This window comes from Rhinatrema bivittatum, chromosome 3 (genome assembly GCF_901001135.1).
Source record: "Rhinatrema bivittatum chromosome 3, aRhiBiv1.1, whole genome shotgun sequence".
Classification (NCBI taxonomy): domain Eukaryota; kingdom Metazoa; phylum Chordata; class Amphibia; order Gymnophiona; family Rhinatrematidae; genus Rhinatrema; species Rhinatrema bivittatum.
In genome coordinates, this window is record NC_042617.1 from 491,624,063 (window position 1) to 492,087,255 (window position 463,193).

The 463,193-nt window shown below is 44.9% G+C and overlaps 2 protein-coding genes across 2 annotated transcripts; both read right to left on the reverse strand.

The window, feature by feature from the left end:
• Positions 1-767: 767 nt before the first annotated feature.
• Positions 768-18,996, reverse strand: LOC115088116 (myb-related transcription factor, partner of profilin-like). The gene is made up of 4 exons (XM_029596085.1): positions 18,872-18,996; positions 5,355-5,414; positions 3,843-4,807; positions 768-2,661 (listed from the first exon to the last, which is right to left on the reverse strand). Exons 3-4 carry the CDS (start codon positions 4,171-4,173, stop codon positions 1,826-1,828), a joined length of 1,167 nt encoding a protein of 388 aa, XP_029451945.1. The 5' UTR covers positions 4,174-4,807; positions 5,355-5,414; positions 18,872-18,996; the 3' UTR covers positions 768-1,825.
• Positions 18,997-174,841: 155,845 nt separating this feature from the next.
• Positions 174,842-425,575, reverse strand: CDC5L (cell division cycle 5 like). The gene is made up of 16 exons (XM_029596086.1): positions 425,392-425,575; positions 418,930-419,033; positions 407,116-407,277; positions 375,977-376,104; positions 326,514-326,613; positions 309,609-309,827; positions 294,272-294,416; positions 291,959-292,147; positions 288,254-288,402; positions 261,103-261,265; positions 240,356-240,520; positions 236,172-236,252; positions 218,371-218,616; positions 184,667-184,864; positions 176,423-176,635; positions 174,842-175,496 (listed from the first exon to the last, which is right to left on the reverse strand). Exons 1-16 carry the CDS (start codon positions 425,434-425,436, stop codon positions 175,392-175,394), a joined length of 2,412 nt encoding a protein of 803 aa, XP_029451946.1. The 5' UTR covers positions 425,437-425,575; the 3' UTR covers positions 174,842-175,391.
• Positions 425,576-463,193: the final 37,618 nt, after the last annotated feature.

Sequence of the window (463,193 nt, forward strand, 5' to 3'; positions counted from 1 at the left end):
ATGCTTATAATAGCGATATGGGTCCTGCGCTCTATACGGCTCAGAAGAGAAAGAGAGAGGAGGAGGAGGAGAAGAATGCTGAGACAGAGTCGGTACCCTTTACATAGAGTTTACAGGACTCACACACAATTTCTGGATCTGTCTGAGGAAGAAGTAATGCACCGTTTCAGATTTAATAAGGAGACCATACAGTACCTCTGCCAATTGTTAGAGGCTGACCTGCAACCTGTCACCCAAAGGGGCCATGCCTTGCCTGCACACATCAAGGTGACTACCGCTCTGGCTTTTTTGGCTACTGGCAGCTTCCAAACACCGCTTGGCATGACTTCCGGAATCACTCAGTCTGCCACATCAAGGTGTCTGGAGCAGTTCCTGGCTGCCTTGCTCAGAAAAACACAACAGTTTATCTCCTTCCCCTTCAGAAGAGAACATAAGAACATAAGAAAATGCCATACTGGGTCAGACTAAGGGTCCATCAAGCCCAGCATACTGTTTCCAAAAGTGGCCAATCCAGGCCATAAGAACCTGGCAAGTACCCAAAAACTAAGTCTATTCCATGTAACCATTGCTAATGGCATTGGCTATTCTCTAAGTGAACTTAATAGCAGGTAATGGACTTCTCCTCCAAGAACTCATCCAATCCTTTTTTAAACACAGCTATACTAACTGCACTAACCACATCCTCTGGCAACAAATTCCAGAGTTTAATTGTGCATTGAGTAAAAAAGAACTTTCTCCGATTAGTTTTAAATGTGCCCCATGCTAACTTCATGGAGTGCCCCTAGTCTTTCTACTATCCGGAAGAGTAAATAACCGATTCACATCTACCCGTTCTAGACCTCTCAAGATTTTAAACACTCTATCATATCCCCCCTCAGTACCCTCAGCAAGAGATAATGAGAGACTTTTACCAAATTGCACGCTTCCCCTCAGTCTTGGGAGCTATTGATTGCACTCACGTGGCCCTAAGGGCACCAGGAGGAGATGAGGCCACCTACCGCAACTGCAAGGGTTTCCACTCTCTGAACATGTAAGTGGTGTACAATGCCAAGGGCATCATCACCAATGTGGTGCCCCGCTTTCCAGGATCCTGTCACGACGCCTACATTCTATCACAATCCAGAATTCATGACCACTTCCAGCAAGGACACATCACTGGGGGATGGCTATTAGGTAAGCTTACAAACTTCTAACATAATACCTCCCAGCTATATGTCTGGTAAGCTTCTATTTAGGGTGGCACAGCATGCCTCATGCTTGCTTTCCCTCTGAGCTGTGCCACCATGAAGCACAGAAATGTAACCATTATTTGCTGTCTTCTCCTACAGGTGACAGAGGCTATCCCCTTAAAACCTGGCTCATGATCCCCATAGCCTCCCCCGCAACTGCCGCTGAGACTCGCTACAACAGGGCACACCATAAGACGAGGGCTGTCATAGAGAGAACCTTTGGCATCCTGAAATCCCGCTTCCGCTCTCTCGAAAGATCTGGAGGATGCCTTCTGTACAGCCCCCCTAAAGTGTGTGAGATCTTTCTAGCCTGCTGTATGCTACATAACCTTACACTTAACAGACACATCCCTTTTGCAGGAGGAGGCCCCTGAAGAGAATGAGGAGGCAGAATATCTGACTCAGGAGGAATTGGCAGAAATCCATCGCTTGAGACAAAGGCAGGCTATACAACAAAGGAACACTCTCATGGAAAGCTATTTCATAAGGTGATAGTGCATTTATTCACAAGTGTGTATGTAAAGTGGATGTATGCACAAAAAGTGCACAGAAATAAAAATGTAAAAGAAAATAAAATAGATAAATATATTTAAAGTTCACTTCCTTGGCCGTCCTCTCTGTCGGCCCTCAGGAAGCTTCGGCTGACCCAACCTGGAGCTCCTGCGCAATGGACTCCTCCCATTGCTGACGCTACCCTCAGAGGGCACAGGAGGCTGGGGCAGTTCATGGCTGCAGGAAGGTACAGCCAGTGGCAGCTGCGGCTCTGGTGGTGGTGGTGGAAACATGACAGGTGGCGGGGGTGGGGGTGCCATCCACGGATAGCCTAGACCAGGCTGAGGTGCAGGTGGCTGTCCCACGGCAGACTCTTCTGCACGGGCTGGTGCCATCCATGGGAAGGGTGGCCCATAAGGTGGAAGGTAATGCATCCAGGGCCCCATGAAAGCCCATGGTGCTGCTGGTGCCTGCGGCTGCACAGGAGGCAACCGCTGCAGCATCTCCCTCCTCACCTCAGTTTGTTCCCCAGTAGCCCGGTAAAGGTCCCGGATCACCTGCTGAAGCCCCTGTGCTTCTTCCCTGATGGTATCATGGAGGGCTTGTGATTCCTGATGCACCACATCAGGCAAGCTGGAGAGAGCATCCAAGATCCCAGCGCTCTGCTGTAATAGCAGTCTCTCAGCCTGACTGGCAACCAGTTCAGGTTCGGGCTGGTCCGAAGCACTGCTGTCCTGCGGGCGATAATGAAGCAGATCAGCCAGTGTGTCCTCCAGCTCCTCTCCCTGCCGCTGCTGCTCCTCTTCCTCCGCAGGCTGTTCCAGCTGTTCACGACCTCCCCCTTCCTCCTCTTCCAATGAGTCAGGGATCACCTGCAGATGATGGTACAGCCTTTGGGGTCGTCTAGGTGCAGGTCCAGGTTGCTCATCATCTGGCTCCCCTAAAAAAAACATCCACAAATCAGCACACTGCCAATAGGTGTCCTATGTACATTCCACCATATGGGGTGCATGGTGCACTATATGACCTCAGTAATACCCATGTGGTATTGAGTCATAGATGGACCATGCATTATAAGTAGGCCCTAACCCAGCTGTAGAGTCCTGGGGGTATTCCATGTGGCACAGGGGGGCCTAATGGGACATCAGTGAGTGCTTTTCCAATAAGACCTTCAGAGGACACCGGGCATTTCCAGTGTGCTGCATGGAATAGGGACATATTCCACCACATCTACTAACAGGAGGCCCTGTCCTTGGAATACTCCAGAAGGGGAGCCATACCCAACAGAAATTGATGAGGGCATCAATGTTATATGCCTGCATGGACACATGACTTGTGCTACCTGCTAGAAACCTTGTGAAGTTTGAAGTGGGCAAGGATGGTGGGGGAAGGGGGGGATGGGCCAGAATAGGAGAAGGTGATTACTGGGTAAGGACCAGAATACGTGATGGGCCAGAATACGTGATGGGCCAGAATAAGGGGATGGGGGGTGAGCATTCAGGTCTTTGTCAAGGGGGACAACCCCATACAGTGCTGGTTTCTGTACCAACAGCTTTCATGGCCAACCTGGTGTCATTTCTGTACTCATGTCCATTACATCAACAGTGCAGTATGTCCTTGCATACATGGTGGAAAGCCCGGAGTGTGTTGCAGGTATTGCACATTCACCAGCTGGTAGTCAGCCAACCCACATTGTCCCAAACAAATACCCTCCCCCAGTGATTGTTATATACTGCCTTTGCAGGAACACCTAATAACTGAGCTGTATTCCCACATATCATTCAGAGCATTGGTGCATACACACATTAAAGAGCACTACACATTTTCAGTGAGCTTATATGACCAAAGCTGTAGCACATGGGAGCTGTGTGCTGGTTTGTGTAGATCTGCCCTTTCTGCAATCTTAGGATAATTAAAGTTCACAATACAATGGCCCCTGTGTGTCTTATATGGTGTTACACACAGCACTGTACTCTACTTACAGATAGAGATGGCATCTATGTTAGCTGCCATACAGTACATGAAACAGGTATTAGCTGAATATCTTGAGAACAGCAGGGGTATGTAGAAGTGCTACATGCATTTCAGTACAGGGGTCAGAAATAGTAAAAACCTGCTCACCTTCCTGCCCTACACGAGGCATGGTGTCAAGCTGGCCAGCTCCACCCACAGCTGCCTCAGAGATGGTGCTGAGTATCAGCTGCTCAGAGGGAGAGAAGCTGATGTGGCTACCTTCTCCCTCTGCAATCCTCCTGGCCTGCTTCCACTTCACAAGTCTCCTCAGGTCCCTCCACTTGTGCATTAATTCCCCAAAGCTCCGGTTGTGGTGGAATACAGAGTTGACACCTTGCCTGATCCGCTTCCAGATCTGCTCCTTGCTATATGCACCCACCGTATGAGACTGTGGACCATACAGCAGATCCTGGTGCCTCATGACATGCTGGACAAGCATATCAACCTCCTCTGGTAAGAAGTTGGGCTTACAAATCTGAACTGCACGTGCCTAAGACATGGTGAAGCTGGGAATTGAGTGGAGGAGGGATCCTTTTGTAAGCAGGCTAATTTGCGCATTTCACCACTACACCCACAAGAATAATCAGGACCGCCGAAGCTGATCCCCCAGGACTCTCACAGCTGCACCAAGCACAATCTGCCCATTGGTCCTGTTTATCCTCTCTGCGTAGGAAGAGATGGCCCCCAGTGCCCCACGCACCCCCCTCACATACGCCTGGAATTCACCTCGGGTCAGAGGCTCATCATCGGGAGACCGTCCTCCCGATGATGAGCCTCTGTGTTGGTGATGTGAGGGGGGCCGTCGAGGCACAAGAGGGCCCTCCCTGTCTACCTGGGCCAGCAAAGGCTGGCCCCTGGGTGCTCCCGTGTTCCTAACTCCCCAGGCAAAATGGGGAGGAGACCCTATGGGGGGGGCTAGGGAGTGGGCCGGGCTGCGCCTCATGGCAGGGGGGTGGCCTCTGCTGTCTCCTCGCGGCACGGGGGGGGAGAATCCACCTCCACCCCCCCCCCCCCCGGAGTGGCTGATGCTGCTCTTGGCACTGGAGCTTGTCCTGGCCTCTCTTCTTCAGGTTCTGTAAAGCAAACCAACAGATAAGACTAACCTGTACATGAATATGCAAACTCATGAGCAAATATTTCTTTATGGCAGGATCTTCAATGGGTGATGCTTGGCTGGGTGATTGTGAAAAGGGGATGAGATGCACCTATCTCCCTGCCCCATGAAAAAGGAGTAGGGACTGGGTTGTGTAGGGGCCAGATAAGGCTGAAAGGGTCCTTCCAGGGCACCCACTTGCTGCTGTGGCAGGGATCCCATGCTCACTGGGAGCCTGCAGACACAACAGGTATTAACAATTGTTTGTGGGATTACGTTAGGGCTGGGGAGGGGGCCAGGGAGTAATGGGAAGGGGGGGTTGTAAAGGTCCCTTCCAGGCCGCTCAGATTCCCCAGCTGCCTGGGAGGGAACAGGGAAGGCAGTGTGCCTGTGCACACAGTTGGTGCACTATGTCCTACCTCCTTGCTTGTCCCTACCCCACCATTTTATAACATGCACATGCATGTTATGAAATGGTCTGTCCCATATCTAACAAATGTAGCCCTTATCATGGAGGGATTACTTACCACCAGCCCCAGCGTGCTCGCCCCGCAGCCGCTCTAGCCACCTCCCCTTCTTCAGGCGATCTAGGACAACAGATGGAGAGACAAACATGAGTGTACTGTGATGATGCTGGATTCTGCAATGTGGCAATGACTGTTCAACATACATTTGGCAACCATGAAGACTATGACAATCATGTAGCTAATTACCTATTATCTTTTCACATTTCAGCCTCATTCCAAATGCCTATATTATAACCCTCTGTTTCTCACTTTTTTCTCTCCTCCCAGCCCTAACCCCATATTGACAGCCCCACAGTGCAGTAGTACACACTGTACTCTTACCCCATGTGGGTGGGAGGCCCTCTCATTGTACCATGCCTGCAGCTGCCTCCAGGCCCTCCTCAGACGTGGGAAGTTAGTCTTCCTCCCTCTGATGTGGAACAGGCATTGTTCCTTGGCTACCACCAGGGACACCAGCAGTTCGACATCCTTGGTGGTGAAGTTGGGCTGCCTGTGCCCCCTGGCCGCCATGTTGTGCAACAACTCTCTGCACGTGCGGACCCGCCCTCGTGTGCACGCACGCATGCAAGCACAAATGCACTTGCATGCACAAATGCACAGACCCGCGCACATAAGTGCAGTTGCGCGCACAAGGGCATTTGCGCGCGCCAACCAGCGCGCACAATATCCGGATAATCTAGTCCCGTATTTTGCATAGTGCGCGCGTCTGTGCGGCGCTATACAAAATACATGCCACCTCCTATGCGCACTACTGTGCACGCCCTTAGCCAACGGCATGCACAGGTTTGAAAATCTGCCCCACTGCGTCCATGTGCGTGCACTGGCAAACATGCACACATGCGTGCCTGTGCATGGCTCTTAAAATCTATTTCAAAGTTTCTGGGAAACATGATGATTTTAAATTCTAATAAACCCTTGGATGACCTTTCAATTCAAGTGGTTGCAAGGAAGAAAATTTATGATAGAGGGTTTGTAAAAACTCTTGTTTTAATTTACCCAAGTTTCCATGTAGGAACCTGGGGCCTCTGAATAAATCTGTTTTTAATATTCCAACTATAATGGGGAAGGTTAGCTATAAAGCAAATAATGATTTTTCATCCTTTTCTCATAGATATTGGCAACACTGTATAGTGGCCAAGAGATTTCTTACCCCTATTCCTCATGTGCAAAAAATGGGTCAAAGTTTATTAAGTAATCAAAAAACTGAGGGCTCAAAAATATTGTTGTGTAAAATATTTATATCATCCACATTTCAGTTCAATAATGTTTCCAGCAATATCCATAGTATATCATTATAAAATATAAATTTGGGCATTAAACGAGAGACGTCAGGTATATAACAGTCTACTCTGTCAATATCATCATAGCCTCTTTTTTTCTTTTAATGTGCAACATCATTCAAAATTTAAAAATTGTCATTTGAAAGCCAATGTTTCCATAGCCATAGCCATAGCCATGTATCGCTAGAAACATCCACAGGAAATATTTAAGCAAAAATACTCATCTTATCAGATGGAGAAATCTTCATAGCTTTGCATTGCCTTGAACAATAAGATTACGTCTTGACATTGATGTTTTGAGAAGATCCTCTACATCAGGGCACCCATTGGTGGATAGGTGGAACTGAATAGAGAACTGAAGGTGCTTATGTATCCAAAAAATGCCAAAAAACGTTTTAACCAATGAGTGTGCACATGTGACCAACCCCACAGTTTGACAGCACAAATATACAGAGAAAATCACCCTATAAAACAGATCAGTCTATCCTGGTATTTAAGCTTATTTAATTTAAAGATACAATGCTGTTCTAGTTGAGAAATTTAAAGTTTTCCCCTTGCAAGGAGGAAACAATGCAATCCAAAATAGCCCATCACATCATGTTAGCAGTGTGAATGTGTTCAATAAAATGAAAAAGCATCAGAGATTCATGTCACATTGTAGAAATGCAACTGTGATGTTCAATCATTATTTTCACATTCTGCATGTTTTGCCCACATACAGTAATTCACATGGGCAAACCACTGCATAGACAACATGGGTACTGGTGCAGGAACCAAATACTTTAATTTTAATTGGATTGCAGATTGTAAAGGATAGTACTGGCCCGTCTATAAACAACGCACAAACTGTGCATTGATTACAAACTGAAAAACTCTTTATAGTTTGTGCATGCAATCTGGCAAACAGACTGAATACACTAACATGCAAACTGTGGCCACAGTAGAATGAAAAACAAGGAATTGATTGGAACACTGGCTGGACTTGCAACACTGCCATCACTGGAGAATAATGTGTCTAATCAAATGTACCAGCACAGAAAATGGTAAAAAAAACAGGTAAAGGAATTATTCAAAGACTGACATGAAGGCTTGAGTATCAAACCACAATTATTATGCTTGTTTATATGCTTGCTTAACATATCTCAAAGGAGAACCTCATTCAATGTACCATAATAACAGCTTGTTTCTTGAATTCATCAGTTGTTGAGCACAAATGTCTGAGGTGAAAAACTGACCCACTGGTAATTTTTTTTTTTAATATGATAAAAGCAATTCAGTGGTGCAGATGTCTAGTGCTGTGTAATATGTTCCAAGAGGACATGGATTTGAATCCAACCCAGCTCAAAAGAGTAGCTTTAAAAAGAAATATTTTATTGCTCCCCTCTTAGACAGCAGAAGGAAAAAGAGGAATTGGACTCAGATGACAATAGGTGGCCCCAAATTCCATGATCTGGGATACTGATATACAGACATAAGGGAAAAATACTGGACGGCTTCTACAGACAAGTCCTAAAGAAACAAAGAAAGCATGCACGGGAGTAACTTGCTGGTGTGAGGTTGCCACCCTTAACCAATAAGCATTTATACTTTTGATGCAACTCCAACATTGCTCTCTGCTTTAACAGCAGTGGGAAAAGGGGGTTTGGATTCAGACAGCAACTAACAAGGGCCCTGACTTTTATTGACTGGGGAACTGATAAGCATGGTGGTAAACTGCACAGAGCAGCAGTTACTACCCTTAACAGAAGATATGGGATTACTACTCTTAACTAATAAGCCATGTTACTTTTGATGCAACTGCAACATCACTCTCTGCTTCAAAAGAAGGGGTGGGGGGTGGAAGGAAGAAGAATTTGGATTCAGAAACAACCAACATGAGCCAGGACTTTTTTACAGTCTGGGGTACTGATGCGCAGATATTAAGGAAAAAACACAGGACTGCTTCTACAGCCAAGTCCATAATCAAAGCACATCAAGCAGCACTGACTGATACATGGGGATAACCTGCACAGCGTGGCAGATATTACCATGGGAAGCATGTTGGATGGACTATTGGTCCTTTTCTACCATCATTTCTATGTTTCTATGTTTTTATGGTAATGATGATGAATGCTAGTAAAATATAGAAGTGTGTTGCAATCCGTGGGTTTCCTGTGGATTGAAAATTCAAAACGATTACCTGCATTGTAAATCATAATGTCTAAAAAAAAAAAAAAAATAGCCTGTAAAAGCAAAGGGGTAGATTTTCAAAGGGGTACATGCGTAAGATATGTGCGTACCCCCCGAAAACCTACCCCAAACCCCCCTGCGTGCGCTGAGCCTATTTTGCATAGGCTCGGCGGCGCGTGTAAGTCCCGGGGCTTGCATGGAGGGGCGTGTCGGGGTGTGTGTCGGGGGGTGTGCCGGGAGTGAAACAGCGTTTTGACGGCATTTCGGGGGCGTGTCCGGGGGGCGTGGTTCCAGCCCGGGGGCGTTCCGGGGGCATGACAGCAGCCCCTGGACCAGCCCCTGGACCGGAACATGGAGCGCGGCAGCCGGCCCGGCGCGCGCAAAGTTACGCCTGCTTCCAGCAGGCGTAACGTTCATGATAGAAGTAGGGGGGAGGTTTAGATAGGGCCGGGGGGGTGGGTTAGGTAGGGGAAGGGAGGGGAAGGTGGGGGAGGGCGAAGGAAAGTTCCCTCCGAGGCCGCTCCAATTTTAATGGATACTCGTGGCTACGCGCATATCTATTGAAATCCCGCATACTCTTGTTCGCGGCTGGTGCGTGAACAAAAGTACGCGTGTGCGCAGATTTATAAAATCTGCCCCAAATTGAAGATTCAGATCACAAACAAAAAACTGAGTGTATCCACATTCTCTGTCAACAATAGTAAAACATCATCAATGTATCGAAACCATAGCAAAATGTGCATCAAAACCACATTGCATCAAAACATTTTTCTCAAACTCAGCAGCATATAGGGTAGATATATCAAGAGCCAAAGAGGCTCCCATAGCTGAAACAAAATGTTGTTGTTGAAAAAGAAAAAATGTTTTTGTTAGTGCAATATGTGCCAATTCACATAAGAAGCCAGTGGACATGCACTGATCACTTCTTAAATCTACAATCTGCCTAGTAATTTCATTGAGGTAAGTTTGTATATAAAAAGGCTATGACCACCATCACTAAAATCAAACTCAAAGGAAAATCTTGTATCTTCTGTAGATCCTGCATTATATGGGAGGAGTCACTAATACAAGAATTAGACAGTGGGACAAAAGATGATAGGACATCCTGAAGCTGTATCAAATCTTTTATGAATCTGAAGAAGAATATATATCACAGAAGTGACTGGATGATTAGCAAGTAAAGAATTCTCATTCATTTTGAGTAATCAAACATGTTCAAAGGCTTCTTCTACCACATTTTAATCCCTTGAGTAGAAAGCACAGATACTTCTTAATAAAAGGAAATGACAAAATGTCTTGTTCACAGTCACTTTTGATCATGATGACAGTGGCTCCAACTTTATCTGCCGGTTTAATAATAAAATTAGAATTAGCCTGAAGCTCTTGTATAGATAGATTCAACTATCTTTTTAATAGAGGAATTAAAAAAAAAAGTTGACCATTTTCTGAAAGGTACTCAGATATGGAGAGAACACAGATTCCCTAATCCTTTACCAAGTAAATGTTATATATAGGGAATCTAAACACTTTTACCCAATTGTATTCCATATAGAGTAAAAGGATTTCTTCAATGACATGAAATTCCATCATAGAATTTCATACTTTATCATTTTTATTCATAAATACAGTATCAAAAATACACTTTTAATCGATAATACAATATCAATACATACATGTGCAAAATACAAAAACCTGAGTAGGAATTTTTCAATCAAAACATCTCTATAACATAGATATACCAGGGAACATGGACAAATTATATCTATTCAGAAGCAATATACTAAAACACCCATATACACCCATACTCATTCATTCCTCATACACCCCCCCCCCTGCCCAATATAAAATTATAATATACCAATTTTTTAGGTGAGCCCAAATGCCACACTCTGCCTCATTAATATTTAACCCCTATCATTTTAATTCATATCAACATAATTATAACTAATCCCATGCTGATTCCTTCCCAATGCCGTTTTCAATTTTCCAAATGCCCTATTATTAATTTCCCACACTGGGTTCTGCCACTGTATCAGCCAGGGTCTTCTCAACCCTATTATCAATTTCCCACACTGTGTTCTGCCACTATATCAGCCAGGGTCTTCTCAATATGTCTGTGTCCACACAGGATCCCTCCAATGCGTACCTACAAGGATCCTTGTTTCACCTCAGCTTCTTCATGGGACGACTTATACCCAAACCAGACAATAAATCAGCGCATCTTTTCTCCCCAAGAACCTCAGTACAAAGACAAAATTGAAAAACAATTTGCCTAAAAAATTGGTAGATTATAATTTTATATTGGGCAGGGGTGTGTATGAGGAATGAATGAGTATGGGTGTATATGGGTGTTTTAGTATATTGCTTCTGAATAGATATAATTCGTCCATGTTCCCTGGTTATAGAGATGTTTTGATTGAAAAGTTCCTACTCAGGTTTTTGTATTTTGCACATGTATGTATTGATATTGTATTATCGATTAAAAGTGTATTTTTGATACTGTATTTATGAATAAAAAAGATAAAGTATGATATTCTATGATGTAAGTTCATGTCATTGAAGAAATCCTTTTTTTACTCTATATTGAATACAAATGGGTAAAAAGTGTTTAGATTCCCTATATATACATTTTCTGAAAGGCCAGGATTGAAGATTCTATTGGACCTGGTGGTGCCCACAAAGATTTTGTTTTAACCATTTCCAAGTCCATATCCTTATCCACTTGTGATGAAGAAGAAAAAAATTTCAAACTTAGTAATCAAATGAATTTGAAAACAGCAATCTGAAACTGAAAGGGATCAGCAATAGCTGATCACACAGATAATAAACCTTTCTAAAGAATTTCTAATTGAATGGATGATAAAGATACATTAGAAATATTTATGAATGAATGTTGCTTGTTATCCATTGTATCATTTCTGGTTGGTCCTCGGTTTCGTCATACTCAGGGTTGTTGATGTTGTTGGTATAAATTCTCCCTCATCCAGGTTCTCCCCCACAGGGACACGGCTCTAAAAAATCAGATGCTTCTGAGCCACTGATGTTCTTGTCACTTAAGGAATCATCCGAATTGCTCGCAAAGGTAATATTTCTTTACCATTTTCCCATATTTCGGTAACATCCAAGCATAAATAGATCCTTTTGAATAATCCAACTCATCCCATTTGAATTTATCAAATTTGAGATATTTGATCTTTTCCCAAAAAGATTGCACCCAAGTTTGCAACTCCTGGAATTGATTCTCAAATTCATGAACCATTGTTTGACTCTTAAAAACCTTCAAAGATCTATCAAGCTCTTTTTTGTTGTAGGTAACATGAGACTTTATTTGGCAATGGCTGTGGAAAAGTTGGCTTTCAAATAACTATTTTTCAACTTTTAATGTTGTTGCACATTTAAAGAAAAAAAGAGGCACATGATGATGTTGACAGAATAGATTGTGGTTAAAGTTATATGCCTGATGCTCCAACATTTTTTTTATAAAGTTATACCATAGATTTTGTTGGTAACATTATTGAACTGAATTGTAAGTGATATAAGCGTTTTATATGAGAATATTTTTGATCCCACAAATTTTTTAATTATTTATTAGGGTGTGGGTCTCAATTTTTCCCTAGTTCTTTTGTTTATTAAAGTTTACTAAACCATATTCTACATTTCTTCCTCTCCAGGTTACTATACTTAATGTTAAAAAAAAAAAAAAAAAAAAGAGAGGCCAAGAGAATTACAGTATTATAGAACACAAACCACAGTAATATGTAAAAGATGGCAAAAAAAATACTCCAAAGACAGTATAAATAACAAATAATATAGCAAATAGATATTAAAATACATTTAATATAAATTTAATATAAATTTAATAAATCATCAATGCATATATTGTCAGCACCCAAGATAATATAATAATAGAAATATAGTTTATTGCTAAATATAGTAACATAAACCATATAATTATACAAAACAATTATAAAAACGTGGCCATGGCCATGTTTCGGCTGAATGCTTGCATCAGAAGTACCTAAAAAGTGTTGACCTTCTCAGGAGGCTATTAAAACATAAATATAATGAGGTAACTTTCAAACAATTCCATACGGCCCATATATGGGTCCACACAGACTTACCATAGTATTTTAGAATCTGCATGGATACATCTGCTCAACTTTTAAAATACACATGTCAATGACCCCCAAAAATACACACGTATTTTTTAGTTTCATGCACAAAAATGCGCACAATTTGAAATGTTCATGTATGTATGTACGTTTTTATGTGCAATCATACACACATTTTCTGTTTTCCCAGGGTGACCTCATTCCAAAATGGCCTTCCCCCAGCAATGCAGCCTAATATCACCACCAGGAACGTGTCAAGGCTGGCATTCCAAGTAGTAGACAATGAGGGAGAACTTTTTCCAATAAGGGGGATCTTACAGAACAACAGAGTGCTGTACCAGGCCTGGCAAAGACTCCAGGTGACCTTTAATCATGAAGCCTCATAACCCCGCATGGTAGGTACCAAGTGGGAATTATGTAGGTGAAATCACAAAAAGATCAAGGTCTTGGATTTCAAAAATACGGAATCTAGTAAAATGGGAATGTATCTTGAAAAAGAACTGAAAGGCTGGGAGAAAATAGGAGAAGATGGGTGAATTTGAAAAACAGGGGCCAAATGAAAGGAGCTATAATAACAGCAAATCTCTATGTAAGGAAAGTAAATAAAAGTAAAAACGATAACTTTCAAACCAGTGCATATACACACATTTGTGCATGTCAGCGTGTGCCCAGCATAAAATATATACATGCATGTATACAATAGTCTGGCTGCATGCATATGTGCACCATATTTTAAGTGGGCATGCTCATGTGCATATATATCTCGCTTCTACCACATAAATCGGGGGATTTTAAAAGGAGCCCATGCCAACGCCATTCCCAGTTTTATCGGATTGCCCAGTTAAGAGAGAGGTCCTCCAAAACCCCCTAGTAATATCCTTCACTCCCCCAGTTAGCCCTGACCCTTAAAACTCCACAAAGATCTGCCTAGTTTTCTTTACATTTTAACTTGCACGGCATCAATAGCAGAAGTAAAGCTACACAGCAGGGGCTCGCGCTGGCCATCCAGTGCTCCTACCATGTGACAGGGGACAGCCAATGGCACAGATACCCTGTCACATGGTAAGGGCAAAGGGCCATTGGCGCCATTTTGATTAGTGGCAGCTGACGGCCTGAGAGCGGGAGATCACTCCCGGGACTCCCACTGGACCACCAGGTACTTGTAAAACGTTTAGGGGGGGTTTGGGAGGGTGGGGGAAGCTAAGGGATCAGTTTTAAAGGGTCGGGGTGGGTTTAGGGATTGTTTTGATGTGCCGTTTTTCCCGCCCTCCCCCAAAATGATAAGAGAACCCCACGAACAATTTCGTGGGGTTTTCATATCAGTTTCAGGGAGCCCCCGATTTCTGATGATTTTGAAAATATCATACAATATTTTCAATCGTCATAAGCACAATTCACATCCCTATTAATAAAACTGCATAAATATAATTGTAAAAAGATACAAAAGCTACATATACAAAGGTAAAAAAAAGTATGAATATTTCAAGAAGATACATGTAAGAACCACATCCATGTATAAACATATCTTGTTCAAAACCTATACACATATGGAGAGGAGATAAAAAAGACTGCAAAACCAATTCAGTCAAATAAAATTAATAATAAAATGCCTTAAATTTCAGAAAAAAAAGAAAAAACAATAACAGAAAGTAAAAGTAAAGTAAAAATAAATAAAAATAAAAATGATTAAGGGCCTCATTTTCCAAGCAGTTACCGCGCGCGATAAAAGCCGTTAACGCGATTTGCGAATGCAAATTTCTAATTTGGTATTCAGGGGGGTGGAGCATATGTAAAGCAGGACACAGTTATCGTGTGCGGCGTTAGCGCGGCTAATAGCTACAACCCTTTCATTTGCGTTACATACTGCGCTAGAGGGCAGTAAAGGTTTATCGCAGTGCACGACATTTCCGGACAGCCTATTTCAGGCTCCAGCATTGGGGGGGGGGGGGGGGGGGGAAAGAGAGAGAGAGAGAGAGAGAGAGAGAGAGAGAGAGAGAGAGAGAGAGAGAGAGAGAGAGAGAGAGAGAGAGAACCTTACCATAGTGCTTCCTCCCTAGACAGGTATTTGTATCCCAATGGGAGGCCCACCTAGTAACTCGAGGTGAGGGTTAAGTATTAGTGTAGGGGGTTAGGGGCCACTTTCACATTCAACATGAGACGTACGAACAGAACAGTGGTCTCTTGTGAAGATTTGATGGCCTACGGAGTGAGGAAACTCACACCAAGATGAGATTTGGGCAAGGTTCTCTCAACCTAGCTTGATGGACTCTCTACCTGGGTAACAACAAGCTAGGTTGAGAGAACATTGCCCAAATCTCATCTTGGAGTGAGTTTCCTCACTCCGAAGGCCATCAAATCTTCACAAGAGACCACTGTTCTGTTCGTACATCTCATGTTGAATGTCAAAGTGGCCCCCAACCCCCTACACTCATACCTAATCCCCACCTCGAGTTACTAGGTGGGCCTCTCATAGGGATACAAATACCTGTCTAGGGAAGAGCCACTATAGCAAGTTTCTCTCTCTCTCTCTCTTATATTAACCGTCAATTTCCTTTAACCCTCTTACTTATTTTATTTCTTTTATCTTTTTTCAATATTCACTGTTTTATTCTTATTCTTATTGTTAGTTTAAATTTCAACTGTTTATTAACATTGTATTTTTATCCTATGTTTTACAATTTATAAACCATTCTGATGGTTCATCTTAATGACGGTATAGAAAATTTGATAAATAAATAAAATAAAATAAATAATTATCTAGCTAGATAAACACTTATCTTGCTAAGTGGCAGCCATTGAATATAGTTGGATATTCAGCAGCTGCCATTTAGCTGGATAAGTCACTATGGGGTCAATGCAATACAGTGCACTCAGCCGAGCGTACTGTATAGCCCGCAGTCAGACGCGGGTTAAATAGGCGTTAATCTACCCCTAATGAAATAGGGGGATTAGTGCCTATTTAATGTGCAACTGACATGGAGTGAATGAGATAGCGCTCATCACATGCAAATGCATGTGAATGAGGCTATTACTCATTCACTCCAAATACAAAAAAATGTGTATTGAAAAAAAGTACAGAAAAGCAGAAAAAAATGCTTTTTTGTACTTCTTTAAAAGTAAAAAAAAAAAAGAAAAAAAAAACCTCAGCCTGCCACATTGAAGACTGATGCCAATATGCTCGGCGTCGGTTTTCATAACCAGCCAGCTGCATTATGAAAACCGACGCCGATAAACTCAGCATCGGTTTTCATAACCGGCGGACTACAGTTATGAAAACCAATGCCGAGTTTATCAGCGTCGGTGTTCATAACCAGGAGACCACCGGTAACCACGGGGTCACGTTAGCAAGGAGGCGCTAAGGTCACGTAAGCGACCTTAGCGCCTCCTTGCTAGCACGATCCCCTAATTTGTTTATAGCATGGTATCCCCATGAGGAGAGCATAAATTATGGTTAGAAAGATATATCCTCAATAGCACATTGACCCATGGAAAAGAATCCAATTGCAGAAGACTTGAAGATTGGGCATCCAAATGGCAGATTAAATTTAATGTGGACAAGTGCAAGGTGTTGCATATAGGGAAAAATAACCATTGCTGTAGTTACACGATGTTAGGTTCCATATTAGGAGCTACCACCCAGGAAAAAGATCTAGGCATCATAGTGGATAATACTTTAAAATCGTCAGCTCAGTGTGCTGCAGCAGTCAAAAAAGCAAACAGAATGTTAGGAATTATTAGGAAGGGAATGGTTAATAGAACGGAAAATGTCATAATGCCTCTATATCGCTCCATGGTGAGACCACACCTTGAATACTGTGTACAATTCTGGTCACCGCATCTCAAAAAGGATATAGTTGCGATGGAGAAGGTACAGAGAAGGGCAACCAAAATGATAAAGGGGATGGAACAGCTTCCCTATGAGGAAAGGCTGAAGAGATTAGGGCTGTTCAGCTTGGAGAAGAGACGGCTGAGGGGGGATATGATAGAGGTCTTTAAGATCATGAGAGGTCTTGAACGAGTAGATGTGACTCGGTTATTTTCACTTTCGAATAATAGAAGGACTAGGGGGCATTCCATGAAGTTAGCAAGTAGCACATTTAAGACTAATCGGAGAAAATTCTTTTTCACTCAACGCACAATAAAGCTCTGGAATTTGTTGCCAGAGGATGTGGTTAGTGCAGTTAGTGTAGCTGGGTTCAAAAAAGGTTTGGATAAGTTCTTGGAGGAGAAGTCCATTAATGGCTATTAATCAATTTTACTTAGGGAATAGCCACCGCTATTAATTGCATCAGTAGCATGGGATCTTCTTGGTGTTTGGGTAATTGCCAGGTTCTTGTGGCCTGGTTTTGGCCTCTGTTGGAAACAGGATGCTGGGCTTGATGGACCCTTGGTCTGACCCAGCATGGCAATTTCTTATGTTCTTATGTTCTTAAGACTATGAACCATTACTGTGATCTTATATTGAACTCTCCAATGAACTGGGCCCCAATGCAGCTTATTCAGGACCAAGATAATATGCTCCCCTATATGAATGCCAGAAATAAGCCAAGCTGTAGCATTCCAAAGAAGCTGTAGTGCCCTTAAAGCCTAGGCCGGAAGGCCCATATACACAATGTTACAGTAATCAAGCAAAGGCAAAACAAGAGCCTGGACTACTGAACAAAGGTCTGCATGGCTTAGCAGAGATTTAAGCCCCTGAAGGCGTCGCAGTTTGGTGAAAACAAAGAAGTTGGGCATTTTCTGACTATAACAACCACCTTCTCCTCAGTTTGAACCCTTATGTGCTGGTGACTGGTGAGGCATGAGTAGTGGGGTAGCCCTTGATTCAAATAAGGAGCTAGAAGCCTGGAATGGATCAGGGCGCTGGAGTACAATAGAAAACCAGGTCCACAAAAGAGGTGAAGCAGGAACGTTTAAGACAAGAACGAGAGACGATTAAGTCTTTTAGATTCAGGTAACAAAAGAGCATCCAGAATATGAGGACCAGAAAGTAGGACCAAGCTCTGGCAACTGACTGACAAAAGTCTGAGTATAAATACTTGTCTAGGCAGGAAACAAAATGACTGCTGAGAGGAAGTGAGGGGCACAGAACTGGGACGACTGAATGGATAGTTCACATGGCTCACAGTGCTACCTGCAGGCTGGCGTTGAATTTGGCAACAGATTCCCACAGTTACTTCCAGTAGGATATTGTCTTCTACTCATCAATGAAATACTTTTAAATCTTTATTTCAGCCTTCCCAAGTAAACATGAACATTGGGTTCCAGGATATTCACTTGCACAGCAGGACTTGTTCATTCCTGAACTGCTCAGAATTAAGGTATTTGTTGAGCTAAGTCCAAAGGCATAAATGGCAACATCTCAGGTCCTCAGACATGCTGATGCATAAGTAAATAAATTTCCTCTCCTTCAATGTTCTAGGTCAAAAATCCTCTATTCCTTTCTTCAGAATGAACATGACCAAGGCTAGCACTTTTCCTACACACCCTCTACTGGCAGAAACCACCAACTGCGTACCCAGGAGGGCATACAGGAATGTATCACATTTTGTGTTATAGAATGGGTTCACCCTTTAGTAAGGCAAAAGGTTCTTACATCAACAGAGGAATCCTAGTGAAAGATGAGATGGCTGTCTAAAGAATTGCTATGCAGCAATTATATTCAAACTGATTTCTGTGGAGTAGCATAGAGAGAGTCTGCATAAGCCAACAGAAGAGAAGTCTAGCTTCAAGGTTAGGTTCTTTTGGAAAACTTCACAGACATAGGCACACATAATAAGCATTCAGACAGAGACAGAAAATAATCACTTGCAGAACAGCTAGGTCAGCAGAAAACAAAGTATGCCAAAAAACATTATATGTAGAACTTTGCAAAGTGCTGCTTAGTGCCAAAGGATGATTTTTAAACATCTGTTGCAATTCCTCACAAGAAAGAATTATAAGCTTATTCACTTACTGTTTAGTCATCCTGTGTCCAAAGGGAATGTGCTGATCGCTCAGCTGAGCTATCCACAGGATGCAATTATCAAGGCTGGATACTAGGTATTTGGCAAGAACAGAGGTGCTGATATTCTTGGCATCACACTTGTCTTGGTTTAATCATTCAGAGATAGCACTTCCACTTCAGTCCAGCTTTTCATTGTGAAATAAAAAGACAATAGCTGCATGTGCATAGCAGAAGTTCTAGCATTGTGCTTTATACAGTATATTCAAAGGAGCTAGCAAATAAAAACATCTTCCTCTGTTTGCTACTAGATGAAAGACAAGTGGGACAGCCTGGTGGCTCAGTGACAAGTACTGGGCCCGCCGGATGCCACAGAGGCCCCTCTCACAGTTCCTGCAGAGAGGGACTCTCAGCCATAGCTCAACAGTGACACCTAGTGGTCCAGATTCAAAAAACACATTAGCCTGGTTCTTGAAGAGGCAACTGTGGCTTGTGAGTCTTGGCCAGGACCATTGTTACAATGGGTGGGCTGAGCTGAATGGGGTTTCACACAGGAAAAAGCAGTTTGAAGAGATAGGACAGGTAGATTATCCAGAAGACAGAGGGGAGTTCTAAAGGGTTTCAGGGGAAACATTGCCTAAAGGCAGAAAGAAAAAGTGAACAAGAATTCGCTAGGGCATTGTAAAGTCAGAAGGAACAGGAAACACAGGGCTACTTAAAATTGTAGTTTGAAAGTCTTTGGCAGAAACCCAATTAAGATGAGGGTAGCATCCACAGAAAGGTGTAGTAATAACAGGAGGATAAATTCCAAAAAAAGTGGTTGGAGTAGGCAACCACACTCAATATATCATCACAGAAACAAGAGGAGTGTGGATAGAATAAAGGTTCTTATGCATCTAGCTGGAGAGTGTTTAGTATTAATGGTGTCACCCCTCCCGACAGGCTTTGGGTGAAACATGGGGTTCATGATGGGGGACTGTAGTGAAAAACTGTTAACTTGGATTGTTTTTCCACAAGGAGTTGCCTGTATAATAAACTAAACAGAGAAACACTCAAAGCACATAAGAACCTTTATTCTCTCCGCACACCTCTTGTTTCTGTGATAATAATGGGAGGCACAGCTGAGGCTAATTATAGAACTATTGCATAGAATCAGTGTGAGAGAGAAATAAATGCTTTTCAAAGAGAGAGAGACAGAAGGATATGTAGGTGGGGGACCCAAAAGAGAGGGCTCACCCAGCAAAATGGTACAGTTGGGAAATAGGCTCTGCACAGCCCCGGGGAATTGGGCTGGCTTATGGGTGACTACCAACGTAATCTGATGCAGAGATGCAAAAGTACAGTTGGGAAGCAGGTTTTATATGGCCCTGGGGAACTGAGCTGACCTCTGAAGGACTACCAAAGTATCCTATTTGGGGTGATCTTGCTGGAGTCTCAGGACAGGAACTGAAAACTATGAAGTGAACAGTGATGAATGGAATAAAGTTGCTTTGTACTGCAAGCAGTTGGCTCTGAGTGAATTGTTCCCAAGAACAGTCAATGGGTCATGTAGGGCCCTGGCAGTGACTTGTGATGGTGGGAAAATCCCTGAGTTCTTTCAAATTCAGGCCTATGGCACTGTTGTCAATAAAGGCTGGCTCTGACTGAGCTGGAAACTGAAAAAACAGCAAGAGGAAACTGCCATACCAAAAAAAGAGATCAGACAAGTTCTATCATAAAATAAACAGCAGAATAAAAGTCAGAACATGTTTAATTTCATAGCTTCTTTTAAAATGATTATAATATTGAATATGCTTCTTACTGCTGCTGTCCTAAGCCGCTCCTATTTCCTAGTCAATATTAGCTCCAGTCTTAAAGTGCTGCCATTAACTCAATCTGTCTCTTCTTCTTTCTCCAGTCCTGCCACTTCTCTGTATCTACTCTCTCACTAACCTATTTCCCCTCTAAGCCTTCCAAAACATAATATTATAGAGTAGAGCTTGGAGGCTCTAGCTGCCTCTTGGTTTAATATGCATTTAAACAAGTCTTATCTAAACCTTGATGTTAGGCTTATTTCTTTAAGGAAATAGAATTTACTTCATAAAAACACTGAAGTAGTTACAGTAAAGAAAACATAGAAATCTGCATTGTAAATAATAAAACTGAACAAAAACGGCCAGTAGATGAGTTTAGGAAATGTCAGGTTGTAGTATCTCAAGATGCTGGAAGAATACAAATGGACTACCACCTGACACATTTCACAGCCTGCCCAGTGCAGAGAGAATACTTTGAGATGAGCTTAGAAAATCACTTTTTTAAACTGATTCTTTAGGTCACTACCATAATAAAAATGATTTAAAGTTTGCAGTGCATGTCAGTTTTCAGTGATTACAACTTCAGACCCAGAGCCACCTATTAAAAGCCTGCATAAACGTTAAATTGTGCAATCAATTTGACATGATTGTGATTCCTTCAGTATGGGTGGGTGCAAGGATTATTCATTTACCTACACCAGAGAGTAGTGATCATACATTGGATTCAGTTGTTGAACAGTGACTGTCGTATATATTTATTTATTTATTTTTGGTTTTTATATACCGGAAGTTCCTGTATAATATACATATCACTCCGGTTCACAGATAACAGAGATAACTATCGCCGGGATGGCGGTTTACATGGAACATATCGAACAGTTAATCTATTATAAAGTAGAATACAAACTAAGATCTACTAAGAACACATAAATAAAGCAAATAAACATTACAAAATTGCTGTGGGATGGGAGGGTTGTTATTCTTCCTGCTCTTAGCTCTCTGGGAAAGCTTGTAGGAAGAGCCAAGTCTTGAGTTTCACTTTGAACGTGGAATGGCACGGCTCAAGGCGGAGGTCTGGTGGTAGTGAGTTCCAGAGCGAAGGGCCCGCTGTGGATAGTAAGCAAAATGAAAACAGTTACATAAACAGAAGTGACAAAGGCCAGAACTCATTTCCAATGTGAAAAGCAATGTATTGGCATGAGAAGCAAGAACAGTATAAGGAACTTAGTACAATGTTAACTTTCTTAGGGTGATTGGGTTATGTGTGCACCATCACTGGACATATTCAAGAGGAGGCTGGATAATGATTCCTACAGCAAATGTGGAATTTATGGATAGGGTGATGTAGTCAATCTCTGAAGAGTCTCAATTGCATTAGGCAACTAGAAGACTGACCTTGCTAGATACTAGTCTTTTTTTTTTTTTCCAGACTAAAAGCAATGACTTAGTTTCTAATAGCAATGAAGGAGGGCACTTACCAAAGGCTATTTGAACCTACAACGTAAGAGTCACACAAAGTATTAATCTCACTTGTGATTTCTCCCAGTGCAACCAAGTAAAATGAGGTAATCACAATGCTAACTCATCTCCTATCCTCTGTTTTCACTCTGGTGAGGCTGCACAGCAGATTATAAAACAGAGGTGGAAAGCTCCCTCATTAGTCTCTATGCATCCTAGACTGCTGGCTGACCTAAGACCTTGAATTACAGCAGACAGAGGCATTTTTAGGGCGGGTATGTTATACTACCTCACACAAAATATAGAGAGAACTACCATCCCTAGCAAACTAAGGGGGTCATTTATCAAAGGCTTATCACACGCGATACGGCTGTATCATGTGCGATAAGCCTCTATCGCATGCAAAAAGGCCTTTTTCACGTGCGATAGCATGTAAATTAGATTGGGGGCAGAGTCGGGGTGGGGAGGGATGGAGTCGTGGTGGGGAGGGGGCAGAGTTGGCCGTGTCTTCGCTGCCAGCAATAATGTTACTAACATTATTGTCAGCAGTAGTGCGCCGAATAGCACCACCTTTCATGGTGGTCTATTCGGTGCGAAAGCCAGCACACCACGGCCGCCAAAATCATACCACCGTGGTGCGAAGGCTGCGGGCTTTCGCAGGCCCACCCCCCGTTTTCGCAGGATTCATCATTCTGCGATGAATGATGAATCCAGGCCTAAAAGTTTATAGAGTCTCCAAAACACTTTCAAGTCATTTTTCCATCACAGCATATACATTTTCTTTTTTATAAGAATTGGAAAGAAAAGTTGTTTAATATACAGTAGTTACAACAATCTTCCTTTCTGCTTATTATTTACAAAACCTTCATGCATTTGTTCTGCACAGAAAAACATTATTTGGTTTACATTTGCACAGGTACATTCATTTATATACACGTTATGCTGATCATTAAAAGAAACTTGTACTAGAGCCACTCTGGTACATCCAAAATAAGAGTGTCATAAAGAGCTAAAGTATGAACTTAGTAAAAGAGAATAATCTATTATAATTGTTTGAAAATGTAAATAAATATGTAGATAAGGGTGAGTTAGTTGATATATATAGTATAATCAGGATTTACAGAAGGCATTTGACAAAGTCCTCATGAGAAATTCAAGAAATGTAAAAGTTATGGGATAGGAGGCGATGTCCTACTATGGGTTGGTAACTGGTTAAAAGATAGGAAACAAAGTTGGAGTTTATGGTCAGTTTTCCTAGAGGAGAGAGGTGAATATTGGAGTACTTCAGGGAATCTGCACATTGAGCAAAATAAAAGCTTTGTTTAAAATGTGCCTTTAAACATTGCTAGGGATCTTTTTGTTAGGTACCTGTGTATTCTGTGTTGTTTCTAAAGGACTACAACTAATTCTGTTTGAATCTGATGGGCTACATATTGCTAAGACTACAAATCCTGTGGCACACTGTGCTTTACACTAGAATCCTTTAGCTTTCCACTAGGGAGAATGCAGAAGAATCTATACAGACTGCTTCAGCAGGACAGGAGAATCAGTGGCGCCTTTGGGAGGTGTGTGCATCTTCTGAGGAACTGTTTGTGATGCAAGTAATTATCCCTTGAGGCAGTGGTAGGGAACTCAAGACCCTGAGAAGAGAAGTCAGAATAGGCCCAGAGCACTGGTCCCTCTAAGCTGTATGTGTTTGTGTGTGTGTGCATGCGCACAGGTCGTGCAAAATAAAGTGCACACAAGAAATCCTGATATGGTTTGCATTTTACTGGCTCATAGTACACAAATTTGAACTCTACAATTGCACAAAAGAGAATTTTTTGCTCATGTAGTTTTTAAAAAATTAGAGGGAACATTGGCTTAGAATCACTTGTGCTAGCCTAACAGGTTAATATATCCAGTGTGATAGGAAATGTATACCAGACTTGATTTACAGTTTCCCTAATTTCCATATCAAGGTACCCATCTCCAGAGATTTGGGGATCCAAATAATTGGTGTGAGGTCCCTTTGGGAGCCTTACTATGTAATCCTTGGACTCAGAATTGTAGATAGGCGGGATATACATTTTTAAATAAAATAAATAAACTGGAGCTACTATTCTTTTCTTATACATTTCCATTTGCCTCAGCACCTACAGCTTTCTCCATGGTGACGAGCTGGGGAATATAACCTCCTGGACCCTGGGCATTGTCTCATACTCTCTTTAGTAGTTGTTAATAATCACACTGGAAACAGACTGAAGTTACAACAATGATGATCCTTAAAGGTGAAACACAGTACTATGTTCAAGTCTCTTTGTATCAAGTCCATATCAAAAAGTAACTTTGGGGTAAATCAGTGATTCTAGTTTTGTTTTGTTTTGTGTTGTTTCAAAAATTGCTGTCTCAATCAGATTGCTCCTTACTCTGGGATGTATTAATTGGTGGAGATGGTCAACCCAATTTATTTATTTTCTTGCATTTATGGTTGACTTCTGTAAAAACACCTGAAGAAATGTACAGCACATAATAAAAGCAACATAAATAATTTAAACCCCTCAAAACAGCATACATATTAGGGATGTGAATCGTTTTTTGACGATTTAAAATATCGTCCGATATATTTTAAATCGTCAAAAATCGTTAGGGCCACGATACAATACCAATTCCCCCGATTTATCGTCAAAAAATCGTAAATCGGGGGAAGGGGGAGGGCAGGAAAACCGGCACACTAAAACCCCCTAAAACCCACCCCCGACCCTTTAAATTAAATCCCCCACCCTCCCGAACCCCCCCCCCCAAATGCCTTAAATTATCTGGGGGTCCAGCGGCACACTAAAACACCCTAAAACCCACCCCCGGCACACTAAAACCCCCTAAAACCCACCCCGACCCTTTAAATTAAATCCCCCACCCCAAATGCCTTAAATTACCTGGGGGTCCGTAGCGGCGGTCCGTAGCTTAAATTACCCCCGGGTCCGTAGCTAAATCGGGGGAAGGGGGAGAGCAGAAAATCCGGCACACTAAATCGTGGTGTCTTCAGCCGGCGCCATTTTGCAAAATGGCCGCCGCAAAATGGCGGCGGCCATAGACCAATACGATTCGACGCAGGAGGTCGTTCCGGACCCCCGCTACCCCGCTGAACGACCTCCTGCAGTCGATCTCCTGCCGGCGCCATTTTCCATACGGAAACGATTCGCGGCAGGAGATCGCTCCAGGGCCCCCGCTGGACCCCCAGGAACTTTTGGCCAGCTTGGGGGGGGCCTCCTGACCCCCACAAGACTTGCCAAAAGTCCAGCGGGGGTCCGGAACGACCTTCTGCGTCGAATCGTATTGGTCTATGGCCGCCGCCATTTTGCGGCGGCCATTTTGCAAAATGGTGCCGGCTGAAGACACCACAATTTAGTGTGCCAGATTTCCTGCTCTCCCCCTTCCCCCGATTTAGCTACGGACCCAGGGGTAATTTAAGCTACGGACCGCCGCTACGGACCCCCAGGTAATTTAAGGCATTTGGGGTGGGGGATTTAATTTAAAGGGTCGGGGTGGGTTTTAGGGGGTTTTAGTGTGCCGGGGGTGGGTTTTAGGGTGTTTTAGTGTGCCGCTGGACCCCCAGGTAATTTAAGGCATTTTGGGGGGGGGTTCGGGAGGGTGGGGGATTTAATTTAAAGGGTCGGGGGTAGGTTTTAGGGGGTTTTAGTGTGCCGGTTCACGATTTTAACGATTTTAACGATACTCCAAACACCCAAACGGCGACAATACGATTCCCTCCCCCTCCCAGCCGAAATCGATCGTTAAGACAATCGAGGACACGATTCACATCTCTAATACATATTATTAATATACTACCTCCCACCCTCCAACCGCACCTAAGTCCAAGCGGCTCGGGTCCCCAAGGGCTCCTCCCGGGGGGATCTCGGGTCTCCTGTGGTGAAGATCCAGTTAGTCTCCTGGCTCTGGTCTGCCTCCTGTCTACGACTCCACTGTGGGCCTTCCCTCAGCGCTGCATCATCATCTTCTAGCCGGCCCAAGGGTCCATGTCCATAACAGTTTGCAAGGCCATGGACCCGGTGGACCTTGACGGCCTTCAGGCCATTCCTGGCATTGTTCAGCATCTGCAACAGCAACAACACTGCTTGGATGTCTTAGCAGCAATGTTGGAGAAACTGGCCAATCGGTTGGACTTCACTCCCCCGGTAGCGCCTCCCGCTCCAGCCTCGGTTCCAAGTCCTGGCCCGGCAGCTTCTATGCATCACCTAGCTCCGCTATGCTACTCAGGAGATGCGAAGCAATGTTGTGGTTTCCTAAACCAGTGCTACATACAGTTCTCTCTACTGCCTACACAATTCCCATCGGATCAAGTGAAGACCAGCTACATTATATCTTTGCTGGACAGAAGGGCCCTGGCCTGGGCCTCACCATTATGGGATCGCCACGATCTGATTTGGGGAGATCTTCAACGGTTTGTAACCATGTTCAAACAGGTGTTTGATGAGCCTGCGCGTAAATCTACGGCAGCTGCCAAATTGCTGCGCCTGCGCCAGGGGTCCTGTCCCCTGGCCGAATATGCGATCGAGTTCCGCACTTTGGCAACTGAGTTGGACTGGAGGGAAGACAGTCTTCACAGTATCTTCTTGGAGGGATTGTCTTCTCGCATCAAAGATGAGCTAGTGGCAAGGGACCTTCCCGATGACCTTGATGGTATGATTGATCTGGCAGGAAGGGTCGACCGCAGGCTTCAGCAATGGGCTCGAGAAAGTAAAACAGTTCAAAGACGGTGGCCCTGGCGCCTGAATTCTCTTGACCCCTGTCTGCTCCCTCTGCCTCTTCGGGCAGTCAGTGTGTGGAACCCATGCAATTGAGACGGAGTTCTCTTTCCCCGGAGGAAAGGAGACATCTACGCTCGCTAGGCTCCTGTTTATACTGTGGCAATAAAGGGCACTTCTTAGCCCAGTGTGGTGAATGGCCAGAAAACCTCAGAGCCTAGGCATCATCAGGGAGCTATCCCTAAGCTGCATCAATTCTGCTCCTCAATGTACGGTACCAGTAACCCTTGAGTATCCCGGGGGAACTTTGTCCACTCTCACATTTATCGATTCTGGAGCAGGAGGGAACTTCATCCTGACTGATTTGGTACAACAGTTACAACTCCCAGTAATCCCTTGTAACCCTCCACTACGGATTTCGTCTATTCATGGCACGCTGCGTCCTGGATGTATTTCTGCCTCTACTGCACCTCTGACTCTCCGCACCGGAGTTCTCCATATGGAGGAGATTTCCTTTCTAGTTTTAGAGAAGGCCATTCATCCAATTGTTCTGGGACTACCGTGGCTTCAAAGACACTCTCCTACCATCCACTGGGACACCTTACAAATAGCAGCCTGGAGTCCAAGCTGCTTCTCATCCTGCTTCCTGACGCTACCACGGCCTGGGCTAGCCTTGATGGCTACCTCACTCACATTACCCTCCCAGTATGCTGCATACCAGGATGTATTTTCTAAGGAAATGGCAGAACTTTTACCACAGCACCGGCCTTTTGATTGCGCCATAGGCTTACTACCTAGCACAACACTTCCTAGGGGACAGGTATACCCTTTGTCTCTCCCAGAGACGCAAGCTATGTCAAGCTACATTAAAGAAAACCTGGATCGTGGATTCATCCATCCATCTAAATTGCCAGCTGGGTCTGGTTTATTTTTTGTTGCCAAGAAAGATGGGTCCCTCAGACCCTGCATTGACTATCAAGGGCTCAATGCAATCACTCGTCGAGCAGGTGTCCACTCCCACTCATTCCGGAACTGCTGGACTGGCTATAAGGGGCTAAAGTCTTCACCAAACTCGATCTCCGTGGTGCTTATAATCTGGTATGAATCTGCCCCAGAGATGAATGGAAGACAGCTTTCAACACCCGCGATGGACATTATGAGTTCCTCGTCATGCCCTTCGGTCTCTGCATCGCTCCAGCAGTTTTTCAAAACCTAATGAACAAGGTGCTCAGGGACATGCTCCATTCATCCGTTATAGTCTATCTAGACGATGTATTAATCTACTCTAAACATCTCTCCTCTTATCGCCATCATGTGAGACAAGTATAACAACGCCTCAGAGATAATCATCTTTTCGCCAAACTTGAAAAGTGTATGTTTGAGCAAGAGTCTCTACCATTCCTGGGCTATATTGTCTCATCAACTGGTTTCCAAATGGACCCAGACAAGGTTTCTGCTATCAAGGACTGGCCGCAGCCGGTAGGGGTCAAAGCCCTACAATGGTTCCTCGGGTTTGTGAACTTTTACAGACAATTTATCCCTCACTATTCTCAAAAGGTGGCGCCACTTACAGCTCTCACCAAAAAGGGTGCTAATGCCAAGGAATGGCCACCATTGGCTTGTCTAGCCTTTGAAGAATTTAAAAAGGCCTTTTTGCAAGATACTTGCCTTCACCATCCTGACCCTCTACGACCCTTCATAGTGGAGGTAGATGCCTCGAACATAGCAGTTGGAGCAGTTCTCAGCCAAGTCTCTGAAAGCGGGAAGTTACTCCCTTGTTCTTACTTCTCCCGGAAGTTTTCTGCTGCAGAAAGAAACTATGGTATCAGCGATAAGGAGCTCTTTGCTATTAAACTTGCTTTCGAGGAATGGCGGCAGTGGCTGGAGGGGGCTCAGCATCCTATTGTGGTATATACGGATCACAAAAATTTGGAGTTCCTCTGCCACGCTTAGCGGCTGAATCTGAGGCAAGCCCGCTGGTCTCTACTTTTCAGTCGGTTCCATTTTTCCCTACGCTACAGACCTGCTGTGAAGAATATATGTGCTGATGCGTTATCTCGCACCACGGCATCCGAGGACATGCTGGATCCACCCCAGTACATATTGGACCCTGCGAAGGTAGTACTGGCAACAATGGACCTGCCTCCTCCCAGCAAGACAGTGGATCCTATTCGACTGAGGAAAAAGGTTCTTTTATGGGCCCATGATTCGCTTACAGCTGGACATCCTGGTAGAGCGTGAACCTTAGAGCTTCTTGCTCGATACATCTGGTGGCCTCACATGAGATGAGACGCTCATCTCTACGTCGATGCTTGTCCTACCTCTGCCAGGCAAAGGCCGTTGTCTGGTCGCCCCAGGGGGCTTCTTCAACCACTACCAGTTCCCGCTGAACCATGGACGCATATCTCCACAGATTTTATAGTGATCTACCACCGTCTGAGGGGAAGACGGTTATTTGGGTTACCGTGGATCGGTTTTCCAAGATGGCCCATTTTGTTCTTTTGCCCAAACTTCCTTCTGCACCGGAGTTGGTGCAACTCTTCATACAACATATTTTTTGCACCCATGGACTTCCTCTTCACATTACCTCACACAGGGGTCCACAGTTCATGGCTAGATACTGGAAGGCTCTTTGTAAAAAGTTTGGAGAGTGCCTTGACTTCACCTCTGCATTTCATCCCCAAAGCAACGGACAAGTGGAGCGTATCAATTGCTCGTTAAAGACCTTCCTTCGAACTTTCATAAGGGATCAACAAAATAACTGGGTAGCCATTCTACCGTGGGCTGAATTCTCATACAATAATCATGTCCATTCAGCCACAGGCGAGTCTCCCTTTCAGCTTGTCTACGGTCGTCAACCCAGGTTACCAGTACCCCTGCCCTTGCCTGTACCATCTCCCGTGGCCCAGTTGTCCACATAGCAGCTCCACTCTCTTTGGGATTCCATTCAAACCAAGTTACGACAAACTGCGGCTACAGCAAAAAGGAATGCGGACAGACACCGTTGTCCCGCTCCGGTGTTTCATCCTGGCGATAAGGTATGGTTGAGCACAAAGCATGTTCGTCTTCGCCTCCCTTCCATGCGACTGGCGCCCCGGTTTATTGGCCCATTCCAGGTATCCGAGAGGGTTGGCACCATCTCCTACCGCCTTTGCCTTCCCAGTTCAATGAAAATTTATGTTTTTCACGTATCTTTGCCTAAACCTTTGGTGCTGCCAAGATTCCTCCGCAAACCCCCTGATCCTTCTAACATTCCTAATGAGAATGACTCCATCTATCAGGTTCGTGATGTTCTTGATGTCCACTTCCAGCACCGTTAGTGGGAGTATCTGTTATCTTGGAAGGGCTGTGGTCCTGAGGATAATACTTGGGAGCCAGCGGCCAACATCTTGGATAAATCGCTTCTCCATCACTTCCACCAGAAGCATCCGAACGCACCAGGGCCCCTGAGGAGGGGGGTAAGAAGAGGGGTACTGTTATATTTCCCGGCCGTGGGACACCAAGGCCGGACTCCTACCTTCCTCCACTCCAGCTCCGATGTGACTCCCGACGGCCCTCCACTCCTCCTAGGCCGCAACTTGGCCTCTCCACAGCAGTGTCTCCATGAGGGAGACACCGTCGAGCTCCTGCTCTTCCTTCTTCATGGCTAGCCCCGCCCCTTAGGTGTGCACACACGCAGGGGCAAATGATATAAAGGGACCAGTGTGGAAAACTACTCCTCCTCGAAGAAGTGACGTCAGATACTCCCCAGGTATTTAAACCCTGCTCAGACTCTCCTTCCTTGCCTTGCAACGAAGGTTCGCTCCCTGGAGTCTTCTAGTTGCTGTCTTCATTCCTGCTTGTTCCAGATTCCTGTACCAGCGTGTTCCTGTCTCCTGCTCCATTCCAGCCTTGTTCCTGGTTCCAGCCCGTCCTCGCCTGCTTCTGTTCCTGCATCCCCTTGGCTTGTCTTCCTGGCTCCTGACCTCAGCTTGTTCTTCGGTATCCTGCTTCGCTGCCCGTCTTGACTCCTGGCTTGTCTTCGGTCTCTGCTGTCTGCCGCCTGCCCCAACTCTTGGTCCATCTCTATGTTTTGCCTCCCTGCCACCTGACCTGACTCCTGGTCCGTCTTCATGTTTTGCCTCACTGCTACCTGTCCCAACTTGGACTCTCTTCGGACTCTCGTCTCCAGGAGACCACACCTAAGTCCAAGTGGCCTGGGTCCCCAAGGGCTCCTCCCGGGGGGATCTCGGGTCTCCAGTGGTGAAGATCCCACTGGTCTCCTGGCTCTGGCTCCTCTCTGGATTCTCGATTCCCGGGATTCTCTTCGGATTCTCATCTCCAGGAGACCGCACCTAAGTTCAAGCGGCTCGGGTCCCCAAGGGCTCCTCCCGGGGGAATCTCGGGTCTCCTATGGTGAAGATCCAGTTAGTCTCCTGGCTCTGGTCCACCTCCCAGCTACGACTCTGCTGTGGGCCTTCCCTCAGCACTGCATCATCATCTTCTAGCCAGCCCAAGGGTCCACGTTCATAAAACTTTCCTGCACAAAGGAAACGCAACTCTCCCCGGAGCCAGCCTGTCTTGCCCCTATCAAAACCACAGGGACCTGACTACCTCAGCTCTGCAAGCCTGCTTGCCCCTATCAAAACCACAGGGACCAGACAACCTCCGCTCTGCCAGCCTGTCTTGCCCCTATCAACTTTTTGCCACTCTGCCTTGCTGCCATACACCACTCTACTCCTTGTGGTGTTCTTGCCACTATCATGGTTCCTCAATGTGTTGGTGCTAGTCTTTCTGCTGCTTTGTCCCTTTATCGGCGTCGTGTGGTTTTTTCTGACACTCTTTCTGCTTGCTATGTTCCCCCTTCATTGTGCTGTAGGATGTTGATACCACTTGTCTTGCCACTTTGCCTGTCGTGCTGGCTTCGAGGGTTCATGCAACTCTTATCGGTGCTCTCTTTTGAAGCTGTAGTGTGTTTTTGACACTCTCGCTGCTGCTTTGCACCTGTTGCAACTGTCGACGCCCGACGGCTTCACTCCGCCTACCTTTCTTTTTCTGCAACTCCTCCTGCTCCCTGTGGATGTCTGGCTGCCGCGGCGTCCCCGGACTGGCTTGGGCACTGCCTCCCACCATGCTCCTCAGGTACCTTAGGGTGAGCGCATCACGCAGCCCTCATTCTTATTTCATCTATGGCGTGAATCTCAGGGGCATCCCCCTGTGATGATGTCAAGCTGCCCGGATATTTAAGCCTGTTGTTTATTGCTAGCCTTTGAGTTAGCAAGTGTAATTCCTACAGATGGGATTCTCTCTCCGTACCCAGCTACTCTGCCTCCAACTTCTATTTGGACTCTTTGCTGTTAGAGAGGCACCCGCTCCTCAGGGGCCTCTCTGCTTCTTTCAGGTCACTATCAGTAACCGGTACTCGCTCCTCGAGGGCCCATGTTCCATGACTCGCTGCCTGTGTCCATCTCCTCTTCTACTTGGAAGAATTCACTACAGACACCATCTGTGAGTACTACTACCATCTACTCCTCATAGCTGTTTCCCTGGAACCAGGTACTCGCTCCTCGAGGGCCTGCCTCCATTCCAGCACCAGTGCCATCTTCCATGGAGAACTGCTGAGTGAGTACTTGCCAACGAGTCTCTGTGCCCAGGGTACTCGCTCTTCAAGGGCCAGCTCTCCCTATCTCGGGGCTTCTCCTTACTGGGGACTCTGTGAATATCCCAGTGTACTCATTTTCTCAGTTCTTCTTCCTACAGCACTGCTACCAGAGAAGCCGTTGTTCCAGCGCCCTGAGGATCACTAGCCCAGCCGGGCTCCATCTTCTACTCACTACCGCCACCTCTGGTGGCTTCATAAACTGTCTAATAAAAAATATAATCTGTGTTTGTGTGTCCGGAGCTGAGCCTGACCTGTGGCCCCTCACGGGACATACCCCCGTGGGCGTGTTCACCTGCCACAGTGTCCAAGGTTCCACCCAAACCCTACAAAACATAACAGATTGCTAACTCCATGGATCCAGCACAGCTCAATGCCCTGCAGGCCGTACTGGGCCTGGCTCGGTGCATTGCTGAACAACAAGATGCATTGGAGAAATTCACTTCTGCCTACCATCAGCTACACGCACAGAAGAATCAAGGCGCTATTTCCAGTAATGAAGGTCAGTTACCTGAAGTAATTTTAAAGACAACTGTACTTCTGGCTGCTCCAGTTCGTTTCTCTGGAGAGATTCAAAGGACTAGAGGTTTTCTAAATCAGTGCTGGATGCATTTCGCATTATAGCCTTCTCACTTCCCCGTGGCCTATGCCAAGACTACAGACATTCTATCTTATCTTGATGGAAGGGCTTTGTCTTGGGCTTCAATGCTGTGGGAATGTAAGGATCCTATTTTGCAGGATATTGACAGATTTCTGGATTTGTTTAAGTCCGTCTTTGATGATCCTGCTTGAGTGACTGTTGCTGGTTCTACCCTGGTGGACCTGAAGCAAGGCAACCGACCACTGGCTGATTTTGCAATAGAATTCAAGACTCTTGCTGCGGAACTATGCTGGGATTCCAAATGCCTGAAAACCCTCTTCTTCAGAGGTCTGGATACTTGCTTGGAAGACGAGCTGGCCGCTCGTGAGACACCTGACTCACTGGATGAACTAGTGGCTTTGGCTACTAGAATTGACCACCAGCTCCGTGATAAGGTGAAAGAGCTCAAGCCTCCCACTAGACTGGTTCAGAAGGAGGTTTGTGCTAAACCTACACTCCAGACAGTCCCAGCAATACCAGTCGCCAGTGAAGAAGAACCGATGCAACTTGGTCACAGTCACCTGACTTCAAAAGAGAGAAGACTTCGGAAGAGGCATGGCCTGTGTATGTACTGTGGACAGACTGGTCACGATGTCCCAACTTGCCCAATTCGTCCGGGAAATGGATGGGCCTAAGTCCTGTGGGAGGACTGTTCTTAGGCCTTACCACGACCTCTCCTCCGCTCTCTCTCCCAGTCTCCCTGATCTGCGGACCATCCGAAGTTCAAACTCTTGCCCTTGTGGATTCAGGGGCAGGAGGTAACTTTATACTTCGACACCTAGTGGAACACTTGAGGATTCCCCTCGTCACCTTGGAAGTTCCACTGCTCTTATCCTCCATCCATGGAGAGCCTTTGCCGGGTGACGTAACCTGGCATATCGAACCGGTAACCCTTCGCATCGGAGCCCTCCATAGAGAATCCATTTACTTCCTTGTGCTGGAGAAGGCTATGCACCCTATCATTCTGGGGTTACCCTGGTTGCAGTCGCACCAGCCTCAATTCGACTGGGCAACCTTGGAACTCTCCCACTGGGGCCCAGGTTGTCATGGCAAGTGCCTTAAGGAGGTATCTCCTGTTTTCTGCATGACTATGACTCCAGTGATGCCAGGACTGCCGCCTCAATAAGCATCATTCAGTGATGTATTCTCCAAAGAAGCTGCTGACATCCTTCCTCCACACAGATCGTACGACTGTGCCATAAGGCTGAAACCTAACACTGAAGCTCCTAAAGGACATGTCTATCCTCTCTCTGCCATAGAGAACAAGGCTATGTTGAATACATCGAGGAGAACTTACAGAAGGGATTCATTAGACCATCAAAGTCTGCAGCCGGTGCAGGTTTCTTCTTCGTGGGGAAGAAAGATGGTCCCTTGCATCCTTGTATCGACTATCGAGGTCTGAATGAGATCACGATCAAAGACCGATATCCCCTGCCTTTAATCTCAGAGCTGTTCGACCGGCTTCAAGGTGCCAAAATATTTTCGAAACTTGACCTAAGGGGGGCCTACATTTTAATTCGCATTCACAGTGGTGATGAATGGAAAACAGCCTTCAACACTCAAGATGGTCATTTTGAGTACTTAGTAATGCCTTTCAGCCTGTGCAACGCACCCGCCGTGTTCCAGAACATGATGAACGACATCTTGCGGGACCTGTTGTACAAGAATGTTGTGGTATACCTAGATGATATCCTGATATTTTCACAGGACTTGTCTACCCATTTAGAGCACGTCAAACAAGTACTACGAAGACTACGAGAGCATCGGCTCTATGCCAAGTTATCCAAGTGCGAATTCCATAAAGACTCTGTGCCTTTTCTTGGCTACATTGTATCTAAAGATGGCTTCCAGATGGATCTCCAAAAACTCGAGAGTATTAAAAATTGGTCCCAATCTACCAACCTGAAGGCCCTGAGATGATTTTTTGGGTTCACCAATTATTATAGAAGCTTTATAAAGAATTACTCTTCTTTAACTGTGCCCTTAACTGCCATGACCCGGAAGGGGTCCAACGCTTCTAAATGGTCTACGGAGGCCATTTCCGCGTTCGAGAATTTAAAGATTGCCTTTTCCACCGAACCTTGCCTGCATCATCCAGACCCCAACAAGCCATTCATCGTAGAGGTCGACGCCGCTGACGTCGGTGAAGGAGCTGTATTGAGCCAAACCGGAGACTCGAAAGCATTACGTCCCTGCTCTTTCTTCTCGTGACATTTCTCTCTGGCAGAGAAGAACTATGGGATCGGAAATAAAGAGCTCCTGGCTATTAAATTGGCATTCGAGGAATGGCGGCCTTGGCTCGAAGGCGCTCAACATCAAATTACTGTGTTTACGGATCATAAGAATCTAGAGTATCTCCGCCATGTGCAACGTCTTAACCATAGACAAGCCAGATGGTCCTTATTTTTTTAATCGTTTTGACTTTATGCTCAAATATCACCCCGGAGACAAGAACACCAGAGCTGATGCCCTGTCATGCTCCTTTCTCTCGGAGGATGTTCCCGAAGAACCTCAGCACATAATCGACCCGAAGAAAGTCATCTTGGGTGCTACCCATTCTGTACCCACTGGTAAAACCATCGTGCCTAAACATCTCATGAAGAAAGTGCTCTATTGGGCTCACGATTCCAAGCTGGCTGGCCATCCTGGTGAACGCCGTACCCTACTGAAGCTCCAGAAGTATTATTGGTGGCCAACTATCAAGGAAGATACATTATCCTACATAGCATCTTGTGCCAACTGTGCCAAGCACAAACCTACTTCTGGTCAACTGTGGGGATTGCTGCAACCGCTTCCAGCTCTGGAGCAGCCCTGTACGCATATCGCTACTGACTTTGTAGTTGATCTTCCCCCCTCTGGAGGTGTGAATGCCATTTGGGTCACAAGTGACCGTTTCAGCAAAATGGCCCACTTCGTGATGCTGCCTGGCTTACCTTCAGCCTTGGAGCTTGCAAAGCTCTTCATAACCCATTTCTTTCACCTTCACGGCCTACCGAAGCACATAGTATCGGACCGAGGATCACAATTCACGGCAAAATTCTGGAAGGCCTTGTGCAAACTCTTTGACATCTCTCTAGACTATACCTCAGCCTATCATCCTCAATCAAATGGCCAAACAGAACGGATGAATAGGACCCTGAAACAGTTCATTCAGGCATATGTGAGTTGCCATCAGAATAACTGTGCCAAACTGTTACCATGGGCTGAATTCACCATTAACTCTCATCCAGCAACATCCACTGGATCAACACCTTTTGAAGTGGTATATGGACATTTACCACCACCGCCACTTCCACTGAAACTCTCAGTGACGTCCCCAGCAGCTCAATCCACTGCTGATGATATCCATCAATTATGGACTCAGACAAAAGATGCTACTCAAAGCGAGTGATCGAGCTAAAAGATGTTATGACACTCACCATTCCAAAGCACCTATCTTTGAACCTGGAGACAAAGTCTGGCTTTCCACTAAGCACCTTAGCTTGAAGTTACCCTCCACTCGATTTGCTCCTTGCTACGTTGGACCATTTCCAATCCTCCGACGTCTTGGCAACATCACTTACAATCTGAAGCTACCACCTGGATTAAACATCCACAACGCATTTCATGCTTCACTTCTGAAACCACTCATTCTCGGTGAGTTCTCTTCCAAGTCTCAGGAACCATCTCCTATCAATGCAGAAGATGACCTAGAATACAAGGTCGAAGCCATTCTTGATGTCCGAAGATGAGGCAAGACTTGGGAATACCTTCTTTCATGGGAAGGTTTCGGCCCTGAAGAAAATTCTTGGGAGCCTCTGGCAAATATCCTTGACAAAGAGATGCTCCATCAGTTCCATCTCTCGTATCCTTGGAAACCAAAACCTGATACCCACAGAGGAGCCCGCCCTTTGAAGGGGGGTACTATGCAACCGTCGCAGCCCAACGGCTTCACTCCACCTACCTTTCTTTTTCTGCGACTCCTCCTGCTCCTTGTGGACATCTGGCTGCCGCGGGGTCTGCCCGCCGTCCTCTCCGGCGTCCCCGGACCAGCTTGGGCGCTGCCTCCCGCCATGCTCCTCAGGTACCTTAGGGCACGCACACCGCGTGGCCCTCATTCTTATTTCCTCTATGGCGTGAACCTCAGGGGCATCCCCCTGTGATGACATCATGCTGCCCGGATATTTAAGCCTGTTGTTTATTGCTAGCCTTTGAGTTAGCAAGGGTAATTCCTATGGATGGGATTCGCTCTCCATACCCAGCTACTCTGCCTCTAACTTCTATTTGGACTCTTTGCTGTTAATGAGGTACCCGCTCCTCGGGAGCCTCTCTGCTTCTTTCAGGTCGCTATCAGGAACTGTTACTCACTCCTCAAGGGCCCATGTTCCCTGACTCGCTGCCTGTGTCCATCTCCTCTTCTACTTGGAAGAATTCGCTACAGACACCATCTGTGAGTACTACTACCATCTACTCCTCATAGCTGTTTCCCTGGAACCAGGTACTCGCTCCTCGAGGGCCTGCCTCCGTTGCAGCACCAGTGCTATCTTCCACAGAGAACTGCTGCATGAGTACTTACCAACGAGTCTCTGTGCCCAGGGATCTGGTACTCGCTCTTCAAGGGCCAGCTCTCCCTATCTCGGGGCTTCTCCTTACTGGGGACTCTGTGAATATCTCAGTGTACTCATTTTCTCAGTTCTTCTTCCTACAGCACTGCTACCGGAGAAGCCGCTCTTCCAGCGCCCTGAGGAATACTAGCCCAGCCGGGCTCCATCTTCTACTCACTACCGCAACCTCTGATGGCTTCATAAACTGTCTAATAAAATATATAATCTGTGTTTGTGTGTCCGGAGCTGAGCCTGACTTGTGGCCCCTCATGGGACTTACCCCAGTGGGCATGGTCAGCTGCCACAGTGTTCAAGGGTCCACCCAAACCTTGAACCTGCAGAGATATTGCACACAACTAGCCGCTTATAAAAAAATGATTCTCAATACGAAACATGACTACTACAGTCAAAAGATCAAAAATTCCCCCAATAACGCCAAATCACTTTACAACATAGTTAATAATCTCATTTCTGAAAACATCAGCTCCAATACAACCGAATCCAAAAACCTAAGCCAAGACTTAGCTACGTTCTTCAAGAACAAAATGACCAAAATAACAGATGCCTTCAACAACTCCTCGATTGATGAAAACCTAGTATCTACATCAACTGTAACACCATGGTCTAATTTCGAACCTATCTCCACCACGGAAACAGAGAGAATGCTAAGAAAAATTAACCCAGCTTGCCATGACCTAGACACCATCCCCACACGAGAGCTAAAGGTGATCGCTCATTCCATAGCCCCATCAATAGCAGCAATTATTAATAAATCTCTCGATGAAGGTGAACTACCAGCCAAGCTAAAAATCGCTACAATAAAACCAATTCTAAAGAGAAAGAACCTGAACCCAGACGACTTGAACAACTACCATCCAATATCAAACCTACCCCTACTTGCAAAAATGACAGAGAAAGCGGTGCTGAAACAACTAAACGAACACCTCGAGACTCACAAAATACTACACCCCACCCAACATGGATTTAGGAAAAACCTTAGCACGGAAACCCTACTGCTTAACCTATCCAACAATATACTAAGAGGTTTTGATAACAAAATAGGCCACTTACTAATCCTTCTCGACCTCTCCACAGCTTTCGACACAGTTGACCACAAAATACTAATATCAGGACTAGAAAACATAGGGATTTCTGACAAAACTCTCAAATGGTTCACTTCATTCCTAAAAGACACGCAGTTCAAAGTCGCCATCAACAACATCACATCAGAAGCCATCCCCCTTGAAACAGGAGTGCCGCAAGGGTCAGCGCTTTCGGCCACACTATTTAATATCTATCTACTGCCTCTATGCCAACTACTATCAAGCCTAGGAGTAACCTACTACATGTATGCTGACGACATACAACTCCTCACTCCAATTACTTCCACCACTGAAGATGCTCTGAGACTAGCTACCTCACACCTTGATACGATAATAAATATGCTAAGCAACCTAAAATTATGTCTAAACATGAGCAAAACTGAATACATTCGAATCGAAAGAAAAAACCCAGTATCAAAAACCACAGCATCTTTCCAAATAGACAACATCGACATACAACTCAAAGCCAAGTAAAAGACCTAGGTTTTTGGATGGACAGTGAACTAAACTACAAAAAACACATCAAAACAAAAACAAAAGAAGGTTTCCATAAACTCCAAATACTTAAACAGTTAAAACCGATGCTTCACCATCAAGATTTCAGAACCGTCTTACAATCTCTCATCCTCACCAGCCTTGATTACTGCAATTCACTCCTGATAGGCCTACCAAAAGAGACCTTAAAACCACTGCAATTACTACAGAATGCCGCAGCGAGAGTCCTAACTGGTAAAAAGAAATCAGAACACATCACACCAGTGCTTAACAGTTTACACTGGCTACCAATTGAAAAAAGAATTGAATTCAAAATATTAACAATACTACACAACGCAGTTTACAAACCAGATAACACAGCACTTGACAATGTCATACATATACACAGATCGCAACGTATGACTAGAACAGCAAGGAAATTACAGCTAGAAATACCATCACTCCCATTAGCCAAACTATCCACCACAAGGAACAGAGCCATATTCATTGCCGGACCAAAATTATGGAACTCACTACCAGAACATTTGAGCTCACAAAGCAACACTAAATCATTTAAAAAGAGCTCAAAACATGGATATTCAGACAAACATACAAAGATGGTATAGGTTAAGATTTCATTTCATCTACCAATAACAATAACAATTCTAAGAACATTACACAGAACATTTGTAACGTGATCCTGCATGATTTCGATCACGGATATATCCTGTTATAAATGCTGAATTTGCTTGTTATATGTTAGCTTCGATCACAGATCTATCCTGTTATAAACGTTGAAGTTTTTTTTTCTTGTTATATGTAAATATCTTTCTGTTTTACATTTTTTAAAGTTTAATGTAACAGGTTGTTATAATTGTAAACCGGAGTGAAGGCTGATAGCTATACCTTGCCAGTGCCTTAGGCTATTCATGCAACTTTGGTGCCACTTTGCCACAGTCTAAGTACCTTGGAGCTCTTTTCTCGTTCTGATGATTGCTCACCAGAAGTTTCATCAGAATTGATAAGAAAACCCCAATTCTGCAGCCAAAAATAGGCTGCAAATACTTCCCCCATTGACTTTAATGGCAAATGAAAAATGAATAAAACTAATAAATGAATTGGCTTTTCCCCCTATGAAACTAATGAAATGCGTTTGGGTCCCAGCGAAATGAAAAATGAATTGAAACATTTTTTCCTTCTGCACATCCCTAGCAGAAGCATAGGTGGTATGTTCCTTTCATCTGCTCTACTTGCATAGCCTTTCTAAACAACTACACATTAGTAGGGCCCTACAACTAAAACTTTCTTAAATGTATTACTTGCTCAGGAATGGTAGTATAATCTTATGCACCTCTGAGTTGTCTGTGCAATTGGAATGTGTTAACACTAGTAGGGAGGTACCTAGGGGAATAAGGGCTTACTCCAAGATTTGTTGAAGACAGGATCTGCAGCAACTCTTTTCATGAGAGTGCCCGATTAAAGCAATCTAAACTCTATAGGTTCATGGAATGTAAGAGTCTTACCTGTAGGATGGTAGGATAAACTAGGGGTGTGCATTCGTTTTGAACGCATATGTAAAACACAACTTATTTTTTTTTTAAACTTAAAAAAGCGATGATGTGCAACGCATCGCGATTTTCAACTTATTCAACATAGCTATGTTGAATACGTTAAACCTAAATAAACATTTAAACCCCCCACCCTCCTGACCCCCCCCAAGACTTACCAAAACTCCCTGGTGGTCCAGCGGGGAGTCAGGAAGCCATCCCTGTATTCCTTTGCGAGGAGCACGTGACGTCGGCGTCACGTCGGAGTGATGCGTACGTCACGTGCTTCTCCGCGCCTCCGCTCCGGGACCCCCGTTGGACCCAACCGGAACTTTTGGACAGCTTGGGGGGGTCAAAAGTTCCGGTTGGGTCCAACGGGGGTCCCGGAGCGGAGGCGCGGAGAAGCACGTGACGTACGCGTCACTCCGACGTGACGCCGACATCACATGCTCCTCGCAAAGGAATACAGGGATGGCTTCCTGACTCCCCGCTGGACCACCAGGGAGTTTTGGTAATTCTTGGGGGGGGATTAAGGAGGGTGAGGGGTTTAAATTTTTATTTAGGGAACCGGTGAACATATGGACAGACCCTCAACTTATGGAATTCTCCATATGTCCATATTGACCGAAATCGACCCTCACCTTCAACTTATCGACTTATCAACATAAACTTTTTGTCTGCACATCCCTAGGATAAACCCTTTTACAAGCTAAGACCATAGTATGTCTGCACTATTTCTCAGCTGGATAAAACTTTTCATTAAGACAGTTGTGGATCTCATCTGGGAAAGAGGTGTATATCCAAAAGTACTATATGGATGGACAGGTAATCCTTCTGTTGAGTTCACTTCTTTTGTTGGAGGGAAGTAGAACATGTTTAGTTCAAGGAAGAGACTCTCACATAACTACCTGGAGACAGAATTGCCCTTCAGGGCTGAGATTGGGAGTAGCAGTAGTTTTTCATTCATCTTTGAAAATACAGTACTTAAAGAAGGAAAATATTTTTCAGATTTCTAGTAACTGCATTTGGATGGACTATATATTGTTATATATGTTGTAGTTTGATCTTTCTTGCTTTGATTTTGAAATAAATGAGAAAATCTTTTAACAAGAAGCCTTGTATTTTGTCTTGAATTTGACTTGAACTTCAATGTTTCCCATCAGTAGGGTCTTGTAGACTGTGCCTACCTCCTCTCCCCCCCCCCCCCACCACCTATAAAAAAGAACCCCGATGAGTCCATTTCACATACCTAAGAGCTATTGTGCTACACTGGTATCGAGGCCAAAAGCAAATCTACAAGCACCAACATATTAACTCCTATGTAAGCAGTCATCCTTTGAAACTGATGACAGAAAGCAGTAATTTCACAACTAGATTCTATGTTGTGCATAAGCATATTTGTGGAAATTCCAAGTTCTACAGAGTGCATTTTTTATTTTTTACCCATAAATCTCTAAAATTTAGTCTTACTTTCAGACTAGGTCTGTGTGCCATGAAAGGATTAAAGACCAGAAGATGCAGCAGGCCTGTTTCTCTGGCTCAGTGAATAACTTTGCATGTTAGGTACTATATGATAAAGACCAGAGTGATTACATAAAAATTGTTTGCCTTTTTGAAGTTAGTGTCTGTTGATTTAATGCTCAGTGGAAACAAACCTTTAAAAATACTAACATAGTGAATGATAGTTATTAGTTAGTGTCCTTGTTGAGATACAGCTTCCAGAACTGAACACAGTAATCCAGGTGAAGCTTCACCAATGGCCTATAGAGGCATTATCACCTCCTTTTTCTTGCTGGTTAAGCCTCTATCTATGCAGCTCAATATTCCTCTAGCAACAGTCACTGACTTGTCACATTGCTTCAGATCATCAGACACTTTCACCCCAAAGTCTCTCTTGTCCATGCATATCAGTCTCTCACCCTCTACCACATATAGCTCATTTTAGATTTCTTCACCTCAAATGCATGTCTGCACTTTTTGGCATTCAAGCCTAACTGCCAAACTTTTGTCAACTCATCAAGCTTTCTTAGTTCACTTCTCATTCTCTCTAATACTTCAGGCTGTCCACTCTGTTGCAGATCTTAGTGTCATCTGCAAAGAGACAAACTTCCTTCCAACCCCTCCACAATAACACTCAGAAAAAAATTAAACAGAACTGATCCCAGAGGAACTCCACCCTTCTTTCCTCAGATTGAGTTCCATTTACCATTATCTAATGTCTTCCAAAAGTCAACCAATTTCTAATCCATTCCACTACCTTGGGACGCACTTGTTGCAACCATCCCTTTCCGACGGCTTCACTCTGCCTAACTCTCTAAGTTTGCTCCTCCTCATGCTGCGGATGGACGCCTGGCTGCCGCGGCATCTGCCTGCCGTCCTCTCCGGCGTCCCTGGACCGGCTTGGGCGCTGCCTCCCGCCATGTTCTGCTTGTACCATAGGGTGCACGCGCCGCGCAGCCCTTCTTATTTCCTACTTGGCACGAACCTCTGGGGCGTCCCCCCGTGATGATGTCATCCCCCCGTGATGATGTCATTATTAAGGCTCTCACACAAGATGGATTTGCAGCAGACAAAGATGTCAGAATAAAGACTGCAGATATCGCTCATGTGGACTACTTGACCAGCTAATCTATAGAGAGAGGGTGGGGGGGTGGGAGGGTTGGAAGTACAATATAATGGGAAGCTAGTTGGGGCGTTGATAGCTTATCTTCTAGAGTGGTGATGTATATATTACTTGTTATACTGTGTTATTAAACAAAAACGTTAATAAAGAAATTATTTAAAAAAAACAAAACATCTATTTGATTCCTCTCTGCTGGTTGCTCGCTAGCTTTGGGGTACACTACAAGTTATATGCAGATGAAATACAATTTTTTCTTTCCCCTAAAATCATCTTGGTTGCTTACTGAAAACTTAGTTTCACTATGCCTCTCTGCTATTCATGACTGGTTAAAACATAATAAACTTGCCCTTAATGTTAATACTATGGAAATCATCATTCTTTCGCGTTTCCCAACCCCAAACATTCCAGATAAAATAGTTTTCAAGGGTCAACAAATTGCCATTTCTGATACCGTTTGCACCCGCGACATCATAATAGACCCATCAATATCTATGTGTACACACATTAGGCCTCTCTCTCAATCTGTATTGTTTAAATTATGTCTACTCAGACAAGACTTCTCAGACTTCCACACTGTACTTCAATCCCTTCTTTTTTCTGGATTGGATTATTGCAACTCCCTGTTTATTGGTGTCCCTGTATATGTTACCCATCCATTATAACTCATAAAAAATTCTGCAGCACACCTCCTCACTGACACTCCTGTATGTAATTATATTACCCGTGTTCTTCAAACCTTTCATTGGCTGCCAATATCATATCATGTCCAATACAAGCTTGTAGTCACTATTCATAATCTGCTGAACAATGTTTCTTCTCCTTGGACCACTGCCACGTTGATACTGTATACTCCCTTCTGCTCCCTCAGATCCTCTAATCACGGATTATTGGAAGTACCTTCATTAAAGCTAGCCCATCTTGATGAGACCTGTGAGCGTGGACCATTGTTCTGGAATTCCCTCCCATCATAAATTAGTTCAATATCAAATGTCAATTTTTTTCAGAAAGTTTTGAAGACCTACTTTTTCCAGAAGGCATATTGTATAGATAATTAATCCTTCTATAAGATTTTTTTTTGCAGTCCATTGAGTCCTGTTCTTGTCTGGTAATGTTGTTTTATGTTTTAATCATTATGGATGTTTTTACTTTACCCCACCCTGTACTATGGAAGGGCAGGTAAGAAATATTTTAAATAAATAAATCCTTACTTCAGCAGAGTCTGTTGTGCTTGGAGGTGGACCCTTGTCCTGGAGCAGTGGAGAACGGCTCCCTGGTAGGGATTAGGAAGCACCTGCCCCCAGGGGGCGGAGCACAGGAGGAGACAGAAGCTAGGATGAGCTTCACCACTGGAAGCCCCCGGGTGGAGCCCGTAGGGACCCAGGCCGCTTGGACTTAGGTGGGCCTCACAGGGTCTCCCGGAAAGGTAGTAGAGAGGCGTGCCCACGAGCAGCAAGGGAGCACGGTCGGACACTAGACTGTAGGTCTGGAGGAGCAAGGAAGGCCAGTACAGCTTAGGCGATGACAAGGCAAGGGACAAAGCCAGAATCAGGAGACGTGGTCAATGGCAGCCGGGGTCAGAATCCGAGGATCAGTCCGAGGAGTAGTCAACGAAGCAGGAGTCAGGTTCCAGAGGTCAGATGAGGTCACAAGGCAGGCAGAGGTCAGGATCCAGGCAGCGAACAGAATGGTCAAGGTGCAGGCCGAGGTCAGTACCAGAGAGATAGTCCGAGGGTACTACCTGGGGAGACAGGATAGACAGACACTGGAACAGAAGGACGCAGGAACAGTAGGACACTGGAACGGTAGGACACTGGGACAAGGCTGGAACAAGACTGTGAACGCAGACAAACTAGTACACTTACAGTGCCAACCCGATTGCCAAGGCAAGGAAGTGCAGGCAGGGACTTCCTTATATCGTACGTTCAATCAGGGCGCACCGCAGAGCTAGAACCCATCCCTGGCCCTACAAGAGGCCGGGTGGTCTACGCGTGTGTAGGGGCGTGGCCTATGCCACTGAGAATGCCGAACTCCGGCATGAGCCCTGGTGTGCAGTGGAAGGCCCGACGACTGCCGCTGCGGGACACCAAGGCCTGGAGGAGCTCACAGCTGCCGCTGGGGAGGCCGACCCGTGACCTGCAGAGGAGCTAGCGAGGTGAGCTGGCCCGTGTGCGGGCCGGGCGCAGACGGAGCGTGCAAAGAGTCTCTATTAAATTTTCCTACCACCAAGGTCAGATTAACAGGCCTGTAGTTCCCAGCCTCCTTTTGTAAAGCAGGACCTCAACCATCTTTCTCCAATCTTGCGGTACCACTCCCATCTCCAAGGATCTTTTGAACAGGTCCTTTAACAGACCCAATAGCACCTCTCTCAGCTGCCATAGTATTCAGGGACATATCTCACCTGGCTTATGGCCTTGTTCACTTTCAGTTGTGCTAGTTGCATCCAAACTCTCTCTTCTGTAAATGGGTATGGTACACACCGATCCATAAACTGAATTTACTTATAAGCCTTCTCCCATGTTCTTTCTTCAGAACTCCTGGGATAGTGCTGCTGCTTTGGTTTTTTCTAATCTAAACAGGGGGGGGAAGAAATCTCTTCAGGACCATTAACCTAAGACTTTCTCACTCATTTTAAATAATCAGTCTCTTTGGAGCTTGAACAAATATAAAATTTACTAAAATCGAATTTCATAGTTACTATTTGACAAAGTACACACTTTCTGGGAAATGAATCAATAGGTAAGATGAATTTTTAAAGTTATAATGTTGCATGCACCTTCTGCCTTTAGTTTAAGATAGCAGTGATTGATTCTAGGGGTTTTCCTTGCTCACTGGGGCAATCCTTGGTATCTGGACTCCAATGTCTCATCTGCAGACTACTCACTTCTTCTGAAGGTGCTGGTTTTCCAGTCCTCAGCAAACCTTCTCCTCCTGGCATCAGATAGTACCCTCTGCTTGACTCCTGTGACTTAGTGCAGCCTGAGATCAATATTCAAAGGCATTTAGCTGGATGATTTATCAATTATCCAGCTAAATACTAACTTTTAAATATCTCCAGCACTTAACTGGCTAAATTTTATCCGGACAAGACATTATCCAGATAAAATATAACCAGATATGTGGGAAGCGTTTTGGGAATGTTCTGGGGAGAAGTTGAGATGGCTGAATAACTTACGGGCCGATATAGTAAAAATCACGGGAGAGCGGGTGCTTGCCCGCTCTCCCGGCGTGCGCACAGGCCACTCTCCTGTGCGCGCGATTCAGTAACTTAATTTATTTAAATTAGGGCCCGCGGTAAAAAGAGGCGCTAGGGACACTAGCACATCCCTAGCACCTCTTTTTGGACGCTCAATTTTTCCGGCATTGGTTCTCAAACCCGCTGACAGCCAAGGGTTTCGGAAACCGGACGCTGGCAAAATTGAGCGTCCGGTTTTCAACCCGCAAGCCGCGGGCCCATTTAAAATTTTTGGTTTTTTTAACTTTTGGGACCTCCGACTTAATATTGCCATGATATTGAGTCGGAGGGTGCACAGAAAAGCAGTTTTTACTGCTTTTCTGTGCACTTCCCCGGCGCCAGCAGAAATTAACGCCTACCTTTGGGTAGGTGCTAATTCGCTAATTTCTTAAAGTAAAATATGCGGCTTGGCTACACATTTTACTTACTGTATCGCGTGGGAATGACTAATAGGGCCATCAACATGCATTTGCATGTTGCGGGTGCTATTAGTCTCGGGGGGGGGGGGGGTTGGAAGCACGTTTTTGACGCGCTATTACCCCTTACTGAATAAGGGGTAAAGCTAACACGTCGAAAACGTGTATCCAAATGACGGTTAACAGTGCGCTCCACCAGATACAGTGCGCTCCACCGGAGCACACTGTACTGTATTGGCCTGACATTCAGCTAACTTAAATATTTGGAGTTAGCCGATTACATTATTCAGCTATTGTTAGATGAATGCAGGAGCAAAGTTAAAGTCAATTAGCCACAAATTTTACACCAATTTTCTAGTGGATGGTACCTTAGAGAAATGGTTCAGTCTGCTCTCCTCATACAACCACTGTATTTTCTCACTGAGAGAAACATATTAAGTAGAGATGTGAATCGTGTCCTCGATCGTCTTAACGATCGATTTCGGCTGGGAGGGGGAGGGAATCGTATTGTTGCCGTTTGGGGGGGTAAAATATCGTGAAAAATCGTAAAATCGTGAGCCGGCACATTAAAACCCCCTAAAACCCACCCCTGACCCTTTAAATTAAATCTCCCACCCTCCCGAACCCCCCCCCCCAATGACTTAAATAACCTGGGTGTCCAGCGGCGGTCCGGAACGGCAGCGGTCCGGAACGGGCTCCTGCTATTGAATCTTGTTGTCTTCAGCCGGCGCCATTTTCCAAAATGGCGCCGAAAAATGGCAGCGGCCATAGACCAACACGATTCCACGGCAGGAGGTCCTTCCGGACCCCCGCTGGACTTTTGGCAAGTCTTATGGGGGTCAGGAGGCCCCCCCCACCCTCGCTGAACGACCTCCTGCAGTCGATCTCCTGCCGGCGCCATTTTCCGTACGGAAAACGATTCGCGGCGGGAAATCGCTCCCTGACCCCCGCTGGACCTCCAGGAACTTTTGGCCAGCTTGGGGGGGGCCTCCTGACCCCCACAAGACTTGCCAAAAGTCCAGCGGGGGTCCGGAAGGACCTCCTGCCGTGGAATCGTGTTGGTCTATGGCCGCCGCCATTTTAAAATGGCGCCGGCTGAAGACAACAAGATTCAATAGCAGGAGCCCGTTCCGGACCGCTGCCGTTCCGGACCGCCGCTGGACACCCAGGTTATTTAAGTCATTTGGGGGGGGTTCGGGAGGGTGGGGGATTTAATTTAAAGGGTCGGGGGTGGGTTTTAGGGGGTTTTAGTGTGCCGGCTCACGATTCTAACGATTTATAACGATAAATCGTTAGAATCTCTATTGTATTGTGTTCCATAACGGTTTAAGACGATATTAAAATTATCGGACGATAATTTTAATCGTCGAAAAACGATTCACATCCCTAATATTAAGAGCTAAGAATACAAGGGGTCCTGACATACTATTCTACAAATGGTCTCATTCTTTTAATTGGGAAATGTACTGACACAAATCTCCAGAATATGTGCACTCACTAGACCAGCCATCATCACTGTAGCTTCCCACCAGTCTTGTTATTTACACCATCACAAAATGAGCCTTGAAAGAATGGGGAAGAGATCCCAAGTTATAGACTAAGGGATAGATAGACATTATTTAAAGCTACTGATGAATATTTATGCATGAATGAGTTAAAGCAGAAGTCTCTCTTATAAAAGATAGCTATGTGTCCTATAATTGTTTTTTAAACACCACCACTGACGTGCACATGTGAAATCTTATAACCAGACTGTGGTTTGCATTTTGCTCCATTTGTATTCGCAGCAAATTTCTTTAGCTCATCATGAATGAACACCCCTAAAATTAAGGCCATTTCAGAGTTTTATTAACACCAGCTGGACAACAGTCTGAAAAAGTATTGAGATTCTAGAGCACTTTTTCCTGGTGTAAGTCTTCCATATATCAATTCCATTGTGCCTCACATTCATATTGTTAAAACAGTAATTCCCTAGCTCCACCTATATTATTGAATATTTATGTTTACGTGCTGTTACAGTGTGTCTTCTAGTGCCATCTACTGTTTTGTTGCAGTTATCACAGAGTTAGCCTATTAGATTCTATTGCTTTGCCACTTTACTGATTTTATGTATGTGTGTTATGACTCAATTACATAAATCATTATTGCCTATAGGTTTTGGAACAAGGGGTGCTATAGGTGCTGGAGGTGTAGGCTTCCATTATATATAGCTAAAAAAAAAATGTCTGCACCTCCACTATAAAAATTGTTATAACTCCTCTGTTAATTGTCTATATTTTTCTGTAAGTCCTGGTGCTTGGGTTAGGTTATTGTTGTTTCCTGAAAACTGCCAGGATATATAAGCAGGTATATTTAAGTATATCCAACCGGAAACACTATCAACCCACTAAGTAAATAAAAGTTTCCCAGCTAAAATTGTGCTTGGAGTCTTGGCCTAAGTACTAAATGCAGCACATCACAAGAAAACCAAACTGAGCACCAGACCTGTACTAATGCAGGCACCCCCCAGGATCTCCATACCTTCTAGAAATTCAGGCAGACATACAAAAAATATAGAGCTCAACATTTGCCTGCACACAGTTAAGCAGGGTAGAAAGAAATGGGAGAGAGGCCAAGGATATGTAAAGATATAATAATATAGAGCTAATAAAAAAAAAAAAAAAAGAATGTATAGGAATAAGAGAAACTGATTGAGTAAATTAGGGCAAATGATATGCTATTAACAAGTCATACTGCACCTATAAGAATCAAACTTACTGCAAAGGAACTAATTCATATTCTTCAGTGCAAGAATCATACAGTATAAAATCCAGAATTCAAAATATACTGAAACACCCCTCCTTAGAAGTTCTAAAATTCCAGTGTCTGTCTCTTCATTTGAAAGAGGAATGTGATTATAATATGTTTGATTTTTGTTGTACATCGCTTATGGAAGATTTTGTAAGTTAAGCAATTAATAAAATAGTTTAAATAAATAAAATATGGTACATCTCCTGAAAAACTGGACAAAAAAATGCTAGAAATCAAACAGCAGTGGTTGCAAGCACACTCTGTAATAGTGTCACTGTCCATTGTCCAAAGTGAAGCTGAATGTCACGGATGTAAGCCCTTGGGCTGTGGCGTGGTTGATGCAGCCTAGTAGGTGAACCCACTAGGCCCATACTGAAAGTAGGTGGACTTGCTCTTACAAGTTCTGGGACAAGAGCTTCACCTATAACTGCACTACAGGAGGAGCCCTTGGATTCCAGGGCCCAGCAGGGCTTAGGCGGGAGTCCTGTAAAGAGCAGTCTGATAAGGTGGAATATCAAGCCATGTTCAGGGCGGACAGCCAGCAAGCAGTGTCAAGGTTCATTCCAAGATAGAGATCAGGCAGTGTCAAGGTCCAAGCTGTGGTCAAGACAGGCAGCAGTCCAAAAGCATAGTCTGGGTTCAAAGCCAGGGTCAAATCTAGAATTCAGGCAGAGTCGAACAGACAGACAAGAACAGGGAACCCAGACATAACAGGAATAGACCAAGTAAGGCAGAACAAGGCAACAACAGGAAGGCAAGGCACGACAACAACAAGAAACCAAGGCAAGGAGACAAGGCAAGCACAGAGACAGCAAAGCAATACGCACTGCAGGAGCAGGAGGACTTGTTGCTGAAGCACCAGCTGGAAGTGCGGCTGGGGTTTAAATCCCCAGCCCACATAGACGTCATCTGCTGGTGCCACTGCTCTTTCCCACTGCAGAGTCCTTATCATCCAGTGCACATGCCTAAAGGGACCTGAGGAGGAGGCAAGATGGTGGCATCCTTGACACATCTGTCTCCAATTGCTGGCCAAATGTTACACTGAACATGTCAGAAACATGCACAGTCCTTGCAGTTATGCAGGAGTTGAATGGAGAAAACAAGAAGCATTTTATTTATTTGCTTTAATAATGTGTTTGAATTTGAATGTCATATAGAGGAACCTAAGTATAAAGGACTATAGTGAAGTGGCAAAGGTCTTTCTGGTTGCGGCAGCACCAAGGCTTTGCATGCTTGGAAGCAGCAAACACAGAACAGATAGGCTTTCATCAACATACAGAACATTATGGGCCTGATTTTCAAAAAAATGTATGCACATAATACATGTTTTTTTTGTGCATAAATGGGCTTTTAGAAAATGTCTCCATGGGTTGTACACTTTAAAATATCCCGTAAAAGTATCCACAGAAGTGATTTTGCACGTACTTTTACATGACATGGTGAGAGGCATACACGATGGACAGTTAGGGCGGGGATAGCATTTACATGCCTATATTTGATTTTCAAAAGTATGCACAAAAATCTACTTGTACACATTTATACCTGCTAACAGCAGCAGATTGTGAGGAACAGCAGAAAGACCTTGTGAGGCTAGGAGACTGGGCATCTGCATGGCAGATGCAATTTAATGTGGACAAGTACAAAGTAAAGCTTGCAGGGAAATATAATTCCAACTATATGTATATGCTGGTAAGCTCCATATTTGGAGTCACCAGCTAGTAAAAGGACCTTGGAGTCCTTGTGGACAAAACCTTGAAATCTTTGGCTCAGTGTGTGCAGTGGAGATAAAAAAAGACAAATAAAATGTTAGGAATTATTTGAAAAGGAATAGAAAACAAAACTGAGAATATCATAATGCTTTATAAGGATCCATGGTTCGGGGTTCTTTACCCAGTTGCTAACATTACACATTGAATGATTTATAATGATATGAGCTGCTAGCTTAGCATAGTGCTGTAAGTCTACAGACCTCTTTGGGCTTTATAGTCAGAAGGGAAATACTTGCTAGAGTTTTCTACAGTAAAGCTAGCTCAGTTGGACATAACAAGAGATAGAGCTTTCCCAATTGCAAGTCCACGCTTCTGGAACTCTTTACCAGATTGCATTGGGTGCCAAGATTAATAGCTTTAAAAATGCCTTAAAACATATTTTCTTAGAAAAGCTTACAACCTGGAAGAGATGGCATAAATATTGGTAGGTTGTGTTTAGCTGTGGCATTTCATCATGAGGTATGGAATCTGTGCCTATAATAATGTTTATTAGAGGCGATAAGTTTCTTTGTTTCAAAAATGGATGTTTGTCATGAAATTCATTGTAAATGTTTTTATGCTTTATGTGTGTTCTTTTTGAAATCTGCCTTGAAATATTTTTGTGAAAGCGCAGACTATAAGTTTTAATAAATTCAAATTCCTGGTGCGACCGCAGCTCGAGCATTGTGTACTGTGTAGTTCAGGTTACCCCATCTAAAAAAAAGACATGACAGACATAGAAAAGGTTCAGAGACGGGCGACAAAAATGATAAAGGGGATGGAAAAGCTCCCTTCTGGAGAAAGGCTAAAAAGAATAGGGCTCTTTAATTTGGAAAAGCGATGACAGAGGGGATAAAATTGAGATTTATAAAAGCAGGCGTGATATGGAATGGGAGCATTGGGCACCGGTATATATCTTTTCAAATAACACGAGGACTAGGGACACTCCATGAAACTAGCAACCATCAAATTTAAAACAAATCATAGGACGTGTTTTTTCACTCAGTGCATAATAATGCTATGGAATCTGTTGCCAGAGGGTGTGGAGAATGCAATTAACATAGTTGAGTTCAAAAGAAGAAAAGTCCATAAACAGTTATTAGCTAGGTAGACTTGGGAAAGCCGGAACCTATCCCTGAGAGAGAGATACAAAAAAATAGATGAACTATTGGGGATCTGCTGGACCCTTGTGACCTAGAATGGCCACTATCAGAAACAGGATACTGACCCAGAATGGCACGTCTTATGCTCTTAACAAGCTGTTGTCAATATTCGCTCAGATGTTGCACTGACATCTATATGTACACACTCATTTTCATAGTGAACTTATGGGGATAAGTCTGCTTTGAAAATGTGTGCACTTTCTACACACAGACTTTAGCCCTGAGCACACCGGTATAAAATTACCCTCCCTAAAAAAGAAGGTGGCTTTAATGTAGAAGCTCCAGGGCATTGTGGTCTATAATAGAGTTAGGACTTCACCCAGCCAGAAAAGCAGAGGGTGCCACAAAGAGAAAAATCAAAGTGATAGTTCTATATCCAGGAGCTTGTTGGGTGAGGTAGCTCTAAGGTGACATGAGCCATGGAGACAGGTGTGTTTTAAACAGAAAAAGTCCTTTGAAAATGCTGGAAAAGGACACTCAACAAACAGCTCAAGGAGCTACCTGGTGAAGCTTGCAAGAAGCATGCTAGAGAGGCAGAGTAGTAAGAGCCAGTCAGAGGGCAGCCAAGGTAGAGTTACTTCTCCAGGTAGGCATAGTCCATAGTACCTACATAAAGTGGTTAGAGCAGTGGGCTATGAGCCAGGGAAACCAGGGTTCAAATCCCACTGTCGCTCCTTACGACCTTAGGCAAGTCACTCTACCCTCCGTTGCCTCAGGTACAAAATTAGATTGTAAGCCCTGTGGGGATAGGGAAATACCTATAGTACCTGAATGTAATCTGCTTTGATGTACACTTTGAAGTGCCAAAAAGCAGACTATAAAAATCTAAATAAATAAATACTATAAGAAACCTGGGACAGCCTGTGACTCAGGGCCTGGCTTAGTGTAGAAGGGTTACAGCTTTAAATGGAAATATATGTTATTGCCCAGAGCTTTATACATGCCTGCAGTATGTGTAGCAACACTACTCTTTCCAGGAAGGAACTGGGTTATCTGAGAAGTTACTGACCTAGAAAGGCTATTGTTTTCTGCAGGTTTGCTGACCATTTGATTGTTTTGGGCTATCTAGAGGGTCCAGGATGGAGCACTAGCAACATCCTGCCACAGTGGTCAAGAGGTTTTTGTTTAATTTTTGTGCTGACACATAATTAAAGCTACACTAGAAATCTAGTTATGCAGCAAACTGCAAAATGTGTCAAATGCAATATTTGACATTTATTTATTTATTTGTTTTTATATACCGACATTCAACACAAGATATCACATCGGTTTACAGAGAACAAGTGAGGCTGTTTGCATTAAAACAAGGGAGTAATTATAACGGGAAATTCACATTAAGGGGCGGATTTTAAGAGCCCTGCTCGCCTAAATCCGCCCAAAACCGGGTGGATTTAGGCGCGCAGGGCCCTGCGCGCCGGTAAGCCTATTTTACATAGGCCTACCGGCGCGAGCAGAGCCCCGGGACTCGCGTAAGTCCCGGGGTTTTCGGAGGGGGCGTGTCAGGGGGCGTGTTGAGGGGCGGGCCTGAACCGCGCAGCGTTTTCGGGGCGTGTCGAGAGCGTTCCGGGGGCGGGCCCATGGGCGTGGCTACGGCCCGGGGCGGCCCGGGGGCGTGGCCGCGCCCTCCGGACCCGCCCCCAGATTGCGTCCCGGTGCGCTAGCGGCCCGCTGGCGTGCGGGGATTTACTTCTCCCTCCGGGAGGCATAAATCCCCCAACAAAGGTAAGGGGGGGGTTTAGACAGGGCCGGGCGGGTGGGTTAGGTAGGGGAAGGGAGGGGAAGGTGAGGGGAGGGCAAAAGAAAGTTCCCTCCGAGGCCGCTCCGATTTCGGAGCGGCCTCGGAGGGAACGGGGGTAGGCTGCGTGGCTCGGCGCGCGCCAGCTATACGAAATCGATAGCCTTGCGCACGCCGATCCCAGATTTCAGCGGCTACGCGCGTATCTACTGAAATCCAGCGTACTTTTGTTTGCGCCTGGAGCGCCAACAAAAGTAGGCCTATTCACGGTTTTTGAAAATCTACCCCTAAGTCAATTAGCATCTGTGTAGCATTGCACTTGGTAGTGTTAAAGCATTCTTCATTATGTTTATATTCATGGCTTTAAAAAGCGAGGAAAGATATGGTATTTTGAGTGCAATAATGAGAAGGGAATTGTGGAAGCTGGTGCATTCCTTTGCTCTTTGTAAGAACAAGCTTCAAGAACAATAAAACAGCATCATGTTTTATAATGGCAAGATGGCATATATGAGTAACATAGTTAAGTATTTGTTAAATTTTCCTTTATTTAAAGTTCTTTAGTACAACAATCAAAGAATATAAGTACAATTGTTCCAGTACATTTTCAACTTATAAGTTCTTCAAATTTCAACAAGTAGGGGAAACATGCAGAGGCATGGTTTTGAGAATGCTTTCCAACATAATTTATAGAGTGGAAGGGGTGAATGAGTTATGGTGGAGGTGTGTTTGGGAGTGCATGGGGGGAGTATATGTATGAGTTGTGGGAGGTGGAAACGTGTAGACTTGAATGAGGAGTAGGGGACAAGTGGGTGGAGGTATAAAGGAGTGAATGTGAGTGAGAGGTGATTGAGGATTATGTGATGGGGTTTTGGCTGTTTTAATTTGTTATTTATTGTTAAATGTTGTTTGTATGTAATTTTTGCAGATGTTATTTTTGTCAACCACCTAGAAGTGAAGATAGTGTAGGTTAAAAATTTTTATAAATATTTAATTAAATTACAATAATTAAGAGAGGTCACATGATGCAGCAGTGGTGAGAGGATGTGCTTGCTGGAAGCTCTAAGTGTCCAACCTTAAATACTCTTTTCCTTTTCTGGCAAATCCACCACACAAACGGAAGCCGGCTGTTTTCTTATGTCGATCTCTAATTTTATGCAATGCTCCCCAACGCCTATGCCAGTGAAATTAGCTAGAAAAGAGAAGGAGAAAGGGAAGCCATGCACCAACAAAATGGCCACTGACCCGCCTGCAATTAACAATGATGGTGTGGCTGCAGTGTCGATTTCCGACATTATAACAGCAGTTAATACGGTGACAGAAAGTAAATTTGCCACTAATTTGGAACAGTTGGAAAACCTGAAAAAATCCTTCACAGTCTCGGGACCTCATTTGGATCTATTGGAAGGCCACGTAGCCATAGTCGAAGATGATAGCTAGCAGCAACAGGGCACCTTCACAAGCTGACATTACAAATAACCTCCTTGGAAGAAGAAGTAGACGACCTAGAAACTCGGTCGAGGAGGAATAACCTTTGCTTTGTAGGTTTTGCTGAAACCATTGAAGAATGGAAGTTAGCAACGCTGCTGTCGGACTGGCTACCAAAAGTATTGGATCTGCCCTCAGAAAGTATTCCACTCTTAATTGAGCGTGCTCACAGGATAGGCCAGCGCACAACAACTGGAGACAATAGATGGCCGAGAGTGGTGATTGCAAGATTGCTAAATTTTGCTCATAAGCAACAAGTTTGGCAGGTATACCCCAAGAAACAGACAGTACAATATGGCAACATAAGAACATAAGAAATTGCCCTGCTGAGTCAGACCAAGAGTCCATCAAGCCCAACATCCTGCTTCCAACAGAGGCCAAATCAGGCCACAAGAACCTAGCAATTACCCAAACACTAAGAAGATCCCATTCTACTGATGCAATTAATAGCAATAGGTATTCCCTAAGTAGATTAATAGCCATTAATGGACTTCTCCTCCAAGAACTTATCCAAACCTTTTTTGAACCCAGCTACATTAACTGCACTTACCAAATCATCTGGCAACAAATTCCAGAGCTTTATTGTGCATTGAGTGAAAAATAATTTTCTCTGGTTAGTCTTAAATGTGCTACTTGCTAACTTCATGGAATGCCCCCTAGTCCTATTATTATTCGAAAATGTAAATAACCGATTCACATCTACTTGTTCAAGACCTCTCATGATCTTAAAGACCTCTTATCATATCCCCCCTCAGCCGTCTCTTCTCCAAGCTGAACAGCCCTAACCTCTTCAGCCTTTCCTCGTAGGGGAGCTGTTCCATCCCCTTTATCATTTTGGTTGCCCTTCTCTGTACCTTCTCCATCGCAACTATATCTTTTTTGAGATGCGGCAACCAGAGTTGTACACAGTATTCAAGCTGCGGTCTCACCATGGAGCGATATAGAGGTATTATGACATTTTCCATTTCATTAACCATTCCCTTCCTAATAATTCCTAACATTCTGTTTGCTTTTTTGACTGCTGCAGCACACTGAGCCGACAATTTTAAAGTATTATCCACTATGATGCCTAGATCTTTTTCCTGGGTGGTAGCTCCTAATATGGAACCTAACATCGTGTAACTACAGCAAGGGTTATTTTTACCTATATGCAACACCTTGTACTTGTCCACATTAAATTTCATCTGCCATTTGGATGCCCAATCTTCCAGTCTTGCAAGGTCCTCCTGTAATGTAGCACAATCTGCTTCTGATTTAACTACTCTGAATAATTTTGTATCATCCGCAAATTTGATAACCTCACTCGTCATATTCCTTTCCAGATCATTTATATATATATTGAAAAGCACTGGTCCAAGTACAGATCCCTGAGGCACTCCACTGTTTACCCTTTTCCACCGAGAAAATTGACCATTTAATCTTACTCTCTGTTTCCTGTCTTTTAACCAGTTTGTAATCCACGAAAGGACATCGCCTCCTATTCCATGACTTTTTAGTTTTCTTAGAAGCCGCTCATGAGGGACTTTGTCAAATGCCTTCTGAAAATCCAAATACACTACATCTACCAGTTCACTTTTATCCACATGTTCATTAACCCCTTCAAAAAATGAAGTAGATTTGTTAGGCAAGACTTCCCTTAGGTAAATCCATGTTGACTATGTTCCATTAAACCATGTCTTTCTATATGCTCTACAATTTTGATCTTGAGAATAGTTTCCACTATTTTACCCGGCACTGAAGTCAGGCTCACTGGTCTATAGTTACCCAGATCGCCTCTGTAGCCTTTTTTAAATATTGGGGTTACATTGGCCACCCTCCAGTCTTCAGGTACAATGGATGATTTTAATGATAGGTTACAAATTTTAAGTAATAGATCAGAAATTTCGTTTTTTAGTTCCTTCAGTACCCTAGGATGGATACCATCTGGTCCAGGTGATTTGCTACTCTTTAGTTTGTCAATCTGGCCTACTACATCTTCCAGGTTCACAGTGAATTCATTCAGTTTGTCTGACTCATCACCCCTGAAAACCATCTCCTGAACTGGTATCTCCCCAACATCCTCATTAGTAAACACGGAAGCAAAGAATTAATTTAGTCTGTCTGCAAAGGCCTTATCTTCCCTAAGAGCCCCTTTAACCCCTCGGTCATCTAATGGTCCAACCGACTTCCTCACAGGTTTCTTGCTTTGGATATATTTTAAAAAGTTTTTATTATGAGTTTTTGCCTCTAGGGCCAACTTCATTTCAAATTCTCTCTTCGCCTGTCTTATCAATGTTTTACACTTAACTTGACCAAAATTACAAAAGGTATCGCTTAACACATCCAACCATGCTCTTCACCAACCAAACAAAAAAAATTTTAGTGTAAGCTGGGACCGCATCAGCAAGCCTCAGACGATGTGCTTAGTAGTGAACTAAGCCATCCGGTCTTCTCTATCATTTACGCTCCGGCAAGCAATTTATCAAGGCACCATCCTGTTATCATAAGTTTTACAGTCTTTTATCTATGCCCGTATATTCAATACTTGATGTTTATAAATGTCCAAGAATCAATTTAAGATGGCTCAATTTGAGACTGTAAAACTTATGATCACCGGATGGTGCCTTGATAAATCGCTTGCCGGACCGTAAATGATAGAGAAGACCGGACGGCTTAGTTCACTACTAAGCACGTCGTCTGAGGCTTGCTGATGCGGTCCCGGCTTACGCTAACATTTTTTTGTTTGGTTGGTGAAGAGCATGGTTGGATGTGTTAAGCGATACCTTTTGTAATTTTGGTTTTGACACACAGGTTCGCATGAAGCTCTTTGTGTGTTAATATTACACTTAACTTGACAATGCTTATATTTTATCCTATTTTCTTCAGATGGATCCTTCTTCCAATTTTTGAAGAATCTTTTTGGCTAAAATAGCCTCTTTCACCTCACCTTTTAACCATGACGGTAATCGTTTTGCCTTCCTTCCACCTTTCTTAATGTGTGGAATACATATGGACTGAGCCTCTAGGATTGTATTTTTAAACAATGTCCATGCCTGTTGAACACTTTTAACCTTTGCAGCTGTAACTTTCAGTTTTTTTCTAACTATTTTCCTCATTTTATCAAAGTTTCCCTTTTGAAAGTTTAGTGTGGCCCCACCACCGTTACCTCTCTCACCAAATCCTGCATTCCAATAACAATTAAATCTAAAATAGCTCCCTCTCTTGTTGGGAATGGAACAGCTCCCCTATGAGGAAAGACTAAAGAGGTTAGGACTTTTCAGCTTGGAGAAGAGACGGCTGAGGGGGGATATGATAGAGATGTTTAAAATCATGAGAGGTCTAGAACGGGTAGATGTGAATCGGTTATTTACTCTTTCGGATAGTAGAAAGACTAGGGGGCACTCCATGAAGTTAGCATGGGGCACATTTAAAACTAATCGGAGAAAGTTCTTTTTTACTCAACGCACAATTAAACTCTGGAATTTGTTACCAGAGGATGTGGTTAGTGCAGTTAGAATAGCGGTGTTTAAAAAAGGATTGTATAAGTTCTTGGAGGAGAAGTCCATTACCTGCTATTAAGTTCACTTAGGGGCGGATTTTCAGAGCCCTGCTCGCCTAAATCCGCCCAAATCCAGGCGGATTTAGGCGAGCAGGGCCCTGCGCGCCGGTAAGCCTATTTTACATAGGCCTACCGGCGCGCGCAGAGCCCCGGGACTCGCGTAAGTCCCGGGGTTTTCGGAGGGGGGGTGTCGGGGGGCGGGCCCAAAACGCGCGGCATTTTTGGGGCGTGTCGACAGCGTTTTGGGGGCAGGTATGGGGGCGTGGCTACGGCCCGGGGCGGTCCGGGGGCGTGGCCGCGCCCTCCGTACCCGCCCCCAGGTCGCGGCCCGGCGCGCAAGAAGCCCGCTGGCGCGCGGGGATTTACGCCTCCCTCTGGGAGGCGTAAATCCCCCGACAAATGTAAGGGGGGGCTTAGACAGGGCCGGGTGGGTGGGTTAGGTAGGGGAAGGGAGGGGAAGGTGAGGGGAGGGCAAAAGGAAGTTCCCTCCGAGGCCGCTCCGATTTCGGAGTGGCCTCGGAGGGAACGGGGGTAGGCTGCGCGGCTCGGCGCGCGCCGGCTATACAAAATCGATAGCCTTGCGCGCGCCGATCCAGGTTTTTAGCAGATACGCGCGGCTCCGCGCGTATCTACTAAAATCCAGCGTACTTTTGTTTGCGCCTGGAGCGCCAACAAAAGTAGGCCTATTCGCGGAGTATGAAAATCTACCCCTTAGAGAATAGCCACTGCCATTAGCAATGGTAACATGGAATAGACTTAGTTTTTGGGTACTTGCCAGGTTCTTATGGCCTGGATTGGCCACTGTTGGAAACAGGATGCTGGGCTTGATGGACCCTTGGTCTGACCCAATATGGCATTTTCTTATGTTCTTATGAGATAAAAATTTTTCAAGACTACTTGCTGACAGTCTCTACTAAGAAAAGGGAGTTTGTCCCCATTTGCTCATCCTTGGCAGCTCGCAAAGTCTGTTTTGCATTGCAATTTTCTGCAAGACTGAGAATTTGGCACAATGACACACAACATCTCTTTGAGAAAGCTGAGGATGCCAAGCGATTTGTTGATTCTCTCAGCACCTAATCAATATCTGTTTTGTGCTGATACAGGTTCCTCATTGGCCTAAGGGTATATCAACCTATATCTTATAAAGTTTGGGTCTCAACTATTAGGCTTTATTGTGGTATATTTGTTGTTTAATTACATGCTAATGCATATATAAGCTGAGTTGCTATGTATTGATATATATCCTATACATTGATATACCATTTGTTGCTAGTTGATAGCTTTTGGCGTAAGGAGGACACCCGGGGCTAGAAACATAGAAACATAGAAACATAGAAATGACGGCAGAAGAAGACCAAACGGCCCATCCAGTCTGCCCAGCAAGCTTCACACATTTTTTCTCTCATACTTATCTGTTTCTTTTAGCTCTTGGTTCTATTTCCCTTCCTCCCCCACCATTAATGTAGAGAGCAGTGATGGAGCTGCATCCAAGTGAAATATCTAGCTTGATTAGTTAGGGGGTAGTAGGGGTAGTAACCGCCGCAATAAGCAAGCTACACCCATGCTTATTTGTTTTAACCCAGACTATGTTATACAGCCCTTATTGGTTGTTTTTCTTCTCCCCTGCCGTTGAAGCAGAGAGCTATGCTGGATATGCATCTAGATACAGTGCACTTACATAATGTGCCTTCAGTTCTCTGAAACAAGAGAACACTTAGCATTTGGTAAGATGAGAAGGGGGTGGGAAGTTGGGGAGGGGATGGGGGAAAATTGCCTCGACTTAATAAATGCTATGGATTTGATCATCCTAAGGGGCGAGGGGAGTGATTATCAGAACAGACTTGTCCCTCTTGGGGGTTTCTCATTATGGGATATTATTTGGAATGAGTGTTCCCAGTTAGTTTTCCAAGCCTTCCTAAGTGAGAGTAGTACTTTTTGGGAAGGGGTTAAAGCAACTCATATTTCTGAGAGATGGGGAAAATGTAAAACTTCTATTGGTTATAGATGATCTTGTTATTCTCAGGATGTTTGGTGTAGGATGCTTCTCGTTCCTCTAGATTACACTCAAGATGGATGATCCCATAACCTATATTTCTTGGAATGTGGTGGGTTTGGGATTCCCCCATCAAACGAGAAAAAGTAGTGTCCCACCTCAATAGGTTAAGATGTAATATTGCATTGTTACAAGAAACACACATGACTGATACTGAACATATCAAATTGCGCAAAAGGGGATTTACTCAAATTTTCTTCTCTTCTGGATTCTCAAAAAGAAATGGTGTGGCCAGCTTCCCCGGGACACCTGAAGCCACGCTGTTCCCCCTCGACAGCTGACCCACCCTCTAGGGTGTCAAGGGGGCCATAAGCATGGCACTGAGCTGTTGAGAGAACATCTCTGCCTGCAACACGCTTTGCCTCCATTCAGAACTGAGGCCCGTTTCGCTGACTGCTTCTGCTGCCACAATCCAGCCACCCCAGGACACCTGAAGCTGTGTTGTTCCCCCCTCGGCAGCTGACCCGCCCTCTGATGTCACTCTAGGGCACCGAGGGGGCCATACGCGTGGCACTGGGCCCAAGGCGCCGCTTGCCGGGTGTCACGCACCAAAGGAGCTTGACAAAGGGGCTCGCCCCTTTGTGCGCCCCTTAGTGCTGACCCAACTATTCATGATTGACATTTAGTAATTTAATCATAATCTAACTTACTTTCCACTATGCTCACTAACAATTCCTTTCCTATCCCAGTCTGCCTGTATCAAGGATCCTACATTACCCGATCTACTAGCAAGTTGAAGAAAAAACTGTCTGCAAATTAAGTAAGGACCTCAAATCACCGGAACGTTGTTTCAATTCCAACTAAGGACTTTTTCACTGTCTCTTTTTCTCATTTCTGTTGATCAATGTACAATCATTGACAAAAAAAATCCATCCTGATAACCAATTTATTATCCGATTGCAAGCCAGATTTTATTGCACGAACTGAAACCTGGTTAAAATATTCTGATGCTGTTATAACAAATTAAATAGCTAATGATCAGCATGACACCTTTTCTATACCCAGATCACTACGACGGGGGGGGGGGGTGTCTCATGTTAATTGTTAAGAAAAAACTTATGATGAAATTACTCCCTAAAAATCTATGGCATCAGTATGAAATTGCTCTATTTGATTCAGCAGATCTGCAAATATGTTTATTATATTGTCCTCCAGGACTTCTAGAGCACAATATATCACCAGTTATAGAATTCTTTGTGACCAATCTTAATCCAAATAAGCCCTCTATAATTCTCGGTGACTTCAACATACACGTCGATGCAAAACATTTGTCACCCACTAGTCAAACTCTTATTGACGCACTGACAGCACTCAGCTTCACTTTACTAACTACTGAGGCGACACATAAAGCTGGACACACCCTAGAGCTGATCTTTACAAACTACGGGAAAGTATTCGATTCGTCAGTGAAATATACTCCGGTTCCCATGGTCAGACCATTTTTTATTACATTCCAATATCTCATTCAAACCTGAGAAAATCAAAACATGTACTGAGCCAATCACATTTAACTTTTGCCCCACTTTTAATAGAGGACTTACAATGGGAATTAGAAAATAAGCTAGTTAAAACTGATCTGTCAGAGGGTACTAATGCCACGTGCTCCTGGTTTAAGATTACTTCAGAAATAGCGAATACTATCAATCCGATAAAAACCAAATGTATTACTGCAATAAAATAATCAAACCCATGGTACAATAATCACAACAAAGAAGCAAAACAAACACTTAGAAAAAAAAGAAAAAGCATGGAGAAAGAATAAATCAAGTCAGAATCTAGCTAATTATTGTACACATCTTGCTGTCTATACAAACCTGATAAATAGAATCAAAAAAGAATACTATAGTAAAAAGATTCAAAAGCTTTCACACAATCTAGAAACCTTGTTTGATATAGTTAAAAAAATGACCAGTGACCAATTAGCAGCAAGCACAGATGCAGGCGAAAATATCAGCCAAGACGGCACTGTTTTTCAAAAATAAAATTGAAAAGCTTACATCCAATTTAGATAGTACACCCATGCAAGAAATCTCCCTGAACACAAAAAAAGTCCCAAAATGGATCAATTTTGATGACACCACAATAGGTGTAGGTGGTTTGATTAAAAACTTAAACCCCACTAATCACCCTTTAGATTCAATCCTGATAGTAGCATTGAAATAAATAGCAAATTTAATCACACCCACCATTACCTCTATTATCAATAAATCCTTAAACGAAGGTATTTTACCAGATCTACTAAAGAAGGCCATCATCAAACCAATACTCAAAAAAAAAGAACCTTGACCCCCAAGGCATTAAACAACTATCGTCCAATCTCAAATCTATCATTCCTCGCAAAGTTAATTCAAAAGGTGCTACTGAAACAACTCACTGAACATCTTGAATCCAATGACATCATCTATCCGACGCTGTTTGGTTTCAGAAACCACTTCAGTACAGAAACCCTGCTCCTTTCCCTATCTCACACATTGTCTTTTTAGCGATTTCAGCCAGTGTCTTGCACCGCTTTTTGATTGACCACAAACATCGTTGCAAAGTAAGTTTTTTCATTGCTTCCAAATCTTTGCCATTTGCTTGAACTATTAGCCTTTGGCATTTGCAGAACTCTTTTATTGTATTTCCACACAGAATCACACCAGCAAATTACCTCCCTGAAGTTCCCTGAGGAAGGAGTCTGACACTCCGAAACACTGCCGTGTTGGAGCGTGCACTTCAGGTAGTAAAATATTTCTCCCCTGGCTGGTGGAAAACGTTAAGAGCTAACATTTGTAGTTTTCACACAGTGTTTGGTTCTTAAATTCTTACAGCAACCTATGATTATTCAAGCCCAGAGTTGCAAGGGCTTGACACCATAAGCCAATATACTACTGAGGCTATGTATGACGGTTGCCAAGTAAGTTTACATTGAGTTCTTTACATAGCTGGATCCTTTTGTATTTTGACCTTTCCCTATCAGATACAGTCATGAGAGGATTTGATAGTGGACACAAATATTTCCTGATATTGTTTGATCTTTCAAAGCATTTGACACTGTCAAGCACACAAGCTTCACCCGAAGACTTTCAGAGATTGGGCTCTATGGCAAAACATTGCAATGGTTCACCTCTTATCTGAGCAATAGATCATATCAAGTCAACATGATCAACTCCATTTCCGACACAATAACTCTTGAAACAGGAGTACCTCTTCTCTCTCAGCTACTCTCTTCAATATATATATGCTGCTACTTTGTCATTTTCTTTCTGGATTAGGCCTAAACTACTTCATTTTTGCAGACGATATTCAGATTATCATCCCGGTCAATGATACATTGGACAAAACATATAAAATTACAGCTATGTACTTGAACATCATCAAACAATTATTAATGCAAATGAAACTTAGCTTAAACATTGATAAAACTGAAATTATTCTCCTTGAAAGGAAAATTTCCATTTCAGATCAAAAGCTGACAATGCCACATGACAATCTATCGATTAATTTAGGAGACAAAGTGAGATCTTGGAGTCTGGATTGACCCTGAGCTCAATTTTAAAAAACACATTTCTATTAAAATTAAAGAGGGATATGGTAAGCTTTTAATGCTTAGACATCTAAAGCCATTATTAAATCCAAATGACTTCAGAACAGTTTTACAGTCCTTAAAATTTACCAGCACTGTCTATTGCAACTCACTATTTCTTGGCCTTCCACAATCCACCATTCGTCCTCTCCAGATTCTGCAAAATTCAGCCTCAAGGATACTCTCAGGTTGTAGAAAAAAAGACCACATCACACCTATCTTGAAATCTCTGCACCGGCTACCTATTGAGAACCGAATCCAATATAAAGCACTCTGTATCCTGCAAAAAGCAATCTACAGTGAGAAAGTAGATTGGATGAACGCTGTCATTTGACTTCATAGTCCGCAGTGAAACCTAAGAGCCGCCAATAAAGGGTTACTTTCAATTCCTTCAGTTTCTTCAGCTAGACTCACCGCGGTCAGAGAGAGCCATATCACTTGCGGGACCTAAATTATGGAATACTTTACCAGTGGATCTAAGATTGCAAATTGAAAAGCTGTTTAAAAAAGTTCTCAAAACCTGGCTTTTTGAGCAGGCTTACAAAGCAGGCATTGGTTAAAATCTGACTATCTCTTAATGTCATTTCCCACAATTTCTTAGAGACTATTTTACTTAACTTGCACATTTTTACTGATTTACTTGTTGTGTTCCGCACCCGCAGCCGTCCGCGGGCGTGGCCCCCTACCTCGTCTCCCGACCGGACTCACGGCAGCGTCGTGGCCGACTGCCCTGCGCCGGGCTCGGCATTTCCGCACTGCGGCGCGGACCTTCGGGCTGGCCATCCGGATCGGAGCCGCCCCTGCTCCTCCCTCGCGGCTACTGCTGCTCTCCTCTGCGGCCCGGATCCAAGATGGCCGCCGCCATCCTTAGGCGCGAGGCTGCGCCTCTTCGCTAGATTTAAAGGGACCTCGTCCCTTTAATTGGCTCCAGCTGATTCCTATCCACAAGGCCAGAGGAAGTATAAAAGGAGACTTCCTCTGACCATTCCCTGACTTGGCAACGTCTCCTGTGAGCGTTGTTTGAGTCTGCTTGCTTCGGTGAGTTCCAGTGTCTTGATTCCTTGTTCCAGCTTGTCTTGTTTTCCTGGTTCCTGACTTCGGATTGGCTAGCGGTGATTCCTGGTATTGACTTCGGATCAGCTAGCGGTGATTCCTGGTATTGACTTCGGACTGGCAAGTGGTGATCCCTCGGTGTGTGACCTCGGACTGGTAAGTGACGACCCTCTGGCACTCGACCTTGGACTTCCTTTTGACCATCGTCTCCAAGGGCCCACCTAAGTCCCAGCGGCCTGGGTCCCTACGGGCTCCTCCCGGGGGGACCAAGGGCTTCCAGGGGTGAAGCTCCAGTCAGCCCTTGCACCGTACGTTTGCTCCTTGACCTCTCAAAGGTCCACCTAAGTCCCAGCAGTCCGGGTCCCTACGGGCTCGTCCCGGGGGGACCGCGGACCACCAGCGGTGAAGCCACATCTTGCTCCCCGACGTCACGGCTCTTCGTCCGCCTCCACAGTCACGCCTGTCTACAGTGCCGAGGGTCCACTGGTCACATGTTCGGTTCCTGCCTTGCCACCCGACGGGAGAACCTACAGATCTTCCGCCAAGGTATACCATCCTACCGTCGGCCCAAGGGTCCACAAGGCTGAGCATAACATTACTAATTGTTCTTATGACCATGATTTGCATAGCACTTTTTATGCTTTTTTTTTATAGACTATTTTACTTAATTTGTATTCTTTTAATTGATTTATTAATTGTTCTTAGGACCATAGTTTTACATTATGCTTTTATGTTTTCATTACTGTGTTCTTACTATTAATTTTATTTTTGTTTTTTCTTTTTCTGGAATGTGTATATGTTTTGAAATGTTTGTAAACCGTTGTGATGGCTAGTCTAAACAACGGTATATAAAAGCCTAACAAATAAATAAATAAATAAAGATACACAAGAGGGTATCTTTTAATTTGGAAAATATACAGAAAGATACTGAGGGGCGATTTGTTCTTGTGCGAGGGAAGATATTCGGGAAATCACTAGTGCTTGCATCAATTTATGCTCCAAATAGTTATTCTCACTCATTTTTCACTAAAATTGTTACTTCTGGGTCCCAGTATGGTTCTGACCCTAAGATTTTAGGGGGAATTTTAACTGCATTGGGGACCCCCAAATGAACAATGTACATCAGTGAAAATACCCAAATTGGCTCCTAATTAAGGGATCACATTCTTATGTGAGGCCTTGCATTTGTTAGACATATTTACTTATTTATTTATTTTTAACTTTTCTATACCGACGTTCCTGTATAAAATACATATCACACCGGTTTACAATGAAACTGCAAATTCGCTATGGGGCGATACAAGGAACAAGGAATACAAGTAACTGTGGCGAGAGGAACTATAACATCTTCACAGAGACAACAAACTACGAACAATCCTTAACTATAACATGTCGAGAAATACATTTTGAGTGTAATATGAAAAGGCCCAACCTTAATTGTAAACAAACATGATAAAGCCCATCCTTAAAATACAAACTTAAGTAAAATTGCAAGATAATGTTTGGCAGCGGGCTAGTATACAGCTAGATGAGAGCTTAAATGAAATTGCAAATTTATGAATTGAACGACGACTTGTAAACTGCTAGACATAACAGAACTTAAGTACCACATTTTTTTTTTTTTTTTTACGGACTGGGAGAAGTGAACCAACTGGTGGGAAAGTGGTTGTAGGCAGAAAGTAGTGGAGAATGGATATGTCAGTTGCGAAAGAGTGTATGTTAAGTTTCAGGAAAAGCTTGGCTGAATAGCCATGTTTTGAGTTTTTTTTTTTGAATGCTGAATGGCAAGGTTCTTGTCGAAGGTCCGGGGGGAGCATATTCCATAGAGAGGGGCCAGCTGTCGATAAGGCACGCTTCCCTAAGGATGTTTTAGCTTGGGGGGCATACAATGTGCCTTTGTAGGCTCTCCTGATAGGTCTTGATGAAGTATGCGGACGTAGCTGGATGGTTAAATTGAGAGGAGTGAGGTTGTGCACAGATTTGTGTATAATCATGAGGACTTTAAAGAGAATCCTGGATTTAATCAGCAGCTAGTGGAGGTTCTGAAGGATGGGGGTGATGTGTTCTCTTTTTTTGGTGTTGATAAGAATACTGGCAGCAGAATTCTGAACCATCTGTAGTGGTTTGATGGTATTAGCAGGGAGACTGAGAAGAAGGGGGTTGCAATAGTCAATTTTCGACAATATGGCGGCTTGCAGCACCATACGGAAGTCATGGAAGTGAAGGAGTGGTTTCAGGTTTCTAAGGACTTGCAGTTTGTAAAAGCATTCCTTTGTGGCGTTATTAACAAATTTTTTTTAGGTTAAGCTGGTTATCCAGGAGCACGCCTAGGTCTCTCATGAAAGGTGAGTGATTTAAATTTAATTTGGCTGATTGAGAAGATATTGGTGAGTTTAGATGGGTGTTGTTGTCGTCTTGAGAGATGATAAGAATCTCCGTCTTGTTGGTATTGAGAACTAGGTTAAGACTGGCGAGAAGGTGATTAATTGATTGAAGACAGTTGTTCCAGTGGATCAGAGTTTTATGAAGAGATTCTGTGATCGGGATGAGTATTTGTACATCATCCGCGTAGAGATAATGAGTTAACCTTAGATTTGTGAGAAGGTGGCAGAGTGGGAGAAGGTAGATATTGAAAAGGGTGGGAGAGAGAGAAGATCCTTGGGGGACTCCCAGGTTGGAGCGGACGGGGGGAGATTCTTTGTTGTTGATCCTAACCTTGAAGAACCTGTTACACAGGAAAGATTTAAACCAATTGAGTGCAGTTCCATTTATGCCTATGTCTGAGAGCCGATCTAATAGGATTGCATGGTTCACCGTGTCAAAGGCGGTGGAAAGATCTAGTAGTGCCAGCAGATATGGTTGTTTTTTTTCCAGGTTTAAAAGGATGGTGTCCGTGAGAGTTATAAGGAGGGTTTCTGTGTTTAAAGATTTGCGGAAGCCATACTGATGAGGGGAGAGAATATTATGTTCATCTAGGTATTCAGAGGCAGGTTGGCTATTGGGCGGAAGTTGGCTGGGTCCTCTGAGGACAAGTTTGGTTTTTTTTAGTAGAGGTTTTAGAATAGCGAGCTTTAGCTGGTCTGGGGCTAGACCTTGAGCTAAGGAGCAATTTATGATTTCTGTGATTGACTTTGAGATGGTATTTGGGATTTTGATGAGAAGGTTAGACGGTATTGGGTCCGACGGATGTGAGGCAGGTTTCAGTTTTTTGAGAATATTTTCTATCTCCAGTGATGATGTGGGCTCAAAAGCTTCAAAAATTGAATTTTTTGGAGGCGAGGGCGAGAAGAAAAGAAATTGGCTGTTGTAAGGGGGTCGATTAGGTTGGTGATTTTTTCTCGAAGTATATGGCGAGTTCTGAGGCTTTGTTTAGTGCTTGGTTATCCGGAATGATGGATGGGGAAGGTTTGGTGAGCGCTGCGACATATGAAAACAGAGCTTTTGAGTCAAAGATGGATTTTTTTTTGTGAAAAAATCTTTCTTTGTTCTGAGGATGGTGATCCTGTATGAGTTTAGGAGGGATTTGTAAGCAGCTAGTGTCGAGATGGAGGGATTTTTCCGCCATCTGTGTTCTTTACTTCTAAGGTCTTGTTTGAGTGACTTCAGTTCAGGGGTGAACCATGGTTTCCTGTTGTCCGGAGCAGGTTGTAGAACTTTAGTGATGGTTAGGCAGGTTTGGTCTGCAACTTTGTCGGTGATACTGATCCAGGAAGTGGTGGCTGTACTTGCGTCTGAAAGGTCGAGATGGGTTAATTCCTTAGAGAGCTGATTGCTGAGGTAGTCCAAGGAGCAGGGTTTTCTGAATTGGATTGTTTTAGGGAAGGATTGGGGTGGGTGATCTTTGATCTCCACTGCCATGGAAATGATCTGGTGGTCCGACCAGGGGACAGGAGAGCTAATGAGCTTGGAGGAAAGAGAGATACCTACATTGATGAAAATACAGTCCAGTGTGTGGCCCGCTTTATGAGTAGGGCTGTTAACAATTTGTGTGAATCCCATGTAGCTTAACGAGGAGAGAAAAGTTTCGCAGTTGGGAGATAGGGGGGATGCGTCAATGTGCATGTTAAAGTCTCCCATTATTATGGCTGGTTTGTCAGCATTGATATGTTTAGCTATGAGTTCAATAATGGGAGAAGGGTTGGATTCTAGGGTTCCTGGAGGGGCATAGATTAAGCCAATTTGTAGATGAACGGATTTGAAGAAGGAGACTTCAATATTGGTTGTTGTATTGGTCTGTTGTAGGGTTAAACCTAATCCTTTTTTTGCAGCTAAAAGAAGCCCTCCTCCTCTTGTCTTAAGTCTGGGGATTGAGAAGAGATCATATAAGTGGGTGGGAAGTTGATTTGTGAGAACTGTATCAGTGGGTTTCAACCATATTTCTGTGATTGCACAGATGTCTGGATTGATTTCTAAAAGGTAGTCATTAAGAATATGAGATTTTTTGGTAAATGATTGGGCATTAAATAGTGATAGTGTGAAGAGTGAGAGCCCAAGCAGCTGTGTGATAGGAGAGATCATTATTGGAATTAGCCTCTGTTGTCGGATGATGGGAAGAGAGGAAGGTTTGTTGCGATTTCTGGGGTGATTGCTGATTATGGGGATAGTGAAGGTGCACATTTTTTTTTTTTTTTTTTAGTGAAGGGGTGGACTAGATGGAGTAGAGCGGCTGCAGTGCAGATGGGAGTAGTCTCCAGCCAGAGGGGCACCTGCCAAGAGTGCAAATTTGGTACAGATATCAGGCTAAGTCGGACTCTGCACTTCAGTTCACTTCGAAGATGTCCTTCGGGGCTGCACAAAGGGGCGCACAAAGGGGCAGGCCCCTTTGTCGCACTCCTTCGGCACGCGGCACCTAGCTGAAGCAATCAGTTAAAGGTCGGAGAGGGCTGCCTTGATTGGCCGGCTGTCCCTATCCCCCGGGATTGGTTGGCTCTGAGGGGGAGGTGGAGCGAAGACGAAGGTCCAGCCACGGGCGGATGGTATGTCCTGCCTCGTGGTCGGCAGGAGGACCCGCTTGGAGAGTATTCCACCCTGGTGAACAAGACTACACCCACTACGCAAGAGCATGTGATTCTAAATCGAGACTAGATTATAGGCTGATTACACCTAACCTATTCGACCTTGTTCTTTGCACAAAAATAGAAGCCCTGGTAATCTCAGATCATTGCCCCATGAGTTGTAAAATAGGTTCAGCTAACATTCTGGGTTCAACGGGGCAATGGCGTATGCCTGTTTGGTTGCATATTGATATAGAGTTTAAAGAGTATTTACTTAATAAGTGGAAACAAAATGCTCATTTCAATGCCCTCATACCAAAGAACCAGCCTTAATCTGGGAGATGGCTAAGGCTGTACTAAGAGGAGATATTATGAGCTATATTATCGCTAAAAAGAAAAAGAGACTTAAAGCCATATTAGATCTAGAATGGCAATTAGCCCAATACAAATCTCTAACGAACCAGTATTTCTCCAAGGAGTGGAGGAATAAATACAGGCACACACAACAAATCTTGAATGATTTGATACATCAAAAAGCAGCAGATGTATTTAAACATAAACTTTTCCAATAAAGAAACAAATCCAGCAAACTTCTAGATAACTTAGTGAAACCCAAACATAACTGTAGCTTTATTGCAGGCATTAAAAATACCAATGGGAATTGGATTCAGAATTCTAAGGGAATAGGGGAGATCTCACCAATGACAAAATGGAGTCCCCCCTTAACTTACTTGAAAATAGGTGCAATGAAATAGCACAGTTCTTCAGTGACAAAATTGCAAACCTGAGAACCAAAATCCCTAATACAACTAAATAAGAAATTAAAATGCACAAAAGAGACGTCATACTATGGTCTAGGTTTGACGAGATAACAGACACTGAAGTGGAATCCATGCTAAAAAAAATTAAATCCCGCTCCACATATAGGGGGTAATTTTCAAAGGAGTTACGTGCATAAATATAACTACTATTGTAGCAATTTTCAAAAGCCATTTACTCATGTAAAGTGCACTTATGCGAGTAAATCCTATGGACGATTCAATGGCATATATTGTAACAATTTTCAAAAGCCCACTTACTCGAGTAAAGTGCATTTACATGCGTAAAACCCAGTTTTGCACATGTAAATGCTTTTTAAAATCAGACCCATAATTGACACCCTGCCCACTATAGACATTAAAAAATTAGCAAACATAGTTTCCCCCATATTAACAAAGATCATAAACCTGTCCTTAGTGGAAGGGTCAATGCCGGACATACTGAAAGGGGCAATTATTAAACCAATCATAAAGAAAAAAAACAGTGACACCCCCCCCCCCCCCCCCCGATCCTAAGCAACTACAGACCAGTTTCAAATCTACCATTAATTGCAAAATTAATAGAAAAAACTGTACTAAAACAACTGGCTGAGCATCTGGACAACAATAATATACTGTACCCTTCACAACATGGATTCCGTAAACATTATAGCACAGAGACATTGCTGCTCTCTCTGACCGATAACATCCTGAGAGGTTTTGATAGTGGTAAACACTACATCCTGGTGATGCTAGACCTATCATCAGCCTTTGACACAGTAAATCATGACATACTTCTAAAAGGACTAGAAGAAATAGGACTACATCAAAAAACTACTGACTGGTTCAGATCATACCTAAGTAACAGATTTTTTCAAGTCCAAATTAAAAACGTATTGTCTGAGAAAATAAATCTTCAAACAGGAGTACCACAGGGATCAGCACTCTCCGCAACACTCTTTAACATTTACCTACTTCCTGTGTGCCATCTACTAGCAGGCCTGGGAATCATACACTACATATATGCTGATGACATTCAATTATTACTACCCATTGAAAACACAATCGAAAAAACACTAAACCTGGCTAACATGTATCAAGACATTATCAAACAGTTACTAAACCAAATGGAGCTAGTGATTAATATCGAAAAAACAGAATTCCTACATCTAGAACGAAAAAATATGATGGTTATTCAAACTCCAATACAGCTTAAAAATAAACAGAAATTAGAATTAGCCAAAAAAGTTCGGAACCTCGGTGTGATAATTGACACAGAACTCAGCCTCAAATAACACGTATCACTAAAAGTCAAAGAAGGATACGCTAAACGTATGGTTCTCAGGAAACTAAAATCTTTACTAACACGTACAAACTTTCGAACTGTCCTTCAAGCATTAATATTTGTGAGCACTGACTACTGTAACGCCCTCCTCTTAGGATTACCATACACCACATTAAGATCTCTCCAAATACTGCAAAACTCTGCCACAAGAATACTTACCAGTAAAAGAAAAAGGGATAACATCACTGAAACTCTAGCTGAATTACATTGGCTGCCCATTGAACACAGAGTACAACACAAAACACTATGCACTATACATAAATTAATTCATGACGAAAAAGCAGAATGGCTGAACACAGCACTACATGTACATGTCCCACATAAAAACCTGAGATCTGCTACAAAGCCCTCCAAACCATCCCTTCAGTTAAAACAGCAAGACTGACCCAAGTCAGAGAACGGGCGCTATCCTTAGCCAGACCCATATTATGGAACATCATGCCTCTAGAGATTAGACTACAGAGAGATTATAAACTTTTAAAAAAGAATTTAAAAAGAGTTTAAAAATGCTTTTTAAACAAGCATTTTTAGAGAAAACAGAGTTGAGGAGAGTAATGAATACAGGCAGCAGAACACCAGCATACAGCACTTAACAATATAGGCGATTTTGTTATTTTATTGCACCATTAACATTAGTAAAATATACAGTTATGCATAGACATGTATATGCAAGGTGATGCATATAGGGAAAAATAACCCATGCTATAATTACACAATGTTGGGTTCCATATTAGGTGCTACAACCCAAGAAAGAGATCTAGGCATCATAGTGGATAACACATTGAAATCGTCGGTTCAGTGTGCTGCGGCAGTCAAAAAAGCAAACAGAATGTTGGGAATTATTAGAAAGGGAATGGTGAATAAAACAGAAAATGTCATAATGCCTCTGTATCGCTCCATGGTGAGACCGCACCTTGAATACTGTGTACAATTCTGGTCACCGCATCTCAAAAAAGATATAATTGTGATGGAGAAGGTACAGATAAGGGCTACCAAAATGATAAAGGGAATGGAACAGCTCCCCTATGAGGAAAGACTAAAGAGGTTAGGACTTTTCAGCTTGGAGAAGAGACGGCTGAGGGGGGATATGATAGAGATGTTTAAAATTATGAGAGGTCTAGAATGGGTAGATGTGAATCGGTTATTTACTCTTTTGGATAATAGAAAGACTAGGGGGCACTCCATGAAGTTAGCATGGGGCACATTTAAAACTAATCGGAGAAAGTTCTTTTTTACTCAACGCACAATTAAACTCTGGAATTTGTTGCCAGAGGATGTGGTTAGTGCAGTTAGTATAGCTATGTTTAAAAAAGGATTGGATAAGTTCTTGGAGGAGAAGTCCATTACCTGCTACTAAGTTCACTTAGGGGTAGATTTTCAGACCGCGCGAATAGGCGTACTTTTGCTGGCGCATCAGGCGCCAGCAAAAGTACGCGGGATTTTAGTAGCCACGCGTATCCGCTAAAATCCCGGATCGGCGCGCACAAGGCTATCGATTCTGTATAGCCGGCGCACGCCGAGCCGCGCAGCCTACCCCTGTTCCCTCCGAGGCCGCTCCGAAATCGGAGCGGCCTCGGAGGGAATCCTCTAACGCCCTCCCCTCACCTTCCCCTCCCTTCCTCTACCTAACCCACCCACCCGGCCCTGTCTAAACCCCCTCCTTACCTTTGTTGGGGGATTTACGCCTCCCTCTGGGAGGCGTAAATCCCCGCGCGCCAGCGGGCCGCTAGCGTGCCGGGACGCGACCTCTGGGCGGGTCCGGAGGGCGCGGCCATGCCCCCGGACCACCCCGGGCCGTAACCACGCCCCCGGGCCCACCCCCAAAATGCTGCCGACACGCCCCCAAAACGCCGCGCGGCTCGGGCCCGCCCCCGACACGCCCCCCTCGGAAAACCCCGGGACTTACGCGAGTCCCGGGGTCTGCGCGCGCCGGTAGGCCTATTGAACATAGGCGCACCGGCGCGCAGGGCCCTGCTCGCCTAAATCTGCCCGGATTTAGGCGGATTTAGGCGAGCAGGGCTCTGAAAATCCGCCCCTTAGAGAATAGCCACTGCCATTAGCAATGGTAACATGGAATAGATTTAGTTTTTGGGTACTTGCCAGGTTCTTATGGCCTGGATTGGCCACTGTTGGAAACAGGATGCTGGGCTTGATGGACCCTTGGTCTGACCCAGTATGGCATTTTCTTATGTTTCTTATGTAGTCTTTATTATGAAACTATGTTACCAGACTTTAATGGCACTTTTATAGATAGTATTAATATATACAATCCCCATAATTCTATATGTGCCTTTCTGTAAACCGTTGTGATGGTATATAACTTAACGACGGTATAGAAAAGATTTTAAAGAAATAAAGAAATAAAATAAAATATCAGCAGCTTTATGCTTTGGAACTGATGGATCGGGATAAGATGGAAGAGTTCTTTAAAGGCCTAAATCTGCCCAATTTATCTGAGGAAGATTTACAGAGACTAAATCGGCCCATAATGGAACTGGAAATTAATTCCATTATTAAGGACCTTCCCTGTTAGAGGCGCTGGCCGCGGCAGACTGTGACCGGGACCGAGTGTCATGGCCGCCGGCCTCGGTCGGCCGCGACGAAGACAGGATCAGGGGCAACAACTTTAACTTACCCGGTTCGCCGGGGTTTGGCTGCGGGGTCTGCGGGGACGGACTGCCCTTCCTGTCTCTTCTTGTCCGCCGCTACCGCTGAACCAGCAGCGAGGCTCCGCGGCAATCTAACTCCTCCCCCTGTGCCTCTTAGGGCCGCGCGCACGGCTGCAGGAGATTCTTAAAGGGGCCATGACAGGAAGTGTCATGGCTCCTCCTGTAGCTCCTCCTCCTGCTTCCTGTACTTAAGGAAAGGACTGAGCATTCAGTCCTTGCCTTGGTATTAAGGTTCCTGCCTTGAGTGTGTTCCTGGCTCCTGGTTTGTGCTTCTTCGTCCCGTCTTCTCCCCTGCTCCATGGTTGATTCTTGGCTGCTGACTTGAACTGGTGGACGTGTCTTCTCTGGATTGATCCCGGTACGGCTCTGGACTCTTCTCTGGCTTGACCTTGGTACGGATTTGGACCCTTCTCCTGTCTCGACCCCGGTACGGCCTCGGACCCTTCTCTTGCTTCTACCCTGGACTGGATTCGGACCCCGCTGGTATATTGAACTTTGGACTGGCTTTGACTCTTCTTCGATTCCATCCTCAGACTGTCATGACCTGCTGGAGGCGCCAGCCATCTGGAACCCACAACCTGCAGGAGGCGCCTGCATCCAGACCCCTTACAGTCTTCAGAGAAGTCGCCTAAGTCCCAGCGGCCGGACCCCTACGGGCTTCTCCTGGGGGGGTCATGTGCTTCCAGGGTGAAGCCTTCTAGCAAGAGTCTTCAGTTCGAAAGGCCTCGCCCGTCGACGGTAACTATTACCTCGAAACAAGGGTCCACTTTCACAACATTCCCTTATACAAGTCGCCAGGTCCAGAAGGTCTTCCCTCATTGTTTTATAAAATCCTTGAGGATTCATCAACCCTATATGATGATATGATTGAATGGAAATACATCCCAGACTCAATGCGAGCCACTGCAATTGTGGTTTTGCCAAACCAGGAAAGGATCCCATGCAGCCTGGGTCGTATCGCCCTATATCTTTGTTAAATCAGGATATCAAAATATATTCTAAAATTATAGCCACTCATCTGCAGTCAATTAAGCCAAAATTGATCTCTTCAGAACAGATGGGTTTTGTATACGGAAGGAAATCTGCTTTAAATATCCGCTTTCTGACCTTGGAAATATGTAAAAACATGAAGCCTAGGGACCCCATGATAGTTTCAATGCTGAAAAAGCATTTGATAGGGTATCGTGGTGTTTTCTAGATATTGTCCTGGACAAATTTAGATTTATGGGATCTATTAAAACAGCTATAAATGTTTTGTATCAAAAGCCAGAGGCATTTTTACTGGTAAATGGTATGGCTTTGAAACCTTTTAGTTTGGGGAGGGGTACAAGACAGGGATGTCCTCTTTCACCATTGCTGTTCATACTTACTTTAGAACCTCTTATTCATAAAATAAAAACTGATAATAGGGTACAGGGAGTGCATACAGGAACACACGAGTTTGTTGCGACCGTCGGCCTACGATGGCTTCACCCCGCCTACCTCACTCTTCTTGCAGCTCCTCCCACTCACCTCAGACTACTGGTTGCCACGGCTTCTGTCTGCCGACCTCTTCGGCGTCCCCAGACCGGCTTTGGTGCTGCTTCCCGCCATGCTCCTCCAAAGTTCCATAGGGTGCGCACGCACGCCGCCCTCATCTTTATTTCCTCATTAGTGCGAACCTCAGGGGTGTCCCAATGAGATGACGTCACGCTGCCTGGATATTTAAGCCTACAGCTTTTGCACTGATCAGATTCGTAGGGATAGCAAAGGCTGCAGAAATGCTAAAAAGTGTGTTAAATGTCAAAAAGTATGTAATAGGTCAGCACTGAGTTTCATTTCTACCTTCTGAACTCAATTTATCAAAAATCCAGTCTTATTAGCATATATGAGATAAAATTATACTGCCACCAATTAGGAAAATGTTATTCAAACAAACTATTTAATTGGTGTGTAAGTTAGAGGCAGTGACATATTTAACTAGGTGTAACACCTCAGAAGATCTCAGCTGGCATTTACTCTGATAAACACTGTTCCTGTTATAAGATATATTATAATTAAAAACTAAAGATTCTTCTCTAACTGGTTGTTGATATTCAGTGTTTACTAGCACCCAGAACAACTACCTAGAGGACATAGCTGCTTCTCCAAAATGTGAGTGTCTTGCAGTCCAGCCATGCTATCACTGGAAGCATGCATGCACTTCCTTGAACCCTTTAAAGCATGCATTCTAGGGTATACCTATCAGGTTACATTGCCTTAGCTAATCTCATTAATGCGAGTACTTTAAGTATTTCATCATCTGTAAATGGGTTTGTGATTATTTTGCCATCATTTATACCCTCTGCATAGTAAAAAAGATATAAAACCTTTAGAAATATAAGAAACAGGCAAAGATTCAAAGGAAGAATAGTTAAGATAAAAGGAGTTTATGAGGCATGGGACCAATAGAAGGTAAAAATATTAAAAAGTCAGTTTGATTTCTCCTTTCTTCTGTATAAATTGAGCAACATGCATTCTTGATATGGGTAAAACTCTTTTGTCTTTATTATATTGTCTATCTTTTCCCTTCTGTAGATTCTAACTTTCCCATTTCAGTGTATTGTCAAATGTAACTGTTTTCACCATTTTCCTCTTGCTCTGTAAAATGCCTTCTCTTGCATGCAAGGACCATGCAGTTGCCTCTCTAAAGAGCCAGGATCCTTCAGTCCAGATTTTTCAACAGTGAATATATGCACCAAGGTACAGCATGGAACTGAATTCATGGCCCTTTTGGATGTGAACAGGTACACAAAAATTGTGTATGTTTATTATAGTGTAATAATGTTGTATAGGGGTATTTAGATGCACTGAATATGTACTTTATGAATGAGTGGTATGAATGGCATGTGTATAAATGTGATATGGTGTAATATGTTTTATTGAAATTTTATATATATGCATATGGTCCACGCTTAGGGGTAATTAATGTATGTATAAAGGGTTGTAAATTAAATAAAGTATAAAATTATGGTGGCATTATAATATTGCCGAGTGTTCCTCTGATGTTGATATATGATCTACCTTTTGGATGTGAAGCATACTGTCTTCCTTTCAACTCTCTCTGGATTTTGGTTTGCCTAATGCTTGACAAGAAATTTGTAGATCATAATTTCTGTATTACCTTTTCTCCCTTTCTACCATATCATATAGTGGTTCTTTAGTTAGAAAACCAGAGCAGAAAACAAGGGAATTCTCTCTTCACTTTTCACTTACTCCTCTCCACCCCACCAAGAGATGGCTATCAGGGAAGAAAATTCCTGCAAAGGGACATCCAAAATATGTGAAAATAATGTTTTCCTCACTGATTCTAGTGTTCTGGCAACCAGTGTAAAGCAAAAACTAGAAAGAAGAAGCTTCTAACAGAAAATCGCACAAATCTCTGCAACATACTATGCAGAAGCTAGGCCAGCACATATTGCAGGACTCCATAGTTACCCACATAGGAAATACCATCAGCATAAGGGGATTCTAGTCATGCTTCTTTTCTAATGTAGTATATATTATTCAATGCAGAAAATGTCAAATGGTATCTTACACTGGCAAAACAGGCCAGAAGTTAAAGATGAGAATAAATTACAGAGACACCTTGCTCTTCTTAATGATATTTAAATCTTGTAAATTCTCTATGAGGAAACATTTTTTGGAACTAGACTACTGTACCAGCGGCCTTTATGATCAGGATCCTAAAGGGGAAATTCAAAACCATCAAAGAGCATAAGACATTTGAAGTTGAAATGATCAAACACTTCAAAACTGACATAAAAGGACATATTAGAAACTTGAGCTTTATAATTCATACCAGCCGTAATTCTGTCTGTCATCTTCTGCATACACATCAGCCTCCCATGTTTCCCTCTTCCTTTTCATACCACCTTTGTAATTTCTAGAATCCCACCTGTTCCATTAATAGTCTTCTCATAGATTTTTAATTTCATTTACTTAAATTTTCCCCTTCCTCAATGAATCCCACCTGATTTAGTTCTTCCCAATCATGATTTTGCTGTTTTAGCTCAAAGCTTGTCATTTGTTTTTGTCTATATGTCTTGTCAATCTGCCTTGACTAGATTGTAAGCTCAAGGGAGTAAGGACTGTTTATTATATGTGCCCATACAGTGCTGCACACATCTGGTATGTGCTATATCAAGGATGAATAAGGAATTATCCTCTGCCTTTGCTTGATCATTCTGTTTTAAGCTGATGGATTGTAGATCCCGAAGCAAGGCAAGCAATGTATTAAGTTAATCCAATCAATTTATATATTTTTTTATTTATTGATCTTTATTTCCTTGCATTGAAATAGACTAACATGGCAACTACATTCTTATTTCAACATGAAAACTTTTAGTATCTTTTCTATAAATATGTTGTGTGGTCTCATTTCTTATAAGAATAATGGTGCATGATTTGCATACAGCAGAGGAAATTTTTGAAAAAGAAAGTGATATGGATATTTGTGAGTTTGTGGTGTATGTGGATATATAGATATATACAATACACACAGGGGGCACAGACTATATAGTAGTGCTAAAATATGTCCTAACAGAGTCCTGAGTATAAAAGGAACAATGATATGTGGTTTATTATATATTGATGGCAAAAGGTCATCATCAAGAGGAGAACAAGGGGTTAATACATTCCCTGCCTGTGTAACCATATCTTAACTGGGGGAACGTGGGAGGTAGCTTTTGACCTGTACTGTCTTAGTTTTCTGGGCATCTCTTCAATGTCAAGCAAGGTCCTTGGGAATATCAAGACATCTCTTTGAATAGCACATTGTAACTATGTATATAACATTTGTTTTCCATCCCAGTTTCCCCAAAGTATCTTTGTGTGCAACTATAAGCTGTAGCACTCAGGGGACACCTCCCCTCAATCCCAGGCCTCTCTCTAATGGGTATGCAATGATGAGAAAATGATAATGGAAAAAAACCAAGGTTTATAATACAGTCTAGATGACATCAGTGGGGCACAGTCTCAAGATGAACCTGAAGATCTACCAGAACAACAAAGGGCAGAGTGGTTTGCAAGTTCTTGTACATGGGGCAAGTCCAATGAATACCAGAATCTTCATATGGGGGGGCATAGAAAGATGAGTGGCATGAGAAAGGAAGCTTCCTCCCCATTAGGACAGTACATGGTTAGTCATGGGGTTTCCATCAGAAATTGCCACAGTGTCATCACATAAATGGCAGATCATGTGAGGGAAGGAATGACCATTCAGGCATTGCGAACAGAGCATTAGAGTACTGATAGCAGAAGGTCATCCAAAGCAAGATAGCAAGGGGTTAATACATTTCTTGGCTGTGTGACTACTGGAGAGAGGTGGGATGTATATACAGGTAGCTTGTGACCACTATTACATAGTTCTCTAGGCACTTCCCCACTGCCAAGCAAGGTCCCTGATAAGACAGGACATACTCTTTCTGTATACTACAATATAGCTGTATCTATAACGTTTGTTCTTTTCTATCACAGTTTTCCCCTAAGTAAAGTATCCTTATGTGCAAATATTAAAATATTCAGGGACCTATGTAATAAGGCCCTTGTTAAAATCAGAATTCAAATTTAGGGGGTCATTTATCAAAATGCGGTAAGGCGTTTTCGCATGCGTTAAGGGCTTATCGCATGCGAAAAGCCCCGTTTTCGCATGCGATAGGCCTTTAACGCATGCAAAAACCTGTTTACCGCATGCGATCGCACCATATCGTATGGTGCAATGCAAATTCCAAAAATAGGAGGAGTTAGGGGTGGAGAGTGGGCTGGGTTAGCCTGCCTGTGAAGAGCTATTGCACAGCCATAATGCCAATTTTAATAACACCTCTTTCAGATGCATTAGGCTGTGTGATAGTGGCCATGTGGTGAGGTTTCATTGCCATTTGCAATGTGTCCCATAAGGCTTATTTCAGACAATTTGAAGGCTCCAGAGCCCTGGGGGGGGGGGGGGGGGGGGGAAGGGAGAGAGAGAGCGAGCACCTGGCCATAATATCATGGCCCATAGGCAGGTATTTGTATCCCTAGGGTAGGCCCACCTAGTAACTCGAGGTGGGGATTAGGTAAGTGTGTAGGGGGTTAGGGGCCACTTTGACATGCTACGTGACATCAAATCTTCACAAGAGACCACTGCTCTGTTCGTAGGTGTCACGTAGCATGTCAAAGTGGCCCCTAACCCCCTACACACTTACCTAATCCCCTCCTCGAGTTACTAGGTGGGCCTACCCTAGGGATACAAATACCTGCCTATGGGCCATGATATTATGGCCAGGCTCTCTCTCTCTCTCTCCCTCTCTCTCTCCCCCTCCCCCCTGGGATCATTACAAATGGTCCCCCAGTGGTTGAGTGCAGGAAATACAACAGGTCTGGCACTTATCACAGAATCTGAAATGGTATCACAATTTGCACTAACTTAGCTCTTCACACAGCTAATTAGCACAAATTGCAATAAATCCTATATTAGCATAAAACACACCCCTTTTGCTATCACATGCAGTACTTACCGCATTTTGATAAATACAGGCCTTAGTGTGGGTTTCATTTAGTTTGGGTGTTAAAAAAAAGTGGCCCCATTGGATGCAGTAAGCTAATGACATGGAAATAGACAAGGAGTAAAAAAAAACAAAAAAAAACCCCGCATTAAACTGAAAAAACTCATTTGTTTACTCATGGACCATTTTCATGACAATCCACAGTAAAAAAAAAAAATAAGAAAAAACATTCCCTGACCCCAAGAGGAGTTCCCTGCCTCCTGCTTGACCTGATGTGGCCTGGCTGGGACAGCCTGGCAAGTCCTCTCTTCTTCCCCTCCCAAGCAAGACAAACCCCCTCCCTCTCACCTTAAATGAAGTCGGTTTGGGTGGGCTAGGCAGGGTCAGGTCAGGTCCAGTTCAGTAGATCCTTCTTCCTCTCCCAGGCTTCACCTTCTCACCTTAAAACACAAAATCCAGCCCAGAATAACTCCCACCCCTTCAAATCCCACTCCTTTGGAACCCTAGATAAGGAAAACCTCACCTTCTCTAGCAGATCTGTTCCCTCACTGGCAGGCAATTGGTCCCTTCAATTTCACATATTAGTGAAAGGACCGCTCCCCTTTCAGAATTCTTGAAAGATAGCCTTCTAAAAGGGAATTGGTCCTATGAGGGAACAGACCTGCCGGAGGTGATCTTGTCTGGCTGGGGTTCCCAAGTGGGTGGGGGGATTTGAAGGGGATGGGAGTTATGCTGTGCCAGATTTAATTTTTAAGATGTGAGGGAGGAAGCTGGGAGAGAAGGGGGACCTTCTAGTTTGGATCTGAGCTTTACTCAATTTCTTTTTTTAAAGTGAGATGGTTGGGCATACTTGGAAGGAGAGAGAAGACTCACCAGGACGACCCACCTGACCTGCCCCGCCTGAGAGGGTTTGGTGGACTCCTCTTACCAAAGAAATTTTAACTTCTGCCTCTGACCAGGTGTTACATTTTCTGTGGTAAAAGGAGGCATATTGGGCAGCCTCCTCACTAGAGTGCCTCCTTGCATTGCATGGTAATAGCTAATAAGGCTTATTACCCTGCATTTACTATGAGTTATGCTAATCATATCATGGTTTTTTAGCATGGATTTTCTCATTACTAAAAGCCTTATTACATGTCTGAGTAAGTTAGTGCTGGGGAAACATTTGGGGAGGGGGTGAGACTTTTCCGAAAGGATGGGCTCCACCTTAACCAGAGTGGAACCAAGCTGCTGGCACTAACTTTTAAAAAGGAGATAGAGCAGCTTTTAAACTAGAACAAGGGGAAAAGCCGACAGTCACTGAGCAGTGCATGGTTCGGAGAAATATATCCTTGAAGGATACTAATGAAACAGGAGAGTTAGGGCATCCCAACAGAGAGGTTCCATTAAAAGCAAACATAGTCCATGTGCCTATATGTAAAAAAATCGCCTGAGCTAAAGATTTCCAAATTATCTCTAAGAACCGAAAAGCAGGTTGTTAATACAAACAAAAAACATACTTTGAAATGTCTGTATGCCAATGCCAGAAGTCTAAGAAGTAAGATGGGATAGCTAGAATGTATAGCAGTAAATGATGAGATTGGCATAATTGGCATTACAGAGAAGGTGGTGGAAGGAGGATTTATTTATTTTTATTTTATTTTTAATTTTTATATACCGATATTCCTATAAAGAATATAGATCACACCGGTTTACAATGGAACAGAACATTCACTGGGAGGCGATACATTGAACATGAACATTAACCATTGAACATTTGAAACAGTTGGTATCAAGGAACAATAGAGAACCAAGAGCAAAAATTAAATAGAAATGGTGAATAAATAATAAAATAAAGAGTAAAATAAAATGAAAGAATAAAGTGACAATAAATATAGTACATTACTTAAAACTAGAAAGTGTCCTTGCAGGGCAGCGAAGAGAAAAGTTCAGAAAGTCCACGGATGATAGTCAAAAGACTTGCATTCATGTTTTGGGACCTGCATCAAGGAGAACCAGGCTTTTCCTTCAGGTTCTGTCCTCCCAAGGGACAGCCACCCACACCATACAGCTTCTCTTGTTTTATGCTTTCAGGCAATAAAGCAAGTGTCTTTCTTCAAACTATCAGTCGTATGTTTATTCATGTGGGAGATATGGAACAGAAAGACATCCTTAGTCAGCTTCCTCACGGTGGCCAAGGCAGAATGATGCAATGTTGTATGGGGCTTTGAGCAAACTAACTCGAATCTTCTCATCGCGGTCCGCTGTGATGATATATTTATCATCAGGACTCACAGCCACATCTAACAACATGGAGAGGTGACCAAGCTCCAGCTGACCCTTCTTCTGCGGTTCTGCTATAGCGAAGGAGTACACATCTCCAGACTTATCCGCAACAAAAATCCTGTCCTCCGAAAGGGTGATTGTGAGAGAGGAGCATCTTCTAACCACAGCCCTGATACTTATACATTTCCATGATGGCTTAGTGCAGAATAGGATCAAATGTTTATTATCACCCGTCAAAGCGAAATAATTCCCCGAGGCCGAGAAGGCTGCAGCAAGGATTCTGTCACTCCCCTGACCTTCACACACATCATCCTCACTTTTATTGTCCAAGAGCTTCCTCTCAGCAGTGCTGCAGTCATAGAAGAAAGGCCTGCTACTACTTCCCCGCAGCGGTACAACGGTGAGCACAGAGCCGGCACTCAGTGCAATAATAATGGGAGATTTTAATTAACCCAATATTGGCTGAGTAAATGTAACACCAGGACTTGCTAGAGACATAAAGTTCCTGGATGTAATAAATGATTGCTTCATGGAGCAATTGGTTCAGAAACCAACAAGAGAGGGAGCTATTTTAGATTTAATTTTTAGTGGAACGCAGGATTTGGTGACAGAGGTGGGGGCCACTTGGCAATAGTGATCATAACATGATCAAATTTAAACTAATAACTGGAAGGGGGACAATAAGTAAATAAATCTACAGCTCTAACACTAAATTTTCAAAAGGGAAACCGATAAAATGAGGAAAATAGAAAAAACTGAAAGGTGCAGCTCAAAGGTTAAAAGTGTTGAACAGGCATGGACATTGTTTTAAAAATACAATCCTAGATGCGCAGTCCAAGTGTATTCCATGCATTAAGAAAGGTGGAAGGAAGGCAAAACGATTACCGGCATGGTTAAAAGGTGAGGTGAAAGAGCCTATTTTAGCCAAAAACACATCCTTCAAAAATGGAAAAAAGGATCCATCTGAAGAAAATAGGATAAAGCATAAGCATTGTCAAGTTAAGTATAAAACATTGATAAAACAGGTGAAGAGAGAATTTGAACTGAAGTTGGCTATAGAGGCAAAAACTCATAATAAAAACTTTGTAAAATATATCAGAAGCAAGAAACATGTGAGGGAGTCGGTTGGAACGTTAGATGACGGAGGGGTTAAAGGGACTCTTAGGGAAGATAAGGCCATTGCAGAAATACTAAATGAATTCTTTGCTTCTGTGTTTACTAATGAGGATGTTGGGGAGATACCAGTTCCGAAGATGGTTTTCAAGGGTGATGAGTCAGACGAACTGAACCAAATCACTATGAAACTGGAAGATGTAGTAGACCAGATTGACAAACTAAAGACCGGAAGGGATGCATCCTAGGTTACTGAAGAAACTAAAAAAATGAAATTTCTGATCTATTAGTTAAAATTTGTAACCTATCATTAAAATCATCTATTGTACCTAAAAATTGAAGAGTTGCCAATGTAACCCCAATATTTAAAAAGGGCTCCAGGGGTGATCCGGGAAACTATAGACCAGTGAGCCTGACTTCAGTGCCAGGAAAAATAATGGAAACTATTCTAAAGATCAAAATCGTAGAGCATATAGAAAGACATGGTTTAATGGAACACAGTCAACATGGATTTACTCATGGGAAGTCCTTCCTAACAAATCTACTTCAATTTTTTGAAGGGGTTAATAAACATGTGGATAAAGGTGAACCAGTAGACGTAGTGTATTTGGATTTTCAGAAGGCAATTGACAAAGTCCCTCATGAGAGGCTTCTAAGAAAACTAAAGTCATGGGATAGGAGGCAATGTCCTTTTGAGGATTACAAACTGGTTAAAAAACAGGAAACAGAGAGTAGGATTAAATGGTCAATTTTCTCAGTGGAAAAGAGTACAGTGGAGTGCCTCAGGAATCTATACTTGGACCGGTGCTTTTCAATATATTTATAAATGATCTGGAAAGGAATACGACAAGTGAAGTTATCAAATTTGCGGATGATACAAAATTATTCAGAGTAGTTAAATCACAAGCGGATTGTGATACATTACAGGAAGACCTTGCAAGATTGGAAGATTTGGCATCCAAATAGCAGATGAAATTTAATGTGGACAAGTGCAAAGTGTTGCATATAGGTAAAAATAACCCTTGCTGTAGTTACACGATGTTAGGTTCCATATTAGGAGCTACCACCCAGGAAAAAGTTCTAGGCATCATAGTGGATAATACTTTGAAATCGTCTGCTCAGTGTACTGCAGCAGTCAAAAAAGCAAACAGAATGTTAGGAATTATTAGGAAGGGAATGGTAAATAAAATGGAAAATGTCATAATGCCTCTGTATCGCTCCATGTTGAGACCACATCTTGAACACTGTGTACAATTCTGGTCACTAGATCTCAAAAAAGATATAGTTGCGATGGAGAAAGTACAGAGAAGGGCAACCAAAATGATAAAGGGAATGGAACAGCTCCCCTATGAGGAAATGCTGAAGAGGCTGGGGCTGTTCAGCTTGGAGAAGAGATGGCTAAGGGTGGATATGATAGAGGTCTTTAAGATCATGAGAATTCTTGAACGAGTAGATGTGAATTGTTTATTTAAGCTTTCAGATAATGTTATGGTTTTGAGGTATTTGGTGGATTCTTAGGTGCTGCAGTGATGGCCACTCCCACAGGGAGATGCCCCATGGGGAACTGCAGTACCAGGCTAGACTCAGATGCACAAACACAGAGATAAGTTTTATTGTACAGCTTGTAGAGTTCACCAGAGGTGGCAGTAGTGATTCCTGCAGTAGCAGTCTGGGGTCCTCAGCTGAGGAGACCCTTCCCACAATAGTGGTATAGGGAGCTCCGATGCAGATCTTCAATGAGGAGCTGTAGGTGAGACAGACTGGTAGATGTTAGATTACTCACACTCTTGTAACTGTAATAGTGAAGTTCCCAGCAGGTAGAAGTAATAGTAGCAGGCACCAAGATAGACAGCTCAGGCCCTCGAGGAGCGAGTACCTGGATATCGTATAGGCACCTGGAAAGAAGCATAGGGTCCCCTGAGGAGCGGGTACCCAAGTTAGTAGAACCCCGGAGGGTAGAGAGAGCTTCCAGCAGCAGCAAGAAGCAACAGAGCAGCTTAGACCGGACGAATCCAATCCTTGCTAACTCAAAGTCAGCAGGAAATGGGCAACCTAAATACCCAGATGTTGTGACGTCACTTGAGGGAGACTCCCCCGAGGTTCGCGCCAATGTTGGAATAAAGACATAGGTAGCACGAGCACGCACCCTAGGAGGCCCTCAGGTGAATCATGGCGGAAAGCCTTGCCATAGCCTTTCCGGGGACGCCGGAGAGAGCGGCAAGCAGATGCGGCGGTCGCCATTTTCCCAAGGCTGGTGGAGAAAGCAAATATTGAGGTGAGGCATGTAGGACGAAGCCATCTGAGTCCGACGGACACAACAGATAATAGAAGGACCAGGGGGCATTCCATGAAATTAGCAAGTAGCACATTTAAGACTAATCGGAGAAAATTCTTTTTCACTCAACTTACAATTAAGCTCTGGAATTTTTTTCCAGAGGACGTGGTTAGTGCAGTTAGTGTAGCTGGATTCAAAAAAGGTTTGGATAAGTTCTTGCAGGAGAAGTCCATTAACTGCTATTAATCAAGTTTACTTAGCTAATAGTCACTGCTATTAATTGCATCAGTAGCATGGGATCTTCTTGGTGTTTGGGTACTTGCCAGATTCTTGTGGCCTGGTTTGGCCTCTGTTGGAAACAGGATGCTGGGCTTGATGGACCCTTGGTCTGACCCAGCATGGCAATTTCTTATGTTCTTATGAAAACCCCACACTAATACACAAGTAAAAACCCATGATAGGCTCAGTGCAATTTACTACATCTGCCTCTCTGAATTTGTTACTGCTTCATGGAAAGTTCTCTGGATCAGGGACCACAAGAGGGACATGAGCTACACATGCATTGAAATAGGCTGTGCACCCAGCTTGCTACTTTGATTTATACTATGTGTAAGGTTGTGAGTACACATGAATGATAGCTTTGAGTGCAATAGTTTGCATGTGTAGCATGTACACATGAGAGAAAAAATGTGAAGATGAGGTACAATGGAAAGTATGGCATTCTTATTGATACATATTGTTAACCACCTTACTGCTATATACTCTGTATCGCTCCATGGTGAGACTGTACTTTGAAGACTGTGTGCAATTCTGGTCACCACATCTCAAAAAGGACATAGCTGCACTGGAAAAAGTGCAGAGAAGGGAGACCAAAATGATAAGAGGCATGGAACTTCTACTCTATGATGAAAGGCTAAAGAAGTTAGGGCTGTTCAGTTTGGAGAAGAGACAACTGAGGGGGGATGTGATAGAAGTCTACAAAATCATGAAAAGATTTGAGCAAGTTAATGTAAATCGGTTATTTACTCTCTCAGATAATAGAAAGACCAGAGGGCAGGCTATGAAGTTAGCAAGTAACTCATTTAAAACAAATCGAAGAACATTCTTTTTCACTCAGTGCATAGTTAAGCTCTGGAATTCATTGCCAGAGAATGTGGTTATAGCAGTTAGTGTAACTGGGTTTAAAAAAGGTTTAGATAAGTTCTTGGAGGAGAAGTCTATTAACTGCTATTAATCAAGACTACTTAGAGAATAGCCACTGCTTAGTGTTTGGGTACTTGCCAAGTACTTGTACCCAGATTGCCACTATTGGAAACAGGATGCTGGGCTTGATGGACCCTTGATCTGACCCAGTATGACAATTTCTTATGGTCTTATGTTAAGTCTCTCAGCAAACATTTGCTTTGGATAATTAGCAAAAATGACAACAGAACAGAAATATAGTTTTAATAAGAACCAGAGTTACCTTGCATCAACATTCTTTGAAAACTCTTCAGCTATTCATGCCAGAATATATATCAATGCAAAAAGAAGAGTTGACTGAATATGGTGCTGGTTTTTTGTTCTTAAACAAGAAAACTCCTAGTTTTCTGTGAAAAAGGAATATATGTAGTTTAAAGCAGTGGTTTACAACCCAGTCCTCAGGGCACACTTAGCCAATCAGGTTTTTGAGACGTCTGCAATGAATATGCATGAAAGAGATCTGCATACAATGGAGGCAGTGCATGTATATCTATCTAATGCATATTCATTGTGGATAACTTGAAAACCTGACTGGCTAGGTGTGCCCTAAGGCCTGGATTGAGAACCACTGGTTTAAAGAATAGGCACTATAGTCTGCATACAAAGAAAAACATTGTAAACGTCTACATCTGACTCATCTAAGTTTTGACATTCCACTGTCTCTATTAAAGATCATAAATCATACTTAATGGTGTTCTGGGGGAAGAAATCAAGTGAATATTAACATATCCCACTGTTTGGCAGCCATCAAAAGTTCTGCTGCTGGTAAGACTGGAAAGGAAGACAGCATGCCACAAATCCCTGCTTATATGCCTGATCCAAAACCTGTTTATAAGCCACACATTTCCTGTTGGTTGCTCCTATGGGACAATTTTGAGAATGTTTACAGGCCTGCAAGTTAACGTTCTCAGGGAAACTCCTCACAGAGTTTGGGTTTGAAAATTCAGGCCAGCGGGAGAAAGCAGGTGCAAAGCAACCACATGAAAGCTTGGACTGGGATTTCACAATGAAATCCTGGTATGTACAGTACTTTCCCTCCCTTTTACCTGCAGTGAGGGGAGAAAGCAAATGTTGCTTACCTGATGTAACAGGTGTTCTCACAGGACAGCAGGATGTTAGTCCTCACAAATGGGTGACATCGAGGATGGAGCCCACCACGGAAAACTTCTGTCAAAGTTTAACAGAACTTTGACTGGCCCCTACTGGGCATGCCCAGCACGGCACTGACCCTGCAGCCAGCAGGGGTCTCCCTTCAGTCTGATTTTCAAAGCTACAGGCAGTGCCTAAAAAGTAAAAATAAAACGAACCCAACACCGCGGGGTGGCGGGCGGGTTTCGTGAGGACTAACATCCTGCTGTCCTGTGAGAACACCTGTTACATCAGGTAAGCAACATTTGCTTTCTCACAGGACAAGCAGGATGGTTGTCCTCACAAATGGGTGAGTACCAAGCTGAGGATGTCCTACTTGCAGCAAATGCACCCAATGGCGTGCAACAGGCACAACAACTGGGGTGGAATTTGGGAAAGGGCATCCGCACCCTACCGGGCAGGTGGAAGGGTGTTGGTACATCACGTTGGAAAAAGGTTACGCAAGACAGATTGGCCGAAGATGGAGTCCTGTCTTCCAGCTTTGTCCAAACAATAGTGGGCTGCAAATGTATGGAGAGAACTCCAGGTTGCAGCCTTGCAGATGTCAGGAAGCGGCACCGATCGAAGGTGTGCTACTGAAGTCGCCATGGCCCTCACAGAGTGTGCTTTAACACGGTCTTGAAAAGGAATGCCAGCTTGCTGATAGCAAAAAGAAATGCAGTCCGCCAACCAGGAGGAAAGAGCCTGCTTACCCACAGGTTGTCCTAACTTGTTAGGATTGAAAGAGACAAATAATTGAGTGCTCTTCCTGTGAGCAACTGTACGGTCTAGATAAAAAGCTAGAGCTCGTTTACAGTCTAGGGTATGCAGAGTCTGTTCCCCGGAGTTGGAGTGGGGCCTAGGAAAAAAGATAGGTAGTATGATGGATTGATTGATATGAAACTCAGAAACTACCTTAGGTAAAAATTTAGGGTGAGTGCGGAGTACCGCCCGGTCCTGCAGGAGTTTAGTGTAAGGCGGATAGGTAACTAGGGCCTGTAATTCACTAACCCTGCGAGCTGAAGTGATAGCCTAAAGGAATAACACTTTCCAAGTGAGGTATTTCAAGTCACAGGAGTGCAGAGGTTCGAAAGGTGGTTTCATTAGATGACCAAGAACCAGATTAAGGTCCCAAGATGGGGCCGGAGGACGTAAGGGTGGCTTCAGATGGAGCAAGCCTTTAAGGAAGCGTGTTACCAGGGGTTGTACTGAAATAGGGACACCCTCCATACCTTTATGGAAGGCGGCTACCGCACTGACATGCATCCGAATGGAAGAGGTTTTAAGACCTGATTCTGATAGATGCCATAAATAGTCCAAGAATTTAGAGATTGGACAGGAAAGGGGATCAAGGGACTGAGAAGTGCACCATGATGTGTACCTTTTCCATTTATATGAATAGGATTTTCTGGTGGAGGGCTTTCGCGAAGCTATCAGGACACGAGAAACCGAATCCGAAAGGTTAAAAGGCTGCAGGACTAACCTTTCAACATCCATGCCGTCAGGGACAAGGCCTGGAGGTTGGGATGGAGGAGGCATCCGTCGTTTTGAGTGAGTAGATGCGGGTCCTTTCCCAAGGGAATGTGCCTGCAGATGGAGAGATCCTGGAGTATGGGAAACCACACTTGGCGTGGCCAGTGCGGTGCTATCAGGATCATGGTTCCTCCGTCCTGGCATAGCTTCACGAGAGTCCTCGACAGAAGAGGAAGTGGAGGGAATGCATAAAGCAGACCGGTTGCCCAATTGAGGGAGAAGGCATCCCTCGGCCGAGAGTGCTGGCTCCGAAGGAGAGAGCAGTAATTGTCTACTTTGTGGTTCTGAGGAGACGCAAAGAGGTCTATGTCGGGATAACCCCACTTGTGAAACAGAGAGGTCGCTACGAGAGGATTGAGTGACCACTCGTGTGGTTGGAAGACACGGCTCAGCTGGTCTGCCAATACATTTTCCACTCCCGGCAGGTAGGTGGCCCTGAGGTACATGGAGTGGGAGAGGGCTTCCGCCCAAATCTGCGCAGCTTCCTGACACAGAAGGAAGGAGCCTGTGCCTCCCTGCTTGTTTATGTACCACATGGCCACCTGGTTGTCTGTCTGGATCAAGATTATCTGATTCGATAGGTGAGCTTGGAAAGTCCTGAGCGCATAGCGGATTGCTCGCAGTTCCAAGAAATTTATCTGGTGCTCGGCTTCCTCTCGAGACCAGAGTGCCTGAGTTTGTAACGTGTCCACATGGGCTCCCCAACCGGTGTGGGATGCATCGGTGGTTAGGATTACTTGGGGATCTGGTGGAAGAAAAGGTAAGCCCTGTAGGAGGTTGACTTGAGTCGTCCACCAGGTTAAGGAGAGGCGTAGCGCTTGTGTAATCGTGACAATGGTGGACAGAGGTTGAAGAGCCTGAATCCATTGATGTCGCAGAGTCCATTGGGTAACTCTCATGGCTAGTCGCGTCATGGGAGTGACTTGAACCGAGGATGCCATGTGTCCTAGGAGAATGAGGAATTGGCGAGCCGTGACAATGTTTTGAGACTGGAGCTGGCGAGCTAGGAATATTAGAGTCTGGACCCTTTGATGAGGAAGGAAGGCTTTTGCCTGTAAGGTGTCCAAGTCTGCCCCAATGAAAGATAAGGTCTGAGATGGGACTAAGCAAGATTTCTCGTAATTGACAAGAAACCCTAAGGAAAGGAGTGTTTGAATTGTCAATTTTAGGGAGGATTGAGCAATCTGTTGGGTGGAGGCCCTGATTAACCAATCATCCAGGTAGGGGTAGACGTGGACACCTTCCTTCCTGAGAAATGCTGCTACCACGACGAGACATTTGGTAAAGACCCGTGGAGCAGACACCAGGCCGAAAGGTAGTACTTGATATTGGTAATGGTTTCGGCCAACTAGAAAACGCAGGTACTTGCGATGGGATTGGGTTATCGCAATGTGGGTATAAGCGTCTTTGAGGTCGAGAGAGCATAGCCAATCCCCTCTTTGCAGCAGAGGGAGAAGCGAGCCCAGGGTTACCATCTTGAACTTCTCTTTTTGAAGGTACTTGTTGAGGGCTCGAAGGTCTAAGATGGGACGAAGCCCCCCTGATTTCTTTGGTATCAGGAAGTACCTGGAGTAGAATCCCTTTCCTTGCTGAGAGGGAGGGACGGGTTCTATAGCATTTGATTGCAGAAGAAGGGATACTTCTTGTTGTAAGTGAGTCAAGTGGCTGGTCAGACTCCATGCTTGTAGAGGCGGGGAGTCTGCCGGAAGAGTAGTGAAGTTGAGGTGGTAACCCTGTGCTATAATTGCTAATACCCACTGATCTGAGGTGATCTGTATCCAGCGGTGTAAAAAGTGGCACAGTCGACCTCCCACAGGGATGGCTGGAAGAGGGGTCTGGCACGTGCTCTCTACAGGGAAGTCAAAGGCCCGCCGCAGGCCCAAGGGGTGGGGCTACAGTAGGTCTTTGCTTCCGAGGCTGGCGTGGCTGAGGTCTGTTAGAAGACCGTGCAGGTCGTGGCTTAGCCGATGGAGGATAATATCGACGTGGCCTAAAGAACGACTTTTTAGAGTCCTTCTTAGTTGGTTGTTTGGAGGTCACATCAGATGGAGTGGATGAGAGTTGTTTCAACGTCTCGTGGTGATCCTTTAATTCAGCTACAATTTGCTGAATTTGTTCTCCAAACAAATTGTCCCCTAGGCAGGGTAAATCAGATAGACGATCCTGAACCTCTGGGCGAAGGTTGGATGATTTTAACCAAGCCCAACGTCTGGCTGAGATGGCTGTGGCTGAAACCTTTGTGGAAGCATCGAAGATGTCATATGCCATCCTAATTTCATGCTTCCCGGCTTCAAACCCTTTGTTTGAAGCCGGGAAGCTGTGGTTGATATTGGTCAGGCAAGGTGTCAGCATATTCTTGCATCTGTTTGAGGATGGCTCTGTTATATTGAGTCATGTAAAGCTGATACGAAGCTATGCGTGAAATCAACATAGCTCCGTGGTACACCTTTCTTCCCACACTATCCAGGAATTTGTTGTCCTTGGTAGGTGGTGTGGAAGAGTGTGGCTTTAGACGCTTTGCTTTCTTCTGCGCGGACTCAACAACGACGGAGCGATGATCCAGTTGAGGCTTCTGAAATCCCGGTGCTGACTGGACAAGATATGTGGAGTCAGCTTTCTTATTGACTGGTGAAACAGATGAAGGAGATTCCCAGTTTTTCTTTAGAAGATCCAGAAACACCTGGTGAATAGGGATGGAAGCGATGATTTTAGGAGCATCCAGAAATTGGAGCAGTTCCATCATCTGGTGCCTGTCATCATTTTCAGATTGTAGCTGAAAAGGTACTATTTCCGACATCTCCTTCACAAAACTAATAAACGAGAGATCCTCAGGAGGAGAACGCTTTCTACTCTCTGTAGGAGATGGTGGTGAAGGTAAATCTGTGTCAGAAGATGTATCATCACCCCAGGTATCATAGGGATCATGTGGGGCTTGAAGCCCTGAAGGACCTGGTTGAGGATCCGGGATATTAGGAGGAACCACCGAGGGCATCGAGCGAAATCTCGAGGGCATTGGTGCTGAAGGCGGAACTGGGAACGGCATCGAGGGCTTCGGTGCTGTCGATGGAATCGGTGCCGGCCTTGGAATCGATGGAGCCGAAGGATATATTGGTGGCGAGAGACGAGAAGGCACCGATGGGACCACCCCTGAAGGGGGAATTATGAACGGTGTTTCCCCTCCCGAAGATAATCCTGTCGGAGACGGTGGTGTTGTCGGTGCTACTGAAATCACCGATGGAAGGGCCATTATAAGCGCCTCCATGCGGTGCAGTAGCGGTGCTAGAGCTTCTACCAGTGGCTCGGTGGTCGGTTCCCTCCTCGGTGGCGGAGTCGGTGCCGGGGTCGGTGCCGGAGTCGGTGCCGGAATCAGTGCCGGAGACGGTGCCGGTGGAGGTTGGAACTTCTGCATCGCTTTCTCGATGGCCTCCTGGACCAGCCTGTCCAGTTCTACCCGGAGACCAGGGGTAACGATACCCGGCTCGACGGGAGAGGGAGGCTGAGGCTGAGCCGGAGGGACCACCGTAACCGGTGGGATCACGGCTCCCACACCCCGAGAGGGTGAGGGTTTCCTCGGTGCCTGCGAACAAGACGTGGACGGTGCCAGGTCCGATCGAGGCTTTTTAGTCGGTGGCTCGGTCTGTATGGAGGTCGATGGTTCTGGATCCTCAACGGGCCGAGACTTGTGCCGTCGATGGCGATGTTTTTCCTTCAGATCTCCACGCCCATCCGGGGAGGGGACAGGAGTCGACGGCCGAGAAGTCATCGATGGTGGACGATCACCGGAGGGTTGACGATGATGGTGCAACTTCGACGGTGCCGGTTCCGATGACGTCTATGCTATCGATGGCGTTGGGGTGCGAGCTTGGAAGAGGAGCCCCATCTTCTCCATCCTGGCTTTGCGACCTTTGGGTGTCATTAAGGCACATTTGGTGCAAGTCAGGACATTATGCTCGCTGCCTAAACACAAAACACAGACCCTATGGGGGTCTGTGATTGACATAGTCCGGGTGCAATCCGGACATCGACGAAACCCCGTCGCCATGGCCTTGGGCAAAAAATGTAGTCGCGGGATCGATGAATGTCGACAGGCCTCAAGGGCCAAAATCGACGTAAGTCGATCAAAATCGGCAAAAAACTTACCGGATTTCCGCGAAGTTGAAAAAATTTGTCGAAGGGAGACCCCTGAGGGGCAAATTTTCTTCAGAAATAAAGTACCGAATTCCTGTCAGGAACGTGGTAAAGAGCTCCTTTCGCCACGTGGCAACTGCTGCGCGGAAAAAAGAAGACTGAAGGGAGACCCCTGCTGGCTGCAGGGTCAGTGCCGTGCTGGGCATGCCCAGAAGGGGCCAGTCAAAGTTCTGTTAAACTTTGACAGAAGTTTTCCGTGGTGGGCTCCATCCTCGATGTCACCCATTTGTGAGGACAACCATCCTGCTTGTCCTGTGAGAACATTATAAAGGCATTTTTTTGCATAAGTAAATGCCTATTGCCTGCATAAAATGATTTGACATTACTCTCTGTAGTACATTTTAATTCCAGATTGGATAGAAACAATCCAATAAAATCAGGGTATAAATAATGAAGTCCCTAATAATAATATTTTATGTCATAATCTCAGATTTGGATTTTCTGACCTATTTCTATAAAAATATGATATGCTCAAAGCATTTCTTCTGCCAACATCATCAGGATTCAAATCAACTCTATTTGCTGTGTTAGGAATCAGAAATGTAGATCAAACTGGAAAAGAAAGTTGTGAAACATGTCAGATTAATATTCATCACCCATACCAAAACATAAAAAGCACCAGTTTATAAAAATGAAAAGAGTTCTTTAATCATCCTCCTTATAGTAATCTAAGGGAGTCTGTAATCGTCACTGTATTAAATATAATCCAGCTGGTCTAATCGTTGTTTAGGAAACATCTGCAAATTTACAAAGTGATAAAAACAAGACATCTTAAACAATAATCAGGGGACTTTGAACACCCAGCAGGATGGATCACCTATCTATCTCCCAATAAATGTAAGATTTTCCAGCACTTTTTCAGTTTTTAAGAAGGAATTCACACGGAAGTAACACAATGTTCCCTTTTTCTGAAAAAAAATGTGTTCATCTGGGGAGTCAGTTTTCTAACCGGCAACCAGAGTACAAGGAAATAAAATGACCGATGCAAGATGAGCACCATCACAGGACTAAATAGCACCCCAGATGGGTGGATGGGAGATCCCATTCAATGTTGCAGCTGGCCATGGGTGGGGATGTTTTCTCTCCTTCCTTCTCCTTTCCCCCACCCCTGACACAGGTACACTGGAAACTACTGCCAACAGCCCTGTTAGTCCCTGTTCTCTCTTCCCCATGCAACTCTCTCTACTTCATGTCCCAGCTGGCAGTGGCCGCTTCTCTAGCTGCAGCTATGCAGATCACTTATCATCTGTTTGACATGTGCATATGTAGCTATACAGCTCCACGTGGTTCAGACCGCTGATTTGTGGGACCATGGGCCTTAGGAGGGAGAAATACCAAAGATAGCACTTCTGTCTTGGCACCCTCGGTGGTCACCCTGCTTATTTGCTTGTCCTAACCATTGATGCAGATTTTATCACAGCGTTGTTCCAGTGAAAATAATCCTCTAGATTTATCCATGAAAAGATCTCCGTATTTTCAATTGGAATAAATTTGGCGCAAAACTAGAGCAACCCTTTGATAAATGTGGCACATAAGATGAATGACAGACAGGAGTGTTGATTGAATACATGACACTGCACTACCTTTGATAGAGATGTGAATCGTGTCCTCGATCGTCTTAACGATCGATTTCGGCTGGGAGGGGGAGGGAATCGTATCGTCGCCGTTTGGGTGTTTAGAGTATCGTGAAAATCGTTAAAATCGTGAACCGGCACACTAAAACCCCCTAAAACCCACCCCGACCCTTTAAATTAAATCCTCCACCCTCCCGAACCCCCCCCCCCCCCCAAATGCCTTAAATTACCTGGGGGTCCAGCGGCGGTCCGTAGCTAAATCGGGGAAGGGGGAGGGCAGGAAAACCGGCACTCTAAAACACCCTAAAACCCACCCCCGACCCTTTAAATTAAATCCCCCACCCTCCCGAACCCCCCCCCCCCAAATGCCTTAAATTACCTGGGGGTCCAGCGGCGGTCCGTAGCTAAATCGGGGGAAGGGGGAGGGCAGGAAAACCAGCACACTAAAACACCCTAAAACCCACCCCCGACCCTTTAAATTAAATCCCTCACCCTCCCTCACCCCCCCCCCCAAATGCCTTAAATTACCTGGGGGTCCAGCGGCGGTCCGGAACGGTCCAGCGGTGGTCCGGAACATTTTGCAAAATGGCGGCGCAAAATGGCGGCGGCCATAGACCAACACGATTCGACTGCAGGAGGTCATTCCGGACCCCCGCTGGACTTTTGGCAAGTCTTGTGGGGGCTTCGGGAGGGTGGGGGATTTATTTTAAAGGGTTGGGGTGGGTTTTAGGGTGCCGGTTTTCCCGCCCTCCCCCGATTTACGATTTTTTAAGATTTAAAAAAAACAAAAACCATGACAATCAGATTTCCCTCCCCCCCCAGCCAAAATCGATCGTTAAGACAATCGATCACCCGATTCACATCCCTAAAAGAGACCATAAAATAAAAATAGAAACATGCAAATTCAACTTGAAACCACAACAATCCAGGCTCTGTATGCATTGCAACAGTGGAAAAACAGAAACATTATCATTCCACATAAAACAACAAACAAAATCATGAAATATATAGTAAAACATCATAATAGTAAATCCATACTCACAGAAAGAATAAATATTTCAAAACAGCTGATGAAAAGAATATCTAAAAATTCATATAATTTTGTTTTTAATTTCCTAAACACCAATAAAATAATTTAAAACAACAGACACAATAAACACCCAATAATGAAAATAAATAAGGATTTAAAAAAATTCCCCTGCTCTCCATACTTTTGATTCCAGTCATATGTGATCATCATGGATTAGTGGGAAAGGGGACACACACATTTTCTTCTCTCATATATACTCTCCAACACACACACACACTCACTTACTCACACATGTTCAAATTCTCACACACACACACATATGCTTCTTCTCATGCCCTCTCATACACACATGCTCTCTTTGTCCCTGGAACATACAGGCAACAGCAACCTCCTCCTGAGGCTCATGCAGTGTCTCTCTCTCTTTCTCTCTCACATACATACACAAACACATGCTCTCTCCCATACACATGCTGTCTCTCATACACACACACACTTTCTACCTCTCTCTCACACTAACACAAATGCTCTCTCTCTGTCACACATTCATGCTCTCTGTCTCTCACCTACATACTCATATGCCCTCTGTCTCTCTCTCTCTCTCTCTCTTACACACACAGGCTCCGATCTCTCTCACACACATACACTTATGTACACATACATACTCTGTCTCTCTCTCTCACACACATCTTCTTTCTCTCCCCCGAACATGAAGATAGCCTTCTTTCTTCAGCCCATGAACCTGATGATATAGCAGCCTCCTCCTTGGGCTACTCAGGCTGGACAGAAGCATCAACCTTTTCCTTGGGCTGCGTGAGCTGAGCCTATGCAGCATTTTTTTCTTTTCTCTGTGCAGGCCCAGATGATGCAGCTTCAGCCTCCTTGGGCCAAGTGGGCCTGCAGATACAGCTGTAGCCTCCTTCTTTGACCCTATGCCCAGCCAACACAGCTGCAGACTTTTCATGCCACATGAGCCTTGTCCACTCATTAGTTTCCTCTTTAGTGGGAGTCACCACTGAGACTTGGAGCACTAATGTTTGGACTCGGTGCCTGGTGTGTCTGCCTGGTGCTAGCGACACCTCTTTCTGCAGAGCACAGCAGTTAGTGGTGAGGAGAGGAGGAAAGAATGAAGTTGGTTAGTGATGGGTTTCTGTAAGGGAGAGTCAAAAAAGGAGATCTCTCAGCCCCCACTATTTTCTTCTCTTCAGGAATATGAGGAAGGTATCCACTGGCCCTTGCACTATCTCCTTATAATATCTCCTTATCTTTTGGGTCACAGAAAGAGAATCCTGAATCATTGCTGAATCTCTTCAACATCACAGCTATGTGGAAAGTATTTTCCAGCCCTTTCCGAGTTCTCCTTATCCTTGGGACTTCAGAGAGGGAGTCCTCAGTCTCTGCCATGTTTTTATCCTTGGGACAGTGAGGGATCTCTTGCTCTTCCCCCAAGGACTCCTGATCTTGGGGACCATATGGGTGGATCCCCAGGCAGGCTGGCAGGTCCCCTATATTCTGAGGTCATGAAATCTCTTGTTGATTTCCTGAGCTTTGGAGTTGTAGGGAATGGATCCTTCAGCTCCTGCCAGGTATCTTTTGTTTTGTGGCTGAACCCACTTGAGCATGGTAGTATTTCACAGTGTAAAAGTCACCACAAAGATGTTTTTTTATTATTTTATTTAGTAAATCATCTAGTTTTTCCAAAAATTACTATTTCTAGATAAAACTATGGCATTTATTCAGAATTATTCAAACCATATCTGTATGTATCAGAGGAGCTGGAAGATTATATCCATACCTATGGGTATACAGTCCTGCTCCTCAAGAGACACACAGAGATATGATTTTCAGGATAACCAAAATATGCAAATTATCCTGATTCTTGAATTAAATGTATCTATTGTGAATATTTTGCAAAATAAACCTGTTTGCAGTGAGAATCCTCCTACTAGTTTTCTGGCCTATTTCTATTTATTTATTTAGCTCACACCTTTTCATTGGTAGCTCAAGGTGAGGTACATTCAGGTTGAGTAGATACTTCCCTGTCCCCAGAAGGCTTACAGTCTGAGGGCCTATTTAGTAAGTATTATTCCCCATAGACACAAACTGGGAGAAAGCCTTTCGTACTAGAATGGGCAACGCTGGCCCCGGAGTGCCATAAATATGCCTGATTTTCAGGATATCCACAATGAATATGGATGAGGAATATTTGCATGCCTCCATTGTATAAAGTGTACCTCATGCATATTCATTGTGGATATCCTGAAAACAAAATCAGTCTTTGCTGCTCCAGGACCACGGTTGCCTCCCCCTGCTTTAGTAAATAAGCTCCTAAGTTTATCCCTAACACAGTGGAAGATGAAGTGATTTGCCCAAAGTCAGAAGAAGCAGCAGTAGGATTTGAATGCTGGATTTCTTGATATTCAGTCTCTTACTCTAACCACTAAGCTACTCCTCCACTCAACCAGTTTTCTGTTACCTACTGCCTTGAGGTTAATTATACTGTAAACCAAAGTTAAAACTGAGTCAAATGTTTATATCACTCAGCATTTTTACCTCAGTAAAAATGTTCTCTCCAGAAGTCTGAAGAATGTTAGAAAATGGTATGCTAGGAATTCTGGGAGTCTAATCAGCTTGTGCCTCAAATCAATAACACATTTTTGTTAATGTCAATGATTTCCTGCCTTCATCTATTTTAGTCTTTGAATTTCATAAAAGTATACCTCCACTAGAATTCTATTATAGCAAACTTTAGGTCCTGCATGTTTTCATAGCCGACATTTTTGGGAGCGGGGGAGGAGGCCTAATAGAACTTGTGCCTTGAATTGTGCAAAAGTGCTATTGAATAGTACATACTTTTAAACTATAAATCTCCAGTAAAATAATACTTTTTTGCCTATGTTTCACTCATTTTTTCAGATTCCTCTTGTAGCCATTCTTCCCTTCCCAACCAGAGCTATTCAGAAAGTGATGGCAAGTTGGCAGAACACATATGAAAAACATTATATCAAAACTGTGGAAAATAGGGCCACCTTGGAGGCTCAGTAGCAGTGCTGTGCACTGCCATGCAGAGGACTTAGACCTGCTGGCTGGGCCATCCCTGCCTGGGAATGCTGCTGTAAAAGGTCACCTCAGTCATCATCAATGGTGACACCGACTGGTTGGACTGAGGGTCCATAACTGCAGGGTTCCAAAGGAGCAATGATGCATGGCCCCTGTCAGAGGACCGTCTCTGTGTTGACTGGGATAAATTGGGAGAGGGGATATAAAATAAGAGAAAATAAAATCTCGATGTACTTATGAATGAAGGTTTATGGGTCTGGATCACAGTCTCAGTTCCAATTGATGTGGAAACACAAAAAGAGGAAGAAGAGGTAGATATAGTATACTTGGATTTTCAGAAGGCGTTTGACAAAGTTCCTCATGAGAGGCTTCTAGGAAAAGTAAAAAGTCATGGGATAGGTGGCGATGTCCTTTCGTGGATTGCAAACTGGCTAAAAGACGGGAAACAGAGAGTAGGATTAAATGGACAATTTTCTCAGTGGAAGCGAGTGGACAGTGGAGTGCCTCAGGGATCTGTATTGGGACCCTTACTTTTCAATATATTTATAAATGATCTGGAAAGAAATACGACGAGTGAGATAATCAAATTTGCAGATGACACAAAATTGTTCAGAGTAGTTAAATCACAAGCAGATTGTGATAAATTGCAGGAAGACCTTGTGAGACTGGAAAATTGGGCATCCAAATGGCAGATGAAATTTAATGTGGATAAGTGCAAGGTGATGCATATAGGGAAAAATAACCCATGCTATAATTACACAATGTTGGGTTCCATATTAGGTGCTACAACCCAAAAAAGAGATCTAGGTGTCATAGTGGATAACACATTGAAATAGTCAGTTCAGTGTGCTGCGGCAGTCAAAAAAGCAAACAGAATGTTGGGAATTATTAGAAAGGGAATGGTAATAAAACGGAAAATGTCATAATGCCTCTGTATCGCTCCATGGTGAGACCGCACCTTGAATACTGTGTACAATTCTGGTCGCCGCATCTCATAAAAGATATAATTGCTATGGAGAAGGTACAGAGAAGGGCTACCAAAATGATAAGGGGAATGGAACAACTCCCCTATGAGGAAAGACTAAAGAGGTTAGAACATTTCACCTTGGAGAAGAGACGACTGAGGGGGGATATGATAGAGGTGTTTAAAATCATGAGAGGTCTAGAACAGGTAGATGTGAATCGGTTATTTACTCTTTCGGATAGTAGAAAGACTAGGGGGCACTCCATGAAGTTAGCATGGGGCACATTTAAAACTAATTGGAGAAAGCTCTTTTTTACTCAACGCACAATTAAACTCTGGAATTTGTTGCCAGAGGATGTGGTTAGTGCAGTTAGTATAGCTGTGTTTAAAAAAGGATTGGATAAGTTCTTGGAGGAGAAGTCCATTACCTGCTATTAAGTTCACTTAGAGAATAGCCACTGCCATTAGCAGTGGTAACATGGAATAGACTTAGTTTTTGGGTACTTGCCAGGTTCTTATGGCCTGGATTGGCCACTGTTGGAAATAGGATGGTGGGCTTGATGGACCCTTGGTCTGACCCAGTATGGCATTTTCTTATGTTCTTATGTTCTAATGCACAAATGCCATCCTAGATATCTTTCCTGGAAAGTGCTGTTCTTAATTACCCTTACTTCCGCACGAAGAATCAGCGAACTTCAGGCACTGGTTCACTATTCTCCTTACTTGGAATTCTACCATGACAAAATTACACTACTTATGCACCCTTTCTACCTAAGGTAGTTTCCACCTTTCATTTAAACCAAACCATAACCCTACCGATCTTTCATCCTAAACCGCACGCAAACGACAGTGAGCGGTGTCTTCATTCCTTAGACTGTAAACGTGCTCTTGTATAGTATAAACAATGCACTCAATCTCCTACCAGACCTTCACAACTCTTCCTCTCATTTAATCCAAACATGCCAGGTCTTCCAGTTTCAAAGAGCACATTATCTTCCTGGCTTACTAACTGCATACATTTCTGTTACCAAAAGCGTTCAGAATCCTTATCTACCACACCCAAAGCATACCAAATTCGTGCCATGGCTGCTTCCATTGCTCATTTTCATGATGTGTCTCTCTTAGATATCTGCAAAGCAGCCACATGGACTTCACGTCACACCTTTGCATCCCATTACTGCTTGGACAACAGGCACGGAATGATGCAAAAATGGGACAGATAATTCTCCAAAACAACACTTAATTAGTTCAGTCACTTCAGAACTGTCCGCCTCCTATTCTGTATTGAGCGATAACTGACATACAAATGACCACATGCCTACTATGCTCAATACTTCAGCTGGGGACTCCCAGACAGCATGGCTAATTCAGCTGCTTATCTATGGGAAAAAAGCAAGTTTGCTTACTGTAAACGGTGTTTTCCATAGATAGCAGATGAATTAGCCATGCTGACCCTCCCTCTCGCCCTGGACAGTTCCAGCATTGCATATAGTCTTGCTTTGACATGGACTGAGGAGCCTCGAGCAGGCACAGGGACAGACAGGAGGGAACACCTCATCTAAAGACTTTGGGTGATCTTAGAGAGCTCTGCCACCTAGTGGCTTGGACGACATACCCAGACAGCATGGCTAATTCATCTGCTATCTACGGAAAACACCGTTTATGGTAAGCAAACTTGCTTTTTCACTACTAAGAGGTTTTCTAAACCCGTACTGGTGGTGGTCAAGAACCTGTTTCTCTTCGCCAGAATTAGTGAGTTGTGTTAGAACTACAGTCTTAATCAGTTTTGCTAAAAATGCTGCTGAAGAAATTGGTCTGTATTAGGATCAGAAAGATTACTGCTGTACTTTTTTAGGAGAAGTCTTACTGAAGCTCTCTTCAGTGAAGCTGGAAATTTATCTTGAGGTAATAATAAATTTATCATATCATTCAGGACAAGTGCAAGAACATCCTTAATTGCTTTTATCATAAACATGTTACAAGAATTCAAGGAGCAGTATGGTGACATCCCTACAGTCTACAGGACAGTGCTCTTGGCTGCGCATTTCCCACTGGCGTCTATTACCCCTTATACTGTAAGGGGCAATAGCACGTGGAAAACGTGCTGCCAACCCCCCCCCCCCCCCCCCCCGAAACTAATAGCGCTCATCACATGCAAATGCATGTTGATTAGCCTATTAGCCACCCTGAATACTGAAAATAAAATGTGCGGCCAAGTCTCAACTCAAAGCGCTGGCTCTCCCGCACATTTTATTGAATCAGAGTGCTTCTGAACAGAGTTACTACCCAGTAGAGTCTCATGACTCCTTAAAGTATGCTGGATATAGTTTGAAGTGCAGCACACATTGGTGCAAAAATCATTGGTAGCGCTCCATTCTTCCATCAAATCACTCTGGGGCAAGGGACTTAAGGGCTGGACAATTCCTTCTTACTGCAGCCTCTAGTTGCTGGTACTTCTGTTCATAGTGCATATGTATGGCTTCTGCTGACACTTTTGTTGCCTCTAAGTTGGTTATCTCCTTATATTGGGGGTCATTTTCAAAAGGATTTACTTTATTTATAAAATTAGAGAATAGCCACTGCCATTAGCAATGGTAACATGGAACAGACTTAGTTTTTGGGTACTTGCCAGGTTCTTATGGCCTGGATTGGCCACTGTTGGAAACAGGATGCTGGGCTTGATGGACCCTTGGTCTGACCCAGTATGGCATTTTCTTATGTTCTTAAGAGGAAACTGACAGCCACCCTCTCTCTCCCCCCTCCCCCCCCCCTTGAAAAAAAGAAAGGAAGTATTTGTAACAGATTCGGTGTTACTTTCAGACCTTCTGAACTCTCTTTTCCATTCCCGTACCTAGTTCACAAGCAAGAGCACAACAATCAAATCTAAACTATAGCATTCTGAAACCTAAGCTGCTTACAAAAATACCTTAAAGACTGGATGTTCTGAGACTAGATAAACAAAGAAACTTAAATAAAAATACCCATTTTTCTTACACATCTGCATTCTACAACTTAAGTTTCAGTTTAATTCCTTTTAGTACAAGTTCTGCTTCAATGTGTATCTTAGAAATTATCTTTGTCAGAGCCCTAAAACAGCATATCCACAGTACATACTTCAGTGGCAGGGTGCCTCTGTTTTCAGCTACATTTACTAATAACTGCTTAACTGATTACAGACAGCAAGAAGAAATGGAATCATCCTTTCAGAGCACTAAAGGGGCCATATGCAACCATTATAGAATCACTTCACATTCTCCACAGTAAATCTGATACACAGAGAAAAAGAATATGAGCCAGTTTGTCCATGTTCTTCTCCAGCTGCAATATGGCAGACCCTACCTGACCTCTAGCTTTATCCTCACTTCCCCCCAATTCCTCTGTTTATCCCAAAGAGTCTGCCATTAGATTTGATACTTTTCAGCAGAGGTACGGTATTCAATACTGCATAAATAGTCAGATACTCTCAGCTGCCAAGCATGCATGCACTTTATAGAGTGATTATAGTAAGGAAGTCTAGTTTGGCATCTCTCAGTATCTGAACACAGAAGAGGCCGCTGTTGTTGTTGGGTCATTTTGTATTACTTTTTGCCATAAACACTCACAGCCTAGAGTTACTCAAACCATCAGAGGAAAGTCAAAGTGGTGAATGTATGGAGAGCTCTAAGGCAACTTGCAAAAGTGGTAGTTTCTGTCAAACTTGATTTACATAAGAACATAGAAATGTGATGGCAGAAAAAGCCGCTATGGCCCATCTAGTCTGCCCACCCACACAACTAATTTAGCTTTACAATTCTCATCCCTCCCTCAGTCCCCTGTGTTTATCCCATGCTTTCTTGAATTCAGATAATGTTTTTGTCTCCCCCACCTCCAACTGGAGGCTATTCACTATCCGCTCTGTAAAGATATATTTCCTAAGTTTACTCCTGAGTCTACCCCCTTTCATCCTCATCCTATGATCCATTGTTATAGAGCCTCCTTTCCGTTACAAGAGCTCGCCTCCTGTGCAAGGAAAACTCTAAGGCAGTGGTTCTCAACCTTTTTCCCATCGTGATACACCTGACAGACCACGCTCACACGTGTGACACTGCTCATTACAATTCATGGCGGAAATAAAAAATAAAGGCCCAGTATTATTTTTATTGTTAAGAATGACACAAGGGAAAGATACGTATTCTGTCTGAACAGAAGTTATATAAATAGTAAACAGCCCACACCAAAACAGCACCAATTTCCATCACTTAACAGTAACCACCTTACCTAAGAAAAGGCAACACTGAAAATATTACACCAGGCCTTAAGACACCAATACATCTCCTATTAGGAAAACGGACCAAGTCAGACTTCTATAGAGCCCTACACAGAAGCTACACGCCAGCAGAAAACCTCACCTAAATCACATGTGCTGACCCTCACCTAACAAAGAATAAAGAGACCAAAACGCATAACTAGAAGCATGCAGACAAAAACTGAAATGGAAACCGCAACAAGCCAGAGTATCTGTATGCAGTGTAACAAAGGAAAAAAGAAACATCACCAGTCCTCATAAAACAAATCAAGAAATATAAAATCAATAGCAGTAAAAGAAATACTAACAAAAAGAACAGATTATTTTAAAATAGCCGACGAATGGAATATCCAATAATTAAAAACTCATATCAAAAATTTCTAGATACCAATAAAATATTTCAAAATAACAGACACAAAGACCCAATAATGAAAAATAAAAAGGATACAAAAACATTTTTGCTCTGCATACCTGGGAACGTTTGATATCCAAGTGCCCTGAGATTGTTTTGAATTATCAGGAGGGGGGATGGTTTGCATGCAACTTTCTTCTCACTCTCTCTCTCACACTGGCTCTCAACTGCTCACATATACACATTAGAGATGTGAATCGGAACCGGAATCAGTTCGGATTCCGGTTCCGATTCACATGTGGGGTTTTTTCCATCGGGCCCAATCGCGTTTTGTTTATCAGTTGTGCCCCAGCCGATAAAGAAAAAAACCCACCCCGACCCTTTAAAAGTAACCCCTTAGCTTCCCCCACCCTCCCGACCCCCCAAAAAACTTTTTACAGGTACCTGGTGGTCCAGTGGGGGTCCCGGGAGCAATCTCCCGCTCTGGGCCATCCTCCCGCTCCCGGGCCGTTGGCTGCCACTAATCAAAATGGCGCCGATGGCCCTTTGCCGTCACCATGTGACAGGGTATCCGTGCCATTGGCCGGATCCTGTCACATGGTAGGAGCACTGGATGGCCGGCGCCATCTTGTGCTCCTACCATGTGACAGGGGCTGACCAATGGCACCAGTAGCCCCTGTGACAAAGTAAGGGCAAAGGCTATTGGCACCATTTTGAATACTGGCAGCCGACGGTCCGAGTGCAGGAGGTCGCTCCCGGACCCCCCGCTGGACTTTTGGCAAGTCGTGGGGGTCAGGAGGGTCCCCCAAGACTTGCCAAAAGCCCCTGGTGGTCCAGCGGGTGCCCGGGAGCGATCTCCTGCACTCGGGCCATCGGCTGCCAGTAATCAAAATGGCGCCAATAGCCTTTGCTCTTACTTTGTCACAGGGGCTACTCTGGGAGATCGCGGGAGATCGCTCCCGGAACCCCCATTGGACCACCAGGTACATGTAAAAAGGTTTTGGGGGGGGTCGGGAGGGTGGGGGAAGCTAAGGGGTTACTTTTAAAGGGTCGGGGTGGGTTTAGGGGTTATTTTTGTGTGCCGTTTTTCTCGCCCTCCCCCAAAATGATAAGGGAACCCCCACGATCAATATCGTTGGGTTTTCCTATCGTTTTGGGGGAGCCCCCGATTTCTGACGATTTTGAAAATATCGACGGTATTTTCAATCGTCCGAAGCCCGATTCACATCCCTAATACACATGCCTTTTCTCTCTCTCTCTTATATAGGCTCTTAATTACACCTTTGCACACATGCTGTCTATCTTTTCACGCTGACACACACAGGCTTTCATTCACACACATACATGCTATTTTTTTCTCTCACACTCAGACTCTCATTCACATGCTTACAAACATGCTCTCTCTCTTTCTCTCATATACACACAGGCTCTCAATCACATACTCACATACTCCCTAACCTAAACCAGTTCTCAATCACACACAGACACACATGCTCTGTCTCCCCCTCATTTACACACAGGTTCTCAATCACATACTCACATGCTCCCTCACCTAAATCAGCTCCTATCACACACAGACACACGCTGTCTCTTTCTCTCATTTTCACACAGGCTCTCAATCACATACTCACATACTCCCTCACTTAAACCAGCTCTCAATCACACACAGATACACATGCTCTCTTTCTCTCATTTACTCACAGGTTCTCAATCACATACTCACATGCTCGCTCACCTAAATCAGCTCTCAGTCACACATGCTCTCTCTCTTATTTATACACACAGTCTCTTAATCATACATACACATGATCTCTCTCACACACAAAGGATCTCAATCACACACATATACTTTTTCACACAAACAGGTTTTCAATCACAAACTTTCATTCATGCTCTCACACTCACTCAGTCACAAACATACTCTCTTTCATATATACAGGCCTCAATCATTCATATACATGCTATCTCACTCACACACAGGTTCTCAAACACACATGCTTGCTCATTCACTCACTCCCCCCCTCCTCCGAACTAGCGGCAGCAGCCTCCTCCCAACCTTAAGGCAGCAGCAACCTCCTTCATTTTCAGCCCTCGCGGAGAAAGGAGTCCCAGCGACCGCGGGAGTTGACGTTCTTCCTCATTTTACTCCGAGCCGCGCTGCACATTCTTCAGGCCACGCCTCTCTTCTTTCTTCGGGCCAATACTGAGTGCACTAGCAAGGTCTCTTCTTCCCGTGCACACACCTGCTGCTCACCACTTCCTCTTCCAGGCCGTGGGGGGGTGGGAAGAAGAGAGAATGCTGGTGCCATTGATTCCAGCTGTGCTGCTGCATTCCGCCCGGGCTATCAGCATTTTAAGCCCGGGCGACCTATTTCGCTTGGGTAGGGGGAGCAGCTCAGTCAGCAGAGGACCGGGAAGTGTGACGACACACCTGTGTATTCTTGGCGATACACTGGTGTGTCACGACACACTGGTTGAGAACTGCTGCTCCAAGGTATACATGTTTTGATCTTTAAGTCTGTCCCCATATGCTTTAGAACAGGGGTCCCCAACCACCGGTCCACGGACCGGGACCGGGCCGTGGGAGTTTTTTGCCGGTCCGCAGCGCCGCCAAGCACCGGCTGGTGTGTCGCGCGCTCCCGGTCTCTCCCGCTGCTCTTCCTTCCCTGCTGCCGTTGCCGCTGGGCTATCAGCACGTTCAAGCCCAGCGGGAACGGCAGCGGTGCAAAAAAAAAAAAAAGCTGTGGCATCCGCGGCTGGCCTTTTCTTCTTCCCGCCCCTCCCCCCTCTGACCCGGAACAGGAAGTGATATGCGGTGCGCGGGAAGGAGAAAGAGCCGTGCCGCATGAAAAAATAGCAGCGGAGACAGCAGCATCGGCCCCCAAGCAATCGAAGCAGCTGATAATAGGTAAAGGAGACAGCAACGTGAGCCTCCCGCGGCTGATGGGATTCTTCTTTCTTGGCCTGCGGGGGCTGGAGGAGGAGGAGGTGCAGCTACCGTTTGTGCTCGGGGGGGGGGGGGGGGGGGGGGGAGGAAGTGAGTGAGAGAAAGAGAGAGAAGCAGGCAGCCAGCCTGTGTGTGATTGACTGGTCAGAGAGCTGATGTGTGTGTATGTGTGTGTGTGTGTGTGTGTGTATGTGTGTATGTGAGAGACAATGAAAGTGATTGCTCAGGGAGATGACTGATGTGTATGTGAGAGTGTGAGACATTAGTCAGGGAGGTGTCTGATGTGTGTGTGTGAGAGAGAAAAAGCATGGAAGTGAGAAGTCTGGGTATGTGAGAAAGCATGGGCATAAGAAGCCTGGTGTGTGGGGGTGAAAGAAAGCATGGGAGTGAGAAACCTGGGTGAGTGTGCATGCATGAGAGAGAGAGACTGCTTGGTAAGGTGACGGTGTGTGTGAGAGAAAAAGACTGGTGTGTGTGAATGTGAGAGAATGTGATTCAGGGAATGAGAAGCCTGTGTACGTGGAGAGTGAACATGGAAATGAGAGAGACTGGTGTGTGTGGAACAGAGAGAAAGTGATTATGGGAATGAGAAGCCTGTGCATGTGAAGAGAAGTGAGCATGGGAGTGAGAAACCTGTGTGTGTGTGAGACACAGCATAGGAGGGAGAAGCCTGTATATCTGAAAGAGAACATGGGAGTGGGAAGCCTGTGTGTGTGTGTATGCATGAGCGAGATCAGGTGACTGGAGTGTGTGTGTGTGTGAGAGAGAGAAATAAAGTGATTATGGGAATGAGAAACCTGTGCATGTGAAGAGTGAGCATGGGAGTGAGACACATCATGGGAGGGAGAAGCCTGTATATCTGAACGAGAATATGGGAGTGAGAGACTGGTGAGTGTGTGTGTGTGTGAGAGAGAGAGGCAGAGAAAGTGATTATGAGAGTGAGAAGCCCAAATATGTAAGTAGAACACGGGAGTGGGAAGCCTGTGTGTGTGTGTGTGTATGGCATGAGAGAAACTGTTCAGGAAGGTGACTGATGTGTGTGTGCCAAAGACTGTTTGGGAGATGATTGGTGTGTGAGAGACAGAAACTGGTCATGGGGGCATGACTGGTATGGTGTGTGTGTGAGTCATGGGCACTAAGGAAGAGGACCATAAGTATAGAGCTTAGCTTCTACTGCTGCTTCTGGTGTGTGCCACGGCCTGCAGGGAAGGGGAGTAGGACAGTTGCTGGAGGGGGTAAGTAAAAGTGGCTTTTTAAGTTTATTTTTCTTGACAGCCATTTTAATTGTGTGATGTCTGCTTTTTTGAAATATTTTATTGGTGTTTGGAGAATGTTTAATAGTTTGTATGAGTTTTTAATTGTTGGATGTTATTCTGTTCATAGCTGTTTTGAAACATTTATTCTGCTTATTAGTATAGTTTTACAATTATTTCTGTGTGGGGATCTATAGCTGCTTGCTAGTTCTGTTTTCCTAATAAGAGGTGTATTGGTTTTTAGGACCTGATTTAATATTTGTAGTGTTGCCTTTTCATAGATAGGGTTGCTCGTGTTTGAGTGTATTCCATAATACAGGTGTAACTGTGTGCAGATTAGTTTATGTGCATTACTACAGATCCTGGGAGTATGTTAGGTCGGTTCTGTGTCTGTTACCGAGATGAAATATTTTGCTAGCATGTAAGCATTTGTATCGGTCTTATTTGTTGTGTTTTCTCAAGAGGACATGCATTGGTGGTAAACTGCTGTCTTTTCATAAGTAGGGCTATTGAGCCTGGAAGTAGAAGGAGTTTGAGTTACTGTTACTGAGATGTCACCAGAACCAGAATATCTTTTTTGTAGGGTGAGTTGTATGGGGAATGTCATAATTCTGCTTTACATCCATTATTGTGGGTCAGGGGGGTTCCCGTGGATGCAAACTGTACTTTTACATCTAGCCCCGTGACGATCATGGGTCAGTGTGCCATACATATGAGAACCTATGGTGAGTTGAGTCACATTCACATTATAAATGCCATAATTAAATAAGTGTGCACTAAAATCCAACCCCCTCCATAACCCCGCCCTCATATGACCAAAGCCCCACCCCTGCCATGGAAAAATGGTCTTGCTTGAAGCCGGTCCCTGGTGCAAAAAAGGTTGGGGACCACTGCTTTAGAATGAAAACAACTGACCATTTTAGTAGCCACCCTCCGGACAGACTCCATCCTGTTTATATCCTTTTGAAGGTGCAGGCTCCAGAATTGTTCACAGTATTCCAAGTGAGGTCTCACCAGGGACCTATACAGGGGCAATATCACCTCCCTTTTTCTGCTGACCATTCCTCTCCCTATGCAGCCAAGCATCTTTCTGGCTTTTGCTGTCACTTGATCCACTTGTTTGGCCACCTTAAGATCATCAGATACAATCACTCCCAGATCCTGCTCATTCTTCATACATAGAAGAATTTCAAACCAATAGTGTACCTTTCCCTTGGGTTTTTGCAGCCTAAATGAACATCTCTGCATTTTTTAGCATTAAATTGCCAGACCCTAGTCCATTCCTCACTGTCTACCCTATTGCAGATTGCAGTATCATCAGCAGAAAGATAAACCTTTCCTGACAATCCTTCTGCTATGTCGCTCACAAAAATGTTGAAAAGAACTAGTCCAAGGAACAATCCCCGAGACACACCTCTAGTAATGCCCCTTCCTCAAAATGAACTCCATTTACCACTTTCACCTCCCATCTTTACAGGATGCAAAAGTCTACAGTGACAATAAGGGTGGGTGAATAAAATGGACAAGCATCTCTATTTACTATATGACAGTACATGTTAGCCTTTGAAAATGAAAATAATTTTTTATTGCCTAATTAAAGTTGAATTAATTGAAGTACAGGGACATTAAGCCTAGATTAGAAACCAAGGGAATTGATAGATTTTTCTAGCCAGAAAAGCTTTTCTGCACAGAAGCTAACTCTCCACCACATCCTTCTTGGCGGGAGAAAATATACATGCTCATAAAAGTATGGAGTACTGGATAACAAAGTACGTTTTATATTTATTGAGAAATCATGTTTTTAAGAGAAGCATGGTTTAATTCAAACCTGCATAATATGTTTCACCATCTTGAAAAACTGCACCTTTTATCCCTATTGTGTAGGCATAGAAAACTCTTTCTATCACATACACATACTACATATATCCATTCGCACGATGCACCTCCAGACCAGATTGTTTATTGGTATGCTTCATGTCAATCACAGCCTGAGGGAAGAATACTTAATTCAGCTCTGACCCAAATTACACTGACAATTACACACTGTGGTTGGAGGCACAGCAGCCCCTGCATACCTGTGGTTCTTTGTTGGTGGAAAACGTTTGCTGATCAGTCTGGTTGACTCTTGTGCAACCCTTTTCTGGCAGAGGGTTCCTGATACAGAGCTACAGCAAAGTCCCAGGGCTGTCTCTACTCTCCTGGACCTCTTTCACTCTCAAACATCAAACTTAGCCATGGGGGCTGCTTCTCCGGTGGAGAGAAGGCCTAAGCTTCCATGACGCTAGCTGCTGTGGTGGGGTAACCAGGATGCAGTCACTCTCACTCTTTTCTCTGGGACAGTCAGTTGATCCAAAAGAGCAAACTTGAATAAAAGCTCAGAGTTCAAGGGTGATGTTCAAATAATAAAAAGGTTTACTTAAGCTTGAAAATCTAGGCAAAGATTCAAATCTAGGCAAAGATTCAAAAAATAAAAAAACAAAAGATAAGAAAAATACTCAACCCCAGGTGTGGCGTGCACGCCGATGGGGGCCATAAAAGTTTTAAATCTCTTCAGGACTGGAATCATTCGCCAGCTAACTCTCACAGTCCCTCCTTCCCTCAGGTCTGGAGGTGCATTGTGCGAATGGATGTATGTAGTATGTGTATGTGATAGAAAGATGCTGTCGATGCCAGAAATATACACAGGAGACTTCGGGTTGAATGACCAAAATCAAATAATGTTGAGGATGGTCTAAGTCAGGAGATCTCCGAACAGAACAACCTAAAACCTAAAATCCCCTCCTCCCGAAGCGGCTCGACATGTACCAACTTACCTTTTGTTGTTTTTCAGCCCTTTCAGCCTTCTCTGCCGTCCTCCGGAGGGGGCAGCCGGCAGCGAAAGCGGCTTGCAGCGATCCCCCCCCCCCCCCCCCCGTGCAGGTCCCAGTTCTCCTGGGAGCCAGCTGGAAAGCGGCTTGCAGCGATCCCCCCCCCCTCCGCGCAAGTCCCGGTTCTCCTGGGAGCCAGCTCGACTTCTGGCTGACAGCTAACCAACCCCCCCACCCCCCCACCCCAAAAGACTGCTGAGTTACGGCCTTGGAAGCGAAGCGAAGCGTACTTTCATGGACTTGAGCGCCCAAATTGACGGGGGGGGGGGGGGGTGGCAGAGAAGGTTGAAGGGGCTGAAAGCAACAAAAAGTAAGTCGATAACATATCGAGTAGCTTCGGGAGAAGGGGAGAAGGGGATTTTAGGTTTTTAGTTTCCTTTTGGGGGAAAGTTTGCCGTCTACCCTTACCCCTGCCTCTAACGCAGGAGTAGGGGTAGGCGGTAAATGAGCAGGTTAAACGCGCGGCTAAACTCCAGGTTAAAAAGGCGATAGTCGGGGTGCGCGTTACTGAATGGGGGGGAATATGAACCTGACAAGTACCCAAAAGCTAAGTCTATTCCATGCTACTGTTGCTAGTAATAGCAGTGGCTATTTTCTAAGTCAACTTAATTAATAGCAGGTAATGGACTTCTCCTCCAAGAACTTATCCAATCCTTTTTTAAAACACAGCTATACTAACTGCACTAACCACATCCTCTGGCAACAAATTCCAGAGTTTAATTGTGCGTTGAGTGAAAAAGAACTTTCTCCGATTAGTTTTAAATGTGCCACAAGCTAACATCAAGGAGAGCCCCCCTAGTCCTTCTATTATCTGAAAGAGAAAATAATTGATTCACATTAACTCGTTCTAGACCTCTCATGATTTTAAACATCTTTATCATATCCCCCCTCAGCCGTCTCTTCTCCAAGCTGAAAAGTCCTAACCTCTTTAGTCTTTCCTCATAGGGGAGCTGTTCCATTCCCTTTATCATTTTGGTAGCCTTTCTCTGTACCTTCTCCATCGCAACTATATCTTTTTTGAGATGCGGCGACCAGAATTGTACACAGTATTCAAGGTGCGGTCTCACCATGGAGCGATACAGAGGCATTATGACATTTTCCATTTTATTCACCATTCCCTTTCTAATAATTCCCAACATTCTGTTTGCTTTTTTGACTGCCACAGCACACTGAACTGACGATTTCAATGTGTTATCCACTATGATGCCTAGATCTCTTTCTTGGGTGGTAGCTCCTAAAATGGAACCTAACATTGTGTAACTATAACATGGGTTATTGTTCCCTATATGCATCACCTTGCACTTATCCACATTAAATTTCATCAGCCATTTGGATGCTCAATTTTCCAGTCTCAGAAGGTCTTCCTGCAATTTATCACAATCTGCTTGTGATTTAACTTCTCTGAACAATTTTGTATCATCTGCAAATTTGATTATCTCACTTGTCGTATTTATTTCCAGATCATTTATAAATATATTGAAAAGTACGGGTCCCAATACAGATCCCTGAGGCACTCCACTGGCCACTCCCTTCCACTCAGAAAATTGTCCATTTAATACTACTCTTTGTTTCCTGTCTTTTAGCCAGTTTGTGATCCATGAAAGGACATCGCCACCTATCCCATGACTTTTTACTTTTCCTAGAAGTCTCTCATGAGGAACTTTGTCAAACGCCTTCTGAAAATCCAAATACACTACATCTACCGGTTCGCCTTTATCTACATGTTTATTAACTCCTTCAAAAAAGTGATTTGTGAGGCAAGACTTGCCTTGGGTAAAGCCATGCTGACTTTGTTCCATTTTACTTAGGTATACACTGCTTCTAGCTTATTTCTAGCTTCTGGCTACTTTTTTTTTTTTTTTAAATATACAAACACTCTAACTTCTGCTGCACTAACTACTGCTTACTAGCTGCCTTACTGATTGACTATTTCAAAATACAAACAGTCTAACTTCAGTTTATTCCCTGCCTTACTGACTATTAAAAGCAAAAAACACACACAAACACACTAAATCATATTCCCAAAGAAAATTTCCCAAGCAAAAACTTACTGATTCCTTTCAGTCACCAGCAAGGTGATCCTCTCCTCTCAATGCTCCCACTTTTAAAAAAGAAAATTTTCCAAGCAAAAACTTACTGATTTCTTTCAGCCCCCAGCAAGGTCATTATCTCCTCTCAGTGCTCCATTAAACCATGTCTTTCTATATGTTCTGTGATTTTGATATTTAGAACACTTTCCACTATTTTTCCTGGCACCGAAGTCAGGCTAACTGGTCTGTAGTTTCCCGGATCACCACTGGTGCCGTTTTTAAATATTGGGGTTACATTAGCCACCCTCCAGTCTTCAGGTACAATGGATGATTTTAGTGATAGGTTACAAATTTTTATTATCAAATATCATTTTTTAGTTCCGTCAGAATCCTGGGGTGTATACCATCTGGTCTAGGTGATTTACTACTCTTCAGATTGTCAATCAGGCCTACCACATCTTCTAGGTTCACCGTGATTTGGTTCAGTCCATCTGAATCATCACCCATGAAAACCTTCTCCAATATGGGTATCTCCCCAACATCCTCTTCAGTAAACACTGAAGCAAAAAAATCATTTAATCTTTCCTCGATGGCCTTATCTTCTCTAATTGCCCCTTAAATCCCTCGATCATCTAACGGTCCAACTGACTCCCTCACAGGCTTTCTGCTTCGGATATATTTTAAAATGTTTTTACTCTGTTTTTGCCTCTACGGCCACCTTCTTTTCAAATTCTCTCTTAGCCTGTCTTATCAATGTCTTACATTTAACTTGCCAACGTTTATGCATTATCCTATTTTCTTCTGTTGGATCCTTCTTCCAATTTTTGAATGAAGATCTTTTGGCTAAAATAGCTTCTTTCACCTTCACTTTTAACCATGCCGGTGATCGTTTTGTCTTCTTTCCACCTTCCTTAATGTATGGACTACATCTGGACTGTGCTTCTAGGATGGGATTTTTTAACAATGACCACACCTCTTGCACACTTTTTACTTTTGTAGCTGCTCCTTTCAGTTTTTTTCTAACTATTTTTCTCATTTTATCAAAGTTTCCCTTTTGAAAGTTTAGCACGAGAGCCATGGATTTGCTTACTGTCCCCCTTCCAGTCATTAATTCAAAATTTGATCATATTATGATCAGTATTGCCAAGCGGCCCCACCACCGTTACCTCTCTCACCAAATCCTGTGCTCCATTGAGAATTAGATCTAAAATTGCTCCCTCTCTATTCTGTTCCTGAACCAATTGCTCCATAAAGCTAGTATTTATTCCATCCAGGAACTTTATCTCTCTAGCATGTCCTGATGACACATTTACCCAGTCAATATTGGGGTAATTGAAATCTCCCAATATTATCCAAAGTTTCAGCAGAATACAACGATAAGGTAAACACTTTTGTAAAACACGTTGTATGAACTATATTTCAGAATTAACATGTGTTCTTTTTTGACATTAATTCACTTACCTGCAGACCCTGGTACTAAGACACACACTGACAGCTCCTGCTATCAGCAGAGCCATCCGGCAGCACTGGAGAATCCTGCAAGAAATACACCCTCAATTTCAAGAGCCCATCCGAATAGCGTATTCGAGAGGTCAAAACATTAAAGACCGAGTGGTACACTCTGCTATGTATAATCCACCGATGGTGATGGATAACACAACATGTAATGGGAAATGTGCATATTGTCCTCAAAAAGCTCCAATTTCTTCTATCCAGACATTCACAGGCAGAATTGAAAATTTGCCTCCATCTGATTGCAACACATCTTATGTAGTATATGCAATCTTCTGCCCGTGTCCATTAACCTACGTGGGAATGACCAAACGCCCAATACGCTATAGACTCACAGAACACAAATGTTGTTTAAAAACTGGCAGATTAGATGAGCCTTTAGTCTCACATTGCAAAGACATCAATCATGTCTATTCAGACTTACGTTGGACTATTTTGGAATTTGTTGCGGAGCATTGGAGAAGAGGCAACAGAATTAAAAGACTTCAACAAGCTGAACAGAAATGGATATTTCAATTACAGTCATTGGCCCCGCATGGTCTCAACAAGGATATTGAGTGGGTTCACTTCATGTGAATCCACACCAGGTTTGCCAAACACACACAGGTTTGCCGACTCCACACAGGTGAGGCATGATTAAAAACATATAAGCAGGTAGAGCAGAGTGGTTAACTCACACAGACGCCAGAATAAGGACATGGCGTGAAGCTCGGGTGAGTAACAAACTGTAGACCTAAAGCCCCTTGGATGTTCATGTTTAAACTGTTGGTTTTTAAATTTGTGAGATTCAGTATATAAAAAACCTTTATTCTTATAGAAATATCACAGATGTGGAATTTAAAACGCTTTTCAAAAGTATCATTCTAGTCCCTGAAGCAGCAATCACTGCTAAACGTACGTCGGACTTCGGTGATCCAGCGCGGCGGCGCTCAGCCCCGACCTGTACGGCAGCGCCGCAGCACTAGCATACAACAAACGGGAGACACCCGTGCGGTAAAGCAGGACCTCGACAAAACAGCGCGGTAGCGCCGCAATAAAGAGGCAAGTGCATTATTTTTGAAACGCTATCAGAAGTGCCTAAGTAGGACTTTGTTGGCAGCAGTAAAGCGTATTGAAAAGTTGAACCTTTTCCACATACTAATTTGAACAAAAAAGTAAAAAAAAAAGTAAAAAAGCAAAAAAAAGTTTTCAAACGAATACTTGCATCTAAATTTTACAGGACCGATGATTAAAGGTGACCCAATGTGACTGAAAATACAGGCATCAAATGCATGCATGTCACGGGTGGTATGATGGTCCATAATAACGCAGTAAGTGAATTAATGTCAAAAAAGAACACATGTTAATTCTGAAATATAGTTCATACAACGTGTTTTACAAAAAGGTAATTGAAATCTCCCATTATTACCGCACTACCAATTTGGTTAGCTTCCCTAATTTCTCTTAGCATTTCATTGTCCGTCTCACCATCTTGACCAGGTGAATGGTAGTATACTGCAATCACTATAGTCTTCCCCAACACACAAGGGATTTCTACCCATAAAGATTCAATTGTGTATTTAGTCTCATGCAGGATGTTTATTCTGTTGGACTCTATGCCATCTCGGACATAAAGCGCCACACCGCCTCCCGGGTGCTCATCTCTGTCATTGCGATATAATTTGTACCCCGGTATAGCACTGTCCCATTGGTTATCCTCCTTCCACCATGTCTCTGAGATGCCAATTGTCTATGTCATCATTCACTGCTTTACATTCTAATTCTCCCATCTTACTTCTTAGACTTCTGGCATTAGCATACAAACATTTCAAATTTAGATTTTTGTTTGTATTTTCATTCTGCTTTTTAATTGATAGGGATGTTAGAATTGTTTAGTTCAGGTGAGTTTTTAGTTACAGGCACCTGGACTACTTTTCTAATTATTGGAACCTTACTGTCGGGATGCCCTAATTCTAATGCATCATTAGTATCCTTTGAAGATACCTCCCTCCAAACCATGCGCTGCTGAGTGACTGTCGTCTTTCCCCTTTGTTCTAGTTTAAAAGCTGCTCTATCTCCTTTTTAAAGGTTAGCGCCAGCAGTCTGGTTCCACCCTGGTTAAAATGGAGCCCATCCCTTCGGAAGAGACTCCCCCTTCCCCATATGTTTTCCCAGGTCCTTACAAAACTGAATCCCTCTTCCTTGCACCATCGTCTCATCCACACATTGAGACTCCGGAGCTCTGCCTGTTTCTGGGAACCTGCACGTGGAACAGGGAGCATTTCAGAGAATGCTACCCTGGAGGTTCTGGATTTAAGCTTTCTACCTAAGAGCCTAAATTTGGCTTCCAGAACCTTCCTCCCACATTTTCCTAGGTCGTTGGTGCCCACATGTACCACAACAGCCGGCTCCTCCCCAACACTTTCTAAAATCCTATCTAGGTGATGCATGAGGTCCGCCACCTTCGCACCAGGTAGGCATGTTACCAGACGATCCACATACCCACCAGCCACCCAGCTATCTACATCCCTAATAATCTAATCTCCAACTATGACAGCCGACCTCACCCTTCCCTCCTGGGCAGTAGGCCTTGGAGACACATCCTTGGTGCGAAAGGACAGTGTACCACCTGGAGAGCAGGTCCTTGCTGCAGGATCATTTCCTGCTGCACCAGGTTGATGCTCTCCGATCAATAGACCTTCTTCCTCCAAGGCAGCAAAATGGCTGCCAATCTGAATTTGGGACTTGGCTACTATGTTCCTGAAGGTCTCATCTATATACTTCTCTGTCTGCCTCAGCTCCTCCAGGTCTGCCACTCTAGCCTCCACAGATCAGACTCATTCTCTGCGAGGCAGGTGCTCTTTGCATCACATGCACCTGTACAATTTTTCACCGGTGGGTAAAAAATCAAACACATGACACTCGATGCAAAAGACTGGGAAGCCCCTCTCTTGCTGCTGGACTGCTGTCTTCATCTCAAATGTGTTCAGTTCCTAGTTAAGTTTTAGGTTGCTATGTGAGTAGGTATGTGTCTAATTAATGTCCTTTAATTGTTTTAGTGAATTCACTATATGGGGCAGATTTTAAAAGCCCTGCATGTGCAGATCCAGCTGGATTTACGCGTGCAGGGGGGTTACGCACCGAGCCTATTTTGCATAGGCCCGGTGATGCACGCAAGGCCCGGTGATGCATGCAAGCCCCAGGATGCACGTATGTCCCAGGGCTTGAAAAAAGGAGCGGGGGCAGTCTGGGGTGGGGCAGGGGCATGGCCAGCGGCCTCCGTAGGGCCTGTAGGCTGGGGGATCACGCGCAAGCACTCGGCCCGCACACGCAACCTAAGCCTGCCCAGAGGCAGGCGCAACTTTAAAAACAAAGATCTGGGGGGGGGGGGGGGGGGGGGGGGGGGTAGGTAGGGCTGGGGGCGGGGTTAGGTAGGGGAAAGGAGGGGAAGGTGGGGGGGGGGGGCAGAAGGAAAGTTCCTTCCGAGGCCGCTCCGATTTTGGAGCGGCCTCGGATGGAACAGGGAAAGCCATCGGGGCTTCCCTAGGGCTCGGCACGCGCAAGGTGCACAAACAGTCTAACTTCAGTTAGTCAGCCTGAGTGAATCACTGCTCTCTTGATTAACAAATGTTGGTACCTAATCAAACCAAATCACACTACCTTAACACCTTTCTGAGGTGAGTTCCAGGCCTCAGTATAGAGTTTCTGTGCTTGCTAGATGTAAGAAGCTTGTTGGACCCATTCTGACTGCAGAGTTTCTTTGCCAGCTGGATGAAAGAGGCCTGCTGGGCCCATCCTGTCAACAGAGTTCCCATGCCAGCTTGATGATGACGATGGGCTACTCTCTGCCAGTGTTGTCCTGCTTTCTACTTCTAATACCCTCCTCGATGCTCTACCTCTACTCCAGCCTCCTTGATACAGTCTCCAGTCATGGTCCAGCTGCTGTCTCATCTCATCAATTATTCCATTTGCCATCTCATAAGAACATAAGAAAATGCCATACTGTCAGACCAAGGGTCCATCAAGCCCAGCATCCTGTTTCCAACAGTGGCCAATCCAGGCCGTAAGAACCTGGCAAGTACCCAAAAGCTAAGTCATTCCATGTTACCATTGTTAATGGCAGTGGCTTTTCTCTAAGTGAACCTAATAGCAGGTAATGGACTTCTCCTCCAAGAACTTATCCAATCCTTTTTTAAACACAGCTATACTAACTGCACTAACCACATCCTCTGGCAACAAATTCCAGAGTTTAATTGTGCGTTGAGTAAAAAAGAACTTTCTCCGATTAGTTTTAAATGTGCCTCAAGGAGTGCCCCCTAGTCTTTCTATTATCCGAAAGAGTAAATAACCGATTCACATCTACCCGTTCTAGACCTCTCATAATTTTAAACATCTCTATCATATCCCCCCTCAGCCGTCTCTTCTCCAAGCTGAAAAGTCCTAACCTCTTTAGTCTTTCTCATCATGTCCCATCTCCTGGTGTCTCATGTCATCCCTTCCTGCTGCTGCTTCCATTCTGGTGTCTCATCTCATCTCCTCCTGCAGCTGCTGCCATACTGCTGTGTCTTTTTCTGGGGTTCCTGCCTCCATGCTATGGTGTCTTCTCCTGGTTCTCTGCCTCCATGTTGTACTGTCTTCTCCTGGTCCTTAGCCTCCATGCTGTACTCTTTGGTCCAGGTCCTGCTGCCTTCTTGTTGAACTCTGCTGCCTTGGCCCTTAGGCTGTCCCCTTGAGTGCACTCTTTGAACAAGGACTGTGTGGGCCTTTTTGTTAACATCACATAGTTGTACTGCTATTTGCTCTAACATTAGAGCTGTACTGTAGCAATTGGGGTGCTACTTCCGCTTTCTATGTTCTTTGCTTATAATCAAGATTATGCAAAAGGGTAAGATTGTATATGTAATATTGTTATTTGGAATAATGTATGTACAGGTCTACACTCAATGTGCTGTTCATTTCAGTTACAATGCTATGTGCACATCTTTTCCTTGAAGAATGTGTTTATTAAAGATTGACATGGTATCTGGGTCCCCTGTACCTCAAAAATACCTAAGTATGAAAAATCCTGTACAATTTAACTGATGCTAAGGGAGGACTGCTAATTAATTGGATTCTAGAAGCACAAGTATATTTAACATCCCTGATAGATTATTTGAATCAGGCTGCTGTGCTTTTGGAGTGTGATCCTGCCCAAGCATTACATATGATACTATATTTTTCAGGTACAGCTGGATATATATATATACACTTCCTTACTTGCCCCCCCCCCCCACCCACCCCCACTACCTGGTAATCTTTGATGCATCTTAAGGAAATGTTGATTATGTAAATTATTGAATTGTTATTTAAATTATTTGTATAACACAGTTCCTATATTTTCTCTCTTCCTTTACGCTTGACTACCTTTGTTCTTCCCGCTACTTATGCGCTTGCTTTCACCTGCCCCCACTCCTCTCCTTTTTCCAATCCTGCTCCCATTCCCCTCTCCCTGTTATTTGTAATTTTCTCTTTCATTGCTACAAAGTTCATTGTAAACCGGCATGATATGTCCTATGAATGTCAGTATATTTTAAAGCATTTAAATAAATAAATTAATCAATTAATTAATTGATTGATTAATTAATAAAATCATGTTACAGGAACTTTAGTACTGTTTCCATCCTCGTTATTCACTCATAAGAACATAAGAAATTGCCATGCTGGGTCAGACCAAGGGTCCATCAAGCCCAGCATCCTGTTTCCAACAGAGGCCAAAACCAGGCCACAAGAACCTGGCAATTACCCAAACACTAAGAAGATCCCATGCTACTGATGCAATTTATAGCAGTGGCTATTCCCTAAGGGGTAGATTTTCAGACCGCGCGAATAGGCGTACTTTTGCTGGCGCATCAGGCGCAAGCAAAAGTACGCGGGATTTTAGTAGATACGCGTGGAGCCGCGCGTATCCGCTAAAATCCGGGATCGGCGCGCGCAAGACTATGGATTCTGTATAGCCGGCGCGCGCCGAGCCGCGCAGCCTACCTCCGTTCCCTCCGAGGCCGCTCCGAAATCGGAACGGCCTCGGAGGGAACTTTCTTTTGCCCTCCCCTCACCTTCCCCTACCTAACCCACCCGCCCGGTCCTGTCTAAACCCCATCCTTACCTTTGTCGGGGGATTTACGCCTCCCGGAGGGAGGCGTAAATCCCCGCGCGCCAGCGGGCCGCTAGCGCGCCGGGACGCAACCTGGGGGCGGGTCCGGAGGGCGCGGCCACGCCTCCGGACCGCCCCGGGCCGTAACCACGCCCCCGGACCTGCCCCCGAAACGCTCCCGACACGCCCCCAAAACGGCGCTGCGCTCGGTCCCGCCCCCGACACGCCCCCCTCCGAAAACCCCGGGACTTACGCGAGTCCCGGGGCTCTGCGCGCGCCGGTAGGCCTATGTAAAATAGGCTCACCGGCGCGCAGGGCCCTGCTCGCCTAAATCCGCCCGGATTTGGGCGGATTTAGGCGAGCAGGGCTCTTAAAATCCGCCCCTCAGTAAACTTGATTAATAGCCATTAATGAACTTCTCCTCCAAGAACTTATCCAAACCTTTTTTGAACCCAGCTACACTAACTGCACTAACCACATACTCTGGCAACAAATTCCAGAGCTTTATTGTGTGTTGAGTGAAAAATAATTTTCTCCGATTAGTCTTAAATTTGCTACTTGCTAACTTCATGGAATGCCCCCTAGTCCTATTATTCGAAAGTGTAAATAGCAGAGTCACATCTACTCGTTCAAGACCTCTCATGATCTTAAAGACCTCTATCATATCCCCCCTCAGCCGTCTTTTCTCCAAGCTGAACAGCCCTAACCTCTTCAGCCTTTCCTCATAGGGGAGCTGTTCTATCCCTTTTATCATTTTCGTTGCTCTTCTCTGTACCTTCTCCATCGCAACTATATCTTTTTTGAGATGTGGCGACCAGAATTGCATACAGTATTCAAGGTGCGGTCTCACCATGGAGCGATATAGAGGCATTACGACATTTTCCGTTCTATTAACCATTCCCCTCCTAATAATTCCTAACATTCTATTTGCTTTTTTGACTGCTGCAGCACACTGAGCCGACGATTTTAAAGTATTATCCACTATGATGCCTAGATCTTTTTCCTGGGTGATAGCTCCTAATATGGAACCTAACATCATGTAACTACAGCAAGGGTTATTTTTCCCTATATGCATCACCTGGCTGGCAGATCAGATGGCATACATATTCCTCTGCTACCAATGAAAGGCAAAGTTGTCAGGAAGATCTCTCAATACCCAGGACGGGTGGTACTAATAGTGCCAGTCTGGCCAAGGTGTCCCTGGTACGCAGATCTGATAAGACTGAAGAAGGCGGAATCAATCTCATTCATTAGGGTGTGAGCACTTCTCAAGCAGGGACCAATAGTGATGGTAAATTCAGAAAGACTCTCTATTTACAGCCTGGCTATTGAGAGGAGAAGGTTTAACAAATGAAGGTATTCAGCCCAAGTAATTGCTACTCTTTAAAGGCCAGGAAGAGGACCACTTCCTTTACATATAGTCACATTTGGCGAGTTTTTGAAGCCTGGTGCAAAGGTGGAAAGTTGGCTCTGATGAAAGCAGAGATCGCCTCAATCCTGCAGTTTTTACAGGAAGGGCTAGACAAAGGGCTAGCAGTCAACACACTGAGGGTACAAGTAGCAGTGATCACATGCTTCAGAGAGCCATGCAAAGGGATCTCAGTGGCTGCTAACACAGATGCGGTTCGCTTTCTCAGGGGAGCAATACAGGTGAGACATTCCTGAACGGTCATAGTTTCGCACCATGGGATCTGAAATTGGTACTGAAGGTGCTAGCCAAAGCACCATTTGAACCCAACAGGGAAGTTTCCCTGAGAGATCTAATACTGAAGATGGTGATGTTGTTAGCCCTGTGTTTGACCAGAAGGATCTCAGATTTGCAGGCGCTGTCTTATAGGGATCCGTACCTATGCTTCTCAAAAGAAAAAGTGACAATCAGACCAGTAACTCATCTTCCTACCCAAGATGGTATCGGATTTCCACCTCAATCAGCCCATCTCTCTTCCCAGATTTATGAAAGCATAGGAAAACACAGATTTGAGGTTCCTAGATGTTCGCAGGTGCCTGTTGACATACCTGGAAGTGACCAATAACTTCAGGAAGTCAAACAGGCTATTTATCCTGTCCACAGAGCCCAGAAAAGGACTGGCAGTGACCAAGGCCTCAATCATCAGATGGATCAGCAAGCCAATAGCAGCAGCTTACACAATGGAAAACAAACCGGTACCAGAGGGGCTGAGTGTGCATTGCAATGTCTTAGGTAGAATTCAGAGCAGCTACACATGGGGGATATCTGCAGGTGGCCATGTGGGCATCCATCCACACTTTTACAAAGCATTATATATTATACCTCCAAGAAAGAGAGGAGGCAAGTTTTAGTACAGGAGTCGTAGAAGCAGCGGGGTTCCCACCAGAGGTAAGAAACAGCTTAGGTACATCCCATAGGTTACAGGTCTGGCAGGACAATAAGGAAGGTACAATTAGATCTTACCTGCTAATTGTTACATTTGTAAAATTAGCTCTGTAATTAAAACTGAGAAGGAAAGACATGGACATGATTAATCATATTTAACATCTAACATTGATAACAAACTATGTTACCGAACCTTATGGCACCTATGTAAACGGACAAATTGTAGTATCATTACTTTTATGTGCCTTAATGTAAACCGTTGTGACGGTCCCCACCAAACGATGGTATAGAAAAGACTTAAATAAATAAATAAATAAATTGGCTTTCCTCGAGTCCTGACAGACCAGTCTAGATCCCTCCCATAAAATAAATAAATAAATGAGTAAATGAGATTATAAGAAGCAAGGGAGCCCAGCGGAATTCGAAGGCAGACTGTTCTCTGCTTTTTCATTATCATTTTCATTATATTTTGGGTTTTTTTATTCCCTTACTGTAGGAACTAGGGAACCAGCATTCCATAATATAAGAGGAATTATCACCCTGGGGAGGACAAACAGACAAGGGAGCAGGCCGGGTGATGAGGTAAGTCTCCTTAAAATGAAAAAAAGAAAAAAGAGAAAGGTACAAGCATCAAGCCATGCTTTGGCAAAAGACTACTGACTTCCCCTCTGCTGGACAAGCCTTTACGGTAGTGACATCAGAAGAGGAAGTTTTCGCATTATGCCCCCATCTGCTGGTGGTAGGGAGAATCCCACAGGTTACTGGTTGAGGAAAGCCAATTAGCAGGTAAGATCTAATTGTACCTTCAGATAATACTAGAACTAACGGACACTCCATGAAGTTAGCAAGTAGCACATTTTAAACAAATCAGAGAAAATTATTTTTAACTCAATGCACAATTAAGCTCTGGAATTCATTGTCAAAGAATGTGAAATAGGCAGTTTGCAAAACTATGTTTGGACAAGTTCCTGGAGAAGTCCATAAATAATCAAGTTGACTTAGGGAATAGCCACTGCTTATTATGGCATTAGTAGCATGTATTTATTTACTATTTGGGTACTTGCCTGATACTTAATTCTGGATTGGCCAATGTTGAAAACAGGATGCTGGGCTTGATGGACATTCGGTCTGATCCAGTATAGCAACTTATGTTCTTATGAGTGGTTTTATGAATGTTCTTGAATATGCTAATTAGTTATGTGATGTAGTCTTTTTCCCTCCTTAGTGAGAATGGGAAATGAGTAGACATACATTTAAATTTTGTATTTTATTGATATATGAAGATTTTATGATGCATACTTGTGTAAGTATTATTTATTGATTAATGGGTGGAAAGTATGATTTAGGGGTAGGGTTTTGGGGTAAGTGGGTTTTTGTTTATGATATTAATATATTTAATGTTGATTTTGTTTGATATTGTACCATGTAATTAATGATTTGTTATATTGTTATATTGATTTAATTTGTTGCATTATGTATTTAATTATGTTAAAATGAATTTATAATTTGATATGTATTTAAGGCCTTGAAGTCAGTAACAGATTATACTAAAAAAACTCAACTAAAAATCTTATCCCCACTCTGCAACCCCTAAATCAAACTCATTCAAAAATTAGGAGGAAAAAACTTCAGACAACCAGAGTAGAAGCAGAAAGCTGCCACTAAATGGTATAAAACAGTAATCAATAATCTAATAACATCTCTTCTTAAATGTTATGAAACTTTAGAAAGTAAAAATAATTCACATGAACCTTTACCATTAATTTAAATCATAAAATTTGTGCAAAGAGTCCAGTAACAAACCAACATGGCCAGCATTTTGTCTGGTAGCTATGTCAAGAATTCTCAAGGGGTTTCTAAAAAATAAATTTAAAAAAAGCAATATTTGTAAAATATACCTCTCAGACATTTGCAAGCTCCAACTAAGTAATTGACTTACTCATTTCTCTTGGGTATCTTTAAATTCATTGAAAACTCCTACTGGTGACTTGCCTACTTAATTATTTTGTAGAAAAGGTGATAGACAAAACAAGTGCCATGCATTTATTATATACATAACCACTAAACTAACAACCAACATAACCACTAAACTAAACTAACAACCAACTAAAAATAGCCTATTGGTGATTTAAAATGTATGTTGAGAAACTTGGGCTTAATCCAATCAGAAAATTCATTAATAATATAAGATCGCACTCTATAATAAATTTAAACCCTTAGGATTCAAGAATTGTAAGCAGAAAAATTCACTTTTTCTCATGGCTTCTCATTTCTATCTCATCTTCTACCTCATGGATTGATTTCAACATGGTCCATGGCAAAAAATTGGAGGGAATAAAAAATGTGATTGTTCTAATTACAATATAGAACTATTGGTACTTCATGATGTTTATTTTGCAGACAACTACAATGTTCAGATATATGTGTCTAGAGAAATCTTTTCATTTTGCCAACATATAATTTAGTGCATGGATACAACAATCTAAATCACAAATGTGGAGGACAAGTGGAAAGATAGCATAAAGAGTATTTCATCAAAGTAACAGGTGTACTAATTCTTTCAATACTAAGGTTAAAGAACATGTGATAATAACAACATTTAAAATGGCCTTGTGCCAAACCTTTCTCTTTCAAACAGCAAATAGTGAAAAATGTAAAGGCAAAATCTATCCTGAGCAGCAGAAAAGCATGCCCAAACTGGCTTTATATTACATAAAATTGTCTATTGCTATAATCTTTTCTACAACCACATGATAAGCTCAGTAAGTAAAATCAATTTATGGGATGGGACTGAGCCCTCCAGAATTATGCCTGTAGGGGGGGATGAAGATCAAAATCCTAGAATTTTGCATGGTTTTTCTAACTGTGATTTGTTGTTAGAGTAACTACTCAGAATGGACATTGCTAGATAGCATTTATACAGCCATGGGTCAGAACTGTCTATGATGTAGAATCTGAGTCAACTGCATCATCTGAGAATTTAAACCCTTGTAATGATATTGAACTGGATCTTAGTTGCTTATATTTATCATTAACTGCTATTTTTAATCTTCAGGTAGAACTTTTTAATCTTCAAGTAATAAACAGTAATCTATTTATGAGGAAGATAATTTTCAAAAGGATCTAGCCAAGTAACTAAAGAGCTAGTTGGCTAGATCCTCTGGGGATAATTGTAAATCTACACACGTATTTTCAAATATGCTGACAATCCTTAGAAATAACAGGTGCCAAATTCCTGAGTACTTTAATACCTGCATAACTTGTAGCTAACTTTCAAAGAGAAACTACCCATATATGACCTTCATACGTTACTCAAAATGGACCCAAAAAGACTTTAGTAATAAGGAAATGTGTTTTATACTTATGTGGTTGAAACTGAAGGCCTTGTTTCAAAACTTAAGAGTGCTTTCTGCTATAGTGTTTTCAGAAACTGCTTCCTTATCCTCTGAAGTACTCAGTCTGTGGTATATCCCCTTTGGATTGTTATGATATGCTGCCATATTGTAGTTTACTTATGGATCACTTGTGATCTTAGATTTCTCAGTGTGTGCTTTAATTCCTCCAGTCTTTCTTTTCAATCGCATGCTAATTGTGAATCTAGATCTGCTGCTTCCTAGCATGGCCCCTTATGGAATGCTGGGAAATATAAGGTCACATCATGTACCAAGACCTCTTCTCCCCTGGGATGAAAATTTGCCTTGCAGGGTTACCTTCACTTTCTATATATCCAGTAAATGGAAGAACCTATGAGATTTGAGTGTCCTGAAAAGCAGATGATTGTCGTGCTGGTATAGGACTACAAAAGCATTCCTTTCTCTGTGGAAGTGAGATCTTGTGTGTCTACTCTACTCTCCATGGTTGAGGCGATTAAAGAAATTGGGAGACTCCAACTTGTTCATCCAGTATATATTAGTTTCCTTGTGGAAGTTTAATGAAGAAAGAAAACATAAATCTGACTTAATCACAATTTATGAGCCAAAATGTTTCCTGTGCTTTATGTACTTTTACAGCAATTTCCCTTCTGACAAAACAATTCCGTATGTCTGGTAGATAGAAAGACATAATTAGATTATGTCATTTCACGTATGTTAAAACCTGGCTTAAATCCTGGCTAATATGTCATCTCTGTTATATTTTCCTGTCTTCTATCCATTTGCAAGGCACTGCTTTTCTTTAATCCATTTCAGGAATTTTTATTTGTTCATTGAGCATGTCTGAGGTTTCTATTCTTTCTTATGGAGTTGCAAGGTTGACAAAGGTTTCAAAAGTTTTCAAAAAATGTGTGTTTAGGGTTGGAGAATGAGCATCTGTTGCTGACTTCATGTCCTTCCACTGAGCTGATATCAGAGTTTAAGCGTTTGCTGTGGTATCTCTACACTTATTCCAGATGTGCATGACATCACATGGGGGAAGATGCATATCAGAAAAGAGATAATGAAATTCATACAAATTACAATGAAGCTGATAATATATTGTGTGGTTTGTGGAGTACTGATAATATTCATATACTTTTCAAGCAGTATTCTTCATTTTTATCTTTTATATTTAGATGTTTTTATTGAATATTTCACTTGGAAAGAAAACGATTACTTTTAGCGATACATTATTTTAATTTAGTCTGTCTTAAAATGGTTCTTATTATTGTTTTGTTTATCAATTTATTATTTTATCCGTCACAAGATATTTTATGTTTTTATCTTAATATGTATACTTGTCATGATCTTTGGCTTCCAAGACTATTAATATTTAAAAATTTTTATTGTTCTTAGCATCTAAAATATATTTTATGTACTTTTAACAGATTTTAGATGCAACTATATTTGATAAATGTTTATATTTCTTTTGTGTTACTTAATGTGAACCGTTGTGAAGGCCAGGCCAATGTGACGGTATATAAAAACAATAAACCATAAACCATAGATTCATGTAAGGGTAATAAACACCTCAGATGAAGTTAGCAAGTAGCTCATTTAAAACAAATCAAAGAAAATTATTTTTCATTGTCAAAGGATGTGGTTACAGAAGTTAGTGTAGCTAGGTTTAAAAAAGGTTTGGATAAGTTCCTAGTGGAAAAATCCATAAACTGCTATTAATAAGCAATAGTAGCCTGAGATTTATTTAATGTTTGGGTAGTTGCCAGATACTTGTGACTTGAATTGGCCACTGTTGGAAACAGGATACTAGCTTGATGGACCCTTGGTCTGACCCAGTAAGGCAATTCTTATGTTCTTAAATAATGTGTGTACTTTTTCTGGTCAATTACACAGTAGTTTCTTACTCCAAATTCACCAAGGTCTTGAACCCACTAGTTCCCCTGCCTTTATGACAAGCTTGGTCTTACTTAAAATAACTAAGCTACTTTTTATAACATGATATGTGCCATCTCAACCTACATAAACTAATTTATGAAGTACAACAAGAACATTCATCCATATTTAACCAGGAAGCATATCTATGGCAAAAGCTCATAGGTTTTATATGAAAAGCAAGGACTCTTTCCAAATTCAAACCTTCATCAGATAATGGAAAAGTAGAAAGAAAGCAGCATCTAGAGCAGGGGTGGGCAATTAATTTTCCCATGGGGCCGCATGATAAATTGGGATGGTTTTAGAGGGCCGGACTAATATAATTAACTCAGTTCTCAATAGCCCTACTTATGAAAAGACAGCAGTTTACCACCAATGCATGTCCTCTGAGAAAACACAACAAATAAGACCGATACAAACGCTTACATGCTGGCAAAATATCTCATCTCGGTAACAGACACAGAACCGACCTAACATACTCCCAGGATCTGTAGTAATGCACATAAACTAATCCGCACACAGTTACACCTGTATTATGGAATACACTCAAACAGGAGCAACCCTATCTATGAAAAGGCAACACTACAAATATTAAATCAGGTCCTAAAAACCAATACACCTCTTATTAGGAAAACAGAACTAGCAAGCACTATAGATCCCCACACAGAAATAATTGTAAAACTATACTAATAAGCAGAATGTTTCAAAACAGCTATGAACAGAATAACATCCAACAATTAAAAACTCATAAAAACTATTAAACATTCTCCAAACACCAATAAAATATTTCAAAAAAGCAGACATCACACAATTAAAATGGCAGTCAAGAAAAATAAACTTAAAGCCACCTTTACTTACCCCCTCCAGCAGCTCTCCTACTCCCCTTCCCTGCAGGCTGTGGCACACACCAGAAGCAGCAGTAGAAGCTAAGCTCTATACTTATGGTCCTCTTCCTTAGTGCCCATGTCTCTCACACACACACCATACCAGTCATGCCCCCATGACCAGTTTCTGTCTCTCACACACCAATCATCTCCCAAGCAGTCTTTGGCACACACACACCAGTCACCTTCCTGAACAGTTTCTCTCATGCCATACACACACACACACAGGCTTCCCACTCCCGTGTTCTACTTACATATATGGGCTTCTCACTCTCATAATCACTTTCTCTGTCTCTCTCTCTCTCACACACCCACACACTCACTCACCAGTCTCTCACTCCCATGCTTGTTCTCTCCACATGCACAGGCTTCTCATTCCCATAATCACTTTCTTTCTCTCTCTCACACACACACACACTCAGCAGTCTCTCACTCCCATGTTCTCTTTCAGATATACAGGCTTCTCCCTCCCATGATGTGTCTCACACACACCCAGGTTTCTCACTCCCATAATCACTTTCTCTCTGTTACACACACACCAGTCTCTCTCATTTCCATGCTCACTCTCCACGTGCACAGGCTTCTCATTCCCTGAATCACATTCACACACACCAGTCTTTTTCTCTCACACACACCGTCACCTTACCAAGCAGTCTCTCTCTCTCATGCATGCACACTCACCCAGGTTTCTCACTCCCACAACACCAGGCTTCTTACGCTCATGCTTTCCCACATACCTAGACTTCTCACTTCCATGCTTTTTCTCTCACACACACACACATCAGTCACCTCCCTGACTAATGTCTCACACTCTCACATACACATCAGTCATCTCCCTGAGCAATCACTTTCATTGTCTCTCACATACACACACACATCAGCTCTCTGACCAGTCAATCACACACAGGCTGGCTGCTTCTCTCTCTTTCTCTTACTCACTTCCTCCCCCCCCCCCCCCCCCCCCCCGAGCACAAATGGGAGCTGCAGCAGCCCCCGCAGGCCAAGAAAGAAGAATCCCATCGGCCGCGGGAGGCTCATGCTGCTGACTCCTTTCTCGATTACCGGCTGCTTCAATTGCTCGGGGACCAACGCTGCAGCCGACGCGGCACGGCTCTTTCTCCTTCCCGCGCACCACTCCGTGTATCACTTCCTGTTCCGGGTCACGGGAGGGGGGGTGCAGGCGCGGGAAGAAGAAAAGGCCAGCCGCGGGTACCACAGCTTCTTCTAACACCGCTGCCGTTCCCACTGGGCTTGAACGTGCTGACAGCCCAGCGGCAACGGCAGCGGGAGAGACCGGGAGCGCACGCCGCGGACCGGCAAAAAACTCCCACGGCCCGGTCCCGGTCCACGGACCGGTGGTTGGGGACCCCTGAGATAAAAGACCACGAAAGGCGGAACTGTGACATAAGTAGGAAAGAAACTCGAGCGAAGGCACGCTGGCCGATTGGCCGGTGCTGGGCAAGGCTTGCCCAGCACCGGCCAATCGGACAGTGTGCCTTCGCTCGAGTCACTCCCTCCCCCCCACCGGACGCTGTAAAAAAAAACAGTTCATTCTCCGCTCCCTCGCTCCCTGATTGGCCGGCCAATCGGGGAGCGAGGGAGCGGAGAATGAACTGCTGTCTTCCCTCTGCAAGGGAAGGCAGCGTGCCTCATTCTCCGTCTGCTCTCAGCAGTGGGCGGGCCGGTCAGAGACTGTAGGCGAGCCGGATTCAGCCCGCGGGCCGCCCCTTGCCAAGGTCTGATCTAGAGAGTAGGGCTTGATCAACACAGAGTCATATCATCTCCAAATACCCATTAAAAAAATCTTCCTTAATTTTATACTGTTGCTTAATTTTATAATTATGATGATTGATTTTGATTATTTGAAGGTTGATGAATATTTTTCAGATAAATTTTCTAGATGTGATTCTGAGTGAATCAAGTTCATAGCATACATGTGTATATGCATAGCAAAGTTTCTAAGTATATAATCTTGATTCTAAAAACTTGCTTTCATCATCATCAGGTACTAATATTCTAAGCATAATTTATTTTTTTAAACAATGGCACCCAATCTTGGTCCTTGAGATCTTTATCCAGATCTAGTTTTCAGGATTAACCAAAATATGCAAATTAGTGCAAACATATGCACCTAAATCTAAAAAATGCTCATTATAGATATTCCAGACCAAGATGAAATTCTTAAGGACCTACTTTGAGAACCCACTATGCCACAATGTTCTTAGCTCTGAGTTCCCTCTTTCTTTTGTTAGAATAATTTCTAAAATGAATTATTATTTTAATTTTTCTTCTGCCAAATCTCCCTGCCCAAAAAAAAAAAACCTGTCAGTTATTTTCAGTGTAGAAATTCTTGCCTTTATAATCCCTCTGTAGAAATGCAAATCAACAAGTTCAAGGTAGGAGATAACATACTTGTAACCAACTTTGAAGAGTTATACTACCTTCATTTTTTGTGCATAGATATGATAAAGTTTAATTTTCAAAAGCTAGTCACAGATTTAGTACATTAATCCAATAAAAGGTATCTCCTGCAACTTGTTTGTTGACTTTTATATCTATCTACTGTATATTTAAGTGCTCTTTCTTCCACATTCTGAGGTTCAGTTTAGGACACTGGTGACCAGGAGGCCAAGCTTAATACATTGACTTCTTCCTGCAGAACACACAGTCATCAGATATTTTGTTCCTAATTTAACTATCAATCAAGAGTTCTGCAACTGAAGTTAATAATCTGAGCTCACAGGCACATTTGAATCTTTTCATCTAGACAAACAACTTCTAAAGCATAAGTTTATCTTGGAATCATATGAAAGAAAAATTCATTTTGGTAACCTCTCAGATGTAAAGTTAATTATCTCATTTGTTGTTGAATCTTACAGAATTTACATTATACTGTTATCCCAAATAAACATGTCATTCTACAACGAATACATTTTCTCACCATTCATAATAACCAGGGCAACCATGACATGTCTGGGCCCTGCATACATTGTATCAAAACCTCAATAAACATCCCAGAGACAGCTTTTAGGAGTAGAAATAATAATGAAGACTACAGCTTTATTTAAAAAAAAAAAAAAACTCTGGCAAGGAAGTCTTATCTATGTACCTGAGCCCCTTTTGTGTTCATGTACATGGCAAAACAAAGCTAAGTTAAAGAAAGTAGACAAATGCCCACCCCCAGACTGCCCCAAGCAAGCAGGAACCGGAATCCTTCCAGAAAGGATGTAGGATCGGGCCTTCCAGACAGTCCGCCCCCCTGTGCAAGCAGGACTGCTAGCTTTCTGCATCTGCAACACAGCCTACTGCCACAACGGGTCCAGATAATAGACCCCAGCTATTTTATTGGGAAGCTTGTAGCAGATGACAGTGCCCAACCATACACATCCCCCTCTCACCACAAACTTAGGTACCCCTGCCACAGGATCTGGAGAGCCCATCTGAGCTTGGCTAGGCCCAGCTAACCAAGCCACGGCCTTGCTACATCACTGTCTCACTTAGATTCTTTTTTTTTTTTAATGGATCACCAAATTAAACACTTCTTAAAGCTGAGCTTCCTAACCTGTGGGTTGGGATCCTAAATAGAGTCTCAAAACCTTCAGCTGGGGGTCAAAAGTGCTTCAAATGGCAGCACTCTTTAGGTACCAGCAGCATTAATAGTAGAAGTCAGCATGGGGCATGTGAGTCAGCTCATGCTCAGGTCCCTGCAGTGGCACTGTCTTTGCATGAGTTTCTGTGGCAACAGCAGCACTGCATAAGGAGGAATTGGGGCTTCAGCAGAGCCATGAGCTTGCCCATGCTGACTTTCACTAGTAATGCTGCTGCCATTTGCAGATCACATTTGGGCTGGGACCAGCCATGAGGGGAGGGGAGAGCTGAGTGTGTGAGTTGGTGGAGATTGCCACTGCTCCTTTCTCCTTGCCCATCACATAACCTACCCAAGAAAAAATGTCCTTGTAATCAGCCTGCCCTCTCTTCCCAACAACTCCCATCAATTTTTGGCCCAGAGCTCAAACAAAAATGTTGCCACTGACCCTGGGGGGATTTTGGAGAAGGAGCAATTTGAAGGAAGGGATGAGATGCAGAAGGGGTTTGAATGGTGAATAAGGGAGAGGGATTGGCTATGGAGAGTGAGAGGAGATGAAAGAAAATCAACCTGGAAATATAAAAGAAGGTGAAGACTGATAGGGGGATCAGTTTAGGGCAATGTATGAAGAGTTGGACAGGAAAAGACAATACCTGGAGGCGATTGAGAGGATGGGGGATGAGAGAGATGAGGGGATAGGGTGAGAAGGAAGAGATTACAGAGGATCAGTTGGGGATTATATGAAGGAGATGAGAGAGGGTCAGCTGGGGGCATGTGAAAAGGGCTGGAGGAGATGAGAGAAGTAGAGGCTGAGAAATGGACTCAGCTGGAGGGAAAGAGGTTAAGAGAAGAGGTCCTCTGGAGATGGTGAAGGTTGAGAGAATGTATCAACTGGAGTGCAGAGATGGCAAGGAATGACTGTTGGAATGTAGGTAAATTTTAGGAGTGCAGGAACCTGTTTGCTACAGGATACTTCCAGTTCCCCTCCCACCTCACCTCACAATCCTAAATTCAGAAAAAGATGTTTTCTCCACAGAATTAGACTTTTATTTATCAGATTTGGCAGGATTAGCATTTACAAGATAACAACAACACATGTCTCTAACATCCTTGCTACTGAGCACCAGGTTACTCTAAAGAAGGTTATGTATCATAAGTGACTTAAATATGCCATAAACCTTAGCCTGCCTAATATATTAATACTTAGGGCTAACTTACTTACCCCTAGTCCCAACTTCAGGTGATTTCCCTGTTTACCTCTGAAGCAGGCTCTGGCTAGAGGTCTGGAGAATGTGGGCAGGGGAGGAAGCTTGCTTCCAGGTCTTGTACTGGCAGAGCTGCTGGACTTTTCTTGACTTCTCACCGCCTCAGACTCCATGTTACCCTCCAGCCCCAAGCAGGGCATTTCCTCTCTTTGGTTTCCTGGGCAACCTAGTCTTCTCCCTCTTTGATAGCAGGGGGTATTGGGGCTGATTCGGGTCCACTCCCTTTATCCTTATTTGCCCCCATCTTATACTTTCCAGCTGATAAATATGTATAAGCTCATGCATAATCATGTAGTAGGTGGAGGGTCTTTGCCACATTGCAGGTCTTTTCCCCTCCCCTTTTCTTGGGGGGGGGGGGGGGGGGTCCTGCCACATCTGGACCAAGGCTGACTGCCATGTCAGCATTTTCTCCACTTCAGAGTACTCCCCCTTGTCCAAGGGTGGGGGCTCCTCTGACCTCTGGATTTCCTTTGGCCAGTTAGTGACTTTTGTTTTTGAGCCAAAGTTGCTGCATTGTCCCTCTACCATAGTTTTATTTACTCAGGAGCTTACAAACAAGCAGATCTTGATAAGTATCCTTCAATTCTAGTTAAACGTTTTCAGCTGGGCAAAGTTTTTTCTTTTTCTACTGCAACATTCTTTTTTTGGCTTGTCAGCATCCCTCTTTGCTATTATGATTCATATTGGGTGCTTTCAGTGGTTAAACATGGGATATCTCCCTAAAGGAGGGAAACTGCAACCCTGCTAATTTGTTTGGGTTGTCTTCTGTGGTCATGTGAATTTTCAAGTTCTAAAAGGGGGGGGGGGGGGTGTCACATTGGCTAAAAGTTTGGGAAGTCCTATCTTAAAGGGACTAAGGAAAAGGTCTTGACCCATACCAGACAGGTAGATACTGCTGGAATAGAATTGCACAATCAATTGTTGCCAAGTAACATCTGAAATGTGATCCTCCATGCCAAATCACAAATATGCCCATCTGCTGGTAAACCTTGGCCACCCTTTGCACCACAGAGAGAATTGACTCCACCAGAGATAAGGAACTATCTCAGATTATCAATGCAAGTTCCAGGCAGCCAGAACATGAGGAGTATGATGTCATTCCTAATGGTATCCACGAGCTGCCACCTGGACAAATCAAATGGATCAATTTCCCCTAGTCAAATAACTAATATATCTGGAGAAGCCAACCTGATGTAAAACTGGAATGAGGCATACCCCAGTGCCTGGAATAAGGTGTAACTAATACATCCAGATAAGACAGCTTATATATGCCTAGAATGAGGCCATTCCAGTGCATACTGTTTCAGCCAAGCTATCAAACCCACATCTCCTGCACCACCAGTCCCAGATAAGTGCTAAATTTGTCAGGTTTTGTATGCCCCTCTTCCTACAAGAGAAACAAATGTCCATTTGTCCAATAATACAAATTCTTTCTTGCTGCCAACAGGCCCATAGACTGAAAAAAGAAGGGACAAGGTCAATAAAGCATGGACCTTGACATGCTATCTCCCTGCCTGTTGTAGGACAAGTAGGCCATAGAGCACCATCTATGTGCTAAATGTTGCCTACCGATAGCCCCTGAACTACTGCACTATATGCGGCCCCAGTCCTGAAGGAGTGTGTGCCATGCATTTCTATATACAACCCTATTGTCCAAAGGGCTTAAGTACCACCATAAATTTAAACTTGTTCAGAGGGGAACCATCAGCTTTCATCAACTGCCACATGACCTTGGGCTGCACTGACAGGTATGTGTTTACTTTTAAGATTGGATGTGATCAGGCCAGGGAACTCAATAAGTATGATCTGTCCTTTGCCTAGCTGATCAACCTTGGTATGCTCTATGCCTAGCATCAATTTGTTTCCAGTCAAAAATATGCCCACATCTACCAGACTGGACCAAACAACCCTGATACAGGTGGCAACCACTAACTCACTCACCCTTAATTCAGCAAAGAATGATAACAAGGAGGCCACTCAAAAAAGAGCCATCTCAAAAGCAGAGGAAACTGCAGACGGTAGGAATTGCCTCAAGATTATCAATCAATTGAAATGAATCAGTCTGCAGGTGTCCAACCCTCCACTGCCTGTCACAAATGTGAGCCCTTGGGCTGTGGCATGATTGGTGTAGCTTAGCAGGTGAACCTACTAGGCCCATGTCAACAGCAGGTGGACTTACTCTTACTGGGACTGGAGCTAGGGCTTCACTTGTAGCAGCCCCATTCCCCTTGGGTTCTAGGGACAGCAGAGCTTAGGCGAGTGTCCTGTAAGAGACGGTCAGAGGAAGTCATGAGGTAGACAGCGATCAGGGCAGACAGCAAGCAAACAGTGTTGAGTTCCAGGCCGAGGTCAGGGCAGGCAACAAACAGGCAATGTCAAAGCCTAGGCTAAGGTCAGGGCAGGCGGAAATCCAGAAGCGATATCAAAGTCCAAGGCCGAGGTCAGACCAGGAGTCAATCAGAAGTGGACAGGCAAGACAAGGACAATCAAGGAGAGACCAGTAGGGCAAGGCAGGGCAACATAACAACAAAGCAGGACTAGGTAACAGCAAGGCAGGCAACAAGGAAGTAAGACAAGGTACAGAAAGGCACGGAGAGGAATCAACATGTACTGCAAGGCAGGAGGACCTGATGCTGAGGCACTGACTGGATGTATAGCTTGAGTTTAAATACACAGCTGTTGCAAACACCGTCAAGGAGAGACCCTTCAGGTTTCCTCCTGCAGGGCTAAAATTCAGCATGCGTGCCTAAGGGAGAGAGGAGCAGTATGGTGGCATCCCTACTGCCATAGCGTTGGGAGGTGAGTACAGCCAGTCATGGGGCTGTCCTGCAGCAGGCCAAATGTTACTTTACCATTTTAACAATAAAACCAAGTGAAGAACTGGGCCATCATTGCACATTGGAGAAAATGGCAAGGCCTACTAGTTGACAATGAAATATGATCCCAATCACTTAACAAAAAAAAAATGTTCCCCCCTCACCACGTGATATGAAATTTTCTCTGCTGCCAATCCTTGCTCCTAGAGAAACACATCAGCTGTTCATTTCCCCTGACATATGCCCTTCATGTGGCAGAAGTCACAGATCTGCACAGCAAGCTCCATGTCACTCTGATCCAAATGTTCATAGAAAATCTGGAACTGGGGATCCAGCTGCCTCTGTTCTTAGTACTAGCAATTTCATTCTGTAAGTTAAGGACATACTTCACTCATGCAGCGATATTATGCCAAAGCACATCAAAACAAGTTCCCTCATCAGCTCAGAAACTGGTTGATAACTTTTAGGGATGTGAATCGGACTTTGGACGATTGAAAATATCGTACGATATTTTCAAAAGTCAGAAATCAGGGGCTCCCCCAAAACGATAGAAAAACCCCACGATATTGTTCGTGGGGGTTCTCTTATCGTTTTGGGGGAGGGCGGGGAAAACGACACACAAAAATAACCCCTAAACCCACCCCGACCCTTTAAAACTAATCCCTTAGCTTCCCCCACCCTCCCGAACTCCCAAAAACCTTTTACAGGTACCTGGTGGTCCAGTGGGGTCCCCGGAGCGATCTCCTGCTCCCGGGCCGTCGGCTGCCACTAATCAAAATGGCGCCGATGGCCCTTTGCTCTTACCATGTGACAGGGTATCCATGCCATTGGCCGGCCCCTGTCACATGGTAGGAGCACTGGATGGCCCGCACCTGGCCTTGGTTGGCTGTGGAGGGCGCCCTTCGTACTGGCCTTAGAGTCTTTGTACTTCCAAGTCTTCATTGTCTGCATCATCCTGATGTCTTCGTCTGCCTTGAATCATCGTCTGAATCTTCGTCCTGTGTCTTGTCCTCATTTGCCTTGTCCTCTGTCCAACCTGCTGCTTCCCGCCGCTCCATAGCAGCAGTCCAAAAGGGCTTGGAATGGTCGGAGGACCATTCAGAGACCACCATTGCGTTGGTGGTCTCAAGGAAGCTTGCAGGCTCGGTCGAGGCTCAGGGTAAGGATCTTTCACCGCAAGGGCACACATTTCCTCCCGTGCTGGAGAGCGCCCCCTGGTGCTCTCGTTCATCGCAGCACATGTTTCTCCCGTACCACCCTCCCCCAGTCTTCCGGCCACACATTAACACATCATGACCCTTGATAGAAGAGCCTGAAACTTACTCCCTCAAAGGCATTGGAGTACAGTTCCAAATTATTACTTGTGAAGGGAAAGAGGGACAACCTCATTGAACTAAAGGCAAAAATCTCTCTTTTATGGTCAGGTCCTGCTATATCTGATGGACATCTGAATCCTATGATGATTCTGTCACCTCAATTGCTGTAAATGTCAACCTGTGCAAGAATGTATGCCCCATTAGTATAACCCTGTAAGCAAATACAATGGGGTTTCAGTGAGTGATCACAATTGGCATAGGGTGAATTTCCTTGAAACCTGGATCTTGCAGACCAAGGCAGACAATTTCATTAATTTGTTCTGCATCTAGACTCCGTGTTTCTGGACATGGATTGAAGCTCAATGTTAGGGAGCGCTAGGAAAGCGGTCCCATTTCAAGGAGATTGTGTGCCCTTGGACTAAGGCACAACTCCAGAAGGCTCCAAGGCGGTACCGAGGCAGGCAGGACATGTCCAAGCCTGGGCTGAGACCAGGAAGCCAGGCCCCTGCCAACCTGCACAGGCTGAGTGAGACCAACCACGCAAGGTTGGTCTCTGAGTGGTCCTCCGACTACTCCAAGTCCTTTCAGACCTGCCGCTGGGAACGGCAAAGGCGGCTGGCCGGACAGGAGGCAAGGGAGGATGAAGGCTCTGGAACATGAAGACTCAAGACAAGGAACTTAGAGATGTTAAGAAAGATGAGAAGCTTAGGACGTGAAAACTCAGATGAGAAGCTTGAGCACAAAGACTCAAGATCAAGGTTCAGGAACAAAATCTAGTACTGGGTTGAGGCTGCGACGCAGCGCGCCCTACACAGCCCACCACAGGGCAGACCCACGGGACTGGTCGCCGACCATGATTGAATGCGAGGCAGACTCCAGACGAATACGTGGTAGAAGAAGCCGGAACATGGCGAAGATTCAGTAGAAGCCTGCGCCAAGATGTGCCCTACACAGCCGTCCATGGCTGGTCACGGACCACGCTGGAACAGAGCAGGTTCAGTCAGAATCTTAGGCATGGATAGAGCAACCACAAGAACATCCGAGGGCCGAGACGAGATTCAGGGTAAGGGACCAAGACAAGACTTGGCTTCAGGCATGAGACACGGGACAAAGACTCTCTTCCTCGCCGCCCGCTCGCCTTTGGACCTCTCTTCCTCACCGCCCGCTTGCCTTCGGACCTCGCTCCTACTCCTTGCGCGCTCGGCGCTGACCCGCCGGGGTCAAAGAAGCCCTTCTCCCAACCACGTGGCTGAATCCAGCACCCTCTGCAGCATCAAGGCATCGCGGCCCCGCTCCACCCCCCGGATCACGTCACCTAGAGGGGCCGGAGGGAACTTTAAAAGGCACGCCGCCCGCAGGTACCTTTCTCTCTTCCTCGCCGCCCGCTCGCCTTTGGACCTCGCTCCTGCTCCTTGCGCGCTCGGTGCTGACCCGCCGGGGTCAAAGGAGCCCTTCTCCCAACCACGCGACTGAATCCAGCGCCCTCTGTGGCACCAAGGCATCGCGGCCCCGCTCCGCCCCCCGGATCACGTCACCTAGAGGGGCCGGAGGGAACTTTAAAAGGCACGCCGACCTTAGGCGTCGCACGCCGAAGGAGCACGACAAAGGGGCCTGCCTCTTTGTGCGCCCCTAAAAGATCAAAGTCCACCTCCGCCTACAGGCTCGGAAATCCCTGCAAATTCCTCTCCATATGACAACTCCACTGCACTCAACTCTAACTTACTCTACTTACAAGTCTCTCTCCTCCTCTATCGTCCAACCTTATACCCCACCCCATACATCTGCTGAATCTTAAGCCTACTCTCCAACGCCTAACTGTAAGAATTTTAATCAGCACTGTTTTTCATCCCTCAGCTGTATACACTGAAATTGCACACCTCACTGTCTCTGAAACTGCCCTGCTTCACCACATTTAACTGAATCCTATCCAATCAAACTATCCCCTCCTCTTTTCTCCTCTCACCACTATGACTACTCACCCTATCCCCCGCATTCACCTCCCCCATAACAGACGCCCCCCACAAGTCCCTCCTTCCCATTCTCACGACCCCCTTTACCCAAATTCTAGGATTCACAACTCTCTCGATCATCCTGTTCAATGCCCAATCCCTCTCCAAAAAAACCCCTATCCTCAATGACCTCCTCACCGACTGCAAACCAGATATCTGTGCTATCATGGAAACCTGGCTCAGAGAAACAGACACGGTCCTCCTCAACCAACTACCTTCTCACTCATACGAAATTCTATCCATCCCCAGACCAAAAAAAAGAGGAGGGGCATCCTCCTAGCCTTCAAAAAAACACCTCAACCTCAAACTTGCACACACCACACCCCCCAAACTGGAAATTGGCCTTTTCAAATCCCCCACACTACAGATCTGCCTTATTTATTTATTTATTTAGTTAAAGGTATTTATATACCGCTTTTTAAAATAAAAATTTATCAAAACGGTTTACAATAGTTTAAAATAAGATAAAAAAATAAAGTGCAAATTAAATTAAATAAAAATACATAAATTTAGTTAAATAGCTAGATAATTACTAGCTTAAAATAAAATTCTTAATTAAAAAATAAAACAATAATAGAAACATAGAAACATAGAAACATAGAAATGACGGCAGAAGAAGACCAAATGGCCCATCTAGTCTGCCCAGCAAGCTTCACACATATTTTCTCTCATACTTATCTGTTTCTCTTAGCTCTTGGTTCTATTTCCCTTCCACCCCCACCTTTAATGTAGAGAACAGTGATGGAGCTGCATCCAAGTGAAATATCTAGCTTGATTCGTTAGGGGTAGTAGCCGCCGCAATAAGCAAGCTGCACCCATGCTTATTTGTTTTACCCAGACTATGTTATTAGCCCTTATTGGTTGTTTTTCTTCTCCCCTGCCGTTGAAGCAGGGAGCTATGCTGGATATGCGTGACGTATAAGTCTTCTCCCATGCCGCTGAAGCAGAGAGCCATGCTGGATGTGCATCGAAATTGAAGTATCAGGCACATTTGGTTTGGGGTAGTAACCGCCGTAACAAGCCAGCTACTCCCCGCTTTGTGAGTGCGAACCCTCTTTTCTTCTCCCCTGCCGTTGAAGCAGAGAGCTCTGCTGGATGTGTGAAGTATCAGTTTTACTTCTCCCCTGCCGTTGAATCAGAGAACTTTGCTGTATATGCATTGAAAGTGAAGTATCAGGCTTATTTGATTTGGGGTAGTAACCGCCGTAACAAGCCAGCTACTCCCCTCTTTGTGAGTGTGAATCCTTTTTTCCACATTATAATAATAATTATCCTTTTTTCCACATTATAATAATAATAATCCTTTTTTCCACATTATAATAATAATAGTAGTAGTAGCGTGCCATGGTAAACAGAATAGGAAAAGTAAAAAGGCGAGAGGGGGAGGGAAGAGGTGATGAGTTATCAGATAAATATATCCCAAAAAATGAAGGGAATGAAAAAAGATTGAGTGAAAAATTAAGGTAATATGTGTCAAGTGAGCAGAATTGGGGTAATATGTGTCAAATGGACGGGGTTGAAGAGGTGGGAACTTCAGTTTTGTTGGAAGAATACTTAGAGGAGTTATTAAATGCATGTTGAAAAAAGTATGTTTTCAGAGCTTTTTTGAAGTGATGAGGGTTCGATATTAGATGGAGAGGGTTGGGTAAAGAGTTCCAAAGAGATGGTCCTGCTACTGAAAATGCTCTCTTTCTGGTTATGTCTAATCTGGCCTGTCATGGTGATGGAATGTCTAGGAGATTTTGAGTGAGTGATCTTAGATGTCGGGTGGGTTTGTAAATACGAAGTAAGGTGCATAGCCAGGTGGAGGAAGAATTATAGATTAAGCTGTGAATGATTGAGAGTATTTTGTATTTTATCCTGTATTTTATGGGTAGCCAGTGATGAGATTGTAAAATAGGAGTTATATGATTGCGAACAGGGGTACCAGATAATAAGCGAGCTGCACTATTTTGGACTAGTTGTAGTGGGTGAATTGATGAATCGGGTAAACCTAGGTAGAGTGCATTACAATAGTCTAAACCAGGGAAGATAAGAGATTGAAGAACAGTTCTGAAATCACGATAGAAAAGAAGAGGACGAAGTCGTTTCAAAAGTTGTAATTTGTAAAATGATTTCTTTGTTAAGGAGGAGATTTGTTGTTTCATGGATAGGTCTGTATTTATAGTTACACCTAGATTTATGGCATGACAAGTTATTGGGATAGTTGAGCCGTTGAAAGCAAAGTGAGATGGAGGGCCTATGGAAGTATCTGAGATAGATGTTAAGTGTACTAGTTCGGTTTTTGATGGATTGAGTGTCAGACGGTTATGGGATAGCCAAGAGTTAATAGTAGATAGAGACTAACGATAAAGTATCGGACCAGGAAGTTTTGTAGGGGAAAAGAAATTGAATATCGTCTGCATAGATTTATATACGCCCCGCCCCGCCTGGCTCCATCGAACGTGATCCATCCCCCGTAATTGAATTCATCTCTGCTAACATCAACATTGAAATTCCATCCATCGTACTAGGAGACTTCAATCTCCATGTTGACACCACCCCTCTCACCTCCTCTTGCGAAAATTTCCTCACCGCCCTCCAAGCTATAGGTCTCATACAAATTGTCACTTCCCCAACTCATCAAGCTGGACACTCCCTTGACCTCATCTTCATTAACCACTTTTTTCTACCTTCCCACCCCCCTACCTGTTCTCCAGAACCCTGGTCTGACCACTTCTTCATCAAAACCTCCCTACCCTTCTCCGCTCCAATTACCCCTAACCCTGCACGCAACACCACCATCACTTTCAGAAAACCCTGTTCAGGTGATCAACTTTCCCTTGCAATCTCCAATGCCTTACCAGACCTTGACTGCTCCAACCCCGAAGCTGCCCTCACATTCTGGAGTAACATCACTACTGATATTGCCAATAAACTATGCCCTATCTCCAGAAAAGAACTGCAACATTCTACAAAAAAAACACCAACCCTGGTACACAGCGGAGCTGAGAGCCTTAAAAAATAAGCTTAGGCAGCGAGAGAAAACCTGGCGCAAAGCCCCCTCGCCTCAGCTCACCTCCAGCAATAAATCTGCACTTCACCATTACAGAATAACCACACTCAACACCAAACAAGACTTCTATGCTACCAAAATCCATGAATATATGTATAACCCTAAGGCTCTTTTCACATATGTAGCCGACCTCACCAAGTCTTCTCATTCCCCTATCCCAGACAATGAAGCCTCAGCCAGAAGTGAAGAAATCGCCCAATACTTCCACACGAAAATTACCAACATCCTCCTAGGATTCCAACACCCTTCTCCCACCACCCCCCTCCCCCCCAATTTACCCCTACTTCTACAACTCTCGAAACTCTTGAACTAACATCTGCCAAGGAAGTTGAATCAGTCCTCAGAAAACTCAGACCCGCCTGTCACCCCTCAGACACTATACCCACCAAATCCCTACTTTCCATCCCAAACTCTATTGCCAAACCTATTGCAGACATTATTAACTCCTCCCTCTCTTCAGGCTCCGTCCCAGATGTCCTCAAACAAGCAATTGTTAAACCACTCCTCAAAAAAACCCTTGCTAGACCCTAAAGACCCCTCCAACTTCCGCCCAATTTCTAACCTTCCCTTCATCTCTAAGATCATGGAAAAGATAGTGAATATCCAACTCACAGAATACCTTGAACACAATAAAATACTGCACCCTGCCCAATTTGGTTTCCGTAAATACCTCAATACCGAAACACTCCTACTCTCCCTCTTGGATCACATACTAGAGGCATGGATCAGGGTAACTGCTACCTTCTTGCCCTACTCGACATCTCAGCTGCCTTTGACACCATCAATCACAACCACCTCCTCACCCAGCTGGCTGAAATAGGCATTTCAGGCCTAGCCCTGCTATGGTTCAAATCTTACCTATCCAATAGGAAGTTTGCAGTCAAAATAGGAAATGCCGAATCCACACTCTACTCTCTGTCCCAAGGCGTCCCACAAGGTTCCTCCCTCTCCTCCACATTATTCAACATTTACTCACCCCCCCTCTGTCAGCTGCTAACAAACCTTGGCCTCAAATTCTTCCTCTATGCTGATGACGTTCAAATTCTCATCCCCATTCATAACTCCCTAACTGATGCCCTGGCACATTGGAACACATGTCTCGCCTCCATAAATGACTTCTTCACAAACATCCACCTTGCACTGAACACATCCAAAATGGAACTGTTCCTTTTGTCCCAACACCAACCCCCAAACCCCTGATCTCCAATGACCAAGCCTTCAACACCATATCTTCCCAACCCTGTGTAAGAGACCTTGGGGTAGTTCTAGACCAACAATTGAATCTAAAAAAATATATCAATTCTATCCTCAAAGAGGGCTTTTAAAAACTCAATTTCCTAAAGAAACTTAGACCCCTCCTCTGCTATCATGACTTCTGGACTGTTATCCAAGCTACCCTTTCCTCAAAGCTCGACTACTGTAATGCCCCCTTCCTTAGACTACCCTCCTCCACCATTAAACCCTTACAAATGTTCCAAAATGCTGTTGCCAGAGTCATCACAAACACACGGAAATCCCATCACATTACTCCCATACTCAAAGACCTCCACTGGCTCCCCATAGCATCCCGCATTCTCTTTAAAACCCTATCCATAATTCACAAATTCATCTACTCATACAACTCCAACTGGCTTGATGAGCCCTTCTGCCTCACACACTCGGATCGACCCACCAGATCTATCAACAAAGGAACTCTAACAGTACCCCCCCTTAAAAGAGCCCACCTTTCTGCTACAAGGGATCACGCAATCTCCATAGCAGGCCCCAAACAATGGAACTCCCTCCCGACTGTACTTAGACTCGAACCATGCTACTCTAAATTCAGAAAGAAACTAAAGACCTGGCTCTTCTGACAAGCCTACCCAGAATAGTCCACTTTCTTAATCCTCCCCCCCCCCCCCCTTAATACATGCTCACATACACATCTAATAAAGTCTTCATCATTAAGATTGGAAATGACCCTGTAATCCTTATAGGACCCCTGTATTCAATTTCTTTCCTATGCCCTTGTATATAAGTTCACCTTTGCATATCGCTTTATTGCTACTGTTTTTTGCACTTTCTGTACTACTGTATCTCTGTAATTATTTATACTCCCCTCCCCTGTTCATTGTATTTTCAATCTTTCAGTTGTAATGTAAACCGGTATGATGTTTGCACACTAATGCCGGTATATAAAAATCTTAAATAAATAAATAAATAAGACGAGACTTGGCTTCAGGCGAGGATCACCCTCCGGAGGCTTGCACTGCAGACGAGAAGAAAGGCTCATGCCACGAGGTGACGAGACACGACTTGACATGCCAGAAGAGATAGCAATAAGGAACCAAGGGTACAAGAAGCAGAAACGGAGACGAGGCATCAGGAAGGAACATCAGGAACATCATACAACATCAGGAGATGATGAGGGATATCCAGAAGAGACCAGGAACATGAAGAACAACAAGGGATCCCATGAAGAACAGGAAATACCAGCAGGAGTGGAGATGAGAAGTCCATAGGAGAGACTAACTCCTTGCAAAGGCAACGACAGACTGGAAGCTGGGCCCTTAAATAGGGCTGAAGATCAGGAAACACCCAAGGCGGAGTCCAGGTGCGGCCTGGGGCATTTCCAGCTGCGGGCCCTTTAAATCACTGAAGGAAAGAAACAGAAAGCAGGAAGTTGTGCAGGACCATGGCCAGCTGCCCTGCACAGACACTAACGATGGAGAAGCAGGGCTGGGCCGAGGAGCAGGCCCCGACGCCAGAGGCCAGAAATGGCTCCCTGCCTCAGAAGGCAGGCTGGGGAGCGGCTCCACACCACAAGGGAGCCAGAGGACTGTGGCCTCCGGGCCGCGAGGTGGATAAAGGCGTCGACGGCACTCCCTGCCGCGAGAAGCCCCGAAGTCTGCCGCTCCCTGCCGTGGTGAAGAGCAGTGACTGCGGCTCCTGCCGCAAAGAACATCGGTGGCTCCGTGCCGCGAAGGTAAGCGCCTGTTCGCTGCTAGGCCTGCGAGCAGGAGTGCAACACTCAATGTCCAAAAACATGAGGCCCTAACTGAGCCCTCAAGTATGTTGATGGCCAGAGATACATCAAATTTTCCAGCTAGTTCCTGGAATTTTTGGAAAAGGTCTGCGCAGACATGAAATGTGTCAGGCCCCATGAATAGGAAATCATCCAGGTAGTGAATATTAAGAGGTTTCAGACTATCTGGCATCTTCCAGTGCAGGAAGGTGCTGAACATCTTAAAATAAGTACTAGATATGGAGTGTCCTATAGGCATGCACTTGTCAAAATAGAATGCAACATCAAACTGAAATCCTAGTGGTGGGAAGCTGGCAGAGTGAACCAGAAGCAGCCAAAATGCCAATTCTATGGCCACCTCGGCCATCAGGAAATTCATCCCACACTATCTGAGATGTCTACCACACTATCAAATCTTCCTGGGTTAGGAAGTCTTTCACTCACAAACCCATAGGATAGGAGAGACAGTGAACCAACCTATACCTGCTTTTTCTTAGACATGACTACCAAGGGTGACACTATCATGTGGCAGAATAATCCTGCAATATGCTTCATAATGATCTCAGAAGACAATTTGGCCTCATCACATCAGAATGGCAGTAGTTGGAGTATACACTGGGTATTGTATGTGCAAAATTGGAGGCCTGCACACTGTATCCTGAAGCCATTTCTGAAACCAAACAGGACAGCCATCACCTCCTTGTTAAGGTGAATTTATGTTACTTCTAATATTTATTTGATGTTATTTTTATTACCATTTGATTAGATGCTTTTATTTTAATAATTATGTTTGTTTATCTTTTTCTTATTTTACATTTTATGTATGTTAAGTAGTAAACCATTGTGATCTGTTTGGAATGGCGGTACACAAAATATACAAATAAATTAAAAAAGAAAGGTAAGAGGTCAACCTACCCACCACCCATTCCCAGTGAACAGGTATGGGAGCCCAGTTCAAGAGTCAGTTATTACTTCGGCTCCTCTCAACTGGGTCACTTGTTGCTCCTTTTCCATGGCACCTGCTGGTAGCATTGTTGGATGTGGAAGAGATGTAGATATGCTTGTATTTACATTCAGTAACTGTACACTCACTCTAGTTGAACTACCAGCATGCATCTGCGATGATGGAATTTCCCCTTGCTTGATTGCAGGTGCTGGTGGGTCTCCGAAAGTCATGGTTCTGACTTTCTTCTATTGATGCCCCAGAGATCATATATGTAGCCACAAATCCACATCGTGGAATCCCTAACATATATCTAGGGTGTCAGCCATTCTTTCCCCAAAGGCTTTGTCATAATTTAACTTTTGTGTCTTCCATGTGCACTGATAATTGTATCAAGATATGACCACAGTGCATATTTTTATCAGGGATCAGCCTTCGTGATGTTAGTCTCAAACCTGGTTAAGGACCATACCCAGTTAAATATTTTGCACAGTACCTTCCCATTCATGCTGCAAGAGTCATGCATCTTGACCTTTTTCTTTTGATCCCCCTGCTTCTTTCACGCTTCCAACAGGGAGAAGATATCCACATGCTGTCAGTCCTTAATGTGGTGATGCAATGAATGTGGTATACCCTTCCAAAATTGCTTAGTGCCCTGCTGCAACAGCAAACTTGGACATCTGTCACCTGAACCACTGCCACTCCCATGGCCATCGAGGACCTGCTGCTGTCACTAAAGGACTTGGAACTGGATGAGTTCCTCCTGCTCTAAAGCCTGTGCTTCTTTTTAAAACCGTATGTCTCCTGCTCTTTCACCACCTGTACTCACCACCATCCCATCCCTAGCTGCAGCACCTGACTCACCCTCTGCTGCAGTTGGTGGCTGCCATATACCTCATCTCACTTGGGGGATGGGGGGCATACTCCACTACCAGTGCCGCTATCTACTCCTTTAGTTTGAAGCAACTGGTAACCCAGGCATCACATGTTGGATGGGCTACTTTCTCTACTCTGTCCACATTTTCTCTTCTAACACCCCTAATCCTGCACCTCAGGGACAGCAAGGTGCTAGTACCCACTGAAGGCCATGATATCTGATGCTGTACCATCCTTGATGATGATGACCAGGATATGACTGGCAGAAACATCTCTGCTAAGGTGGGAGCTCAACCCATCTCAGGGGGTTACCATCCTATGACATGGAGTGACCACTACCATTCTCCCTGTCCCTCAGGCATCCATGAATGCCCAGTCACACTGAGAGGGGAGTGGTGCAATGACCATTTGATCATCTCTTCCCACCTCCTTGCTTTGAAGACAAGACTGTGATAATGTAGCCCCACCTCCCCAAAGTGGACACTTGCTCCTCGGATCCATCTCTGCTCTGTCCATATTCATATCCTTCTCCTTGGTCAGCCCAGAAGCCCTTGGGCTCTGTGCCCTTGTTGTGAGCGGGCTCGAGGCCTGATCATCGGGAGAGCATGAGCCCTTGGACCAAGGCATAACCCCAGGGCAGAGCTCCAAGGTACGTGCCATAGTTAGACAAGCGCATCCAGGCATGGGTTGGACGATGCTTAGAAGCACTTGGGGACTCTGCTGAACCTGCATGCATAGGAGTGACACCCAGCAATGCAATGCTGGTCTCTGGGGTAGCCCTCCAGCCACTTGAAAGCCCTTTCGGACCTGCTGCATGGGAACGGTGTGTGCGTCAGGACAGACGGAGGTCGAGGATGGTAGATGACTCTTAAGGCAAGGACTAGACGAAAGCATGAAGACTTGACACAGAAGTCTTGAAACTTAGACAAAGGCACTGAAGACTTGGGACTTAGATGAAGACTTAGATTCAGGCTCAGGTTCAAGAATCAGACTCAGGATCAGGTTCAGGATTCAGACTCAGTTTCAGGATTCTAGTGCGGATAGAGCCCCGCACCACAGCACATCCTACACAGCCTGTGGGCTGGTCATGGACCCCGCTGCTGACACACCTGGAGGACTGGTTGAGAGAGAAGACCTGGAAGGCAGGACTTGGAGAAGAAGACTGGAACATCAGGAACTTGCGAGGACTTGACATCAGGAACAGAAGACACAGGAACCATCAAGAGGCCAGGAACATGGAATGAAGAACACATAGAGGTGCTCCTATGAAATACAAATAACAGGAAGGCCTTAAAGAAGCGAAGACTGGAACACCGAAGACTCCTAGAGGGAAAGCTGGAACAGGACTCCAGAAGCAGGACAACTCCTTGTGAAGGCGCAAAACAACAAAGGAAGAGACGTTTTATATGGCAAGCAGGCTAACTTCATCAAGAAGGGCCACAGGGCTTTTCCCTCCGTAGGCCCATCAAATGTCCAAGAGAGGTGGGGGCGCTTAGGGACGTTGGGTGCAGGAAGATATCAGCGGCATCCAGGCCATGGAACACAGGCAACATCAGCATACAGCCACATGAAGCAAGCCGGCAGAGGACTCAGTGCCATGAAGGATGTGGAAGTGTCCGTGTTGGGAGTGTGCTGGAGGTAAGCAAGTCATGCCCTAAACTTCTCCTTAATGACCCTGTCCAACTTGCCAGACAGCATGCCAGCTAACTCAGCTGTGTACTCCCACACCTCCGTAGCATACTCTATTTGGACTACCACCCCGTGGGCGGTTGTTATCATCCTGTATGACTCATGGCACACTAGTGCTGCCTATTTGGACTAATGAAGCATTTGAGTAGCCTTTGGTGCCCCAAGACCCTAAACCTTAAAACACATACTATTTGTTTCAAAGTTGACAGGTCTCACCACCTTCTGACTAGCAGGCCAGCAATTTGAAAGAACTGAGGGAGGAAAAAAACTGCAGGATACACCTGATGCATGCTGTCCCTTTAAGAGGGAGAAGGCCAGATGGACCCCAGGAAAGAAATCTAGCAGGAGGTTCTGCAACACTATCCTTTAAGGGCAAAGGTTGTTTTTTTGGCTTTTTTCTGAGCCAGCTGCACATCTCTTCTGCACAGTCTGTTGGCCACAGGGAGGATGGAGAGAGAGGCCAAGCCAGCTACTGCTCATACTACTTATCCTCACCTTTCAGTTCTCCACCCTCCATGCAGTCTCTCTAGCATGGAGGGGGGCAGTCATAGGAGACTTGTGTGGGCTGGTGGGAGATGTAGGGGCCACCTGACTTGGTTCAAAACCTAAAAGAAGCCTGCACAGTCAGCACATGGCTGAGGCAAGGGCTGTGTGTGCTGACATCAGCATGCCTCCCCCCCCCCCCCCTCCCATCACCGATGGCAGCAGACGTCCATGCACATTGCTTAGCATCACTCATTTATTGTACTACTTGCATGAATTTCTGTAATGCAGGGAATAAGAACATATATACAAAATGGTCAGTTGCTGAGATCATATCTTTAGAAAAGATTCTCTAAAAGCAGAATCCACATAAGCCAAGTTCTGCTATACATAAAAACTAGTTATACATATGCATGCACAATATTTCAGTGACTTAGACTTGTTTTTTCATTTCATTAAAACTGTGTATTTACAAACCAACCGACCAGGAGACTGGAACAAGTCTCCAAATATTTTGCCAATGAAATACTGTTCTTCTTAGGAGACAGACATCTGACGCCTTGAAGACCATCCATGAAAACAAATGTTTTTAATGACCCCCTTTGGAATGTGTACAATTAAAATTGAGTAGGAATTTTAATTGACTAAGTGCCATTTTCTACTGTAACTAGATGCAATCCTATAAAGCTTTTTTTTGCCTTCCTACTCAGCACAGATTTGGCTTTAAATTGAGGCATGAAAATATGTCCAATCAACAGGTTTAATAGTATAAAAACCTTAGGAATTTAGAAACTTTACCAAACCATCATGACTGTTTTCCAGATTTTTTTTTTTTTTTTGTTTAATTTAGTAGAGGATGTAAAGGCAAATGGTTTAATCACTACCATCCATACAGGCAATTTAAAGTAATTCTTTCAGTAGGGAATGAAGTGACACATGCTGAATAGCTAACACAGAATAAAACAGGAAAACATTATTAAAGCATTACTATATGTGTTAGAAAGATGTATATCAGATTCAACTTCTTGGGTCTAAATTTGGAAGTTTATAGTAGAATTAACAGCACAACTCAGTGGTTATTAATAATTCTACATAAACGTATGCAAAACCAGATTTTCATGAGCGATCTATTTGGCACGTGCTGCATTAAAAGCCTATGCAAATGACAAACAAAAGGTGTGCCAGAGTGAGAGGAGATACAATAATATAAATTTAAATACCTCAAAAGTAAATATTAATGCACAGGAGTCCGGCATTATTTCAGCAAAAAGGAATACTAAAACAAGGGATAACGGCATAAGGCTGAATGTTAGTAGCCTCAAAAGCAACATAAGGAATTTCTTCACAGAAAAGGTGGGGGAAGCCTGGAACAGATTCCCGGTGGAAGTGATGGGGAAAAAAACAAAACAAAATTTAAGAAAGCATGGGACAAGCATAGAGGATCTTTAGAAATGAGGAAGTACTCATAAGGCTGGAGACTGAGAGGGTCTTCTTTACTGCAGTTGATAGGGAAAAAAACAGATTAGATAAGCCTTGTATTTCTTTTTAACCTGCTGTCATACTTATTTAAAGGCAGCTTAAAGTATTTAGAAAATTATCAGATATGGTAAAGAATTAAGAACATAAGATTTGTCATACTGGATCAGACCAAAATTCCTTCAAGACCAGTTTCCAGCAGTGGCCAATCCAAGTCACAAGAACCTAGCCAGATCCCAAAAGGTTGATAGATTCAATGCTACTTATCTCAGGGATAAGCAGTGGATTTTCCTAAGTCCACCTTAATAATGGACTTTTCTTCCAGGAACTTATCCAAACCATTTTTAAACTGAGCTACAATAACAGCTTTTACCACATCCTCGAGCAACAAATTCCAGAGATTAATTATGTTTTGAGTAAGAAAATGTTCTTTTTCGGTATGTGAACCCTTGGTCCAGCGAAGAACGTACGTCCAGTCGCTGGAAGGCGAGGCCAAGTCTAGGTTTCTTACAAGATGGGAGATCTGAAGATCTGGATGCAGGCACCTCCTGCAGGTCATGTGGTCCAGATAGCTGGCACCTCCAGCAGGTCGTAGGATCAGAGGAAGACGTCGCCAACGGGTCGTGGAAAGTAGAGCTGAGCTGGCGCCTCCAGCAGGTCGTGAGATTCGAGGTAGACGTCTCCAAAGAGTCGTGGAAGATACAGCAGAGCTGGCACCTCCAGCAGGTCGTGGGATTCGAGATAAGAGTAGTCCAAACAAACAGAGTCTCAGGAACTCCTCAGCCAGTCCAGGGATCGAGAGCCAGAGAACACACCTCAGCCAGTCCAGGGGTCGAGAGCCAGAGAACACACCTCAGCCGGTCCAGGGGTCGAGAGCCAGAGAATACACCTCAGCCAGTCAGGAATCAAATACGGAGGATCAGGCACAGGAACCAAGCGCAGGAACAACCAAGAGCCAAGAAGCCAAGGCAAGGTCTGAGGTGCAGACCTTGCCTTAAATACTCTCACACAGCTGGAGCATGCAGGAAGGAGCCACTCTATTTCCTGTAGTGGCTCCTTTAAGAATATCTTCTGCCGCGCGCATGCCGCTCTAGGAGAAACCAGCTGGGGGAGGAGCCAGACGTGAACAGGAGACAGCTGACGCCGCGGCCATGTTGGTGAGGCAGCTAGGACCGCCGCGGAACAATTCGCCGAAGCCACGCAGTTACCGCAAGCGGAGCGATCTGCCGCCCTGGTGAGTGGCCGGCCCCGGTCGTGGCTTGCCGCCACCTGTGGCCATAACAGAAAACATTTCTCCTAAGAACATAAGACTTGTCCTACTAGGTCAGATCAAAGATCTATCAAGCCCTGTATCCTGTTTCCAACAGTGGCCAATCCAGGTCACAAGTACCTGGCAGAATCCCAAGGGGTAGATAGATAGATTCCAAACTGCTTATCCCAAGAAGAAGAAGTGGATTTCTGCAACTCTACCTTAATAATGGTTAATAGACATTTCCTCCAAGAACTTGTCCAAACCTTTTTTAAATGCTGCTACACTTTAGCTTTCACCATATCCTCTGGCAATGAATTCCAGAGCTTAATTATGTGTGGAGTAAAAAAATATTTTCTATTAATTTTAAATGTATTGCCTACTAATTTCATTGTGTGTCCCTGGTCTTTGTACTTTCAAAAGGGTAAACAACTGATTAACATTGGAGATATGCATCGGGTGCCCGATCGTTTCTGCTTTCGGGTTCGAGTGGCCGCGGGAAAATTTTGTATTCCCACGGATCAGCATTTTTTTTTTTTTTGTGAAAAATCGTTTTTCGGCTTAGTGCACGCTACCTCCTGTTAGCGTGCACTAACAAAAATAACAAGTAACAAAAATAACAAAAACTAATTGTTTTTTGTTAGTGAGCACTAATGGGAGTTAGCGCGCACTGACGGCAGTTAGCGCGCACTAAGCCGAAAAATGATTTTTTTTTTTTTACAAAAAATCGTGGAAAATGCAATCGTTTTATCGGTTTCCCAATCCATGACAATTTATGAAATATCGTACGAATTTCCTAATCGTCAAAAAATGATTGCACATCCCTAATTAACATTTACTCGTTACATTCCACTCATTATTCTGTAGACCTCTATCAAATCTCCCCTAAGCTGTCATAAGAACATGCCATACTGGGTCAGACGAAGGGTCCATCAAGCCCAGCATCCTGTTTCCAACAGTGGCCAATCCAGGCCATAAGAACCTGGCAAGTACCCAAAAACTAAGGGGTAGATTTTAAGAGGCGCGCGAACAGCCTACTTTTGCTTGCGCATCAGACTCAAGCAAAAGTACGCTGGATTTTAGTAGATACGCGCGGAGCCGCGCGTATCCACTAAAATCCTGGATCGGCGCGCGCAAGGCTATCGATTTTGTATAGCCTGCGCGCGCCGAGCCGCGCTGCCTCCCCCCGTTCCCTCCAAGGCCGCTCCGAAATCGGAGCGGCCTCGGAGGGAACTTTCCTTTGCCCTCCCCTCACCTTACCCTCCCTTCCCCTACCTAACCCACCCACCCGGCCCTGTCTACACCCCCCCCTTACCGTTGTCGGGGGATTTACGCCTCCCGGAGGGAGACGTAAATCCCCGCGCGCCAGCGGGCCTGCTGCGCGCCGGGCCGCGACCTGGGGGCGGGTACGGAGGGCGCGGCCACGCCCCCGGGCCGTAGCCACGCCCCGTACCCGCCCCCAAAACGCGGCCGACATGCCCCCGAAATGCCGCGTCGACCGGGCCCGCCCCCCCGACACGCCCCCCTCCGAAAACCCCGGGACGTACGCGAGTCCCGGGGTCTGCGCGCGCCGGTAGGCCTATGTAAAATAGGCTTACCGGCGCGCAGGGCCCTGCTCGCCTAAATCCGCCCGGTTTTGGGCGGATTTAGGCGAGCAGGGCGCTGAAAATCCGCCCCATAGTCTATTCCATGTTATCATTGCTAATGGCAGTGGCTATTCTCTAAGTGAACTTAATAGCAGGTAATGGGCTTCTCCTCCAAGAACTTATCCAATCCTTTTTTAAACACAGCTATACTAACTACACTAACCACATCCTCGGGCAACAAATTCCAGAGTTTAATTGTGCATTGAGTAAAAAAGAACTTTCTCCGATTAGTTTTAAATGTGCCCCATGCTAACTTCATGGAGTGCCCCCTAGTCTTTCTACTATCTGAAAGAGTAAATAACCGATTCACATCTACCCGTTCTAGACCTCTCATGATTTTAAACACCTCTATCATATCCCCCCTCAGTCGTCTCTTCTCCAAGCTGAAAAGTCCTAACCTCTTTAGTCTTTCCTCATAGGGGAGTTGTTCCATTCCCCTTTTCATTTTGGTAGCCCTTCTCTGTACCTTCCATCGCAATTATATCTTTTTTGAGATGCGGCGACCAGAATTGTACACAGTATTCAAGGTGCGGTCTCACATGGAGCGATACAGAGGCATTATGACATTTTCCATTTTATTCACCATTCCCTTTCTAATAATTCCCAACATTCTGTTTGCTTTTTTGACTGCCGCAGCACACTGAACCGACGATTTCAATGTGTTATCCACTATGACACCTAGATCTCTTTCTTGGGTTGTAGCACCTAATATGGAACCCAACATTGTGTAATTATAGCATGGGTTATTTTTCCCTATATGCATCACCTTGCACTTATCCACATTAAATGACATCTGCCATTTGGATGCCCAATTTTCCAGTCTCACAAGGTCTTCCTGCAATTTATCACAATCTGCTTGTGATTTAACTACTCTGAACAAGTTTGTGTCGTCTGCAAATTTGATTATCTCACTCGTCGTATTTCTTTCCAGATCATTTATAAATATATTGAAAAGTAAGGGTCCCAATACAGATCCCTGAGGCACTCCACTGTCCACTCCCTTCCACTGAGAAAATTGTCCATTTAATCCTACTCTCTGTTTCCTGTCTTTTAGCCAGTTTGTAATCCACGAAAGGACATCGCCACCTATCCCATGACTTTTTACTTTTCCTAGAAGCCTCTCATGAGGAACTTTGTCAAACGCCTTCTGAAAATCCAAGTATAATATATCTACCGGTTCACCTTTATCCACATGTTTATTAACTCCTTCAAAATAGTGAAGGAGATTTGTGAGGCAAGACTTGCCCTGGGTAAAGCCATGCTGACTTTGTTCCATTAAACCATGTCTTTCTATATGTTCTGTGATTTGATGTTTAGAACACTTTCCACTATTTTTCCTGGCACTGAAGTCAGGCTAACCGGTCTGTAGTTTCCCGGATCACCCCTGGAGCCCTTTTTAAATATTGGGGTTACATTAGCTATCCTCCAGTCTTCAGGTACAATGGATGATTTTAATGATAAGTTACAAATTTTTACTAATAGGTCTGAAATTTCATTTTTTAGTTCCTTCAGGACTCTGGGGTGTATACCATCTGGTCCAGGTGATTTACTACTCTTCAGTTTGTCAACCAGGCCTACTACATCTTCTAGGTTCACCGTGATTTGATTCAGTCCATCCATGAAAACCTTCTCTATTACGGGTACCTCCCCAACATCCTCTTCAGCAAACACCGAAGCCAAGAAATCATTTAATCTTTCCACGATGGCCTTATCTTCTCTAAGTGCCCCTTTAACCCCTCGATCATCTAACGGTCCAACTGACTCCCTCACAGGCTTTCTGCTTAAGATATATTTTAAAACGTTTTTACTGTGAGTTTTTGACTCTACAGCCAACTTCTTTTCAAATTCTCTCTTAGCCTGTCTTATCAATGTCTTACATTTAACTTGCCAACGTTTATGCTTTATACTATTTTCTTCTGTTGGATCCTTCTTCCAATTTTTGAAAGAAGATCTTTTGGCTAAAATAGCTTCTTTCACCTCTCCTTTTAACCATGCCAGTAATCGTTTTGCCTTCTTTCCACCTTTCTTAATGTGTGGAATACATCTGGACTGTGCTTCTAGAATGGTATTTTTTAACAATGACCACGCCTCTTGGACATTTTTTACTTTTGTAGCTGCTCCTTTCAGGTTTTTTCTAACAATTTTTCTCATTTTATCAAAGTTTCCCTTTTGAAAGTTTAGCACCAGAGCCTTGGAATTGCACACTGTTCCTCTTCCAGTCATTGAAATGACATGAAATTAATTTAAAAGTTGGTATATAAAGCTGATTAAATAAATAAATTATTTAATAAATTTAATAAATTAAATCAAATTTGATCATATTATGATCCCTATTGCCAAGCGGTCCCACCACCGTTACCTCTCTCACCAAGTCCTGTGCTCCACTGAGAATTAGATCTAAAATTGCTCCCTCTCTCGTCGGTTCCTGAACCAATTGCTCCATAAAGCTATCATTTATTCCATCCAGGAACGTTATCTCTCTAGCGTGACCCGATGATACATTTACCCAGTCAATATTGGGGTAATTGAAGTCTCCCATTATTACTGCACTACCAATTTGGTTAGCTTCCCTAATTTCTCTTAGCATTTCACTGTCCGTCTCACCATCCTGATCAGGTGGACGGTAGTATACCCCTATCACTATAGTCTTCCCCGACACAAGGGATATCTACCCATAAAGATTCAATTTTGTATTTAGTCTCATGCAGGATGTTTATCCTGTTGGACTCTATTCCATCCCGGACATAAAGCGCCACACCTCCTCCCGAGTGCTCCTCTCTGTCATTGCGATATAATTTGTATCCCGGTATAGCACTGTCCCATTGGTTATCCTCTTTCCACCATGTCTCTGAGATGCCAATTAAGTCTATGTCATCATTGACTGCTATACATTCTAATTCTCCCATCTTACTTCTTAGACTTCTGGCATTAGCATACAAACATTTCAAAGTTTGTTTTTTGTTTGTATTTTCATTCTGCTTTTTAATTGATAGGGATAAGTTAGACTTTTTTTATAGCTCAGGTGAATTTTTAGTTACAGGCACTTGGACTACTTTTCTCCAAGCTGAAGAGTCCTAACCTCTTTCACCTTTCCTCATAGGGGAATTGTTCCATGCCCTTTATCATTTTGGCCGCCCTTTTTTATACTTTTTCTAATTCTGCTATATCTTTTTGAGATGTAGTAAGCAGAACTATCCACAATGTTCAAGATGAGGTCTCACCATGTTGCGATACAGAGGTCTTATGATATTCTCTGTCTTATTCTCCATTCCTTTCCTAATAATTCCTAGCATTCTATTTGCTTTCTTGGCTGCTGCTGCACACTGAACAGAAGGTTTTGATGTATTTTCAATGAGGACACCTAGATCCTTTCCCTGAGTGGTGACTCCTAATTTGGAACCTTGTATTATGTAGCCTTAATTTGAGTTACACTTCCCTAAGTGCATCACTTTGCACTTGTCCACATTAAATTTCACTTGCCATTTGCATGCCCATTCTCCCAGTTTTGCAGTGTCCTCTTGCAATTTCTCACAATCCTCTTGTGATTTAACAACTTTGAATAATTTTGTGTCATCGGAAAATTTGGTCACCTTACTTGTTGTTCCCATTTCCAGGGCGTTTATAAATATATTAAAAAGCAGTGGTCCCAGAACAGGTTCCTGGGGCACTCCACTTTACCTTTCTCCATTGGGAAAATTTACATTTAGCCCTACTTTCTGTTTTCTATCTTTTAACCAGTTGGCAATCCACAATAGGACACTGCCCCATCCCATGACTTTTTAATTAATTTAAGGTCTATTACCCTTAAACTATTCCTCTCATATCACCCCCCCCCCCCCCCAGCATTATTTATATATATAATCTATACTTTTGTATTTAACTATGTATTGCAATTAATGATTGTACTGTAAAAATCCCTGGTTTCACTGACCCCCTCCCCATCGCCCCCCCCCCCCTCCCAGACCCACCTCCTAGTTCTATTATCAGTTTCATTGTAAAGCCCTGTTGGCTAATTTTTTGTTCCATGGAAACAGATGTGATGTTTTCTTAACGAATGTCGGTATACAAAAAACTTTAAATAAATAAATAAATAAACAAATAAATAAATAATTTCCTAACAAGTCTCTCAAGAGAGACTTTGTCAAATGCTTTCTAGAAATCCAGATACACTATATCAACTGGCTCACTTTTATCCACGTTTATTTACGGCCTCAAAAATATAGCAAATTTGTTGTTGCGATGTGGCCCATAGCTGGAGCCATGAGCCGCCTCTTATCTCTCCGGCGGGACCATTGTTATTGCTGCCGTCCCGCAGCCTGCCTTTCCTACCCATGGCAGGAGCCACCGATGCTGGGACCTTGCGGCACGACAGGAGCCATGCCAGGCCTTCTTTCGCGGCCTGGCAGCTGCCAACACTGCCATCTAGTCCAGTGGCATGGAGGCCGCATCCGCAATGTTTCCTGCGGCAAAAGAGCCGCTCCGGGAACCTGCTTGTGACTTGGATGCCGCTGCTCCTCATTGGGGCCTGCCCTGAGGCCTGCTCCGTCTCCTCTCTGGCTCAGCGTGCAGCGGCGGCATGGCCGCTGTCCAAGGTCCCACCCCTTCCTTCCTAAGAGGCAGGCCCGCGGCTTCATCCTTCATTTAAAGGGCCAGCCAGGTGTGGCCCATCTGAACTCTTTCCAGGGAGTTGCCTGCTTCCTGCCCTATAAAAGGGCTTCTCTGTCAGTCAGTCCTTGCTTCGGCAAGGAGCTAGTCCTCCTGGGCTACTTCTCCCAAGGACTCCTTGTTTCCAGCTCCTTCCTGGCATCCTGATTTCATCCTTGGACTTCTGTGTATCCTGTATCTTTGTACCTCTGTAGTCTTCCTGATGTTCCTTGATGGCCTGATGTCATGTTTCTAGCCCTGATGCTCCAGGTCTGGTAGGACATGTGCCTCCGGAGAATCCCTGCTTTTATTCTGAGTTTCCAAGCTCCAAGGTTTTATCTAGTTCCCAAGTTCCGACTCTGGAGGATCCAATGGGTTTCCACTAATCTGCGCTGTGAGACTGCCTGACCCTGTCCCGATCTCCTTGTGGTCCACAACCAGCCATCGGCTGTGTAGGGCGCAAAGGGGACAGTGTGGTCTGCGACCAGCCCCACATGCTGTGTAGGGCGCCTGAGGGTCTTGCTCATCCCTCTGTTTCCTGTCTTCATCCTAAGCTCCACATCAGAGTCTTCTCTCCAAGTTCCAATCTTCACTCCAGGTTCCAGTCTTCACTCCAAGCTCCAATGCTTACGACCTTCTTCCACCATGATCTCTGTCCGGCCTGCAGCCTCTGCTATACCCTGTGGCAGGTCCAAAAGGGCTTGGAATGGTCGGAGGACCATTCAGAGACCACCATTGCATTGGTGGTCTCATGGGCATGCAGGTCGGCAGAGGATTCAAGACTTGGACTGTCTTCACCGCAAGGGCACACATTCTCCTTGTTCCATCCTGGAGAGCCCTAGGCTGTGCTCCGTTCCATCGTCAGCGCAACAGGAGTGCCAAGCCTTGAGCATCCCGAGCCAGAGGCTGACACAAGCTCCAACATTTGTGTGGCAAGACTTCCCTTAGCTAAATCCATGTTGGTTTTGTCCCATTAAACTATGCCTATCTATATGTTCAGGAATTTTGCTCTTTATGATAGTTTTTACTATTTTGCCTAGCACAGTCATCAGACACACTGGTCTGTAGATTCCTGGAACACCCCTTGATCCCTTTTTAAAAATTAGCATTACATTGGCAAGCTTCCAGTCTTCAGGTACCATAGACAATGCTAGTGATAATTTACAAATTTCCAATAGCAGGTCTGCAATTTCATTTCTCAGTTCTTTCAGCACTCTGGGATGTATGCCATGTAGTCCTGATGATTTGCTACTCTTTAGTTTGTCAGTTTTGTCTAATACATCTTCCAGGTTCGCTAAGATTTGTTTCAGTTCCTCTGAATCATCACCTTTGAATATAATTTCTGACATGGGTATATCTTGTACATCTTCCTCAGTGAATACTGAAGTATTGGATCCATTTAGTCTCTTTGCTATGACTTGGTCATCCCTAAGTGCCTCTTTTACACCTTGATTATCTAATGAATCACCTGAGTCCTTCACAGGCTTTTTAACCTTTATTTTGAGTTTTTGCTATCACGGCAAGCTACTTTTCAAATTCTCTCTTTGCCTTCCTTATCAGTGCTTTGCATCTGACTTGCCAGTGCTTATACAATTTAATGTTTTCTTTATTCAGATCCTTTTTCCGTTTCTTGAAAGATATTTTAGATATTATAGCCTGTCACACCTCGTCTTTTAACCATGTCGGAAGTTGTTTACCCTTCCTTCCACCTTTTCTAATGTGTGGAATACATCTGGTCTGGGCTTCCAAGATGGTATTTTTAAACAACATCCATGCCTGAGCTAAACTGTTAACATTTGCAGTTGCTCCTTTCAGTTTTTTCCTAACAATTTTCCTCATTTTATCATAGTCACCTTTTTGAAAGTTAACTGTTGTTGCAGTGATTTCTTTAGTGTGAACTCTCCAGTTATTAAGTCAAATTTAATAATGTTATGGCGCCGCCTTCCCTCCACCCAACACAAAGCAGTGTATAAACTCTCACTGCACAACTACCGACAAGCCACCATCATCGCCAAAAGGGACTTTCACGCCAAAAAAATTCACGACCTACAATTCAATGCCAATGCCCTCTTTTCCTACGTCAATAACCTCACCAAGACCCCCCACCCTGCCACATCTGAAGAAAACTCCAAGAAAAAATGCGAGGATCTTGCGAATTATTTCCAGCACAAAATCTCGAACATCCTCCAACGTTTCCCCCATAACCCCATGACCACATCCCCCCCCCCTAAAAACGATAGCTCCTGCATCAAAGCCTTCGACCCCACCTCCACGCTAGAAATTGAGACCATCCTCAAAAAAATGAAACCGGCCACACACCTCCTAGACGCAATCCCCTCCAAAACCCTCCTCTCCATACCCACCACCATCGCCAAACCCCTAGCTAACTTCATTAACTGCTCCCTTACCTTCGGCAAAGTCCCAGACCCCCTCAAACTCGCCGTTGTGAAACCCCTCCTAAAAAAACCCTCCCTTGACCCCTCTGACCCAGCAAGCTATCGGCCCATATCCAATCTACCCTTCCTCGCGAAAGTCCTCGAGAAAGTAGTCAACACCCAGCTCACCGACTACCTCGAGGACCACAACCTCCTGCACCCCTCACAATTTGGTTTTCGGAAAGGCCGAAGTACCGAGAATCTCCTCTTAGCCATCACTGACACCATGCTCATCGGACTAGACCAAGGAAAATCTTACCTACTGGCCCTTCTAGATATCTCGGCAGCCTTCGACACTGTCAATCATCAGATCCTTATCACACGCTTGACAGAGATAGGAGTCACCGACACAGCGCTAGACTGGCTCACCTCTTACCTTACTAACAGAGAATACCTCATAAAACTTGATAACTTTGAATCATGCCACATTCCCCTCAGACAAGGCGTTCCCCAAGGATCATCCCTTTCCTCCACCCTCTTCAATATATACCTCCTCCCCCTCTGCAACTTACTCTCAAACCTAGGCCTGGACTTCTTCCTATACGCCGATGACGTACAAATTCTCATACCCATTCAAAAAACCCTCAATGAAACCATCCTTTTCTGGGAATCTTGCCTAGTCTCCATCAACGCCCTACTAACCGACCTACACCTTGCTCTCAATGCAACCAAAACCGAACTACTCTTTATATCCAAGCAACCTGAACAAGATACCTCCACCACACCACCGCCCCCCTACATCTCCCCCACACTACCCCCCTCCGTAAGAGACCTGGGAGTCACCCTTGACCAACACCTGAATTTCAAACCACACATCAAGTCCCTCCTCAAAGCAGGTTTCTACAAACTCCAGATCCTCAAAAAACTCAAGCCCTTACTCCATACTCAAGACTTCAGATTAGTCCTACAGTCCACTATTTTCTCCAAAGTGGACTACTGCAATGCCCTCCTACTAGGCCTCCCTTTCTCCACCATCAAACCCCTACAAACTCTTCAAAACGCCATGGCTCGTATCCTTACTAACACACGTAAAAGAGAGCATATCACACCCATCTTAGTAGACCTACATTGGCTGCCCATCCAGTTCCGCTCCCAATACAAAACCCTTACTATTCTTCACAACACCCTCTACAATAACAACTCCCCCTGGCTTAAAGAAATGCCCCACTTCCACCTCTCCACCCGCCAGACTAGATCCACCTCCACAGGCACCCTCCACACTCCCCCCCTCAAAACTGCCCGCCTATCCACCACCAGAGAAAGAGCCTTTACCATCGCAGGCCCCGCCCTCTGGAATTCCCTCCCCACATACCTCCGTCTTGAACCCTCCCTAACCATCTTCAAAAAAGGCATTAAGACCTGGCTCTTCCGACAGGCTTACCACTGCTCCAGCCCCTCGTAGTCCACCCCCCTAAATCTGCCCCGGCCCCTTATAGTCTACCCCCCTGAAACCCCCCCAATCGCTCCCCCCTGTCTCTCCCCTGCCTCACCACCCTGAATCCACCCGAGCCTCACCCGTCAACCCACCCATACCCCCACCCTCCCTCCCCTTACCCTTTCCCTATACCCCCGCCACCCTCCCACCGTGCTCCACTGTAACCCAGTTAAAACTTACAACCTATATGTCGAAATCAAGACTCCGTTATTACCTGCTGTAACTGCTGTAAATAAGCTAATACTTTATATATATGTGTTTAATTGTTTAATAAGTTATCTATATAATCCACCATAACTGCTGTAATTAAGCTTTAATATATATCATTATATAATCTATTTATTCCTCATTAACCGCTGTAAAAAAATCAACCTTGTTCTAACCTCATTAAGCAACCTATCCTGTAAATACTGATATGTTCCTTGTACCTTTCTCAGCTGCTGTCTTTCCTCCTTTACCTCTCTCCCCCCTCTTCCCCCCCCTCTTTTCGCTCCTGCTCCACTCCCCCACTCCCTGTTTTTTGTAATTTCCTCCTTTCTCAAGTTTATTGTAAACCGGCGTGATGTGCTTGCACGAACACCGGTATATTAAAAGCTGTTAAATAAATAAATAAATAAATATTGCCAAGTGGCTCCAACACTGTTACTTCTCACACCAAATCCTGTGTTCCACTAAGGACTAGATCTAAAAAAGTTTCTCCTGTTGTTGGTTCTTGTACCAGCTGCTCCAGGAAGAAGTCATTTATTTCATCTAGGAAAGTTACCTTTCTAGAATGCCTGATGTAACATTCACCTAGTCAATACTGGGGTAATTGAAATCACCCATTATTACTATGCTGCTGATTTGTTAGCTTCTCTAATTTTTTTTTAGCATTTCATTGTCTATTAGTTCATTCTGTCCAGATGAATATTAATACACCCCCAGTATTTTATTCCCCTTTTCACCTGGAATTTCTATTCATAAAAATTCAACATTGCATTTTGTTTCCTGCAGAATGTTTATTTAGCTCAGTGCTCTCTTTAACATATAGTGCCACTCTTCCACCTATTTGATCCATCCTATCATTTCAATACAATTTGAACCCTAGTATAACAGTGTCCCATTGATTATCCTCCTTCTACTAGGTCTCTGCAAATTATATTTACCTCTTCATCCAGAGTATTACAATCAAAGAGGTAGATTTTCCACTGTGCGTGTGTGTCCATGTGCGCGCACTTCACAGTATGCACACATGTACGTGCCAATTTTCTAACATGCGCACCAGCGCACGCATGGTAGAAAATCCATGGGCTCCGCGCACATGCACACCGATTTTATAATCCACACGCGTATGTGCGGGTGACGCATGTAAGGGGGGATACTTCTGCAATTTACGTGTGGCGACGCATTCCAGCCTTATCTAGTTCCCTCCTAGTCTGCTCCAATTAAGGTGCTACCTACACATCCTTCCCCTCTCCTCCCCACCCCCCTAAACCCTACCTATTCTTTTTTAGTTTGTTTGTTTTCCTACTTACTTCAGGGCCCGACCTGAAGAAAGTTGCACACACTGGCAGCCGAGTTTTCAGGACAGCAATGAATGGCAAAGTCCTGGCCTGCCCCTGCCCCCCCTCAACTGGCCCTTTCAAAGAGGCCCAGCACTTATTCACGTACCGGTGTTTATGTGCGTGGCTGGGCCTCTTCAAACATTTGCCCAGCACGCACAAGGCCCAGCCATGCACATAAATGCCGGAATTTGCTTGCGTAGGGCTTTTAAAATCCGCCCTTTACGCTCCCATTTTATTTTTTAGACTTCTAGCATTTGTATACAGACATTTCAAAGTATGTTTTTTGTTTGTATTAACAACCTGCTTATCAGTTGACAAGGATAATTTGGGATCTCTCTGTCCTAGGGTCTTAAATGTATCACCTAGTCTTTGTACAACCAATTCGTATTTACCTGTTCCACTCCACTCATTATTTTATAGACTTCTGCCATATCTCCCCTCAGCTGTCTCTTCTCCAAGCTGAAGAGCCCTAACCTATTTAAATAAGAAAAATTTCCAGATTTTGTTTTGTGTAATTTAGTAGAGGAAGTAAAGGCAAATGGTTTAATCACTACCATCATTACGGGCAATTAATCTCTTTAGCCTTTCCTCATAGAAGAATAATTCTATCCCCTATATCATTTTGGTTGCCTTCTCTTTTCTTTTTCCACAATATCTTTTTATAAGGTACTCACAATCGTCCACAAAGCGACATACAAACTGGCTCCTATCATGCTAAGCTCTCAACTTCAACCGCATACATCTTCCAGACCAATTAGAAGCGCATACAAAGGAACACTGCATGTCCCACAAGTAAAATCAGCATTGAGCAAACGAGCACTATCTTCAGCTGGCCCCCACCAGTGGAACGCGCTCCCCCCAGATCTAAGACTAGAACCCAGTCATCAAGAGTTCAAAAAAAGACTGAAGACCTGGCTTTTCCAACAAGCCTTCCCAGACTCTCAATGCTACTCAGACGGGAGGACATCCTAAATATAAGGTATCCCCAAATCATGGACACTTCACCAAGTCCTACTATCAGGACTCTGCAACTGTTCAACAATCTTTGAGTCCAATAGTACATCATATTTTTATTGTATTTATATTGTAGCTTTAACATGTCATTATTTCTACGTTAAATAGTTAAACTGTATATATTATATTTATTTATTACTATGTTAAATTGACATCCGGTTATATTGTTCCATCTGTTCTATGGTTCCATGTAAAGCCCCTCTCTCTAACAGGATTTTCCCATATTCTCATTTGTAATTCTTGTAGGATTTGATACATCAGAAGAGTTGCTGGTGTTTCCAAAATTTGAAGAAAACTCATAACATTTGTGTGAGGGTCTTTGTCCTTAAGCACATTTATTACAAGGGCTTTTCCCAATATGTCCAAAAATGTGAATAGGAATGGTCTTTTCAGAGGAGGCTAGTGTTCCAGAAGTTCTAGAGTGGGGTCAGATGGTATTCCTGTTGAACCCTCCTTCTGAGCTCAGAGGAAAGGGAATGCTAAACAAGGATTCCCATGATGAAGATGGTGACTGAAGCTGGGTCCTTGGTTACCTCTGGTGCAACTCCATTGAGTGGCTAGAGTCCACTGTGAGAGATCACAAGCTAGAACTTCCTTTGCGGGGATTCTGATGGCATATAAGTGTAAACTGGAGACAGTGGGATGCCCTCTTGTGGAAGTAAAGTTGAAATCCTGGTACGGAGAGGTCGGATGATATCCTTTTTTCCTTAGCTACCAAAAAGGTAAAGAAATTCTTCATTAACTTCTCTACTTGGTCAAGTGGCTGACATGTCCTCTGACCTGGCATAGGATGTGGAACATCCTCATCTGAAATTAAGACCAGAATATCTTCCAGCATCTATAAAATGTGAGATGAAGGTCAGTTGGAAATCAGAGGCACTAGAGAAAAAATGGGATCTGCTGTCTCTAGATGCAGTCCTTGGCCTAGCAATTTTCTTGGTAAACCCATTCTGGTGAATAGTGGAGGAAGAGGTATCATGCCTCCCTCTGATCCTGTAAATCGACTCGTGTAACCCATGTTCAGTTTAATAAGGAGAGTTGTAGCTCGATGTGTCAATGCTTCGGATTGTAAGGGCACTGACATACGTTACATAGATGACCTATAAATCGACAGTGCCTGAGTCTTATGTGCCAATGTTGCTAAAGCAGCTCAGTGAGTTGACAATGCTGATACACTTGAATGTCTATTCTTTTTTTGATGCAGTGCTTCAACTGCTCTGTGGACACCTATGAACCACACACACACACTATAATTCTAGGAGGGAATCTCCACCATGTATTTTCCCAACTATATCCCCTCCATTCTTATTTGTATTCCCTTGAATGTCTTCAATTTTGTTACAATCCAATACCACACTAATGTGTCAATTCTTCTAATCAAAAATGATTCTAATGGATATTATCCATAATGCAAAATTCAACACTTTTTCGTGAAAACAAATTTTTAAAGATGGAGTAGGGAGCTTTTATACACAGATATTATGCCATTACTCCATTGTAATGTGCTATGTTATTATAATCATTAACCAACCTCCTCTACCTATTATGTGTTATTTCTTGAATCTGCTTTGGAGACGGAAATTACTGAAGTGCTTCACTTCCTGTGGGGGTATATGTACCCGTGCTGACGTCAGATCCGTCTCCAACTGCTAGCACGAGCACACTATACCCACTTGTTCTGAGTCCATCTGGCTACACGCTAGGAAACTATTTTTTTCTTTTTTCAGCGTGCCACACTCTTTAAAAATATATCAGTGTTTAATCAATCATTAAAAATAATATTTAAGTTGTAAATCTACTATACTTGGCAAAAAGACTTTTACTGTTTATCTCTCTACTACATAGCGCCAGCTTATCATGAGTCTGAACTTATTTTTCATTTCAGCAAATTGCTTGAACTCATAGACCAACTTATCTGTCCAGACTTGTACCTTTTTTGGATGCATGTTAGCTGTGACTACTCAACCCCAAGGATTTGGCCTGTTCTGCTAACGTGGAAGATATTTTGGAGGAGCTCCTGCTTAACTCCTTTCTTAGTGAGGCAGATAAAACTGCTTTGGGAAGAGGATTGACTATGGCTTCTTTGAATCTTTCACAGTTAAGAACATAAGAACATGCCATACTGGGTCAAACCAAGGGTCCATCAAGCCCAGCATCCTGTTTCCAACAGTGGCCAATCCAGGTCATAAGAACCTGGCAAATACCCAAAAACTAAGTGTATTCCATGTTACTGTTGCTAGTAATAGCAGTAGCTATTTTCTAAGTCAATTTAATTAATAGCAGGTAATGGACTTCTCCTCCAAGAACTTATCCAATCCTTTTTTAAACACAGCTATACTAACTGCACTAACTACATCCTCTGGCAACAAATTCCAGAGTTTAATTGTGCATTGAGTGAAAAAGAATTTTCTACGATTAGGTTTAAATGTGTCACATGCTAACTTCATGGAGTGCCCCCTAGTCTTTCTATTATCTGAAAGAGTAAATAACCGATTCACATCTACCCATTCTAGACCTCTCATAATTTTAAACACCTCCATGATATCCATCCTCCCCCCCCCCCCCCTCAGCTGTCTCTTCTCCAAGCTCCTCCATTTTATAGGCCCTTGCTTTCTGTGCAAGTGGGGACATCTGTCCACATTTATAACAATTAGCCTGGTTGTGGTTAGGACACAGGCAAATGTAACAAAGCTCATGTCCATCCATAATGGACATTTTTCTGCTGTAAATATAGTCCTTAAAACCACTTACCTAGAAATGAAATGACGGCAGGAAAAGACCAATCGGCCAATCTAGTCTGCCCAGCAAGCTCCCACACTATTTTCCCATACTTATCTGTTTCATCAACCACCAAGTTCAGGGCCCTTGTTTGTAACTGTAGGATTCAAATTTCCTGCCATCTCCTGTCATTGATGTAGAGTAATGTTGGAGTTGCATCAAAGGTGAGCATAAGGCTTAATGGTTAAAGGTAGTAACCGCCGCATCAAGCAAGTTACCCTAATGCTTGTTTACCCAGACTGCACAGATCAATGCCTTGTTGGATGTTGTCTGAATGCAAATCCTCTTTTCCACATTTCTCCCTGCCATTGAAGCAGAGCAACGCTGTATATGCATTCAAAGTGATGTATCAGGCTTAACTGGTTTAGGGTAGTAACTGCTATAATAAGCAAGCTACCCCCAGGCTTATTTGTTTACCCAGATTGTGAAGTTCAGTTGTTGGTTGTTATCTGAATGCAAATCCTCTTTTCCACATTTCCCCTTACCTTTGAAGCAGAGAGCAATGTTGGAGTTGCATTAACCGTGCGAAGGCTTATTGAGTAAGGGTAGTAATCACCAGGTAGTAGCCTCCACCCCAGTAATCCACCCCATGGCTCTTCTCTTCATTCCCATCCTCTAGCCTTTATGGATCCACAGTGTTTATCCCATGCCCCTTTGAAATCCTTCACAGTTTTAGTCTTCATCACTTCCTCCGGAAGGGCATTCCAGGCATCCACCACCCTCTCAGTGAAGAAATACTTCCTGACATTGGTTCTGAGTCTTCCTACCTGGAGTTTCAAATCGTGACCCCTAGTTTTACTGATTTTTTTCTAACGGAAAAGGTTTGTTGTTGACCATGGATCATTAAAACCTTTCAAGTATCTGAAAGTCTGTGTCATATCACCCCTGCTCCTCCTCTCCTCCAGAGTATACATATTTAGGTGCTTCAATCTCTCCTCATAAGTCATTTTATGAAGACCATCCACCTTTTTGGTCGCCCTTCTCTGGACCTTCTCCATCCTGTCTCTGTTCCTTTGGAGATACAGTCTCCAGAACTGAACACAGTACTCAAGGCCCTGTACAAGGGGATCATCACTTCCTTTCTCTTACTAGATATTCCTCTCTCTATGCAGCCCAGCATTCTTCTGGCTTTAGCTATCGCCTTGACACATTGTTTCGCCGACTTCAGATCCTTAGACACTATCAACCCAAGAACTCTCTCCTGCTCCATGCACATCAGCCCTTCACCCCCATCAAATACAGTTCTTTCGGATTTCCACACCTCATATGCATGACTCTGCACTTCTTGGCATTGAATCTCAGCTGCCATATCTTCGACCACTCTTCCAGCTTCCTTAAATCCTGTCTCATTCTCTCCACTCCTTCCAGCATTTCCACTCTGTTGCAGATCTTAGTGTCATCCGCAAAAAGACAAACCTTACCTTCTATCCCGTCCGCAATGTCGCTCACAAAGATATTGAACAGGACCGGTCCCAACACCGATCCTTGCGGCACTCCGCTTAACACCGCTCTCTCTTCAGAGTAAGTTCCATTTACCATCACACATTCTGTCCATCAACCAGTTTGCAATCCAGGCCACCACCTTGGCACTCACTCCTAAGCTTCTCATTTTATTCACAAGCCTTCTGTGCGGGACTGTATCAAAAGCTTTGCTGAAATCCAAGTAGATGACATCGAGCGCTCATCCTCAAATTCCCTAGTTACCCAATCAAAAAAGTCAATCAGATTTGTCTGATAGGACCTTCCCCCTGGTGAATCCATGCTGCCTCTGGTCCAGCAATTCTTCTGACTGTAGATAGTTCACTATTCTTTTTTTCCAGCAGCGACTCCATTACTTTTTCTACCACCGAGGTGAGGCTAACCGGCCTGTAGTTTCCAGCCTCCTCTCTGCTCCCACTCTTATGAAGCGGGACCACCACCACTCTTCTCCAATCACTCGGCACCACTCCCGTTTCTAGGGATCTATTGAACAGGTCACGCAGCGGATCCGCCAGCACATCTCTTAGCTCCCTCAGTATCCTGGGATGAATCTCATCAGGCCCCACATTTAGTGGGACCTTCTTCTTTCCTGACATTGTGAGGGAGAAATCTCTTTTTTTAGGTAGCACTGAAAAGTGTTGTTGGGGGAGGGGAGGCTGCTGAAGCAGCAAGGCAACTTTCAGATAGAAAAAAGAACATAAAAAAAACTTTAAAAAAAAGAAATTAAAACTTGGCTGTTCAGGAAGGCATTTTATGAAATTCACTAACATTATCCTATCAACAATGAGATTACCGGCCCCCCTTATCAATGCATCACTTATTTTTATGAGTGTTAGTAATAGCATCTACTTGTCCTTTTATTTCTTATCACTGATTTTAATGCTTTTACAGTCCATTCATGTGCTATTAATATTTCAACTATGTGTTAGTAATATTTTATATTTATTAGTTCTTTTATTATAATACTTTTTATATGTTTTTAGGAATTGAAAATGTACTAGATATTTTATGCCATTGCTGCAAACCGTTATGATGGAATCTACCAAATGCCAGTATATAAAAACTTGCAAATAGAGGTAAAATCCATGTTGTTGCTCAGACAAAGCCTGAGCGGGGATTCTTGCACATGCCAAGTAGAGAAAAAACTGTATTAGCTTGGAGAAAGAGGTCCTTTCAGTGATGCTGGATGACAACACCCACATTTCATGGCTAATTCAGCCGTGCTTATCAATGAAAAACATATTAACACAGTAAATGACAGCAGATAAATACCACTAAGCCTATCAAGTCTGCATAGCAGAGATTCTTTCTCTGGTTTTCTACAACTTTATTTACATGAGCGTAAAAATGAATATACTAAAAGTATTTCTGTAAATGAAAAATATTTCTTTATATATTTTTACATTCTTATTTTTATTTAAGGTGTAATGCTCACAGACAACAAGCAAGCAAAGGTTTTAAGAATGGCACAACACTATGAGCAGAATAGATATCACTTTTCAAAACAAAAAATAAACAAAAAACAAACCAAAAAAAAAAACCCTGGAATCAGCAAGAACCTTAAAATCTATGACATGGCTAAAATCATTACCCACTATTTGATTACTGTCTAGCAACAGTAAATGACAGTTCAAGGCTTTAATATCAATCTAGACTTTTTCTAATCAGATCCTGGTGTGGTGATAGTCTTTTCAAAAGTGCGGAAAGTACAAACAGCATAATAGTTATAGACAATGCTCCATTTTTAGGCATTTATCACAAAATGAATGATATGGTGTTTTTCTGTGTACACAGATTTATACGATGGTGACCAATTGAAAATAATTTCATGCCTTAAAATTTTGACTGCAAAGTCTCCTTATCCAGCATGAGATCTGCAAATCGTTGCTGAAGCTCCTTTTCTCTCTCTTGCTGTCGCTGGACATCTTCCTTTAGGCACTGAGAAAAACAAAATGTTATTAAAAGAAGCTTTTGAAGAATTAGCCTTCCACTTTCATCTGTTAGCACAACTTGGACATCTTGACAATAGGAATTTTTTCCATAGGCAAACAAAACTAATAAAACCATCTATTTTCCAGCTAGCAGGAGTACACTATACCCATTGGTCCTGAGTCCATCTGCTACACGCTAGGAAATTTCCTTCATTATATCTGTTCATCTAATCATTGTTTATCAAAGTATTTTGTTGTAGTTTGTTAGGGAACAGGGGACAGTGGGATGAATATCTACTGGCCTCAAAACCTTGCAAGAACAACCTTCCCATTTAAAGTCTCAGAGTGTCAATGATCAAGTGGCATGATGGTAATCCACTATTCTACAAATAGTCACAATATTTTAACAATGCTTCATTAACAGGGACTTCAATGATAGCAATGAAGGTGTGACAGCCTGCATGTGCAGTGACAGGACATTCTCATGGCTGACCATGAGACAAACCATATGCCATGTTTCTAACCTTGCCAGTGCTCCTAAGGTAGCCCAATATGCCCTATTTTTGGGACACAGCTGCTACTATCCTTAATAGAAGGCTTGGGGGTAGCTTGCATTGAGCAGTAGTTAATTATACTTTTCAAAAAAAAAAAACAAAAAAACCCCAACTTGCTGGGCAGATTAGATGATCATTTTGGTCTTTATCTGCCACCATTCACTATGTTACTGTGCAATGAAGCAGAAGTGTATTACTGTGACAATTTCATAAGATCTTTGATTCAGGAAAGCAGATCTAACTTCAGATCGTCAGGTTAACCTTTTCTGCAACATTTTAACACCATTCTCAAAGGTCATTTTTAGATCATTTAAAATCTTACCATGCCAACTTTTATTTGATCAGATCTCTAATGGTAACATAGTAAATTTCTGATTACCTCTTGTCTCCTTGGAATAGCAGTGTCTTCATGTTTCTTTAATTCTTCAAATGTACGCAGTTCCAAGTTAGCTTGCTCAATCTGATCCCATAAGTCATTCAGTTGTTTTATGAGTCCCATAGCCCGTGACTGGTAACCACCAAGCAAAATCTTCATCTTCTTCTCCATTTTTGCAGCCCTCTTGGCTTCTGTCGTCATATGGCCTCTGTTTATCTAAGGACAGAATATCAACCATGATTTTAAAAGTTGAATCTTGAACTACTGATCATCCATTGAACTTTGCACAAATATATGGGAATATATGATTTCTAAAATAAAAACCAGTAAAAAAAAAAACCCAACAAAACAAAACAAACATATATTGTGACAACAATTATTGAGCAAATACACAAGTTATAGAACTCTTAAAAAATATTCCTCACCTGTTGTCTAGAAACAGTCATGGGGTATAGAATGAAGAAAAAAAACAAGGAAGTTGAATAAGACAAGACGGTATAAGAGGAAAGATAAATGAGAATAAGAAAACAATAAAGGAGGCAGAGAATGAAATGAAAGGAGAAAAATAAAGGAGAAAGAATAAGGAAAGTAGAAAAAAGCGTGCAAAAGTACAAAATAAGATAGAAGAGGCATATGATCAGAAACAGAAAAGAGGTTGTGAATTAGAAAAAGAAAAAGAGGATATAGAAAGTGATAAATCAAACAAAAAATGAGTTAGAATACAAGCGAGATCACAAAACAGAACAAAGGGTAAAATACAGATAATAGCTCAGAAATCAGAGGAAAAGAAGAACAATGAGATGCTGAGTAGTGATGTGGCACATTAAAATAATAAAACAAGAAAGCAAAAGTTAGATATATTATTTTGAACTGCAAGGTAGTAATATAGAACTGGCAAGTCTTAATTTGGAATTCACGTTTTAAAGTAAACAGAAAAATGTGCCTGTTGAAAATGTTCTTTAATGTTGTTAAATGCCATTTTTTTTTTTTACTGTAACTAATACAGTAATTGGATGGGTCGGTAGGGTCAAGGGTGGGTTTTTTGAGGAGGGGCTTGACAACGGCAAGCTTGAGGGGGGTCAGGGACTTTGCCAAGGGAGAGGGAGCAGTTAATTATATCGGCGAGGGGTTTGGAGATGATCGTGGGGATGGAATCGGAGGTGTGAGTTGCAGGTTTGATTTTTTTTTTTAGTATAGATTCGATTTCCTTGGCAGAGGTTAAATTGAGTGACAGAAAGTTGGCATTAGGATTTTTGGGGAGGGGGTTCGCCGGTGGGGGGTAGTGAGGAAAAGCCCTTTTCTCATATGTGGCAGAACTCACTAAATCAACCCCCCCCCCCCCACAACTATTACAGACGAAGAAGCCAATAGTAAATATTTATTTATTTATTTATTTAAAGTTTTTTCTATACCGACTTTCCAATAACAGAATAACAGTGACAAGCAAATGTCTTACAGAGAACAGGAAATATGAAGAACTCGCCCAGTTTTTCAAAAACAAAATAGCAAATATCCTACTCCGTTTCCCCACTACCCCCCCACCGGCAAACCCCCTCCCCAAAAATCCTAATGCCAACTTAGTGTCACTCGATTTAACCTCTGCCAAGGAAATCGAATCTATACTAAAAAAAAAAATCAAACCTACAACTCACACCTCCGATACATCCCTACTAAAGCATAAAATGTGTAAATCAGCACGCTAATTGAAAAGAAATTGTATGTTGTGACAAACGTAAAGAGTGCAGGTACTGCAACTAGAAAACTTGTGATTAAGGTGTTAGTTTGGGCCAGCGTCAGAGTACAATTGTGGGTAGTTATTTCTCAACTTACTGCTAAAATGATCTAATGAGGGATATTTACATCACATTTAAGACTATGTCGAACTAAATCTTACATCAGAAGCATTTTATCAACACCATGAAAAACACTGGAAATAGTGCAGTCTTTTGATAACACACTATTCTTAGGGCAAGAGCAATGCTGAACAAAAAGCTGGCCAGAGCATTCTCACAGGAACATATAATCTATACTAGGCTTTCATTTCTCCCTTTATTCACATTTAGACCTAGCACTTTTTTAAATTAAGGAAAACTGTACTCATTTGTAATACAGAGCAATACTGCCCTCTCTAGGAAGACCATAAGTATAAGCGCATCCACTTGTTAATGTAAGTATAAATGGTCCTAAACAATATTTTCAATGTTTATAGAATTTCATAAAAGTTCTACACATTGGTACAAATTAAACACTCGGCTGAGCTGATGTATACCCTATAAAACTACCTTAAATTAAAATACCTTCATTTTCTATGTAGTCACATGAAGTCTATTAAGCAATAAAAATGCTACAATTATCAGCAACAACGGTGAAAACAAAAGACTAGAAGTACATCTGGTATGTCTTTATTAAGTTCATTAAATATATCAAAGTAAGGATTCTATGTCCACTATAAAACCCTGATATGGAATTTATGATCAATAACTAGCATGTTCAATCTGACTTTTGATTGTGTATGTACAAATGAGAAAGGCTGACTAATCATTTAACTCTAACCAGACATGTTGCAGTACACCAAACAGTACCGAATATTCTACTTTCAGACATCTTCAGGTTCTTTCTAACTTAAATTTATTTTTTAAAATGATCAGTCCAGGTTTATTCAATATCTTCTTAAATGATACTACACAGGTGCGTAGTTGTATGGATCCCGGTGTGAACCTGAGGAACGGTTCACGGCAGGACAGTGCTTGTAGTTCCGAGATGTGGCGGGCTGAGCAGACTGCCAGCAAAAATACAGTCTTTAAAGTCAAGAGACAGGCCTCGGAGGGGTCTGAAACTGTTTCCTGCTAGAAAGTCCAGGACGAGGTTGAGATTCCATAGAGGTACCGGCCACTTTAGAGGTGGGCGGATGTGTTTGACTCCCTTCAGGAAGCGTGTCACGTCCGGATGAGAAGCTATGCTGTCGCCTTCGCTCCTGGCGCCGTAGCACGATAAAGCTGCCACCTGTACCTTGATGGAATTGAGGGACAGGCCCTTCTGAAGCCCGTTCTGTAGGAATTCCAGGATCACTGGAACTTTGAATGAGCGTGGGTTGATGTTGTGATCATTGCACCAGGCTTCGAATACTCTCCAAATCCTTATGTACATTAGTGAAGTGGAGAACTTGCGTGCTTGGAGGAGGGTGTCGATTACAGCCCCCGAGTATCCGTTCTTCCTCAGGCGAGCCCTCTCAATGGCCAGACCGTAAGAGAGAATTGAGCTGGTTCCTCGTGGAGGATTGGTCCTTGCTGTAGTAGGTCTCTGTGAGGAGGCAGGGGAAGAGGGTTCCCTGACAGTAGTTTTCTCATGTCCGCGTACCACGGTCTTCTTAACCAATCTGGAGCCACCAGAAGAACTAGTCCCTTGTGTAGCTGTATCTTGTGAATGATTGCGCCCAGCAAGGGCCACGGCGGGAAGGCGTATAGTAGGGTCCCCGGTGGCCAGGTTTGCACCAGGGCGTTGTTTCCTTGAGTCTGCAGTTCCCGTCTGCGGCTGAAGTATCTGGGTACTTGCGCCTTGGCTCTGCTTGCCAGAAGATCCATGATCGGAGTCCCCCACCGGTTCACTATTATCTGGAATGCTGTGGCCGACAGCTTCCATTCTCCGGGATCTAGACTTTCTCTGCTGAGGTAGTCCGCCGTTATGTTGTCTTTCCCGGCGATGTGGACGGCAGAGATTTCCTGGAGATTTGCTTCCGCCCATGCCATCAGTGGGTCTATTTCTAGGGACACCTGCTGGCTTCTGGTGCCCCCTTGTCGGTTGATGTAGGCTACCGTTGTGGCGTTGTCTGACATCACCCTTACTGCTTTGTCCCAGATTCTGTGGGCGAACCGTAGGCAGGCTAGTTTGACTGCCCTTGCTTCCAGGTGGTTGATGTTCCATCCTGCCTCTTCGGTGTTCCACCGCCCTTAGGCGGTTAACTCCTCGCAGTGTGCCCCCCATCCTCGTAGACTGGCGTCTGTGGTGAGCAGGGTCCATGTCGGGGAGGATAGTCTTGATCCCCTGTTTATGTGGTTGGTCTGTAGCCACCACCGTAGCTGGGTCCGGAGCCTGCTCGGGAGTGCCAGCCGAACGGTGTAGTTCTGGGTCCGTGGGCTTCATCTTGATAGGAGAGAGTGCTGAAGGGGCCTCATGTGGGCTCTTGCCCATGGCACTACTTCCAGCGTGGATGCCATCAGCCCGAGGACTTGCAGGTAATCCCATGCTGTGGGACGAGGGTCGTTCAGTAGTGTTTGCAGCCGGTTCCACAGTTTTGATCTCCTCGTGAGGGTCAGGCTGACCTTGTCTTCTTTGGTGTCGAATCGGACTCCTAGGTATTCCAGTGATTGGGATGGCTGTAGAGAACTCTTGTTTGTGTTGACCACCCATCCTAGGCTCTCTAGTAGAGTTATGACTCTGCTGGTCGCTTGGTGGCTTTCCGCTGGTGACTTCGCTCTGATCAGCCAATCGTCTAGGTAAGGGTATTTACCAGGATACCTTCCTTCCTCAATGCTGCTGCGGCCACCACTATTACCACCTTGGTAAATGTCCGGGGAGCTGTGGCTAACCCGAAGGGAAGCGCCCGGAACTGGTAGTGTCGGTCCAGGACCTTGAAGCGTAGATATCTCTGGTGTTCCTGGTGAATTGGTATATGCAGGTAGGCTTCCGAGAGATCCAGGGAAGTGAGGAACTCTCCCGGTTGTATTGCCTTTATCACGGAGCGCAGGGTTTCCATGCGGAAGCGGGGGATCCTCAGATGACGGTTGACCGACTTGAGGTCCAGGATGGGCCGGAACGTTCCCTCTTTCTTGGGAAAGATAAAGTAAATGGAATAATGCCCAGTATTTGCTTCCTGTGGAGGTACCGGTATGATGGCCTTGAGAGCCAGAAGTCTGTTTAGCGTGGATTCCACTGCCGCCCTCTTGGCGGGGTCGTGGCAAGGAGACTCCACAAACTTGTCCGGAGGGGTTCGCAGGAAATCCAAATAGTACCCCTCTCGAATGATGGCTAGGACCCACTTGTCCGAAGTTATCTCGACCCATCTGCGGTAGAATAGGGTTAGTCTGCCCCCTATGGCTTCTTCCCCTAGATGGGTCGGCTGAATCTCATTATGGGGTGCGGCTGGGGCCTGAACCCGAGCCGGTTCCTCTCTTGTTGTGCTTGTTCCGAAAGGACTGATTTCTGCCTGTGGAGCGTGGCACTTGATAGCTGTTCCTGCTATAAGGGTTGAAGCGCTGTGATCCTCTGCCCCGGGATGATCTGGGGAAGGGTCGCTGGTTTCTCTTTGTCTTGTCTTCTGGTAAGCGCGGCAAAGGGGAGTCTCCCCATTTGTCTGCCAGTTTCTCCAGTTCGCTTCCGAACAGGAGGGATCCTTTGAATGGCATCCTCGTGAGTCTAGCTTTGGAGGATGCGTCCGCTGACCAGTTTCGGAGCCAGAGTTGTCTCCTAGCCGCCACTGAGGACGCCACCCCTCTGATCGCTGTGAGTACGAGGTCGGAGGCAGCATCCATTAGAAAGGATAATGCTGGTTCCATGACTTCTCCTGGGATGTTATTCCTGGCTTGGGATAAGCAGGCACGTGTTACCACGGTGCAACAGGTCGCGATTTGAAGAGCCATGGCGGTGACATTGAAAGACTGTTTCAGGATGGACTCCAGGCGCCTGTCATGGGCATCCTTGAGCGCTGTCCCTCCCTCCACTGGGATGGTGGTGCACTTAGCTACCGCACAGATCATGGCATCCACTCCTTGGGCAGGTAAAGAGGTCTTTGGTTGCCGGGTCCAGGGGGTACATGACTTCCAGGGCTCGTCCCCCTTTGAGGGTGCTCCATTCCAGGTCAATTAGCTGTTGCGCAGCTTGTAACAGCGGGAAATGGCGAGAGGTCTGGTGGAGGCCTTCCAGTAGGGGGTTCGGCTTAGGTTCCCCTGGAGTGCCTGGGGCCGGGATGGCGAGCTCCGAGAGATATTGTGAGACTAAGTCCGGGAGTTCATCCCTTGCGAAAAAGCGTCTCATGGTGCGGTGAGGTTCTGTCCCCAGGGGGAGTTCTCCTTCTTCCAGGGGTTCGGCCTCCTCTTCGGATATGTCAGAGTCCTCATAAGTGGGACTTCTGGATCTTGGAGGCCTGTATCTTTCTCTTGAGGGGCCTGGTGCATCGGGGTCCTCTCGTGGAGCATGTGGATGCGAAGCTTCAGTTTGCATTCGAACAAAGGTGTGAATCCCTTTGAAAAATTCCACCCATGAGAGCAACGCAGGGTCCAAGCCGAGTGGCGCCGGCTCTTTGGGGGTCCCCGGCTGAAGGGATGTCCCTCTGGGATTTACTAGGTCCGGGGTGTCGCGCGAGGAGCTGGTACTCGGCCCTGGGTGCACAAGGCATTGGCCTGGGTCCCCCAGGGCGTCCTCACACTGGGAACATAGGGCGTCGGCTGCCTCGCTCTGTGCAGCCCTAATGTGGCATGCTGGGCAGAGATCTTGCGCTTTTAGCTCAGTTTCTGGTGGTGCCATAGTTGACTGCGCATAAATCTTAAGCACTCATGTGCGCCCGGGCCGCATGTAAGATATGCGCGCGGCTGTGTGCCCAAGAATTATTTATGCGCACAGCTCGCGGCGCCCGTAATCTGTGTGCCTCGCCTATGCGCGTGTAGCTTATGCGCACAAGGGCTATGTGCGTGTACGTACGCGCAAAGTAGATTTGTGCGCCTAAAACCAACTTTATGCGTTCGGTTGTGCGGCGAACGGAGCGCTGAATGAAGACAAGATGGCGACAGCGAGCACACAGGCAAGATGGCGACCGCCTCTGAGGGTCTCCACGTGGCAGACCCTTGGGCTAACCGGGGTCTGTCCCTGCTAGGGTGGATCAACCCGGTGGCGCTGGTCTCGTCGCTGACCTGCGCTTCTCCTCGATCCTCGGAGACCGGGTAACAAATGAGGATTTCTACTTTACCTTGTCTTCGGCGCTTCCCGGCTTCGCTCCAGGCGGTCTCCGGCTGCGGGGGGGGGGGGGGAGAGGGTAAATACGTTCACCGCCGCGCTCGAGGGTGCACCTGCTGCCTCTCAGCCGTGCCTGGGAAACCGGGGGCTAGGTCCCCGCCGCGATTCAGCCGCCGGACTGAGGCTCACTCACCTCCGAGGGACCACAGAAATCACCTCGGGAATCTCAACTGGGGGAGGGACCCGAGGGTATCACCGCAGGAGTGCGGGGCTCATCTTCCGTAAGTAACTTTTCTTCTTAAATTTGGGTTTCTTTGTAGTTTAGTTCTAACGCTCTGATAGCGTGCAGATAGTCCCTAACTACTTTGGAGACGGAAAATACTGAGGATCTGCACTTCCTGCAGAGGTATATGTACTAGGGGCTGACGTCAGATTGAGATCTGATCCGTCTCCAACTGCTAACAGGAGTACACTATACCCATTGTCCTGAGTCCATCTGCTACACGCTAGGAAAACAGATATTGAAAAACCTTAAGAGTATAAACCAGGGGTGGCAGATCACCAGTCCTCAAGGATCAAAATCCAATTGGGTTTTCAGGATATTCCTAATGCATATGCCCAAGATATATATACATAGTGGTAACCTGAAATCCCAACCAGTTTGTGGTTTTTGTGGAGTGAAGGTTCATCACTCCTGGTTATCAAATGATGCTGGTAAGTATTTTGGGAAAGAAGAGATTCTGGAAGAGAGCAGACTCAGAAATAACATAGGAAAGTATACCTTTGAAAAACATATGCTTGATACTTCAAAGGCTCCCAATAGAGGGGTAAAAGCAAAAACAGTATCAGAATTCAAACAAGTACAAGAGAAGCACAGAGGAAATTTTATTATGAGAAAGCCTGATATCAAGAAGGGTCTGCAGCACTGCAATATGAAGAGGAAATGGGCTGACTGGATAAGCCTGAATGTAATCATATTCTATATGTCAATCAAATAATTTAGTTTGCAGTATTACAATTACATTTTATCTAAAAAGCATAGGTATAAACCACTGGAAACAGTTTTCAACAGGATCATTTCAATATACTGATTTGGGAGAGGCAAGATTTCTCTCACTGTTTTGAGAGAGGCGGGAAAGAAGAGAATAGTCAAGTTTTGTGTATATATTTAATCTTTCAAAGCTTGATTATTTGTACCCAATTACTCTTTATTATGTATGGCATCAGAGTAACTAATACAAAATCAGCAGTGTAAAGAGAAAGATCTTATGACTAGAGGTATTAATGGAAAAAAGTACTAACCTCCAGCCTCTTTTCAAGAGACTCAATTCTGTCCTTTTTGCTGGCCAAGTTGGCTCTTGTATAGCGATTCTGTCCAGGCAGGTACAACACTTGGCTATAACATTCTTCCCACACTTGGTTATATGCTTCAATGGAAAGCTCTCCATGCCCCATGCCTTGCTTTACCACCTCCATTTCTTTTGCCAGCAGTTCTTCAGCCTATGTTGAAAACATGAAACAGAGAAGTTACAACATAAGGAAATAGCTCAGTTTCTTTGCTAATCTAGTATAATGTACTTTAGTCTAAATACTCTAGTACTGTTAGTCCTCACATAAGGGTGACATCACAGGATGAGCCCAATCACGGAACACTTTTGTCAAAGTTTCCAGAACTTTGACTGACACCTACTGGGCATGCCCAGGATGGCACTAACCCTGCAACCAGCAGGGGTCCCCCTTCAGTCTTGTTTAAAAGCTATAGTAAGTGCCAAAAAATAAAATAAAAAAACGTAAAGATCCCAACACCGTGGGGTGGCGGGCGGGTTTCGTGAGGACTAACATCCTGCTGTCCTGTGAGAACACCTGTTACAAGTAAGCAACTTCTGCTTTCTCACAGGACAAGCAGGATGGTAGTCCTCACATATGGGTGAGTACCGAGCTGAGGATGTCCTAGAATTGCACCAAATGTACCCTAGATGTGCAATAGGCACAAGGAGCGGAGTGGAATTTGGTAGAGGGCATCCTGAACCCTAACGGGCAGGCGGAAGGGTGTTGGTACATCAAGCTGTAAATAGGTTGTGCAAGACAGACTGGGCGAAGATGGAATCTGGTCTTCCAGCCTTGTCTAAACAATAATAGGCTGTAAAGGTGTGGAGAGAACTCCAGGTAGCAGCCCTACAGATGTCAGGAAGCGGCACCGAGCGTAGGTGCGCTACTGAAGTTGCCATGGCCCTGACAGAATGTGCTTTAACACGGTCTTGAAGTGGAATGCCTGCTTGCTGATAGCAAAAGGAAATGCAATCCGCTAACCAGGAGGAGAGAGTCTGCTTACCCACAGGTTGACCCAATCTGATGGAAGCAAAGGAGACAAACAATTGAGTCCTTTGCCTGTGGGCAGCTGTATGGTCTAGGTAGAATGCTAGAGCCCGCTTACAGTCAAGGGTATGCAGAGCCTGTTCTCCTAGTTTGGAATGGGGCCTGGGAAAGAAGGTGGGTAGTATAATGGATCGATTAATGTGAAACTTCGATACTACCTTAGGCAAAAACGTAGGGTGAGTGCGGAGTACTACCCGGTCGAGCAGAAGTTTAGTGTAAGGCGGATAGGTAACTAGGGCCTGTAACTCACTAAACTCTGCGAGCGGATGTGATTGCCAAATGAAAAATCACTTTCCATGTGAGACAGCGAAGATCACAGGATTGGAGAAGCTCGAATGGTGGTTTCATGAGCTGACCCAAAACCAGGTTGAGGTCCCAAGAAGGGGCCAGAGGGCGAAGTGGAGGTTTAAGGTGGAGCAAGCCCTTCAGAAAACGAGTTACAAGGGATTGTACTGAAATGGGAACATCCTCAACACCTTTATGGAAGGCAGCTACCGCACTGACATGCATCCTGATGGAAGAAGTTTTCAGACCTGATTCTGACAAGTGCCAGAGATAGTCTATAAACTTCGTGGTGGAACAGGTAAAAGGATCAAGGGACAGTGAGGAACACCATAACTTAAACCTGTTCCATTTGTAATAAGATTTTCTTGTGGAAGGCTTTCGTGAAGAAATCAAGACACGGGAAACTGGCTCCGAAAGGTTGAGAGGCTGAAGAATTAACCTTTCAACATCCAGGCAGTCAGGGACAAGGCCTGAAGGTAGGGGTGGAGTAGGCACCCATCGTTCTGAGTGATCAGAAGGGGGTCCTTCCCCAGGGGAATGTGCCTGCGAATGGAGAGGTCCTGAAGAATCGGAAACCACACTTGGCGTGGCCAGTGAGGGGCTATCAGGATCATGCTTCCCTTGTCCTGACGTAACTTCACAAAAGTCTGAGAGAAGTGGAGGGAATGCATATAGGAGACCAGTTGCCCACGAGAGGGAGAACGCATCTCTTGGTAGTGAATGTTGGCTGCGAGTGAGAGAGCAAAAGTTCTCTACTTTGCGGTTTTGAGATGACGCAAAGAGATCTATGTGAGGGTAACCCCAACGTTGGAATACTGAGTCCGCTACTGAGGGGTTGAGGGACCTCTCGTGCGGCTGAAAGGTGCGACTCAGCTTGTCTGCCAACACATTGTCCACTCCCGGCAAGTAGGTGGCCTTGAGGTACACAGAGTGGGAAAGGGCCTCCGCCCAAATCTGTGCAGCTTCCTAACACAGAAGGTAGGAGCCCGTTCCTCCTTGTTTGTTGATGTACCACATGGCCACCTGGTTGTCTGTCTGAATCAGGATGACCTGGTTGGAAAGGTGATCCTGAAACACCCTGAGAGCATATCGGATTGCTCGTAGCTCCAGGAAATTGATTTGGTGTTTGGCTTCCTCTGCAGACCAGGACACTTGAGTTTGTAGATTGGCAACATGTGCTCCCCAGCAGAGGTTGGAGGCATTGGTTGTAAGGGTGATTAGAGGATCTGGAGCTTGGAATGGAAGGCCTTGGAGGAGATTGGCCTGATTTTTCCACCAAGCCAGAGATAGGCGAAGTGGGTTGGTGATGTGGACAATGGCTGACAGTGGTTGAGATGATTGTATCCATGACTCTCATGGCTAGACGAGCCATGGAAGTGACATGTATGGAGGACGCCATGTGTCCTAGCAGAACCAGAAAGTGACTTGCAGTTGAGCGTTGTCTGGACTGCAGCTGATGGGCGAGAGAGGAGATAGTGAGAACTCGTTCTCGAGGAAGAAATGCCTTTGCTTTAAAGGTGTCAAAGTCTGCTCCTATGAACGACAGGGTTTGTGATGGGATTAAGTTGGACTTTGGGTAATTCATTAGAAACCCTAGAGAGATCAGGGTATGCAAGGTGAGACGTCGAGACGTCAGAGCAGCTTGCTGTGTGGGAGCCCTGATCAACCAATCGTCGAGGTAAGGGTAGACGTGGACACCTTGAGTTCTGAGGAATGCTGCTACTACTACGAGGCACTTGGTGAAGACTCGTGGTGCAGACACCAGGCCGAATGGTAGCATTCGGTATTGATAGTGCTTTGGGCCTACAAGGAATCGTAGAAATTTGCGATGAGATGGAGTTATTACAATGTGTGTGTAAGCGTCCTGGAGGTCTAGAGAGCAGAGCCAGTCTCCCCTTTGCAGAAGGGGAAGGAGGGAACCCAAGGTTACCATCTTGAACTTTTCTCTTTGAAGGTAGTTGTTTAAGGCACGAAGGTCTAGGATCGGGCGAACGCCACCTAACTTTTTTGGGATTAGAAAGTACTGAGAATAGAATCCTAGGCCCTGTTGGGAGTAGGACACTCGTTCTATTGCTCTGGACTGGAGGAGGGAAACCTCCTGTTCCAGGAGTGGTGAGTGGTCGGATGTTCCCCACGTCAGCCGAGGTGGGGAGTCCGGTGGAACCGAGAGAAAGTTGAGATGATAACCTTGAGTGATTATGGTAAGAACCCACTGGTCTGAGGTGATTGTGTGTCAGATGTTGCTGAAGTGGCACAATCGTCCTCCCACTGGGACATGCATTAGTGGAGGCTGTGTGCTGCTCTCTGGGAAAGAGTCAAAAACCAGATGCAGGACCTGGCTGAGGAGTTGTCTGTGGTTTTTGTCTGCGAGGCTGTCTAGACTGGCCTTTCTGGTAAGGCTTAGCAGAGCGACCTTTGGACGGTGGAGGATAAGATTTCTTTTGGCGATAGAAATATTTTTTGGGATCCTTTCTGAATGTTTGCTTAGCAGGATATTCAGACGGCAACAAGGAGAGCTGGCGAAGAGTCTCATGGTGATCTTTGAGTTGTGCCACTGCTTGTTGTATCTGTTCACCAAAAAAATTATCACCAGAGCAAGGCAGGTCTGATAGTCTGTCTTGTACCTCAGGACGAAGGTCTGAAGATTTTAGCCAGGCCCACCTCCTTGCAGAAATAGCTGTTGCTGACACCCTGGAAGCGGTGTCAAAAATGTCATATGCTGATCTTATCTCATGTTTGCCCGCTTCCAACTCCTTTTGAGCCAGGGCAAGTAACTGCTCTTGAAATTGCTGAGGGAGAGACTCGGAAAATTCTTGCATTTGTTTAAAGAGGACCCTATTGTACTGGGTCATATAAAGTTGATATGAGGCAATGCGGGATATAAGCATTGACCAGAGAAGGACACGCCTAGGAGTGAGGCTTGGAGCGTCAGGCTTTCTTTTGGGCCGACTCAACAACCACTGAATGGTAATCCAATTGGTCTTTTTGTAAACCTGGAGTCGACTGGACCAGGTATGTGGTATCTGCTTTTCGGTTAGCTGGTGCCACCGAACCAGGATGCTCCCAATTCCTCTTCAGAAGATCCAAGAGGACATCATGGATAGGGATAGAGGTGATTTCTTTCGGAGCATCTAGAACTTGCAGAAGTTCCATCATCTGGTGCCTATCATCTTGTTCTGTCTGAAGCTGGAATGGAACTAGTTCAGACATTTCTTTCACAATATTGGTGAAGGACAAGTCCTCTGGGGGAGAATGTTTCCTATTTTCAGTAGGAGAGGGTGGTGATGGTAAATCATTGGTGTCCTGGGAGGAGTCATCAGTCCAGGTATAGGTCTCATCACCAGCACCTCTAGGATCCTCCGAGGGATGGAATGTCTGTATCCCTGAAGGTCCAGGGTCTGGGCATCAAGGGAGTCACCTATGGTATCGATAGCGGCACCGATGGCAGCAAAGACGGAATCGGTGACAGCGATGGGCGGTGCATCGGTAGGACTCCCGATGGAGGGAGTAATGGTGTTTCTCCTTCTTCTGCTGATGAAAGAGGGATTGGAGAGGAGAGCACCGGGTTCATCGGTGCCCTCGGATCCATCAGTGGAAAGGTGGCAATCAGTGCTTCCATCCTCAATAGTAGCGGTTGGAGCGCTACAGGAATTGGATCTGTAGCCGGTTCAGCAATCGGCACCAGCATCGGAGGCATCCTGAAGCCTTTCATTGCTCTGTCGATGGCCTCCTGGATCATTTGATCCAGCTCCTCTAAGAAACCTGGAGCGTGAAGCCCAGATGCCGGAGGAGGTGGCGCAGGCGTAGCCGGAGGGACCACCGTTGGAGGTGGAATTGCGGCTCTTATCACCGGTCCCGGTGAAGGTTGCCTCAGTGACCCAGAGCCAGATAGGGATGGTGCCTTTTCTGGATGGGGTTTCTTCAGCGGCAGCTCAGATGATGGTGACGTTGAGGACTTGCCTGCGTTGACTGTCTGAAATCTACGGTGTCGACGTCGATGCTTTTCTCGACGGTCTCCCCGGTCCTTTTCCAGAGGAGGAACAGAGGGTGTCGATGGCCATGAAATCGTCGATGCCAGACAGACACCGGTAGGTGCCCGATACTGGCATGATGTAGACTGAGTCGGTTCAGACGAAGTCGAGGCTATGGACGGCATCTGAGTTTGTGCCCGAAAGAGAAGTTCCATTTTCTCCATTCTGGCCTTGCAACCTTTTGGTGTCATAAGGGCACATTTGGTGCAAGAAAGGACATCATGCTCGCTCCCGAGACACATTACATAGACCTTGTGAGGGTCAGTAATGGACATTGTGTGAGTGCAGTCGGGGCATCGACGGAACCCAGACGCCATGATCTCTGAAAAAATTTAGCCAAGGTGCGGTCAACCGCCAGCAGGCCGCGAGGGCCAGACGCGACGGGAATTGGGTAAAATACTTACCGGACCACCGCGGACGCAAAAATTGAATAGGGGGACCCTTGTGGGGTAGTAAATTATGAAGTAATTCCGTGAGGAAAATTCCTGTCAGGAATCTCTGTGGAGCTCCTTAACCCGCGTGGAAAAAAGAAGACTAAAGGGGGACCCCTGCTGGTTGCAGGGTTAGTGCCATTCTAGGCATGGCCAGTAGGAGCCAGTCAAAGTTCTAGAAACTTTGACAAAAGTGTTCCGTGATGGGGCTCCATCCTGTGATGTCACCCTTATGTGAGGACTACCATCCTGCTTGTCCTGTGAAAAATCATTTTACATTTCTAGTCTGAAGAAAAACATTAATGCAGATACATTTAAAATAAAATGCTATTACCATAATTACTATGGATTTAAAAATAATTCAAGACTTGTGCTTATTATTATTAAAGCACTATCTTAAATAGATGATACTGAGCCCTAAAATCTTAACTCTGAGCTGTACTACCCTCTCTAGCGTGTCCCGATGATACATTTACCCAGTCAATATTGGGGTAATTGAAGTCTCCCATTATTACCGCACTACCAATTTGGTTAGCTTCTCTAATTTCTCTTAGCATTTCACTGTCAGTCTCACCATCTTGACCAGGTGGGTGGTAGTATACTCCTATCACTATAGACTTCCTCGACACACAAGGGATTTCTACCCATAAAGATTCAATTGTGCATTTAGTCTCGTGCAGGATGTTTATCCTGTTGGACTATGCCATCCCGGACATAAAGCGCCACACCGCCTCCCGAGTGCTCCTCTCTGTCATTGCGATATAATTTGTACCCCGGTATAGCACTGTCCCATTGGTTGTCCTCCTTCCACCACAATTTAAAACCTCTCCTTCACCTCCAAGATTTCAGACTGGTATTGCAATCCATCATCCTTTCAAAACTGGACTATTGCAACTCCCTCTTGCTCGGACTCCCAGCCAACACCATAAAACCTCTTCAAATGGTTCAAAACTCAGCCGCCAGGATCCTCACCAACACCAAAAAACGAGATCATATCACCCCCACCCTTCAGCACCTCCACTGGCTACCCGTCAAGTTCAGGATCCTCTTCAAAGTCCTCATGATTATCCATAAAGCCAAACCCAACCTCACATCCATCGACACCACTATTCAATTCACACCTCACACATCATCCAGACCCATTAGAAGTGCCTATAAAGACACCCCGTTTGCCCCACAAGCAAACTCAGCCCTAAGAAAGAGGGCCCTCTCGACAGCAGGACCTCATCAATGGAACGCATTACCACTCAGGCAAGAGCAGTGTTCATCTTCCTTCAAAAAAAGACTTAAAACATGGCTATTCAGCCTAGCCTTCCCTGACTCCCAATGCTATTCTTCCCATACTCCAGATTCTAGCCTTCATACCATGTTTCCCCGAAAATAAGACATCCCCCAAAAATAAGACCTAGTAGAGATTTTGCCGAATTCTTAAATATAAGACCTCCCCCGAAAGTAAGCCATCCCTTGTAAACAGGGGCGGATTGACCTATCGGGGGATCGGGCTTCCCCTGGTGGGCCGGTCAATCCTGTGACATCATTTTTTTTTTTTTTAAATAAAGTTTCCAGGGGCAGACGCGAGCAGTGGTATCCCGAGGGGAGCCAATGCCCCCGGGCGCAAGGAGGCTCATGCGGCCGCTGAGCCTCCTTGCCCGAAGAAAAAGATCGCGTTCAAACGCGCTGATGCTCTTCCTCCTTCATGCCTGTGCGCCCCGGAAGTAAACGTTGCCGGAGCCGCGTGGGCAGGAAGGAGGAAGAGCATCAGCGCGTGCAGAAGAGGAGGAGCCACAGCGGGCTGCTGTGAATCCTAAGTCGCAGCGGCCCAAGAAGAGGAAGAGGCCCGGTAGCAGGGCCGAGGAAGAGGCCCGGTAGCAGGGCTGCCGCGGCCCGAGAAGTTCAGGGCCGCTGCAGAGCCCATCCTGCGGCGACCCGCGAAGAGGAGGCCCAGAGGTGAGAGAGAGGCGGAGGGTCTGTAGAGGGTGTGTGCGTGCGTGTATGAGATGAGTTGAGAGATTGTGTGTGGGAGTGAGGATCTGAATGTTTGCAGAGGCAGCATGTGAGAGCCTCTGTGTGTGTGTGAGAGAGACAGCGTGTGACGGTGACAGCCTATGCTTGAGCAAGACAGCATGTGGGAGTGAGAGAGAGCCTGGGTGTGTGAGAGTCAGACAGCATGTGCCAGTGAGAGACTATGTGTATGAATGATTGTATGAGAGAGAGCATGTGACAGTGAGAGCCTGTGTGTGTGTGTGAGAGAGAGAGAAATGCATGTGAGAATGAGAACCTGGGTTTGAGGGAAGAAGATGGAGAGAAAAGAAATACGGAAGAAAAAAGGACAATATAAAAGGAATTGGCAAAAAAATAAGAAAAGGAAGGTGGGAAAAAAAAAAAAGCCTGTGACCAACCGATTAGAAAACTAACATCAGCCAGCAAAGGTAAAAAAAAAATAAATTACTTTTTAGTGTTTGGCACATGTAATCTTTGGGAATGTGCAAGAATAGCACTTTCTCTATGCGGATCTCACAATGTACGAGATCAGCATGGAGAAAGTGGAAGCCCACGGGGCCTGCACAGAGGAGGCAGCAAAATGGGCTTCAGTGTCAGTAGCAGCAATCGGCGCCTCCCCAATAGCCATGTGGCAGCAGTGACAGTGGCAGCAAGATTACTGACATCTGGGGATGGTGGCAGTACCAGACGGGGGACCCCTTCCAAGCAGTGTGCAGAGGTTCAAAAGCAGCAGAGTCAGCCCAAGCTGACTACCATGAATGCTGCACACTCTTACCTCTCTCTGACAGCACACTGGTGGGACATGGCTGATGCAGGGGCAGCCAGCAGCTCTATTAGACATCCCCTGAAAATAAGGCCTAGTGCATCTTTGGTAGCAAAAATTAATATAAGACACTGTCTTATTTTCGGGGAAACAGGGTAGTCTCATAATTCTTGCAACCTCTGACTGTTTAATTACTCCTCTCTTTCCACCGCAATTCACTCCCACCATGTTTCCCATCCACCTCCCCAAAAGCTTTCCACCGAGACATATATTTACGAGAAGTTAATTGATATGATAGGATATGTTACAGTCTACAATATGTTAAGTTATAATTTATTTCATATTGTTATGCCTTCTTTGTTCTATGTAACGCTCCTAAGTGAATTTTGTTGTTATGTAAACCGGTGTGATTTGTATTCGTACAGGAACTTCGGTATAGGAAAAGCAAAAAAAAATTAAATAAATAAATACATAAATGAATAAATGTCTCTGAGATGCCAATTAAGTCTATGTCATCATTCACTGCTATACATGCTAATTCTCCCATCTTACTTCTTAGACTTCTGGCATTAGCATATAAACATTTCAGTTTGTTTTTTGTTTGTATTTTCATTCTGTTTTTTAATTGATAGGGATAAGTTAGAATTTTTTAGCTCAGGTGAGTTTTTAGTTACAGGCACTTGGACTACTTTTCTTATTATTGGAACCTCACTGTCGGGATGCCCTAATTCTAATGCATCATTAGTATCCTTTGAAGATACCTCTCTCCAAACTATGCACTGCTGAGTGACTGTCGGCTTTCCCCTTTGTTCTAGTTTAAAAGCTGCTCTATCTCATTTTTAAAGGTTAGCGCCAGCAGTCTGGTTCCACCCTTGTTGCTACAATTTGTACATCCTGTCGTTCGTGAGAAACACCCTGCCCTGGAGGGTGTCGAAACGAGCTCCCAAATACTCCAGACAGTGTGATGGAGTCAGATGACTTTTCACTTTGTTGATTACCCAGCCTAGGGACTGGAGACAATGGATCACACAAAAAACCGTCCGCTCGCCTTCCTCTTCCGACTTGGCTCGAAACAGCCAATCGTCGAGGTAATTGCGGACCATTATCCCTTCCTTCCGGAGGGTCGTCGCCAGCACGACCATCACCTTGGTAAAGGTGTGCGGGGCCGTTGCCAGTCCGAATGGCAGCACCTGAAACTGAAAATGCTGACCCAGGATCTTGCATCGTAGGAATCTCTGGTGAGCGCTGCGAATTGAGATGTGTAGTTAAGCCTCGGTGAGATCCAAGGAGGCGAGGAACTCTCCCTTTTGAACCACTGCGATGACTGTTCAAAGTGTTTCCATTCGAAAACAGGACACCTTCATGCAGCGATTTACCTTCTGTAGGTCCACGATGGGTTGGGAAGTGCCCTCCCTTTTGGGATCCATGAAATAAATGGAGTACCGTTCCCTCCCTGTTCCTCGGACGGCACAGAGACGATCGCCTTCAGGGCCAGCAATCTTTGTAGATAGTCTTCTACCACGGCTCACTTGTTGCGGGAAACGCATTACGATTCCACAATGGCTGGCATGAGAGGTCGAGAAAATTCTAAGGCGTAACCTTCTTTTACCACCTCCAACACCCAGCGATCGGAGGTGATCCCGACCCATTCCTCATAAAATTGGGACAACCTACCCCCGATCATCCCGCCCGAGGAGTGGGTGGGCCAGATTTCATTGGGCAGGCTTCCCTGTTCCGGTTCCCTGACCGAAACCACCTCTGGCAGGACGACTGGAGCCGTGAAAGGACTGTGTATGGTAAGAGGTCTGTCTGGAACCAGAGGGTGGAACACTCCTCCCCTGCCCTGCTTTTTCGGAAATTCCGAAAACGGGATCAAGGATCGAATGATTTCCTGTAGGGTTTTCTATCTTCCGGCAGTTTATTGCCCTTGGAATCCCCCAGAGATTTCATCAGCTGATCCAAATCCTCTCCAAACAGCAACTTCCCTCGAAAAGGCAGACTGCACAGATGCGGCTTGAAGGAAGCATCTGCTGCCCAATTGCGGAGCCATAGGAGTCACCAAGCCGCCAGAGAGGAGACCATAGTCCGGGCCACCGAGCACACCAAGTCATATAACGCATCCACCACATATGCTACCGCCGCCTCCAGACGAGCCGCCTGAAAAGCTGACAAAGTCCCAGAAGACAATGGGTCCTGCGGTTTTTGAAAACAGCATAAACACGCTCTTTGTATCATGCTGGCACACACCGCCGCCCGAAGTCCTAAGGAGGAGACCCCGAACACCCGCTTTAGATGCAGCTCCAGCTTGCAGTCCTGCACATCTCTAAGAGCAGCCGCTCCTGCCACTAGAATGGTCGTCTTTTTGGTCACTGCTGCTACAGCCGCATCCACCTTAGGTAACCTGAGGCGTTCTAAATGTTCCTCCATTAGAGGGTAGAGATTTTGCGTCGCCCAGCCGACTTTAAGCCCCACCTCCGGGGATTCCCACTCCCAGCTGATAAGCTTTTGAATCTTCTTCTGAATAGGAAAAGCACTAGGTGGACCCCAGAGACCGTCCAGGACTGGGTTCACTCCCTCGCTGTCAGAATCTTCCAGCAAGGGTCTCACCCCCAATTCCTCAAGCACCTGGGAAATAAGGGGGCACAATTCCTCCCGCTTAAACAGCCGGACTACTCGGGGGTCATCGCGTAGTTAATAATGTACTATTAAGTTGATCCGCCAGTCTTATACCCCTAGCTAATTTCTAGTTTGATTTATTTCAATTATTGTAAGTTCTATGTTATCAGCTATATATCATTACTTATATCTGTTGGATTGTAAAGCTTGTTGCTAATTTAATGTTCATTGTAAACCTAGGTGATGTTTGATAACGAGCCGCGGCATATAAAAATCCTGAAATAAATAAATAAATAATCCCCCTCTGCACTAGGTTCTACCTGATCCTGATCGTCGTCGCCCATATCTATGTCTGGAGGGATCTCACCCTGATCTGCAGCGGTGTCCCTTGGGGGCGGAGTGGAGTTGTTCCCCTGCAGGTCGACTGCACCCGCTAGATCCTCCAGAGCCAAAGTTGCCCAGGACAGATGACCGTCAGTTCACAGATGGGGACGCTTGGGAACTCCCACACTCCCATCCTGGGCTCTGTGCTTCGCGAGCTTCCGAGCCAGAAATGCTTCATGCATGAGCGGCACAAACTCCGGTGAAAATCCCCCTGGTCCCATCTCGTCACTGCTAGAATCAGTGTCCATGTCTCTCGATTCCTCCAGTCTCGGAGTCTGCGCAGTGGGGGACAGTGGGGGAGGGTCATCCTAGGAGACCTTTTCCACAGGGTGCACAGTGGGGGTTGGGCTCCTTCCAGTAGACCCAGCCGCCGAGCCTGACCTGCGTGCAGACGTTTTAGGTTTGATCCTCTTGTCTGAGGCTCCTTCCCCACCCAGTGCACAGTCCATGCACAGTGACAGGAGGTCTAAATAAGCTAACCATACCCTGCAAGCCTTACAGGGTTCCACCAGAGGAGTTTCTGCCATGTTCCTCCTGCAAAAAGGGGCATATAATTCCCCTCCCCCTGGGAAGAAAACAGGTGCTGCCACCCAGCCCCTGGTGACCCCTACCAAAAACGCCGCAAAAATCGGCCCCAGGAATGCTAGGGAGCCGTGTGGGAGGTCAAAAAAGAAAAAAATAAAATGGCTACCACAGAAAAAATAGCTCCGGAGCGGCGGTAAAAATGAGGCAGGGAGCCTAAAAACGTCTTTGGAGGTTCTTACCAGGGCTGAAACACGCTCCCCTCCTCCTCAGGGGTCTGCCTGGCTCTGCACCACTGGGCAGACTGATTTACCCTGGGAGCAGTGGTGAACAGGGAACTTGGAGTTTGGTGGTTTGTTTTTTTAAACACAAAAGCTTTAACTTCTAGTAACAGAAAAAAATAAAGCCTAAGCTAAGAATAATAGAAAAAAAATCCCCAAAGGGGCTACTTCCCTGTACCGCAGACACTGAGGGGGAGCCTTCGGGTCGCTGAGGGAGGCAATCCCCTGGCTATCAGGGGACCCGGAACCACACGGGCTAGCACCGCCAGGGGTAACCAAGCCCCCCGTTCGCCCAGCTCTACCTGAGGGATGGCCCAGACACTGAACCTAGCACCTCAGGGAGCAAGAAAAATCCGTCTCACACAGAGCTGCAGGTATACACGACCATCATCTGCTGGAGTCAGAGAAATACTGATGAGCTGCAGGTGGCACACTTGGGATACCAGTGCCTTGAAGCTTTGTTCTCTGACTCCATCTGCTGGTGGGAGTGCATAACCCACTGGTCTGGACTGATCTGGGTATGTACAGGAAAGATATTTTACAAAATTGTCTTGTGGCATTAAATCAGAACCACAGGAATATGATAGAGCTTTTCAAGATTAGATATAAAATTAAAAATTACTGATTTATTAATAAAACATTTAATTTAATACTACTCACTCCTCTTCTCTTTGGAAAAAGCTAAATTCCAATCAGCTTAAATACTTTTTGTGTGACAAACATCTTGGAAAAGTGACAAATAGTCTTAATTTGATTTATTGAAGCACTGGACATTTCTGTTCTGATTTGATCATCCCAATACCTTATTTTACATACCTTGGAACTCCTTTTTCCTATATAAGATAATTCTGAACTGTTTCTCATAATGCATGGTCATCCCACAAACTCCCTTTCTGTAACTGTAAATACCAAATGTTCAGGACTTCTAATATTGATAATGGACAGAAGCCTACACCAAAGTGGATACTGCAATAATATAAAATATAAACTTCACTGACCAAACTGAAACGATGCACTAAATTTTTAAAACGGAACTAACTTTTGACTAAAAGTCATAAAGAAACTGGGTTGCCCTGCCAGAAGTATTGTTTCCTTGCTAGCAGATATTAAAGATACAGCAGCCAGAGATACTAATCTTGAATCCATATAAAGCAAAATTGCTTACCTTGTAATAGGTGTCATCCCAGGACAGCAGGATGTAGTCCTCACATATGGGTGACGTCACTGACGGAGCCCTAGTGCGGGAAATCTTTCTGTCAAAGTTTCTAGAAACTTTTGACTGGCCCTGTGAGGCCACTGAGCATGCCCAGCATGCCATGATATTCTCTGCCACAGGGGTCTCTCTCTAGTCTCGTATGTAGCAATATGCTTTAGCAAAAATAAAATAATAAAGGTATAAGACCCAACTCCGCGGGGTGGCGGGTGGGTTTCGTGAGGACTACATCCTGCTGTCCTGGGATAACACCTATTACAAGGTAAGCAATTTTGCTTTATCCCTGAACAAGCAGGATGCTAGTCCTCACATATGGGTGATTAGCAAGCTAGAGGCTGAGTCATTTTATAGTGAAGCAACAGTGAAAATTGTTGGTGAAAATGAGTCAGCCGAAGATCACAGCAGAATGGATGTAGAAGGAGTTGGGATTAAACCGGAAACAAGTTCTTTAAGACAGATTGTCCATAGGCTGAATCTTGTCGTCCTTCTTTATCCAAACAGTAATGAGCTGCAAAGGTGTGAAGAGAACTCCATGTTGCTGCTTTACAATTGTCAAGGATTGGCACTGAATGATAGTCGCTACTGAGGCTGACATTGCTCTTACTGAATGCGCCTTTACTCGCCCTTGGAGAGGAAGGCCTGCTTTTTCATAGCAAAACTGTATGCAATCTGCTAGCCAGTTAGATAGCTTATGTTTACCCACTGCCTTTCCCGGTTTGTTTGGATCATAAGAAACAAACAGTTGAGTGGATTTCCTGTGGACTGCAGTGCGGTCTAAGTAAAAGGCTAACGCACGTTTACAGTCCAAGGTGTGTAAGGCTCTTTCTCCTTGATGAGAATGAGGCCTTGGAAAGAATGTGGGTAAAACTATGGATTGATTCAAGTGGAATTCCATAACCACCATGGGGAGGAATTTTGGATGTGTTTGGAGAACCACTCTGTCATGAAGGAATTTTGTGTAAGGTGAGTACGTGACAAGTGCTTGTAACTCACTAACCCTCCTAGCAGATGTAATTGCTATGAGGAAGATAGTTTTCCATGTGAGAAATTTAAGATCACAGGAATTCATGGGTTCAAAGGGAGAACGCATGAGTGTTGTTAAGACCAGATTCAGGGCCCATTCTGTGACTGGTGGCCGAATTGGTGGTTTAAGGTGAGTTAAACCTCTCATGAACCTAGAGACGAGAGGTTGCATGGATATAGGTGCATCTCCCAGCTTGTTATGGTAAGCCGAGATTGCACTTAAATGTACCCTAATAAATGAAGTCTGAAGACCAGAGTCTGAAAGATGACAAATAATCTAATAGAGAAGTTGTGGGGCAGGAGAAGGGATCAATTTTCTTTTGCCTACACCACGAAGTAAACCTTTTCCATTTTGAAGAATAGTTCTTTCGTGTGGAAGGTTTGCGTGAAGCTAGAAGTACTTCAGATACTTTGGATGAAAGATTGAGTGACTGTAAAATCAAGCTTTCAACATCCATGCTGTCAGGGATAGGGATTGAAGGTTGGGATGGCGCAACCGACCCTGATCCTGAGTGATGAGAGTGGGAGCTACACCCAGGCGAATTGGTTCTCTGATCGAGAGGTCTAGGAGTGTGGGAAACCATACTTGTCGAGGCCAATACGGGGCTATGAGTATCAAGGATCCCTTGTCCTGTTGTAGCTTCACTAGAGTTTTGGTTATGAGCGGTATTGGAGCGGTATTGGAGGATATTGGAGGATATTATAATTTTGTAAATAAGTTCATATGTTAATTTCTTAAGTGTACATGCATCCTTAACATCCTGATGCATACCTACTCTTAACATGGGTAATTATCATCCAGTTCGTTTTTCAAAGTTGTATCCCTGCTCGTTGACTCTCTCTATCCTGGTTCCTAGTTCATTGTAATATCGTTGACTCTCTCTATCCTCGTTCATTGTAATTTCCTTTCTCAGTTAATTGTGAACCGACATGATGTGTCCTACGAATGCCGGTATATAAAAATTGTTAAATAAATAAATAAATATGTGTATAGTAGGCCTGAGCTCCAAGGGCGAGCAAAGGCGTCATTGGCTAGCTGGTTTTTCTGATTGTGTAAAGAACAGAACTTGTCCACTTTGTGATTCAGGTGTGATGCAAAGAGGTCTATTGTCGGTTGACCCCAACGTTGAAAGATCCTGGTCACTTCTGAGGGATCCAGGGACCATTCGTGTGGTTGGAATTGACGACTGAGTCGATCCGCTAGGACATTTTGAATGCCTGCCAGATAAGTGGCCCGGAGAAACATTGAGTGTGTTAGGGCCCAGGCCCAAATCTGTGCAGCTTCTTGACAAAGGATATATGAGCCCGTACCTCCCTGTTTGTTGATGTACTACATGGCTACTGTGTTGTCCGTTTGGATTAGAACAGTTTTGTGTGAAAGCCAGTCCTTGAACGCATGCAGCGCATAACGTATAGCTCGAAGTTCCAGGAAATTTATTTGAAATGTTGCTTCGAGGTTTGTCCAAGTCCCCTGGGTTTGGAGATTGCCTATGTGAGCTCCCCAACCCAAGGTGGATGCATCTGTAGTTAAAGTTATCTGTGGGACTGGTTGCTGAAAAGGTAGGCCTTTGCGCAAGTTGTCCATGTTTGCCCACCAAAGTAGAGATAGTTTTAGTTGGTGGGTGACTTGAATTGGATAATGTAGTGGTTGAATGGCTTGGATCCATTGTGATCTTAAAGTCCATTGGGTAACTCTCATGGTGAGCCGTGCCATAGGAGTGACATGAACTGTGGAGGTCATGTGGCCTAGTAAGGTTAGAAACTGGTGAGCTGTTGCCTGTTTCTGTGAGTAAATGGATTTTGTCAGGTGAGAAAGTGTCTTTGCCCGATCTTCGGGTAGAAAGGCTCTTGATAGGATAGTGTTTAAGTCTGCACCTATGAATTGAAGTAGGTGAGATGGAGTAAGGTGGGTTTTTTGATAGTTGATGAGAAAACCCATGGAGTGAAGTAGAGAAATCGTTCGACTGAGAGAAGTGAGAGCTCCTTGTTGAGATTGACTTCTGATGAGCCAGTCATCTAGATATGGAAAGACATGGACACTTTGTTTGTGCAAGTGTCCTGCTATTACTGCCAGACATTTTGTGAATACTCTGGGAGCAGAGGCTAGTCCGAATGGCAGAACTCTGTACTGGAAATGTTGATGGCCCATCATGAAGCGTAGGTACTTGCGATGAGGAGGGAATATTGGAATATGAGCGTAAGCATCTTGAAGATCCAGAGAACAAAGCCAATCTCCTGTTTGAAGAAGTGGAAGCATGGTGCCCAAAGAAATCATCCTGAACTTTTCTTTTTTCAGAAATTTGTTGAAATTTCTGAGATCTAGGATGGGACGTAGACCTCCTGTTTTCTTTGGAATGAGGAAATAACAGGAGTAGAATCCTCTGCCCTGCTGAGTCTGGGGCACTAACTGTACAGCCCTGGCTCTCAGAAGGATGGATAATTCTGTTTGTAGATGAATTAGTTGAGATTCTTGCCTTGGAAAGAAACTCTGTGGAGATTCTGGTGGAATTGAGAGGAAATTGAGTTTGTAACCTCGAGAGACTATGGAGAGTAGCCATTGGTCTGTTATTCTTAGGCAATGTGTGTGAAAATAGGATACTCTTCCTCCTACTGGCAGGTCTGGATGAGGATTCAGGAGGTGGACTTGTTCTCTGGCCTGTATTTCAAAAGCCGGCAGCTGGGCCTGTCTGTGGAGGAGGTTGCGGGTGAGTAGTTCTTGGCTGTCTGGCTTGGGAATTCTGTTGTGGCCTAGTTGACCTACCCCTAGAGGCTTGGGGGTAGTATCGCCTTGGCCTGTAGTATGGGCGTCTGGTTTCTCTCCTAGGTTGTCGACGAGGAAGTTGTGTAGAGGGTTCTTGTGGAACCTGTGACAACTGACGTAAGGTCTCTGTATGCTCCTTAAGCTGTTGTACGGCATCTTGGACCTTTTCACCAAACAAGTTGTCCCCCACACATGGTAGGTCAACAAGTTTATCCTGGACCTCAGGCCTGAGGTCCGAGGCCTTAAGCCATGCCCATCTACGAGCTGTGATTCCAGCAGTTGCTGTTCTGGAAGCCGCCTCAAAATTGTCGTAGGCCGCCCTTACCTCATGTTTCCCGGCTTCTAGGCCTTTATGGACTATGGCCTGTGCTGCCTCCTGAAATTGTGAAGGTAAAGAAGTGACAAATTCTTCCATCTGCTTCCAGAGATTTCTCTGATACTGTGTTATATACAGTTGATAAGAAGATATTCTGGCATTCAGGATGGCGCCTTGATATATCTTTCTTCCAAGGGAATCCAGAAACCGGTGCTCTTTACCCGGTGGGGTTGATGAGTGTGGGCAGATACGCTTAGATTTTTTCTGGGCAGATTCCACTACCATAGATTGATGTGGTAGCTGTGGTTTTTGGTATTCTGGAGCTGTCTGTACCAAATATGTGGTGTCTACACGCTTGTTTACTGCTGAGACAGAACATGGATGCTCCCAGATCCGGTGTTGGAGATTCAAGAGTACTTCATGTATTGGGATAGCCAATACTTGTTTTCGTGGGTCAACAAACTGAAGGACTTCTAAAGTTTGTTGCCTTGTATCTTGTTCTGCAGTCAGCTTAAATGGGGACTTTTTTCTTTGGTCTGGAGGTGAAGGCTCAGGCATGAAGTCCTCAGAAGATGTGTCAGTCTGCTGATCATCCCAGGAATCATCTTGATCGTCTCTATATGGAGATCGTGGGGGAGACCTGGGTGGGTGATGAAGGCCTGAAGGGCCTGGCTGTGGATCATCAGAAGGGATTAATGGAGAAGCATCCTCCAATGTTTTTGGTGGAAGTTTGTCAATGACATCTTGATATCTTTGTAAAAGACGTTGAAAAAATGCCAGATCATGGGGTTCAGGATCTTCAGATGGTGGTTGCATCGATGGAATAGTGGTTGGTATCGATGCAGGCATTGTGAGAAGTGCCCACAATGGTGTCGAAGACGTCGACAGTACTGGCATCGAGATGGGCCTCAAAGAGGTCGATATTTGTGCATAAATGGATGTCGATGCCATGATGAATCTCGGTGCAGTCATCGATTCCATGCTTGTCCTCGGTGTCGACATCGGCATCGGTGGGACCACCGGCATCGGTACATTTACCGGCATCGATGCTGTGTGCATCGGCGGGACCGCTGGAGTTGTTTGTTGATCCTTTAAAGCCTGTATAACCGCTTGTCTGATGAGGTTAGACAATTCCGGCGTTACAATTGAGGAACCAGAGCAGTTGTAAGCGGTGGTGGAGGTATAAGATCCTGCACAGAGCCCTGTGGAGGATCTGGTATCGAAGGTTGTGCCAGAAGAGGCCCAGGCGCTGAAGGAACCGATGTTTCTTGGTTCCGTGGCCGCTTCGCTGTTGATTCTTCCTGGGGAACGAATCCGGACGTCAATGTCGATGTTTCGTTTTATGCTGATCGGCAGACTTCGTCGATGCCGTGGACGACGGTGGGAACGGATGATCTCCTGATCCTTCCGGGCGAGATTTTTTTTTTTAAGTAAGACGCGTTTAGTAGCTCCGGCCGGAGACGACTTCAATGACGTCGAAGGAGATGGAATAAGTTGTAGGTGGAACAAATGTTCCATTTTTTCTTGCCTAGCTGTCCGTCCCTTCGCCGTCATCTCCGCACATTTAGGACAATTATTAAATTCATGTTTTTCACCTAAACACATGACACACTCTAGGTGTGGGTCGGTGATAGACATTGTTCTGTTACACACAGGGCATTTTTTGAAGCCCGTAGCCATTTTTAGGTTGACAGCCATCGATGAAGAATGGGAATTCGTGAGAAAAAAATATTTTACTCAAAGAGAAAAATATGAGACCGAGGTACTCACCAGCCGGTGGAAAACCGCGAGAGACTCCAATGAGAGAGAATATTATAGAAAAATGTGTGACTTTTCAGTCAGAAATTGTTTTGAGAGACTTGCAACGGCTCCTGTCCCATGATGCCTACAGCAGCGCAGAAAAACGAAGACTAGAGAGAGATCCCTGCGGCAGAGAATATCATGGCATGCTGGGCATGCTCAGTGGCCTCACAGGGCCAGTCAAAAGTTTCTAGAAACTTTGACAAAGATTTCCCGCACTAGGGCTCCGTCAGTGACGTCACTCATATGTGAGGACTAGCATCCTGCTTGTCCTGGGATAAAGTGATTACTGGACACCCTTGCTAACATCAGCAGCCCAGCTTTGAACATAAACTTCACTGAAACTAATTTGTTTTGATCAACAGCAATGATTTTATATTACAATACTTTTCAACAGATCTGTGTTGTATTGCCAAGACCACAAGTTGACATCAAGTATTACTCCCCACACCTACAGCTGCAAAAGAGAAAGACAGAACCTACGCATCATCTACTAAAGCTTGCACCTCATTGCTAAGTTGAGAAGCAGATGATTGTATTGACCAAGATGCTCAGAATAAGGAACTGTTCAAACTGTTTCCATAATACTACAACTCATGCCCTTTCATTCAACTTTACAAATACAAGGACTTGACCACTGGATCCACACAACTCATTGTAAAATATTTGCTTCAGTGACAAATGAAGCCTGAGTGAGCCGTTGACTCTTCATGCTTGCAACCTCAGAGCAATCAAAGTTGAATCTTCTTTTAAACCTGCAGCAGTAAATACCGAACACAGATGAGGTATGCCTGAACCCCACTGGGTTCCTCAAGGTCCAGCAATGGATAGGCCTTAAAATCCCTCATCTATTGAATTCTCCAGTTCTACTGGAAGGGATCTATTGGAGCCCTGCGACAGATAAATGCTCCTCGTTTCCCTTGGTGGTCATTTTGTTTCCTGCACAAACTTGCATTTATACAGAGGCACTCTCAGCAGTCAACTGCCAAGCTTAGTACTACCTCAGTCCTCTTACTCTGGCTCCATTCCTGCATTTGAAAGACTTCTTCGTTTCCTAACTCTACAGCCTGCACTCTTGCCTGGTCTCATCTCTGGCTTCTGGTTTCCTGATGTGTTCCAGTTCCTGCTAATTCCATTCACACTGGGGGCTACCTCACAGACAACTAGCAACCACCAACCCGAAGGGAAGGTGGCTAACAAACACGAAAGATGCCTATAGTTTCTGCTTTCACTATCAACAGCCTAGATTCACCTCTATAGATTCTAAGATGCTTACTCATGGCACAGTAACTGTCACAATATTCTATTAATACCAACTCAAACTTTAACAAGACAAACATTTCAACGTATATTCCTGTGAACTTCTCCTAATGTTTATCATACCTTGGCTCCAAGAATCATCATCTGTTTCAGAACTTCCTGGCTTTGCAGAGTACTACTTAATCCGACTATGAATGCCAAGTCTCTGATGATCTTGATCTTTATTCATTTCAACCCAGTCATATGATTCATATGGATGGCCCAAAAATCACAGAAATCCTCAAGAAAGAAATGGCAAGTTTACCACCCATTTGTGCTAAAGAACAATTAACTATAAAAACTGTGGGTGTCTTTCAAATTAGCTTTAAAAAGAATTGAGTATGCCATTTTCAACTTTTCTGTCTGTTATATCAACACTTCCATAATTACTTCTGCTTCCAGTTATCACCCAGATATCCATCCTCATCAAGTGAAAAAGTAGACCTATCTCCATCAGATCCATTCAGTTGATATAAACTTGTGTGTTACTTAATTCCCAACCTCTAAGCCTAAAATCTAGAAGTGTTATGAAAAGGAAAATTGATTCTTACCTGCTAATTTTCGTTCCTGTAGTACCATGGATCAGTCCAGACCCTGGGTTATGTCACCAATCCAGCAGAGGGAGGCAGAGAAAACATTCTAATGACTCTGATGTATACCCTGGAGCACCACCCGCAGTCAATCAGTATTAACCAGTATCAAAGCAGAAATTTAACTACTAACATATTAACTAGCTATCTAAACAGGAGAACAAATTTCCAACTCACAAATCCTAAATGGAAGCAGAATCCCCCCCAAAAAATCTCAGGAATAAACAAGAAAATATTAAGAAAAATAGATAGCATGAAAGTAGGTTTAATTACCCAAACAGTGAAAGAGCGGACTCTCCGAAAAGAACATAAGAACATAAGAACATAAGAAAATGCCATACTGGGTCAGACCAAGGGTCCATCAAGCCCAGCATCCTGTTTCCAACAGTGGCCAATCCAGGCCATAAGAACCTGGCAAGTACCCAAAAACTAAGTCTATTCCATGTAACCATTGCTAATGGCAGTGGCTATTCTCTAAGTGAACCTAATAGCAGGTAATGGACTTCTCCTCCAAGAACTTATCCAATCCTTTTTTAAACACAGCTATACTACCTGCACGAACCACATTCTCTGGCAACAAATTCCAGAGTTTAATTGTGCGTTGAGTAAAAAAGAACTTTCTCCGATTAGTTTTAAATGTGCCCCATGCTAACTTCATGGAGTGTCCCCTAGTCCTTCTACTATCTGAAAGAGTAAATAACCGATTCACATCTACCCGTTCTAGACCTCTCATGATTTTAAACACCTCTATCATATCCCCCCTCAGTCGTCTCTTCTCCAAGCTGAAAAGTCCTAATCTCTTTAGTCTTTCCTCATAGGGGAGTTGTTCCATTCCCCTTATCATTTTGGTAGCCCTTCTCTGTACCTTCTCCATCGCAATTATATCTTTTTTGAGATGCGGCGACCAGAATTGTACACAGTATTCAAGGTGCGGTCTCACCATGGAGCGATACAGAGGCATTATGACATTTTCCGTTTTATTCATCATTCCTTTTCTAATAATTCCCAACATTCTGTTTGCTTTTTTGACTGCCGCAGCACACTGAACCGACGATTTCAATGTGTTATCCACTATGACACCTAGATCTCTTTCTTGGGTTGTAGCACCTAATATGGAACCCAACATCGTGTAATTATAGCATGGGTTATTTTTCCCTATATGCATCACCTTGCACTTATCCACATTAAATTTCATCTGCCATTTGGATGCCCAATTTTCCAGTCTCACAAGGTCTTCCTGCAATTTATCACAATCTGCTTGTGATTTAACTACTCTGCACAATTTTGTGTCATCTGCAAATTTGATTATCTCACTCGTCGTATTTCTTTCCAGATCATTTATAAATATATTGAACAGTAAGGGTCCCAATACAGATCCCTGAGGCACTCCACTGTCCACTCCCTTCCACTGAGAAAATTGCCCATTTAATCCTACTCTCTGTTTCCTGTCTTTTAGCCAGTTTGCAATCCACGAAAGGACATCGCCACCTATCCCATGACTTTTTACTTTTCCTAGAAGCCTCTCATGAGGAACTTTGTCAAACGCCTTCTGAAAATCCAAGTATACTATATCTACCGGTTCACCTTTATCCACATGTTTATTAACTCCTTCAAAAAAGTGAAGCAGATTTGTGAGGCAAGACTTGCCCTGGGTAAAGCCATGCTGACTTTGTTCCATTAAACCATGTCTTTCTATATGTTCTGTGATTTTGATGTTTAGAACACTTTCCACTATTTTTCCTGGCACTGAAGTCAGGCTAACCGGTCTGTAGTTTCCCGGATCGCCCCTGGAGCCCTTTTTAAATATTGGGGTTACATTTGCTATCCTCCAGTCTTCAGGTACAATGGATGATTTTAATGATAAGTTACAAATTTTTACTAATAGGTCTGAAATTTCATTTTTTAGTTCCTTCAGAACTCTGGGGTGTATACCATCCGGTCCAGGTGATTTACTACTCTTCAGTTTGTCAATCAGGCCTACCACATCTTCTAGGTTCACCGTGATTTGATTCAGTCCATCTGAATCATTACCCATGAAAACCTTCTCCATTACGGGTACCTCCCCAACATCCTCTTCAGTAAACACCGAAGCAAAGAAATCATTTAATCTTTCCGCGATGGCCTTATCTTCTCTAAGTGCCCCTTTAACCCCTCGATCATCTAAAGGTCCAACTGACTCCCTCACAGGCTTTCTGCTTCGGATATATTTAAAAAAGTTTTTACTGTGAGTTTTTGCCTCTACAGCCAACTTTTTTTCAAATTCTCTCTTAGCCTGTCTTATCAATGTCTTACATTTAACTTGCCAATGTTTATGCTTTATCCTATTTTCTTCTGTTGGATCCTTCTTCCAATTTTTGAATGAAGATCTTTTGGCTAAAATAGCTTCTTTCACCTCCCCTTTTAACCATGCCGGTAATCGTTTTGCCTTCTTTCCACCTTTCTTAATGTGTGGAATACATCTGGACTGTGCTTCTAGAATGGTATTTTTTAACAATGACCACGCCTCTTGGACATTTTTTACTTTTGTAGCTGCTCCTTTCAGTTTTTTTCTAACAATTTTTCTCATTTTATCAAAGTTTCCCTTTTGAAAGTTTAGCACGAGAGCTTTGGATTTGCACACTGTTCCTTTTCCAGTCATTAAATCAAATCTGATCATATTATGATCACTATTGCCAAGCGGCCCCACCACCGTTACCTCTCTCACCAAGTCCTGTGCTCCACTGAGAATTAGATCTAAAATTGCTCCCTCTCTCGTCGGTTCCTGAACCATTTGCTCCATAAAGCTATCATTTATTCCATCCAGGAACGTTATCTCTCTAGCGTGACCCGATGATACATTTACCCAGTCTATATTGGGGTAATTGAAGTCTCCCATTATTACTGCACTACCAATTTGGTTGGCTTCCCTAATTTCTCTTAGCATTTCACTGTCCATCTCACCATCTTGACCAGGTGGACGGTAGTATACCCCTATCACTGTAGTCTTCCCTGATACACAAGGGATTTCTACCCATAAAGATTCAATTTTGTATTTAGTCTCATGCAGGATGTTTATCCTGTTGGACTCTATGCCATCCCGGACATAAAGCGCCACACCTCCTCCCGACTGCTCCTCTCTGTCATTGCGATATAATTTGTACCCCGGTATAGCACTGTCCCATTGGTTATCCTCTTTCCACCATGTCTCTGAGATGCCAATTAAGTCTATGTCATCATTTACTGCTATACATTCTAATTCTCCCATCTTACTTCTTAGACTTCTGGCATTAGCATACAAACATTTCAAAGTTTGTTTTTTGATTGTATTTTTATTCTGCTTTTTAATTGATAGGGATAAGTTAGAATTTTTTAGCTCAGGTGAGTTTTTAGTTACAGGCATTTGGACTACTTTTCTAATTATTGGAACCTCACTGTCGGGATGCCCTAATTCTAGTGCATCATTAGTATCCTTTAAAGATACATCTCTCCGAACCATGCGCTGCTGAGCGACTGTCGGCTTTCCCCTTTGTTCTAGTTTAAAAGCTGCTCTATCTCCTTTTTAAGGGTTAGCGCCAGCAGTCTGGTTCCATCCTGGTTAAGGTGGAGCCCATCCCTTCGGAAGAGACTCCCCCTTCCCCAAAAGGTTCCCCAGTTCCTAACAAAACTGAATCCCTCTTCCTTGCACCATCGTCTCATCCACGCATTGAGACTCCGGAGCTCTGCCTGCCTCTGGTGACCTGCGCGTGGAACAGGGAGCATTTCAGAGAATGCTACCCTGGAGGTTCTGGATTTAATCTTTCTACCTAAGAGCCTAAATTTGGCTTCCAGAACCTCCCTCCCACATTTTCCTATGTCGTTGGTGCCCACGTGTACCACGACAGCCGGCTCCTCCCCAGCACTGTCTAAAATCCTATCTAGGTGACGCGTGAGGTCCGCCACCTTCGCACCAGGTAGGCATGTTACCAGGCGATCCTCACGCCCACCAGCCACCCAGCTATCTACATTCCTAATAATCGAATCACCAACTATGACGGCCGACCTAACCCTTCCCTCCTGGGCAGTAGGCCTTGGGGAGATATCCTCAGTGCGAAAGGACAATGCATCACCTAGAGAGCAGGTCCTTGCTACAGGATCCTTTCCTGCTACATCTGGTTGGTGCTCTCCCATTATGAGACCTTCTTCCTCCAAGGCAGCACCAGGGCTGCCAGTCTGAAGTTGGGACTGGACTACTATGTCCCTGAAGGTCTCATCTATATACCTCTCTGTCTCCCTCAGCTCCTCCAGGTCTGCCACTCTAGCCTCCAGAGATCGGACTCGTTCTCTGAGAGCCAGGAGCTCTTTGCATCGCGTGCACATGTACAACTTCTCACCGGTGGGTAAAAAATCATACATGTGACACTCGATGCAAAAGACTGGGAAGCCCCCCTCTTGCTGCTGGACTGCTGCCTTCATCTCAATTTTGATCAGTTCCTAGTTAAGTTTTAGGTTGCTATGGGATTAGGAATGTGTCTAAGTTCCTTTAAATGTATTAGTGAATTCACTATATGTCTGGTAGTGGCCTACTGGGGTCTGATCGAATTCTCAATAAAGTTTTTGTTGATGGGGTTTTTTTTTTTTTTTTTGGGTTTTTTTTTGTGCAAGTGGCACCTGCCTATAAATTAAGGGATGAGCTTGGGGTGGGTGGGCGAGGGGTGGGAGGGTTGGGAATTACAAACAGTCTAACTTTAGTTAGTCAGCCTGAGTGACTCACAGCTCCCTTGATTAACAAATGTTGTTCCCTATTCAAACCTAATCACACTACCTCAAGAAAGATAAATATAATACACAGACATAAAGGGTGGGCGACTGGACTGATCCATGGTACTACAGGAACAAAAATTAGCAGGTAAGAACCAATTTTCCTTTCCCTGTACATACCTGGATCAGTCCAGACCCTGGGATGTACCAGAGCTGATTCAATTAGGGTGGGACCCAGAGAGTCCCGCTCGGAGAACACTCTCTCCGAAGGCTACCTAACTTGGAGCGTGAACATCCAAGCAGTAATGACGAGCAAAAGTATGCAATGACTTCCAAGTCACTGCTTTACAAATCTCCTGAGGAGAAACTAACTGACATTCTGCCCAAGAGGTAGCCTGTGACCTAGTAGAATGAGCTCTCAACCCTTCAGGAAGGTCAAGACGAGCTAGAAGATAAGCTGAACGAATTGTCTCTTTTAACCAACGAGCAATCGTAGCCTTCAAAACCTTTTGACCTTTGCGAGGGCCACTCCACAAAACAAACAAATGATCAGACAATCGAAAATTGTTTGTAAATTCAAGATAACGCAACAGAGCTAGTCGTACATCCAATTTTTTAAGATCCCTAGAGGAAGGATCCAAACGACCTCAACACGGAAAAGCCGGAAGCTCTATGGACTGATTTAAATGGAAAGAAGATACTACCTTAGGTAAAAAAGATGGTACAGTCTGTAATGAAATTCCTATATCAGAAATTCTAAGAAAAGGCTCTCTGCAAGACAAGGCCTGCAACTCTGAAATTCTACAAGCTGAAGAAATGGCCACAAGAAACACCACCTTCAATGTGAGATCCTTCAAAATCGCATGATTAAGGGGCTCAAAGGGAGCCGAACACAGAGCCCTAAGAACCAAATTCAAACTCCAAGCAGGACAAGGATTCCGAAATGGAGGACGTAGATGTTGCGCACCTTTGAGAAAACGTGCTACATCCGGATGCGCAGCCAAGGGTAATCCCTGAACCTTACCACGAAAACATCCAAGCGCTGCCACTTGTACCCATAAGGAACTACAGGACAAACCCTTGGCTAATCAGTCTTGTAAAAAAGATAAAATATTGGATACAGAAGAGTGAACTGGATCTACTTGATGCTCATTACACCAAGATTCAAAAACCTTCCACATCCTTGCATAAGCCAAAGATGTAGAAGGTTTTCTAGAACGCAATGAAGTAGTCACTACAGCATCTGAATAACCTTTATTCTTTAACTGACACCTCTCAAAAGCCATGCCGCTAGAGAGAAGCATTCAACTTCTTCCAAACAAACCGGACCCGGAGACAGAAGGCATGGAAGATCTCAAAATCGAAGGGGACCGTCCAGTGCTAGTCTGACCAGGTCCGCGAACCACAGACGACGTGGCCACTCCAAAGCCACTAAGACAACGTCGACTTGTTGAACTTCTATCCGACGCAGAACCTTGCCGATCAGAGGCCAGGGAGGGAACACGTAGAGAAGAACATCCCTTGGGCCAAGGAAGTACCAGAGCATCTACTCCTTCCGCTCCTCTTTCCCTCCTGCAGCTGAAGAACCGAGGGGATTTGGCATTCTGAAACGTGGCCATGAGATCCATTGCCGGAGTGGACCATCTTTGCATATCATTTAATAGACTTCCTCGCACAGTTCCCACTCGCTTGGGTCGAGATGATGCCGACTGAGAAAGTCGGCTTGAATGTTGTCCACCCCGGCAATGTGTGAGGCTGCGATGCTGAGCAGATGTTGCTCCGCCCAGGCGTTCAGCTGTTGTGCTTCCTGAGCTACCTGGAAGCTTCGGGTTCCTCCCTGACTGTTGATGTACGCTACCCATGGTCGCATTGTCGGAAAGAACCCCTACCGACTTCCCGCAAAGGAGAGGCTGAAGAGCGATTAAGGCTAAACAAACCGCTCTGGTCTCTAAAAGACTGATCAACCACTGCGCTTCCTCTTCGGACCACTGACCCCGAACAGATGTATTCTGACATACCGCTCCCCAGCCTGAAAGACTGGCGTCGGTAGTGACCACAGTCCATTCCAGAATCTCTAGCGGTGCGCAAAGGCCCAGGGAACCAACTTCAGAATAGAGGTCATTAAACCTAAAACTATCAAGTAATCCCGCACACAAGGAATAGGAATAGACTGTAAATCTCGAATTTGTGATTGAAGCTTGAGAAGGCGATGCTCCAGAAGGAACACTATCCCTTGACGAGTGTCGAACCGTGCACCCAAAAACTCCAGAGATTGGGAAGGTAATAGGTGACTCTTGTCTTCTTGATCACCCAGCCTAGAGACTGCAAAAGGCTGATTACCCTGTTGATTGTATAATAACAAACAGATTCCGACTTTGCTCGAATCAACCAGTCATCCAGGTACGGATGTACCAACAGGCCCTCCTTCCTGAGTTGAGCGGCCACCACAACCATTATCTTGGTAAACGTTCTGGGAGCTGTGGCTAATCCGAACGGTGAGCCCTGAATTGATAATGTTGCCCTAGAATGCAAACCTGAGAAACTTCTGATGATCGGATCGAATGCCGATATGAAGATAAGCTTCGGTGAGGTCGAGAAATGCTAGAAATTCTCCTCTGTGAACCGAAGCAATGACAGACCGAAGAGTTTCCATCCGGAACTTTGGAATCCTTAGACAACAGTTGACCCTTTTGAGATCGAGAATGGGAAGAAAGGTTCCTTCTTTTTTGGGAACGACGAAGAAAATTGAATAACGACCTTTCCGATGTTGGAACTGGAACTATAGCTCCTAGGTCACTTAAATGCTGTAGCGAGTCTTGGATTATGAGACACTTTTGTAGGGAAGAACACGGTGAAATTAGGAACAGGTGGTGAAGCCGCCAAACAAAATCTAAAGCGTAACCTTGATTTATCACTGATAGAACCCATTGATCCGATGTACATCTGGCCCATTCTCCGTAAAATAGAGACAGCCTGCCCCCTATGACGGAAACTGGAGAAAGGACCGGCCTTATCTCATTGGACAGACTTTGTGTCTCCTGAGACTTGGGAAGTTCCAGGTCTACCAAAGCGGCAGCCACGAAAGGACTGAGACCAATTCTATTGTCTACCTGAAGACTGTTTAGCTGGAGGAGCCGATGGACGAGAAGAACGAAATCTTCTGTTAGACCGAAAATGAGAACGAGATGAAAACGAGCTTCTAGGTCTAGGACGGTCCTCTGGCAATTTGTAAATCTTATTTTCCCCTAGGGACAAAATTAAATCTTCCATTTCCTTACCAAATAATAATTTTCCCTTAAAGGGTAAAACCTCTAATTGAGCTTTGGAGGATGCGTCTGCGGACCAATTCCTCAACCAGAGAAGTCTGCGAGCCGATACAGAAGCAACAATAGAGCAAGCCGAGGTCCTAATGAGATCATATAAAGCATCTGCACTATAAGCAACTGTAGCTTCCAGTCTACCAGCCTGAGCAACTTCCTCTTCAGAGAGGGAAGAATTGTTTTGTAAAGCCTGGACCCATCTTAGTCCAGCTCGCAAAGGCAAGCTACTACACATGACCGCCCGCACACCAAGAGCAGAAACCTCAAAAATTCGCTTAAGCTGAACCTCCAGCTTACAATCTTGGAGATCTTTAAGAGCCGTAGCCCCAGTTACTGGAATAGTTGTTTTCTTAGTAACGGCTGAAACAGTGGCATCCACCTTAGGAAATTTTAAAATTTCCAAAGCTTCCTCAGGTAATGGATACAATTTTTCCATGGCTCGTGCTATCTTAAGACCCAACTCAGGATTATCCCACTCCCGGTTCATAAGGTCAGTGAGAGAAAGATGAAAAGGAAATGATGTCGTGGGACCTCTAAGGCCAAGCAACACTGGGTTAACGTCACCCATCCAAGAATCCTTCACTGGAGCCTCGAGACCCAATTCCAGTAAAATTGCTGGAATTAAGGGACTAAGTTCCTCTCTTCTAAACAGGCAGACTACTTTGGGGTCACCCCATCCGCAACATGAGGGTCTGAACTAATACTCAAAGCAGGGTCTTCATTTAAATCCCCCTCCGGCAAGGACTTGTCCGGGATAGGTAAAGAGCCATGCTCAGAATCATCTGAAGAAGAAAAAATTGTCTGATCCGGACCCGGACGAAGGGGACGCTTCAGAGCTGACCCCACTCCCAAATCCGTGGAACTAGCCCTTTTAGAGGAACGTGGCTTTAACCTCTGTTCAGATGAGAGACTCTTATGTCTCTTATGAAATTTCTTAGATTTGTAAGCTTTGCGAAGAAAATGAAGAAAATCCCCTGAAAAGGCAGAAGAAGAGGAAGAAGAATCTGAAATCTCGTCCAGGCTTTCAGCCGATAAATATGGCCCTGTTTCGCATGGCTTGTTCCCCCCAGGGACCGCCGGCTGCAGCGACAGCGGAGGCGGGTCAGAAGCACCCTGAATAGCTTGTTGTGTCACCACCCTCAGAGTAGACAGGATGCCTCAGTTCCAGCACTGCAGCGAAATGAGTCCGGGGCAGGAGAGCAGCTGGGCCGAGGTTTAGGGGCCGCACGAAGTGGCCAAGTCCCTTTTGTTATCGGCAAACTTGATAAGCCTTTCCCCCCCGGGGAGTCAGGATGAACAGAGACTCTTCCTGGAGACGCGCTCGCTCATCTCCACAAGCGCGGCAGGCCGCGCCTCGCGGCATTATAAAGAAAAAACGGGGCGAAATAAAAAGTATGAAACTAAAAAACTAAAAGAAACCCGGGCAAAAATCAAAGGCACGGGCCCACCAAACACCAAAAGGTAAACAACGATTCAGCTGTCAAGAATTATTATTATTATTTTTTTTTTACCTGACCGAAACGCCACGGCCTCCAGAAGCTGCTCCAAGTAGGGTGAGTGAGCCGAGCCCCCCGGTATCACCCCTGCCAGGAGTGGTTGCTGGGTTCAAAACCTCCCCAACTCCGGCAGCCTCAAAAACCAGGAGGGATAGTCCTCCCAGGACTTGGCAACCTCCAGGGAGGCAGTGAAATGGCTGTGAAGAAAAATAAAACCTTTTTTTTTTTTTTTTTTAAATAACTTAAATGAAATGAACAGGCTCTCTTCAAAAGAAAAAGAAAGTCTGCAAAAAATTAACTTCTAAACTACCTGACTAAAAAATAAACTACCACAGACTACAGGGGTTAGGAATGTCCACCTCTGCTGGGAGACAGAGAAATACTGATTGACTGCAGGTGGTGCTCCAGGGTATACCTCAGAGTCATTAGAATGTTTTCTCTGCCTCCCTCTGCTGGATTGGTGACATAACCCTGGGTCTGGGCAGATCCAGGTATGTACAGGGAAAATCTTTTCTCCATAGAAAAGTAAAGAGACAACAAAACTAGCAAAAGGAAGGTAAAGCCTCAACAAGAAGTTTCCTTATTTGCTGGAGTAGCTATGAACAACAGAAATTAGGTCTCCCTTCAGGAAGAGTGTTTGATTGAATATGGACTTATTGTAAGATGTTTAAAGGTATGCTTAAGTGTAATGATGGTGTGTGGTAGCATGGTATGCACAAGAACATTTTAGAACTGCTCATCTAGAATATTATTTTACTGCCTTATATCTGCTCTGACTTGTAGTGGCCCTCAGAAAAATATAAGTTCTGAAAGGTCTATCCACTCTCAAACATTTACATTAACCTATCTAATCAGAACTTTATTAATATAAAAAATTAAATATATATGTAAATTAAATATATATGTACTGTGGACAAAAGACAATTGGCCATTTCCTGCCTCTTCCTCTCTAGGAGGGCCCATTTTCAATTCAAAGCTTCAAAACTGCAAATGATTTTTAATATCAATATTTCCTATGACCCAAGACTCAGAACTTAGTTCCAATGGACCTTCTTAAATTATCATTTAAATTAAAGTTATTATGTTGTCATAATAAATATGACGACAGGGGGAATGCATATTTGTAATGGCAAAGCATTCCACAGTATAACAGTCGCTAGTGAAAAGACAATTTTACTTCCACAACAGTTCAAACTTCTTGCACTTACCTACAAGCCTATTCACTCTATAGCTCCGCATATAATCTTCTCTCATCTCTCCCTACACCAGTGCTATGCAAACTGTGGGTCGGGACCCCACAGAGGGTCACAAATGCCTCAAAAGGCAGTACTACTCAGACCACTGAAGCAGCAGCATTAGTAGTGGAAGTAAGCATGAAGCCTTTGTACCAGCATGCATTCAAAGTGACTCCATCCTTACATAAACTTCTGTGGTAACAGGAAGCACAGCATAAGGAGAGATTGGGACCCCTCCAGAGCCTGTGAACTTGTACCGGCTCACAGGCCCCATGTTGACTCAATACTAATGCTATGTACAGATCAGTCAGGCTTGGGACCAGCTATGAAAGGAGGGGATGGCTGAGTATGCATGGGCCAGTGAGGATGGTCATGGTTTCTCTATCCTCAGCCATCATTGAACCTACCTAAGAGAAATATGTTGCCTCTGTCATCAGCCTGCTCTCAGGCTGATGACAGAGGCAACATATCCATCTTTGAACCAGGGCCCAATGGAAAATGTTGCTGCTGGCCCTTGACCAGGATGATGTTTAGAAAAGAGACTGTTTGAAGGAGGGATCAGATGCAGGAGAGGTTTCAGGGTTGGATCAGGCTGAAAAAATTTGCTGTGGAGTGTGAGAGAGGGATAACAATAGAAGATCAAATGGGAGATGGAAGAAAATTGCTGGAGTATGAGAGATTAGCTGGAGGATTGTGAGAGAAGGGCTGTAGAGGAGAAGGTGAGGCTTTGGGATGATAGGGGATGGGTAATGAAAGTGAGGAGGGGATTAGGTGAGAATGAGGGCTGACAGAGGATCAGTTGGGGGTTATAAGAATGACCTGGGGTGAGAGAGGATCCGCTGAGGGATGCAAAAAGGGCTGAAGGGATGAAAAAGACCATGAGCTGAGGAGGTGAGATGCTGAGGAACATAAAGATAAGCTGTATGGTTGGAGATTAAGACAGGAGGTACTCTGTAAGGGTTGAATGTTGATGTTGAGATAGGATTAGCTGAAATGTGCTGAGGGTGAAAGTGGAGTGATTTTTGGAGGGGGTCTGAACCCCTGCTAATTTTGTTTTGGTTGTCCTCTGGGGTCATGTGAATTTAAGTACTAAAATGGGGACACATTTGATAAAGGTTTGCAAACCCCTTCCCTACATCCTCCTCTTGAACTCTGTTCATGAGTCAATTTGCTGTTATCTGAACTGTCTCCACACTTTCCATCTTGTACCAAATGCCTGAAATAGCATTCTTGAGTTAGTATGTCAGCTCCCTTTTTAGCTATATCCAAATGCCATCTGCAAACCATCTTTTGAGTCTGCTTTAAATCTTAAATCTTGGGTCTACTAGATTTAGGCCTAGTTAAATATTTTCCTATAATAAAATTCCTGAAACCTCTTATATGTCGTCTGTATGTCTTGACTAGATTGTAAACTCCCTGGAGCAGTGGTTGTATCATGTGTGCCTGTACAGCACTGCTTATGTCTAATAATGCTAAACAAATTATTAATCATTACTTGATAATAGTTAGATTAGTCAACTGATTACAAGAAATTATACAATGCTTACCTTCTTGAGATCCTCTTTGGAGATTTTCTCATAGGGATTATGTTCCAGATATGCAACATGATCAGCACTATTACATACAGATGCCAGACCTTTACCCTTCTTATTCCCAGCTAGATCCATATAAGGATGATGCAGAATATCAAAATGAAGCATTGTAGTCATCTCTCTTTTGATCAGCTCCTCACTTTTCTGCAAGTCTGTTAATGGAGGCTCTATGTTTAATGGTCTTAAAATAGTTTCATTTACCTAAATAAAAGAATCAGGGAGATAAAATAAACAACTTAGTCAATAGATGATTGCAGCCAAATTTCAAACATCTTACTGTAAAGTAAAATTACTCTACATGCCACAGTTCTTTAAAGATGAAGCATCCTATCGCTGTAGGAGCAGTGGGCTATGAACCAGGGAAACGGGTTCAAAATCCAGCTGCTGCTCCTTGTGACCTTGGGAAAGTCATTTTACCCTCCATTACCCTCAGGTACAAACAGACTAAAGTCTACTAGGAACAGGGAAATGCCTACACTACCTGAAAATCATCCACTTTGAAGTGTTGAAAAGTGGAAAATAAATAAAACTTAATAGTTCTCTTTTGGGGCTGGGTAACACAGCTTCAGTAGTATATTCAAAATTAAAATAACACCATTTGTGGTAAGTAAACCTGCTTTATCTATAGACAGCAAGATGAATTAGCCAAGACACATGGGTGATGTCATCTGATGGTACCAAATGGACCTCTGTCTCTCAACTCAGAGTTTTTGCTCTACTGAGCATGTGGCCGAGCTCCCTCGTAGCACTGTCTCGTGAGTCTCTCAGTCAATTTTAGAGCTAAATCTGGCTAAGTATTGAATCTCCAGGGAGGTGGATGAGTATTTAGCATGGCTAATTCATCCTGCTGTCTACAAAGAACACCATAATTTATATTCCATCTTTCAGCCACTTCAAAGTTTTAAGCAGGTGAGTGGTACACTATCTTCCACAAGTTATTTAGCATATGCTCTCCCAATCTTAAAACTTAACACCTACTTTGGACCAGGTCTCAACATTTTAAGCGTACACATTATCTAAAGGGCACAACTAACAGCACGTTATGGGTTTCAAGATGAAAGTGATGCAGCTGCAGGAGCAAAAATAGTGAAGGTGTGAAGTAGAGGACAGGGCAGAGATGAAGAGTGAGAGGCGGCAGGGAGAGAGAGGCAGAAAGGTGGTATGGGCACAGAAAAAATACAGAAAGAATGGAGGGTAAGAGAGAGAAGCTAGGGACAAAGAGGAGGCAGCCAGAGAATCCCTGAAGCATGAGGAGGAAAGCAAAAGCAGAAAAAAGCAAGGAACCACAATCATAAATCTTTAGGACCAGGACTGCCCTACTAAGCCTGCCATATGGAGGTAATCTACATTAATTGTTTAAGCTTAGTGGCCATTAGGGCTCTATATAAGAAATCCAACAGCAATTCTCAGACAACCAGGTCTCACACCATATCTGGGCTTGTCAGACTGTTGAACTAGTTATATTAATTTGCCTCTGGGTCTTTTCAAATCACAGTGATGCAACAGATGGAAAGCACATTCGCCTGCTGTTTCCATCAGGTACTGCAAACCATGTCGAAATAAGTTTGTTTTGTTATTTGAAAGCTTATATTCTGTTCTTTTCTACAAGTGTTCAAGGCAGAAAACAAGGATTACATATATAATTAAAAAAAAAAAAAATCAAAGAATAAAAACAAACAAAACTGCGAAACAGAAGGAAGAACAGTGTCATATGGTGAGAAAACTCCCTTCAGCAATAAAGCTGAGCAGCAGTTACTGCCCAAAGGCCTGCAGAAAAAAACAGTTTTTAATACTTTCATAAAAGAAGCTGTCACCCATGGATCTTATATTGTTAGGGAGTGTCTTCCATAAGGAAGGGCAAGTTATGGAAAAAGCTCATGCTTGGGCCTCATCAAGATGAACAATGCAATTGGAAGGAACCTTAAGCAAGTGTACATGTGCAGATTGTATTGTATGAGCTGGAGCATAAAGGTTTAGAATGGAAAAGATCCAAGGAATAGAATTGTCCGAAAGAATCTTGTGAACCAAGGTGGTGATATTATATTTGAAACGCCACTCAACTGGGAGCCAGTGAAGAGATTTTAGGACTGGAGTTATGTGCTCACGAAGCAAACAGATGGAGAGAACCCTAGCAGTAAAGTTCTGCACTAGTTGTAATGGTCTAAGAGTACTGGCTAGTAATCCAAGGGAAAGAGAATTGCAATAGTCTAGTCCTGCTAAGAAGAGCCTGAAGGACAGTTTTAAAATCCTGTGCAGGTAGCAAAGGTTTAAGTCTTAGTAACATTTTTAACTTCAAAAAAAGATATCCTGACTAAAGCTTTGATCTGTTGTTTCATGGATAAGTTAGAGTCAAAAATGATACCTAGGTTAAAGACAGAGGAGGAAACTGGTATTGATTAATCGCCAATCATGATGGGCATTATCTAGAGGAAATCTACTTAGAATAATGATTTTAGTTTTCTCAATATTAAGTACAAGACAATGATGTGTTAGCCATGAATGAATAACTGAAAAACAAGTTCCTAAGAACTTACTGGTGGCAGACCATGAACATTTTGGAAAAAATAAGATTGGATATCATCTGTGTATATTTTGTAGTAGACACCTAAAGTATATAAGATCTTACAACGTGGGGACAGATAAATGTTAAAAAAAATATAGCAGAAAGTGTACCTGTTATGACACTAAACCAGTCAAAAGAAGCATCAACAGAAATCTGCTATGCACAGAGATATAAGAAGTGAAACAGTGTAAGACAGTGCCAGTGATTCCAATTTCCCTTAGGTGGTGCAACAGAAAAGAATGATTCAAGATGTCATAGGCCGCCGATATATCGAGGAGGACCATTACATACACAATGCCTTGATCAAAGCCTTGGCAAACTGTATCAAGACTAAAGAGAAGTGTCTTTATCTTCTTTATTAAAATTTAAGAATTGCCTGGTGCAAAGGCTCTAGGCGATTTACAATAAAACATTCATAATAAATAATGCAAGCATAAAACAATAAACACAAACATTCATAATAAATAATGCAAGCATAAAACAATAAAAATACAACAATCCCATCATAACAATGAAAATAGTATACCCCACCCCCTCCAAAGAATACAACCTTATTCAAATACTTGTATTTCCCATAAGCTCATAAGCTAAAATCAGATAGCAATAGAAAAACTACCCATATGCCATTGAAAAAAAAATAAGTCTAAGACTTTGTTTCAGACATGTCACCAACCTCAATTCTGCAGGTAAGCTATTTCAGAATTTGGGAGCAGCAACTGAAAATACTCTTTTGTGATTTACATCCAATCATGTCATTTTGTGAAAGAGGGAAAACGATCTGAGTTACTCAAAAGTATTGCCCACTTATGAAATTGTGAACATTGTCACTAAATTATTTGTATTATTTTTTATATATTATTTTCTATTTTATTTAATTTTTATATGAATGGACCGCATCAGCAAGCCAGACAGAGTATCTCCTGTGGCTATATATATATATATGTATGTAAAAAGTTAGGTTTCTTTTGTTATTTGGTTTTTATTGGTCACAGCATGATAGATTTCAATAGATTTCTTTGTTTTCTTTTTTTGTGTTTTTTTTATGGGTTTCACTTTAAGGGCAAGTTAGTATTAGAACGTTGTATTAAATATTTTATTCTCATTTTTCTTTTTTTCCTTTTTTTTTCTTTTGTATATGACTGGTGTTTTTTGTGCTGCATAATTTTGCTTACTGTGAGCAGTATTAGTGGGGTTGACTTGTTGGTAAACCCTGTTTGTGTATTGCAATATAAGGTTTACTTTAAGTATATTTAAATTATTTTGTTTATTTAAATTGTTTTTTGTATTCACAGCTTCAAGTCATTTATTAAGCTTACATGCTTCATAATCTCAGGTAGATCTCTAGGTTCCCCCTGCTGTAGCATGGGGGAGGTATGATAAGGTAATTGACTCTGGGAGCCGTGACACCTCTCCGGGCCTCTTGGTATTGTACCCTTTTTCCAAAACCCAAATAATAATAATAATAATACACTACACATTCTTTTGGTGTAAATCGGCCACAGCTTTTATTAACCTACAGTTAATACGAATTCAAACATCATAACAATGGAAGGGAGTGGACAGTGGAGTGCCTCAGGGATCTGTATTGGGACCCTTACTGTTCAATATATTTATAAATGATCTGGAAAGAAATACGACGAGTGAGATAATCAAATTTGCAGATGACACAAAATTGTTCAGAGTAGTTAAATCACAAGCAGATTGTGATAAATTGCAGGAAGACCTTGTGAGACTGGAAAATTGGGCATCCAAATGGCAGATGAAATTTAATGTGGATAAGTGCAAGGTGATGCATATAGGGAAAAATAACCCATGCTATAATTACACAATGTTGGGTTCCATATTAGGTGCTACAACCCAAGAAAGAGATCTAGGTGTCATAGTGGATAACACATTGAAATCGTTGGTGCAGTGTGCTGCGGCAGTCAAAAAAGCAAACAATGTTGGGAATTATTAGAAAAGGAATGGTGAATAAAACGGAAAATGTCATAATGCCTCTGTATCGCTCCATGGTGAGACCGCACCTTGAATACTGTGTACAATTCTGGTCGCCGCATCTCAAAAAAGATATAATTGCATGATGATTCATAAGGCCCTACATAGCATCTCTCCACTCAACTTAACCTTCCAGCTCCAACTACACACTTCTAAAAAGCCAACCAGAAGGGCATATCAGAACAGAATGATCACCCAACCAGCAAAATCCTCCCTGAGGAAACGCGCACTATCCACAGCGGGCCCTTCGCTCTGGAACTCACTACCACCAGACCTCCGCCTTGAGCCGTGCCATTCCACGTTTAAAGTGAAACTCAAGACTTGGCTCTTCCTACAAGCTTTCCCAGAGAGCTAAGAGCAGGAAGAATAACAACCCTCCCATCCCACAGCAATTTTGTAATGTTTATTTGCTTTATTTATGTGTTCTTAGTAGATCTTAGTTTGTATTCTACTTTATAATAGATTAACTGTTCGATATGTTCCATGTAAACCGCCATCCCGGCGATAGTTATCTCTGTTATCTGTGAACCGGAGTGATATGTATATTATACAGGAACCTCCGGTATATAAAAACAAAAAATAAATAAATAATTAATTAATTAATTAATTAATTGCGATGGAGAAGGTACAGAGAAGGGCTACCAAAATGATAAGGGGAATGGAACAACTCCCCTATGAGGAAAGACTAAAGAGGTTAGGACTTTTCAGCTTGGAGAAGAGACGGCTGAGGGGGGATATGATAGAGGTGTTTAAAATCATGAGAGGTCTAGAACGGGTAGATGTGAATCAGTTATTTACTCTTTCGGATAGTAGAAAGACTAGGGGGCACACTCCATGAAGTTAGCATGGGGCACATTTAAAACTAATCGGAGAAAGTTCTTTTTTACTCAACGCACAATTAAACTCTGGAATCTGTTGCCAGAGAATGTGGTTAATGCAGTTAGTATAGCTGTGTTTAAAAAAGGATTTGATAAGTTCTTGGAGGAGAAGTCCATTACCTGCTATTAAGTTCACTTAGAGAATAGCCACTGCCATTAGTAATGGTTACATGGAATAGACTTAGTTTTTGGGTACTTGCCAGGTTCTTATGGCCTGGATTGGCCACTGTTGGAAACAGGATGCTGGGCTTGATGGACCCTTGGTCTGACCCAGTATGGCATTTTGTGTTCTTATGTACAATTCACCCCCACCCGGGCCAATCCTTTGGTCTTGCCGCTCAGGGACCGCACCCCCCTTTTGTCGCCCGCCACTATTTCTAGCAAGGCGACGTCACTCCGACCCCCCCACCGCGTTTACTACAAGCAAGGGGGCCCTACATCCGGGTGTGGTCCCCACCCCTTTGAAAAAAGGAAAATTAGTTCTTACATGATAATTTTCGTTCCTGTAGTACCACGGATCAGTCCAGGCTCCCGCCCTTATGTTCTGGTTTTTGCGCTGAAGTCACAGAGTCCGCTTGGTTGGATTCAAGTTTTCATTTACTCAAGTTTGGAGTAATACCGTTCTCCTCTAGGTCTGGCAGTTCTGTTCCAGCGGGGGGGGGGGTAGTTGAATTGGCCTGTGTTGAAGGTCGTCTTAGTTAGTTAGTCGGGCAGTTCTTTGCTTTGACATTTCGTAAGACTGAGGGGCTGTGGGTGGCACCTTACTATATGTAGGGAGCCCGACAAGCAAAGAACTGCTTGTATTACTCCAAACTTGAGTAAATGAAAACTTGAATCCAACCAAGCGGACTCTGTGACTTCAGCGCAAAAACCAGAACATAAGGGCGGGAGCCTGGACTGATCCGTGGTACTACAGGAACGAAAATTATCAGGTAAGAACTAATTTTCCTTTCCCTGTACGTACCCGGATCAGTCCAGACACCTGGGATGTACCAGAGCTAATTACCGAAGGTGAGAAGCAGAGAGTCCCGCTCGGATCACTCTCCCTCCAAATCAGCTGCCTGGACATCAAGCCGATAATGTCTAGTAAACGTATGTAACGACTTCCAAGTCGCCGCCCTGCAGATCTCCTGTGGGGACACCTGAGAGGCCTCCGCCCAAGAAGTGGCGTGTGACCGAGTAGAATGAGCCCTGAGGCTCTTAGGGGCCGACCTGCCCTGCAAAACATACGCCGAGCCAATAGCCTCCTTAAGCCACCTCGCAATCGTGGCTCGAGAAGCCGCAGCACCCCTTCAGGCACCAGAATACAAAACAAAGAGGTGGTCGGAAACCCGAAAAGGATTCGTGACCTCCAGATAACGGAGAAGAGCCCTACGAACGTCGAGCTTTCTCAGGTCTTTTGACTCCTTGTCCACGCCCAAAAAGGCGGGGAGCTCGATAGATTGATTCAAGTGAAACGCAGAAACCACCTTCGGCAGAAAAGACGGAACCGTTCTCAAAGACGTTCTCTGCACGACAAAGCCTGCAACTCCGAAACTCGGCGAGCTGACGCAATCGCAACCAGAAAAACCGTCTTCAAGGTTAGGTCCTTGAGGGTCGCCCGCTTTAAGGGTTCAAACGGCGCTGTACAGAGAGCTGAGAGAACCCAATTTAGATTCCAGGACGGACAAGGATTCCACACCGGCGGGCGAAGATGTTTAGCGCCTCGCAGGAAGCACGCCACATCCGGGTGGAGTGCTAACGACACCCCTTGTACCTTACCGTCTGAGACAACCAAGAGCAGCTACCTGGACTCTAAGGGTACTACAGGACAATCCTTTCGAGAGACCGTCCTGGAGAAAGGCGAGAACCTCAGGCACGGATGATACGATAGGATTCATCTTGCGAGAGGAGCACCAGTCCTCAAAAACAGTCCAAACCCGAACGTACGCTAAGGACGTGGACTGCTTCCGAGCTCTCAACAAAGTGGTTACCCCCGCATCCGAGTACCCTTTCGACTTCAGGCGTTTCCTCTCAAAAGCCAAGCCGCGAGACAAAAGTGATCCGCGTCCTCCAAACAGACGGGTCCTTGGCGAAGAAGAATTGCATTGCCACGGAACCGAAGAGGGGGTTCCGCCGCCAGTTGTAGAAAGTCCACGAACCACGGTCGCCTTTGGCCACTCCGGCGCCACCAAGATCACCGCCGACGGGTGCAACTCGATCCACCGAAGCACCTTGCCTATCAAGGGCCACGGAGGAAACACATACAGCAACACGTCCGTGGGCCAGGGCAGTACCAGCGCATCGACACCTTCTGCCCCTCATTCCCTTCTCCGACTGAAAAACCGCGGAGCATTTGCGTTCTGAGCGGTGGCCATCAGATCCATGTGTGGTCGTCCCCATCTGGAGCAAATAAGGTGGTAAGCCACGTCCGGCAACTCCCATTCTCCGGGATCCAGGCGATGTCAGCTGAGAAAATCCACTTGGACGTTGTCGATTCCTGCTATATGTGATGCCGCCAGGCTGCTGAGATTCTGCTCCACCCAGCGCATCAGCCGGCTGGCCTCCTCCGCCACCTGTCGGCTCCTGGTTCCGCCCTGTCGATTGATATATGCCACTGTGGTCGCATTGTCCGACAGCACCCGGACCGCCCGCCCTCGAATCAGCGGGCGGAAGGCTTGTAACGCCAGCGACACTGCCCTGGTCTCCAAACGATTGATGGACCACTGCGATTGCTCCCTGGACCACTGTCCCTGAACAGAGCGCCCCCGACAGGCTGGCGTCCGTTGTGACTACCGTCCAGTTGGGCATGAGCAGGGACACTCCGCATGTCAGATGGTCGGACCGCAGCCACCACTGCAGACTGGACCTGGCCTGTTCCGTGAGGGGAAGGGGAAGATGAAATTCCTCCGACACCGGTTTCCAACGGGAGAGTAAAGCGAACTGCAATGGTCGTAGATGAGCAAAAGCCCAGGGAACCAAGGCCAGCGTGGATGCCATGGAGCCCAAAACCATCAGGTAGTCGCACACCAGCGGGCATCGTAATGACAACAGGCGCCGCACCTGCCCCTGCAGCTTGTTCACTCTCTCTTGGGACAGGGAGACCCTGCCCCTCTCCGTATCAAACAGGGCACCCAGGTACTCCAACCTCTGGGTAGGCTCCAAACGACTCTTGGCGAGATTGATCACTCATCCGAGAGAACGCAGCAGCTGTAGCACCCTGGCAACCGCCAGCCGACACGTGACCTCCGATTTGGCTCGGATCAGCCAATCGTCCAGGTAAGGGTGTACCAGGAGGCCCTCCCGTCTGAGTTGTGCCGCCACCACCACCATGACCTTGGTGAAGGTGCGAGGCGCCGTGGCGAGTCCCAAGGGAAGGGCCCTGAACTGATAGTGTCTGCCCATGATGCAAAATCGCAGGAATTTGTGATAGGCCGGCTGAATTCCGATGTGCAAGTACGCCTCCGTCAGGTCTAGAGAGGCTAGAAACTTGCCCGGCCGCACCGCTGCCACCACCGAGCGAATAGTCTCCATCTTGAATCGTGGAACGCGAAGACACCTGTTGACCCCTTTTAAATCTAAAATTGGCCGAAAAGTGCCCTCCTTTTTTGGCACCATGAAGTAGATGGAGTACCTCCCCTCGCGATGTTGCCTTAGGGGTACGGGAGTGATGGCGCCCAGCGCTTCTAGACGACGTAAGGTCGTCCTTACCGCTGCACGCTTGTCGAACCCCTTGCAGGGCGACACGAGAAACTTGTCCGCTGGCCGACGTACAAAATCTAACGCGTAGCCGTGATTTATCACGTTGAGGACCCACTGGTCCGAAGTTATCTTGGTCCATTCCTCGAAAAACAAGGCTAGCCTTGCTCCCATGTTTGGCACGAAGTCCTGAGACTGCCGCGAGGAATGGACCTCCCTCGTTTCATTGGGCCGCCTTGGCCCCCGAACCCGACGAGGGACCACCTTGTCTTCCGAATTTCTTCCCACGAAAGGACTGAGACCACGAGGAAGACCTGGAGGACCCGGATCGATAGGAGGACCCGGATCCGGCCGATCTCTGCGGTCGCTGCCGTCTGTTACTCCGAAAACGATTCCTAGCGGAGAAGGAGACACGAGGTCTGGGTCTGCCCTCCGGCAATTTAAACGCCCTGTTTTCCCCGAGGGACTGCATATCAGGTCGTCCAGCTGTTTTCCAAAGAACAATTTCCCCTTAAATGGCAGCGAGCCAAGGTGAGCCTTGGACGATCCATCAGCCGCCCAGTTTCTAAGCCAGAGGAGACGGCGTGCGGATACCGCTGACACCATGGCCCTGGCTGACGTCCGCAGCAAATCATGCATAGCATCAGCGCTATAAGCAATTACAGCTTCCAGGTGATCCGCCTGCTCTGACTCCCCTTCGGAGAGACCTGCATTCGCCTGGAGATTCTGGGCCCAACGCAGCCCAGCCCGCAGCGCGAAGTTACTGCAAATGGCCGCCCGGACTCCCAAGGCGGAAACCTCAAAAACCTTCTTAAGCTGCACCTCCAGTTTCCTATCTTGAATATCCTTGAGCGCCGTAGCGCCTGAGACGGGAATCGTAGATCTCTTCATCACCGCCGAAACCGTCCACCCTTGGGAGGCGAAGAAGTTCCAAAACCTCCTCTGGCAGTGGATACAGCTTGTCCATGGCCTTACTCACCTTCAGGCCCAGCTCAGGGGTGTCCCATTCTCGGAATAGGATATTGGACGCTGAGAAGTGGAAAGGGAAAGCCACCAGTGGCCCCGCAAGGCCCAGTTACACCGGGTCCATATTGGCCCCTTGCCGAGATTCCACCGTCGGGGCCTCCACTCCCAGTTCCCTGAGGATAGCCGGAATGAGGGGCGACAGCTCATCTCTCCGGAAGAGGCGCACCACTTTCGGATCATCGCCATCCGCCGCCTGCGTCCCCTTGCCGGCACCCGGCGGGACTGGCCCCTCCTCCTCGTGTCCCTCAGCCCCTCCTAGGGCCCCCGGGGACAGCTCCCCCTCCTTTGAGGAGGTGGACTCCGTGTCCGAGTCCTGCGCAGCCCCCCGCAGCTGCCTCTTTTCCCTCGGCGGGTCCTTCGGCGACCGATCCCGAGCCGTCCTCTTCCGGGGCTGAGAGCGACCCTCTGAGCCCCCTGATGCCTTGGACTTCCCGGACTTCCTTCTGGATTTTTTGAATTTCAGCAGTTTGCGGAGCAGCAATGTAAAATCAGCAGAAACGAGGCCTCCGAATCAGAAGAGGCCTCCTCCCCACTTAGGTCCCCCGGTGAGCTCAGCCCCCCCCCCCCCCCCCCCGGGGCCTCATTGCTGCGGTGAAAGCGGGGGAGGCTGGCCGCCATTAGCGGCAGCCTTCCTCGTTGCCTCCTTGACTGTTTCCAAAATGGCCGCCGTTCCCACACTTAGCGGGAACGGGTCAGCCACACTGCCCTCAGCGAGCCCGGCGCGCGGCGGCAATCGTGTCGCCCGAGGGCGGCCCCCCCGACCGCCCTCCGACGGTCCCTCACCTCCGGAGACGCAAGTTGCACAAACCCTGTCGCACGCGCGGCAAGCAGTTCCCCGAGGCATCCCCGGCGGTACGCTTCGGCAGAGGGAGAAGACCCCGAAATTAGAAATAAAACAAATCGCCCCCCCTTCCGCGAAACACCCGACCGAGACCGAGAAAAGAGAGAGCGGAAACGGCGCAGCTGCAGCAGAAACAAAGTCCCCGGCTTTACTTTTTTTTTAACTTTTTCCGCTGTCCCGGGTCCTGAATCTTCTGCTCCAGCGGGGGTGAGTGAACCGGGCTCCCCGGTGTCACCCTCGACGCTGCTGCCTGCCTCGGCCGGGTCCTCGACCCTCAGCAGCGGGCTCAACCAGGGGGGGATGGTCCTCTCAGAACCTTCCCAACCCCCCTGGGAGCCTTACACCAAAGGAGACTTGTCTTCTCTTTCTTTCTTCTGTCTTTAACCCTTTGTTTCTTTCCTGGTTTTTTTTTTTTTGTTTTTTTTTTTTAACAATCCCTAACTATGAAAAAACCCGAACCAGGGATCCCAGAGACTGTGGGTGGACCTGCCCCATCTGCTGGAGACAGAGAAAGACTGAGGGGCTGTGGGTGGCACCTTACTATATGTAGGGAGCCCGACAAGTTTTGCTCTGTCTCCATCTGCTGGTGCGGAGTCACAACCCAGGTGTCTGGACTGATCCGGGTACGTACAGGGAACAGCCTTTGCAAACCCCGCGGCTGACCTATGTCTAGTAATTCTCTTTTGGCCCGGGTTCCCGCCACCAGCACCAGGTAGTGTTTATACTTGCCTGGTCGTCCCCCCCCCCAATCCTGAAGTTATTTGGCTGCGGCCATTGCACACCCCGTGTAGACTCTTTCGATTGCCTCCTGTATTTCGTTATTGAAGAGGTCATACCCGATATCAGACAGGTGCACCCTATTCTGCCGATAGAAACCTTCACACTGTTCCTCGGCCCGTGCGTGGCGAATCTGCCATCCCCCCTTGTGCACCAGCCATCCTCCAACCTGTCTGTTTAATTTTTTCCGAGCTCTCCCCCATAATTTCAGTTTTACAAATTTTCTGCCCGGTATTATGTCGGACCAGCAAATGATCACTCCCGGGAACTCTGCTTGCAATTCCCTTATATCCCTCTTTATCATTCGTAACAGCTGACGAGATGTCATTGCCCTTAAATCGTTCCCTCCCAGGTGTATTATTATAATGTCCGGCCTGGCCAACAACTCCCTTTTGACCCGTAGTGTGGATAGTAGCTGCTCCCAATGCATTCCGCTCTTCCCCATCCAGGTGATCTGCACCCCCTGATGTGCCAGGCCCAAATGAGGGCCGTATCTGCGCTGCTGTGCCCTCTGTGCTGCCCAATGCACAAATGAGTGCCCTACGATCCACACCTGTGCCAACCTATGACACAATTCTGTAACACAATCAAATTAATTAGTGTGTTATAATGCGGCGGCTTTATCCTGTCTGACATACGAGTTTACTGCCGCAGAGTGCCATCTCCCTATCTGTTTTATTGAATCCGTCATAAACCCTGCTTGCGCCGCACTGATGGCTGCTCCTATTCTGAACAAGTGCGTCCCAAAATTACCAGCATTCTCACCTAGCTCCATTAGAGTACGCTTGAGTATTGCTGAGATCTGGTATCATGTTAATGGGGCCCCATCTTCGTGTACCAGTAAATGATCCCCTTTTTTGGGTTGCACGGCACAATATATTTCAAAATTGGCCAATGGGCAAGTCACCTGACTGTGGGATCGTCTTAATATCACTGTAGCTCCCCGCCCTGACTGATCTGTTTTTGACCTAGGTATATAAATCCTCATTGTGTCCCCCCGCTTTGCGATGTTCCGCATCAACATTCCTGTGTTACCGGCCTCCTTCTTGGCCGTAGCCACTAGCTCGCTAATGCGTAGATCGCCGAAAAAGGCTAGTGTTAAAGCTAATCTAAATAACTGCGTCTTGAATACTGAATGACATACGCTATTCAACCTGTGCCATATTAATATTAACAATTCGAGGGTTATGGGATGCCTCCCGTCCTTCTGTGGGCCTAACCTCTTTCCCCAACCCCTTAATATTTTTCGTGTCAGAAATCCTTTTGTAGGGTCCCCCCAGCCTTGAGCACTTATAAAGAATGCCAACCCAGCTAGCTGCTTCTCTACCATTCCCCTGGATAGTCCTGCATCTTTTGCCCATGATATGTATGCCACGATGTGCTCCTCTGCTACCTGTCATTCTTTCCAACCATGCTGTCTCAGGAAGGAGCATAATCTCCCGTAACCCCTGCAATTTGTGTCCCAAGTGGAGTGAGCCACAGATCGGCGCAACAGTTTTAACGTGGTTGGCGACCAATTGCCCATACATGTTCCGGTACTGGAGTTGCCAGTTTGTCCGCGCCAGGTACCTGTTTGCGGAACAAAGACCATTTAGCACAAGATAATGAATGTGTTGCCCCATTATGCATCCTCGGGACATGTCGCGTCTTTATAGTGGTGTTAATGCGCAAGCTACTTAAAACTACCTGACTAAACAGGTTAGCCACCCTTGGACATTTGGCTGTCTGTTGATAACTGACACCACTGCTTGGTTATCACACCAGAATACGATGTGCTTGTTCCGCAAGCACTCCCCCCAAATTATCAAAGACACCCATATAGGGAACAACTCCAGGAATGTTATATTAGTTGTTATTCCTTCGTCAACCCATGCTGCCGGCCATTGTGCGGCAGCCCACGCACCCTGACAGTACACACCAAATCCCTATCCCTCCGATGCATCTGAATGAATGTCCAAGTCTTGGCTTGATATCGGGGGCTCCTGCCAAATCGATATTCCATTGTAGCTGCTCAGGAATGATGCCCATATCGTCAAATCCTCACGTATAGGCTGTGATATCCTGATGAAATGATGTGGATATCTGACCCCCGCTGCTGCCGCTGCAAGTCTGCGCAGGAATGCTCTGCCCATGGGAATTACCCGGCATGCAAAGTTAAATACTCCCAACACTGTCTGCACTTCCCATAGTGTCATCTTTTTTGCTTTAGATGCCCTATCTATCAAAGCACGTAATTTTTGAATTTTGTCTATTGGGAGTCTGGATATCATCCTTTTCGAATCCAACTCAACGCCCAGGAAACATATTGTGGTAGTTGGCCCTTCAGGCTTCTCTTGCGCCAGTGGAACTCCGAATTCCTGTGCCACCTCGTGGAAAGTTTGCAACAGGCGAACCGCCATCCCTGTTCCGGCTGGGCCAACGAACAGGAAGTCGTCTAGGTAATGTATTATATTGTCCGACTGTGCCCTTTTTTCCGTTACCCAGTGCAGGAATGAACTGAAGACTTCAAAATAAGCGCAGGACACGGAGCATCCTAAAGGCATGCATTTATCGAAGTAAAACATGCCCCAAAACTTGAATCCCAGCAATGGAAAACTAGATGGGTGTATTGGCAGCAGCTGAAATGCCGATTCAATGTCAGTCTTTGCCATGACTGCCGCTTCTACGCACTCTCTCAAAAGCATGATGGCGGAGTCAAATGAAGCGTACTGAACAGAGCATTCTTCCTGTGGCAGGTGATCATTAACCGAGAGTCCCGGCAGGAACGATAAGTTTTGTATTAGTCTATATTTGCCGGGCTCCTTCTTTGGTATCACCGCCAGAGGAGATAATGCCATATTTTTAAATGGTGGTGTCGCAAAAGGACCTGCCATTCGACCCAAGGACAATTCAATGTTTAATTTGGCTTGGACTATTTCCGAATGTCTTGTTGTGGAAGCTGCATTATTGGCTGTAAATTCCTTGATCTTTCCTTGATAAGGAATTCGGAAGTCCTCGCAAAAACCCCTGGTAATCTTCCCCGCGTCCTCCTTCTTTGGGTATTTGGCAAGCCATTCCAACATTCTGTCCAGTCGAATCGGCGAGGCTGCTTTTGCCATTGCCTTGTTTCATTTTCCTGGGGAAGAACTCCCAGTGGTGATCTTCTTTGTGCATTTGCTGGCCAGATGATGTGCTGAGCATATCAGACATACATGCTTAAACTTGCAGTCCTTGAAGGTGCACGACGTTTTGTTGAGTCTCCAGCAGACATTAGTATTGTTTGTAGGCCCTCCATTGTATTGTGCTCTATTCCCGGTTCGTCCACAAGCACCCGCATCAGCAGCCCTGTTTGTCATTTGTTTCAGCCATAAGTCGATATCATGCGTCGCCCATGACATTGTCCTGGTCTCCGCCATTCTTTCGCAGAAGCGTTCGTCATAATTTAGCCATGCCCAGCCTTCATATGCTCTTTGTGCTTCCAGAATTGTGTCTGCATATCCAAGCATCGGTCCACATTGGTATGGGTCATATTTGGTTACCACGCTCATCAGTCTGAGAAATGATCTGGTCCATGTCCATAGGTTGCGCGGTATTGTCTTATTGTCATCCGGTACTGAACCCATGCCTTTTTTTTCTTTTTTCTGTCTCTGGAAGTTCTTCTTCCTTCCAACAGTCTGAATATGTTGATATATTTCTTCCTCTTGATTCTTTGTCTTAGCCTCCTCGGTATGCTTACCCATAGAGGGGCCATGCTGTTCTGCGGCATCGAGGTTGTTGCCATCTCGCCCAGTGTCGACTGCACTTGTGGTGGAATGTTCTCATCTGCGCTGTCAAAATCAGAAGATGAACTACTGTTGCTGGAAGTGGATCTATACTTTCTCTTCTGCTTCCTGCTTTTCTTTTTTGACGCGTGCGCTATTGCTGGGCTGTGGAATAGAAACATTAGGGCCGGATAACTCACCCAGCTGTTGCTGCTCCATTCCCGCTTCTGCTGTAATTGCTTCACTTGCGCTGACGTCCGGTAATAGTATGGCCTCGCCATCAGTATCGGTCTCGCTGTGTTGTGTCTCTCCTTTGGACCGAGTATTGACCGTAGTGCTTGAACTCCTTCTCCCCCTTGACGTGCGCCGATTTCTGCCTCCACGTTCGACTGCTGTTGGACTCCTTTCTTCTGTCCCTTTTGCCTCTCTGTTATCCGGCATACCCTGTTGTCCAGGCCAATATCCCCATGGATATAGTGGGTATGGCATCCCTCCTGTGTAGGCCGACTATGGGTATTGTGGGTATGCATTAGGTCCCGTGCTGCTGCTCCTGCTATCAGGGCTGCCTGGCTGCATCCAAGGGCTGCATGCCCACTGGGGGGGGGGGGGGGGCTGGGTCTGATCCCCCATGTTCAGCATTGCACCTCCGGCATTGTTCGTATGGGTTACTGCAGTCTGACACCTCCCCCTGTTACGCTATTGGGCCCTCGTCCTAGCAGCGCCACGATTCAAGCTCCATTCGTTCGTACGCTCGTTATCACGCTGAGGGGTGCCCCTTCCATTACTTCTCCCCCGAGGGTCCCTTCCGCGGCCTTTCCTCTCCTCCGTCGGCGTTCCTGATCCCCTTCGGCTTCGGGTGCCCCGGGTTCCCCTTCGGCTCGTCGAGCCCTGCATATAGGCGCCCCTCTGCTCTATTTGTCTAGTCCTCGATCCCCTTCCCATAATGATTGTGTACTCACTGTGTCGTTTAAAGTCTTTGAATAGGGGGGGAGGGCGACCTTCCATCCGCGGCAGTCTGTGTTTAAACAGGCTGTTCTAACCGCGTGGCTGGTTGTCCGGCTCTTCTTTGCCGGCTGCTGTTCTCTCTCCTTGCTGCTAGATCTCTGTCTGGCTCCTCCGTGCCAGCTGCCTCCGCTCTTTTTTTTTTTTTTTTTAAATTGCAATGCAATTGCATCTACTTCCCCCTTTTTTTTTTTTAAATTGTGTTTTTGTATTCACAGCTTCAAGTCATTTATTAAGCCTACATGCTTCTTAATCTCAGGTAGATCTCTAGGTTCCCCCTGCTGTAGCATGGGGGAGGTATGATAAGGTAATGATGTAATTTTAATTAATTGTTTATGTTGTTGATTTTATATTAAGAATTTTTTCTTTGACTATAATTAAGTTATTTAGTCTATATGTATAGGTGTTAGTCGTTTTTTGTGCATGTTAAATTGGATGGGGGGGGTGGGGTTGTTCTCTCATTTTTCAAGCATAACAAATTTTATTGTGTACCTTTTCCATCAGCAACTTTTGGGTGTCCAGTTTATTCGTTTTTTCCCCTGAGGAAGCCAGTTTGGTGAAACAAGGGCCTTGTTGAGATATGACAACAGCTCATGTGAGGAACACCTTCATTGCAATGGGATTTTGCGACTACTCACTTAAGAGGAATACCTTGGTTTAGGTTATCATTATTGATACATTGCAAGTGTATATTTTAATGTAACAGCTAATCTAAGTGAATATTCTCGTAGTTTTTTATGTCAATGAATTGAGAATGTATGACATTTTGTAGCATTGTATTTGAGACATTATAGTCATAGTTCTAGGAGGAACATTTGTTTCCATCTTTTTAGCTTTTGATGCTAATATATGGTGTTAGTACGCAACCTTTTTTTGTTGCAATTTTTGGAGCTATGCTAACAAATTGTTACAAGGTATTTCTTTTTGTAAATGTTTGGGTAACACATTGAATGAATGTTATACTGTGAGACATTATTGTGTTGATTACTGTCATTTATATTATTTTAATGGAAGTATTAGAATTGTGATGTATTAGGGTTATGTAGAAGTTGATATATATTGATTAAAAGATTTTTTTGTAATACAAATTTATTTTTTTGATTTGTAGTTTAAGTGCTTTTGTCCCACTCTTTTTAGTGTTTTTTTCCTTTATATATATATATATATATATATTCTTTAGTAGGAAATGCACAAGCAAAGCCTTATTCAAGAAAGGTTTTGTTTCATGCTGCTTATATGCAATTGGCATTACTTACGTCAGAAGGCCTTGGTAAACCCTTCTGAACAGCTTTGTGCCTCTGTTTCAGTTCCTTCATACGCTGTGCTTCTCTTATAGCCTAGAAAGACATTATAAATATTAATCCATGATTTACACAAAAAATATATAACCAACTAGATTTTAAGGCAAAAATTATTTGATAGTTTCAGCTAAATTATGCTACAAGTAAAACAATTAAGAAACATTACTATTAACACAATAGGTATTACAGTAGTATGTTGACCAAAACAACTTTGTAGTTTCAGCTTAACAGTCTAATAGAGGTGGCCAACTCCGGTTCTCAAGATCCACAGACTTACTTTTCAGGAAATCCATAGGGCCTGATTTTCAAAAGCATTTACCCAATTAAAAAGGGGTTTTACATGTGTAAATGCACTTTACCCGTCTAAGTGGGCTTTTGAAATTTGCTACAATATGGGCCAGATTTTATAACATACGCGTGGGCATAGATTTGTGTGCACAAATCTACGCCCCATTTTATAACATGCGCGTTACTGAACCTAGAAGCTGCAGATGTCAAGCAGTGGAGCCTGCTGATCTAGGAATATCTTTACTTGGTAAAGTATCTTTGAGATTCTCTTCTGAGAAAGTATACTATGCCAGCAGCTGTGTCGATTAATGCCCCTAGATGCTCTATAGTTTGAGACGGTTACAATGACTCTTTGTAAAACTGATTACCCAACCTCAACATTGGAGTAACGAATACTACCTCTGTCGAAGCTACTCCCTCGGAATATGATTTGTCCCCTATTAACAGTCGTCTAAATAAGGGTGGACTAAAATTTCCTTTCTTCTTAAAAAGGCAGCTACAACATTAACCTTTGTGAAGGTTCTTAAGGTTGTAGCCAACCCAAAAGGTAGGGCAATAAACTGATAATGTTGGCCGATTATACAAAAACGGAGACATTTTTAGAACTCTGGTCTCTTTGGAATATGAAGTAAGCCTCCTTTAAAATTGAGACATGCCAAAAACCTGCCCCTGCAAATAGTTAAAGGTAAAAACTTTGTAGTAGTACAAAGTACTGAAAAATAGAGGATACACATCCATGCAGAAGCTCGTACAAAAAAAGACTGAGGGGGCACATGAGGCAGTATGTGGGAACCATCTGTGCTTGCTCAGTAGTAAAACTTTAGTAAGCTAGATAGATCCATTTGGCATTGGACGACATCACCCATCCGAGAGATAAGCATCGATCCCTGGAAGACACGCTGGCCAATGGCATCCAGAAATTTCTGTTCCTTACCTGGGGGAAAAGAAGAGTGGGGTTTTGACCTTTTTGCCCTTTTTTGGGCAGATTCTACCACCACAGATTGGTGATCCAGCTGAGGTTTCTGGAATCCTGGGGCTGACTGGACCAAATAAGGGGTATCAGCTTTTCTGTTGACTGGAGCAACAGAACCAGGGTGTTCCTAGTTCTTTTTGAGGAGATCCAAAAGAACCTGGTGAATAGGAATGGAGGTTATTTCCTTGGGAGTATCCAGGAATTGTAACAGCTCCATCATTTGATGCCTGTGATCATGTTCAGTCTGCACTTGGAAAGGAACCAATTCAGACATTTCCTTCCCAAAATTCATGAAGGATAGGTCCTCTGGAGGAGAACGCTTCCTGCTTTCAGCAGGAGAAGGTGGCGATGGTAAGTCATCGGTGTCTTTTTTTTTTTTTTTATTAAATTATAACATTTAAAACAAAATGATATAATCAAGAATTCCAAAGAAAACAATACTCTCCAAAGATTATCATAACCCACAACTAAGGATCTCAAGCCCACATCTAAGGGGAATGTAAAGACGGACAGATATGCTAATACATTTCTATTTACAACCATTTCTTTTACAGCTTTTCATATTTTTACGAATGTCTTAGCCCTTAGAAAACGCTCTAAATACAATGGATCGGTAAACACAAACTTATTATTCTGAAACATTATCTGGCATTTACAGGGGAATTTAAAAAAGAAACTAGCCCCAATATCTAGAACAGATTTTTTATAAGACAAGAATTGCTTACGTCGTGCTTGTGTAACACGAGAAACATCAGGAAAGACCTGTATCTTCTGTCCACAAAAATTCTGATCTTTATTTTGAAAATACTTTGAGAACAGCTCTTTTTCTTGTCTTAGAGAAAAAGATATTAACAAAGTTGCCCTAGAAGGAATATTGTCCATGGAGTCCTCTAAAAAAAAAGTCGAGACCCCTGGACTTTCCATAATATCTATTCCCCCGTCTTGTGCCATTAATGTTCTTCCTTTTGGTAAATAATACATCTTAGAAACTGTAGGGATTTGCACAGAATCAAAGGATAAAATCTCGACTACATATTTTTTAAATAATTCAAATGCGGAAATCAATCTAGAAATAGGGAAATTTAACAATCGGCGATTACATGATCGCAACTCTTCTATTCTATTATGTAGGGTTTTTTTTCATTCTTTATTTATTACTTTTTCAAATAATACAATAAACATATTATTTGTATTCAGAAAAAACAAGGTACGGTTTAAGAAACTTTACACGAAATATCTAGTTAAATCTTAACCCTTTATTTAAACCAGCCTATTATATATCAATCAACCTGGAGGGCTTTGGTTTACATCATATTGGGAAATTATTAGGTAATATTGAAAACAAGAAAAAGATAAATTCTAGCTACACCCATACCCACATTCCAATTATCTAAATGGGTACTGGAGACGATGTAGGCAATCTGTTCTGTTCTAGGAAACTTTTTAACTGATCAGGAATAAAAAAAGATACATATCATCTTGTCTTTTAACAATACATTTACAGGGAAATCGAAGAACAAAAGTAAAACCCAATGACAAAACACTTCTTGGCGGTGAGTCAAAAAGGCTTTCCGCCTTAACTGAGTGGAGATAGCCAAATCAGGAAATATTTTGACGGCTTTATGCTCAGTAGAGCATGCTAGTCAGTTTTAGAGCTGCAGATTTTCAGCTCCTACCTGGGCTCGGTCTGATGACATCACCCCATATGTGCGAGGATGATGTATCCTACTATGCCTCAGAGATTATTGCATTAACTAGCTAAAATACTAAATATATCCCCCTCCCTTTTTTATCCAGCTACATTTGGCTGGTCTATGAATTTGACCATCCAAAATTTAGCCAGTAAGTGGAGCCAGATTTTCAAACTGGCAGATTTACCTGGCTACACCCTGGTTTTAGCTGGATAAATCTTTTAAAAATCAAACCCGTAAACAAAATATGATAAAAAATAGCCAAGTGCCACAATGATCACCCAATGAGAGTATGCAAAAATATGGCTTTCAGATTTGCTTAATCAGAGAAAAATATTCCACAACTTAAATGTACCTGTTTGCACAAGAGTAGGGGATAGATTTTTAAAAAGTGCGCCTTCGCGTACTTTTGTTGGCGCACCAGGCGCAAACAAAAGTACGCTGGATTTTAGCAGATACGCGCGTAGCCGCGCGTATCTGCTAAAATCCAGGATCAGCGCGTGCAAGGCTGCCGATTTTGTGCAGCCGGCGCGCGCCAAGCCGCGCAGCCTGCCTCCGTTCCCTCCAAGGCCGCTCCGAAATCGGAGCGGCCTCGGAGGGAACTCGCTTTCGCCCTCCTCTCACCTTCCCCTCCCTTCCTCTATCTAACCCACCCTCCCGGCCCTATCTAAACCCCCCCTCTACCTTTGTCGGGGGATTTACGCCTCCCGGAGGGAGAAGTAAATCCCCACACGCCAGCGGGCCGCTAGCGCGCCGAGACGCAGTTCGAGGCCGAAACGCCGAGACGCAGTTCGAGGCCGAAACCACGCCCCTGGGCCCGCCCCCGAAACGCCGCGTCCCGCCCCCAAAACGCCACACCGATCAGCCCCGCCCCCGACACACACCCCTCGAAAAACCCCGGGACTTACGCGAGTCCCGGGGCTCTGTGCGCGCCGGCAGGCCTATGGAAAATAGGCGCGCCGGCGCGCAAGGCCCTGCTCGCGTAAATCCGGGCGGATTTACGCGAGCAGGGCTTTTAAAATCCGCCCCAGTGCCTTTTTAGATATTTTTGTATTATTCTCGAACTGCATAAAAAGATTTGTGGAGTGCTCATCTATTATAGATTGATATAAAAGCAGCAGCAAAAGCCTGTGAGAATTAACATTTATATGACAAACGTTTAAAGTAATCTTAAAACTCATAACCACCTGCTTGCGACTCTCCACATCAGCAGCATCTTCCACAAAACTGTCATCTATATCACGATCTTCAAGTTCTCGCTCTGCATTTTCAGGTAAGACAATCTCAAAGTCATTCTTTGGAGCAGGAAGGCCCATTAGTCCAAGCCGCAAGTGTTCCCGGGATTCTCTCTCCTGTGAAAAGCAAATTCCGTTCTTTCAATTTGAAAACTGAACTAAATAATTATATAATCAATCATTAAAACATACACTATACATTATATAAGACCACACCACTATAAGTATGGCATTTTGAATTCATATAGCACTTAGGTGAAACAAGTGGAAATTTATATTAAATGTGAAGATATGGGTAAAAAGAATACATAAGGGCAGTTTTTAATAGCCTAGAAACATCTATCAGGAAAGCTGGGATAAAGAAAGCAGGTCTTGAACCACTGGCTGTGGAGGTTTTAGACTGAAGCCCTCAAGGGAGAGCTATGCTGACTGTAGAGAGTTGGGGAAGCAGTATTACTTCTATCCTCCATACATTAGGGGGTGGGGGACACCTGGTGAAATCTCGTTGGCCCAAAAGGAGACCTACCATTGATAGTGTACTTGTTTAAACCCCTAACCCGCAGAGGGGCACAACAAATCCCTAATTCACCAGGCTGGGTCTGTAAGGGCTGTTCTGAATCTGTCTGAGCTGTGCTGGATCTCACTCCTTGCCTGCCTGATAAGAAAGCACTCAAATATTTATTTAAAAACATTTCTATTCCACTCTTTCCTAGACAACTTGTCCAATTCAGATTACAGTAATGCATACACAATTTAAAATCATATAAACACATTTAAATTACAAATTATAACACATTAAAATACACAAAGTTCTCATAATTATAGGCTACTTGAAATAAATACGTCTTTATTTTCTGAACTTTAATCTATTTCCCCCTTTCAGCTCTATAGGTAATGAATTCCATAGGTACAGACCAGTAAAGGTCTATCCCTACTTTGTTTCTTCTACATATTGTAAGTCAGGAACCCATGTTATGTTTGATAAGTTTCTTAATTATAGCTGTTAGTGAACTGTGCTTGTTGTGTCTATGCCCTGATCAGACGCTGACAGATTGTGTCACAGCCCCAAACCAAAGATTCAACAGTTCAAAAGCCTTAAGGCTCTACTCCTATCTTTGCTTGATTTTGGCTTCAAAATCAGCTAAAAATTATTGCTCCTCTAGGCTATATATCTAAGCAGATAGGGAAAATTACAGTTAATAAGAGCTCAGCTGAGCTAGGTGTTTGTTTCTTTGGTTTATTTTAACTGTAGTTTATGTGAATCCTGTCACTGCTGCAACTTTCTGCCTAAGTATGGATCACACCCTGCAATTTGTTTGCCTGGTGATCCATTGTTATTCCAGCTCTAGTTTTTGTTGCAAAAAAAGAAAAAAACTAATACTGATTGCTACTTGAATTTAAAAGGAAGTTTGCTCTTTTACATACAGGCCAATTCAGTATGGTGCGCTCAGGCCGAGCGCACCGTTAGGCCCCGTTTTCGACGCTCTATTATTACCCCTTATACAGTAAGGGGTAATAGCGCGTGGAAAACTCGCGGCCAACCCCCCCCCCCCCCCCCCCCCCGAAACAATAAAGTGTGCATCACATGCAAATGCATGTTGATGAGCCTGTTAGTCATGACCAATACAGAAAGTAAAATGTGCGGCCAAGCCGCACATTTTACTTTCTGTATTGGTCATGACCGCACAGAAAAGCAGAAAAGCAGGCCGCACAGAAAAGCAGAAAAAACTGCTTTTCTGTACACCCTTCAACTTAATATCATAGCGATATTAAGTCGGAGGCCCCAAAAATTAAAAAAAAAAAAAAAAAAAAATCTGCCCGTAGCCCGCAGGTTGGAAAACGGATGCTCAATTGTGCCGGCTTCCATGTTCCGAACCAGTGGCTGTCAGCGGATTCGACAACAGACGCCAGTAAAATTAAGTGTCGGCTGTCCATCCCGCTGACAGCCGCCGTTTCCGCCAATAAGGCGGCGCTAGGGACGTGCTAGTGTCCCTAGCGCCTCCTTATTAGCACGGGCCCTCATTTGAATACTGAATCGCGTGCCCAGGAGAGTGGGCGCTCGCCTTGGAGTGCTGGCTCTCCTGTGCAGTTTACTGAACTGGCCTGATAGTTTGACAGTGGTTACATTAGAAAGTCAACAACAGATGGGCTCAAACACTACTAATTAAATGGAGGTAATTTTCAAAGGAGTTGTGTTTGGAAATGTAACACACTATCGTAGCAATTTTTAAAAGCCCATTTACGTGCTTAAATGCACTTATGTGGGTAAAACCTATTAACAATTCAGGCATATATTATAGCATTTCCAAAATCCCATGTATAAAACCCAATTTTATAAATAAAGTAAATCCTTTTGAAAATGACCCCCAATATGAGGAGATAACCAACTTAGAGGCAACAAAAGTGTCAGCAGTTAGAAGCCATACATATGCACTATGAACAGAAGTACCAGCAACTAGAGGCTGCAGTAAGAAGGAATTGTCCAGCCCTTAAGTCCCTTGCCCCAGAGTGATTTGATGGAAGAATGGAGCGCTACCAATGATTTTTGCACCAATGTGTGCTGCACTTCAAACTATATCCAGCATACTTTAAGGAGTCATGAGACTCTACTTGGTAGTAACTCTGTTCAGAAGCACTCTGATTCAATAAAATGTGCAGGAGAGCCAGCGCTTTGAGTTGAGACTTGGCTGCACATTTTATTTTCAGTATTCAGGGTGGCTAATAGGCTAATCAACATGCATTTGCATGTGATGAGCGCTATTAGTTTTGGGGGGGGGGGAGGGGGGGTTGGCAGCACGTTTTCCACGTGCTATTGCCCCTTACAGTATAAGGGGTAATAGACGCCAATGGGAAACGCGCAGCCAAGAGCACTGTCCTGTAGACTGTAGGGATGTCACCATACTGCTCCTTGAATTCTTGTAACATGTTTATGATAAAAGCAATTAAGGACGTTCTTGCACTTGTCCTGAATGATATGATAAATTTATTATTACCTCAAGATAAATTTCCAGCTTCACTGAAGAGAGCTTCAGTAAGACTTCTCCTAAAAAAGTACAGCAGTAATCTTTCTGATCCTAATACAGACCAATTTCTTCAGCAGCATTTTTAGCAAAACTGATTAAGACTGTAGTTCTAACACAACTCACTAATTCTGGCGAAGAAAAACAGGTTCTTGACCACCACCAGTACGGGTTTAGAAAACCTCTTAGTAGTGAAAAAGCAAGTTTGCTTACCATAAACGGTGTTTTCCGTAGATAGCAGATGAATTAGCCATGCTGTCTGGGTATGTCATCCAAGCCACTAGGTGGCAGAGCTCTCTAAGATCACCCAAAGTCTTTAGATGAGGTGTTCCCTTCCTGTCTGTCCCTGTGCCTGCTCGAGGCTCCTCAGTCAGTGTCAAAGCAAGACTATATGCAATGCTGGAACTGTCCAGGGCGAGAGGGAGGGTCAGCATGGCTAATTCATCTGCTATCTATGGAAAACACCGTTTATAGTAAGCAAACTTGCTTTTTTCCCATAGATAAGCAGCTGAATTAGCCATGCTGTCTGGGAGTCCCCAGCTGAAGTATTGAGCGTAGTAGGCATGTGGTCATTTGTATGTCAGTTATCGTTCAATACAGAATAGGAGGCGGACAGTTCTGAAGTGACTGAACTAATTAAGTGTTCTTTTGGAGAATTATCTGTCCCATTTTTGCATCATTCCATGCCTGTTGTCCAAGCAGTAATGGGATGCAAAGGTGGGACGTGAAGTCCATGTGGCTGCTTTGCAGATATCCAAGAGAGACACATCATGAAAATGAGCAATGGAAGCAGCCATGGCACGAATTTGGTATGCTTTGGGTGTGGTAGATAAGGATTCCGAACGCTTTTGGTAACAGAAACGCATGCAGTTAGTAAGCCAGGAAGATAATGTGCTCTTTGAAACTGGAAGACCTGGCATGTTTGGATTAAATGAGAGGAAGAGTTGCGAAGGTCTGGTGGGAGATTGAGTGCATTGTTTATAGTATACAAGAGCACGTTTACAGTCTAAGGAATGAAGACACCGCTCGCTGTCGTTTGCGTGCGGTTTAGGATGAAAGATCGGTAGGGTTATGGTTTGGTTTAAATGAAAGGTGGAAACTACCTTACGTAGTGTAATTTTGTCATGGTAGAATTCCAAGTAAGGAGAATAGTGAACCAGTGCCTGAAGTTCGCTAATTCTTCGTGCGGAAGTAAGGGTAATTACGAACAGCACTTTCCAGGAAAGATATCTAGGATGGCATTTGTGCATTAGAACATAAGAACATAAGAAAATGCCATACTGGGTCAGACCAAGGGTCCATCAAGCCCAGCATCCTATTTCCAACAGTGGCCAATCCAGGCCATAAGAACCTGGCAAGTACCCAAAAACTAAGTCTATTCCATGTTACCACTGCTAATGGCAGTGGCTATTCTCTAAGTGAACTTAATAGCAGGTAATGGACTTCTCCTCCAAGAACTTATCCAATCCTTTTTTAAACACAGCTATACTAACTGCACTAACCACATCCTCTGGCAACAAATTCCAGAGTTTAATTGTGCGTTGAGTAAAAAAGAGCTTTCTCCGATTAGTTTTAAATGTGCCCCATGCTAACTTCATGGAGTGCCCCCTAGTCTTTCTACTATCCGAAAGAGTAAATAACCAATTCACATCTACCTGTTCTAGACCTCTCATGATTTTAAACACCTCTATCATATCCCCCCTCAGTCGTCTCTTCTCCAAGGTGAAAAGTCCTAACCTCTTTAGTCTTTCCTCATAGGGGAGTTGTTCCATTCCCCTTATCATTTTGGTAGCCCTTCTCTGTACCTTCTCCATAGCAATTATATCTTTTATGAGATGTGGCGACCAGAATTGTACACAGTATTCAAGGTGCGGTCTCACCATGGAGCGATACAGAGGCATTATGACATCTTCCGCTTTATTCACCATTCCCTTTCTAATAATTCCCAACATTCTGTTTGCTTTTTTTGACTGCCGCAGCATACTGAACTGACTATTTCAATGTGTTATCCACTATGACGCCTAGATCTCTTTCTTGGGTTGTAGCACCTAATATGGAACCCAACATTGTGTAATTATAGCATGGATTATTTTTCCCTATATGCATCACCTTGCACTTATCCACATTAAATTTCATCTGCCATTTGGATGCCCAATTTTCCAGTCTCACAAGGTCTTCCTGCAATTTATCACAATCTGCTTCTGATTTAACTACTCTGAACAATTTTGTGTCATCTGCAAATTTGATTATCTCACTCGTCGTATTTTTTTCCAGATCATTTATAAATATATTGAAAAGTAAGGGTCCCAATACAGATCCCTGAGGCACTCCACTGTCCACTCCCTTCCACTGAGAAAATTGTCCATTTAATCCTACTCTCTGTTTCCTGTCTTTTATCCAGTTTGCAATCCATGAAAGGACATTGCCACCTATCCCATGACTTTTTACTTTTCCTAGAAGCCTCTCATGAGGAACTTTGTCAAACGCCTTCTGAAAATCCAAGTATACTATATCTACCGGTTCACCTTTATCCACATGTTTATTAACTCCTTCAAAAAAGTGAAGCAGATTTGTGAGGCAAGACTTGCCCTGGGTAAAGCCATGCTGACTTTGTTCCATTAAACTATGTCTTTCTATATGTTCTGTGATTTTGATGTTTAGAACACTTTCCATTATTTTTCCTGGCACTGAAGTCAGGCTAACCGGTCTGTTGTTTCCCGGATCGCCCCTGGAGCCCTTTTTAAATATTGGGGTTACATTTGCTATCCTCCAGTCTTCAGGTACAATGGATGATTTTAATGATAAGTTACAAATTTTTATTAATAGGTCTGAAATTTCATTTTTTAGTTCCTTCAGAACTCTGGGGTGTATACCATCCGGTCCGGGTGATTTACTACTCTTCAGCTTGTCAATCAGGCCCACCACATCCTCCAGGTTCACCGTGATTTGATTCAGTCCATCTGGTTCAAAGGGTAGTAGCATACATTGTTCCAAAACTGGGTTAACATCCCAAGGCACTGGGGGTTTCTTGACTGGAGATCATAAATGCAGAACTCCCTTCATAAATCGGGAAACTAGAGCATGACATGCTATAGATTCTCCATTGAGAGGAGTGTGATTCGCTGATATCGCGCTGAGATGAACACGTAAGGAAGCGGTGGCTAAACCTTGTGCATAAAAGATGTGGAGATAAGTCAGTAGCCTTTCAGGTGGACATGTGAGTGGATCTATGTCCATAGAGGAACACCGTGTGGCATAACGTTTCCACTTACGTTGATAGTTCAGTCGAGTGAATAGTTTCCTTGGTGCCACCAAAATATCTTCTAGTTGTGGAGATATGTTTAGGTTTTGGAACGTGAGCCGTTCAATCTCCATGCAATGAGAGTCAAGGATGCGTGGAGTGGATGGAGAAGTGAACCCTTTTGTTGGGTGAGAAGAGTGGGGGCATTCCCCAGAGGAATTGGTTTGCAGACTGATAGTTGGAGTAGGTAAGAGTACATGGTTGACATGGCCATGATGGCGCAATTAGAATTAAGTTCGCTTTGTCCTCGATGCACCTTTGGATTGTGCGAGATATCAGGGGAATTGGTGGAAATTTGTACAGTAGATCTTCAGACCAATCCAGTAGGAATGCATCCTGTATCAACCGGTGAGCACTGGGGTAAACCGAGCAAAAGAGGGGAACCTTTCTGTTACGTTCCGTGGCAAAAAGATCTATGTGGGGGGGGGGGGGGGGAAGATCCCAAATTGAAAATATCCAGTCAGCCACACATTGGTCCAGTTCCCATTCATGAGGGTGAAAAATTCTACTCAACTTGTCCGCTTTGGAATTGTTGATTCCCGGAATGTATGTGGCTTGTAGGGAAATTCCCTTGCTGTGAGACCAGTACAGAATCTCTACTGCTTCTTTGCAGAGGTTCCATGAACCAGACCCTCTCCTTGCTTGTTTATGTAAAACATTGCCACTTGGTTTGCTGTCGTAGCTTGTGTTCGAAAGCTTGAAGAGCATATTTGATGGCTCGTACTTCCAGGAGATTGATGTGATAAGTGCGTTCCTGGAACGACCACAACCCTTGAGTTTGTAGGTTGGCAAGATGGGCTCCCCATCCTGTGGGGGAGGCATCTGTGGTAAGAATCAATTGATGTCGAGGGGGCTCAGTGGTGAGCCTTCTGTCAATGATGGTGGGTGAATCCACCAGTGAACGTCTGTTTTCATACTGTTCGTTAATCTTATTTTGGTGGACAAAGGACTTCGAAACTGAGACCATTGGTGTTTTAAACCCCATTGAAGGCGATGGATGTGGAGTCTTGTTTTCGGGACTACATATGTACATGCCTCCATATGATCCAGGACAGTCAAGATTTGGCGGGCAGAGGTAGTTGCAAGATTTATTAGGCATTGGGCTAGAGAAGTAAGCGCTATTGCCCAGGGTTGTGGCAAGAAAGCTATGTCCTGAATGGTGTTTTATGGATGCCCCTATGAAGTCCAAGGCCTGGGTAGGCTGAAGATGAGATTTTTCATAATTTATCAGAAGATTGTCTAGGCAATTGATTGATTGAATTAAACTGTCTCGGAGGAGACAGGTAGTTGAGGCTACCAGTAGCCAATCATTGAGATAAGGAAATATTTGAATCCCCCGACGACAGAGGTCTGCCAACACTACTGCTAGGCATTTCGTGAATTCTCTGGGAGCAGATGAGAGACCAAAGGGAAGGACTTTGTATTGAAAATGTCTCTTTCCCATCTGAAAGCATAGGTAATTCCAAGATTTTGGATGCATTGGAATATGAGCATACGCATCCTTTAAATCTATGGAGCTCATCCAATCCATAGGTTGCAGGAAAGGAAGAATTGATTTGAGAGGTCATTTTGAATTTCTCTTTCCGAATGTGTTTGTTGAGGAAGCGTGGGTCCAGAATTGGACGTAGACCTCCGGACTTCTTGGGAATGAGGAAGTATTTTGAATAAAATCCCATTAGATGTTGGGAGGGGTACTTCCTGTATACAGTGTTGTTGAAGTGATTGATTTCTCGAAGGAGAGTCTCCCAATGAATACTCTGAGATTTTGTGGTAATCAAGTGCGGAAGACGAGGTGGGGATATAAAATTGAGGGAATATCCGTCTCTTATTATATTCAGGACCCAGGAATCCGTTGTGATAGTGCTCCATTGTGCGAAGAAGAGGGAAAGTCGACCTCCTACTGTTTGGGCAGGTAGTGGTGGCAGAATCATTTCTAAAAACTGTTGGTTTTTAGGGGGTTGAGGTTCTGTAGTCTGGCGTAGTTGACGAGGTGCGCATGGGCGCTGGCGAGAAGCTGGTTGTTGGTAAGGCTGTTGGTGGTTTGATTGATATGGTTGGGGCCTATAGGTAGTATAAGGCCGATATTGATGTCTCTGGTAAGGTTTTTTGTATGAACCGAATTGACGCTTAGAGGATGATGAATCATGTTGAGTTAAGGAAAGTACAGCTACTTTCTGCTCTTTTAAGTTCGTCATAGTTTCTGTAAGTTTATCACCGAATAAGTTATCGGGCAACAAGGAAGGTTGGTCAGCTTATTGTGAACGTCTTCACGTATGGCACTTGCATATAACCATGCCAGTCTCCTGGCTGCTATAGCATTAGCTGTTTTTGCAGAGGTTTTGAACCCCATGTAAATGGAACGTACCAGATGCCTTAGCCCCTCTTCCAAATCATGAAATTCAGATGGAGGTGTATTATCTGTAGAGCTTTGTTGTGGCAAAGGTTTTAAGGACTAAAGGCATTCAAAAAGATACTAAGCTACATAAAATTGATGGTTCTGTATCTTAGCGTTAAGGATTCCTGATTGGTACACTTTTGGTGCAAAGTCATCCAGACTTTTGTTGTCTTTGCCAGGTGGATTATTAGAGTGTAAGCGAGATTTGCGTGCCTTTTGCATGGCTGATTCAACCACGATGGACGCGTGCGGTAACTGCACGTTGGTGTAAAATGGAGAATCTCGCATCCTGTACTTCAAATCAGTCTTTCTTGAGGTTGGAGTCGTGGAATATGGAGAATCCCAAATCTTTTCCAAAAGAGATTCCAGCACTGGATGAGAAGGAAGTGCTGTAGGTTCAGCTGGTGTATCAAATATTTTTAAGACACCGAACATCTCTTGTCTAGGGTCAGGTATCTTTTTCGTTTCTACTCCCAATCACTGACCCACTTTCTCCAAAAATTGGGAGTACGTGAGATCCTCTGGTGGTGACACTGGTTCTGGAGGCAATTCCTGTGGGTCAGGCGGGTAGCCGGTTGACAACCCTGGTGATGAAGATGGAGTAGGAGAATCTACTGGCAGAGGAGATGGTCTGCTAAGAAGCGTCTTTGGTGCTGGTCCCGGTGCAGGTAATGAAGGCACCTCGGTTGGTGGATCAGGGGTTGGTTGATTTTCCTGCTGAACCAATGTTAAAAATTGTGACAAGATAGAAATAATCTGTGTCAGTGAATCAGTAGCTGAAACTAATGTGGATGGTCTGATATCCGGTCTTTGACCCGATGGTAACAAGGCTGCCTTGAGGATGGTCCTTGTTCGGTCCTTGGGGGCGTCCAATATCCTCACGTGGATAAGGGAGTTTGGAATGTAAAGATTCCTGAAACAAGTATCTTCTACAATATTCAGATGCTGTAGAAAGTCCTGAAAAGACCTCAGATGAGTGGGAAGAGGCCTCTGATAATTGTGGTGGAGATAAGGAATCCTCCGAGTCCACCACTAAGAGTGGGGATGGGCTCCTAGGCCTTTTATGTTTTTTGTATTGTTTTATAGGTTGCTGAGGTGTCGATACACTGCTGCGTTGATCTTCCTCAGGTGCTTTGGTGCGCCGACGCATGATCTTTTCCTGAGGCGTCGGGGAGCTGCTGAGTTGGCTTATCTGTAGCGCGTTAATGCTCTGGGAAAGCTTCGACGTCATGAAGTCTTGATGCATCCGATGCAGGTTGCATCCGTGGTGCGCCCCAGCACCTTGAATCGAAGGATTTTTATTTTTATTTTTCTGTTTGTGACCTGGAGGGTCAGCGGAGGTGGCCCTCCGATGGGTATGGGTCTTAGGGGTCGACTTCGGTCCCGGAGCCGACCTGGCTGAAGTGTCAGAGGGGGCATATGAGCCCGTTGGCCTCTTCTCTGAGCTGGGCAATCCATGCTGCTCTCTGGCGTTGCACCCTTGGGGACATCTGTCCACAATCTGTACAATTCACCTGATCATGTTTTGGACAAAGGCAAATGTAACAAAACTGATATCTGTTGGTTACAGACATTATTTTGCCACAGTCACAGAATTTAAAACCTGGACGAGGCATGATGAAAGTATCCTGTGTTGAAACTATGAGAAGTTTTGAAGAAATAAATTGAAGTTTTTTCCTCACAACAACTTTTCCTTACAAGAGCTGTAGAGCTCCGCGTGCGATCAGTCGCGCGGAAAAATACAGACTGAGGAGCCTCGAGCAGGCACAGGGACAGGCAGGAGGGAACACCTCATCTAAAGACTTTGGGTGATCTTAGAGAGCTCCGCCACCTAGTGGCACGGAGGACATACCCACACAACATGGCTAATTCAGCTGCTTATCTATAAGAAAATGCTAATTCTCGTTGTTAGATACCCTGTGTAGAGGCCTAGACTCTTGACATCTCTGCAATTTTCGATACAGTAAACCAGTGGCTCTCAACCTTTTTTCTGCCAGGACATACCTGGCAGATGGTTCTCACATGTGTGACACAATGAACATGTGACTGTCACAGGGCTAAATGTAAATATACATTCTGCATCCTCAGGAACCCCCTCGATCCCCAAAAAAAATGGGTGCAGAGCAGAACTAGGGCATTATCCATACAACTCACCATACAAAAAAAAGATATTCTGGTTCTGTTGACATCTCAGTAAAAGCAAAACAAATTCACTTTACTTGCAGGCATAATACCCCTCCTTATGAAAGAACAGTAATTTACCACTAATGTCCAATTGAGAAAACACTACAAATAAGATTGATACAAATGCCTACATGCTAGTAAAATACCTCACCTCGGTCACACACCCAAAACTGACCTTCATCACAAATTATAAATATGGAGACAAACTGGAATGGAAAACCAAAACAGCCACTCTGCATGCAGGGCAACCCTCAAGAAATGAAAAGAGAAATATAGCACCTAACATAGTTCCAGGATCTGCAATAATGCACACAAAGTAACCCACACAAAATTACACCTGTATTATGGAACACACTCAAACAGTAACAACCCTACCTATGAAAAGGCAACACTACAAATATTTAACCAGGCCCTAAACACTAAAACACCTCCTATTAGGAAAACAGAACCAGCCAAGCTGCTATAGATCCCCACACAGAAATAATTGTAAAACTATACTAATAAATGATACAAAATAGCTGATAAACAGAACAATTAAAAACTCATAAAAATTATTTAAAATTGTCCAAATATCAATAAAATATTTAAAAACAGTAGACATCACATAATACCCATTAAAAAGGCTGTCAATCAAGAAAAATAAACTTTAAAAGCCGCCTTTACCTACCCTCTCCAGCAACTCTCTTACTCCTTTCCCTTGCAGGCCAATAGCACACATCAGAAGTAGCAGTGGCTGCTGAAGCTGTGTCCTCATGGTCTTCTTCCTTAGGTCCCACTACCAGTCACTCATACACAGTCTCTGTCTCACAGAGACCAGTCACCTCCCTGTCTAGTCTCTGTCTCTCTCACACATACACCAGTCACCTCCCTGATCAGTCTCTGTCTCTCTCTCACACACACACACACCAGTCACCTCCCTGACCAGCCTGTCTCTCTCACACACACCAGTCACCTCCCTGACAAGTCCCAGTCTCACAAACACACACCAGTCACGTCCCTGACCAGTCTCTGTCTCACAACACACAAACACCAGTCATTTTCCTGATCAGTCTGTCTCTCATAGAAACACATCACCTCCACCATGGTCTCTCTCAATCACACACATGCTCTCTCACTTACATACAAGCTCTCAATCACTCAAAAATGCTCTAGCTCCCATGCTACCACACACCCACAAAGCTGCCACTCACGCACCCAGGCACCCATTCTACAGCACACACACACAAAGCTGCCACTCAGGCACCCATTCTACCACACACACACAAGCTCTCATGCACCCAGGCACTCATTCTACCACAGGCAAAGACAAAGCTGCCACTCACGCACCCATTCTACCACAGGCACACAAAGCTGCCACTCACACACACACACACACGCTCACGTGGAACCTCTTCTCATTGCTTGGCCCAGTAAGCCTGGCCTCTGCTCTTTAGCCGCTGCCGGCCTGACCTCCAACAGCGGCGCGCATCTCTCCACTCTTCAACCCCTCCGTCGGTGGCACACAGGGTCTCTTCACACTTCAGCCTCCAGCGGCAGTGTGCAGGGTCTCTTCACACTTCAGCCTCCGGCGGCGGCGTGCAGGGTCTCTCCGCACTTCAGCTGCCGCCGGCCCAGCCTCCAGCTCACAGTCTCTCTGCTCTTCGGCCCCGCTAGTCTGGCCTCCAGCGGCAGCGTACAGGATGTCCACACTTCAGCCGCCGCTGGCCTGGCCTCCGGCGGCGGCTCACAGCGTCTCGCCGCTCTTCGGCCCCGCCAGCCTGGCCTCCGGTGGCGGCGCACAGGCTCTCTTTGCACTTCAGATGCCACCAGCCTGGCTTCTGCTGGTGGCGCTCAGCGTCTCTCCACTCTTCGGCCCCGCTCACCTGGCCTCCAACGGTGGCACTTCCCTACCAACTGCATTGGCCATTCCGCCCCTGGGGAGGAGGGAAGCACAAGTGGGGCAGTGGGACACTGGGAGCCACGTCACACCTGCCGGTGCTTGGCGACCCATTGGTGTGTCGCAACACACCAATTGAGAATCGCTGCAGTAAACCATTCCATCCTAGTGCATCCTTTAAGAGAATGTGGCATTGCCAGTGCTGTTCTGTGCTGGTTCAGTTCTTTTCTATCACAACATACTTAACACAGAGTTCAGCAATAAATGCTCAAAATGGTTTGACTGTCACAGGTGTCCTGCATCGCTCTGTAATCTTTACCTGTTTCCATTATGTAAAATTCTTGCCAGCCTTTGCAACGGATTTAAACTCTACACAGATGACTTTCAGTTCTTTATATGAGTCTGCCATCCTGGTCAGCCACAGTTGAGCTTGTACATTTATCAACTATTCAGAAATAGCTCTTTTACAATAAATTAGCTCTGAACCTTGCTAAAACTCAGTTTATACTTATTCAGAGGCCACATTCGAAAATCCAATAAGTAACTATCACAGTAGTAGAGTATACATGTCCCTTATGCGCTAATATAAAAAACTTAGGCATCTTACTAGACTCTTCTCTAACTTTTCATCCTCAAGTTAAGGCAGTCAAAATATGGATTTTACAAATTGCAAGTCCTATGTGCCTTAAGATAACTGCTGGATAAGTCTGACTTTCGGACTATTGCAATTGCATATACACAGGTTTCCCAGAAGTTACAGTGAAGCCATTACAGTTACTATTGAACGCAGCCATTCGCTTGATTTCTGAAAATAAGTGTAGGAATATTATACCAGTCTTAAATTGACCTTCATTGGTTACCGATTATCCAATGGATTCTATAAAAGATCAGCACTACAGTTTTCAGACTGGTCTTGTCTTCTGCCTCTCCCTAGTGCAATGAGTTGTTACATGTCCACTGCCCTTCGCATCAACTAAGATCCTCACACAGAAGTCTTCTGGACGTCCCATCATTACGGCATGTTCAGTTTGGTATAACAAAGGACTGCGCCTTCTCAGTTGCGGCTCCTATTTTCTGGAACTCCCTGCCTGAAGCATTCTGAAAACTTTTAAGACCCTCCTAAAAGCATTTTTGTTTAAATAGGCTTATTATTAATTTTTGCCAGGTAGTCTTCCTTTTTAAGAGTAAAGCTGCACATATGATATGATGTCTGTACTCAGCAAGTCTTGGAATTTGATGATCATCAATGCTCTTCTGGGAGGGCTAGTTGGAGGACATCCTAATAAGCATAATCTGTAGCCTTTTTTTCACAATCCAAAGGACCCAGCTATCAGAGGTTACAAAATGCAAAATTGCTTACCTTGTAATAGGTGTTATCCCAGGACAGCAGGATGTAGTCCTCACATGTGGGTGACATCATTGATGAGCCCTATTGCGGGAAAACTTCTGTCAAAGTTTCTAGAAACTTTTGACTGGCCCTGTGAGGCCACTGAGCATGCCACGATATTCTCTGCCACAGGGGTCTCTCTTCAGTCTCGTATGTAGCAATAAGCTTTAGCAAAAAATAAAATAATAAATGTATCGGACCCAACTCCGCGGGTTGGCGGGTGGGTTTCATGAGGACTACATCCTGCTGTCCTGGGATAACACCTATTACAAGGTAAGCAATTTTGCTTTATCCCAGGATAAGCAAGATGCTAGTCCTCACATGTGGGTGATTAGCAAGCTAGAGGCTGAGTCATTTTGTAGTGAAGCAACACTGACGTATTGTTGATATAAATAAGGCAGCTGAAGATCACAGCAGGTTGGATGTAGGAGTTGGGATTAAACTGGAAACAAGTTCTTTAAGACAGATTGTCCGTAGGCTGAATCTTGTCCTCCTCCTTTGTCTAAACAGTAATGAGCTGCAAAGGTGTGAAGAGAACTCCATGTTGCTGCTTTACATATGTCAAGAACTGGCACTGAACAATAGTGTGCTACTGAGGTTGACATTGCTCTTAATGAATGTGCCTTTATTCGCCCTTGGAGAGGAAGGCTTGCTTTCTCATAGCAAAACTGTATGCAATCTGCTAGCTAATTGAATAGAGTATGTTTACCCACTGCTTTTCCCGGTTTGTTTGGATCATAAGATACAAAGAGCTGAGTGGATTTCCTATGGACTGCAGTGCAGTCTAAGTAAAAAGCTAGCGCATGCTTACAGTCCAAGGTATGTAAGGCCCATTCTCCTTGGTGAGAATGAGGCCTTGGAAAGAATGTGGGTAAAACTATGGATTGGTTCAAGTGGAATTCTGTAACTACCTTGGGTAGGAATTTTGGATGTGTACAGAGAACCACTCTGTCATGTAGGAATTTTGTATAGGGTGAGTACGTGACAAGTGCTTGTAACTCACTAACCCTTGTAGCCGATGTAATGGCTATGAGGAAGATGGTCTTCCATGTGAGAAATTTAAGATCACAGGAATTCATGAGTTCAAAAGGAGAACGCATGAGTCTTAAGACCAAATTCAGGTCCCATTCTGTAACTGGTGGCCAAATTGGTGGTTTGAGGTGAATTAAACTTCTCATAAATCTACTGACAAGGGGATGTATGGATATTGGTGCATCTCCCACCTTGTTATGGTAAGCTGAGATTGCACTTAAGTGTACTCTTACAGATGACGTCTGGAGACCAGAATCTGAAAGATGGCATAAGTAGTCTAGTAGAGAAGTTGTGGGGCAGGAGAAAGGGTCAATGTTCTTTGCTATGCACCACAAAGTAAACCGTTTCCATTTCGAAGAATAATTCTTTCATGTTGAAGGTTTACGTGAAGCTATAAGCACTTGAGATACATTGGTTGAAAGATTGAGTGGTTGTAAAATCAAGCTTTCAACATCCATGCTGTCAGGGATAGGGATTGAAGGGTGGGATGGAGCAACCGACCCTGATCCTGAGTTATGAGAGTGGGAGCTACACCCAGGCGAATTGAATCCCTGATCGAGAGGTCTAGAAGTATGGGAAACCATACTTGTCGAGGCCAATACGGGGCTATGAGGATCATGGACCCTTTGTCCTGTTTAGCTTCACTAGAGTTTTGGTTATTAGCGGTATCGGAGGATACACGTATAGAAGGCCTGAGTTCCAAGGGCAAGCAAAGGCATCCTTGGCTAGTTGGTGAGTCTGTCTGTGCAGGGCACAGAACTTGTCCACTTTGTGATTCAGGTGTGACGCAAAGAGGTCTATTGTTGGTTGTCCCCAACGTTGAAATATCCTGGTCGCTACTAAGGGATCCAGGGACCATTCGTGTGGTTGGAACTGGCGACTGAGTCGATCTGCCACTACGTTGTGAATGCCTGCCAGATAAGTGGCCCGGAGAAACATTGAGTGTGTCAGGGCCCAGTCCCAAATCTGTGCAGCTTCTTGACAAAGGATATACGAACCCGTACCTCCCTGTCTGCTGATGTACCACATGGCTACTGTGTTGTCCGTTTGGATCAGAACAGTCTTGTGTGAAAGGCAGTCCTTGAACGCATGCAGAGCATAACGTTTAGCTCGAAGTTCCAGGAAATTGATTTGAAATGTTGCTTCCAGTTTTGTCCAAGTATCTTGGGTTTGGAGATTGTCTATGTGAGCTCCCCAACCTAAGGTGGATGTATCTGTAGATAAAGTTATCTGTGGGACTGGTTGCTGGAAGGGGAGACCTTTGCGCAGATTGTCCTTGTTCGCCCACCAAAGTAGAGAAGAACATAGCTGGTGGGTTTCTTGAATTGGAGAGGACAGTGGTTGAATGGCTTGGATCCATTGTGACCTTAAAGTCCATTGGGTTACCCGCATGGCTAACCGTGCCATCGGAGTGACATATACTGTGGAGGCCATGTGGCCTAGTAAGGTTAGAAACTGATGAGTTGTTGCTTGTTTCTTTGAATGGAGTTTACCCGAAGGGAAAGCGTCTCTGCCCGATCCTCGGGTAGAAAGGCTTTTGAGAGGATGGTGTTCAATTTTGCCCCTATGACTTGAAGCAGGTGAGATGGAATGAGATGGGACTTTTGATAATTGATGAGAAAGCCCATGGAGTGAGTAGAGTAATTGTTCGACTGAGAGAAGCCAGAGCTCCTTGTTGAGATTGACTTCTGATGAGCCAGTCATCTAAATAGGGAAAAACATGGACACTTTCTTTGTGCAAGTGTGCTGCTATTACTGCCAAACATTTAGTGAATACTCTGGGAGCAGAGGCGAGTCCGAATGGTAGTACTCTGTACTGGAAATGCTGATGACCCACCATGAAGCGCAGGTACTTGCGATGAGGGGGGAAAATTTGAATGTGAGCGTAAGCATCTTGAAGATCCAGAGAACAAAGCCAATCTCCTGTTTGAAGAAGTGGAAGCATGGTGCCTAGAGAGACCATCCTGAACTTTTCTTTCTTCAGAAATTTGTTGAGATTTCTGAGGTAAAGGATGGGACGTAGGCCTCCGGTTTTCTTTGGAATGAGGAAATAACGGGAATAGAATCTTCTGCCCTGCTGAGTCTGGGGCACCAGCTCTACTGCTCTGGCTCTCAGAAGGGTGGATAATTCTACTTGTAATTGGGTTGTGTGATTTTCGGTTAGAAAAAGAGATCTCGGAGGAGAATCTTTTGAAATTGAGAGGAAATTGCATTGGTAACCTCGAGATATTATTGCAAGTACCCATTGGTCTGTTGTTATTTGCACCCAATGGTTATAAAAGGAGGATACTAGACTTCCTACCGAAAGCTGTGGATGAGGATTGGAGAGATGGCTTCAGTCTCTGGGAAAAATCTCAAAAGCCAGCAGTCGGTCCCATCTGTGGCGGAGATTGAGGCCTAGCTGCCCTAGGTTGTCTGGGCTGAGGTCTCTGTTGCGGCCTAGAAGATCTGCTCTTAGATGTTGGAGGGTAATACCGCCTCTGTCGGTAGAAGGGTCTTCTAGGTTCTTTCCTTTGAGGTCTACGAGTTGACTGTGTAGCCGGATCCTGCGGAATCAATGAAAGTTGTCGCAGGGTTTCTGTGTGTTCTTTTAATTGAGCAACCGCATCTTGTACCTTGGAACCAAAAAGGTTATCGCCAAGACATGGGAGGTCAACCAATTTTTCCTGGACTTCAGGCCTGAGGTCCGAGGCTTTAAGCCATGCCCAACGTCTTGCACTTATACCCGGATGCAGCCACTCTGGATGCCGTTTCAAAGCCATCATAGGCAGCACGGACCTCGTGCTTGCCCACCTCCAGCCCTTTGTGGATAATTGCCTGGGTTGCTTCTTGATGTTGTTGTGGCAATGATGGTATAAACTCCTGCATCTGTTTCCACAGATTTCTTTGGTATTGAGTCATGTATAATTGGTAAGAAGATATTTTAGAATTTAACATGGCTCCTTGATAAACCTTCCTTCCCAGGGAATCCAATAATCTGTGATCTTTCCAGGGGGAGTTGAGGAATGTGGTCTTATCCTCTTCGACTTCTTTTGTGCAGATTCTACCACCACTGATTGGTGTGGAAGCTGTGACATTTGGTAGCCAGGAGCAGACTGCACCAAATACGTTGTGTCCATTCTTTTATTTACAGCAGGCACTGAGCATGGATACTCCCAAAGCCGAAGTTATAGGTCCAGAAGGACATCATGGATCGGTATGGCTACTGCTTGCTTTGCAGGGTCTACAAATTGGAGAACCTCCAATGTTTGTTGCCTTGAATCATCTTCTGTCACCAAGGTGAAAGGTATGGTGTCCGCCATTTCCTGGATGAAATTGGTGAAGGATAAATCCTCCGGTGGAGATTTCTTCCTTGGGTCTGGAGGTGAAGGATCTGACATGAAATCTTCAGATGAGGTGTCTGTGTGTCCATCGTCCCAAGTATTGTATAGATCTTCTCTAGGTAGAGATAGTGGAGAAGATCTAGGCAGACGAGGAAGCCCTGAAGGACCTGGTTGCGGGTCATCGAAGGGTGTCCCTTCAGGCTGTTCTTTCCGAGGCTCGGGAGGAAGAGCACCGACTACCTCATCAAATCTCTTCATTATGAGCTGATAGAGTGCCAGCTCTGGATGTCCTGGGTCTCCAGGTAAGATTAGCATCGATGGTATCAGGGCCGGAATCGAAGATGGCGTCGGTGTCATCAATGGTCATGCCGGTGTCACTTTGCCGGTATCGGTGTAGGCACCGGCATCGGTATAGATACCGGCATCGACGAGTCGTCGGCATCGGTGCAATCACCGGCATTGGTAATGGTACCGGCAACGGTTCAGGAACCGGCATCGGTGAAGGCGCTGGAATAGGCATCTGCTCCTTAAGGGCCTGGAGCACCACTTGCCGGATAAAATCCGACAATTCCTGCGGAACAGCTGGTGCAGGCAGAGCAGCTGAACGCGGTGGCGGTGGAGGCGTCGATACCCCTTCCACAGAGCCCTGTGGAGGTTTGACTATTGGTGTTTCTTCGCAAGGTGAAAGCCCCGGCGCCGAGGGTAGCGGTGTTTCCTGAAGTTTGAGCCGCTTAGCAGTCGGTTCCTCCGGGGAGAGAAGCGCCGCTGGAGTCAATGTGTGCCGAAGTCTATGACGGTGTTTCGGTCGGTGTTCGACTACTGACCTTGTTGATGCCGATGTATGATCTCCGGACCCATCCGGACGATGTTTTTTCAATATTATTCGTTTTGAAACTCTGGCCGGAGACGATTTTGTTGATGTTGAGGGAGAAGGCAGAAGCTGTAGGTGAAAAAGATGTTCCATCTTCTCTTGGCGAAGTTTTCTTCCTTTGAGAGTCATCTCTGCACATTTAGGGCAGGTTGAGACATCATGTTTGTCCCCCAAACAAAGGACATACTCGAGGTGTGGATCTGTAATGGACATTGTCCAATTACAGATAGGACATTTTTTAAATCCGGTAGCCATTTTCAATCGACAGCCATGGATGAAATGAGGGGAAAAAAAAATTATGAGAAAAAGTTTTTAGTCGGGGAGTAAAAACGAGACTATGATTACTCACCAGCCGGTGGAAATCTGAGAGAGATCCCTTGTGGGAGAAAAAGAATGAGAAAATAAGTGACTTTTTAGTCAGCAAACACTGAGAAACTCACAAGGCTCCTTGCTCCGTGATGCTTACAGCAGCGCGGAAAAACGAAGACTGAAGAGAGACCCCTGTGGCAGAGAATATCATGGCATGCTGGGCATGTTCAGTGGCCTCACAGGACCAGTCAAAAGTTTCTAGAAAATTTGACAGAAAGTTTTCCCGCATAGGGCTCCATCAATGATGTCACCCACATGTGAGGTCTAGCATCCTGCTTGTCCTGGGATAAGACATAAAACCTTATCCTCCCTATGGTCATGAAGTCTTTCACTGCAAAGACTGGAATAGTGTCTATCATCTCTTGATGTGGTCAAAAAACTGTCTCTGGTTTTGATCGAACAGCAGTTACGGCATCTACATGTTGGTGAGGACTGAAGCCCTGATGCTGTGTGGAGTGAGCCAAACATTTTCTGTACTGGAAAAAATCTGTTTTGGGGGCTCCTGACTTCTGGTATTATTGGAATTTTGAAGGTGGTTCAGAGGTGCTAGTGGACAGCAATCTGAAGCATGGTATGACAGTCTCTCAACAGCACCACCTCCTCCAGTTCATGGCATATCTGCAAGTCTTTCCTGAACATCCTCAGAGGACTGATGCTTAAAGCCACAAGAGTCTGTGCTCATCAATACCTTAGCAAACTGATTCAGTGAACAGCTTGTCTTTACAAAAGGACAGTTGTATTTTTCATCTTTAAAGAAAATAAGTTGAAAATTTGTCACCCACAATTTCACAATCAAATTTCCAAAGCAAATGTTAAATTTTGTCTGCATACCAGGATTTCCATCTTTCTAAAACAAATTAAACTCAAAATAGCTTAAGGCTATCCCTTGCATATAGTTGAAAATTAAACTAATTGCCAAAAGTACAGCACTCTGCCCTTACCAGCTGCTTCACATAAGATGGATCATTGTAATCTACCATTCCACCTTCTGGGTTGATGTTCAGTTTGTCTCGTAGAGGTGTTCTGCCAGGGGTTGCTCCAATGACAGGTTTAGGTGTCATTCCACCACGAGGAGTTAAACCTTCTCCACCATGAGTTGGAGTTCTAGGAAAAATAAGGCAATGAAACTTAACAGTAACATCTAAATGTTTGAGTATTTTTTGTTTACAAAATTGTTAGAGTTATGGCACTGTATCATACATTACATTTTTGGTCTAATTTCATTATTTATAGACAAAGTGAATATGTTTTTAGATTCAGTTTGATAAGTATTGCTCAACAAATTGCCAAGAATTACTATGTATATAGATTTTATTTTGCTCAGGGCCTGCTTTGTTTCAGTTAATTGGAAAATAAATAATAGTTTTCCATGACTGCTAGAAAAAGATCAATATTTCAGGCCTCAATTTATTAATCACTTATTTTCCAATGTGTTTTTAAACAGAATTAAGATTATTTCATGAAAATTATCTACATTGTTCTTCCTGATTCCTGTCACATTGCTAAATTTCAGTTTAGTAATTAAGCCATGAAAGACCAAAAAAGTCACAAAAGGAAAAAAAATGGAAATTTGCTCAATTCAAGCACAAAACCCATTAAAGTACTTTACCTAACAAAAAAAAGTCTGATTTTTTTTTTTTTTTGCTCAGCAGCGGGCATCCTACTTATTCGAGCTTTCAGCTCAATTAGAACGTGGCTGAATTGTGGCTATTGTGCAACAAGCCTTCATTTGGAACTGTTCAAAGAAAACTATCTGGTTTTGGAAATTGAACCAAATTCTCTCAGCACTGCTGATCACTAAATCAGCTGTCCTTTGAAAATATCCATCAAATAAGTCTGTTTTCATATTGCTATGCACTGCTATGGGAGAGAGGTAATAAATGTATCTTGATCCACACAACAGACACATCTTTATCAGTTTTACAGTATGCAAAAAGATGGAATTAGAAGGGGAAAAAGACAGTTAATAAAAACAAGCAAGGCTAAAGAAAAAAAAAAGAAAACTAATTTAAAACAAAATTACATTGGATATTATTGTGGCCCTAAAATAAAAGAAACCAAAGTCAAATAATTTAGAGTTTGGCAGCTGTAGCAGTGAAACTCCTATATTATTACAAATAATAAATCTATGAATTATATAAAATAGCTAGATTTATTTTCTGCTAACACATCAAATAATTTCAGAACTCTAACAGAGGTCAAATACTATGACCTTCAACTATGTTAAGACAAGTACACGGATGTGATAATCAACTAGGGTCTATGGCAACGCAACAGAAAAGAAATTGGGCAGATTAGATGCCATCATATTTTCTGTTTCTATTTAAGTGTCATACTCTAAAAACATATCACTTTAACTCAACCTGAGAGCAAGATAGCAGAGTTGCCTACCTGTAACAAGTGTCATTCCAGGATAGCAGGATGTAGTCCTCACATATGGGTGACGTCACTGGACAGAGTCCTATCACGAAAAGCTCTCTCTCAAAATTTCTAGAAACTTTTGACTGGCACACTGAGCCCACTGCGCATGCCGAGCATGCCATTATCCCTCGAGCCACAGGGGTCTCCCTTCAGTCTCGTTTGCAGCAATAAGTACGAGCAAAAAATAAAATAATAAAACATTTCGGACCCAACTCCAAGGGGTGGCGGGTGGGTTTCGTGAGGACTACATCCTGCTGTCCTGGGATAACACCTATTACAAGCAAGCAACTTTGCTTTATCCCAGGACAAGCAGGATGATTAGCAAGCTACAGGCTGACTCATTTTTGTGTTGTTCCAACAGCGTACAACTTATGCAACAGGCACAACTGGAGTACTGTTGGAAAAAATGAGGCAACCTGAAATCACAGTAGGTTGGATGTGGAAGGAGTTGGCATTATACTGGAAATAAGTTCTTTAAGACAGATTTTCCAAAGGCTGAATCTTGTCGTCTTTCCTTATCCAAGCAGTAATGGGCTGCAAATGTGTCAAGAGAGCTCCATGTTGCAGCTTTACAGACGTCAGCAATCGGAACTGAAGGATAGTGTGCTAAGGTTGCCACTGCTCTCACTGAGTGCGCCTTCACTCGTCCCTGGAGAGGAAAGTCTGCTGTGTCATAGCAGAATTCAATAGTGTCTGCTAGTCAATTGGAGAGAGTTTGTTTGCCCATGCAACTCCCGGTTTGTTTTTATTGAATGAAACAAAGAGTTGGGTGGATTTCCTATGGACTGCAGTGTGGTCTAGGTAAAATGCAATTGCATGTTTACAGTCCAAGGTGTGTAAAACCCTCTCGCCTGGTGAGAGTGAGGCCTTGGGAAAATGGTAGGCAAGACTATAGACTGATTCAAGTGGAAGTCAGTAACAACCTTGGGAAAGAATTTAGGGTGAGTACGAAGGACCACTCATAGAAACATAGAAATGACGGCAGAAGACGACCAAATGGCCCATCCAGTCTGCCCAGCAAGCTTCTACACTTATATTTCTCACACTTATCTGTTACTCTGAATGCTGAGTTCAGGGCCTTTATTGATAAATTTTTGGTTCTAATTTCCTTCCACCCCCGCGCCATTGATGTAGAGAGCAGTGCTGGAGCTGCATCAAAGTGAAGTATCAAGCCTAATTGGTTAGGGGTAGCAACCGCCACAATAAGCAAGCTACTCCCACGCTTATTTGTTTACCCAGCCTGTGTAATTTAGTCCTTGTTGGTAGTTGTCTGAATATAAATCCTCTTTTCTTCATTTCTAAGCATCAAAATCACAAAACATATAGAAAGACATGGTTTAATGGAACAAAGTCAGCATGGCTTTACCCAAGGCATGTCTTGCCTTACAAATCTGCTTCACTGTTTTGAAGGAGTTAATAAACATGTGGATAAAGGTGAACCGGTAGATGTAGTGTACTTGGATTTTCAGAAGGCGTTTGACAAAGTTCCTCATGAGAGGCTTCTAGGAAAAATAAAAAGTTATGGTATAGGTGGCGATGTCCTTTCGTGGATTACAAACTGGCTAAAAGACAGGAAACAGAGAGTAGGATTAAATGGACAATTTTCTCAGTGGAAGGGAGTGGACAGTGGAGTGCCTCAGGACCCTTACTTTTCAATATATTTATAAATGATCTGGAAAGAAATACAACGAGTGAGGTAATCAAATTTGCAGATGATACAAAATTGTTCAGAGTAGTTAAATCACAAGCAGATTGTGATAAATTGCAGGAAGACCTTGTGAGACTGGAAAATTGGGCATCGAAAAGGCAGATGAAATTTAATATGGATAAGTGCAAGGTGATGCACTATAGTGAAAAGTAACCCATGCTATAGTTACACAATGTTAGGTTCCATATTAGGTGCTACCACCCAAGAAAGAGATCTAGGCGTCATAGTGGATAACACATTGAAATCGTCGGTTCAATGTTCTACGGCAGTCAAAAAAGCAAACAATGTTGGGAATTATTAGGAAGGGAATGGTGAATAAAACGGAAAATGTCATAATGCCTCTGTATCGCTCCATGGTGAGACCGCACCTTGAATACTGTGTACAATTCTGGTTGCTGCATCTCAAAAAAGATATAATTGCGATGGAGAAGGTACAGAGAAGGGCAACCAAAATGATAAAGGAAATGGAACAGCTCCCCTATGAGGAAAGACTAAAGAGATTAGGACTTTTCAGCTTGGAGAAGAGACAGCTGAGGAGAGATTTGATAGAGGTGTTTAAAATCATAAGAGTTCTAGAACGGGTAGATGTGAATCAGTTATTTACTCTTTCAGATAATAGAAAGACTAGGAGGCACTCCATGAAGTTAGCATGTGGCACATTTAAAACTAATCGGAGAAAGTTCTTTTTCACTCAACGCACAATTAAATTTGTTGCCAGAGGATGTGGTTAGTGCAGTTAGTATAGCTGTGTTTAAAAAAGGATTGGATAAGTTCTTGGAGGAGAAGTCCATTTCCTGCTATTAATTAAGTTGACTTCGCAAATAGCCACTGCTATTACTAGCAACAGTAACATGAAATAGACTTAGTTTTTGGGTACTTGCCAGGTTCTTATGGCCTGGATTGGCCACTGTTGGAAACAGAATGCTGGGCTTGTGGACACTTGGGTCTGACCCAGTATTGCATGTTCTTATGTTCTTATTCCCCCCTGCCATTGAAGCAGTGAGCTGCACTGTATATGTATTCAGGCTTGATTGGTTCGTCATGTAGGAACCTTGTATAGGGTGAGTATGTGACAAGTGCTTGTAACTCACTAACCCTTCGAGCAGATGTAATTACTACTAGAAAGAGAACTTTCCATGTAAGAAATTTAACATCACAGGAGTGCAAAGGCTCAAACGGGGAGCGCATGAGCCTTGTAAGCACTACATTTAGGTCCCCATTCAGTGACTGATGGCTGTAGAGGGGGCTTAAGTTCATATTAATGTACACTTTGTAAATAGCTCGCTACAAAACCTGTTGTGTTACCTGTTCGAATTTCTCTTTGTTACCTTTATTATTAACCTTCACTTTGTTCCTTGTTCACTGTAAAGCTTGTTGCTATTTTTAGTTATCTGTGAACCGAGATGATGTTCCCAACGTATCCAGGTATACAAAAACACTCAAATAAATAAATAAATAAATAAATAAATAGGATGTAATAGACCCCTCATAAATCTACTTACAAGGGGTTGAGCTATTACCGGGACATCCCCCACTCCCTTGTGGTACGCTGAGATGACACTCAGTTGTACCCATACTGAAGAAGTCTGGAGACCAGAGTTTGAAAGGTGCCAGAGATAGTCTAATAAAGATGGAATGGGGCAGGAAAAAGGGTCAATAGCTTTTGCGCGCACCATATGGTAAATCTATGCCACTTAGAACGATAGGATTTTCGTGTGGAAGGCTTTCGTGAAGCTACAAGCACTTGAGAGACATCAGTTGAAAGGTTCAGCGATTGCAGGATCAAGCTTTCAACATCCAAGCTGTGGTGAACAGGGTTTGGATGGCGTAACTTGCTTTGGTTCTGAGTTATGAGAGTGAGTGCTGTGCTCAGGTGAATTGGTTCTCTGATCGAGAAGTATGGGAAACCATACTTGTCAAGGCCAGTACGGGGCCATGAGTATCATAGACCCTTTGTTCTGTTGTAGCTTCATGAAAGTTTTGGCTATCAGCGGTATCGGAGAATACGCATATAGGAGGCTGGAGTTCCAAGGGCGAGCAAAGGTGTCCATGGCTAACTGGTTTCATTGCTTGTGCAGAGAGCAGAATCTGTTCACTTTGTGATTCAATTGGGATGCAAAGACGTCTACTGTTGGTTGACCCAGTGTTGGAAGATTCTGGTCATTACCACAGGATCCAGGGACTACTTGTGGGGATGGAACTGACGGCTGAGGCTCTCCAGGTGATGCACTGTCCTTTCGCACTGAGGATATCTCCCCAAGGCCTACTGCCCAGGAGGGAAGGGTTAGGTCGGCTGTCATAGTTGGTGATTCGATTATTAGGAATGTAGATAGCTGGGTGGCTGGTGGGCATGAGGATCGCCTGGTAACATGCCTACCTGGTGCGAAGTAAGATGGGAGAATTAGAATGTATAGCAGTGAATGATGACATAGACTTAATTGGCATCTCAGAGAATTGGTGGAAAGAGGATAACCAATGGGACAGTGCTATACCGGGGTACAAATTATATCGCAATGACAGAGAGGAGAACCCGGGAGGAGGAGTGGCACTTTATGTCCGGGATAGCATAGAGTCCAACATGACAAACATCCTGCATGAGACTAAATACATACAAAATTGAATCTTTATGGGTAGAAATCCCTTGTGTGTCGGAGAAGACTATAGTGATAGGGGTATACTACCGTCCACCTGGTCAAGATGGTGAGACGGACAGTGAAATGGTAAGAGAAATTAGGGAAGCTAACCAAATTGGTAGTGCAGTAATAATGGGAGACTTCAATTACCCCAATATTGACTGGGTAAATGTATCATCGGGACACGCTAGACTAGAGAGATAACGTTCCTGGATGGAATAAATGATAGCTTTATGGAGCAATTGGTTCAGGACATAAGAACATAAGAACATAAGAAATTGCCATGCTGGGTCAGACCAAGGGTCCATCAAGCCCAGCATCCTGTTTCCAACAGAGGCCAAACCAGGCCACAAGAACCTGGCAATTACCCAAACACCTAGAAGATCCCATGCTACTGATGCAATTAATAGCAGTGACTATTCCCTAAGTAAACTTGATTAATAGCAGTTAATGGACTTCTCTTCCAAGAACTTATCCAAACCTTTTTTGAACCCAGCTACACTAACTGCACTAACCACATCCTCTGGCAACAAATTCCAGAGATTTATTGTGCGTTGAGTGAAAAAGAATTTTCTCCGATTAGTCTTAAATGTGCTACTTGCTAACTTCATGGAATGCCCCCTAGTCCTTCTATTATTCGAAAGTGTAAATAACCGAGTCACATCTACTCGTTCAAGACCTCTCATGATCTTAAAGACCTCTATGATATCCCCCCTCAGCCGTCTCTTCTCCAAGCTGAACAGCCCTAACCTCTTCAGCCTTTCCTCATAGGGGAGCTGTTCCATCCCCTTTATCATTTTGATGAGAGAGGGAGCAATTTTAGATCTAATTCTCAGTGGAGCACAGGGCTTGGTGAGAGAGGTAACTGTGGTGGGGCCGCTTGGCAATAGTGATCATAATATGATCAAATTTGATTTAATGACTGGAAGAGGAACAGTGTGCAAATCCAAGGCTCTCGTGCTAAACTTTCAAAAGGGAAACTTTGATAAAATGAGAAAAATTGTTAGAAAAAAACTGAAAGGAGCAGCTACAAAAGTAAAAAATGTCCAAGAGGCGTGGTCATTGTTAAAAAATACCATTCTAGAAGCACAGTCTAGATGTATTCCACACATTAAGAAAGGTGGAAAGAAGGCAAATTGATTACCGGCATGGTTAAAAGGGGAGGTGAAAGAAAGCAAAATTATCCCAGGACAGCAGGATGTAGTCCTCACATATGGGTGACGACACTGAACGGAGACCAGCGCGGGAAACCTGTCAGTCAAAGTTTCTAGAAACTTTTGACTGGCCCTGAGAGGCCACTGAGCATGCCCAGCATGCCATGATATTCTCTGCCACAGGTGTCTCTCTTCAGTCTCGTATGTAGCAAAAAGCATTAGCAAAAATAAAATAATAAAAGGTATGAGGCCCAACTCTGCGGGGTGGCGGGTGGGTTCTGTGAGGACTACATCCTGCTGTCCTGGGATAACACCTATTACAAGGTAAGCAATTTTGCTTTATCCCAGGACAAGCAGGATGCTAGTCCTCACATATGGGTGAATAGCAAGCTAGAGGCTGAGTCATTCGTGGTGAAGTTACAGTAAGTATTGTTGAGAATGAGTCAGCCAAAGATCATAGTAAGTTGGATGTAGAAGGAGTTGGGATTAAACTGGAAACAAGTTCTTTAAGACAGATTGTCCATAGGCTGAATCTTGTCTTCCTTCTTTGTCCAAGCAGTAATGAGCTGCAAAAGTGTGAAGAGAGCTCCATGTTGCTGCTTTACATATACTGTAATCACAAACTGATAAATATGATGTGAAAAAATCTTCAATTGAACAATAACATCATATATTTGGAAACCAAATTTAAATTGTTGTTGTGAACTGGAATCTCATAAATTGCTCACTTGTAGCATCAATAGCATAATTCAAGCTTTCATCAGTCTTACTCTTTTAGACTGTGAATATAAATTTTCAATCATTGATTCCAGTTCCTCAAAGCGATTGGGACACAGTGAAAGAATTTTTAAAGTTTTTTTGGAGCTACCTCTATATAATAAAATTGTTGGGGCTCCGTTTTTTATAGCAAATTGTGCATGAGAATCGTTGTTTATTCTTTTAACAGGTGAAAAAAGAAGGCGGGATAGCTGCTCTTTATTAGAGCTGCCGCCGTTCTGTTTGTATGCGAGTTGCCGCTGCTCCGTTTAACTTGTGAAGCTAGATGCCGCCGCTCTATTTAACTCAAGCTGGCGGGCTGTATGCGAGTCACAGTGTTACTGTGATCCTCAGATTACCGGCATTGTATTGGCTCAAGCCGGTAGATAGTATGAGAGACACAATTCTGCTTAACCCAACACGGCGCGTGTTTCGTGGAGTAACTTCATCAGGGGCTTTGTAATAATTGCTTTTTATGGTCCTGTGGACAGGGAAAAGTTCTGCGTCCTTAATGGCGGTACAGCGCTTCCTGTCGGGATCCCATAAAAAGCAATTATTACAAAGCCCCTGATGAAGTTACTCCACGAAACACGCGCCGTGTTGGGTTAAGCAGAATTGTGTCTCTCATACTATCTACCGGCTTGAGCCAATACAATGCCGGTAATCTGAGGATCACAGTAACACTGTGACTCGCATACAGCCCGCCAGCTTGAGTTAAATAGAGCGGCGGCATCTAGCTTCACAAGTTAAACGGAGCAGCGGCAACTCGCATACAAACAGAACGGCGGTAGCTCTAACAAAGAGTGGCTATTCCGCCCTCTTATTAGCTTCACAAGTTAAATGGAGCAGCGGCAACTCGCAATCAAACAGAACGGCGGCAGCTCTAATAAAGAGCAGCTAGGGAGTCACGTGATGTGGTGAGCTCAGCAGCAGCTAAAAAACTGAGCTCCAATCGCTGCCCCCGATTCATCCCCCACCATCCTCCTCTATTTACTCATTTTTGCAACGGCGTGACATCTGCCGCCTTCGGAGACGACCAAGACTCTGTGAGCGTGGCCATTTCTCTTCCGATGGCGACAAGGACGGCGCGAAAAGAAAAAGAAAAGTTGAGGCCCCTGGACGCCAAGATGGCCGCCGCAACTCAGGAGGAAGATGCCTTACCCGCCGAGTCCCTGGAGGACAAAATATCTCAAGCGGTAGTGGCAGCATTAGATGTCCGGCTCCATCAGCTGTCGGAGCAGATTGCAGAGGTGAGAGCCTCTCTCACTGACTTTGACTCGCGGATAGAGCATGCCGAAGGTCGGGTCAGCCTCATGGAAGCAAGCAAAAAGAATTTTTGTATGAGACTTCAAAAATTTTGGTCTTTCAGGACTTTTCGCCTGCTGTTACAACGAAACGCAAAGCCTTTCACGAGGTCTGCTCCGCGCTTATTGCCAAGAAAATACGCTTCTCTCTTTTATACCCAGCTCAACTCCGCATATCTTATCAGGGATCTTCCCAATCTTTTTCATCAGCGGAGGAAGCGAAAGTCTATGTTCAAAATCTACAGGATATACAAGTGGCCGATGCTCCTTGATTAAGTCAATGATCTTTAGAGGATGGGGCTGATATTACCTACTGTTTGCCAGACTCATCGGACGTCGTTTTGCGCTCTTCTCCTTGCTGGGTGACCTGATGCAAGTTCAAATATTCATTGGCCCATCGGGGCTTTGACTGCGTGTTTTCTAGCTCAGCGTCATTTCTACCATGGGCTCATGGCGTCTACATAATATGAATGAGACTCTGATCTTGCTTGACTCTGGGCTGTTCCTATTTTTTTTTCGTTGTTTTTCTTGTTTTATCCTTCTTCCCTGACAATTCAGCTTATTTTTTCACAATATGCTGGGAAGTGTGGTTGAGCCTGGATACTTGATGAGTTTGGCTATATTGTTATGGGGATGTTATTTGGGGTGGTGGTCGAGCACACTGAAGATACAGTGTCTCCTGATATGATGTTCATGTTTTTGGGGTCTAAATCTAAGATTACTAGTTTCTGGCTTGGGGCGCAATATCTGCTCATGTTGTGCTTGGTTTTTCGACTGCCGGGAACTGGTGCAGGAGGGGGGGGTTGGGGGATGGGCATGGGTTGGGGGGGTACAGAGTATTGTCAACATATTTTTATATTGGATGACAGTAAGGCTTGTAATATGAAGCTTGTATTATTGTATGTCTGGGCTTGGAGGCTTAATGTGCTGTGTGGGATTCTACTTGAGACTCATTCTTGCTCTTCATCATGGGACTAGAATTTATATCATGGAACGTGGCAGGTCTGGGAACTCCGATTAAGAGGGAAAAAGTGCTTGCACATCTCCAGAAACTACACGCCAGTGTTGCATTCTTGCAGGAGACACATTTATCTTCAGATGAGGTGGTTAAATAAAAAACAAAATGGGTAGCCCAAGTATTTTATGCCACAGGGACAACTAAGAGTAAGGGGGTAGCTATTCTAGTTAATAGACACACTGGGGTAGATTTTCAAAAAGCGCGAATAGGCCTACTTTTGCTTGCGCATCAGACTCAAGCAAAAGTACGCCTGATTTTAGTAGATACGCGCGGAGCCGCGCGTATCCACTAAAATCCCTGGATTGGCGCGCGCAAGGCTATTGATTTTGTATAGCCGGCGCGCGCCGAGCCGCGCTGCCTACCCCGTTCCCTCCAAGGCCGCTCTGAAATCGGAGCGGCCTCGGAGGGAACTTTCCTTTGCCCTCCCCTCACCTTCCCCTCCCTTCCCCTACCTAACCCACCCGCCCGGCCCTGTCTAAACCCCCCCCTTACCTTTGTCGGGGGATTTACGCCTCCCGGAGGGAGACGTAAATCCCCGCGCGCCAGCGGGCCTCCTGCGCGCCGGGCCGCGACCTGGGGGCGGGTACGGAGGGCGCGGCCACGCCCCCGGGCCGTAGCCACGCCCCCGTACCCGCCCCCAAAACGCTGCCGACACGCCCCCGAAACGCCGCAACGACCGGGCCCGCCCCCCCGACACGCCCCCCTCTGAGAACCCCGGGACTTACGCGAGTCCCGGGGCTCTGCGCGCGCCGGGAGGCCTATGTAAAATAGGCTTCCCGGCGCGCAGGGCCCTGCTCGCGTAAATCCGCCCGGTTTTGGGCGGATTTACGCGAGCAGGGCTCTGAAAATCCGCCCCACTGCTTTTAGAGTTAAGGTAACGGAGGCTGATCCTAATGGGAGATATACTATAGTGCAAGGAGAACTGATGGGAGCTTCAATTGTTTTAGCGTCTGTTTATGCTCCAAATTCCTATGATCACGTTTTTTTTAGTACTCTATTGACTCGGCTCTCCAAATTTGGCTCCTGCCCTATTATTTTGGGTGGAGACTTGAACATAGTTACTGACCCTCAATTGGATAGGTCACCCTCTCTGGGCGGTCATCCTTTGAGCGAGAGAAAGGGGCCGGTTTTTCTGTGTAAGCATCTGCAGATGTTGGATTTGTGGCGGGTTTTGCACCCGGGGGAATGCGATTTCACCCATTTGGCACGAGCTCACTCCACGTGCACTCGCATTGATTATTTGTTGGTCTCTGAAAGCCTATTCCCCAAATTTGCAAAAGCTTCCATTGGCTCTCTGGTGATTTCAGATCATTGCCCAGTAACCGGTGAATTGTGTATTCAAGACTCCGCTACCCCCACGCAATGGAGACTACCCTCCCATTTGACTAGTGATCCTGAATTTCCAAAATTCATGAGGGGTAAATGGCAAGATTTCCTGTCCTTTAATGCACAACACACCACTGACCCTGTATTATTGTGGGAAACTGCCAAATCTGTGTTAAGGGGAGAGATTATTAGTTATGCCAGTCACAAAAAACGTAAAGCGGCAGAGGCCATTATCTCCTTAGAGAAACAACTGCAAGCTCTTAAACGCCATATGAATAGTGGGGGAGGTGAGAAGGTGATCCCACAATACAAAGCAGTCCAACTAGCGTTGAATAACCTTTTATACGCCAGAGCGGAAAAGTCCCTACGCTTTAGGCAATATACTTTTTTCCAATATGGGAATAAAGCGGGTGGTTTACTAGCACGTATCCTTAAGGCTCAAGAGTCTTCTAAATTTATAGCTAATCTGAAGGCCCCTAGCGGGGAGGTAAAATCTTTGTCTAAAGATATTGCCCAGCTGTTTTCCGATTACTACCATACCTTATATTCGGCGGAGCCGGTAGATGAGTTGGCTATTACAGAGTTCCTAAGAACCCTCCCTCTACCTACTCTAACTGAGGACCAGCGCCTCTCCCTGAATAGGCCCATTGCGATACCAGAAGTCTTGCTAGCCTTAAAGGCTTTGAAAGATAATAAAGCTCCTGGCCCTGATGGACTGTCGGCGACGTTTTATAAGGCCTTATCGCAGGACATTGCCCCAATTTTACAATCCTTGTTTGAGGAAATGGCTACACAGGGCTCTATGCCGGCCACGCTCTGGTCAGCCACAATTGTAGTGCTACCCAAGCCGGGACGTGACCCTTTATTGACCTCTTCGTACCGGCCAATTTCCCTCCTGAACTTAGATATCAAACTGTATGCCAAGATAGTTGCCACTAGATTGCAGCCTTTCATGCCTCTGCTCATTTCACCGGGGCAGGTTGGTTTTGTATCGGGTAGGAGGTCAGCGGTAAATATCCACAAGGTCCAGGCTGCCCTGGAAAACTGTCATAATTCTTCTCTCATTGACCGACTCATTGTGACATGTGATGCGGAGAAGGCGTTTGACAGGGTAGCCAGGCCCTTTCTCAAGCAGGTTCTCTTTAAGCTGGGCTTCACTGGGAGGATTTTTGAGTATATTACCCTTCTCTATTCCAACCCTACAGCAAGAGTCTTAGTCAATGGTCTGTTGTCTGAGGAATTTCACTTGGGGAGAGGTACTCGACAGGGGTGTCCCCTTTCTCCACTGTTATTTATTTTAACGGTGGAGCCCCTTGTCTGTAAACTACAACACTCCACTGTGGTTGAGGGGATCCCTGTCGGAGCACAGATCTACAAAACTCTGCTATTTGCAGATGATATTCTCCTTCTTCTTACGCGTGCACGCACTGCTCTCCCTGCAGCTTTGAAGATATTTTCTCACTATCAAACCCTCTCTGGCTTCAAGCTCAATCTAGACAAAACTGAGGCCCTCGATATACATGGTATGATGGCTTTGGAGTGGCCAGATTTTCCCGTGAAATGGGCAGGGCCCAAAATAAAATACCTGGGGATCCAGCTTCACCCGAACCCTGACTCTTGGTACGCTTTGAATATTCCACCAGCTATTGACAAAATTATTTCTACATTAAAGAGCTGGCAAAATTTACCCTTATCGTTACAAGGTAGAATTGCTTTGGTTAAAATGGTCCTTGCCCCTCGCTTAATATATTTACTTTCCATGATTCCCTGCTTGCTGGTTGACAGGGACAATCGTAAACTGCAGACTGCAATCCGATTTTTTGTATGGCGGGGGAAAAGGGCTCGATTGGTCTATAGTACCTTGACTGCTTCTAAAGTGCAGGGTGGCCTGGGTCTCCCAGATTTTATGTGCTATTCCCAGGCGTCTAATCTACGTTTCTTGGGGGATTGGTTCTTTGGGTCTTCCCAATATACTGACACTCCTCTAATACAGGCCTTGTGCGCCCCGCTGGATCCCAGATTTGTTCTACATACTCAGGTAGTTGGGCAGATTGAACGTCAGCTTAAGTATGGTCTGGTTAGAACCATGAGGAAGACGTGGTCGCATGTCCGTTCCATTCTGGGGCTACCCGTCCAAGTATCTACTCAATTTCCTTTAGCTAGCCTAATAGATATTTCTCCCCTCCCTCCCAAGGCTTTTAATCTCCACATCTCTAACGGCTGGCCCTTGGGGGAATTTTGGCTGCCTTAAACGGGTCACATGCGATCTTTTCAACAATGCCAGGAGCAATTGGGCATGCGGCCACAACACTTTCTATTGTATGGTAGTATTAGGGCAGCTTATTCTACTGTGACAAAGTGGACTACAGGCTGTCTTGACTCTCCTCAATTTTCAAATCTGATTAATAGTTTTCTTACTAAAACTGCCTCATTATCTTGTTTATATTCTTATTTGTGTGCTAGCCATGATTATTGCATTTATTCTTCTTTGCTGTCTAAATGGGCATTGGACTGCGGGGAGGACTTGACGGTCTCGATGCTTAAAGATGCTTATGCTTCTATCCCCAAAATGATAACGAATGTTACTCTTCGAGAACTCCAGCAACGGGTTTTCCACAGGACCATTATCTCTCCGGCCAGAGCCAGGGCCATGGGACTCGTTTCGTCAGATGCTTGCCTTAAATGTCAGCAACCCAGGGCTACTCCGATTCATTGTCTGTGGACCTGCAGCTCTATACAAGCGTTTTGGGAAGATATAAGAAGATCACTATCCTCCACATTGGGGACCGATCTCGCATGGTCGTGCTCTTTCTGCCTACTAAATATTGAAGTGGGAGACTCTAGTGTTTCCGTAGATAATGTTCTCTTTGTATCCAAGGCGAGTCTCATTGCAAAGAAATGTATTTTATTGAAATGGATTGAACCTACTTTACCAACACGACTTCAATGGTCCCACCTTCTGATGGAACTTTACCAGCTGGAATATGGTTCTTTATACGTAAAATACCCGCCTAGTAAGAAGAGACACTTCCGTGACATATGGCAGGCATACTATGCTGTTCTCCCAGCGAATGTTCAACAAATCTCACCTCTTGAGTTAGACGTTTCAGGTCATCAGTAGGCCGAGTGATTGTCTTTTGGTAGTCTATCACTTTGCCTTCTCTTTTCCTATGGAGAGGGGCCGGAATGCCCCTACCCTGTTTATTCTTATGACCTAGCTCTCCTGGGTAATATTTGCAAAATCTAGGGTCTCCAGTCCTGATGATGATGATGCTGCGCCAGTGCGATGTACAAGATTATCCAAATATGTATATCCAGTTTTTATTTCATTTCGTGATCTCTGTACAGGGTGGGAGAGAGGGAGGGGGGGAATACTGGAAATTACAATGTTGAGGATCTCCTGTTTCATATGTTCCTGATTGTTATGTTGGAAGTTCTCTCAATAAAAATTACTTTCTAAAAAATAAAAATAAAGAGCAGCTATCCCGCCTTCTTTTTTCACCTGTTAAAAGAATAAACAATGATTCTCATGCACAATTTGCTATAAAAAACGGAGCCCCAACAATTTTATTATATAGAGGTAGCTCCAAAAAAACTTTAAAAATTCTTTCACTGTGTCCCAATCGCTTTGAGGAACTGGAATCAATGATTGAAAATTTATATTCACAGTCTAAAAGAGTAAGACTGATGAAAGCTTGAATTAAGCTATTGATGCTACGAGTGAGCAATTTATGAGATTCCAGTTCACAACAACAATTTAAATTTGGTTTCCAAATATATGATGTTATTGTTCAATTGCTGCTTTACATATGTCAAGGATTGGCACTGAACAAAAGTGTGCTACTGAAGTTGACATTGCTCTTACTGAATGTGCCTTTACTCGCCCTTGAAGAGGAAGGCCTGCTTTTTCATAGCAAAATTGTATGCAATCTGCTATCCAATTGGACAGAGTATGTTTACCCACTGCTTTACCAGGTTTGTTTGGATCATAGGAAACAAAAAGTTGAGTGGATTTCCTGTGGACTGCAGTACTGTTTATATAAAAAGCAAGTGTACGCTTACAGTCCAAGGTGTGTAAGGCTGTTTCTCCTGGATGGGAATGAGGCCTTGAAAAAAATGTTGGTAAATTTATGGATTGATTCAAGTGGAATTCCATAACTACCTTGGGGAGGAATTTTGGATGTGTAAGGAGAACCACTCTGTCATGTAGGAACTTTGTATAAGGTTCATATGTTACAAGTGCTTGTAACTCACTAACCCTTCTAGCTGAGGTAATGGCTGTGAGGAAGATAGTTTTCCAAGTGAGAAATTTAAGATCACAAGAGTCTATGGGTTCGAAAGGAGAGCGCATGACTCTTGTTAATATCAAATTCAGATCCCAGTCTGGGACAGGTTGTCGAATTGGTGGTTTAAGGTGAGTTAAACCTCTCATAAATCTACTTACGAGAGGTTGTGTGGAAATAGGTGCATCTCCCATTTTGTTATGGTAAGCAGAGATTGCACTTAAATGTAGTCTTACAGATGAGGTCTGGAGACCAGATTCCGTAAGATGGTATAAGTATTCCAGTAGGGAAGTTGTGGGGCAGGTGAAAGGATTTATATCCTTTCCGGAGCACCACAAAGTGAATCTCTTCCATTTAGAAGAATAGTTCTTTTGTGTGGAAGGTTTACGTGAAGCTATAAGCACTTGAGATATATGAGATGAAAGATTGAGTGGTTGTAATATCAAGCTTTCAACATCCATGCTGTCAGGGATAGGGACTGAAGGTTGGGATGTTGCAACCGGCCCTGATCCTGAGTTATGAGAGTGGGAGCTACTCCCAGGCGAATTGGATCCCTGACTGAGAGGTCGAGCAGTGTGGGGAACCATACTTGTCCAGGCCAATACGGGGCTATGAGTATCATGGACCCCTTGTCCTGTTGTAGTTTCACTAGAGTTTTGGTTTTGAGCGGTATTGGAGGATACGCGTATAGTAGGCCTGAGTTCCAAGGGTGAGCAAAGGCATCCTTGGCTGGCTGGTTGTTCTGTTTGTGTAGAGAACAGAACTTGTCCACTTTGTGATTCAGATGTGACGCAAAGAGGTCTATTGTTGGTTGACCCCCAACTTTGAAATATCCTGGTCGCCACTGCAGGATCCAGGGACCATTCATGTGGTTGGAATTGACGACTGAGACGATCCGCTACTACATTGTGAATGCCTGCTAGATAAGTGGCTCGTAGGAACACTGAGTGATTCAGGGCCCACCCCCAAATTTGTGCAGCTTCTTGACAAAGGAGATACGAGCCCGTACCTCCCTGTTTGATGATGTACCACATGGCTACTGTGTTGTCTGTTTGGATGAGAACAGTCTTGTGTGAAAGGCAGTCCTTGAACGCATGCAGTGCATAACGTATCGCTCGAAGTTCCAGAAAATTGATTTGATATGTTGCTTTGAGTTTTGTCCAAGTCCCTTGAGTGTGGAGATTGTCTACATGAGCTCCCCATCCCAAGGTGGATGTCTCTGTAGTTAAAGTAATCTCTGGGACTGGTTGTTGGAAAGGTAGGCCTTTGCACAGGTTGTCTTTGTTGGTCCACCAAAGTAGAGATGATCTTAGTTGGTGGGTCACTTGAATTGGATAGTGAAGTGGTTGAATGGCTTGAATCCATTGTGATCTTAAAGTCCATTGGGCAACTCGCATGGCCAGCCTTGCCATAAGAGTAACATGAACTGTGGAGGCCATGTGGCCTAGCAGTATCAGAAACTGATGGGCTGTGGTTTGTGTCCGTAAGGAGATGGAATTTACTAGTAGAATAAGGGCATCTGCACGGTCTATAGGTAGAATGGCCTTTGCTAACTCTGTGTTCAACTCTGCTCCTATGAATTGAAGCAGATGAGTTGGAGATGGGATTTTTGATAATTGATGAGAAACCCCATGGAGTGAAGTAGAGCAATTGTTCGAGTGAGAGAAGTTATTGCTCCTTGTTGAGATGGACTCTTTATGAGCCAGTCGTCTAGATATGGGAAAGCATGGACACCTTCTTTGTGCAAGTGTCCTGCTATGACCGCTAGACATTTGGTGAAGACTCTGGGAGCAGATGCCAGTCCAAATGGTAAAACTCTGTATTGGTAATGTTGATGGAGTACCATGAAGCGCAGGTACTTGCCATGAGGAGGGTATATTGGAATGTGAGCATAAGCATCTTGAAGATCCAGAGAACAAAGCCAATCTCTTGCTTGAAGAAGTGGAAGCTTGGTGCCTAAAGACACCATCCTGAATTTCTCTTTCTTCAGAAATTTGTTGAGATTTCTGAGGTCTAGGATGGGACGTAGGCCTCTGGTTTTCTTTGGAATGAGGAAGTATCGGGAATAGAATCCTCTGCCTTGCTGTGTCTGGGGCACTGGTTGTATGGCCCTGGATTTCAGAAGGGTGGATAATTCTGTTTGTAATTGATGAAGTTGAGAATTTTGTTGTGGGCAGGATGTTGGTGGAAATTCTGGAGGAATTGAGGTGAAATTTAGTTTGTAGCCTCGAGAGACTATGGAAAGTACCCATTGATCTGATGTTATGTTTTGCCAATTTGTGTGAAAATGAGATATTCTTCCTCCTACTGGTAGATTTGGCTTGGGATTGCAAGGTTGGGTCTGTTCTCTGGTCTTTTCTTCAAAAGCCTGTTGCAGGGCCTGTCTGTGCAAGAGGTTGTGGACGAGCAGGCCTGGATTGTCTGGCTTGGGAGCGTTGTGTAGGTCTACTGGATCTACCCCTAGAATTGTGTGGGTAGTATCTGCGAGGCCTGTAATAAGAACGTCTCATATCTCTGCGTGGAGGACGACGAGAAGACTGAGTAGCAGGCTCTTGAGGGATTTGAGACAGCTGACGTAGTGTCTCAGTGTGGTCCTTAAGCTGTTGTACAGCTTCTTGAATTTTGTCCCCAAAGAGATTGTCACCAAAACAGGGGAGGTCCACAAGTTTGTCTTGTACCTCATTTCTGAGGTCAGATGCTTTGAGCCAGGCCCATCTGCAAGCAGTGATTCCAGCTGCTGCTGTTCTGGAAGCAGTCTCAAAATTATCATAAACTGCTCTCACCTGTTTGCCTGCCTCCAGTCCCTTTGTTATGACCGCTTGTGCAGGTTCCTGGAATTGGGTGGGTAAAGAGGTGATGAATTCTTCCATCTGTTTCCAGAGGTTCCTCTGGTATTGAGTGATGTAGAGTTGATACGCAGAGATTTTGGTACTCAACATGGAACTCTGGTAAACCTTTTTACCTAGTGTATCCAGGAATCTGTGCTCCCTGCCTGGTGGGATGGATGAGTGTGGGCGCACACGTTTAGATTTTTTCTGTGCTGACTCCACAACTACAGACTGGTGTGGTAATTGCTGTTTGTGGTAGCCTGGAGCTGGTTGGACTATGTAAGTAGTCTCCACCCGTTTATTTACTGCAGGTGTAGAAGCTGGGTGTTCCCAGATTCGTTTTTGGAGATAGCAAATGTTGCTTACCTGATGTAACAGGTGTTCTCACAGGACAGCAGGATGTTAGTCCTCACAAATGGGTGACATCGAGGATGGAGCCCAACCACGGAAAACTTCTGTCAAAGTTTCAGGAACTTTGACTGGCCCCTACTGGGCATGCCCAGCACGGCACTAACCCTGCAGCCAGCAGGGGTCTCCCCTCAGTCTTGTTTCAAAGCTACAGGCAGTGCCGAAAAATAACATATTAAAAAAACGAACCCAACACCGCGGGGTGGTGGGCGGGTTTCGTGAGGACTAACATCCTGCTGTCCTGTGATAACACCTGTTACATCAGGTAAGCAACATTTGCTTTCTCACAGGACAGCAGGATGGTTGTCCTCACAAATGGGTGAGTACCGAGCTGAGGATGTCCTATCGTGCACCAAATGTACACAACGGCGTGCAACAGGCACAACAACTGGGGTGGAATTTGGTAGAGGGCATCCGCACCCTACCGGGAAGGTGGAAGGGTGTTGGTACCTTATGCTGGAAAAAGGTTACGCAAGACAGATTGGCCAAAGATGGAATCCTGTCTTCCAGCTTTGTCCAGGCAATAATGGGCTGCAAATGTATGGAGGGAACTCCAGGTGGCAGCCTTGCAGATGTCAGGAAGCGGCACCGATCGAAGGTGTGCTACTGAAGTCGCCATGGCCCTCACAGAGTGTGCTTTGACACGGTCTTGGAAAGGAATGCCAGCTCCAGTCCCGCGATGCGTGAGGCAGCGCGGAAAAGCGAAGACTGAAGAGAGACACCTGTGGCAGAGAATATCATGGCATGCTGGGCATGCTCAGTGGCCTCTCAGGGCCAGTCAAAAGTTTCTAGAAACTTTGACAGAAAGGTTTCCCGTGCTGGGCTCCGTTCAGTGACGTCACCCATATGTGAGGACTAGCATCCTGCTTGTCCTGGGATAAGCTATTTTAGCCAAAAGATCTTCATTCAAAAATTGGAAGAAGGAACCAACAGAAGAAAATAGGATAAAGCATAAACGTTGTCAAGTTAAATGTAAGACATTGATAAGACAGGCTAAGAGAGAATTTGAAAAGAAGTTGGCTATAGAGGCAAAAACTCACAGTAAAAACTTTTTAAAATATATCTGAAGCAGAAAGCCTGTGAGGGAGTCAGTTGGACCGTTAGATGATCGAGGGGTTAAAGGGGAACTTAGAGAAGATAAGGCCATCGTGGAAAGATTAAGTGATTTCTTTGCTTCGGTGTTTACTGAAGAGGATGTTGGGGAGGTACCCGTAATGGAAAAGGTTTTCATGGGTAATGATTCAGATGGACTGAATCAAATCACGGTGAACCTAGAAGATGTGGTAGGCCTGACTGACAAACTGAAGAGTAGTAAATCACCTGGACCGGATGGTATACACCCCAGAGTTCTGAAGGAACTAAAAAATGAAATTTCAGACCCATTAGTAAAAATTTGTAACCTATCATTAAAATCATCCATTGTACCTGAAGACTGGAGGATAGCAAATGTAACCCCAATATTTAAAAAGGGCTCCAGGGGCGATCCGGGAAACTACAGACCGGTTAGCCTGACTTCAGTGCCAGGGAAAATAGTGGAAAGTGTTCTAAACATCAAAATCACAGAACATATAGAAAGACATGGTTTAATGGAACAAAGTCAGCATGGCTTTACCCAAGGCAAGTCTTGCCTCACAAATCAGCTTCACGTTTTTGAAGGAGTTAATAAACATGTGGATAAAGGTGAACTGGTAGATGTAGTATACTTGGATTTTCAGAAGGTGCTTGACAAAGTTCCTCATGAGAGGCTTCTAGGAAAAGTAAAAAGTCATGGGATAGGTGACGATGCCCTTTCGTGGATTGCAAACTGGCTAAAAGACAGGAAACAGAGTAGGATTAAATGGACAATTTTCTCAGTGGAAGGGAGTGGACAGTGGAGTGCCTCAGGGATCTGTATTGGGACCCTTACTTTTCAATATATTTATAAATGATCTGGAAAGAAATACGACGAGTGAGATAATCAAATTTGCAGATGACACAAAATTGTTCAGAGTAGTTAAATCACAAGCAGATTGTGATAAATTGCAGGAAGACCTTGTGAGACTGGAAAATTGGGCATCCAAATGGCAGATGAAATTTAATGTGGATAAGTGCAAGGTGATGCATATAGGGAAAAATAACCCATGCTATAATTACACAATGTTGGGTTCCATATTAGGTGCTACAACCCAAGAAAGAGATCTAGGCATCATAGTGGATAACACATTGAAATCATCGGTTCAGTGTGCTGCGGCAGTCAAAAAAGCAAACAGAATGTTGGGAATTATTAGAAAGGGAATGGTGAATAAAACGGAAAATGTCATAATGCCTCTGTATCGCTCCATGGTGAGACCGCACCTTGAATACTGTGTACAATTCTGGTCGCCGCATCTCAAAAAAGATATAATTGCGATGGAGAAGGTACAGAGAAGGGCTACCAAAATGATAAGGGGAATGGAACAACTCCCCTATGAGGAAAGACTAAAGAGGTTAGGACTTTTCAGCTTGGAGAGGAGACGACTGAGGGGGGATATGATAGAGGTGTTTAAAATCATGAGAGGTCTAGAACGGGTAGATGTGAATCGGTTATTTACTCTTTCGGATAATAGAAAGACTAGGGGGCACTCGATGAAGTTAGCATGGGGCACATTTAAAACTAATCGGAGAAAGTTCTTTTTCACTCAACGCACAATTAAACTCTGGAATTTGTTGCCAGAGGATGTGGTTAGTGCAGTTAGTATAGCTGTGTTTAAAAAAGGATTGGATAAGTTCTTGGAGGAGGTCCATTACCTGCTATTAAGTTCACTTAGAGAATAGCCACTGCCATTAGCAATGGTAACATGGAATAGACTTAGCTTTTGGGTACTTGCCAGGTTCTTATGGCCTGGATTGGCCACTGTTGGAAACAGGATGCTGGGCTTGATGGACCCTTGGTCTGACCCAGTATGGCATTTTCTTATGTTCTTATGTTGTGTATGCCTGCTAGATAAGTGGCCTGGAGAAACATGGAATGTGTTAGGGCCCAGTCCCAAATCTGCCCGGCTTCTTGGCAGAGGAGGTAAAAGACGTGCCTCCTTGTTTGTTCATGTACCACATGGCAACTGTGTTGTTTGTTTGTATTAGAACAGTCTTGTGTGTAAGGCAGTCTTTGAATGCATAAAGAGCGTAACGTATAGCTCGAAGCTCCAGCAAGTTGATCTGAAACGTTGCTTCAAGATTTGTCCAAGTACCTTGAGTCTGAAGATTGTCCACATGAGCTCCCCAACCTAAGGTGGATGCATCTGTGTTTAAGGTTACTTGCGGAACTGGTTGCTGGAAGGGTAGGCCCATTAGCAAGTTGTTAGTGTTCGTCCACCAGAGAAGATATAAACGTAACTGCTGGGTTATTTGAATTGGAGATGACAGTGGTTAAATGGCTTGGAGCCACTGTGATCTCAAAGTCCATTGCGTTATTCTCATGGCTAATCTGGCCATAGGAGTGACGTGGACTATGGAAGCCATGTGGCCCAGCAGTGTAAGGATTTGATGGGCTGAAGCTGTTTTCTTTGCACGCAGAGATGTAGCTAGCTTGGAGCGTGTGTCTGCGCGGTTGTTGGGCAGGAAGGCCTTTGCTACGGTGGTATCCAAATCTGCTCCTATGAACTGTAGGAGGTGAGATTGCGTCAGCTGGGACTTTTGGTCATTGATGAGAAATCCCAGAGAGTGTAGCAGATTGATAGTGAGCTTGAGAACGTTGAGAGCTCCTTGCTTGGATTGGCTCTTGATGAGCCAGTCGTCTAGGTAAGGAAAGAAGTGTATGTTTTTCTTGTGTAGATGGGCCGCAGCCACTGCTAGGCACTTTGTAAATACACGGGGTGCCGAGGCAAGTCCGAAGTGCAGAACCCGGTATTGAAAATGTTGATGTCCCACTAGGAAACGCAGGTACGTGAGGTGGGAAAATTGGATTGTGAGCGTAAGCATCTTGAAGATCCAGAGAACAGAGCCAATCACCTTTTTGCAGAAGGGGAAGCATGGTGCCTAAGGACACCATCATGAATTTTTCTTTTCGTAGAAATTTGTTGAGATTACGGAGGTCCAAGATGGCTCTTGATGTTTTCTCTGGAACGAAGAAATAGTGGGAGTAGAATCCTCTGCCCTGCTGAGGCCGGGGAACTGGTTCCACGGCCCTGGCTCTCAGAAGGGTGGACAATTCTGACTCTAAGAGTTGTGTGATCTTTGTGTATCCACAGCGAGTTGGGGGGGGGGTAATTTTTTGATACCGTGAGAAAATTTAGATGGTAACCCTATGATATAATGGAAATTACCCATTGATCTGTGGCGATGTTCATCCAATTGGGTAGGAAATGATGGACTTGACCGCCTACTGGTAAATTCTGGTTTGGATTTTTGGAGGGGCTGCTGTTCTCTGGGACATTTTCAAAATCCAGATGTCTGGCCTGTTTGGGGTGGAGGCTGGGTTCTGGATGTTTTAGGTTGTCCTCTCTGAGGTGGCCTAGTTGTTCTTCCACGAGGAGCAGGTGGGTAATACCTGCGTGGGCGGTAGAATGGCTTTTTAGCATCCCTTCGAGATGAACATCTGGCAGAAGAATGTGCTTCTGTAGTTATCATTGATAACTGAAGCAGCGTTTTATTGTGGTCTTTAAGTTGTATAACTGCGTCTTGGATTTTTTCACCAAACAGGTTTTTGCCTGTGCAAGGCAAGTCCGCTAGTCTATCTTGAACCTCAGGTCCAAGGTCTGATGCCTTCAGCCATGCCCATCTCCTGGCACTAATACCAACTGTAGCTGACAATGGAGAGGCTGTTTCGAATGAATCGTAAGCTGCACGAACCTCGTGCTTTCCAGCCTCAAGGCCCTTATGTATAATGGCATTAAATGTTTCTTGATATTTTTGTGGAAGAGTTTTTGTGCCTTCTTGAACTTGTTTCCACAAGTTTCGTTGGTACTGTGTCATGTACAGCTGGTATGAGGCAATTCTTGACAACAGCATGGATCCTTGGAACATTTTTCGTCCTAAAATGTCCAGAAACTTCTGATCCTTGCCTGGAGGCGTTGAAGAATGGGGACGAAGCCTCCTTGACTTCTTCTGTGCTGACTCTACCACTACCGACTGATGTGGCAGTTGTGGCTTCTGGAAACTGGGTATGTGCTGCATCAAGTAAGCCAAAATACAAAATAATCCAGCTATGTTTGGAACTCTATAGGAAACACTGACAGAATCGCACCAGTAAACTACCTCCCTGAAGTTCCCTGAGGAAGGAGTCTACACTCCGAAACACTGCTGTGTTGGAGCGAGCACTTCAGGACGTAAGATATCATTTACCCAACTGGTGGAAATCGGTGTGCAGACATTAGTAGTGTTCACACAATGTTTGCATCCTAAACACTCACAGCAACCTATGATTATTCAAGCCCAGAGTTGCAAGGGCTTGACATTATAAGCCATTATTCTACTGCGGCTACGTATGACGGTTGCAATGTCAGTGTTTCCTATAGAGTTCCAAACATAGCTGGATTATTTTGTATTTTGACTGATTCTGATTTTCAGCTACCTTGAGTTTCTTTAATTTCTATTGCATCAAGTAAGCGGCATCTGTTCTTCTGTTCATTGGAGGAACAGTGCATGGATGTTCCCACAGTCGATGCTGCAGGTCTACCAGTTCTTCGTGTACTGGTATAGCCATGATTTCTTTCGGAGCATCTATAAATTGTAGTACCTCCAATGTTTTAGGTCTTGTGTCTTCCTCCGTTATCAGATGAAATGAGATTGTTTCTGATATTTCCATGATGAAATATGAGAAGGAGAGGTCCTCAGGTGGAGATTTTCTCCTTTCCTCCAAAGGAGAGGGTTCTGACAATATGTCTTCTGTTGAAGAGTTAGTGTCTACGTCCTCCCAGGTGGAGAATGTTTCTGTCCGATGTACAGGACGAGAGAGGAAGCTTGGTGTTGAAGGCTGCAAAGACATCGATGGATATTTCTATGTTTTTGATGGATGCTTTGATGGCATCGATGGAAATGGTTGTGGCACCGATGGCATAGATGGAATTTGAGGACATCTTGGTCCAGAGTGCCCTGACGGTCCAGGCATCAGTGACTGTGGACTGGAGTCAGTGCCTTCATCATCCGACGACCCAGGAATCGGAATTGGGTCCTTTGGAGGGTGCACCGGTTGTCTAGGCATCGATGGCACCGGCTGTGTCGGTAAGGCACCGATCAATGTATCCAGTCTGGAAAGTAGCGATGCAAACACCAATGGTTCTGGCGTTGGGGCTAGTATGGGAACCGGTGTCGGTGGATGTAGTTCTCGGAGGGCCTCAGTGACTGCCTGGCAGATAAATCCATCCAGTTCCTCCCGTATAGCTGATGAAGATAGAGCAGCTATAGGGGGTGGCAGATTAGGTGGAACTGGCTCCTCCACAGGTCCCTGTGGGGGCGCAGTACCCGGCACCGATATCGGTGGGGATCGCCTCGGATGTTCTGGTGTCGAGGGTATAGATGGCTCCTCTAACCTCATCCTCTTTGAGTGTGGCTCGATAGCCATTGAAACCGCTCCAGACTCAGAACTGACACCGGGCATGGATTCCCGTCGATGCCGGTGTTGATGTTTATCTCGGTGCTCAGTTTTTTTTCTCCAGCGCCGAGGTCGATTTGGTTGATAACTTTGATGGTGTCGGAGACGGGAGGTCACCACGGCCTTCGTATACCCGACGGGTCTTTATTATCACTTTTTTGGATACCCCTGCCGGTGAAGTGAGTCGATGTCGATGGAAGTAACTGTATTTTAAAGAGTTTCATTTTTTTCCAGGTGGGCCCGCCTACCTTTCGCTGTCATTTCGGCGCATTTAGGACAATAAGAAATATTGTGTCCCGCGCCAAGGCATAAGACGCACTCGTCATGGGGATCAGTTATCGACATAGTACGAGGGAAGTTTGGGCATTTTTTAAACCCTGTTGCCATGACGAAAAGTTGAAGCCTGACAGCCATCGACGGCCTGCGGGCACCAAGGGACGGTGAGAATGGTATTGACCGCAAGTAAGTATTTTACTCACTGAACCATAGAAAAATGAATTTAAACTGGAGACCCCTATGAGGGGATTTTTTTTTGAAGGATTATTGATATTTTTTCCATGAGGAAAATTATGTGAAAAATCACACAGGGCTCTTAAATGCGAGGCAAACTGCGGCGCGGAAAAAAAGAGACTGAAGGGAGACCCCTGTAGCTCGAGGGATAATGGCATGCTGGGCATGCTCAGTGTGCCAGTCAAAAGTTTCTAGAAACTTTGACAGAAAGTTTTCCGTGATTAGGGCTTAGTCACCAATATGTGAGGACTATCATCCTGCTTGTCCTGCGATAACTTCCTCTTTTAGCTGCTGCCAAGTCCCGCAACAGGGGTAAAATGGCCACTGCGTCCTTAGGAACTGGCTTCAACGTTATTTATGAAAGGCGAAGCAGTAGAAGCTGAATGCTTCTTTAAATGCGCTGATTTTGTAGAAGCCTTTTGTAGCTCTATAGAAGATAGTTTGGAGAAAGTGCCTAACCTTGACGAGCTTCCTGCCAGCTCCATTTCCTATCTCCAATATGAATAAAAGCAACAGCTGATTAAATTAAGCTGAAAAGGAAGGAGTGTTCCATGCAGACTAGCAAATAGAATGCAAACGCCAATAGAATGCAAACGCCTACAAAATGCCAGCTTACCTGCACACCATAAGTCGTGAAAGAAACTTTGTTTTTTTAAACCAAATGTGATCAAACGAATTGCCTTGTTAAAAATAATTGACAAAGACTTCCCAGTTACTAAATACTCAATCTACCTTTCAAAGAGGAAGGTAGAGAACTGAATCCGATGAGGTGGCTCACTACTCTGCAGGAGATAAGATCTGCAAGTACATGACCATTATAAATTTTTCAATAACTCTGCGATCAGCTGCACAAAGGCTGACTTATAGAATCATTTTTTTAATAACTTGAGGTGAGTCTTAACTAACCATCTTCACGGTGGCTGGAGGCAGAGAACACAATTTAGTGTTTCGAATGCGGCTACCTTGGCAAAGTGGGGCATCCCCAAAGTGCAGGACCCAGCCCCTGAGAATTGCCCTTGCCCATACATAATAGCTAATTCATGTTTCTTCTGTCGATGGAGAAAGACAAGTAAAGCAAGCATTAGTGACAGTGTTTTTAGATATAAAGCCAATAATATTTAATGTCATTTAAAAACAAAAACAAACAATTAGAAGACAACACAAGCACCCACTGGCATAGGAAAGTTCTGTGGTACCTGAACGGTGTAGAAAGTACTGTATTTGGCGTTTGGACAACTTGTCTCTGTGGAGTCACACCGGAGAAGTCACTCTCATGAAGGGGAGTATTAAGACCACCTTTCAAAGGAGTATCTACATTTGTGAGGGCCATCAAATTCTGGGCTTCCTGTTTAAATACAAAATATTAGTGCATTAAGCTGTATTTTAAGATCATGCTCAAAGTTGCTGGTTTCATTAAATAGCACAGGTTAGAGAAAAAAAATGCATGTAATATTACAAGTACAAACTTATGGCCCTTTTTCCTAAGCATTTTATTCCCATAGTTACAAAATGGGAGAAAACCTTTACTAAACAGGCCCCTTAGTTTGTGAGTCCTCTGGGGACAGGGAAATATCTACAGTACCTGAATGCAATCTGCTTTGAAATGTCTGAAAGGCAGAAGATAAACAATTATTTTTGCTTTTGTAAATTATTTTGCCCCCAAAGTCTCTACCACTCTTTAATCACCCCAAATCTTCCCTCCATACTTAGGACCAGTCTCATCCCCATTAGCACTTTCCTGCCTATCATGAACTGCCCCACTAGTTAGTCCTGAACTAGTTACCTAACACTGGGCCAGACGTACTAAAGGGATTTGTCACATTTTGTGTGTATGGGAAACATGCTTAGTACATCAAATCCATTGGAAGGAACTCACAGCTGAGGACTCTCAGAACTCTTCCACCCAGTCTCTGGATTTTCTTCCATCATTCCTTCCCTAAAATTTTCTTAATCAGACATTATAGCAATCTTCTTAATGAAAGGACATAATGCTGCCCTTGTCAGAATGTGCCCAAATATTCAAGGCAGATAGTAGGCATTACCACTACAATGGAACCTTTTGCTCTTACTCCCTGAAATGATGAATCTACTATATACAAAATAAAGACACAAAGATAAAATATGGGTGAATCAGGATGACTGTGAAACAGCTACTGCTCTGCATTTGAGCTGCTTCACAACTGAGCATTGTGGGGTTTTAACTTTTACTGGTTGGAATAATGGGGAAAAAGGAGGAGAAAGTGCAAACATATCATCCCAAAATCCCAAATCTGACCAACCCCAAAGACATTTTTATGATTAGCTTATCTGTGCGAAGCAGGTCTAGAGTGGTCCCACCGGCAGGCAAAATCTCCTTCAGCCTGAAAAAGCAAATTGCTTTATTGCTGGGAGTGTTTGGATCAGGCCCTCCTGAGATTTTTCTTAAAACTGATGTGCTAACTACAACCAGGACCTCTCCTTCACTGCGTGATCCAGCTATGGAGGTGCAGGGAGCTGCTGTGTGAATATGTTTCTGGCCTTTGGGGCCTGCTGTGTGAATATGTTTCTGGCCTTTGGGGCCTGCTGTGTGAATATGTTTCTGGCCTTTGGGGACCCCCCGGAGGCTTGCTCCAAGCCTCCTGAGATTGTTTCACTATGTCTTTAGGAGCTCTAAAGGAGGCAAGAGGAGTTGCAACTCTAGGAGCCCATGAAATAGAAGACATCAGTGGAAATGGGAGAGTTTTAAGAAAGAAATTAACTAATGGTTTGGAAACCCTTAAGATTACAACAGAGAAAGTATGGGAAGTGTGTATGTATCCATGATGTTTGAGTCTCTGGTGCATACTGAATCCAAGGTTTCTCAACAGGCAGCTATTCTGGATGATGCAACTATAAATTGCACCTTCTGAAGGTCAATTAATGTGAATAGTGCTAGTATCAAAGAATAAATGGGATTCCATCAAAGATTTAGAAAATACCATCAAGAGGAATAATTCACATTTCACTTACTCCCTTAAAGTTTCTAGGGTTTTAATTGTAGATTTGTTCAAGTGTTATTTAAAGGCAGGGTTACGGATCCCACCGGGGCAAGTCCTCCAACATCAAGACTGTACTATCTCCCTGCTCTCCAAACAAAGGAGGTAGTCGCAGATGAACCCATGGAGTCCGATTTGAATCTGATGCATGAACTGGACCAAGATCAAGAAATCATAGGGAAGACTACACTGATGTTGGGAATATATCTTAGAACTTGATAGAGACTGGACTTAAATTATTTTTTTGACATTGGGACCCTTTTTTCATAAGCCAAAAATCTCTCTCTCTCTCAATATTTTTAGCATCATGCAGTCTAAGTGCAAGACATTTTGGCATCATCAGTAAGAAATGGTACATCTGGGTACTAAATTCTATACTAAATATTCCTACTAGTGCTTAGCAAAATATCATGGGGGATAAAGGAAAATTGGTTCTTACCTGCTAATTTTCGCTCCAGCAGATGGAGACAGAGAAAGTTTCACTTCATAATCCCTGGTGCCACCTGCAGTTCCAGGAACTAACAAAACAGCAAGGAAGGCTGCTTAATAAAGCCGTGGAAGCAGAAATACGCAATAAGCAGCCTAATGTCCAAAATTTGAAAATTTATTATGTAGAATCAGAATATGCAATAGGCCCGACTCCAGCCGAGTTTCGCCCTCTTTCAATAGGGCTGCATCAGGGGAATTTGCATATGTAAATGTTAAATCTTCATCAAGGAGTTGTAAGTAAGACCTGTGAAAGGTACAGCATTCAGAAACTGACTCGGTGTACAGCGACACTTTCAGCGGGTTAAGTATTCAGGATCTCAGTAGTGCAAATCACTGCGATCTCTTCAGAAAACAGGCAGGACTCCAATTCAGGCTGCACAGCGCTGATGTGGCAGGCTGTGCAAAGAGTGCCTTCTGGGTTTCTTGGACGCCGGTGCCATTGCCACTGTGTATAGGCGCACAGGTAATGTGCTGCAATATGTGTGCAGTTATGCGTGTGAGCATAATGCGCGTGTGTAGTTTTAGGCGTGGCTGTGCATGTAGTTATGCGCTCGGTTGTGTGTGCGGCTGTGTGCGTGTCTACGTTGGAGGCGCACAAGTTGGGCACATCGACCGTCCGTCCTACCCCGTGCGTACCGCCGATTGAGAAGGGAAGACGGCGCCGACGACCCCCGCGCTTAAGATGGCACCTCCCGAGGGTGTCCACTTGTTCGGACCCCTGCACCGGACTGGGGCCTAGCCCAACCAAGGCTGCTCAACCTGATCAGTGCTCCTTTTTACCTCGCCGGATGAAATACAAAATCGGTACGGCACTCCGAGCTCCGGAGACCTTAATTTAAGGTTTTCAACTTACCTGGTCTCGGTGCTTACCAATCGCAAGCCATGACGGTCTCCAGCTGCGGGGGGGGGGGTGTTTACCTTCACCACCGCGCTCAGTTGTGCACCTGCTGCCTTTCAGCCGCTCTAGGGGCTAAGTCCACGCCGGGTCCCCGGCTACCGGACCAAGGCACTCCTCAGAGATCTTGAAATCACCTCAGGAATTCTCAACTGGGGAAGGGACCCTCAGGTATCGCTGTGGGAGAGCGGGGCTCGATCTTCTTCCAGGTAAATTTGGTCTTCTTTGCTGTAGTTCTTTAACACTGTGCTACGGTGTGGGATAGTGTCCGCATCTGCTAGGCGATGCAAAGATACTGAGGAGCTGAGGTCACTGCAGGGGTATATCTAGGGTGACGTCAGCTTTGAAATCTGACTCTGTCTCCCATCTGCTAGCAGAAGAGCACATAACCCACTGGTCCTGAATCCATCTGGCTACACTTAGGAAATTAGAACAATATACCTCAAAACCTAAAGTACCTTTTCTACACAGAAAATAGTTTCTATGTGTATTGTGCACCTTACCTGCAATATCCTGTCCTGTGCTGCTGGAGTTTTAGGAGTTCGAAGGGCAATGCTGCTGTTGGTCATACTATATTCAGACAAAAGCGTGCTGGATGCAGAATTGGTAATTCCCGATTCCTCAGCTGTTTGGCGTGCAATCTCACTTGCCTGGCCTATTTTCACAACTTCTTCAAGTTCTGTATCTGAAATCTTGAGAAAGAAAAGAACTATGGAAGTAACTATTATGGAGTTTCCTTATTATACAGTTATAGCTTTGCGGTTTTCTGTGCTGAAACCTAACAGACTTAAGTTTATTTCCTACTGTATTCCAGCTTCAATTGCTATTAACAAGCAGTTCTGTGTACTACTGCTGTCTTCAATCCAAGGACTTAAAAAAAATGAAAAAAGTTAGTGTGTGGCAAGAACACACTCTTAAGTAATTTCTTTTTTAAAGAATACATCATATTTTTCCTGGCTTTGTTTCTAGCTAAAAAACAGAAGTATTCAGCCAATCAATTTGCTTGTCTAGCTAGCACACGTTCAACACAATACTAATATATCTTATACATGCTCAGTAGAAACGCAACTGGACCATTCCACTGAGGAGCGAGAAGGAATTTCTGAGACATCTCTTTAAATGATTAAATAAATAACTACATAAATATATTAATTTAATTCTAAAACACCTATAAACAAAATTCACTGGCACCGAATAAGTTGCTACAAACACATTATATAAGGATTGCCACTACAGTCGCAAATGGCTGAATGCCAAAGTAAGTCAATAAGAAATATATACCATTTGTAATTGACAAGAGGGCCTCACTGCTTCCACTTCTAAAATACTGCACAGTTCACAGAAGGAAAAGCTTACTTTCAAACACTTTACATCTTAGTATTGTTAGTCACCAGTTTAAGTTGTTTATAGTTTGGATCCTTTGAGAGAGCTTGGTTTGCCTCAAATATATACACAACTAGCTATTGTTGCGACCGTTTGTCTTCGACGGCTTCACCCCGCCTACCTCTCACTACTTGCGGCTCCTCCTGCTCACCTCGGACTACTAGATGCCGTGGCGTCTGTTTGCCGTCCTCTCCGGCATCCCCGGACCGGCTTTGGTGCTGCCTCCCACCATGCTCCTTCAAGGTACCTTAGGACGCGCACGCACGCTGCCCTCATCTTTATTTCCACATTGGCGTGAACCTTAGGGGCGTCCCCCTAATACAGTGGTTCTCAACCCTGTCCTGGGGACCCCCCCAGCCAGTCGGGTTTTCAGGATATCCACAATGAATATGCATGAGCGAAAATTTGCATGTTGTGGAGGCAGTGTATGCAAATTTTCTCTCATGCATATTCATTGTGGATATCCCGAAAACCCGACTGGCTGGGGGGGTCCCCAGGATAGGGTTGAGAACCACTGCCCTAATATGACGTCACACTGCCCAGAATTTTAAGCCTACAGTATTTGCTAGCTCATCGAGTTAGCAACAGTAACTCTACGGATGGGATTTGCTCTCCGTACCGAAGCTGCTCTGCCACTCCAGCGCTATCTGAAAGTCTTACACTCTTCGGGGGTTGCTAACAGGGTACCTGCTCCTCAGGGGCCCTCTTCTGCTTCTTTCAGGTGCTATCAGGAAACCAGTACTCGCTCCTCGAGGGCCCATGTTCCCTGAGTCGCTGCCTGCATCTTCAAACCTTTCTACTTGGAAGACTTCACTAACAGTTTCCATCTGTGAGTACAACTACCATCTATTCCACAGTACTGCCTCACTGGAACCAGGTACTCGCTCCTCGAGGGCCTGCCCTCTGTTCCGGTGCCAGACCTCTCGTCTAGTGGAATCTCTGTTACTGCTACTTGAGTACAATACAACTGAGTCTCTCTGCTCTAAAGGATCAGGTACTCGCTCCTCAAGGGCCTGCTCTCCCTGTCTTGGAGCTTCACCTAATTCTACCTGGACTCTGAATGCTTCTTATTGTGTACTCATAACTCTCAGTTTCTTTACACTACAGCACTGCCTAGCAGAGGACTCGCTGTTCCACGTTCTGTGGGAGACCTGCCCAGCCGGGCTCAACATCCACTACTCACTACTGCCACCTCGGTTGGCTTCCAAAACTGTTTAATAAAAGATTCAAATCTGTGTTTGTGTGTCCAGAGTCTAGCCTGACACTGTGGTCCCTCACGGGACTGCCCCCGTGGGCGTGGTCAGCTGCCACAGTGTCCAAGGATCTACCCAAACATCAATAACCATAACAGCTATGCAACTGAGCTGCAAGCTTGAAGTCTCTCTTCCTGAGTTTTTACTAGATATGGATTTTGCTTTTTTGCTGGCACTCACCTGAGGAGATGGAAGCACTAACTTGCTTCTCTTTTTCGTGAACTCCGATACTCCAGTAGTCTGGAGAATGGCTGATGGCAAATCAGATTCTTTTTTCCTTTTTATATTTTGCTTGTCTTTTTTGCGTTCCTTTCCTTCTTTTTCACTGGCAAAAAACAATTTTTATGAGTTTACAGTTAAACTTGTTTTAACAAATTCAACAAATTAAATAATGAAAAATAGAAAAAAAAATGAAAAATATTTATCAAGAGGTGCTGACAAAAGCCAAACATTAAGAACAAACTCAGTGCTAACTGAAAAAGAACAAAAGTTAAGGTATTTACTAATGTGAAAATTAGTTCTTATCTGGGAGAGGTAAGATGGCTGCTTGACTCTGAGCTCAGGCACAACCCATCATTGCTGTAATCCCTGTCCATCTCTAGCTATTCTGGCAATTTTTGGGACCCGATTGATGCAATTTTCTCCTTACTATGGCAGCAAAGAAAAAAGGACCGACCTTCAGACAATTTTCGTATGTTAAAGCGACAGCAGAGCCGCAGGAGGCCTAGATGAAGCCACAGGATCAAGTTCCCTGGAAGGGGAGAATATCTCTGACCCAGCTGACCTGGAGGGACAACATTCAGACTTCCCAATCAGGAACAAACTTCATCAACGGTTTTGTGATTTAAGGAAAGATATGCCCAACTCTAAACATGATCTTATGACTGTGATGCTGGATCTGAAGGAGGAAATGGCGGATATTGGCTGCCGAGTAGACGAATGTGACGTACATTACGGAGGCACATGCAGATCAATTGAAAAACCTGCAAAACAATTATGAACATTTAACTATTGACTCTGCTAACCTTCATGCCAAATTGGAAGACCTCAAAAATAGAAACCACTGCTGTAATCTGCGATTTAGAGGGGTACCAGAGACGAAAGAATACAAAGTCTGTTGCGACGTAGTGAAAAGATTAAGTGCTTTCTTCCTTAGCCAAAGCAACGGATTCGGAATTTCCTACCTGTATAACATTGGTTGAAGTTGAGCGGACTCACCGGTCTCTACGTCTCAAAGTGGGGAACAGGCCACATGATATTGCGGCCTGTTTCCTTCGGTTCCCCGTTAAAGAACAAATTCTAGCTATTGCTAGGAAACAACAATCATGGCTATGGGAATCGCACTCAATTGCTGTTTTTGCTGATATCTCTCCCCGATCACCATTAAGAAAAGGATGGACTTCAGGGAATAACATCTGTATTGAGCAAGGAGAGCCACTGTTATCGGTGGCTTTTTTCCATGGGCCTGGCCATAATGATCCATGGAACCACGTCTAAAGTCAAAACTGCAGTGGAAGTGGAGGCCATTTTGACCACAGCGGGTGCTGTGGTCAAATCGTCATCTGAGCAGAAAACGTCAGCCACCCCCTCCTACAGGTGAAACTCCACGATGGCAAAGAGTGGAGAAAGGGAGACGCAGACTGAGGAAAAACTCGGAAGATTCCCTATTTTCCTAGGACAGTGGGAAAGGCTGAGGAAGGACTGTCATACTAATACTAACCCCTTGCTTTCTTGTAGCAGGTTTCACTAGTGACAGTCTCTGGTGAAATGTGAGGCAGAGATTGACTAAGCCAACTTTTAAGTTAGCTATGTTATTTTATTGCATGAGGATGTTTCTGAGGTGTTACCATTTGAGCTAGGTTATATCTTTTTCTATAATTTTTTTCGAGGTGTTTTTCATGTGCTCCTCTATTTGTTTTCTGGGTGCACCGTTTGTAGCGATTGGGAGGGGGGTGCATGGGACATGGGTTACTATGGTTAACCAGTATATGCTTGGGTTAAGTCTGGGGCTTGGGTATTGGTGTCTGTGGGCCGTGGTGAGTTTTTCTGGCAGTTTCCCTTTGAAGTGAATGAGGCTTCAGCAATGGGCATTTTTTAGTAGGTTCTTTGGCATCTTTTTTTTTATTATTGCTCTTTTTGTAGATGGCAGACTTTAGAATTGTATCCTTAAATGTAAAAGGGCTTAATTCTCCCCGTAAGCATCAGCTTCTCAAATCAGACTTAGACAGGGAGGCTGCAATCATATAATTACAAGAGACCCACTTAAAAAAAGCACTACAAAAATTTGTTACACTGGCATGTCTTTCCTACCCAATTTTTCGCCGCTGCCCCCTCAAGGCAACCTGCTTTTCAGTTAGGGATAATTTGGAAATTATTAGCTTCGGTGATTTTTTACATATAGGCACATGGACTACGTTTGCTTTTATTGGAATTTCTCTGTTGGGATGCCCTAATTCTTCTGTTTCATTAATATCCTTCAAGGATACATTTCTCTGAACCATGCACTGCTGAATGACTGTTGGCTTTCCCCCTTGTTCTAGTTTAAAAGCTGCTCTCTCTCCTTTTCGAAAGTTAGTGCCAGCAGCTTGGTTCCACTCTTGTTAAGGTGGAGCCCATCCTTTTGGAAGTCTCCCCCTTCCCCAAAAGTTTCCCCAGTTCCTTACAAAACTGACTGGTTAAACACAAAAATAAGACTCCACGCACCACAACGAAACCTCCGCTCAACCAACAAACGCCTCTTGAAAATTCCACCTGTACAACCGAAACAACTAACCTCAACCCACGATAGAGCCATAACTCTCGGAAGCCCCAAACTCTGGAACTCACTCCTAACAGAATTAAGAACACAACCGAACTTAAAAACCTTAAAGAAAGAACTAAAAACCTGGTTATTCACCAAAGCCTACCAAAACAACAAATGAAATCCCACCTCATCCTTATTATCCGGTAACCCAAACCTTTTCGATATAAACACTTGCAACCCTCTGAAAAATATATCACTGTTTACGCACACCCAGAATATGTACTACAGTGCCTTTACATGCGAACTAACTTATTATACTATCACGCTTATGGACAATAATACCGACAACACTGAGATGTACTCATAATTCTTAGATGTACTTACAATACCTATACGTGCTCACAAACATTGTATGTAATTTGTAACATCTATATGCACTAACTATTAGATAAACGAAATCTGTATTGCTCGACCAGTCGAACCATGTAAACCGTTGTGATAGCAAAACCGAATGACTGTATATAAAACTCTACAAATAATTAAATAAAAAATATAAGCGACTAAATGCTCAGTAGAATCTATATAGGTAGAAATCCCATGTGTGTTGGGTAAGAATATAGTGATAGGAGTATACTACCGTCCACCTGGACAAAATGGTCAGACAATGATGAAATGCTAAGAGAAATCAGGGAAACTAACCAATTTGGCAGTGCAATAATAATGGGAGATTTCAATTACCCCAATATTGACTGGGTAAATGTAACAGGACTTGCTAGAGACAAAGTTCCTGGATGTAATAAATGACTGCTTCATGGAGCAACTGGTTCAGGAACCAACAAGAGAGGGAGTTATTTTAGATTTAATTCTTAGTGGAACGCAGGATTTGGTGAGAGAGGTAACGGTGGTGGGGCCACTTGGCAACAGTGATCATAACATGATCAAATTTAAATTAATACCTGGAAGAGGGACAATAAGTAAATCTACAGCTCTAACACTAAACTTTCAAAAAGGAAACTTTGATAAAATGAGGAAAATAGTTAGAAAAAAACCTGAAAGGTGCAGCTGCAAAGGTTAAAAAAGTGTTCAACAGGTATGGACATTGTTTAAAAATACAATCCTAGAGGCACAGTCCATATGTATTCCACGCATTAAGAAAGGTGGAAGGAAGGCAAAACGATTACCGGCATGGCTAAAAGATGAGGTAAAAGAGGCTATTTTACCCAAAAAAAACATCCTTCAAAAATTGGAAGAAAGATCCATCTGAAGAAAATAGAATAAAACATAAGCATTGTTAAGTGTGAAACATTGATAAGACAGGCAGAGAGAGAATTTGAAATGAAGTTGGCCATAGAGGCAAAAACTCATAATAAAAACCTTTTTAAATATATCCGAAGCAAGAAACCTGTGAGGGAGTCGATTGGACCATTAGATGACCAAGAGGTTAAAGGGGCTCTTAGGGAAGATAAGGCCATTGCAGAAAGACTAAATTAATTCTTTGCTTCCATGTTTACTAATGAGGATGTTGGGGAGATACCAGTTCCGGAGATGGTTTTTAGGGGTGATGAGTCAAACGAACTGAACCAAATCACTATGAACCTGGAAGATGTAGTAGGCCAGATTGACAAACTAAAGAGTAGCAAATCACCTGGACCGGATGGTATGCATCATAGGGTACTGAAGGAACACAAAAATGAAATTTCTGATCTATTAGTTAAAATTTGTAACCTATCATTAAAATCATCCATTGTACCTGAAGACTGGAGGGTGGCCAATGTAACCCCAATATTTAAAAAGGGCTCCAGGGGCGATCCAGGTAACTATAGACCAGTGAGCCTGACTTCATAGCCAGGAAAAATAGTGGAAACTATTCTCAAGATCAAAATCGTAGAGCATATAGAAAGACATGGTTTAATGGAACACAGTCAACATGGATTTACCCAAGGGAAGCGTTGCCTAACAAATCTGCTTCATTATTTTGAAGGGGCTAATAAACATGTGGATAAAGGTGAACCTGTAGATGTAGTGTATTTGGATTTTCCGAAGGCATTTGACAAAGTCCCTCATGAGAGGCTTCTAAGAAAACTAAAAAGTCATGGGATAGGAGGCGATGTCCTTTTGTGGATTACAAACTGGTTAAAAGACAGGAAACAGAGTAGGATTAAATGGTCAATTTTCTCAGTGGAAAAGGTTAAACAGTGGAGTGCCTCAGGGATCTGTACTTGGACCGATGCTTTTCAATATATATATATAAATGATCTGGAAAGGAATAGGATGAGTGAGGTTATCAAATTTGCGGATGATATAAAATTATTCAGAGTAGTTAAATCACAAGCGGATTGTGATACATTACAGGAGGATCTTGCAAGAACCATCCAAATGGCAGATGAAATTTAAATGTGGACAAGTGCAAGGTGTTGCATATAGGGAAAAATAACCCTTGCTGTAGTTACACACTGTTAGGTTCCATATTAGGAGCTACCAACCAGGAAAAAGATCTAGGCATCATAGTAGATAATACTTTAAAATCGTCGGCTCAGTGTGCTGCAGCAGTCAAAAAGGCAAACAATGTTAGGAATTGTTAGGAAGGGAATGGTTAATAAAACGGAAAATGTCATAATGCCTCTGTATAACTCCATGGTGAGACCGCACCTTGAATACTGTGTACAGTTCTGGTCGCCGCATCTCAAAAAAGATATAGTTGAGATGGAGAAGGTACAGAGAAGGGCAACCAAACTGATAAAGGGGATGGAACTGCTCCCCTATGAGGAAAGACTGAAGAGGTTAGGGCTGTTCAGCTAGGAGAAGAGACGATTGAGGGGGGATATGATAGAGGTCTTTAAGATCATGAGAGGTCTTGAATGAGTAGATGTGACTGGGTATTTATACTTTCAAATAATAGCAGGGGACTAGGGGGCATTCCAAGACTAAGCGGAGAAAATTCTTTTTCACTCAACGCACAATAAAGCTCTGGAATTTGTTGCCAGAGGATGTGGTTAGTGCAGTTAGTGTAGCTGGGTTCAAAAAAGGTTTGGATAAGTTCTTGGAGGAGATGTCCATTAACTGCTATTAATCAAGTTTACTTAGGGAATAGCCACTGCTATTAATTGCATCAGTAGCATAGGATCTTCTTAGTGTTTGGGTAATTGCCAGGTTCTTGAGGCCTGGTTTGGCCTCTGTTGGAAACAGGATGCTGGGCTTGATGGACCCTTGGTCTGTCTGACCCAGCATGGCAATTTCTTATGTTCTTAAATATGAATGAACTAAAATCCCCTCCTTGTGCAGAGTCGCAGCCACTACCACCACCACTACTACTTTCGAAAACATCCAAGGTCCATAACCAAAGGGAAAAACTTGAATTGGAAGTGCTTTCCTAGTACCGCAAAGCAAAGGACCACCGATATCCCTCTTGAAACAGAATATGAAATAGGCTTCTGTAATATCTAATGAAATAATCAGAAACTCTCCCCACCTTAAGCCAGACTGACTGACCTCAATGTCTCCATCCAAAATTGAGTCACGCAAAGAGTCTGCTTCAAATCTAGGATGGGACAGAAGCAGCCCCTTTCTTGGGAACCACAAAGTAAATGGAATAACCATCCAGAGCCCCTCTGAATAATCGGAACCAGAAACACAACCCTCAAATCAAGAAGGCGCCTGAAGATTGCTGTTACCACCTCCTACTTTGCCACTGAGTGACATGGATATCATAAAAGCCACTGCGACAGAATGAGAACATTCTAAAAGTTAACTGTCCCAAATGACCTCCAGGACCCACTGATCTGAAAATATTTGTCTCATCTCTGAAAAACCTCAACAGGTGTATGCTTATCTCTGGCACCGGGTTCTGAACCCCCAAAGCCTCACCGAGAGGCTCTGAAATGATTGGCTGTCGAGGATCCTTCCTTATCTCCTCTCTTAGAGCAAAAGGACTGAAACCTGCCAAACAAATGGGACTCTTGAGAGCTGGAAGAACAGCCCTGCCTATATTTATGTGAAAGCAAAATTGCTTACCTTGTAATAGGTGTTATCCCAGGACAGCTGGATGTAGTCCTCACATATGGGTGACGTCACCGACGGAGCCTGAACGCGGGAAAAACGTCTGTCAAAGTTTCTATAAACTTTTGACTGGCTGCCTGGGGCTACTGAGCATGCCCAGCGTGCCATGATATTCCCTGCCACAGGGGTCTCACTCCAGTCTCGTATGTAGCAATAAGCTTTAGCAAAAAATAAAATAATAAAACGTATCAGACCCAACTCTGCGGGGTGGCGGGTGGGTTTCGTGAGGACTACATCCTGCTGTCCTGGGATAACACCTATTACAAGATAAGCAATTTTGCTTTATCCCAGGACAAGCAGGATGCTAGTCCTCACATATGGGTGATTAGCAAGCTAGAGGCTGAGTCATTTGTGATTGAGTGAACAGTGAAGTATTGTTGTTGAAATGAATCAGCCGAAGATCACAGCAGATTGGTTGTAGAAGGAGTTGGGTTTAAACTGGAAACAAGTTCTTTAAGACAGATTGTCCGTAGGCTGAATCTTGTCGTCCTTCTTTATCTAGGCAGTAATGAGCTGCAAAGGTGTGAAGAGAACTCCATGTTGCTGCTTTACAAATGTCAAGAATTGGCACTGAACGATAGTGTGCTACTGAGGTTGACATTGCTCTGACTGCATGTGCCGTTACTCGCCCTTGGAGAGGAAGGCCTGCTTGTTCATAACAAAACTGTATGCAATCTGCTAGCCAGGTGGATAAAGTCTGCTTACCCACTGCTTTCCCTGGTTTGTTTGGATCATAAGAAACAAAAAGTTGTTTAGATTTCTTGTGGACTGCTGTGCGGTTTATGTAGAAAGACAATGCACGTTTGCAGTCTAAGGTGTGTAAGGCTCGTTCGCCTTGATGAGAATGAGGCTTTGGAAAGAATGTGGGTAAAACTATGGATTGATTCAAGTGGAATTCCGTAACTATCTTGGGAAGGAATTTTGGATGTGTTCTGAGAACTACTCTGTCATGTAGAAACGTAGTGTAAGGTTCATATGTGACCAGTGCTTGTAACTCACTAACCCTTCTAGCTGATGTTATGGCTACGAGGAAGATAGTTTTCCATGTGAGAAATTTAAGGTCACAGTAATCTATTGGTTCAAAAGGGGAACGCATTAATTTAGTTAAGACCAGATTCAGGTCCCATGCCGTGATAGGGGGCCGAATTGGTGGTTTAAGGTGAGTTAAACCTCTCATGAATTTGGTGACAAGAGGTTGTGTGGATATTGGTGCATCTCCCATTTTGTTATGGTAAGCAGAGATTGCACTTAAGTGTACTCTTACAGATGAAGTCTGGAGACCAGATTCTGAAAGATAGTATAAATAGTCTAGAAGAGAAGTAGTGGGGCAGGTGAAAGGATCAATACTCTTTTGCCTGCACCACAGAGTGAATCTCTTCCACTTGAAAGAATAGTTCTTTCGAGTGGAAGGTTTACGTGAAGCTATAAGCACTTAAGATATATTGGATGAAAGATTGAGGGATTGTAAGATCAAGCTTTCAACATCCATGCTGTCAGGGATAGGGATTGAAGGTTGGGATGGTGCAACCGACCCTGATCTTGAGTTATGAGAGTGGGAGCTACACCCAGACGAATGGGATCCCTGACTGAGAGGTGCAAAAGTGTGGGAAACCATACTTGTTGAGGCCAATACGGGGCTATGAGTATCATGGACCCCTTGGTCTTGTTGTAGTTTCACTAGAGCTTTGGTTATAAGTGGTATCGGAGGATACGCGTATAGTAGGCCTGAGTTCCAAGGGCAAGCAAAGGCGTCTTTGGCTGGCTGGTTCTTCTGTTTGTGTAGAGAACAGAAATTGTCCACTTTGTGATTCAGATGTGATGCAAACAGGTCTAACGTTGGTTGACCCCAACGCTGAAAAATCCTGGTCGCTACTGAGGGATCCAGGGACCATTCGTGTGGTTGGAACTGATGACTGAGTCGATCCGCCACTACATTGTGAATGCCTGCCAGATAAGTGGCCCGGAGGAAGATTGAATGGTTCAGGGCCCATCCCCAACTGTGCGGCTTCTTGACAAAGGAGATATGAGCCCGTACCTCCCTGTTTGTTGATGTACCACATGGCTACTGTGTTGTCCGTTTGGATTAAAACAGTCTTGTGTGAAAGGCAGTCCTTGAACGCATGCAGCGCATAACGTATAGCTCGAAGCTCAGAAAATTGATTTGAAATGTTGCTTCGAGTTCTGTCCAAGTCCCTTGAGTTTGGAGAGTGTCTATGTGAGCTCCCCAACCCAAGGTGGATGCATCTGTAGTTAACGTTATCTGTGGGACTGGTTGCTGGAAGGTTTGTCCCTTGCGCAGATTGCCCTTGTCCATCCACCAAAGGAGAGATGAACAAAGTTGGTGTGTGATTCGAATTGGAGAGTGCAATGTTTGAATGGCTTGGATCCATTGTGATTTTAAAGTCCATTGGGTTACTCTCATGGCAAGTCTTGCCATAGGCGTGACATGAACTGTGGAAGCCATGTGGCCTAATAACGTTAGAAAGTGGTGAGCTGTTACCTGTTTCCTTAAATGTAACGACTTTGCCAAGAGGGACAGCGTTTCTGCTTGATCGCCGGGTAGAAAGGCTTTTGCGAGGATAGTGTTTAACTCTGCTCCTATGAACTGGAGAAGATGAGAAGGAGTCAGATGGGACTTTGGATAATTGATTAGAAATCCCATGTTGTGAAGCACAGTAATTGTGTGATTTAGAGAAGTTAGAGCTTCTTCTTTGAGACTGACTTCTTATGAGCCAATCGTCTAGATATGGGAAAACATGAACACCTTGTTTGTGTAAATGTGCTGCTATTACTGCCAGGCATTTGGTGAATACTCTGGGAGCAGAGGCAAGACCAAATGGTAGAACTCTGTATTGGAAGTGTTGACTGCCTACCATGAAGCGCAGATACTTGCGATGAGGGGGAAAAATTGGAATATGAACATAAGCATCTTGAAGGTCCAGAGAACAAAGCCAATCTCCTTTTTGAAGGAGTGGGAGCATTATGCCTAAGGATACCATTCTGAACTTTTCTTTTTTTTTAGAAATTTGTTGAGATTTCTGAGGTCCAGTATGGGACGAAGGCCTCCGGTTTTCTTTGGAATGAGGAAATAACGGGAGTAGAATCCTCTGCCCTGCTGGGCACGGGGTACTTTCTCGACGGCCCTGGCGCTCAGAAGGGTGGATAATTCTATTTAAGTTTAAGAATGTGATCTTTGCTGAGATGCGAAGGCTTTGGTGGAAAATCCGGAGGGGTTGAATTGAAATTGAGTTGGTATCCTTTGTGGATGATGGATAGGACCCATTGGTCCGATGTTATTGATGTCCAATTGATGTAAAATTTCGATAGTCTGCCCCCTACTGGTAGTGTTGGGTAAGGGCTGGCATGTGGGCTTTGTTCTCCGGGTGTAATCTCAAAAACCAGTGGCAGGTCCAGTTTGAGGGGCTGGTGCTGGTCTTTGTGCTCTCTGTTGTCGCTGCTGAGGTCTTTGCTGAGATCTAGGAGGTCTCAGTCTAGACGCTGGGGGGTAGTATTTACGCTGTCTATAAAAGGGCCTTCTGGTATCCCTTCAGGATGGTCGTCTGGCAGAATGTGTAGAGGTATCATGCGGTAGTGTAGATAACTGTCGCAGTGTTTCAGTATGTTCCCTTAACTGGGAAACAGCATCCTGTACTTTCGAACCAAATAGATTATCTCCCAGGCAGGCAAGAACAACCAGCTTGTCTTGTACTTCTGGTTGTAAATCGGATGCCTTAAGCCAGGCCCAGCGTCTTGCAGCGATGCCGGATGCAGCCACTCGTAAGGCTGTGTCATAGCTGTCATATGCGGCTCGTACTTCATGTTTCCCCGCATTAAAACCCTTGTTTATAACAGCTTGTGCAGCTTCTTGATACTGTGAAGGCAAAGCTGGCACAAACTCTTCTATTTGTTTCCACAAGTTTCTGTGGTATTGTGTCATATATAAATGATATGCTGATATTTTTAAATTCAGCATTGCTCCTTGATACACTTTGCGGCCCAATTGGTCAAGGAACCGATTGTCCTTCCCTGGAGGGATTGAGGAATGGGCCCTTGTCCTTCTAGATTTCTTTTGAGCCAATTCCACGACCACCGAGTGATGGGGAAGCTGTGTTTTTTGGTACGCAGAGGAAGGTTGTACTAAATAAATGGACTCTATGCGCTTATTTACTGCAGGGATTGAGCAGGGATGCTCCCAAAGACGTTGCTGCAGTTGTAAAAGAATGTCGTGAACTGGTATGGCTAGAGTGTATTTAGGGGGATCATCAAATTGAAGTACTTCTAGAGTTTGTTGCCTACTATCTTGTTCTGTGTGTAACTGAAAAGGAATGGAATCTGCCATTTCTTGAACAAATGATTGGAATGTAAGGTCTTCCGGAGGTGACTGCTTTGTAGCAGGTGGCGGAGATGGATCTGACAAAATCCTCTGATGAAGGTTAAGAATCCGTGTCAGACCAGGAATCATATTGAGTTGGTTAATGAGGTGGTGTTGCTTTTTGAGCAGGATGTATCCCAGAAGGTCCTGGTAAAGGATCATCTGATGAAGAATGTTCAGCTTGCACGTCTTCTGGGCCAGTTGGTAAAGAAGATAGTAAGTCTGTATACCTTTTGGTAATGATATCATGTAAGGACCTGTCTTCAGATATTGGTCTTTTTGTCACTAATGATGTTTCTTAGTGGATGACGGAGGGTGAATTACCTTCTTGGCAAGGTGTGGAATGGTAGGAGCAGTAGTGTAAAGAGGTAATGATCTTGCCATCGATGACATAGATGTCGTTGAGGTAAGGAGAAATGAAAATTCTGAAATTGGTATTCTAGAAGTGACTGACGTCGATGGAGGCATCGAAGAAGTGAGAGGCATCGATGATGGTTGTATCATCGGTAGTATAGATGATACAGTACCGAGAGATGGTATCGTCGGCACCGGCGGCCCCGCCGGCATCGATGTGTCCACCGGCATCGGCGATGGCTCCGGAAGTTGTTTCTGTAATGCATCTAATACTAGTTTTTGGACAAGGGATGTCAAATCCAGTGTAGTTGTCATCGGTGAAGATGTCGATGCTGAAGTCGAGGGTAACGAAGGTACCGAGGTATGTGGAATTTCGATGACTTTAAGCCGTTTTGCTGCCGGTTCCATCGATGGCGGAATCGACGATGGTCGACGGTGCCTATGCTTATGTTTTTGTTTAGATTCTGACACTGGCCTGATCGATGCGGAGGACAGTGTCGGTGAAGCCGCATCCCCAGAACCCTCGACATGCTTCTTCTTAAGTAGGAGTTTTTTAGTTACCCCTGTGGGTGAAGACTTGGTCGATGGCGATGGTAACAGTTGAAGTTGAAAAACCTGAGCCATCTTCTCCCGTCTGAGTTTTCGACCCTTTGGGGTCATTTGTTGGCACTGAGAGCATGAAGATATTTCATGCTTCTCTCCTAGGCAGATCACACATTGGGAATGTGGATCTGTGACGGACATGGTCCGGTTACAAGAACATTTCTTGAACCCGGAGGCCATGTTGGAATTGACAGCCGTCGATGAGAAGTCTGTGAAAAAATCTTCCAAAAATAATGAAAAGTCTGAGAAATTTGTCACCGGCCAGTGTCAAACAGGAATGAGACCAGATGTGGGAAAAAAACTGAGTTTTAAGTAACTTTTTTAGTCAAATTTGTGAGGAGACTCACAGGGCTCCAACGACCGCGTTGCTAAAAGGCACGCGGAAAAACTAAGACTGGAGTGAGTCCCCCGTGGCAGGGAATATCATGGCACACTGGGCATGCTCAGTAGCCCCAGGCAGCCAGTCAAAAGTTTATAGAAACTTTGACAGAAGTTTTTTCCGCGTTTGGGCTCCAGTGATGTCACCCATATGTGAGGACTAGCATCCTGCTTGTCCTGGGATAATCTCAGAACCTACTATATACTGGTAAAGACCGGGAAGAACTTTGAGGCTTATCCTCTGGCAATCCTGGAGTCTTGACATCGACACACACCTTAGCCATTTTCTCCACGTCCTCACAAAACAATAAATAACCTTTAAAGGGCAACTTAGTTAAACTGGACTTGGAAAGCAAATCTGCTGACCGCAACCAAAGAAGCCTCCATGCTGCCACAATGGATGCCATGCCCTTGGCAGTAATCCTGACTACATCAAAGTTAATATCTACCGGGAAGATAGCTCCATGCTCTAACTGAAAGAAGTCATCAACCACTTCCTCCTGTGCCAAACCCAAGCCAGATATAGCCACTATATATGAATAGGCTTCTATCTGAAGGGCCATAGTGAGAGACTCTTAGGCCTGCTCCAAGACTAATTCAATTCTCCTATCCTGAGCATCCTTCTCAGAGCAGCCCCTTCTTCCACCAGAATGGTACTTCATTTGGTCATCAAACAAAGCAATGCATCCATCTTGTGGAATTTCAACTTATCCCTTTCCAGAGGCACTAGACGGTAAAACTTGGCCAACACCCAACCAACTCTAAAACTCGCCTCAGGAGAAAACCATTCCACATCAATCAGATCCTTAACCGCCTTATGCAGTGGAAAAGACCCTTAAGGCTTCCTAATATTAAACATGAGATTCACCACTGAGTTGGATTCCTCTTCCTTCAACTTATCATCAATATTTAGTATACTCAAGGTCTGGTAAATTAGCATGGCCAGCTCTTCCATATGAAACAGTTGCACTATAGAAGAACTATCATCCCCTTCTAGAGGAAATTCCCCTTTCTCCATATCCTCCTTGGACGGGTGCCTGACGGCCTTTTGAATCCTTCAAGAAAATCCTCTGAGTCAGACTCAAAATCCACCTCCAACCTCCTGTCTTCTCCCTCTCAGGGCCTCTTTCTGACCAAGGATCCTGGAGCTGGAAAACCTAATGCAGAATGTGGGACTGAACTCCTGCCCATCTCCAAAGACTGTTGCAAGCACTTGAAAAACTCACTGCCCAGACAAAAGAAAAATCCAAGGGAGGAGGAGAAGAGAAGAAAACTTTCAAGGCTGTAGATGCCACAGAAGGAACTGGTCTCCCCAGTAGGCTTCCAAACAAATGAGAGAGGAGGAGAATCTAAGTCCCTGTCACTCCCATGTGGATCCAAGATGACCACCTCTTCAGATTCTGAATGCCACCCATGGCAGAATTAGTAGGATTTGGAGATTCCGAACCCCCAGCAGATCTACCTCCACCTGCTGAAAGCTCCTCCACTCAGCCAGACACCCGTGTCAAAGCCAAAGGGCCCTCCAGAGTATACCTTCTTCAGGCCTCAGCCTGAGGATAGTGTTGGCTTTTTCCCGTGCTTAGAAGATATATCTATTTTCTACCACATTCAGGAGCTTCCCCTGCAGCCAGAGACCGGTACAATCCGGAGAGAAGAAAACTTACCGCACTGCTGCACAAACACTGCTAACCAAACTGAACCAGTCGAGTTCCTCTCCCTCTCTGCCTTTTTCTTTTTTTGTTTTGAAGCAACGTTAACTGGCAAACAAGGACCTCTCCTCAGCCCAAATCGAAAAGGAAGGAAGGTCCAGAAGGACAAGGGAGAGAGAAATGAAAAGAATGGAGAAAGGGACAGAAAGAGGAAGGCCACCAATCCCCTGGAGAACTAGAAGTTTCCTGGTCAAGGATGTGCTCTATGGAAGGAGGAAGTATTAGACTTACACCTCCAGAGCTGCCTTAATCCTAGAGGAAAAAATTTGTCGCCAGCAATAGCAGTGCTCAACTGAGGGAAGGAGCAGGCAGCTTTCATCACAGGAGTTACCAACAATTCATTTCCCTGATCAGCCTAGTCAGCCCTGAGTCCAGAGCATGGGATGAAAACTGTCCATCTGCTGGAGACAGAGAATACTGAAAGGCTAAAGTCAGTGCAGAGGTATATAAGGGATGACATTAGCAAGCCTGTTTTTCTGTCTCCATCTGTTGGACAGTGAGCATAACCTGTATATCTAGACTGGTCTGACTGTATGAGCAGGAAATTTTGATTAAATTACTTTTCCCTTAACTTATCAAAGTGGTGTACAAGAAAAAATGCTCCTGTTCATCAAGCACATAAGACAAAACTCAATTTCCAAACCATAAAATTTGTACAATGAATTTTAGAACATAAAAATAAATCTCCCCCTCCCCATTTCCCTCCTTCCTCCCCAAAAATTATATTCACAAATCTGAACAGAATGTGAACAGGTGGTGAAGTTCTGAAAAGTCTTACTGTAGAGTTCTATTCAAAAGGGGGATCTGTAGTAAAGAAACTTGGCCAGGTATGACATGACCAAGATTACTGATGTGCTTTCTGCTGAACATGAATTGCAAACTGCAAAGGATCTAATTTAAATGTGGATAGGTGGGGGGGGGGGGGGGGGGAATTCTCCTAAGTATCAGACCCATAAATAGCCTACCTCTGAAAAATATCCAGACTGGGTCTTGGTTTTCTAAATTATGAATTTCAAAATTCCAAATATTAGCTCACCTCTAATTACAATGGGTAATAAAAGAGGTATAGGGGATAAAACTTTCTAAACCAAAGAACTGTTTCATAATAGTTAAAAGGACCTTATTTCTGTAATGTTAGAAATCACTTAGCTTCATACCTAACAATATGTCATTGTAGGAGAATAATGCAAGTTCTTTCACAGTTTAATACTATGAAGAATCCTGGACAATTCTTCCCCATTCCTAAAGCCACCCTGTTCTTTCAAAACATGCTTTAGATGAGAGATTCCATGTTTAACTTACGATCTCAGCTCTCCATCAAGGTCTTGCTGACGTAGCCTTTTGAAGTCCGCATTGAGTGCTTGATGGTTTTCTTCTGATGTGTCATAGAAGCCTGGTGCAGGTTTCTTTTCAAATGGGATTTCTGCATTATAGTCCACGCCTCTTTTCTTTTTCCTCTTTTTCTGAATCTCAATCCCTGCAGCACGAAGTTCCCTCCTCTTCTGAAGAGCAGCAAGACGCCTGAAGAACATAGTAAAATAAACTGAAATAAAACTGATCCAAGATCTTAACATTTATGTGAATCAAAACAGAGAAGCCAATTTCAGAACACTTATTGCTTTTGGGTAAAATGTACCATGTCTCACATTTATAAAACCATCCCTCCAGCAAAAGGCTCTAGGTAAAACAAGAACTAGACTACTGCAACACACTGTAGGTGGGATTTCCACAAAACTACTAAACAGCCTATTAGTGCAGAAGACTATAGCATGCATGCTATCTAACTGCAGCTATGGAGACTGCATTACTCCAATCCTTCTCAATATATATTGGCTACCAGTCCCTTATCAGGGCCATTTTTAGAGCACACTGCATTGCCTTTCAATCACAAAAATGTCAAGGATCAACCTATCTGAAGGATCACCTGTCCCCCTACAAATCCTTACAGACTAAGGTGCAAAAAGAGGTACTCCTACAGCTCCCTGCTTCCCAGATTCCAGGCTGGGCCAAAACCATCAAGTGTGCCTTCTCCTCGTTCATCCCCAGGCTCTGGAACACTCTCTCAACAGAGGCCAGACTGGTAGTGCCGCATGGCAATAACTTGGCTCTTTAACCAAACTTAACATTCCTAGCTGGCAACACCCCAGAGTCACCTTCCATTAACTAAAACACTGCCACCAACCTCTGACACCACAAATACCAAGGCCTGCTGTCATTAGAATTGGTCTCATGAAATGCCATATATGAAAGTGTTTGTCTATGTATACTTTGACCACGTAATCTACATAAGACGGTCCATCAAGTCCAGTATCCTTTCTTCAACAATGGCCCCAATTCCCTTGCTACTCACTCCCAGGGATAAGTGATGAGTGATTTCCCAGAGTTATCTAGTTAATAGCTGCTTATGGATTCTTCCTCCAGGAACTTATCCAACAGTTTTTAAACTCAGCTATGTTAGCTGCCATGACTACATCCTCTGGCAACAAATTCCACTGCTTGATTGTGCATAGAGTGAAAAAATACTTTCTCCAATTTGCTCTAAATCTGCTACCTGTTTTTTTTCAATGAGTGTCCCCTAGTCCTAGTACTACTGAAAGGGTAAATAACCATTACTAGCTCAACCCACCCATGATTTCATAAATCTGTCATGTATCCTCTCAATCTTTTCTCCAGGCTGAAGAGCCCTAACTTGTTTAGTCTTTTTTCATAAGGAAGATATTCCATTCCCTTTATCATTTTTGTTGCCCTTCTCGATACCTTTCCTAATTCCACTATATCTTTTATGAGACAAGGTGACCAGAAATGCACATAATACTCAAGCTGTAGTTGCACCATAGATTATTTGATATACTATACTGGGGCATCCCAGTAGTTAACATATAAAAAACATACATAAACCATATAGTGATTAATTATAAATAAAATAAAAACCAAAATACAACAAATAAAATCATATCAGCAGGACCCCTTCACATGAAACCTAATATAATCAATTTCAGCACATCCATATCCTAATATAGTATCCAAATTCCCTTATCAAAGCCAGATGATAATCTACACAGAGGCATACTCTGCATTTAATTCTCCACTCCTTTCAGAATAATTCCTAGTATTGTTTGCTTTTTTGATCACTGCCACAAACTGAGCTGAGGATTTCAATGTACTGTCAACAAAGGCGCCTGGGTGGTTATTCCTGAGGCAAAATCCAACATTGTGTACCTGTTGTTGAGATTATTTTTCCCCTATGTGTATCACTTTGCACTTGTCTACATTAAATATCATCAGCTCAATTTCCAGTCTCGCAAGGTGCTTCTGCAGTTCTTCACAGTCTGTCCTGTGTTTTAACAATTTTGAATAGTTGTGTCATCTGCAAATTTGACCACTTCCATTGTGGCTCCCTTTCTAGATCTATTTCTAGATCATGTATCATACTTACTTTTTGTGTATGTACGGCTCGATATAGCAAATGTTGCTTACCTGATGTAACAGGTGTTCTCACAGGACAGCAGGATGTTAGTCCTCACAAATGGGTGACATCGAGGATGGAGCCCAACCACGGAAAACTTCTGTCAAAGTTTCAGGAACTTTGACTGGCCCCTACTGGGCAGGCCCAGCACGGCACTAACCCTGCAGCCAGCAGGGGTCTCCCTTCAGTCTTGTTTCAAAGCTACAGGCAGTGCCAAAAAATAAAGGAAAAACGAACCCAACACCGCGGGGTGGCGGGCGGGTTTCGTGAGGACTAACATCCTGCTGTCCTGTGAGAACACCTGTTACATCAGGTAAGCAACATTTGCTTTCTCACAGGACAAGCAGGATGGTTGTCCTCACAAATGGGTGAGTACCGAGCTGAGGATGTCCTGACTTACACCAAATGTACCCAACGGCGTGCAACAGGCACAACAACTGGGGTGGAATTTGGGGAAGGGCATCCGCACCCTACCGGGAAGGTGGAAGGGTGTTGGTACATCAGGTTGGAAAAAGGTTACGCAAGACAGATTGGCCAAAGATGGAATCCTGTCTTCCAGCTTTGTCCAAACAATAGTGGGCTGCAAATGTATGGAGTGAACTCCAGGTGGCAGCCTTGCAGATGTCAGGAAGCGGCACCGATCGAAGGTGTGCTACTGAAGTCGCCATGGCCCTCACAGAGTGTGCTTTGACACGGTCTTGGAAAGGAATGCCAGCTTGCTGATAGCAAAAGGAAATGCAGTCCACCAACCAGGAGGAAAGAGCCTGCTTACCCACAGGTTGTCCCAACTTGTTAGGATGGAAAGAGACGAATAATTGAGTGCTCTTCCTGTGAGAAACTGTACGGTCTAGATAAAAAGCTAGAGTTCGTTTACAGTCTAGGGTATGCAGAGTCTGTTCCCCGGAGTTGGAGTGGGGCCTGGGAAAAAAGATAGGTAGTATGATGGATTGATTGATGTGAAACTCCGAACTACCTTAGGTAAAAATTTAGGGTGAGTGCGGAGTACCGCCCGGTCCTGCAGGAGTTTAATGTAAGGCGGATAGGTGACTAGGGCCTGTAATTCACTAACCCTGCGAGCGGAAGTGATAGCCAAAAGGAATAACACTTTCCATGTGAGATTCCCAACAACCTAGCACAACCCAAAGCTGAAGAACTTGCTCTTCATTTTCACAACAAAGTCAACAGCCTTCTAACTCATCTGCCTTCTAATCCCACCGACCCTGCTCTTTACCAGTCTCTTCAACAATCATCCCTCAACAACAATGGTCTGGAAACACTTGAACCCATCTCTATCTTAGAGATACAAACTCTTATAAGAAGAATGAAACCTTCCTCCCATCCTTTGGATACTATCCCCACCAAACTGCTCCTGGCCATCCCTGACTCCATCGCTAAAACCTTGTCGGACATCATAAACTGCTCACTCTCCCAAGGACTATATCCTGACGACCTCAAATTGGCCTCCATCAAACCTCTACTCAAGAAACCCAACTTGGATCCTAAAGACCCCAACAACTTCCGTCCTATCGCCAATCTCCCATTCATAGCCAAGATTCTAGAAAAAGTTGTCAATACTCAACTCTCCGAATACATAGAAGAAAACAAAATCCTATTCCAATCACAATACGGATTTCGCAAGTCACTGAACACAGAATCCCTCCTCATCTCCATGTCTGACTTCATATTAATGGGCCTTGACAAAGGCCAATCCTTCCTCTTAATTCTACTGGACCTATCAGCCGCCTTTGATACGGTCAATCATTCCATTCTCACTTCCATTCTGGCTTCTATAGGTATCTCAGGCACAGCTCTCTCATGGTTTAAATCTTTTCTCTCCAACAGAGGCTTCAAGGTTAAGATACAGAACAAAGAATCTTCACGAATGGACGCATCCATAGGTGTCCCCCAGGGCTCCTCACTGTCACCTACACTCTTTAACATTTATCTTTTACCTATCTGCCAACTCCTCTCCAACCTTAACCTCAAACATTTCCTCTACGCCGACGACATCCAGATCGTGATACCCATTAAAGAATCTTACACAAAAACATTGGTTCACTGGGAAAACTGTCTCTTCGAAATTAAACATCTCCTGGCTAACCTAAACCTAGTTTTAAACTCCTCTAAAACAGAACTGCTTCTCATCTCCCCAGATAATAATGCCATCTCTAATCCTCCAACTATCCCAACTACTACACAGGTGAGAGATCTAGGAGTATTAATTGATAACCGGATGAACCTTAAAGCTTACATCAACAGAACCACCAAGGACTGTTTCCACAAACTCCAAGTTCTGAAAAGAATTAGACCACTCTTCCACACTCAGGACTTCAGAACCATTCTACAAGCTATCATTTTTTCTAAGATCGATTACTGTAACTCTATCCTTCTGGGCCTACCTTCCTCCTATACTAGACCCCTCCAGATGTTACAAAACGCTGCGGCAAGATTACTGACAAACTCCAGGAGGAGGGACCATATATCTCCAATCCTAAAAGATCTCCACTGGTTGCCTGTTCACTTTAGAATCCTCTACAAATCTCTTTCCATAATATACAAAACCATCCATCAACACACCCCACTCGACTTACAAGTCCCATTCCAAATTTATAACTCCTCCAGACCAACAAGAGACACACTCAGAGGATCTCTTCAAGTGCCCCCAGCCAAAACTACCAAACACATTACCTTGAGAGATCGGGCCTTTTCAACAGCCGGCCCCCTTCTATGGAACTCCATCCCACCGGACCTTAGACAGGAGCCCAGCCTCCCAACCTTCAGGAAGAGACTTAAGACCTGGCTGTTTAAAAAAGCTTTCCCGGACACCGATTAATTCTATTCAGCCAGATTCTACCACTTCCACATGTAAAAATGTTATTACTAATGTAAATACCTATACCTAATGTTATTCTCTTTCTTTTCTTCTCTCCTCCCAGTTCTATTACCTTGTTATTTGTAACTGCTTCCTTCTACACAAATAGGTTATTGAATTGTTTACTGTACACCCCTGTTATATGTAAACCGGCATGATGTGTTTGCAACATGAATGCCGGTATATAAAAATTTTAAATAAATAAATAAATAAATATTTTAGGTCACAGGAGTGGAGAGGTTCGAAAGGTGGCTTCATAAGGCGACCAAGAACCAGATTAAGGTCCCAAGATGGGGCCGGAGGACGTAAAGGTGGCTTCAAATGGAGCAAGCCTTTAAGAAAGCGTGTTACCAGGGGTTGTACTGATATAGGAACACCCCCTATACCTGTATGGAAGGCGGCTACCGCACTGACATGCATTCTTATGGAAGAGGTCTTTAGGCCTGATTCCGATAGATGCCATAAATAGTCCAAGAATCTAGAGATTGGACAGGAAAGGGGATCAAGGGCCTGAGAAGTGCACCATGATGTGTACCTTTTCCATTTGTAGGAGTACGATTTTCTTGTGGAAGGCTTTCGTGAAGCTATCAGGACACGAGAAACTGAATCTGAAAGGTTAAATGGCTGAAGGACTAACCTTTCAACATCCATGCCGTCAGGGACAAGGCTTGGAGGTTGGGATGGAGGAGGCATCCGTCGTTTTGAGTGAGCAGATGCGGGTCCTTTCCCAGAGGAATGTGCCTGTGGATGGAGAGATCCTGGAGTATGGGAAACCACACTTGGCGGGGCCAGTGCGGTGCTATCAGGATCATAGTTCCCTTGTCCTGACGCAGCTTCACGAGAGAGTCTTTGACACAAGAGGAAGTGGAGGGAATGCATAGAGCAGACCGGTTGTCCACTTGAGGGAGAATGCATCTCTCGGGCGAGAGTGCTGGCTCCGAATGAGAGAGCAATAATTGTCCACTTTGTGGTTCTGAGGGGACGCAAAGAGGTCTATGTGGGGAGAACCCCACTTGTGAAACAGAGAGGTCGCTACCAGAGGATTGAGTGACCACTCGTGCGGTTGGAAGACACGGCTTAGCTGGTCTGCCAATACATTGTCTACTCCTGGCAGGTAGGTGGCCCTGAGGTACATGGAGTGGGAGAGGGCTTCTGCCCAAATCTGCGCAGCTTCCTGACACAAAAGGAAGGAGCTTGTGCCTCCCTGCTTGTTTATGTACCACATGGCCACCTGGTTGTCTGTCTGAATTAAGATTGCATGGTTTGACAGGCAAGTTTGAAAAGTCCTGAGAGCATAGCGAATGGCTCGCAGCTCCAGGAAATTGATCTGGTGTTTGGCTTCCTCTAGTGACCAGAGCCCTTGAGTTTGTAGGTTGTTTACATGGGCTCCCCAACCGATGTTGGAAGCGTCGGTGGTGAGGTGGTGGGTGAAAAAGCAAGCCCTGTAGGAGGTTACACTGATTCGCCCACCAGGCAAGAGATAGACGGAGCATGTTTGTGATGCGAACAATGGAGGACAGAGGCTGAACAGCTTGTGTCCATTGCTGTCTCAGAGTCCATTGTGTGACTCTCATGGCCAGGTGAGCCATGGGAGTCACATGAACTGAGGAAGCCATGTGTCCCAGTAGAACAAGGAATTGGCGAGCTGTTGCTGTGTGTTGAGACTGCAGCTGGCAAGCTAGGGACACAAGGGCTTGAGCTCGTTGATGAGGAAGGAAGGCTTTTGCCTGTAAGGTGTCCAAGTCTGCCCCAATGAAGGATAAGATTTGAGATGGGACTAAGTAGGATTTCTCGTAATTGACAAGAAACCCTAGAGATAGCAAAGTTTGAATGGTTAGGGTCAGGGAGGACCGAGCAATCTGCTGGGTTGGGGCCCTGACTAACCAATCGTCCAGGTAGGGGTAGACGTGGACACCTTCCTTCCTGAGGAACGCTGCAACCACCACGAGGCATTTGGTGAAGACTCGTGGCGCGGATGCCAGGCCGAAAGGTAGCACTCGATATTGGTAGTGATTTCGGCCTACTAGAAAACGCAGGTATTTGCGATGAGATTGCGTGATTGCAATATGGGTATATGGGTCTTTGAGGTCTAGAGAGCAGAGCCAATCCCCTCTCTGCAGCAGAGGAAGAAGCGAGCCTAGGGTTACCATCTTGAATTTCTCCTTGCAAAGGTACTTGTTGAGGGCCCGGAGGTCGAGGATCGGACGAAGTCCCCCTGACTTTTTTGGGATCAGGAAGTACCTGGAATAGAACCCCAGTCCTTGTTGTAAGGGAGGAACGGGTTCTATAGCGTGTGACTGTAGGAGAAGAGAAACTTCCTGCTCTAAAAGAACAGAATGATCTGTGTGACTCCACGCCTGTAGAGGTGGGGAGTCGGAAGGAAGAGTCAGGAAGTTGAGATGGTAACCCCGTGCAATTATTGCTAACACCCACTGATCGGTGGTGATGTAATGCCACCTTTCCAGAAAGTGGCACAAACGACCTCCCACTGGAATGGCTGGAAGAGGGGTTTGGCAAGTGCTCTCCAGGCAAAAGTCAAAAACCAGCAGCAGGGCCAGGTTGTGGAGCTGCTGCAGGCTTTGAGGTTGAGTCTTATGATAAGATCTCGTTGGCCTAGCCTTAGCTGATGGGGGATAATACTTTCGTTGCCTGAAGAAAGACTTTTTGGAGTCTTTCCTAGATGGCTGTTTGGGAGGCAAGTCAGGAGGGATAGATGAGAGCTGTCTTAGTGTCTCATGATGATCCTTTAGTTCAGCAACGATTTGCTGAATCTGCTCACCAAAGAGATTATCCCCTAGACAGGGTAAGTCAGAAAGTCTGTCTTGAACCTCTGGTCGTAGGTCAGATGACTTAAGCCAAGCCCAGCGTCTGGCGGAGATGGCTGTAGCAGAAAGTCTAGTGGAAGCATCAAAGACGTCATAAGCGGTTCTTATTTCGTGCTTCCCAGCTTCAAATCCCTTATTTAGGAGAGACTGGAGCTGCGGCTGGAACTGTTCTGGTAAAGCATCTGAGTACTCCTGCATTTGCTTTAGAATGACCCTATTGTATTGAGTCATATAGAGCTGATAAGAAGCTATTCTAGAAATCAGCATAGCTCCTTGGTACACTTTCCGTCCTATACTATCGAGGAATTTATTTTCCTTGGTAGGAGGTATGGAAGAATGTGGCTTTAAGCGTTTAGCTTTCTTTTGGGCTGATTCTACCACAACAGAGTGATGATCTAATTGTGGTTTTTGAAAGCCTGGTGCTGACTGTACAAGATAGGTAGAGTCAGCTTTCTTGTTTACTGGAGGGACAGATCCAGGAGATTCCCAATTCTTTTTCAAAAGGTCTAGAAAAACCTGATGAATGGGAATAGAGGTTAAGATTTTTGGGGCATCCAGGAATTGGAGCAATTCCATCATCTGGTGCCTGTCATCTTGTTCAGATTGAAGTTGAAAAAGGACTAATTCTGACATTTCCTTCACGAAGTTTATGAAAGAGAGGTCCTCAGGGGGAGAACGCTTTCTACTCTCTGTTGGAGAGGGTGGTGAAGGCAAATCATCGGTGTCAGTAGAGGTATCATCACCCCAAGTGTCATAAGGATCATGAGGAGGCTGAATACCTGAAGGCCCCAGTTGAGGCTCCGAAAAACCGGAGGGAATCACCGGGGGTATCGAGGAAACCCTCGATGGAATCGATGCCAGTGCCGGCATCGAAGGAATCGGTGTCGGCATCGAAGGAATCTGTGTCGGCATCGGTATTCTCGGTGGAGCTGATGTGCGTATCGCCCCCGAAGAATGTATCGGTGGCAAGGGACGACAAGGCATCGATGGAACTACCCCCGAAGGGGGAATCCGATACGGTGTTTCTCCACCCGATGACATCGGTGACCCGGGTAGTACCATTGGAAGGGCTTTAGCAAGCGCTTCCATACGGGCGAGCAGCGGTGCCAGCGCTGCTGGAATCGGGTCGGTGACCGGTTCCACCGTCGGTGCCGGAGTCAGTGCCGAAGGAGGCTGGAACCGTAGCATCGCCTTGTCGATGGCCTCCTGGACCAGCCGGTCCAGTTCTGCCCGGAGACCTGGGGTAACAAGACCCTGCTCGACGGGAGAGGGAGGCTGAGGCTGAGCCGGAGGGACCACCGTCACCGGTGGAATCGCGGCTCCCAAACCCCGAGGGGGTGAGGGTTGCCTCGGTGTCTGCGAGACAGGAGTGGACGGTGCCGCTTCTGCTCTAGACTTTTTTGGCGGTGGCTCGGCCGGTGCGGAGGTCGATGACGTCGATTCCTCGACGGGCCGAGACTTATGACGTCGATGGCGATGTTTCTCCTTCCGATCCCCTCAAGCATCAGGGGAAGGGACAGGAGTCGATGGCCGTGAAGACATCGATGGCGGACGGTCACCGGAGGGCTGTCGATGATGATGAGACCTCGACGGTGCCGGTTCCGATGACGTCGATGCAATCGATGGCGTTGGGGTGCGAGCATGGAAGAGGAGCCCCATCTTCTCCATCCTGGCTTTGCGACCTTTTGGTGTCATGAGGGCACATTTGGTGCAAGTCAGGACATCATGCTCACTTCCTAAACACAAAACACAGACTCTGTGCGGGTCCGTGATTGACATAGTTCGGGTACAGTCCTGACACCGACGGAACCCCAACGCCATGGGCCAAAAATTTAGCCGCGGGACTGTCGACTGCCAACAGGCCTCGAGGGCCAAACTCGACGTAAGTCGACTAAACGACGGCAAAAAACTCACCGAAGTTCCGCGGACCGAAAATTTGAAGAAGGGAGACCCCTGAGGGGCAAATTTTCTTCAGAATAACGAATTCCAAATTCCTGTCAGGAACGTGGTTAAGAGCTCTTCTACCGCGTGGCTACTGCTGCGCGGAAAAAAGAAGACTGAAGGGAGACCCCTGCTGGCTGCAGGGTTAGTGCCGTGCTGGGCATGCCCAGTAGGGGCCAGTCAAAGTTCCTGAAACTTTGACAGAAGTTTTCCGTGGTTGGGCTCCATCCTCGATGTCACCCATTTGTGAGGACAACCATCCTGCTTGTCCTGTGAGAAAATTAAGATCATGTACCTATTTTTTTCCCATATATTCTATTATTCATTATATCCTATTTTCTCTGCTTTACAATCTACTCAACCTGTACTTTGCTCCTCCGGTAGGAGAATAATAAATCCTTTAAAATTTCAATAAAAACACACCACAAAAATGCAATTAACAAAAAAACACAGCACAATATAATACAAAAAGCATAAAAACATAACAGACTAAAATTTCAGCTACAATCAATGATGGCAACAAAAGTTTCAACCATAAAAACAACCAAGCTTTACAAAATTTTCAAAAGCTCAATCATCCATGGAGCATAACATTTTATGTAAATTCCAGAGAGAGAAGCCTAACCAGGAAAAATGCTTTTTTTTTGTTTCAGTCAATCTCATTTCTTTTACCACAGGGATCTCTAACAATAACTCCTCTGAGCAGTGCAAACATGTTTTGTGCTACCCATGCTGTGATGTAAAGGCAGACAGATTTAAAACTATCAATCACTGACCAAGCATCTAAACGAATAAGACAAGATGAGGTTCTGAGGAAACAGACAATGCAGCTGTTTTTTTAAAGAAAGATATATGATAAACCGTTCAAGTTTAAAAAAAAAAAAAGTTTTCCTGTTCTAAGAATTATGTCCATTGCAATGGACAATCAGAATGTCTTTTTATGTACCAGTCACAGGTCTTTGGCAATATAAAAATACTCTCTCTGAAAAGTACATTGCCATGACTGCATAATGCAGACAGGCCTGAAGAAGGATATAGAGTGTTATATGGGAGCCTGAAGGAGATTACATTTAGAAAGTGTGAAGCATTAACCCGTGCTGGGGTTGTACTGCAATTGAATTTTCATGAATGTAGCCTCACAGTACTGAAGTCAGTGCAGCCAGCCAAGCAAGACATGAACATAAGCAGACTAAATTCACAGTGCCTTTACTATTAGGACCCCAGCTTATCATTTGGTTGGCTACACTAAATGCAGTTCTTTGAGTGGAGCATTAACCTCCTAAGAAGGGCAGGCCTGCTTACTATGTTTACAACTGCTATTAATTCAAATCACAAAGTATCCAGGCTGAGGTCAAACGTCAAGAACACCTCTACATTAAAGTAGTTTTGAATGGAAGGTCAGCTGGTCCCTGTGACCGGCTGGCCAGGATAATGTGGGCCCAGGCTCACTCGGGGAACAGACCCGGATTCGGGGTGAGTAGCAGGTCATGAACGGTTAGGTCAGGTTAAGGTCAGGGGGGGGGGGGGGAAGTAGGGGAGTGAGAGGAGTGCCGGCATGCTGGCGCGAGATAGGTTGGGGCTAGGGAAAGAGGCTGTGCTGGCCTGCAACGATTGGCAGGCGAGCACGAAAGGGGGCTGGGGGTAGGCGGAGTCTCGGGGGAGCGTGGTGTTGGTCTTTCACTTCGTCGTGACTGCCCCGAGAGCTGGCCGGCCGTTTCGTTTAGCGGGCGTTTTCCCGGCACGCGTGTAACGGTCGCCTGGAACATTCACAATTGGATGCGTTCCTTTTTGCGGATGGCGAGTGATTGGCCATCATGACCCGACGCAGTATGGGTCTTTGTTGGCATATGCGGACGCAATTTTGGCTGCCGGTAGGACTTATGAGGGCTGGTCGTGGTTGAACTACGACGGGCGCTTCCGGGACCGTATGGAGGGGAACAATTTCATGTCTTGGGGTACCCAGGATGTGGGCTTGTGGTTGTCTCAGATGGCATCCAAGGTCACGGTGGGGGGCCCGGGGGGGGGGGGGGGGGGGGTACGGCTTCGGGGTGTCGGGGCCAACCGGCCTTTTCGGACGGGGTTTCCGGCGGGGCGGGGCGGTTAAGGCCGGGCTGGGAGGTAGCGATGTCTGTTGGGGATTCAACAGATCCACGTGCTTGTTTACCGATTGTAAATTCCGGCATGCCTGCGCCTACTGTGGAGCGGGGCACCCTGCTTCCCGGTGCGTCAAGAAGCAAGGGGAGGTGATCGGGTCTGCTCTTGGGGCAAAAAGGGGCAGGTAAGTAGGGGTTTTGCAGGGGCGGTGATGCCGGTCCGTATTGACGCAATGCGGCCGTGGCTGTGGGTGTACCCAGTGGTTAGGATGGCTGAGGTGTTAGCGCATGGTTTTACATGCGGGTTTCGGATTCCATGTTCAGGGGGGTCCCTGTGGGTGGGGGGTTGAGCTGTCCCTCGGTTAATCGTTTGCCCTTGGTGGTACGGGCGAAGTTACAGGTGGAGATTGTTTTGGGCCGGGTTGCCGGGCTGTTCCAGGTTCCCCCTCTCCAGGATTTGGTTCTCTCGCCTTTGTCCGTGGTGCCAGGGTGGGAGCCGGGCAAATATCGGTTAATCCATAACCTGTCGTTGCCTGAGGGTGGCTCTGTGATCGACTTCAGTCCCAAGGAATTGTGTAAGGTCCGTTATGCGTCTTTTGATTCTGCCGTACGGGTGATTTTGCGTTGTGGGCCGGGTGCCCTGATGGCGCAGGTTGATATTGAGGCGGCGTTCCGACTGTTGCCTGTGGCCCCTGAGAGTTTTCATTGGTTGGGTTTTCGTTTTCAGCAGGAGTATTATTTTGATATGTGTATGCCTATGGGATGTTTTATCGCATGTGCCTCTTTTGAGGCATTTAGTTCATTCCTGCATTGGGTAGTGCGGCAGCGGTCGGGTTCCTCAACCTCGGGCACTACCTTGATGATATTTGTTGGTGGGCAAGGCGGGCTCGGGTGACTGTATGGCCTTGCTGACTTGTTTTCAGGAGGTGGCTGGGGGAATTCGGCATCCCGCTGGCGGAAGGTAGGACGGAAGGTCCCTGCATGCGGATGGTCGTTTTGGGGATTGACGGGGATTCCGTCGCTAGGGTGTCGTGTTTGCCTCCGGATAAGGTAGGCCGGTTGCGGGGTTTGGTTCGGTCGGCCTTCCGGCGGCCTAAGTTGCGGTTTGTGGAGTTGCACTCGCTGGGGGGCAGTCTTACCTTCGTGTGCCGGGTGATCCCTATGGGCCGAGTATTGTTGAGACGGTTGACTAAGGCCATGGCGGGAGTTCGGCAGAAGCATTATCGGGTGCGGGTGTCCAGTCGGATGCGGGAAGATTTGCGAATTTGGGATCAGTTTTTAACGGGGTTCAACGGGATCGCGTTGTGGCAGTCTGATCCGCTCTCCAATCACGACCTGGACGTTTACGGATGCGGCAGGATCCGTGGGTTTTGGGGCTTACTTCCCGGGGGCTTGATGCACGGCGGCATGGCCGGAGGATTGGGTGGCGTCCGGCGCTACGAAAAACATCACCTTTCTCGAATTGTTCCCGATCTCGGTGGCGCTGCACATCTGGGGGGAGCGCTTGAGCGGTAGGCGGGTGGTTTTTGGTGCGATAACATGGGGGTGGTGGTGGTTATCAATAGGCGGGCTGCTAAGTGCCTTTGAGTAGTCTGAACTCTTGCGAGAATTGATTCTGTGTTGCATGTCGTTCAATGTGACCATTTGGGCCCGTCATGTGCTGGGGGTCGCTCATGGGGTAGCTGACTCTCTTTCTCGTTTTAAGTGGGAGCGATTTCGTGAGCTGGTCCCGGATGCGGATCCCTGCGGAGCGATGGGGCCGTCTTTCGTCTGGAACGTTGGTTCCCCAACGCCTGGACAATGCTGCAGGCTTCATTGGCCCCTTCTACGTGGTCAAGTTACGTGGGGGGTGCTCGTAAGGTTATGGCCCACTTAGTTGCCTTGGGCTAGGTTGGGGGTCCGGTGTCTGATGTGGCTCTTCTGGGGTTTTTGGAACAGAGTATGGCGGCGGGGTACTCGAGAGCGGCGGTGGCGCGGCAGCTGGCGGGGGGTTTTCCTTGTTTATGAGGGCTCATGGGTGAGGTTTCCCGTTGGGTAGTTTCGTAGTTCGGCGGGTGTTGGCGGGGTGGGCGGAGGTGGGCCAGCGAGTGGATTGGCGCCTCCCGATTACGCACGCTATCCTGTTGCGGTTGTTGGAAGCCTTGCCGGCTATCTGTTTCTCCCGCTACGAAGTGGTTTTGTTTCGGGCAGCGTTCGTTTGCTTTTTCGGGGCTTTCAGGATTAGTGAGCTGGTGGCGCGGTCGGTGGTGAGCGTGGATTCTCCGGGCCTCTTGGCCAGGCACGTGCGGGTTACGCCCCGGACGGTGACAATTCATATTCCGCGCTCTAAGACTGACCAGCAAGGTAAGGGGTTATCAGGGGTGTTGTGTGCTGTGTCTGGTTTGTTGTCTTGCCCAGTAGGCATGGCGGCGCAATATTGTCAGGTGCGCGCGCCGGGACTGGTACAATTCTTGGTTCATGAGGATTCGCGTCCTTTGCCCTAATATCAATTCGAGGTTGTGCTGCGTTCGGCGTTGGTTCCGCTCGGTGTGGAAGTTAGTCGTTATGGGACCCATTCCTTTCGGATTGGGGCGGCGACAGCGGCGGCTTCTACCGGGCTGCCAGGGGAAGTGATTCGTAAGATTGGACGGTGGCAGTCTGATTCGTTCAGGAGTTACGTTCGTCCGGATCAAGGGATGGTATGAGTGGGCTAACCTTGTTTTTCTTTCAGGTGCTGCGTCTCCAGGACGGTCAGGGTGGATTATTGGGTGCTCATACACCTACTGGGCTCACAGGCATGCCTGTGGCCGGCCGTACAGGCCGAATTTGGACTTACACAAACGGGGGGTGGGTTTGCATTGGCTTGGGTGTCGAGGAATGGTGTGGGACGGGTTGATCTCCTGCGTCCGGAAGGGCCGGGAGCGGCTCGGTTCCCCGAGGGTACTGGTGATCCACTTGGGCGGCATCGATTGGGGACGAATGTCGGGGCGGCAGTTCCTTAGTATGGTCCGTAAGGGCCTGATGATGGTGTCCATGCTCCTGCCAGACACGGTTCTGATTTGGTTGGATATTATTGTGAGGCCTGCTGAATTGGACAGGGTGATTTGGCGGCGCAGTAGATCTAAGGCTAACCAGCAGATTGGCTCCTGGCTAGTTTCCATGGGTGGGCGGCATATTAAGTATGAGTGGTCGTGGGGTCGGATCACGGGGCTTTTTGGTAAGGACGGGGTCCACCTTTCGTTTCTTGGGATGGACCTGTTTCTTAATTCAATTCAGGAGGCCTTGGAGGGGATATTTCCTGTATAGTTGGGCCGCATCTTTGGGGGTCACGGGACAGGTATGCCCGTGTCTATGGCGGATGGCCCGAGCCGATGCAGCTATGTTCAAGGAACTAATAAGATGGAATTATGTGGCAAATGTAAAATGGAGGACAACTGGGGTAGTTGTCGGTTGCGGATTCCTTGCTAGCTGGTGGCGGGAGTCCCCTGGTCTGGCTCCTTGCTAGTCGGCGGCGGGGGCCCACCGGGTTGACTCTTTTGCTGGCAGATGGTGGGAGTCTGAATCCGGTGAGGGCCGAGGATCGAGCCGTGTGGCTGGCAAAGATCGTCTTGCTTGAGGAGTGGCGGACGATTGGTTGGTGCTTGTTGTTAAAGTTGTAATGTTAATACAATGGCTCGGACCTCCAGGTTTATTAAAGCTGCGGCCCAGTTTACCCAAAACGTGTTGTCTGTAGCATTTATTTAACGTGTGAAAGGGGGCGGATGTGAGAGAGTGATGTCCTGGATGCCCATATTATGGAAGGTCAGCTGGTCCCTGTTCCCGGCTGGCCAGGATAATGTGGGCCCAGGCTTACTCGGGGAACAGACCCGGGTTCGGGGTGAGTAGCAGGTCAGGAACGGTTAGGTCAGGTTAAGGTCAGGGGGAGGGGGGGGGAAGTAGGGGATTGAGAGGAGTGCCGGCATGCTGGCGCGAGATAGGTTGGGGCTAGGGAAAGAGGCTGTGCTGGCCTGCAACGATTGGCAGGCGAGCACGAAAGGGGGCTGGGGGTAGGCGGAGTCTCGGGGCAGCGTGGTGTTGGTCTTTCACTTCGCCGCGACTGCCCCGAGAGCTGGCCGGCCGTTTCGTTTCCCGTCCCACCCGCCCTTTTCTCTTCTGGATTGTGATTGTTTGTTTTGTCGCAGCTGGCGGATGGCCCGAGCCGATGCAGCTATGTTCAAGGAACTAATAAGATGGAATTATGTGGCAAATGTAAAATGGAGGACAACTGGGGTAGTTGTCGGTTGCGGATTCCTTGCTAGCTGGTGGCGGGAGTCCCCTGGCCTGGCTCCTTGCTAGTCGGCGGCGGAGGCCCACCGGGTTGACTCTTTTGCTGGCAGATGGTGGGAGTCTGAATCCGGTGAGGGCCGAGGATCGAGCCGTGTGGCTGGCGAAGATAGTCTTGCTTGAGGAGTGGCGGACGATTGGTTGGTGCTTGTTGTTAAAGTTGTAATGTTAATACAATGGCTCGGACCTCCAGGTTTATTAAAGCTGCGGCCCAGTTTACCCAAAACGTGTTGTCTGTAGCATTTATTTAACGTGTGAAAGGGGGCGGATGTGAGAGAGTGATGTCCTGGATGCCCATATTATGGCATGGCAGATAGTTAGCATTTGTTTATTTACATATTTATATTTATTAAATTAATATTGCCTGCAAGCTAATGTCAAATAAAAAAAAATGTTTTCAAGGAATCTCTCTTATGTAATTGCTATTTGTCATATCTATTTCTATTTATATCAATGTACACAGTGGCTAGAGCACTGGACTCAGTCTCAGGATTATCCAAGACTACTCTCTACCTAGAACTCCAGGACCTAGATAAAAATAAGGAAATAAAGTGTCTCTCTTAATATGGCCTTCCCCATCAACAAATAAAAAAAAAAAACAATTATTTCTTTAGTACAGCTTGCATTACATTCTATAAAAAAACAAACACATATGATCAGAAAAAAAAAAAAGCAAAGCATTGTACATTTCCAAGAGGTAAGACCTACCTAGCTTCTTCCAACTGCTTCTCTCTTGCTTTTCTCTTTGCCTTTTTTCCCTGTGTGTTAGCCAGACGAGCTCTTGCCTCAGAAAGCATCTCAAGTTCATCTGTTAAGCACATTAATAAACTTTTCACATTAGTTAGTGAGAAAAAGTCAAATCAAACTCATTGGCATGCAAATATTTACCAAGATCTCCATAGATATCACATTTCCTTATAGGGAGTAATTTTCAAACAGCCTGCATAAGAAAGTCAGCAAATATGCAAACTTAAAGCCCAAAGTCCAGGTATCAAAGGATGAAGGCCAATTACCCCTTGACCCAGCTGCTCTGTACATAAACACAATCATAACCTGGTTAAAAAAGCCATCTGTACGAGTTTCAAGGTTTAATATCCAATGCCAGTTATCCTGTATCAGACCTCCCTTTCCAACAATGATCTGATTACAGATCTTTGCTACTCAATAAGGGTTGTACCATTCATTAATTTTAAAGTTACCCAACCCCCTCCTAATAGAGATTGAGATAATTATCTTCTCACAAATCTGGTCCCCTAAAAGTGCCTGAGCATACATTTACTGCTGCCTCTACTGGTGAGGTACTGCCCTGCCTATTTCTTCCGCTCACCTCCCTATTACATGGAATTATCGTTGCTGATTACCACCTACCTGGGGCACAGCAGGTGAGCGAAACATACAAGTACAAAAAGGCTTTGTTCCTGTTCCATGTGGCTCTTAAACCCTTTTCCTAGCCGGTCCTCTATAGTCTATTTGGAGAATTCCTGCTATCCCACCTTATCCTTCCTTCTACCACTGTTCCTCCCAACTTGCCTGTTTTTAAAGACCTTAGAGATAGGGGATTAGGATGATATTAAGAAGCAAAGTGATAGAGAAGCAAGCACAGAGTATTTATTTTATTTATTTAGCATTTTTTATATACCGAGGTATAGCAGAGTTGCCTTCACTCCGGTTTACAATTATAACAACCTGTTACATTAAAAAGATTTAAAACATTTACATTTAACAAGCTGAGAACTGTCATATAATATTAATATAAACAAGGCAAGATATACCAAAGGATAGGTACATTGAAGACTGAGTTCAAAACTGAGTTCAAGCATAATAGTAGAACAGTAGTAGACTTCTGTAGGAGGCAGGATAAGTTGTCAGAGGGGAGGATTGAGTGATAGGAGGCTATGAAAGGCTATGGTATTAAGTTTTGAGATCATTGTGCAAGCTGTCATTATGAGATTGGCAGAGTAGCCAGGCTTTTAGGTCTTTCTTAAAAGATTTTGGGTTTTCTTGAGCAGTGAGGTATTGCGGTAATGAATTCCATAACTTTGGGCCGATGATGGAAATGGCTCTGTTTCTGGTGGAAGAGAGTTTGGCATGTGGGAGTGATGGAGTCACTAGTTGTAATTTACTAGTTGATCTTGTTGTGCGTGCCGTGTAGTCTGCTTTGTAAATTGCTTTCTGTAATGTTGAGAGGACTTTAAATTCGATTCTTTTTTCAATTGTGAGCCATTGTAATTGGTTGAGAACGGGGTGTGATATGATCGGATTTTCTTTTACCCGTCAGGACTCTGGCCGCAGCATTCTGAAGAAGCTGTAAAGGTCTTAAGGATGACTTGGGTAAGCCAATTAGCAGAGAGTTGCAGTTGTCCAAACCGGAGAAGATTAGGGCTTGAAGGACAGTTTTGAAATCATGGGGGTGAAGCAGTGGTTTTAGGTGTTTGATTACTTGTAGTTTGTGGAATCCTTCTTTTGTTCTTGTAGAGATGTGTTTTTTATAATTTAGATCATTATCAACCCAAATGCCCAAGTCTTTAACGTTGTCTTTCAGTTGGATGAGAGTATTGTCGAATTGGAAAGGTGGAATAGTTTTTGGTCTGGCGTTTTTTCTGATGATTAGTATGCATTCAGTTTTGTTCATATTTAAACATAATTTGAGCTGGAATAACATGTTTCTGATTGTATAGAGGTGTGAGGCGGCTCTAGACATTGTATCTTCAATGGAGGAGGAGATTGGAATGAGAATTTGAATATCATCAGCGTACATGTAATACGTTATGTCAAGTTTAGATAGGAGATGACATAATGGAATAAGGTAGATGCTGAATAAAATGGGTGAGAGTGCCGATCCTTGTGGTACACCTGTATCGAGGGGGATGGCATTTGATAATATGTTGTTATAGGAGACTTTGAAATATCTATTTTTAAGGAAGGATGAAAACCAGCTTAGGGTTTTTCCAGCGAGCCCGATGGATTCAAGACTAGATATAAGCAGATTGTGGTCCACGGTGTCGAAGGCTGCGGAGAGGTCAAGAAGAATCAGTAAGTATCCTTTTTTGTTGTCAAGACCTCTTAGTAGGGTATTGGAAAGGTTGAGTAAGAGGGTTTCAGTACTGTGGTTTTTCCTAAATCCAAATTGGGTGGGATAAAGGATTTTGTTGTCCACTAAATGATCGTTGAGTTGTTTCAGCACCGCCTTCTCTGTCAATTTGGCAAAGAAGGGTAGGTTAGAAATTGGGCGGTAATTGTTAAGGTCATCTGGGTTGAGTTTTTTTTTCTTTAATAGAGGTGTGAATGTAGCGATTTTCAGCATGGGAGGTAGCTCGCCTTCTTCTAGAGATTTGTTGATGATTGCTGCAATTGTTGGGGCTAATGGATAAGCAATTTCCTTAATAACTCGAGTGGGAATGGAATCTAAGTCATGGCGTGCAGGGTTGATTTTTTTAATCATTTTTTCAGTTTCTGTAATGGAGATAGGTCTGAAGTCAAGCCAAGGAGAGTTGCTATTTGATGAAGTTTGCATTTGGAAGCTTGATGTAGAGTTGAGGGAGTCTGTAATTTTGGAGATTTTGTCCTTAAAGAAAGTACCTAAATCTTGGCTTAGGTTTTTTTTGGTGACAGAAACATTGGAGATGCAATTATCTGTAATGAGGTTATTTACTATGTTGAACAAGGATTTCGATTTGTTGGTGGAGTTTATTATTTTTTTACCATAGTAGTCCCATTTTGTGTTTTGGATTGATTTTTTGTAGGCGGCTAGTTGTGTGCGGTATTTCTGTTGTGTTGCGGGCAGCTTGTTTTTTTGCCATTCTTTTTCTATTTTCCTGAGGGCAGTTTTCATTTTTTTTTTAAGAGTGGAGTTGAACCAAGGGTTTTGATTTTCGTTTTTGTTCTTCAGTCGTTTGATTTTTTCTGGATTAATGATGTTGGCGGTTTTTTCTGTGATAAGAGACCAGGATTGGATAGCGTTGTTTATGTTTGATAAATCTAGATTTGCTAGTTGATGTCCCAGCTCATGAAGGAGGGGGTTAGTTTGAAAAGGAGGACGGTATTTGAAGAATTTTTGTGTGTTATTATTATTTGAAGGGAAGTTGTAATTCAATTGAGTCTTGCATGTAAGGAGATGGTGATCAGACCAGGGTACTGGGGTGTAAGAAATAGTAGTGTCCGTGAAAAAACTATTAGTAAAAATCAGGTCAAGTATGTGACCTGCTTTATGTGTGGGGTTGTTTACTTGGAGGATGAAGTTTAGGCTTGAGAGCATATCTAGAAGAGTTTCGAAGCTTGGTGAACTGGGGTTGGCATCAGAATGAAGGTTGAAGTCACCAAGGATGATGGATGGTTTTTTCATGTTGATGTTTGTGATGAGGAATTCCAGGAGTGGAGAGATGTTACTGTTTAATAGTTTGGGCGAACAATATACAAGGCAGACTTGTAGGAATTGAGAGTCGAAAAGAGCTATTTCATATTGTTTAGGGAGGTTATGTGATATCATTTTCATTGAGAGGTGCTTTTTTATATGAAGTAGGAGGCCTCCTCCTCTTTTGTAGTTGCGTGGAATTGAAAAGGTATCATAGTCGTTGTTAACTAGGTGGTTCAGAAGTACTTGATCGGTGTTTTTTAGCCAGGATTCTGTTATGGCGAAGAAGTCAGGGTTATTTTCTTGTAGTATGTCGGAAATTAACATGTGTTTTTTTTGATCAGGATTGAGCATTGATGAGGAGGAAGGTGAGACATAATAAGTTTTTGTTATTTTTCAATAGGGGATGTTTAAAAGGTGTTTGCGTCTGTTTTGGAGAGGAGGGTTGTTAAAAGACATCATCTTAGTGGCGGTAATGAACTTGGTTGTAGTCCGAGTGTAGCTTGCTGAAGGATGAATGTGCTTGAGAGGAGGTCCGAGTGTAGCTTGCTGAAGGATGAATGTGCTTGAGAGAGGTCCGAGTGTAGCTTCTTGAAGGATGAATGTGCTTGAGAGAGGTCCGAGTGTAGCTTGTTGAAGGATGAATGTGCTTGAGAGAGGTCCGAGTGTAGCTTGTTGAAGGATGAATGTGCTTGAGAGAGGTCCGAGTGTAGCTTGTTGAAGGATGAATGTGCTTGAGAGAGGTCCGAGTGTAGCTTGTTGAAGGATGAATGTGCTTGAGAGAGGTCCAAGTGGTGGTTGGTAGTGATATTAAGGTGAAAGTAGAGTTCTAAGCAAATTTGTATAATTTCTTTTTAATCTCAGTGGCTGCACGAAGGGGCGCACAAAGGGGCCTGCCCCTTTGTTGCGCTCCTTCGGCGCACGGCGCCTGCGGATCAGGTAATTTAAGTAGAGTTTCCAAAAAATTCAAAAAACCCTCTGTTGCTATTGGCTGCTTGTTAGCTGGTGGGAGGGTCCTAGAGCCGCGCAGATGGGCGGCGCGGCTGGCAGGCAGGCAGAGCGATCGGAGGCCGGGCTCGCCGGGGGCAGGGGGAATAGGAAGGCCTTACCCCGACGGGTCTGGGCTCCGATCGCGCAGGCCTTCTCTCCCCGGGTTCACAGCAGCGGCGGCGGCAGCGGAGTCAGCAACGGAGGTCCATATTAGAGAGGTGCGGCGCCTGCGGATCAGGTAATTTAAGTAGAGTTTCCAAAAAATTCAAAAAACCCTCTCTGTTGCTATTGGCTGCTTATTAGCTGGTGGGAGGGTCCTAGAGCCGCGCAGATGGGCGGCGCGGCTGGCAGGCAGCGCGATCGGAGGCCGGGCTCGCCGGGGGAATAGGAAGGCCTTACCCCGACGGGTCTGGGCGCCGATCGCGCAGGCCTTCTCTCCCCGGGTTCACAGCAGCGGCGGCGGCAGCGGAGTCAGCAACGGAGGTCCGTATTAGAGTACTGCACAAAAGATAGTTTGAGGGAAAACAGCTGTTGAATGTGGTTCTATTTCAGAGATTCTGAATATTTGGTAAGATTTTGTATATCTTAGGGTTTGTTGCTGCTATAGCCCCTAATTTACTGTTAGATTTAGTCTTTAAAACAGGGCTACAATAGCCAAAGTCTAAGATAAGAAACCTAAGGATCATACTCAACACTAAACTTATCATCAAAGCACAAAAAAGGGTTGGTGCTAGAACTGCCTTTCAGAAATTGAAAATGGTTAGGTTGAAGCACATACTACAGCCATGTGATCTCAAGTTTTAAAAACATTATTACTGACAGGAATTGATTATTGTAGTTTCATCAATTTGGGCCTCCCTAACTCAATTTGATTATTTTCAGCTTATTCAAAATGCTGCTGCCCATATTCTTGCTAGTTGTTGCTGCTGTGTTCTGATCACCCCGATACTAAGAGACCTCCATTGGCTGTCCATTGTCTAGAGAATAAAATTCAAAAACCTCAAGTTTGTCTTCAAGGCCTTGAAAGGAGATGGTCCTAGCTACTTGAAAACAACACTCCCACTTAGTACATTTGACAAGGAAAGTGCTTTCTTTCTTCCATTCCTTTGCTCAGAACCCAACATTTAGCAGAAATACATAACTATTCATTTTCTATAGCTGGCCCCATCCTCTGAGTTTCAGCAGGAAGCTGATTATCTGGCATTTCAATAAGGGCTAAAACATAAAATATTCTAAATGCCTGCAGGAAAACGAACATCTAAGGAATGCAATATGACATAACACCTTCAGTTTTAGTTCTTTGTATGCTTGTTTATTTATTTTGATCTAATAATAGTAAAGTCCTTTGTGCTTAATATGTCCTCCTAATCATCCACTATTTGTTTACACTTCTGGTATATTGCAAAATTGTATTTTATGTTAAATTTGTTAACCACCAAGAGCAAGGTTTAAGAATTGATGGAATAAAAATCCTCATGAATGAATCAATCAATCGACAGTTGTTGATTGTAAACAAGCAACCATAATGGCTGGAAGATGCCATGTTGCCAAAAGCCTATCACCACTGCCGATTCAATCCTTGCTTGCACCTTGGAGATCTTTGCTAAAGCTAGTCGTCCTACATAAGATGTATCCACACAGGTTCTGATCTGATACTGAGCAGATCAAAAATACATGGCACTGGGAGTACAGGAGAAAGAGGCAGGAGCACAGAAGCTATTCTAGTCTTTTCTTCTAGTAAAAAGTAAATGTATGGCAAGGGACAGATACATCCTAGAGATCAATATATATGGCTGTGACCCCATGGGTTTCTTGGATAAAGGATTAATATTCCAAGGAAGAGGACTGATGAATGAAAATGGGATAAACCTTGCAAGAGATCATAAGAGTATCTTTGCTCATATACTTGCCAATCTAGTGAGCAGGGTTTTACACTACATTCCATCAGAGGTCGGTAACAAAAGCTCGTAAGTAAGCAGTACACATAACCAGTGTACAAAGTCTAGATTATCAGGCAGATTCGCTGTTGTAAATTGGAAGTCATTCAAAATACTAGATGGAAATTAAGAAAATGTGGATTTATGAGAGCAAGGGAATTGTAGTGCCCCACTTTCTCATTTCTTATATACCACTCATCAGATACCAGATCTGAAACTCTTGGAAGCCTATCTTCCACTTTCCTGGAAGATTTTGCCTTTGTAAATCAGCTTGAACATTTTCTTTGCCTGCAATATGAAGCATTGATATCTGTTGGAGGTTCTTTTCTACCGAAAGAAAAAGTAGATTTGTCTCCTCGTCAATTTCCTGGCTCTGAGTTTCTCCCTGCTTGTTTTTATATGCCACTGAACTCACAATTTTGCACATAATTTTCATGCAAATTTTACTGCTCTTGTCTCTAATCTTTTGACTGACCATGTGAATTTCATCAGGGACCATTAACCTTGTGGTATCTGATCTTGACAATGATCCTCCCAAACTGTTAAGCTAATATCTGTACTTACTATTATCCAAGATGGCAGTTCTAACAAAATTGCTTTTTGAAGTTTTGCTTTCTTCATCCATCAAGTCAGACCTTTCTTTATTCTAATAGGGGACAAAGATGAATTTCATAATTTTAATTCTGTGGCTTCCATTTTGAAAGAAGAGAATTTTCTAATGCTCTTGAGGCCTCTTGCTTGATGAATTTCCTCACTTCTTTATTTTCTTTATCCTTTTGAAGTTAGGTACACATGACCTTCCTCTATGTTGAAAAATGCCCCCCAAGTATTTGATTGTTTGGGAGAGCAGTAGACCGAAAAGTTGAAAATCCAGCAAAAACTTTCTAGGACTCTTACTACTCTAGTCAATGATTTTAATCCTTGAAAGGTTTTTGCTCTGATCAACCAGTCATCCAGATAGAAGTGTACTATAATGCCTTCCTTTTTCAGGTAGCTGCTACAATTACCATTATCTTGGTGAATGTTCTTGGAGCTGTTGCTAAATTGAACAGAAGTGCTCGGAATTGATAATGTTTTCCAGTTACGCAGAAGTGAAGATATCTGACAAAAGTTTTCCGTGCCGGTCTCCATCTGATGTCACACATGTGTGAGGACTACCATCCTGCTTTGTCCTTGGAGAATACTTGAATCTTCATTACTCAGTGGTAATCCATATACTCACCAATCCATTGTTGAGTACCATAAAGATCCACGTATACCCCCTATATATTTTTATGATGGCATTAGACCTATGATTAATGAAAAGGCAATGATGGTTCCTTTTCTATAAGCCAGTAGTGCCTATTATGAAGGTCTTGAAAGACATTTCTGGTATTTCTATAGAGGGCTGTTTTGTTGTTCGTTATTTAAAAATATCATCTTGGAAGCCCAGACCAGATGTATTCCACGCACCAGAATAGGCTAAATTGTTACCAGCATGGTTAAAAGGTGGGGTGAGAGAGGCTATAAAAGCTAAGAATATCTTTCAAGAAATGGAAAATGGATCCAAATGAGGAACACAGTAAACAGCATAAATACTGGCAAGTTAGATGCAAAGCACCAATAAGGAATGAAAAAAAACTGAAAAGAAGCTTGCCATGCAAACAAAAACTCATCATAAAGCAGAGTTGCTTACCTGTAACAGGTGTTCTCCTAGGACAGCAGGATGTTAGTCCTCACAGATGGGTGACATCATCAGATGGAGTCTGGCATGGAAAACTATTGTCAATGTTTTTAGAACTGACTGGCACACTGAGCATGCCACTATCTGTGCATTTACGTGGGGTCCCCTTCAGTCTCATATCATAGAATTTACAAGTGAAAAAATTAAAATAAAACAAAGGAGAACCCAACTCCATGGGTGTTGGGTAGGTTTCCTGAGGACTAACATCCTGCTGTCCTAGGAGAACACCTATTACAGGTAAGGAACTCTGCTTTCTCCCAGGACAAGCAGGATGGTAGTCCTCACAGATGGGTGAATACCAAGCTACAGGCTGCTCCCTCTCACAACCATGACCAACAGGCACCGAACCGGGTGCCAACAGGCACAAAAATAACTGCGGTGCAGTTGGTAACAAAGGGAGACAGCCTGAACCAAAACAATGGGCCCTAGGTAGGGAGAGTTGGGTTTAAGCCTGGAAGAGGCTGTGAAGGATGGATTGGCCAAAGCTACTGTCTTGCCAACCACACTTGTCCAAGCAGTAGTGGGCCGCAAACGTGTGTAGAGAACTCCACATTGCAGCCCTGCAGATGTCAGTGATGGGAACAGCCCATAATTGGGTTACTGATGCCGCCATAGCCCTCACAGAGTGAGCTTTGACTCGGCCTCCCAGCTGAAGACCGCTTGTGCATAGCAGGAGACAGAATCTGCTAGCCAACTGGAAAGGGTTTGTTTGCCCACCTCAGCTCCTAACCTATTCTTGTCGAAAGATATGAAGAGCTGAGTGATTGTCTGTGGCCTGCTGTGCATTCTAAATAGAAGACTAAGGCCCTCTTGAAATCCAACATGTGTAGAGCCCATTTGCCTTGGTGTGAATAGGGCATCGGAAAGAAGGTGGGCAGAACAATAGACTGATTGAGGTGAAAATCAGTCACCACCTTAGGCAGAAACTTGGGATGTGCATGTAGGACCACCTTATCATGGAAGAATTTTGTGTAGGGTACGTAACCAAGACCTGAAGTTCACTAACCCTACAAGCCGAAGCGATCGCCACCAGAAATAGAACTTTCCAGGTGAGGAACTTCAGATCGCAGGAGTGCAAAGTCTCAAAAGGATGTTGCATGAGCCGCGTTAATACAATGTTGAGGTCCCAGGATACAAGAGGAGGCTGGAGGGGAGGGCTTCAGTTGAAGCAGGCCCCGCATAAAACTGCCACTATGGGCTGCACAGGGATGGGCGAGCCAGCAACGCCCTGATGGTAAGCGCTGACGGCACTCAAGTAAACCCTGACCAAGGTGGTTTTCAGTCCAGTCTCGGAGAGGTGCCACAAATAGTCCAACAACCTTGAAGTGGGGCGAGGTGAATAGATCCAAGCCATGACCCTCACACCAGATGGAAAACCTCCTCCACTTCAGTCGATAAGACTTCCTGGTGAAAGTCTTCCTGGAAGCTACCAGCACCTGAGATACATTGTCAGATAAGTTGAGGGGTTGCAGGACTAGGCGCTCAACTTCCAGGCCATTAAGGCTAACACTCAGAGGTTTGGATGGTGCAATCTGCCCTGAACCTGCGTTATCAGATCAGGCGCAGTCCCCAGACTGAGCGACAGGTCCCAAAGTAGTGGGAACCAGACTTGTCTAGGTCAGGATAGGGTCACAAGACTCATGGTTCCCCGGTCCTGCTGGAGCTTCAGGAGAGTCTTCATGACCAGTGAAGATGAGGATATGCGTACAGGAGACCTGCGCCCCAATGTTGGGCAAAGCCGTGTGAAGCTGGAATTCCGTCCGTCCTGAATAGGAAGCAGAAGTTTCTCACCTTGCAGTTGCACGAAGAGGCAAAGAGATCCACATACAGAGATCCCCACTATTTGAAAATCCGGGCTGCCACTGCCAAAACTTTTGTGACTATTTATATGGCTGAAACATACGGCTCAAGAAGTTTGCCACCAAGTTCATTGCTCCAGCTAGATATTTCGCTCTCAGGGACATGCCCTGTGACAGAGCCCAGGACCAAATCTGTACTGCCTCCTGACAGAGGAGTAACGACCCCGTGCCTCCCTGTTTGTTGATGTACCACATTGCTACTTGATTGTCTATCCGAATCAGGACTGCCTTGTGGGACAAGCGGTCTCGAAACACCCAAAGAGCGTAATGAATTGCCCGAAGCTCCAGGAAGTTTATCTGGCATAGAGATTTCTGAGTCATCCACCAATCCTGCAAGTGCAGGTTGTCCACATGAGCCCCCAACCATGGGGAGAGGCATCGGTGGTAAGTATTATCTGAGGCAGGGCAGCCTGAAAAGAGGTTCCTCTGCTCCAGATTGAAGAGATTCTCCCACCAGGACAGGGAAATCTGCAGAGGTGGCATGATGGAGACACATGCCTATAGGTCCTAGGATGCCTGTTGCCACTGCGACCGTAAGGTCCACTGCGCTCTGCGCATGCAGAGGTGAGTCAATGGATTGACATGGACAAAGGCAGGCACGGAGACAAAGATGAAGCAGCAGACAAGCAGGAACCTGTCGATGGCTACAGACCAAGCTCACCAACGATGACAGGGCAAGCACTTGCTCGCAGGGCAGAAACACCTTGGCCTGAATCGTGTCTAATCTGGCTCCTATGAAGTCCAGGTGGGACGATGGACAAAGGTGGGACTTTGGGTAATTGATAACAAACAATAGAGTTCGCAGAACTCCCTGCTGGGAGTCACTTTTTGACCAGCCAATTATCTAACCCCCTGTCTGAGGTGCGCCCCCACCACTACTAGGCACTTGATGAAGACCCAAGGGGCTGAGGCCAGGCCAAATGGCAGTACTCAATACTGATAGTGAGCTTCTCCAACCACAAAACGAAGACACTTCCTGTGACTTGGAAAGATCGCAATGTGGACGTAGGCATCCTTCAGGTCGAGGGGAGCAGAGCCAGTCTCTTCTGAGGAGTGGAATAAGGGTGCTCAGAGAGCATTTTGAACTTTTCCCTCTGAAGATATTTGTTCAAGGCTCCGAGGTCAAGAATGGGGCATAGGTCCCCAAGTTCTCTTTGGAATCAGGAACCACCTTGAATAGAACCCTCGGCCCTGTTGGTGGAGGGGAACAGGTTTTACCACTCCTGCCATTAGAAGGGGGGAGAGCTCTGTCAAAAGTATTTCCTGCGGAGCGGATGAACCCCCACAACGGACATGGGGGGGAAGTCCACAAAGACGTCCCTGAAGTTCAGCTGATACCCCTGGTGAATGATTGTGAGAACCCACCGGTCCAACATAACAACTGGTCAGCGGTGGGCAAAGCGAAGTAGCCTGTCTCCAACAGGAGTATGGCAGGCTGACTCACAAACCCTCGCCCCCAGTCTAAACCCCGTGGCGGGGCTCTGCTGGGGAGCTGGCTAAGCCCTGGGGGTCCATTGTGAGAACAACCCCTAGAACCACCGCAGGATGTACGTTCCCGGGATGCAGGAGGGTAATATTTCCTTTGGCGGTAGAAGGATTCCATCTAACCTTGACGCAAGGACTTCCTGACGGAGGATGGTGAATCAGAAGCACTAGCCGATAGCTGTCGAAGAGTCTCATGGTGGTCCTTCAATTGGGCTACCATATCCCTGCCCTTGTCCCCGAAGAGATTTTCACTCATGCAGGGTAGATCAGCCAGCTTCTCTTGGACCTCCAGCTCCCCAACATTTATTTACTTTTAGCTCTTCCAAAACAGTAAACAAAAAATCTTTCAAAACATGATTACGTGCCAAGCAATGTTCCACCAATGGTGCTTAAAGCTTTTAGCGACTGATTGCACTGCGATGTTCTATCACTATATTGTGGAATTGGCCTCCTGAGCACTCAAAGAAAATTATTTCTTGTTTGACAATGTAGAGATTACTTACCTGATAATCTCCTTTTCCTTAGTGTATGCAGATGGACTCAAAACAAGTGGGTATAGTGAGCTCGTGCTAGCAGTTGGAGACGGATCTGACGTCAGCACGGGTACATATACCCCCCACAGGAAGTGAAGCAATTCAGTAATCTTCCTTGCAAAAGCTGTAGCTGACCGATCGTTTGAATGAACAGGATTACCCTGACCAATAGATGGTAGCTGGAGACCGCCAGTGTTCTCAACCGGAAGGCGTCGACACCCGGCAGGGTGGAAGCCCTATATAAGCAAAACATGGCTTACCGTGAGTCGGCGAATCCCCATGTATACCGGCAGCCGGGCGGGATGCTGAGTCCATCTGCATACACTAAGGAAAAGGAGATTATCAGGTAAGTAATCTCTACATTTCCTAGCGTGTAGCAGATGGACTCAAAACAAGTGGGATGTACAAAAGCTACTCCCGGACTGGGCGGGAGGCTGCCCGAGGTCAGTTTAGGATTGCCCTCGCAAATGCTGTGTCCTCCCTGGCCTGGACGTCCAGACGGTAGAATCTGGAGAAGGTATGGAGGGAGGACCACGTCGCCACTTTACATATCTCTGCAGGCGACAGCATCCTAGATTCTGCCCAAGAGGCCACTTGCGCTCTGGTAGAATGTGCCTTGACCTGTAGAGGTGGTGGCTTTCCCTGCCTCTACATAGGCCGCCTTGATAACTTCTTTGATCCAGCAGGCGATGGTTGGCCGAGAGGCCGCTTCCCCTTGTTTCTTCCCGCTGTGAAGGACGAACAGGTAGTCCGTCTTTCGTCCTGCTTCTGACATTTCCAAGTATCTGGCCAGTATTCTGCCGATGTCGAGATGTGAACGGTGGAGATGTCCTGGAGATTCGCTTCCGCCCAAGCCATCAGGGGGGCTATTTCTAGAGATACCTGTTGGCTTCTGGTTCCGCCCTGTCGGTTGATGTATGCCACCGTGGTGGCGTTGTCTGACATCACTCTGACAGCTCTGTTGCGAAGTCTGTGGGCAAATCGCAGGCACGCTAGCCTGACTGCCGTGCCTCTAGTCGGTTGATGTTCCACTTCGACTCTCCTCTGTTCCACCGCCCTTGGGCGGTGAGTTCTTCGCAGTGTGCTCCCCATCCATTCAGGCTGGCATCTGTAGTGAGCAGGGTCCAGGTTGGGGAGGACATTCTTGACCCCCGGCTCATGTGGCCGGGCTGCAACCACCACCGTATCTGATTCCGCACTCTGGCTGGTAGAGGTAGGTGTGTGGTGTAGACCTGTGATCGTGGGCTCCACAGTGATAGGAGGGCACGTTGTAATGGTCTCATATGCGCCCGTGCCCATGGTATCACCTCCAGAGTGGATGCCATAAGGCCGAGGACCTGTAGGTAATCCCAAGCTGTGGGCCGGGTGGCGCTCAGCAGGACCTGCAGACGATTCCGGAGCTTTGATTTTCTCTTGGAGGTCAGGCTGACCTTGTCTGCCTGGGTGTCGAATCGGACCCCTAGGTATTCCAGGGACTGAGAAGGCTGTAGGGAACTCTTGTTTAAGTTTACTACCCATCCTAGGCTTTCCAGAAGAGCAATAACTCTGTTGGTTGCTGGCGGCTCTCCTCCGGTGACTTTGCCCTGATCAGCCAATCGTCCAGGTAGGGATGGACGAGAATACCTTCCTTCCTGAGTGCCGCCGCCACTACTACTATGACCTTGGTAAAGATCCGCGGCGGCTAACCCGAAGGGCAAAGCTCGGAACTGGAAGTGCTGATTCAGGACTTTGAAGCGTAAATAGTGCTGGTGGTCCCGATGGATTGGGATATGCAAATAGTCTTCCGACAGATCTAGGAAGGTGAGAAACTCCCCTGGCTGTACTGCATTCTTGACAGACCGTAGAGTTTCCATGCGAAAGCTGGGGACCCTTAGGTATTGGTTGACTGACTTGAGGTCCAGGACGGGCCTGAAAGTGCCCTCCTTCTTGGGTACTATGAAATAAATGGAATAATGCCCAGAATTTATCTCCTCTGCAGGCACTGGGATTATGGCTTCTAGTGCCAGGAGCCTCTGTAAGGTCACTTCTACTGCCGTCCTCTTGGGAGGCGAACAAGGAGATTCCACAAACTTGTCGGGCGGGAGCCGAAGAAAATCCAGGAAATAACCTTCTTGGATGATGGCGAGGACCCACTGGTCCGAAGTAATCTCGACCCACCTGCGGTAGAAGAGGGTTAGCCTGCCCCCTATGGCTGCTACCCCCGGATGGGTCGGCTGATTGTCATTGTGGGTTGCGGCCGAAACCAGAACCCGAGCCGGTTCTCCTCTTGTTGTGCTTAGCCCGAAAGGGCTGGCTCCTGGCCTGAGAACGCGGTGCTTGATAGCGAGCCCTGTAAGGGTTGAAGCGCTGAGAGTTTCGACCTCTGGATGGTCTAGAAAACGAACGCTGGTTCCTCCTCGACCTGACTTCTGGCAGACGGGGAAATGGAGAGGAACCACATTTGTTAGCCCAGTTCTCGAGATCGCTGCCGAACAGTAGGGATCCCTTAAAGGGCATCCTTGTGAGGCGTGTCTTGGAGGAAGAGTCGGCAGCCCAGTTGCGTAGCCAGAGCTGCCTCCTGGCTGCCACTGAGGATGACACTCCCTTGGCTGCCGTATGGACAAGGTCGGAGGCAGCGTCCGTGAGGAACGCGAGAGCTGACTCCATGTCTTCTCCCGGGGTGTTGTTTAAGAACATAAGAAAATGCCATACTGGGTCAGACCAAGGGTCCATCAAGCCCAGCATCCTGTTTCCATCAGTGGCCAATCCAGGCCATAAGAACCTGGCAAGTACCCAAAAACTAAGTCTATTCCATGTAACCATTGCTAATGGCAGTGGCTATTTTCTAAGTGAACTTAATAGCAGGTAATGGACTTCTCCTCCAAGAACTTATCCAATCCTTTTTTAAACACAGCTATACTAACTGCACTAACCACATTCTCTGGCAACAAATTCCAGAGTTTAATTGTGCGTTGAGTAAAAAAGAACTTTCTCCGATTAGTTTTAAATGTGCCCCATGCTAACTTCATGGAGTGCCCCCCTAGTCTTTCTACTATCCGAAAGAGTAAATAACTGATTCACATCTACCCGTTCTAGACCTCTTATGATTTTAAACACCTCTATCATATCCCCCCCCTCAGTCGTCTCTTCTCCAAGCTGAAAAGTCCTAACCTCTTTAGTCTTTCCTCATAGGGGCGTTGTTCCATTCCCCTTATCATTTTGGTAGCCCTTCTCTGTACCTTCTCCATCGCAATTATATCTTTTTTGAGATGCGGCGACCAGAATTGTACACAGTATTCAAGGTGCGGTCTCACCATGGAGCGATACAGAGGCATTATGACATTTTCCGTTTTATTCACCATTCCTTTTCTAATAATTCCCAACATTGTTTGCTTTTTGGACTGCCGCAGCACACTGCACCGACGATTTCAGTGTGTTATCCACTATGACACCTATATCTCTTTCTTGGGTTGTAGCACCTAATATGGAACCCAACATTGTGTAATTATAGCATGGGTTATTTTTCCCTATATGCATCACCTTGCACTTATCCACATTAAATTTCATCTGCCATTTGGATGCCCAATTTTCCAGTCTCACAAGGTCTTCCTGCAATTTATCACAATCTGCTTGTGATTTAACTACTCTGAACAATTTTGTGTCATCTGTAAATTTGATTATCTCACTCGTCGTATTTCTTTCCAGATCATTTATAAATATATTGAACAGTAAGGGTCCCAATACAGATCCCTGAGGCACTCCACTGTCCACTCCCTTCCACTGAGAAAATTGCTTGTGATAAACAGGAACGCGTCACCACGGTGCAGCAGGTCGCGATTCTTAGGGACATGGCTGCCACCTCGAAAGCTTGTTTCAGCATGGTATCCATGCGCCGGTCATGTGCATCCTTGAGGGCCGCTCCCCCCTCCACCGGAATCGTGGTGCGCTTCACAATTGCGTTAACTATTGCGTCTACCTTAGGGCACGCCAGCAGCTCCTTGGACGCCGGGTCCAGAGGGTACATGCCTGCCAAGGCCCGACCCCCTTTGAATGCCGCCTCCGGCGCAGTCCATTCCAGATCTATTAGCTGCTGTGCTGCTTGTAGGAGGGGAAAATGGTCAGCCGTTTGGCGCAGGCCCTCTAACACGGGGTTCATGTGAGGGTCCCCTGGGGTGTCCAGGCCCGGAATGGCTAGTTCTGATAGGCATTGTGAGACCAGGCCTGGAAGATCCTCTTTCCGAAAGAAGCGTCTCATGGTCCGATATGGTTCCATCTCCGAGGGGAGTTCTCCCTCCTCGGGGGGGCTCCTCCTCCTCCTCGGAGCAATCCGAATCCCCATGCGTGGGGCTTCTGGGTGGCGAGTGGCCGTGCCTAGGTCTCGAGGGTCCAGGGACCGGATCATCCGGAACCGAAAAGCCCATTCGAGGGGCAGACTGCATCTGGACAAAGGCGTGGATCCCCTTGAATAACTCCACCTAGGAGAGTGAAGCCGGATCTGGCCTTAGGGCCACCAGGTCTCTCGGGTTCCCTGGCTGCTCACCGCGGTCTGCTAAGTCCGGAGTGTTACCTGAGGAACCGCTGGGCTGGGACCGGTCCTGTCCTGGGACTCCCATGGCCTCCTCACATTGGGCACATAGGGAGTCTGCTTCCTCGCTCTATGTGGCTCTGAGGTTGCATGCTGAGCAGAGGCTTAGAGCTCTTATGCCCGATTCTGGAGGTGCCGGCTCTGCGGACGGATGGGCTCTCTGATGCTCCATATGCTTTGCAATATGTATCACCTACTAATATGCGCTGATCTTATGAGTGTGCGCTTATCAGCTTAGCTGCATGCGCCTATGAACGGGCGTCTCAGGAACGTGTGCCTACCAATAGGCGTCTTATGATTGTGCGCCTATAATATGCGCCTATCAACGGCGCCTTAAGACCGTGCGCCTATAACGGGCGCTTACCAACGGCGTCTTATGAACGTGCGCCTATAACGTGCGCTTATCAACGGCGTCTTATGAACGTGCGCCTATCGACGGCGTCTTATAAACGTGCGCTTATCAACGGCGTCTTATGAACATGCGCCTATAATGGGCGCTTACCAACGGCGTCTTATGAACGTGCGCCTATATCGTGCGCCTATCCACGGCATCTTAGGAGCGTGTGCCTATAACGTGCGCCTATCCACGGCGTCTTAGGAGTGTGCGCCTATAAAGTGCGCCTATCCACGGCGTCTTAGGAGTGTGCGCCTATAAAGTGCGCCTATCCACGGCGTCTTAGGAGTGTGCGCCTATAACGTGCGCCCAGCCACGGCGTCTTAGGAGTGTGCGCCTATGCCAACGGCGCGCGCCTAGCCTTGCGCCTATATCGTGCGCCTATCTCAGGCGCACAGCAACGTGCGGCTAGGTAGCGAAGGCGAGTAGGCAGGCAAAATGGCGACCGCCTCGGCGGGCCGCTACTGAGGCAGGCCCTGCAAATCCTCACTTCCTCGGAGACCACAGTAAAGATGTACGCCTTACCTTGTCTTCGGCGCTTCCCGGCTGCGACCCGGGCGGTCTCCGGCTGCGGGGGGAGAGGGTGAGTACCTTCACCGCCGCGCTCGAGGAAGTGCACCCGCTGCCTCTAGGCCGCGCCCGAACTCGTCTCGCTCAGGGACCAAGTCCACGCTGGGACCGAGGCTGCCTCTAGGCCTCGCCCTAACTCGTCTCGCTCGGGGGCCAAGCCACGCCCGAGCCCTTCTCACTCGGGGGCTAGGTCCCTGCCGCGAGTCGGCCACCGGACCGAGGCTCCTACCTCCGAGGGACCACGGAAGTCAGCTCGGGAATCTCAACTGGGTGAGTGACCGACTGGTATCACCACAGGAGTGCGGGGCTCGTCTTCAGTAGGTTGTCTTCTAGGAATTTAGTCGTTAGAATTTGGAAACACGCTCAGTGAGCGTGAGGTAGCTCCAAACTGCTTTGGAGACGGAAATTACTGAATTGCTTCACTTCCTGTGGGGGTATATGTACCCATGCTGACGTCAGATCCGTCTCCAACTGCTAGCACGAGCACACTATACCCACTTGTTTTGAGTCCGTCTGCTACACGCTAGGAAATCAGTATTATAAACAAATTAGTGGAACAGTAAAGGGGGGGGGGCCACAATGGCCCCTAGTGTGGCTGGTCTATACGTATGGGCCTTTGAGAAGAAATGGTTACTATTGAATCAGTTTGTAAAAAATGTACATTGTTGGCGAAGGTTTATTGATGATGTCCTAGTATTGTGGACAGGTGGTCCGAATTTGTTTGAACAATTTATGAATTGGCTGAAAAGTTGTGTTGTTCACATAGTTTTCTTCGACATTTAGTGAGACATCTGCTCCATTTTTAGATATTACTATCACTAAAAATCAAGAGGAATTATTTTCTATTTATCAGAAGCCAACTGATAGGAATACATTGCTAAGATATGACAGTTGTCATCCTCAATGTCTCCGTGATAGCATACCATTTGGGCAGTACTTAAGGTTGCATCGTTTATGCTCAACAGTCAGTGAGTTTAACTAAGGGCTATCGAGATGCTATATCCTCTTTATTTTTTAAATAAAAGGAATAGTCCAGCCCAGGAAAGCTTGATCCAGTATCTTCAAGCTTAAATCTATTTCATTTCTGTGATTTACTAAGATCTACCGATGCAGGGTCGATCTGAGAAGGTATCTCTCCCGAGTATCTCTGACCTTGCAAAGCTTGGAAGGCCTGGTGTAAAGATTTTTTTTTTAAAGTCAGGTGAATATGCTTCCCTGGAAGTACTCAGGCCATACTGACTTGCGCTCTGTTGAAAAGCTTCCTCCAGCAACCATTTAAGAGGCCTTTGAAAGCCAGCGGGTTTCCCCCTCACTGAAGACGCTGCAGACTGTGACGGCTTCAAAATGGCCGCTGCATCCCTTTCAACCAACATGTTTGTCTATTCAACCTCAGGGCAGTGTTTGGTGACCATTTTGAGGTGGCTCCCGACTCCCCAGAGTGCTTCTTCGAAAAACTTTGAACCCACCTCAAAAGCACAGCACAAGCTGCCCTCAGAAAAGAAGGTACGCTTGCTCCCGGAGAGGCAAGAGCAAGTTTTTTCAGTCATTGACACTAAAGATCTGTTGCACTAGCAGACTAAGGGAAAAAAAAAAACCTTACCATTATCGCCAAAATATAAGCTCTGCCTTTTTACGGAAAGCACTTCTCTGTAAGAATGCTATGTGAAAAAGCAGCAAGAGCTTTACCAGCCCCTCTTCTTTAGAGGAAGGGAGCTTGTCTGGCCATCCAGGCTCGCCTCCCTGCAGGAGTCATCAGATCTGGAGGAGCTTGCCCCAAAGGTAAGAACAAAGACTATAATTATATGAATTGCCCCTTAGGACAGGTAATCTTTTGGCTTAAAATGTGCCTAACTCACAATTATCCATCCAGCAGTTGGAGGCAGAGAACACTGGCTATATCTGTTCTATTCATGACATACATACATTTGATAAATCCAAAATAAATACTCAAACTGTAACTGCACTCAGCAATTATAATACAAACACCACAAGTGCAGGAAGTATTTCATAGTCCAAGTACTCGTCAAAAAAGGGGCTTTATTAAGTCAATAGCGGCAAATCCACTGTTCTAACATATAGTTCTTTTTTAGTGTTGAGGGTTCCCCGACACGGACCCCATGTTTCACCAAGGCTGCGTATGGAGGGACAACAAATTTTCAAACAATAATCTGTAATTGCAAACAGTTGAAATTAACAATGGACTATGCAGGAAGGGGCAAAAGACTGCATACTATTGTCAAATCTTTATACATACCGTAGTGCTTAATGGTAGCATTTCACAGGGAGCGCGCGTCAGTGTACAGTATACAAGGGATTTAAACACTCCTCAGAAAAGGCGTGAAAACTGAACCAATCAGCATACAAAGACCAGAAAACCAATCAAATTACAGCTAGCCAGAGACCAATCAAAAACAAGGTAGAATTAGGTGAAAAAGCTCCATTCTAGTTCTTTATTCAATCCGTTTGGTATGACCATATTCAAAGTGTGGATCCATTTCTGTTCTTTTTAATTAAAATTTCAGAGAAGTGTTGTCCCCCCCCCCCCCCCCGTCCCCCCGGGTAGGGGAATAAACTACTTCAATTCAGGTCCGACAGGGATTGAGAAAGCTGGATCCAATGGTCAACCAATGGAGCGTTTTCACGGAGGTTCCTAATGTTAGAACGATGTTCTGTAATCCTCGTTTTTATCATCCTGGTTGTCTTACCCACGTAGAATTTTTGACAGGGACATCTAATCACATATCACTCCTGACGAGTTACAGTCTGAAATATCATATAGGACAAAGATTCTCTTTAACATCAGGTGTATGAAGGAGGACATAATCTCAATGAAAGGACATACCAAACAGTGACCGCAAGGTCTATGCTCACCCACCCTTGAAGGTTGTATGCTATTAGACCGATATTTTGAATTAGTCAGTATATCTCGAAGGTTTTTACCCCGCCGGTAAGTAAACCATAAGGGACTGTGAAAAACATTATTAAGAGAAAGTGAAATCCAGTGCTTCCGAATAATGTTAGTGATAGTGCCACTGAGGGTGAAAAAAGGTAAAATGCAATTAACAGAAGCATCCGAGAACCGATTTTGTGGCAAGAATAACAAATCTCTGGAAACCTTACATCTTCCATTACTTCCTACTCATCTATAGCCACCTCTTTTTTAGACTCGGGCCAGCCATAATGGAACACCTCTACCGCACAACCATCAATAAAACAACAACAAAAAAAACCCCAGACTTCTATGCCAGTAGAATCCACGACCTGCAATGCAACTCTAAAGCCCTTTTCACATATGTAACCGAGCTCACCAAAATGGCCACTCCTACTTTGCCAGATGAAGACATCCAAACTAAATGCGATAACCTAGCACTATTCTTCAGCAACAAAATCTCTAAATTAATACAACACTTCCCCTCCACATTTCAACCTTATACCCTCTCGACAACTACACCAATTACATCACTTAATACCTTCGAACCAACCTCACCCACTGAAACCATTCTAAAGAAAATGAACCCAGCATGGCACCCATCAGACACCATCCCCACAAAAACACTATTATCCATTCCCAGCACAATAGCCAAACCCATCGCTGATATCATTAACAGCTCCCTTACCCTTGGAATAGTTCCGTCTCTGCTAAAACAAGCTTCCGTCAAACCCCTACTCAAAAAACACAATCTTGACCCAAACGATCCCTCCAATTTCAGACCCATTTCAAATCTGCCCTTCCTGGCTAAATACTTGAAAAGGTAGTGAACACCCAGCTCTCAGACTACATCAAAAACCACAATATCCTTTTCCCTTCACAATTCAGTTTCTGTAGATATTTCAACACTGAGACACTCCTAATCACCTCACCGACACCATCCTAAAAGGCTTTGACAAAGGTCAATCCTACCTACTTGCTCTACTTGACATATCCTCCGCATTTGACACGGTAAACCATAACATCCTTCTAACCCGGCTCAAAGAAATTGGGATATCTGGAACCCCCCCTCAACTGGTTTGAATCATACCTAACAAATAGACACTACAACATTAGAATTGACGACATCGAGTCTAAACCCATACTCCTATCTAGAGGTGTTTCCTCAAGGCTCCTCCCTCTCATCCACCCTTTTCAATATCTACCTCCTTTCCCCTTTACCAACTACTCTCTGATTTAAACCTCACTCATTTTCTTTACACCGATGACGTGCAAATACTCATCCCCATCACAGACTCCTTAGACAACACTCTTAAAACCTGGGAAAACGCACTATCCGCAATCAATACCCCTTTAACAATCGCCATCCCTCAACACATCCAAAACGGAACTCATGCTCATCTCCCCATCCAATAATCCCATAAAAGCTATACCCCAAACTATTACACTCTCGCAGATAGTACAAGACCTTGGAGTCACTTTAGATAATCAACTCAACCTAAAAAGATTTATAGGATCAACCATGAAAGAATGCTACTTCAAACTTAACACCCTTAAGAAACTCAGACCACTCCTTCACCAAAATGACTTCCGCACTGTTCTGCAAGCCACCATACTCACCAAAATAGACTATTGTAACTCCCTATTCCTCGGTCTCCCCAAAGCCTCTATCAAACTCTTACAAATGCTTCAGAACTCTGCTGCCAGAATTCTCACAAATACTCACAAAAAAGACCATATTACATCCATCCTTAGAGATCTTTATTGGCTCCCCATCTCCCCTGTATTATTTACAAAACACTCACCATCTTACATAAAAGCCTCCTCAACCAGAATATGCACTGGTTAAACGACGCAATACAATTCCACACATCCAACAGACCAACCCGATCTTCCTACAAAGGCACCCTACGCATTCCCTCTTCCATGCTAACCCATTTCAACACCACCAAAGACCGAGCTCTATCAATTGCAGGTCCATCAACATGGAATACTATGCCTCCTGACCTCAGACAAGAGCAATGTACACAAAAATTTAAAAAAAACAAAAAAAAACTTAAGACATGGCTCTTTGAAAGGGCTTACCCCTAACTCTACCCACTTCAGCCCCGCCCTCTACACCCAATCATCCATCACGCGCCCCCCCCCCCCAGGACGTTGCATCACCCCTACAACCCAGCCACTGGCTCCTCCCACATCCACCTTTTTGTTCTTGCCTGCTACATTGCAGTTTGCTTTCCCACATCGGTACCACCCACACAACACCACCCCATAAACAATCTTTTACATAATTTTACTTTTTTTGCTCTCAGATTTTTTTTCCACAATGCTACCCTATAACCAATTTTCTCTTAATTTCACTTTATTGCTCACTCCCTTTTATTTTCTCGCAATTTTTCCACCTCCGCATTATTGATTTTCTCTCAATTGTTCTACCTCCACAATATTACTCCTCAGCCAATATTTTATATACTTCTTCTTTATAACCCTTTCTCTTTATATATTACGGCTTCTCTTATATTAACCTTTTAAGTTCCTAACTCCGTTTTCCAAGTAGCTCCCCGTTGCTAGTTATTAAGGTTGTTTTTAAACCAGCATGATATACCTACGAATTCTTTAAGTTCCTAACCCCTTAAGTTCTTAAGTTCCTATCTCCTGTGTTAACACCGAACCAGTTCCATGTATTTCCACTTTTCTAGTCATTAATGTTATATGTAAACCGGCACGATGTACATACGAATGACGGTATATAAAAGAAATATATAAATAAATAAATACCCAATCACGGGGACGTTTTACCTACACAGACAACGAATGACACGAGTCACTCGCCAGCGGCAAGATCCTTGGCAGTGAAATCAAATGTGGTATTTAATTTATCTTCTCGACCTATATCAAATGATGAATTGAAGGTGCTTGAGAAAGAACTATCATTCATACCTACAGTAATGTATAATGACATTTATTTATTTTATTATTATTTTTATATACTGACATTCGATCTGAGATATCACATCGGTTTACATTCAGGTACTGTAGGTATTTCTCTATCCCCAGAGGGCTTACAATCTAAGTTTTTGTACCTGAGGCAATGGATTGCAAATTCATCTGTACCGTTTTTTTAGGATGCTTCAGCTTAAGTTATTTTTCTCTGATGCTCCCTCGTTTCAAGATGGATCACTGGTGTACACTAAGTCTAGGTGGATGCCCCCGGGTCTAGTTGACCCTTCCTTAGATGTTTTTGAGAAATTGATTCAGTCTGAAATCAACACATTGAAATCTGAAAAGGGCTATATTCACTATAACTTATCTAAAAAGGAAAATACTTCCATCAGGTCCTTGGCAAATGACGCTAGTATAGTGATAAAACTTGCAGATAAGGGTAGGGGAATAGTTATCTTAAATAAATATGACTATATAGTGGAAGTCTTACGTCAATTGAGTGACCTGTCATTTTATCTTCCGCTACCTGAAGATCCCACAGACAGTTTAAAGGATTTAATTAAATCTTTGATTCAAGATGCTATTGAATGTAGATATATCACCACCCGAGAAGCGCAATTTTTGGTAATAGAATTTCCGATGATTCCAGTATTCTATACCTTACCTAAAATACACAAAACCTTACAGAACCCCCCAGGCCGGCCAATTGTGTCGGGAATCGGGTCAGTTCTTGAACCCCTGTCTAAGTTCGTAGACATATTCTTAAGACCTTTTGTATCTTTGATTAAGTCGTACGTACGTGACTCCACTCATCTAATTTCAATATTAAATGAGTTAACTATTCCAGCAGGCCCGTGTTATTTGGTTACACTAGATATAGTGTCACTTTATTCTAATATACCCCGAGATGATGCATTATGGGTCATTGAGCACACACTTAATTTACGCACTAGCCCCTGTTGTGTCCCCACCTCGTTTTTGATGGAATTAGCAAGGGTTGCTTTGACTAAAAACTACTTTTGTTTTGACAGTTTTATCAGCAAGTCATGGGCACGGCTATGCGTGCCACAATGGTCCCCTAGCCCAGCTTGCCTGTCTGTATGTGGCAGATTTTGAAGAAACTTTTGTCTACACGTCTCATTGGACTGCATTCTTAAATCTGTGGCTTAGATATATTGACGATGGTTTTGGTTTTTTTTTTATCTGGCTGGGTACTGACATACAGTTTTTTATGTTTTTGGATTGGCTAAATGCCTGTAACACTAACTTACAGTTTAATTATAATATTCACCCCTCCCAGATTCCTTTTTTGGATATTTTGATTTCTTTTGATAGTACATTTTATTTTATTTTATTTATTAAGGCTTTTATATACCGACTTTCTTGATACAAATCAAATCAATTCGGTTTACAATGAACTAATAAGTAGAATATACAATTAACCAATCAACAAGAGATACAGAGCATACAGTTACATTATAACAAGGAAGCCTTAACTTGGAGTAGGAAAAAAAGAAGGGGTGAGCGGAGCAATAAATATATAAAGTGCAATAAAATAGAATAAATACTATATACAGAGGAGGGGGCAAGGAGCCAACCTCTCTTTAATGGATATTATGCATGAAAATTTGGAAAGTTTTGTTTACAGAGATGTGTGGTGTACAATTCTAGATCAGGGAATGGAGTTTGTAGTGGGGAAGGCTTGGCTGAACAGCCATGTCTTTAGTTTCTTTTTAAAAGTTGTTAGACAAGTCTCCAGTCTGAGGTCCGGAGGCATGGCGTTCCACATGGAAGGGCCTGCAGTAGAGAATGACCGGTCTCTGATGTTTGCGTGGTGCACTAATTTGATTGTAGGAACGTGTAAAGATCCCTTGTAAGCATCCCTTAAAGGCCTGGCTGTCGAGTGCAGTCTGAGAGGATGAGACAGATCAAGCGGGGTTTGATGGTGGATATTTTTATGAATGATTGTGAGAGATTTATGGAGGATCCGGAAGTTTACTGGGAGCCAGTGGAGATCTTTTAGAATAGGAGAAATATGCTCTCTCCGATTGGTATTTGTCAGGATCCTTGCCGCTGCATTTTGTAGCAGCTGGAGCGGTTTAATGGTAGAGGCTGGAAGACCATGCAGAATGGAGTTGCAATAGTCGATCTTAGAGAACAGAATGGCTTGGAGGACGGATCTGAAATCGTAGTGGAATAGGAGCGGTTTGAGTTTTTTTGAGTACTTGTAACTTGTAGAAGCACTCCTTAGTAGTGTGTTTTATAAAATGCTTTAGGTTCAGGTGACTGTCGATTAGGACTCCAAGATCTCTGGCGTGTGATATATGTGGAATATTTTGTGATTGGAGAAGTATGGGACTACCTTCTGGAGTAATTAGTAAGAGTTCGGTTTTAGAAGTGTTGAGCACAAGGTTGAGGCTGGATAAGTAGTGGTTTATAGTTTGTAGATGAGCGTTCCATAACCTGAGTGTTGAGTCCAATGATTTGGATATAGGGATTAAAATTTGAAGGTCATCTGCGTAAATATAAAATTTGAGTTTGAGGTTTGAAAGTAGGTGGCAGAGGGGGAGAATGTAGATATTAAACAGGGTGGGTGATAGGGAGGAGCCCTGGGGGACGCCAAAAGGAGCATTAGTATGCGGTGATTCCATGTTTTTAATTTTTACCTTATAGCCTCTATTACTGAGGAAAGATTCGAACCATCTGAGGGCATGTTTTTCCACCACGATTTTTCGCAAAGAGACAGATAGTAACACCCTTTTAGCTTTTAACAGTTTCCATCCGAGGTTTCTCAAGAATAATATTCCCACGGGTCAGTTCCTAAGACTGCGACGGCTGTGTTCTTCCAAAACAGAATTCATAACTAAAGCTAAGCAGATGTCTGCTCGGTTTAGCAAGAGGGGGTACCCCCCATAAGGTTTTGAGAAAAGCATTTAAACGAGCCCTGTATGTTAACAGATTTGTTATTCTTGCCACAAAATCCGTCCTCGGATGCTTCTGTTAATTGCATTTTACCTTTTTTCACCCTCAGTGGCACTATCACTAACATTATTCGGAAGCACTGGATTTCACTCTCTCTTAATAATGTTTTTCACAGTCCCTTATGGTTTACCTACCAGTGGGGTAAAAACCTTCGAGATACACTGACTCATTCAGAATATCGGTCTAATAGCATACAACCTTCAAGGGTGGGTGAGCATAGACCCTGCGGTCACTGTTCGGTATATCCTTTCACTGAGATTATGTCCTCCTTTAAACACCCGATGTTAAAGAGAACCTTTGACATCTTTTGTCATTTCGGAGGTGAGTAAGAGACGTGTTGTCAATGGTTGCCAGGGTTGCTGCCATTGTCGTTTCAATCCCCATTGTAGACGACGTATGTGTAGTCTTATATTGGGAACCATGAAGATAGATGCCGCCATATGTCCCAATATTTGGAGTATGTGTCATGTGGATGGTCTGTGCATCGCCTTTAGGGCAAGTAGCAATTTTTGCATCTCTTGTTGCCTGTCCTCTGGAAGGAAAGCTCTGCAGCGAGTGGTGTCCAACCAAGCTCCTATGAATTGAAGGACCTGCGTTGGTTGTAACATTGATTTCTGAAAGTTTACGACCAGACCCGATTTGTCCAAACAATCGATCACTTGATGAAGATGATCTATGAGTGCAGCAGGGGTCGAGGCTACTATTAGCCAGTTGTCCAGGTACAGGAAAATGCACATGCCCTGTCTGAGGTGTGCCACCACCACCACCATGCATTTGGTGAAAACCCTTGGGGCTGCCGACAAGCCGAAAGGAAGAACCTTGTATTGATAACTGTTTCTTGTGTTGGAAGCACAGGTATCGCCATGAGGAAGGATGGATAGGAATGTGTGTATAGGCATCCTTCAAATTTATTGAGTGCATCCAGTCGTTTCGTTGAAGGAGTGGCAGGATTGATTTGAGGGATACTATTTTGAATTTTTCCTTATTGAGGCATTTGTTGAGCTCTCGTAGATGTAAGATTGGGCGAAGGCCACCGGATTTCTTTGGAATGAGGAAATATGGAGAGTAGAAACCCTTGTCTTGGGCTGTGTGTGGAATATGACGGATCGCTCCCTGTTGCTTGAGCGAGAGGATCGCTTGTCTGAGTTGAGGATGAAACATCTTTATTGTATGGACCGGTGGATGAGGTAGGGAGGGGGTAGTTATTAATTGTAATTGGTACCCATTTTGTACAATGTCCAGGACCCAGCGGTCTGACGTTATCTCTGTCCATGCTTGAAAACGAGCTGTGATTCTTCCCGGTGGGTTTTGAGGTGGAGGCAAAAAACCTAAAAAGATTGTGAAGGTTTTGCTATTGTTGTTGACTGTTGAGCCTGCAGGCGTTGAGTTCTTGGTTTACCCCTCCTGTTTAACTGTTGTTGCTGCTGTTAAGGGCATTGGTATGGTTGGTAATTCGTAGGACTGTAAGACTGATAGGATCTGTACGGGCGACACATATATTGAATACGGCGCAAGGGTCCAAACTGGCGGTTGAATATTGAGATGGGCCAGCAAAAGATTGAACAGCTACCGCCTGGCCCTTTAATTTTGTGACTGTTTCTTGAAAATGTTCTCCAAAGAGATTGTCGCCCATTCATGTAGGTTGGCTAGTTTCTCATGGAGATCTTCTTGGATGGCGCTGGGTCAGAGCCACACCATGCGCCTTGCTGCAATCGCTGTAGCTGAGGCTCTCAATGTTGTTTCGAACCCTTCATAAATGGAACGAAGCAAATTCTGGTACATTCTTCCATATCCTGAAGAGGGCGGGGAACGGGGAGACCAATATTTCCTTAGTTGCCTGGATGCACTCGTAAAGGTATTGCACCATATAAAATTGGTGGTGCTGTACTCGGGAAGACAGCATGGCATTTTCGTAAATCTTCTTTGCGAATTCATCTAAGCAGTGATTGTCACGACCAGGCGGGGCAGATGCATGTAGTTTGGACTTCTTAGCCCGTTGCATCGCAGATTCTACCATGATAGATGTGTGTGGTAGTTGTGGTGTAGAATAAAGCTAAATTGCTTACCTTGTAATAGGTGTTATCCCAGGACAGCAGGATGTAGTCCTCACATATGGGTGACGTCACTGACGGAATCCTAGTGCGGGAAAACTTTCTGTCAAAGTTTCTAGAAACTTTTGACTGGCACTGTGAGGCCACTGAGCATGCCCAGCATGCCATATTTTCTGCCACAGGGGTCTCACTCTAGTCTCGTATGTAGCAATAAGCTGTAGCAAAAATAAAATAATAAACGTATTAGACCCAACTCCGCGGGGTGGCGGGTGGGTTTCATGAGGACTACATCCTGCTGTCCTGGGATAACACCTATTACAAGATAAGCAATTTTGCTTTATCCCAGGACAAACAGGATGCTAGTCCTCACATATGGGTGATTAGCAAGATAGAGGCTGAGTCATTTTGTATTGAGGCAACAGTGGAGTATTGTTGTTGAAATGAGTCAGCCAAAGATCACAGCAGGTTGGATGTAGAAGGAGTTGGGATTAAACTGGAAACAAGTTCTTTAAGACAGATTGTTCATAGGATGAATCTTGTCCTTGCTTGTCCAAACAGTAATGAGCTGCAAAAGCGTGAAGAGAACTCCATGTTGCTGCTTTACATATGTCAAGAATTGGCACTGAACGATAGTGTGCTACTGAAGATGACATTGCTCTTACTGAATGCGCCTTTACTCACCTTTGGAGAGGAAGACCTGCTTTTTGATAGCAAAATTGTATGCAATCTGCTAACCAGTTGGATAGAGTATGTTTACCCACTGCTTTACCGGGTTGGTTTGGATCATAAGATACAAAAAGTTGATTGGATTTTCTATGGACTGCAGTGCGGTTTAAGTAAAAGGCTAACGCACGCTTACAGTCCAAGGTATGTAAGGCTCGTTCCCCTTGGTGAGAATGAGGCCTTGGAAAGAATGTGGGCAAAACTATTGATTGGTTCAAGTGGAATTCCGTAACTACCTTGGGGAGGAATTTCGGATGTGTACGGAGAACCACTCTGTCATGTAGGAACTGTGTATAGGGTAAGTACGTGACAAGTGCTTGTAACTCACTAACCCTTCTAGCTGATGTAATAGCTATGAGGAAGATAGTCTTCCATGTGAGAAATTTAAGATCACAGGAATCTATGGGTTCGAAAGGAGAACGCATGAGTCTTAAGACCAGATTCAGGTCCCATTCTGTGACTGGTGGCCGAATTGGTGGTTTAAGCTGAGTTAAACCTCTCATAAACCTGCTGACAAGAGGTTGTGTGGATATTGGTGCATTTCCCATTTTGTTATGGTAAGCTGAGATTGCACTTAAGTGTACTCTTACAGATGAGGTCTGGAAACCAGTTTCTGAAAGATGGTATAAGTAGTTTAGAAGAGAAGTAGTGGGGCAAGTGAAAGGATCAATATTGTTTTCCCTACACCACAAAGTAAACCTTTTCGATTTGGAAGAATAGTTTTTTCGTGTGGAAGGTTTACATGAAACTATAAGCACTTGAGATACATGGGTTGAAAGATTGAGTGGTTGTAAAATCAAGCTTTCAACATCCATGCTGTCAGGGATTGGGATTGAAGGTTGGGATGGCGCAACCGACCCTGATCCTGAGTTATGAGAGTGGGAGCTACCCCCAGGCAAATGGGATCCGTGACTGAGAGGTCGAGAAGTGTGGGAAACCATACTTGTCGAGGCCAATATGGGGCTATGAGTATCATGGACCCCTTTGTCCTGTTGTAGCTTCACTAGAGTTTTGGTTATGAGTGGTATCGGAGGATACGCATATAGAAGGCCTGAGTTCCAAGGGCGAGCAAAGGCGTCCTTGGTTGATTGGGTTTTCTGTTTGTGCAGAGAACAGAATTTGTCCACTTTGTGATTCAGATGTGACGCAAAGAGGTCTACTGTGGTTGTCCCCAACATTGAAATATCCTGGTCGCTACTGAGGGATCCAGGGACCATTCGTGTGGTTGGAACTGGCGACTGAGTCGATCTGCCACTACGTTATGAATGCCTGCCAGATATGTGGCCCGGAGAAACATTGAGTGGTTCAAGGCCCAGCCCCAAATCTGTGAAGCTTCTTGACAAAGGAGATACGAGCCCATACCTCCCTGTTTGTTGATGTACCACATGGCAACTGTGTTGTCCGTTTGGATGAGAACAGTCTTGTGCGAAAGGCAGTCCTTGAACGCATGCAGTGCATAACGTATAGCTCGTAGCTCTAGGAAATTGATTTGAAACGTTGCTTCGAGCTTTGTCCAAGTGCCTTGGGTTTGGAGATTGTGTATGTGAGCTCCCCAACCCAAGGTGGATGCATCTGTAGTTAACGTTATCTGTGGGACTGGTTGTTGGAAGGGTAGACCCTTGCGCAAATTGTCCTTGTTTACCCACCAAAGTAGAGAGGAACGTAACTGGTGGTTACTTGAATTGGAGAATGTAGTGGTTGAATGGATTGAATCCATTGAGATCTTAAAGTCCATTGGGTTACCCTCATGGCTAGCCTTGCCAAAAGAGTGACATGAACTGTGGAGGCCATGTGGCCTAGTAAGGTTAGAAACTGATGAGCTGTTGCTTGTTTCTTTGAATGAATTGAGTTTGCCAACAGGGACAGTGTTTCTGTTCGATCCTCAGGTAGACAGGCCTTTGCAAGGATGGTGTTCAATTCTGCTCCTATGAAATGAAGCAGCGAGATGCAGTAAGATGGGACTTTTGATTATTGATGAGAAAGCCCATGGAGTGAAGTAAAGTAATTGTTTGACTGAGAGAAGCCAGAGCTCCTTGTTGAGATTGGCTTCTGATGAGCCAGTCGTCTAGATATGGAAAAACATGGACACTTTGTTTGTGCAAGTGTCCTGCTATTACTGCCAGACATTTGGTGAATACTCTGGGAGCAGAGGCCAGTCCGAATGGCAGAACTCTGTATTGGAAATGTTGAGTTCCCACCATGAAGCGCAGGTACTTGCGGTGAGGAGGGAATATTGGAATGTGAGCGTAAGCGTCTTGAAGATCCAGAGAACAAAGCCAATCTCCTGTTTGAAGAAGTGGAAGCATGGTGCCTAGAGAAACCATCCTGAACTTTTCCTTTTTCAGAAATTTGTTGAGATTTCTGAGGTCTAGGATGGGACATAGGACTCCGGTTTTCTTTGGAATGAGGAAATAACAGGAATAGAATCCTCTGCCCTGCCGAGTCCGGGGTACTGGCTCTACCGCCCTGGCTTTCAGAAGGGTGGATAATTCTACTTGTAATTGAAGCATGTGATTTTCGCTGAGATGAAGTTGACTTGGTGGAAAATCTGTGGAAATTGAGAGGAAATTGAGTTGGTATCCTCGAGATATTATTGATAGGACCCATTGGTCTGATGTTATTGGTATCCAATTGTTGTAAAATTTGGATATCCGGCCTCCCACTGGAAGTTCTGGCTGAGGATTTGAGAAAAGGCTGAGTTCTCTGGAAGTGGTTTCAAAAACCAGCAGCAGGTCCTGTCTGTGGAGCAGGTTGGGGCCTAGCTGCCCTCTGTTGTCTTGGTTGCGGCCTTTGTTGTGTTTTAGAAGGCCGGGGTCGAGATGCAGAAGGGTAATACCTCCGTTGCCGGTAAAAAGGTTTTCTGGTGTCCTTCTGTTGAGGACTACGCCCCGAGTGCGTAGGGGGATCTTGTGGAAGGGAAGAAAGCTGTCTCAGTGTTTCCGTGTGTTCTTTTAGCTGAGACACAGCATCTTGGACCTTGGATCCGAAAAAGTTGTCTCCCAGACAGGGGAGATCCACTAGTTTTTCTTAAACTTCAGGCCTAAGGTCTGAGGCCTTAAGCCATGCCCATTCTCCTGGTGCTAATACCTGATGCAGCTACCCTTGAAGCTGTATCGAATCCGTCATAGGCCGCACGGACTTCATGTTTACCAGCCTCCAGGCCCTTGTGGATGATGCCTGGGCTGCTTCCTTATACTGAGTTGGGAGAGATGGGACAAATTCCTGAATTTGTTTCCATAAATTTCTCTGGTATTGGGTCATGTAGAGCTGATAGGAAGAAATTCTAGAGTTCAACATGGCCCCTTGATATACTTTACGACCCAGGGAATCAAAAAAATGGTGTTCTTTGCCTGGGGGATTTGATGAATGGGTTCTTATTCTTTTTGATCGTTTTTGAGCTGATTCCACCACTACTGAGTGGTGGGGAAGCTGTGACTTCTGATATCCAAGAGTAGATTGTACTAGGTATGTACTATCCATTCTTTTGTTGACTGCTGGAACGGAGCAGGGATGTTCCCAGAGGCGATGTTGTAATTCTAAGAGAACATCGTGCACTGGTATGGCTACAACCTGTTTTGGAGGGTCTACAAACTGAAGTACCTCCAAAGTTTGGTGTCTGGTGTCCTGCTCTGTTACCAGGTTGAAAGGAATAGAATCCGCCATCTCCTGGACAAAAATAGTGAAAGTAAAATCTTCTGGAGGAGATTTCTTTCGGGGATCTGGTGGTGATGGCTCAGACATAAAATCCTCAGATGAGGTTTCCGAGTTAGTGTCACGCCAAGTGTCATATGCTTGGGATTGTTGTGGAGGTGCAGAAGTCTTATGTGGAGGAGGGATACCAGAAGGTCCTGGAAGTGGATCATCAGGGGATGAATCCTCAGGGTTCTCCTCTCTTGGATTAGAGGGAAGGGAGTCCATCAGATCCTGATATCTTTTCATGATTATCTGGTGGTGGGCTGACTCTGGGTGTCCTGGATCCCCAGGCGGGAGTGGCACCGTTGGTAAAGGCTTCTGTATCGAAGAAGTAAATAATGCCTTCGATGAAGTCTTCGAAGTTACCGTCTTTGTTTTGTGTTTTCCGTGCATCGGTGCAGTCGTGAAGATTGTCATCGGTGCCGGAACCGATGAAGTCATCGGCATCAGCCTGACATCTAGTAAGACTGAAGGCACCGACGTTTGTAGCGGTATTGGCATCGAGATCATCAGTGGAATCGATGGTGGCACTGGCATCAGGGTTGTCCCCGGCATCGAGACAAGTCCCGGCATCGGTGACATCACCGGAATCGATAATGGCATCATCGGTAATGTCACCGATATCGATGACGTCACCGGCATCAGCGGTATCGCCGGCATCGGCACAGTCACCGGAATTTGTTCTTTTAAGGCTTGCATTACTGCTTGTTTGATTAGCAGTGTCAAGTCCTGTGGTACTGGTGGAATGGTTGGCGCCGATGGAGGAGTAGCTGATACCTCTTGTGAAGGCTGCACGGGTTCCGTCGATGCAGGCCCTGACGGTGGCGGTGTTTCCTTATGTTTTTGCCGCTTTGCGATCGGTTCTCCCTGGGAGGGAGCTAATGGTGACGTTGGGGGCATGGCGGTGTCGATGCTTATGTTTAGGCCGCGATTCGGTTACCGACCTTATCGATGCCGTCAATGGTGTTGGTGATGTCCTATCTCCTGATCCGTCTGGGCGACGTTTCTTCAGCAGGACTTTTTAGTGACTCCTGCTGGGGACGATTTTGTCGACATCGAAGGGGAAGGGAGAAGTTGGAGGTGAAAAAGGTGCTCCATTTTTTCTTGTCGAAGCTTCCTTCCTTTAGGAGTCATTTCTGCACACTTTGGGCAGGAGGAAATATCATGCTTGTCTCCTAAACAGACCACACATTCAAGGTGCAGGTCTGTGATAGACATGCAATCGGACATTTTTTAAACCCCGAAGCCATATTACTATCGACGGCTGTCGATGAAAGCGGGGAAATTTCTCTGAGAAGAAAAATTTGTTTTTACTTACTGTAAAAACAATGGAAGTGTCACCGGCCGGTGAACGAAGTGAGAGTGAGATCCCTTATGGGAGAAATTTCTTGAAAAGAATGACTTTTTCAGTCAAAAATTGTGAGTAAACTCACGGGCTCCTATCTCCACGATGCTTACAGCGGCGCGGAAAAACGAAGACTAGAGTGAGACCCCTGTGGTAGAGAATATCATGGCATGCTGGGCATGCTCAGTGGCCTCACAGTGCCAGTCAAAAGTTTCTAGAAACTTTGACAGAAAGTTTTCCTGCAATAGGCTCCGTCAGTGACGTCACCCATATGTGAGGACTAGCATCCTGCTTGTCCTGGGATAACAGGGTGTTTTTTGCATCTTGTATTTAAGATCTGTTTTTCTGGCCACCGCTGGTATAGAAAAAGGAGTCTCCCATGATTTCTCTCGCACCTTGTCAAGTACTGCCTGTGGGGGGAGCGATGTTGGTTCACTGGGAACATCAAAAAATTTTAAGAGACCCATGGCTTCCATTCTGGGGTCCGGGAGTTTCTGGGTCTCTAAATGTAGAATCGCTCCCATCTTATCCAAAAACCTTGGGTATGATAGGACTTCTGGTGGCGAGTATGGTTCCTGAGGTTGATCTGGTGGATCAGATGGAAATCCTGTAGAGGAAGATGGTGAGAAAGGTGGTGAATCCGTTCCCTGTGCTGAGGAGAGATCATCAACTGATCTAGGAGAATGAAGTGAAACCGGAGATCTCGAAGGAGTCTGAGATAATTCTTTGACAGGTTGTGGAGGTCCTGGAGAAGTGGAGGGTGACTCAGGTGGAAATGAGTACACTGTTTGCAAAGTGTCGAAAAAACCTGAAAATGCTTGAGACAATTGAAAAAACGCTTCTCGTGTTTGGGGTGGCATATTCGGGCGACTATGCTGCTGAACTGGCTCCCGAGAGGGAGATGTCTCTACTTGTAAGTGCGATGGTTGTTTGACCTTCCCTGGTACCGTATCTCCACTTTCACTAGAGAGTGGTCGCTGATGTTGTGCAGAACGTGAATGAGATCTTGATGAACTGTTGGAAACATTCCCTAAGGAGGTAGGAGAAGATGATACATGAATAAGTTCCGCCTCTGAAGACGAGGTGAATGTGTTTGTTCATTTTGTTCTTGAGGAACTAGGACTTTGCTCATAAAATGGAAGAGTTGGATCACTGGTTGTGTACTTCTTTGTATCTCTGTGCCTATGGGAAACGTGAGTTCTTGAACATTTAGGACAAGGTTCAGCTGGTAAAGATCGACTATGTGGAGTAGTAAGGTCCACCTGCATCGGAGATAATGACGATTGTCGAGTTTGTGTTGAGAAGTATGCCTGAACACAGAAGACCAAAATGGAGAAATCCCTAGAACCCTCTGCGTGTCTTTGGCTTGCCTGGGCTGAATGGACTCTGAGTGACTTACAGAATGTCCCTGGATATCTGTGGAGGCAAGCTGGCACCAGACAAGTGATGTCTATTCATAGAGTCACAAAGAAGAAACCACAGGGGAGCTTCAGGCACTATTCTCAGGAGTTTGTAATCCACAAAGTTACAGACGTGTTGATTGTCTTGACCAGTAAAAGTTTACCAGAACAAAGAAAGTCATGGGAAATGGGCTACACATCCTGGGAAGCCAATCAGGGATAGTTAGCGATGATTTAATCATGCACTTGACATCACAACTTATGTAAATGATTCTTTGGGCAGTCATGCAAGTCCCTAGAACCTTCTACCCTGTATTTGAATGTTACCTATAAAACAAGGATCACTTTCTGTATATGATGAGATGCTAGACAGTTCGAAAGCCTGAGGGCACCCAGTACTCAGCATCTCCCGAGAACACTTATATTGACTAATAAATATCCATTATACTTTTACTGAGTCTGAGTGTTCTTGTGTCCCTGGCCAAAAGCACAGAGTAAGCTTTAACATTTTTGGCACTCTGAACAAGGGACTTGATAGCTGTGGCTATCTATGAAATTTTTTTTTGCTTTACATGTGGCTATCTATTGTGGCTCAGATCCAACACTAATACTCGGACCAATCTTGTCCGAAGGCTGTACCCAGATAAAGATTTCTGGATGTTTGAGTGTTACCCAGATAAAGATTTCTGGATGAAGTTTTGTATTGCATAGTGATACCTAGGAACAGAGGTTTCTGATTTCTGGAAGAAAACAAAAGTAGTATCCGGAAGATGTGAGTATGGGAAGACAGATCTGTAAGTAGTTAATCATGCCTATATAATTAATTTGCAAATGTAATTTTAAAGGTAAAAGATTTCTTTTTGGCCAATTGCAAACAACAGTGCACTATTTTTTTTTCTCTCTACTTTGGGGACGCCTATTGTAGACCATTCTATTCAAGGAGTACTTATTAAGAGTGATTGTGAATTATTTGTCTGTATATTTGTTAATAAAATGTGTACTGGAAAAATAACAATAGTATAAGTTGTAAGTCGAAGTGTTGGGAAAGTATAATTTGCACTCTGGTTTTTTATTTTATGTCTGATTGTTATAGCAGTTTCAGCACTTGAAAGGGCACTGGCAACTGGAGAATTAACTGGGTTGACAGGTAAAGAGACTGGCTTTTGTTTAAAAGGTATAAACAAACTATGGAGGAATTAAAGTTGTGGACAGTAAGCGAATTTAATTTAGTAGAATCTTTTACAAAGTTTGGTTTCATCAGCTTTCTCTGGCTGGCTAACTTTGAATTTGGGTAGAAGCTCATAATATTGGGTTTGCAAACACTAAACTTAAAAGATTTTAGAGCAGACATAAAAGATATATTGCACTTTTTTTCTTCCATTCGCTGATAGGGAGTCACCTAGTAGATAATAGAAAAGCTCATGGAAACCAACTCTCTTGCTAAATTGGTTTACGTATGTGAAAGAACAGTCGTTAGATAAACATTTGCAAGTCTTTGATCTATGGTATAGACAAAGATTCTGTCCTATCCTTTCAGGTGACTGTAGTGCTGATATCCAGCTTTGCTGCATGCTTGTAGTCAGCTAGGTCAAATTACTTAGACATCTTAAAAGGCAGCTCTGCAGAAGACTCAGAAATCATACAGGATCTAGCACAGTCAGTATTGAATGCATCTAGTTTGGCTCTTGTTGAGGTAAGTTATGAGATTGATTTGTGGTTATATCATGGGTCTGAAGGTCTTCTCAGCATAATTTTCAGAATTAGGGGTTGTGGTATGTACGGAAGCTATCTGTAAATTGCAAGCACATGTACCAGGGATTTTAATTGTCTTACATACTTCCCATTAAGTTAGAATACTTTTATTTGGTAAATATTCAGCCATATTATTGACTTCCACAGTATCCTATTAGACAATTACAATTAATTCCAAATTTAATTTTCTTATGAGACATCAATATCCCTTAGCCAGAGAAGCACAGGAAGGTATTGCTTCACTGCATAATAGAATCTAGTGGGTCACCTTACAAATACTCCCTTGTTCCCAGTTTTAAAACCTTCTGGGGCGTGGTGATTAGTGCAAGACTTAAGTGCACTAAGTGAATTGGTATTAGCTGAATACTATAATGTTACAAATCATCTCACTTTCAAATGAAAAAAAATTGGAGTACATTTTTCCCCTGTAACCTGCTTAGATTTATTTATTAGATACCAGTGATTCTGGGAGCTACATTTACAATATAAGATTAAATCACACTTCCATAGAGCCTCACAATAATCTCATCTAAAAAATGCATGAGACCACTTGCACAACTTTAGCACTACTCACATCTGTGCTCCTTAATTGTAGAATAGGAAGAAGATGTAGCTCTAGGAGGCTGGAAGGCAGGAATGTATTTCTACTCCATGTTCTGTATTCTCAAAGTATGCTTACCACATACGAGAACAAGCTTTTAGTAATTAGAGTCATTTGTTTGGGTAGTGAAAAATAGTGCTTGTTTTAATGTCCAGAGGTCTGAGGGTTGAACAAAAATATTAAGCGTCTCTTATTCTAAGGACCTGGGCAGAGAGCTTATAAGAGAGAAACAAATGAATACGATATTGCAACCTGTGTTCATAGGTTTATAAATTGGCATTGCTGCTAAAGCCCATTTTGTCCTTTATTGGTACAGTATTTAAACATTTGGCGATCCTGCATTAAAAAGATCTTTTGGTTTGGGATAATGGTATTTAAGACTTCCAGAGATGTAGCTGTGGTATTCTGTGGTAGCAGGAGTGGCTCTGAGGCTGGTGGCATCTTCTAGACTAATGCCTCAAAAGTTTTTACATAGATCAATAAATCAGTTTGTCTAAGACAGGGGTCGGGAACCCATGGCTCGCGAGCCAGATATGGCTCTTTTGAGGGCTGCATCTGGCTCGCAGACACGTGTCGCCATACTTCGCGGTTCCCCGCTGACCTAGCTGCTCCCCGGTCCTCCGCCGCCCGGGCTTAAAATGCTGTCAGCCCGGGCGGAACGCGGCAGGACAGCTGGAGTCAGCGGCACCGGCGTGCTCTCTTCTCCTCCCCCCCCACCCGCGGCCCGGAAGAGGAAGTGGAGAGCATCGGGTGCCTGCGCGGGAAGAAGAGACCACACTAGCGTGGTCTCTTCTTCCGCGCAGGCACCCGATGCTCACCACTTCCTCTTCCGGGCCGCGGGGGGGAGGAGAAGAGAGCACGCCGACTGGAGTCATCCGGGTGCCAGCGCTGGAGTCTTCGGGTGCCTGCGCGGGTCTTCCCGCGCAGGCACCCGATGCTCTCCACTTCCTCTTCCGGGCCGCGGGAAGAAGAGAGCACACCGGTGCTCTCTTCTTCCCGCGGCCCGGAAGAGGAAGTGGAGAGCATCGGGTGCCTGCGCGGGAAGAAGACTGCAGCGCGGCTCGGAGGAAAATGAAAATCTTCAACCGCGGCCGATGGGACTCCGCCTTCGCCTCCGCGAGGGCTGAAAATGAAGGAGGTTAGCGTTGGGAGGTGGCTGCTGCTGCCGCGAGTTCCCGGGGGGGGGGGAGAGAGAGAGTGAATGAGCGAGCAAGCATGTGTGTTTGAGATCCTGTGTGTGTGAGTGAGAGATTGCATGTATGTGAATGATTGAGAGCCTGTATATGTGAAAGAGGGTATGTCTGTGATTGAGATCCTGCCTGTGAGAGAGAGAGCATGAATGTAAGTTTACCATTGGGAACCTGTATGTGTAAGTTTGTAATTGAAAACCTGTTTGTTTGAAAGAGTATGTGTGTATGATTGAGATCCTTTGTGTGTGAGAGAGATCATGTGTATGTATGATTAAGAGCCTGTGTGTATAAGTAAGAGAGAGATCATGTGTGTCTGTGTCTGATTGACAGCTGATTTAGGTGAGGGAGCATGTGAGTATGTGATTGAGAGCCTGTGTTTAAATGAGAGAGAGAGACCATGTGTGTCTGTGTGTGATTGAGAGCTGATTTAGGTGAGGGAGCATGTGAGTATGTGATTGAGAGCCTGTGTGTAAATGAGAGAAAGAGAGGACATGTTTGTAAGCATGTGAATGAGAGTCTGTGTGTTAGAGAAAAAGACAGCATGTATTTATGTGATTGAAAGCCTGTGTGTGTGTAAGCGTGAAAAGATAGACAGCATGTGTGTAAATGTGTAATTAAGAGCCTATATAAGTGAGAGAGAAAAAACATTTGTATATGTGAGTGACTGAGAGCATGTGTGTATAGGTGTGTCATTGAGAGCCAGTGTGAGAGAGAGCGCTGGTATGTGACTGAGAGAGGAGAAAGTTCCAAGCAAACCACCCCACCTCCTGCTAATTCAGAACAATCTCAGGACACCTGGATATCAAACGTTCCCAGGTATGCAGAGCAAAAAAATTTTTGTATCCTTATTATTTTTCATTACTGGATCTTTGTGTCTGCTATTTTGAAATATTTTGTTGGTATCTGGAAATGTTTTATATGAGTTTTTAATTATTGGATATTCCACTCATCAGCTGTTTCGAAATATGTTCTTTTTGTTAGTACAGTTTTACTGCTGATGATTTTATATTTCTTGATTTGTTTTATAAGGATGTGTGATGTTTCTTTTTTCCTTTGTTACACTGCATACAGAGACTCTGGCTTGTTGCAGTTTCCAATTCAGTTTTTGTCTGCATGCTTCTTGTTATGCGTTTTGGTCTCTTTATTCTATGTTAGGTGAGGGACAGCACGTGATTCAGGTGAGGTTTTCTGCTGGCGTGTAGTTTCTGTGTAGGACTCTATAGCAGCCTGACTTGGTCCGTTTTCCTAATAGGAGATGTATTGGTGTCTTAAGGCCTGGTGTAATATTTTCAGAGACTTATTGTACTTTAAAAGTGTGATCTTACATAAAATGCACACATTTACTTGTATTTAGTTTTAAACATATTGTATGGCTCTCATGGAATTACATTTTAAAATATGTGGCGTTTATGGCTCTCTCAGCCAAAAAGGTTCCTGACCCCTGGTCTAAGATATCAGCTACCTTGGTATCATTTTTTGGTATTTAAGAAGTATTGTACTGTGGCTTCTAATCCTGAGTACTACAGTTAGATTATGAAAAACTCAATCCGGCTATAAGCTTAATACATCAGGGTCCCAAATATGTACCTGAACTAGTCAACCAAATTATCTGATATAACCTTTTCTAACAAATAACATTAGAGCTGCATATTACCTGCATAAAATGTTTTTGTTGATCCCTAAAGATTTTTAAATTATAGATGTAAAGCAAGTTGAGGAAACTAACACATGCTGAGTAGGGCTTCATAGGAGTAATAAAATAATTGCCTTTAAGATTTTCAAATATGGCAGAAGGTAGGCTAGGTACTGTATAATGATTTCAGTTCAGGGTGTACACCTAAGAAAATGGAATAGGAGGAATATCTCTCTTACATTTGCAGACTTTGCAGCACAAGAGATTACTAAACAAGCTTGTTAATTAGCAGTTAAGGAATGTGTGCAAACTAGAGCACAAAGGATTATGAACAGTGCAGCAGCAGCATGAATCTGTGGGGAAACAGAAGCTTTGTACACCCAGCTGGTATTAAGTGCACAGCCCATGTACTAGCATGTAGGTTCCAAATCTACAGACACTTTTGTTCTTTGTAACCAGGGCTGGAAAATAAACTATGGCTAGAAATGTTTCTCATTTTTTGGAGGAATTACATAAGCAGAAAGAGGGAAAAGTATTTCTAGATAGAATAGTTGCTGAGAAAGTATCTGGGGTAAACAGGTTTCAGATGATGTGGAATATAGAACCAGTGGAAGTGATGCTTGGTATTCTCAGAATTAATTAATAGGTGCAGTAATCTAGAAGGATGGGAAGTATTAGAAGAAGGATAAATGGCAGAGATGTTTAGCCCTTCATAAGGAGTTAGTTTTGATCCTGACAGAAGCACAGGTATTTTGAAGGACAGAATAAGCTGGTACATAGGACAGCTAAGACTAGCATACAGTTACAATGAAAATTATATGCACCAGATTATCCAGTAAATTTGTTAGGTAGGGATTTGTTACAAGCCACGGAAATAGAGCTTTCTTTTGCATCAATCTCCAGACAGTTTGTTACTTTCACATACAGACAGGAACAGTTTCTATAGGTGCCTGTTTCAATTGAAGCCCTTCTATTTTTTAAACCTTGTCCAAGACCTTCAGACTTCCAACTGATGCATCTGTGATTATCTAAATGATCTATTAAGTACAGTATTTACAGGATCTATGTGCAAGGCAACCTACAGAACTACCTATATAAAGAGCATAGAAAGGAAATAAAATAAATTCTACCAAAGTACAAAACTGTCTGTCCCAGGTTTCATTATCACCTTAAGAAAAGGAACACAAAGGGTTTTAAATCCCAGATGGAGAACAGTTCACTCACCACATTTTGTATAGTATTTCCCAGATACTTAACAAAAGAAACAAGAAATTTGCTTGACTGCTATTTGCTGAATTAAGATATATCATAATGTTAATTTCAATGATGCTGCAATTCCACTTTAACTATAACCTTACTTTATTGTATGCCAGAGTTTATATCTTTTCAGATTGAAAAAGAGAACACCTTCCTTGCCATTTGAGCTGTAAAGCTTGAAGATTATATTTTTCCTCAGTTTGATTTTCTCATTTTTAAATAGATCATTTTAATTTTAATTTTTCTTTTATTCTGGATCGATCCAAATACTTTTTGTCTACTTTTTGAGCTCAAATATGTTACTTGTTATCTGTTTTTTGTGTTATGTGTGTGTCATGACACCTGAAGAATGCAATGAATGAATCTGTGTGTCAGTTTAGTGAAATGCATGTGTCTGTGTAATGTCTGAGCACTTAAGTTGTTTGTGGTCCTGACTATTGCATGTTACCAATAATAAAGGATTATTATTATAGCAGATATAGGGATTACTAGATATAGGGAGCTAAGGCAATGACAGAATTTGTCCCATTGATTAATTTGAATTTGTTTTGCTTGTTATATTAGGCTTTAAATAACATATACATCTAATACTGATTTAAGAGGCTATGCTCAGATGTCAGAAATCCACCCAGCTGAGAGATCTGCATACGTCAAATATCATTGATTTCAGAAATCATCCCATCCTATGCACAGAAGTCATTGTGCACTTTTCATCAGATGGACATTAATTTCATATGTGATAACTGATTGTCAATAACAAAAAATATGAAATGATACACCTAGTCTATATTTTAGTTATGTACAGATTTTAAGTTAATACCACAGTCTGAATTGAAGCAGTCTTTAGTAGCCTTACAGTTCCAGTATTTTGTAGCATTATGCAGTCCTATACCTTATAATGAGTATATGCATTTACTTGCTGAGTCAGTGAGATGATTATGTGATATGTTCTTTTTTTTAATTTAATCTATGAAAGCTAATCTGATCACACTAACCAAACACCCTGACCCACTGCTGGCCACTTGACAGTGTGATATGTCTTGGTATAAATCAAATATTCCCTTGAGGTAAATTCTGCTCTATTGCTGCTTCTGCACAAGTTTTTTTCTGTACCCAATATACTTGAATTTAGTGAATCCCTTCTATTTTTCCCTATATACCTTTTTGAGCATTTCTTCCTGTAACACTACCTATTGGTTTCTTTACCTACAGTTTAGTCACAAGCGCTCACAGATGTGCGCTGGTAGTGTGACACTTCTGTTCACCTAAGCCCATTTCTGTCTATGACCAGAACATGTCTTATTTTTTGCAACACTTTTATAACTTGTCCCACAGGATGTATGCACAACACAGTATGAGTCCTTATGTTGTCCTTCACTTTTCTGGTAACGTGCATTGATTATATCCCTGCTTGCCATTGTAATGAATATTATCTTGGGTAGTTGTTTACAATAACAGTATTCCTTGTAAAGATTTGCCCAGTATTCCTAGTATTATATGAGAAACATAATATTTTCATACTAGTCTCTTTTTGTTCTCCTTACCTTTACCTGTTACTCCACTATTGTGTAATTACTTGACTCTGAAAAATAACATATGTGGTCTTGCTATTATAAATTAGGTCCTTTTTATAACACAGGTATCCTTATAGCTCAAGCATAGAGCTAATGGTTACCTAGTGAAACTTAGTTATGCTGTTATTATTTGTCAATTCAAGAGTGCATGTCTGCCTATGAGTTTCATTTACTTTTAGGGGGGATCTAGAGGGATAACACACACAAGGTTAGCTTAGCTTACACATTTAGCCCATTTACCATAATGACTTCATACAGTTCTGTCCTCCGAACTGGTATTTGGGTGTGCCACTTTGCCATTTGTAAGTGGCACAAGAGGGAAATGAGAAGTATGCCTGAACACAGAAGACCAAAATGGAGAAATCCCCAGAACCCTCTGCGTGTCTTTGGCTTGCCTGGGCTGAATGGACTCTGAGTGACTTACAGAATGTCCCTGGATATCTGTGGAGGCAAGCTGGCACCAGACAAGTGATGTCTATTCATAGAGTCACAAAGAAGAAACCACAGGGGAGCTTCAGGCACTATTCTCAGGAGTTTGTAATCCACACAGTTACAGATGTGTTGATTGTCTTGACCAGTAAAAGTTTACCAGAACAAAGAAAGTCATGGGAAATGGGCTACACATCCTGGGAAGCCAATCAGGGATAGTTAGCGATGATTTAATCATGCACTTGACATCACAACTTATGTAAATGATTCTTTGGGCAGTCATGCAAGTCCCTAGAACCTTCTACCCTGTATTTGAATGTTACCTATAAAACAAGGATCACTTTCTGTATATGATGAGATGCTAGACAGTTCGAAAGCCTGAGGGCACCCAGTACTCAGCATCTCCCGAGAACACTTATATTGACTAATAAATATCCATTATACTTTTACTGAGTCTGAGTGTTCTTGTGTCCCTGGCCATAAGCACAGAGTAAGCTTTAACAGTGTAGATGAAGAACCTCGATGCATCGAATGTTTCCTTTTATGAGTGGAATGTTTTGGTTGTGGATTTGAATGCGTCGACGTAAATGTTTGATGTGCCTATTTCGACATATGTTGCGTCGGTTTCGACGTCAAATGCGGACTCGACGCAGAATGTGTCGATTTCGACTCCTTATGAGTCGGCGTGGACTGCTGCATTGATGTCGACGTTTTCGGTGCTGAATGCGTTGGTAGTTTGTGCGTAGATACTTTGTGTGACTGTTTCGAAGCACTATGCATCGGTATTGCTTCACGCATCGGCGTCGAAGATTTCGACTCCGACTCAGAGTGTCCTGAAACCCTTCGACGCTGCTTCGTTTGTGGTAGCGTCGATATTTTCGACGGAGCTCCGCTCGACTTCGAATCTGAAAATGGCGGAGTACATGTTGGGGTTGATTTGTCCCCGCTGTGCTTCGAGGGGTTTGGAGGTACAACCCGGTCTCGACCCGATTTTTTATATTGGGATTCTCCCACTCTTTGTGTACCTTACTATTTCTTCAGGCCTGGAGAGTTCTGGATCCATCGAGGCTGCTCTTTTTGTCAATGGGGCCCGTTGTTTCGCCAGTCCCGGCGAAGAATGTGTGTCTGATGGGGGGCATTAGAGCCCTCTTTTCCCAATTTTAAATTTTGGATCTTCTGGGCCCGCTGTCATCGAGCCCTCAGCGACATTCTACCACAATGTGGGCAGTCGCATTGAATATGTTCTGGGCCCAGACACCTGTAACACAAATCATGTCCATCTGTAATGGACATGATTTTACCGCATTTGCAGTGTTTAAAACCCAGCTGTCTACTCTGTTTTTGCGACATCTTGTTCTTGTCAGAAAAAAATGCTGAGGAGAGAAGAGAAGCTCCGCGTGCGATCCCACGCACGGAAAAAACAGACTGAGAAGAATCTGTTACGTTCCTGCGCGGGAACCCACGCGCAGCTGCAGAGGACAAAAAACTCTAACCTCTGCTTGGGGCAGCTCCGCCTCCAGGGACTTAAAGACAGCTCCCATGACAGCATTGCTAATTCAGTCCTGCTATCGACGGGAAAAGAACTAGAATGGAGCTTTTTCACCTAATTCTACCTTGTTTTTGATTGGTCTCTGGCTAGCTGTAATTTGGTTTTCTGGTCTTTGTACGCTGATTGGTTCAGTTTTTCGCACCTTTTCTGAGGAGTGTTTAAATCCCTTGTATACTGTATTCTGACGCGCGCTCCCTGTGAAACGCTACCATTAAGCACTACGGTATGTATAAAGATTTTACAATAGTATGCCGTCTTTTGCCCCTTCCTGCATAGTCCATTGTTAATTTCAACTGTTTGCATTTACAGATTGTTTGAAAATGTAGTGTTCCTCCCGACGCAGCCTTGGCGAAACACAGGGTCCATGTCGGGGGACCCTCAACACTAAAAAAGAACTATATGTTAAAACAGTGGAGTTGCCACTATTGTATTAATAAAGCCCCTTTTTTGAAAAGTATTTGGACTATGAAATACTTACTGCACTTGTGGTGTCTGTATATACATACATTTGATGTCATTAAAAAAAAAGAAATGTGCCTCAAACTGCGGATGAGGGGACAGAACCTTTATGTTTTTAACTGGTGTAGCAGGAGAAACAGTCCACTGCCCAGTTCTTAGTTTCATCTATGGAAGCTTCTTGCTCCCACAGATAAAACTAGTCCTTGAAGCTATTTCTATAAGATCATATAATTTTCATAGGGGAATTCTGCACAAAAAAATTTAAAAGTCTGCGTATAAAAAATATAAATTCTGTGCACAAAAACTTTAAATTCTGCAAAATTCTGCAAACTTTATATTGGTCAAAATAACAATTTACATGACTGTCCTTAAGTAATTACATTTTAAATTAATACAGAAAAAAGTTATTACTTAAAGATGCAGAATTTTAAATATTTTGAGAAGGATTTCCCTAGAAATTCACAGTGTCCCTTATCTCCACTCCCAGAATTTGATCCCATTCTCAATACTGTCCTTCCCTCTCACACATATGTTCCCTTTCTCTAGTGCACATACACACCCCGCCTCATACAGGCTCCCTCACTCTCTCGCACACACACATCCCTTCCTACAGGGCCCCCTCTCTATTGCATGCACAATTTCACAAGCTCCCTTTCTCTCACGCATACACCCTCACACAGGCTACCAATGTGTCTCTCTCACGCACCCCTTAACACAGGCTCTCTTCTTACACATACACAATCCCTTCACAGGCTAGCACCCTCACATACACAGGATCCCTTTTTCATACACACCAGTTCCCAATCTCTCTCACACACATACTCCTTCACAATCTCCTCATATAGGCTCCCTCTCTCTGGCACCCACACTCAAACACCCCCCCTGCTCTCTCTCCCACCCTCCTGTTCTCTCACCCCCTCCCCCCTAATTTCTCATCCTCCCCTCCCCCTCTCTCACCCCCTCCCCCCTAATTTCTCATCCTCACCTCCCCCTTCTCACACTCCCCCTTCTCACACTCCCTCACCTCCCCCTTCTCACACTCTCTCCCCACACATACATACATTCATGCTCACCGGAGTCTTCATCTCTGCCACGAGTGGAGTGCAACCCGAGGCATGCGAGGGCTTTCATGTTCGCCGCAATGGCATGCGCGCTCCATTTGCGGGGTACAGGGGCCTTCATGTTTGCTGCGACTGGTGCGCCAGGGGCCTTCATCTTCGCCGCGAACAGTGTGTTCTGTTCGCGGCATGCCGGGGTCTCTGACATGTTCTGCTTGGGGGGGGAATTCTGTGCAAATTCTGCACTCCTCAGTAGCGCAAAATTCCTCCAGGACTAATATAAGCCATCCGAAACGTATACAGCTGCAAACTCAAGTATTGCCATATCTTCTTACTGCTGTTGAATTCAGTACAAAAGAGCTCTCGCTACATAAACTTGTGCAAATTGCAACCTGAAAGGAATTAGCATCTGAGATGAAGGCGTTTCCCCCCCCCCCCCCTTCTACTTGAATAGTGGTCTAGAGCAGGGGTGCACAAACAAGGGGCTGAGAACGGGCTTCCGGGGGTAGCAGCAGTGAACTGGGACAAAAAGGCAAGAGTGCCCACCTCCGCTGTCTGGAGCCTAGTGGAGTAGCATACAGAGGGGAAATGTACATGCGGCCGCTGGTGAACCCAATCCCACCAAGCGGCCAAAAAACAGGGAGAGGGGCCATGCAACCAACAGTGGACCTCATCCTACCAGTAGCTGAGCAAAGGACACCTTTCCTGTCATCTGTGCAGGCCCGTGGTATTAGAGTTCACTAGAGTAGCACTTTCTCTAAACTGATCTTGCGATGCACGAGTCTGTCTGTTTGTGAGAGAATGAATGGGTGCTTGCGTGGAGGTTTGTGTGAGTGAGAGCCTGTGTGTGTATGAGGGAATCGGGGGGGGGGGGGGGGGAAGAGTTTTTGTGTGTGTCAGGGGAGGCAGGGAAGAAAGTCTTACAGCCTGGTATGAATGTGTGTGGGCATGCATGAGAGCATGTATGTATATATGTGTATGTGACAGTGTATGTTTAAGAAAGAATGAATATATGACTGTATAAGAGATAATGAATATATGACTGTATATGAGAGAAAATGAATATACAATTGTGTATCAGAGAATGAATATACAAGTGTATGTGAGGGAGAGAGAGGATAAAGTTTGTGTCCCCCTAGCCCCCTAATTCTCAACAATCTCAGGATGACTGGAAATCAAGAGTTCCCAGGTATGGTAGCAGGGGCTTGGTTTTTATCCTTAATTATTGGGTGTTATTTGACGTGTGTTGTTTTGAAATATTGTATTGGTGTATTTGGCGTCACGGCATGTGATGTCACGCCTTCAGCGGCCGTGCAGGCGTCCATCTTCGCGAGCAGCTGGAGGCACGAGAGGTCGTCCGATGTCCGGAGGGGCTGCAAAAAGTAAGTCGCTTCGCCGCTTTACACTGCCAGTCCCTTCTTCCCTCCTCCCAGAGCAAGGCTGCTTTTCGCACCCTGCTTCGGGAGGAGGGGAGAGGAGACTGGCACGGGGGAAGGCACGATGTCCGGAGGGGAGCTGCAATCCCGACTTCCTGGTATCTGTCATTTCAAATGACATTTGAAATGACAGATACCAGCGTGGCCGTGAAGCGTTAGGCCCGCGCACCCAGGATACTGTATAGGCGCTCTATCCAGTAAAATGGGTTGCGCGGGCCTAACGCTTCACGGACGCTTCTTAGACGCAGCTTGCATTTGCAAGCTATTTACATACAGGATCGAGCGGTAGGTGAGCTGCACTGTGCGTGCGGCAACCGCGGGTGCGCCGGGCACTAACGCAGCTCTTCCTACCGCTCGTTACTGGATAGACCTGTTAAATAGATAACTTCAGATAGGCTCACTTAGACAACTGTATCTCCACCGGGAAGGAAATCCAAAAGGCCGGAGTGGCTATTGAAAAGGCACAGTTCCTCATCAAATACATTAATTCTTCAGCTCCTCACTACCTCTCCCTCTCTTCTATCTCACTATACCCCTTCCTCAGGAAAATCACCCTTATCTATACCCTTCTCTTCCACTGCTAACTTCCAATTCTGTGCTTTCCATCTTGCTGCTTCATACACTTTGTTGGTTTTAATCATTTTCCATAATAAATAAAATGTCCTAAATGTCTGTCTTGAATAGAGAGTAAGCTATATTTGTATAGTGCTGTATATGTCTAGTAGTGCTACAGAAATGGTAAGTAGTAGTAGTAATAATACCTTCATCCATATCAACTGGATCAGGTCTGGCTGGTTTTGTTTCTGGGTTTGGATCAATTTCTCCAGGTTTAAGTTTCCGAGGATCATCTGCCGTTTCTTCTTCATTGTCTCTCTGTGCAGCTTTATCTCTGACAAAATTAAAAATATGGTGGAAAGCAAGATCCACATTTAACCAAGTTATTGGAGCAATTTCATATTTAACACAAATAAATTGATAAAGGAAAGTTAACTTTATTGCCATTTTTATTCTAATTGCTGCATAATAGTAACACAGTAGAAATAAAAGATTTAGACCAATTGGTCCATACAGTTTTCCCCATAAGTCCGGTCCACACGGCTAAGAATACGTGCCAGATGCCAGCCACAGAAGTTTGGCTGCTTGTAGAATTATCACTCTTTATTCAAGTCTAGTTTTGGTTGGTGCTTGAGCAACCAAGACTTCCGGTGTATTTGCTCAGTATTCTTGCACAAAAATGATGTATGGAAATCTACGAATCTGCAAGAGAAACAAGCTTCGAGAGGACAGAAGAAAGACAAACAGAGAAGGGCGTCTGGACTGATCCGTGGTACTACAGGAACGAAAATTAACAGGTAAGAACTAATTTTCCTTTCCCTGTACGTACCCGGATCAGTCCAGACTGTGGGATATACCAAAGCTTCCCTAAACCGGGTGGGACCGAGACAGTCCCGCTCGAAGCACTTGTAGCCCAAAAGAACCAAGAACCGGAGCTTGCACATCCAGGCGGTAGTGTCGAGCAAAAGTATGCAAGGACGTCCAAGTGGCGGCCCTGTAAATCTCCTGCGGAGAGACCAATTGACTCTCCGCCCAGGAAGTAGCTTGAGAATGCAGTGAATGAGCCTTTAGGCCTTCGGGAACCACCCGACCTTGACAAAGATAGGCCGAGGAGATCGCTTCCTTCAACCACCGCGCAATAGTGGTCTTAGAAGCCGGCTTACCCCAATTGGGCCCACACCAGAGGACAAAAGATGGTCCGAGACCCGAAAGCCATTGGAAACCTGGAGATAGCAAAGTAAAACCCGATAGGCATCAAGTTTACGGAGATCACCCCCAGTCGCAGGGGAAAACGCAGGGAGTTCTACCAACTGGTTGGCATGGAAGGTAGAAACAACCAAGGGCCCATCATGAGGGATACCCCAGAATCAGAAAATCGCAAAAAAAGTTCCCGACAGGACAACGCTTGGATCTCCGAGATCCAACGATCAGAAGAGATAGAGATTAGAAAGACAGTCTTAAGCGTAAGATCATTGAAAGTAGCGCAACGGAGAGGTTCGAACAGAGCCGCACAGAGGGCCCGGAGGACCAGATGAAAACTCCACGACGGGCAAGCGGACCGAGAAGGTGGACGTAGAAGCTTGATGCCCTCCAAGCACCAAATCACGTCCGGGTGGCCCGCTAAGTGATGACCTTCTACCCGATCCAGGAGAGAGCCGAGAGGGAAGACCTGTACGCGCAGAGAACGAAAGGAAAGACCTTTGGAGAGACCTTTTGGAGAAAGGAGAGGACGAACGAGATCGGGGCGGAGCACGCTGAGATACCAGACTCCGCACAAACAGATTCAAACACGTTCCAGAAACACACTTACGCAGAAAAAACTGCTTTTCTGTACACCCTCCAACTTATATTCAACTCTAAGTAACTGGAGAAAGTGAATTCACTGAATCAATGTATAGAAGAGATTGTGAAGTGGATTACAAGCAAATTAAAAAAGTTAAACTCCACTGAAACAGAAATGCTCCAGATAGGCAATGTCCAGATATAGAATTGGGATTCTTCTTTAGCAAAAGCCCCAGCCAGGAATCTGGGTGCAACCCTAGACTCAAGAACAAATAAGGATCATTATAGCACCCAAAAACAACAACATCACCACAAACCTACCAGCCAACCTGCAAACCTCGCACGTAAGAGACCTAGGAGCAATCATCGATAACCGCCTAAACCTTAAATCATTCATAAACCAAACAACCAAGGACTGTTTTCACAAGTTATACATCCTCAAAAGAATCAGACCACTGTTCCACTCACAAGACTTTAGAACAATTCTTCAAGCAATAATCTTCTCAAAGCTGGATTACTGTAATTCTATTTTACTAGGTCTCCCTGCCGCTCATACAAAACCCCTTCAGATGGTGCAGAATACAGCCGCCAGAATTCTGACCAACTCTAGAAAATTCGACCACATCACCCCCATCTTGAAAACCCTTCATTGGCTTCCCATTCACTACAGAATCATGTACAAATCTATAACCATCATTTTCAAAGTCATACATCAACTCGCACCATTAAATCTACAAATACCACTCAAGAAACACACCTCTGTCAGACCAACTAGAGAACACTACAAAGAATCACTTCATGTTCCAAAAGCCAAAACATTCCAACACAAATCTCTCGAAGACAGAGCTCTATCCACAGCAGGACCGCGCCTATGGAACTCCATCCCTTCAGAGCTTCGCCAGGAACCATGCCTACCTACTTTTAGGAAAAGACTAAAAACCTGGCTTTTCAAAAAAGCCTACCAGAGTTCAGATTGATCCAGGTTCCCTTTCAACCACCATCTGTCACCCCTAACCTCCCTCTTCCCTCTATCCTAGTGTAAACCCCACCAGCCCATACCCCTCCCCGTCCTTGACTACATTTAGCTCTTGACATCCTCTTGACACAGATCCTTTATTGCTTACTATGTAAATATTCACTGTAAATGCGTTTTACTATGCAAATATTCCTGTCCCTTTTCTCTTTTCTCCTCCTATCCCAGTTGGTAATTTCCTTGTTCATTGTAACTATTATTTTCTGCACCAGTTCAATTACCCTAGTTCTATGTTTATTACACGACTTGTTAAATGTAAACCGACTTGATGCAACCTTTGGTCGTGAAAGCCGGTATAGAAATAAATAAATAAATAAATAAATAAATATTTTAAAAAGTGTCTAGAATCGCATTGAACTATGGAAAACACGGCCAAATGCATCCAGGAACTTCTGCTCCTTCCCTGGAGGCATGGAAGAATGAGGCTTAGAACAACGTGCCACCTTCTGGGCCGATTCGACAACCACAGAATGATGGGCGAGCTGTGTTTTCTGAAATCCAGGTGCTGCTTGTACAAGGTAGGTGGCATCTGTTTTCCGGTTCACCGGTGGTACAGAACCTGGATGTTCCCAATTTCTTTTCAGTAGGTCAAGAAGGACTTCATGAACAGGAATGGACATGATTTCCTTGGGCACATCTACAAACTGGAGCACTTCCAGCATTTTGCGCCTGAGTCCTCTTCTGTCTGAAGCTGGAATGGAATAGCCTCAAACACCTCCTTAATAAAACTGATAAAGGACAGGTCCTCTGGAGGAGAACGTCTTCTCTCCTCAGGGGGAGATGGTTCTGAAGGCATGTCCTCAGAATCCTGGGAAGAATCATCGGTCCAAGTCTGGTAAGGCTGGTCTCCAGCTCCCATGGGATCTTCAGATGGAAGAAACAATGCAATTCCTGTGGGATCAGGCTGAGACACCGGCGGCACTAGCACCATCGTTGGCGGCACCGACCGAGGACGATGCGGCATCGATGCTGGGATCGGCACCGGTGAAACCAGTGGGCGAGTCGGTGGCAGGACTCCAGACGGTCCGGGGACCGGCTCTGCCCTCGGTGTGTCTTCGTCCTCCGATGACAAAGGAATCGGAGTGGAAGGCATGGGACAAACTGGTGTCTTCGGTTCCACCGGTGGAAGGGCACCGATTAATGCGTCCAGTTTGCCCAGCAGCGGTGCGAGCACCGTGGGTATCGGATCGGCAACCGGAGCTGGAATCGGAGCCGGCGGCGTCAATGGAGGCTGGAGCCAGCGTCGATGGAGGCTGGAAGCCCTATAGTGCCTTTACGATGGCTTCTTGGATCATCCGATCCAATTCCTCATGAACACCTGGGGCTTGTAACCCCAGCTCCGGAATAGGAGGCAGTGCTGGCATAGCCGGAGGGTCCACCGGTGAAAATGGAGTCACGGCTCCCGGCACCAATGAAGGTGGGGAATGCCTCGGTGATCCAGTCGCAGAGGAAGATGGGGGCTTCTCTGGACGGGCTTTCTTATTGGGAGGCTCTATCGACACAGATGCCGAGGGCTTGCCTGGATCGGCGGACTAAGCCTTATGATGGCAGTGCCGGCACTTTTCTCGATGTTCACCTCGGTCCTTCTCTGGGGCAGAGGACGGAGAAGGAGACGCCTTCGTAGCAGCCGGTGTCGGGTAGGCAGCACCGGCATCCCGCTGCTGACGAGAGGCCGATGGCACCAGTTCAGACAATGTCGAAGAGCTCAATGGAGTCTGTGGTTTCACCTGAAAAAGAAACTCCTTTTCTGAGCGGGCCTTCCGCATCATTTGGGCACATTTGGTGCAAGTTAAGACATCATGGTCCGACCCCAAACACAACACACAAACCCTATGTGGGTCTGTGATGGACATTGTCCGAGGACAATCAGGGCACCATCGAAAATCAGACGCCAATTCTTCGACAAAAATTTAGCCGCGGTGCGGTCGATGGCCAGTAGGCCCCAAAGGGAAAACTCAATGGGAATCGACCGCAACTGAGGGTAAAGCCGTACCTCACGACCGCGGACACGGAAACAATGGGGGGACCCCTTCTGAAATTTTGAAAGAAGTTCGTGAGGAAAATTCCTGTCAGGAATCTCTAGAGCTCCTTAACCCGAGGGCTACTGCTGCGCGGAAAAAAAGACTAAAGGGGGACCCCTGCTGGATGCAGGGTTAGTACCATGCTGGGCATGCCCAGTGGTGCCAGTCAAAGTTCTAGAAACTTTGACAAAAGTGTTCTGTGATTGGGCTCCATCCTGATGTCACCCATGTGTGAGGACTACCATCCTGCTTGTCCTGTGAGAATCTATATTTGTCTGGACCAAGCTGGAGCTATAAGAAGAAAGGGAGCATGGTCTTACAGCAGCCTTTGTACTGCTCTGGCAATCAGCAGTAGCAGTGGAAAAGTGTCCTTGAGGCTTGTTCCCCAATCAAGAAGAAAAGCACTCTAAGCTAGTCTGAGATCACCTTGTAGAAATAAGCACAAACAGATTGCAAACCAGCACAAACGACGGTTGACCCCCCTAAAATGAATGGTTTGTCAATTTATGAATATCACAAGGATTGCTTGTGAGGTCAGAATATTCTATTGAGATAGATTCATCAGCATGTTGAAACTTCCCAGAAGAGAAGAGGATTATAGAAGAAGTCAATGATTGGTTGCACACTCCTGAATCTTAAACACTTCCTTGCAGAGAGGCTATTTATTTATTTCATGAGGAATGATTTGTAGCCTGTATTCTCCAAATTTTGGGACGGGTAACAAAAGTACGTTCATAAAAATAATAGAATAAAATCATAGAACAGACAATGAACACAAATTCTATACAGTCTAACACAAGTTAACTTTTTGTTCTTTGTCTACCTGGGAAGCACAATATCAAATGACCTTGCATGAAATTAGGCATTGCTAAGAGGGAGTCGAACTCTCTGTTATTTGTAAGGAGAAGCCAGCTGTGAAAAATTAGTTTTTAAGAGATCCTTTGGATTCCTTGGTATCTGTAGCAACTGAGGGAGAGAGTTCCAGAGGGAAGGACCAACAAGGGAAAAGGCACATTCACGAGTAGCTACATGCAAACCAACAAACCATGCATGTAGCTATGAAGTGTAGCTGACTGTGCAGCTATGAAGTGAAGTTAGCTACGATTCTGTGCCTCCCTGCTTCCTGATATAAAACATAGCAAACTATTAAGCTGTTCAAATTAAGATGCTCTTCCCCTGAAGAAGATGCATGAACATTGCTAGAGTGTATCTGATTGCTCTTAATTCGAGCAGATATATCTGATAGTGGCTTTATTCATGAGGCCAGATGCCCTGGGATCAAATGATCTCATGGGAGCACCTCCTCCTTTTAAAGAGGTGACCATCGCTAGCGAGAACTGGTGAGGAAGCACACAAAGCGACACTCCGTTCTGAACCCCATGAAGATTTTACCACTGAAGTAACTCTAGCCTTGGAAACATGGTCCGTGGTGGATAATAGTTGGGTCAGCTGATCCCACTGAGAGTGGAGACCCCCATGTACATAACTGATATAAAGGAGAATCAGTGAAACCACAATCAACCGCCATCGTCATGTCCTGATGTAAAGTGAATTGCTCCAGCCATCGCACGCAGGGAGGTCAGTAGTTTGTATATGAGCAATATTACCATGTACTTTCAAATCCGTTGTCAGAAACACTTTCTCCTGTGAGTCCATCCATGGCTTAATGGATTTCATTCTCTGAACAGGTACTAGATCTGTTTCAAAAAAACGACCCCCCAAAAATCCATAATTTGTTGAATACCGGCCATCTTGTAAAGGTCAAAATCAAAGCTTATTTCTGAGAGCTTGCTGTGATAAACAAGCCGTTCAGGTAAGAGGCGTACAGCTACTACTGTAGGGCATTAGATAAAGGCTCTTGTAGTTGCCCATATGGCACTGGGGGAACCCTGTACTGGTAGTACAAAATATCCACCTTGAAGTAAAGATAGCGCCAATGAGAACGGATGGGTATACGAGCATATGTATTGTTCCTCTCGAGAGCACCTAAATCATTTCTGGTTTTGGATGTAAGGGAATTCATTTTGAATTCCAATCAAAGCAGGCATTTGCTCCTGATTTCTTGGGGATTAAGAAATATAGGGAGTAGAAACCTCATCCATGCTGGGACACAGAGATTGGTTTGTTGGTGAGGAGGTGACTGCACTTCTCGGCAAAACTGCACCAAGTGAGGCTGATATGGATCAAGAGTCTAGTAGTGTGGAGAGGATCTTAGTCGGAAGAAACACAAACAGTATCCAAACTCCACAATTCAGAGAACCCAGAGGTCCTAGTAATCTAGCACCAGGCCTTGAAGAAGATTTAGATCCTGTTGCCCTCTGGGATGAAAAATTGAGCCTGGGAATATGCCAGGACTGTGAGTGGCCTTAGGCTTGTATTACTCAATACCTAGAGGTGTAGCCAGATGTGGCTGCTAATGGGCCAGAAGAGGCATTAGGTGGCATTGCTGAAAAGGCTGGAATTGATTCCTATGAAAGTCTGACCATTGGTAAGTGTAGAAGATGGTCAGGGACCCACAACAGGGTTGGACTGCTACATTCCATTTCTTAAATTGTCACAGTGCCCAGGTATATCCAGTGACTTCACCCTTGTATGCTATTAACTCTGAGCCAAGACATACACCAAGGTTCAAGTGAAGCTGTGTGAAAAATTTAGAAAGTTCATAGACAGAATGGAGAAGGGGACACATGCACTCTTCCACCTTCAAAAACAGTTACGGGTAATAAGACTCTCCTTCTGAAGATTGCAGGAAAAAAAAACTTCAGATTTTGAATACAGTCACAAGGAGATTGCACCATATGAAAACAGTGCATAGAGATACAGACAGAAAACATGGAGCCTTCGAAGTCTTTCTTGCCAAGAACGTCCAGCAGCCTTATTTCAGGATAAACTCAATGACGACTGACTGAAGCAGCAGTTGGACAACTCCGTACCCCGGAGAGTTTGAATTCTGCATTCAAGATTCAGCTTGGTAGCCATAGGAATTCCAGAGATAGGTGTTTCCATATTCTCATCTGCAAACAGTTCAGAATGTTGTAGACTGGGAGTGCCATTGGCTATGATAGGGCATTCAATACCTGGATGCAGGGGGGTCTTTAATGCTAACAGGTGAATTTTCAAGGAGATACGCATATAAATGTAATATAGTATTGTAACAAGTTTCAAAAGCTAATTGCCCATGATAAGTTTACTTAACGCGCATAAAACATATGAACAATTCAAAAGCATTTCTTGTGACAATTCTTAGGACACAACGCGGGTAAAGTGTATGTGCACATGAAGAACCCATTTCTTAGCATGTAAATGCTTTGAAAATCAGGCCCTAAGCCTTGTAACCACCTGTTCCATGAACTCTGTGAAGTTGACAGGTATTCCGGTGCAATGTCAGACATATCCAGAAATGGTTTAGGAGCTGCATTTGTAGAACCCTCTCCTGAAAGTAATGGTTAATAACCTAGGACTCCAATGATGATAAAGACTAACTGGTGGGGGGTGGGGAGGGGGAACCCTAGTCAATTACGTATGAAAAGCTTGGCTCTGCTGCCATTGAGTGTGAATATCAAGAATCCCGTACTAAGGGTTCACCATGATGGGTGATATCTGGGCTCTGGTGTAAGGAATCACTGCCGCAGTGCTGAAGAGGAGCAGTTGGATTAATCTGTTTCTTAAATGATGATGCAAAGAATTTTCACACTAGATCTGCAGTCTAATCAAGCAACTGGCATAGGTAGTGGAATATCCTCTCCGATGACAAGGATAGGTTCCTGCACCTCAATAGGTTTCTTTAATTTTATTTCTTTATTTATTTTTTGGAGGCAAGCAGTAGTATGAAACATACTGAAACTGGTCTCTCTAATCAGAAGTTGTCCGCTATCAGCCTAGAGTGAATGAGGGCTGTGGTAACAAAGGGGTCGATAAGATAAGACCTTCAACAGCTGAGCTAAAGTGGCTTGTATACAGCTTCTCTCAGTGTCTTAATGTTTCCTGTGCATCAAGTGACTCAGTGCTTCATATGCACTGAGTGCATCGGTGCATACACAGTGCATCAAGTGGATCCAGCAGTGCAGTTTGCATCAAGCATGTCCATTGGCGCACCATGAGTCGAGCCCACTGTGGGTCTTGCAAGGATGGTGCTGATGCTGACTTACATTTCTTCAATGCAGGCGCCAGTTCCATCCAGGGCAACTAACACTCGACTGTGTGGCTTTGATTTAGGCGGATAGGGGGAGGTTATGAGGAGCTCCTGCTCAACTCATTTCCCGATGATGCAGACAATGCTGCACTATAAGGAGGAGGATCTACTACCGCTTCTGAGAGACTTACACAGTTTGTCTTTGTGGCATCCTGGAGTGTTGAGAATACAGATAGGTCCAAAGGCATATGCAGGGAAAAGCAGGGTTAATATGTTGTGAGGGACTTCATCTTACCATGGATGTAGCTCTATGACCATTCTAAGGCAGCAAATATCTTTTTTTTTTTTTTTGCAGCACTGAAAAGTATTGTTGTGGGTACTTCAGAGCAGCAAGTCAACAAAGTGAAGAAACTGAAGAAAAAGAAATAAAAATGTAAAGAATTCTGGAAAAAGAAAAATCCGCAAAGACAATGTCCAAGTTGTTCTTAGACAAAAACAGACTGAAGAGGCCCTCGCAGCAACTCCTACATATGCTCAGTAGAGCTCAAACCTCTACTAGCTTGGCAACACAAGTCCAATAGGAATGACCAATGTCATCACCCACAGATCAGGGCTAATTCAGCAGCTTATCGACAGAAAAAGTGTATATTACGTATGGATTTTTTTTTACTTGAGCTAACTTTTTTAAATTCTAATTTTATGACAGAAAAATAAAAGAAATGTTATCTTACCTGATCATTTCCGTTTCTGATATCCAACTAGACCAGTCCAAACTGATAGGTTATATTTTCCTGCCAGCACAAGGAGACTGAGAACAGGTTTGCTGATGTCACCATGTAAAGGATCTCATACTGTACTCAATTTGCCAGTATTCAATGTAAACAAGTTAACAAATGAAACCTATAACCATTAACTATCCCTTATTTAATCAGTGGCTTACAGAGGAAAAAACATGACTTCCATTATCTTATATGAACAATAGGTTGTCTCAGACTCACCAGGCCAACCTCAACCTTAACACTATACAGAATTTATAGTACAGATGCAAAACTACTCAAAGTACCTGAATCAGAAACAACCAATCTCAACTAGCAGTCTTGTGAGGATCCTGGACTGGTCTGGCTGGATTTAAGGAAAAGAAATTATCAGGCAAGATTACATTTATCCTCCTCCTTCATCCAACCTGACCAGACCAGACACATGGGAAATACACACACTATCCGTTGAATGCGTGGGACACAGCAAGACCTACTTTAAAAATACACGAGACACATGCAGCCTCTTCTTTGGCTCAGACATCCAGATGAAAGTGCTTTACAAAGAAATGTAAAGAGACCCACATAGTCATCCAGCAAATCTCTACTGACACAACCAAATAAAGCTCCATCCATGACCATGCTTGATCTCTGGTTGAATGAGTACTTACTCCTGTGGACAAAAGTAAATTTGCATCTGACAGGGCTGATCGCTACCAGAAAGGTAGTCCTTAATGAGACACCCCTAATGGATGCTTGCTTCAAGGGAATAAGATATGTCCTCACTAATAATTTGAGCACCAGGTTAATATCCCAATGAGTAAGAACTTGCCTGAAGGATGGTTGAATGCACTGCACCCCTTTAAAAAGTGCACCATATCCAGATGTGCAGCTACCTAGGCCCCTTTAGCAGGCTATTGCTACGATCTGTACCCTCAGTGAACTGAATGCTGGTCTTTGACCAAATCCTTCTGCAAGAAACCTAGGATTTGTGAGTTGTCCACCTATTTCTGCTGAGCAAGTCTGCAATGTAAAAAGCTGTCAATTGGGGCGGATTCTTCCCTTCCCAACTGCTTCCTCCACACACTTGTGGGCTGTGAATGTCCCCTTGCTCTTGTACATAAACTGCTGCATTGGGACTGTGAGAGATGCTATACTGGGAACCTATGTGCTCTGAGCCAGAGGACTACATCTATAGCTGATATTATTAGCCCCTGCTAGCTGGGGCTCTAGATGCCTCTACTGTACAGAATATTCTTACATGCTATATTAAATTGGTGGGCCTCAGAGAAGAAGGATCACGTGGTCTTTTACTGCTTCAGAAAGAGTGCTAAAATGACTGAAATCCATCCAGATAGGGACATAACTTTGCCCACTGTTTAGATAGGGCTGCCACCAATACTACCATGACCTTGATGAGAAGTTCTGCTAGATATATGGAGATAGGCTTCTGTCCAATCCAAAAGAAGAAGACTGCTCTCACAGAAAGGAAGGACTACCTCCTGATGTGGGGAACCCTCACGTACTCACTACCATCCTTCTTTGGAACCACAAAATAAAGTGAAATAGGTTCTCTGCCCTTTTTCTTGGGGAGGGACTGGATCACTTTTGCAAGGTAGTACTTACTAACAATTTTAAATGTGCAGAAGAAAATCATAAAGGCACTTGGTAACGGGGAAATGAACACAGGTGCGTACCCTCTCTGAAAACTACATCCAGGCCCCACTAGATGGTAGTACTCTGGGTCCACTCTGACTAAGATTATGACAGGCACCTGCCTACCAGTCTTCTTGCCAGAGGGACCCTGTGTCTCTTGCTGTGGGGAAAGCACCCATTCCCTGGCGTTGCTGTTGAATCTCCCCTGGGCCTCTTGGCTCCTCAAAAAGTGTGGGTCTCGCCCCACATTATGTGTGGGAGCACCAACACCAAAGATTTGCCTTCGCATTGGAACTTGAGTTGCTGATGACCAAGCTCCTGCGTGTCTGACTGGCCTCTATCCTTAAGGATTCTTTGGGGCTTGAATTCCTTACTAAATTTCTTAATCTTTTCCAAACAGTAGATCCTCTGCAAAGGGGAGCTTACTGAGATATGACTTGGACACTAAGTCTGCTGCCCAATTCTTCTGGAATTTGTTGCCAGAAGATGTGGTTAGTGCAATTAGTATAGCTGTGTTTAAAAAAGGATTGGATAAGTTCTTGGAGGAGAAGTCCATTACCTGCTATTAATTAAGTTGACTTAGATAATAACCACCACTATTACTAGCAACGGTAACATGGAATAGACTTAGTTTTTGGGTACTTGCCAAGTTCTTATGGCCTGGATTGGCCACTGTTGGAAACAGGATCCTGGGCTTGATGGACCCTTGGTCTGACCCAGTATGGCATGTTCTTATGCAAGAGGAGTCTTGTAGTTACCACCCCAGGAGAGATCAGCTCGGAGGATAACCCGATATGGTCATGCAGACTCGCAGTTTCTTGACTATCTGGCAATTGCTGAGTCTAGGGTAAGACCGGGCAGACTACATCACCTCCACATATTGAGGCCTGAATTACCACCCATGAAGAACGCCCATCTCCGGACCTTTTCGATCTTCCTATCCTGAGGGTCTTTTAGGGCACTAGCTACCTCCAACGGCATGGTGGTTCTATAGATTATTTATTTAAAAACATTTATTGCCCGCCCTTCCTACTTTCAGAGCGATGTACAATATAGAAATACACAGTCAAAACGAACAGGAGAGAATAGAGAAATTGCTTACCTGAATTTCGTTTTTCTTAGTGTAGCTAGATGGATTCAGGACCAGTGGGTTTATGACAACAGACCTCCATCGGCAAGTAGAGGCAAACCAAATAATCCTGGGACTGCGGTTCCAACAAGACAGCAGTAAGTGCTGAAGAGGACGCCTATGTGCCCTCGCCCACAGCACCACTTCCAGGGTTGCTGCCATCAAACTGAGCACCTTTAGATAGCCCCACACTGTCGGGCAGATAATGTTCAACTGACACACCTGAAGCATCAACTTCTGGATCTTTGCGTCCGACAAAAAGACCTTGCCCAGCCTTGTGTTGAATCGAACTCCCAGATACTCCTACGACTCAGAAGGTCCGAGACTGCTCTTGGCCAGTTTCACCATCCAACAGTGCTCCTGCAGCAGGGAGATCACCTTGTTGGTCACCCGGCTGCTCTCTTCCAAACACTTGGCTCGAATCAGCCAGTCCAAGTATGGGTGCACCAGGATCCCATCTCTTCTCAACGCTGCCACAACGACTACCATGACCTGGGAAAATGTTCTTGGAGCAGTGGCCAGACCAAAGGGCAATGCTTGAAATTGATAATGGCGACCCATCACTGCAAAGCACAGAAAACGCTGGTGTTCTAAACAGATATGAATATGAAGGTAAGCCTGAGACAGATCCAAGGAGGTCAGAAATTCTCCCAACTATACGGCTATTATCACAGAGCGCAAGGTTTCCATGCGAAAATTAGTCACCCACAGATGACTGTTGACACTAGAGGTCCAGGATAGGACGAAAGGAACCTTCCTTCTTGGGCACAACAAAATTAATGGAATTGCATACCGTATTTTCCTGAGACGCAGCATGGGAACCACAGCTCGCAACCGCAGGAGCCTCAGAAGCATAGAATCCACTGTCTGCTTTTTCTGCATGGAGTGACAAGGAGACACCATGAACACGTCCTGAGGAATGCTGCAAAATTCCAGCACATAGCCTTCCTAAATTACTTCCAGGGCCAAATGATCTAATGTGATCTCGATCCACCTCTGATAAAGAGAGATAGACATCCCTCTATCTCCTCTTCCCGAAGGTGGGTTGGCAAATTTTCATTGGGAAGCCGGGACTGGCCACCGCCCAAGCCCGCTCCACTCTTGGACCGACGGTGACAAAAGGACTGAAACCTGACAAAAGGCAGAGTCCTCTGAAAAGTCGGATTCCTTTAGGGACAGAAATGCTTCAAGCCTCTGAGACGACCTCTCAGAGGCTTGAAGCATTTCTGTCCCTAAAGGGACAGAAATGCTTCAAGCCTCTGAGCACAGAAAAGGAGCACTGCAATTTATTTATTTAGGCATTTTATGTACCATTGTTCCAAAAGAAGATCACAATTGCTTCTTATCCTCCGGTAACCAGGGAACTGGAGATTCGCCCCACTTACTGGACAGCTTTTCCAACTTGCTCCCAAACAAGAGTGACACTTTAAAGGGCATTTTCGTAAGATTAGCCTTGGAGGCTGTGTCAGATGACCAATTCCGCAACATAGTTGATGTCTGGCCGCTACCACCAAAGCCACTCCTCTGGCCAAGGTATGGACCAAATCACAGCCCACGTCTGCCAAAAAGGCGGCCATGGGTTCCATAACTGCTCTGGAATGCACCCCCGAATCATCCACCTCCTGAGAGAGAAGCAAGCAAGAACGTGGCACAAGAGCACAACATGAAGCAATCTGCAAGGTCATAGCAACTGCATCAAAGGTCTGCTTAAGGATAGATTCAACCCACCTATCATGCACATCCTTCAAGGCCGCTCCTCCCTCCACAGGGATAGTCGTCAGTTTAGAGACAGCGCAGACAAGTGCATACACTTTGGGAAAACACAAACGTTCCATCACAGCTGGGATCCAGAGGGTATAAGCCTTCCAATGCCCGATCCCCTTTGAAACTTGCCTCCAGGGAGTCCCATTCAAGATCAATCAATTCTTGAATGGCCTCCATAACAGGAAAAAAGCAAGAGGCTTTAAGTAAGGAAATCAAAATGGGATTCTTCCTTGGCTCTGACACAGACTCTGCCCCAGGTACTCCCAGCATCTTCAAGGTCTGGGAAATCAGGGCCAGTATTTCATCTTTATGAAAGAACCACAACATGGTTCAATACAGTTCCAAACCAGGAACAATTTACCCATCTTTCAAATAATCAAGATCTGCCTCATCATCCGTGCCATCTGGGTCACTACCTGGGATACCTGTGGCATACCTAGGCCTGCCACGTGGTTTACCCGTAGGATTAGTAGAGAGAGGGGCCACCTGACAGGAATGGGTGAAGTGGAGAACTGCGCCTGTACAATGGCTTGTAAACCCTGAAAGAACTCCACCCACGAAAAAGCATCCAGATCCAGACCAAACGCAGAAGATACTGACGCAAGCCCAACTGAACTGTCATCTCCTGCGAAAAAGCCAGTCAAGGGAGTACCAAGATCTGGAACACTGCCAGCCAACACTGGAACCAGATTATCAAAGGGGAAAGATCCATACTTAGCAAAATCCAAGGAAAGCAACTCTCCCTGCGCATCAGAACAGCACTAATACATGTTGGAAGACACGTCAGGCTGAGAAGCCCTAATATGACAGCCAACACAAAGAGAAAAGCGCTTAGGCTTCTTATTTACTGGCGCCATGAACGGCAGCAACAGTGCGTTTAAACAGCTCGTGTTTTAAAAATTGTGCGCACAAATTTCAGACACCCCTGAAATAAATGCGGCAAGTCATACGCCAACTATTGCTCCTAGCTAGAGTGGATTACCAAGCTCAAAAATGTTACCCATACAAAAGTCGTGCCTAATGCAGCGCACACAAAGATTGTGCAGAGCCGATGCACTGCGCACACAGATACTGTAGAGGGCAAAACACGCACAGGGGCATGCGAAAACGTAGATACGGCCTACCACGCAGTGCGCAGAGAAAAGCCTGCGTGTGGGGCCTAGTCCACTGGGACCGCTCATCCGGCCAGGCTGCCCAGGACCCTTAACCCCAATGGGAGCGGGAACATCAGTACTTCGCGCTGAGCGCGAAGGAAGGCCTAATACCCCCTGTCTCTGAAAGTAAAACTTCCATTTTTTTTTTCAACTTACCGGAGCTCAGCGCTTACCGGCTGAGCCAAGAGATGGTCTCTGGGTGTTGGGGGAGAGAGCAATTGCAGTCACGCCATGCTCGGCCTCCTGCACCCACTATCTTTCAGCCACACAAGCAGCTAAGTCCACGCTGGGAACCGGCTACCAGACCAAGGCACATCTGAGGCACCACGGAAATCACCTCAGGAATTTCTCAACTAGGGAAAAGACCTTTAGGTATCACCACAGGAGAGCGGGGCTTTTGTTTCTCAATTTAAAATTCTCCTTCTAAAATTCACAGCAATCTCCATCCGGATATGCACATCCACCATTTGCTGGAGAAAGAGAATACTAGCAGGCTGGGGTCACTGTAGGAGTGACCTCAGCCTGCTAGTATATGCTCCATCTGCTGGAGGGGAGCATAAACTCACTGGTCCTGAGTGACTGGAGCACTGTTCGAAAGTTTGCAGGTGTTAGTAAGGGTTTTAGTTTTCTGAGAATCATGAGTTTTGCGTAGTCTTTTACTTTTTGTGATATGTGCTGTTTTAGGAAACAGGACATTACATAATTCTTCGGGGGGGGGAGTAACAAAAGCTAGAAAACACCCTGAAGCATCTCCAACAGCATTGCACCAAGTCATTTTTCATCACACAGGGAGAAGGCATAGTCTTTCCCCTCCTCTGCTACCTCTTGAGACCTCCCTATGGAGGTCCACATTGCATCAGTACCCTCCATCTTAGGACTTTCTTACTCTCTGAAAGATGGGATTACAAACCACAGAGCTTCTGCCTTAGCACCTGAAATCTTCTCCACCTGCATCCTAGGAATGAGGACAGAAGGCCCTCCTTACTATGGAGCTCTCCTCCTCTGAAGAACCTTGTCCCTCTTTCTAGGAGCTTGCAGATGCAGCAAAAGGAAAATTAGTTTCTTACCTGATAATTTTCGTTCCTGTAGTACCAAGGATCAGTCCAGGACACCTGGGTTGTGACTCCGCACCAGTAGATGGAGACAGACTAAAACTTGTGGGCGGAGCCATATATGCCCCTGTGCCAGTCACAGCCCCTCAGTCTTACGGAATGTCAAAGTAGAACACAACCAGAGAAGTAAACAAAACTAGATACCGCTAACTAACGGGGAAAGAAACACCCCTTCTGGAAACGGACTCTCCAACCGAGAGAGCGAACAAGCGGAACAGAGCAAATCAAAACACAGAGCGGACTCTCCATTACTTCAGCGCAGCACCGCGGGCGGGATCCTGGACTGATCCTTGGTACTACAGGAACGAAAATTATCAGGTAAGAAACTAATTTTCCTTTCCCTGTACGTACCAGGATCAGTCCAGGACACCTGGGATGTACCAGAGCAACCTACTGAGGGTGGGAAGCAGAGAGTCCCGCTCGGAGTACCCTCTCTCCAAAACCCCCGGAATCGGTAGCCCGGACATCCAGCCGGTAATGCCGGACAAAAGTATGCAACGACTTCCAGGTGGCCGCCCTACAAATCTCTTGAGGCGACACCTGAGAAGCTTCCGCCCAAGACGCTGCTTGGGATCGAGTCGAGTGAGCCCGCAGCCCCACGGGAAGAGGTTTTCCCCGCACCAAGTACGCCGAACCAATGGCCTCCTTGAGCCAACGAGCGATAGTTGTGCGGGACGCTGCCGCTCCTTTCTTTGGTCCAGAGAACAGGACAAACAGATGATCTGTGACCCGAAACGGATTAGTGACCTCCAGATAACGGAGAAGGGATCTCCGCACGTCAAGCTTCCGTAACTCCCTCTCTTCGGTAGCAGAGGAGTCTCCGCATGCAAAAGCGGGCAACTCCACCGATTGATTCACGTGAAACGACGAGACCACTTTCGGAAGAAAGGAAGGAACCGTCCGTAAGGAAACCCCCGAATCGGAGATACGCAAGAAAGGTTCCCTACAGGACAGGGCCTGCAACTCGGAAACACGCCGTGCCGAGGCAATCGCCACCAAGAATGCCGTTTTTAAAGTGAGATCCTTAAGAGTTGCGCGTTTCAAGGGCTCAAACGGCGCCGTGCATAGAGCGGAGAGAACCCAATTGAGGTTCCAAGCCGGACAAGGAAGCCGTAACGGGGGGCGAAGGTGCTTAGCCCCCCGAAGAAAACGAGCAATATCCGGGTGAAGCGCCAGAGACTTACCTCGCAAGCACCCCAGCGCCGCCACTTGGCCCCCGAGGGAACTGCACGCCAGACCTTTGGCCAGACCCGCCTGGAGGAACGCTAGAACATCAGAGACGGAAGCCGAGATGGGGTCCACCCCTCGCTGCACGCACCAGTCCTCAAAGACCACCCAGACACGGACGTAAGCCAAAGACGTCGACTGCTTCCTGGAACGCAGTAGCGTGGCCACCACCGCATCTGAATAACCTTTTCTCTTCAGTCGATTCCTCTCAAAAGCCATGCCGCGAGACAGAAGTGATCCGCATCCTCCAAACAGACGGGGCCCTGATGGAGTAGGGCCGCCATTCCTTGGAACCGAAGGGGGGCCGCTACTGCCAGTTGTACGAGGTCTGCGAACCACGGCCGGCGAGGCCACTCCGGTGCCACCAAGATCACGTTGGTCGGATGCAACTCTATGCGCCGTAGAATCTTGCCGATCATCGGCCACGGGGGAAACACGTAGAGCAGCACATCCGTCGGCCAGGGAAGCACCAACGCATCGACGCCTTCTGCCCCCCGCTCTCGACGTCGACTGTAAAATCGCAGGGCCTTCGCGTTGTGCCACGTGGCCATCAGATCCATGTGGGGCACCCCCCACGTTTCGCAAATGAGAAGAAACGCTTCGTCCCCCAGCTCCCACTCTCCGGGATCCAGACGATGACGGCTGAGATAGTCCGCCTGCACGTTGTCGACTCCCGCAATGTGAGACGCTGCGAGGTTGCTGAGATGTAGCTCCGACCAGGCCATCAAGCGCTGAGCTTCTTCTGCCACCTGGGGGCTCCGGGTCCCCCCCTGCCGGTTGATGTATGCCACGGTGGTCGCATTGTCCGACAATACTCGGACTGCCTTTCCCCGCAGCAATGGTAGAAAAGCCTGCAGGGCCAGACGGACCGCTCTGGTCTCTAGGCGATTGATAGACCACTGGGCTTGCGACACTGACCATAGGCCTTGAACTGAGCTCCCTAGGCAGACCGCTCCCCAACCGGAGAGGCTGGCATCCATGGTCACCACTGTCCAACTGGGCACCAGGAGAGAGACTCCGGCGGAAAGATGACTGGGGTCCAGCCACCAACGCAGGCTGGACCTCGCGTGTCCCGCTAGAGGAAGCGGTAAGTGGAAATCCTCCGAGACCGGCTTCCAGCGGGAAAGCAAGGATGACTGTAAGGGTCGCAGATGAGCGAATGCCCATGGCACCAGCGCCAGCGTGGAAGCCATAGACCCGAGGACCGTAAGGTAGTCGCAGACCCGCGGCTGGCGGAGAGACAACAAGCGTTGTACCTGAGTTTGCAATTTGACCATCCGTTCGAGCGACAGAAACACCTTGCCCTGCTTCGTGTCGAAAAGAGCTCCCAGATATTCCAAGGTCTGCGTGGGTGTCAGATGACTCTTGCTGAAGTTGACCACCCATCCCAGGGACTGCAACAGATGGAGGACCCTGGCCACCGCCATCCGACACTGATCTTCGGACTTCGCCCGAATCAACCAATCGTCCAGATACGGATGGACCTGGAGACCTTCTCGGCGCAGTTGCGCCGCCACCACGACCATCACCTTCATGAAAGTACGAGGGGCCGTTGCAAGCCCAAAAGGGAGCGCCCGAAACTGGTAATGCCGACCCAGAATGCAGAATCTGAGGAAGCGTTGGAACGACGGCTGGATGCCTATGTGAAAATACGCCTCCGTGAGGTCCAGGGAGGCCAGGAACTCGCCTGGCCGAACCGCGGCGATGACTGACCGGATCGTCTCCATTTTGAAGCGAGGAACGCGAAGGCATCGGTTCACCCCTTTGAGATCCAGAATTGGTCGGGACGTGCCGTCCTTCTTTGGTACGATGAAGTAAATGGAGTAACGGCCTTTGCCTTGTTGGCTGACCGGAACGGGGGAGATAGCTCCCAAGTCCTCTAAGCGGCGGATGGTGTCTAGCACCGCCGTCTTCTTCTCGGGAGCCTTGCAGGGTGACACAAGGAACTTGTCCACTGGAATGCGAGCAAAATCTAACGCGTAGCCGTGTCTTATCACGGTGAGGACCCACTGGTCAGACGTTATTCCGGCCCATCTCTCGTAAAACGACAGCAACCGCGCCCCGACGTTGGGAACGGCGTGCTGAGGCTGCGGCAGGAGAAGGGCCGACCCCCTTTCATTGTGAAGATTTGGGCGCCGTGATGGCCAGGGCACCCCCTGGTCTACCAAAACGCCTCCCACGAAAGGACTGCTGCTGCTGCCACTGTGGGGTACGGGAGGAGGAAGACCTGTACGAGTGCCCCGACGACCTTTGAGGTCGCGCCTTCCTGGGCCCACGAAAGCGGGACCTGGCTGTAAAGGAAGTCCGTGACCTGGCTCTATCTTCGGGCAACCTAAAAGCCCTATTTTCCCCCAGGGAAGCCATCAAGTCATCTAATTCCTTGCCAAACAGCAATTTACCCTTGAATGGCAGCGCCCCGAGGTGAGCCTTAGAAGAGCCATCCGCCGCCCAGTTGCGTAGCCACAGGAGGCGGCGCGCCGAGACAGCCGCCACCATGGATCTAGACGAAGTGCGCAGCAGATCGTGGAGTGCATCTGCGCCATATGCTATTACCGCTTCCAACTTATCCGCTTGCGCTGCCTCGTCTGCCGAAAGATCCGCATTGGCTTGAAGGACCTGAGCCCAGCGTAAGCCAGCTCTCAAAGCGAAATTCGTACACATGGCGGCCCGAATTCCTAGCGCGGAAACCTCAAAAATCTTCTTGAGCTGTACTTCCAGCTTCCTGTCCTGAAGGTCCCGAAGGGCTGTCGCACCCGTAACCGGGATAGTAGATCTCTTCGTTACCGCCGAAACCGCCGAATCCACCTTGGGAAACTTGAGAAGGTCCAGCGCATCCTCCGGGAGCGGGTAAAGCTTGTCCATGGCCTTGCTGACCTTCAACCCTAACTCCGGAGTGTCCCATTCCCGGAACATGATGTCCGTTGAAGAAAAATGGAACGGAAAAGCAACTGCCGGACCCGTGAGGCCTAACAGGACCGGATCCATGTTCGCTTCCTGACGAACCACCGCCGGAGGGGGGTTTATTCCCAGTTCCTGGATAATGGCTGGAATTAGAGGTGGCAATTCATCCCTACAGAAGAGCCTGACCACTTTGGGATCGTCCCCCTCCACTGCCTGTGAGCCTTTTGCTACGCCGGACGTAGCGGAGCCGTCCGCTCCCACATCGTCGGGTCCCTTCTGGGTTTCCTCAGAGGAATCAGCGTCCGCCTCGGGTGAGGAATCGGTGTCCGCCTCCTGTGGGACGCCACGTGGAGGCCGCTTCCCCCGCAAGGCGCCCTGGGGCCCCTCCGCGACCCCCGAGGGCTTCCTGGACCTCTTCTGCGGTGGAGCTCTGCGAGCCTCACTCCGGCCGCGCTTGCTTTTTTTGTATTTCAGGACCTTGCGCAACAAAAGCGCAAGGTCCTCCGAAAGCGAGCTCGAATCAGAGGAAAAATCAGCGGGACTCCCCGGGGACCCTGTGTCCCCCGAGGGACCCCCTCCGACCGCGATCCGCTGCGGGGAAAGCGCGGGAGGCAAGGCCGAAGGCCCTGCCGTTTCCCGCGCCATTTCGCGGCCCGTGGCCAAAATGGCCGCCACTCCCGTGCTAAGCGGGAAAAGCTCTTGGGGCTTTTCTCCGGCGCCCCCCCCCCCCGCGCGGAGGCGATCGCGCGGGCCGCGAACGAGCCCCCCGAGGCGCCCCAGACGACCCCTCTCCGCCCGGGATGCAGGCCGCGCGAAAGACGCGCGCGCCGAGCCACAGGCCCGGCAGACCGAGCCGCGAGGCATGCCGGCGAAGAGGCGCGAAAACGGGGTAAGAGGAGCGACAAAAAATAAAAATTCGAATGAACGGCCTCCCCCCGTCGGCGGCGCCCCCACTACGAGCGGCGACGCGAAGCAAGAGAGAGCCGGCACAGAAATAAACACAAACCTATTTTTTTTTTTTTTTTAAGAAAAGCGCCTGTCGCTGTCCACGGTCCTGGAGCCCTAATCCAGCAGGGATGAGTGAACCGGGCTCCCCGGTGTCACCCCTGACGCTGCTACTAGTCCAGCTGGGTCCTCGACCCTAGCAGCGGCCTCAACCAGGGGGGGGTGGTCCCCTCAGAACCTCACAACCCCCCTGGGAGGCAGGGCGAAAGGGACCTAAGGACAATTTAGAAAAAAAAAAAAATATTCCCAAATAGAAATCCGTAGCCTAAAACTGGCCTAACAAATCAAAAAGGAACCGACCCTGACGGAATACCAGAACCAGGGCAGGCAGGGCTGTGACCGGACCTGCACCATCTACTGGAGACAGAGTAAGACTGAGGGGCTGTGACTGGCACAGGGGCATATATGGCTCCGCCCACAAGTTTTAGTCTGTCTCCATCTACTGGTGCGGAGTCACAACCCAGGTGTCCTGGACTGATCCTGGTACGTACAGGGAACTCTGCTTTGCCCCTGAGCAGACCTCTTCTCTGGGTTTGTTGTTAAAGTGGGAACGGCTTTGGCTCTACAAAAGTCCCTCACGTGCTCTGGTTTTGAACTGGCCAAAGAGTCAGGCCTCTGCATAATGCAGGGGGCCTGATGTATTAACACTACCAATTCTGGCACAAAGTCAAGAGGTGGGTCCCCTTGATATCTAAAACTGTCTCCAACTCCATCCCCAGTATCCTTTCTGCCCCACATACTGAGGGGCCTGGCTATGCTGGAGGCAGCAGCAGCTCTCCCCCTCCCTTGACACATTTTTTTTTTAATCTGCCGTGCTGGAACAGATCTGGGACAGTGCACCTCCTGTCAGGGCAAGAAACATGGCCTACCAGCTAGAGTGGCTCTGAGGCCGGGCACCTGCTACTAAGGCCAGAAATGCGGCCTGCTGCATTGGAGCAGCTGAAGTCAGGCACCTGCTACCAAAGCAAAAAGTGTGGTCTGCAGCACTACAGGAGCTCTGAAGCTGGGCACCTGCAATTCCAGTGAAAAAATGCAGCCTGACACCCTGAAGTGGCTGTGAGGCCACATGTCTGCCGCTAACATTGCTCAAGCCAAAGTAAATGCAGGTGATTAACCGCTGCAATACTCTACCTCTCCCCCATCCCTTAGGACTTCCCTGCAATATTCACCACCCCCGGGACCCCTACAACTTCCGGCTGAAGCTGCATTGTTTGCCATGACTCCCCTATAGACACCATCGCATCCCTTTTTGCGGCAGCAGCAACTTTACTCATTCTGTACGTATCCAGGAATAGCAGAGCCAAGGCAAAGGGGGGGGGCAGGGTAGGAGAGAGATAGACAGTAAGACCGACCTCAGGAACCCCCCCCTTTTTTTTTTTTTTTTTTTTTTTTTTAAATTAGGGTTAGGTCCTCTAGGGATCTCCACTCCCTAGGTAGGTATCCTCATTTCCCTCAGACAAAAAAAAGAGTCTGTTCCTAGGCAGTCTGCTACCAGGGAAATCCCTAGGATAAAGTACTACTAGCAGATTTCAGCACTGACAGACTTGCCCCAGGAGCTAGACTAGTTCTACTAGGCCAGGGCTGCACCCTCACTCTGGGAAGATCTTGCAAAATCTGACTACATTTGTCTGCAGCTACAGGAGCCAGAGACTGGCAAGGGTCTCCAACCACTCCCCCTTTTATACAAAAATAATGAAGTCAAAGAGTTGGTGACTTCTGTCTCCGGCAGCTGAGGAAAGCAGAGCTGCCTACCTGTAACAGGTGTTCTCCTAGGACAGCAGGATGTTAGTCCTCACATATGGATGACATCATCAGATGGAGCCTGGCACAGAAAACCTTTTGTCAAAGTTTCTAGAAACTTTGGCACACTAAGCATCCCACTACCCACGCGGGGTCCCCCTTCAGTCTTGTAACATAGAAATACAAAAAAAATTAAACAAACATAGGAGAAACCCAACTCCGCAGGGTGGCGGGCAGTACTAAGAGAACACCTGTTACAGGTAAGCAACTCTGTTTTCTCCTAGGACAAGCAGGATGGTAGCTCTCACACATGGGTGAATACCAAGCTACAGGCTGCTCCCAAACTTTATTAAACCCACAGGCACCTAAACCTGGTGCCAATGAGTACAACTACACTGCTGTGGAGAACAGAGGGAGACAGCCTGAAAGATTCCAAAGAACAGATTGGCCAAAGCTGCTGTCATGCTGGCCATCTCTGTCCAAACCATAATGGGCAGCGAACATGTGTAGAAAACTCCACATCACAGCCTTGCAAATCTCAGCCACGGGGACTGCTCGTAAGTGGGACTGACCCAAGAAACAGCAAAGTAGGCGATCCAGTAGAACCGAAGGCAGACAACAAAAGGGATGCCACAAAGAAGCCTTTTTCAATTCTTTATTGGCGGAGACGTAAAAAACTGCCTGACTCTGGCCGAGTTTCGCCACATAAAGTGGCTGCCTCAGGGGCTCAATAAGCGTCAGACGTGCTTAAATTGCTATCGATTCCGTTCATCAACGGTACAATGTACATTTGGCAGCGCACAGCACGGATCGTCTCCTCTCTCATCGTGGCACGTTCTTGCTCTCGATCCAAGAAGTTGATTTAGCATTAAGCCTCCTGAGCAGACCAAAGACCTTGTGTGCGGAGGCTGTCCACATGGGCACCCCACCCCAAGATGGAAGCATCCGTAGTAAGCACAATGGAGGGGGCTGAAAGGTAATCCCTTGCTCCAGATTGGCCAGACTCTTTCACCATGACAGGGAGGTCTGGAGAGGTGGCGTGACTATGCACATTGAGGTCCTAGATGGCATGCTGCCACTGATCCCGCAAGGTCCACTGAGCTCTCCACATGTGTAAGGAGTAACAGAAGTGGCCATGTGACCCAGTAAGTGAAGCAGAAGTCGGACCGACATGTACAGCTTTAGCGGACTAGACTCGCAAGAGCAAGCAAGCGCTCGATCGGGAGGAAGAAAGGCTCAGCCCTGGTACATGTCCAGGCAGGCACCAATAAAGTCCAGCTGAGGCAAAGAGGTGAGATACAAACCCAAGGGACTCCAGGACCTGAATGGTCAAGCGCAGGGAGCGAAGCGCCCCCTCGCAGGTGGCACTCTTGACCAGTCAGTCATCCAAGTAGGGGGAACATGTGCACCCCTAGGTAGAGGAGATGTGCACCCACTACTGCCAGGCATTTGGTGAAGAGCCGTGGGACTGAAGCTAGGCCAAACGGTAACACCTTGTACTGGAAGTGGCTGTCGCCCACAAGGAACCATAGATACTTCCTGTGGCTGGAGAAGATCTCAATGTGGGCATAATGTCTTTGAGGTTGAGGGAGAAAAGCCAGTTCCCTCTTTGCCGGAGGGTAATCAGGGTGCCCAGCGAGACCATCTTGAACTTTTCTTTTCACAGATTTTTGTTCAAGGCCCTTAGATCTAAGATGGGATGGAGCCCCCACTGTTCACTTTGGAATCAGGAAATATCGAGAATAGAACCCCTGCCCCTGCTGATGCAGCGGAATGGGTTCTACTGCTCAGTACGGAGAATTTCCTGATGCGGGGACTGGCCCCATAACGGGCGGGAGGAGAGTCTGCGGGGACACCCAGAAAGTTTAACAGATACCCTCAACGAATGATGGACAGAACCCACTGGTCCGAGGTGACTTGTGGCCAACAGTCCTGAAAGAATCATAACTGACCCCTTCAAGGGTACAGTCACAGGGCTTATTCTCCCTCGCAGCCAGTCAAAACCCCATAGTGGGGCTTTGTTGGGGAGCCGGTTGAGGCCTGGGACTCCGCTGTTGTCTAGAGCGACCCCTAGAACCCACTCGCAGCATGCAAGCATGCGAGGCTGGAGAGTAATATTTCCTCTGGCAATAGAAGGACCTCCTGTCCCTCTGACTCGAGGACTTCCTGGCGGAGGATGGCAGGTCCGATGTACTGGCCGAGAGATACAAAGAAGGGAAAAAAAAAACCTTACCTTGCTGCCCTATAAGAGGGGAGAAGGGGGTCCCACACAGAAAGAACCAGGAAAAATACTTTGAAGAGAGCAGAGCTCCTTGACCGCGAGGTGAAAGCTGCGTGGAAAAACAAGTTTGCTTACCGTAAACGGTGTTTTCCGTAGATAGCAGATGAATTAGCCATGCTGTCTGGGTACGTCCTCCGTGCCACTAGGTGGCAGAGCTCTCTAAGATCACCCAAAGTCTTTTGGTGAGGTGTTCCTCCCTGCATACAGACCTCGAGGCTCCTCAGTCCATGTCAAAACAAGATGAAATGCAATGCCGGAACTGTCCGGGGAGGCAGGCGGGTCAGCATGGCTAATTCATCTGCTATCTACGGAAAACACCGTTTACAGTAAGCAAACTTGCTTTTTTCTCCATAGATAAGCAGCTGAATTAGCCATGCTGTCTGGGAGTCCCCAGCTTAAGTATTGAGCAGGTATGTCTATGTAAGTACTGGTAGTAAGTTATCACTCAAAACTACATAAGAGGCAGACACAGTTCTTATAAGTGAGTTGAATCAGAAGTGCTTTTTGTCTAGGATTATCCACCCCATCTCTGCATCCTCTTTCATCTGTTTATCTAAACAATAATGAGATGTGAAAGGGAGCAGTAATGACCATGTGGCTACTTTACAGATATCTGAGATAGACACATAGTGGGGATGTGCAACGGAAGCAGCCATTGCTCGCACTCGATGGGCTTTGGGTGTGGAGGATAAGGACTCAGAACGTTTTTGATAACAGAAACGTATACAGTTAGAAATCCAGGATGATAAAGTTAGTTTGGAAACAGGAAGTCCTGGAGCGTTTGGATTGAAGGAGAGGAAGAGTTGGGAATGTCTGTTACTAGACTGAGTTTGTTTCTTATAGTATGCAAGTGCACATTTGCAGTCCAATGTATGGAGACGCCGCTCGCTGTTATTTGTGTGCGGTCTGGGGTGGAAAGTTGGTAGGGTTATAGTCTAGTTTAAGTGAAAGATGGAGACCACTTTTGGAAGAAAATTAGGATGTGTACGCAGTGTAACTTTGTCATGGTAGAATTCAAGATAAGGTGGGTAGTACACCAAGGCTTGAAGTTCACTGATTTGCCTTGCGGATGTGAGGGGGACTAAAAATAGCACCTTTCAGGATAGGTATCTAGGATGGCACGTGTCCATTGGTTCGAAAGGTGATAGCATGAGCTGTTCCAGAACTGGGTTGACATCCCACGGTACTGGTGGTTTCCTTAAGGGGGGGTCGTAGATGTAGGACACCCTTTATAAAGAGGGAAATAAGAGTATGACAGGCTATCGATTTCCCGTTTATAGGAGTGTGGTAAGCTGCTATCGCACTAAGTGAACACGAAGAGAGGCGGTAGCCAGTCCTTGAGTGTAAAGTAGATGGAGGTAAGCTAGAAGATGTTCCGGCGGACACGTTAGTGGGTCTGTGTCCATTGAACACCAGGATGCATAACGTGCTCATTTACGTTGGTAGTTTAGTGGCGTTGATTGTTTTCTGGATGCATCTCCATGCAGTGAGATTCAGTGATGCATGAAGTGGATGGGGCATTGGTCCTCATTGTTGGGTGAGGAGGGTGGGGGCATTCCCTAGAGGAATCGGTTTGTAAATTGATAGCGTGACCATGCTGGAGCGATGAGGATCAGATCCAAACTGTCCTCGATGCACATCTGTACTGTGCGGGAGATCAGTGGAATAGGAGGTAATGCATAAAGGAAGTCCTGAGAACAGTCCAGGAGGAATGCATCTTGTATCAGACGGTGAGTGTTGGGGTATACTGAGCAAAAAAGAAAGACTTTCTTGTTGTGTTCTGTTGCAAAGATGTCTATTCGGCAACACTTTGATCGAGCTCCCACTCATGTGGGTGAAAAATTCTGCTCAACTTGTCTGCTTTGGAATTGTTGATCCCAGGCAGATATGTGGCTTGTAAGGAGATTCCTTTGGAGTGGGCCCAGTCCAGAATCTGTATCACTTCTTTGCAAAGGTTCCATGAACCGGACCCTCCTTGCTTGATAATGTAGAACATTGCTACTTGATTGTCTGTATGGATCATGACGACCTGGTGTAGCAGTGCGTGTTGGGAAGCTTGAAGGGCATTCTTGATAGCCCTCAATTCCAGAAACTTTGTGTGATATTTGCGCTCGTGGGAGGACCACAACTCTTGAGTCTGTATGTTGGAAAGATGGGCTCCCCAGCCTTTGGGGGAGGCATCAGTGATAAGAATTAGTTGATGTCGAAGGGGTCTGAGCTGTAAGCCCTCTGTCAATGCCGGTGGGGTTAACCACCAGTGAAGGTCTATTTTCATGTTGGTTGTTAGATTCAGGATTGATAATGGACTTAGGAATTGAGACCAATGAGTTTTGAGGCCCCACTGTAGATGACGGATGTGTAGTCTCGTATGCGGAACCACGTAGATGCACGCTGCCATATGACCTAGCAAAGTTAAGATTTGACAGGCCAAAGTTGTCGTAAGTTGTAAGAGACGTTGGGCCAGTGTGATGAGAGCTAGTGCTCGAGGCTGTGGCAGAAAAGCTCTGTCTTGAATGGTGTCTATGGCAGTTCCTATGAAGTCTAGTGTTTGTGTTGGTTGGAGGTACGATTTTTCGTAATTTATAAGAAGACCTAGGTTGTCTAGGTAGGTTATTGTTTGAATTTAATTGTTCCGTAGAAGAGTTGAATTGGGGGCTACTAATAGCCAATCGTCGAGATAAGGAAATATTTGAATTCCTTGTCAACAGAGGTGTGCCACCACTACAGCTAGGCATTTTGTAAACACTCTGGGTGCGGAGGAGAGACCGAACGGGAGAACCATGTACTGGAAATGTCTCTTTTCCGCTTGAAAACAGAGGTAAATCCAAGAGTTCGGATGCATTGGTATATGAGCATATGCATCCTTTAGATCTATGGAGCACATCCAGTCCCCCAGTTGTAGGAAGGGAAGAATGGATTTGAGAGAAGTCATTTTGAATTTCTCCTTCTTTATGAATTTGTTGAGGGAACGTAGGTCTAGAATAGGTTGGAGTCCTCCCGATTTTTTGGGAATGAGGAAATATTATGAATAAAACCCTTTCTGATATCATGATTGAGACAATTCCCGTATACAGTGTTGTTGTAGGTGGTTCACCTCCTGAAGAAGAATTTCTCGATGAACTCTTTGATGTCTGGTGACCACTGGATGTGGGAGTGATGGAAGGGATATAAAATTGAGAGAGTATGCTTCCCGTACTATAGTGAGGACCCACAAGTCTGATGTTATGGTGCTCCATTGTGACAGAAAGTGGGACAGCCATCCTCCAACTTTCTGATTGGGTAGTGGTGGTGGTGCTAATTCTAAAAACTTTGTTGGTTTTTGGGTGGCTGAGGGTCTGCAGCTTGGCGTGGCTGACGAGGAGCGCATGGGCATTGACATGAAGCTGGTGGCTGGTAAGGTTGTTGCCGAGGTGTTTGATATTGTTGTGGTTGATAAGTAGGGTAAGGACGATATTGTCGCCTAGGATAAGGTTTTTTTTATATACACCAAAAGGACGCCTAGAGAATGACGTATCATGTTTTGTTAGCGAGAGTACTGACACTTTTTGTTCATTTAACTTTGCAACAGTCACCGTTAACTTATCCCTGAACAGATTGTCTGGTCAACAGGGAAGGTTTGCTAGTTTTTCATGTACGTCGACCCTTATGGCGCTTGACTTTAACTATGCTAGTCGCCTAGCTGCAATGGCGTTAGCCGTTGTTTGTGCAGAGGTTTCAAACCCCTCATATATTGATCGTACCAGGTGGCAAAGGCCTTTCTCCATATCATGAAATCCTGGTGGAGGGGTGTTATCTTCAGAACCCTATTGCAGAATAGGTTTTGCAAACAGTTGAAGAGTTATTGCACCACGTAAAACTGGTGGTTCTGGATTTTGGCGTTGAGAACCCCTGACTGGTAAGCTTTTTTAGTGAAATCATCTAGAGACTTATTGTCCTGACCTGGTGGATTATTAGCGCAGTCTCGTTTTTCGTGCTTTCTGCATGGCTGATTCTACAACCACTGAAGCATGTGGTAGTTGTATGTTTTTGGCGCTGGTCCTGATTTAGGGGATGAGGGTATGTCTTCCGGTTCAGTAGGAACAGGTTGATTTTGTTGTTCAACGGATTCCAAAAATTTTGATAAGATGCTAGTAATTTGTGTGATAGTGTCAGAAGCCGAAGTTGAAGTGGACAGTTTCCGCTTTGCCTGATAATGTAATGGTAGTATAGCCGTTTTGAGGATATCAGTGTCTGGACCTTTTGGACGGCCAACATCCATGGGCGAGTAGATCGTTTTGGGGTGACGTGGTTCTTGTAGTCCTGAACTTCTTCGGTGATGAGAGGTCGCAGATAGCCCAGAGAGAACCTCTGAAGAAGAAGAAGAAGAAGAAAAAGAACCAGATCTCCATGGAGGAGATGGACTTTCTTCTAGGTTTACTATTAAAGGTAAAGGACTTCTTCACTTCTTGTGACCTGTGCGATGTTTTTTATGTTTCATTCTTGGTTGCGTCGGCTGAAAAACTAGTGCGCTGGGTTGCTTCGGCTTCAATGCGATGTCATGAGTGCGCCGGTGCGTCGATGTCGATCCGATGCATCTGTGCATCGACGCTCACTCGATGCTTCGGAGCATCGATGCATCGGTGTTTCCAAGACGTGTCCAAGCATCGGAGGTGCATCGACGCCACGATGCGCCTTTGGCGCATCTCCCGCGCCCTGCGTCGGTGTGATCTTTGATCTTTTTTTTCCTTTTGGACCTGGAGGGTCTGCAGAGGTGGCCCTTCGATGGGCTTTGGCCTTGGGGGTCGTCTTTGGACTCGGAGATGACTTAGCTGAAGCTTCAGAGGGGGCATATGAGCCCGATGCCCCCTCTCTTAATTGGGCGATTTTTGCAGCTCTTTGGCGCTGCGCCCATAGGGACAAGTGGCCGCAGTCCCGACAATTAGCCTGGTCATGTCTAGGACTGAGGCATAGATAGCAAAATTGATATCTGTCTGTCACAGACAATTTTTCCACATTCACAAAATTTAAAACCTGGTAGAGGCATGTTAAGTGGAGTATTTTTCCTGTCAGCTTTTACCAATTTCCTGTCAGGTTTTTCCTCACAAATATTCTTTTCCTCACAGAGAGAAGAGCTTCATGTGCATTCCGTCGCGCGGAAAAAAACGGACTGAGGCCTCGAAGAGACACGGCTGATATGCAGGGAGGAACATCTCACCAAAAGACTTTGGGTAATCTTAGAGAGCTCCACCACCTAGTGGCACGGAGGACGTACCCAAACAGCATGGCTAATTCAGTTGCTTATCTATGGGAAGAAAGAAGAGATTGAAGGGGGGGGCCCCACCCCCTCGCGTGGACCTCTCATCACTGTGGGCTCAGTGTGACAGGCTCCATCTGATAATGCACTTATGTGAGGACTACCATCCTGCTTTTCCTAGGAGAATGGGGAAATCCCAAGTGTAATGGACTAGTCTAGCAAGTGAAAAGGAATGGAGGATGAAGGCTGCAAATCTCTGAACCTCAGGTTCCTCTGTAGGCCTAATGGTGAGATCTCTGTTTTATAACACTATTTTTTAATAAGACAATAATGCAGCTTTATGCACAAAATGCCATACAGTAATAATATTACTAAGATCAAAAAAATGTCAAATCAAGCAAATTTCTAATGCTTACTTACAGCAGGAATTCATAATGCTCCAAACACTGTGCAGCTGTTCTTCCGATAATTGGAGCTATGGTCCTCCACTGGGTTGGCATCAACTTGGCCAGATGTAATAATTTTTCCTCTTCTTCACGTGACCATTCTGTCTTTTTGATGCTTGGATCCAGCCATTCATACCTGTTTCATATGTATACAGCTTGTAGCACATGAAAGGATTACAAAAATCAAATACTAAACTATAGGAGCAGTCACCATAATTAAGATGTTCAAATATTACAAAGGCAAATTCAGGAAGAATTTTTATTTACAGTTATAGCAAAATTATACTTTTATATCTCTTTTCTTCTACAGTAGAAGTCAGAATGGATACTAACTGCAGTCCTTTTAACATCAAAAAGTACTTTGGATGACTAGATCAGTTTATAAACAGTAAACCTTTGAGCTACCCCTAACTAATTAAGCTAGATATTTCACTTAGATGCAGTTCCAACACTGTTCTCTACATTAATGGCGAGGGTGGAAGGGAAATAGAACCTATTCTACATTAATGGCGGGGGTGGAAGGGAAATAGAACCAAAAGGTTACTAAGGGCCAAGAGTAACAAAAACAAGTGTGAAAGCTTGCTGGGCAGACTGGATGGGCCGTTTGGTCTTCTTCTGCCGTCATTTCTATGTTTCTATGTATGTTGTCCTATGACTCCCAGATCACACCTGCTGAGCTTGTTTTGAATCCTACTTATTCCTTGCAAAATATCAGATCACAAAAGCTAAGAAAGTGCTCATGTTTCAGCTGTCAAGGTGTTGGCTGACCATAACAAAATGTCTATACTGATCTAGGACAGCAGTTTTAATGTGCAATAATTTGATGCAGAATAAAGTCTTTCATTTAGTCTCTCTTCTCCAATTCCCTTCTCCCAAAAGAGCATGCCTATGCAAATATATGAACTCAAGACTGACTAAGGACTAGCAGAGTGCCTCCTCTAAGACACACCTTCAGCGCTGTAGTAGCAGCTATTGTCACTCTTTTCCTAAGCCTGAATGCACAACCTCCATGGCACACCCAGATACAACCAGCCTGATGGACAGATAACACCATGTTGCAGATTCAAAAATAAGGCACTGCTGCTCTTATCCTCTCAAAATCACAAACATCATACTAAGGTATGCAAACAAGAATACAGCACTAAAAGTTAAGAAATGTACAAGGGAAAATGACAAAAACAAGAAGCATGGCCAGAATGAAAAGGTACACACTGTTTATTCCAAAACATTTTTGGTTCTGGAAGCCTTCCTTCTACTGCTTGGATCTCTAACCTAACTCACTAGAGACGGAGTCAGATTTCAAAGCTGACGTCACCCTACATACACCCCTGCAGTGACTTCAGCCCTCCAGTACTCTCTTCAAAAGCCACTGTGGACCTATTAGTGAAAAAACAATTAAAAATATGATTAAAAATGGATAACCGTAACTGTTCTCAACCAAACACTGAACCCCAGTAATAATATAGGTGCCCTGATCTAGGGAGTAGATGAAGGCTTACATGTAATCTCTTGGATTTGATATCCACTCCACGAGCAAATTCTTGGAAGAGTTTTTGGGCAGCCGAAGGCGGGATGCTGGGTCCATCTGTCTACACTAAGGAAAACAAAATTATCAGGTAAGTAATTTCTCCATTTCCTAGCGTGTAGCCAGATGGAATCAGGACCAACGGAATGTACAAAAGCTACTCCCAACCAGGGCAGGAGGCTGCCCGCAGTCTGGTTAACACCACCTTTGCAAAGGCTGCATCCTCTAGAGCCTGTACGTCCAAGCGATAGAACCTAGAGAAGGTGTGCAAGGAAGACAATGTCTCTGCTCGCCAGATGTCAACAGGAAACAGCAGTCTAACTTCCGCCCATGAGACTGCCTGAGCTCTAGTGGAATGAGCTTTAACCTGAGAAGGTAATGGCTTTCCTGCTTCCACAAAGGCTCCCATGACTACCTCCTTAATCCAGCCAGCTATGGTAGCCGTGAAGCTGGTTTGCCCTGCTTCCTTCCACCGTGAAGGACAATAGGCAGTCCTGTCTTCCGGAACAGTTCTGAAACTTACAGATACTGCACCAAAAGTCTAATGACATTCATATGATGGAGGAGGCGGTATTCCTCCACATCACTTGCTTATCCAAGGATGGCAACGAAATGGACTGATTCAAATGAAACTCCAAGACTACCTTGGGCAAGAAGGATGGAACGGTACAAAGTTGTAACATTCCTGAGTCATCCGAAGGAACGGTTCCCAACACAACAATGCCTGCAGTTCAGATATGCAACATGCCAAGCATATAGCAACCAGGAACTCCATTTTCAAGGTTAATAAACGCAAGGAAAGACTGTGCAGCAGTTGAAAGGAGGGCCCTGCCAAAAATTCCAATACTAGATTAAGATTCCACAAGGGAACCGGCCATCGTAGGGGTGGCCAAAGGTGCATCACCTCTTTCAGAAAACAGGCCACATATGGATGAGCCAACAGGGGGCTTCCGTTCACCTCGCCCCTGAAACAGAAGAGAGCCACTTCCTGCACCTTCAAGTGGTTAAGAACCAAACCTTTATTCAAGTCGTCCTGTAAAAATTCCTGAATTAGTGGAATTATGACTGCCCAAGGGGGGACACCGCATTCCTCACACCAGGCCTCAAAAGCTCTCCAGAGCCGCACATACGTTAGGGACGTAGAGAACTTCCGAGCACAGAGTAAGGTGGCAATTACTGCAATAGAATATCCTTGCTTCATCAAGCAAGCTCTCTCAAGGTCCAGACCATAAGACAGAATTGAGTCAGATACTCGTGATGGACCTGTGCAATGGGAGGTACAGGGGGGTCTCCACTAGGAGTCTCCACATATCTGCATACCAAGGACGCCTGGACCAATCTGGAGCTACTATTAAGACTAATCCCTTGTGGTGCTCGATTCTCCAAATGACACTGCCCAGTAAGGGCCATGGAGGGAATGCGTATAGCAGCTCTTCTTTCAGCCAGGTCTGAACAAGCACGTCGATCTGCAGGGACCACGGATCTCTTCTGTGACTGAAGAAACAGGGAATCTATGCATTGTGAGATATGGCCAGCAGGTTGATGGATGGGCGGCCCCAGCGATCTACTATCAGTTGAAAGGCTTTGGCCGACAACACCCACTCTCCTGGATGCAGACTCTCCCTGCTTAGAAACTCTGCTCTGATGTTGTCTTTTCCTGAGATGTGAGAGGCTGAAATCATCTGTAGATGTATTTCTGCCCATTCCATAAGGAGATCTATCTCCTGTGACACTTGCTGGCTCTTGGTTTCACCCTGGTGGTTGCCCTGGAGTCTGTGGCTAAATTGTAGATACGCCAATCTGACTGCCCGGGCTTCCAGGCGTTTGATGTTCCAGAGGGCCTCTTCTTCGGTCCAATGTCCCTGAGCCGACAGTTCCTGACAGCGAGCTCCCCAGCCCTGGAGACTCGCATCTGTCATGAGGACCAGCCAGTTTGGTGAGGACAGGAGCACATCCCTGCTCAGATGAGCTTCCTGCAGCCAAGAGCACACACCCATCAGCAAGTGGAGGCAAATCGAATAGTCTTGAAACTGCGGGTTCCAACGTGACAGCAGTGAGTGTTGAAGTGGTCACAAGTGTGCCCTTGCCCACGGCACCACTTCCAGGGTTGTCTCCATCAAACTGAGAACTTGGAGATAGCTCCACACCATCGGGTGTATGGAGCTCGTCAACTGACGCACCTGGGACATCAATTTCCTTATTCACGTGGTTGGAAGGAAGACCTTGCCCTGCTTGGTGTCGAAAAAGACTCCCAGATATTCCAAGGACTGGGAAGTCTTGAGACAGCTCTTGTCCAGGTTCACTACCCAACTGAGTTCCTGAAGCAAGGAGAACACCCCTGCTCAGATGGTCACCCAGAGACTCTCTTCCACTGATTTGGCATGGATCAACCAGTCATTCAGGAATGGGTGCACCAGGATTCCCTCTTTTCTCAATTCTGCCACTACAACCACCATAATCTTGGAAAATGTTCTGAGTGCGATGGCTAGGTGAAAGGGCAGTGCCCGGAACTGATGATAGTGACCCAGTACTTGAAAGTGTAGGAAACGTTGGTGTTCTTGAAGGATTGGAATATGTAGGTAGGCCTCGGATAGGTCCAGGGAGGTTAAGAACTCTCCAGATTCTATGGCCATTATCAGGGAGCGTAATGTTTCCATGTGGAAATGATTCATTCATAGATGTTGGTTGATCCTTGAGGAGGATGAGGTGAAAGCAAACCTCCTTCATGGGTACAATGAAGCAGATGGAATAATGCCCCGTATTTACCTGGGGCGCAGGTACTGGGATTACAGCCCTCATTCTGAAGAGCCTTAAAACAGTAATCTTCACTGCCTGCTTCTTGTGCTAGGAGTGGCAAGGAGACATCATGAATATGTCCCGAGGAGTGCTGTGAAATTCCAGCGCATATCCTTCTCGTATAACTTCCAGTACCCATTTGTCTGAAGTGATCTCGGGCCACCGCTGGTAGAAGAGGGACAGTCGACCCCCTATCTCCTCGCTCCGAGGTTGGGTTGGCAAAATTTCATTAGGGGGTTCGAGATGAACCTGAACCCAAGCCTGCCCCTCTCTAGGGCTGTCGAGTACGAAAGGACTGAGACCTCCCAAAGGGCTGAGACCTCTGAAATGTTGAGTTTCCGTAGGGGCAAAAACCCTGGGAGAAGACAAGAAGCACTGTAACTGCTTCTTCTTATCTTCTGGTAGCCGGAGGACTGGAGATTCACCCCATTTACTGGCCAACTTTTCCAATTCGATTCCGAAAAGAAGTGATCCTTTAAAGGGCATCTTTGTAAGACTGGCCTTGGAGGATGTGTCTGCTGACCAATTCTGCAGCCATAGCTGACTTCTGGCCGCCACCACTGAGGCCACTCCTATGGTCGAAATATGGACTAGATCTGAGCCCATGTCTGCTAAAAAGGTGGCAGCGGTTCTATACCCACTCTGGAATTCACCCCCGAGTCATCCACCTCCTGTGAGAGGAGTAGGCATTAATGAATTACCAGGGCACAACAAGAAACAATCTGCAAGGACAATGCTACTGTGTCAAAGGCTTGTTTAAAGATGGACTCTATCCATCTATCATGTGCATCCTTTAAGGCTGCTGCTCCTTCCACTGGGATAGTTGTTCACTTAGAGAGGCACAGACCAGCGCATCTACTTTAGGGAAACGCAAATGCTCTCTCACTGCCAGATCCAGTGGGTATAGAGCTTCTAGCACTCGTTCCCCTTTAAAACTTGCTTCCAGGGCATCCTGTTCCAGGTGAATCAACTCCTGGACGGCTTCCAGTACTGTAAAGTAGTAAGAGGCTTTCTGTAGGGAGATCAAAATGGGATTCTTCTTTGGTTCCTTCATAGAAACAGACCCTGGGACTCCCAGCGTCTTCAGGGTCTGGGACACCAAGGCTAGCAATTCGCCTCTATGAAAAAAATCGCAACATGGTTCAATACGGTTCCAACCCAGGGGGAATTTTCCTTCTTTCAAGGGATCCAGATTGCCTTCTTCGTCTGAGCCATCTGGGTCCCTACCAGGGATACGCTTGGAAAGGCGTGCCATGCCTCAAGGTCTGCCAAAAAGACTGAGAGAGGAAGGGCTTACTGGGTGAGGTTCCACCCGGATAGCGGCAAGCGAGGTAGTAAACTGCGTCTGTTTGACAGCTTGTAGACCTGGAAAAATTTCACCCAAGAGAAGACAGCCGGGTCCATGGCTAGCCCAGGAGTTATTGGGGTAGGAGCCACTGAATTTCCCCACTCCCATGGATGATCCAGTCAAAGGAGTACTCAGATCCGGGGTACTTCTAGTTAAGGCTTTGGCTAATCCATCCTCTGAATGGGAGGAGCCGGGCCTAGCAAAGTCCGAAAAAGCCAGCTCTCCTTGGGCTTCCTCATATTGCTAACATAAGTTGGAATCCAGGTCAGACTGTGCAGCCCTAATATGACAAGCAGCACAGAGAGCAAGGCGCTTCTGTTTCTTGGCTGCTGGTGACATTGGCGGTGGTAACTGTATGTTCTATTGGCTTAAACTTAAAAATTTCTATGCGCACAGATTTCACACACCTAGGCAGGGTGCGGCAAGGCGCATGCACAGCCCATGCAACCGGCTGTTCCTAGTTCTGTGCTTTGAAGTTGTGCATGTATGTACATGGGTGGCGCTTACACAGAGCCAACGCACCGTGCCTACCGACGTTCTATGAGGGTAAAATGGGATGCACAAAAACGCGAGTAAGATGGCACCACCACGGCCTACCATGCGGCGTGCCGACCAAGCCTAAAGCGGGGCTTAGCCCATTGGGGGCTGCTCAACCCGTTTGGAAGCCCTCTTCCCCCTACCCCAACGGGATTGAGAACGACATCGGTATGATGCGCTGAGCAAGGAGACTGGAGGAAGACTTACTGAAACCCCTCCAAACATTTCTGAATCGGGAGGTAAATCCTTTTTTTTTTTTTTTTTTTTAAACTTACCTGAGCTAAGTGCTTTCCGACTGAGTACAGAGACAGTTTCCAGCAGCAGGGGGAGAGGGCTTCGAACGTCACCACTGCACTCTGCTTCCTGTACCTGCTGCCTTTCATCTGCTTAAGCAGCAAAGTCCACGCCGGGAACCGGCTACCATACCAAGGCACACCTCTGAGGGATCTCGGAAATCTCCTCAGGAATTCTCAACTGGGGGAGGGACCTTTAGGTATCACTGCAAGAGAGTGGGGCTCAAAGCTCCTTCAATTTAAAAATAGAATTTCTCCTTCCAAAAAGTACAGCAATCCCATAGGGACAGGCATGTCCACCATCTGCTGGAGACAGAGAATACTGGAGGGCTGAGGTCACTGCAGGGGTGTATGTAGAGTGATGTCAGCTTTGAAATCTGACCCCATCTGATGGCAGGGGAGCATAACTCATTAGCTCTGCATTCATCTGGATGCACTCTAGGACAGCGGTTCTCAATCTGTTTTCTGTCGGAACACACCTAACAGATGGTTCTCACATGCATGACACACTGAACCCATGATCATCACGGGGCTAGATGTAAAAGTACAGTTTGCATCCACGGGAAGCCCCCTAACCCACAATAATGGATGTAAAGCAGAATTACGACATTCCCCATACAACTCACCCTACAAAAAAGATTCTGATTCTGGTGTCATCTCAGTAACAGCAACTCAAACTCCTTCTACTTCCAGGCTCAAAAGCCCTACTTATGAAAAGACAGCAGTTTACCACCAATGCATGTCCTCTTGAGAAAACACAACAAATAAGACTGATACAAACGCTTACATGCTAGTAAAATATCTCACCTCAGTAACACACACAGAACCGACCTAACATACTCCCAGGATCTGCAGTTATGAACATAAACTAATCCGCACACAGTTACACCTGTATTATGGAACACACTCAAACAGGAGCAACCCTGTCTATGAAAAGGCAACACTACAAATATTAAATCAGGCCCTAAACACCAATACACCTCCAATTAGGAAAACAGAACTAGCAAGCAGCTATAGATCCCCACACATAAATAATCGTAAAACTATACTAATAAGCAGAATAAATGTTTCAAAACAGCTATGAACAGAACAACATCCAACAATTAAAAACTCATAAAAACTATTAAAAATTCTCCAAACACCAATAAAATATTTTAAAAAAGCAGACACATCACATAATATTAAATAATTAAAATGGTAGTCAATCAAGAAAAATAAACTTAAAAAGCCATCTTTACTTACTCCTTCCAGCAGCTCTCCTACTGCTCTTCCGTGCAGGCCGTAGCACACACCAGAAGCAGCAGTAGTGGCTAAGCTCTATACTCATGGTCCTCTTCCTTAGGGCCCATGACCAGTCTCTCTGTCTCTCACACAAACACCATACCAGTCACACTCCCATGACCAGTTTCTGTCTCTCACACACCAATCATCTCTCAACCAGTCTTTGATACACACACCAGTCACCTTCCTAAACAGTTTCTCTCATGCCATACACACACATAGGCTGCCCACTCCCGTGTTCTATCTTATATATACGGGCTTCTCACTCCCATACTGTGTCTCACACACACCCAGGTTTCTCACTCCCATGCTCACTCTCTCCACATGCACAGGCTTCTCATTCCCATAATCACTTTCTTTCTCTCACATACACACACCAGTCTCTCTCTCATTCCCATGCTCGCTCTCTCCACATGCACAGGCTTCTCATTCCCTTAATCACTTTCTTTCTCTCACATACATACACCCCAGTCTCTCTCTCACACACCGTCACCTTACCAAGCAGTCTCTCTCTGATGCATACACACACACACACAGGTTTCCCACTCCCATGCTTTCACACACACACCCCCCACAACACCTGGCTTCTTACTCCCATGCTTTCTCACATACGGGCCTACTCCTAAACAGTCTACTAACCCATTTCTCTACTCTTATTCCTAATCCGCTTATTCCCCTAAGCTCCCGTTCCACTCATTAAAACAATCCCTCAATTGCCACTCCTCTTCCCACCCTCACTTTCTCTTTCCTCTTAGATCTGTTCTTTTAATCTAACGATGTATAACTACTTTTCTTAAGATTCAGTCCTCTCCTCCCTTTATTACTATTCATATAACTACTCTGCTAATATGTTAAACTCCTGTATGATTAACTACCTTAATATCCCTGCTAGACTAGATACTCAAAACTTATATTAACCTATCTACATATATCAGGTATTTTTTGAGAGTTGCTCCACATACTATGTATACTATAAATTTTTATAAATAGCCTGTAAATTTACTCCTACTATCCATTTATTATTTATTCTCTCTAGTTATTGTTAATTCCTTAACCGAATTTTCCATTATCTTTAATGTTATAATATTGTTACAGTTTTATGTTCTATGTAAAGGATATGCCCCTCCTCTGGCACCTTATTCTGTTTTATGTAAACCGATACGATGTGCAAACTGTTATCGGTATATAAAAATGTTAAAATAAATAAATACCCAGATTTCTCACTTCCATGCTTTTTCTCTCTCTCACACACACACACACACGTCACATCCCTGACCAATCTCTCACTCTCTCACACACACTCCAGTCATATTGTCTCTCACATATACACACACACACACACATCACCTCTCTGACCAGTTCCTCTCAATCACACACATGCTCTCTCTCACATACCTACACACACATGCTCTCAATCACACACAGGCTGGCTGTCTTCTCTCTCTCACTCACTCACTTCCTCCCCCCAAGGCACAAATGGTTGCTATAGCAGCCTCCTACAGTCCCTACAGGCCAAGAAAGAAGAATCCCATCATCCGCGGGATACTGCTGTCTCCTTTGCCGGCTGCTTCGATTGCTCCGGGCCACGTTACTGCTCGGGGGCCGATACTGCTGCTACCGCCACTTTTCCACGCGGCACAGCTCTTTCTCCTTCCCACGCAATGCACTGCATATCACTTCCTGTTCTGGGGCAGGCGCGGGAAGAAGAAAAGTCCAGCCGCAGGAGCCACAGCTTCCTCTAACACTGCTGCCGTTCCCATTGGGCTTGAACGTGCTGTTAGCCCGGTGGCAACGGCAGCAGGGAAGGAAGAGCAGCGGGAGAGATCGGGAGCATGCAACACACCTGCCGGTGCTTGGCGACACACTGGTTGAGAAGCGCTGCTCTAGGAAACCCAGCCTTGCAAGCCCAATGAGCAGGAAACAAATTTGACACTTGATCCAGGGTCTGCAACATGTTGGGCCAGCCACAAAGTTTAATTAAAAAAAAACAAAAAACAGAAAACATAATTTGACAACATAGAAAGGAAACCCTGAAAGGAAACACAATGAAGAAGCAAGCAAGTTAATATTTTTAGGATTCTAGCCCTAAGTTTTCTAAACTTTTATCCAAAAAGGCTCCGTTTTTATTCTTGAATTCACACCACCTCAAACAGAAAAACCAAATAGCAGACCTCCACTCTTTATTGCTTCACTCTTCACTAACTAACCTCCACTCCCCATCCGATCTTCACTGCTCCTCCATGGACCTTCACCCACTCCCTTTCTTGACTCACCCAAAGTGAAGAAGTAGCAGTAGCTACGGTGATGGCGGGAACACAGCAGGATCAGAGTATGTGCTGGTTCACAAGCCCTGCATCGATTATCTCGGCTAGTTGCAAGTTCAAGCAGCGAAGGGGGTGGGCCTATTTCTTGAAACCTCATCAACTAATTTTATGTCCCCCATTTGAAGTTACATTTCACATGCTATTCTAGCTTGCACTGATGCTTTCAAAGCAAAGATAGGCCCAACTGATGAATTTTCACAATCAATTTATCAAAGACATTTTTTTGCGGGAGGAGAGAGGGCCTTGCAGGTTCTTCTTTTTGGCTTCTAACCAAATCACAAATTTGCCTCTACAGAAGCTATCATCTTATAAGCAGTCATAGCTACCCACTACTTTTTAAACCTCCTCCCTGTCTAACCCAGCCATCACAGTGACAATTCTTAAGACTACAGATCCCTGGTATTCTGAGTTTGACAAGAAACTGTTGAATGATGGCTTAGACCAGTGATCCCAATCAGTGTACTTTGGCACATTGGTGTGCTTTCGGACTTGGTCAGTTGTGCCAGGAAAAAGTCACAACTGCCCAATGCTCAGATCCAGGCTAGCAGCTGGGCTCTGCTCTCCACATCTCACAGCAACAAGAGAGACCAGCGGTGGAACTCTTTTCTGAGAACGAGTGTAATCGACTGCATGAGCCCTGGAGGGAGGTAATTAATGGGCTTCATGCAGGGCCCGCTTTGTGTGGCACATACATTGCACCCACACTTCCTCTTGGGCTTTGTCCTTTGAGTCCTTCCAGCCTCTCTTATTCCCACGCTCAGTTAGATGGGGAGTGTGAGCACACAGCACTGGATGTTACTTGTTATGAGTGTTGGGAGCACCAATACTGGAGGAGCTCTGGCAGCCACAGTAACTAAACGAAACCAGCTGCCCACATCACACTGAATTCTCCTTTCTCCTGCACTTACATGTAGAGGAAACTGGCTCACTGTGGGGGAACTCCATGAAGTTAGCATGGGGCACATTTAAAACTAATCGGAGAAAGTTCTTTTTCACTCAACGCACAATTAAACTCTGGAATTTGTTGCCAGAGGATGTGGTTAGTGCAGTTAGTATAGCTGTGTTTAAAAAAGGATTGGATAAGCTCTTGGAGGAGAAGTCCATTACCTGCTATCAAGTTCACTTAGAGAATAGCCACTGCCATTAGCAATGGTAACATGGAATAAACAGTTTTGGGTTTGCCAGGTTCTTATGGCCTGGATTGGCCACTGTTGGAAACAGGATGCTGGGTTTGATGGACCCTTGGTCTGACCCAGTATGGCATTTTCTTATGTTCTTATGTTCACTGTGACAAGTTCATGTGTCTCTCTGCCCCCAATCTTCCTTTGTTTTAAAATTTGGAAGAGAGATTGGTTAGGCTTTCAGTGCTTTTCTAGCTCTTCTTTTGACCACATACTTCCTACTTCCTCTCCACGTCCACATTACCGCCCTAAGGACGATGGTGTGCCACACAAAATTTTTATTAACGCAGTTGTGCCTTGGACTTGAAAAGGTTGAGAAATACTGGCTTAGACTCTCACAGAAGATATGAACTAACAATTCTAAATGAATATTCAAACCTGCTGCCCATGCATCATGGTTCTATATACTGGAAAAAAAATCTAGGAATAGCACTAAAGAGTTTTACTATTCCTAGTTAATGTAAAGATCTTTATTAGGCAAACAAAAATGAGCTTGTACATACCATCGCGCTTTACACTGCTTTGCAGATTTTCTGTGCAATAAGGATGCAATACGAGACCACTGGTTTTTGCCATATTTCATAACAGCTGCTTTAAGAATTTCATCCTTGAAAAAGGAAAAAAAAAAAAACATTTTCAATATTTTCAAATCTAACCAGCAGAAAACAAACTGAGTTAGAAGACTCTCTCTCCTACACAGAAAACAAAGAAATTTGAAGAGATAAATGATAAAGAATTACAAATGCCACAAAGATCAACTATACTGTGATGAAACAACAAAAATAAAGGAAAACTGGTTCTTACCTGCTAATTTTCGTTCCTGTAGTACCACAGATTAGTCCAGACTCCTGGGTTTTGCTTCCCTGCCAGCAGATGGAGAAAATTTCACTGACACTGTACATAACCCAGCGTGCCACCTGCAGTCCCTCAGTACTGACCTGTCCCAAGCCAAGACGAGAGCAACAACATAAGTTTCTATGCATACGTCTAAGCAAACTCCCTCCCCTCCAACAAGCCAGAAGGTTAAGTGGTCCAAAAAGACAATGGAAAATGTTTCCCATATTTAACATACGTGATCAGCACTGAAAACCTCCAACACCATCACACTATATACAAAGAAACAGTACAAGCGGCGGACTCTTCCCCACAAGTAAATGTGCGAGTCTCTGGACTGATCTGTGATACGACAGAATGAAAATTAGCAGGTTAGAACTAATTTTCCTATCCCTGTACATACCCAGATCAGTCCAGACTCCTGGGATGTACCTAAGCTCCCCTTAATTCGGGTAGGACCTGGAGAGTTCCACTCATAGAACACCCTCACCAAAGCACATGGAAGCTGGAGCCCTGGCATCCAAGCGATAATGCCTAGCAAAAATATGCAACAACTAGTCCATAGCTGCCCAGCAAATTTCATGTGGAGACACCTGTTGTGACTCAGGCCCAGGAAGACACCTGAGAACACGTCGAGGGTTCCACTAAATTCCCCTGAAGCGGGTACCATTTAGAAATGCCTTAAACGCCTTACTTCCCCCTTCTTAGGTCCACAATACAAAGAGGTAATATGATCTATGGAAATCATGTGACCTTTAGATGCCTCAATAATACACACCTCTAATCTAATAGCCTAAGCTCCAACACGTGAGGAATCCAAAACCAGATAAGCTAGAAGCTCCACTGTCTGAGATGGAACGCCAAGACTACCTCAATCAGAAAAGAAGGCACCATGCATAAAGAAAGCCCCGAATCAGACATCTGTAAGAAAGGATCTCGACACGACAGCACCTGGAGTCCAAAATTCTCGTGGGTGAACAAATAGCCACCAAGAAAACCACTTTAAGAAACATAGAAACATAGAAACATAGAAATGACGGCAGAAGAAGACCAAACGGCCCATCCAGTCTGCCCAGCAAGCTACGCAGTTTATCCATTTTTTTTTTTTTTATCTTCCCCCCCACCTCTTTTTTTCTCCCCCTCCCCCGTCACTATTGGCTTCCAGCACCCTCCGGCCCCAATTCCCTTCCACCCCTCCACCAATGCAGAGAGCAGTGCCGTATCCGCATCCCAATGAACATCCAGTTCAATCAGGGGTAGCAACTGCCACAATAAACGGCCACACCCCTGCCCCATACTCTTACCCACCTCTGTTTTGCTTGTTTGTTTTTTGTTTTTTTGTTTTTGTTTTTTTGTTTTTTGTTTTTTTGGAGATGGCAGCCCTCCAACCTTCCGCTCCGTGAAGGTGGAACACAAACCACTGGCATCCCGCTCCGTGAATGCCTCTGTGGCTACTGCCGCTCCGTGCAGTATTTTGCTGCCTGGGTCATGCCCTTAACCATAGCTCTCTTTAGTGGCTCAAACTGAGCCTCACACAGTCCTCTAAGGACTAGATTCAGATTCCAAGAGAGAAAAATGTTCCGCACCTGAGGATACAAGTTCTTAGCTCCCTGAAGGAACCGTATAACATCCGGATGTGCAGACAGAGGACATACTTGCACCTTATCCTGGAAATAACCCAATGTCGCTACCTGGACTTTCAGAGAGTTAAATGTCAGTCCCTTGATCAAAACCCTTCTGTAGAAAAGCCAAACTATATGACACCATAACCTGAACAGGCTAAGCCAGCACTCCATCTACAGAATCCATGACTCAAAGATCCTCCAAATTCACACATACGTCAAGGATGCAGAAGGTTGCCTAACCTGCAATAAGGTGGAAATGACATCTTTGGAATATCCCCTCCATTTCATCTGTCTCCTTTCAGAAGCAAAGCCATGAGCAACCTGACCTGAAAACATTGGGCCCTGGTAGAAGAGATTCAACCGATGTCAGATTCTCAGTGCCTCGTCTATAGCCATGTTGATCAGATCTGGGAAGCATGGTCAATGTGGCCACTCTGGAGCTACCAGGATCACGATGCCCAGATGTTTATTTCTCTATCCTCATTAATCCCTTGTCCACCAGAGGCCAAGGAGGGAAGACAAAGAAGAATCCCTAGATTCCATGGCAGCATCGGTGCTTCAATTACCTCCGTACCACGTTGTGTTCAGCAACTGTAAAACCGACACACCCTGGTGTTCTCTTTGGTTGGGATACCCCATCTTCCGTGAATGAGACATCGCTGCCTCCAACAACTCCCATTCCCCAGGGTTTAACTTTCTCCAACTGAGAAAATCTGCCTGAACGTTGTTCACTCTGGCGATGTGAGACGCTGCCAGTCGCCCCAAGTGCTGCTCTGCCCAGAGAATCAACTCCCGGGCCTCTTGAGCCACTGCCTGATTCTTGGTTCCACCTTGACGGTTAATGTAGGTCACTGTTGTCGCATTGTCTGATAGGATCCATACTGGATGGCCGTGTGACCATGGCAGACAGGCAAGCAACGCGAAATGCACTGCTCTCATCTCTAACCGACTGATAGACCATGAGGCCTCCTGTTTCAACCACTGGCCCTGCGCTGATCTTGCTACACCTCCCTCCAACCAGAGAGGCTTGCATCGGTGGTGACTATTATCCAATTTGGAACCTCCAATTCCACACCAAGCTCGTCTAGTGTGAGTAAGCCACAACAAAAGGCTGTCCTTGGCATTCCCCCTTGAACAGATGAGGAAGATGAAACTCTTCCAATAACATATTCCAATAGGAAAGAAGAGCCCCCTGCAGAGGCCGTATATGCGCAAACACACAATGCATTAATTCCAATGTTCATGCCACAGAACCCAGGACCTGTAAATAATCCTAGAACCTGGACACTGAAAGCTCTAGCAGAAGCCTAATCTGAGTATGCAATTTCATCAGCACTCTCTCTCCGTCAGTGTGTCAAACTCAGCTCACTGATACTCCAGAGATTGAAAGAGGATTAAATGGCTCGTTGCTAGGTTTATCACCCATCCTATAGACATAAGAACATGCCATATTGGGTCAGACCAAGGGTCCATCAAGCCCAGCATCCTGTTTCCAACAGTGGCCAATCCAGGCCATAAGAACCTGGCAAGTACCCAAAAACTAAGTCTATTCCATGTAACCATTGCTAATGACAGTGGCTATTCTCTAAGTGAACTTAATAGCAGGTAATGGACCTCCTCTAAGAACTTATCCAATCCTTTTTTAAACACAGCTATACTAACTGCACTAAACACATCCTCTGGCAACAAATTCCAGAGTTTAATTGTGCATTGAGTGAAAAATAACTTTCTCCGATTAGTTTTAAATGTGCCACATGCTAACTTCATGGAGTGCCCACCTAGTCTATTATCTGAAAGTGTAAATAAACGATTCACATCTACCCATTCCAGACTTCTGATGATTTTAAACACCTCTATCATATTGCCCCTCAGCCGTTTCTTCTCCAAGCTAAAAAGTCCTAACCTCTTTAGACTTTCCTCATAGGGGAGATGTTCCATTCCCCTTATCATTTTGGTCGCCCTTCTCTGTACCTTCCCCATCACAATTATATCTTTTCTGAGATGTGGTGACCAGAACTGTACACAGTATTCAAGGTGCGGTCTCACCATGGAGCGAAACAGAGGCATTATAATATTTTCTGTTGTATTCACCATTCCCTTTCTAATAATTCCCAACATTCTGTTTGCTTTGACTGCTGCAGCACACTGAACAGATGATTTCAATGTGTTATCCACTATGACGCCTGGATCTCTTTCTTGGGTGGTAGCACCTAATATGGAACCTAACATTGTGTAAATATAGCATGGGTTATTTTTCCCTATATGCATCACCTTGGACTTATCCACATTAAATTTCATCTGCCATTTGGATGCCCAATTTTCCAGTCTCACAAGGTCTTCTTGCAATTTATCACAATCTGCTTGTGATTTAACTACTCTGAACAATTTTGTATCATCTGCAAATTTGATTACCTCACTCATCGTATTTCTTTCCAGATCATTTATAAATATATTGAAAAGTAAAAGTCCCAATACAGATCCCTGAGGCACTCCACTGCCCACTCCCTTCCACTGAGAAAATTGTCCATTTAATCCTACTCTCTGTTTCCTGTCTTTTAGCCAGTTTGTAATCCACAAAAGGACATCACCACCTATCCCATGACTTTTTACTTTTCCTAGAAGCCCCTCATGAGGAACTTTGTCAAACACCTTCTGAAAATCCAAGTACACTACATCTACCGGGTCACCTTTATCCACATGTTTATTAACTCCTTCAAAAAAGTGAAGCAGATTTGTGAGGCAAGACTTGCCTTGGGTAAAGCCATGCTGACTTTGTTCCATTAAACCATGTCTTTCTATATGTTCTGTGATTTTGATGCTTAGAACACTTTCCACTATTTTTCCTGGCACTGAAGTCAGGCTAACCGGTCTGTAGTTTCCCGGATCACCCCTGGAGCCCTTTTTAAATATTGGGGTTACATTAGCTATCCTCCAATCTTCAGGTACAATGGATTTTAATGATAGGTTACAAATTTTTACTAAAAAGTCTGAAATTTCATTTTTTAGTTCCTTCAGAATCCTGGTACCTTTTGCACCGATTGTCGATAGAGGTCCTCTGATTTTGCATGAATGAGCCAGTCATCCAGACTCGGATGCACTAACACACCTCCTTTTGCAGCGCAGCTGCCCCCACCACCACTTTGGTGAAGCACATGGAGCAGTCACCAGCCGAAGGGATGAGCTTCAAACCAGAAATGTTCCCTTAGGACCATGAACCTCAGGAATCTCTGGTGCTCCAGCCTGATGACTATGTACAGAGATGCCTCTGTCAAGGCGAGAGATGTCAAAAACCCTCCCTTGCATCCCGTCGCTGTGACAGACCTCAGATTTGGACCTCAGAGTTTCCATGCGGAAATAGGGAGCCTTGAGAGCCGCATACCTTCTTTAAATCCAATATCTCTTGAATTAGATACACCAATGATTCCTCGGTGCGAGTGCCTCTCTGCACCTCCACGAGACAGGCAACCACCTGCGATAGTTGAGGAGGGGATTCCCGTCTCTCCCACTGACGCTGCTAGGGAATTGAAAATGGCCACCATTTCTGCTAGACCCCGTCATCCACAAGGCTCGTTCTACTGGTGTATGGGTAAGGTTTAAGTCTGCAAGTAAATAGTGCATGCAGACTTTAGCATGCATTTTCAAAGTCAACTTCTGCACAACAAAGTGCTTGGATAATCAGTCTAGTGTTCATCTTCAGAAAGTATACGTCCATGATTTAATAAACACAAATTCCAACTCCACCCCACCAAATGCTTCTCTCCAGGTCACATAGAAGTACACATGTGCTTTTACACACATATAGCCCCTATTTGTAAGAACCATTTATGCATGTATATGGTTTTGAAAAAACATCTAAAAGCATATTTTGCTATCTGTAATCTCTTCTTCCTCACCCCATTTACACTTTTGCACTGACAGAAAAATAAGGGAAAGAAAAATCATACTGAAGCCAAAACACACATTAGGTACCACTTTTGAATTTGTACACTCTGCTCCAACAGAACTACGGTATTAAGTAACCCTGCTCCTGGAGGGAGGCTTTTGGACACGTCCACTTCTATCCCCTAAAGATGCATTTTAGTACCCAAAAGCGCAAATTTTAAAAAGCTGCAGGACCTACAAATAACACACTACTTAAGGCATGGGGGTAACCTGTATGGAGCGGCAATTACTATGGTAAGCAACCTGCTGGGTAGACTAAATGGACCGCTTGGTCTTTATCTGCCGTCATTTAATATGACAATATACCAGAATGTAAGATCAAAACCAAGGAAGGTCCAAAACACTCCCTCCAGTGTGCGGGTCGCCTGGCAGCGCCAGTCCTGGGCTGTTTATGTTTGTACCGGGGGGGGTGGGGGGGCAGAATCATCCCAACCCTCTGTGGGACTTTTCTTTAATCATTCGCATAGTACTGGTCAGGCCACCCCGAGAGTAAAGAGGCTGAACCATGAACTCTTCCCCCAAAGCCCCAATAACGGGCGAGACGGGGTGACTGCAACTCTGTACCTCAGTGTTGCGCCACACCCCGCCTTTTATCATAATCCGCGGCATGATGACGGTTGGCACGGCGCTCCGGTGTCCGCTTCGAGGATTCCAGTCGCCCAACGGCCGGCGCTTCGAAAGCAGAGCAGAAACTGCGCTCCAGTGCCGCGCAGCGTCAGCGGTGACGGCCTGCCGCGGGGGCTGCCGGGAAGAGTCGCGTCAAAGGTGAAGGCCTGCAGCCGGGCTTGCAGAGCGCCACCTGTGGGGTGGGAGGAATGTGGTGCGCGCGCTGGGATAGAAGGCGCGCTCGCCAGCGCCCCTGCTGGCTACGCTCAGTAAGAGAGCAAGTAGAGACGATACACTTATCTTGCTTAGATTTAGACGCTCAAACCCATATAAGAAAGCTTGAGCCCGCTTTTAAGCGTGTTCTCCGTCTGGTTCCAAAGTGCGGCCGAGCCGCTAGTGGCTACGCTTCTACAGCCTCGGAGCCTGAGCTGTAGGCAGGGATTGCTAAAAATATGAGCTACATTTCATTCCTGCCACACTTTGTAAATGCCTTTTTTGTCTGTTCCTTCAAGCAGCCTGGATCTGAGGATACATGTATAACCCCAGTCCTGGAAAGCTCATGGACCAGGCCTGGCCCCATGCCCTTACAGCGTTCCCACACGAGGGCGGGGAAATAAACAGTCGTTCAAGACATTTAGAGATTTCGTCACACCCACTCATCCCAAAAATCACCAAGCTGATACTCAAATTGTTAATAAATATAGTCTCTACTAATGAACTTAAGAAGTACCATGCAGGGTCAGGCTAAAGTCCATTGACTTCTTCCTGGACAGAGGACCATTACGAATAGTAGAACCAGTGATGTCAAGATTTAAAAGCCTATGAATAACTTTAAGTTATCCATCTAAATGGCAAGCTTTGGGACATTCAGCCAATTATCCAACTAAATTAAAGCCAGATCAGTCTACCTGATTCAGTAAGGGGTCGATTTTAAGACCCATGCACGTGCATCCATGTGCGTGCAGTTCTCCACGTGCGCACATGGACGAGCCACTTTTATAACACAGCATGGCTTCAGAAAATTCTACAGCACAGAAACGCTCCTCCTCTCTCTCACTGACACCATCCTCAGAGGTCGTGACAGTGGCAAAACATTCCTTCTGATCCTCCTCGATATATCAGCCGCCTTTGACACCATCAACCACAGAACACTCCTCACCAGGCTTAAAGAAATCGGTCTGCAAGACACTACACTCAATTGGTTCAAATCATACCTCACCAACAGATCCTTCATTGTCAAGACAAACTCATCTGAATCCTCCCAAGTGCCCCTCACCCATGGCGTCCCTCAAGGTTCTTCACTATCCTCGACCCTCTTCAATATCTACCTCCTCCCACTATGCAAATACCTCTCAGATGCCAATCTCACCTACTTTGTTTATGCAGACGACATTCAAATTCTTCTCCCCATAACCAAATCCATTGAACTCACCATGGAAAGATGGAACAAACTCAGTTCAAAGCTATCACAACTGCTATCCCAACTATCACTCTGTCTCAACCAAGCCAAAACAGAAATCATTCACATCCAGGACGACCGTCCCTCTTCCCCCCTCGAGAGCACCCCCTCAAACAACCCAGCAAGCTCAAACAACACGGGGATGCCAAACTTATCAAGAACCTCACTCTCACCATCCACAAAAAACCTAGGAATCACCATCGACAGTCAACTCAACTTTAAACGACACATCTCCAATACAATCAAAGATGGATTTTTCAAACTCCAAACACTTAAAAAACTCAAACCTCTCCTCCAACCGCATGATTTCCGAACAGTACTGCAATCAATTATTTTCTCAAAACTCGACTACTGCAACTCCCTCCTCCTTGGACTCCCAGAAATCCACATCAAGCCCCTCCAAGTCCTACAAAACGCCGCCGCCAGAATCATCACCAACCACAGAAAATCCTCCCACATCACACCCACTCTCAAAGACCTCCACTGGCTGCCCATCACACAAAGAATCCAGTATAAAACCCTCACACTTATACACAAAAAAATAAACAACAACAAAATGGTCTGGCTAAACAACACCATCCAACCATATATCACACAAAGAACTCTCAGATCCTCCAACTCAGGTCTCCTCTCCATCCCAAATCTCAAAAATGCTCACCTCAATGCAACACGCAAACGAGCCATTACAATAGCTGGCCCTACCCTGTGGAACTCCCTCCCCACACATCTCAGAAACGAACCCTCACCTCAAGTCTTTAAAAAACAGCTCAAAACATGGCTCTTCTTGAAAGCCTTCCCTCCTGAACCCCAACAACCTAAAATACATGTTCTTGAAATCCTCCCCGCTTGACTACTACCCTGCACTATCACACAACCCCCCTTCCCCCCCTTCACCACCCCTCCCCCCACCTTTCCCTCCCTCTCCCCCTCCCTGTACTCCCACCTCCCTATCCCCCATTCTACTCGTAACCATGTCATTTTGTACATTTTGTATATAGGCTATTTCCCATTTCTCTATACCCACACTTAATTATATTCAGCTGTTGCAATGTTTTCTTATATTAAATGTTTAATTAATTGTTACCTTGTTACAATGTAAAATAGGGCAGTTCTCGCCCTATTCAACCTGTTATCTGGAAACCGATGTGATATCTCGATCGAATGTCGGTATACTAAATAAATAAATAAATAAATAAACAAACAAACAAACAAACAAACAAACAAACATACATGCGCGCGTGCATGTGCCGGGGGGGAATTTTATAATTACATGCGGGGACACGATCGGCCTTTTTCCCAGTTCCCTAACCCCATCCTCCCTCTTCCCCTCTCTTCTCTGACCCCTAACCCTACCCTACCTATCCCCAATTTTTATGTTTTTGTACTTACTGCTATTCTGGAGCAGAAGTAAACTCCAGGCGCCGGCTGGTTGCCGGTGCGCAGATGTCCTGGGGAAGGCTGTCGCGGCCTGCTCCCTGCCCCAACCTCGGCCCCCAGCCCACCCCTTCTGCGTGTATCAGGGTTATACACGTGGCCGGGCCCTTTAGAAAATGCACACGGCACACACGGCCCGGCCGCACGCGTAACCCGAATTTTACGCTCGCAGGCCTTTTAAAATTCGGGCTTAAGGGTTTTTCCCAGAGCAAGTCTAAAGTTATCCAGCCTTGTGTGGCAGGATAATTTTATACTTAACCTGCTATATTTAAAAGAATATAGCTGGTTAAGTGGTGATTCTCTTTCAAAATAAAGCACAACACTGGACTACAAACATAAACCAATCCCCCACCTCCCTCCCACCCGCGCTCCAAAGGTTTGGCCTGCAAGGCCAAGTCTGCCACCTCCTCCCCAGCGCACCCCATTTCAATGTAAAAACAATATGGCCAGGAGTCAGGGCCAGTCTTTCCTAGGGATGTGAATCGTGTCCTCGATCGTCTTAACGATCGATTTCGGCTGGGAGGGGGAGGGAATCGTATTGTTGCCGTTTGGGGGGGTAAAATATCGTGAAAAATCGTGAAAAATCTAAAAATCGCAAAACCGGCACACTAAAACCCCCTAAAACCCACCCCCGACCCTTTAAATTAAATCCCCCACCCCCCCGAACCCCCCCCCCAAATGAGTTAAATAACCTGCGGGTCCAGCGGCGGTCCGGAACGGGCTCCTGCTCCTGAATCTTGTTGTCTTCAGCCGGCGCCATTTTCCAAAATGGCGCCGAAAAATGGCGGCGGCCATAGACGAACACGATTGGACGGCAGGAGGTCCTTCCGGACCCCCGCTGGACTTTTGGCAAGTCTCGTGGGGGTCAGGAGGCCCCCCCCAAGCTGGCCAAAAGTTCCTGGAGGTCCAGCGGGGGTCAGGGAGCGATTTCCCGCCGCGAATCGTTTTCGTACGGAAAATGGCGCCGGCAGGAGATCGACTGCAGGAGGTCGTTCAGCAAGGGTTCCGGCGCCTCGCTGAACGACCTCCTGCAGTCGATCTCCTGCCGGCGCCATTTTCCGTACGAAAACGATTCGCGGCGGGAAATCGCTCCCTGACCCCCGCTGGACCTCCAGGAACTTTTGGCCAGCTTGGGGGGGGCCTCCTGACCCCCACGAGACTTGCCAAAAGTCCAGCGGGGGTCCGGAAGGACCTCCTGCCGTCCAATCGTGTTCGTCTATGGCCGCCGCCATTTTTCGGCGCCACTTTGGAAAATGGCGCCGGCTGAAGACAACAAGATTCAGGAGCAGGAGCCCGTTCCGGACCGCTGCCGTTCCGGACCGCCGCTGGACCCGCAGGTTATTTAACTCATTTGGGGGGGGTTCGGGAGGGTGGGGGATTTAATTTAAAGGGTCGGGGGTGGGTTTTAGGGGGTTTTAGTGTGCCGGCTCACGATTCTAACGATTTATAACGATAAATCGTTAGAATCTCTATTGTATTGTGTTCCATAACGGTTTAAGACGATATTAAAATTATCGGACGATAATTTTAATCGTCCTAAAACGATTCACATCCCTAGTCTTTCCCTTTCCTGTTTATTTAGGACATAATGCTCTCTCCACCACCTCCCTCCTACCACCCACCCCAACCCTTTCCCTTCCAACCCCTCCCCAATACTTTAAACTGACAGCTATTCATTGCTTATGATCCTAACTGACTGGGCATAACATGTGGCAGTCTTGCGAAGGCTGTACCCCCAGTAGTCTTTCCACACTGGGGTCGGGGATGCTTATTCAGTAGATGCTCAGCTGCAGCCTCACCTTGAGACACCCCATGTGTCATGGCTAACTCAGCCCTGTTTGTCAACAGTGAAATAAAGTTTGCTTCCATAAATGGTATTTCTGTGATAGCAGGATGAATTAGCTATCCTAAATAGTCACCCGCCACCCTGAAGTGTCGACTAGCTAGATTTTGCTCTAAAATTGAAGGGCTCACAAGGCAACGGCCATGTGGGAAATCCTGCACAAGCTCAGTAGAGCAAAAGCTCTATGAGTTATGAAAGAAGGGTCAGTTCAGCACCAGTGGATGATGTCATCCATCTGTCATGGCTAATTCATCCTGCTGTCTATGGGAGAATAGTTTACAGTAAGCAAACTTGCTAAAGCTGCTCGCACATATTTACACATGCTAGTGAGCAGATGTGAATGTGTGCACATGTCATTCTGTGTTCCTTGAGTATCTGTTAATTTTCAAAGCATATTTATGAAGCTGATTCAAGTGCTGGGCGATACTGCAATTCAAAATCAAAGCGAGCAAAGAACAAAGACCAATGGACCTTATAATAAACTGCTGAGCATGATGTAGATGTTAAAGGTTCTTGTGGTCCATGTATATTTTAATATGGTATTGGGCTATGGTGCCATTCCTCAAGAACTAATTTGACAGCTAAAATCTCGATCTATGATGCTGTGATTTCACGCCACTGACAAAACCCTCTTAGAAAAGAAGGAATATGGATTAAGTATTCCATCTGGAGTATGTTGGCTGAGGACAGCCCCTGTGCCCAGGGTAGAGGCATCAATTTATACGATGAAGGGTCATGTAGGAGCTGGGTGATGCATCTGTGAAGGCAATCAAACTTTTGAAATGCCTCTAAAGCCTCAGGTGGCCAATCTTTTGTGTTGGCACCCTTGCAGGTAAGCGCAGTGAGAGGGGCTGCCACGGAGGAGTAATGTGGGATAAACTGATGATAATAATTAGCAAAGCCCAAGAATCTTTGTGGCGCCTGGAGCCCCTTGAGGAGGGGCCAGTCTCTGATGGCTTTTACCTTAGTGGGGCCCATCCGGAATCCGTCTCTAAAAACTATGTACCCCAGAAAGGGGAGCTCTACTTGTTCAAGGAGACATTTCTCCACCTTGGCGCAGATTGTTCTCTCGCTGACATTGCAGGATGATGCAGGCAGCTTGGTGGTGGGAACTTAGTGTTTGGAAAATGATTAATATGTCATCTTTTTTTTTTCTTTTTTTCTTTCAATTTTTTCTTTATGAATTTTCAGTTTATACAGTCATAATTACCAAGACAGTAATAACAGAACAAGAAAGAAACATTTAAATAAGAAATATACATAATATCATTTTGAAATACAATAAAAATAATTCTTGTTCCTCCTAACTACAGGAAAAATTAAGAATATCCTCTGTGAAACATATTATGAGCGAAAATCTAATTGATATCTTAACCTAACCAGAAAATGTCATGGGATTTCCATCCATCTATTTTAACCAGCTGTTTTCCCCCTAGAAAATTTCTAAGTTGTTCTGGCTCTAGGAATGAGTAATTTTTCCCCTCGCTCTTGATGATACATCTACAGGGATATTTCAATAAAAAGAATCCTCCTTTATCCACTACCTCTTTTCTAAGTAATAGAAAACTCTTTCTATGGAGCTGAGTAGCCCTTACCAAATCCGGAAAGATCCATAATTTTTGTCCATAAAATTTTTTTGATCTATTGCAAAAAAAGGATTTAAGTATAACATCCTTATCAGTAATAAAGGCAAACTGTAGCAACAATGTGCCTCTATTTTTTATTTCTATCTTTCCTTGCGATGTTTGCAACAGATCAGAAATATTTATGGATTCCTGATGTTCTTGAAAATTTTGTATTTGATCTAATTTTGTTGGAACCTTTTTCCTTATGCCTATGTAAAAAGCCTTTACTATAACTGGGTAGTTAACCTCTGGAATATTTAGAATTTGCGTAATGTATTCTTTAAACACTTCCCTTGGTCCCAATTGATCTATGATGGGAAAATGTATTACTCTTAGATTTAAGGCCCTTATATTGTTCTCCAAAAACTCAAATTTCCTTTGGAATTCTTCTTACATTTTAATTTGATGTTGTTGAATTTTCTCTATCTGCACACATCTCTTATCTAATCTTTAATTTCTTTTTGTTGTTCCTCTACTTTCTCCAAATTGATCTTTAGGGAATTTTTTATTTCCTTAACTTCTTCCATAATTTTTCCTATTGAACTGTCTAACTTTGCTATAAAATTCCATAGATTTTCTAAAGTAATAGTAGGAGGCTTTAATATCACTGATCTAACAGTGCCTCGTTCCTTAGTTCCAACTAATTTCCCAATGGGAGTACTTTCCTTTTTGGGAGATGATAAAGAGATATCAATATCGGATTCTTCCAATGATTTGGCTAGGGCTGATGCCATTTGTACTTCAGTCTCTGGGGATTTTACATCTTTCAATTCCTCATTTCCTCCCGGTACAACCGAAGGGGATCTCCCTTCGCTACCGGGTGGGGGGCGATGTCTCCGGTGCCCCCAGACTCAATGATGTTTCTAAGACCATGGAAGCAGGGATTCTCTCCACTCCCTCCTCCAACGCAGTCAGTCCATCGGGGTTTACAATTGGAGATCCTAGCCATTCTGATACACTTCTTTGCCCAGGATCAACATTTTGTAAATTTGAGGAAAGCCTTAGTTTGGCCTTCCTTTTAGTGTGAGGCATATTTGATAAGCAATTTCTCCGGGCTTCTTAGTTTCTCAGAATGTACATAACAATTCAAACATTCAGAGAGATATCTTTATAGAGGAGAACAGGTAAGTGCAAGAAACACAATTAATATCCTACCTGTGGAGCAATGAGGAGTAGCAGAAACAGCTGAAAAGTCCATGCAAAGTCCGGGCTAAGGCATGCGCGGCTTTGGCGGCGCGCCGGCAGCGCCAGTACGCCATAGTCAAGCCTGTTCTTATTGCGCTTGAGTCCGGGTCCACCCTCTCACGCTGAATGTGAAAACAGCTGTTAATCAGTCGGGTTGGTGAGTCCTCACACACCATCTTTTCCCTCCAGCAATCACGGACCTCAGCAAGGTAGGCAAAAAAAAAAGTTCACTTTCCAGCGAGTCAGGCAATACAATTAAGTTCACTTCCTCCTGCTCCTCAAGCAGTGCTGCAGTCAAGCCCATAATATGTTAGAATGTTAAGAATTATTAGGAAGGGAATGGTTAATAGAACGGAAAATGTCATAATGCCTCTGTATCGCTCCATGGTGAGACTGCACCTTGAATACTGTGTACAATTCTGGTCGCCGCATCTTAAAAATGATATAGTTGCAATGGAGAAGGTACAGAGAAGAGCAACCAAAATGATAAAGGGGATGGAACAGCTCCCCTATGAGGAAAGGCTGAAGAGGTTAGGGCTGTTCAGCTTGGAGAAGAGACGGCTGAGGGGGGATATGATAGAGGTCTTTAACATCATGAGAGGTCTTGAATGAGTAGATGTGACTCGGTTATTTACACTTTCAAATAATAGAAGGACTAGGGGGCATTCCATGAAGTTAGCAAGTAGCACATTTAAGACTAATCGGAGAAAATTCTTTTTCACTCAATGCACAATAAAGCTCTGGAATTTGTTGCCAGAGGATATGGTTAGTGAAGTTAGTGTAGCTGGGTTCAAAAAAGGTTTGGATAAGTTCTTGGAGGAGAAGTCCATTAAAGGCTATTAATCAATTTTACTTAGGGAATAGCCACTGCTATTAATTGCATCAGTAGCATGGGATCTTCTTAGTGTTTGGGTAATTGCCAGGTTCTTGTGGCCTGGCAAGGCCTCTGTTGGAAACAGGATGCTGGGCTTGATGGACCCTTGGTCTGACCCAGCATGGCAATTTCTTATGTGCTTATGTCATCTAAGTATACAATCACACAGGTGTAGCAGAGTAGGTTGCTGGAGCACTGCAAAGCCCGAAGGGCATGACTTAAGTATTTGTAATGTCCATCGCACATGTTAAATGTGGTTTTCCACTAATCACCAGTCTTGATATGAATAAGATGGACCCATGAGATACAGCTTTGGAAATATGTTGGTGCCCTGTAAGTGGTCAAAGAGTTCTATTATTAGGGGTAATGATTAATGGTCCTTCTTTGTGATGGCACTCAGGCCAAGGTAGTTTATGCATGGCCTGAGGGAGCCATCTTTCTTTACGATGAAGAAGAACTCAGCCCTGCTGGTGAAGAATGATGGATAAATCCACGTTCCAGATTTTCCCAAGTGTAATCCAATATGGCCCGAGTCTCTGGAAGAGACAGGGTAAACTTGTTCGCGTAGGAACTGGTTTCCTGGGATGAGCTCAAGTCCGCAGTTGAAGGTGCAATGAGGCAACAAAATTTCAGCCTCTCTCTTTGAAAAGACATCGTTGTAGTTTGCATACTGTGGAGGAAGACCAGGAAGCACAGTAGCCAAGGTCATAGGATGCGGAGGTTCTGCAGGTTCCAAGCAGGAATCTGTGCCCCCAAAACCCTGCTGGGTGAGTTGTAAGGTAGCCCTGTCAAAGTGCAATTGATGCTGCTGGAGCCATGATAATCCCAAGATAATGGGATGGATGACCCTGGACATCAGGTGCAGGCTGAGGTTTTCTTGATGTAGGGGCCTGGAGTATAAGGTCATGGTCAAAGTAACTGGGTCTGGAAGAGGATATCCATAAACAGAGGAGATTATCAAGGGTAAGGTCATTTGAACAGTGGGAACTTGGAGTTGGTCAATGAGTTCCTTCAAGATAAAAAGTTTCCTCCAGAGCCAGAATCCACAGGAAGCGTGTGGAACCCAACTCCAGGGTCACAGGAAGTAGTAGTTGGGGAGCTGGAACAGTGAGGGTCATCTCCCATAAGATTCTAAGCATTTAGATTTCCTGACCTCAATGGGCATTGGGCAGAAGGTGATTTGGGCAGCACAGTAAAGGCACAGACCCTGCTGTCTGTGATGGAGCGTCTCCTTTGGGGTTCTTCTGGGAGAGGAGAGGTTGAATGAGTAGCAGCAGGAGGCAAGAATGGAAGCTGAAAGCAGGGCACCAATGCGACACTCTTTCATAGTGGACAGGTATCTCATGCCTTTTGCTTAGATGGTGGTCAGTTTTGCCAATTAAGGTGATGAGCTACTCTAGTGAGGTAGGGAGATCCCGGGCCGTGAGCTCATCTTTGATTTTAGGAAAGAGGCCTTTAAGAAAGATAATGACTAAGCCAGTTTAGCTCTGTAGCCAGGAACTCTATTGCATACACTGCCAGGGTTCTGGAGCCTTGACTGAAGTGAAGTAGGTCGGAAGCCATAGCTGCTGCACTGCCAGGCTCCACAAAGTCAATTCAGAACTGCTCTGTGAACTGTTGCAAGCTGAACAAGAGTGGATCCCCTTGGTCCCAGAAGGGAGAAGCCCAAGCTAGAGCTGTTCCATCCAGCAGAGAAAGAATGTATGTAGTTTTCGCCTGGTCATCGAGAAACAGTGATGCTTGTAGTTAAAAGTGCATACAGCACAGATTCAAAACCCCTGACATCGCTTGGGGTCTCCCAACGTTTCGAAGTGGAGCTGGCAACTGGGGTTTGGGGCAGCTGGAGACTATGGGAAGTAGCAGCGCCGGTGCAGATGGAGGTAGCACTGCAGAAGTGGTCAACACATCCAAGTGAGTGGATAGCCAATCCATCAAAGCGGCCAGAAGTTCCAGGGTTCTTTGCTGATCATGCAGCCTGTAGGCTAGAATCAGAATAGCATGCAGGGAAATCAAGTCCACCGGATCCATGGCCTCAGCAATCTGTTGCATTTGTGGACGCTTGGGCCGAGGCAGGACTGGCACTACCTACAGAGAGGAGCCCTGTAGGATCACACTTTCGGCAGGTGAACCCAGACGGGACCTTCACCACAAGCATGAATGAAACACACTACCACAGATCAGGCTTGCAAAAATCCTTAATTTCATGCATAAACAAATGATAATTCAAAAATATCAGAAGCTTGGAGAGTTAAAATATCAGTCTTACACTATTCATCTCTTTCTTCAAGTCTCCGCGAAATGAAAAGAGTTTAACCCTCTATGTACCTCTCTAACGCAGAAGCAAATTAGATTTGCTTTGCAGTAGCTGGCATGCCTCAGGAGATGGCTTGATGGAGCTGTGCAAGAATTTGATCAAGTGGAAAAATCTGTGCAATTCTTGAATTCTCTAAACTAAATATAGTATTGTTATATACAAGATGGCAAAGCTTTCCAGTGGCCAGTTGTGGAGGACACCCATGTTATGGAGATCTGAGAATATTCAAGCCTTTGGTATTTTCTTTCCTTTCTTCATTAAAATTGAACAGTGAAATATAACTTTCAATACTTCGCGCCATGGTCAAATAAGGCATTTATGCTATGAGTGGGAGAATATATCTTCAGAGTTTGATGGGAAGCGGCTTAGGGGAGAGTCTTGCTATATTTCAGCACGTATGTTGTTACCTTAGAGCAGAGCTTTCCAAAGTGTGTGTCGGGACACATTAGTGTGTCGCCTGTAGTGTGGAGGTGTGTCGCCCGGTCCACAGGGCCGGCGGAAGCAGGGAACTATAGCAGGAAGATCGGCGGGCAGTGGTGGAGCTTACATCACCACGGCCCAAAGAAAAGGGTCACGTTCACTCCTCCTCCTTCCTGCCTGTGCAGCCCTGGAAGAAAAACATTGCCGGAGCCGCGTGGGCAGGAAGGAGGAGGAGCATCTGCTGCATACAGAAGAAGAGCAGCAGATGCTCCTCTTCTTCTGTTGCGGGCCGTTGTGGATCCCACGTCGCGACGGCCCGAGAAGAGGAGGAAACCCGATAGCAGGGCCGCTGCAGATCCCATGTCACAGCCAGGGAAGATCAGGGCCTCTGAAGAGCCCATCCTTCGGCAACCCGTGCAGAGGGACAGCATGTGCCAGTGAGAGCCTATGCTTGAGCAAGAGAGCATGTAGGAGTGAGAGAGCCTGTGTGTGTGAGAGTGAGACAGCATGTGCACGAGAGAGACAGTATGTATGTATGTATGAGAGAGAGGCATGTGAGAGTGAGAGCTGTGGATGTGTGAGATTGCATGTGAGTGAGAGCCTGTGTGTGTGAGAATGTGTGAGATAGCGTGTGAGAATGAGAACCTGATTGTGTGTTTGAGGGAAGACAGATGGAGAGAAAAGAAATAGAAAAAAAGACCCTGTAAAAGGAATTGGCAAAAAAACAAGAAAGGAAAGCTGGAAAAAAAAGCCTGTGACCAACCGATTAGAAAACTAAGATCAGACAGCAAAGGTTAAAAAAAAATTACTTTTTAGTGATTGGCACATGTAATCTTTGGGAATGTGCAAGAGTAGCACTTTCTCTATGCCGATCTCACAATGTACGAGATCAGCATGGAGGAAGTGGAAGCCTGCAAATATTTATTATGAGATAGGTTGTGTTGTGAAACATTTTATTTATGTATATATTTGAAACATACATAAATTGTTGAAATACATTTTGTTCGTTTAACCTTTAACTTCTGGTTTGCTGGTAGACTGAATTACTGTGTCACGAAATTATGTTTGTCTAAAAAGTGTGTCACCAACATGAAAAGTTTGGAAAGCTCTGCCTTAGAGTATACCCCTAGCCTTGCTGCATCATGTCAGTTTGGATTGATATTGCATTCTGAAGGTCATGCCAGAGATGGCCTCAATTGGAAAGCCTGGATAACCTCTGATCAGAAGAGAAAAGTTATTGGAGGTGAGAGGATTCTTCACAACATGGGTCATGCTGGAGTTGGCCCTGTGGGGCTTGGGACTTTGCGTCAAACAAGCTTGGCAGGGTTACATGGTCTGGAATGATTGGGGAAAATGGGGTGAGTAAAACACGAGTGACTGGGTAGCTCGAGGATGGGACTATAGTGCAAAAGAAGGGAGAAGAAGAGGGAAGAGGGAGGAGGAAGGAAGAAAAAAAAAGTTTGCTTTTACTCATGCTCTGTTTCATCTTTTAATTTTAATTGTTAAATTTAGGAGGAACTTTTGAATGTTGGGGAAAATATTCTGACATTTAGGAGGGGATGGTACCCACACACATAACTAGTGGACTTCATATTCTTGTTAAGAGGGCAAATTTGTATTTATTTATTTATAAAATTTGGTAATCGCTTTCCAACGTTTATAATAAAATTTCCAAAGTGATGCACTTGTTTAACAAAACAAAAAATACAAAGTAAGGGAGAAGGGGATGGGACAGGGGACAGGTCAGGGAAAGGGGTTGGAACTAAAGGATATAGGTGTTTCAGGAAGTATAGAGCATTGGTGGAATTGGGAGTTAAGATATGAGAGGCTTTAATTTTGATGCGGGATACCAAAGTTGGCTTTGTTTAGATGGTGCGAGATGTGGCTGGGAGCCTCGCACCAGAATACAGCATTTTTTAATTTTTTTTTTTACATAGAAACAATTTAGATGGGGGACTAACTTAGAATAGTTTCTTGGAATGTAGATGGTTTAAGCACCCCAATAAAAAGGAAGAAGATTTTACAGTCTTTACAGAAATATAAAGCTGCTATAGCTGGCATCCAAGAGACACATTTGTTGGAGAGCGAAAGTAAGAAACTCACAAGAGAATGGGTAAAGGAATGCTATTTTTCGCCAGCTAATGAAAAGACAAGGAGGTGTAGCAATTCTTTTGATTAAAAATGTGAATTTTCAAAAACTAAGTGAGATAAAAGATATCAAAGGTAGGTTTCTAATTCTTATTGGGAAAATTAATGGAAAAAACAATTTGCAATGTATATGCCCCAAATGAATATAATCCCTCTTTTTTCACAGGGTTGGTACAAAAACTAACAGAAGTGACAAAGAGGGATGTTAGTCGTTTTAGGTGATTTTAACTGTGTCCATGACATTGAACTAGGTAGGTCTAAAAGGGAGGGAAGATAGGTGTGGGGAAAACTAAAGGCATAGCATGTATGTGTAAAATGTTACAACTGATGGACACTTGGAGGACCTTCAACTCATCAGGCAGATTACACACATTTCCCAGGCTCATAGAAACATAGAAATGACGGCAGAAAAAGACCAATCGGCCCATCTAGTCTGCCTAACAAGCTTCCACACTTATTTTCCCATACTTATCTGTTTCATCAACCACCTAGTTCAGGGCCATTGTTGGTAACTGTTTGATTCAAATTTTCTGCCATCCCCTGTCGTTGATGCAGAGAGTAATGTTGCAGTTGCATCAAAGGTGAGCATAAGGCTTAATGGTTAAGGGTAGTAACCACCGCATCAAGCAAGTTACCCCGATGCTTGTTTACCCAGACTGCACAGATCAATGACTTGTTGGATGTTGTTTGAATGTAAATCCTGTTTTCCACATTTCCCCCTGCCGTTGAAGCAGAGAGCAACGCTGTATAGGCATTCAAAGTGATGTATCAGGCTTAATTGGTTTAAGGTAGTAACCGCCATAATAAGCAAGCTATCCCCATGCTTGTTTACCTAGATTGAGAAGTTCAGTCCTTGTTGGTTGTTGTCTGAATGCAAATCCTCTTTTCCACATTTCCCCCTGCCATAGAAGCAGAGAGCAATGCTGTTTATGCATTTAAAGTGTTGTAACAGGCTTAATTGGTTTAGGGTAGTAACCGCCATAATAAGCAAGCTACCCCCACGCTTGTTTACCCAGATTGTGAAGTTCAGTCCTTGTTGGTTATTATCTGAATGCAAATTCTCTTTTCCACATTTCCCCTTGCAGTTGAAGCAGAGAGCAATGTTGGAGTTGCATTAACCGTGCAAAGGCTTATTTAGTAAGGGTAATAATCACCTGGTACTAGCCTCCACTCCATTAATCCACCCCCATGGCTCTTTTCTTTACTCCTATCCTCTAGCCTTTATGGATCCACAGTGTTTATCCCATGCCCCTTTGAAATCCTTCAGAGTTTTAGTTCCATGTCTAGAATCGATTACATCCTAGTGTCTCAAATGCATTTTGCACACATCATATCAGCTCAAATTGGCCCTCCCTTGATCTTGGACCACTCCTTGATATGGTGGACATGGTTATTTCAATAGAAGGGAAGGGCCAGAGAATATGGTATTTTCCCAGTTATTTGACAGAGGATGTTGCATTTCAGGAATATCTTCTGAAGAAGTGGAGGGACTATGAAGGTAATAATAGCCAACACACAGATTCCCCAACATTATACTGGGAAACTAGTATGGCAGTTTTAAGAGCCAAAATCATTTCCTATGTTCTATGGAAGAATAAAATCCTTAACAAAACTATTCTTCATTCAGAGGAAAAGTTAACATCGCTGAAACGGAAGTTGATAAGGCAAACTAATAAGATGACTTTATCTGAATATAGATCTGTATCAAAAGATTTAAATACACACATATGAGTGCAATAGGCCTTGAGACTCTAAGAACATAACTTCTTTCATTTTGGTAACAAATCTGGGAAAGTTTTGGCTAAGGCAATCAAAATTTGGAAAGGGAAAACCTTTACTGAGAGGTTACAAGATTCCCAAGGTACCATAGTTGGGAAAATTGCAGACATTTGTGAAGTATTTAGGGCTTTCTATAGCTCTTTATATTCAAGAGATAGATTGGGGGGGGGGGGGGGGGGAGGCAGAAGAACAGCTTTTAAGGACCTAACCTTACCAAAACTAAACTTTAAACAACTGGAGTATATTAATAAACCCATTGAAGTACAGGAAATTCTTAGAATAATTCAAGCAGGTAAACCTCACAAGGCTCCCAGCCTAGACGGATTTAATTTGGACTATTATAAAATTTTGGGTCCTCACATTGCCAAATCGATGAAAGTCTATTTCAAAGATGCATTTCAGAAGGGGTCCTTGCCACATAGCTTTAATACAGCATATATCACAGTTATATCGAAGACAGATAAAGATCCTACCAAACCAGCCTCATATGGACCTATATCCCTATTATTTATTTATTTTTATATACCGACATTCGAAACGAGTATCACATCAGTTTACATGGTAACTTGAGGGATAGATTGACAACAGGTCATCTAATCCTTTTACATTGAAACATTGTAGAACAGGTAACAACTTAGCTTAACAGTATAATATGAATTTTAGTTAGTTGATATAACAGTACAACATGAATTTTAACTAGTTGTCTTCACAGTATAACATGAAATTTTTACAGAATATCTAAACGGTATAGCATGACAATTAATGAATTATCTTATTGAATTGTGATCTTAAGATATTGGCTAAGATCCTTGCAGATCACTTAAGTGATGTTATTCTCTTGATTATATAAAGCAATCAAGTGGATTTTGTAAAAGGAAGAGTGACAGGGTCCATGTGATCAAACTGATTACAGTTATGGATATATGTAGAAACACCAGAATTCCCGTAGTTGCCATTGGGTTTGACTCGGAAAGCTTTAATAGGGTTTCTTGACCTTATAGTTTTTCAGTTTTGAGGTGATGGGAGGGAGGGGTCAGGCAGGGCTGCCCTCTTTCCCCGATTTTATATATAATGTTGATTGCTCTTTAATAAAGAAAATAAGGATGAGTCTCTCAGGCTTGCAGCTCAGAGATCAGTCTTTTAAGATAGCAATCTTTGCTAATGACATTCTGGTCTTTTTGACACACCTGGTTACATCCTTGAGTAACATTATGCACATACAGACATGCTTTGGGAATTTTGCTGGCTTAAAAATTAATCATGATAAATCAGAAGCCTTGGATGTTTTGGGAGAGTGTTGCCTTTTGAAATGGGTTGTAAATCATTTAAAATATTTGGGGATTAAAATCCCTGCAGGGGGCGGGGGGGTAATATGTCAGACTAATGTCAAATCTTTATTGAACAACATGGTTTGGAATCTATCCATCTAGCAGAATCTACCTTTTATGTTAACGGGTCGGATTCATCTGCTCAAGATGATAGAGGTCCCCAAATGGATATATGTATTACAAATGCTTCCCTTATGGGTTACAAGAAAAAACATCAAAAGGATAAATAGTTATTTGTCGAATTTTATACGGAATAGTAAAAAAGCAAGATTGCTGTTAAGTACTAGGGATGTGAATCGTTTTAGGACGATTAAAATTATCGTCCGATAATTTTAATATCGTCTTAAACCGTTATGGAACACAATACAATACAGATTCTAACGATTTATCGTTATAAATCGTTAGAATCGTGAGCCGGCACACTAAAACCCCCTAAAACCCACCCCCGACCCTTTAAATTAAATCCCCCACCCCCCCGAACCCCCCCCCCAAATAACTTAAATAACCTGCGGGTCCAGCGGCGGTCCGGAACGGCAGCGGTCCGGAACGGGCTCCTGCTCTGAATCTTGTCGTCTTCAGCCGGCGCCATTTTCCAAAATGGCGCCGAAAAATGGCGGCGGCCATAGACGAAAAAGATTGGACGGCAGGAGGTCCTTCCGGACCCCCGCTGGACTTTTGGCAAGTCTCGTGGGGGTCAGGAGGCCCCCCACAAGCTGGCCAAAAGTTCCTGGAGGTCCAGCGGGGGTCAGGGAGCGATTTCCCGCTGCGAATCGTTTTCGTACGGAAAATGGCGCCGGCCATACGCGTATGGCCGGCGCCATTTTCCGTACGGAAAATGGCGCCAGCAGGAGATCGACTGCAGGAGGTCGTTCAGCGAGGGTTCCGGCGCCTCGCTGAACGACCTCCTGCAGTCGATCTCCTGCCGGCGCCATTTTCCGTACGAAAACGATTCGCGGCGGGAAATCGCTCCCTGACCCCCGCTGGACCTCCAGGAACTTTTGGCCAGCTTGTGGGGGGCCTCCTGACCCCCACGAGACTTGCCAAAAGTCCAGCGGGCGTCCGGAAGGACCTCCTGCCGTCCAATCTTTTTCGTCTATGGCCGCCGCCATTTTTCGGCGCCATTTTGGAAAATGGCGCCGGCTGAAGACGACAAGATTCAGAGCAGGAGCCCGTTCCGGACCGCTGCCGTTCCGGACCGCCGCTGGACCCGCAGGTTATTTAAGTTATTTGGGGGGGGGGTTCGGGAGGGTGGGGGATTTAATTTAAAGGGTCGGGGGTGGGTTTTAGGGGGTTTTAATGTGCCGGTTTTTCGATTTTTCGATTTTTCACGATTTTTAACGATTTTTCACGATATTTTACCCCCCTTAACGGCAACAATACGATTCCCTCCCCCTCCCAGCCGAAATCGATCGTTAAGACGATCGAGGACACGATTCACATCCCTATTAAGTACTTTGATGAAAACCAACCAACAAGGCGGTCTTAATTGTCCAAATTTGTAGAGGGATAATTTGGTGTGTCTTATAAGGCATATTAAGGACTTTTTGACACTTCTGATTATACTCCACTTAATTTTTTAAATGCCTGGGCTTTCCCCTTTTCCAATAAATGCATTAATTCAATTAGACGGAAATTATGTTCCTGTGCATCTTAACAGTCATCTTTTATTGATTTTGAGTAGGAAGGCTTAGGGTTCTGCTTGTACATTTTTTTTTAATTTAAAGTTTATTACTTTTTTTTTTTAATTGAACCTTTTATTAAAGCATTTAGCACAAAGGTACAATAACAACAAAGAGATGCGTGTGCTAATGCCTAATAAGTCTGTAGACCCTTCCCATCCCATCCCTCCCCCCCTCCCCCTGCACCACCCGTCGTGGTGGAACCATGAGAAATATAATCCACATCATAGTCAACATAAGCTAGAGAATAACAAACTATCCCAGGTATGAAGCAGAGCAGAAACCAACATAAATAACTGAGAAATAATATTATTATGCAGGGTATGGAAGCACTAAAATAAAGGGATACATCCATATGCACATGATAAAACATGACTCTTCACATTAAAAAAAAGAAATAAGAAGCCTCAAAAACCTATTACAGGTTAGCTATATAATCAATAAACGGTTTTCAAGTTCTCTGAAAGGAATGCATTCTATCATATTTGGCAGCAGTGAGAGAGGCCAGCCTGGCGTAAGAGTGCAACTTTCCAATGACATCTGTGAGAGAGGGCAGTTGGGCCGATTTCCATCTGAGGGCTATCAAGTTGCGGGCTGCAATGAAAATTTGTGTACACAAACGCTGCTGAGCCTTGCCTATAACATCAGGGTAAATATGCAATAGGGCAACGGTAGCTGAAGATGACAGTGGGACCTGAAGAAGGCCGCGAATCCAGATAAACAATGCCTCCCAAAAGGGTGTTATTTTATGGCATTCCCACCAAATGTGAAAGTAAGTGCCCCGATATCCACACCGACGCCAACAGAGATCCGACACCGTATGGTACATTCTATGAATTTTATCAGGAGAGAGGTACCATCTATAGACCATTCTATAGCAATTCTCACGCAAACCAGTGGAGATTGAACATCTCCTAGCAGATTGCATTACAGTTCCCCACATTTGTGTACTCAACCTCTCTCCCAGGTCGGCTTCCCATTGGAGGCTAAACTTACATGGCTCCTGCTTTTCAAGAAAAAATGATTGATATATTTTAGAAATGGGTCCCTTACGCCTATCTTTGTGTTTGCATACTTACCATTTCCTGTGCATACTTGGATGGTGAAAGTGGAAGTGGAGCTTGTGGTCGTTGATAAAGTCCTGTTGTCAGGTATCCATTTTTTTTTTTTTGGGATTTATGAATAGTCTCCAATTCACATGAGTCATGCAAAATGTTTGTTTAAAGATAAAGCAAGTTTAATAGCCAAAAAATATGTCAAAGAAAAAGTCTGATTATACCTTGGAAATCTGGCAGGACTTTCTGCAAACAGTTACTCCAGAGATTAGGAATGCAATCTATAATTTATAATGCATAGTCCAGAAAGAGGATTTCTTATACACCCACTTTATGGAGCTGACATTTTGAGATGTTTATTCTTGGTACACCTGATATTTTTTCTCCACCCCTTGTATGTATGTAAATTTGGATATGCTCTAGCTCTGCTAAGTGGGGAAAGAGGGAAGGGGAAGGGACAGAGATGGGCGCGAAACGAGACTACAAGAATGGACACTGTGGTTAATGTTGAACTGTTTGGTGCAGTTGCTGTTCTAATGTTATCCACTGCATGTATATGAAAATTTAAGATAAATGGTTATACAAAAAAAGCCAGCGATGTCTGGCGCATACATGCCTAAGGAGGGATGTGGACTGTCACAATCTGCAGCATCCTGCTGGCGTGTGGGGTCCCAGCGGCATGTTGCCGTGTCAGAGTGCGACGTTCCGCCACGAGAAAGGCCGGAGAGGCTTGGCTGCAACTAGAACTGGCAGGGACCCAGCCAGGAGGTTAAGTGCAGCAGTTGACAGGAGCAGCCTGCAAACTGCCAAACTTAACAAGAACATGGCCTCCTATTCCATGACTTAATTTCTTCAAGAATCTCTCATGAGGTACATTGCCAAATGCTTTCTGAAAGTCCAGTTATACTATATCAACTGTCTTACCTTAATCCTCATGTTTATTCACACCTTCATTTCAGCCCTACTGAAAAGTAGGCCATTTCTCCCTGGCGAATGGATATTCCGGGCATCTGTCCTCCCTGCTACAAGGTTAGCTATGGATTAGCCTTTAATTCTCTGAAGGTTCAGATAGCTGCTATTCCGTTACAGAGGTTGTATTCAGGGTGTGTCAGTAGCCTGGTTGGATGCTTGCTCATTTCTTTTGTGGAGTTAAGCATATTTGTCTTCTTTTCAGGGTTCTTGGACCTCCATAGGACCTTAATTCCATACTCAGGGTTTTGGTGGATTTGCCCTTCAAGCCACTTAAGCGAGCCCCCCCCCTTAAGGATCCTGGTCGTGGTCTCCTTAGGTTTTTGAAGATCACCAGTTCTTTTCAGAAAAATGAAGGTTGTTTGTCTTTTGGGGACCACAGAAAGGTGAAATCTTGTTCAGACAGATGAATTAAGGAGACTATAGTCATAACCTATTTTCCAAAAGGCTGGCAGGTTCCGCAGGATATTTGTAAAGCAGATATTGGGTCATCTTTACACTCTTTTTTGAATACTATAAGCTGAGATTTCAAGTTGAGCAGGATACAACCTTTGGGGCAGGTGTTCTTAGAACAGCCCAGGCTTCCTCCCTCCCTTATTAATATGGGCTTGAGAACATTCCACGCATCCAGAGTGGGATAGCAGATTGATATAGAAGGAGAAATATAATCTTACCTGTTCATTTCTTTTCTTTCAATCCTACTACACCACAAACCGACCTATGGGGAAGTTCTTACTCCCTTCGGGGAGAGTCCGAGTAATATCTTAATTCTTCTTTTCTTGTTTGATGTTCCTCTTCTTTGCTTCCTTTTGGATCTGAGAGAGGCTTTGATCTCAGAGGATTTTTTCTTAGTAGTTAATTCTTTTTTGTTTTAATGGTTCTTGGAGGTAGTAATGTACTTCCATTGCTTTGTGATAGATACACTGGCCTTCTTTGCTTTCCACCCTCCTCTATATTGGTAATGACACACAGAGGTGGAGATAGCCCACATATCTGGACTAGTGTAGTAGGATTCAAGGAAAGGAAATCAATTGGTAAGATTACATTTTTCCATATCCCTTACTGAGAAGCTAATACTCTTTTGTAAGAGTGAATAATGAATCTAAGAGAGATATTGCCACACTTTCTAAAAGTCATATGGAATAGCACTATCCGCTTCACTTACAGCTATAGCTGAACAATTCAAATGAAATAAGCTGAAGGAAACCTGACTGCCAGACAGGTCAATACCTTACACTGAAATAGTATGAAGCTATTTCAAACCTTTTAGTAAATCAGATTGTCTTATTAGACACCAATAAGTAATCATATGCTGATCACAAACGAAACTTGAATCACACATGTGAAGTAAGTTGTTTGAGATATCACTAGTATTTCCAACTAATGTTGATTTGCATATAAAACAGAGAATAAAGGTCAGCAACAACAAAAAACATTTCAGAAATATTTTTATTTATCTCCAGCCCTGCTTTTCAGGGAGTTTAGCTGAGGGAAAGGAAGGGAACTGTTATTTGTAATACCTTTTTTGTCCTTGATGGAGGCAGCACTGTCCAAGGATCCAAAGAACAATGGCGCCCCACCTGAGAGTGGGGAAGGACTCCAAACAGGTCAGTCCCAGACAGAGGAATACACACAGTATAACTGGACATTAGTGAATTGAGTTGATGAAGGAGAAACTACTACTTACCTGATAATCTCCTTTTCTTTAAAGAGGATAGGTGGATCCATGACCAGTAGGTTATGCACATCTACCAGCAGATGGAGATGGAGCAAAGCCCACCAGTAAACATAGAAACATAGAAATGACAGCAGAAAAATACCAAACGGCCCATCCAGTCTGCCCAGCAAGCTCCCACACTTATTTTCCCATACTTATCTGTTTCACCGACCACCAAGTTCAGGGCCCTTGTTGGTAACTGTTTGATTTGAATTTCCTGCCACCCCTGCCGTTGATGCAGAGAGAAATGTTGCAGTTGCATAAAAAATGAAGCATAAGGCTTAATGGTTAAGGGTAGTAACCGCCGCTTGTTTACCCAGACTGCACAAATCAATGCCTTGTTGGATGTTGTCTGAATGTAAATCCTCTTTTCCACATTTCCCCCTGCTGTTGAAGCAGAGAGCAATGCTGGATATGCATTCAAAGTGAAGTATCAGGCTTAATTGGTTTAGAGTAGTAGCTGCCACAATAAGCAAGCTACCCCCATGCTTATTTGTTTACCCAGACTGTGTAGTTCATTCCTTGTTGGTTGTTGTCTGAATGCAAATCCTCTTTTCCACATTTCCCCTTGCCGTTGAAGCAGAGGGCAATGTTGGAGTTGCATTAACCGTATGAAGGCTTATTGAGTAAGGGTAGTAATCCAAGGTAGTAGCCACTCTCATGGCTCTTCTCTTCATTCCCATCCTCTAGCCTTTATGGATCCACAGTGTTTATCTCATGCCCCTTTAAAATCTTTCACAGTTTTAGTCTTCACCACTTCCTCCGGAAGGGCATTCCAGGCATCCACCACCCTCTCCGTGAAGAAATACTTCCTGACATTGGTTCTGAGTCTTCCTCCCTGGAGTTTCGAATCATGACCCCTAGTTCTACTGATGTTTTTCCAATGGAAAAAGTTTGTTGTTGACAATGGATCATTAAAACCTTTCAAGTATCTGAAAGTCTGTATCATATCACCCCTGCTCCTCCTCTCCTCCAGGGTATACATATTTAGGCTCTTCAATCTCTCTTCATAAGTCATTTTATGAAGATCATCCTTTTTGGTCGCTCTTCTCTGGACCGCCTCCATTCTGGCTCTGTCCCTTTGGAGCCTTACCAAGGCCCTGTACAAGGGGATCATCATTTCCTTTCTCTTACTAGATATTCCTCTCTCTATGAAGCCCAGCATTCTTCTGGCTTTAGCTATCACCTTCAAAAGCCAACTGTGGACAAACAAAAACTTGATTATTAATAGACAACCACTCCACCACTTAGCGACCAGGAAACAACTAAGCTCAGACAAGGAATGTAATAACACTAGTCTAGGGACTGGATTGACACCAGAATCCCCTAGAAAAGCAGCCACGCACGAGGACCCGCCACAAAATCCAAAACCAGATTAAGATTCCACAAGGGTACTGGCAACTGCAGGGGAGGAGAAAGATGCTTCACTCCTTTTAAGAAACGAGCCACATCTGGATGAGCTACAAGGGTTCACCATTCACCTGACCTAGGAAACAGGCAAGAGCTGCCACCTGTATCTTCAATGAATTAAGGGCCAACCTTTCTCAATCTAACCTGCAAAAATTCCAAAATGAGCGGAATCTTAACTGAACAAAGCTGAATCCCTCGGTCCTCACACTAAGCCTCAAACACTTGCCAAACCTGCACATAGGCTAAGGAAGTGGAAAGTTTTCTCGCTCAAAGCAAGGTGACAATCACTGCTTCAGCATCCAAGCCCGCTCAAGGGCCATACCATAAGACAAAATTGAGTCGGATCCTTGTGAAAAACAGGCCCCTGCCATAGCAGATCCCTGTGAATTGGCAATCAGATAGGAGGGTCCACCTGGAGCCTTCGCAAATCTACAAACCATGGCCTCCTGGGCCAATCTTGTGCCACTAAAAGCACCATCCCCGTGTGATCTTGATCCTCGAAATTATTCTGCCCAACATGGGCCACAGGGGAAAGGCATATAGGAGCTTGCCCTCTGGCCACTCCTGAACGAGGGCATTGATGCCCAAGAAATTTTGATCTGTCCTGCAACTGAAGAACCGAGGAACCTTCGCATTGTGAGATGTTGCCAGCAAGTCTAGAAACGGGAGGCCCCAGCGGTCCACTATGAGCTGGAATGCCTCATTTGACAATTCCCCTTTCTCCTGAGTCCAGACTGTCTGCTGAGATAGTTGGCAGTTACATTGTCTTTTCCTGCAATGTGGGAGGCTGGGATCTCCTGAAGATGCACTTCCAACCTTTCCATGAGTTGGGTTTTTCCCTGTGACACTTGCCGGCTCTTGGGTCCTCCTTGGCAATTGATGTAAGCCACTGTCGTTGCATTGTCTGACATTATCAGGACTACTCGACATAGCAATCGATTGATGAATCGTAAGCATGCCAACCAGATGGCCTGGGCTTCCAGCCGACTGATGATTCAGAGAGACTCTTCTGTACTCCAGCACCCTTGAGCCATCAATTCCTGACAGTGGGCCCCCCAACCCCGTTGTGAGTACTAGCCAGTCCTGTGATCATAGGGAAACCCCTTTCCTTAGATAATCCACTTCAGCTACCACTGCAGCTGTATGCTGATCTCCACTGGCAGGTAAAGCCGAATTGAATAATCTTGAGCCTGAGGACTGCAATGAGCCAGCAAGGTGTGCTGAAGAGGGCGCTTATTTGCTCTTGCCCATGGAACTTCTCAATGGTGGCCGCCATCAACCCTAGAACGTGTAGGCAAGACCACATTGTCAGGCATATTGTTTCTGTCAATAGTCGCACCTGCGCCAGCAGCTTCTGAATGCGGCCTTCTCGCAAGAACAATCTGCCTTGCTTCATGTGAAACTGAACACAGAGATACTCCAGTGTCTGGGATGGCTATAGCTTGCTCTTAGCCAAGTTCACCAGCCAGCCTAGTTCCCACAATAAAAGAGATCACATTGCACGAGACCTGAAGGCTCTCTTCCAGACTCTTGGCTCAAATCAGCCAATCGTCTAAGTACGAGTGAACCAGAATGCCATCCTCTCAAATTTGCCACGACCACTACCATAACTTTGGAAAAGGTTCTGGGCATGGTGGCCAACCCAAAGAGCAGCGCTTGAAACCAATGCTGCCACCCCACAACAGCGAAACACAGAAACTGTTGATGCTCCAGGCGGATGGGAATATGAAGGTATGCCTCTGACAAATCCAGAGAAGTCAGAAACTCCCACCACTGTACTTATTAGGGAGCACTAGGAGAGCGGTCCCATTTCTGAGGGGATTGTATGCCCTTGGACCATGGCACGATTCCAGAGAACTCCAAGGCGGTACCAAGGCAGGCGAGACGTGTTTGAGCATGGGAGAAGACTGTAGACCAGGCTCCCGCCGACCTGCACAGCCTCAGTGAGGCCAACCACGCAAGGTTGGTCTCTGAGTGGTCCTCCGACCACTCCAAGCCCTTTTGGACCTGCCACTGGGTAATGGCAAAGGCAGCAGGCCGGACAGGAGACAAGGGCGGACGAAGACTCTAGAGTATAAAGATTCAGACGAGGAACTTGGAATGTGGAGACTCAGACAAAGAACTTGGAAGGACTCTGAGTGCTAGGAAGACTCAGACGAGGATTCAGGAACAAGGTACTGAAGATGAGGATTCAGGAACAAAGTACTAGGTAGAGGCTGCGACGCAGCGCGCCCTACTCAGCCCTCCCACGGGGCTTGTCACGGACCACGCTAGATGCGGGGCAGACTCCAGACGAGAAGTGAAGCAAGTGCGAGGAACATGTCCCAGATACTGTAGAGGCCTGCACCGGGGCGCGCCCTACACAGCCACCTGTGGCTGGTCACGGACCAAGCTGAAGCGGTGCAGGTTCCAGCAGCGTCTAACACATGGACAGAGCAGACACAAGGGAATCAGAGGGCTGGTATGAGAATCAGGACAGGACCAAGACGGGACATGGCTTCAGGCAAGGATGACCCTCCGGAGGTTTGTGCTGCAGGCGAGAAGGCAGGCCTTGTACCACAAGGTGCCCTACACAGCCCACCCGTGGGGCTGGGCACGGACCACGACATGGCATGCCAGGAAAGGTGGACAACAAGGAACCAGGGGTTCAGGACATCAAGGCTGAATTATGGAACATAAGGGACATCAGGACTGGAGCACAGAACATCAGGACATCAGCAGAGGCCAGGAATGAAACAATGAGGGATCCCACGAAGAACAAGGAACGCCAAGCAGGAGTGAAGACAAGAAGTCCTAGGGAGGACTAACCCCTTGCAAAGGCAAGGCTAGAGTGACTACAGGGCCCTTAAATAGGGCTGAAGAGGAGGAGACGCCCAGGGAGGAGTTCAGGTGGGGCCCAGGGCATATCCGGCATATCCAGGAGAGAAACGCGGCCTTGCCCCTTAGGAGGAAGGGGCAGGACCATGGACAGCGGCGTCCTCACCGCTGAAGACAGGAGCAGGGCTGAAAGCAGGAAGTAGGCCCCGATGGAGAAAAGCAGCGTCAAAGCCGCAAAGAAGCTGACTGATGGTGGCTCCTGCCGCCAGTGAGGCCGGGGCCTGCGGCCTCTGGCTGCGGAGCGGCAATGACGGCACTGGCAGCTCCGTGCTGTAAGAGGAGCACCGAAGCCCGCGGCTCCCTGCTGCGGTGAAGAGGAAGTCCAGGGATGGCTCTCACCGCACAGTCCACGATGGCGGCCTCTGGTCTGCGAGGTAAGCTTTCTTTCTGTTTTGACACCCCACTTATTGGCCATTTTTTCCAGCTCACTTCCAAACAAGAGCAATCCTTTAAAGGGCAATTTTGTAAGTTAGACTTTGAAATTGTATTGGCCGACCAATTCCCGAGCCATAGCTGACGCTTGGCTGTTATTAGACACCACCCCTCTGGTCGGAGGGTTGCCGGTTCCATTGATTTCCTGAGAAGTAAATAAGAGCGAGCCAACAGGGAGCAACAGAAAGCTATCTAGAAATTCATTGCCATCACTTCAATGGCCAGCATTCTTCTATCTTGTGCATTCTTCAATGCCGCTCCGCCTTCTATGGGAAAAGTCATCCTCTTGGTGATGGCAATGACTAGCGCATCCACTCTCGGAAAGCGCAGTTGCTCTCTCGCAGCCGATTCCAGGTGGTACAGCTCTTCCTGCTCTTGATGAAGTGCAAGTCTGCATAAGTCTCTGTTAAGGCCTAAAACCACTGGGTGAGGGGTGTGGGTCAACTGGGGGAAGTGCAGGCTGAAGAACCAGAAGGGTCAGGATGCTCTTGAGATGGACTAGGCAAACTGGCAGACTAATTGGTAAAACTGAGAATGTCCTTCACACAAAAATATATTAAAATCTGCACACCTGTGCGTCTTAAAGCTGACAAAGTCCTAAGGTAGATATGCAAAGTACGTTTGCTCCAGTAACAGCTTAAAATTAGGAGCACACATATGCATGGTAGGTGTATTTTAAATCATACGCATGCAACTGCATGCATGATTTAAAATTTCAGTGTATGTCTGCTCACGTGCCCATTAGGGCATGTATGGATGCCCTTTGCTCATTTTAAATTTACCATCCCTGTATTTTTCACTCTCAAAATGTACACACCAAAGTAGGAAAAAAAAACAAAAAGGGTAATTTTCAAAAGGATTTGCATGCCTAAAACAGGCTTTATAAAACAAGGAGGTAGGAGATCTAAAAAAGCCGTGAGGAAAACACACACAATAAACACATAAAAAATGTCATTGAAAAGCTTTATTAAGGAGACTTACAGGTCCAATGCACAATATGCCCGACTCAGGCCGAGTTTCGCCCCCCTCACGGGGGCTGCCTCAGGGGCTGTGTGAAATCATCTTTTGTGCGTAGATGGATGATCTTATTACCATTGGATTTTCTTATGAAAAAGTATGATTGAAGTATGAAAATTAGTAATATAAATATGGGCTTCCACACGAAGCATAATGAATACAGTGAATGTCACTGCACTTATTGTGGACTCCAAAGCTGTCTGGCACTCTAGGCAGCAAATGACCGATCTTAAACGTTGTAACAGGCAGCACGTCAGTCTCCTTCTCAAACAGGCTTTTACACATGTAAATACACTTACATGTGTAAATGGGTTTCTGAAAATTGAAATAATACATGCCATTGAACTGTCAATGGGTTTTCAAATGTAATTGCACTTTATATGTGTAAATAAGCTTTTGAAAATTGCTATGATAGTACGTTACATTTACACATGCAACTCCTTTGAAAATTACCTCCCAAGTGTTTGTACTAATGCCAAATGGAAGAAAACACTTGATAATACAAACCTTTTCCTTAAGGCTAGAGAAGACGAGTGCATGCATGCCTATAGGTACACAGAGGAGCGGTGGTGTTCGTGCCATGAAGCATGGCGGCCAGTAGGGCTGGTGGCATCCTGGGGTGAGTGCAGTCGGTCACAGCACCTCCCTGCAAGCAGCCAAACATTACAGTACTCCCCTCCTTGAATTCCACTCCCCAGGGTTTTAGGCTTAGAATAAAATCACAGAATATATGAATACACATTTAATACGACATCATGAGCATGGATTTGCACAAGGGGAGTCTTGCCTCAAAAATCTGCTACTTTTTTTGAAGGGGTGAATAAACGTGTGGATAAAGGCAAACTGGTAAATGTGGAGTATTTGCATGTTTGACAAAGTTCCTCATGAGAGGCTTCTAAGAAAACTAAAAAGTGATGGGATAAGAGGAGATGTCCTTTTGTGGATTATAAACTGGTTAAAAGACAGGAAACAGAGAGTAGGATTAAATGGTCAGTTTTCACAGTGGAAAAAGGTAAAACAGTGGAGTGCCTCAGGGATCTGTACTTGGACCAGTGCTTTTTGATATTTAAGACTTTTTATATACCGTCTTTAGCAAAATTAGATTTGAACAAAAACAGTTTACAATAATGAGCAAAATAATAAATACTATTCTTTCATAAAGTGAAAGTAAAAATAAAAATAATAAAAAGTATGAATAAAAATTACATACGGGCCGATACAATAAGGGGCAGTAGAAAGAGGTGCGTTAGTGCCCGGCGCACCCGCGTTTGACGCATGCACAGTTCGGATCACCTACCCCTCGATACTGTATTTAAATGGCATGCAAATGCAAGCCGCGTCCAACACGCATCCACGAAGCACAATCCATTTTACTGTATAGGCGCTATACAGCGCCTATACAGTATCCTGGGTGCGCTGGTACCTGTCATTTCAAATGTCATTTCAAGACATTTGAAATGACAGGTACCAGGAAGTGGATCCCAACTTTAATCAAAAGAAAACCTAAGGCGAGCAAGGCGCAGGGCGAAAAGCGACTCGACATGCTATTAAAATATTGTAAATAAAGTGTAACAAAAGTTAACTTACTTTTTCTTACAGTTCTCTCTGCCCTCCTCCGGAGGCACGCACCGCGGCTCCCCTGCCTCCCGGGGGCATCCGGCGGCGAAAGCAGCTTCCAGCGGCCCCCGCCGGCGAAGATGGATGAACACACGCCCAAAGTGCACGGGTTACCCGTTGATTTAAAGAAGCGGTAAGGATGGGTTAAAAGGGATAGTGAATCGCGGGTTGGACTTACGCGGCCAAATTGTGAGTAAACAGCGGGTTAGAAACGGGGTAACTGCAGCCGCGCTTTACTGTATCGGCCCGATAGTAACTTAGCACTATCAATATTACTAAATATTTTTATCCTAAAAGATACTAAAATAAAATTAAATTTACTTTAAAATTTAACAAAACAAAGAAGGAAAATTAAAATATAACACAACATAATAAAAGAAAATGGATCTACTTAATCTTTTATTCAGTAATTCTAAATGCTTCTCTAAAGAAGTATGTTTTTAATGATTTTTTAAATTCCTTAGTATTTGAAATTTGGCATAGGGCATTTGGTAGAGCATTCCAATGTATAGGCCCAGCTACAGAAAAATGATCTGGAAAGGGGTACAAGTGAGGAGATTAAATCTGCAGATGACAAAATTATTCAGAGGATTTAAGTCACAAGTGGATTTTGATAAATTGCAGGAGGATCTTGCGAGACTGGAAGATTGGGCATCCATATGGAAGATGAAATATAATGTGGACAAGTGCAAGGCGATGCATATAGGGAAAAATTACCCATGTTGTAGTTACACGATGTTAGGTTCCATATTAGGAGTTACCACCTAGCAAAAACATCTAGGCATCATAATTGATATTACATTGAAATTATTGACTCAGTGTGCTGTGACGGTCAAAAAAGCAAAACAGGATGTTAGAACTTATTAGGAAGAGAATGGCAAATAAAATGGAGGATGTTATAAGACCTCTGGATCATTCCATGGTTAGACTGCACCATGAATACTGTGTGCAATTCTGGACACCGCATCTCAAAAAAGATAGAGTAGCAATGGAGAAAGTACAGAGAAGGGAGAACATGATAAAGGGCAGGGAACAGCTCCCCTATGAGGAAAGGCTAGAGGTTCGGGCTGTTCAGCTTGGAGAAGAGATGGCTGAGGAGAGAAATGATAGAGGTCTACAAAATCATGAAAGTAATTGAACAGGTAAATGTGAAATGGTTATTTACTCTTTCGGATAATACAAGGACTAGGGTGCACTCCATTAAGTTAGAGCAAGTAACACAATTAAGCTATAGGATGTGATTAAGAAAGTTAATTGAACCGGGTTTAAAAAAGGTTTGGATAAGTTCCTTGAGGAGAAATCCATAAACTGCTATTAATCAATAGGGAATAGTCACTGCTTTTTGCCGGTACTAGTAACATGGGACCTATTTAATGTTTGGGTACTTGTGACTTGGATTGGCTGCTGTTGGAGACAAGATACTAGGCTTGATGGACCCTTGGACTGACCCAATATGTTCTTCCTTGGGGCCAAAGCCCTTCCACAAAATGAGGTATTCTAGTTTATTTCGAACTCTTCTGAAGTTGAGGATCTCCTGGACCTCATACTCTGTAACCTCTTCAGTTTTAGAGGGGGTTCTTGAGGGCCATGACAAGAGTACTGGTTTGAGGAGGGAGAAATAGAACATGTGATGGATCTTGCTAGTGGTAGGCCACTGGTCTCACCTGATGAATAATAGGGAATGGTCCCATGAATCATGGTGAAAATTTTGCCAAATGCATCTTGAGATGAAAATTGTGGCTGCTTAGCCAAACCAATTCCCCGGGCTTGAATTGTGGTGCCAGCCAATGCTTTTTGTCCGCTTGCTTCTTAAATCTATTGGCAGCCGCAGTAAGGAGCTGATGTGTCTTCTGCCATAAGTCTTTGAGGTCCTAAACATTGAGCTTAGCCATTAGGCTGGGGTTTAACACAGAATGGGGAGTGGTCCATATAGATGTCTGCCCATCATGGAAGGGTGATGATCCAGACGAACTTCCTACATGGTTACTGTAACAGAACTCTATCCAGCAAAGGAGCAAGACCCAGTCATCCTGATGTTCATTAACATAGGCCTGCAGGAATACTTTAAGGACCTGGTTGATTCTCTTTATCTGGCCATTGCTTTGTAGACCATATGCAAAGGTAAAATCCAAGGAAATCCTGAACTTTTTGAAGAGACTTTTCCATAAGCAGGCTGATGAACTGCATTCTTCGATCAAAGAGAATTACAGTAGGTAGCCCATGCAGGCGGAAGACATGTTGGATAAAGAGACAGGCAAATTCCGGTGCAGATAGGAGCCTAGGGAGAGCAGTGAAGTGAACCATCCTGGAAAACAAATCTACCACGACCTAGATGGTCATGCACTCAGAGAGAGAGAGGAAGGTCAATGACAAAGTCAGTGGCCAGGTGGGTCCAGGGTTCCTCAGGGGCTGGTAATGGCTGCAACAACTTCCAAGTCTGAGTATGGGTGCTCTTATGGATGGCACAAGAGGGACAAAACTCTACATAGTGCTGCAGATCCTGCTTCACTTGAGGCAAACAGTAATGAAGGAGAAGTAGTTCCAAGGTTTCAGCCAGGTTTGAGTCATGTGCCTATTTAAATACCCTCTCTCACAATAGTTTGGGGTCATACCAGTTTTTGCTAGAGGAACTGGTATGACAGCTGCAGCCACAATTCTTGTTGCAACCCAGCAAGAATTATAGCCAAAGCTGCCGCACTGGTTCCTCCATATATCAACTAACCTCGTTGCCTTGTGCAATGACTCTGCAACACTCTACATAACAAGGACACTGCTCGTTATGAGGACATTTGTGCGGGCGCCGATCCTGAAGCAGTCTTATGTTCTGACTGCTCCCCTATGGTCGGCTCCCGTGTTTTATTCTTTATTATATATTCAAATCCGTATTTTATTTAGTTTTTATTATTTTACTAAAAAGTCCACTGCCCAATTCCCTCGACAGTCTCACCCGTGTAGCAGACCGACCCTTCACCTTAAAATTGTTTAAATGTTTATATACACTTGCTGAATGAGTTTTAACAGCTAGATCCAGTGAGGTTCAGGACAGGTCTGCCAGCCCGACACGGTCCATGTTTCGGCGGTTGCCTGCTTCAGGGGCTGCGGGGACTGGACTGGAACCGGGACTTTCTATAGACCTGTGGATACCATTATTATTATCTCTTAACTAAGAAATTCATGCACAATTGTTTGAATATCTCGGTACCTCAATCTTGAGCTATATCAAGTACTCACTGTTTTTTCCCCGTGATCTCATTCCTGTGAGCGGCGCCTTCACTTACGAATCCGGCGTCTCTCTCTACACAGCTGTTTTATAACCCTCTGACGTCAAACCGTGGGCCAATCACAATGTCTCCCTGCGATCCTCGGTGTGAGCACCAAGGGTGCTCTACTGCCATGGGGAAGTGACATCACCTATATAGGAACTTCGAATTTTTCAAATAATTGAAGCTATTGAAAGCTCCACTAGGATGCTTGCAGAAGTGTGATATTGCTTTTTTATCACTATTAATATGGTGTGAAACATGTATTTACTTTGACTATTGCTAAATCTGTAAATTTGTAAAATTTATAGTATATTTTATATTTTATACAATATCACTTTATTTACCTATGGCTGGAGTGGTACATACTATCATTACTGGTGAGATAGATTTTCCTAATTTTCATTATGGACCAACCCCAGCCTTTTATAGGTGAGTCACACTAGTCTCTAAGGAAGAGACTACCCCCCGGATCTGCTGTGTGGATTGTACTACGGGGTAAATAACTCGGATTGTCAATTTTACCTTCGCCCAAGTCCGTGTCCGTGCCGTGCCCAACCATTATTTACATTATCATAGAATGGACCAATTTATTTCTTTATTCAAACCCTGAGGGGCCACTGTGCTCCACGTATGAATGAACCTCTGTTCCATTTGTTCCAATTTCAAATTAAGATCCCCTCCCCTTGGATGCTTTTTAATTTGAAAGATGACTGCCACTTTTAAATCCTGTATAGAGTGCCCAGTTTCCCGCCAGTGATCAACTAGCGGAGCCCCTTCTGTATGATGCCGTAGTCTACTAAGATGCTCTTGGACTCTTGTCTTGATTTTTCGTGTAGTTTTGCCTATGTATACTAAGTTACAGGGGCACCATAGCACATAGATGACATTCATAGAATCACATGTAAAGTGTTCCTTGAACCGGAATTGTCTCCGTCCTGGAATATCTAATGAGATGCCTTGATGCATGTGACAACATACATTACATCTTGTACAAGGCCAATGTCCTGTTTGATCCAGTGGACTACCTTCCTCCTGTATTCGTAGATTTGAGTGGACCACTATGTCTTTGAGGTTCTTAGCTCGTGTCAAGGCGAACATGGGCTTTTCTTGAAAGGTGGGGTGCATTTGTAAGATGTGCCAGTGTTTTAAAATGCTTTTCTTCAGGTGATTGGTTTGTGGCGTGTGTGGTAAGACACATACCAGTCTGGTGTTTGACTGTGGCTGTTGTGTGGTTAATAATAGATCTCGGTTGGCCCATCTGGCTCGCTTATATGCTTTGTTGATGGTAGACATGGGGTATCCCCTTTGGAGAAATCTTTCCTTCATGTGCATTGCTTGTTGTTGATATTCTTGTACTGTTGAACACAGCCTCCTAAGTCGTAGGAATTGCCCCACCGGAAGATTATTTTTCAGGTGTTCATAAACATTTAAACAATTTTAAGGTGAAGGGTCGGTCTGCTACACGGGTGAGACTGTCGAGGGAATTGGGCAGTGGACTTTTTAGTAAAATAATAAAAACTAAATAAAATACGGATTTGAATATATAATAAAGAATAAAACACGGGAGCCGACCATAGGGGAGCAGTCAGAACATAAGACTGCTTCAGGATCGGCGCCCGCACAAATGTCCTCATAACGAGCAGTGTCCTTGTTATGTAGAGTGTTGCAGAGGCACTGGTTCCTCCAGCAAAAACTGTAGTCCACAAAAAGATGGGTTGATAAAACAGGAGGGTAGGCGATCTATAAAAGCTGTGGAGGCAACACAATCCAATAGATGCCAGGAAATGTCCGTTTAGATTCTTTATTAAGGTGACTCATTCAACCGATAAAAAAGCCTGACTGAGGCCGAGTTTCGCCCGCGTAATGGGGCTGCCTCAGGGGCTACAATACATAAATAATAAATGTGACTTAACAATACAGGACATACATAACTGAAATAAAATTATAAATACATATAAATGGTAACTTATAAGATGAAATGTATAAATTAAGACATGTAAATTGAAACACACAAAATGAAGATGTAGCTAGATAGCCAAAATGATTGAATGATTTTACCTGTATGCAATTTTTGGTTGTATGTATATGATGGTTATTCTCATGCCATCAAGTCCCTATCAGAAAATCTACAGAATATTTAAAAAAATATGATTACACATCTAATATTGAAATAAAATAACAAACGCCAATAATGTTCTATCGGGGTAGATTTTCAAAGGGATACGCGCGTACCCCCCGAAAGCCTACCCCAAACCCCCCCTGTGTGCGTCGAGCCTATTTTGCATAGGCTCGGCGGCGCGCGCAAGCCCCGGGACGCGTGTAAGTCCCGGGGCTTGCATGAAGGGGCGTGTCGGGGGCGTGCCTGGAGTGACGCGGCATTTTGGGGGCGTGTCGCGATGTTTCAGGGGCGGTGCCGCGGGCATGGTTTCGGCCCGGGGGCGTTCCGGGGGCGTGGCCGTGCCCTCCGGAACAGCCCTCGGGTCGGGTCTTGGCGCACTAGCAGCCCGCAGGCGTAAATCCATGGATAAAGGTAGGGGGGGTTTAGATAGGGCTGGGGAAGGGAGGGGAAGGTGAGGAGAGGGCGAAAGAAAGTTCCCTCCGAGGCCGCTCCGATTTCGGAGCGGCCTCGGAGGGAACGGAGGCAGGCTGCGCGGCTCGGCGCGCACAGGCTGCCCAAAATCGGCAGCCTTGTGCGCGCCGATCCAGGATTTTAATGGCTACGCGCGTATCTATTGAAATCCTGCGTACTCTTGTTCACGCCTGGTGCGCGAATAAAAGTACGCGCTCGCACAAAATTATAAAATCTACCCCTCAATGTAGAAATAATAACCATACCAGTGTACAAGAAATAGTAAGTGCATTGAATTAAATAACCAAAAAATATGAGGTGATTGTGGAGGTTACAACATATAGGGGTAGATTTTAAAATCCCTGCGTGCGTAAATCCTCCCGGATTTATGCGCGCCTATTTTACACAGGCTGCCGGCACGCGCAAAGCCCCGGGACGCGCGTAAGTCCCGGGGCTTCATAAAAGGGGTGGGAGGGGGTGGGTCTGGGGGCGGGTCTGAGGGCGTGGCGAAGGTTCGGGGGCAGGCCGGGAGGGCGGTCCCGAGTCCCCCGGCACTGCGGCCTGTGCCAGGGGATGCCGGGGCGGCAGGCGTAACTTGCCCAACAAAGGTAGGGGGGGGGGGGATGCGGAAGGAAAGTTCCCTCCGAGGCCGCTCCGATTTCGGAGCGGCCTCGGAGGGAATGGAGGCAGGCTGCGTGGCTCGGCGCACGCAAGTTGCCGATTTTGCGCAGCCTTGCGCACGCCAACCCCAGATTTTATAAGCTATGCGCGTATCTTATAAAATCCAGCGTACTTTTGTTCGCGCCTGCTGCGCGAACAAAAGTACGCACTCGCGTATCTTTTGAAGATCTACCTAAGCAGATCTAGTTTTGTGAATATCCACACCCCCCCACAGTTGGTCTAATAATCCTGTAATGAAGGGTAGCGGGTATCGGTTCTTTCATGTAATAGTGTTGAGGCCCCGGTAGTGGTCTTCCCCCGCAAAAAAAAAATCCTGCTCCAGAAGAAGAGGAGGATGGACAAATGAAACCCAGTTCCAGGTTTTCCCAGATGTAAGTATTCATTACTTCAGTCTCGTGAACAGAAAGTGGATAGATACGGCCCTGGGAAGGCATCTTGCCTAGGAGCAGATTAAGCAGGCAGTCGTACGCCTATGCAGTGGTAGGGTCTCTGCCTGTTTACTGAACACATCAGCAAAAGCCACGTACTGAAGTAGAAGATGCGGTAGATATAGAATAGATGCCTAGGCAACAGGGACTGGCAAATGGAACCAAGAGAGGCAACGTTCATGGTAGGATGGCCCCCGTATGGCTATCCGTATCATCTCCCAATGTATGAATAGGTTGTGCAGCATAAGCCAGGGTAATCCTAGAATGATGGGATTGATGGCCCTGCATAGCACATAGAATGAGATGCTCTCCTGATGCAAAAGCCCCATCTGGAGGGTAAGAGGTAATGTGGTGACAGCTAGGTGACCGAGCAGAGGTTTGCTGTATACAGAGGATATGGTAAGTGCGGTGGCTAGTGTGGTAGTAGGCAGATTATACTGGCAAACAAAAATCCTCCACACTGAAGCTAGCACTTGCACCAGAATCCAGGAAGGCCTCAAGGTTTACCACGGTATCTTGGGAAAGAAGGTGATCTGGCACAAGTAACTGAGGAGAGATAGCAGGTCAACCTAGGGTTACCATCCCAACCAACCCTAGGCTTGATAGTTTCCCATGTTTTCAGGGCAACAGCTGTCGAAATGCCCCATCCCTAACAGTAGAGGCATAGATTAAGCCTCCTATGCTTCTATTTCTCCTCTTCAGTGAGGTGGGATCTGCCTGGGTGCATGGATTCCTTTGGAGACAAGAGACCAGAACAGGGAGGTGGAGAAGCCAAAGATCGCTGGAACTTGGTGGTTAGCTGAAAAGGTCAATGGAAGGTCCTTTTCTCCCAGGCTCATTCCGGAATTGAGGATTTACCCAAATGGTCATGGCAATGAGTCTCTAGTATGGGTGGAATGTCCCGGCCTGCCAATTCATCCTTTATACAATCCACCAAGCCTTGCCAGAAGATGGACATCTGGCTGTCCTCTCCCCAATGGAGCAGAGACCAGGGTTCAAAACTGAATGGCATTATTGCTCACGATACAGCTGCCTTGTTTGATCTGAAGCAACTCAGAAGTAGCAGACAAGGCCTGACCCGGCTCGTCGAAAATCAGATAAAACTGGCAAAGGAAGTTATCAAGATTCTCCATTATAGACTCATTCCATTCCTAAAGAGGAAATGCCCAGGCTAGGGCAGGGCTGCCCAGCACCGACAGCATGAAAGTTACCTTGGTGCACTCAGAGGAAAAGCTGGCCATCTGAAGTTTAAAATGCATTCTGCACTGATTGATGAATCCCCTAAAGCCTTTGGGCTCACATTCATACCTGGGTGGTAGTGGGTGCGGTATGGCGGCTGCTTGCCAAATCGAAGCAACCAGAGGAGGCACCAGTGTGGGAGCGGGAAGCCACATGGACTCCCATTTGTGGCGCCAGGACTTGTAGGATGTCAGTCATGTTGTTTAGTTGGACTTGCTGCTTCTGGACCTGGAGTGCCAATCTGAAAATGGCCTGAGCTGGGGAATAATCATGGCCTCAAACTATCCCAGAGGTGAGCCCTTAGGCTGTGGCATGATTGATGCAGCCTAGCAGGCGAACCTACCTAGCCCACACCAACAGTTGGCAGACACTCTTACTGGGACTAGAGCTGGAGCTTC

Coding starts and splice junctions, on each gene's coding strand:
- LOC115088116 (XM_029596085.1), bottom strand. CDS start 4,173: ATGCTTGTCCAGCATGTCATGAGGCACCAGGATCTGCTGTATGGTCCA. Junction 2,662..3,842: donor GCCTCGTGTAGGGCAGGAAG/GTGAGCAGGTTT, acceptor TGTTTTTTTTAG/GGGAGCCAGATGATGAGCAA.
- CDC5L (XM_029596086.1), bottom strand. CDS start 425,436: ATGCCGCGGATTATGATAAAAGGCGGGGTGTGGCGCAACACTGAG. Junction 419,034..425,391: donor GGGTGTGGCGCAACACTGAG/GTACAGAGTTGC, acceptor TCCTTTTTCAAG/GATGAAATTCTTAAAGCAGC. Junction 326,614..375,976: donor TCCAGTTGATATGGATGAAG/GTATTATTACTA, acceptor TGTGCTTAACAG/ATGAACTTGAGATGCTTTCT.